Source organism: Daphnia carinata, chromosome 6 (genome assembly GCF_022539665.2).
Source record: "Daphnia carinata strain CSIRO-1 chromosome 6, CSIRO_AGI_Dcar_HiC_V3, whole genome shotgun sequence".
NCBI lineage: Eukaryota > Metazoa > Arthropoda > Branchiopoda > Diplostraca > Daphniidae > Daphnia > Daphnia carinata.
In genome coordinates this window covers 4,204,635-4,713,421 of record NC_081336.1, presented here as the reverse complement: position 1 = coordinate 4,713,421, position 508,787 = coordinate 4,204,635, and the positions used below count along the sequence as shown (strand labels likewise).

Here is a 508,787-nt window from a genome sequence, read left to right as displayed (position 1 = left end):
GCGCACACATGTGTGACTTAAATATAATATTGTCGCGATTTTAAGTTTGTAATATTTAATTATTACCGTTGTGCCTTTGGCAAGGTCGACGACAGATGGATTTTCGGGTCCATTCCGTGGAAAAAGTTGTTATGTTGCTATGCTTTAGTACTGAGAACTAAGTACTAAGTACCAAGAAAAACCTTCTCCATGTTTTACTTAGAATTTCCCTTACTAAGTCTATCAAGAACGTAGTTATTACGATTTGTGTAATTTGTGTGGAATCGTTTCGTTTCAGTTGAATATAGATTGGATGCGGTGTAGGTAATATGGTTGTTTGGTGTGCTTTTTGTACTAACAAACTACTGGTAGTGCATTTTGCCATTAGTGGTAAGACAGTGAATTGTTTGTCATCGACACAGCAACTACCTGTTTCACCATTATTGGTGAAGAACCGTCATATTGAGGTGTAGTTGTATTAAACTTAGTCGTGTTAGTGAATGTTCCCTTTCTGCCCGTGACAATATAATATATAAATAAAATGTTGTAAATGGAAATGTGGGTATAGTAATATTTATGTAAGTTCAGTGTCTGCGTATGATTTGCATAGCATCTCCTAAAAGGGATAAACAAGACAAATTCCGCTTTAACAATAGGGAAGTTTCGAGGCAGAAAGCGGTGCCACAATGTTTTACCAGGGAATTGCCTTGCATTGAAACCGAGGACGGCTCTGAGCACCGATATTTACCGCATTCGAAAAAAAAATTCACCACATCGAATCGATGAAAAATCTGACAACCAACGTGGAGCAGAGCCTTCGGTCTGAAGCATACTTTAACCCTGGGCCGTTAATGAAATGAGAGGTGGTGATGAGGTGAGGTCCAAGATTCAAGAAAAACCATAAGAAAAACACGAAAAAGCTTCGTTTATTCTCCACACGAAGCGGTACTTAGCGATCATTGGAGCTAATTCATGAAAAGAAAATAACTGCAAACACTTGTTTATGAAATATCATTCCCTATTACTGCGACCATTGTGACAACGATGATATGTCGATGAGACTGGCATAAAAAAATTAAAGGGGCGGTATTCAACGTAGACGTATGATTGTTTAGTAGTTGAATTGTTTTTTTATACATCTTCACATCGCGTTGCAAAATGCCGTCATTTTACATACGTTATTCCAGACCGTAAAATGGTAGGCATTTATCCGAAGATTAATATGTTCACCTTCGATATAGGCTACCTTTGCCAAGTGTGAATTGCTGACGATATAGATAGTGATATCTGCAGTAAGTAGCCTTCTCTATACTGCATTTTAAACATTGTGTTAACTTGTGCAATATTGAATTTAATTGTAGTGAAAGAATGCACAAATTTACATGGTAGATGAAATGGAGGAATAAGGAGGGCTCCTCACCACATACCATACATTTGCGATTGTGAAGTCTTGCAGCTCCCAGCTGTTAGGGAAGGTAATTAGTGTTTTTTAAGCAACTTGTTTCGTGTTCTATGATTCCCACATCCACAGTGTAGAGCAAATTAGTAACACACCAACTTGTTGAAACAACGTAATTGATGTAAATTACTAAAATTTTTTCATCATGTCATCTCTCTTTATGGTACTAGATATGATTTGAAACAGCCCATGCCTGCATATGCCTTGCAGTGAATTCCTCAGATGTTAACTGCAGCACAGGGTTGCAAAAGGTACTGGTTGACGCTGGCAATCATAAAGCTTTTGGTTATTTTGCAGAAGATTTTATTCTGGTCAAGGCTTTTAATGACCGAGAGCTGCCGGAGGTCGGCATTTGCAGTCTTACCTCATATTTACCGCATGTCTATTAAAAAAAAAGGATCATTCGCTATCCGTCGCTAATAATCGCATTGGTTGCCAGCAGATTCATTATCGAGCCTGTCCCAAATTACTAGTGAGATCTGAGATGATTGCCTAGGAGATAATTTGGTTGTAAACTGTGTTTAATTTGTCCTTATTTTTAGGGTGCTTGGCCCTAGCTTCATGGCCTATCAACTGGCTGTTTGAATGGGATCAGCGTGCAGTTACTTTATTGCACATGCTCGCATGGTTTTGCTTAATAGGACTCTTCATTCCATCATTACGGTATATTTTATACCTGTATTTGCTTATGAGTATAGTCAGCTACTTTATATTTTTATTCGCTTGAAGGTTCTGTTGGGTCTCAGGAAACTTGAATTTGTTTTAGGGTGGTCAAAGTGCAAATTGGTTGAATCCGCGTGTTTCTCAACGCTATTTTTCGCTGTATCATCCATTGAAAGGCGGGCGTATAAACTAGAGCGGAGTGGTTGAAGAATTAAGCCTGAAGTGAAACTATGGTGACCCTTATTCCAGGTACATTTTTTGAACAAGTATTATACCACAAATTACCAGGGTAAAAATTAATAATTCGTTTAAAAGAAAACTAAATCAAACAACAAAAATAATGAGGAAAAGGTTTGTTATCCGTTAAAACCGAACATAAATCATGGTAACGAAAGTTAATTGTTTAAGCTGTATGTAAAACGTTTTATTTCGTGTGTGAATTATTATATATATATATACAGTATATATATAATTTTTTTCCCTGCCAGTTACCGTTGTTATCATCGCGCCTGACACAAGACCACAACGATGAACCAGTTTTAAAAATTCGTTCTTGGAAGTCTATTTCTTGTTTATAACCCATGCTTAGCAGAACTTAGAAACAAAGAGATCTACAAAAACAAAAGCCATTGGGTGGGTCGTAGAAACTGGAAAACATTAGTTTACGAAAAATTTGCGACGCCAAGGTAAATGCAATTTCATTATCGGCAGGCGGTGGTCTAGGACTAGAACAAAATAAGACTGGAGAAATAGGACTGCCTTAAGTGAAAAAGCAGTCCTATTTCTCTATGACATTAGTCCTATCTCATCTTTGAACGATTCTTATTTTTCCTGCCCTTTGGCAGTAGGCTATAACAGACGACAAGCACCCAAACCGATAGCAATTAGTTGGGTTGGTAAAAATAAGCTGACTAATTAAAGCAAGCTAAATCGTTACGGACGTGGTACCATAATATACCTATCAGATACGTTGCCATACATATTGAAAATATTTGTTATGGTTCTTCTCGGAAAGAATTAGCTTTATTAAACCTCTGAAAGTTAATTTTACTCTATTACAGAAAAATTATATGAGAATTTTGTGATAATAACTTAACCGGATGTAGTTAGATTTTGAAATAACATTCATAGCACGTTGTAAATTAATTTGTGTCGGTAAGTGGCAGTTCAGTCTCCGCGTACTACACACTGGTTTCTAGTGCGATAAATAAATTATCCTAGTAGCCTAGCTCGTTTTGGGGACGTCCTATGGATGTTGGCGCATTGAACTACGTCCATAGAATGTCGTAAACAAGCTGTGCTACTAAGAAATGCGCTGTAAGCTAGCATGATTGAAAGTTGAAACATTCGCATACATAAGATGGTTGTGGAAATTCATTCTTGGCCGTTGTTTGGTGCCAGAGGATTGGTGGGTAGTGGGGTCTGCTGCAATCGAGTCGACATCCGACTGTAAGATACCGACGGCCATGCTGTCCCATGAGGGTTGAACGGCGTCCACTGCCGTTCGCTGGTTCCTGGCTGCTGCAGTCTCTCTACGTAGCGGTTGAAGGCGAATAAATTTTCCCTGTTAGGGAGTCCATTGGCGTCGTGGATGACGCTTGGTTGTGCATTCCTGTTCATAAAGTATTCGCCCAGGTCATCGTCGGTGAGGAACTTTCCCAGTTCCTACGGCGGGGAGCGAAAGTCCGCTAGGCTGGCGGACTCGCTTCCATTCGTCGTTCGCAGGTCGATTGTTTCGTTGAGGATGATCTGTCACGTCTTCGATGATGTCCCAGTCTTTCCCCGAGATTGTCTGCCAGCTTGTCATGTTGCATGTTGAACTTCCAAATAGCAGCCAGAAGAGTCACCAGCAGAACGCAGACAATCCTGAAAGGAATGGAGAATGTAGCAGACCGATTGGAAAACATCAAAAAAGCTTTAAATCCTAACCAAAGAAACCGTCAGAAGTCTCGTTGACGGTGGAGGATCAATCCTGAAATGGCTGTTTGGTGTAGCAACAGAAAAAGATTTAGAAGAATTAAACAGTCAAATGCAACTTGTTTCTCGAGATCAAAGAGAAGTAATCCACTTTATTGATAAACAAGCAACAATAGTGAATGAATCACTTTGGGAGTCTAGAACAAACGCAAAAGTCATCGGAGAGCTGCGAGGCCAGTATTCCAAACTAAACAATGCCAAAACACACCTCATGGAGACGGAGGGGAACATAGGACAACTAATACTAAGTCACTTCGAGTATTACATCCAACTGGACGAAACACTTGAAGCAATGAATCAAATCTTGCTGTGGCTACAACAATTTGCCGATAGTCCCGATGTCGGATTCAGTCTGTTAGCCAACGGGCATTTGGCGCCACAGATTGTCTCTCCAGCAAGATTTAATAAAGTTATTAGAACGATAAACGAGCAATTACCAAGAGGATGGTTTATTTCCAGCGATGAGCTTTGGGTCGCCTACCGAGAATCAACCGTCACGGTGGCGGCCATGGAAAACTCGTTTCGCCTCTTCATAAATGTTCCCATCTTCGATCACAGCCAGCAGTTCAAGCTTTTCGAAATAATCAACCTCCCGGCAGCTACAGACAACGGAACACATGGCGTCTCGCTCGGAAATCTACCAGAGTACCTTGCTGTGTCCGCCGACCTCGAAACTTATCTGGAACTATCCAAAGAAGATGTTAAAGATTGCAGCAAAATAGGAAGACCGTTGTGTAAATTTCATACCGGAATTAGCAAGAGAACAACCCGAAAGTCGTGTGCAATGGCTGTCTTCTTAAACGATTCGGCCCGAATCAACACACAGTGTAAAAAGAAATTCACAGACTGGCGTGGACCTGAAGTGGTTTACATGGGATCCAATCAATGGGTCTATTCCGCAACAAAGCCGCACGAGATTGTGTTTTCGTGTCCAGCGGGAGGGGAGCAGCCACCTTTGAGAACAACAACGTTACCAGCTGTAGGAATGTTTGAAGTACCTTTGGGATGCACCGCTCGAACAGAAGAATGGGTATTCCCAGCCAGCATGGAGGGAAGTGTAACAGCGCCAAAACTACAAGCAATTGTGCTTCCAACAGTGAAAATCTTTGCACAAGATGTCCAAGAAACCGAAAGAAAAAAGCACAATTTCGTCGAGCTTCCACGAGAAAACACTACGTCGGTAGACATAATCAGTCAGCTGCTCCATCGCAACGCACAAGCAACGTTGTCTTCTGAAATGACGGGAGAGCTAATTCAAAATTTAATTTTGCAAAAAGAAAAACAAAAAGAATTTTACCTTACTCGTTACCCTTACAAGTTAGTGGCTTTCAATATTTTCCTAACGTGTGGAATAGTGTTCTTAGTGCTTCAATTCTACATGTTACACAAGCGTCTTATCGCTCATGAACAGTGTGAAGACGCTCCACCCGGAGACCCCGGGAGGGACGAAATGGAGACTGAAAATCTCTAAAAAGGAAATCGTTAGTGATAAAGAAGAAAAATAACTGCTGTGTTAAAAAGTGAAAAAGTTTATTATCACAGAACAAAAAATGTACAATCATGCTCCTCGGTTAACGGAATAATCCAAAAAATTGTGGGTTTCAGCTTCGTGATCTTCAGCTTCAGCATTCAAAACTTCAAGCCAAACAAGCCGAGCATCTACTCTGGCTTGCATCTCGGCTTGAGTGACTTCCCTGTAGAAGTCGGAGCGGCGAGGAGTTGGATGGTAGACGTCCTGATTTGGCTCAAACCACCAAAGGAGACGGGCGTGAAAATGACAAAAGTGATCCCGGTATTTGGCATACCCAGGATATGTGCTAAAAAGAAAAGAGAAACGTTAATGTGGAACTAAAAAACCAACCAAAGAAGGGTACTTACCTGTAGTAGTAATCGTTTATCTACGGAGCATTAACGATTAGGGGAGAACCCAAATCTACGTTGTCATTGGTCACTTTTGTTAAAATCACCAAAAACTCCTGATAGTCATGCGGAGTTAAGCGACCGAAAGGGCTCCTAAAATGGGAAAACGCACTCGCAAAAGACACAAGCGCACATTCCACAAAACGCAGATTTTCAAGAACAAACTGAAGAGTAAACATTTTTTTGTCAAAAGCAAGAAACGAACTAAAGACGGAAGGCAGCAGTTGAATTTCTTATGCATCATAACGTCGTTACCTTTTTTCACACCTATAGGTGTGAAATGCTAATTATAGTCGTCTTTATTACGTTTGTAGTGCTAGAAAATTCCTTTTCGATAAAAGCACATTTCATTGTATGCTTGACTTCTATTGTAGTCGTTCTTCTACCTCTCTAAAGCGACCACGCTTTACCGTATGCCTGTCTTCTACTATAGTTGTCCCTTCACCTCTATAATGCGACCATGCGCTTTTGTACGATTGACTTTTACTGTAGTTGTCCCTTCACCGTACTAAAGCGACCTCGCTCTATCGTATGCTTTTTTATTACTATAGTTACTCACTCTCTATTAGCCTTGGGGTTATTTTGAAAATTACGGGTATCTTTCCCTAATATTTTGTTCATGCCCGTGATTACCTTTTTAATGATTGTTAGTACAGTCGGGTCGCCTGTCTTGAAGAAGGGGGACCTGTCGCGAGGGGAAGATAGCATTGTGATTGCCATTTCTGGAAAGGGGCGTCAGCCAACATTTAATTGTTTGCAGCACAGTTTCCCTTGAAAAGAGGCGCTACGACGCGCCAATAATTAGTAAAATGTGGCATTCCCTAGAATTCGTTCAACCCTAGGGATGGGGCGTATATCCTTCACGAGGGTATAAAAGCTTATACATTTTTTACCCTAAGTTAGTTCTTGTTAGTTCTGAAGTTCTTAAGTTCTACTCAAGTTCTCAAGTAAGTTTTCTTCACGTCTCCTGTGTTTCAGTTAAAGTAAAGTGTAGTCATTCTTCCCTTCTCTTATGTATTGTATTTTCCCCTTTTAATTCAATACAATTCATTAAGTAAAGTCCAGTGTGACAATATAGTTGTCCCTCTACCTCTCTAAAGCGATCGCGCTTTATCGTATGCTTTCTCATTACTATAGTTATTCATTCCCTACTAGCTTTTGACGATTTTCGAGAATCACGGGTTTCCCAAATAGTCTGTTATGCCCTTGATTTCCTTTTAATGATTGTTAGTACAGTCGGGTCGCCTGTCTTGAAGAAGGGGGACCTGTCGCGAAGGAAAAGCGATATGGTTGTCATTTCTGCGAATGACGTGATAACCAACGATCCAATGGCGTGCAATGCAGCTTCTCTTGAAAAGAAGTTGCAACACGCCAATCATCTGTTAACACTTAGTTATTCCCTGAATTTATGTAACCCTAGAGATGGGGCGTTTATCCTTAACGAGGGTATAAAAGCCCCCACATTTTTAACCCTAGTTCAGTTCTTCAACTCTTAAAAGTTTCCCTACAGTTCTCTTCACGTCAAGTTAAGTACAAAGTATAGTTATTCTTTATCTCTGCTATGTCTTGTATTTTTCCTTAACGTACAATACAATTCATTTAACAAAGTAGAGTCCAGTGTGACAATATGTTAGCCATCGACTGTAAGAGCCATACGGCACAGTGTTAAAGGATAGGCGGCAATATCGGGCAGTATCGGGCGATTTTGGGAGCGATGGGGAGGTATACGCGGGCAAATTCGGGCGGTATCGAACGAATTTGGACGATAGTTAAAAGTCGATTGGGCGGTTTTAGGCCATTTCAGGCAATCTCAGACCAACCGAAATAAATCTATTTTTAGCCGACGTGCCGGGACATGTCTTCGTTATTGTCACACTGGACTTTACTTAATGAATTGTATTGAATTAAAAGGGGAAAATACAATGCATAACAGAAAGGAGGAATAACTACACTTTACTTGACTGAAATACAGGAACGTGAAGAGAACTTACTTGAGAACTTGAGTAGGACTTAAGATCTATCAGGAACTAACAAGAACTAACTTAGGGTAAAAAATGTATGGGCTTTTATACCCTCGTGAAGGATATACGCCCCATCCCTAGGGTTGAACGAATTCTAGGGAATGCCACATTTTACTAATTATCGGCGTGTCGCAGCGCCTCTTTTCAAGGGAAGCAGTGCTGCACACAATTAAATGTTGGTTGACGCCCCTTTCCAGAAATGGCGATCACAATGCTATTTTCCCCTCGCGACAGGTCCCCCTTCTTCAAGACAGGCGACCCGACTGTACTAACAATCATTAAAAAGGTGATCACGGACATGAACAAACTATTAGGAAAAGATACCCGTAATTTTCAAAATAACCCCAAGGCTAATAGAGAGTGAGTAACTATAGTAATAAAAAAGCATACGATAGAGCGAGGTCGCTTTAGTACGGTGAAGGGACAACTACAGTAAAGGTCAATCGTACAAAAGCGCGTGGTCGCATTATAGAGGTGAAGGGACAACTATAGTAGAAGACAGGCATACGGTAAAGCGTGGTCGCTTTAGAGAGGTAGTAGAACGACTACAATAGGAGTCGAGCATACAATGAAATGTGCTTTTATCGAAAAGGAATTTTCTAGCACTACAAACGTAATAAAGACGACTATAATTAGCATTTCACACCTAAAGGTGTGAAAAAAGGTAAACTACGACATTATGATGCATAAGAAATTCAACTGCTGCCTTCCGTCTTTAGTTCGTTTCTTGCTTTTGACAAAAAAATGTTTACTCTTCAGTTTGTTCTTGAAAATCTGCGTTTTGTGGAATGTGCGCTTGTGAGTTTCGCGAGTGCGTTTTCCAGTTTTAGGAGCCCTTTCGTTCGCCTAAATCCGCATGACTATCAGGAGTTTTTGGTGATTTTAACAAAAGTAACCAATGACAACGTAGTTTTGGGTTCTCCCCTAATCGTTAATGCTCCGTGGATAAACGATTACTACTACAGGTAAGTACCCTTCTTTGGTTGGTTTTTTAGTTCCACACTAACGTTTCTCTTTTCTTTTAGCACATATCCTGGGTATGCCAAATACCGGGATCACTTTTGTCATTTTCACGCCCGTCTCCTTTGGTGGTTTGAGTCAAATCAGGACGTCTACCATCCAACTCCTCGCCGCTCCGACTTCTACAGGGAAGTCACTCAAGCCGAGATGCAAGCCAGAGTAGATGCTCGGCTTGTTTGGCTTGAAGTTTTGAATGCTGAAGCTGAAGATCACGAAGCTGAAGCCCACAATTTTTTGGATTATTCCGTTAACCGAGGAGCATAATTGTACATTTTTTGTTCTGTGATAATAAACTTTTTCACTTTTTCACACAGCAGTTATTTTTCTTCTTTATCACTAACGATTTCCTTTTTAGAGATTTTCAGTCTCCATTTCGTCCCTCCCGGGGTCTCCGGGTGGAGCGTCTTCACACTGTTCATGAGCAATAAGACGCTTGTGTAACATGTAGAATTGAAGCACTAAGAACACTATTCCACACGTTAGGAAAATATTGAAAGCCACTAACTCGTAAGGGTAACGAGTAAGGTAAAATTCTTTTTGTTTTTCTTTTTCCAAAATTAAATTTTGAATTTGCTCTCCCGTCATTTCAGACGACAACGTTGCTTGAGCGTTGCGATGGAGCAGCTGACTGATTATGTCTACCGACGTATTGTTTTCTCGTGGAAGCTCGACGAAATTGTGCTTTTTTCCTTCGGTTTCTTGGACATCTTGTGCAAAGATTTTCACTGTTGGAAGCACAATTGCTTGTAGTTTTGGCGCTGTTACACTTCCTTCCATGCTGGCTGGGAATACCCATTCTTCTGTTCGAGCGGTGCATCCCAAAGGTACTTCAAACATTCCTACAGCTGGTAACGTTGTTGTTCTCAAAGGTGGCTGCTCCCCTCCCGCTGGACACGAAAACACAATCTCGTGCGGCTTTGTTGCGGAATAGACCCATTGATTGGATCCCATGTAAACCACTTCAGGTCCACGCCAGTCTGTGAATTTCTTTTTACACTGTGTGTTGATTCGGGCCGAATCGTTTAAGAAGACAGCCATTGCACACGACTTTCGGGTTGTTCTCTTGCTAATTCCGGTATGAAATTTACACAACGGTCTTCCTATTTTGCTGCAATCTTTAACATCTTCTTTGGATAGTTCCAGATACGTTTCGAGGTCGGCGGACACAGCAAGGTACTCTGGTAGATTTCCGAGCGAGACGCCATGTGTTCCGTTGTCTGTAGCTGCCGGAAGGTTGATTATTTCGAAAAGCTTGAACTGCTGGCTGTGATCGAAGATGGGAACATTTATGAAGAGGCGAAACGAGTTTTCCATGGCCGCCACCGTGACGGTTGATTCTCTGTAGGCGACCCAAAGCTCCTCGCTGGAGATAGACCATCCTCTTGGTAATTTCTCGTTTATTATTTTAATGACTTTGTTGAATCTTGCTGGCGAAACAATTTGTGGTGCCAAATGTCCGTTGGCCAACAGACTGAAGCCGACGTCGAGACTATCGGCCAAATGTTGTAGCCACTGCAAGATCTGATTCATCGCTTCAAATGTTTCGTCCAGTTGGATGTAATATTCGAAGTGATTTAGTTCTAACTCTTCCATCTTCACCACTCTGTCCATGAGGTTTGTTGTCACATTGCTTAGCATGGAATACTGGCCTCGCAGTTCTCTGATGAGTTTTGCGTTTGTTCTGGATTCCCAAAGTGATTCATTTACAATTGTTGCTTGCTTATCGATGATGTGAATTACTTCTCTCTGATCTCGAGCAACAAGTTGTACTTGATTATTTAATTCTTCTAAATCTTTCTGTGTTGAAACTCCAAACAGCCATTTCAGGATTGACCCTCCACCGTCGACAAGGCTTCGAGGACTTCTTTGGTTAGTATTCAATGCTTTTCTGATGTTTGTCAATCGGTCTGCTACATTTTCCATTCCTCTTAGGATTGTTTCTGTTCTGCTAGCGATTCTTCTGGCTGCTATTTGTTGTGGCCGTGACCCTGTATTCTTCCACTTCTGTGCTACTTCCTGCTGCTGGGTTATCTTCTGCTTCAAGTATGCTGTTGCTGTATCAGCTACTCCCAAGTCAAGGTCTGTTACGATGGTCCATGATGATTCACTGAACGCCACATCAGTTTGTTGTTTGAAAATTGCATTTTCTCTCAGGATCAGCGAGTTGGTTGACAGCGGCCCAATCAGGAAAATGAGGAACGGCACCAATAGAGTTAAATATCTGGCCGGAGGTCTTCTGCTACGAGTGGGTCTTCTCGTTGAAGCTGGCGTGATTGGTTCTGGAGCGGGCGTGACCACGTCGTTTTCCTCGGTGCTTGATGACGGATTACTCTGCTCAATTGGTGCTTCTTCTGAGTCGGCCTGAGCTTGTGGATCAGTTGAAGCAGGTGTTTCTTGTGTTTCTGCTTCTAGATGATTCTCATCTTCTTTTTCTGCCGCTTCTTCGGTGATGTTAGGACCTGACACAGCTTCATGGAATGATTTCATCCGAACCACGTGAACGATATCCGTTTTACCTCGGCCGGTTGCCGATACCACTTCATAGTTCACTGGAGTGGTTTGTCTTAACACTTTGAATGGTCCAAGCCAACGATGAAGAAGTTTTTCTGATTTTCCCACTTTACGCACAGGCTTGTAAATCAACACTAAATCTCCTTCTTTGAATGTCAGTTCTCTATGACGTGCATCGTAAGTTTCTTTTTGCTTTTGCTGCACACTCTCCATTCTAATTTTCACTTTCTCTCTAGCTGCTGCTAAGTCGGCAATTAAACGATCTGCATATCCCACTGCCGCTTCTTCTTCTTCCAACAACGGGTTTGGGTCTGCTTCCAACTCCAAGTCAATGGGAAGTCTTGGTTCACGTCCGTAGAGGAGGAAGAATGGTGAGTACCCCGTAGACTCTTGTCTAGCCGTGTTGTATGCGAAGCACACGTACTGCAAGGTTTCATCCCAATCCCGTTGATCACTGCTGACGTACATGGACAGCATTGCAGCCAATGTATGGTTCATTCTTTCCACTGCTCCATTTGCCTGGGGGTGGTAACTGGAAGTCGTCTTGTGGTTGGTGAGTAGTTTCTTGACGACAGCTTGAGTTAGGTCGGCGACGAAGCACTTTCCCCGATCCGTGATGATTTGTTCTTGAGCCCCATGGCGTAGAAAGATTTGTTGAACGAAGAACTCTGCCACGTCATCTGCCTTTCCAGTGGGCATAGCTTTCAACTCTACCCATTTGGTCAGGTAATCTACTGCCACTATAATCATTCTGTTTCCTTTTGTGGAGAGCGGGAATGGCCCTAGAAGGTCCATTCCTACTTTTTGAAACGGTCTTTCCACTTTAATGCATTGTAGAAGTCCTGGAGGTTTGTCTGGGACTCCTTTTCTGCTCTGACAGTGTACGCAGCTCTGTACATGACGTACTATGTCTAGTGTCATCTTCGGCCAGTAGTAACGATCACTAATTTTTTGCAGAGTGCGACTGATTCCAAGGTGACCGGAAACGATGTCGTCATGGTAGGCGTATAGGATTCTTTCACGATACTCTACAGGTACGCACAATCTTCTATAACTTTTTCCATTCTTTATAGTTTCTTTGTAGAGTTTGCCATCGTTGATCACGAAATTTTTCACTCTTGCTTTTCCACTTTGGATTTTTTGTATTAGCTGATTCCAATTACTGCAGGCTTTTTGTTTGTCTGCCAGGGACTCGTTTTCTTCTTCAGCGAGTGTTAGGTCATCAGTTAGTGCCCCTATGACGACACAGCGGTCGTCTTCTTGCTCCTCTGTCTTTGGTAATGGATTTCTTGAAAGACAATCTGCGTTGTCGTGCGTTTTTCCACTGCGGTATACGATCGTGATATCGTATTCTTGTAGCGACAAGCTCCAACGTGCTAAACGACCTGCTAGGTCTTTTTTGCTCATCAACCAACACAGTGCTTGATGATCTGTGACGACTTTCACTTTGCAGCCCCACACAAAACATCTAAACTTGGAGAGACACCACACTAATGCAAGACACTCTTTTTCAGTTATCGAATAGTTCACTTCCGATTTAGTCAGTAAACGGCTTGCGTATGCGATAGGACGTTCTGCCTCATCAATACGCTGGGCTAACACACCTCCAATCCCGTATCCGCAGGCGTCAGGAAAAATTTCCATTGGCAAGTCGTAGTTGGGATGGGCTAACACTGGAGCTGAAGTTAGCGCTTTTTTCAGGGCAACGAAACTGTTTACCTGATCTTCTCCCCACACAAACGAAATTTCTTTCTTCGTGAGTGACGTGAGTGGGCGAGCGATTGAAGCAAAACCTTGAATATGACGTCGATAGTACGAACATAGGCCCAAAAAACTTTGCACTCGTTTAACTTTGTTTGCTGTAGAATAGCCTTCACTAGGTGATGGGAAGTTCGAGACTGCCTCGAGCTTTTCAGGATCTGGTGCTACACCATCTTTTGAAATCACATGTCCCAACACTTTTAGAGTGTGCTCCAAGAATGAGCATTTTGACCACTTTAGTTTCAAACCAGCTTTCACAAGGCAACTCAGCACTAAGCGAAGACGTTCCAAGTGTTGTTGGAAAGTTGCTGAGTAAATTATGACGTCATCTAGGTAGATCAGGCATGTTGTCCAGCGAAGTCCAGCCAAAATAATGTCCATGGCTCTCTGAAAAGTGCCAGGGGCATTAGTTAGACCAAACGGAAGAGTGCGAAACTGGTACAATCCATCTGCAGTGATGAAAGCTGTCTTCGGTCTGTCACTGCTAACCACTGGAACCTGGTGGTATCCTGCTTGCAAATCCATGCTTGAAAAGAACGTCGCCCCTTCTAGGCGACTCAGTGTATCCGCTATGCGCGGTAAAGGATAGGAATCTTTAACTGTTACCGCATTGAGCTTGCGATAGTCCACACAAAAACGCCAAGTTCCGTCTTTCTTCTTCACCAGAACCACTGGAGAAGACCAAGGGCTGTCAGACGGTTCAATTACTCCTCGACGTAGCATTCCTTCCACTTGATTTTGGATCACTGCTCTTTCTTTCCAAGCACTCTTGTAAGGGAGTTGATGTATTGGGGCAGTAGTTCCCGTGTTAATGTCGTGTTTGACTACTGCACAATATCCCAAATCATCTTCATTTAGTGCAAAACAATGAATAAATTGCTTGAGGACTTTTAATGTTTCCTCTTTTTCTTCTTTTGTTAGATCCTTTGCAATTCTTTCTTCTAGGTGCTCTAACAATTGGCTCTCATCTTGATTCAAATCTTGTTCCTCGACTGAGGTGTCGATTGCTAGGACTTCTTGGCTCGCTTCTGTCTCTTTTGCCTCAGGGTGTTCTTCTAACGTTCCTAAGGTCACTCCTTTTTCTAGCCAAACCGTTCTCGGAGACAAGTTAGCAACAGGAATTTTTTCTAAATCTTTTTGGACTAGTGCATGACCGGTCGATAGGCTATTGGTCGCTAACAATGACTCCGAGGGTGTCACAATGCAGGAACCTTCCATCTTACTGGAAGCTGTTGTTGAAATCTGCTTAATTGAGTATGCTGGTATCTCTTGACGATCTCTTGTAACCAGCTTGTTGTCCTTGACCTCTTCTGTTTGAATAGCCGAAATTTCCGGAAGTGGTGACTTCCCTGTCGTAAACGACAGTTCCTGAGATTCATAGTCAATGTGAATGGCTTGAAACTGTTGTAGGAAATCATTTCCCAATAGTAGTTCAAAACCTGACATTGGCATTACTATCGCGTTTCCTTTGATAGTCTTGCCTTTGTGGGTTACTACAATATCAGCTGTACTCTGTGGGGACAGAGTATGGCCGTTTACAAGACGTATTTTCGGTCCACTCCGGGGTTTTTCCACGAACCCCGTTTTTTTCAACAATTCAGGAGAAATCACTGTGACTGCGGCTCCTGTATCAATTAAAGCTGTTGCAGTTTCTTTACCGCACTTCACTTTTTCTTTAATCAATCTCGCAGGGCTCAAATTCAAAATGTAGTCTTCTGAACCACCTTTGCTTTCTTCTGGCATCACCAGTTCTTGAACCACCGAGTTTACGGATGGGTTTTCTTTTGAGCTTGTTCCTGCCCCAGCGTCCTTTGCCGGGCCTTTGTAATTCTCTGATTCAGGATTTCTGAAACAGCTTCGGGCAATGTGCCCTGCTTTTTTGCAGTAAAAACACTGTGGTTTACCGCTTGTTGTGCGTCCCTTGGGTCTGAACGGCCCTTTAGGTTTCGCTTGCTCTTGACTGCTTTGCTTAAACAATTTTTCACAAGTTTCTTGAATGACTTCACGCATCGTCTTTAAAAGATCAGCTTGTTGCTCCGGGTAGACCACTGAAAGGTTCGGAACTTGTTCAGACGACTTTTGTGATTCTGCCATGGGGTCCTTCCATCCTCTGGCTTCTGACATCATCGATGTCTCCGTATAGACTTTTGCCAGTTCTAGGAATTCTTCACACGTTTGTGGCTTCTGAGGATAGATCTTTCTAAAAAGTGCTGGTCGAAGACCTCTAAAAAGATGCTCTAGCCGGTGGACTTCCGACATGTTTGGGTCGACCAGTCTGCAAAGATTAAGAATTTCGTAGTAGTACCTGGTGGTTGGTTCATCCACTCCCTGGGTTCTACTTCTTAGTCTAGTTTCTTGAAAAAGACCATAGGAATTAGGCTGAAATTCTTTCAAAAATACCGAACGTAGACCAGGCACTGCAGGTCTTGCTTGATTTTCTCCGGCAGCCGGCTGTGCTGCCACATCTTGCCAGTCGTTTGGCACTCTTGCACACAAGAACCAATTTCTTGCGGCATCATCCAAATACATGCAAAAGTTATTTCTTTTGTCCGCATCGCCCCAACCGTTGTGGGTAGAGATAGTCTCGTAGCGCTCTAACCATTGACGAGCGTCTTCCGTTGGGCTACCTCGAAAAATAGGTGGACTTATAAACTTTCTCACAGCCGCCATGACTGTTTCTTGCAATTGTCTTGGAGGTCCAACAATGTGTTGTCCTATCGGAGGAACAACCGGGTGGGTGGGTTCTATTAAATCTTGTTCGGAGTCAGAACTTGATTCTGACTGTCTTGCAGGATTTTCAAACCCTCTCTGGCGATTCGTCTCTGAACCTGAGGTCGCCAAATCTTCTCTTGACGTAGAAATTTCAGAATCTTGTGCCTCGTTAGTCGCTGTGGTCTCGTTACCAGACAGCGCGGTGGGCAAGTCACGAAGCGGGTGCAATCGTCTACTTGGATCCCGGGGGCAACTAGGTAAACGTGAGCTATTCTTCTTCTGCATCGACTATCTTTAAAGCAGCACTAATTCGTTAACAACGGGTAACGAGCTGCATCTCCACCAATTGTCACACTGGACTTTACTTAATGAATTGTATTGAATTAAAAGGGGAAAATACAATGCATAACAGAAAGGAGGAATAACTACACTTTACTTGACTGAAATACAGGAACGTGAAGAGAACTTACTTGAGAACTTGAGTAGGACTTAAGATCTATCAGGAACTAACAAGAACTAACTTAGGGTAAAAAATGTATGGGCTTTTATACCCTCGTGAAGGATATACGCCCCATCCCTAGGGTTGAACGAATTCTAGGGAATGCCACATTTTACTAATTATCGGCGTGTCGCAGCGCCTCTTTTCAAGGGAAGCAGTGCTGCACACAATTAAATGTTGGTTGACGCCCCTTTCCAGAAATGGCGATCACAATGCTATTTTCCCCTCGCGACATTATTTATAACATTTTTAAAGGAGTTTTAAACTAGGTTAGTAAATGAAGGCTTTAAATAAAAGGGCTACAGGTATAAAACTCTAGTGTATTTGAAAAAGGGAGTAAGAAGGGGCTTTGCTAGACGATTCGTTACACATGAAGCATATTTTGTATTACCTGACGTTTCCACTACTACAATTTTCATTAATGGGGTCACCAGAGTCAACACTTTCATATCGAAAAACTTACAGTCTGACATTCTAAATTATATTGAGTGACTAACTTGTCCATCAGTGAGTGAAAGCTTTATATGCACCTGGTGCATCTGAAGTCTGCACTACATCCCCGCGGTTGCCTAGGGAACGATACTGGCATGACTAGTGTGTGCATGGCTAGTTGTTTTTAAAAGCGTCGACTGAAATAAATTAGAAAATAGTTATGGTATCAACCGTTAGGTGGCGCTATTTTCTTTGGTAATGACACGTTTTGAGCGGGTACTCATCGCACATTTTTTTTTTAGCGTAACGGCAATCACGCTCAAATGCCGTTAAGCGGCCGCTTAAAAACTTAAGCGGAGCTCAAATTCGCTCAAATATTGTGCGCGCTCACGGCAAGCCTGGTCCAAACCAACGGTGTAGAAGTTTCTCAGATTTGCCCACTTTTCTAATGGGTCTGTAGACCAGTACCTCTTCGTTTGTAGGTACACTGTTGCTTCTCTTTTATTTTCGTCGTAAATTTCTTTTTGCTTTTGCTGCACCGTGGCGGTTCCTAATTGCTGCAGACGTTGAATTGCCCATTCCGAGTAATCGTAATTAACAGGTGGTATCAGGTTTGGGTCTGCGCTCAAAGTTACGTCTATCGAAAGTATAGCTTCTCTTCCATATTCCAAGTAGAATGGAGTATTTCCCGTAGTTTCGTGCCGTGTGGTGTTGTATGCGAATGTTACGAATGGTAACGATTAGTCCCAATCAAGATGGTCAGCGCACACATACATTGATAACGTGTCTGCCAATGTATGATTTAGTCTTTTCACTTTTCCGTTGGCTTGCGCACGGTAAGCGGTCGTGGTACGATGATTCGTTCTAGCGCCTGTATCACTTTTTTGTCACTCCTCCAGTAAAACAGCGGCCTTCATCTGTTTTTAATTGACGTGGCGCTCCATGTCTTAACAAGATACTTTTCACTAGGAAGACTGCTATTTCATTTGCGTCAGCGGTCGGAAGCGACTTTATTTCGGCCCATTTTGTCATGTAATCGACAGCTACGATTACGTGCCTGTTTCCCATTATTCGATGGTGGGAATGGACCTAGGATATCAATTCCTAGTCTTTCGTACGGGCGCTCAGCTCTTAACACTTCCATAAATCCTGCGGGTTGCTGGTACACGGGTTTGCGAGATTGGCGCTCTCTACAACCACGAACAAATTCGCTTATGCCTTCGGCCACTTCCCACCAATGATAACGCGCTCGCACTTTTGCTAAAGTACGCGTTAATCCTAAGTGTCCGCGCATGACTTCTTCCTTAGATGGCTGAGGCACACACAATTTTAAAAGTCGTCCGTCGTCCACGATTTTGTCGTAGAACCACAAGTCATCTTTAATTCGATATGGTCGGGGCACTGTCTCTTTTTTTAATGGCGGCGAACAATTCGTTCCATATCTAAATAAACAAGAATTCAGTTTTGTATTTCGATTGTTCATTTATTTTATATTGCGAAATGCGTCAACAAATCAATCAAATAAGAAGAGGTATATTATTATTCCATAAGAAACCCTGTTTGGGACCACAAATACCGAAAAAAGACGTTTATTGGCCCAACCAAAATACGTCTTTAGGCCCAAGTCCCCGTACAAAAAACCTACAAAAGCCCTTTTTTATCCCTGGTTTGGCGGACATAAGAACCAGAATTAGTCACCTATCAGACCATTCTGGGACGTTTTTAATACGGTAGGCGCAGTCCCGTTGACTAGTACAAAAAACGTGTTAAAGACAAAACTGTGCTGTCTGGGATAATCATGCAAAAACTTTACAAGTATGAATTGAAACAAAGAAATTACGTTCGGTTCCCCTTGTTAGTATCGATCTTGTGATGGAGAAATAGGTCTTTTATGATGGAGATTTAGGACCTTCATGATGGAGAATTGGAACCCCATGATGAAGAAATAGGACTTGTTAAGAACTGTCTGGCAAAAATGGTCCCAATTTTCCGGGTCCTATTTTGAGTCCTAAATTTCCAGGTCCTATTTCTCCAGGTCCTATCTCTCCGGCTACCGTTCTAGTATTGTTGGGTGTCGTATGGTTGCCCTCCATTAGGAGGCAACTGCTGTCATGCAGCTTTTCAGGAGTAGTTCACGACTTTTTTTTTAAAGCATTCCAATTCCTCAATCTTTTGTTTTACTGGTTCCAGTTATGGTCGCGCTAACGACCAAAGATTATCAACCAACTCAAGAGGGTAAAGGTGAATTGTGCTACAATACGCTTCAACAGTGCAAGAAATACTAACTAAAATTTATATGGCTAGTTCTCTACAATACAATAGATAGCCCACGTCCTGCCGGTTGGGATCCGATCACCATCCGGTCACACCTTCGTATATCACCGCCTTCGTTCATATAACTCAGACCCATCTCGCCGGATGTGGCGTGATCGACTTGACATGGAGAGACACCCCTTTCAATTGTCGCGACTTTATTCTGTTTTTTGTTGGAATAATTCGTAGTCCTGTACCTTTTCACGGTGCGTAATCCCTAGTATTAATGCCGTAAATCCTGTGTCTTCATTATCTTCTAATATTCCGCCTAGAGAATCGTTTTTTAATAGTTAGTATGACCCAATTAGAAACGAATACCTCTACAGGTAAATAAAATCACTTTATTGCCACATTGGATTTAAACATTGTATTTTACTCCTAAACGAACACACTGCATTGGAAGTCAAAATTACAAATGAATTTACTTAATGTTTCTGAACAACCTGTAGGGAGTGAAAAAGAGAAAGTGTGAACTGAGGCAGAACTCGGGTAGAACTAAAGTGGGAGAGGAAGATGGCTTCTATCCCACTATTATAAGTGTAAGCACCTTGCCTAAGGCTGCATAAATTCTTCGAACTGACCGCTACACAATGGTTTGTTAATCTCTAGGTATGTTACAGCATCTTTTGCCGGAAGCTTCAGCATACGCAGTTACGACGTCAGCTTTAGCGTCTCATAGAAGAGATTGCAACATCTGCGATTTTTTTCCCCCCGACAATATATCAGTGTGAATAGTCAGTTGTCAGCTGAAGCTTTCCAATGTAAACATCATCCTTCCCGTATGTTTCCAAGGCCAGTTAGGTTAAGAGGGGTTTTGAATGTTTGGTATAAAATCTGAAGTATTTAAGTCGAAAATCTCATTTAAAAAATTATGCCGAACTATGGCAATTTTCTCTATTTAAAGATTGTAATTTAAGTTTCCGCTATGGCACTTATGTTGAAAAAAAAACTCAGACGGGATAAGCATGGTTGCAAAAATACGCAGTTTAGCATACGTTACAGGTGTATAACTTTTTAAGAACTCAAAACTAATAAAATCAGTTTTGTCAGCGACATCTTTCACTCTTCTAGTTACGTTAAAAGAAATCCGTCGTTTTGGTAAGTATTTTGTTGTCGCATACTCCAAGTCTTGGTCCTTTTTGGTGAACCAAAATCTAACTAAATACTTATTCAATGGACAAACGCCGGACATTACGATGTAAATACAATTCCATAAGTTCTATAATATTGTCACGAGTCTAAAAGAAGCGGGATAATCTGTTTGTAGAAATGATCCCCCACTTCTTGGACAACACTGCGACCGTGGTGGAAAAAAATGTCAGACGAAAACCACCATAAGAAATGAAAAGTTTTCGGTTTTTCATAGTTTCCCCTCCTCCCATACACCGTCCAAAAATAAAATATTTATTAATAGACAAACTATTGGTCTAAAAAGAATAATTCTAATTGCAAAAAATAGCCCATTGTAAGGGCTTTCGATTTTCATAAAATTTAATGCAGTATTTCCATCACAAAAAAATATAAAAAAATTATTTGCAAAGCTTTGCGATCCAAAGATGTAATAGACCCAAACGATAAAACGACAAAAAATCTTTCGTTCCAGAAATTTTTTGGTTACGGAAATCCTACTTTTAATGTTACAGAATTAGAAAGCTCATACTAAGAGCTATTCGTTAAATGAAAATAATTCATTTCAGACCGATAGTTTTTCCATTAATAAATATTTAATTTTTGGACGGTGTATGGGAGGAGGGGAAACTACGAAAAATCGACAACTTTGGGCCCTTCGTTTAGGCATTCTTTAGGCTTATGATATGTTATTAAGGTATTACCTCGATTCCTTGTTTCACGAGGAATGTTTTCGTGGGTATTAAACAACAAAAATTTATCAAATTAGTTAAGGAAATACTAAGTTACAAACAACCAATCACAATTGAGAAAACGGGTGCCATTATTTTTAGGCGCAATTTTTAAATTTTCTATTATTATCAGCGTAAATAAAATTCAAAAACAGTTTTACGATTCTATATTATCTTATTGTATAGGCTTATTGTTATTATAATACAAAAAAAAGACAATTTTTCATTCGGTTTATTTTCATATTCAAATATTTACAGTCTTTACATTATTATTACAACTACTTACATTATCATGGTTCACCGGAAACAAAAAAGTCGCTTGCCGTCGAATCCAAGGGGTTGTAGTAAAAGATGTCAGTATTGATATCAGGAACGTTTCATGATTTTTGATTAGTAATTTTGTGATTTGAAAATTGAATTATTTTGAAAATTAAAATCGATGCAGACGACACGCAGACGGCACAAGCAGACGACACATCAACAGCTTGCTTTCTTTCAGTGGTGGTTGCCACTGGCATCGAAGCTGGAGAGCCAATCAAAACGCAAGAGTGGGGGTGCCGCTGGGAACCCGAACGGTCGAGTCAACTTGCGGAGACCATGTTGCCACAGTTTGATCGGATCGCCGATCATGACCAAAGAATCGATCAGAGCGGCATTTCTGGGTAAAATAAGACTCTACAAATTAACAGCTAAACGTTCTAGGAATCTTAGAAATTTATTTATGGGTCATTGGGAAAGGTAATAGAAAATTATAGTTTAAAATTAACTTCAATAAATGAAATAGGTTACCCGCCAACACCCGTATGTGGGAAGCACGTAATCATTATGGTAAAAGGAAAATAGAAATTTTTCACAGTAGTATGACCTGACCTCTAGCGATGAGGCCGATCATAGCTCCAGCCCATTCTTCTGCTTTGTACATTTCGTCTTTATTTAATATTTTGTAGGCTGTGCTATTGACCAGTTGAGATCAGAACTGTGCGTTCTCGGGTGGAGGTTGTGTGGTGTTTACTGTCTAGTCAGCCGTTCATTGACTAGTTCACCGCTGACTATATATTTCTAATTTGCAAAAGGCAAAGGTCTGAAATCAAAAAGTTAAAGTAACGAATTGAGGTTTTTCGTGTTTCGGATCGAAGATGAGTTCTCAGTCAAATATAGCTCTAAATAATTGGCTGATGGCTAACAATGTGGAAAACATAAGTTCTGTCGATGAAATATACCGATATGATAGGAAACAACAACAAGACATGTTGGCTGCGAAACCATGGGATAAAGAGTATTGTTTAAATTTTGTTTCTAAGTAGAAACTTATAACTCAAAACTTTCAATTGCAGCCCACATTTCTTCAAAGAGATCCGTATATCAGCCTTGGCATTGCTGAAAATGGTTACTCATGCCCGGTCTGGAGGACATCTAGAAGTGATGGGATTACTTTTGGGCAAAGTTGATGCAAACACAATGGTAGTAATGGATGCATTTGCTTTGCCAGTTGAAGGAACAGAAACAAGAGTGAATGCACAATCACAGGCCTATGAGTATATGACAGCATACATTGAATCTGCTAAACAGGTAAAAATTTTGTTTACCACCAATGTATTTCTTATCCAGCAATAGATCAGATTTTGTTAAAACTGTTAGGTCAATCGTTTGGAAAATGCCATTGGTTGGTATCATTCTCATCCTGGATATGGTTGTTGGCTCTCAGGAATAGATGTTTCAACTCAAATGTTGAATCAAAATTTCCAAGAGCCCTTTGTTGCTATTGTGGTTGATCCTGTTAGGACCATTTCAGCTGGGAAAGTGTGTCTTGGTGCATTCCGAACATACCCTAAGGTGAATAATGCATTTTGATAAATGTGGTACACATAGCTTAAATTATACATATTTCTTAAGGGCTACAAACCTCCAAATGAAGAACCAAGTGAATACCAAACTATACCACTCAATAAGGTTGAAGATTTTGGAGTCCACTGCAAGCAATATTATGCTCTTGAAGTTTCTTACTTTAAATCTTCGTTGGATCGCCGTTTGTTAGATTCGCTGTGGAATAAGTACTGGGTCAGTACACTGAGTTCCTCTTCTCTCACAACTGTAAGTTAAAATTTTATTTTTTCATAATTACAATGGTCCTCATTACACATTATTGGGTAGAATGCTGACTATACAACTGGTCAAGTATCTGATCTTTCCGAAAAGCTCGAGCAAGCAGAAAATTCCCTTGGACGTGCTGCATTAGTTGGCAGCGGAGTTGGGGTTAGCGGTTCCAGCATTGAGGATAGGCGATCAGAAGATAGGCTGGCTAAAGCTGCACGGGACGCTACGAAAACATCGATAGAAGCTCTTCATGGTTTGTTGGCTCAAGTAATTAAAGATCGCCTCTTCAACCAAGTACGCTCAAGGCCTGCGTGAGTTGTGTCGTAATATACACCGAAGAATCTTAATAAAAATGGATTACTCAAACGGGTTTTAGTTTTCATTTATTTCTCAAGGTGACAACTATGCTAGAATAAAATCTACGGAGTTGGCAGTATTAGGGGATGGTTCTCCCCCAAAGTTCATATTTAATACAACATGCGGTTGATGCCTGCAATCAATATGTGATGACTCAACATTTAAAATCTCAGCAAAAGCTCACAGGAATGATTTTTAAAATGTCCAATGCACGGATCGGATAGTAAAATGTGTCTAGGATACGTATCCAAAATATTTTTACCAATCAGCAACCCTCCAACTACACATGGCTAGCATCTTGTGAATGCCTCTTGCTATCTGATGTAGGCAAAAACAGAAGTGGTACCATCCCAAGTAAACATCCAATAGCAACACCAACAGCACGCCCGATATTAATCGCCCAGGTCGTTGATGGAAAAGCATACTGCTGAGGCTCAAGCTTTGGTTGAGGAATACCTAATTTTTGTGAAAAAGACTCAACAAACTGAGCAGATCCAACTCCAGCAACATCTGATATTGCATTCCCTATTCCAGCTGCAGCCATTGTAGAAATTCCAAGCATACTTCCAACCGTTAAATCTATGTAGTCACCCTGAGAAAAAAAATCAACCACACATTTAGATTACTTACATTTTTCATTTCACTTTGTGTTAACTAACAGCAATAATCATGATGAAATTATCCAAAAATCCAAACCCAATGAAAGGAAGGGAGTAATGTATTCCAACTGAAATGTGAGGAAGTGGAAATGTAATTAAAATTTAAGAAAAGTTAATATTATTGATTTACCATGAAGAAGCTGTGATGTTGTTAAAGGCAGTGGTGGTAAACTGTCTTTAGGCACTGTTGGTAATAATAACACTTTTGCTATCAAGAACTTTTCAATATAGTAATTTATCTACCTTCTGTTTGCTTTAACAGCACAGACAGGAGAATACTGTGTTGCGCAGGTGATAAACTTGCAACCCACTTTTCAATTTTTGTGGTGTATTTCTGTTGGGTCAAGTCACTTGTATTAGGAGGCTCAGTTTGAAAATTCTTTGCAAATTCAAGTCTGCTTATTTTGAGCTGGCATTTTCTACCTAAATATGTACGATAAAGTATGCTATAGCTTAAACGAGTTAACGTGTTAAGAGATCACCACCGAAAACACGATACGAATCCAAAGTTGCATTCCTCTTGATAAAACTAATTAGCATTGTCGTTCGCAACATTTTGAGGTTCGTGTATCAACACAAATTTACGTAATAAACAAAGTCATGAACTAAACTAGTCGTCGCAAGTCCCCATAAATCCATGTCCAAAACACTAAACAAACCACGCAAGGTAAAATCTTTGGTAAAATCTGGAAACCGTTAAAAAAGTTTCGTAGGCTCTACCCATTATCAGGATTCCCATGGTATACCATTCCACGGTCCAAGCACGCGGTATAGTCGGTGCCGAAATGTCAAACGTAAAAGCGTTTGTTTTGTTTTTGTGTTGCCAATGTTGATGAAGAAGGTGTTTCTTCAACGTTGAAAGAGCTCAGTTTAAAATGTGCCAAAAGAACCAGGAGGTATTCATGTAGCTGATTTCACATATGTAATACCATCACGTATTGTATACGCCAGAGGATAAATAGAAGTTCGTTGGAGCCAAATTTTTTGCTAGTAAACTATTTTTCAGTCTTTATGAAGAAGATATATTTTTTGAGAATTAATCATACAATCGGAATATGGGAAGTGCTTCTTCCAAATTTCGTAAACACATCCAACATGGAGATGAATATGCAGCAATGCAAGTATGAAATGAGGTTTCAGTCAGTATTTGGTAGCTTTTTATTTGAAGTTCTTCAAATGGAATAGGTTTATCACAATTCTCCTGAACTAAGAAAATCACTTGATCCCAACCTAAGTTATGGGGAACACCATCAACATAACACTGCTATGCACTACGCTGCAAAACATGGAATGAAGCACCTGCTGAGGTATTATCACAAAAATGAAACTGCAAACTTTTACATATCATTTTCAACTATGTTTTCCAGAATTTTTTTGACAGATTTGTATGGAAATCCAAACAAACAGAATGCTAGAAATGAAACAGCACTTCATCTTGCCTGTAAACTGTCCCTAAATGCCCCTCCTTCTGCACAAGACAGGCGACTAGCATGTGCTCAGCTCATCTTGCAGTGGAAAGGAGGATTCAGTTCTGCTCTAGGAGGCATTGAACAGGCTGATCTTAAAGCCCAAGAAACAGTAGAACTTCAATTTTTATTCCCCTTTTTCTCTATAATGGTACTTATATCTTTGTTCTTAGAATGGGAATACAGTCTTACACTTAGCAGCTGGATCTGGATTAGATCGAATAGTTGAGCTATTGGTTTCCCATGGTGCTCCTCTCTTTCTTGAAAATTATGAAAGATCTACTCCTTGTGACGTAGCAATGAAAGCGAATTTCCACGATATTGCTCTGTTCTTGGAATCGCGCATGGTTTTCGTAAGGAATCGTTAGGTTGTCCTATTCGTCTCCCGCTGTAACCGAAATTCAATTTACAGGCCGATGCACCAGTTGAGATGGGAACTGATTTAATAGAAGAACCGAATTACGTTCGGGGTGCCGCGTCAGTTGTTGTTGGCCCTTCTCTTCTGGATACAGAAGAAGTCTACACGGGACTTCGAGCGCAAGATTTGCAAGAGGCGAAAGACCAGTTGGTAGTGGAAACTGCTGACATGCTTCATATACCGCTTTTCACAGCCGAAGCCCTGCTAAGAGATAACGGTAAGATTTTAAGGTTAGAAATTATACCTTTTGTTGTTCAGCTTTCCTTTTCGGAGTATGTAGAGTGGTCTCGAGAACTGCTTCTTGAAAAATGGATGACTGATCCAGTTCTTTGCTGTGAATCAATGGGACTTCAGACACCATTATCAGCACTTCGTTTCCGAAATTTGTTGCCATGTGAATCTACTAACATCCTTGAGGCCAGCTTGGAATACCTCGAGGTAAAAAAAAAAAACCTTATTATTTATTACTTTATTGATTGTTTATGATTCTGTTATTATTGCAATTTTTTAAATTTTACTTTTTTTTTTGTTTAGTTATTTTATTTTTTAATGATTTTTTTATTTATTTATTTTTTTTTTGTGAATGAAATTACATTGTTATTATTCAGAGCCATTCATAAGTTAAACTCAATTATTTCTCTCCCTAAATCCAGGCACCTCCGACGTCTCCCTGCAGATCAAGAATTTCCGATCAAGTTGAAGATTTCCGTGACGAGTGTTGCGGCATTTGCTTGGAAATGCTAGAGCAGAATTCTTCTCGGGTCTATATTCCTTGTGATCACTCATTTTGTCGCCGATGTTGGTCAAGCTACCTTACCTTGAAAATCATTGAAGGTGATGCGCACCATGTTACTTGTCCAGCACTTGGCTGTTCGATGTTAGTTCCTGTCGAGCTCATTGAAAGTCTAGTGTCGAAAGAAACAGCTAGAAAATATTTACATTTCGATCTTAATTCGTTTGTCGCAACTAATCCGTCTATTAAGTGGTGCCCTGGTACTGGCTGCGGTTTTGCCGTTCGATTGCCCGAATCCGAGCAGGTTTGTTAATGTTAATTTCAAACATTAACTATTCACTTATCCTTTCTATTTTAAAGGGACAACCAAACACAATTAACATATTTTCTCCTAGAGCTCCACCACGCACTTCCCATTCAGTTGACTGTGGAAATGGTCATTTCTTTTGCTGGGAATGTCTCGGTGATGCTCATGCGCCCTCAGGTAAAAAAAAATTTAATAAATACCCATCTGTTTGTTAAGAACAAGCATTTCTACAACTTTCCTATATTTAACGCGACGCTTTGAAAAAAAAAATTAGGTTGTGAACAGTGGCTTCAGTGGTTGCAGAAGGTAGCAGAAGTTCGCCCCGAGGAACTCAAATCTACGTGTACTGAGAGCGAAGATGCAGCCAACTGCTACTGGCTCGTGACGAATTGTAAAGCTTGTCCAAGTTGCAAGTCCCCCATCCAAAAGAACGAAGGATGCAATCATATGAAATGCTCAAAATGCAAATTTGATTTTTGTTGGGTTTGTCTCGATTCTTGGAAAAAACATAGTTCTGCGACGGTGCGGAAATTTTATTCGTCCTATTATCTTTTTAAAAAACTATAGCATTGTATTCTAAAAGGGTGGCTATTTTCGCTGTAATCGTTATGAAGCCATGCACAAGGCAGACGAAAAGCAAGGTTCAATGATAAGCGAAGCTGGACAGCGCAACAAACAATTACAGGTATTTAGCTGTGATACACTTTAACGGGCATTATTGGACCTTCAACTTTGTTTATTTATTTATTTTTTATTTATCTTTTTATTTATTTTTTTTTTACAGGAATTAAATCGGTTTATTCATTTCTACACCCGTTTTAAAAACCATGAAAATTCACGTCTTCTAGAGGAGCCGCTGCTGCATTCTGCTCGCAGGAAAATGGAACTCTTAGCATCGTCATTGCCGGCGGCCCGTAGTCCTGTTCTGGGGCATTATGACTCAAAAGGTGTTACCGGTTATCGCCCTTCTTTAAGTGGTCTTCCTAGCGCGCCAGCATGCACGAGATTTATCGAAGAAGGCATTCGGGAATTGCTGAAAGCCAGAAGAATATTGTGTGGTTCATACGTTTACGGTTGGTTGCATATTTCAACATGCACTACATTTGGCTTAACTAATCATCGTGTCATTATAGGATACTATCTGGAAGACAACGGCTACAATAAAACAATATTTGAATTCATGCAGGTAATGAAAACAAAATTCTTGAGCACTTACACAAACGAGTTCAATGATTGTATGTGTTTGTTTTTGCTTTGTTTTTTTTAGAATGAGTTGGAGTCATTAACCGAAAAATTATCAGAGATGGTTGCGCGTCCTTACTTGCGCACGTACGTTTCGCGTTCTGGCTAAGGTTTGAGTGGACAGTAATGTAAATCATTGTAATTTTATTAGACCTCGTTCCACAATCGTAAACATGACGCTGAGAGTCCGACGGAAACGCCACGAATTCATCCGCGCTGTTTCGAAAGGTGAAATTCTTTATTTAACTAATTTATGTTTTATGGAATCTTTTCTTTTATTGACAACTTGGTTATTTATTATAAGTTATCATGAATTTTGAAAGTGAACAACAAAGTATATAAATTTGGCCAATGGAAAACTGTCAATCAAGCTTACCATTAGTCACAAAAAATTTCGGTCGTGATTACGGTCGCAATAAGAAATACTAATTGGCAATCAAATCAATTCGGTGATCAATTTATACCTGGTATATCTGTAAAAAAAAAAATTATTTGAGAAATGATCACAATAAGCATTTGATCGCCTATCGCAATTTAAAAAATGTATCGCGGCAACTAGCTGTCAACATCTTTAAATGCTGCTATTCGAAATTATCTCCATATCATATAATGTTTCTTCTAGGGTTAATACCACCCGAGACTCCGCCCGCGTTACGGCGAGTGCGTCGCAGAAGATTTCCTGGTCTTATGGGAATGGATCCAATGGAAGATGTAGCGACAATTAAAAAAAAAAAAAATCTTTAAAGAGTTTTCCCGTTTTATGGTGCATTTTCTCACATTTGTAGGACCAAATAACTGAGGCGATAGCTATATCACTACGCCAACTAGACCCTAATAACCCGTGGGTAAAAGACAGTCAAGGCCGACACACCAACCTGAGTGCTATCTACGATTGGCCTGATGCGAATTCGGATGAAGAAGACTCCGATATAAATCAAGTAAAACCGAAACAGCGTATGACATAAAAACAATTGGTCTACCATTGATATCTCCCTTCGATTTCAAAGGCTTTGACAGTGAGTCTATTAGGTGTGTGTGATCGCCAAGGCTGCGGACGACCTCGAGCCCGGAATCCAAGAAATGGGAAAATTCATCCATTTTGTAGTCTTCGCTGCAGTCGGAGCGAATCGCTAGATCAGCCGTCGATAGCCACGGCTGATTTTGCGATGGATCTAGTCATTGCGTTGGAGATGTCACGTCTTCAGCTGATAGAAGATGAAGTTCGCAAACAAAACCAGGAACAGACGGCATCTCGCAACACCGTGTTTGAATTGCCCTCTATGGAAAGCTGTTCGGAAGACGCCCAACTACGTCTAGCAATTTTTTTGTCACTGGAAGAATCAGGGAAATTGGCCACGGAAGCGAGCGCGGCTGCAGCTTGTCAAACGACTGAATCGTCTGTCGAAAACTTTATGAAAACCTTAGCTAATAATCAAGAACTTTCACCGGAAAACTATCACCTAGATCAACGTGATTCGGGTAACAAGAATTTAAGAATTTAGATTTCTCTTGGCAGGAATTGGTAAGATCCATTGATAGCGATTTCAATTCGATACGCAGCACCAATTGATAAACACGGCGAAAGTGAAGGCCGTTTTGAAATATCGGAACTCCATCAGAATGCTGGTTTTTTTTCCTCGTCTCTTTGTGAAGATCAACAACTCGATACCGTCTCCGATGGCGCTGTATCTTCTCTTCCTTTCCCTAAAAGGTCGCATTCGGCTTGTGACATACGAACCGGTTAGCTTTATTTTCGTATTATTTTATTTTATTTTCAATTAGTTTATTACGCCTTTTGTTGCTCATCCATCGTCTATCACTTGTTTCCTTCTCCATTATGTTTCTATTGCTGGTTTAGGAGTTCATGTACGCTGTCCGTCGTTGGAGCTCGAATCTCACGATTGCATTCACGAACTGGTGGAAGGCATTTCACAAGGTCCCCCGACCCGCACGCTCCTTCGCCTTCAAAGCCTTGGAACGGATTATGGCAGCGATGAGTTTGGAACTTGCACGTCGTCTGAAGACAATGCGCATGCAAGAGAGGATGAGATACCGATACCAACAGTTGAGTTTTAGGTTAAATGTTGTGATTCGGGAAAGTTGTTTCGAATTACGTCTCCTGTGTTTTAATTTATTATTATTTTACAATTTGTTCGTTGATTGTTTTTATTTATTGAATTGATTGATTGATTGATTTTTTGTTTTGTTTTTTGCCAAGAAGATGCGTAAGCCAAAACTTGTCCGCCAATCGAACGTTTCTGGTAAAACGGAAATATCGCACACCTTCCGGTCCGCACACACGTCTTGCAACCAGTTCCCTCTTTTGGAATTGGATTCTTTTAATTCCGAAAACATGTTGTCTGCGGTGACAGACGAGAACCACCGTAATGGTGATCTTCATCACCAGGTAGAGTTTTAAGCTGCCTATGCCTGTTGGTCATCTGTTCTTCTCTACCTGTTGCTACTTTCATCACGATTAACATTTTCCCGTTCTAGGTCCGAAAACATTCACCCACTCTATACTGCACAACAACATACATCAGTGGCGTAGCCATCTCTCGCACACCTGAACCTGGTGCTCATTCAAACCAGAGCGTATTGGATAGATCCATAAAATCTGGCAGAGGTAATCGTTCTTCAAGTTTAACAACCGCCGTACTTCCGGGCATGCTTCAAAACCACACGCTGGAACGAGGTTTATCCAAGTCTGCCGGTCGTCTGAGTGTTAACAATTACGTCGCCAAGGATGGCAGTTGCCGACCAAAGAAACGCCGTCATGACATTCGGCGATTGACTATGCCAGCTCTGCTTTGCTCAGGTATTTTTTATTTCTCTTTTGACACTAACAAACACGTGTTTTTTTTTGTTTGTTTTGTTTTTGATCTTTTCCCACTGAGAGTTGAAGTATTCAATGAATATATTACATTATGCCATTATTACTACTGCCAAACTACCGTGAACAATATTGGTAGATAATACCCTTATAGTCTAATACCCATGTAACCAAGCATCGCCCTGGAACATGCGACCCTGTCAAGATGTTAAAATAATGTAATCCAACTAAGTTAGATATGTATGTGTTTGATTTTCTCCAGATAACTGTGAGGCGTCGTTTTCTCCGTTTCCCTCGCCATCCCCACGTATAATATCGCGGTCGGCATGTGAACCACAACGCGACAAAGAGGCATGTATTTACTAATTCAAATTTCAATGTATAAAATTATTATCGTGTTTTTGTTTTTGTGTTCGAGATATCTGCAAACGTTACGCATTTTTAATTGTTGTTGGACATAACACTAACTTTTATTTGTAGGTGTTTCAATTCCCAAAGTCACCCACTGAAAGTCAATTGAGCACCGTACTATTGGTAAGAGATTGTAATCAGCGTGACGCTTTTCACGAGGCCCTGTTTCTTCCTCGTGAACAGAAACGTAAGCGCTCGAAAAAAACCCTAGCCAATTCAGCTGCTACATCAGTACCAGCCGATCTCTCAAAACATGGTGCTTGTGAGGTGCACGCGGATCGATCTGGGCCCAAAAATAGTGGCTGACAAAGTCGTAACGTTTATAGTCATGTCCTACCTGGTCATTTGTTTGTTGTTATCACGTTTACGTTTGTCAGAAAGCACCAAAAGTTTGAGCGCAACAAGTTTCTTTAACTGTTTTTTTATTTGAATTTAAATTGACCAATCAAGTGTTCGATGTCATTCTTAATATACTTTATTTTTAGCCTATGGCATTAATTATACGCTAGTCTAGTCAATTCTATCATTTCGAGATGAAATTCTATAAGCAATTGTGTTAATGTTACTGTTACATGGTCAGTTATGGTAGATGTTTAACTGTGACTAATTTGGAATCCATCTGCTTGGGTGTATTTTTTGTAATTTTTTTCCTTTTTTTTCATTTAATATCAATGGGATGTAACTGCTATGCCTATACATGTAGCCACATTTCTCATATCATATACCTCTCAAGGTCTTCAAAGGTATTTCTCAGCTCATGGACCAACATCAAACCTCTACCTATAACTACAGATTCTTCTTCCCTCTTTGTATTTCTCTACAATATACCATTACAGTCTTCTGAATCTTACATATTATGTGTTATTTTCAATGGTGGGATGTACCATGATGGTTACTTGCTGATGGGTTTACTAGTTCCAGTCCTTTCTCAATAGTTATGGTAGCTAAGAAAGCAGCAAATCCCCATTTAAATCCTCTGAAAGCAGCAAGCCTCCAACGCTGAGCTGTGGTTCCGAATTCCTTTGGGTCATAACGCCAGACTTCATTTCTGCAAAGCAAAATTGGACAGCAAAAGAAGTAAAACACATTCAACAACCAACAAAAGATTGCTTACCTTATCCATGGGTCGGAAAGGCCTTTCTGTGCAAGAAGAGTTCTAAGTTGTACCAACTCTGGGGCATTTTCAACCTTATATTGCCTATAGTCAGGAACTTTAATTCCATGGTGATGACCATGGTCATGTCCGTGAGCGTGACCACCTCCCATGTCTATAATGATAAATTGAAAAAACAATCTACATGAAAAATTATATAACGTTTTTCTTTGGATTTCTAAAAGCTCACCTGAAATCTGTTAGCCAAATAAACAGCCGTAGTATCCTTTATGGAGGATTTTCGTCTGCAAGTGAGCTAATCAACCAGATCCCAGATGGCGTATTTAGCTATCGCAACTCGCAAGGTTCCAAAATGAAGTGGGCCCTATGCATCAAATTACATGAGTAAGAATCATACAAATCATACTAACCATACATCATAGTATGTACATAATAGTCCAACCACCGTGCTTTCAAGATGTTAAAACCAGTAGAGATTGCGCCCTCGATCACTTCCAGTTGGCATGAAGATGTTCATGTCAAGAACAAAAGTTAGAGTAAGAGTAATTTCTGATAACTATAATCAACTAAAATATATTTAATGAACGTAACAACGGTTCGACAGCGTGACGCGATGGGAAGATGGAAATTTAAAGCAGCCATTGTTTAGGTTTATTAAGGTTTTTCGAAAAGTTCCAGGGTGAAATGAGGTTTTGATTGATAAAACGGGTAGATTTCTTAAATAAAGGTAAAATAAGGGTTCATCAAGTATAGCAGCCACTACTACCCACTAGCAATAAATCAGCCCCCCTCCTCCGCTCTTTTTTCTGTACATATGACTGGTTGACAATTACTTAAAACAAAATGCCAACGCTCGTCTACTTCAATCACAGCAGACGAGGTTGACCAAATGAACGCGGAAAACCGAAGCGAATCATTACAAAACCTTTTCAGATTCCAAAGCTATAAATCGATCAAAAAAGAACTAGGCTACATTTCCGTCGTTTCATGATATAATATCAATACGATTGCCGTGCTGAAAGCAAGCCAATCTTTGTTATTAGCTGCAGTTATCTTATTCGAGGTTGTTATCAGGGGTAATTGCGGAATGTACAATATATCCAGAACGTAATAGTGGAAATGTTTATAGTCAGAATGTGGCTTTCCAAGCCCTCCCTATTACTGCACTTTTTCCTAGATAGTTTTGTAGATCTTCTTTGCAATTTCTTCAAAAAACAATGTCGCAACACATCTTGCAAAACCCTGTGATTAACTATTAATTTTTTTAAACTTCGTTATTATACGACAAAAAAGCCAAATTTGCAACATGCCATTTGGGCCGTACGTGTAATAGGTTTTCTTGTTTAAAAATTGTATCCGATGGGTAACGTTTCGGTTGTTTTTGTGTGGGGTAATAAACAGCCAAAATCAGTTCCATTACCCGGTTTGAAATTCGCGTTTTACCCCGATTCCCCGATTCATTACTCTGAAATTTTGCCAAGATTTTACAATGTTAGCCAAAAGATGGCGTACAAACAAACATTTTTTGGAAGGCTCTTTTTTCTACTTGATGCTATTCGTGCCGCCATTTTTTAAAATGGCAGACCCGGTTTGTCCATCAAAACTGGCATCAAGAGCATGCTTGATCCTCTCGTGGCTGATCGGGGAACCCCATAAGGCACCCAGATTGGCGGGGGGAAATCAGATTCCCTTTTTTCGAACAGCCCCGCCCCGAAAACCACAGTGTTTCCCTTCTGTTTAATCGAACAAGGAAAATAGTCCCTTTTTCCTTATTGATTGTGGAAAATTCAATGTAAACAATGGCTTTTTTTATAAACTGCTAAATTTCACGATTAGCTAATTTATTTTTGAGTTTGCAATTTACGCAACTGAATTTTTACTTGGTTAACTAATTTAATGCTACGTCGTCTGTCGAAAAAATTGTAATTATCCTGAGCTCGCCATCTAACGTTGTAAAGTACAAATATGTCTAAGTAGGTGAAACTAAAAATGAATGCAGTTTATTACCTTTCTTAGAATGAGTAACCTGTTAATTCTAGCTTGTTTTATGATTTAAATTTTTTTTGGTGATTAAAATGTTTTAATATTTAATGCCATAACGTTTCAGAAGTATCTGCTCCCGAGCGCCATCTAGGCCTGCCATCTAGTCATTGGCAGAAGCAATTCTCGACCAGTGCAGATCGCGCCTTGTGTAGGACGAGACAGCTTCCCTAAGCTCAGTTAACAGAAGAGTCGACACTCGACAGTGGTCGTTCAGCTAGAAGCTGACAACAACTTATGTGCTGCTCTATCGATCCTTTTTTAAATTAACGTGCTTGTGTGCATTGCTGCCAACCGTGTTTAGTGCCCAAGTGTTGTGTCCTCACCGGTGATATACAACAACTGAGAGTGACGTGTAAAGCGTCAGAAGAAACACCGAATATCGAGTGTATTTTGTCAAAACCCATCTCCAGTGCATAAACATCCTTGGTCCCGGCTAAATTTAGCCTTGCTGTTTTTTTTGTTTTAAACGTTGAATAACTTGTTTGTTAACAACTCTTCGACCAGAGCTCGTTCAGCTTACGTTTCTCTCCCTCTACTTCCACTTCTGTTGGGGGATGACTGGGAAATAAAATAGCACTTTTGGTTTTTTTTTTCCCTCTTCATTCTTTCTCTCTTTCTCTCCCTCTCTCTTCTGGGGCTCTCTTCTTTTTCTGCCTCCCCTGTTCTCTTCTGTTTCGACGACGAAAAAGAGGGGTTAGAGGGATAGCCCGATTTGAGGTATATAAATATATGCAAGACACAGTGCAGGACACAGCAGGGGAAAAAGAAAACATGCCCCGAAAACTGCCTCGGGCATGTCAAGGTGAAGGTTACTGCCAATGCCGTCAATAGGTCGATCCTCGATCTGCATGAGTGGCTGAACTTGGAGCGGCAACGAAAAGAAAAAAAAAATCGTGTGTGATCCTCAAAATTAAGTATCCGGTGGATTTTGTGACAGCCTCGAAAAAGAGAAGGACGAGTCGACGTCCACTTCCATGGCTTTTTCACGGCATTACCTTGCTGTCTGCCTCGTCTTCTCAGCCGCTATCCTCACTTCCCTCTCATCCATCAGCCAAGGTATGCAACCAGACGTGTTCCTTGCACGGCACTTAAAAGACTTGGAGACAGGAGCATCTCCTGTTAAGGATGCATAGCTCTCTAGTCGCACCAAAAACTTCTAGTTGGCGCCATTTTGCTGTCAGTTTTTTTTTTTCGTTTTTCAAGTTCATTGATATCACGTTTCATTTTGCTGTCGGAAGTTTCGTTCTGACTCATTCACTCGCCTATTGGAGCATTAGCTACCAAGTTTGGGGCTCTCTTGATTCCACGCAATAACATTGTCTGGGGGTATTTGCCACATCCGGCATCAGTGAATAGGAAAAGGAAATCAGTTGGTTGGCCTAGAAAGAAAAAAAAACGTTCAAACGTTATTTGTACGCGAGGTTAAACTAATGCTTTTAGGATGACTTATGGGGAATGAAAAAGGAAAAGAGAGCGGGGGTCGAGTAACGCAGATGTATAACATGTTGGAAAGAATGTGGGTCGGGTTCTTCGAATAGGCATTTTGCTTCTGACCGGCATCTGATCTTCGTCTTGTCTGACGTCACGGACAGGAACAGTGAGAGAGTCGTATAAACAATTTTCGCACGCCGGTCGATCTCAAAGCGTTTTTAAGCTTCTCTTGATGGAATTTGTTGTTCAATTCTTTGTCTTCTTTGTTGCCATCGGAATTAGTTTAATAACATTTCCTTTTCTTGTTTGATTGGTGAAAAAAGACGGCGATGCGGTCAAGTGCACCGGACTGGACCAGTTTGCCTGCGCCGATGGACTACGATGCATCCCGGCCAATTGGCGATGCGACAGCTCGCCGGACTGTGCAGACACATCCGATGAACCACCCGATTGTCGTAAGTTCTTTTTCATCTCAAGGTCTCTTCAATCAAACGAGCCAAAACGAGGTTATCTGTTCGAAATGGCAATTGGGCATCATTTTTTGTTTTGTTTTGTTTTTTTTGCTGCTGGGCTTGCTGCGTAGGTGTTCACTCACTCGAAAGTGTTTAACTCCATCAAAGGGCAATCACATGCTCGCATGTTTTTTTGCCGTCCTTATTTGACAGGAAATGTCATCATTAAAAAGGTCGAGCGCTCGCTGAGATGTCCCTCCTCCGTTCCCGATGTGGACAAGAAAAAGAAAAACGCTGTGGTGGTGGTTTCTCTCAGTAACATTGAATCATCTCTGATGCATACTTTGTCCTAAAAAGGAGCTACTAGTTCTCTTTTATCCGCCTCCCCTCGTATACTCGGAATGCTTGCCGAGGCCATACTTGAATCCGACCACAGTGGGCAATTCGATTTTCGGCAAGTGGTTTTTTTAGCCACCCCTGATGGAAACCGATTTAACCAACAGGAAGGCAAAACTCGACGAGTTTAAATTGGTGTTTTTTTTTTCTAAGACAATAGAGAGGCAAGGGAAAAGAAGAAGTGATGAAAGAAAAGAAACATGGCGGAAATAGGAAATCTTGAGACAATAAATAAATGCCGAGGCCAAGGAGAGTCATTATTGTTGAACAGCTACAGACAGCTGATTCATCGCCCTCTTGTTCCTTTTGTTCTGAATAGAAAGCAAAAAAAAAGAAAAACTGGTCCGTTTTGTTACTAATTGTTGTGTTCTGAAAATTGCCCTTTACAGCGCCTCTGACGTGCCAACCGGGACAGTTCAAGTGTGCCGGGAGCGGCCACTGCATCCCCATCAACTGGGTATGCGACGGCGAGGCCGACTGCGGCGCATCCGTTCCTGGTATCGATTCGTCGGACGAAGATCCCGTCAAATGTAAGCGGCTATTTTCTTGTCAATATTTGACGTCATCTTCTGACTCAACAGCCAATCGTTTTCCACTTTTCCGACTTCAACAATCGATTAAATGTTTCCTGCTATTTGAGAAAGACAAAATACTTTCAACTCTTTATTTGACATTATTCCTGCTGTATTTTAAACAAAAAATTTAATCCCTTCCTTCAAATTGCGTAAGAGAACCAATTTTAATTCCGAGTAAAATAAACTATTATTTCTTCATCGATGATGTCAAGGTCATGGCAATAGTACTTGCCCGCCCAACAGCTTCCGCTGCCCGGATGGATCTGGTTGCCGTCTTATCGCGTCTCTGTGCGACGGATCCGCCGACTGTGCCGATGGCTGGGATGAAGGAGCTTTTTGCAGTAAACACAAATCAAAATAGCGCCAAAAGATGTTTTGTTTATTTATTTTTGATTCTTTCTTATTTCTTTTCAACGAGCAGAGAACGTGAGCCAATGTCAAGGCGCCGGATGTCAGCACGGATGCAAGCCGAGCGCCGACGGACCTCTGTGCTTCTGCAAAGAGGGAAGTCAACCTAATGGAACCGATTGCATTGGTGAGCTCTCGTTTAAAAAGTAAAATAGCTCTAAGGGAATATTTTAATAATTGGTTGATTTGCGGTTAAAGATGCCGACGAGTGTGCCGTAGAAGGCTCTTGCGATCAATTATGCACCAACAGCAACGGGTCCTTCAGTTGCGATTGCATTAGCGGGTACCTGAAAGACGGCCAGCGATGTCACGCGCTCAATGGTAACTGTTTCTTCTACGTGTGGTATTGCGAATCGGACGTCGTTTTTTTATTTGCGTATTCTTGGCAGAGCCCGAGAACGAACTGGCGTCTCTCTTGTTGGTGACTTCGATCGATGTGCGACATGTCCACCTTAACGGCACTCCCATCAACGGAGCCAGCCGGCACGCCACCGTGGAAACGCAGGTAGGTCGGCAAAAAAAAAAAAGCCAAACCCAACTTTGAAGTGATCGATAATGCCACTGTCTATTAACGCTTGATTTATTACCGTGGTAGACCCTGGAATTCAATCATCGAAACCGTACTGTTTGCTGGCTCTACCACCTCATTCCCATGGTGGTCTTGCGCTGCGCTCTAGTGGCCGACTTGACCGTCAGCTGGGATCTACCTCCTCCCACCATGTTCAGTTTGAACAGTAAGTCCACATTCATTGCTTGATACGTGATCATTTACATATGATTGCCTTTTTTCTGTTCTTAGCCGTCAGCCAAATTGCACTGGATTGGCTATCGGGTAACTGGTATTTTCTCGATGACAACAAGGAACTGATCTTCTTATGCAATAGCACGTTGACTATTTGCACGACAGTGGTAGAGGTCAATTTAAATAAGCCCCGAGCGCTGGCCTTAGATCCTCCTAACGGGTAAATACCTGCTAATGTCGGTTTCTCTCTTTCAGATTACGAAATCGATGTATTTTCATTTCGATTGCTTTCAGACTCATGTTCTTTACGGTTTTCGGCTATAATTCACCTCGAATTGAACGCGCTGCGTTAGATGGTAGCAATCGACAAATCGTCGTCAGCGATAAAGTCGTTTATCCTGTAGGTTTGGCGTTAGACTTGGCCAACAATTACATCTACTGGATAGGTAAGGCACCTCAATCATTTTTTTTGCTACATTTGGTCGTCCTTTGTTTTCTTTTTCGAGGTAAAGAAAATTCATTCTTCTTTTGAATTAAATATAGATACATATTTGGACGTCATAGAGCGAGCCAGTTATGATGGCTCCAGAAGGAAAACTGTCAAAAAAGGCTATTTGGTAAAGAAGAAAATCATATTTGTTGATAAGGGCTATTACCAATTACTTTACGGACTATGGAATATGCAAAATTTATTTATTTTTTTTTGTTTGATTTGATAGGTAAGAAACCTCTATGGTATTAGCTTGTTCGAGAACGATTTGTATGTGACCAACTGGCGCAACGAGAGTGTTTATCGCATCAACAAGTACACAGGCGATTCTGTCGTAGCCTTGAAGAGCAACAAGAGTCGGCCGTTCTCCATCCACGCCTACCATCGTCAAAGGCAGCCAGAAGGTTCTTTTCCCCCTTAATCTTATTAGAAAACGATGGAAATGAACTGTATTTTTTTTTTCCTGTAAATTTCCTTTAGGCATCAACTCGCCGTGCAAGCTGGCCAACAACAATTGTCAGCACCTATGCGTTCCCCTGGGAAAGGATGGTAACGCCAGTGGTAATGCCACCATTCAAGGCAACTCAAATGCCATTTGCATGTGTAAGGCCGGATATAAATCCGTCAAGGATGGGCGGTGTACCCGTAAGCTATTTCTCGTTTTACTTTGCATTACATCCAATAAATGCTGGAATATTGACGAGCATTTCTTTTGACAGCCATTAAACAAGCACAGTTTCTCGTGTACGCCCAAGGAAAACCGTCCATGATTAAAAGCGTCGGATTGATGCCTGTTGGATCCCCCGCGTGGCCGTCGACGCCGGGCGAGAGCTGGCATCAGCAAGCAATGGTGCCCATTACCGAGGTGGGCTTGGTTGGTGCTCATGACTTTCATGTCGCGTCCCAGTCCATCTACTTTTCCGACCGTTTGAGGTTGACGATCGAACGGCAAAAGATCGATGGCAGCAACCGCCAAATTCTACTGGAGCAAGGATTGGACTCTTGCCAGGGCCTAGCCATCGATTGGATGAGCCGCAACATTTACTGGACGGACGAAGGGCGGGGCGCTATTAGCGTCGCTCGTCTCGACAGCCTGGAAGAGGCAACTCTAAGCAAACGTCGTCTCCTCATTAGCGTGCCTCATCCTCGTTCCATCGTCGTCGATCCGAAACGCGGCTTTATGTACTGGTCTCAATGGGAATCGGTCGTACAAGTCTCTGTGCTCGACATCAATACGCCGGCCACCATTCAGCGCGCTTGGATGGACGGCACCCATATCGAAGTCTTTGTCAGCCAAAATTTGCACTGGCCCAACGGATTAACCATCGACTACACGGGCAAGAAGATGTACTGGTGCGATGTCCATCTCGGTCGCATCGAACGCATTAATTTGGATGGCACCAAACGAGAGGTGTGTTTATAGCTTTGACGTTCATTGCGTTCTGTTATCGTGACATTCTTTTCTCTTTGTGTCCCACCAGTTGATTGCGTCCGCCTCGGAGAGCCTCCACCGTCCCTATGGCTTAGCCATCAGTGACAGTTTCCTTTACTGGACGGAAAAAGATGTCGGCAAGATCCAACGGCTTTCGTTGAACAACCTCTCTCTACCGATGGAAACGTTACGCACCGAAAATCGGGTCCTGTTCGATATCAAACTCTTCGACAACACATCTCAAACAGGTAAAAATAAAATGCAAAGCTCATCGTAGAGTTCATTTGTCTGATTTTACGTGTTTTGTGTTGAAACAGGGGAGAACATCTGTAGCTCGAATCCTTGCCCGGATCTGTGTGTAGTGGTGCCCAAGGGGCATGTCTGTCTATGTCGCGAAGGGTTCCAATCTGATCCAAAGAACAATCAATCATGCACGGTCCCAACTGCCGAACTGACGACGTGCGATCCCATCCAAGAGTTCCGTTGCCGTCGAAGTGGCACATGCATCGAGAAACGGTTCCTCTGCGACGGAGATTTCGATTGCCCCGATCAATCGGACGAAGATACGACGCCTGGCGGCTCTTGCGAACATGTCACGTGTCGCAAGGACCAGTTCAAGTGTCGCACTATCGGCTGCGTGGCAAGGTCATGGGTCTGTGATGGCGATCGCGATTGCAACGATGGGTCAGACGAAGAAGAATCACTCTGCCAGAACTCTTCGTGCAACAGTAATCAATTTACATGTCGCCAGACGGGGCGCTGTATACCGAAAGCGTGGGAATGCGATTCGGATCATGACTGCGGAGCTAGCGACACGTCGGACGAGCACGAAGGCTGCGCCAATCAGAAATGCGGCGTGGACGAGTTCACTTGTGCCAGCGAAGTGTGCGTTCCTCTGGACTTTGTGTGCGACCGCGACGACGATTGCCGGGATGGATCGGACGAGAAGAATTGTCAACACATGTGCGAGGCCCCCGAGCACTACTACTGCGCTGCAGATAACAAGTGTTTGTCGTCGGCCGCCCTCTGCAACGGCGTCGTCGAGTGCAGCACTGGAGAAGACGAAGCCAATTGCTCGGCCGTCATCCGGAAGCACGGGTGCGAATCGCACGAGTACGACTGCAGGGACGGCAGTTGCATCCCCTCCCATTTGGTTTGCAATTTGCAACACGACTGCCTGGATGGATCGGATGAACAAGGATGTGTCAACGTGACTTGTCGCCCCGGAGAGTTTGTTTGCGCCGACAATTCGCGTTGCCTTCCGGCCATGTGGCGGTGTGACGGTAGCGAGGATTGCTCCGATGGTTCCGATGAAAAAGGATGTGCATCCAAGGTTAGTTTTATTCATTGATCCAATGCAAAACATTTTTTGAGCATTTGCATTTTTCTATATCTATCGCAGATTCCTACGTGTTTGCACCCGTCCCGATTGTGCGATAATCAGACACTGTGCATTGACCCCAGTATGCTCTGCAATGGCAAACCAGATTGCCGGGACGGCTCTGACGAATCGGACCGATGTGCGGAACAGCTCTGTTCACATGCCCACGACTGTAGCCACATATGTCATAACGCCCCCGAAGGGGTCGTCTGCTCCTGCCCGACCGAATCCGGAATGACACTTGGCAACGATAGCAAAACATGCTCCGTATCTCATCCGTGTGAACAATGGGGCACTTGTTCCCAGCTGTGTATGTAAGTTAATCATTCTGACACGTGTCATTAATTCACACTCCGATGTCCTGTTGGGTGCGTAACATTGAACCTTTTTCGGGCTAATCCGCAGACCGGTCAAATCCAAACATCATTGTTCCTGTTTGCCTGGTTACGAAAAACAACAGGATGGCTTCACCTGCAAGAGCGTGGATCCATCGACACCGTACATCATATTCAGCAATCGACACGAATTGCGTGGAATTGATTTGCACACTCACAACGTCAAGGCCCTCATTTCCAGTTTGAAGAACACGATCGCCCTCGATTTCTACCACAGCCAGGAAGCGGACGTCATCTTTTGGACGGACGTGGTCGATGACAAAATCTACCGCGGAACGCTCGTCGGTGGCTCCCTCACCAACATCGAAGTCGTCGTCCAAACGGGGCTGGCCACGGCTGAGGGTTTGGCCGTCGACTGGGTCGGCGAGAACCTCTATTGGGTGGAGAGCAATCTCGACCAGATTGAAGTGGCGAAACTCAACGGAAGTTTCCGTCGGACTCTGATTGCCGGCAACATGGAAAGCCCAAGAGCCATCGCCTTGGACCCCCGTCACGGCATTCTCTTCTGGACGGACTGGGAGTCGGGCAATCCTCGCATCGAGTCATGCAGCATGAGCGGCGAAGGCCGGAAAACTGTCGTCCGCGTCGATGCCGTTTCAGACGGAGCCTGGCCCAACGGCCTCACTCTCGATTACGGCGCTGAGCGGATCTACTGGATCGATGCCCGCTCCGACTCGATCCACACGGCCAAGTACGACGGCACAGATCCGCGGGAGATCCTCCGAGGTCACGAAACCCTTTCCCATCCGTTCGCCATTGCCCTCTTCGAAAGCCACGTCTACTGGACCGATTGGCGAACCAATTCGGTTATCCGTGCTAATAAGTGGAACGGTTCCGACGTCACAGTCATCCAGCGGACACTGACGCAGCCTTTCGACATCCAGGTAATTTATTTAATTTTTAGAGATTAGCCAGTCCATTTGAGATTAACGTTTGACATTTTCTAGATATTGCATCCCAGCCGTCAGCCATCTGATTTCGAAAATCCATGTGGCACGAAGAATGGCAATTGCTCGCACTTGTGCTTGCTGAGTTTCAACAGCACTTATCGCTGCCATTGTCCTCACGTCATGAAGTTGGCCCAAGACGGACGCAGCTGCATCCGCAATGAACGCGTCCTGCTCTTCTCGCGACCCAACGAGATTCGCGGAGTTGATTTGGACAATCCGTATTATCACATCATTCCACCCATTAGTCTGCCGCAAGTACTCCAGGCCGTCCAATTGGATTTCTACGGACACGAACGGCGCATTTTCTGGGTCGATGCCCAGCTCAACGAAGTGAAACGAGTGGGACTAGTCGGTTCGCCCGTCGAGACAGTCGTCGATACAGCCATTAAGAATCCGCACGGGATGGCCGTTGATTGGCTATCTGGCAACCTCTTCTTCAGCTCCAACGACGGACTACGCAATCACATTTCTGTGTGTAGCCTGGACGGTGAGTTTGTGACTCGCATCGTAGAAGATGTTTATCAAGTGAGATCGATGGCCGTCGATCCAACCCAGGGGAAACTCTTCTGGAGTGAGACGGATCGGCCGGAACAACAAGAGCACGTCATCTTCATGGCCAATATGGACGGCAGTGATCGCACCATTTTGGCTAAGCTGACGGACCATCCAGAGGATTCTCCCAAAAGCTTGAGCTTTGATATCAAAGATAATCGTCTCTACTGGATCGATTTCGAAACCCAATCAATCCAATATTACAATTTCGCCATTAAGAAAGTTGTGCAATTGTCTCCCAGTCAGACATCTCTGAAGTTGCCAACGGCCCTGGCCGTTTTGGGAGACCGGATCTATTGCGCCGATAAGCACGACGCAGCCATTCACGTCATCAACAAGACAACTGGCGCTCACGACTTCATCTTGCGCACCAACATTGACAACGTCCTGGCCCTCAAGATTTACGATCCCGAATTACAGACGGGCAGCAACGAGTGCGCTGCCAACAACAAGAGCCAATGCGCCCATCTCTGCCTGCCCGTCTCTGCCTCTTCGTTCGTCTGCAAGTGCGCCGCCGGTTACGTGACGGATCCCGCCAATCCGAATGATTGCGTCAGTGTCGACTCGTTCATCCTCTACTCTCTCAACGGTGAAATTAAAGGCGTGGCGCTGGGAGAGACGACCAATTCCACCAACCATACAGAAGTTCTTGGACCCATCTCGCGTATTCAGATGGCCAACAGCGTCGACTTTTTGGCCGCTCAGGGTTACATCTATTGGGTCGATAGTGACCACGGCAGCATCGTCAGAATTCGCCGTGATGGCACCGGCCGTCAAGTGGTCGCTGAGGGGCTGGACTCGGTCGAAGGTTTGGCCATCGATTGGATAGCCGGCAACATGTACTGGACCAATCCGAAATTCGACGTTATCGAGGTTGCCAACGTCAACGGATCCTTCAAGGTAATACCTATAATAACGAACATTGGTTCGTGCTTACGTTTTCTTATATATCTCTTAATTAATTTGTCCAAATTCACTTCTAGTACGTCGTGGTAGCTGGTGATATGGACAAGCCTATGTCGATTGCCGTTGATCCCGTGGCTGGCTTTGTGTTTTGGACCGATCGAGGTCGGACACCGAGAATTGAACGAGTTCGTCTGGACGGATCTGACCGACGAATTCTTGTCAACGAATCCATCTTTTTTACGACTGGACTGACGCTGGACTACCAGAACAAGAAAGTCTATTGGTGCGACTCGCGACTGGACACGATCGAGCGCATGGACTACGACGGTAGCAATCGCCAAATCCTTCTGGACAAGACCCATCTGGAGAACCCGCAAGGCATCTCCATTTATCGGGATCAGATTTATTGGATAGACACGACGCAGGACGGCGGGACACTCAATCAGGCCCCAACTTCTAACGTGTCCGATTATCAAGTTGTCCTCTCTCAGCTGGGCGAATCTCTCAAGGACGTCAAGGTCTACAGCACCGAAAGACAAGAAGGCACCAATCCGTGTTCCAGTCGGAATGGCGGCTGCAAGGAGCTCTGCCTCTTTAACGGCTCCAGTGCTGTTTGCGCTTGCGCCCACGGCCAAGTCAGCGCCGACGGGCGCGATTGCGAAGAATTTGACGCTTTCGTCGTCTATTCTCGCATGACCCGCATCGATTCGATTCACATTAGCGACGCCAACAATTTCAACGCCCCGTTTCCCAGTATCGAATCCAAGGAATATATCCGCAACGTCATCGGTCTCGGTTACGATTACCAACGGCGCTTGATATTTTATTCGGACATCCAACGAGGCAGCATCAATTCCGTTTACTTTAACGGAACGCGTCACAAGGTGAGCGGTTCACGTTTTTTTTTTTTTCGGGATAAGATCGGTGGGTAAATTTGAATTGTGTTCTGAATTAGGTCATCGCCGAAAAGCAAGGAATGGTCGAAGGATTGGCTTACGACAGCAAGGACGACTCTTTATACTGGACTTGCAATAGTGATTCAACGATTAGCAAAGCCGTTCTTAGCGAAAAGAACGCCACTGTTCAGAAAGTGGTCCGTTTGACAACTGAAGACAAACCACGTGGAATAGCCCTCGATCCGTGCGACTCGTAAGTCCGTACGTTCTAAAATCATACGGTAACATTGGACTAATGTATTATTGATGTGTAATAGACGTGTCTACTGGACCAATTGGAACTCGCGCAGTCCTGGAATCCAGCGAGCTTATTACACGGGCTTTGATGTCCAATCCATCATCACGACAGATATTCGAATGCCCAATGCCTTGGCACTGGATCTGATTGCTCAGAAGTTGTACTGGTCGGATGCCCGGCTTGACAAGATGGAACGAGCAGATCTGGACGGCAAGCACCGCGTCGTGTTGGCCAAGGTCTCCCCTCAGCATCCCTTCGATATTGCCGTTTATGGCAATTACATCTTCTGGACGGATTGGGTCCTTCACGCCGTGTTACGAGCCAACAAGTACACGGGTGAGGATGTCGTCTGGCTCCGGAAGGAAGTGCCACGACCAATGGGCATCGTCGCAGTCCATAACACTACCTACGACTGCAGTGCCAATCCCTGCCGTGCCCTTAACGGTGGATGCGAAGATCTCTGTCGGCTGGATGAATACGGCAAAGTAAAAGTCACGATCTGATTGATTGTTTTCTTATTCTGGCAAACTAATGGTTTATTCATGTGATATATTTTGAAAAAAAAAAAAAAAAATCCAGGTTTCTTGCCAATGTTTCCCCGGACGAACGGTACTCCGATCGGATCCTAGTCGTTGCGGAAGGCAAAGTACCAATTGTTCGGCACTGGAATTCGAATGTAGCAGCGGTGACTGCATTCCGTTTCACTTCACATGTGACGGTGTGGCTGAATGCCCCGACTTCTCCGACGAGTTGCCAACATATTGTCTCTTCCGCAAATGTTTACCCGGTTTCTTCCAGTGTCAAAACAGCAGGTAAACATTCCCATTCCTTTTCAAGGGAGATACGGATAATGTGCATTATTTCTTTTTCTCATTTTTTTTTTTTTTTTTTAGATGTGTGCTGCAAAACGCCTCTTGCGACGGAATAAACGACTGTGGAGATTTCAGTGACGAAGCCAATTGCACCTGCAACACTAGTCAATTTCGATGCACGTCCGGTCATTGTATATCAAATAGTTTCAGATGTGACACAGACCCCGATTGCCCAGACGCTTCAGATGAAATGGGTTGCCCGCAACCTAACTGCACCTTAAGTAGAGGTAGAGATCCTTTTCTATTTTATGTGCCAGCAACGATTGTTTACATTTTTATTTCATTGGCTGTGCAGGCGTTAATGCCCCAGCTCAAAAATTGCAAAATTGTCGTAATACGACAGCTTGCATTCATCCGACATGGATATGCGATGGCGCCAATGATTGCTGGGATAATTCGGACGAACTCAACTGTACCAGCCCCGGATCGGCGGCAGGGCCATCTAGTGGTTCACCAGTTACAGACGGACAATCTTGTCCGGCATCAGCATTCCAGTGCCGCAACGGCAAGTGCATTACGCATGCCTGGCTATGCGATCGCGATGATGACTGTGAAGATGCCACGAATGGAACGCTTAGTTCGGACGAAATCAACTGCGATTACACCTGTCGGCCCGACCAGTTCAAATGCAACAATTCGGATTGCATTCCGTCCATGTGGCGTTGCGACGGCACTGAAGATTGCACTGACGGTTCTGGTAGGTTTATTTTTGACGTTGTTTGTGTTTTCCCGTTCTATATAATAACGCATCTAATATCATTAGACGAATCGGGTGAGTGCCAGACGAGAGTCTGCGGCGAGACGGAATTCCGATGCAATACTACTGGCCGCTGCATTCCTTCTTTGTGGGTATGCGACGGCGATGTCGACTGTTCAGAGGATGGATCCGATGAAAACCCAACTGTCGGATGCAGTCCCAGTCTTTCCCCTGACAAATCGCGTCCGGCTTGTCACCTCAACGAGTTCCGCTGTTTGAATCGCCGTTGCGTCCTCAAGGTATTTATTTGTTCTTTTTTTTTTTTTTTAAATAGTTTTAGAATTGAATTTAACTGTTGTCATTTTCCCTTTTGTTTTAAAAATGTGTTATAGTTGTTCTATTGTGACGGTGATGACGATTGTGGAGATCTCAGTGACGAACCGGCTTATTGCGCTCATGTGAGCAAGCACCATTGCCCGCCCAACGAATTCCAATGCCGCAACCGGAAATGTATCCCTCGAGCAAAGACATGCGATGGTCGCGATGATTGCGACGACGGATCTGACGAAGACGTCATATTTTGTTGTAAGTTTTATCCTTTTTCTCGTTGATGGCACGTCAATGAATCGAATAGGCAGCATTCCTTTGCCATGTGATTTAAACGTATTTTTCTATCGCAGTTTATTAGACATCATGTGAATCCTAAAAGATTCATTTGCATTTAACAAAGCAGCATTGTATGAACTTTTCTTTTTGTTGTTTAATCTCATTAAATATCAATCAGTGCTGGCTGCATTCGTTTTTGTGCCTCGCTTTACATGTGCCATTTATTTTAAAAGAGAATAATTTATTAACCGTTCCATTTTCTGTAGCGATGCCAGCCAACACCAACGCCACAAAAGGAGAATGTCTAGCAGGCCAATTTCGTTGTGCCAATCGGCTCTGTGTCAACTCTACTCTGTTGTGCGATGGTCGAAACGATTGTGGGGACTTCAGTGACGAAAACAAATGCAGTACGTAGACTACAGTTATCTAGCATTGTTGAATTTCGTTGGTTGTAGCTTGTGTCTTTTTATTCTGTAGACGTTAACGAGTGCGAGCCCATTAATCCATGCCAACACACCTGCGTCGATAAACCCGTCGGGTACGAATGCCAATGCAATGCGGGTTTTAAACCCAACCCTAAAGACCAACACTTGTGCTCCGACATAGACGAATGCGCTCTGCATCCTCGTCCATGCTCTCAAATATGCCGCAACACGTTCGGCTCCTACGTTTGTTCCTGTTCGGCCGGGTACATTTCGGTTCATAACGGGAGCAGCTGCAAGACCAATTCGAGTTAGTTTCACACACTTTATCCAAATTATTTTTTATTTTTTTTTTTTATTATATGACTGTGTTTTAATTAGGCTTTGCTCCTACCATCCTGTTTTCCAACCGATATTACATCCGCGAAGTGCATCTGCATAGCCGCATGGCTTCTGTACGGGCCCACAACTTGACTAACGCCGTTGCCCTTGATTACGACTGGTTGGAACAGTGTCTCTATTGGTCAGACGTTACCGAATATGGCTCCAGCCTCAAGCGACTGTGCGGAAATGACCCAAGTCATGACCAACAACAGGTCAGTCTTTCCATAAGAAGAAAATGTCTAAGGTTTTTCTCTTCTAACAAATTGACTTTGTTTGTAGACCTTGCATTCGGCCACCCTTCAAAATCCTGACGGGCTAGCAGTCGACTGGGTAGGTCGCAACTTGTATTGGTGCGACAAGAAGACGGACACGATTGAAGTTTCGAAACTGGATGGCCGATTCCGTAAGATCTTACTGCACGAAGGACTGCAAGAACCACGGGCAATTGCCTTAGACCCCAGTCAAGGTTATCTGTACTGGACGGATTGGGGCGACAAGGCGCACATTGGCAAAGTTGGATTGGATGGTAGCCAACCACGGGTCATAGTCAATACATCACTAGGTAAATTCCCGTTTATATTATTTGCATCAAACATGTCGCATCATAGCTCACAATGCAAATCTAATATTGCAGGATGGCCGAACGCACTGGCCATTTCCTACGAGACTAACGAAGTATTTTGGGCGGACGCTCGTGAGGACTATATCGCCGTAGCGGATTTGGAAGGCCGAAACCCACGTATCGTCCTCAGTCGTGGAGAAAACACCAATGCACGCCTCCACCACATTTTTGCCCTTACAGTCTTCGAAGATTCCATCTACTGGACGGACTGGGAGACGAAATCTGTTGAGAAATGCCACAAATACAACGGTGGCGATCGAGAAACAATTATAACGACGATTCACAGACCCATGGACATTCAAGTGTACCATCCATTACGGCAAAGACCGTTAGAGATTAACCCGTGCGAAAACAATGGCAATTGTACAACGTTATGCCTGTTGAAACCTGGCGGAGGTAGCCAGTGTGCTTGTCCTGAGAATTTCATTTTAGCCACTGATGGCGTTTCTTGTTTGAACAATTGCTCGTCATCGCAGTTTGTTTGCGCCACTACCTACAAGTGTATTCCATTCTGGTGGAAATGCGACACCCAGGTAAGACGGATATATTTTTTTTACGATTTTATGTTGCAATTTATTTATATCATCAACGTTTGCTTCTAGGACGATTGTGGGGATCGATCGGATGAACCAGCCGATTGTCCAGCCTTTACGTGTATGCCCGGACAATTCCAGTGTAGCAACGGCCACTGCATTCACCCATCGTTGCTCTGCAATGGCGAATCAGATTGTGGCGATGGATCGGACGAAACTAAATGCGAGAAACACACCTGTCTTAGTTCTCAATTCAAGTGCCGAGGCAATGGAACGCTGTCGGATCGTTGCATCGATTCAAATCAACGCTGTGACGATCATGTCGATTGTCCTTTGGGTGAAGACGAGAAAGATTGCCCGCCCGTAACATGTCCGTCCAATCAGCATCGGTGCGGCACCGACAGCAAGTGCATTCCAGCTGTTTGGGTCTGCGATGCAGATCACGACTGCCCCGATGGGTACTTCTGTTTAACTCATTAATTATTTATGAATACAACTAAATAATCCTGCTAAATTGTTAGGTCTGATGAGCCAGCCAATTGCACTCAACGCGTTTGTCCCGACAACCATTTCCGTTGTCGATCCGGCCGTTGTATTCCTCTGACTTGGAAATGTGACGGCGATAAAGATTGTCCTGAAGGTGAAGATGAACCCACCTCTTGCACGAATCCCGACATCCACACTTGCGAACCAACCTATTTCAAGGTAATTTATTGATTTTCGTGATATCTTAATATTTCAAGCTAAATTGTTTTGTTTTTTTTCTTTCTAAAAGTGCGACAACAACAAGTGCATACCGGGCCGTTGGCGTTGTGACTACGATAACGACTGTGGAGACGGATCGGATGAAAAGGGCTGTACTCCACGCAATTGCAGCGAGTCCGAGTTCCGTTGCGGAGACGGCCGCTGCATCCGCGGCTCGTTGCGCTGCAATGGTGAATTTAACTGCGACGATCGAAGCGACGAAGCCGATTGCAACACGACGTGCAGCGAAGGCGAATTCCAGTGTGCCAATCCCAAGTTCTGCATCCAAGCGGACTGGCGCTGCGACGGCGACGTGGATTGCGCCGACGGATCAGACGAGTTCCACTGCAACACGACGTGTTCTCCGGATGACTTTGCTTGCACCAACGGCGAGTGCACTTCGCTTCTGTGGCGCTGCGATGGCGACAACGATTGCAGTGATGGCTCAGACGAGGCAAAAGAGATGTGTGCCCACTTGGGATGTCCGCCTGGAAAATTCCGCTGCCGCAATTTCCTCTGCATCCCTCAGACAGAAGTCTGCGACAACTACAAGGACTGTGAAGACGGGTCCGACGAAGAGCCGGCCGTCTGTCAGGCCCAAGGATTTTGTTTGCCGCATCAATTTCGATGTCGAAGCGGCCACTGCATCAATGGGTCAATGGCTTGCGATGGGTTCAACGATTGCGGTGACGGCAGTGACGAAGTCAATTGCCGCAGTCCTTCGGTCTGCAGCTTCGGCAGATGCTCTCAATTGTGCGTAGAGAAAAAGGGAGGTAATCACAGCTGCATTTGCGCTCCTGGCTATGCGGCCATGTCAACAGGCGTCAGCAAACCGAAGACGTGTTTAGCTGATGGAAACCCAAGCCAATTGCTGATCGCCAGTGACAACAAATTGCGGCGGCTGAGTCCGTTCAAAGCTGGAGACATTTCCGATTCTGTATTCAGTCCTGGCAGTATTCGTATCGAAGCAGCAGATGTATATTTCAACGCAACTGAGGTTAGTTCATTGCATTCCTTCTTGATATCAATCATGACATCAGTTTATCACGTGTTTCTCATTCTGTATGATAACAGGTCATCGTGTTCTGGAGCAGTGCCCACAACAAGAGCATCCATCGCTACGACATGGCTGCGTCGGTTCTGCATGAGCTTTCTGTTTTGGATGAAGCCCCGTCAGCTAAGCGAAGTCGTCGAAGTAAAACGGAGACTCTTCTCACTGGATTGGAGGATCCGAGAGGTCTGGCAGTCGATTGGTTCGGTTTGAATCTCTACTGGGTTGACGGGACACAGAAACTAGTTGGCGTCATCAGTTTCGACGGTCGCCTGCGACGCCATCTCATCTCCACCGAGATGGACCAACCTCATGATATCGTTGTCGACCCGCTGTCCGGTTTCATGTTTTGGTCGGACCTCGGTCTCAATGCCCGTATCGAAACGGCTCGAATGGATGGCAGTTCCCGACGCGTTCTGGTCGATACCGACATCCTTTATCCAACCGGTCTGGCTATCGATTATCCAGCACGGCGACTCTACTGGGCCGATCCTAAAACAGGAACTTTGGAGAGTGTCAATTTAGAAGGCAAAGATCGAGTGGTAGTGCGGCGGTTCCGCCTATCAGTTGAGGACAAGCCATTTAAGGTGGACATCTTTGAGGACACGATATTCATGGTGATGCACCAAACTCATGGAATCGCTCGTATTAACAAATTCGGACAAGGTATAACTTTTAAAATTTGTTTCAGTTATATCGTTGGCTGTTGTCGTTTTGAAATTGAAAACCTAATTTGTTTGTATTTATGGAAAAAAAGGCAACTTAACGACTCTGGTTTCTGGACTGAATCGAGCTTCTGATATTATCGTCGTGCAAGAGAACAAACAAACGCGTCAAGCCAACAATCCTTGCAGCAACAAATGTAATCCAGGCGCACTGTGTCTGCTCAACTCACCCACCAGCCGCACTTGTGCTTGCACCATGTCAATGACATCGACTGTGGTGGGCTCGAATGTGACTTGCCAACCGCCTGTTTGTGGATTAGATTGCAATACGGGCAAGTGTATCATCGACGATCGGGGAATGGCCAGCTGTAAATGCCCTTCACTCTACGAAGGTGATCGGTGTGAGCGTTATCGCTGTTCCGGCTATTGTCGCAACAAGGGCGTTTGTTACCCAGATTTGCTCGGTAATGTTGAAAAGCAATTCTTATATTCCCATTTTCCGTTTCCTAACATAAAAATCGGTATTTTTTAAATGTACAGTATCAGACCCGCCGCCATTGAAATGTAGCTGCACACCCGAGTGGACGGGAGAGCGATGCGAAACGCGTGCAACCGCTTGTGAAGACCGTTGCCAGAACGGGGGCTCATGCATCCAAACGGCAAGTGGAACATCGTGCTCATGTCCACCTGGTTTCTCCGGCGAATTCTGCGAAAATTGCCCATCACTGAATTGCTTACACGGCGCGTTCTGTCGAGCCATAGAGAAAGAAACGAAGAACAAAGAGAAAGAAAACCGCGATAAGAACAGCGAAAATGACAAGGAAAGGAAGTTCGTCTGTTCTTGCCCGCCCGGATTCTCGGGCGAACGATGCGAGCGTTCCGAATGTGATGACTACTGCCCTCAGGTAATTTCTTATTTATTTTATACTGTCGAAAAAAACCTAATTGTTTTTTTTTAATCCTTTGGAACAACAAGAGTGAATGTACCATGAACGAATTAGGAGTTCCGCAATGTCTATGTGCTCCCGGCTTTACTGGAAAGAAGTGCGACAATGACGTCTGTGCCGATTTCTGTTTGAACGGTGGTGAGTGCTTGCGTGGCGCGAAAAAGATCACGTGTCACTGCCATCAGGGTTATACGGGTAAACGGTGCGAGACCCGTATCGAATGCGCCGATCCATCGGAATGCAGCGGCGACAAGTCAAACGCAACGTCCGTCGTCTGTAACGGTGTCGACTGCCTCAACGGTGGCACTTGTGTTCCTATAAGAGGACAGGCTTTCTGCCGCTGTGCGGACGATTGGGCGGGATTGCACTGCGAAGTCTACCGAGGCGATTACAACGCCTGCAAATCCATGTGCATCAATGGTGGCGTTTGTGTGTCCACTAAAGCGCTGAGTGTTCCTCGTTGCGAATGCTTAGCCGATTGGACAGGTCCGCGCTGCGAGTATCGCAAGTCTTGTCTTAACTATTGTTTCAACGGAGGAACTTGTTCTCTCAATCCCGATGAAGATCTCAAACCCACTTGCGTGTAAGAAAATTCAGCTATTACTAATAATAATAATAATAATAATAATAATTCAACGCATTTTAATCAATAGTTGCCAAGAGGGGTTCTACGGCGTACGGTGCCAGACGCTAGGCAGTGATATAAATAATTCCAGTAGTCAATCAAGCAGCGGCAAATCGTCAATTAATGGCACAGTTACCGCCATCGTCGTTGTCTTGGTCATCATTGCCGTCGTGGTCGCGGCGGCCATAGCAGCAATAACCGTCATGCGAAAGCGACGAAGGTAAGAAGCGTTACTCGTTATAAAAGTAAATCGATCATAAATATATCCGCTGTTCAGGGGGAAGCCTTTTATGCACGTAAGGATGCAGAGTCAAGAAAACGTAGAAATAAGCAACCCGATGTATCTTAGAGAGGATGCTGACGAAGATGTCGAGTCTTTAGATCCCACCTTTGTGATTCCTAGCAATAAGGTAAGCTACGTCTGTATTCATAGTAATGTGGTGCATTAACTTTGAATGGCCATTTCGTATCCCAAGGCGACCAACTTTGCTAATCCTGTCTACGAGTCGATGTACAACGACGCAGCGGCGGGCAGTAGCGTCAACGAGGAAAAGAAAGGATTACTTCACAGTGAACCGTCACATCCCCTTGAGCCCCATAAGAATCATCCTTTGGCCGAAAATAGCGAATCTTTTACCTAAATATGTTTACTTTTATTATTATTTTTTTTTCATACTCTTTCTGACAGCGATTGGATTCGTACACGACAAAGCCACCATCCAAATGTATAGGCCAGCTTTGTCGAGCTGAAATTAGTTTGTGGCTGGTCACACCTGTCCAGAAGGAGATGATCTCCATTATTAAGAATAATTTGACCGTCACGCTGACTGCGTTTCTGATAATTTTATTATTATTACTTTTTTTTCCTTCAAATTGCACGATGTTCAAGTTGTTGGCGCCAGTTGTGCTTCGTCAATGAAGCTTTGGCGATGTCGTCAGCTGCTCAAAACTATACATGAATTGTATCATATTTTTTTCGCATAACTGGACAGCATATTATTTGGCTAATGTGATATCTCTTTTGTCAATTTCACGGATGCTCTGCAGGCACCTCGGGTGACATTGGGCAAACCAAGTGGAACTTTACTCATCCTTTTACCAGACACATTTTTAAAAAAATTATCATTTTCCCTTTGATTTGATTTTCGTTTTCAAGTGCAAGCGAACAGGCTTCTTTGGATCATCTGGTCCATTTTGCCTTGTTTTTGGAATGTAACATGACGTGTTTTGAGTTGAACGAGTTCCGTAAACAGTTGTGTTTGTAGTTCTTGATCATCTCCTTGTAATCATGCTCTCTGGATTTATACAACTTTGTACCGATCAATACACAAACAAAACAAAAACTATCGTGCACGTGAAAGTGTAGTCCTTCCTTACATTTCTAGTTGGGATGTCGTTCGCTCAGCCGAATCTCAACTGAAGCTGCTCGTCCCGGAAGGCGACTCATGTGGTACAACACCAGCAAAACGATACCCGTGAAAAAAAATACGTAATGGCAAGTTAAGCCAAGATAGTAGATCCAAGACTCCATGAAATTTGGAATGTCAGGTAAATTGGGATAGCTTCCGTGTTTGAACCACATGACCATCATAGATGTGTTGCCCACTAGTGAAATGGTGTAATAGAATGCATATTTACGTCGTGTTCGGCTGCCGTCGCTTTTAATGAACGCAAAAACGAATGCTACACCCAATGCCATGATGGCGAGGAATTTTTCAAACTGAAATGAAGATCTTAGTACAGGCAACATCAGCCAAGCTACCATGGCAATCCAGTGAATTCCCAATAGCAATGCAACGTATTCGACACTCAGCGATGTGAAGAGGCTGATGGCCAGCAGACGCGCACCTGTGATTACTTGTGTTTTCAATATTGCATGTTTAAATTCATAATGTTTGATTAAACATACCGAGGTTGAAGAAGTGAAAAAAAATAACATGGCAGTGGCGCTGAATCGCATAGTTTCCTTGGCGGGTTGAGTTTGAAGAAAAGTACGATCGTATGTAGTGGCCGCAATGATTATACTCTATGGTTATTCTTCAATATCACTCGTTTCATTGACTTTCAAAGACCCAATGCCACTTTCGAGTTCGACGAAGTGTATCCCGTTGTTTTCCGTCAGTATGTCGTAATTAAGTTCTTCATTGATGTTTTTGTCGGAATAATGCGAGAAATTATCAAAACCCTTTAGTACTTCTAAGTTAGCGCTGTTTTTTGTTTCCGTTATACTTTCCTTTTCCTTGTTCATGGATAATTAGAAATAGCTTTGATTAAAAGCAGTTATGGCACTATTATCAGAAGATCAAATACCATTTCTGGTTATGTTAGCGTCAAGAGTGTTGCTTTCCATGTCGTTATTCTGATTCTCGAAATCCTTGTCGCTGTCCTCGATGTTGAGTGCTGAAATTAAATTTTTTTTTGACTGGTTTTTGATCACCACTGGTTGCTAGAGGATCCGAAACCTAGGCTATGTTTTTCGATGTTCAACATGTAACCTTCAGTTTCTTTATTTTCTGCTGCAAATGTATTACATACAGTAGTTTTGTGAGCAGTGGCTTCAAGTCAGGGTTAGTTTCCTTCGAAATCATCTCCGTCATTGTTGCTAAAAGCTTTCTTGTTAAATCTGCATCACTGTCCTCCAAAATTATGCGCATTATTTCTATCGTTTCTGCCACGAGGTCCAAATCCTCTTTTCCAACCGATGCCTCTGGTTTTACCTCTGGAAGATGTGTTTTTGACAACAAATCATCTACGGTGGAGTTATCCATTCCAAAAATAGGAAAACTTTTGGCTCTCGGTGTTTCTGCTTGTCGATGTCACCCGATTTCTTCTTGGTCACATCGGTTACACTAAACACCGTGAGAGACCCTACTGAGTGTTTAATTTTAATTCCTCCAAGATCTGGTCCCATATCTGTTGAAAATTTAAGTTGCTCTGGACATTTAACAAATAGAGGATGCGTCACACACGGGGTTTTGTCATACCTGCGGGGATCGGTGGCCATGACAATAAGAGTCGTCACGCAGGTAAAGGCAATAGTCATTGAATTAAAAAAATGTAATGGGACGGAGTCTATTTTTTTGGTTTTCTTTTTAGACCATAATTTGTCTATTAATAAATACTTTATTTTTGGACGGTATATGGGAGGAAGAAAAACTACGAAAAGTCGACAACTTTGGGCACTTCGTTATAGGCATTCTTTAGGCTTATTATATGTTATCAAAGTAACATCTAGATTCCTTGTGTCCAGGAATGTTTTAATGGGTATTAAACAACAAAATTTATCAAATTCCTTGAAGAAATACTAAATTGCGAACACCAATCACAATAGCGAAGACGGATGCCATTATTTTTAGGCGGAAGTTTAAATTTCCCATTGTTATCGCCGTAGACAAAATAAAAAAAAACAGTTTTAGATTCTATATTTTTCTTATGGTATAGGCTTATGGTTATTATAATTTAAAAAAAGAAAATGTTTTTCATTCGGTTTATTTTGTTATTCGAATTACAGTCACTGATTAAACTACTTGCATCATCGTATTTCACTGGACACCAAAAAAACGCTTACCCTAGAGTCGAAGCAGTTGTGGTAAACCATGTCAGTTTTCATTTCAGGAACTTTTTATGATAAAAAAAAATGATTTTGTGATTTGGGCCTATTTAGAAAATTTCAATTGCAAAAATTGCAAACGACACAGGAGACGACACATGAACAGCCGAATTGTTGTTTTCTATCGGTAGTGGTTGCTACTGGCATCACAATTGGATAGCCAACCACCCCAGCCAACCTGGGAACCCGAACGGTCGAATCAACTCGCGAAGACCATGTTGGAGTCGCCACGCAGATAAAGGCCATAGTCATCGAACAAAAACCAATGTAATGGGACGGCGTCAGTTTTTTGGTATTCTTTTTGTAACTCATTTTGCAGGTTTTGATAGATGACCAAACTAAATTCAACCATAGAATGCCGGTCTCTTATGGGAAAACGCCCTATCGATTTCATATTGAAAAGGCAAATACACTGGTATATCCACAAAATTATCATTGGTTGAGAGTTAAACGTACTTTTTTCCACTCAAATCGGCTTCGGCTTAATTTTCGTATAAAATTCAATCATTGCTTTCGTTTTTTATCAAATTTTTTCAAAAGAAGATTTCCGCCAGTCATGCCGCTCCGATCCATTTTTTATATTGATCGCCGATCCAATCTTCAGCGATTGATCTTGATCGCCGATTGTATCATTTGAGAACGATTTGATCGGCCATTAAATTTTCGCGATCCTATTTTTTGGGCGAAATCTAGTCGTGAAATTTTAACTAACCTTGTCACCATTTCAAGTCATGGTTGGAGCTGAGGAAGGAGGTGACAAAGTCAACGCGTACATCTGAACAGACTGAAATCTTTAAATCACTAGAGTCAGGCTTGCCGTTCGCTTAAATTTTTAAGCGGGTGCCCCGCACCACTCAATGACAATTGATTGTGATTTGTGTACCGCTCAATTGGTAGTTAAGAGGTGCCGCGCTCGAAATTTGCCCTATCGCATATTTTGCCTTCTGCCGTCTGCTGTCTGATTTATAGACGACGGTTGCCTAGGGAACGATACTTACTTGTGCATGACTTGTAGTTTTTGAAAGCGTCGACTGCAATAATTTAGAAAATATTTATACTATCGACCGTTAGGTGACGCTATTTTCCGTGGTAGTGACACTTTCTGAGCGGGTACTCATCGCACATTTTTTTTGAGCATAGCGGCAATCACGCTCAAATGCTGTTAAGAGGTTCGGCCGCTTAAAAATTTAAGCGGAGAGCAAATTCGCTCAAATTTTGTGAGCACTCACGGCAAGCCCGACTAGAGTTAAACCAGTGTAATGAATATTGATCTATTAGTTTGCTAGTCGTTGATGAAACGTGCCAAATACTTGTTTTTGTAAAATACAACTTGTTTGTTTGAGTTTTTGAGTAATAAAATTTTGTTTGAAAATTCTAAGGAAAAAAAATACGACCGATTTAATTCATTTTAATTTCATTTATTGAGATTTCAGACACGAAAACTGGGTACAAAATTGATATGGCGCATTAGAAATTAATCAACTTTATTTGTTGTAGGGCAGTCTTATCTCAATCATTTGAGTTGAAGGAGAAGACCGGAAACCTTTGGCAACCCGGCCACGTTTACCATTGTGTTCGACCCCTCCATGCCTTTCGAATGGATTTTGAACAGCAACCGGGTTGGATTCTTTGTTGTCATAAGCCTCGTTGCTGGAATCACTTGTATCAGAAAAACTGATTGCAGAATAGGACTTTGTGATATCCAAATCAAACTTCTCGAAAGGCTCAGTCGAAGCTGAAGAACTAACTTTCCGCATTACTGCTGGATGGTTTGTTTCAGCTATACTAATTGTTCCGGTTGTCTTTTCTAGTTCCAACTGAAAGTCGGTATTTTCAGTACCAGCGGTTTGATTGAGTTTAAAAGACCCAATGCCACTTTGGAGTACAATGACACTGACCTCGCGGTTTGCTGTGTCGTAATCAAGTTCTTCATTGACATTACTGTCGTCCGTTGTTCCGATCGATGAAGGCCCGCTTTTTGGCATTGGTTTTCGAATATCGACAGCAAGTGGGACAGGTTCTTTGCTGTAATAATCCCCGTCACTTGCATCAGAAAAACTGATGCCAGAAAAGGCTTTTGTGATATCCAAATCAAACTCCTCGGAAGGCTCAGTCGAAGCTGAAGAACTAACTTCCTGCATTACTGTAGGATCGCTTGTTTCAGTTTTACTAATCGTTCCGGTCGTCTTATCTAGTTCAAACAGAAAATCATCTTCCTGAATATCAACAGTCATTACTGTGATTTTAAAAGACCCAATGGCATTTTTGAATTCAATAACATGTATCTCTCGGTTTTCTGTGTCATAATGCATTTCTGCGTTTACATTAATGTCGTCCGTTGTTCCGATCGATGAAGGCCCGCTTTTTGGCATTGGTTTTCGAATATCGACAGCAAGTGGGACAGGTTCTTTGCTGTCATAATCCTCGTCCCTTGAGTCACTTGCATCAGAAAAACTGATACCAGAAAACAATTTAGTGATATCCAAATGAAACTCCTCGGAAGGCTCAGTTGAAGCTGAAGAACTAACCTCCTGCATTACTGCAGGATCGCTTGTTTCAGTTTTACTAATCGTTCCGGTCGTCTCATCTAGTTCCAACTGAAAATCGTTATTCTCAGTACCAGTCGTTTCTTCGACTTTAAAAGACCCAATGCCACTTTGGAGTTCAATGACACTGATCTCGCGGTTTTGTGTGTCGTAATCAAGTTCTTCATTGACATTACTGTCGTCCGTTGTTCTGATCGATGAAAGGCCACTTTTTGCCGTTGATTTACGAGGATCCATAGCTTCTTCTGCTGCAAATGTAACGGCATCCAGTAATTTTGTGAGCAGTGGCTTCAAGTCAGGGTTAGTTTCCTTCGAAACCTCTTCTGTCATCGTTGCTAAAAGTTCTCTTGTTAAATCTGCATCATTGTCCTCAAAAATTATGTGCATGATTTCTATCATTGCTGCCATAATTCCTGAATTCTCGTGTCCAAGCAAAGCAACCATCTCTGGTTTGACTTTTGAATGATGTGGCAACAAATCGTCTTCGATAGCGTTATCAGGTCCAAAATGGGAAAAACTTCTGGCTTGCGGGGTCTTTCGTTCACCGGTGTCATCCGATTTTTTCTTGGTTCCGTCGCTTACAGTAGACTCCGAGAGAGACGTTTTTGAGGTTTCAACTAGAATTTTGTCAAGATCTGGTGTAATCTCCGTTGGCAAATTGGGTTGCTCTGGTGGACATTTCACAAATACAGGATCCGTCGCACATGGAGATTTTTCTTGCCTTCTGGGATCGATGGCCATGCCAACAACAGTCGCCACGCAAATAAAAGCCATTGCCATTGAAAAAAAACAAACATAATGGGACGGCGTTAGTTTTTTTGAAGAACTTCTGTAAACCATTATTTTTTAATTTAATAAGCGACCAAACTAAATTAAACCATAGAAGGCCCTGGTCTCTTATAGAAAATGCCGTATCGACCTGACATTTCAAAGCCAAAAACAGTGATGTATCCATAATTTTATCATTCGTTAAAAGTAAAACCTAGTTTTTTTCTACTTTAATCTACTTCCGCCTAATTTTCACACGAAGTTCAATCATTACTTTTTGTTTTTTCTCAAATATTACTTTTAAAAACAAGGTTTCCGCATCACTCGCTATATCAAATACACCATATTCACTTACCAAAATGAAAGCTTAAGCTTAAGAAGAGGTTGCATAACAGCCCTGTATTTTTTAAATGCTAATAATTGTGTATGAGATTTATTAAACGATTAAGTAATTTTGATAGCAACCCCCCACATATATAGCAATACATATATCAACAATAAAAAATATTCTGCGCAGGCTCTTAAACCAGACAGACAACGGAAATATATATTCGTCTGTATTTTATATCGATACTATCCCATTACAGCTATCGATATATCGCCAACACTGGTCATGGCGAATAACAAACCATGTCGATCATTTACAAATTTCCATACATTGACTGCAAATTTGAAACAAAATGCAAAGAATACGGAACAATTTATTGCCCAGGCAAGAAACATCTTAGATATCTTCTTTGAACATTTAGTATAGACCAAATATTTACAAAGAAGCTGTTTGGCACACATCGGTGTTTTGCATACAGCTTAGGCTCAAATTAGCTTAAGCAAAAATTGAGTACTGTGTACGCACCATAGATATGGTTCTCTGCTAAATATTCAAACGTAGCAATTGCTTTGAACAGGTTCAGAGTCATAAAGTTTCATGTTTTCTTTGTAGACCTTAGAATCACCTGCTGAAGTAAAGGAAAATTTATCGTCAACATTACCTACATCAAACAAGCAACAGGAATGTCCACTTGATCGCCAGCAGTTGGGTAGAAACTTGTGGACTGTCCTTCACACAATGGCAGTATAGCCTAGATTGGATAGCCCACTTTGGCCCTGATAAACCTACTATTGCTGAACAGAATGACATGGCTCAATTTGTGGCATTATTCACGAAATTCTATCCCTGTGAATACTGTGCAGAAGATTTCAAGGAAGGTTAGGAAACAAATTCTGTTCAAAATTATTGAAAGATTTACTATAAATCTTGCCTCCTAGATTAGCTGCCAACCCACCCACAACAGAAAGTAGTTCCAAACTATCACAGTGGCTATGTGTTATACACAATCAAGTCAATAAGAAGCTCGGTAAGCCAGAGTTTGACTGTAGCATAGTTGAACAAAGATGGAGGAATGGTTGGAAAGATGGATCATTGGATTAGCGTGGCCAGTTTATTTTCTAGTTTGCATTCTATCATCTTGTCTTATTGTACATCAATACAAATTTATTTAATATTTTGGGTTCTGATGAAATCTGAGGTACTTTTCTGCATCAGGATCGTCATCCCTTTTAACTGTTATAAATATGAATGAATACAGAAAATGCTGAATTAGGGAAATGGAGTTAAATGAGCTAGAATGTACAGAAATTTACCTTTGTATTGGTCTTTAAAAGGCCGTTTTACTTCCCTATTTGCATTGTTGTATAGACCACAACCAGCAAGACCCAATCCTTTTGAATAAAAGCATTAGACACAACTATTGAATAATAACGAAACGGCGAATGAAGAAACGAAAAATCACCGAAAGCCGCGATGCCTTAGCCAACTATAACGTCAGGAATTTCTATCCAACCTCGTCGAATAAGCTGAGAGACTGGAACATATCAAAATATTGTGTTATGCTCGGGATGGTACTTGTTAAGGCAAAATTAGAATTACTTTTCGAGCTAGATTGCGCAGCGGCCATGTTGTGCTTCCTAGTTGATGTTATTAATTGTTCCTGACATTTTGGTACCATATCGGGTAAAATACATCAACCTGCCAACCTAAAGTTGTCTTCACTGGGCACTTTTCCAATAATAGTGCAGGTATAAAAAAAAAAAAAAATGAAAGCCCGTACTCTTGCCGCAAGAGCTACGGGGGCGAAGGTCCGTTTCATAATCGATCTCCCGCCGAAGTTGAAGGCAGACAGCGACAGCCGCCCTCTTTTTATGTTGCAGAGGTAGGGAAATGATTGTACGTTATGAAGAAAACAGGAAGTATGAAAGTCTTAGACTATAAAATGTCCTGATTAAAAAAAACTGACGAACAAAACTTTGATTAACTTCAAAATTGGCTGGTTGTTTCGTAGTGATAAATGGGAGCATTTTGAATTTTTTTTTTTCGCCTTTTGAGTTTAAATTTTTCACAAAAAATGAAATAAGGACAAGAACAACAGTGTAGCAAGCAGGATTATTTACAGGAGAGATATGGCAACTTGGCAAGGCATTAGGTTTGCACTTTTAAATGTGTCAACGGAGCGAAGGACCAGTTATCCCTTCTGGTGCAGATGCAATAAAAGGTAAATCACTTTTGTCATATTATGTTATCATATCTTTATTTCATGTCTATCGTTAACTATTGAAGAACGAAAATAATTTTGTTATCTTGTTTTTCTGTGACTGCCCTTGCCCATCAGGTCGCACAGGTCGTGAACATCACCACGGGCACGAGGCGAGAATGTTACAGAACCTCCCATCCATCCCTTTATAGAAAATAAAGATAACCCAACTATTTAAAAGCATGTCGCAAAAAACCAAGTGGAAGTGGCTTGGCTTTCGGAGGAGGGCGCCATAATAATTAATTTCTATATTCGTGTTATGCACAAGCGTACAGTAATGCTATTCCATTCCTTTGAATAAGTAATAGAAAATAATTTTTTTTTCGGCAGTGTTTGCGTCCACTGTTTGACTAGAAGAAATATGGTCTGTAGCGTGGTCCATCAACGCTATAATTTTTTTTTCGGCAGTGTTTGCGTCCACTGTTTGACTAGAAGAAATATGGTCTGTAGCGTGGTCCATCACACCAACGGACCCGCACCATACGCTTTGATAGCGAACAATTACGTCAAAAAAGAGCCGTTTCGGTCACGATCGAGAATTTCGTATTATAATAATGTATAATTTATAACAATAAGTAATTTCAAGTAAACTGTTATCCGAAATCTGCAGCTTTATACAGACTTAATGCAACGCGTGAAGAGATAGCGGAATGAATAAAGACAAAAATTTGCATACATAGAACGAGAGAAAAAGCGATTGAACAAAAAAAACGAAATTTTGTTTGTAAAATTAGCTCTTTAAATGATGAACAGGACATAGACGAGGGAGATACAATGTGAAGGAAACGGTATTTCTACTTGGCAAACCACGATTTTGTTTTATGTTTTTCTTTCTCCTTTGGAACGGACGGCGACGAGGCGGATGTTTCATTTGCTACGCTTTTTGCGATGGGAGCGGACCAGCAACTTCTGTATCGTCGACTTCTTTATCGGCATCGACCTTGTTCTTTTTCGACTTTTTAAGTTTATCTTTCTTCATCAGTTTGATGGGCGATTGAGTCATTTTCAAGGTTTTGGTTTTTGTTTTGGAAGGAGACACTTGAACGTTTCGAGTATCAACTGCGACAGGCACAGATCCGCGGCTATTAAAGACGTCAAGGTGTTGCTGTATACTTTGATCCTCTTCTACTTGACGCTGTCTGTCCATTTCTAGACAGTCAACAATCTCAGCTCGTCGGTGAACCACCTGGACTAACCTGTACATTGCAAGATATTGTTGAAATGGCTTCATTAGGCACAATGTACTATTATCTCAATCGAATGAAATGAATACCGATTAATGAGTTCCTCCTCCTTCAACCGATCATCAGCGGTTTTCTCGCCATTTGGCTTCTCCATCAAGCAACGAATTTGATATTCAAGTTCAGCATGTTCCTCCTCGAGCCGTTGCTGTCGCCGAAGGTACATCAGTTCAGTTTGCCTGCGGAGTAGCTCATTTTTTTCGTTGACCAAGTCAAACAACTGCAAAATCATTTCTTCAATGTGAATGGATCCATTGCTGAGGGGTTCACTTCCATCTTCCGATCCGTTAGATCGCGAATGTTTTGTTCCAGGCTGACACCTTGCCTCTCTAGTTCCACCTGTTTATTTCAATGTCGTCCAATTCCTGTTGGATTCCCATCAACGACAATTTTCTGAGTTGGCGTTTTTGAGGCGAGGGCCGAGGAGGAGCAGAACCTTTCTTTCTCTTCCACTGGAATTAAAAAATCAAAATATTAGAAAATCTAAAGTTGTAACGTCAAATAAACATGTTACTTTACTTGGCCGTGAGAATCTTTGTTGACAGAGCATTGCAAGTGCAAGTTAGACAGGTCTTTGTGGGCTTTTTCAGAGGGCGTCGAGCATAACGATTGCGGCGGTGAAGAAATCGCCTGCGTTCGGTTTGGCTCCGGGCTTGACACAGAACTAGTCACTCGCGACCCAGTTTGGGGGGAAGGCATCGGAGATTTTGATAAGTCTATGGTTGGAGGCGGTGGAGCAGAATTCCGCTTGGAAACGGCGTTAACGTCGCCATCAGCGGACATCAGACTCGGGGTCCTCTGTGGCTTGGGTGAAGGCGGAGCAGGTGCTGGCCGCTTCTTTAGTGACGGTGACGGATTTATATTCAACGAATGTGGGGGTGATTTAAGCACAGGTGGAGGAGGTCTGCCCGGTCGGATTTTTTCACTCGACTTCCCTGGATCATTTGTAGCATTTTCTTCCTCATCCTCATCGTCACTGCCGAATGGATTGAGGCTGATTTTAGGGGTGGGCAGAACTTTTTCGGGGTTGCCCGTGCTCTGGCCTGAGCTGAACAAGCTCGTTTGATCCACGGGATTGGCCGGTGTTGGACTTTCGTCTTCCATCGGCGGATCGTCATCGAATGGATTCAGCTCTTCGGGGTACTCATCTATCGATTTGTTAACAATTTTATTTTGAGGTGTTGAGGTTGGGATCTTTTACTCTTTCGACGTCGCGATTTGGGGACAACAACGGCCACATCCTGCGAATCCTCCGTTGCAGTCACCTGAATGGCGGATGGTGCATACGACTGTTCACCATCAACTGTTCGGCAAGAAAGACGGGATTTTTACACGACACACACAGATCGGACACGCGACGAGCTTGCGGTTTGGACGATGCTCCATCATTTTGTAGCTGACGAGCAAATATCTGTGAAACAAAACCCATCAACAATTAAAACATTATCTCAATGTTACATTCTCGAGAAGGAATTAAATGTTAATCGTTTCGTCATCTTGTCGGATAGGAATCGAACAATTTGACACAACAGGAATGATATTTTTTTACTAAGGAAAGAGAGTACAGTAATTTAAGTGTGATTTATCTGCATCACAGGATGGACATGCCAATAGGATTTTAGTTGGATCTTATCCAATAGGAAGTATTTGTTTGCTTTAAATCGTGACAGGACTTGAGAATTTGAGATGCTGGAAAAGTGATCAATTACCATCGCGGCACGACATTATCTGATTAAAGATTCGTCAGAAGACGGGGGAAAAACATTGAACTTCTCTCATTTTCGAACTCAAACCATTCTTAAGCTAATCGTCAACCACTTGTATCTGATTGTCGCCACCCACCTCGAGATGGACAACCTTTGAGCCAGAGTTAATTGTCAATCAACGGCTCAATGTTCCACAAACATAGCAGGCTGTACTCTTGACTTGCAACAGCTTAAAAACTAACAACTTTTCATGCATACTTGTACAAAGGAAATGGCTTGCGCTTAAAATACATCAGGAATTCCCTCTTGGAAGCTATTCGCCGTAGCCGAATCAAGCGACAACTTGAGTTTTGATATGTCAATAGCTGAGTTGGCAACAAAAAAAAAAAAAAAAAAACTTTTTTTCTTTTGCAAACGTCATAACATAGAAAGCCAGTTACTAAACAGGGGAGGAAATAAAATAAAAGAAAAACACCCACCTCAAACAGTCGACGTTACGACACCAACGCCACAAAAGGAGAATGTCTAACGGGCCAATTTCGTTGTGCCAATCGGCTCTGTGTCAACTCTACGCTATTGTGCGATGGTCGGAACGATTGTGGGGACTTCTGTGATGAAAACAAATGCAGTACGCAGACTACAGTTATCTAGCATTGTTAGAATTTTGTTGGTTGTAGCTTGTGTCTTTTTATTCTGTAGACGTCAACGAGTGCGAGCCCATTAATCCATGCCAACACACCTGCGTCGATAAACCCGTCGGGTACGAATGCCAATGCAATGCGGGTTTCAAACCCAACCCTAAAGACCAACACTTGTGCTCCGACATAGACGAAAGCGCTCTGCATCCTCGTCCATGCTCGTAAATATGCCGTAAAACGTTCGGCTCCTACGTTTGTTCCTGTTCAGCCGGATACATTTCGGTTCATAAGGGGAGCAGCTGCAAGACCAATTCAAGTTAGTAGCACGCACTTCATAGGATTTTTTAAAATTTCTTTTCATCATATGACTGTATTTTTTAATTAGGCTTTGCCCCTACCGTCTTGTTCTCCAACCGGTACTACATTCGCGGGGTCCACCTCCATAGCGGTATGGCGTCCGTTCGTCTCACAACTCGACGAATGCCGTTGCCCTTGATTACGAGGCTATCTGTACTGGACGGATTGGGGCGACAAGGCGCACATTGGCAAGGTTGGATTGGGTGGTAGCCAACCACGGGTCATAGTCAATACATCACTTGGTAAAGTCCCGTTTATATTGTTTTACATCAAACATGTCGCATCTTAGCTCACGTTGCAAATCTAATTTTTGAAGGCTGGCCGAATGCGTTGGCCATTTCCTACGAGACTAACGAAGTATTTTGGGCGGACGCTCGTGAGGACTATATCGCCGTAGTAGATTTGGAAGGCCGAAACCCACGTATCGTCCTCAGCCGTGGAGAAAACACCAACGTGCGTCTCCACCACATTTGTGCTCTTACAGTTTTCGAAGATTCCATCTACTGGACCGACTGGGAGACGAAATCTGTGGAGAAATGCCACAAATACAACGGTGGCGATCGAGAAACAATTATAACAACGATTCACAGACCCATGGACATTCAAGTGTACCATCCGTTACGACAAAGGCCGTTAGCGAAAAACCCTTGCGAAAACAATGGCAATTGTACAACGTTATGCCTGTTGAAACCCGGCAGAGGTAGCCAGTGTGCTTGCCCTGAGAATTTCATCTTAGCCAGTGACGATGTCTCTTGTCTCAATAATTGCTCGTCGTCGCAGTTTGTTGCGCCACCACTTACAAGTGCATACCCTTCTGGTGGAAATGTGACACTCAGGTGAGACAGATATATATTTTTTACGATTTTATGTTGTAATTTTATTTATCTCACCAATGTTTGCGTCTAGGACGATTGTGGGGATCGGTCGGATGAACCAGCCGATTGTCCAGCATTTACGTGTATGCCCGGACAATTCCAGTGTAGCAACGGCCACTGCATTCACCCATCGTTGCTCTGCAATGGCGAATCAGATTGTGGCGATGGATCGGACGAAACTAAGTGCGAGAAGCACACCTGTCTTAGTTCGCAATTCAAGTGCCGCGGCAATGGAACGCTGTAGGATCGTTGCATCGATTCAAATCAACGCTGTGACGATCATATCGATTGTCCGTTGGGTGAAGACGAGAAAGATTGCCCGCCCGTAACGTGTCCGTCCAATCAGCATCGGTGCCGCACCGCCAGCAAGTGCATCCCAGCTGTTTGGGTCTGCGATGCAGATCACGACTGTCCCGATGGGTACCTCTGTTTAACCCATTAATTATTTACGAATACAACTAAATAATCTTTCCAAATTGTTAGATCGGATGAGCCAGCCAATTGCACTCAACGCGTTTGTCCCGACAACCATTTCCGTTGTCGATCCGGCCGTTGTATTCCTCTGACTTGGAAATGTGACGGCGATAAGGACTGTCCTGAAGGTGAAGATGAACCCACCTCTTGCACGAATCCCGACATCCACACTTGCGAACCAACCTATTTCAAGGTAATTTATTGATTTTCGTGATATCTTATATTTCAAGCTAAATTGTTTTTTTTTTTCTTTCTAAAAGTGTGAAAACAACAAGTGTATTCCTGGCCGGTGGCGTTGCGATTACGATAACGATTGTGGCGATGGATCGGACGAAAAGGGTTGCACTCCACGAAACTGCAGCGAATCGCAATTCCATTGTGGCGACGGCCGTTGTATCCGCGGCACGTTGCATTGCAACGGTGAGTTCAACTGCGACGATCGAAGCGATGAGGCCGACTGCAACACGACCTGCAGCGAAGGCGAGTTTCAGTGCGCCAATCCGAAATTCTGCATCCAGGCAGACTGGCGTTGTGATGGTGATGTTGATTGCGCCGATTGTCCGATGAATTCCATTGCAACACGACTTGCTCGCCGGACGATTTCGCTTGTGCCAATGGAGAATGTACGTCACTCTTGTGGCGTTGCGATGGCGATAACGATTGCAGCGACGGGTCGGATGAATCCAAGGAAATGTGCGCTCATCTGGGTTGCCCACCTGGCAAGTTTCGGTGTCGCAATTTCCTCTGCAACCCCCAAACAGAAGTCTGCGACAATTATAAGGATTGTAAAGACGGGTCCAGCAGAATCGTATAGAAGTATCAGATCAGTAATCAGAAGAACCAGCAGTCTGTCAGGCACAAGGACTTTGTTTGCCGCATCAATTTCGATGTCGAAGCGGCCACTGCATTAATGGGTCAATGGCTTGCGATGGGTTCAACGATTGCGGTGACGGCAGTGACGAAGTCAATTGCCGCAGTCCGTCGGTCTGCAGCTTCGGCAGATGCTCTCAATTGTGCGTAGAGAAAAAGGGAGGTAATCACAGCTGCATTTGCGCTCCTGGCTATGCGGCCATGTCAACAGGAGTCAGCAAACCGAAGACGTGCTTAGCTGATGGAAACTCAAGTCAATTGCTGATCGCCAGTGACAACAAATTGCGGCGGCTGAGCCCGTTCAAAGCTGGAGATATTTCCGATTCTGTATTCAGTCCTGGTAGTATTCGTATCGAAGCAGCAGATGTATACTTCAACGCAACTGAGGTTAGTTCATTGCGCTGTTTCTCGATATTCATCGGTTTATCACGAGTTTCTCTTTCTGTATGATGACAGGTCATCGTTTTCTGGAGCAGTGCGCATAACAAGAGCATCCATCGCTACGACATGGCCGCGTCGGTTCTACATGAGCTTTCTGCTTTGGATGAAGCCCCGTCCGCTAAGCGAAGTCGTCGGAGTAAAACGGAGACTCTTCTCACTGGATTGGAGGATCCAAGAGGTCTGGCAGTCGACTGGTTCGGTTTGAATCTCTCCTGGGTTGACGGGACACAGAAACTAGTCGGCGTCGTAAGCTTTGACGGTCTGCTGCGACGCCATTTGATCTCTAGTGAACTGGATCAGCCTCATGACATCGTAGTTGATCCTCTGTCCGGATCCATGTTTTGGTCGGATCTTGGTTTCAATGCCCGTATCGAAACAGCGCGGATGGATGGCAGCTCGCGGCGCATTCTAGTCGATTCTGACATTCTTTACCCAACTGGCCTGGCAATGGATTATCCAGCTCGAAGGCTTTACTGGGCTGATCCTAAAACGGGAACTCTGGAAAGTATCAACCTGGAAGGCAAGGATCGCGTGGTAGTGCGGAGGTTCCGCTTATCAGTTGAGGACAAGCCATTTAAGGTGGACATCTTTGAGGACACGATATTTATGGTGATGCACCAAACTCATGGAATCGCTCATATTAACAAATTCGGACAAGGTATAATTTTTTTTGATTTATGTCATTGGTTGTTGTTTTGAAATTAAAAACCCAATTCGTTTGTATTTATGGGAAAAAGGCAATCCAACAACCCTGGTGTCTGGACTGAATCGGGCGTCTGACATTATCGTCGTGCAAGAGAACAAACAAACGCAACAAGTTAACAACCCTTGCAGCAACAAATGTAATCCAGGCGCACTGTGTCTGCTCAACTCACCCACCAGCCGCACCTGTGCTTCACCATGTCAATGACATCGACTGTGGTGGGCTCGAATGTGACTTGCCAACCGCCTGTTTGTGGATTAGATTGTAATGCGGGCAAGTGTATCATCAACGATCGGGGAATGGCCAGCTGTAAATGCCCTTCACTCTACGAAGGTGATCGGTGTGAGCGTTATCGCTGTTCCGGCTATTGTCGCAACAAGGGCGTTTGTTACCCAGATTTACTCGGTAATTTTAATAGCAATTTTTATATTCAGATTTTCCGTTTCCAGACGTAAAAATCAGTATTCTTTTTATGTATAGTATCAGACCCGCCGCCATTGAAATGTAGCTGCACACCCGAGTGGACGGGAGAGCGATGCGAAACGCGTGCGACAGCTTGCGAAGACCGTTGCCAGAACGGAGGCTCATGCATCCACGGCAAGTGGAACATCGTGTTCATGTCCACCTGGTTTCTCCGGCGAATTCTGCGAAAATTGCCCATCACTGAATTGCTTGCACGGCGCTTTCTGTCGAGCCATAGAGAAAGAAACGAAGAACAAAGAGAAAGCAAACCGCGATAAGAACAGCGAAAATGACAAGGAAAGGAACTTCGTCTGTTCTTGTCCGCCCGGATTCTCTGGCGAACGATGCGAGCGTTCCGAATGTGATGACAACTGCCCTCAGGTAACTTTTTATTTATTTTATATTGTCGAAAAAACCTAATTGTTTTTTGTTGTTTTTAATCCTTTGGCACAACAAGAGTGAATGTACCATGAACGAATTAGGAGTTCCGCAATGTCTATGTGCTCCCGGCTTTACTGGAAAGAAGTGCGACAATGACGTCTGTGCCGATTTCTGTTTGAACGGTGGTGAGTGCTTGCGTGGCGCGAAAAAGATCACGTGTCACTGCCATCAGGGTTATACGGGTAAACGGTGCGAGACCCGTATCGAATGCGCCGATCCATCGGAATGCAGCGGCGACAAGTCAAACGCAACGTCCGTCGTCTGTAACGGTGTCGACTGCCTCAACGGTGGCACTTGTGTTCCTATAAGAGGACAGGCTTTCTGCCGCTGTGCGGGCGATTGGGCGGGATTGCACTGCGAAGTCTACCGAGGCGATTACAACGCTTGCAAAGCCATGTGTATTAACGGCGGTGTTTGCGTCTCGACTAAGGCATTGAGTGTTCCTCGTTGCGAATGCTTAGCCGATTGGACAGGTCCGCGCTGCGAGTATCGCAAGTCTTGTCTTAACTATTGTTTCAACGGAGGAACTTGTTCTCTCAATCCCGATGAAGATCTCAAACCCACTTGCGTGTAAGAAAGTTCAGCTATTACTAATAATAATAATAATATTTCAACCTATTTGAATCACCAGTTGCCAAGAGGGGTTCTATGGCGTACGCTGCCAGACGCTAGGCAGTGATATAAACAATTCCAGTAGTCAATCAAGCAGCGGCAAATCGTCAATTAATGGCACAGTTACCGCCATTGTCGTTGTCTTGGTCATCATTGCCGTCCTGGTCGCAGCGGCCATAGCAGCAATAACCGTCATGCGAAAGCGACGAAGGTAAGAAGCGTTATTCATTATAAAAGTAAATCGATCATAAATATATCCGCTGTTCAGGGGGAAGCCTTTTATGCACGTAAGGATGCAGAGTCAAGAAAACGTAGAAATAAGCAACCCGATGTATCTTAGAGAGGATGCTGACGAAGATGTCGAGTCTTTAGATCCCACCTTTGTGATTCCTAGCAATAAGGTAAGCTACGTCTGTATTCATAGTAATGTGGTGCATTAACTTTGAATGGCCATTTCGTATCCCAAGGCGACCAACTTTGCTAATCCTGTCTACGAGTCGATGTACAACGACGCAGCGGCGGGCAGTAGCGTCAACGAGGAAAAGAAAGGATTACTTCACAGTGAACCGTCACATCCCCTTGAGCCCCATAAGAATCATCCTTTGGCCGAAAATAGCGAATCTTTTACCTAAATATGTTTTTTTTTATTATTATTTTTTTTTTTCATACTCTTTCTGGCAGCCATTGGATTCGTCAACGACAAAGCCACCATCCAAATATATAGGCCAGCTTTGTCGAGCTGAAATTAGTTTGTGGCTGGTCACACCTGTTCAGAAGGAGATGATCTCCATTATTAAGAATAATTTGACCGTCACGCTGACTGCGTTTCTGATAATTTTATTATTATTACTTTTTTTTTCCTTCAAATTGCACGATGTTCAAGTTGTTGGCGCCAGTTGTGCTTCGTCAATGAAGCTTTGGCGATGTCGTCAGCTGCTCAAAACTATACATGAATTGTATCATATTTTTTTCGCATAACTGGACAGCATATTATTTGGCTAATGTGATATCTCTTTTGTCAATTTCACGGATGCTCTGCAGGCACCTCGGGTGACATTGGGCACACCAAGTGGAACTTTACTCATCCTTTTACCAGACACATTAAAAAAAAAATTATCACTTTCGCTTTGATTTGATTTTCGTTTTCAAGTGCAAGCGAACAGGCTTCTTTGGATCATCTGGTCCAATTTGCCTTGTTTTCGGAATGTAACATGACGTGTTTTGAGTTGAACGAGTTCCGTAAACAGTTGTGTTTGTAGTTCTTGATCATCTCCTTGTAATCATGCTCTCTGGATTTATACAACTTTGTACCGATCAATACACAAACAAAACAAAAACTATCGTGCACGTGAAAGTGTAGTCCTTCCTTACATTTCTAGTTGGGATGTCGTTCGCTCAGCTGAATCTCAACTGAAGCTGCTCGTCCTGGAAGGCGACTCATGTGGTACAACGCCAGCAAAACGATACCCGTGGATACGGATACGTATAACTTATATCTATCTTCACGTATATCTCTATACTCACTATGAAAAAAAATACGCAATGGCAAATTAGGCCAAGATAGTAGATCCAGGACTCCATGAAATTTGAAATGTCAGGTAAGTTGGGATAGCTTCCGTGTTTGGACCACATGACCATCATAGATGTGTTGCCCACTAGTGAAATGGTGTAATAGAATGCATATTTACGTCGTGTTCGGCTGCCGTCGCTTTTAATGAACGCAAAAACGAATGCTACACCCAATGCCATGATGGCGAGGAATTTTTCAAACTGAAATGAAGATTTTAGTACAGGCAACATCAGCCAAGCTACCATGACAATCCAGTGAATTCCCAATAGCAATGCAACGTATTCGACACTCAGCGATGTGAAGAGGCTGATGGCCAGCAGACGCGCACCTGTGATTACATTGTTTTCAATATTGCTTGTTTAAGTTCATAATGTTTGATTAAACATACCGAGGTTGAAGAAGTGAATGAAAAATAACATTGCAGTGGCGGTGAATCGCATAGCTTCCTTGTTGGGTTGATTTTGGAGAAAAATGCGACCGTATGTTAGTGGCCGCAATGCTTATACTAATGGCGACACAAAAAAAGTAAAGAGTTAGCTTACGTTTTTCTTAAACGTTTCTCAGGAATTATTGAGATCGCCAAGATCAGATTCGGACCAGGCACCACAGTGGACTTCCATGTGTGATCATGTCGAAGTATAGCTGAGTGATTAATATAAATTTAAGAACAGACTTTTTTTACATTTTGTAACAATTACATTTTCTGCGAATCTCAAATATCAATGTAATTTTTCAGACTATTACATTTCTTGTAATAGGAATATTAGTGTTTGTGGCTCGTATATAAATAATTGCCTTCAAATGAGTTTGCTTTTGTTTCCATTTGCAAGCAGAAATATACTTGTAAAATAATTTGCGGACAAATGTTCAGGAATGCAAAGTAAAGACGTAGCGTTGTCACCTCCATCATGCATGCAGCCATTAGCTCCCAGCTTCGTTGCAATGCTTCCAGTTCGCCTTTCAATAGGGCTTGATGGCGCTTGAACAAATAGTATAGAGCATTCACATATCTGAGAATAAACTTTTTGTGAGGAATACATATGTAAAGCTGAAACGGTCTACTTTAATCCCGGCTTTTGGTAATATATTATGGGCAAATGAGACTATATTTATAAATAGCCCCACAGCATTTTGCAGGAAACAGATTGCTGATTTAATTATTGAACTCTAGGGAACGAAGTGAGTAAGTGCCAGTCCAATCACAATACCACTTGATACGAGCTTTTATAATTAATTGCTTTTTTATCAGGAAAGCCTCACTCTGCTGTAAAAAATTCTCAAAGTAAATTTCAGTATATTATTTGATGTTAATTTATGTAATCAAAAATAAAACGATTAATTGACAGAAAAAGATTTTGAACAAGATTTAGTTTCCTGTAAAACATTTTCCTTAATTGAACAAAATGATTTCCAGTTCAAAATCCTTTGCTGGCAATTATTCATTTTATTTTTGAATGATAAGAGAAATGAAACGGACGGATTTTGTGGTTTTCCGTACTCCAAACAGCGTTATCAATTGCTCGTCTCGTCACTCCGTCTTAACTTTTTTGTTTTAATTCATATTTGTAATGTTTTTGCACGATTACATGCTCTATCTATTCTTTTATACAGCTCATTTACGATAAAAGTAATATTTTTTACACAGCGTTTGGTTTTTAGCAACACGGAATTCATGAGCTAGCTCAAAAAGGTGAGCTCAACTGCAGTGTTATTCGATGTGTGTTTCTTATGGGACTAAACTGTTGCCTTTTTTTCTTTTCTTTTCAATATTAGCAGACGATGTTTTGTCATTTAATTTATTTTGAATCGGGTTTCGAATGCCTTATGAAAAAAAAAGAAATTCCTGACGTTATGGTTGGCTTAGCCATTGCTGCTTTCGGTGATTTTTCGTTCCTTTTTTCGCCGTTTCGTTATTATTCAATAGTTGTGTCTAATGCTTCTATTCAAAAGGATTGGGTCTTACTGGTTATGGTTTTTACAACAATGCAAATAGGGAAGTAAAACAGCCTCTTAAAGACCAATACATAGGTAAATTTCTGTACATTCTAGCTCATTTAACTCCATTTCCCTAATTCATCCTTTTTTGTATTCATTCATATTTACAACAGTTAAAAGGGATGACGATCCTGATGCAGGAAAGTACCTCAGATTTCCTCAGAACCCAAAATATTAAATAAATGTGTATTGATGTACAATAAGACAAGATGATAGAATGAAAACTAGAAAATAAACTGGCCACGCGAATCACATGATCCATCTTTCCAACCATTCCTCCATCTTTTTTCAACTAAGCTACAGTCAAACTCGGGTTTACAGAGCTTCTTATTGACTTGATTGTGCATAACACATAGCCACTGTGATAGTTTGGAACTACTTTCTGTTGCTGGTGAGTTGGCAGCCAATCTAGGAGGCAAGATTGAAAGTAAATCTTTCAATAATTTTGAACAGAATTTATGTTTCCTAACCTTTCCTTGAAATCTTCTGCACAGTCTTCACAAGGATAGAATTTCGTGAATAATGCCAGAAATTGAACCATATCATTCTGTTCAGCAACAGTAGGTTTATCAGGGTAGTATGCTACCATTGTGTGAAGGACACTCCACGAGTTCCTGCCCAACGCTGGCGATCAAGTGGACATTCCTGTTGCTTATTTGATGTAGGTAATGTTGACGATAAATTTTCTTTTATTTCAGCAGGTGATACTAAGGTCTACAAAGAAAACATGAAACTTTGTGACTCTGAACCTGTTCAAAGCAATTGCTACTTTTGAATATTTAACAGAGAACCATATCCGTGGTGCGTACACAGTACTCAATTTTGGAAAAATCTATTGCCCCCCAGAATCCGGGCAACATGGTCTCCGCGAGTTGACTCGACCGTTCGGGTGCCCAGCGGCACCCCCATTCTTGCGTTTTGATTGGCTCTCCAGCTTCGATGCCAGTGGCAAACACCACTGAAAGAAAGCAAACTGTTGATGTGTCGTCTGCTTGTGCCGTCTGCGTGTCGTCTGCATCGATTTTAATTTTCAAAATAACTCAATTTTCAAATCACAAAATTACTAATCAAAAATCATGAAACGTTCCTGATATCAACACTGACATCTTTTACTACAACCCCTTGGATTCGACGGTAAGCGACTTTTTTGTTTCCGGTGAACCATGATAATGTAAGTAGTTGTAATAATGTAAAGACTGTAAATATTTGAATATGACAATAAACCGAATGAAAAAATTTTCTTTTTCTTTTTGTATTATAATAACGATAAGCCTATAGTAAGATAAATATAAAATCGTAAAACTGTTTTTGAATTTTATTGACGTTGATAATAATGGAAAAGTTAAAAATTGCGCCTAAAAATAATGGCACCCGTTTTCTCAATTGTGATTGGTTGTTTGTAATTTAGTATTTCCTTAACTAATTGGATAAATTTTTGTTGTTTAATACCCACGAAAACATTCCTCGTGAAACAAGGAATCTAGATATTACCTTTATAACATATGATAAGCCTAAAGAATGCCTAAACGAAGGGCCCAAAGTTTTCGGTTTTTCATAGTTTCCCCTCCTCCCATACACCGTCCAAAAATAAAATATTTATTAATGGACAAACTATTGGTCTAAAAAGAATAATTCTAATTGCAATGAATAGCCCATTGTAAGGGCTTTCGATTTTCATAAAATTTAATGCAGTATTTCCATCACAAAAAAATATAAAAAATTTTATTTGCAAAGCTTTGCGATCCAAAGATGTAATAGACCCAAACGATAAAACGACAAAAAATCTTTCGTTCCAGAAATTTTTTGGTTACGAAATCCTACTTTTAATGTTACAGAATTAGAAAGCTCTTCCTAAGAGCTATTAGCCCGGCTCAGCCTGCAGAAAGCACCTAAACAAAAAACAAAAAAGTCTGTGATATTCGTTGATTAAGTCATCTAAAATTTTACATTTTTTCATGTAGGCGGCGTACTTGGTACCGGTTATGAACATATTGTTAGAACAAGGTGTTGCTGGTGCGTCTCATGCCATGGGGCAAAAGCCAGAAGTTGTAATTGTCGCACCCATTCGTGTGAATTGGCCATTCAAATTCACCGCGAGGCGTGTAAATTCTACAACAATTCGGTTTTAAAGTCTGTGATTATATATGGAGGAAATGTCACGAGCCATCAGCGGTCAAATCTTCAAGCTGGATTCAATATCCTTATCGCGACCTCGGGGCGACTCAAGGATTTTCCCGACCGTGGAGTTTTTGTCTTCTCGGGGGTCAGGTTTTAAATTTTGGACGAAGCTGATCGAATATTTGTCTGACACCATGTTTGGTGGTGTCAGTGCTTTCCAAGGTCTACTGTTGTCACTGGATTGTCTTACAAGAAGAAATATATAGGCTACACATCAAAACCATTATGGCATTAAGTCATTACTTGTATTTCTATCTAAGATATTAATAGAAAAACAATAAATGAAAAAAAAATTTACGTTGTCTTTTTAAATTAATAGTCTGTCTGTTGGTTGTAAAGAACTTCTGAGTTTATTTCAAATTTTTCAAATGACATTGCATTCAGAATTTAGGTCTTGGCAAAAATTTATAACATCTGAAAACGAAAACACGCCCGGAGAAGAGACTGGTCAATCAGATGAAATGGGGAAGCGCTCCATTCGTTCTACTGTCACATGATCCATGGGCGTGCTAGTGGTCCAGTTAACCACCACATCATAAGTGGCTGCAACGCTCCCATGAAATACAAAAAGCCGATCCGGCGTTCGGAGCCCTCCACGCTGAAACTAGCATTGTTTTCAGCATACGCGTCAGGCGATGACTCTGGGATTAAATGAAATTTCAGGGAACGAATCTAATAATAATAAAAAACGATGTTTAATGTAGATTTTTTCTTTAGATACTTTTTGGGTTTTTTATTATACTCACTAAGAAGACCATGGTGGCTGCACTAAAATATACGAGAGCAAAATGATAGGCTTATGGCATAATGAAGCTAACTACGACAGCAACAATCATTCTGAAACAAAAAATATATATATATATAAAGAATAATTCTACACATGTAAATATCACTGATTAATTGTTACCCGACATATTTGTAAGATGAAAATGCCAGAAAGTCAAATGAATTAAGTTTCGTTTCAATATTCATATCGTCCAGTGTCATCCTAAGGCCGAAAAATTCAAGAAGCAACAAGATTAGTGTTGTGCTGGCCAGATTGCCTAATCCTTCAGGACTGAAACGCTCTTGAATGCCAAGTGCTATACCACCGATGAGCAAATATGTGACAAAAGCCATTGCAGGTATGTACAGGTCAGGTGCATTCAGTTCATATCGTGGCTGTACTGGCTCATCTGGATTGTACTTTATCGACCAATCCTAAATACAAAGAGAATGAATTATGTTATTAATCTCCAATTTATGTACAACAATTGTATTATTTTAGCAAAGCTTACTCTATTCATGAAAGGGAAAACAAGAAGAGCCAATTTCTTTGCGACGTAAGCTGTGTCCACTGAAAAATAGGATTTCACTCGGGGCGTTGAAACATACTTATTAAGTTCTCGATCTAAAACAACTTTGCCTTGCCCCATTACCAGCCATTCCACTTTTAGGGATACTACCCTATTTATGGGGATTTTAGGAAAATATTTCAATTCTAGGGTGTAGTTTTGGAAATCTAGGGTTTCAGGGATTGTCCAGGGCCTATTTAATTTTCTGGGGATTTCTGGGGATTGTGAGAATTTTGGCCTAGCCGCTGCTGCTTTTGGCGCCTCAATGCAACTTAAAAAGTAAAATGTCCCTCAATAAAAGCCACCAAGCGGGCAACGGCGAACTGTGGGCTTTTCAGAAAGTACCAGATCTTAACAGGCTAGTGCTGGGTTCGTAGCAATAACATTTGATTTTTTTATCTATCCTTTTAACATAGTTCTTAATCCACAAAGGAAAAGTATGCTGGAGCATCATATCAACTTCCTAAGTTTGATTCCTCAGTTTTAGAAGACAGTGTTAGCCTATCTCAATCTAACAATTAGGTACTATCCTGATCTGTCCGATAGCTGGATTCGAACACAAAATCAGTCCCTTAGAGCTTTCAGTTAGGTAAATAAATTCATGAATTATTGTTAAATTTTAACTTAACAATTAGATTTCTGTAGGAAGATGTCTGTTAAAAGAATTAAATAACTTTTATGAAGGAGACTTAATTGCTGGGCAACATCTGGAATCCCAGATAGTGCTGAAACACAGATAGAAATTGTTAAAGGTAATTTGAATCAGGCATCTTTCCAGTTTCGTGTAAATAAGGACACAAACAATATAGGTATCATGAAAGACAATAGCTAAGGAAATGAAAGTGGTGATGTTTCATGTAGTAACCATTAATTGTTCAATCATTGAATGTAAAAGAATATGAAAAATAAACCGAATGCAATGATTTCTGTTTTTTTTAAATTGTAATATCGACACGTTACACCAGAAGACAACATATAATACTAAAACTGTTTTGGAATTTTTCTTACATCCAAAACCATTTGAAATTTAAAAAACCCGCCTAAAAATAATGGCTTCCGTCGTCTTCTAATATGATTGGCTGTTAATAATTTAGAATTTGTCCAACTGATTTGACACATTTTATTGTGTAATACACACTAAAACATTCCTGGTATCACAAGGAATCTAAATATTATATTTAGTATATATAATATTCTTAAAAATTACCCGAACGAAAGGCCCTACGTTTATAACTTTCCGTAGTTTTCCCCTCCCCCTATAAGCCATCGAAAAATAAAATATTTATTAACGGGCAAACTATGGGTCTAAAGTGAATAATTTTTATTGCAATGAATAGCCCTTAATAAGGGCTTTCGATTTTTCCAAAATTTAAAGCAGGATTTCAATAATAAAAAAAAATCATATAACTTTTTCAGAGTTTTTGCGATCCAAAGATATAGTGGATCCATACGGTAAAAAAAACAAAATGCTTTCGTTCTCAAACTCTTTTGTTTTGGAAAATCCTACTTTAAATTTTAGAGAAATGGACGAAACATATAATAAGGCTCATATCTTTTTCATGCCGACGCAGTACAACGAAATATCGTGTGCATTTATGTCATTTCCCTAGAGAGACGTGCTGGATTAGGACGTCAAGACTGTTACATCTGCATATGGACGCCCATAACTGGAGTATCGGTTCATCAGTGTACTTTGCTTTCATATGTCGACAAAAATCTCATGCAAGGTAAAAGAAAAGGTGATTAAGATTGTACAATATGCCGCATCGTTGACTCACACAATACATAGCTTTCAACAAAGATCGATTTCAAAATAAATAAAAACCCAATAGGCAATGGGTAGGCCTATTGGCAATGAATTGATTTAATTGAGTAAAAATATAAAAAGAAAATGAAAAAATTCATATAGATATTGATAGATATGAATACGTCGTCTTATACGTTGATCGATGGACGACGTGATATGCGAAGTCTTGCTCCTCAAGCCGTCCAATTAACATTGTAGAAATGCTTGGCTGGACATCATTTAAAAGCTATTCGATGCAGTGGTCTATTGCATTATCCAGCACTTAATGGTTATTTATCTGTCGATTATTGTTTAAATGTTTTTCTTTAATCAACTTTTTGTATCGCACAGTAAGGTCTGCGACAGTTGATTTCAATTGCATCCTCGAAATGAAGTTTCAGTCTCAACGCAATCAAGAAACCTAATTCGGCGATAGTTATAACGTCATCTATGAATGTTGAGTAAGCATTAACAGCGATAACGGAGTTACAATAAGAAAAAAAAAATCTGCATCGATGCGGGTAATTATCAATATGGCCAGATGAAATAATAAATGAAGAATTTTTCGCCATTAGTGTAGTGAATAACTCTTCATAAAAGATGTGACAGTAAAAAGGGCAAAATCTCCTCTTGCTTGGGGAATGTCTTTTAGGCCAAGTCGTTGGGCAAATTCATCTTCAGTCGACATTGAAGTCTTAACTTCATTTAAAGTGGTGGCTATTTGAGCTAGAGATATTAAGTTTATGCCTGGCGTGCTATGATAAAATGCATTAGTTGCAACACAAGACAAATGGACTTACCAAGTCACTCAGTTCGTTATGATCCACATTGAAGGAAACAATAGATTAGCATTGTGCTTCTTGATGAGATCATCAGCCTTTTTGAAATTGGCCTTGCGTTTGGCGTCCTCAGCACCTGTGTAGTTTTTACCGAAATTTTTTTTACAATGTATGAAAACAAAAATTAAAGTATATTATAGCCAGCCTATTAGTATAGTACTATGGTCTATCCACGTCTTTGTTGTCCTACCAGGTAGTTCATTACCTTGTACTTTCCCCAGTTAAATTCATCGTCATATCACATTCGCCGTAGATCAAGCTAGCAGCTATGACCAAAACAGCAAATGTAAGAAGGGACGTCATTTTACGTTGAAAAATATACTTGTTATGTTATGCGATCTCGAAAGCTGTAAGCAGAAAATTTACAAGTGTGTAAGGTAATGTAGAATAATTTAACTTCATTCGATAATAATAATGAGAGTTCAATTGGCAATACAGCTTAATGAGCGTCAGCGTATATATGCGATGAGTAACGGTAGACTTACACGGCTAGCGTGACAGACAGAAGCGGTATTGCTGAAGGACTGTAGGTGTTTACCCCTTTGCAGCTGACTCTAATACACTCTTCTGATAGCACGACCAGCCACCGACTTGAACGGCAGACATGACCTGTTTGCGTGCCACTACTTGCTGTGCCAGTCGGTAGGCACATATGTCTAATGCCTACGACAGAGATAGCGTTTCTGAACCCATATTTTGTGTCCGTATGTTAAAAGAGCCGGTATGTGCACCTTCAAATATAGGAGTCCGCCATAACATTGGATATACGCTTTGGTTACTTTTTTCGATGACGTACGTTGCGCAAGTGTTTCAAATTAAGCCAACATTTTTATACGCATCCTAGCGATAATGTCGATCGGTCCGTGCATTTGCCCTGAACTGAGTGTTGCACGCATCTACTGGTAGCGCTGGAGAATTGAGGCCGGATATGATTCCAGTTTCTGCCACATGTATACCGTGGGTGACCCTAGCAACAACATCATATATTAATTTTTTATGGTTCACTGTAGCGTACTCGGCATAAACGCAGCAAAAACGAAATGCCTCAATGTGTAGTGAAAAAAACCTTTTTATCTTCGAAACAATTAAATGCTGAACCTTGTAGGTCTATTTCATTTGTGCTTTAAGGCAGAAAATTGTTTTTTACATGCGCCATGCAGTAAATTGCTTTCCATTCTTTTTGCCCATAACGTAAAAGTTTGCCGACAAAACGATGGAGAAAATCATTAAAAAAGGTCTCCAATCATTCGTCATTCTTTAAGCTATAAATTGATCACATTAACTTTTTCCTAGCTAAATTTTATCCCCCATAAACATTAAAACTCCTTGAAGACCCATGGTCGGAGCAGTTGGAACACCTTGTTCCAATTGCGACCCTTCCGTATGCGCGTCTCCTATACTATAGTCTGGCAACAGTGTTCCCTACGCAGCGTATTAGCAGAGCTCTTTTTTCAATTATTGTTTATTTTTGTGTTTTATTTCGTCTGCTGGGTGGCTGGCATTTATCTTCTGCCTCAATGTTTGTGCTTTTATTTACAACGACGAAAGAAATTAAATTTTAAAAATTAAATTGACGCTGACGACTGTATCCGCGTGATTCATAGCCGCATAATTGCAGGCTTTATTGTTGTAAACGCCGGATCTATGTGCATTTGTAGGAATCGATAGCAACGAAACGCAATACTTTTGCGATTTTTGACACCCGAATGGCTCAAGTTGGCTAGTTGGCCTTATATACATGGATATATATAATTCATGGGATTTTCGAAACATTCTAGGCATGTTTCATAACAACTGATGCACGCAACGGTCTAATTATTGCTCATTTACATTCGAATTTTGAATCAGATCCTTTTATTTTTTTAGTAAGCTTGACATGGAATTAGGTGATCTCACCTTTTGCATTTGAGTTGGAAAACTATACCTTAATCCTTTACGTGGTTGACTTTGAAACGTAATGTTTAGTTACTGAAACAAGACGCGATCAAATAATCACGTAATTTAAACGTATATTGTTTCAGTTCAATAGCGTTCTCAGCACGCGTCTTGTGTAGGCTACGTGTCAACTGCTATATAAAGGGCAGTTGGAAAAGTCATTCTCGACCCAAAACGTAGCCATGGCAGGGTTTAGATTGATTGTCAGAGTGATGCCTGTATTAGCAGCTTTCATAATGGCCAATCAAATACATGGCCAAACAAGAAAAATTGTGAGTCCCTTATCGAACCATACCTTTCAAAACGACGAAGCTTGCATCCAGTCCTTGAATTCGACGACGGCTGAGTTTTTCCAAAAACCTAACCGACCAGCAAATGATAGAGTAAGTAAAATAATATCTTTGCTCTTTAAATTTGATTCCCAGATCATTTAATTAAGAGTATTCTTGTTCATGTATGCGTTTTCTGAGTAGATAGGAGTGCATGGTATTGGCCCCATCGTCGAGGAGATAATAAACAAGGCAAAGTGAACGTTTCTTTGTTTAAAGACGAGAGTACAAGTTTTAAGCACAATGAGGGAGCTAATTTGATTTTCTAAACGTAGGAACTGACCAAATTGATGCTGAATTGTAAAAAAGCTCCAGTTGAATCTTTGCCACAATTGGCTGAACACGTAAGGTTATTTAACAACCACATTGAGAATAGATCCTCACACTACAAAGCATCAACATTTTTTATCTCAGCATCGCTTCTATATCTATTTGATTTCTCATTGAAATTTATAAGGACATTTCGTAAATTTTTTTTTTACAGCTCATTCAGAACGGAATGAATTTTTACGCAGAGCAGTTGGCCATTCAAAAACTTGATTTCAAGGTACAAATTTATTTGATTTGTCCCCATCTTATTTAATTTTTTAAATTCATCTTTAGCCGAGGTCCAAAGAGGAAGCGAACGGTATAATTAAAATAGACAATCTGAAAGCTACGCTGAATGACTTGATAGCACAAAAGGAAAGCCAAGAAACCTTAAACAAGCAGCTAGTAAGCATTCGAAATGGTTACCAAGAGCGAATCATACAACTCAAGCAGGAAAAAGATTTCATGATACAGCAGGCAGAACACGAGCGTGCAAGCAGCAGACAATATCGCGAAAGACTAAGAATAGCCAAAGTTGAATTGGCTGACGCTCCCAAAAAATATGCAGCTCTAAAGGCACTGCACGACGAGATTCGGCGCGGCTTTTGCAATTGTGTAAAATGCAAATCTAACCAGCAACCGAGTTTAACATCACTTTATGCGGGACTCGTTGTCTGAAGCTGATAACATGCTAGCAACTACTGAACCACCGAGCTGACCAACCTGTACCGACTAAACAATAACTTTTACAAATGATTTCCCGTGATTCGTTCTAGAATGGAATGAATATCTTTTTCTTCATTAATAGATAAACTTTGCACACCAATTTAATTTGTGTTTTTTTTTTTGCTTGGATTAAACTAAGGACGTTACAGTTTTGTACAATACGTTGCCTTAAGAAAAAGGAAGCGAATACTATGAGAGCAGTGTACAAGATGCAGAAGGGTAGTGAGAGGAGCAAAGGGTGATGGCAAGGCATTTTTGAACAATGGAAAAACAATTAAATTCAGAATTTTGTATTTCATATCTGCTTATAAACTACATTCACTATACTACATAGCCAATGTTATTCAAAGACATTTGATCAGGGCCACATCTTTTCCCTACCGAGGGAATGCAACAAAGGCAGCGCAAGGCATTATTCACTTTATGAGAGGGCTCCTAGTCGCCATCGCTATTAACTGACGGAAACGGAAAATTCACTGCTTTCGTTGTTTGCTGATTATGATCCCTTGTATTAAATTCCAGGTACCCGATTTAAAACAGAAATGCACAGTTCCCCATCGAACCAAAATACACATAAAGGTAGGACAATGCAGCATACAAAGGTAAAACAGTGCAGCACATAGGTTAATGTGTATGCCATGGATTTTATTATGCACAGTTACCTGCTCCTTGTTGTTTCACCGTTGCACCAGAATAGCATAAGACCGGGTTTCTTATAGAGGAATAGCGTAATAAGGATAATCTTCAACATTGCAAAGATTGACACCGCGCTTCATTAGTATGTAGCCCTTTTGTCCCCAGGAGGTTCCCCACGAATTACGGATGATCCAATGGTTTGTTCCATTTTGCGTCCCCCAACCGACGGTTGAAACCGCGTGATTTATGCTCTGATTGCTGCACTTCACATCGTCGTAAACGCCGGATCTATATACATTTGAGGAATGCATACCAACGCAATGCAATTGTTACATTTTTTACAGGCAAAGTTGGCTCGAGGACCATATATACTGTACATAGAATAGCCTATTCGCAAACCAAATAAAAAAAGTATCGCCTACGTGTAATATTGGAAAGAATTGATGATGGTAATGGCTACAGCAATAGGGCCGTACTTCTGGATAGCCGCCTGCATTGCTGTGACGTTTTTGGCTGGAATTGCCGCGAAGCTAGAGACTTTGGCTCCGACCATGCTGGTACTGAACTTGCAAGTGTTATTTGCCTGTTGAAACAAAACAAAGAAACAGCGTAGTGATTTATAGTTACGCCTGACGCTTACGCAAACGTATAACGAGCAGAATAATATTAATTTAATAAAAACTCGAGAGAAATGCGACATCTTACACCAGCGTTGTAAGGGTACAGGGATTGTTTCGCAGCAAAATGCAGCAGATAGTCCAACTGCAAACCCAAAACGAAGATTTAAAAACAATTATGGAAAATATATAGCTACACAGAATTAGGATATGCAGAGCAACGTACAAGTGAATAGACACACTTACATCTGCAGGAGGAAGTTGGCGGTCTTCACCAGCGTCAAAATCGGAAAAATCTTCTCTTACTGCGGGAACCTCATTGACGCCAAGTCGTTGAGCTAATTCAGTGTCAGACTATAACACGCACAACGTTTTGGCAATTATTTGTACATGCGTGAAAAGAAAAAAGAAAATTGGGGTTGGTTTTCCGTTAGAATTATAATTGCTACTAGTAACGTTGAGCCCGTCCAGGGCCGGGGTACAGGTGGCGCTAGCGTATCCTTACGCTATTTCTAAGAAAATCGTTCCACTCCATTTTTTCGCCCGTCTACTTTTAATTTTTTTCACAATCAAGAGTTCCCCTTTCTTGCCCGCCAACCCACTCACTGTTTCTGCCCTTCCATCCCCTCACTTTCACTGCCCGTCAATCCCCTCTCTGCCCGTCAAGCCAACCTTTGCCCATGAAACCACTCTTTGCCCGTCGACCCCCGCGCTGCCCGTCAACCCCCTCTCTGCCCGTCAACCCACATTCTGCCCGCAAAAATGCCTGCTGTAGGGGCACATGTACCTTTTTTTGTATTTGCCCTCCCTTTCGTAACAGTCTCTGCCCGTTAAAACCCCCGCTATAGTTGTCCGTCCACTCACTTTTTGCTTCTGCCCGCTAAGAAGCCAGCTGTTATTGCCCGTCGACCCTCTCTCTGCCCATCGACCCTCTCATTGCCCGTCGGCCCCCTAACTGCCCATCGAACCACTCGCTGCACGTCGGCCCTCTCATTGCCCTTCAACCCACTCGCTGCCCGTCGACCCACTCGCTGCCCCTTGGCCCACTCGCTGCCCATCGACCCCCATTCTGCCCGTCACCCCATTCGCAGCCCGCCAAAACGACTGCTATACTGGCCCATTGACCATTTCATTTACTTTTTCCCGTCTTTTCCTCACAGTCTCAGCCCAGAAAACGCCCGTTGTAATTGCCGTCCACCCACTTTTTCCCTCTGCCCGTGTTTTCTCAAATAGTCTCTGCCCGTCAACCCTCTTTACCTACCAAAAAACCCGCTGTAGTTGCCCGTCTTCCACCGTACCGTCTCTGCTTGTCGGCTTACCTATTATTGCGCCCACCCGTTTTAAGCCAAGCCCGTAGACTAAAAAATTGTATTCATCCGTCTTATTGTACAGTCTCTGCCCGTCAAAAGACCCGTTTAGTTGCCTTTCCACTCACGTTTTGCCTCTGCCCGTCCACCCACTTTGCGCGCCAAGAACTCGCCGTTGTTGCCCATCTAACCCCTGTTTGCCCGCGAAAACGCCTGCCGTAGTGGCCAATAAAAATAATAACTAAAACTAATACAATAAAATTAAATTAATTTAAAATTAATTAGAATAATAATAATAAAACGCCCTACCTATCAGCTTACGTGCCGTTGCCCACCCATTTACGCAAAGCCCGTTGACTAAAAAATAGCCTAAATCCGCAATCCCACCCGTAGATTAGTTTTCCAAATCCCCATCCCACCAATTCACTGTAGCAGACGACGGTTTTGGCGCCAGCCAATCACAACGTCCCGTAGCCGGCGGCGGTTTCCAACCAATCAAAACAAAAGCGCAATGTGACAGGCTCCTCCCCCAATTTCCTTGTTTTATTATAGAGTACTAGTAACGTTGGGCCCGTCCAGGGCCGGGGTATAGCTGGCGCTAGCGTAATTAACGCTATTTTTAAGAAAATCCATCCACGTTTATTTTTTCCCGTCTACTACTAATTCTTTTTACAAACAAGAAGTTCCCCTTTCTTGCCCGCCGACCCACTCCCTGTTTCTGCCCGTCCATCACCTGACTTTTTTGCTGGCCAATAACAAAGCTCAAGTTACCCATCGACCACCTCTCTGCCCGTCAAACCAATCTTTGCCCGTCGACCCCCTCTCTGCCTGTCAACCCACACTCTGCCCGTCAACTCATATTGTAAAAAAGTTTTATAATCGAACCCCCGTTTTTATACTAATTTAACGCATAAGAACAAAGATTTTGAAAAAGGCGCTAATGCCATGATTCGTTAAATTTGTTACCATGGAAACGAGACTTCCCATCCCAAAGTCTGTCTCTCGTAGCCTAGTGCAAATACAATTTGTAGTAGATTTGTAAAAATATTTGGCTTTGCTTAACGGCAATTTGTCTCACCCCTTAGCGATTCAAGACACTAGCTAATTCATGTCTCGTATCCATGGTAACGTCTACCGCATTTTTTTCCGCATTTCCCATATTCTAACATAACCCCCCTAAACTACTAAGTAACTTAGCTATACGTTGATAGGGGGCATTTTTTTAAAGGAGGGTAGTCGGATTTTTTTGGAACATACTGTACCTGCAACAGCCCGCCTTTCTGAAGTCCAGGGGCGAGCTTATCTGCGACCCGTGGCTTCTGGGGGGACGGCTTTCTCTTAACCAACGGCGCCATAATTTTAGTCAAAAAAACGATTATTAAATCAGAAAATTGTCTACCCTGTGGAAGAGGTCAGTCTTCATGGAAGAGCTTTCTTAATCTAAACTGATAAATAACAGTTTAATGGGCTTCGATCTGAAATAGAATCAAGTTTGGGAAGCTGGCTTTCAAGTGCTCCGATTGCCGAGCTACCTGTCACGTGTAATGCAAGACTCTAAGACCACTTAATACGAGCTTTTATAATTACATGATTTTATATCAGGAAAGCTTCGCTCTGCTGTAAAAAAAAAAAATGGCAAAATGGAGAGGCACCCAGTCGGCTCGTCCCTATTCTACCGATATCCACGACATAACGGGTTTTAATTCCATGTTGGTAAACTTATGTCCTAAGCACTATTTCCCCACTAGTGTTTCTCATGCTCCTGTAATTTTTTCTTTCTAGAAAAATATTTGCTTCATTGTTACAACCGCCTTACAAGCCAGCAATATTATGTGGTGCGGGTGAAGTTGATATGACAAGTTACGAGACGGCTTTCTGTTTGCCTTAACCCATTACGTAATCTCGTTTTCCCATCCATCAGTTGGAGCCAATTTTGGTTCGATTGCAAACGACAAACAAATTTCCATATGCGATTTGATAACGAACTTCGTTTAACCCTATAAAGCAACTACAATAAAAAATTTAGCAAAAACGAGTAAAATTTATGGCGACCTTAGGTCATTAAACCTTAATATAAAATTTAACTATTTTCGCATGAACATAAAAACCAATATTTAAAAGGAACAATTTGAAACACTAAGAATGATAATAAAAAATCTTGTAAAAATGAGTAAATTCTATGGCGGCCTAAGTTCATTAAATCTTATATATAAATATCTTAGATATAAAATTGAACTATTTTCCCATGCACATAAAAACCGATATCTAAAAAAAAAAAAAAATTTGAAAAACGAAGCAAGAGTTGCCAAAGGATGTTCTACATTTCGTCATAGTATCTAACTGACGTAAAATTGTACTCAGGTGGTAGCCATGTTAGGTACTTATACAGTCATCACCGAATAAGGAAACACAAGATCGAACATATTCCTAGAACAAAACTTGTTTTTCGCAGCATTTCCATTCTTTTACGAAATAGGATCAGAATACAAAGAAAAGTGAAATTAAAGAGGTAAATTTCTACAAAAGCCAAAACTTCTTTTTTACGTTTGAAATGGTAGTTTTGCCGAAAATCTAAAAAAAAAATGGCCACAACAAACGAAAATGCCTTCTTTACAGGAGCTTGGTAAATTTAAAAAATCGTATATGCTGCATCAATGGACATTGAATATGAAAATTTAATTCTTGCTACTTGCGTGAGACGGTTGTTATGATGAACCATCGATTATTATGATGAATAAATACACTGTGATCGGAGCTTAGACGTCTGTCTTGGGCACTGTAGTTTATTTAGCCATCGTTGAGTAATGCGCTTAATGCTGAAGACGTACACGTTAAGAATTTTTTTTTTTTTTTTTTTTTATTTTCTTAATACAAATTCTTAAAATTCCCCACTCTTCAATTTAATGGTTATTTTCGACAATTTAAAGAGATTTGAATTTTCGTATATTTTTTTTTCTTCTTTTTTAATCGTAAGGCTTATGGATTACGATGGTAGCAATCGTCGTGTTCTGCTAGACAAATCGCATCTCGAAAATCCGCAAGGCATCTCCATCTACCGTGATCAGACTTTCTGGATTGACACGACGCAGGATGGCGGGACTCTAAATCGACGTCCAACGTTTCCAATTACGAAGTGGTTCTATCGCAACTAGGCGAATCGCTCAAGGTGTACAGCAAGGAAAGGCAGGAAGGCACAAATGCCTGTTCAGTTCACCATGGCGGCTGCAAGGAGCTTTGTCTATTTAATGGTTCCAGCGCTGTTTGTGCCTGCGCCCACGGTCAAGTTAGTGCCGATGGACGGGCCTATAAAGAATTTGAAGCTTTCGTTGTCTACTCGAGGATGACACAAATAGATTCGATTCACATTAGCGACGCTAACAATTTTAACGCCCCATTTCCCAGCATTGAATCCAAGGAGCATATCCGTAACGTCATTGGTCTCGGTGACGACTACCAGCGACGTTTAACCTGTTCTCTCAATCCCGACGAAGATCTCAAACCCACTTTACTGTAAGAAAATTCAGCTATTACTAATCATAATAATAATAATAATAATTCAACCTATTTTAATCAATAGTTGCCAAGAAGAGTTCTATGGCGTACGCTGCCAGACGTTAGGCAGTGATATAAATAATTCCAGTAGTCAATCAAGCAGCGGCAAATCGTCAATTAATGGCACAGTTACCGCCATCGTCGTTGTCTTCGTCATCATTGCCGTGCTGATCCCAGCGGCCAAAGCAGCAATAACCGTCATGCGAAAGCGTCGAAGGTACGAAGCGTTACTCATTATAAAAGTAGGGGAGGTAGGGCGTGGTTGGAACAGTTCACTCATTTTTGTTCCCTACGGTTACAAAAATCGTCCAACTAGATTAAAAAATATATAGATTTGTAGCCAGTTATCTCAGCTACAAACCAGTATTTTTTTTGGGTGGGTTCGGTAAAGATAAACATGCGCTATGTTTAAAAAACTGGAGGTACCCCAAGATGTTTCAATTGCCAATTCTACTCGGCAATTGAAACAGGGCGTCTGGGCAATTGAAACGTGGGTTTTCCTATAAGAGAGCCCCCGGTTTTATGAAAAAAATAAAATGACGATATCTCAGAATCTGGGATACATATTTTGATGATTTTTTTACAGTAATATAAAGAATTTTAATCTTTTTTTTTTAAGATATTTTATAACTTTCTATAGTAACTAAATATTATTTAATGATTTTCGGTAGTTCTCTGAATTAGGTTCAGAACCCCGTTAGTAATCTAAAGAACGGTTAATAGTATGGAGATCTAATTTTTATAATCGAATATTGCATGTCCAGGTTTACATCATAGTTGTTGTTAATGTCGGTAATTTAATTTTTAAAATTTAATTTTTTTCATCAACGTTGTAAATAAAAACACAAATATTGTGGCAGACGATATATGTCAGCCACCCAGCAGACGAAATAAAACACAAAATAACAACATTCGAAAACAAATAGAAAAAAGAGCTCTGCTAATACGCTGCGTAGGGAACACCGTTGCCAGACTATAGTAAGGAAGAAGGTGTTCCATTTGCTCCTACCATGGGCCTTCACGGAGTTTTAATGTTTATGGGGGATAAAATTTAGCTAGGAAAAAATTAATTATTCTCAATTTATAGCTTAATGAACGACGAATCATTCGAGACCTTTTTTAATGATTTCCTCCATCGTTTTAGGTGTGAAAACGAAAAAATTGTCTGGGCAAAAAACTAGAAATAGACAGTAAAAAAAAACTTTCTGGGATAGCTCGAAAACTTTTAGAGTCTAAAACCTCCAATTTTTTCTAAAAATGTAGAACCCTAATTCCCGTTAGCTCAAATTTTTTAAACGAAATCTCTTACTTACTTTAAGTGGTAGAATTTTTGTTTCAATTGCCGCGTGTTCCAATTGCGCCCTACCTCCCCTAAATCGATCATAAATATGTCCGCTGTTCCAGGGGACAGCCTTTCATGCACGTGAGAATACAAAGCCAAAAAAATGTGGAAATCAGTAACCCTATGTATTTGAGAGAGGATGCTGACGAAGACGTGGAGTCTTTGGATCCTACTTTTATGATCCCTAGCAATAAGGTAAGCTCGCCTGTATTGTTAGTAGGCTACTTGGTTGCATTAACTTTGAATGGCCATTTCGTATTCCAAGGCGACCAACTTTGCTAATTCTGTCTACGAGTCGATGTACAACGACGCAGCGGCGGGTAGTAGCGTCAACGAGGAAAAGAAAGGATTGCTTCACAGTGAACCGTCACATCCCCTTGAACCCCATAAGAATCATCCTTTGGTCGAAAGTAGTGAATCTTTTACGTAAATATGTTTTTCAATTATTATTTTATTTTTCATCCTGTCTCTGGCGGTTTTTTGATTCGCAAACGACAAAGCCACCATCCAAATGTATTGGCCAGCTCTGTTGAGCTAAATTAGTTTGTGGCTGGTCATACCTGTCCAGTAGGAGATGATCTCCATTATTAAAAATAATTTGATCGCCACGCTGAGTGCGTTTCTGATAATTTAATTTTTTTTTTCCGTTCAAATTGCACGATGTTCAAGTTGTTGGCGCCAGTTGTGCTTCGTCAATGAAGCTTTGGCGATGTCGTCAGCTGCTCAAAACTATACACAAATTGTATCATATCTTTTCGCGTAACTGGGCAGCAATTATTTGGCCAATGTGATATCCCTTTTGTCTATTTCACGGATGCTCTGCAGGCACCTCGGGTGACATTGGGCAAAACTAAGTGGGACTTTATTCATCCTTTTAACCGGACACATTTTTTAAAAAATTTATCATTTTCCCTTTGATTTGATTTTCGTTTTCAAATGCAAGCGAACAGGCTTCTGTGGATCACCTGGTCCATTTTGGTTTGTTTTCGGAATGTAACATTACGTGTTTTGAGTTGAACGAGTTCCGTAAACAGTTATGTTTGTAGTTCTTGATCATCTCCTTGTAATCATGCTCTCTGGATTTATACAACTTTGGACCGATCAATACACAAACAAGACAAAAATTATCGTGCACGTCAAAGTGTAGTCCTTCTTACATTTCTAGTTGGGATGTCGTTCGCTCAGCCGAATCTCAACTGAAGCTGCTCGTCCCGGAAGGCGACTCATGTGGTACAACACCAGTAAAACGATACCCGTGAAGAAAAATGCGTAATGGCAAGTTAAGCCAAGATAGTAGATCCAAGACTCCATGAAATTTTGAATGTCAGGTAAATTGGGATAGGTTCCGTGTTTGAACCACATGACCATCATAGATGTGTTGCCCACTAGTGAAATGGTGTAATAGAATGCATATTTACGTCGCGTTCGGCTACCTTCGCTTTTAATGAACGAAAAAACGAATGCTACACCCAATGCCATGATGGCGAGGATTTTTTCAAATTGAAATGACGATCTTAGTACAGGCAACATCAGCCAAGCTACCATGACAATCCAGTGAATGCCCAATAGCAATGCAACGTATTCGACACTCAGCGATGTGAAGAGGCTGATGGCTAGCAGACGCGCACCTGTGATTACATCATGTTTTCAAGATTTTTAAGTTCATAATGTTTGATTAAACATACCGAGGTTGAAGAAGTGACTAAAAAATAACATGGCAGTGGTGCTGAATCGCATAGTTTCCTTGTCGGGTTGAGTTTGAAGAAAAGTACGATCGTATGTAGTGGCCGCAATGGTTATACTAGTTACGAAAGAGTAAATAGAATTAGCTTTTGTTTTTCTTAAATGTTTCTCAGGAATTATTAAAATCGCCAAGATCAGATTCGGACCAGGCACCACAGTGGACTTCCATGTGTGGTCATGTCGAAGTATAGCTCAGTGGTTGATATAAATTTAACAACAGACTTTTTTGTAAACATTTTACAACAATTACATTTTCTTGTCTCACCGGAGTAAACATATTTTGGTTGTCTTGTTTTCTTCCGTTAACAATGCTCACTTAATTGTTGATTTCCATTTTTATCGGATTAAAAAATACAGCAAAATAAAAGCGCATCTCAAATATCAATATAGTTTACATTGTCACCTACCTGATCATGGAGTTCATCGTCACGAGAATCTCCAGCCATCCTTTATTGCATAAAAAGCATATATTTCTGATTATTATTTTTCTTGTAACAGAAATATTAGTGTTTGTGGCTCGTATATAAATAATTGCCTTCAGATGAGTTTGCTTTTGTTTCCATTTGCAACCAGAAGTATACTTGTAAAATAATTTGCGGACAAATGCTCAGGAATGCAAAGTAAAGGCGTAGCGTCGTCACCTCCATCATGCATGCAGCCATTAGCTCCCAGCTTCGTTGCAATGCTTCCAGTTCGCCTTTCAATAGGGCTTGATGGCGCTTGAACAAATAGTATAGAGCATTCACATACCTGAAAATAAACTTTTTGTGAGGAATACATATTTAAAGCTGAAACGGTCTACTTTAGTCCCGGCTTTAGGTAATATATTGTGAACAAAAGAGGCAGAGTATATTTATAAATAAACCCACAACACTTTGCAGGAGACAGATTTCTGATTTAATTATTGAACTCTAGGGAAAGAAATGAATTAAGTGCCAGTCCAGTCATAAGACTGATCACTAAATACGAGATTTTATAATTAAATGGTTTTGTATCAGGAACGCCTCCCTCTAATGTAAAAAAAAAAGATGGCAAAATGGATAGGCACCCAGTCGGCTCGTCCGTATTCTACCAATATCCCAAAAATACCGGGTTTGAATTCCATGTTGGTAAACGTATGTCCTAAAGCACTATTTCCCCACTAGCTTTTCTCATGCCTCTGTAATTTTTTTTTTCTAAAAAATATTTGCTTGAACTCCTGGGGAGGGGGAGAAAATGCTAATCAATGATTTGTTTATTACATCGCAATTAAAACATCACGCAATTTGTTTCCGACATCTTGTCTAAAAAATATGCTACCACCGCCTTACAAGCGAACAATATTATGTAGTGCGGGAAGGGTTGATATGACAAGTTACGAGACGACTTTCTGTTTGCTTTCACTCGTTACGTAATCGCATTTCCCTATTCATCACTTAGACCCAATTTTGGTTTGATTGCAAACGGCAAACAAATTTTCACATATGATTTGGTAAACGAACCTCTTTTAACCCTATTAAGCAACGATAATAAAAAATCTTGTAAAAATGAGTAAATTCTATGGCGGCCTAAGTTCATTAAATCTTATGTATAAATATCTTAGATATAAAATTGAACTATTTTCCCATGCACATAAAAACCGATATCTAAAAAAAAAAAAACAATTTGAAAAACGAAGCAAGAGTTGCCAAAGGATGTTCTACATTCCGTCATAGTATCTAACTGACGTAAAATTGTACTAAGGTTGTAGCCATGTTAAGTACTTAAGCACTCATCACCGAATAAGGGAACACTTGGCTCGAACATTCCTTGACCAAAACTTGTTTTTGTAACTACGTCAAAGCGCATTTCCATTCTTTTACGGAATAGGATCAAAATACAAAGAAAAAGCGAAATTAAAGAGATAAATTTTTACAAAGGCGTAAACATCTTTTTTACGTTTGAAATGGTAGTTTTGCCGAAAATGTAAAAAAATTGGCCGCAATAAACGAAAATGTTTTCTTTACAGTAGCTTGTTAAATTATGCAAATTGTATATGCTCCATCAATGGACATCGAATATGAAAATTGACTTCTTGCTACTTGCGTGAGACGATTGTTACTGTTACGCATAGAATAACATTTTTATATAATTCCTCTATTCTTTCTCGATTACCATGTCCCGGTTCTGACAGGTCGCGCTAAAAAAATTTTCCTGCCTTCTTATTATTATAACATAATACTGTGATAAATATTTCACATTTGACTGTTACGAAATACGAAGACGATACATTCAACAATTTGCTTACCCGGAGACTGGACTGTTCAGAAATACTACCGAAAGAATCCGAAAAACGTGAAACAAGGTTGGCAACTTGGGTCTGACCGACTGCGATGAACCTCTTGCTAGCCAAAAGCAACTTAATATTGATGTGATAAATCCGGGTACAAATGCCAAAAGTGCAGTTACCGCCACGATTGCATAGTTTCTCATGTAAAATTGCTTGTAAGCAGTATAGCCACTGACTAAGAAATCCACTATGTGAGTTACCAGAGAGACGGTCACTAAGAAAAAATCCAACAGCACCAAACGGCCTCCTCTTTCCATTTTTTTTTTTTTTTTCAAGCAGTATTATTTTTCATCGAAGCTATGACAAAAAAAGGTAGTTTCCTCGTTGACGCAAGAGTCGTAACTGACCGGTTCTGGGACTCCAGCTTCATACTTATATCAATTCAAACATCTCTGAAAAGAAGAAAAACAAGAATGGGTTTAAACAACCGGTTTGGTCACCATCGATTATTATGATGAATAAATACACTGTGATCGAAGCTTAGACGTGTTTCTTGGGCACTGAAGTTTATTTAGCCATCGGTGAGTAATGCGCTTAATGCTTTATTTTTTTTTATTATGAAGTTTTTTTTATTTTCTTTGATTTCAAGGCAGACGTACGGTCACCATAAAATTCCCAATTCTACAATTTAATTGTTATTTTCGACAATTTAAAGAGATTTGATTATTCGTATCTTTTTATTACTTTTTTTTTAATCGTAAGGCTTCATACAAAACTTAATAATATCCCCAGGTACAACCCATCGCCACGCACTACGAACTTGTCGGTTTACTTTTTCTGGTATTTGTAAAAACCTTCTCCTGTTTTCATGCCAAGTTTGCCCTCCTCTACAAGTCGATTTAAAGTAGGTACTGGCTTAAAAAGAGGATTTTCGGGAAACTTTTCGGCCCATCCTAGACAAAAAATTCCAAGATCCTTTAAATTCAGCGACAGAAAAATGAAAATCATAAGTATGCTCAGTTGTTTCCAACAACCTTCAATGATGAACTTAGAAGTGTCCAGTCCTACATAATCCAATAATTCGAACGGCCCCATTGGATAACCCGCACCTTTAAAGAACAAAAAATTTTAGTTTAACTGAAAATAATTGTTTTCCTTTTTGTTCGTTACCTAATTTCATGGCAGTATCGATATCTCTTGCCGTCGCATCACCTGATACAAGAGAATTAATACAAACGATTTCGTCTAATTTATTTTGACAATCATGTAACCTCTTTCAAGTAAACGGACAGCTTCCATCATATATGGCACCAAGAGGCGATTAACAATGAATCCTGGAGTATCTTTGCTAAACGTAAGCAATCACCGAAAAAGAATAAGTATACAACTATTGCCTTTTCTACCGATAAAATGCGTTACCAGGTGACAGTCTGTTTTCCGATAGATTTCCCCCATTCCATCACAAGACTTAAAAAATCAATCAATAAGTAAACACATAAAAAAATTTAAGAACTTAAATCATTAAAAAAATTCATTTGGGGAACAAAATAAATACAAAAAAAATGTTCAGGTTGAGAATGTACCTACTTGTATGTATTATCCGAAGTTTCCGGAATACGAATTACTTCTAGAAGTTTCATTACAGGAACCTGTAATAAGATAATTCTTTTACAGTATTAACTTCATTCCAATTATACTAGTTTTATGCCTTACAGGATTGAAAAAATGTAGACCAACAAACCGATCCTTTCTTTTTGTGGACTGGGCAATTTCACCAATTGGCAATGAAGAGGTGTTTGAGGCAAACACTGCATGAGTGGGGGCAACCTACATCACCAATTTATCATCTTAATTCTCCATCCATGAAGTTGATCATAAAAAGCTTACAGCATCCAGGGATTGGAAAAGCTTTTGCTTGACATTGAGTTTTTCTACAATAGCTTCAACAACTAAGTCACTTTGATTAACAGCTTGTTCAGGATTGGTTGACAAAGAAACATGTGCCATTGAGTCTGACAGAAACTTTTCTGCTTTTACAGAATCATCCTATTCCACAGCAATAATAACAATTAAATTTACTACAAAACAATAAACTGCAAGTTGATAAAGCCTACTTTGAAAAGTTTTTTTGCTATCCGTTGCAAAGAGACATTTATAGCATTCTTGGCTTTATCTAACACTTTTTGGTCCAAATCAACAATGGTCACATTCTGACCATTTTGAGCAGCAACCTAAAAAAAAGAACAATATGTCAAGTACGATTAACAATCTAACAAAAACAACAAAGAAAATGGATCAAAGAACTGATAGTGAACAATAAGCAGAATCAAGGGATTTCAAACATTCATTTAATATGATTTTACTCAAATGCTCAGGCAGCTTTTATTCCATCATAGAAATTTAATATCACCATAAAGCTAGATAGTATGGGATAATTACCTGTGCGATTCCACTTCCCATTAAACCACCGCCTATAACAACCACATTTTTAATTGCCATTTGTGTGGAATTGGAAGTAAATAAACTTCTTCTGAATGATGCCATTAAATAAGGTGTTCTAAGCAATCCCATCCTGGTAAGTGCTATGCTAAAATACGTGATAACAAGAATATTTAAAATCTTACATCAAGTCATCGTCGAAAAAACAAACAAACATGAAAGCAGAAATTACCCAATATGTAACAACTTCAAATATAACAATCAGTGCGACTGTACCACGAAACATACAACGGAAAGTCCTGCTGGGTAGCTGGGATACACTATACAGGCCTCTTCCGTGAATCGCATAAGGGAAATAGTAAGCAGGGAATCAAAACCACAATTTAGGCGTTGCCGTCATTGATGATGCATTAATATTTTAACTATATTACTATATAATTTTTTACTTTTTATGTTAATAATAAAATATATATTTTTCTTTCTCATCATATTTTATTGTTAGGATTAGCGTTTTATTAATCATAGTGTGTTGGTTTTGATAAATTTTTTCTAACTGGATCTTTCGCTTCTGACAATTCGTTATTTGTGTGTTTCGTTTTCGTTATTTTAGGAGCTAACAATGTTCGTTTAAATAAAAATTTTTTCAGCCTATTAAAAAAATAATGTACTAGTATAATCACAATTGGTATAATTATAGTTAGGCATAGAATTTCTGGAGAAGAGCGGGGGTAAAATTCGGTGCTAGGGCCCAAATCGCTTGGAATCCGAAAAACTGCCACAACCTACCCGAAAAATAGCCGACCGGTTCCTACCCCGGCACTTATGAAAAGATTGGGTTTGATAAAAAATACCCGTGGGAGCCGATAGAGCTATTATCATGTTATAAAAATGGCGGATAACTGATGCAAATTTTAAAAAATTCCACCACCGCAGAAAAAACTACTGATTCATTGACATTTCCATATTTCAAATTATAATCACTCTTGGGACGGCTTTGGAAACTCTGCACCGTAGCATTTTGACAGCTACGTTCAGACTTACTGCCATTGCAATCGCGATCAATTTGATATTCGTCAACGTCCATAGAATATCCCCAGAACCGGCTGCGTTACTAGAGTTAACACTTTATTTCGTTTTGTTTAAGTTGGTTTATCAAATTGGTTATGACTGATTCCTCCTGTCATCTCGTGTTTTTTGTAAACTTTTTCATCGCGAGATTTGTTGTTTCCGGTTGTACCGGTTCCAATATTCAGAAATAATTTTACCGCAAAAAATAAAACCGCACAGAAATCCAAAACTAGGCCTACCTCCCTGGCCGCCCTCCCTACCGCCTTAGCAATATCGGCTGCGTCATTTAAATGTCTATGAATGCTGGCTAAAAAATAACAGGGATATGCGACCCTCTTCGTGCATAAAGAGTGACACAATAAAGAGATGGTGATGAGGGTGAATTAAAATTAAAATGGAACGATGATTGATTTGACGAGGCTGTATTTTTAAGTGGAGGGAGACTGCAAAAAAAGGGGGAAACTAAACTTAGGTGGGCTTTAGACCACTTAGACTGAATTGCAAAGAGAAGAAACTCAATACTCTGTGGACGACTGATTACATACTAACTGAAAAACAAAACTGAACCTTACCATAATACTAGCAGGAATACCCTTGCCCACTACTGTCCTGCCTGGGAGAGCAGGACCTTAGGTGACAAGGATGTTTATCAAGGAATGAAGATGGCGAAAGGGAGAATTCAAGGCAATCTACTTGTGCTCAATCTGTTGAAGAAATTTTGAAAAATATTGAATTTTATCTGTGCCTTGTTTTTGTGAATCTATTTTAGGTTTAATAAATGGTAACGTTTTTTAACGCATTCTTTTATTAATTTTTTTTTGGTTTTTAAGAAGACCTAATCTCTCATTAACATACCAAAAACATTATAAAATTGGCTACAAGATACTTCGGTTCCAAAGTGAGAGATTGAGGCGTAGGCCCCAAACCCCTAAAACTCGAAGACTGTTTTATTCAAATCGCAAATATAAAAAAATAGTCAGTCTTGCCGCGATCATCGATCACGATTAAGATTAAAAAATGATCGCCGATCAAATCTTTTGAGTATGCTCTTGATTTGATCGGCGATAAAAAAAACTCGTTGATCGGCAGTGATAATTTTTGCGATTCAATCTAGCGCCACCAAACGTAAGAATTTAGAATTCATATAAATTTTGGCTAAACATTTTCGCTGAGGAAGCTGTTTATCCTTCATTCGCAGCAGACACCTTTTTTGTCGACGTTCACATGAAATGGTGACAAGCTTAGTTCAAATTTCACTACTAGATTTCACCCAAAAAGATGGGATCGCAAAAATATGATCGCTGATCAAATTATTCTCAAATGATCGAATCGGCGATCAAGATTACTCAGACGAAGCTGAATAACTAACTTTCCGCATTACTGCAGGATCGTTTGTTTCAGCTTTACTAATCATTCCGGCCGTCTTGGTTCCATTGAAAATCGTTTTCTTCAATATCAGTCATTTCATTGAAATTCAAAGACCCAATGCCACTTTCGAGTACGACGACGTATATCCCTTTGTTTTCTGTCAGTAAGCCGTAACCAAGTTCTTCATTGATGTCTTTGTCGGAATAATGCGAGGAATTATAAATACCCTTTAGTACTTCTAAGTTAGCGCTGTTTTTTGTTTCCATTATACTTTCCGTTTCCTTGTTCATGGATAATTGGAAATAGCTTTGATTAAAAGCAGTTATGTCACCATTACCAGAAGATCCAATACCATTTCTGGTTATGTTGGCGTCAAGAGTATTGCTTTCCATGTCGGTATTATGATTCTCGAAATCCTTGTCGCCGTCCTCGATATTGTGTGCTGAAATAAAATTTTTTTCGGCTGGTTTTTGATCACCACTGGTGGCTAGAGGATCCGAAACCTATGCCATGTTTTTGGACATTCAACATGTACCCTTCAGTTTCTTTATATTCTGCTGCAAATGTAATAATAATCAGTAGTTTTGTGAGCAGTGGCTTCAAGTCAGGGTTAGTTTCCTTCGAAATCATCTCCGTCATTATTGCTAGAAGTTCTCTTGTTAAATCGGCATCACTGTCCTCCAAAATTATGCGCATTATTTCTATCATTTCTGCTACGAGATCTGAATCCTCTCTTTCAAGCGATGCCTCTGGTTTTACTTCTGGAAGATGTGTTTTTGACAAAAAATCATCTACGGTGGAGTTATCCGTTCCAAAAATAGGAAAACTTTTGGCTCTCGGTGTTTCTGCTTGTCGATGTCATCCGATTTATTCTTGGTCACATCGGTTACACTATACACCGTGAGAGACCCTACTGAGTGTTTAATTCTAATTCCTCCAAGATCTGGTGCCATATCTGTTGAAAATTTAGGTTGCTCTGGATATTTAACAAATAGAGGATCCGTCACACACGGGGTTTTCTCATACCTGCGGGGATCATTGGCCATGACAATAAGATTCGTCACGCAGATAAAGGCCATAATCATTGGGGAAAAAAATGTATTGGGATGGAGTCTGTTTTTTTTTTTTTTTTTTTTTTTTTTGGTTTTCTTTTTAGACCAATAATTTGTCTATTAATAAATACTTTATTTTTGGACGGTATATAGGAGGAAGGAAAACTACGAAAAGTCGACAACTTTGGGTACTTCGTTTAGGCATTTTTTAGGCTTATTATATGTTATCAAGGTAACATCTAGATTCCTTGTGTCACCAGGAATGTTTTAATGGGTATTACACAACAAAATTTATCAAATTCCTTGAAGAAATACTAAATTGCAAACACCAATCACAATAGCGAAGACGGATACCATTATTTTTAGGCGGAATTTTTAAATTTCCCATTGTTATCGCCGTAAAAAAAGTAAAAAAAAAAATTTTTACGATTATATATTTTTCTTATGGTATAGGCTTATAGTTATTATAATAAAAGAAAGAAAATGTTTTTCATTCGGTTTATTTTGTTATTCGAATTACGGTCACTAATTAAACTACTTGCATTATCGTATTTCACTGGAAACCAAGAAATCGCTTACCCTAGAGTCGAAGTAGTTGTGGTAAACGATATCAGTTTTGATTTCAGGAACTTTTTATGATAATACAAAATGATTTTGTGATTTGGGCCTATTTTGAAAATTGCAAACGACACAGGAGACGACACATGAACAGCCGAATTGTTGTTTTCTATCGGTAGTGGTTGCTACTGGCATCACAATTGGATAGCCAATCACAATGCAAGGATCGCGTGCCGCTGGGAACCCGAACGGTCGAATCAACTCGCGAAGACCGTGTTGGAGTCGTCACGCAGATAAAGGCCATAGTCATGGAACAAAAACAAATGTAATGGGACGGCTCAGTTTTTTGGTATTCTTTTTGGAGACGGTAACTCGGTAACTCATTTTGCAGATTTTGATAGGTGACCAAACTAAATTAAACCGTAGAAGGCCGGTATCTTATGGGGAAACGTCCTATCGACTTCATATTGCAAAGGCGAAAACACTGGTGTATCCACAAAATTATCATTGGTTGAGAGTTAAACGTAATGTTTTCCACTCAAATCGGCTTCGGCCTAATTTTCGCATAAAATTCAATCATTGCTTTCGTTTTTTATCATTTTAAAAAGAAGATTTCCGCCAGTCATGCCACTCCGATTCATTTTTTTATATTGATCGCCCATCCGATCTTCAGCGATTGATCTTGATCTCCGATTGTATCATTTGAGAATAATTTGATCGGCGATAAAATTTTTGCGATCCGATTTTTTGGGCGAAATCTAGTCGTGAAATTTTAACTAAACTTGTCACCATTTCAAGTCATAGTTGGAGCTGAGGAAGGAGGTGAAAAAGTCAACTCTTACATCTGAACAGACTAAAATCTTTAAATCACTAGAGTTAAGCCAGTGTAATGAATATTGATTTATTAGTTTGCTAGTCGTTGATGAAGCGTGCTAAATACTTGTTTTTGTAGAATACAATTTGTCGTTTGTGAGTTTTTGAGTAATAAAATTGTGTTTGAAAATTCTAAGGATAAAAAAATAGGACCGATTTAATGCATTTTTATTTCATTTATTGAGATTTCAGACATGAAAACTGGGTACAAAATTGAAATGGCGCATTAGACAATTAATCCAGTTTGCTTGTTGTAGGGCGCTCTTACTTCGATCATTGTAGTTGAAGGAGAAGACCGGAAACCTTTGGCAGCTCGGCCACGTTTACCATTGTGTTCGACCCCACCATGTCTTTCGAATGGATTTTGAACAGCAACCGGGTTGGATTCTTTGTTGTCATAAGCCCCGTTGCTCGAATCACTTGTATCAGAAAAACTGATTGCAGAATAGGATTTGGTGATATCCAAATCAAACTCCTCGGAAGGCTCAGTCGAAGCTGAAGAACTAGCTTTCCGCATTACTGCTGGATCGTTTGTTTCAGCTGTACTAATTGTTCCGTTTGTCTTTTCTAGTTCCAACTGAAAGTCGTTATTCTCAGAAGTAGCTTCCTTTAATTTAAAAGATCCAATGCCACTTTGGAGTACAATGACACTGATCTCGCGGTTTGCTGTGTCGTAATCAAGTTCTTCATTGACATTAATACTGTGGTCCGTAGTTCCGATCGGTGAAGGCCCGCTTTTTGGCATTGGTTTTCGAATATCGTCAGTAAGTGGGACAGGTTCTTTACTGTCATAAGCCTCGTGACTTGAATCGCTTTCATCCGAAAAACTGATCGCTGAAAATGATTTCATGACATCCAAATCAAACTCCTCGGAAGGCTCAGTCGAAGCTGAAGAACTAATCTCCTGCATTACTGCAGGATCGCTTGTTTCAGTTTTACTAATCGTTCCGGTCGTCTTATCTAGTTCAAACAGAAAATCATCTTGAATATCATCATTCATTACCGTGATTTTAAAAGACCCAATGGCATTTTTGAACTCAATAACATATATCTCTCGGTTTTCTGTGTCATAATGAATTTCTTCGTTGACATTGATGTCGTCCGTGGTTCCGATCGATGAAGGCTGGCTTTTTGGCATTGGTTTTCGAATATCGACAGCAACTGGGACAGGTTCTTTACTGTCATAATCCTCGTCACTTGCATCAGAAAAACTGATGCCAGAAAAGTATTTTGTAATATCCAAATCAAACTCCTCGGAAGGTTCAGTCGAAGCTGAAGAATTCCGCATTACCGCTGGATCGTTTGTTTCAGCTGCACTGGTGGTTTCGGTTGTCTTTTCTAGTTCAAATTCTAAATCTTTTTTCTTAAAATCAGTGATTTCCTTTTCTTTAAAAGACCCAATTCCATTATCTCGTCCAGTGAGTTTTATCTTCCACGTTTTGGTTTCGTACTTATGTTCTTCTTCGACATCTATGTTGTCCGTTGTACTGATCGGAAAGGTAGCCGGTGAAATAGGACTGAAACGAAATAGGACTGGAGAAATAGGACTGGGAGAAATAGGACTGACTTTTAAAAACTTTTAGGACAGTCCTATTCTCCTCGGCATCAGACCGAGGAGGAGGACCGAAAACTTCTGCCTTTTGCCATTGGTTTACGAGTATCCATAGCTTCTTCTGCTGCAAATGTAACGACATTCAGAAATTTTGTGAGCAGTGGCTTCAAGTCAGGGTTAGTTTCCTTCGAAACCTCTTCTGTCACCGTTGCTAAAAGTTCTCTTGTTAAATCTGCATCACTGTTCTCCAAAATTATGCGCATGATTTCTATCATTGCTGCCATAATTCCTGAGTCCTCGTTTCCAAGCGAAGCAACCATCTCTGGTTTGACTTTTAAACGATGTGGCAACAAATCATCTTCGATAGCGTTGTCAGGTCCAAAATGAGGAAAACTTCTGGCCTCCGGGGTCTTTTGTTCGCCGGTGTCATCCGATTTTTTCTTGGATACGTCGCTTACAGTAGACTCCGAGAGAGACGTTCTTGAGGTTTCAACTAGAATTTCGTCAAGATCTGGTGTAATCTCCGTTGGCAAATTGGGTTACTCTGGTGGACATTTCAGAAATACTGGATCCGTCGCACATGGAGATTTTTCTTGCCTTCGGGGATCGGTGGCCATGACAATAACAATGGTCACGCAAATAAAAGCCATTGCCATTGAAAAAAAAAACGTAATGGGACGGCGTCAGTTTTTTTTGAAGAACTTTTGTAAACCATTTTTTTGTTTAATTAATAAGCGACCAAACTAAATTAAACCATAGAAGGTTCTGGTCTCTTATAGAAAATGCCGTATTCTTATTTTCTTTAGGGAACGACATTTTCAAGCCAAATCTAGCTTCAGGACGCCACAAACTGCCCCCAACAATGGGGGTTGGTGGAAAGCTACTTACACCTTCAGTAGTGATCAAAACCTCCACTAGATGGCAGTATAAGCAGAGTAAGGATCCAAAAAATCGTAGGAAGAGTATCCAAAATTTCTGCGTCAGCAGCCCATGTTATCTCTCTTATGGAGATAACGAACCAGAGGTCTTTATCTATGATACATGTATCAACAATAAAAAAAATTTCTGCGCAGGCTCTTAAAACGTGGCAGACAACGGAAATATATGTTCGTCTGTATTTTATATCGATATATCGCCAACACTAGTCATGGCGAATAACAAACCATGTCGAGCATGTACAGATTTCCATACTTGGACTGCAAATTTGAAACAAAGTGCAAAGAATACGGAACAAGTTATTGTCCAGGTAAGAAACATCTTAGATATGTTCTTTGAACATTTAGTATAGACCAAATATTTACAAAGAAGCTATTTGGCACACATTGGTGTTTTGCATACAGCTTAGGCTCAAATTAGCTTAAGCAAAAATTGAGTACTGTTTACGCACCATGGATATGGTTCTCTGCTAAATATTCAAAAGTAGCAATTGCTTTGAACCGGTTCAGAGTCACAAAGTTTCATGTTTTCTTTGTAGACCTTAGAATCACCTGCTGAATTAAAGGAAAATTTATCATCAACATTAACTACGTCAAACAAGCAACAGGAATGTCCACTAGATAGCCAGCAGTTGGGTAGGAACTCGTGGAGTGTCCTTCACACAATGGCAGCATACTACCCTGATAAACCTACTGTTGCTGAACAGAATGACATGGCTCAATTTATGGCATTATTCACGAAATTCTATCCCTGTAAAGACTGTGCAGAAGATTTCATGGAAAGGTTAGGAAACATTAATTCTGTTCAAAATTATTGAAAGATTTACTATCAATCTTGCCTCCTAGATTGGTTGCCAACCCACCAGCAACAGAAAGTAGTTCCAAACTATCACAGTGGCTATGTGTTATGCACAATCAAGTCAGTAAGAAGCTCGGTAAACCAGAGTTTGACTGTAGCTTAGTTGAACAAAGATGGAGGAATGGTTGGAAAGATGGATCATGTGATTAACTTGGCCAGTTTATTTTCTAGTTTCCATTCTATCGTCTTGTCTTATTGTACATCAATACACATTTATTTAATATTTTGGGTTCTGATGAAATCTGAGGTACTTTCCTGCATCAGGATCGTCATCCCTTTTAACTGTTATAAATATGAATGAATGCAAAAAAGGCTGAATTAGGGAAATGGAGTTAAATGAGCTAGAAAGTACAGAAATTTACCTATGTATTGGTCTTTAAAAGGACGTTTTACTTCCCTATTTGCATTGTTGTATAGACCATAACCAGCAAGACCCAATCCTTTTGAATAAAAGCATTAGACACAACTATTGAATAATAAAGAAACGAAAAATCACCGAAAGCCGCAATGCCTAAGCCAACCATAACGTCAGGAATTTCTATCCAACCTCGTCGAATAAGCTGAGAGACTGGAACATATCAAAATATTTTGTTATGCTCGGGATGGTACTTGTTGAGGCAAAATCAGATTTACTTTTCGAGCTGGATTGCGCAGCGGCCATGTTGTGCTTCCTAGTTGATGTTATTAATTGTTCCTGCAAGAAACAAGAATATCGTCATGAACTGCAGTCGCTCGTGTAACCTCCAACGGTGAATTAACTAAAATGCAGAATTTACATGAATAGGTTTCTTGGGTAAAGTTCGGAAAAAGATTGGAATGGGTAAAACGGTGGTGGTGTGCGGAATAACTGCACTTTATCGTTTATCAGAACCACTCGGGTTGGTCGGCCTCCTGCATAGTAGCGATCGGCCCGGGTTGGCTGTAATCGAGGTCTTCGCCTCAAAGAAAGCCAATTGAGCATGGGGTCCACCAATGCGAGGTCGCGCAAAAATGAGGGCAGTTACCCCCAAAGCTCCGACGCCATTTTCAAAGTCGAGTTTATTGGGTAGTTGATTACAACTCAATTTTTTATGTCCCTGCGTAAATCGATAATTCAAATCGCGATTTCATCCGCGATTACAAACACTGATTGAAATCCGATCAGATTATGGACGAAAATTTGAAAGCCCGACAACACGACGTGGGGTTTCACTAAGCCGCATAAAAATGATCCGATTGGCTCAGGGTAAATCAATGTTTTCACTTTCTGAAAAACACCTAGATGGCTCAGCATGACTGACACTAGGCACTAAGGCATTTCTGAAGGTAAATTTATTAATGCTAGATGGCGGTTATTTCAGCTGATTCTCCGCTAGATGGCCACTCAAAATGTATTTACAACAAAAAGCGCTTTATTCAAAACAAGCTTTTCCATGTACTGCATTTTACATGCGCGTTTCAATTGTTTGTAACAAAACGAGTAAAGATTATAAATATAATACAAGACAAACTGTTAACGTTCAGACTGGGTTTTAATATAACAAACCAAAATTTCGGCAATGATTAATTGACACATTGTAAAGAAATTTATTTGTCAAAGATTTGCAGTTTCTAGAGCTTGACAACGACTTTCAATAGACATTTTGGTACCATGTAGGGTAAAATACACCAACCTGCCAACCTAAAGTTATCTACACTGGGCCCTTTCCAATCATAGCGCAGGTGTCAAAAAAAAAAAAAAAAAATGAAAACCCGTACTCTTGCCGCAAGAGCTACGGGGGCCAAGGTCCGTTTCATAATCGATCTCGTGCCGAAGTTGAAGGCAGACAGCGACTGTCCTCTTTTTATGTTGCAGAGGTAGGGAAATGATTGTACGTTATGAAGAAAACAGGAAGTATGAAAGTCTTAGACTATAAAATGCCATGGTTAAAAAAAACTGACGAAGAAAACTTTGATTAACTTCAAAATTGGCTGGTTATTTCGTATTGATAAATGGGAGCATTTTGTAATTTTTTTTTTTTTCGCCTTTTGAGTTAAAATTTTTCACATAAAATGAAATAAGGACAAGAACAACAGTGTAGCGAGCAGGATTATTTACAGGAGAGATATGGAAACTTGGCAAGGCATTAGGTTTTCACTTTTAAATGTGTCAACGGAGCGAACGACCAGTTATCCATTTTGGTGCAGATGCAGTAAAAGGTAAATCACTTTCGTCATATTATGTTATCATACCTTTATTTCATGTCTATCGTTAACTATTGAAGAACGAAAGTAGTTTTGTTATCTTGTTTTTCTGTGACTGCCCTTGTCCATCAGGTCGCACAGGTCGTGAACATCAACACGGGCACGAGGCGAGAATGTTACAGAAACTCCCCTCATCCCTCGTTCTGCTTTCGTTCAGCTAACTTATTAGGCTGTTTTAACGATAGAATATAAACTATTCTTTAAAAGTATGCTTAGCAAATTGATGATGTTTCTCTTTGCCAACCTGACCTTAAATATAGAAAATAAAGATAACCCAACTATTTAAAAGCATATTCCAGACAACCAAGTGGAAGTGGCTTGGCTTTCGGAGGAGGGCGCCATGATAATTAATTTCTATATTCCTGTTATGCACAAGCGTACAGTAATGCCATTCCTTTCCCTTGAATAATGAATAGAAATAAATTTTTTTTCGGCAGTGTTCACGGCCACTGTTTGACTAGAAGAAATATGGTCTGTAGCGTGGTCTACTACGCCAACGGACCCGCACCATACGCTTTGATAGCGAACAATTACGTCAGAAAGGAACCGTTAATAAGTCAATTCAAGTAAACTGTAATCCAAAATCTACAGCTTTATACAGACTTGATGCAACGCGTGAAGAGATAGCGGAATGAATAAAGACAAAATTTGCATACATAGAACGATAGAGAAAGCGATTGAACAAAAAAAACGAAATTTTGTTTGTAAAATTAGCTCTTAAAATGATGAACAGGACATAGACGAGGGAGATACAATGTGAAGGAAACGGCATTTCTACTTGGCAAACCACGATTTTGTTTTATGTTTTTCTTTCTCCTTTGGAACGGACGGCGACGAGGCTGATGTTTCATTTGCTACGCTTTGCGATGGGAGCGGACCAGCAACTTCTGTATCGTCGACTTCTTTATCGGCATCGACCTTGTTCTTTTTCGACTTTTTAAGTTTATCTTTCTTCATCAGTTTGATGGGCGATTGAATCATTTTCAAGGTTTTTGTTTTTGTTTTGGAAGGAGACGCTTGAACGTTTCGAGTATCAACTGCGGCGGGCACAGATCCGCGGCTATTAAAGACGTCAAGGTGTTGCTGTATACTTTGATCCTCTTCTACTTGACGCTGTCTGTCCATTTCTAGACAGTCAACAATCTCAGCTCGTCGGTGAACCACCTGGACTAACCTGTACATTGCAAGATATTGTTGAAATGGCTTCATTAGGCACAATGTACTATTATCTCAATCGAATGAAATGAATACCGATTAATGAGTTCCTCCTCCTTCAACCGATCATCAGCAGATTTCTCGCCGTTTGGCTTCTCCAACAAACAGCGAATTTGGTACTCCAATTCGGCGTGTTCCTCCTCCAGCCTCTGCTGACGTCGGAGGTACATGAGTTCTGTTTGCCTGCGGAGGAGTTCATTTTTCTCGTTGACCAAATCGAACAGCTGCAAAATCATTTCCTCAATGTGGATGGATCCATCGCTGATGGGTTCACTTCCATCTTCCGGTTCCGTTAGATCGCGAATGCTTTGTTCCAGGCTGACACCTTGCCTCTCTAGTTCCACCTGCTTGATTTCAATGTCGTCCAATTCCTGTTGGATTCCCATCAACGGCAATTTTCTGAGTTGGCGTTTTTGAGGCGAGGGCCGAGGAGGAGCAGGACCTTTCTTCCTCTTCCACTGGAATTCAAAAATCAAAATATTAGGCAATCTAAAATTTTAAAGTCAAATAAACATTTTACTTTACTTGGCCGTGAGAATCTTTGTTGACAGAGCATTGCAAGTGCAAGTTAGACAGGTCTTTGTGGGCTTTTTCAGAGGGCGTCGAGCATAACGATTGCGGCGGCGAAGAAATCGCCTGCGTTCGGTTTGGCTCCGGGCTTGACACAGAACTAGTCACTCGCGACCCAGTTTGGGGGGAAGGCATCGGAGATTTTGATAAGTCTATGGTTGGAGGCGGTGGAGCAGACTTCCGCTTGGAAACGGCGTTAACGTCGCCATCAGCGGACATCAGACTCGGGGTCCTCTGTGGCTTGGGTGGAGGCGGGGCAGGTGCTGGCCGCTTCTTTGGTGACGGTGACGGATTTATATTCAACGAATGTGGAGGTGATTTAAGCACAGGTGGAGGAGGTCTGCCCGGTCGGATTTTTTCACTCGACTTCCCTGGATCATTTCTAGCATTTTCTTCCTCATCCTCATCGTCACTGCCGAATGGATTAAGGCTGATTTTAGGGGCGGGCAGAACTTTTTCGGGCGTGCCCGTGCTCTGGCCTGAGCTGAACGAGCTCGTTTGATCCACGGGATTGGCCGGTGTTGGACTTCCGTCTTCCAGCGGCGGATCGTCATCGAACGGATTCAGCTCTTCGGGGTACTCATCTATCGATTTGTTAACAATCTTATTTTGAGGTGTTGAGGATCTTTTACTCTTTCGACGTCGCGGTTTGGGGACGACAAGGGCCACATCCTGCGAATCCTCCGTTGCAGTCACTTGAATGGCGGGTGGTACGGGTGAAGAGGAAACCTCTTTCTTTCCATCAAACGAATCCGCTGGCTGCTCATCGTGTACGTCACCTTCTTTGCCAAGTTCAGTAGTAGTTGGTACATCAGTAGAAATGCTCACACCATTTTCCTTTTCTTCTAAGGGCTCTGTCACGGTTGCATCTTGATTTACCTCTTCCGCGTTGCCAAGTTGTGGGTCAGCCTCTGGCACATTGCAAAGCGTGACAATTTCATGGGGCGTAAACTCTTTGTTAATAGTTAACGACAAATCTGTGTCCTGTGCAACTTCCAGTTCAACAACATCTTGAGAATCTGCAACAGCAGAACCGCTTTCACTAACTGGTTCGGTGACGGCTATTTTCCGATCGTCATCTCCAGATTCTGTAACGGTCGCCGTTGTTTCTACACTATCGCACACATCCGCACTCGAATTTCTCTTCTCATTGTCATCATCAATTTTACGTTGGTCGTCCGGCACAGATCGCGAGTCCAGTGTCACTTCTATTGTGGCGTCGGTAGCAGCCACCATGCTGTCGAGGAAACTCCGTTGCTGATGAGACACTCGTTCGGGCTGCTCTTGCGGAACGGCCACATTTTGCGCACTTGAAATGGTCTCCTCGGGGCTGGTTGCTATGGCACTTGGACCGCAGTTTGCTGGAATGGGATGATCGGACGGAATGCACTCTGCGGCTTTATGGACAGCAGCGACTTCATCCGGACAAGTTTCGCAACAATACTGTTCCTGTTCTGTTTCATAGTAATTGGCAAGGCTGAGCTGGGATTGGCATCGGGCGCAGCGAAAACACACACGATGATGCAAACGACCATTCACCATCAACCGTTCGGCAAGAAAGACTGGGTTTTTACACGACACACACAGATCCGACACACGGCGGGCTTGCGGTCTGGACGATGCTCCATCATTTTGTAATTGACGAGCAAATATCTGTGAAACAAAACCCATCAACAATTAAAACATTACCTCAATGTTATCAGAATCGAAGCGGAATGAAATGTTACTCGTTTTCGTCATCTTGTCGGATAAGAATCGAACAATATGACACAACAGGAATGATATTTTTTTACTAAGGAAAGAGTACAGTAATTTAAGTGTGATTTATCTGCATCACAGGATGGACATGCCAATAGGATTTTAGTTGGATCTTATCCAATAGGAAGTATTCGTTTGCTTTAAATCGTGACAGGACTTTGAGAATTTGAGATGCTGGAAAAGTGATCAATTACCATCGCGGCACGACATTATCTGATTAAAGATTCGTCAGAAGACGGGGGAAAAACATTGAACTTCTCTCATTTTCGAATTCAAACCATTCTTAAGCTAATCGTCAACAACTTGTATCTGATTGTCGCCACCCACCTCGAGATGGACAAACCTTTGAGCCAGAGTTAACTCTCAATCAACGGCTCAACATTCCACAAACATAGCAGGTGGTACTCTTGACTTGCAATAGCTTAAAAACTAAAAACTTTTCATGCATACTTGTACAAAGGAAATGGCTAGCGCTTAACATACTTCAAGAATTCCCTCTTGGAAGCAATTCGCCGTAGCCGAATCAAGCGACAACTTGAGTTTTGCTATGTCAATAGCTGAATTAAAAAAAAAAAAAAAAAATAAAAAAAAAAAAAATTTTCTTTTGCAAACGTCATAACATAGAAAGCCAGGTACTAAACAGGGAGAAAATAAAATAAAACGAAAACACCCACCTCGAAAAGTCCGTTATTTTGGGTCTGTGTGTGGCGTGTCAAAGAGAATTAACAAAGTACCTCAGCTTTGTACGGCTGGCCCCGCATCTCAAGGCTGGCGTCCTAAGCAACCAATCAGAGAGCGATGCCAAACATGATAATAATATTAAATAACATACGTGACATTCGTACAAATGACAAAACACAATTGGTGTGCCCAACACCGCACTGCTACGTTCACATAAAACATGTGAAGCGCATTAAAGAGCAAGATATTTCCAAGCAACACATGAAATCACAATGGAACAACAACAAAAAAAAAAGGAAAACAGGAAACGAAAAAAAAGGGGAGAAAGCCAAGCTCGTTAATAGCCCTCAGAAAAAAAAAACACCTCAAGTCTGCGGAACTTCTCGAGAGGAATCCACTTGTTCCCGTAACGAACGTGGCCTCGTTTGATTTTGTAGGATCGACGAGTTCGCCGGCGAAGAAGGGCGACTGGTGATCCCGGCGACCACAGACTCATGAAAAACAAGATGCCTCGTACATTTTGGGCCACTCGAGTTCGTAGCGATGATTTGTTGTGCAACTCTCTCCTGCGGGACAACGACGACTCCGCCATGACAACTGGTCAGAATGACCTGCACCAGGCAACTGAGACGGCCACAGTTCGCAAAGCAACACATTCAACTACGCCATCGTTTTTTTTTTCTCTCTTCTTTTTGGTAACCGAACAGCTCAAATTCTCTGTCTCATCCCAATCCAAAAAGAAATTTACGTCTTCCCTTTCCTTCCTTTCTCACTGTTCCCTTCGTTTCATTTATCTTTGGCTTCTCACACGGCTTCATTAAATCGTTGATCAATTCAGATCACGTTGTGTGTGGCCAATAAAGTGACGTCAACAGTCAAATTCGAATACGCATGTAGGTGATTTCCACCACTCGTACCGTCTCGCCAATGGTTGCCTACACCAAATGGCTGTCGCCGATTGACTTGCATTTGCCCACGACGTGGCATGCTATGCTTGTTGTTACCCAGCCAGCTAAAAATAACAAATAAAATGCTGCCAAGGACTCGGCTCGGCAGAAATGGTTGCCATGACCGATTTCATTGAGCCAACTCTTTTCCTGCTTGACTCATTTTAGCTGATAAAGAGAACAGATCTCTGGGTAATCCCTCTGTTAACCCATGCTCATACGTGATCGAACGTCAAAGACATGTCTCGAATCTACCGTAACAATGGAGAGAGAAAAACAAATCAAGGGGAAGAAAAAGCGAAAGAAAGAGAAACAAATATGGTAGGACAAGGCTAACCTTGTGCACGTGTCGTTAGCTAATAAATAGGGAAAAAATAATAATCTGATAGAGGAAGAAAGAAACCCAGACATTGCCTTCCAAAGTGAAACAAGCTGGTGGCCTGTCGTCTACACTACTTCGAAGATTTCACGAAAAAAAAAAAAATCATGCCTTTAAACTAAAAGATAAATAGAGGATATATTTACTTTAACAGGGGTCGTCGCGCCAGTTTTGGGCAAAGATGAATTAGGGTCATCGTTGCGGCCTGCACCGGGGGCACCAACATCCCGTTCGGCCGGACGTTTCAGACCGATAGATAAGGAGGAGCCACCTAGGCGACACGGATAACATTAGTTTCAATTGGCAATTGTACGTGATGGTTGCAATTCAAAAGATAAAGACAATAACATTATTTCGAATAACACGTACACCAAACGTTTAAAACTTGAGAGATTTCTAACTGGATTTTTCCTTGAACAAGGAGAAAAAAATCGGGAAAACGGACACACAACAACAAAAAAAACAAAAGTAATTAAGTCACGAATGTCAGATCTGTCAACGCCCAGCTCAAAGCGCTTTCGCTGTTGTATCGCATTTTGAAATCATCTAGGTAATTCGCGAGTTATCGTGTGCAGCGGGCTTTGTGTAGGTGCAACGCTCGTTGGCACACTTCAGTTGTATACAAAACAAAACCAAGAGATAGGATTTCACCGTTAAGGCATAAGTTGGTCAAACCAAAGAAGGCACTGACACCGTTTAACGCAACCCGTATAATTGGGATGGTGTGTACGCGACGTACGCGGTTTCGACTTTCTCCGCCACCCAAACGGTAACGAATCATATTCAAACCGCGTTCAGAGGTGCGGTAAGATATTTACTTTCCAAGGATATGAAATTCAATAAGCCGTTTGCTTACATTGATGCCAAACACTGCGTCATCTTACACGTTTTCCAACTGAATGAGGCGCACAATTCGCTACTTTTCCACGTTGTCTCCCGAATTCAAACTGTCAAAAGAATGGACGAAAGACGTGGAAAATTGCATTCTAGTATCAACACGATTTATATATTCTCCCGACGATATGTCAGAAAACTCTCACAAAATAGTCATTATTTTCGTCCAACGGCTACTTAAATTTCAAAGCAAGTTCCTTTTCTATGTTTTATATTTTAAGACAAAAAAAAAAAAGAGAAGTGGTCGGGTTCTCACTGGTTTTCATTTTCTCTAGTCCGTTGATCTCCCCCCTCGCGCACAAATGTACCGTTAGAAACAAGTGCACCTCCATCGCCAAAGGTGTACGGGGGGGAAGGGGATAATGGAAGGAACCGTGAAACTTTGTACGCTCTTCCCCCTTCTGGGCTACAGCACCTCCTCTTGTTTTATATGCCCTTAACATCCTACACCGACAACCCCCCCGTTGGCTTTCTTTTTTTTTTGTTTTTTGTTTTTCCATGCGAACCTTTTCGACGGATTTACTGTCTAAAATCCCCCCCTCCCCTCTTTCCATCTCTTTCTGTCTCGCAGGTATTGTTGTTGTTATCCCGGCTAGAGTGCTATTGTCGTTGCCTGTTTTTGTTTTCGTTCCTCATTTCTGTGTATGTTTTTTTTTACGTGCGTATGTAATACACTTTTTTTTGTACTGTTAGAACTGTTATTTCTACTGCTTTATTATTATTCGACGAGATCATGAAAGAACAACGACCTGCCGTCCTTAAAAAGCCTGTTCCACTTAAGGCTGTATGATGACGAAATATATTCATAAATGAGATGGTAGCTATACCTTTAGATTTAGGGGCGGCCAAAACTTGGTAAAACTGCGATAGATACGTCATTATAGATAGACGATCAGGGATATAGTTAACCATATCTTCGGCATCAAGAAGAGCTGAAACGAATGAAACAGTTACGATAACGAAATGATTGAATAAGTTTGATTAGATTTTACCAGGTATTCCCAGGACATTCTCGGCCACGCTGAACGCCAACTGGTTATTTTGATAGACGTTCTCGGCCGACAAGCTAGCGAAATCACTGTGGGGGAAAGAAAACAACAAGCAACAGCCATAAATGAAAATGTTACAAGGTTTTATGGCCGGGTCATTTCCGGGTAGTTCGTTGTTTACATGAGATCCGGTCTGAAATGATGAACAAGGGCGCAAAAAGCCAGCCCGTCCTTCCACGAAGAGGTCATGTTTGTTACATTGACTCCATTATATCCTGCAGTCACTTGGCGGCACCTAATGTAATTCATAGCATGAAATTGAATTAATCCACCATTCCATAAACTTGTCATAGGAAAACCATTCCCCGTCAGTCTGAATCTATTTGTATTAGTTGTGTACATATTCATGTTTTATTAATGCAATAAGATAATTCGTATTTAATTTACCAAATTTCCAGGGCTTGCATTCCTCGTTTCTCTCCCATCTTGACGTTGCTGTTGAATTCGGAAACAGGTGGTGTGTGTCTTCAGCTCAAAAGCGGTCAAAGACCTTCTTGGCGATATAATAAGAGATATTACGGTCGTTTTACGTCGGGAGCTGTGTCGCTTTTGCCTCTACGAAAGGAAAAGAAAGCATGAATACGGTCTTACAGCTGAACTGTGTTTCGAAAACTAGTTCACACATTGTTCTTTTTGTGGTAATCCTTATTTAGCTATCCCACTTCTTCCGCCATCACGAAAACGTCAGGCAAAACATGGCTTCCATCATATGCATCTAAATTTATGCAAATCACGGCAAGCAGCGACCCTTTGTCTTTATTTCAGTCGACGAATATGAATTGCCACGGACAAGCAATTCCCCTTACTAGTTGAAGATTTCAGTGAAGGACTAATCTCGATTGAGGGTAACCTGTTCTGGCAAGCCCGGCGCACGAGTGAAACATTACTCAGAGAAGTTCTCGTCTAACCACTTTCGTCTCATCTCGTTTTCTTAGTTTTAAGTCTCTAAACAATCATTGTCAATGGAAACAAAAGAGGCATTGTACGTAAACGTCGAATTATTACAAAAGAGACGAGGAGACAGCCAATTGTAACCTGCATTGCCTACATGGACTAAATCGACAACTGAGAGTCCTACCGCAAAAAAAAAAGAAAAATAGAAAAGAAAACGACCACCACTACCACTAGCCACCCAACTCCAACTCCCCCCCCCCCCCCCCATCCCCTCTTTCCCAACCTCCGCTGCTCTTTGGAGTGGTGGTAGAAACAAAAAAGTAGGCCTGCGTTGGAAATGGCCTTCCCACGTTATTCACTAGAAAAGAGTTTGGGCTCCTTTTTCTTTGCTTTTCCATCATGACATCAGCACGTCTGAGTTGGACACAACGGTACAAACAAATTGCATTTGAACAATTTTAACGATAAAAGTAAAAAAAAAAAATTCACGGTCAACCAGAGACTTTCACAACTAGAGCAACATAACGTCTCTTTTGTGATGTTATGACGGATGGAAAAGCATGTGACGAAAACTAGCAGTAATGTTTACGTTCTTAGTTTGAAATTTTTGACAAGTCTAGCCTATTCCTTTTTCTTACCTTGTGACATAGAACAAATGTGATGTTGGTTGATTGTGTTTAACTTGGTGTAGTATTTACAACAACTCCTACACGTCTACTGTGCTCAAAGATACCACGTTCACTGACGTGGAATTGTTGGAAATAAGGCCAGCAGACAATTGCCGTTTGGCTCCAAACCCCCCAAGGACAAAGCCAAACCACACAAGGAAGTAAAAGCAAATACAGTGAACCACCTAGCGGTAAATCTTATAACTTGTTTCAATGGTTCTGAAGTGTTGAACTGTTGATGGGCTAGAAATGTATTTAATGCAAGCGAAAGCGAAAAAACGATGAAACAAACAGATACAATTTTCCGATTAGAATTCTACAACCTGTACTCAGCTAGCAACGTTCGAACCCCCAATCAAAGTTGACATAGATTGGCGCAACTGGAACGATAGCAATTACAAAAATACTCATCTACAGGCAGGACTAACATGTGAATAATATGTAGCAGACTTAGTGTGTGTCGTCGCCGGACAGGTGTTGCCTTAAATTACAAAAAGTTTTAATATACGCCGCACCTCACGTAATAATATTTGAATGGTTTTGCAAACTCGATTTTCAAATTAACCACCTCCTGATAATCCAATGGCTTCAATTAAGTAAGGCATTCTTTGTTAGCACATTTAAGTAAATCCAATTTCGAAGGTGCATGCACATCCCATACCATTTTTCTATATGTAAAAAAAAGCTTAACGTAGCGTAAACAGTAATGCAATCGCAAAAAGAACAATAATGAAAATCATAGCCGTGCATCATCCGCTCAGAAAGAAAATCCGCTGTGGAAAAATAAAAATAACGATAACAAAACAAGACAATTAAACAAAAACCCACAATATTACGAGAGAAACTTGTACATTGGCCATGCATGTATATACATCGGACAAACCCTTGGTTTGCTCTAGCGTTATCATTTGATGTTTTCTTTTTTTTTTTTTTTGTCAAGCGGCAAATGTTGTCACAAGGGTTACGACAAATAACAAATGCGATAATTCATTCCACTTTCAAAAAAAAAAAAGAGTCACGGTTCTCCGCAGATAAAGAACTCGCGACGGTTTATCACTCAAAATTTTCAGTTGAGCATTTTCGCTGATTAATACGACGACCCCACAAATGATGCATAGTACTGTGCTGTGTCCAACGATCTCATTTCGTCATGCAAAAGGAACAGTTGGAATAGCCCAACTGTTATCTCCGCTTAAATTTCACTGCGGTGATTCTTACGGATATAATTTTGTCGAATTTCAAAGTTATGTATTCGATTGCTTTTTCAGTTATCTGTACCACGAAGTTCAAGAAACATTTGACTTTTGAGTCTAAATTGAATTTTCGGATATCCACCGCTATTGCTATGGGAATGATTAAGTTGAATTGTTACAAGTACTCTTAAGCACCAATCTTTACATATTTCCCGTCTGTATGGCACAATCCTGAAAGTGTGTGCCATTTGGGAGGCAATACTTTGGATCAGTTTATTCCTTTCGTACGCGCATTAGTTTCCGTCTATAATGATTTCGAAGTTTGTTGCGTTGTGAGATATTAGCACAAATGTAGATTTTTTTTTCCGTGTCAAGCACTAGTTTGCGTTACAAGAGCGTTGACCCGGAAGCTATACGATAAGCTGTGTGAATGGGAAAAACTGTGGACGAAGTAAATTGTGGCCAATGACACATTTAAAACAAAAAGAAAAGCGCCAATTTGTTTCAATTATAATATTAATACAACAATGGTATGATATATCAGATTTATCGGGCATCGGAAAACCCTTTGGCAAAGTCATCGAAGGCGATGGTCCATATTTTGAAGTAAACGTTCATTAACCATTTGCTTAAAATACGATATATGAATTACAATGATACCCTTCTACTTAAGCGGCTTTTCGGAGATCATCTAGCCGCTCGGATGGACGGAAAAGGGGTGGTCGAATTTGTGGCGGAGCATACAAAGTGCTTCTGGTTCGAATCCCTCCGTTATCAGCATTTCTTCTCGTGTCTTCAAGACTACGCCCGGCGTCAAGCGAGCCCATTGCTGGACTCGGTTGTCCAGCGCCAAAAAACATTAAATTGGTGGGTGGTGTGCTGCTGGGGAAATTGCCAACCGGTGAAGGTATCTGCGAATTTATGGGGCTCGATGTGGGGCGGATTTCGCTGTTGGATGACGTCGTCGCCGACGCCGTGTTTGCAGCACGTCGAGGGTAAAAAAGGTCACTTTTGGAGCAATCCATACTTTCTTTCCATTGGCAAACGCTATTCACTTGATCGAATAGTGTGCCATTGGGGCAAGCGAACGATCTCTTCAGGCCTGAAGTAGAGCCATCGTCAATGCAGATGTGGAATGTTCGGCATCCGTTCTTAACGTCAGCATAGTAACCTGAAAACAAAAAGGAAATATAGCGTCTCTCGTCACTTCTTTAAAAGAGGAAGTTGTTTCTGTCCAGCACTCTCAAGCTATTTAAAACGACGAAAGGAGATGCTACCATATCAGAGACACAAACACATTGTTAAATTACTTTCCACTTCAGCCAAAAGTGAATTCAATTTTTTTCGTTGAAGCGCAAGTGTTTTAGAATTAACCCATTTCTCTTTTAATTACCAGGTGGTCGGCCGTCGCACGAAAAGTCAGTCATGGCAATGGGCATTGGTAATGACTGCTGTTGTGGTTTCTGCGGCTGAGGAGCTTGATGGTTAAACAGAGGTTTTGCGTCGTCGTCGTCATCGTTGCTGAAAGGGACGGTTTGAAGCTGAAGAACTGGACGATTATTGAATGTCGCAAATTCTTTCTGTGGTACCATCTGTTGTTGGCCTTGTTGTTTCTGTTGTTGATCCAGCGTTAAGGCAAAAGGGTTAAACTGTGGACGTAGCGGCTGTTGGTTCTGCGGCAACAGTTGGGAGTTGCCAACGAACGGTTGACTATTGAACGACGATAAATGTTGTTGAAAGAGGAAAGGATTATTCATTGGCTGCTGTTGCTGCTGGGGATTATTTGGCTGGAACTGACTAGTAAGATCGAAGGAATCGTTGAAGGAAAGGGCCCGTTCGTTCGGTGAGAATTCACGGACCTGTTTGCTTTGCTGTCCGTTGTTAGCCGAAAACTGCAGCTGAGGTCGTTGACTCAGGAATGGATCGCTATTTAATTGGCTAGCAAACTGACTGCCAAACTGCGACTCACCCCGACCGACGCCATTGTTGGAGAAACGATTGTTCGTCGCTGAAGACGTTCCAAAGGGGAAGCGATTTGCGTTTCCGAATTGCAAACCCGACGAAGAAGGAGATTCTTGAAACTGACCTCCTTGCAAAAGGACTTGGTTGGAGCCTATGGGACGAGTGGAAGAAGATCCTGATTCAGTGCCCGTGTTTGAGAACAACAGTCCACTGTTACCCTGCGGAAAGCCGAGCCCGAAGTTGGACTGCCCGAACCCCAAGTTGGATGAAGTCAGTTGAGGATTACTCAGGCCGAGTTGTGACACGAGCAGCTCGTTGTTAAAACCAGATGGCCCTAGTTGCTGGGAAAAACTGAACGGACTCTGTTGTTGCCCTCGTAGTTGGTTCTGGAACCCCAGTTGATTCTGAAGTTGAAATGGATTCTGAACACCCAACTGATTCTGAACACCTAACTGATTTTGAACACCCAGCTGATTCTTCAAAGCTAATTGGTTTTGGAGACTCAATTGGTTTTGTTGCAATAATCCTAATTCCAGGGGATTTTGCGAAAAACCTAACTGATTTTGAAGACCCAGTTGATTTTGAAAACCGTTCCCGCTTAGCTGATTTTGAAAACTGTTCCCACTTAATTGATTTTGAAGGCCCACATTTCCTCCCAATTGACTTTGCAGTCCTAACGAGCTGAACTGATTTCCTTGACCAATTCCGCCGTTCTGCTGCTGGAGAAGGCTTTGTTGGAAGCCGTTTTGTGGTAAAGTATTTTGCCGAAAATTATTCGGCGAAAAGCTGGGTTGCTGGAAACCATTTTGAGGAAACCCGCCCTGCAGGAATCCATTCTGCAAAAATCCATTCTGTGGAGAATTGTTTTGCTGGAATCCATTCTGCTGCGGAAGGCTAGTTTGCTGGAAATTGTTTAGCTGTGGGAATCCGTTTTGTTGAAATGCTGCACTGTTGAACGGGAAGCCCATGCCCGCTTGGAAAGGTAAACCAAACTGGGAGGACTGCGAAAATCGAAATAAGGGCGAAACATCGTTGTTGCCATTCGGGAATCGACCGACTTGATTCGCCATAAAACCCGACGTCTGTGTGTTATTGCTACGGTGAGTAGGTGGACCGTCTTGATCATCGTCACCTAAGGCATGACTGCGGGAACCGAACAACAATAGCGTCACGATCACCCACACTGAAAAGAGATATTTTAATATCAGGCAAAGTTTACGAAAATTTCAGAATCGGCGTTCTATTTTGTTAATTATGTGTAAGTGTTTTACCTGAAAAGGACACGGCAGAAAATTGCGAATGATGAATCATTACTACAGGAACGGAGCGTACTTGATGTGAAATGAAGCGACGACAAATGGAATTTTGTTTTTGCAGTTGATGATGTCTGTTAAAAGAAACTGGAACTGACGGCTGACAGAATGACCCTGATAAAGAAATTTACCGCCTCTTTATATAGGCATCATGTCTAGCAAGAAAACAAGGAAGTTTCCGCCTTCAGCTTCGTTTTGATCTGTCCCCATGTTTCTAAGCTCCGGTCAACACTGATTTTCACTTCGCTATGGTGGGTTACATTCATTGTCCCGAATTTTGTCTCTTTCTTTTTACTAGGTTAGTTTATGAGTCAACCATTCGTGAATACGTTACCGGTTGCCAAAGATCTCCCTTTCACTTTAGTCGAGGCAATCATAATTCTTTTTTTCCTGCTTCCTCCTACACCAATATGCAACTGAATGATAAATGGTATCTAACTGCTTTTCGTCTGTGTTGTTTTGACGGGTGGTAAGTAATGCAAGCTGGTCACGTCTATAGGTTGGAGGCTCAGAATTCGAATCTGTGTCATAATTCCGGAACTAGAATGTTGTATTGCTTCAACCGAAAATCATGCTAAGCATAAGCAACCCAACTTTCCATTCATTTCGCTTGAATTTTCCTGTGTTGAGCAGACATTGTCAGCCTTCAACAATTCAATGGTCTCAGCTCTGATGAAGAAGAGTAGATATAGAACAGCTTATTACGCGTAAAACTAGGCATCTTTTGTTTAATCGTTTGGTTTTGTAGCCAGCATAAAGGGAAAATACGCCGCTAAAAAAAAGATAATTTTGGAAAACATGTGTCATTCACGTCTCTGAGCCCGTAAACTACGTCACTAGAAAGAACCATTTGATATCATGGATATCAAAGCAACATCATGCGTTGCTAGTTGGCTAGTTTTGCTTTAATTTGATCTCTGATTTAAAATGCATGGTTTAGCGTGATTTGTAAACTAAAACTATAGCACAAATAGTAGTAAAACAGAGAAAACATCAGCCTTATGGAGGACATTCCACGATGGGCCAGTGGAAGAAAACATATAGGTCTTGTTGAGGAGAGTAGGGTGAACACAGGGCAATTGAAACAAAAATTATAACTCACGCTAATTATAAGAGGAATTGCCTTTTTAAAAAATTAGGGGTAATAGAATTAAGACCTTTACAATTTTCGAAAAATTTGCAGGATTTTTTCGTTCAAGCTTTTCAAGATATTACGAAAAAATTATTTTTTGGTCTCTGTGAAAGTCATTTTTGCAAAGAAGATTTTTTTTTTTTACCCATAAAAACGCTAGACTTTATTAATAATTAATCCTAACGATTCAAAATTAATTTTCCTACTACGTTATACCATTTTTTTTTATTTTCCTCACGTTTTTAACTAATACTATTTGATGATGAGTTGATGATCTCCCCCTGACATTTTTGCAATTGAAACATTTGAAGACCTTAGTTTTTTTTTTTAGAAGTCAATTCAGCTTTACATATCTAATCCATAGCCATGGTCAGGCCGCCTGCTCCGATGTGCACAGAAAAAGCGGCTGATCGAGTTCGATCGCATAAGTTCCCTCGGAATTGGATTGAACCTGGAAGAATAACGAAAGGATGACACTTAAATAAAGGATCCTGATTAGTCTTCCGATAATCGCTGTTGCTACAAACAGTCGATTGCTTGCAATCGAGTTACACATTCCAATTAAAGAACCCAATAAATATCCCAATGAGCACTGGGCACATAGAGGCAGCCCCGTAACCCTACCGATGCGCCCCGAAAACCAAACTCAGCCGACTAATCAACAAAAAATCAACCAGCTAAACACAAAGCTAAGCCCTTATACAATCCCCTGTTTGACTGTCCGAGGTTTTCAGATTAATAGCTAACTTTTCTTTAAATTTTTTTGTCTGCAAGTGCCCTGCCTAGTTAGTAGTCTTCAGTGCTCTTCAGTTCAACAGTACAGTGGTAAAGGGCTCATCTTCCGCTTAGGTTGGCCCATTTGAACCGAACAGGCTATGCAGCTTTCATTGTGGCTGTAAATAACAACACATTTCTCTTTTTCAGGAATTGCATTTCAAAGTGTATGTTATTATCCTTGTTCAATCTATGCGGAAATGTATATTTATATTCTTTACTGCTATAAACGTGAACCACTATAATATCAAATGCCGGATGACAAGAAAAAGTTTATTTCTGACTTAATGGGATTTTTTAGTTCATTTTCGATGGACGTTGATAGAGAAACGTTGACATATATTGCACCAGAACACCAGTTTAGGCAAAAATGTGTTTAACTTTTTTTTTTTGTCGTGGGAGATAAATAAATACTCGTTCACCATGAGTTGTCTAATACCTTTTGTTTTAATACATAATAACAAAATGGAAATATAGTTCACAGAGTGCAATTCACAATAGAAGTTACGAGAGGGAGTAAAATTTCGGATACAGCGTAGCCCAAAGACATCCGGAATAATTATGTAATTAATGATAAGTTGTGCAATTTTGGAATGTTTGCAAAATCGAACAGACTTAAGATTTTGAAAGGCTGGTGTCGATAGCGGACCTTTGTTATCGAACGTAGTATATTACATCGAAGAATCAAATTTCAGACAAACATAACTACTGAATGAAAACAAACCAAATAAGGGATATTTGTAACTTGTGGCACTAAAGCTTCGTTCCAATGATGCCTTTTTTATCAATTCTAAAGATAAGATGCAAAAACAACCCAGTAAGAACCGTTTAGGACAGTAAACAGGAATGGGAAAAAGAATCGAGAGAAGCGGTCTACTTGAATGGCTCTTATTCTTGCTCGTTGAGCCGGTGTGGGTCCTGGTGGTCTCGGTGGTTGTCCCATCAACATTCGAGCGTTTTCCTTTTCAAGTTAAAATATGACAGTATAGCAATGTTTTTTTTTATCTTTACAGCCAAGAAACCAAGAGAAGAGAAATGAAGCAATAATAGTTACTTATGATTCCACTATTATATTAATTATAACACTATTCTTATAAATTATTGCAAATAACAGTTCTTATTTCAAGATTTAAAAAGAAGTTGCGCACTGATTGAAAGATTATCCCGTCGACAAAAAGTGAATTAGATCCTTTAAAGCAATTTGAAAATGCTAATGCAAATTTAGAAATAGCAATCCAATTCCTTGTAAACAAATTTGTTAAAAATGAATATCTATCGAAAATTAACTGAGATTTCAATGTTCGAGTACTTAGCGTGAAACCCAATTATGTCTTTAACATTTAACCGAATTGGGGCGAACGATATCAAACTGCATCTAGGTCATCTTGCTTTATGTTTTGGCGTCAACTTTTTATTGCACTTTTACGCTCAACTTCAACAAGAAATTTACGGCAATAATGAATTTTGAGCAATAGTTGAACTATGCTGTTGAAGATAGGCGGAGCTGAAGTTGAGCTGAACCGTCAGCAAGAGTACATCCCACAGCTGAGCAAGTTCAGCTTTCCCAATTCAACCTGAAAATTGGGTATGACAACAAAAAGGACGGTTCAACAGAACTCAACTGCAACTACCTAGCGCGGGTTAACGTGAAACGGGAGTTGCCCGAAATTGACCAACAAAAAGTTGACAGCAAAACAGACTCACGGACAAGACGCCTAACTGGTTTATCTTATTCAGGCATGTTATAGGTATTAAACTTTCGTACAGATCCGTCATTTAAAAGCGAAAATTTCAGTAATAGAAAAAGAGTCTCAGAAACGTCCATTTTACATCCTCTTTGACCTATTTTTCTTGCAAAAATGTAAATTTTATGAACTTTTCTATCAACGCTACTTGTTGATGAAAATAACTAACCGAACCCAGATATAAATAAATCAAACTTGAACTTCATTTAGTTCCGCGCTCTGCTATACGTTGCTATAAAAATCGCCCATAGATGACAGATTTCTCATTTGCTAACGTTACGTGGCAAGGGCAGTGCCAACGTTCCTGCTAATTATACAAGGTGCAATAATTTTTTCTATTGTTTAGAAATCTTTTCCCATTTTGTGTCATGGACGACACGTATATCCTTAAAGAAACACAAAGGCTTTCATTGTTCTGATCTCCTGTTTCTAATGCCTCTGAGTGTCGGCACCATTAATGATTGAACATCTTATATCTATTCTGCTCTAAATAATTTTCACCCACAAAAATTTAATTTAGTTGCTAAGATAATTTGTTTCAAAATCGTACGGGACTTTGGGCCAATATTTGCAATATTTCAATTTTTAAAAAACAACTTTAGTATAGTTTTCCACTTGTCTCTCTACTTTTGGTACATAATAAAATTTCTTTCTCCGCAGGATGCGTTTGAGTTTTGAGTTTTATGAAACAAAGTAAGTGCCATACAAACCTTTGCGGCCAAGTCGAAAACTTTTTCCGGTTTTGGAGGCTCATTTGCAGTTTTTGGTGTGTCCGAATCGCCCAAGATGATGTTTACAAGACAGTACTCCATTAGAGCCATGAAAACAAATCTGTGTGAAAACAAATGGTAGGCTGTGAAATAGTCAGAAAGTGGACATCGCAAAAATCCCACCGACTGCTAGGCTTGGGATTCTTGAAGATTAGCGAATATGGAATTTAAAGTTCTTCCATCTAACATAATGTAAAATAACTTGGCTTACATGGTGCATGTTGACATGAAGGCGTCTACTGCTTTGAGATAAGAGACGGGCGGTAAAGCTGCTTGAGATTTGGCATGCTGAGTGGACAAAGTCAGCAATGAGGTGACTCCCAATGTAACCCGAGCTGGAGCAACTTCAGGTTTAATCCAGAACGATACCCACTGTTAAATTAAAAACAGGAAGCTAGTTATTAATATTGTTGGAAATGGAAATATTTTTCTGGTGGATGGAGCAGCTTGAATTATTGCAAAAAAATATGAATTGCCTGTTTAGCGGACGCTCATAGGCCGACACTAATTTGACTATAAATTTAAAAGTAAACAATAGTTGCAAGGATGTTTGACCCAAAAAGGTTTTCATACGGAAAAGGCCGTTAAAAACCTTTATTATTATTATCATTTCCAGTTATACGCTTAGGTAATTTTGGTGTTAACCACTTGGCCTGTGAACGGTAACGAACATCCCTACGACTCGCCTTTCAACTTAGGATTTCCATTTGAATTGAGGATTGGATTTGTATTAGTCGATCAAGGAAAAAAATTTTTTGAAATACTTACGGACATGACAACAATTAAACAGGTTGGGATGTATGTGTGAAACATATAATAACCCAGTCGACGCTTCAGCACGAAAACCACCTCCAGACATGTGAAGTTTCCTTGGAAAATTACAAGTTGAACATAGCAAAAATTTCAAGAAATATGAACAAAAAATTAAGTAATCGTTCTATTGATTAATTTATATATATACAGTATGTACTCCCAAAGTAGGATGAAATTTAATATACCGGTGGCATAGACTTGCGTGCAGTCGTTTGTGTAGTTGCCTTCCAGCTGGAGCTGTGGTAATTCGATGTTTTTCCAGACATCAAGAGGTACGTCCTCTTCCCACTCAAAAACCAAATCGTCCGTCGTGTGAGATACTTAATTGAAAACAAACAAAAAAAAAAAATATGTAATAGAACATGTCCTGGTCGAACTTGTAACGATTCCTTGTCCATGCCTCTACAATTCTATGCGTTATTGTTCGAATGAATGATGAGGTTGAAATCCCACGGGCCACATCGACAACGTACAAACGCCTACATGCGTAGTTCCGTTTTCCCAACGGTGAAATGGAAAACTTTTGTAATATTGACGAGCAAACATTAGTCTCGACGTCAAAGAAGTGGGCCAAATACCAATTTTTACATTTTCTTCTCTTTTCTTTTGTTCCCCGTTAACAAACCGAATCGTGTTGTCAATCGAAGAAAAAAGGGCTTGCAAAACTTCACAACTACTTTATGTTTTCTAACTGCTACACAGCCGTAGATATTTTTAAAAAATGGACACTGACGACTGCATTTGAAAGTTCGATCCGAGACGTATCCTAGAAATCTTATCCTCCGAGTTAAAAAAAAATTCATTTTTAAGCAAATCCTACGACGATGAAGTTGTGTTGTGCTACTATACTCTTTGTTACTTACGAAATAACGTGCCAAATAGACGTTAGTTCTTTTGTTGTGTGCGTGTGGGCGGAGGTAATATGTGTATATTATCACTTTTCACCTAAATAACTTATTTTGTACGCACATCACTGCGCACAGCTAGTCTCTACATTTACAAGCGATCGATGGAAAACTTTAAGCGGAGGGCAATAAAGAATTTTAGCGAAATATAGCAAAGAAATGGATAAAGAGAGAATATTGACTTACGGCTTTCAATTTGGATCTTGCACTCTTGAGTGTCGTGTGGATACAGGGCGAAATTCATGGAGCACGACAGAGTCAGAGTGAGCCTATAAATGTTTTGACATAGGAGGACAAATATCATTAGATCTGTTGTACATAAACACATATTTGAATGATGGCTTAATTTTATATTAATTTGCAAAATATTAAATAACTATTAACTGTTGCCATGGTTGTTTTAAGTGGGGTCATTACTTGGTGCTAAGCAATCGTAAATTATTCATAAATGCTGATTAAGATGTTTGTCTGTAAGTATATCTTCCTTATTTTCATTAGAATTAGTTAGCTTTGTAGCCATGTTTGGAAGTTTCTTCCCTAGGAACTTCAAATATATCTTTTTCTCGCTAGTATCACAAAGTTTTGTTCTATGTTACGTTTTCGATAGTACACTAAAATTTAGTTTATGCATTCGTAGATGTATGTTCAATGTCTCTCGGCGCAGAAGTTTGCAAACATGACTGCACTGCAACTGTGAAACGTTTTTTTTTTGGCAACTTTTAGTCTACACAACATTTGAGTTTTCGAGGGATGCATTACAGGGCCATGGCCTACCCTTGAACGTATTTCCTTATTTAATGTATTACTTTAATTTTTAGCGTACATTAGAGCGATCTAACAAAGAATTGATAAAGAGTTATTTGCGTACATTTAGCATTCTCCATCCTTACTTACTAGTATTTTAAGCCATTTTAGATCTAGCGTGTAAAGAAGCAATGTTTCAAATACTTTCTACACACCTAAATGAGCGCATGCTTGCCTCTCAGAAGTAAGCTTTACAGTCGTTCTCGAGCAATTCACGCGTCTTAGTTTAATTAAGTAAGGTTATATATCTAACTGTACTGATCCTCTGAGACCTACTTGACGACGTAGAGGATTTTTTTGTCTCTGTAGAGCCATAAGTAATGATTTGGGATGGTCATTGTCTGGAAAGTCACTTGTTTGGCATTCTTGAAGTACGAGTCCGGTCGCCAGATGCTCTTCAACCATTCCACGTCCAACAACCTGCAATCATATACACAAAAAATAAAAATGAAAATCGTAGGATAAAGCCGATCGTCTTTTTGTGTTCGTAAAAAGAGCAATGAAAGGGTAGACAGCAAAATGCTATAGCGCTTATCAAACGCTTATCGGCTACGATTAAATCCTGAGCTTCATTCTCCAAGAAAGCCACATAACAAATGCGCAGTCTATTGTCATCGCTTCCACGAACTGAAGCGCTCCCTCATCTTTTCGTCATTGATCGATCGAGTATCAACAACAATAGTAAGACCTTGTATTAGGTCAGCCAACCATTGTTGGGATGGGAGGTGCCCTGGCCATAGAAATTCTATCCACTTGTTTACTGCTAGCGCATCCTATAATGGAATGCTATACGGAATTCTGCTCTATATTATTGACGGCTGCCTGTTGTACAATGTTTAGCCAAGCCAAATAAATTCCAATAATTTTTAATTGCTTTCCGTCCTCTGTGTCCCGAATCTGCTGAATCTTTTAGTTCTACATGACCCATTTCTTATCCCGAATAAAGGTTCTACTGTGCTGGACGAGATGCTTGAGATGAGTGTTCATTGTTCGGAAGGGTCTTTTTTTCTTTCTTCATCTTCGCCACCTTAAATTATTTCGCATTCATTATCACGCAGGCTCCCCCTTTTTTTCTACCTTTCATGCCATAGCGTCTTTTTTTTTTTATTGTTGTTATGTGCCATCTGAAGAGGCGATGAGCAGCGTTGGATAACAAAGTCATGGTACAAATGTTGGCCGGATGGGCGAAAAAAAAAATAAAAACTGAAGTAGAAGGGGAAAAAAACGCGGCTTTTGTGTTCCGTTGGAGTAGTAGAAGCTGCTGGAGAGATCCTTCTTTTGGATGTGAACGAGCAAGGCGTTCGTCAGAACGACGAATGAGTAGCACAAGGAAAAAAAACTGTAATGGGAACGGGGAGGACGTTGAGAAGGTTCTGGTTGAGAATAGATAAGACACTAGGCTACGTCAGCTGGGATTCAGGCCCTCCATTCTATTTCAATCTGAACATCATCGACGTAGAGGCACGGACGCCAAGGACAACCACAGCAAACAAGGGCACATGACAAGAAAAAACTACTCGCACTAGATGGAAGATGGGACGGGTCGCAGTGGATGAGTGGACATGTCAAACTGATTCGCTAAAAAGTTTGGATTTCTTGTTTCGTTGTTTTGATTTTAAAAAAGAAACAAAAATTACTATGGAAAATTTGGTTACATGCCAAAAAAAAAAGAAAAACAAGCTACAACATAATCTTGTATAGTACATGTCAAACGAAATTTGTAAGCTCGTCGGCCTTTGCCTGATTGCCCTTTGTCTTCGTTCTGTGCCGCATACTTAGCTCGTCAGTCTGGCATCACCGTGTTAGTTCGATTGGTTGACTCAACTTGTATTGGCTTTAACTGATTAAGATGTTGAATAATTACATCTGCTGCAAGTCGTAAAACTACAACATTTGAAATAGTTTTTGCGGAGAAGGGCGTTGCTTTATTGTTGTACATCAACGCAAATGATCTGACTGTTCGAGTTTTCCTAGTCTTTGATGCATTTCTGCTATGGCGATATTTAAACTACATGTTTTGCGAGTAACAGGTTGCGTTTTTGAATAGGTTACCTGTATTCGGATGTCATGTTTTCAGGAAGACTGAGGCGGTGATCGCGCCATGACTGAACGTAAAACACATCGGCCATGTAAGTCTGTAAAGCAGCGACAAGAAAAGTCCATTACCCACTTCTTTCACCCCATCTGGTATAGCTACTAGTTACACTACATCATCATAGAAAAACTAGTCGTCATCTGCTATTAGACATTTAATAGCTTTATCAATGTAGGTCCCGCAATAAAGCCATTGAAAGGTATAATGAACTTTTATAAGAGGCAAAAGCATCTATAGCTCTGAATATGCCAACCCCACACCTGTAACGCATAAGGTTTAAATATATGGAACTCTACAAACATTACTATAGTAGGAATGGGAATTTACAAAGGGCAGAGTCTATCCACTATAAGCTGTGTGTAATGCAAAACGATAAAATACTTGTATTAATCCATTTTTAATATTTTACGGTTTTCTAGAGGTTAAATGAAACCTTAAAGACTATTTTTGATATTACGGCATTATAAAACTAGTTTATAGTTTTCATGAGCTGTTGTCGAAAAACGTGAGGCTAAAAACTGTGTAATTTGCGATCGCAAGAAGAATGGGCTCATTAGCAATTGCTGTGTTGACGTGGATGTGATGGATGTGCGGTTACTTTATGCGTTACGTGTCTCAAGGACGTGTCGTTAAAGCCAAAGTTCTTGGCGTATAGTACGATTGGGTACAAAGAAAATTTGGCTTACCATTGAATTCTCGTTAATGGAGTCAAGCCCCATTACTGTCAAATGATTGAACACCTTGGCTGGCTGACCTTCCAGTCTGGGTGGGCGCATTTTGTCATAATTAAATCGATCCGGTAGAATGTCGGATAATTCCATTGCCGCCACCATAATCCCGTAACCAGCCAAATTGCTAAAACAAGTAAAAAAAAAACTTAATTAGGTAGCTGCGGGCAGATGGCCACCTCGCGTGGCCATCGTCGAAATGAAAACATATAACAAAACCCTCAATGTTATTTAAACAGTACTTTGTGTAGTATATTGAATTCAATTCTTTTTTTTTTTTAAGCCAAGCCGATGCCTAATAAGGTTTTTATTTTACCTTATTTATTCAAACAATTTAAAGTAGGTTTTTAACCAAATAAACGATTATCCACCAGGTTAAGCTTAATAAATTTCGAAACTTGGATTCAGTTGTTTAGCTTTTGTTAAATAATGAAAAGGAGCCACCTTTGTGCAAGAACCACAAACCGAGTATTTGGCTTTTCATATTGAATCGTACATAAATATACAGCTGCGCGATGTGACAAAACCCAAACAAGTTCGTTTGGGATTCCCCTTCATGCTTTACTAAAACTAGCGGAATGTGTTTGAGCAAAACGAAACATCCAAAAGTTAGGACGTTCTATACTCTAGGCCGTTTTAAAGGCCTTAAATATGCTTGGATGGAATAAGTTTGGACTGAGAAACTCCCTCAGTAACAGAAGGTTTGCTTGTTCCCATGAATAGCAAATATTTCTATTAGCCAGTAGTTTAAAACTGCATTCAAAGTTGAATTATCGCATGATCATCGCTTTTATTATGGATTAAGACTAAAATACTCTTTCCACAACAGTGGCAGGATAGCTCATGTAGATTATTTATCAGCACAGAGTAATCATATTTCTTGAAATTATTTGGGTAGTGAGCGAGTTGCGTTCTCATATACTCGAAGTGTTTACGTTCTCTTGGCAATGTGGGGTTTCTATCTGTACATATTTTACTTTTATTGTCAGCTTTATGGCACACTACAGCGTTTCGCACAGTACAATTTGTTGTACCGTAGAACCGCTGGATGCTGCGCGCAAATGTCACATCAAAAATGCAGTTTGAATGCAAGCGCTGCAATTACTGCAATGGAAGTACTGTTGTTTTCCAAGCATAACTTACTGCTTTTGTGTGTCGTTTCTCTAACCAGGTTGAACTCAGGTTTGGAACGCCTTTGAAGGGATTATGTGAGATTGAAAATAAGGCCAATTTCGATCCACATTTCTTACCTCAAAATGACTAGCGTAACGTAGAGCGCCATCGGAAATAATCAAGTTGACAGCAGGTATGTCCAACGGGCCACCCGGTGGCCTCGACGACCGATAGTCAATTCCACTTACAGTAGACGTTTGTTATCACGCTGCTTTTGTGACTGTATAGGCGGTTCCTGGCGAGGCTCGGGGACGTCGGAGATGCTAAAATCTATTGATTATCATTTATATATACATAAGGTTTCGTGAAAGCGATAGAACAGTCAGAGCGAATAGTAGGAAATGAAAACACACAGAGGAGGAGAGTACAGAAAGGAAAGGAGAGAAACGAGGATACAGGAGATGAAAAGGGAAAAAAAAATAAAAATAAAAAATAAGAGGGGCAGGAGAAGAGGGAGGACAACGTGACCAAAGAGAGAGCGAGAGAGTGGAGGCTGCTGTGTTTGGAGAAGGCTCGTATCGATCTTTTCGTTGGATCTGCAGCGAAGGGACTATACATTTGATCAGGGCGGTGTTGATCCCGCGTATGGATATAGCGTGTACCGTTCGCTCCTATATTCTCATTCCTTCTGTGATAAACCTGAACCCATTTTTTCTATTTGTAAATTAAGCGGGGATCGCATTTCTGGTTATTCGGTGTCTTGATCGTCACACAGAGATGGACGGCTACTGTTGTTGATTCAAAACAAATACAGCTCTACGGTTGGATGCTCAGCTTAGTGTTGGCATTGAAAAACAAGTTTTTTTTGTGTGTGTGTGTGTGTGTTTTCGATTCATCACGCACAACTGACCACCACCGTCACACACTTTCTGAAGAAAACTCTGGATGCACTCGCTCCACTTTGCGCGTAACATAGCAAAATGGAATGTGATGGAAAACTTCAAGTATCACAGAGTGTTTCCATGGAATTCACTGGAATCTGAAAAATGGAGGGTGACCGATAGCATTTGTTTCCTTACTTTTGTTCGCTTAGATGCGTTTGTCCCTGAGGTTGGGCCCTGTGCGGTCTTAACCAATTCTATAAGCCAAAATTTGTTGGAATTGGACGAAAGCTTTCGGTTTGACACCTTTCTTATTTTTGAATCTTACGTGCTTACCTATGAGGCTGAAATTGCCAATCCAGATTTTCAATCTAGCCCTTAAAACAGATCGATGATTTCATATTTTACTAGGAGAGGAACGTCGACTTTGATATCATGATTATTGATTTCTAGTTCTATTTCTTACATTTAAATTTAAATTCTTTCTCGAGTGATTGAATTTGAACGACTGGTGTGGCAAAAAAAAAAACGCGAGCAACGATGAAAGACACATCCTTTTCGTATTCCGGTACGCACAACAATCTAGTCTATGGAATTACAATTCCCACAACTCGTTTTTTTCTTCCTTTTTTTTTTTGCCAGGCTTTCAAACGATTTCAGTTTGGAGGCGTGCATTTGTAAAGCTGTCTTTTCACTACACGGCAGGCTTGTGGCAGCAATAGCAAACAACAAGAATCGCATCGTTTCCGTTCACAATCTTCTTCCTGGATTGCCTACGTTTTTTTTGGCCTGCGCGAAGTAAGTGGGGCGAAAGTCGCATCGGGGATTTCGGCTACAGTGGATCGTATTTGAAATGGATAACCAACTCTAGTTTCCCAGTGCATTATGCTAGACTTGTTACACAGCAGATATTATTGACTTTGGCCGTTCAATTTTTGTTTCGCCTCCTCTACGCTGAGGCATTGAAATGAAAAAAAGAACCCGATACAGAAACAGGAAATAAAGGGGATAGAAAACCAAATGGATCGATTTGTAGACACTACAGGCTTTCGGATGCTGTCGAACAATTGAAGGAGGAAAAATCAGACGGAAAAAATCGAATGCCGTACAAGAAAAAGACACATGATAGCGTCAATTAAGCGGATCTTGGAACGTTACCAAGATAGCGAGCAGATGTAGTACGTCATTGCATACAAAGGCAATGCTTCATCAGGAATCAGAGAATTTTTACAGACTAAAGTCGATCCCCATTTTGGTTTTGTTTTCTTTTGAGTGGGGTGATATCAGCTTCAATCATCAAAAGAATAGGCTTTTTTTTTTATTTCTGCTCGTTATATACGTTTTCACTTTCATCGATAAAATGTAGTAGCCGCTTGTAAATATATTTCGTTACCTTTAAGGAATTGACGAATAAGGAACATTTTCGCATTTTCACCCCGCCTCGCAAAACGCAGCTTAATGATGACATTGTATTATTAAGCCGAAAACGAAAGTGGACTTGTTATTTTATCAATAAATACTTGTCTGATGAGACCGAACACATGTTGGATGTTTTTGCCACTATTGCTCTAGACGTGTTCGGTCGGGTTATAGACCAGACTAACTCAGTTAGAGGAATAGATGGCAAAGCACCAGATGCTAGTGCGTAGTCTATGGCGAATGTTTCCAATTAATGCCAAGCTGCTGCACGTCTATAGCAGCAATTATTAACTTTTTTTTTTCCATATGAGGAAAAGAACGAGTTTGTACGAGAACTCTGCATGCTTCCATCTACCTAAATATCACATTTGTAAATCGCCTGTGAAATTCGAGAGACTGTAACTTATTTTCAAGAAAACTTTTCTAGAAAATTGCTTAAAAAAGAGGAAAAAAGGAAAAACGAAATAAGGTTGGAAGCAGTGTGGAAAATCAATGCCGACAGGTTTCTTGACTGAGGTACGCACGAGAAGTATTTTGTTCGTAAATGGGTTTACTAAATGGGTAACTATTTTTTTTTCCTTTTTCCTTTTCCGAACACGTCATAAATTACCCGGACTGTGTTAAAATCAAATGGTTCTTTTTCACTCCACTTAACCTTTGCTTTTAGATAGTGCTATAATGCAAACAACGAAGTTGAACTCCAGGGAAGGCTTATAGGGATTCTGTAAGTAAAGCTTTAACTGCCAACATTGTCACAAATGGCATTTCAGGTTTTTGTTTATTTTCCTTTGTGGCAGAGTATTGTTTCATTTATGCATCATCGACACTTCCGTTATTAGGAAGTTTGAAAGGTCAAATGCAGATTCTGCAATAAAGGGTCGAATGGTGACGCGACACGTGTAACGTATACAGAATGTTTGATGTCTGCTAGCAGTTATACGCTATCGATGACGATTCACTTGGAAATGCCCGTCGCGTGTGCTTTGATTCCCTGGCCCTTCCGTTTTGAAGTGTCCAAATCAAAGGCCGTATGTGCTACGCAAGTCTGGCAACTCAGAAACGTTGATGAAGCACTTGGAACCCTGCCACTCCGTTTAACACGAACCGGTGATCAGTGAAGATCGTAAATCAGCGTTAAAAATAAATCTTAATTGCCGAGTCCAGCAAGATTCCTGATGACACAGCCACAATACACGGCCAGTCAGACGTGTATGCCTACCCAGGGGATATATTGCTTTACACGTAGCAATAATGCAATAGTCGCACGAGTTAATGCTTTAACAACGTTCACGGCTCACGTAAGACGCGATCAATCGTTCCATTTTCGTGACCTACCCTTCCTTCGTCTGATTCAACTTTTCACGATATACTGCAACGCATGTTATGTGCTTATCACGTGCATCTGGTTGTCGATTACATTTTTGTTACGATTTTTTTTTTAAGATTGTTCGATTAAACTCGAAATCTGCGTCGCATGTAAGCAACAGCGTGTGAGCTACGTATTGACGAAGCAGTACGGCATACAGAGCGATTCTTGCACATACGTAACAAGCAGACGTCAGTGTTGGTATAAGGAACGCATCTTTCATCCCGTATGTTTTTTAGGGGAAAAGATACACACGTTATCGTCGGAAGTGGGAATATTAACTGTACGTATGCAAGTGAAAACTTACGTTATTGATCAGTGGAAGAATACTGGTCGAGTGACGTAAACAAGGGCTGAAGATTAGCCAAGTTTCAGGCTGCAGCACAGCATTTAACTTTAGTAATCCATAAGCGATTGGCTATGGATAACAATGACCAATTATGCTAACGAGGCAGTTGTAGAGGACAACAACAACAAAACAGAAGGTTTGTTGGGCAAAAGAAGGGCAAAAGAAAGGCCTATAGTTACCCGGTCGGGCTCTGTGACAAATCAACTGGGTCGTCCAGCAAGAAGAGTTTACCTTTTGTATCTAGCAAGTGTGTGCGGAAAGGGGGAGGGGGAAGAGGAAACGGGGAGCCGCTGGATCCGCCCGCCGATGCGCATCAGCCGGGAGTCTGCGCTGCGCAGCAGCGTTTTTGTCGTCATGTATAGATTACAAAAAGAAAAGGCTTTATAGCATAATAGTAAACCCGTCCTACTATAGCTCCCTGCAGGGCCTGTGGCTTACGGTTTGATGGGCATTTCTTTTATTGGGTTTCCTTTTTTTTTTTTTCGTTCTTGTGTGCGTCTGTGTCATCTCTTGTCTCAGACAGCCATGCAAATCCAAATGAGACGCGTCCCTCTGACGTATTCAGCGTGATCTAATCTCCACCGCCGACTCTCATCATGCACCTATAATCGTTTTCTTCTTCTTCTTCTTCTTATTCAGCATCTTTTTTGGTGTGTTATACTCGACAATTCTTTTGTTGTCGATCATGCTATTATCACGTCTTCGGTTTTTCCTAACCACCCTTAATGACCTGCACACTTCCAACGGCAGACCTTATTTTGCCTGTGTCTCGTCGTTTCTTTATCGACAAAAAATTTGGCGTCGTCCATCACCCGATGTGACACGATCTACTTTCGTACGAAACTTCTCGTGCGGTTTGACGCCACTCGATGATGTGTGATGTCGCCTGACAGCTGCATCGTCAGCTATGTGATCCTGATCTGATCACCGTCACCTGAACCTGAATTTGCAACCCAAATTCATTTGTCATTTCTTTTTAGTGGCTGGTACTCTGACGTTTGCGTTCTAACAATTCAGCACGCCCATCAACTGTGTCTGTGCTTCTCACGATTAATTAAGTACGATCAAGATTAAAGAAGAAGATTGCGCTGCCATACATCGTGTATGCCTGACATCTGATTACCAGCCTCTTGTCCCGACGTAACGCGTAACGAGTTCTCTAATATTCTACTCCAAATAAAACGTTCACGTTTCAATTCGACTTATCGTAAATAGCTTCGAAGATGTGTGTGCAAGATCAATTGGATTGTTTAAAATCAAATAACGTTTTCCTATTCCAATTGTTTTCCTCTGGTCACGTCGAAACGAAACAAGACTCGAAAACATGTTTTCCGAGGGCAACATCTTCACGTCAAGCATTTTTATTCTACACATAAATCATGGCATGAATGAATTATAAAGCTGTTCGCTCTAGTAACCAAGTTTACGTCGGCTGTGTTGTCCGTTCTCGAACAAGCAGACTTCAAAAATTGAAATTCAAAACATTTGTCGCCATCTGAACAGCCTGTCGTCCTCGTTTTTAGTTTTTTTTTCTCATTTGAAACGTGTGTCGTGCCTTAAAAAAAAATGTACTCTCATATATTTGTTGTTTCATTTCAATGCCAATTCGCACTTATTGATGCAAACCAGCGGCTCTACCTTATTGGCACAATTGTTTAGACTGTGGTAGGAAATCATATTTGATTCAAATAAGGAAAACAAGTGTCGTAAAAACAAATGAAAATAGTGCCTGCCTCACTTTGAATTGTCTTTGGATATCAATTTCCTGTTCTGAGTTGTTTTTGGTTTTGTTTTACGTACTGCAGCATCCCTGCTATAAAAGTTCCAAACGGTACGAACTACACACACACACACATACGCTGTGTAAGGATATTCAAGACGCTCCCATGGCGCACGGCGCTGACAATGACATCAAACAAGTTGTGTTCAGCTGTGCATGTACCAGTGGCTTCGGGGGCAACATGCCATGCTAATTGATCACGAACAAGAACCGGCGATGGACTGTTGGCAACGTCGTCGACTTCATCCTAACTAGTCGACCATGTAGCGTCTTGTCTTCGCCGGAATAAACGTCATCCGCTAGTTTTACTTGAAAAGTGACGAATGGAAAGAAACGTGTAGTCATTTCGTTTTGGTACAAAGTATTGTCGAACTGCTCTCTCATGGCTGTCGATTGATTTTTTTAAAATTGGAATAATGCAACGGTGACAAATTGCGTAGCCTGTAAGTACGTAACATAACTTTAAGAAGCGATAAACCAAAATATAAAAAAAAATGGAATAAATTAAAATAACAGCCTTTTTATTTACTTAGGGCAATCAAATTTCGCTTCCGGGGTGGGTCACCGGGTAGGCTGCTGACAGTTCCTACATCATCACAAACGATTTAGAGGCCCATCACGTAAGAAAGACATGGTCGGATGATAAGGTTTAGCTTTCTTATAACTAAGGAACATAGGAATCTATAACGTTCGCACGACCCATTCAAAATCTGTTTAAGAAAAGGTTTATTTATTTATATTTTTCTCTTTTTAATTTTACTTAGAGGTAAATAAATATCAGCCAAAAATCGATGACAAGTGTGTTGTACGCGGATAGCTGGTCTTGTATAAAAATGTTCGAGCGGTTACAGTAAACTTGCAACGCAACGTGATACATTATGCGCGTTTTTCGCATTTGATTGTACTTTATCTTAACCGATTTGCATTAAAAAGCAATTCAGGTCCTAGTTATGGAGCAGTTTTGTATCTTTTAAAATTCACGAAAGGCCCCCTATTGTAAAGAATAAGAGCCGAATCGGAAGTTTACACTTTGGTGAAGCAAGCGGCGGAGCGAGGCGTGACACGAAACAAGGATGCTTTTCAAGGAAGGAGATACCGTATTATTTTTGGTCCATAAAGGATATGAGTAGTTTAGAATACGGATTTGTTGTCAGAACAATGAAGTTCCTTTTTTTTTTTGCAAATTTTGTTATTCTATCTACTTTGGTCGTTTTTTGATAATTTGCACTTCTCCGGAACTATAGGAAGCAAGTCACGCCCAAAAGGGAGTTTACGCATGCAAACTATCCAGAGTGCTCCATTTTTGGTTGGATTTTCATTGCACTTTTCAAACACGTATACTTGATGAGATAGAATAATTCACACAGAGAACGTGATTTCTTTATATAAATACGTGGTGAGTTCGAGTATAGATATCTGTGCGGGGGAGCAGCAATGGAAATCATACATTGACTATAAAAACGTGTGAGTCACGCGAACTGAACCGCATCTACGTTAACCTAAACGTGACGATTTTGCAAGGACGTCGGCGTCTTGCGTGATTAACGCGCATTACCTTGTTTCGTTTTCAACTGCTTTAAATTACGGGCGAACAAAATAAAAAAAAAAGGAAACCTCTGATAAATAACTTTATCTCCGTCGTTGAAAATGTGATATCGAAGACATAAAAGTGATGTATCACTTTCGAGTGATACATCACCTTTATTGAACTTTTTTTTTTTTTTGATAACTTTTTAGTATTGTTATTTAGCGACATTGAACGATGGATACACGTTAAGATAATGGGAAGGAGTTGAATTCGGTTACAATAGCCCTCACCTTGGATGATCCGCATTGGCTTGTAGTATACCACGATCAACTCGGACATCAGTATTGAAATATGTAGGCAGAGGTAGGGTAATTTGATCGCACCAAAAAATTAAAGAACTGCCAGTTTGGTGGGAAGAGGAATTTCAGAGCCACTAACCATGGGGTCACAGCCGTATTTAAAATTTCTGCAGACGACGTCGGCTACGGGAATGTGTACTTCGAAATCATAACAAATGGCCAAATACGGGATTGGGGATATAACACACATTGTGGCGAAGTTTTCTATACCCTGGGCTAGCTAAACTGTTTGTGATTGCCGAACTTCCCCAAAATGCATTAAAACACAAAGGTGAAAAACAAACTAACAAACAAAGAAAAACCAATTCTTTTCTTTTTTTTTTGTCTGGAGGATTTTCACTGTGGCTGACGTGCTGTCTGTGGCGTTGATGCGATCGTCAACCAGCGTAAATACCTCAGCCCAACATCTAAGACTCTCCGTCTTCTCTGGTCATCAAATATAGAAACCGTTGCTACAAAACAAAGGAAAGGGCTCGTGCTCTGATTGAGTTTGTAAGTTAATTTAATCACAAGTTCTCTCCTTTTGACTACTCGAAAGGTTGCGGCCTGGAGAGCGATGCTTTGGAATTTCTGTCTAGCACTGCTATATTTCGTTTTCTGGTCCCTTTGAAGTTGCTATTTGTGTAAACCCAATAGATCAAAAGATTGGTACCAGCAATGGAGAAGACCGAAAAAGAAGATCGAAAAAAAAGAAAAAAAGAAAAGAAAAGAAAAGAAGGTTGAGATGGTAGGGTCGATTATAGCATGAAGCGTGATGTATACATGCGATCTTTAAAACTCAAACTTTGATGTCTATCATGACTTTGTTCGACATCCTATAACGCTCTGCTCAATAGGAGATGCAGGAAGGGAGTCAGATATGAAAGTATACAAAGAGCTGCACACAGAAAATCGTGTAGGCGAACTGAGTAGGCGGGGACGGAGTCGTATTGATTACCACGCCAAACTTGTTTAGCGGCTGATATACATCGCCAGTGTGGATGGGGCCAACGTGCTCAGTCTTTGCCTTGCCTGGCATTATGGATTTTCATCACTCAGCAATGAACCGCCTCGCAGCTAAACGTCGAGCCATAATCAAGTGATAAAAAACATTGTCGTACGCGTTGCAGACGATACTACATAATTTCATTTAATCCTGCGATTAATGCGCAACGCCTGAGGTTACGCCGCGACGATGCGGGCATCGTAGATATATGTATCTATATATATATAAACGCCACTTACATCCTAAACAACGAAGACGTAGGAAGAGAAATTAAAAATAATAATAGAAATTGGGAATACAGACCAAGAACCATATTTCAACGACGTGGCCTACATTATTGTTGCCAACCACTTGGCACAATATGAAACACGCTAAGATAACAACAACAGCAACAAAAAAAGAAAAAAAAAAGAACCATGGAACGATACAGGGAAAAAAAATAATAAAAAAAGGGAGAATCACGCGCTTCTGATTGGGCGGGAAGAGAGGATCAATTTTTCAATGGCCATTCTCTTGATTGAAATTCGATTGAACTACGTGGTCTGAGCCTCCACGTTGTTAAGTTCCGTTGATTGAAGGTAGACCGCTGGCCACTGGCGGCTGTAACAAATCAGAGTACTGACAAAGTGCATCGCGGAGATTTCGTCCAATCCGAGCTGAATCTACGGCCGTCAGTTCAACCAAGTGCGGATACAGAGATATAAGTTGCCTCCAAGTCAAAGGGTTCACTGCGTCAGCCAATCCAAAGTGGAAGTGAAGAGCCATGAAAAAGAACATGAAAAAAAAATCAAAAAACAAAAAAAGAAGATTAGAGCAGATTTTAGCCTATTCTTAGCAACTCTTGTAGAAAGAGTGTTAAAGGCACGTTCGCAGACGCTCGTGCGAATAATCGAAAAATGCTATTTTTACCTTTATTGGTTGGAATCTTCTTTAGAGCGGATATTAGAGATGAAAGACCTTGTAGAGTGAATGCAATTTCAGCAGTGCGATACCTATCCAAAGTTATACAGACAGAATATTTAAACAATAGAGTTGTCGGTAAATACATGGAATGAGATGCTATCGTGAGCATCTAAGCCAACGGTCACGAACGCCCCCTGTCCAGTCTACGACAGCTTTAAATATAACGGTCAAGTCACGACAAATATCGTTTTCGGTATAGTCATGCTTCCTCCCTCCCTTTTATTTTCTGGGGGAATCCGAACAAAAAAAGCAAATTTAGTAGAACACTCACCTTGGCATGGGGCATTGACCACCAGTTTTACCGTCTTGAGCAAAGGCGGCAAGGACCTTATGAAATCGATCGAGTAGTGCGGTGATGGCGAGCTGATTAGTAACCTGGCTGGATTGGCTGGTAGACATTTTGTTTTGTTCTTGTAGCTGTCTTTGCTCTTCGTGGATCAACGAAAACTGCAACAACACTTCAAAGCAGATGCGGGCAAATTCTTCGCGCAGCTTAGAACCAGTTTCGCTATCTACTGTACGACGAAAGAAACGATTGATTAGGGAATTTGATATTGTCGCACCAAAAAATGCGGGCAATTCTGATTACCCGGTGGGACGAAATGAATGGACCCCTTGCTCAGCAGTCCCATTATTTTCGAAATGAAATGCGGCGGATAGAAAGTAGATTGCGGCAGAATTTCGTCCCGGATCAATTCCATTACTTGACAATCTAATAGTTCGTCCGACTGAATTTCTTCCGGTGTTTGATTGGCCAAAGGAACGCTAGAACAAGGAGGATAATTTTTTAGACGTCAACGGATGATTAATCTGGAGTATAATTGGTTTGAGTTCCTTATGAACTCACCTTTTGGGGAAGAGAAATTCGTCTAGCGCTAGGGTTATTTCAGTCCAAAGCGGTAGCATGGTTTCTTGTAAATTCGGATTATTCTCATGATTGTCAGTCTTGTGCCGGGCCATTGGTAGTCCTAGACGAAGCACGCGCAGTAGAGAATGAACCGCTAGCCGCCAAGTTGTTTGAGAAGTGCAATCATACTTCAAACTAAGGGGTAAACGCAGGCACTGGAAAAATGATGGCCGTTCTGAGAATGAATCGATTTTGTAAAACAAAAAAAAAGGTAGTCTAACTTACTCGAATAATACTGGTCAGGACTTGAGACTGATTAACGACTTCCTCTTGGCACGTTTTTCCATACAAATGGACAGCCATAGTTAAACACTTTTCTCCAAACGGAACGTAGTTTAATGTAACCCATTCTGCGGACTGCTCAATTGAAAATGAAAATAATTACAAAATGAAATACAAACTTAATGTAACTGCTCGAATGTTTGTTCGATTAGCACTTCATTATAAAATTGTTTAGGGATGTGAACTTCAACGAGACGTACCTGCATTCCCTTGAAAGAGTTCACCGATTTAGTTTTTAGTTGTCCGAATGTAGGAGCTTGACACGCAAAACCGGCAAAGACCAAAAGTTGATTAAAGAGAGCTGGTATCATAGATTTCATTAGCTCATTCCCAGAAACAAAGTCCTGTAAAAAACAAACAACAGTTTGTCAGTGTGTGTGTACAATGTACCCGATAACAGGGAGATTTTCAAATTACCCGCTGCAGTGTATCCATACAGAGTAAGACTCCTTCCTGAAGTGGGGTTAGCACAGGGTCGTTCACCGATGGAAGAATAAAAGGAGAAGCTTCACCATGTACGGGGACGCTGACTGCTGATTGAAGGACGGTACATAACATTTGAAGATTGTCCGATCCGAACCTGTTAAAAATGACAAGAGTATATCGTGAAATATACAACTTGGGACGGAAACGTTAATAAACTGAAACAATAGCCGAGGACCAATCTAGTGAAATAAATCGTCCTAAAATAAAATCTAGCAAAAATATATGTGCGCAAGAAGAAAAAGCGGCTTGAAGATGATGTAACAAGAGTAACTAGGAATAGATGTTGGAGATTGTACCTAGATTTTACATGTTGGAAGAGCCCAGGAAATATAAGAACTAAGGCAGTCAGGAATGGCTGTGACGGAATATAAGTCACTCGCTCTTCTTTTTGCGGACTTGTGGCAAGCGTTCCTATTTGAAGCCAGGCTTTCCATGCTACGTTCCAGATGAAATCATCGTGGCAACCAGTGCCATTGGATTCGTTGGAATTGCACTTGGTTGTCGTCGACAGAACATCTTGAAACGCTTTCAACGAAGCCAACGAAACCTAACACCACATCATTGCAATAACGAGGAATGAGCTTTACTGACGAAAACCAACGATACAACTTAGTAACTTAGTATTATTTACCTCTGAATTTTTACTCAACGCTGAATTTTCAATATGTTCAAGCAACAGAATCCAAGCTCTAGAAAACTCGTCCAATGACTGCAGCATGGGCCGCTTGGTCTGGAATACACGGGCAACGCCAGAAAGAGTCAACACCTATGGTGGTTAAGAAATACAGATAATAATTTTTGTTGTTTCCAAGCGTCACATTCAATTCGCACCTGAGTCTCTGCCCATTGCTTTTGTGCTGTATTACGTGAATGATGTATAAGCATACTTCCGGACGTATCCACCTTTACATCACTTGCTTGCCCCGAAAGTTTTTTCACGTTATCCAACAAGGGAAAAAGAACCTGCAGATTAGATAAGAAGAATGTAAACGGAAAAGAGATAGGAAATTATGACAAACGAACCTGCCACACCACGGCCTGCCAAGTGCTATGGTGCAGAAGATCTCCGTGAGCAGCAATAGTACTAAAGAGTGTTTGACCAGCTGATTTACGAACTGCTGGCCGTTCATCGATACATAATTCGCCTAAAGTAAACGCAAATCGAAAATTTCAATTGTAATTTTTATCCACCACGGCACGCCGATAATTCATTACCGAGTTTGGTATACAAACACATCCAGAGTTTGTCAAAGGCGGCCATGTTTGGCACTCCAGGAAAATCTGGGAAAACCTTATTTTTCTCGTCGCACAATGACGAACGTAGTATTTCTCGATTTTGGTAGAAATAGTCGGATATATTCCACTAAAATAGATTGACAATGTGGTAAAAAGAAGAATAAAAAAAATTAATTGAATAACCGACAATCGAAAAATCTTTGAATCTCTTAAAACCGTTCTGTGCTTTCCTTACCATAAGACCAATTGCTGTGAGAGAAACGTTGAGATCCTGTGTTTGTGATCCAAATTTTCCGGTCGTTTCGACTGCTAAAGGCAGGCAGTTCCATGGTAAAACAGGGAGATAATCCGTTACCACCAACTGTAAACACTGGAACGCTGAGCGTACTGAATTTTCTCTTTATGATTTCAAATTGAAACCCAAGAAATGCAAAGAAGACAGAAATGAGCGTCAACGACAAGGAATGCTCTTGTTCAATGTTACCCTTGAGAATTGTTGATAGCTCCTATAATATTAAGAAACAGAGGCCATCCAAAAGAGATTATGTCACCAGAGCTGTGCAGCAAATGCAGCACACAATCAACTTGCTTTTGCCGCACATCTGCAAAACTGGTACTAGACAGCTCATTTAATGGCGATATTAACAGCGTTTGCAACCTCTGTCAAATTTATGAAAAATAGAGGTCACTATTCGTTGACTGTCTTAAAAACAAATAGCTTAATTGTTGTTGTAATAAACACAATAAGCTAAATTGTTTCGTATAGTTACCTGGTTTTCTTTTAAAGGAGTAGAATATTCATATTGAATTGCTGATCTAACTAACGTAGTAATGGCCTCTATTCCCCATTCTCTCATGCGGTTAAGCGGGTGGCTGCTGACTTCCAGCAGGTGATTTGTTACAGGACGCCAAAGAACTTCTACCCTGTTCAGATTTACAAGGCCAGTTTCCAACAGTTTTGCTACAGCAAAAAGTGAGGGCTCCTGTAGTAAGTAGTGAATTGAATGAGTTCAACCTTTTGGAATTTCATCTACTTTTATCCAGATCGAAGCGGTACAAACCCGGTTGGAATAAGCTACTTCTAGAGCTTCCTGTGACAGCTGGCGCAACGCGTCGATCAAATGGTGTAAAGCCACGTCATCTAGATATTGGCTTGATTCGAATAGACGACTTAACATCGACGAAAGGACGGGCAAATCAGCCAACACCGCAGCCGTGCTTGGCACTAGCGTTGCGGAACTAGATTCCATCAACGGTCGTGACGATTTTAAAGAACCGCCACTGGAGGGTTTCAAACCCAGAATCCAAGCCAGATGCTATTAAACGGAAGAAAAGAAAATGACGAATTAATATCAAGTTTAAGTGTGTAGGAAATACACAGATACCTGTAAAGTGGTCAAAACCATGTGCCAGGCGGATCCCAACACGGCGCCGTGGCAATGGGCTACACTCAAGATGGCACGCATGCATTGCAGATTTTTTGCTGTTAAAACAACTGGTCCCTGCTGAGATCCTGCCGGTTGTGAAGGTGTAGGTAACGGAGAGCCGACAGCCACGATCAAATGCTGACGGAATTCGGTCTCGATATTAGCATTTGTATTTCCTCCAGCATTGCCGATATGCTGGTTATAGCTTTCCGTGTTCTGTGGTCTAGGCTGCGTGACTACTTGGTTCATCACAAGAAATTCTAAAGATGTATGCTAATACTTTAATCTATCAGTTTTTCTTACCTCGATTAGTGACAGTTCCTGGGGAGGACGCGTTTAGAACAGTTAAAGTGTAGTGCGGCGGCAGCGATGCTTTGCACAGAGCTGTTATGAAAGCATCCCGAGGTGTCGTCAATCCAACACGGCCACTAACACTGGCGAATGTCTGTAGAGATTTTAGTACATTTTCCGTGCTCGTTTCATCAGTGCTAAAAAAAAAAAATTATCCAATAACAACGCGTTGCTAAAGGTAGAACCATGTTAGATTCATGAAAGTGTACCTAGCCTCAAGTAGTAGGGTTAAAGCTGCTAGTAATCCACACCAGCTAGAGTTTACCAGCTGTATGCTAAAAGAGTCATCGTCAACGACAGCCTTCTCGTTTGGAAATCTATCCGATGATGCCGACAAGTCGCTTGTTGCGCTAGGCGTGTTTTGTACCACAAGTGAAATAGATCTGATAACATCCAGCAGGCAAGCGTATGCGACAGACATACAATAACCATCTTGAATGCCTGGAGGATCCGTTTTGTCCAGCATTTCCAAACTAAAAAAAAACAAAAACAAAATCTATCATTTAACATATCAACGCACAAAATCCAAACAAAAACCACACACACGTACATATATATGTACATGTGTGTGTGTGTGTGTATAAGTTATGTAAATGTAGCGTATGCCTGATGTTTTAAAACATACAATGTAGCTTTGGGTTGCCCGCTAGTGAACGCTGTGCATATTGGTATCCAAACGCCGCGATAATAAAAGCCAGCTTGAGGAGTGATTCCCGGTCCAATGCTAACGTTGTTGATCAACGGCGCGGAAGAGGAGGTTGATCCGGTCAAGGCCACTTGAGCTAAACACAAATTCTAAACATGACGACAGAACACAGATTCAATAGATGCCCACCAACATACCTGAAGAAGCAAGACCGGGAGGAGTCGTCACAAACAGCGACTGTATGCAAGCAGCAAGAGAATTGACCGTGTCTTGGAATATGTTTGTTGCGTGCGGTTTCATATCATAGCTTTGACAAAAAGATTTCACCAATAAGGGCTGAGCCAATAAACGATGAAGGATTTCCAAAGCCAATGCTCTCTGCCATGCCGGTTTATCAGGATCCAAAAATTTTATAATTAACGACAGAAAAATTTCGCACTCTGTAACCTAAAATATAACAAAATCGCGGATAAGATTTTCCTTATGTAAACGGAAAAACCCTTAAAGGCCAATTGGTTCTTACCAGCAATGAATAATATTTCTGAACCAAAACCGACACTAGTCTCAACAGTCGCATGCTGACAGGGAAAAATGGTTTGTCTGTTGTTATGGGTTGCTGCGCCTGTAACTGCTGTTGCTGATGGCCGATCGCAAGTCGATACTGTGACTTCACATTAGGGGAGAATAATTTGATCACCAATGCACATACTCTCTCTTTCAGTAACGAGCTAAATTCCTGGTGCTGTCCAATTATTAAGTATTACAATTTTATGATTCTTTGTTTTTTCTTCATAACAACAATTTTAGAGGTACCTTGAAGAAAACGCTGTAGAAGGTAGACAAAATATTCTCCAATAATTCTATCCCAAATGTTCGTGTCATTTCAGTCATGCCGACCAGCCAGGATGGTTGATCACCGTTGACTAGCATAACTAGGTCCTTTGGGAACAAATGTAAATTTAAGAAGAAATGTAATTAATTGGAAAATTTTATTTACTTGAAAAAGAGCAAATGCATCTTGCGCAATTGGATTTAGCGTCTTTAGCGGAGAATCTGGTAATTTAGTAAATTCTTTGTTTCCATCGGAAAAGTTGTTATCGCCTGTCACGGGCGCTTCCTCATTCGATGAGGCATCTTCTATAACCACCCTTTCAAACACTAGCGATACAAGCTGGCGAACTGTAGCTCCAGCCGTGTTTCCAATTGTAGTATCTTTTGCAAAATGAAGTCGGAAGCAAAGTACCAAGCACTGTAAACATTATACAATGATTTTTTTCATTTCACTTTAAAAAATTTTGCATTAGTTATACCTTGGACAGAGAATCTCCTCGTACTAAATTGCTAGTGGTAAGCAATAATGCAGCAGTTTGAAGAACTTTAACTTCATCAATGCTGTTCTCCATCAAAAGCCACATGACATTAATGACATATTTAGCTCCTTTCTCATCTAGTAAATCATAGGTGACAAATCTTTGGATGGCTCCTAAGCAAACCTGTATATGTAAGAACCGTTTTTAAAAAATACAAACTGCATAGTTTAAAGAAGAAAATTGTCACTTTTGTTAATTTTGGGTCTTTAGTTTCACATCCTTGAATAAGGGGATACAGGGCTGGGTTAGTAATGTTTCGTAGAGATTGAAGTGTCAGTTGAGAGCCACTGTAAGGATTTTTTAGTTTTGTCAGCACTTCTTCACATGCCTAGACAAAGTAATAAACCACTTCATTAATACTGAAAATCAAGGATAATTGTACTGTTACCTCTTTAACTGATGTGTATTTTTTTCTTGTTTCTACTATTAATGTTTTCAGATCATTGTGAAGCCCTTCAAGTATTCTGTTTACTTGGTCTTTTTCCATTTCGTTATGGATCTCAGCCTACTTTTATTTTATAGCTTCTACCGACAAAGATCAGACTGCTTTGGTTAGCTTCTGATGGGATCCATACAAACCGATTCAAGTACAAAACTCAATTAATACCCGTTACTACAATGACCAATTGCAGTACGCTGGGTGCTGTCTAGTGACCTTTTCTCATATTGGCTGAACACGGAAAAACATAGTACTTTTTTAATAATCAAGAGGCAAGAAAAACATTCACTTTTAACTTGTCAAATGCAGAAAACTATGTGACGTGGGGAATTTTCGTAAGCGCCACCTACAGCTGATCGATGGTACTACAGATTGGTAAATAGAGGAGAAAAGGTGTACTGTACGTGTACCACTAAGTACCCCATCCTCTGCTTTTTGTCTTCTAAGTAACAGTTGTCCATTAATTTAGAAGTTCGATCAAATGCTACTGCTAAGATATGACCTTCGTAGTGGTGATTAAAGAATAACAGGAAAAAATTGAACTGAATTTATATTGGAGATTGCTCAAAAGAAAAAATAAAGTCACGCTTGCTTCTTCACCGTCGAAGAACTTTTTAATAAATAGTTCCATGCCATGATCCATGATCAAAATTCGCAAATATTCAGTTTGTCTTAAACTACGCAGTCTCTACATACCATCAAACATAACCTTCAGTTACGACAGAGATGCAGCCGAAAAAAAGGCAAATCCTTGATCTCCAATTCTCCACTACGTGAAAAATTCTGGAGAAAAAAAAGAAAATTTTTTTTTTTCATTTGATATTTTGCAATGAGAATTGGGATAATGGGAATAAGCTAAAACCTCAGAACTCTCCGGATAATTTTGGCACTAAAAACTTGCCGTACGTTATCGTAAGCAGCTAAACTGGCGGTCACGAACGCTACCTGCCAGTCTACGACAGCTTTAATACGACGGTAAAGTCCCGACAAATATCGTTTTCGGTATAGTCACGCTTCCTCCCTCCTTTTTGTTTCTGAGAGAAAAGGAAAAGAGAATCCGAACAAAACAGCAAATTTAGTTGAACACCCACCTCGGCATGGGATAATACGAGAAGTGTCTATTGAGTAATTCGTATAGTGGATATGGCGCCTGTGCCGTATCTCGGAAATGATAAGAAAACCTAGCTATAATTTCAAAAATCACACCTAATTTTCTTACATTTTGCATAATGCTTTATTAAGTGAATCAAAATGTATTCATCAGTGAGACCTAATGCATATATTTGCCAAAAAAAGGAGACAGGGGTGCAATAGGCAGTATTGCATCATTATAATGGTTAAGGTTAACTACTATTCAACTGTTAGAATTAGAATACAAGTTGGAGAAACTACAGAAAAGTAACGATGAATATAATAAGGATAATGTTCTGCATCACCACTAGGGTTTGGGGTTATTGGACAATAAACGTTGGTTTTTAGTGCATTGCTAATCGTTTTTACATTCATCACACCCTGTGATCTGTCCCGTCTTCTTCGACCCAAATTTCGCTTGAGCCAAGTTGAAACATTGTTCTGTATTTGGCTCTCCTCAGGAAACCTTTAGCATCAACGATGACGCTGCGGTTGACTTGGACAGAAGTCGGAGGGCAAATAACACGCCCACTTTCACTAACGATGCTTACATAAACAACGCCGTCTAAATCTCCGTTACAGTCGAATGCAAAATGACTACCACTGGCGATAGGGAGGAGTCCGTTTTTATCGCAGAATTCTTTTACAAACCCAACTTTGACGTCCGTTTTTTTACCAAAATCATTAAAACTGGCTTGTAGTTCTTTCAAGGTTGTTGTCTCCCAGGCAATTTTGGCATATATGACTTCTTTGTATGCGTTAGCGACATGTGTCTTTCTGAGAAACAGTCCGTTTATAAAAGCCATCCCAATGATTTTCAAGGCTATGACGATGCGTACACGTACCTAATGATGTTTTAAAGCAAAATTACATCAACAATTAGCCATAGTCTTAATGAAATAGTAATCACTGTACAATCATCACCAAAAAATAATTTAAGCGAAAATGTTGCCCTCGGATTTACGTCATTATTTACAAAACACAATTCCATGTTTTCATGTTGTACCACGAATAACAATACTTTAACGTCAGTTTCACGAAATATCCGAAAATTGAATTCTTTTAACACCTCAAGCTCATAAAAACCTGACGGCACGTTTTTCGCGAGTGAGGGATATTTTTACACTGACTCTTCTTTGGAAAATTCTGATTTTAAAATGATTGTCAACACCCGAAACATTAATAACAATACCGAAACGTATTCCCTATAGAAAACAGAGGAAAGCACCGAAAAAGAGGGAGGTCAACTACCGACGTAAGACATGGAAAATGACGAGGATTGTAACTATTTCGAGCCTTGATATGACGGAAAGACAAGAAATTACTTGAAAGTAGAGCGACAAACTGCGAATTTTGGTTAAATCCAAAATCGACAGAATCTTCCAGATTCATAGCCAAACAACAAATAAAAGCATGGAACATAAAATACAATATAAAATTACTGAAAACGATAACCGAAATATTCGTATGTAGGAAAAGTACATGAGGAACACATGCGATACAAACAAACACAAGAAAAAATAATAAAACCACAAATTCCTTCAGAAATTCGTCTAATTACGTACCTCCTCAAAGTTTCCTACGATGTGGCAAAATATCGAACTATATTATAACTCTTAAATACCATTTCTCAACACCTTCTTATCATCTTATCGGTGACGCCAGATAAAGTATGCTAGGTCAACAGGAAATTTCGTTCCGAGTGCGGTGGCAGGAAATGGGGAATGTTTGATTTTTGGTCACATAAAGCCCCACCTGAAAACCAAGTCTTTTATCTTTACTGCTTACGTATTACCAAGTTGAACAATTGGCTTTCATGATATGAAACATTGAAATAAAAAATTACATAACCCATTGTTCAGCCGGAAACCCTGTCTAATCTAGCATAGTTCTGCATCATTTCATCATTTATCATCATTCTAGCAAAATTTCTGAGATACAGCGCAGATGTGAGCGGGTTGAAGAGAAAACACTGACAAATCGCCATCTTTCGACCGAAATCATGCAGTTGCCTTATCCCCCTAGTTCCTCCACATTTTTATCTTTAATATTTTCATTTTCCATATTTTTTTTTTAAAGAAAAAGACAAAGGAATTGTCTTTCTTAAATAATAAAAAATCTATTCCTATTACGAGCACGCCGGCGACATATTTGTGTACCGTTGAGTGCGCTCTCGTAGAGCCTACGTGTGTGTGAGCGAAAATGGAAGGATAGCTAGCTGCGCATAGTTAAGTCACAATAGCAGAAACACATAATGAGATGAGCAAAAGCGAAAAGTATTCCGGCATTCTTGCCAATCATTTGCATACTGATGCTTAGGTTGGCGTGACGGAGGCTACGTAACGGGCTATATGTGTAACGAAGCCAAATAGACATCTTCAACGTATATTTCTTCTTGACATGTTTATTACTGATCAAGGGTGAACATATTAATTGCACCACAACATACGCAGCGTGGGTGACCTAGATGAACACCTGCTAGCTAGCTGACGCATCCATCTGTCATCACTCATCAGCATCACGCCACTTATAAAACATTTGATTGGTGGCACGGGCGACGCCCATCATCGCACCATTATCAGGCCATTTTAAACATCTTCGATTGGTGGCAAATACTCGCACAGCAATTCACCAATTTGCCAATATACGAAGTTTCCTGACGAACCCGGAAACTGAAGAAAGTCAGTCTACGACGTGTGTACGACTTCAGCAGTTGGTTTCAAATCTGGAGCCTTCCCTAATTGACCGTCGAGTTGTGTTACATTTTTGTCTTACAGTTGCTTTTCTTCTCGTGTTCAGCTCGTGCTACCACGGGAAGCTTATATTACAATTATCTCCCTTCACTTCCAGTTTCCCTATTGTATCGCAAGACGATTCTTATATTCTTTATTCAAATCCCCTTTGTATTCTAATACCTAGCTTAGGAAAATACATGCATCATTGTGGGTAAAACGTCTCTGAGTTCATTATATTTTTATTGTCTTAATTTCATAAAGTCAATCTTCCCACACGGGAAGATGCTTTACATATGACGTGCATTCAGTGCAGCGCTGGCCACCGTATCTAGAACACAGTAGGCCAAGGAGAAGGATCAAGGCGTCGAGAAGGTGCGTTACGCAATAATGTACTGGACGTAAAAGCGCCCGATTGATCGAGCAAATAAGCCTGAGCTTGATTACTCTATCATTTCCACACTTGACTTTGTTTTCTTATTTAGATTTGCGTTTTGCCAACCTTTTCGCTCTTTCTCTTCCTCTCTGCTTGTTTCGTGCCATCTTCATTCCGCAGAAAGGGAGACAGCGCAATCCAATATAGGACCCGTACGAAACGCTCTGCTGTGGCCCTACGACGAAAGAAATAATTAACAGGGGTGTTGACATTGCCGAACGTAAAATAAGGGCAATCCTGATTACCCGATGGAACGAAATGAATGAACACCTTGCTCAACAGGCCCATTATTTTCGAAATGAAATGCGCCGGATAGTAAGTACTGTAGCTTGCGGCAGAATTTCGTCTCAGATCAATTCCATTACTTAACTATCTCATAGTTCGTCCGACTGAATTATATATCATAATAAATTTGTTTAGGATGTGAACTTCAACAAGACGTAGCTGAATTCCCTCGAACGAGTTCACCGATTTACTTTTTAGTTGCCCGAGCTGATTAATGAGAGTTGGTATCATATATTTCATCAGCTCATTCCCTGAAAAAAGTCCCCTAAAACCAACAACGGTTTGTTAGTGTGTACAATGTGTCCATTAACAGGGAGATGTTCAAGTTCCCGATGCAGTGTATCCATACAGAGTAAGGCTCCTTCCTGAAGTGGGGTTAGCACAGGGTCGTTCACCGATGGAAGACTAAAAGGCGAAGCTTCACCATATACGGGTACACTGCCTGCTGATCGAAGGACTGTGCATACATAGCATTTGAATATGTCCGTTCCGACCCTGTTGAAAATAACAAGAGGGATATCGTGAAATATACAACTTGGGATGGAAACGTAATGAACTAATACGATGGCATATGGTCAATCTTGTAAAATAAATCGTCATAAAATAAAATCAAGAAAACCATATGTACCGCAATGTCGGCTTAGCCGAGGGGTAAAAAGGAGTTTAAGGATTCTGTAATAATAAATTATCAAGTGTTAAAATGGTTTGATTCTTTGCTTTTTCTGTTTAAAACACAATTTTTGAAGTATCGTGTACAAATGATGTAGAAAGTAGGCCAAATATTCTCCAATAATTCTATCCCAGATGTTCCGTGTCATTTTAGTCATTCCGACCAGCCAGGATGGTTGATCATCGTTGAATAGCATAATCAGGTCCTTTGGGAACAAATCTAAATTTAAGAAAAAACGTAATTAATTGAAAATTTCATTTACTTGAAAAAAGAAAAGAAAATGCATCTTGGGCAGATGGTTTAAGGGTTTTCAATGGAGAATCAATTAAGTTAGTAAACTCTTCGTTTCCATCGGGAAAGTTGTTATCGCCTGTCATGCGCGCTTCCTCATTTGATGATGCATCTTCTATAACCACCCTTTCAAACACTAGAGATACAAGCTGGCGAACCGTCGCTCCAGGCGTGTTTCCAATTGTAGTATTTTTTGCGAAGTGAAGTTGGAAACAAAGTAGCAAGCACTATTACCATTACAAATGAAAAGTTGTGCATTAGTTATACCTTGGACAGAGAATCTCCTTGTACTTAGTTGGTTGTGATAAGTAACAGGCAGCAAAATGAAGAACTTTCACTTCACCAACGTGATCCTCCATCAAAAGCCATATGACATTAACAACATATTGGGCTCCCTTTTCATCCAGTAAATCATAAGTGAGAAATATTTGTATGGCTCCTAAGCAAACCTGAACATGTAAGAATTCTTAAAATTCTTAAAAAACACAAACTTCATACTTTAAAATAAAAAACTGTCAGTTTTGTTTGTTTAGGGTCTTTAGTTTCATATCCTTGAATGAGGGGTACAGGGCTAGGTTTCGTAGAGATTGAAGTGACACTGGAGAGCCACTGTAAGGCTTCTTTAGTTTTGTCAGCACAAGAAAAAAAATTATTTTAGATTTTGCATTGGGAACTGGGATAGCGGGAAAAAGTTAAAAAGTCAGAACTCAGAAGCACCTTATCTTTATAGTAATCTTTTTCCTTTTGCAGCAATCAACTGCCGTTTTGCTAGAGTAAAACAAAAACATTTTCGGGCAATCGAGTCTCATAAGACCTCGTTTTAAAATCGCAAAATCGAGTTTTTTTATACCTTAATGGGTACTGTCTTATGAAATATTCTTTATTTAAAAATCAATGAAGCATGTTCAGCTCAAGTCTGTTAAACATTGTTTAGAGAAGTTTAAGATGACAAGTAACTTCATCAATAGCCTCTGTGGTTGCTGGTCCAATGGCTAAAACAGTCTTTGACCCTGGAGCTATTTGGGTTCTTCCTGCATCTCTTACAACAGATGTTAACAGACCTTTACTTCTTGAGATTGTTTCTAGGGACAGTAGCTCTTCTTCTGAATAAACCTTTACCACAACTTTGGGTTGGCCAACGTTTTCCCACCCTTTTAACATCTCTGGATCTTTATGCAGAATTTGCTTATAAGCAGCCACTGCAGCATGGGAACACTAGAGAAGTAGATAAACCATTTTAACAAAACAGTTGCTGTTAATTTTATCTAATTTAATTAACCTGGGCAGCAATTTTCCCTTTCCCCATTTTCAGGTCAGTTCGAACAACCAGGAGTAGTTTGTATGTTTGTTCATTTCTGTTAATAGAATCTCCATAACTCAACTCACCATGCTGTGCAAAGTGGTGGAGGCAAAATTACACAACAAATATATTTTGCTTCTATTTAAGAAATTTACTTCATTTTTTGGCAAAATGGTTGTATCATCATTGGCTAGCAATCTGTAAATCAGTGCAGATGAAATTATACCACATGACAGCCCAGCCAAAAATGAGGGATTTACAAAATCTTCTAACAGTTGAATCATCCTGATTTGAAGACTCCTGAACAAGATAGATTTTGCGTGTCGTCCTTCGTAAATTCGCCGTCTTGACAGGTACCGACCATAACCACGTCACAATGCAAAGGTCCTGCTGAATCTAACGTGTTAAACTAAATTTTATCTGTTTGCTCGGAAAAATTTTTGAATCGGAGTACGAGTTTTACATGTGCTAGGAATAGCGAACGGCGAACTGTGAAAAATATGTGGAAATGGAAGGAGTTATACGTGGAACCATAGATAAAACATGGGAAAATTACTGCGTAAAGTACGGATGTGAGTGTTTGCAATTATGATACTGATCACTGTGACACCCACACCATTGGAAAATTTTTAAAAACCTCTAAAATGTATTATACAGAAGTATTAAAGTACTCCATCGAAGTCATTGATCTGTTGAGTACCAACCGCCCTAAAAACATTGAATGGGCTATGGATGTGCCGAAGTTGCATAGGACAAACAAACACTTAACTCACATCAGTTGGAAAATTTATAAACTGATGAGGAAGAACGCCAAGTCGAGAACCTCCAGGAATCATATGCTGCCCGCTCATGAGTTTTGCTTCCCCCTTTCATCCATTTTTGATGTGCTAAAACTAACAGTGCACCGTGCTCCAAAAAACCTGCGCTTAACAATCATAGCGACCCATAACATCGGATCAAAAGAAGACCCGACCAACATGGGACCGCCCCGTAATGGTAAGATAGAACCCCGCAACTGAATCCGAACAGTCGCCTTACTTTCTTCAGAGTACGAAAGTGTCCGTAAAAGACAATACATAAATATATTGAAAATTATACAATAGTAGAAATATTGTGGGGTGAATATCCACACTACAAAAAATGAAAAAGAAATAAATTAAAAAAGCACTGTTGCCAAACTAGGGACATAGCAATTGGCTTGATTTTATAAAATCAGAATGCCATCTGGCGTTTGCGTTATTCACCCGAATGAGTCACTTTGGCAAGCTACGGTTTCTGTCGGGTCAACACGAGTCTTTCCTCCGACTCAGTTCATTTAATTTCTTATTAAAGACGAATCAAATAATCCACCACGGGTAAGTTACCATAAACAATACATTTCAAGTGCGCAATACACCATGAGGAGACATTTCGACGATGAAAAGCCCTCATAATGTTACTATATGTATAGAACCAACCATGCTTCTCTGTCATGCCACATGTGCTTTCCCTTTGATTGAGTATCACGTCCGTTCTTTTTCCGTCGTAGGAAACATGAAAGTACCACCAAATCAGCCTGACGAACAAATCGTCAGCAATTCTGTCGATGCTAATAATGCAGATTCTGATGATGGATTGAATGATGCACCTCACTCACCAAGCCGTGAAGGGGACTTCTCTGAATACATGTGGATGGAAAATGAAGAAGAATTTGAAGAACAAATAATGCAACAGTTAGAGGAAGAAGCTTTGGTGCAACAGTGTATTGATGATGTGTGTGCTGAAATGGATGCTTACATTGCCTCTATAAACAATGAAACTACCAATCAAAATGGAAATGCTACACACAATGGTTCAGCAGAAGATGCTCTCACTCTGGAGCTCCAAAATCTTGCCGTTGATGATAATGCTGCACAGGTACAAAATAGAAGTTATATAATTTATGGGTGTACAAAAGTTCTATATTCTAAAAACATTATTTTCAACAGTCAAGCAAACTTAATCCTGATGCAGCAGAATTTGTTCCACGATTTGGGTCTTCAATTCCATCTGCCGTAAGCAAGGAAGATAAACTATAAGTCATTTTGTTATTGCATATTACAGGTTATCCTTTCAAAAACATGGCTACTGATTTATAGCAATCATGGCTACTGGTTGATAGCAATTGTGCATAATGGAGTGAAATCTCAACAGTGTATTTTGATGCAAGGTGTATGGCTTAATTATTCTAAGTTTTTTGTATGAGGTGACCAGCTTATGTTGTTAGCAATGTGAATATCATAGCTTTTTTGAATTTTGGTGCCTTGATTTTTGTTTATCATCTTATCTGCTTTTCTCATAATTTCCAGGGTTGGGGTTAATGTTATGATTATATTGGGCATTTTTCCCCATCTTTGGGTATCTCTGTTTCCCTTATTTCTAGGTTGTTGTGTACTTTAACTCTTTTATTGGAGCCATTTCGACTTACTCTAAGGAACTACTCTTTGACATTCGTGTTTACTATCGTATGGAATTGAATTTCTCCGCGTGTAAATAAATTGTAAATTAAAAACCACATCACATTTTCTGTTTCTGAGATATATTTTAAGTGATGTCTGGAATACGAGAACATGTCACAAGCGGGCGACACCTACTACTCAATCGACACAGTTTTTGTTGTTTCATTACCAACACAGAGAACATAAAATACTTTACCGTTCCTGTACATGTTATAAACTTTTCTATAATTTTCAGCTTATTTATTTTTAATAAAGATTTCTGATTTTAGTTGGTGTTGAACTAATTTCACAAATTTTTAAAAATTAAAATACCAAATCTTTTTCTTGCAACGGTAGTCGTTTAATTTTTGTCGACAGTATATAGACTGCCACCCATGACGCTGAAGCAAATAAGTTGACTTCATTATAACCAGTTTAGTCAATGCAACTAAGGAAATTTATCGAAATAAAAGGGACAAATGTAAGATGCTGGTAACTGGTGTTTAACAACTGGTAGTTGCCTACAATGGCCACAAGTGACGCTGGAGTCCATATTAGCTTACTCCGACCGCTCCGACCAGTCGTGATTTCTCAAAACGTCAAGCAGTGAACAGTTGGAGCCTCCTTTATCTAGTGGGCGCAGTTGTACATGCCCTATAGCCACTGTACTGTACAGTAGAAAAACAGGCAGAGAACCATCTATGTACTACTCGTTTTCTTCATAAGAAACAGTGCTATACTATTTACAGTTTCGAATCCGGAAGAGGGAGTTGTTTTAAGATGGAAAATTACGTAGGTTTTTGAAGAAACATAGAAAAGCTTTTTGTCTCCGAATTTGGAGTGTTTCTCGTAAACGATGATAGACATGTTGTAAACAAACTAACAGAAGAAGGTTCAAAAAATGAGACTAAATGAGACAGGCTCAAATCATACTGTGAGTAAATATGTGCTTCAGCGACAGCTCGGAAACAAATTTCCATTGGGCTTCCAAGACAAATTCCGGAAAAGGATATACAAATCATTCTCCAGTGATCCAAAGCATGGATTTTGGGATCAGTCAACAAGCGGAAAATCAGGAAACAGTGGCCAACATGGAGGAGTCTTCAATCTTGTAAAATCTAATAAAAATAATATAGCAGTAAACACTTTAATCATTTTATTTTATTTTTTTTTTTTTTTTACTTTTTTACAAATTAATTCGAAGGAATATTCACCTGACGGGTTAGTTATTTGAGAAAAAGACCACCTATTGGCTGACGTTTCAAAATGATTTCTGAATTTTTTTCATTTAGGTCCATTCTCATTGCAGCTTGTGAACAGAAGAGCTTCATTGTCTTGGACCCTATAACAAGAAAAGATGTTCATAGTGTATTCAATTCACACTCAGACTGTGTTAACTGTGTTAGGTAAAAGCATGACATAGAATTGAAACTTATTTTTACAAGGACGATAACAGTCTTTGTCTTATAGATTCCTTGACTGCCGAACTTTTGCAACTTGTTCTGATGACACAACAATTGCGTTGTGGGATATCAGGAACTTAAAGCAGAAAATGAGAACTTTGAGAGGTCATTCCAACTGGGTGAAAAATATTGAATTTGTTAGGGAAGAAGGGTTATTGGTTACTTCTGGTTTTGATGGCTGTGTTTTCACTTGGGACATCAATAGCTACACTGAACAAGGTACCTTTTTAAATGAGATTTAACTAATCAAATAGAATTTTAATGTGTCAATATATACAACAGGACTCATGAGTCAACGTGTTTTTCACACAAATGGCCTAATGAGAATGAGGTTAACTCCTGACAACACCAAAATGATCTTGTGTACTGCTGGCGGATACATCATGATTATTCACAACTTAGATTTTGCAACTTTGAATCAAGACCTTGCTGGGTTTAAACCGAACATGTACCGGCTGATGCAAATAAGCCAGACGCCTATATCCTTGGCCACGAATTTTAGTCACTTATTTAGGTCCAAACGAAATCGTATAGAGTTGATTTCTGATTGGCCTGCAGGAAACGAGGCCGAAGTCATTTCTTCATTACATGTACACCCACAAGGATGGTGTGTCGTTAGTCGAAATACCAGTAACTTGGATAAATCTGAGTGGACTTGCGTCCATGACATTCAAGATGTATCTCTGGACTCGCCTGCCATTTCTCGAAAGCGACGTAAAATTGAAAACGAAGAAAGTCAGCCATCCACTTCGTATCCCGTTACGTCGTCTTCCAGCGGCTCTTCTTCAGAGCAGAGTGATGAAGAAACTCATCCTCCGAGAGGACCCACAACGAATATATCGCCAGGACCACAGGTAAAAGGATGTAAAATGTCTTGTTCGATCGAAAGATTGGCAAAATTCGTCGATTTGTAGGTAGAAGTTCGAATAACGGCTCCTCTACAATGGGGCACTCGGACTGGAGAAGCGGCTGGCTTCCATCTTCGACTTGACTCTGATAGACTCTCTGTCGCGAACGAGCCAATAGATAACCTGGAGGTCCGAATACCAAGTGAGGAAGTGCTAGAAGCATTGGAGACTATTCGCCGTGCTCAGTCGGGGGAAGATGAAAACCATACCTCCGAGTTTCGAATCCGTCATCGTATGTTTCGCAGGTATTGCTTTTTTTAAATATAATTTTTAACGTGAATTTATGTATTCGAGCTACAATTCTTGAATAGGAATTCTACCCCGCTACCCACACGCCTTGGGCATTTGAACAACAATGCATCCAACAGCGAAGAAATACCATCCAGTTCATTGCTTGTAACAGACCAACGTGATAGATCCTCGAGAGAGGATGAGGCTTGGGAAGATTCAGAAAATCCAAATATAACAGCACATTTTGTTCGTGCCGTAGCTGATTTGGCAGCTCGTTCTGTTCATCTCCTTGACCCATTCCGTTTACGGTCTCGCCATGGTATTCGCCGCCATCCACCGTCATTGACATATGATGCTGACAGTAGAGGAGATTTCGAGATGAATATACATTCAAACCTAAACCGAATCACGTACTTTATTGAAGTAACATATTTATTTCGTCTGCTCTCGTGATCACACTTTTACAATTAACTGTATTTTGTTTGTTCTTGTGATAGGAGCCAAATGTAGGACGAGGATACATAAAAGAATTATGTTTTTCACCTGACGGCCGCGTTATTGCGAGCCCATATAGCAACGGTGTTCGCCTCCTTACCTTCAACCCCGAATGTGCAGACATGTCTTACGGCCTGTCGGCCTCTGCCATTAGGGGTACGCGTTCAAATGGAAATGAAAAAGAATCACCACATACATTGCACTCATTGACAACTAACAATGGTCATTCCGATGTTGTTGTAACGACAAAGTTTAGCCCTACCCATCCTCTTTTTGTCTCAGGTTGTCTAGGCGGGAAAATTGTTTGGCATCAACCTGTTCTTTAGCCGTGTTGGTTTTTTTCGTGTGTGAAGTCCATCAGTGTGAATCTCAACAACTCCTCGTTTAAAACTCAACTCAATAATGTTCCTTTCAAAGTGCGACAGTTGGTGGAGTGTTTTGGTTTTGCCATCAAAAAATATACGCAGCCCTTCAATACCTGTACATAATCCTGTGCTGGAATTTAAAATATAATGAAATAAATATGTTGCTTTCCATAAAGCGGTTTTGGATAGCGTCCAATGCATTTTGTTTTTATCGTTGCATTGTTTCCTTGCAGATTGCCCTACGCATAAAATAGCTTCTTACTTGGACTGCCAACTCGTAATCTCTGTTAGCAATGCCCAACTGTAAGTGGATAGCGATCAAGGTTGAACTGTTAGTTAGAAATACTTGATATCGCATGTGGGTTAAGGTACCCCGTAGCCATAAAAGGACCTTCATGACTTGGTATAAGAAATGAAGTAAGATAGATTTAAATGTGGTATTTCCGGTCCACAGAATGCCGTTTGGTTGTCCAGTTTTAGAAAATATTGTTGATTAGTCTGGGAGCAACTGAAGGATTTCGAAATTTTGAAAAAAAAAGGTTGAAAATAATGCAAAGCTATTCAAGGCGGCTAGCAAACTGTAATACGAGAAGTTCCAAACATTTTTGTTTACTCCGAATTTTTGTTGCCATACCTGACCGTAGGGGGAGAAAGTGGCGCGTTTACTATTTGGAACACCGTCTTTTTTTTCTGTAGAAATGCTTGGCGCCCCAGTCTGCTCATACAGTCGGTATCCGTCTGGCGAAGGCGTCGTAAGTACCTCCCGTTCACCTGTGGCGATTAGGCAACCATCAATTGTGATCGTATTCTTCCCTCCATGCCGAACCGGCTATCGTGGCAGAAATTTTATTGCTTATAAGGATGCTCATAAAATGTTGTGGTCCCGCTTCAGCAATGGGCATTTGTCATGTTGCTGATAAAATTATCAATGTAGGTTAGTTTTCGTGTCGTATGAAACTTTCGTTAGTGCAGCAAGTGGTTACCGAAGCGAGCCAAGGAATTGTTTGACGCTAGCAGTGTATACAACGGAATTGTCTTTTTAATTTGAGACAGCAGAAGCAATCCTAGTGAGTAGAGGCATTCGATCCGTTCATTATTCAATTTTCGTTTGTTTTGGTTTTGTATTGTGACTAATACCCGCGCGGTTTTTGAAAAAGTGAAATTGCTGTATTGTATTTGTGTAGTTTCTGCAGCTCATAACTCAAAATCAAAATGTCTGATATTGGAGAATCCTTGGTAATAATTGGAGGAATTGAAGGGTAATAATTTTATTTAAAGCAACTCCGCCCAAATTGCTATCACGATTTTATTCGATATTATAGTGGAGGTGGTCATTCAGTGGCGGTACTATTTGATAATAAAGGCAATAAACTGGTCGAACTACAAGGACCTTGTACAAATCACTGGGTAACTGTCATCATCCCTGTTATTATTTATCATTTATTTTTCAGTATTATATGAAATGCCAAACTTGGAACACATTGCATAGTTGATTGGAATGGATGAATGCCAAAATAGGGTCTATGCTATGATCCAAGAAGGAAAAAAGAAAGCTGGATTACCTGAAGACTTGTCCTTGAAGGCCTTAGTATGGTTTCTAACCTCATAACTGAAGAAGTTGAAGTTTACTAATATGCATATTTTTGTGTCAGGGACTCTCTTTGAGTGGCTGTGAAGATGATGCTACAAATGAAGAACTAAAACAAGGATTTATGAAAAAATTTCCCACCCTTAGTCTCAGCTACTATGTTTGTAGTGACACAATGGGATCTATTGCCACTGCGAGTGAAAATGGGGGCTTAGTGATCATTTCTGGAACTGGATCAAACTCGTTTCTGTTGAATCCTGATGGATCAACAGCAAGATGTGGAGGATGGGGCTACCTATTGGGTGACGAAGGAAGTGGTAAGCACCATCTGTTGTGGTCTTGTCTGCAGTCATGAATAATAGTGGTAGCATTCATTTTCTAGCTTTTTGGGTTGCTGATCAGGCAATCAAGATTTTCATTGATGAAGAAGACAACAGACGTTGTCCTCCTCACGATACTACATACATCAGACAAGCCATTTTTGAGCACTTCAAAATCACCGACAGGTAACGTTTTTATTTTTGATGTACGCCGAACTTTGTAGTACTGTAAGTAAATCTCTTTTCTTACGTTTGCATTTCCACTCTAGTAGAAATCCCGAATGTGTTGCAAGCACAAGCAACGATCGTCTTGGTTATTTAATGTTTTTTTTTCTAATTCTTGACATGGTTTACTTTTTTAGATTTGGATTACTAGAGCATTGTTACACCAATTTTAGCAAAGCCGTTTACGCTGGGCTGTGTGCAAGATTAGCTACTGGCGCTCACGCTGGAGATGCTTTATGTCTTCATATATTCCACGAAGCTGGCCGATCTCTTGGAGAGTACGTTGGCGCTTTACTCCCGTCAATCAGCGAAGTAATGAAATTTATTAATTTCTTACTGTGTAGTTGTGTCTCATGTCATGGATTAATTTCACAGGAACTCCTTAATGAACCAAATGGGTTACCCATAATATGTGTTGGTGCGGTCTGGAAGAGTTTTGACCTGATGGAGAAAGGTTTTACTGAGGGTGCAAATACCCAACCTGGCCCAAGAAAAAGCCCCAATTCCCTAGAACGTTTCAGTTTGCTGCAACTGCAAACAACACTGGCTGTTGGGGCAGCCTATATGGGAGCTAAATTTGCCAAAATAGACTTTCCAAGAGAGTATGGCCATAATTCTAAAGTTTTCTTTTCGAAGACTATATAAGAAGATGTCCATAAGCTCTGTTTTTACTAGCCCTTAAAAAATATTTTATAGCAACAGTGAAAAGGAGTAAGCCCTTATATTTGCAAGCTGTGCGTTCCATGTTTTACCAGATGTCCTGTCTGGCGTAGTCTAAAAATAATTAAAGTTTCTCTAGGAAATAATGGGACTGATTAAAAAAATCTTTTTTTGAGTTTATAAAATTCTAATAAGGATTGCCATCACTTATATTTAATGACCATTTTTCAATGTGTTGTTTGATTGTTTGGGAGTAATAAATAAACGTTCAATGCACTTATCTTTCATTTTGTAGCATTTTTAACGTTTTATCTCTACTCCAGCAACTCTGTTGTTCAAGAATTTTGACATGGTTATTCGTTTTATCCGAAAACTTAACGAATACCTCCAAACATCCGAATGATTGCTTTAAAATTGTCATGTAAATACAATTGGCAAAGTTTTGTTGAATCCAAACGAAATTGTATTTGGTTTCTTGAGGCACCACAAAAGAGCTGATACAAAACAATATTCAGTCTTACTCCAATTACATGGACCTCATTAGAATAGGCTTATAATAATTTTTTTGGTACCAAAATTAGATAACTCGCAATTTCTATTGAAACACGTGCAACTTGCAAACAGTGGAATGGTCGCCCATCAGGCTAGCGTTTCCTCATATCGAAATTTTATGATAAATAAATATACTGTAAGTACCTTATAACTTTTTTTTTCTTTTTTTTCGTTAACGTATATCTACTTGCACGTTACATATTAGATAAACCAAGAGACGTTTGCTGACATACTGTACACCCACCTAACCCCATTATTGCCACACAATATATAGCTATGTAAATTCACGGTTCCCATTCGTTGCGGCCAAGTTAATTATTGGCAGTATTTTTGACCAGGTGAGACATAAACATAAACCCGGATTGGAGCGATCCTCTCCCGATTTTTACCGCAATCCTTTTCTGCGCTTTATTTCTTGAATCATTAGCGTAAATTCCAACCTGCAATTCAACAATTAACAAATTGAGAATACTATCTCATTTATGCGGCATGTCAAACGATAACGAACTATAACAGAAAGGTGACAAAAAAAGGCAAGTGACAGGAGATCATAAATAGCGAAACGGAATGCGTGCAGAAAAGCCACATTTTCATGCAGATTCCACGTGCTAACGTAGTGCCACGAATACCTGAAATTCATTTATCCATTGCCTAAACTCTCTTTCAGCATGTCGTACCTTAGAAAAGTAGGAGCGAGCACGTTAGAATATTAGTTAATTTTGGTTAAATCTCGTATCTCTTTCATGTTAGCTATCGTGTTAATGGGTCAGGGTTGTTAGGTACCGCTATACGATACGAAATCGATACTTACTGCTTGACTCGATCAGGAATGCAAACATGATCCATAGGCAATTCAGCGGAGAGCGACGGTAAGTTAGGTATATATACAATTTTTCGACTGAATTTGGTGCTAAAAAAATGAAATCAAATGTTTTAAAACGTTCAGCTATCGAAAGTCAAATTACATCGAGTTTGCATCGATACGAAACCTGATAAACGGTCGGCACATCAGTACAGCTGCCTTGAGCCAAAGCGTTGGATGGACTAGATAGAGGCGCTTAAGGTTCTTTCTGAGCCTCCGGTCAATCATTTGATAGCAGTTTTTCACCCAAGAGAAGCGAGGGATGCAACTTTTTGGAGTAGCGCCGTGAAAGTAAATTAAGACGTAGTCTTCTGCCACAAGTTGGTCAAGTGTGGTCAGCACGTACCTGTTTTTCAAAGTAAACAAAAATAATAGTAATAAATTAAAAACTAATAAAATGACTTAAATAAAATAATAGCATTTTCATATTATTTTAACATAATAATAACTAACAAAAAAAGATGTTCCATGACGTAGTCATAATCGACGCGACTCCGGTCGGGCAAAAAGCAAGCGCTAAACACAATAACAGCCGTTTGGCAATCGTCGCCTTGGTAACCACCATGCGAAAGTACCTATACACATAAACCAATCAATCATCACAAAACCATTAGATTTTATGGGATCAATAAAATGCCACGATATTACCTTTTTGTAAGGTTCAATAACCTTCAGATCAATTTTGCGTTCCAATCCCATTATTACTACAGATCGCCAATTACGTTCTTCATCCTTTTCTTCTTGAGCCGAAGTCTCGGGTATTAAGTCAGGTTTCGTCCTCGAGCTGTCCATTCCTGTAATAAACATTAATTGAAGCTTCATATTGCAATCCAATCATTTATATTGAACATTTTACGCTCGTTTATGGAAGATTGCAGCCCTTCGGAGTTGCGAATACCATCTGGACTAAGATCCCAGCCGTCGATAGGTGAAGAGAAAAGCGAATCTGAACCCGATGCAGCATCTGGTGGGCCACCATCTTCGCAGACTGGGACATTTTCTTCCTCGATAACTGGACATATGGCGTTAGGATTGATGTCATCGTCTGAATCATCGTCCATACGGGCACTGTCGTCGATCGCTGATAGTCTTTTTTTTATTTTGGTTGTTTCACGTCGGTCAGGATTTCCTGTGAACCATAAATAAATGATTAAATGAGACACTAATGTCTTGAAGCTCTTCTAATTGTGAAATCATTTTTAAGGCACTGGCAGAATTGTTACTATTTTTAGCATTTAATTTTGAAATTCAAGCGTGCTAAAAAAAAAGGCAATGGAGAACTAATGAATAAACAGAATCGTCAAAAGTGTTACTACTGATATCTTGGGAGTCGATCAGATCGGGAGGTGCACTACTGACTGCTGCCGAAGAGACTTGAATGGATGCCACTTTGTTTTTGGCCAGTGGATCAACAGCCTCGGGCGTTCTGCGTTCAGTTAATGCCATCAGTATATCCCGACTGATGACTTCGCTATAGCGATGACTATTACTGATGATTTCTTCAATTTCGACTGCAGAGAGCAAGTCTTGCAACGTTGAGCCTAACGTGTAAATGTCTTTCACTTTCTCGGCATCCAAACAATCCTTGATTTTCAAGAGCGTTGCGTCATCCAGCGGGGCGATTTCTGCCGAACTGCCATTATCAATAGGCATCTCAACTGGTAAGTCACTTGTTTCCTTGTCAACATCTCCGTTTGTAAATGGCATTAAGACGCCATCATGATCTTGTTGTTCAGACATGAACATCGTATCATTTGCCAAATCCAATTCAGCGAATGTGCCGTTGGGTGTGGAAGTGAACTTGGCGGGGCTTGTTTCTGACTGATCAGAATAGAGACTGTCGTTGATAAAATCGTGCGGTTGGGGCACAATTTTACGTCGGATACTGCCGTGCCGATTAAGTTGACCAGATTTCACAATCCCCTCTATCCTGTCAGCGTCAGGAACGCGTATGTCAACTGCCTTGATTTTGCGCATAAAGCTCCGTCGAGTTGACATGCTATTCTGGTGTGTCATGGGAAGATGGAAATCTTCGAAATATTCTTCCGTATCGCTCACATTTGCGGAATCGGAGGATTCGTCTTCTACAAAACAAGAGTCATGCAAAAAACAAAACAAAGCCAACAAAATGTAAAACAAAAATCAACAAAGGATCGATCTAGACGAAATAAAAAATAAAAACCACTCCAATTTGTAAAATTGCAGTGCCGATAAACTAAAATTAAAGCAATGACACAAAAAAAAAATCGTATTTGGGTGATATAAATCAAAGAATCGATTGTTGCTTTTCCGATATTCGTCTTGCCAGAGAATATTGAATCGATTGTGACGAAAACCAAAAAAGAAAAACAACCCATGATAAAAAAATAAAACAAACATTCACAGTTAGGCAAAAACTAGAATTATTCTAACCTTTTTTTAAGCGAACGCTGTTGTTAGTGTCAATGACAGCGCGAAGAGATTCTTCGTCTTCCGAATCCGTGATGGGTTCTATTTGAAAATGAAAGTATGTTTTAAAAGGCATTAAATGAAGATGAACGTACTCAATCTATTGAGTTCTGAATTAAATAAACGCCATGATATGAACCGGGATTGTACCATTGTGTTCGGGTCGATGATCTTCTGGCAATTGGCTCAACTCGTCATCGTCTGCTACACGATATTTCATCATGGCGCTGGGGCTGCTAGGGAAATCCACTAAAGAAAATAAAAGCACAATTGTTATCGCATCCGCCGTCAAACAACAGTCACGCACGAGTCAATCGCGTTGTCAAGTGCCGTAGAGTAGCAACAATAAACAGATTTATCTTTAAAAACAAAGTTATGTATACCGAGAAAATTTTCTAATTACGAAGAGGATGTGTTGATAAAAACTTTAGTTTTCAAGTGACTGACCAGTTTCTGGCAAATAGTGATCTGGATGAGGTAGCTCCAAATCCAGTCCAAAGTGGTTGGTTTGCTTGTCCTCTTGCTCCACCCTATTTTCCTCGTGATTCTTTTGCCTCGAATCAAGACAAGACACTTCTAATTTGGCCGACTCGGCAAGCAGATTCGACTTCTTTTCCGCCTGCTTATCAAAGTGAACACTATTATTTTCCTCGCGATACTGAAATGGTACAACACAGGCGGTCTATATACTGCCTTATCTCTCTTTATCATATCCTGGACATTACAAAGGGAGGAACTGCGCAGCCTATCTTTCAATAACCGCAAACACAATGGGAGGTCTATGAACGTTGCATGGGATTGACGGTACTGAAAAAAGGGGAAATGAAAAAGATGCGGTGAACGAATCGGAAGAAAATGAAGGAAGCAGGTATGGTAAGTGTCGAAAAAAGGGGAAAAAGAAATTTAAAAAAAAACAAACACTGGAGAAAAGAGTACGGCAATTTTTACTACTATGGAAAATGAACGAGATGGTTTTTACCAAAATTCCCTTTCCCCCTTCGGCTTGTGAACGAACGATGTGTACCGGACATGCATTTCAAGTTCAAAACGGCCTTGGACAAAATAGAGCTTGAAAAAAATACGCAAAACCACATGCACACACGCTACCCCCCTCAACCAGTTATGAATAATTGGATGGACGGCGATTTGGAGCCACAACAGGATTATATCGATTTGGTTTCTTCAGCCATTGCTTCTGAAACGTACCGATAAATTAGGATATTGAATTACAGCCGAAATGGGGAAGACTGAAGGAAGAATTTCGAGCAATGCCAACCGACAAGTAGGTATCCCCATTGAAACATTCATATGATATAAAAGGTTACAGTAACATAAGTGTTTGCCTTTGCTATTTATTTTGTGTCTAATCGATCGGAAAAGGATTATTGGAGGAGGTCACGCACAGTCCCTGGACCGAGTAGATCATTAAAGAATTGTAAAGCTACACAAGATTTTTCTTGTACCAAACGACATGTTCAACCATCGGTAACGTTGCAGCACGTATCTCAATTGCCACCCTCTAGAACTTTTTTGTGAATTGGTGTGTGAAAATGTAACAACCGCAAATAGTCCAACAGACACTCAGAAGAATAGCAACAAACGTAATCACGGTAGAACAAGCATTCTAATGACCACCAGACAGAACTCGAAACGGTAAAATTTAACCACAATTTTGTATAACTCTTTCAAGTTACCTGGTATGGATACGGAGTGATAGACTGTACGTCCATTCCAACGGAGATGTCCTGACTTTGAAAATGTCAAAGGACTATGGCGAACTCTAGTCTGCCCTTGTCGACAGTTTCTTTGTGGTTGCAACGTTCGATCCAGCAGCTCGCACCCTAGGCGTCGTACAGAAAAGAAATTAAAATGCGCCAACGACACGGGTTGATGATTCTGAACGCGTATTTAGAAACGCATCACAACCAATAAGTACGTAGCTTCCTGTTCACTTCTGTGACGAATAAAATTTTTTTTTTCACAGCTAGTCTCGGGCCAATGCAATGTTAAATTTTTTGGCTTTGCCGAGTAACCTACGTCTCGGTTTTTTCGTAAGTCAAGTTACGCTTTTCTCATGCTTACGGCCATTGTTCTTTTAGCGTGAAATGGGTTAAAGCAGCTTGATGAATTCCGAAAGGCATTTTTTTGTTTTTCTTGTTTATTTTTTTCTGATTCCTTCTAGGGAAAAGGACTGTCCTGCTAGACTCGGTTCAAGGCAAGACAAACTTTCCACTTACTGGGCTACAACAAGAATAATATCTCGTGTTTTCCTTTTATGTACAACCATCCTTTTCGGCAAGTGCAGACATGGGAAAGAGAGAGCCAGTGCAATCACGAAACAATATTCTCAACGATGGACCGACTTTCCAATTTGATCAAATCTGATTTATTGAATAAGTGGTCATTTGATTTTTGCGATAGAACTATTGTATAATCGGACGACCGAAAATGAATTGCATGCCCTTCTATTTCAGTGTCACCAAATGCTTAAAAAGTTGGTGACGAAAAATTATGCGTCTGCTTCATCAGCCATGTTTTGCTTGAGCTTCACACTGAAGATCACAGTTCGTTTCAGCACAATACGATGGTTATGAGGGGAAAAAAGAAACACTTTCACTTACGTGCAGACTGTGTATAAATTCCTTTCACAGACGAGGGCACGATAAGTTTAATATTTCCTGTCCTCCAGCACCAGATTTAAAAACGCGTCAAAACAGTAACGAGTGGCACAGACCCGACCCACCACTCCGGCTCTATCCGACTGACTAAGAAAAACAGAATTTCAATGGCACGTAATACATACAGATGATGCGCGGGCCCTTCGGGGGGAAAGACCGGTGCACTTTTCCCCTCCGGGTATTTCTGTCGTTGTGCTAAAGGCTAAGATTGGTGACTGGATAGCTAAAACACACCTTTTGGCCTGATTATGATTGACCCATTAGAGCGTAAATTTCTTTTTTTATTAACGAGTAAATGGATTTCTGTCAATTGCTAGCGATTTAGCGAACTCGTAGGTAGTTCATAAGTATTTCAGTTTCGACCCTGATGCTACAGCTTTTAGTCCCAACCAGCCCCTCGATCAATATACAACGGGTCTCAGTGCGCATAAAGCTGGCGCAGGATGTGTGTGCATTCTCCCATGCCCATAGGCTATGTAGTCAAATGCAATTGTCACGTTGGAAAAGTTAAAGAACGGTTCGAAGACAAAAACAAAAGATCATTTTGCGAAATGAAATTCATTGACAAAAAATGGCCATAGCATCGGTTGGCAGTTTTAGCAACTTTAGCAGTTGAATAATGGAACTCGAACGAAAAGGAGAATAGGCAATGGAAATTGTATTAATAAAATTCTGGTTAAATCAAATAAAACGCCATTTTTCTTTGCAAATTTTTACTATGAGCGTTGAATGAACAGAATAATGTCTAATTAGGATGTACGCGAGAGTCCGACTTTTGCTTCATCGCGGAACTGCTTAAATGTTGATCAGTGTTCCTGGCCAAAACGCTTTTTGACCTGTTTATTTTTTGGCTTGAGATTTAGGAATTGTCGTTGTTCACCTGTATTTAAAATGTTGAATAACTTTAACCAAACTGTTTATCGTATTTATTTTTTTTTCTTGGCGTACAAAATCAAATGCATACAACCAAGAGAAATAATTAGCCCCAAACTGACTAGCTAGGTAGCTTTAATAATCATTTATCTAAAGGATGTTTAGCCTTACCGGGTACATTTAAAAGAATCAAAATCATAACTCATTCGTCAGCTTCGCGAAAAAAATTTTCTTGCCTAAGTTTTTTCTCGATGGCATCCGAATCCATATGATTGAGCACAAATTTTTTGTACGATTGATCAAAATGATTCTCAGCAAAGCTGTTCTCAGGGGTAAGAGGGTCCCTTTCCTCAGTGTGAAGTTCATCCCCTGGCCGTCGAACTAGCATATACTTCGTGGGTTCTATGTTGGCAAACACAGCTCCAGTGTTGAACTCTGACAATTTTGCAACTGGGGACGAACGGCGATCTTCGTCTTCACCATCCACGCAACTGTTGGTGGGCGTATCGATTCCTGAATTGGAGGCAGATGAGCCATCCTCCGGACTTTCGTCCTGCTTCACAACACAACAAAGTTTAACAACCGCTCAGTAACAACAGTTAAAAGTGGATTATAATATGTTTACCAGATTCGGTACACTTGTCCTTCTATCACCGCGATGGGAAAATATATTATTTGATGATTCCGGTTTTGACAAAATAACTTTTAACATAGGAAGAACTGCTTTCCGGGTAGCCGTTATATTCCCTTGGTTATAATAAACATATTCCGCATTCGATTTGATTGCATGAAGGTCTAAATTGGGTTCGCCGCTTTCTAGGTCTCGGCATATCTGTTCAATAATTTGAGGAATAAATGAATAAATAACACGCTGATTGGTAAATTCAAGACACTCCATGATTAAAAATGCTCACGTTTACATACCCTGTTCTTTAACCATGCGAGACGTGAATAAATAACAAGATCACGTTTAACTTCATCGGTTTCATGATTTATAGAGATTCCCATCAACACTGCCCCTTGATAGCCAGAAACGTTGCAAAAGTCCTGCAGTTTTGTGGTAATATCGGGATACTTCGCAAGTAAAGTAGAACAGAGAAATGGAAATCCACAAATGGCAAGTTTGATGCCACCAACTTCTAGAATTTTTTTGTCTTTTTGACATAGTTGTTCAAATTTTAGATTTCCAACATCTTCTTTGGCACATTGAAGCTCTTTGTAAAGGATGTCTTTTGATACATTCGGGACATATTGTGACAATTTACGGAAAATTTGTTCATCTTTAGTAGTTGCCCTTTTCGCAGTTGCAGAAAAATTTGCAACATCTACTACAATAGCTCCTGCATAGTTTAAAAGAAAAGATATAAAACATTGGAATAGAAATATTAGAACGCAACTTACCCAACAGCAAAGAGGCAGAAACAATATCTAGAATTTCAGGTGCACTTTCAAAAATGAGAGAAGCTACAAGAGTGCTACATGAACCAACAGGTTCAATCAGCATATCAACCATTTCCGAAAAAGGATGTTCTTGTTTATGATGATCAACTATTTGAACAATTGAAGAATCCAAACTGGAATCAGAATTGGACAGCACATTGTGATCCACCTTGTTCGAAAAGAAGGACTCACATTTTAATGGCAGAACATGTAACAATAACATATCAAAAAATACCAGAACAAGTTTCAATTTTCCACTTTCTTTCAAGGAATCAAGGCAGATGTCATCTCTAAATTTAAACAAATATATGAATGGAAGAAATTTTATTATGAATTACTAGTTAAGGTATTGAAATAAATTTTATTACAACCCACCGGAAAATGAGGTGGTCTGATAAAATATTGAATCTATGGAAAAGAAATACATAACTTAGGATTTTCTATCCTAACATACATAAAACAAATAAACATATCTATATAAACAGACCTTTTTAGAAAGTAAACAACTTCTGTCTTCAAACAGTAATCTTCTTTAGCTATGTTTAGAACTGGGAGATGAACACTGGAAAATTTTTTCTCATGATCCAGAAAAAAGGCAAAAACTAAAGCACATACCGCTGAATCTAAATCACAAGATTCATTCCCAAGTATGACACAAACACTATCATACGATTGAATCTGTGGCTGCCAAAAAGAAAAAAAAATTTTAAGCCAAAGGCTAGTTGTAGGTTTAGGTATTTTTAGTGCAACAAATTTGCAAAACATTTAGTTAGTAAAAAGGTGCATACCAAATTGGCTTTAGATTTCTTGAGAAAGTTTTCCATATTTATGTGTCTAATATGCCTTTCACACCCAACAATCTGTGCAATGAAGGCCTTAACGTGTCTTGCACGATGCGGCTACGAAATCTAAAGGCACTTTAGGAGTCATAAATCATTGACAACCTTACACCACCTTCCATAGTTTCGGATGTTGATACTTGATAAGCATGGATTGGATATGAAGAACGTCAGAGTTGCCCCGTGTACTTTTGTTATTGTAAACAAGGTGAAGCCTTTCGTCGCCACCAGAGTCTAAAACCGAAAGATTTTGGCGCTAGGGGGGTGGCGCTCGGGTTAAATAAGAACTCAAAATTTGAAATGCACATAGGTAAGAGTTGTACTTCAATAAATTTTTTAATTAGTGCGTATCTTTTATGGCCATTTTACTTTCTTTTATTCAAATTCAAGCAACATCCCATAATTAGCGAGCACTAATAACCAAGGCGACAACTTCGGATTGTGACTGCAGCAGACGATCATCGATAAAACTGTTGATACTTGATACAAATTTTATGGGATAGTTATATTAGGCCTCCCATTAACTTTGAAGTTTGTTTTAATACTCTACTCAATGCATTATAGATTCCCTGGGTAAACAGTATTAGTTTTCTTATGTTACACGATGGTTGACGAGGATGAAGTATCGAACAGCAACATCAACCTACTTGCTAGCGCAGTTTTGAAAAATCATGAACCAAGGCTTTTGGCAGCAGAAGATTGCCTTCAAGATCTTACGTATGTAAATTGATTGTTTGAAAAAAAAAAAATAACATGTTGTTTCTTAGGTTTATGTGTTCTGATATAGGGCTAATCAAGACTTGTTAATGGGGCAGGTGTCTAGACAAACAGATCGTCTAAGTGATGCTATTAAGCACACCCAAGTTTATGAAATGGTTTGGCTTGGATGATACATCTTAGGTCTTGGTGTTTGAAATATTTTTTAAAAACTTTTCTATATTCACAGGTTACCCAAACAAAAATTTATCAGAATAAACTACTTCGTCTTCAAAAGGAAATGATTGACCTCAGTGAAAGGTCCCAGAAGATAAAAGTAAGATAAACCCACAAGAAATATTTTCTGTTGTCAGGAATTTAGTGTAGGTAATGTTAAATGTTTTTGAACATTTGGTATGATACTAGAAAAGGGCTTTAAAGCTACAACAATCGAAACAGCATGAAGCTCTGTTACGTGAACAAGCCAAAGATCGTGAGTTGGAACGGGAAAAACAATTGATCGCAAGACCTGCTAAAAGAAATTGACAAAAAATTCATTGTTAACAGTGAGGCATATCTATATTTAATTTCCAAATTTTCATGGTACACTTTTAAAGTCACATACCTGTTGTAATATAATGCAATGACATAATATAACTGAAACTTACGATAAGCGTTTGAAACTTTTCTTGTGCACTTCGCTTGCCTTTGAGTTCTTTTAACCACATACATAATGACTCCGTTAGCTCACTAGCTAGCACAATCTCTAAGACGTGAGAGAATAGTAATTATGAGTCAATGTTTCAATGTCGGCCGCATCATACTATGCCCTATATTTAGCTACAGCTATTTTGTTTGGGAAGATTCGCCTCTTCGAAGAAACGTATTTGTATGTATCTGAAGTATTTAGTTTTTATTACGTTACTTAGTGGTTTTTTTTTAAAGTTTGCCTTGATATGAATATGAACGTTAACGCAATTGTAGTAATAGCACGATTGCTAGGAATAGTAGGATACTACCGACATTTCTTTGGAATTAGATGATATGGTTTCTAATGGTGAAAAAGAAGGACGGCTTGGAATTTAAGAAAGCGGAAAAGGAAGCTGGGAATTTTACGCAGGCAGGCATCTTCTACCGCGGCAAAAGGTTGAATTAAAACTGTTACGACGCATTTTGTTTCAACCGTTTTAGTTCAGTTTTTAATAAAATCTGGAGATAATAGGTGCACAATGATAGTTGGCAAGAACGAGTTGAAGTTGGGTTAAAAGTCAATGATGATCCCGACCACCGTTGAGCTGTACCCCACCAAGTTCAACATTTTTAGTTCAATCTCATATTTAAGTTGGCGCCCGAAATGTCACCTAGTTAAACTTTCATTTTTACAGTCACAAAGAGACATAAGATCACTCGAAAAGTTGATGTAAAAATGCGTCCTTAGGGTCCGTTCCACATACGCAATTCCGCATTGAGCCCCAAATCCGAAATCCGAACTTTAGTCGAAAAGCGTTTCGCTTTCTCATTTTAGGGACGCTTTACATTGCGTTGTGTGTTGCAATAATCAAAGGGGGTAGAGGAACATTATCTGTATGTAAACAACCAGAAGATAGCGTGGAAACTGCATTTTTTAATGCAGATTTTTCAGAATCATGAAGCAACAGTGATGTTACATTTCTTTTAGTTCTTTCGTAACCTGCGCGTTTGGTATCCATGTACAATTCTGTCCAAGTGCTTTAGATGATTTTACTACTCTTTGACTATTAAATATTTTAATATCTTATAACTACACAACTGCTCCTTGCCAGGATTTCTGAAATTATTTTAAGTCAATATGTCTTGCAATTTGCCAGTTATAAAAACTTGCAACAGTCTTGTATTTTTTGACCTTGAAACGACAGGAATTCCCGCTTTTCATTCGCCAAAAATAACAGAACTGTCATTCTGTGCTGTTGAAAGAAATCAATTTCTTCATGGCCAACCCAAACAAGTACCACGTGTGACCAACCGCTTGAATCTTTGCATTTACCCCTCAAGACTTGTTGATCCTGTGGCTAGTGACAAAACAAAGCTTGACAATTACAACTTAGAACACCAGAGCAAGTTTGATGAAGATGTCTTTAATGTTATTTATAGTTTCTTGAACAGACTAAAAAAACCTGTTTGTCTGATTGCTCACAATGGTTTCAGATTTGATTTTCCTATCCTTAGATCAGAAATAGCAAAATTAGATAAGGTAAAATATTCCTTTTCATTTGGATGACTGGAATTGTAGGGAAGCAATCATCTTACTTCTTAATTTTACAGGAGTTACCAGATGAAATTTTTTGTGCGGATTCTCTTCACATATTTCGTAAATTGCAGCGTCCTTCGGCAAATTCGTCGTCCGTAATAGAAGATACTACGAAAACCACCGTCGAGTCCCCGCTTGTATCAACCCCTGTTAACCCTTTTCAACTTATTAATGAAAAAACGCCTGAAAAAAAAGAACGTAACGAGCTGAAGTTCACGAGAAACACCGAAATGAAATGCAGAAAACGCTTAACTTTCCGACTAGAGGACGTGTATGAAAGAGTTTACGGCCAAAAGCCAGTAACGTCGCATGTTGCTGAAGCCGACGTCATTGCTCTTCTCTTATCGGCTATCGCAACTCCTATCGAGTTCTTGAACGCCATTGATTGTGACTCGGTTCCCTTCACGAGCATTAAGAAGTGTTGGTAATCCAATGCCTTGGTTTCATAGGTGCTTTTGGCAAACCATTTTTACAAATTCAAATTATTTTTCCCTTTTGACTCATCTTGACATGAACATTTTATAACTATTATATCCATTCTCATGGCTGACTACGGATATAGCGAGGAAAGAAAATAACGATTTCACAATTGACAATTTTAGGCGGGTAGTTTTGATATCAAACGCTATTGTTGCGATAACCTTCCATGTGTAAAGTGAAATTATTTTGCAGTGAATATACATGACTTTTCAATCGGATTTGTGAAGGTCAACATAACATTGTTAACTACCCGAAAGAATATAAATAATAAGCCTCAAGGGTACAATTGCGTCCATGAAACTCGTTCATCACATCCCTGAACCCTGTAGCACAATGGAACAAACAAAGCCTAGAGGACAATGTTAGTCAAATGATCTTATGTCAATGGGTAAAACCAATAATAGCAAGCACAGAGCGTGAGAAACACAAAAGGAAGCATCATGGCTTGTCCTTAACCTTCAAAACGTTGGAGTATCCCTAACGAAACGTATCGAACATTATTGTTTGATTGCCTGATCTACTTTGCGAACACGTACCTTTCGAACGGTAGTATCCCAAGTGATGGACATCCTGAAGACCTTGACCGAATTCCACCTTACCTTTCTTTCATATCCGCTCGATGTGACCAGTTTTGTCACCTTAATCGACAAATTTATTGGTGCACGACGTCATTTGCGGTACATTTAAGACTGCACTCGGAGGCAGAAGATGATAATGTTCATCACAACGTAATTGATACTACACTTATCTCTATCGTTCTGTGGAAAGCGGCCATTGTTATTACATCTTTGCAAATGCGACTAAATTTCAAAGTTATTTTGAGACCCGATTTTTGAAAATTGTCATGAAATTACGTTTTCAATGAGCGTTGTCTCAAGTATTTAATAACGAAGAATGTAGTAAAGAACAGTCCTATTAGGCAATACATTGAAAAGGTAAACGTTTCGTGTTGTTAACCACTTCATTGGTAACCACGCTGTACACCCAGACAGACAAAAAACTATGACACAATAATTTCATCATTTCCTTCCTGGGTATTTGAGGAGTGAAGCGTCAAGCAGGTTTTCCGGTTTCTAGCCTTTTTTCCCGAAGCAGGTGTTTAGCAGTTGCGGAAAACACGTGTAATTGGTCTCACAGGCGAGGATAAGCAACGATGGAAGTGACTTTGAGCAGTGACGCTGCCCTCGAAACATGTACAACTGCAGGAACTTATGTATGTAGGAAATTGCCTTAGTAGCAATTTGAAGGAGCAACCACTAAATGCTAAGGCATTTTTCACGAAAAATTTATTGCCATACCGCATTTTGAGAACGTCCTTCAAAATGGAGAATACCCACTTATTTTGTCATACTTTGCCATTGTGTCGTTTTTCTCATTTGTTTTCCTCCTACGATATCCTTCCCCGCATCTCTTGCTTGGCCACCGCGCCTCAAAGAATGCGATAATGGCAAGTCGACTAATATAGATGCCGAGACAAAATAAATGCCTGGTGGCAAATATAGACAATGGATTTTTTATTTGCACGAAAGCATGATAAGTTATTCAAAAATAGGACGGTATAAACCAACCGCCTCGAGATGAACGCACCTGAGACGGTTAAGCAATGGAGATCGTTCCATCAGTTACACGGACGCTAGAGGCTAAAAAGGATAGAGGAGACTTGTCAAGGAAATCATGCGTGAAAGAATACTACATTTTCTCTTTCTATCTTTTTTTTTCTTGTTAAAATTGTTGAAAAGTAAGAGTTATTGTACCGCGTCCAAGCAACGTGTTGCCTATTTTCAAGGACGAGAGGCAACGACCTTTTCAGATGGTTGTTTGGTCCTTCGGAAATTATCCGTGAACCACATGGCGGGGAAAATGAAAACCTTTCCCCTTCAATGTCGGCAAACTAGCCACATCAGGAAGTTCTTGTTTTCATTCTTGTCATCTATATATAACTCCAAGAACAGAAAATATGATTATTTTGCCCCCTTTTCTTTTGTACCTTGTCGTGAGACGTAACGAATGGCTTTTACCTTCGTTCAGTCATTTCACTTTAGTAATATTTCCAAGAAATAATACACGGAGAATTCACTTCCCAACCAGATGGCAGAAAACGATGACGTTATACAAGAAAATTGCCATCTCCAGCCGGTAGTCATCTCACAGTTCCATAACCTGAAACGCCGACTGGTTGCTAACCCTAATGACAATTAACGTGAAAAATGAAGGGACGACGCAATGTGGTTCCTCTTCCTTAACAACATTTACATATCTGCTTCGTGTGCCACTCAGTGAGAAAGATGGAAAGGCCTTCAATAATTTTGTCCTTTTCTGATGTCGTGACCCAATCACCTAATAAAAGAAAGTCCGTCGAGTGCACTCCAGTGGTCTATATACGCCGTGTACCCTTTTTCAAAATGACGTATTCTTTTCCTTTTCTTTGTACTCGTGGCCACAAGCTGTTCTTTTTAAAAATGAAAAGTAAAGGAACGATGCTAACTTGTTCCGAACGAAAGGGAAAATGATGGGAGAAGAAGAAAAAAAAAACGTGATGAGCTACAGAAAATAAAAGAAGAAAAAAAAAAAGTCGATGACATCTGGGCAAGAGGTGGATGCCTCTTGTTCTACACTATGATGCCAGCTTGCTCGGTAAAACCGGATACGAGATATAGCGATATCCACTGTTTTCTACAAAACAATATAAAAAAATTTTTTGAAATTTTATTTAATTGAAAAAAAAAAAGAACGAACGAGTATCCGATGGAAGATGAGAGTCTTGATTGAGCCTTCAGGGGGTTCTCTCTTTGCCTTTTATTCTTTTATTTTCCTTTATATTCTCGTCCATTTGAATAACAATTTCCCTTTCTTCGAACAGATTTTTATAAAATAAAAACAAAAATCATTATCACTATTTCTTGGGAAAAAAAAAGAGAAGAAGAAACGAAAGGGAAGTTGATTGCCAGCATGGCGTGAAGGACAATCCTCTTGTGCAGTGCTAACTATATACGAAGCGCTTGAATCGTTTGGCTAGCGTTCGCTTCTTCCGCCAGCTTTTTTTTTTTTTTTTGTACACACATCTGTTGCCCGTGTGAATTCATCTCCTTTTTCATTTGTACGCGGAGGTAAAGTTATTTTCCTTACTTTTTTTTTTATTATTTTCTTTTTCGGCTTTGCTTTTGTGATTCGTATTTGCGTCCGAGAGTTGCGCAGCAAACGACCGCAGTCTAGAGCGCCTCTACCAGGCCGGCGTCGCGACTTGTGGCAGCAGCAGCCACCAGGTAAATATACTGAAGGTGGAGTGAAGGTCAAGAAGCATTCAGTCTCGGGGCTGCCACCGGAGCGGTTGTCTCTCTCCCGTGCACCCCGCCAGTGTTAGTCTGTGCTCGTGTTCATGAGCATCAACTTGCTCTCGAAACTCTCCGGCACGGGACTTGATCTTTTTTTGGGGTGCTGTTGTTGTTGTTGTTGTTAAAAAAAAAAAACAACAAAAGTGGACAACTTGACGTGGAAATCTCAGTGTTGTTAACTGCTGTTTCGAACTCTCTCTTTTTTTTCCCCGCCACGTATTTGAAATAAAAATTAAAAGAAAAACAATACGGTTGAAATCGTTAGCTGTCAAGAGCTTGCTAACCTTCCTATCTAGTACGGGGGAAAGTAAAGCATGTCCAGCAGTTCTCCGTCCATGTCTACGATGGAAATTGAAGAGAGTAGCGACACGAGTCACGAAGTACGTAACACTAAATCACGCCATCATCGTCCAGCTTCAACTCACCAGCAAAAGAATCGCCAAATCGGCCGCAATTTTGCCCATCCTCCACCCGTAAGTACCTTTAAACGCTTTCTTCGTGAATAGCCTTACCGATTGTTACATGGCAGTTCACCACGGAGTGTGGTGTGTCTGTCGTAATATGACAGGTAGTCAGTGAGGTCTGTCAGGGTCGATGAGGTCACTTGTGCATTAAATAGCAGAAAGAAACACAAACAATTACGATGATTCATGATATAATTTCTGGCTAGTTGAGTAAGCACAGGGTTTTACGAGCCCAAATGTTCAATGTTAGCAAGACCTTGAAGGCCAAGAGCATGAAAAAACGAACCAAGAACAAATTCACACGCATCGGACTATAGAATCGAGTCAGCTGTGAGGGCGTTTGGCTTTTCCCCCTTTAAAATATGTGCGTCAATTTTTACTTTTATTTTTCTCGCCCCACCGCAACGTTGAAGGTAAAAATCAGTCGACCTTGATCGTGGTCAACGTCTGCTTAGTGTTGCTTCTTTTGTGGTTTAAGTATCAGGGACGTCGTTCCGCTTTGCACTTTGTTGCAAACGATAGTAGTAATAATAATAATAAAAACAAAGGCTTCCATGTTTAATGACTGCTGCTTAATTTCTTGCTGCTAGATTTCATTGCTAATTGTGTTTGGATTTTTTTTTTTTTCTTGACGATGAATACAACGATTTTTTGTTGCGCGTGGGGGGGAATTGACCGGTAGACTTTTGAAATCGAACGATCGCCGAATGCGGTAAGACACGTGTGCGCGCGCATCCCGGAATCGTTTTCCCTTACCAGACGTGACTCAAGTTCATGGGCAGTTTCGCATCTACCTTAAACTACTCAATCATGGTCAGAGGCTTGACCGGCCTTGACCTTGGAAGGTTATATTGGGGGTCTATTGGTCGTGGTCGTGGTAGGCAGTTAAGGGTAGCGGCAAGTTCATCATTCACAAATAAAAAAGGAAATTCCTCTATTTGCCCTTCTTCGGGGGGGGGGGGGGGGATGCTGCCACAATATTTAGTACGGTTAGATTGAAATGTTGATTTATTGCGTCAATCAAGTTGAACTAGACGCTTACGCAATTTGCTACACCCAAACGTATTAGCAACGTCCTCTTCTGGTTGTGTTATCATGTGCTTTCAACACTCCGCTCGCTTGAATATTTCTTTTTAAATATTCTCATTTCTTTGTGTTGCTGACCGATTGTGATGCAGACATCATAAGACGGGCAACCGGATTTTTCCTCTCTTTTTTTTCCCACCTGGTTGGTCAACGATCTCTCCCTGCGGCGGTTGTTGCGAGAGAGAAGTAAACGCCCTGTCCATTGACCTTTTGGGCCACTTGACTGATAGAGATTATTTTTTTTTTCTCAGTCAGAATAGAGCTCTAAAATACAATTTTGGTTTTCAAACTGGAAACGTGTTGCTTTATAATAACGCGTCATATTTTAAGATTTATATATGGCGCGCGACCGCAACTACGGTTGGCTAAAAGGAAATTGTTGCCTATTCAAAATGGAAACTGAGGTTTATTTATTCTAGAATGACTTTTTAATTGTTAACCTATGACAAGGTGTCATTAAGGCGACGCTTGATGTAAATCAGCATTGAAAGTAGCCGTAAACAACACCCAGCCCATTGGCTGAAAGAGTGTCAAGGAATCCGAAAATTTCCACCTTCTTTTTTTTTTTTGAAGATCACGTTTGAATGCAAATTCGTTTTGGCCGTTGGCTAATGAATTTAGTCACGTTCATATATCTTAAAGCCCTTTGTAATTTATGCATTAAAAAAAAAAAATTCTTTGTCATGTTGGCGTCACCAATTCAGAGTCCGGTCGGTTCAATGTCTTACGGCGGTATGCCAGGCGGTGTCTACATCAGCGGGTCACCTTACTCAACATCGGTGATAGATCATCCAGCTTCCGGAAGCGTACCAGCCTATTCTATGTGGGGTAGCGATTCTTCACAACTCTACCGGCCGGGTAGCGGTGGCAAAGATGTCAGCGATAAGAAGCAAGTGTGCAGCACTTTGCTCATCACCACAGCCGCTTTGGTTGTGATGGCCGTACTTGCCATTGCCGCTGTGGCTGCTTATCTTGGAGGTATGAAATAGCCTCTTGTTTTGCCTGTTGGTTGTTGTTTATTGGAACTTAAAAAAAAGTGTTTAGCTTATGTCCTAAAATCCTAATTGGTGAGTAGAACTTACTGAATGGAAATATTTCTCTTTGTTTTCATTCCGGCATTTGGTTCTTTGGATTGCTGCTGTTGCCTGCAGTTATGACTAATCACTCGGATGGAGATAAATGTGAGTACTAGTTCGTTACTCTTACTAAGTTATGCATTTCTAGTTTGGTATCGTTGCGCTTCGTACATATAACGACCTTCATTTCATAAATGACCTTAGAAAAAGAGTTAATTCCAAGCGATTTTGTTACGGTCATCGAATGTAGTTCACAATAATTATAGCACGTAGCCATGGCCACGCTTGTTTACCTTTTTTATTGACATTGAAACCGTCATTTTTGTTTTTCTACGGGGACCAAAATGTTTTACGTTCGTCTCATGTGATTCATTTTTCCTTGTTCTCGTGTGATCAAACAGATGAAATTGAATTTGATTGCTCCCTGCGAATCAGTCGTGGTGATAACTTCCGTCTCAATCTCGCCGATCCTGCTAGTCCACAATTTCGCACGAAATCCGATCGCTACCGTCGTCTGGTATGAAACCGTTTAATGTTTTTGGACTCGTTGGTTTTCAGCATCGTAAAAGAAGTGCAATTAACATTGAAACGAACGTTTGTGGTGTGGTTTTGTTTGCAGATTGACAGTGTGTACAAGGCCAGTCCGTTATCCGAATCTTACCGGCGATGTTCCGTGGAGCGTTTCACCAACGGCAGTTTGATTGTTCACTTCCGTTTGTTCTTCGATCGTCGTAAGATCCCAGTGTAAGTTACCTAATTAATTCATAATAATATGGTAGGGTGCATAGCGAAACAATAGCAGTTTATGCAAATCTTTTAAACCTGAATTCCTCGCTGATATGTTATGCGCATTTTAAAGTGGGCCTTCTCGATTGAGGATTGACTTTGAATTGCTTTCAGAAATCTAAAGTATCTAGACGATAATGTCTGTATAATAATAAGAAAAAGTCGTGCTACACTCACGCTTTCCTTGCGCCTTTTACACAGTCAAATCGGTGAAACGGAATCATCCGTCAGGGACGTCATGGTTCAAGAGGTGATGGCCGTCGAGCCCGTTGCCTTTAAGGCCGTTGTGGTTGACATTGATAGCATCAAAGTTGAAAGTAAGCATCGCTTAATCACCTCCTTTTATCTCTACTAAACTAAAGACTCGCCTTTTTCTTTATTATTACGTCACCTAGGACACATTCCACCACCGGCCATGCTAAGCCAGGGTCCAAGATCACGTTTGCAGATCGCCGACGTTGTTGAAGAGGACGATGTCGACGAAGACAAAGAGAACTCGTTGGACAACGAACCTGTACCGCAAATCGATTTCGAAGATGACGTCGCGGAAAACCCATCGAATACCACCGAAGACGAAAGTTTATTCACCACCGACGCCGACGTCGATATCAACAGTGAGAACAGCAATCATCACAGCGTGGAACGAACCACTGAATCATCCGTTCCGACGGAAAAATTAACAACCACCGTAGTCAGAATTGTGCCCGTAGAAACCACGACCGCGAGTGCCGTTGTTGTTCCGACACAAGATCCGAAGTTGACTTACGATGACACTGAATGGAAACCGCTGTTTGTGAACACTCGAACAAACAGCGGCAGTGCGATAGCGAGTCCTTCGACGACGATGACTCCGCACAAGCCGCCAGTTTCCATAACAACAACGCATCATCATTCGCCAGCTCATGAAGATGACCCCGACATCTATAAGATCGGCCTCGAGAATCACGCACTTGAGCCGGCCGTGGCTTACGACATTGCCGAAGAAAAGGGTCATCAACTGACTACTCAATTACCAACGAACGTCAAACAAGACCGAATTATTGCAAACATTGCGGCGCAGGATGAGAACAAGGGAGTTGCTCTTTATGAGGATGAAACACCAGCGGTTGAAGTTACATCGACAGTTACCCCAACAAAATTCTCTTTCCTCCAATGGTTTAATTCTCAATTAAATAACGTGAAATTAGCTCAGAATCGACAGCAATTGTCTAATTCTACTACGGAGGTTTCCTTGCCTAATGGCCCCACTTCCCCTTCCCGTTTCTTTACGATTAAACCGACGGCCGTGTCTTATACGGGCATCCAACCGATTATGCGACCTAAACCGTGGGAAGAAAACGCAACTGACTCGACCCGATCCGATTTCCAATCTCTTCCAATAGGTCCCCTATCCGTGGCCGGCTTCATCGTATCGACCATGAATAGAAGCAACAACGACGCTATTCTCCCTCAATCGTTCCAAGTACAGACATCGTTGACGCTCGCAAACGATCGTGAAAAATTGGTGGAAAGCCCGCGCGCTCAAAAATCTTTCCCTGACGATGCCCTCGTTGGCAAACAGACGTCAGACACGACGCGCAATCCGAGAGAATTGAATTCTGAAAGGCAGCAGCAAGTAGAATCGTTGACAGATTTCTTCCCGCCCGTTAGACGGCCGCTTCCACGACCCCAGGTGAGCAAAAGCGAGGCGATGCAACGGGACAATTTATCTGCCAGCCTGCCGATCGAAGGTTTGTTTAGCACCTCGAAACCTCAAGGCGGCCAGGCGGCGGAGAGCAGCAAACACCGCAGCAACAACAACTCTCCCATCTACACGTTTAAATTGAATCAAGGCCAAAGCGTCCACGACGTGTTGTCGCAATTGCTGGCGGACTTAACCGTTGGCGAATCGCCGGCCCAAGTGGAAATAGATGGAGCCGCTCCGTCGCTAACGCTGGTCCAGCAAGAGCAACTGGAAAATAATGACATGAAGAATAAGGCCAGCAATAAGAAAGTCGATGACGACCGGTTGAAACCTTGGACGCATATGCCTTTCCGACCGCCCGCTATTCTGAACGCCCTTTATCATCATACACGCAATCCCAACTCGAGTAACAGCAATAGTGCCAATGTCGAGGTCAGCACGCCGACCGTTATCACGTCGGCCGCGCCTTCTTTTCAGAATGAGGACACCAACGTCACGACGTCCACTGAGATTGCAATTAATGGACTCACATCCAGCACTCAACACCCTGTCACTAGCTTTCCCACCGAATTAACTACAACGTTGGCAGGTAAAATCGTTCATTCATTTTTTTTATTTATTTAAATTTCTTATCGGATGTGGTTGACGCACTTACACGATATCGATTGGCACCTTGAACGACCTATTTGTTTAATGGCTGTATCGTTGACCATGTTAGTGATAACCTCCTCATTTGTGACGAAGCGATTGACCTTTTATGTCAATGTAGTTTTATAGACTCGTTACGAAAATCGAATGCATGTGTGTTAATGTACCGAGGTCCTTTTATCAATGCTACTTACTTGATCAAGGCCTACTTTTTCGTTTGCTTATGCGTTATTTTTACTTTCATTTTCTTCCATAGTTATAGCCCGCCGTTGATCTAAATTGTTCTCGTACAAGTTTTGTATATTTTCATTGGCTAACAAATTTGTCGAGTTAAGTGTGACCGTGCGGAATACCATCGTGTTGAAGTAATTAATCCATTAAATGATATCCAGATTGCGACGATCAATTTCGATGTGCGAGCGGTGAATGCGTATCGTTATTGGCGCGCTGCAATCAGATGAGCGACTGCCACGATGGATCGGACGAGTTAAATTGCACATGTGCCGACTTCCTGCGCGCTCAGTTCTTGTCCCGCAAAATCTGCGATGGCATCGTCGACTGTTGGGATTATTCTGATGAAAACCAATGTGGTATGTTGTTATTACTTACGATTTTATGCTAATGTACTTTCCTAACTGACCATCATTGGTCGCCCTTTGCAGAGTGGTGCCGACCGGGACAATACATTTGTCCGAACAGCAAGGTGTGCATCGACCGCAATCTGATTTGCAATGGCATCCGCGGTAATTTGATTTAATTTTTACTGGCGTTTTTGCGCTATGAAATGTCTTGGTTATACGCTCAACCTTAAGTTACGTCATAAATATTTCATTTGTTTTAATTTTTGGCTTTGGCGTAGATTGCCCTAACGGAGACGACGAACGCCATTGTATCGCCTTAGCTCACCATCTTGACTCTACTGAAGAAATGAGTTACTCCAATTCCGGTACAGCATTTACGCTTTCCACGCTAGGCTACGTTTTTGTTCTCGATGATCTGTTTTGGTGTCGCTGCCTGCACGATGTAGTTTATGTTCTTCATTTGTTTCTGACTGCCATTCTTAACATCGTTGTTGGAACGTGAATTCATCCGTTTGCGTTTCATGCGAAAAACAGGTTATTTGATGGTTCGTCGGGAAGGCCGCTGGGGAAAACTTTGCATGCAAAATTTTGAGACGGCGGTCGAAAAACTTCGACAATCTTTTCAAGTGAACGACCTCGGAAAAGCTGTTTGCAGAGAATTAACATTCACGTAAGTCGCTTGCGTGTTTTCTTCGTACATTTAGTGTTTTTCGTAATGTAGCACGCGATTGGCGAAATGTTAACATCTGTCTACCTGACAATTTAAAATGTCGGCGTATGGCTTAATGGAATTCAATTGCTCAGGTTTCACAACACGCCAATCTTCGATAGGCATCTTGAAAGTGCATGTCCTTTTTCTACTTAATATTAAGCTCTATTTTACTATTTAAAAAAATAATTTGTTACATTTTTTTTTTCTGCATTGAATAGCGGATTAGAAAGAGCTGAAAGGAAATTGGATTCTTCGCGATCGGGTCAGGACTCATCGTACTTCGAGCTGGTTGAATCGGGGAACGAAGATAACGAGTATGAGAACATAGACGAAGACGGCGAGATGCTGGTCGAAAGCCCACGAGCCTCCATGCTGGATTACACCACAAGCAAATGCTCCAAGCGTCAAGTTGTTCACGTTCAATGTCGCGATCTCGAATGTGGTGTCCGGCCCCAGTTGGTATCCACGAGGGCAAGGTATGTTGGTAGCCTTGTAAAAATGTTAATTTTCCTCTTTTGATTATTGCTTCGATGCACAATCTTGCTTCAACGCCCCTTTTTTGCAATTCTAATATTTGAGAAGGATCGTGGGTGGAGCGAATTCAACACCGGGTGCATGGCCGTGGCAAGCGGCTCTTTATAAGGAAGGAGACTTCCAGTGTGGCGCCACCTTAATTTCCTCACAGTGGCTTGTCTCGGCTGGTCATTGCTTCTACCAGTGAGTAGAAAGATCCTCCCTTTTTTATGTCTAGCCCTTAGCTCTCGGCTCACTTCATTTAGCAATTTTTCAATGGATTTTTAAAGAGATTTATTCGAAATATTAATGAAATCAAATGGTGATTACAGTGCCTTAGATGACCATTGGGTAGCCCGGCTAGGAGCACTCCGACGGGGATCGAATTTGTTGTCACCGCACGAGCAGGTGCGAGTCATATCGCACATCTTTATTCATCCGGGCTACATAGACACTGGGTTTGTCAACGACATTTCCATTCTTCGCATGGAAGAGCCTGTTCGCTTCACCGACTATATCCGGCCGGTGTGCCTTCCTCCACCCACAGCCGACATTCGCGACGGAAGGCTTTGCACCGTCGTCGGGTGGGGACAACTCTATGAAACGGGGCGCGTTTTCCGTAAGCGTTTTGGAATTTTTCTTTTTTCAAATTCGCACCGTCAATTACTGTTAATAACGGTGACATATTTCTTGTTTCTGTCCCACCCTTTGTGATGTGCCATTTCATCAACAGCCGACACCCTACAGCAAGTTCAGTTACCTCTAGTCTCGACAGAAGAGTGCCGAAAACGGACCCTCTTCCTTCCTCTCTATCGCCTCACCAACAACATGTTTTGCGCTGGTTTTGATCGAGGCGGACGTGACGCCTGTCTGGGCGATTCCGGAGGCCCACTCATGTGCGAGGTAATTCTTGCCGAACAGCTTCTGGCGTTTTCTATCTTTAATATTAACGAACGTGATGCAGCACATTTGATTTTGCGTCCGCTCTCGCGATTCATAACAGAAATTTTATATAGCTCACCGAAATGTGGTAGATATTACAATGGAATCGATTATTTCAGGAACCTGATGGCAGATGGACCCTGCAAGGTGTGACGAGCAACGGTTATGGGTGCGCTAGAGCAAATAGACCCGGTGTTTATACCAAAGTGGCGCGATACGTCGCCTGGATAGATCAGGTGGTAAACGGCACTTATCGAAATACCAGACGGCCAACGCAATGCATCAATGGCCATCGATGTCTCTTAGGCCAGTGCCTGTAAGTTTTTCACATTGACGTACTGTACTATTGGTATTTTGCCAAGATTTCTTACCGTTTTTCGTGCTTTTTTTCTTTTCCTTTCATTTGAAACGCAGGCCGAAGAGTCACGTCTGCAATGGAATCGTCGAGTGCAGCGATGGCAGCGATGAAAGGAACTGCACACCGGCGACGTTGTAAAATTTTTCTGTTGTGGTCCGAAGCGTTACTGTTATTCGGTTCGTAACAGCAAAGTTAATCAGCATGAATTCAAACATAATAACGTCTCGTTTTCACCGTAACAGATGATTGCGACGTTTCAACTTTTACCGTTCGATGAGATTTCGATACAAAATTGTGACCTTTTAACAGTGTTGATTATGAACGGTTTTAATGTTGGTTCAATCATGCTTTTCCAAATCAGAAGTGAATGCATGTTTTTATTTCAATGTTTTTTTTTTGTTATTTGAAATGACACGCTATATAGTCTAGCTTATGTAGCGTACATTTGTTGTTTTGTGTTCAGTTTGCCAGTGACGTGCTATTGTTAGCATTGCCTCCTCCTACATAACGTTTTGTTTTGTTATCATTCTCACGTCGTATTTATGCTGCAACGAAGAAGTCCTTGAGTGGAAAAATTAAGTTTTCATTTGCTAAAGGAAACGGTGTAACTGCTTTTCCATTCAGTCCATTAATTAAGTCTCGGCATTCCCGGTAACAGCTTGAGTAAGAAATGAAAATTCAGAATGCAAGGCAATGAAAACACGAGAACATTTTTTTTTTTACATTGTACAGTTTGTATATGTTTTGGCATTTTGGCGGAAAGGGGTGATTTAATTCAAGAACCAAATAGCAATTAAACAAAAGTAACAAAAAAGTAAGCATTCTATCGAAACAAGTGCATCAAATACCCTACCGCGGCTTGGCCTTAGATAATATTAATCATTCACGATATAAATATCATGCAGATAATTTTGTTTTTATTTTGTTGTGTAAAACCAAGGTATTCAACAGTCAATTGACTCGAATTGTTTTTTATTGATGCGTATCTTACTCTTATATTGCGTTTTGTCATGATGTAATACCTATTTGAATTTAAGACGCTGATGGCGATCGTCAATAAAAGTAAATGAAATTGTAAACGTAAAAGATATTAAGCTTAACAACTTGAATTATTGCCACGACTCTCCATTTGAGTTGTTTCTGAGATGTTTCACAATTTCTAAAAGTTTCAGACAACAATGAACTTTTACACTTGGAATAGCAAATTAATCTCATTTCACGTACCTGCTGAAAATCTATTATCGCTATGACAAACACTGACAGGCGAAAAATTCAACCAGGAAATGAAACTTCCCGTTCATAATCACTTTCTAATATTAGAAGTTTCGCACCAATAGACGAAGATGCATTTCTTATGTCCATTGGATGTTTTACTTCAAATCTAATTGATAACCGCTCATGCTAGCAAGCAAGTAGATTACAGCCATATTAAGTTTATTGAAAAGGTAAAGTACGTCGATCGAAGAAAGTTATTTATACACATTTCTAGCATCTTTTGGTAATCTATGGGACAGGCGCCACGCTTTATAGTACCGGGGCTTTATCAATATGGGATAGAATACACCACAAAAGACGAAAGAATTCTTGCGTTTCTAAACATCTACAGTTGCAGTCTTGACTCTACGTAATAACCGAAGCGTTCTTATTCTATAATTTAAAAAAACTTAAAGAATAAAAAAAAAAGTTAACAAAGGGGGTGGTAATATGAGAAGTAAATTCGTGGTAGCACTAAGCCCACTGGATTCGCCAGGCAAATTTTTGTAGTATAACTCTAAAGTTTATCCTTTCCACGACTTTGAACTGCTTTAAGGTTTTGGAGTTTCAGGTGATAGAGCGGCGTTAGCAGTCTCAGATTCAGAAGCTTCAGAATCCGATGTTACATCAGCGACAGCAGCATACGGCGGAGGCGGAACGGGATAGATAGGTTTTTTAGCGAAACGCGGATCCGACATTGCTGTAGCATAGTCTGGCAAGTCCGAGCCAGGTGAGCACATAGAAGAAGGAATTTCAAGCAAGTTTTGTCCATCAACTATACCAGAAATGCAATTGTCCCGTTCGAGGACGGCTAAATAGAAGAGAAGTAATTTGAAAGGAATTTTCTTTTTTTAAATCACAATTTTTTAAAATTTACCTTCGGCCCTCATAGTAAGGTATTTGTAGCAACTCCAAACAATGCTGATGAAATAAACTTTGGCCATTAGCATTAACAAAATGCCAGCCAAAATTAGCAAGGAGAGACACTGTAATGAAAAAATAACGTGCACATTTAGCTATAGTTTTACACATATAATAATAAAACAAAAATTATTGTAACAGAACTACCTGTGGATCCATGGCGAGAAGTTCATTCCTCAGTGGGATGTTTGGGCTTTTAATCAAAACTTGTCTAATGTCAGGTACATAAGACAAGTAGCCAATGACAGACAGGCTGAAACCCCCCCCCCCCAAAAAAAAAATAACTTTTAGTACAAACTTTTCCATGAGCTAGCATTCTGTTCTTACCTTGTAACAAAAAACTCAAAGGCTTGGAGACAAAAAAAGGGCATAATGTAACTGAAATACACATAATAATGATTTGATTATGTTTAATGTTATGTGCTAGTCTTACAATTGTTGATTAATAATTACATTGATTTGCCTCGAACTGCTCCATAAATCATCAGTAGAGTGATGCCCAATGTGCAAAAATTTACACCAATGCTAATATTTAAATCCTCTGAAAAATAGAAATTGCATTAAATTTCTATACCCTAATTAGTTAATAAATAGTTAATGATTATTACGGTAGGTCACATGACGATCTGGGGGTGGATGTTCACCAAACCAATCTTTATAAACAAAAGATCCATACAGAAGTTTAGATGAAGCATCAGTATTTGACTTTGCTGGTTGAACTGGTCCTGTTATAGTTTCTGATAATGGTAGAGCTTGTGGTTCTTCATGATTTTCTGCACTCAGTGGTGTTGGGAGGACAGAAAGCAAATCTTGATCAATTTCACCTTCGGCAAAAGATATTCCATTTCCATTTCGTAGGACAGATTTTTGGTTAATGGATTGTGGATGCAAGACCAAGACTGCAATAGCAGCCAATGACAACATATGCAAAGCCTGCAAATAGTAGTCAATAATGATTATGAACATAAGAATAAATAACAACAAATGAAAAAAGCTACTTACTAGGTGCCATACTCCTAAAAAGATGGTACCTGTCCTAACATGACAACAAAGACAACAACGCCAACGCTTGTCTTCGTAAGGACTACCACCATGCCTCAAACGCCCGAAATTACCAAACTTGAAGCGCATTGTCGTTAAATAGGTGAACTTCACGAAATATCAGTATTCTTCGATTATTCAACGTTACTCAAAGTACCAAGTAAACCTTAAAGAATTGGGCCACAAAAAACGGTAAGCCAAAGTTGGTCAATATCAATATCAATAGTAATGGGGAAGGATGACGAAAATGTATCTAAATCGATATACTATCGCACTGTTACCTATCGAGTTACCGGTTCCTTTTACAGTTGTCTTATGCCCGCTGGGTCCATTTAGCAACATCGACATAAGGACTTAAGGTGTTATTGCAAAAAAGAGGATGGCGATTTTATGGTCGAAATTTAATTAAAACATTTTAAAGAATTTATACAAAAATCCGATAGAGTTGTTAACTTGGGTCAGCTCTCGCCTACTGCATATTTTTGAATGGAAATATTTTTTTTTGGCTTAATGGAATTTTTAGATGTCGAGGACTTCGGAAAAGAACCTCTATCCTATACAAAGTGTTCCACCCGTATATAGTTACATGACGAATGTTACGTAATGCTTTATTTCCATCATACGCAAATGTAGACAGTAAGGGCTTGTCGTTGTTGTTTTCCGAGTTTCACTCAGCCATCTATGACACAGCTAAGATTCAGCCCCTGAACTATCATCAACGCTCGTTCTCGCTGCAAAAACCTCTTAAGTTTTACCCAAAATAAAAAAAAAACTAGTATAGAAAGTATATCGAAGACAAAGAAGGGTCAAGTGGCATTACCTAGTTTGATAGGAGATGAAAAACTATGTCTATTATCTCTTACATGGGAGAATGTTACATCATTTCATAGTATTGAACTTTATAAATTTCTAGACTATAATGGGACAAATCAGATCACTGGTTATACAAAGGCGGTTTTATCGCTGTTACAAAGGGTCAAGAGGAGATTTTTGGCCGTTAGGCAATTAAATGAATTGATGTAATATCTTTGAAAAGCTATACTAATCGTTGATGGCATAAACTGGCACTTTTTTTAAATTTGCGGTTCTCGATGTTTAATAGGCGCACTCCATTGCCTATTTTCAATTAAAAGAAATGCATGCGGAATGAATAAGGGCTCTGACTCAACAAACTGTGATTCCCGTGGAGAAATTCGTTAACTATCCCATTAAACGGTGTTTGACATAAACACAATATAAAACTATACACCGAAGACTATGATTCTATTGCTCCGGCATCGGTAAAAATAGCAGCTTTCTTCTTAAAATATTGATTCCAACGTAAAGATGCGTACCTGCGGAATATCATAAGTTGCAGTATTGCGATCATTTTAATGTTTTAACAAATTATAATACCATACCCAACGAAGTCAAAATCAATTGATGAATGTGCAGCCTGAATCAATGCCCAAACGCCCCAGAAGAAATGGCTTGCGAGGGTGAAACGTTCGACACGTCCAAGTAGTAGATTTACGGTTTCATCGTCTACAGTTTGATGTTTTTGAAAGGTCTTTAAATAAACAGTTACCCATTTTTTTCGAAATTCTTCGTGAGGGTAGCGCAAAGGGTTGTAATCTTCGACTCCTATTGAAGGGTAAATGGTGCTGTTAATATAAGGATTTTAAGATTATTCTATTTAAATCATACCCGAAAATTCACAGAAATGATTAGCAATGTCGTACGCCTGATAATTGGGACCAGCATATTCAAAATCAATGAACTGAATGGAGTTCTTGTCCTTGTCATGAAGTATGTTTGCAAGGAGTAAATCATTGTGGCAAAACACCAGTTCATCATTTAATTGCTTAAGCATCCTCTTCAACCATTTTAATTCTTCTAGGAGTTTTTCTTTTGGAGGAACATCTGAACTATATCTACATCAAAACAATTTTAGAATGTAAAAGCAAAAATGTTTTACTCACAAAAATATAAATTCTGACTTTGGAGGACAGAGCATGATAAAATTCTTTAATTTGCTCCACAGAACTGATTGCTCCAATGATTTTCTAGCTTCAGGCGGCAATCTTTCTCTTACACAATCAAACTGAAGATGAAAGTTAGCCATTTTTTCTGCAACAAGAGGATATATGTTTTCGTCCAAGCATGTTACAGGGGTCAGGATTTCCCCAGGTAGGTATTGATAGGCTAACCCATTACAGAAGGATGCATACAGTTCTGGGCCAAAACCCAAGGTATGAAGAATCTACTAAAACATGTTTTAGATTAAGCAAATGTTAAACACTTTGATAAGTTACCTTCATATTTGTCAACTCAGCATTACGATCAACAATCTTATCAGTGTTTTCTCCAAATACACGTACAAGTATCATATTAGCTTTGTCATCTTCATGAATAACCCCCACAAGAGAATTTGTTATTCCATCACTGAAAATCTGAGGGAAAATAATTCATCAGACATGTGAATTTTCTGAATAATATCTCTTCTAAATACTTTGTGTTTGATACTGTCTTGTCTCCAATTGGGTTTCAAAATTGCTATAACCTTCCACACACTATTTATCAGATCATCTTTATCAATGTAGAATGGCAATTCAATAACGTCTGAAATTGCATAGTCCATGACAGATAACAGAGTTGTTACGCGTAGTTACTACAATCTCATGCATGGAGAACTAAACAGAAATTGTAAATATACGCACAGTTTAAATCAGACATGTGAAATCTGGCAAAGGGATGGCTAATGAAAGCTGAGAAAGAAGGATGAGTTCCTGGCGGCTGAAAGATATACTACTGGCCGTGCCTCTCAAATTAATTTTCCTTATGTAAATACATCTGAAAACTGCTTTTTTTCTTGGTCTAGACGGTGTAAAAGTGTAAGAAGCATTTTTAAAACTCGCAGTTCAAACAGGGAGGTAATAAATAGGAAAAAAAACTGTGTACATTGTATTCGCCGCTTGATGGCGAATCTGTTGACGTAGGGCGATTCATTTTCCTTTTATAAATGGCTAAATTAGATAGTTTCTGTAAATCAAATAATTTAATGTGAAATATCATCAAAGCAACCAATACCGCCACGGTCGCACCTTTGTCATTAATGGTTCTCGGAGGTGCTTCTGGCTTGCTATAAGTTATAATTGCATCAGAGGTTGGTAGTGCTCGGCCCCGCGATGATCGGGCACGATTTTGGCCAACGAAACGTGGAACCAAACCGGTGCGGTTCGGTTTGCCATTTTTTTCTTTGAACCGCAGTTTGTGCCCGCAGTTTTATATGGTTTGCTCCGCGGCTTTACGGTTTGCACAGGACAATAAATCGGAACCCATTTCTCTTCTGCCGCATCGAGGGGAGAGGCACAGCTGAAGATTCCAATAGCTGTTTGGTAGGAGCAGTGACTTCATTATCCAATGGGTGAAACATAGAATCATAGAGGACACTCTCTGTAAGAGGTTGGATTTCGTGGGGCTCTGCTCGTCCAAAGACTTTCCGAATGGGGATTCAGGACACAAAAGGTACTCCGAAGAAATTGCATATTTTGGGGTGTTTTACACTCACCCCACAACCTGGTGGCTCTTGCTGGATGCCGACACGGAAGATGGTTTGCTCGCATACGGTATAGCAGACCTAGCCCGAGAAACTTTGGGAAAGAATTCAACCAAGACTTTCCAGCGACTGGATAGCGTGGGCCGTCGTCGCATTTGCGGGTCGCATAACCCTGATTTCCTGGGCGATTGTTAGTGTTGGCAGGGATAGGCACCGGGATTCGAGAACGAAACGATTTTTCCTCCTGTGGCTGCTTGATGAATGTAGAAGCGTATGGTGGCGTCTTAACTACGAGAGGAGATGTTGAACGCACCTATGTCGCGGAAGGTTTCACAGGAAGTGCAGGTGTCTCAGAAGTAGTCGGCCTGGTAAGGAACCTGCAAATGTACGACGGTAAAGCATGGCAATGCACTTCTCGAAAAGCCTTCTTCGTCCCCGGGAGTGGTAGTGGGGCTGGAAATGCTGACTTGAAAGGCATTTCTATGAAGATGGCGATGGAGGAAATGGAATGAAGAACCAAGAGAGACGGAATAGTTCTCAAAAGAACTGTTGATGAAGGCTGAGGGTGGATGCGATGAGAATACAAGGAGTTTTAACACGGGGTGTGGCAAAAGCTAACTGCGAGAATTCGGAGAAAACTGCGATTACTGTTACGACAAACGGCGATTCCTTCCCCCGATTCCTACGAGCCATGGTGACTATGAGTTAGTGGTAACTGTCACTTCTGGCTTCCTTTTTAATTTTTGACGAAACTGCACATTTTCGTTACGTTAAAATTATTTCCCACAAAAATCAAAATGGAAGTGATGGTTTTTATCAACCTAGGAATATTAAAACATGATTAATTGGTTAGGTTAATCAAATTGCAATTTTGTCAGATTGCCGATGGATGGTGTTGCAATGTCGCTGCACAGACAGCAGTTTGTGCACGCAAAATCTGAAAATCTGTTAATCTAAAAAATAAAAATGTAGCTTTTTTCATTTCTTCCAAGCTTTACAATTATAGTTCATGGCAGATGAAATAGTTCAAACGGTTCAGTACGACGTAAGCCGCGCAATAGTGAGCAACTCTCTAAAAGAAGCATAGTTAACACTCTTGCAAAGACTGTTCTGAAATTTGTCCACAATTTCTTTTGACATTTTTTGGTTTGAATACGTTATGAAATTTTTGCAGTTACTCGACTAACGGAGTTAGGCAACTCCGGGAGCTCCTCCAATAGAGACTTCTCGAACGGAGTTTCACAGCAGTGTTTTATGCTGCTGCGCGAATCACACCTCTTCCGGACTCCGTATCTCCTCATCTCTCTTAGCATTCTTCTGGTAAGTTCTTTCCCTCGGTTGCAGCGTGCTACAAGGACGGGGTGAATCATCTCTGTGAAGCGCTAACCACTCTTCTATTTCACCCGCGACAATATTTTAAATCGTCACAAGGAACATTTTAATAAGCGTAATTTTCGATTCTTCTAGGCGCTTTCTTTTTCGACAGACCGAAAAATCAAGATTTTAAACATATTTTTAAATAAACAAGAGGATTCTCTTGCACAGAAATCGAGACGAATGGGAAACAAGTGGTTCCTGCACTTCTAACATATTTGCAATCATTTTTTTTGTTGGGAAGAAACGGTATGTTCCATCATAAATAATTTGGGGAGAAAGCGTCTGGTCGTGATCAACCTCCGTCCAATCTCCGCACCTACTAGAAATTTTCCGTCTTTCCACTTACACTTCCTATAAGCCTTTGGGAAATGTGAATAAAAGGTGGGAAATGGATAACGAGGAGGGGTTTAACTCGAAAAAAGGGTTGATAGATGGATAGGAACATAGTGTTTTATTTTAATTAATAAAGGGTTCTAAACTTAATTTCATGTAGGCTAAAAGAGCAATACATAGTAAGTTTGAGAATAAAATTCTAGGTTAAGAGAAGCAATGATGTAAAATGGTACTTCTCGTCCCCTACAGCTCCTAGCAACGATTACCTTAGCGACGACTACCTCTGTAGACGCCCATAAAGTATGAACATTGGACGGATTTTTTGCTAAGTGTCCAAATGATTTTCCCTAATTTCACACGTAAACAATTGTTGCAAAGTTAAAACGAGGTATGTATTCGACTCGTTCTGACGAAATAAAGAAAATGTACATATGTTTAAACCGTAAGTAGCATGTTGCAACAATTTCTAGGATCCTTTGGCTCCGTGGATTTTGTGGAAGAACTACCTGTTCTGCAGTGGAGTTCCACAGTTTTGCATTCCGTTCTTAAAATACACAAATTACAGCCCCTGATTTTTAAAACGTTATCGCAGCTCATGTTGACTAGGGTTGACTGTCAGACGTTCTTCGATCTACCATTTCACGCAACACTATTTGCAAAGTTAAATTGGTAGGTTTGGTGATATTTACGTGAATGGTCACATCTAGAATATGTAAGTTTCGATGCAGCTCTTTGTAACCCCACTAATTTTTATAGTTTGCCAGTTATTTGAGTCATTGGTTCTTTTAGAACTGTTGCAGAACGTGTGGAAGCCATATATGAGTGAAAATTACTCTGGTTTCCCCCAACTTCTATGAAAATGCTCGAGTATTTTTGAATTATATTTGATATTGCGTTTACTCACAATGGCCAGACCAAATCGTGCAAATTATGGAGCACTTGCTGAGACCCCAGAAGTGGTTTTTGGTGGGGTTCGCCCACGTAACTCCAGTTTGGGAAGATCTGAATTTAACCAGGTAAAAGCATTGCTTCCTCTTTCTTTTCAAGTATTAAGATTTTTCATTTACAAGTGCTTTCTATTTGATGAAGCTAAGTGAAACAATATCGAGCAATTTGTTCACTATCCAAGGAAGTGGTTCAAATTTGGAAAGGGCATTAAAATCACTTGGTACAGAAAAAGATAATCAAGGATTGCGAGACAGTGTGTAAGTTACTACCACTCCCATCCTGCAACTTTCCTCATCACACCTACTTGGTTATTCCAAATTACAGTCATGTTATTCAGATGAGTGCAAATCAAATAGTCAACCAAACAAGTCAAGAATTGATGGCTCTGGCCACTGCAGCCAGATTATCAGGTGATAGAATGTGTCATCTCCAACTAGATCGCCTAAAGCTTGAATTTGAAAAGTCATTACAAAGATATAGCACATTACAGAAGGTAGCCAATGTTAATTACTTTGTGTAGGTACTTAAAGATAAGATCCATTTAGGAAGTTGCTGGAAAAATGAAATCAACTATTCCATATGGCCATTGGGAAGAAAAAAATACTTCTGATACACAAAACCTTTTGGAAAAGGCAGCAGAAGAAAAGCATCAAAAGCTCCAAGAACTTAAAGAGATCGAATTTGAGCAGCAAATGCTATTGGAAAGGGAAGAGCGGATCCGGCAAATTGAATCTGACATGATTGATGTAAATCAAATTATGAAAGAACTTAGTGCCATGGTCCAGGAGCAAGGGGAAAACATAAGTATTATGCTATCTAATGGTAGAAAACTACATGTAATTAACGCGCTTTTTTCTAATAGATTCAATTGAAAACAATGTAGACCGCACATACACTCATGTGGAGGAGGGACGCCAGGAGCTGGAAAAAGCGTCTTCTCATCAAGTAAGTCGTTATCACAAGTTTGACTTTCATTGTCGTGTTTGACCGCGTTATTCTATCTCACAGAAAACACATCGCAAGTGGCTTTGTTTCCTAACTGGTCTTGCCCTAACAGTAGCCGGAATTGTCGGCTTAGTTATCTATCTAGAACTGCGTTCTTCCTAGTCGAAATCCAAAGGGTTTTCTTTAAAACAACTAAAACAACATAAAAATAATAATTCAAGTGTCTGTCCATTTAGCGCCTTAATTCTAAAGATTTAAAAATGTGCATCTTTGAATTACTGAAATTGGGTTTCTGTTCCTTTACACTCATTATATGCCCTCTTGTCAATTTCATAGCTCGACCAGTACTCTGTTTTGCACCTATTCCTTTGGCGACATTCAAATTCAACCGAAAAATGTAAAGTCAAATCGAATACACTGATATCGTAAACACATTAAAATTAGGCTCCTAGATTTTTATTCTTTTCACTTGCGCGGTGATGATGCCAAGAATTATTCGAACGTGTTTTGGCAATAAGAATGCTCAATAATTCACATAGTTGAATGCTGGTGATGCATTTGTCCGACTTGATTATAACACGCATCAAAGTAAACACTTAATTCAAAGTTTGTAATCTTTTGTTTGAAGTTCTATGTTAATAAGTTGTGTGTTCAGTCACGACTGAATTCCAATGCGATGCTAACGCTAGGCATTCATCAACTAACGATAAACCAGAGGAAGGCAACCTACCTGCCTTAGTGCCTCTTTTTTTGCAATAACTTATGGCACATAGCAACCAAGTGAAAGAGACTAAAATTATTGGCATAATTTCTCCAAGGATTAAATATGCAAGGCGCACTTTAAAAAAAGCTTATTGGTTTTAGGGTTATGTAAGCTAACTCAGAATAAAAAGTGGGAGGAGCTTATCGAAAACTATGTATTCTAACATAGGAAGCAATTCAATTCTTTCTTTACCCTCTTGCTAGTTGGTTCTCTTCTCTCAGTTGCTCTTTGAAACTCGACGTTTTAAAATATGACGTTAAAAGAAAACGATACTTTGCAGTCACCATGGGACCGAATAAAAGTCCACTTAAGTGTCAACCGAGCGCTCTTACCTCTGAAGGCCGTGATGTTTCTGTTCTACGGAGGTTGGATTAGCATTGTGCATATAAAAAATGTCACGCAAAAAACAACATTCTGGTAATTACACCACCAAATATTTATATTAGCTTTTACCGCTGTGCTTCTGCCCTACATAACTCTTCACATGCTTCAAATTGGAATCACCATCGAAGAAGTCGGAATCATTTATGCAGTTCTTCCGTTTGCATCTTGTCTCGGTCCACCGGTTGCAGGTGAGAATGAAAAATACTTTTATATTGTAAATGTATGAGAGCTTCAATTTTCCTTTGACTTTTTTGTTCTGATCAACATTGCCACTATGATATCGGTGCATGTGAATTTAGCGTACTCCCAAAATAACGGTCATCCGTTCTTCATTAGCCTATCAGTGCAGCACTACATCGAATTTCAACAAGTTGTTCTTTCCGCGCACAACACAATCTTACTATCAGTTCGAAGCTCAGTTAGCTTTAATGAACCATCCCCAGCAGTTACAAATTAAAATACTGGCATCCATTTGAAGACAAACGATCAGATTCTTCTGGAATTCTACTGGTTTTGATAACGACTTAATAGATAAACATTTCCAAGCAACACTGCGAATGAAACTTATGAAAATTGTTATCTTTTCTTCGTTGTTCGACCTCCTCTGGAGAGTTACCAGCCTATCGTGATATTTCCTTAGATTATAGGGACACTGTAAAGAGGTTTACTATTTCCAAATGTTTTAACTTGTAGGAGGTAAAGTTATAAGAATTTAGTCAATCGTCAAACAATAGCGAAACTAAACCAGGCAATAAGGAGGGGAATAAGCAAGCCAGATCTCTAAAAAAATCCCTTTTTATATCATATTAAACGAACGTATTACATGACATATTTCAGTAATCACTACATTCGTCCGGAGCAAAGAATTTTCCATAATTTTGATCGATAATTTAAAAAAGTATAATTTCATTTACTAGGAATGATTGCTGATAAAATAGGCAACTATAAAGCTGTTCTAATGGGCAGTATAATCGCCACTGCCGTATTTCACACACTGCTGTTGACAGTTGATGCCCATGGAGCAAAACCAGCAAAATTGATGGCCAATAGCAGTGAACTGCCCGCTAACACGATAGCCTATCTCACATGCGACCATGCAAGAGAAATCTTCCTGGAAGTGCCAAAAAACTGCGCAAATGATACATGTCAATTTGAAAACCTTCTGCTAACCGACCAGCCAATGATTCGATTGATCACTTCCGAATGTACCAAATCCTGCAACGGGCAAACAAATAACACAAATTCTTGCCTAATGACGAGCGATGCCAGCGATTGTTACCGTATTTCGGATGATGACGTCCTTTTACAACTCGAACTGCAAAACCAAAGCCTGACTAAAATAAACCCAAATTTCTGTCGGTTTCCGATCAATCAACTGCTATTATCGAACTCCACGCATACCACTCTGGATTGTGATTGCCCCGTTCAGTGTCCGTTGCGAATTAGTCAGACATGGTCTTCCACATGTTCCACGAACAACGATACTTCATCGTCCAAGGAGGACGAATATGACTATGCGAAACACAGAATTGGATTTTGGCTGTATCTCGTCGTACGTATCCTGGCGACAGCAACGCTCGGCACCAGCTTCACGATGCTCGATGCCACAACAATATGTCTAATCAAGAAATTTAAAGGGCAATTGGGTCGGCAAAGGCTCTTTGGAGTTTTAGGGTCTGCCACTTTTGCCATGTTAACAGGAATATTACTGGACTGGGCCGCCAAACTAAAAAATGGTATGATCCTTCACGATAGCTATATCTCTTGTAATCATTTGTTTATAAAAGTAACAAATTTAGGAATACTTTAGCAATATCCGATATCCGATAGTCATTACTTACAGTTAAGCATAGAACATAATTTGATTATGTAAAGTAATTGGCTCGTCATGAACCAGTAGTACGTTTTGATAAATTTTGTAGATTTTCTTGTCCTTTTGATAAACGGACATGAAGAGCCAACCTGAAAACCAAACATCGGATTTTATTCAGTAAAACTTATCCGACTATGGTTTTGGTCATTAAATCGTAATTATTAGTTACGTATCTAAAAATGAATATTGCATGGAATCAAATTCCTATTAGTTAAGCCAAGATCATGTTTTATTTCTGTTTTGTGTAGAAGAGTTTAATAATTTTTTTCGCTTGTAATTATGGCAATTTAGCATTTCATAAAAATACATTCTACATAGGTTTTCGAGATTATGCCACAGTTTTCTACTTTACCGATGCACTGCTTGTCGTTGTGCTCGTTTTGTTGCTTTTTGTCGAGGTGTCGGTTGAAAAATCAGAAGGAAATCTTTTGAGAAACACTTTCAAATTGTTGCGATTGGTAAGAGTTTAAAGTTATACATACTTCGGAATATTATGGCGCAGTGAGAATAAATTATTTGAATTTACGCAGATACATATAGACATATTCATGGTAATGATGCTTCTATTAGGCATCTTTTGGGGTTTCTTAGAAGGTACGAAAGAATGCACTTTACGTTTCTTCACTCTCATTATGGCAACAAACGTCAACTGTTAATAACATGTCGTTGTTTTCTTTTTAGCTTTTCTTTTTATCTTCCTTATTGAGGTAAGCTCTGAAATAAGGAAACAAAATGTTTAATGTCAACTTTTTTTTATAATGTTTGTTAATTTTTAACTTGTGTTGCGAAACAGCTGAAAGCATCCAGTTATTTACTAGGTAAAAACAGAATACTTTCAGTAAATTATACCTCCTAGAGAAAGACATTAATAAATAAAAATTCAACATTTTTATAACTCCTAGGATTCACAGTGACATTGGGTGCTTTAGTGGGTGTACCCTTCCTCTACGTGTCGCATATTATTGTGAAGAAAATTGGAAAATTGGTCGTTTTGATCACCGCATTTTTCATCTACAGCGTTCGTTTTATTGGATATTCCTTCATTAGGTCAGTTAATCACCATATCAGTTTAGCTCTAATTCTTAGTAGACATTCGAGCTTCCTTGGACAACTGATTTAACTTTACGTTTTTTTCTTTAGGGATCCTTGGATGAGTCTACCGTTTGAAGCCCTTGAAGCGGTAACTTCCGGTTTAATGGCGATGCTATGCTTATTTTGTTCTTAAAATATTGATATTCAATTTAAAAACAAATAGGTTACCATTCACTTGATGGGTGTTTCTTGTTCTATGTTCTGCGCTCAATGCGCTCCTCCGGGCCTACTGGCTACCCTTCAAGGATTGGCTGGTTCTTGCCACTATTCAATAGGTAATCTAACTTTAATATTATGAAAAATTATAAATAAAATAATGATAATTTTTAATCAGGAAGGGGTACGGGTAGCTTTATTGGTGGTATTCTTATTGCTATCCACGGCACTAGAATCACTTTCCGCATATTTGGACTAGCAGCTGGAATATGCGGAGTTCTTTATGCGATCTTGTATTGCACTTACATGCGAAAGAACGATAAATTTCAAACCCGGAAGCCTCCAGGTACAACGTATTTCAAATTGTTTTTCCCATCTTTTAACGTTTCTATTTGATGACAATCCTTCAAAAATAATTGTGAAAATTTTCCTGTTTAGTAACCGAGCGCGAAGAAAAAAATCCGGAAGTAGTGTTTCACCCCTTGCAACAAATAGACCAACAAGATGATGAAGAAACGATCAATAGGATATGTTAACGATTCTCATTTTACAGCTACGATTTTATTCCCAGTTTATCACGAAAAAAGGTTTTGCGTACCTGGGTATGGCCAACGGGGTAATTAACTTGAAAATAAAGTGTGTTAACGCATACAGGCTGCGCTCACTACATGTAGGCAGTTTAAACAAAGATAGAAAATGCATAGGTTAAACTTAACACAATCCTTCACAAATTTTGATCAAACGTTCAAGCTGAAGTTTCAACAGCAAAGGATCTCCGTCATTCTCTATGTAGAGATCCCAGTCCTGAATGTGGTCTAGTCCATTTTCAGATTCACTATCATCTACAACAGCTATATCCCATTCCCAAATCCATTAAAATTATAAACATTATTTGGAAGTTAATTTGTGATTTACCTGAATAAACAAAGCCTCTTTTTACTCTTGCTTCAGTTGATGCAGATATTCGAACACAGGTAACATGCTCAGAGTATTGATTGCGGAAAAATGTGAGATCTGTTTCCCTCCTTAGGTCTGATACTATCCAAATAGGGAAGTCATTACCTGATGATGAAATTTGGAATTAGATAATGTCCTGTACAGTAAGTCATGTTAAGTTTCAAACCATTAAACATTTGGATTGCAGATCTGCAGAAAAAGCTGGGGTCTTGAGCACGTTTTTCTTCCCCCCAAGATATCATTTCAATCCTATATTTTTCTTTATAAGCACTGTCGCTCATCAGCTGATCCATATCTAATCCTTTCAATTTTGACCAATGCTCTTTTATTGGAGCTGATATTCGGATGATGACACTCTTAGCTAGAGCAGCTAGAAATTTGTTTAAATGGTATAGGAACAGCTACAGTGCTTTGTTTTCAAAGTAACACCTACCATGCAGATGTTCAGCGATATAATCTTTGCCGCTCTTACGTTTCCCACTAAGACAGATAATTCTTTTTGGATTACTTGCCATTTTCAGTTAAGAAAACCACCTATTCAGCCTGTAATGATACTTTACTTTGACAATTTAAAACAAAATGAGAAAAAACCAGTTTGGCCGGTTTCTAAGCGAGTATCATCGTACAGTTTCATCTGAGACAAACTTGCATGTTTTCTCTTGAACCATTTGCCCCATTTCCTTAGAGATTACTGCGATTGTGTCAAAAGAAAAGTTATCTGCTTAAATGTTTTTGTTTATCAGTTTAGTTGTCACTCATCAGGCGGCACTGCTGTAGCCATTGGGAGTTGAATGTTTTTCGCCTTAATTTCCCCTCGGATCAAGTCCAAAACTTTTCTCTTCAGCATTTTGTTTTAGGGTATCAAACTCGTTTAACCGAACAACATTAAAAACAACGTAACATTTTAAGCATGTAAATTTAATAACTACAGAAATACTCTCATGGGCGTCAGGCTGTGCGGGGAACGGCAAAATATTTTTACTAGATGGTTCGAGAATAGTAATAACAAAACTTCAAAGGGTAGACAAATGCAGGAGGAGGGATCTTGGACCCCATAATATCTCTCCCCCACAGGTATGTTTTTACCCTGAGGCGTTGTACTTGTGACGAGCTCCAGCCGGTAGCGAAAATCCAGGGCTAGAGAGCGGAAACTCAGTTGTCATTTTCACCTGCACTGGAGTAGCAGCATCTTTGTGTATTTCCTAAAACAAGGCAAACAAAAGAAGCGGCCAACCTCCGCTTTGCTCTTTGATACATTTCGTTCTTCATTAGCGTATTTCAACAGAAAATTGTGTGCGTTGTACACCCGAAGAAGAAATTCAGTTTCATGGTATGGCGCAGTGAAAGACAAGTATGATCGGCGTGCCCAACTATTTCCGGACAATAATAAACAACTGATGATTAGACGTGTATCTGCTGATGAACGACGTAAACCTGCTTTTTGGTAAGAAGAAGAGCCATCAAGTTTGCCAAGTGGGACAGTGTTGCTGGTCGCAACGGCTGCCGATCCAGAGACCATGAACTTGTACAAACGTGGTTTGATCTTCGCTACGTTTCTCGGTTGTTCCTTGTCGGTAGCTTTTCTCGCCGCTTCTGTCAGTACCGATTCATGGGTTTATGCCGACGTCAAGCGCTTGACTAACCCATTTGAATCAGATGGCCATGTGTTTTTCGGTCTCTTCAAAGGCAAGAGAGAACTCAACGTGGGCTACGGTTGGAGAACGTATCCCGTGTCAGGTACCACAACATTAGCCATTCGGCCTAATATCTTATCTCATTTTCAATGCTCTATTTGGAACGCTGGTCAACCGCATTGTTTTTGGTGTTAAGTGCTGAACATCTGGGAGCATCAATTACTAAGCTAAAGACGTAAATAATTTGTACGAGGATACCGCCACTAGCTAGGCGACATAGCTCCGAGCTCTGCACCGAGTAAAAAATTTACATTTCCCCAAGCCGTTTACTTATTTGTACCACCAACTGTGTGTTTGTTGCTATTCGATGACCGAAAAAGACCTTGAAAGTAAGGAAAACGATGATAACTAGCATTGAAGAGGACTTTACAGGTCTATGCAGTTAAACATAATTGTCGTCTGAACGAAACATTATCGCAGCGTAACAACTGCGAGCGTCGGGAGAAAACCACAGTGACCTTGTATGTGTGTTACTTGGCAATTTTCACCAATCACACGATTTCCGTTTCAACAATGTTTTTCATTTTTTTCCCTCCATTTCCATTTAAAATTTTTACAGTGTAAGTCTTCCCCTTTTTTTTACATGGGGGGGGGGGGAGAGGGGACGGAGGGAAGGGGGGCTTGTCGACCCAACCAGCTTTTCGGCGTCCAAGTCAAAGTTGTTTTGGTTAAACTTATACATAGCCCCCAGAAACCCAACTATTTTTTATATTTTCCTTTTGAAAAAAATAACCTTCTTTTTGTTGAATAATGTGAATATTTTATGCGTATGCACGCCTGGTAAAACAAGAGGCCCTCGGTTCTCCACGGGATGTGCTACTACCTAACGGTACATCTTGTGGAATAGAAGAAGAGAATGAGGCGAGAAGGAGGCTTGGTAGATGAAATATGGTGGAGAGTTCATCCTACTCAGGCTTATTCCTCAACACGGTCAGGGCAGATAAGCAAGGAAATGCCTTTCGAAAAAAAAAAAATGGGTAACGTTTGAGGTAGAATACTAATTTGTTTTACCCTTTGGCACTGATCGTTGGTTTTGTTTGTTTTCTTATTGCAAAATCTAAACTCGTGACATTTCGAGTTGCTCTGATATTTCCAATTGTATCTCGAATCGACAAAAGCCTTTGTTACAAGACTCTTTTTGTATTCGTCGCCTTAGAAGCATCAAACTGTTATCGAATGAGGCCGTCTAGCTTAGCAATTAAATCATCGGAAATCCCCAAAGTTCTACACGCCAAGTTTTTGCTGGCAAAATTAATCAACTGGAACCTACCGTCTAAGCTTTCTTTAATCGATCGGCATCACGATCCCTCAACACGTATTAATGATATTCGAGTCCCAGTAATTGCTTTATCTGAAAGCCAACACGTCACCTGTCGACTGTTTGCTGTGACAAACGTCAACCGTCGAAAGATAAGAGGCAACATGTTTTCTCTTAATGTAATATTAGTTCCAGCAATGTAACAGGTTTGCCGGAAAGTGCGCAAAGACTACACCATTCGAAAGTTGTTGTGTACACCGTCGATTATTGCGTTTCAAATTAAAACAGCCAGTAGTGCAACTTTTCACGAAAAGCGAGATAGAAGAGAAAGTGAAACGGTCGCATTTGTATGCCTGCCTAGAATTAATTAAACTCGTGGTAGAACAAACCAATTACCCAGAATGACAGTAAGCTTATTGAAATTTGACAAGTCGTTCAATAAAGTCTTCCTTCCTGCTTTCACTTGCCGGTCGCGTTCTAAATTACGTGAAAGCGATGCTAATAGTTTGGTCAAAACAGGGGTTCTCAGTATTGTTCTTGCTTTTCAAATAGTCACAGAACAATTGAATGGCGAGTTTCTTAATTTTGGTCTTTGGATCACAACTGTCACGTGCGTCTGCGTTGCGATTATTTTCGCTATTATTGGAGCTTTGATGGCTATCGTAAACACGACGTTGACACCGGTTGAAACCATAGCCGGCCGGATCGGGCTCTTCATTTGGAACAGCCTTTCCAGTAAGTACTTTCGTACCTACCTTGTAAACAACCAACTCAGCTACACGATTCTAAAGCGCTTTTCGATCAGGTATAATCAATGAATGCCGATTTTGTTTTTTTTTCCTTTTTAGTTGTTTTCTCATTGACTGCAATGATTGCCTGGATAACCCAGTTTTACCTCCGTCTCAGCTCTAACGTTCTAGTACAAGAAGATCGAGACAATCACTGGACTTCCGATGGGAGAGCTTATCTCGGTTATTCGTTCTGGTAAGCTTGCCATTCTGTGAAATGTCCAGCAGTTGGTTACATGATACCAAGTATCTTGGCCATTTTGTTTAGTACACTGTCCCTTGTTAAACATTTACATTTGTCTGTCGTTTAGGTTCGTTATCGGGTCGGCTTTAAGTCACGTGGCCAATATCGTCCTGCTGGTTCTGGTCAGTGCGGATGAGCGCAGGAAATATGTCAAACCATTGCCAACGGAGAAAACGAACAGTGCCGTACTACTCTACTAGTTTACAGGCGTTCCTTTTCCGATGTTCCTTGTATTCCTTCGTTTTTCAACGATTTGACGGATCATGTGTAGCGACTGAGGGTGGTATCCAGTTTGTCGTCATCGGTTTGTGTATTGTTATTAATGATCTGCTTGAAACATATAGTGCCAGTGCCATCAGGTACACAATTTGCCTTTTTATTCATCATACGACCTTTATTTCTTTTTTGTTCTGCTTCATGCATTTTGAAGTTGATTTTGCAATTCAATAACATGATTTTTCCACTCCATTTCATTTTCCATTGAATTTCATTTTTGTTCCTTTGAATTTGCCTTGTCCGCATTAATAACGTTTACGTAATACAATGATTGCTTCGTCGCGAACCGAAAACGTATTATTATAATAATAATTATAGTTTTAGAAAATAGCCCGGTGCATTAAAGTAAGAGTTCTGTATAATTTTTTTTTAGCCGTACATAGAGATATGTATACATATATGAATATAACGCGTATAATCTACATTTTTATGTGTTATGATACAAAAAATGACTGTGGTGTGACGATGTGACCAGACAGAGGATATTTGTCTACGGGTAATACATACGCGAAATTGGTACTCTTGAACCACTTATTGGATGTACGTACTACATACCGCATGCAAAATCGTCAAAATATATGTGGAGCGTATTTTGTGCTGGTATATAGAGGAAGCAAGGGAAGAACTCAAGTTCGCGTGGTCAAGAAAGAGATTGAACGTTGCGATAGTGACGCATTGCTGCCGTCCACTGCTATTTACGGCGAGAAGCGTGATTACAGCAATGACGTCCGCTTGCAAGGAATCTCTTTGTTTTGTTTTGTTCAGAAATTCCTCCAAACTATTATTACTTTCCTTTTTGCATCTGAATTCAACAGATAGCCACTGAAGCCGCAGAAATCTGGAAATTACACAAGAATGTGAACCAAATAAGAACAATTAAAGTGTCCAATGGTGGATTTAAAGACACAAAATTTAAAAAGGCAATCGTTTTGGAAAGAGTATTGAACGATACGAACCTGGTCGCATTCTTCTCTTGAACGAAGTGTATGCCAATAGGCAGTCGAACTTCGATCATCGTTCAAGATGCAATTCCAGTGGCTCATCTCCTCCTCACCTGCATTGATTTTCCATTTATTTTTCGACGTTCACCAAAGGAGTGCCAAACAGTTGAAAGGAGGCAAATTTAGGAGAATTGATAGGCGCAGCGAAAGTTTTCGACATGGATTCAGAAAAGGAAAAATCAAAAGAAAAAGATTGAGACAGCTGTTTTTAGTCTTCAGTCAAAGTGTATCAATAGGGTACCTGATGGCTCTTTGGCCGACAAGACGATCCGGCCGATAAAATCATCCTTGACGATGCCACCATTGAAATCCCAAACGCTGACGACCAGGCTCGATTCCGGTAGCTCGACCGCCGCCACATTGAAGCTTTTTCAAAAGAAGAGGCATAAACGTTAAAAATGGTTTCATTCAGCATTACCTTCAATCAGTCCTTATTGAAACCCATGGAAATTACAACTCTTCCACCATTATGACGATATTGCAGATATTTAAGACTATTGCAAATTTCTGCCATTCACATATTATTGCTCTAGTGTTTAACTCATTTGCAAGGGCAAGCGAAAATTCATTTCAAAGTTATATCGTGTGTAATAAATATTTTTCTCATACCTTATTGTTTCGCCCCAGACCGGATCGATTGTGTTCCTCTTGCGAGACGATTTTTTTGTCTTTATATGTTTACCTGCAATCACCAACGACACCCTGACGTAGGGAACTGAAAAACATTTTCAAAGATAATTCTTGATTGAGCGATGTTACAATTAATTTGGCATCATCGATACCGCAATTTCAAGTACACTCACATGTGAAGATGCAAACATTCATCATTAAACATATTCCATAGTTATAAGAATGCTATCGACTACAAAACGTCTTTATACCCCAATCTTATCTTTTCCCAACGTTAATGCGTTTTATCTAAAATAATACTAAACGTGATACTATGCGCCTAATCATTTGCAAACCGAATTTCGTGAATGCTCTGAAAAATGTTGCTGAACGAAAGGTAAGAGGCAAAGGGAATTTCAGTTAAAGAAATGTGAATACAAAATATCTCAATTCAATAATGGCTGGCAGTGGGAAAGAGCAGCCGTCGTAGCTTAACAAAAAACTCAGACACTCCATCGCTAAGTCTAAGCCTGTGTCCGAGTTGTGGTATTGATCAGAGACTAAGCCCGTTTCTAAACAACATGGAGCAATCCTCAAGTGAGCGGCTCAGAGCTCCCTTTGCCCGTTTTAATCCAACAGCATTTAAGTAGTAGTACTATAAAACATAATTTATAAAGACCCCACGTTGCAAAATTGAATGAGGACAATCTGAAGAAATGAATTTTGTAGAACAAGCTTGAACGGTTTTGATAAGATTTGCCATCCTGCCTCTGTCCCCAGTAGAACGGGAATAACGAAATAAAATCGAGGCTCTTATTTGTGTACGAGCACCTCTCTTCACCGGCTTACGCAAAATCGGACATCTGCGAAGCAAAATATAAACTACTAAGGAAGCCGGGAATTCTCAGAAAGCGATGCAACACCATCTCGCCCGCTATGAACGATTAAGCAGTGAATAAAAACTTCGAATCCAATTCTGTTTCACAACAAAAAAGCTGATGCACCCGACTACAGAAAATAAAATAAAAATAAATGTAGTGTAATGTTTAAAGGGCCAATAAACCGAGGCCGTTCCTAAACGGTTTGATGGGCGTTGCTCTTGAAAATTCATTCGAGGCTTGCGGTATAACTTTTTAGAACTGCTCTTTCGGCCAACGTGCAGCACTTACATGATGATAAATATACAATCCTAATGGAAAGAATAGCATCATAAGTTTTAGGAGTTGAAGGGCTGACCAATGATTGTAAAGACTAAGCTTATGACGATACCAGTTTAATGAAAGTGTTTATCACCTTCGGGATATTTCGTACAATGCAAGTAGAAGTTAACTCACCAGAGCCTCCGATATTGGTTTGAAGTAGTTGTTTTCCTCGTAACAAGTCCAAGTTCAGTCTACGGGCAGATGGGAGGTACGTCAGTGAGACAAGTATTTCACCTAATTCGGGCGTATGCGAGTCCTACATGAACAGACAGACGAACAGTTTACTCTACTGATCTATATTCACGGCGCCCACGTATGCGTATAAATAACAATAGCCAACAATCGGCACGCTGTGCGATGAATACGAAACGGAGCAGAAATTACAAACAAGAATAGGGTCAAATAGCTTCAACCCACTTTCCCTCCTGTTATAAAATGTCTGGGAAATAACTGGTAATAAATTAGACAACTTGATGAGCCTTCAGAAAGTTGAACAATGGCCGTTCGAGTTGAGCGAACCCGGCCATATGACCACTGCACACGAATATCTAAATTCTTCAACCTTAGCATATTCTTTACAAACGTAAATTGCCAGAGTTTATTGAGTACCTCGTTCACTATAATTGGCATAATCCTAGCTGGGTTGAATTTCGTGACGTGTCTCATAAATCGAATCAATTGCAACATCTTTAAATCGGGTCCTTATTTTTCAAAGATACTAGCTCCATCTTTTTACGGTGTCATTCAACACCGCGCATGCAAAAATGCATACACGCGTAGCAAGAAAAAAAAACATCACCCATATAGCTGTATAGGCCTATTACCAGTAGCCATTTTTGTTCCGTTGATCGTCAACGCTGCTACACGGACGACACGTAAATATTCAACAAAACAAACGGTACCAATAGATAGTACTGTATAGCCCATATATTCCAGACACCATGTAACGGGGAAAGCCTTCTTTGTGTATGAAATTGTTTAAAACCAAAGGGGGAAACCTCAATTCCGTTTATACTGGCGAACGTGAATTTGTATGTGGTGGCAGCCTTCTCTCAGTCTACAAAGCAGCGCCACATATAACTGTAGATGAGTGTGTTATCGTAATAATATGGGGGTTACGTAATGGTGGCCATATATAACGGTCATGGTACGTATACTCGCAAAAAAAAATGTATCGGGATTATTCGATGGGCGGCGTCAAAATAGCGCAAAACAATTCGGGGATTAGAGGGGTCCCATCGTCCCGTCGTCCCATTTTAGCGAGAGCACAGAACGATAATCTGGCTGCAGTGTTTAATCAATTATTAAGGACAAATTACTTTTTAGTACTGAGGCCCTTACTACTCTATTTTTTTTTTAAATACAACCTTAATGGTGTTGATAAGAGCTCACGTGATCTGTTGGGCGGATCCTTTTCCAGATGTGGACTCCCTTGATGAGATTGAGGTCGGAGAGGGGTAGGAGGACTTGGCCGATGACGTGGTGCCGGTGGGTCGATCGATTCAGATCCTGAACTTTGAGCATCAGCGTTCGCTTGAGCACCTCCCGGTGGGCTAGCTCGTAAGTGAAACCTTGATTGAAGACCGGATTTTGCGTCTTGCGTTGCACCGGCGTCTGCCGGCAATCTCGTTGATCCGGTAACAAATACACCCGCACGTATCTATTTAAAAAGAAAAAAAAATAATACCGATTAAAAATTTTAGCCTTGTGCAATGTATTTACATTATTTATAGTGGCATTGCATCCAATTTATTTAAATAGGTTACGTAGAAGGTTACTGCCTCTGATTCGCTATGTGCAATACGGTCGACTTGGAACACATCGATATCAACAGTTTAAAAAACAAGGCTCTTACGATCGAACATCAACAAATGGCTACGCCATTGAGCATAAATATGAGCCTGGTCAAACTGTTTACGTTTTTTTCTATTTGGAACAAGTTTCTGCTCCTTTTCCGGGTTTCCCGAAGTCGCAAATTCTGACCGCCAAATGCCGCATGGATGTGTAACTGAGTATAAGCATATTAAGAAACCAAGGAGATGAAAATGCTGCAAAATAAAGGAGGCTGGCTCGTAACCAGGAAAACTAAGCAAAAGTTAGAATATGCTAATAACAAGAAGTAGCCTAGTAACAATAGTAACGGAAAGTACGAGGGAGGAATCACAATCAAACTGGGATAACCGAATTCATTAGGAAACGACCAAGACATGCTGCGGTATGCGCACAGTTCTACAATAAGTTAAAGCTTACATAAAAAACCAGCCACTTGTTGAAGATGGAGTTTTTTGTTTAAGGTCAACCCAATAGAGTCGCGCATAAGGATTGTAAAAAAATTAACATATTTTTTTTTAACGAAATGGTGGAATAAAGTATGCAGTTCACTGTTCGCAGACGCACACCTACTCTTTGGCGAGAGGAGTCTGCTGAGCTTGCAACTATCGACCGGTCGAAAATAACTGGGAGAAAAAAAAGGCAAAATAGAGAATAAAGGAACAAGCTGAGCTCCTTAGACGGTGCCATTATTTAGGAGAGCAACAAAAAATTTTGTTGGGATAAAATCATTTTTCGGTATGGTTTCACAGCGCGAATGATTCACCAAAATGCTATATTACTACACGTTTCTTTCTGCAAACAACAATTTAGGTCAAACGAAGCACGATATTATTTAGTAGAAGATGCTGGTGGCTGTTATGAGAACTAAGCGGTCAGGGTCGTTTTCGGTTCAGAGGGTTCCATAAAAAAAAACTACGGCTGTAAGTGATTAACGTCACGGATGAATCCTTTGCAATAGATCGTCAATTGAGTAGAGTTCATATTTGTACGTCTTGTTCGGCGTATACTATCCCAAAATAAAAAATTAAGCACAATAAGGAGGAAATTGAATAGCAAAAGGCATATCCAATGTTTGCGCAAACAGAACTGGAAAGGGAGAAAAATAATGAAAAGAGCTGAAGGCGGAATCCACGAGTAACGTACGCAGCGCCGTTTGAATAAGCACGACATTCCTATCGACTGGAACAGGTCAGTCGGACGAAATTCGTCATTCTAGAAACGTCTCAGGCGGTTTGTGAATGACCGTTTATTCTCGTGCCAAATAACTTGATTGAAAGAGCATTTGCTCGGCCGCAAAATTGAATAGCATTTAAACGATGTTTTTACAGCGAATTATACGGCCGAATGATCTACCTATTTCACCGTGACGCTTCTTCGCCAATAAGATATACCAAAGCCTCTCTATACGTTTCTAGAAAGTTAAAGCATCAAGACGCAACTAGATCTCGGAAGATTTAATTTTTAACAGTTTGGGGCTTTGGGTGTGATAATATAAGCGGTCTAGGATACAAGATCGTCGAGCCCTACTAACACGGCATTGAGAGAGCGAGTTTATAGTCCTTTTCATCGTCGGAACATTTCAAAGTTTTCAAGTCGGCAATTCGGACGCAGCAGGCAGCAACCCAAGTGCTTAGTTTCGCAGCAACGCTACAGGCCCTGATATAAGCACATTCTCGTTCGCCGAAAAAAAAAAATTCCTATCAAAGTCTAATAGAGTGCGCCGTAAATTGTCGTGATGCGATTAGTTTAGAAAATCGGCTGTCGCGATGCCGTGTATACTCAACTGTCGTCTTACGTAAGCAACAGACGCGTATATCTGGCGATGCACATCTATAATGTACACTTATATCATCGGCTAAAAATAGGTGCATAAGCCGGCGACGCTCTTTGTCCTTTTGCGTGTACATGTTATACGTATACCGTCACCGTATATGGCCATGCGTATGATAAGCTTTACCGCTAACTTCGTCAAAGTGATCGTTTCTTGCCAATTTTTCACGCACTGCTGTTGGGGTCTCATCAAGCCTTTAAAGTCCTGCCTTCATTTGTCACTTTTCCAGCCACGATAAGCTCCATCGCCAAATATTGACATAGAATAGCAACGTGTGTACCAACTGTTGTCTAATGACTATAATATTTATCTTAGGATACCTGTAAATGGTTATAATTCTATAAATATTTTTGGACGGGTTTCTCGGTTTACGTGGTAGACGGTAAACCTGGTTGAACCAGTGTTCAGCCTATTATTTAACACAAAACAAAAAATAAGGTGGCACGTAAAGGCAGCCGGCTCAACAGAAGCGAAATTCTCGCTAATGCCTCCATGTCTATATGCTCTAGCTGTTACTGTGCACCAACTTGCTTGATGATTACAACGTGATTATTCTATCCGTGTAAACAGAAACTACACCGCATACACAGCACCCGTTACATTTGTAGGGGTTTTGCTTATCGTCTGATCAATAGAGCGTCCTCTATGTAATTAGACTATAGAGCCATGAGCTGAGCAACGATGCTCGTTATTGAAGTCGAATGAATCAAAGCGCAAAGTCAAGATCGATGCCAATGTTCAGGCACCCAACAGCTGAGCGTCTGACATTAATTTATCGACCCACCGCAGCAACGGTACCAAACGCCTACGCGGCATTAGTGGGTTAAGTTCCACATTTTTAGACACTGAAGAGATTGATGGATGGATTTGTTTTGGTTACAACTTACGGATTCGAATGAGGCGGATCTTTGCGGTGGCGAACGGCAGTGTGGGACGATGGCGGGTCCTGTTGCTGCGGGCCCTGTTGATTCGGCTCGTGTTGGCCAGTGTCGCTCGCCGAAAGGGAGGCAGTGTATTTGGGTGGTGGCAGGTGACAAGCTTCTACTATTTTGACTAGGAGCGTTTTTTTATGATCGTCGTAAATGAGCGAAAAATGGATCTGTCCCAACGGCGTCATCTCCGCAGGTCCGTCGAAATGGAGGTCAACGTCGCCGTAGCCGCCGAACCCAGCGTCCATCGACGAGCCTTCCATCGACTCGACCGACGTCTGCGCATACAATTCCGGCTGCAGGCTCTCGATTGACACTTCTGGCGTCAAACTTTTTTCGTACCGGGGTACATCAAAACAGCGGGAAACTGTAATCACCTATATGTATATATATATATTGTTATTGATTTCGTAGCGGCTTACTGATATTTTTTGCGTCTAGCTGTAGAACTGGTGGGCGGTGTCGTGGGTGCATGATTTGATTTGCCGCCGGAAGCTGATTGTTGATTCGATGGCCGGTTGGCCCATCCGCTCCAAAATTCGATGGTACTCCGACTTTCGAACGAAGGTAAAGTCTGTCCAAACCAGAGGACGCGTCTCTGCCAAATTTGGCGGTACATTTCTGTTTTGAGGCTGCTGCTGCGCACTTCCTTCAGGAGGTGACTCTCTTCTTCGCCGTGACCTCCACCACTAGAAATGGCGCTAGCTCCAACGGCTGTCGCTCCTTCGGCAGATCTGTTGGACGCCGATACGTTTATAATGATTACTTTTTTTTTTCCAAAATTCGATTAAAAAATAACGTAAAATAGGGCATATATTTCGTTGCAACTTTGATCAAAAATTGCTGATGTTAAAGGTACCTGGGACATTGTGTTGGCCAGTTTGTACTCTACGACCACTACACGCATTATTGCAAAGGAGTGCATACTAAGGGCTTCGAGACCGTAGTGATCGGATTAGTATCGTTTCCTTTCATCAACTCACGTCGCATTTCGTAGTAAGCTCGCTTTATGCAAGACATTACACGAGATAGGCGGCAAAGTCCAGCCTTCATGCCATCGGATAATGTAAATTGGTTTAGGACTCGTTGTACAAAGCGGTCTAAGGCTATTTTGTAAGTAAACAATAACTTTATGCTTAGCAATGAACTTTAATGAATTTGCAAAGAGCTTTTGATGTTTGATGTATTTTTCGAATTAATTTTGAGATACCGGCAGGGATTTGAAACATATCCAAATACGGGTGCAGGCAACAATTTCGATTTTGTTTGACGTGCCCTTAGTTATTACTATTTTTGTTTAACTGAACTTACATTAGTAGGTTACAACTAAATATTTCAAGGAAATCCTTCTCGCGTATTACTTTTTTCTTATTTAAATAATCCGCGGTGATAAACAAGACACGCTAATTTATGCATACTCTCAGCGGTCACTTAAATTGCATTTTGCCGCTGATTACGATTATTTCGCAACAGGCGATGGTGCGCCTTGTGAATGATAAATAGTTTAAATGCGTGCCGTAAGTTGTACATGCACATTATTTAAGTTATGTAGCTATCAGCCACACGTTGCTTACAATATCTCCATGAAGTGCATAATTCACGTTTCCTTTATAATAACAAGTATTTAACGACCTCGATGATTTGCAAAGCTGCTTATCTGAACACAACACGTTATGAGCTATAAATAGAGGCGGACGTACTTGGCACTGTGTGTGGGCGTTCCGACACTGTTCGGATGAAGAGACGTGGATAGGTTTTGGCCACCGGATTGCGCCGAGGCGTTGATGTCCTGTTGATGCAAAACGTATTCGATATCCTTCTTCTGTTGGCGCCATTCTGGCTGCTCGCGGTCATCGTTGCCCGGACAACAGCACCAGAATCGACAGACGGCGTAGTAGACGTCCATCATCAGCCTCTACGTGCTCACGAGCCCGCTCGCTTGATTTCTGCCTCCTCTTGTTTCACTCGATGGTTCACTGGTCTTCGTTCTCTCTCTCTCTCTCTCTTCTAATCTGTCATTATAGTAATGGGAGTGGAGTGACATGCATTCCGTGCATAGTGGTTTGCACGTTTCACGTTACAGTCTCATGCTTAGGCGGTCATGACGAATACGTAATAGCAAAGCAGAAAAAAAAAATCTAGTGCTGTGTACAGTTTATGGATTACGAGGCTGAAAGGTGAATGTGTTACGTAACAGACTGTTAACAGTGGACCCGCCCTTTGCGCAATAAGCACTTTGGATGGCTGAGTGAGAAAGTTATAGATCGTAGGGTCGCATGTGTTTCGCTTTATTTTTTTAATTCTTGAAATTGAATTACAAATCCTAACTTTTAAGAGCCAAGTGGAAAAAAATTTTGAGAGCAGAACTGTTTTCTACCGTACGTTCATGGCTTACTGAACGACTCATTAAAAAAAATGGATTAAAAATGAAGAAAATTCATCAACAAAAGTCAAATGTATGACCTTCTTGAGGCTTTGTCATCATTACATCACAACGACGAGATAAAGGGAAGTTTCGTGGAAGGAGAACTCAAGTTCGAAACCAATTAACAAAGCCTCAAAGCTGAGAAAAAACACCTTAATATATATCAATTAATCAATGGCAGAAAAGACAGTGTTTTATGAAAACACTTGGAACCGCAATCCAGGTTTATGATGCCAAATCGCTGTGGGCGTATAACAGCGGTTGCAATACCTAGTCAAGTCATATCTCACAACTTTGCCATTCTTGCAAATAGTCTACTTTTTGGGAACACATCCACAGTATACGAATGATTGAGAGATTTATATGTGCGTCAAGGCAATAAATCACTCGACTGGAAGACGTATTCGAGCGTGTACATAATAGATGTAAGTGATAAAGGACATGCTGCGTTACGTGCAGGTTGCAATAGGCCTGCGAGGACACACAATCGAATGCTCCCATTGAATTGGGGCCGCTAAAATTGGTGGCATCTCCTGTCTACAATAGACCTATATAGGTCACTTGCATCCCACCATTCTATGAGCCCTTGTTGACGTGACGTTGCAAAAGTCCTTGGCTTATCAACAACAGAAACGGAGATCTGTTGTTGGCAAAAATAAAATCGATAGCCAATTTTGCGTAAACGATTGGAAATCGCAAGTGAAACGTTGTGGTCGGCATTCGGGTGCACAAAAGCGATACGATTTTTTTTTTCAATGGATGACGTCGACAGTACATGTCTTCAATTTGCGAAAACAGCAAATAAATTGACCCGTTGCCGGTGCGTTTACGTTTGATTGAACAATAAAAACAATTTTATTTCTCACGCTATGTGGTGCGAACGAGAGTAGGAGGCATTATACCTTCGCGCAGCGTAGTGAAGTTCACTCAGCATAAGGATTACGGTGTACCCGGCCGTCATACTTGGATCGCGAGTTTGACGGGCGGGCCGTTTTAAAAGCTATGTACGGTTTCTACCGGTAGGCCGGCTCGTTTTGCTAATTGATTACGGAGACGAAAATGGCAAAGGAGGGAAACTGGTATTTTTCGTTTCTTCCATTTCACAACTTCTATAATTAAGTGGACCCCGACAAAGATGAAGAATCGCACAGTCTCGTGCACTCGCAAACGGGTTTCTTGTTCAACATGCGTTTGAAGTAGACTACGCAAACTAGCTGACGAGTTTCGATTAGGAAAGAAATTCCGCGAAAACTGCCATCGTTCAAATAAAAAAATATTTATTTACTCATTTTTTTTTTTTTCACATTTCTCTTCCGCGAAAACAGTCGATAGCCTTTTTGTGTGTATATACTGCGCAACATCGTTCATCACGCCAAGCGCCTTAATATAAATCTATAGGTCAGCCCCTTGTTGCGCGTCTATTGTGACGTGGTCACGCAGTTTTCAAATTATCCCGATTAGGCTATTTCGTGAATAAGCTTCACATTGAAAGTAAAAGGACGTGTGTAATCCGGAGCTTTTTACACGACGAAACGCGACAATGAAGAAAAATCGGCCATCCATCGCAGCTATAACGCAGAAAACAATAGCCGAAATGAGGATCAGAGCCCTAATAGTCAAACAACGATTGAAAGGAAACGGGGTAAGCACAGCGCACACACTGCGCTCCTCTTTGTTGCGCTCGCAAACTTTCTCCGATAATAATCGATACGTGCGAGCTCCTAGCTGTCACTTGACGGCCAATCTTTACCCCTTGATTTATAGGAGACTAAATAATAGGTGTGTGTATCCCATCTGGGCCGAGAGTCTCTGCGACAGGGGGTCTTCTATTCAGCAGGAAACGGCATCAAATTTTAATCAAATCAACTGTAAAGCTGTGATGTAATCCTAAGTAGGGGGACGGCGCGGTCGTCAGCAGATGGTGGCCAACAGGCAGCAGCCTGTTTCCGCTGCAATGTTTCGCCGGCCCCACCAAACGCAAAAGGTATAGAGAAAGTTCGTGTCTGTTGTAAAGATTGTTACACCCCCCCTCGCAGCAATGAAGGCTTGCTCCGGGATCGAAATGCGTGCGCCCAGCTGCTAACAATCGTTATAGCAGGCACGCTGTCGATAAATTCGGTTAACTGCGACACCAATTTTACGTGTTTAGTTTAACTAGTAGCCTAAAAAAGACGGTATGAAAATTGAACGGCAATGTCCTCGATCGGTTTGAAAATAACGATCCCCGTTTCCACAGGCAATAACACGCGTAGTATAGACACAGACGTCCTTAATTAATGATTCGCTAACCTTGGAAATGTGAACGGTATAGTTGTTGAATTGGAAGAATAGTGGGTTGATGGGAGCGGTGGACTACTTCATTATTTGCTGCCTATTTATCCCTTTGTTTGAAGAAAACCTCATTACAAATAGATGGGAACTCAATTGTTTCTTTATTTTTTTGGCTTACCTTGGGTTTTAATGGAAGCAATATCGGAAGACACCATCCATCGTGCAACGAGGTTCGGTAACGAATGGCTGATCGTCGCGATCATCAGGTTGCCGTCAGTCTAGTAAGGGGAAAGGTGATGGAAGATGCCAGGCGAAATAGTTGAGTGACGTCGGAGCGGCAAAAGCGTCGGGAGTGTCGGCCATGTATATCAGAGAATACGTGAAGGGGTGGGTGAGGATAAGAAGGGTACACAGCCAAAGAGGACAAGAATATAGGGAGGTAGGTGGTATGGAAGGATCTTGACGCCAACTCACGAGAAGATGGACCGATTGCGCAGGTTTCGCCACGCAGTCGCGTCGACTCAAGAAGAATCTCCCCCCTCTTCTTTCGTTTTACACGAACAAGTTGCAAGTTCGTCTTTCTTCGACGGCTGCGACGTGGACCCCACAGATACGCAACATATTGCGCAGCCATAAGCTCTCTGTCTGTCTCTCTCTCTCTCTCTCTCTCTCTTTTTCTCTAAAAAAAATTCTATAACCATGTCATTTAAGAGCGTACTCTGCGTTTCCACGAAGAACGATACGCTGGAGCTTTTCGATGTAAACTTTCTTCTCTGGTGCCCCTCATGACTGCATTCTTAATGAGATTGCTGTTTTTTTTTTGTTTGTTTTTTTATTTGTATATATTCGTGCATTTGCCAACTGCAATCGATCGACCCAAATCGCTTATCGACGGTGTACGAGCCCCGTCATTTCATCCCTTCTATTTTGCGGGGTGAAACTTTGAAAAATAAGGTTTCTATTATTTAAAAAGAAATAAATCAAAAATAATCTTGCCATTCCTTCAACTGTTTTCTTCGACTTCATCTCTTTATTCTCCCGTCGTTCCGCAACGAATGCTCGTGACAGTCGACAAGGAAAAATATCTCTTATCGAAAACAATCATTTGCAATCGATTAACGTGCCGGCAAAACGGAAGCAGAAGATGATGAAATAAAAAGAGAAAGTTTCCTTCTCGCTACGCTTTGCGTATCAGTCTTACGATTTGCGGCATAGATTTCAACATTTTCTTTAGTCAATATGCAAAGAAATCTTCATCTCGGTTTCGGATTACTAGCCGACAGAGAATGGGGGCGAAGCGACGGTTACGAACGCACTGTATGATTTTCAAGAAATCAAACTGTCCGTCAATTACACGCTGCTCGACTCGCAGCTCAATCAAGAGAGCGTTATTGATTTTTTGTTCCATCTTCAGCGGGCGTGAGCTACAGGGCTACTGAAGCAGCACTGAATTTCTCTTTTCGCACAAGAGCCAGCACACACACACACACACATAAAAAGAAGAGATAGAAGAGCATGAAGGGGGATGTGAAAAGGGCGTAAGAGGAGAGGGTGTATGAGTAGGAAGCCATGCAAAAAGAGTGATGCGGTTTTTTAGAGAGCATGTCAGTGTTTTAGATGAGATTTAAAAGAATAAAAAGGCGGGTGGGGGGCGCTGCCATCGCCAGCCCAACGAACGCAAGTTGCAAGAGATAAAAGCACTTTAATAGCAACTGATGAATAGAGCCAGTGCGCTACTGTGTCAATAATCATTTGCAGGCGGATGGTGAATGCAACGAGATAATGGCCCATCGGATACAAAGCGACGCTAAACTGCTCTTTATGGACAGTTTTAATCCTGCGGTTAGCGTGCAACGCCACTTGTATATCGGCATTCACGATTCGCCCGAATGTTGTTGACAGTATGGCGTGTCATTACTGTCGACTTTGGCCTCAACTACAAGCATTCAGTCAAAGGATTTTCAATGCGACCGACGATGGCTGTTGTGCCTTTGACATGCCAGCAGCCAACTCAAGAGGAATTACCTTTTAGTGTGTGTGTGTGTGACTGTGTTTGTTTGTTTCTATGTTAGGTTCATACGAGCACGGCAGTATAAATAATAGGGGATATGTTACATCTGAAGGGGGGGGGGGTTCGTCAAGTTGTACGTTTGATGGTGTCACTGTCTGTTTGTGTTAAATGCTTAAGGATGTGATTCGGCTAGTGGCCGGTTTGGGATCGGCGGAACCTATAAACCAGAGACACGGAATTAACGGTACAAAGCCCGCGGCTGATGGCGTATATGTGCACGTACTGAATACGTGCCAGCTGACGGGCCAACTCAATGGATATCTTTCCCTGACTGGCTAACAATTTGGCCTTCACAAACAGGTAGTCGAATAACGGTTCATCTCCCTCTCTTCCTTTCTTTTACCTGCCTCTCCCTTAAAGAAAGAATTCTTAGTTCAGTTTCTTATTCCTCACCTTCTTTTCATCCTCCTTTTTTTTTTTCTTTTCTTTTCTACGTCATTTTTCATCTCATTCCGAATCTTCCATCAGATTGTTAAGAGTTCATGGCGACCCCTTCGTTGCTTATTTCTTCCGCCTTCTGTGCTATTGGATACATAAGATTGCTTTACCTGGCGGCTCCTCCCTTTTTCTGCCCATTCCATTGCATTTCTCTTGTCTGTTCCCCTTTTTTTTATCATTTTCTCTCTTCCTCACCTTTCTGCCTTGACGTTCACCATTTTTTTTTTTTTTTTTTTCTTTCTTTTGATTCTTCGCCTCCCCCTTTGCCTTTTTTTTTTCTTTCTTTCTTCTTCATCCTACAACTGCAAAGATATACACTAACAAAAAAAAAAAACACCATAGGCTACTATACTACTATTACCTGATGCGTCTTGGAATCTTGAGCTGGGGCGGTGGAGTTTTTTGTCGAAAAGAGCAACTAGCGGGCATTGACCAGGCACAAATGGCTGTGCGCGCCAAGTCCGATGGGAAGCGGCTCCGTTCGTTTTTCTTTTTTAATTTTTTTTTTACGTCGGGTCCGCAGGGTTTGGTTGCGCGCTGGGGAAGAGTCTAACAAAACGTAACCGCACCTTCAAAGTCCGAAAATAAACATGAAAAATATTTGCACCCACTTGCCAATTGGAGGTGGGACATTGTGTCCGGTTGTCGTTTTTTTTAATTATTTTTTGGAAATACAAAGGACCGAACGCTTCGGGAGAACACCGACATTTATGCCGTGGCTCATTCGAAAAGTACAAGACGCAATACAAAGCAAAGAGAGTCACTCACAGCTTTTTTTTTTCCGCGGACTCGAAGAGCAAATATGGAAGAAAGAGTGGGTGTGCCTCTTGAGGCACTGCCCCCCAACAGGTGGTTCGAGTCGCATTATTTTACGCTTGAAACGGGGTATTTGTGTTGGGTTGTCAAGTGTTTTCTTCTTCTTCTTCTTCTCCTTCTTCTTTTTTTCGCTATTTATTTCCTCTTTCTTTCTTTTTTTTTGTTCTTTTCTCTCGGAAAAAAAAAATTCTGAAGTCTCATTGACTCTTTCTCGCTGTATGCACAGAGGCTTTTGGCTTTTCCCAGTTTTTATTTCTATTCGTTTCTCAACTGGGGCCACAACAACAACAGCTCGGCGGCTCCTCCACCGTGGTGAACTCTTTTGATTGGTATACTAACCTCTGCGTGTATGGCTGCGTGTGTGGTTTTTCCAGTGGCAGATATATAACTCGGTCGTCATCATATTAGCGCTGTTTGATTGGTTGATTTCGGCCAGTGTCAGTGAGACTAGCGCACACACCGTCAGTGTCGCTCATAATTCCGGGTGTCTGGATTGAGCGCCGTGTGTGTGTGTGCTAACCGCCCAACCGAGTTGACTAGTGTTTTCCATTCGAGGAAGACAACTAGTTCCTGGTGTCGACACCGTTTGTCCGTTTACAGTTGCCGTGTTTGGGCTCTCGTGTGTGTTCCATTACTGTCTTTCTTTTCTTCTTCTTTCTTTTGGACTACGTGCGCCACTTCGAGCAGTTCGATCCCGAACGATCGATATCGATCTTCACCCATCTTTGTTTTTTTTTTTGTTTTTTTTTTTACTCTTCCGCCGTTGTCCTCCATTTGCCCAGTTTTTTTTATTTATTTATTTATCTATTTTTGTTTTTGTTTGTTTAAAAAAAAAATCTTTTTCGCGATTTTTAAAACAATATCGTGACGACGGCCAAGCAAACAACGAACACATCTGTGCCTGCGTGTGGGGGTGTGTGAGTGTGTACCGTGTAATTCCCCTTCCTTGAGTCTGTCCCTCTTCTGTTGCGGGTTGTGAGTGTTGCCTGTACTCTATCGTCAATTTGCGTTGGTGGGCAGACCGACAGCGAATAGCAACAATCTAACTGAATCCATCTTTCTTAACGGATATTCTTTTTTTGTTGTCTAAAGCAGCGTTGTTCACAACACACACACACACACACACACACAAAAGGGGAACTGCAGTAAACAATAATCAAAATACAAACGAATAAGAAAGAATAAGACAAAGAAAAGAAAAGAATAAAAAGAAGAAGAAGAAGCCCAAAGACGGGCAGGCAAAACAATCACCCCCCGGACCAAAAGTGAGAGACGAGGAGAAAAAATACCGGTCACGTTCGTGGAGACGAACGTTGGCCCACTTCGATCAGAGGATGCCTTTCGGTGAAGTCATGTATCGGTGTAACGCCAATTACTGTTTCAGCAGCGTCTTCCGCAATCGCGTCGTCGGCCTCGTCATCACGCTGGCCCTCATGCAACTCTTTCTCTTCTCTTTCTACCTCAACGGACTCCACAGTCAGGCGGTGGTCACGACCAATACGGGCAGCAGCAGCAACAGTCCCGTTTCGTCATCGGAGCAACAGGATGGGCATAATCACCCGTTAGAATTGGCTGCCGTCGTCCAACAGGCCGTTCGGCCGCGACACGTAGACGACCCTATAGTGCTGGCAGACGCCGGGAGCGCGGCTACGGTCGGGCCTGACTTTAACCTTGGTCAACGGTCAGTGCCAGTGGGTCAAGAGGCGGAGCGGGCAGACGACGCATTCCTTAACCCGTCTATCAGCAAAGCCAAGGCCGTCATGGGTGACGCCGCCAAAAAAGCCCTCGACCACCTGATGACCAACAAGAAACCAGCCATGGATTTGATGGCCATGGCCGCCAAGAAGTTGTCTGCAGACCCCAACGATCCCGTCGCCAAACTCGGACTAAATCTTTTGGCCAATGCCTTTAACAACATGAAAAACCAACGGGGACCAGCCCAGCTCAAGCCACAACAACAACAACAGTCAACCAATGAAGTGGTGGGCCGCAGCCAGCAACAAGCTGTCGCCAACAATAATGAGCCAGTCTCGTCATCAGCCGTTAACGATGTCGAGGATCCAGCCAAATCCCAGTACGCTAATCTAGCTCAAATGGGCTTACAAATGCTAACCAACGGGCTGGCCGATCCTTCGTCGATTGCAGCTAATAAGGCATCCAGTCCGGACATGCGCATGCTGGAAATGGCTTCCCAGTTGATGTGGCAGAGCGCCAAACTATCCAAAGCCGGATTTGATCCTCAAATGGCCAAATCGGCCTTGGGCTTACTTAAAGGCGCTGTGGCTAGTCAGAAACTCGATCCGAAGGTGATTCTCGGACTGGCTGGCAAGATGATGACAATGCAACAACAACTGCAACAACAAACTGCGCCCGTTTCCGGCGAAACTAATGGCGGTGGCTTCAACTTGTTGAGCCAATTGTTGTCCAACGGCCAGCTGGCGTCGGCGCTGCTCAACGCCGGAGCTGCCGCCGCTCAGCCGGCAGTTTCGGCTGACCAATCCAATACGATTTATCGCAATTATGTCAAGGTGACCAGCAGAAAATTGCCGACGCTCAAATCGAAGATGTCCTCACCTTATTCCATCCCGTCTGGCAAAGTTGTCGTCGACATTGGATTTCAGTTCACGATGGAAACGGTGGACACGTGCCGCTCCAACGCCACCTACTTGATTATGGCCGTTTCATCGGCTGCGCACACTGAGGAACGACAGGCGGCTCGCGACACGTGGATCAAAGATTTGCATCAGCTGGTTGGCGGCAAAGTCGACGTTGTTTTCATAATTGGTCAAACGGCCAACGTCACCCTGCATCGGGCCGTCGAAGAGGAGGCAACGACCCATCGCGACTTGATCCAGACCAACGTGCAAGAGCCAATAGAAAATGGCGTCTTCAAAACGTTGGCCGGTCTCGTCTGGATCGACCGCAACTGTCCGGAAATTGAGCAAATCCTCAAGATCGATGATGACGTCTACGTCAGCGCAGCGACAATGCTCAAGGCGATGGAGAAGGGCAAAGCGAGGCCCACCATTACCGGTAGCCTGATCGACAGCATGAGTCCACACACGACATCAGGTGGGTTCTTGTGCTTATAGATCATCAATTAACTAATTCATAATTTAAACCTGTCCAAAACAAACCATTTGTCTTCAAACAGAAGCCTTTGACTGTGTTACAGGGTATAACTAATGAATTGTATGCTGCGCGTAGTTAACCTATTTAATGTTTAGCTTACGGGGAAAACGTTTTCTTGATCATGTCGGTATCGTATTTTAACGATCTTTATTTGTCGTCGCAGATGAGAGACACAAGGCGTCGAAGAAAGCCTGGCCTCTGAAAGAGTTCCCACGCTTCATCCTCGGCGGAGCTTACCTGATGGGCAGGCCGGCAGTGCCGCGCTTACTGGCGGCCGCCCAGATAACTCCAATCTTACCACTGGAGGATGTCTACGTGACTGGACTGTGCGCCGTCGGCGGCAAAGTGGAGCTTATTCCCAATAAAAGGTATGTTTTTGACGTGTATAATTAAAGCTTTGTTTGTTTGTTTTTTGTTTTTTTCTGAACCCTTTGATTGTGTCATTTTGCAGTCTGTTTGAAGAGGAAATTAGCGAAGAGTTGGACACATGCACCTTTGAGGATTTCGCCTCCTGGCGTTCGACGGGTCCCGCTGACGTCAAACAAACGTGGAACTTTGCTCAAGCGATGAAGAGAAGCGGCGAGGTGTGCGTCACAACCAACAAGTGCGCCCGGACGTTCATGGGCATTTGCATCCCATCATCGTCCTAATTCGCTCTCCATCGTCGTCTCTGTGTACATCGATCTTTTATCGTGATTTTCAAATCGGACTGGATCCAGTTAATCTCCGATCTATCGCGCAATGATTTGCAATTATTTATTTAATTGTGGGCAGTTGAATATTATGGAATTTCCCGTTTGGTGGATGACGTGTTGGTTATCTTGGCATGTAAAATATTATCTTTTTAATCTACATTGTTGGACAACCTAGACAGTCAAAACTCTATTTGATCGAGAGCCTCAGCAATCACGTAAGGGCAGACTCAAAGATTCATCTCATAGAGGTTTTCGCAGATTGTTCGTCCTTTATAATTACTTGTATTCTTCATAATCATGAGAGTGACTTCTGCAAAATAATAAGACAAGTAATACAAAACATGTTTTTTTTATTAGAACATTCATCATGGCCCATATTCACAGATATGGGACACGACGCGTTTGATTGGATGAAGGGTCATTGGAGGCAAGCAACGAAGGTTTCCTGATATTTTCTCGGTTGGGAATTAAATGAAATTAAAATAAAATACCTTGAAAGAGACGACCTGACTGGCGTATGGCTACATATAATTTTTTTTTTAAATGAGGCATAGATTTTCAGTTGACGCTGAACGTCGTAACGATATGGCTGGTTTTTGCACAAACATAGTAAAACGATTCGCTAGTAGATGGCATTGCAAACGATGGCAAAAAAACATTAAATGCTGTGAGTCGTTCACAGCAGCTCATAGTGGGTTCCCCGAATGGGTGTAAGAATCACACATAAAACTTGAAAAATTAATTCCTGGATTTTATGGTCCACGTCCGAAATCAAAGTATAGTAATAGGGAAAACATTGTGGTGTTGTTGGATACTTCTCTGTGCTCTCAAACAATACCGGATTTCTCCGAACAGTGTGAGCTTTATAGATCGGTAAAATGTCCCCACCACTACTAAGAAGGATTATATTCGGTAAAAGATAAAAGAACTGTTCGGAGAGATTCTAGCGGAACCGAATTCGGCAAACAGATGTCGATGTGAAACATGTATACAATCCACATTTCCATGTACAGCGACTGCTTTCTCGTGGAATTCCTGAACATTCGACGTTCTACTTCTCCAACCTATGCCCAGATCGATTAACGAGGCAATTGAACGTACGATCCAAAAATAATAATATTAATTAAAAAAAAAAAAAAATCAGTTTATTCAACCGACAACGGTTTTGGTATTTTTTGTCCGTAGAATTCAATAGCCTCTATGTCGTCACGCACACAGCCAAGATACAAATGTCACACTAGAGTAATGAAATAATGTCTAAACAAGGACCACGAAAGAACTAATTGAGAAACAAAAGACACACAGAGAGACAATACGCGAACTTCCACAATAATTTACTCGACTTTGTGAGTGGAAATCATGGGGAAGGAGACGATACGCAGCTGGGTACCGTAGTCACAGATGACATTATCTCTGACGACCATAACGTGACGAACAAAGGTGCTGGAGTCGGCATCACCCAGACGGACTTCACGAATTGATTCGCCCGTTCGGACATCCCAGACGACCAGCGAACCTTGACGACTTGTCACGAGTAACCGGTCGTTAAGCATCGCCAAACTGCCGCACAGAGCCAGACGGGCCAATGAAAGAGAGTTGAGCAGATGGCCCTGGAACCGTTCCCACACGCAGAGTTTGTCGTCGGCGCCCAGGCTGATTACATAGGAGGAAGTGTAGGTGAGAACAGACACGCTTCCGTCGTGAGCTTGTAAACTGTAGACACAAGTACCGCTGGACAGATCCCACATGCACAGCATTCCGTCCTGACTCCCGCTACCCGATGCGCTGCAAGGGTAGGCAGCGTCGATAAACAGCGCCGTAATAGGTCCACGATGGCCATGCAAACAGTAGAGGGCCGTCAACGTCTCCAGTCTCCAGACTTTGAGGCAATGATCAAGAGAACCCGTCACTACTCGGCTGCCATTGGCCGACGCCTCTAGTACTGAGATGGGCTGTTGGTGAGCCCTGGCCCAGTTGATCCGGATAAGACGAAACACTGACGGAGAATTTCGACCTTCTGAATCGTATTCATCAACCCCGTGGATGGGATGAACACGGCGATCTCCGACAGAACTGTCGAAATCCGCATGAAACTGGAACGACTCCAGGGTTCCATTGAGCCTCGCAGCCAGAAGATATTCGCCGCTCACTTTCAGTTTCGCTACTCCGACGCCACTGCCGTCATCGTAAAGGCAACGCAATCCCGAACTGTGGCTCCAAATTTCAATGCGTCCGTTGGCGCAGCCCAGCGCCACCTGTCCATCAAAGCATTCCATGCACCACACTGGTGACGGACAGTAAGACGTTTTCACGCTAGTCGGACTAGTCCTGTCCTTCCACGACAGGTCGTTGGGGCTGGCTGGAGGAGAATGGAACGAGCCCGAAGATCTCAAAACAATCGGGTTCGAAAAGTTGGGACCGTTAGACGCGGACATTTCGTGAGTTGATGAATACGTGTCATGGCGGAGACCGTTCGGCGAGGACGGCGTTGACTGTTGCTGTAGGGCGGCAAAGTACGTATTCCGATCGATTTGAGCTACCGCGTCGCCCGTTTGAATGTCCCAAATGTGAAGCTGGCCAGCCAGGCAGACACTGGAGACAACATCGCCATCCGTAGAGATGCACTCGATTGGCGAACGATGGCCGTCAAGGACTAGAGGCATCGACTCGGCTACTATCTGAGAGTAGTACTCGCGAGACTCTTGCGTCAAACCGCCACCAGCATTGCCGGCCCAGCCCCAGAAAGTCGAAGAGCTCCTCCATTCGGCGTAGTGGCGGGAGCAGATGCAACGGTACAGCACTACCGTGACGTAAGCGATGAACGCCACGCTGGGTATGGCCAACAGAGTTGTCAGGATGATTTCAATCGGGGAAGATGGAACGAAGGGCGTCTTGCTGTCTTCGTCCGAACCCCCGTTCCCGCCTGATCCACTATTGAGACCTCCGTCGTGATTGAGACCCGACAAGCCGAAATCACTGTCATCGCCGTCCAGAACGTCAAGCGAATCGAGAGCTGATGCCAAAGATTTCCAGCGGGATCGTGTCAGGTATTCACCATCCCGACTGTTGCGCACTTCCGACACCCGTTCGGGATGGACCGGAATGGAAAGACGAATGGAAGGTAATATGGCTATGCATTTTCCGGCCAGAGAAATGTTGTAAATATCCAGCAAATCAGGCCAGTGACGATAAGACAATCTTCTCCAAAGATCTACGTTTTTCGGATGTTGCAGCCGACTCTGCCAATCGGTTTCTTCTTTGCCGTTGGACGACGACACGGCCGCATATTCAGATGTAGCGCGGTGGATTCCCGTTTCTTTCGTGACATCTGGTTCACTTGTTTGAACACAATTGGATCCGGCAGCGCACGAGACTTTGACACTGGGTTGCGGTGATTGCGCTGGAAATTCAATCGGCGATGAATCGTTCGGTTGAACTGTCCACGCAGCCGTTTCATCTGTCAAATTCTCGATGGCCACGTACTTGTAGAAGAAGATACTCATCCAGATGACGACAGCCACCATAAAGGTACGCTGGAAAAAGCGCGTTCGGGCCCAGAAATGAACAATCCTTATCCGTCGTGGCACTCTGGCCATAGCTGATCGATTGTGCGTGTAGGACGAAGGCGCTACAACGGCCGTTGGAGTGACTTTGGACGATACGGCAGCCGAGTGCCCCCGCGTGCGTAAGTGTGGGTGGACAGGATTAGCTGTAAACGCACGTTCCGCTGAGCTTGGAGTTTGGACGCTGTGATTGGTGGCCAAGTATTGCTGGCCAGGTTGAAGCTGTCGCCGTTGGCGTTGGATTTCCGACAACTCTTTGCGCAATATGTCAATGGACAGGACGGTGGAGAAGAACAGCATTTGCAGGATGAAATCGGACAGGAGGGCGACGACGGCAAATAGGCAGAATTCTTGAATTGCTGGGACAAAGGTGAAGAAGCCAACCGTCAAGATCGTGATCTCGGTCAAAAGATTTTTGGTTATATTCCAGCCTTCGCGACTAAGTCCCTGAGCCACACGGATTTTAACGTCCAAGTTGGCGGGCGTTGATACCACGGAGCGGGTCAACACCAAAATGTTCTCCAAGCCAACGATCACGACTAGGTAAGGGAATACGTCTCGTCCTTGGAGCGTGAAACGTAATCCGAACCACGTGCAGAGACCGACGGACATGCCCATTGATGCCACCACAGTGACGACGGCACTAAAAGCCATACCGAACTTTGATTTCACCATTTCTATCTTGCGAACCGAGAAGTAAATGTAGAGGAACAACACTAAGTAGACAAAGGTCAGCGGGATAAGCTCCAAGTAGTTGAACCTTTCTGGGTAGTAGATGTGAACGACTGTGCGTCGAGATGGGCTGGATTCTTGAGTGCTAGAATGCAGTGGGAATTGATTGCGGAGCTTGAGGCGCAAATCGGAGAGAAACGGTTCAGAGTGTGATTTAAGAATGATGGTGAGCGCGAAGGTGAGGACTCGAGATCGAGTCTTGACTGGATATTTCTTCAAACCGCTGATTTTGAGCGGGACTCCAAAGAGGATGTCGGCCATGCTGGAACGCACTTCCACCACTGGGTTCTTGTACGAAAATATGGTGTCCAGAAATTGTGCGTCGTTGCGGAAGGTATTCTCGTCTAGTTGCCACAAATTTGCAGGTGACAGGACGAGACAACTGAATTCCGGGAGAAGATGTTGGAACGAACGAGCTCTAGGAGCAACGCTCTCAACGTAAAGGCAAACGTCTCTAAGAGTCAAATTACTAGTGTGTGAGTGGAAGCCCAGCAGACCTGAATGTATCTTGAAAACTTCACCCAAAGGACCTCTAAAAGCATCCATCAGGCCCAAGTCAGAGGTCCACGGGTTGACTGAAGATCGTATTACAATCTGCTGAATGAAAAATGATGGCTGTTGAGTTCCCCATCTTGTTGGGTACTGGAGAGTTTCAATATCTTGATCCATAGAGATTCTTTTCTCAGGAAGTGGGAAAGATATCTCCTCTGGTTCATTGCCAGGAAACGGCAATGACAACAGCGGGTGACATGAAGTGAGGACAATGATAATTGCTACTACTATTGTACACCAGGGGTAGCTGGAGCAAAGGAGACCGTGTTTGTAGTAGAGTAACGCTACTCTATCAGGTATGCTGAGGCCTTTAGTGCTAGAATTCAATCCTCTCCCATTAGCAAGTGCAGTCGGATCAACATCTTCGACAACGGGGTGATGGCCAATTTGTGGATCAATAAAGGCCATCTTTCAATTAAGTCCGTAAAATATTAAAACAACGACTGACGACGGTTGGTCCACCTATCTCACGACATTTTTCTATAATTTTGAGAAATGGTAATATTGGCAATGACCTCCGAGAGCTATTTACTTTCCTGGATATAAAAAATAGAATGAGAATGATGTAATCTTTAAGAACCGGTTATAACATTTGATACTAGTGATTGTATTTACCTGCCCGATATCCAAGAAAACGTAAAAGACTGGAGCATGTTGTCAACAGACGATCAATGTCGCCGTTAATGCAGTGATACTAATGCAAAATTCATGCAACCAGGAAAAACGAATTTTGCTGGAAACTGTGGAAATTGGAAAGTGTAAACTGGAAAAGCTGGAATATGGGGATTTAAACAAAATTTAGTCAAAAATACTAATTAAATTATATATTATGGCGTTTAATATTATACGAAGCCCAGAAAGAAATAACTAAAACGAGCGGATCGTTTAAAAGCAACATACAAGGTTCAGGAGCTCGAAACGCGGAATGGAGCACTCCCGTTAACGTGAAGGAAAATAATTATTTTATCCCAACTTTTCTCATCATTTTCTCATTCATATAAATATTTTCAATCCAGCTCTAATGGTAAGAAAATTCTAGTCACCAAAATTAATTCATGCAGCGTTTGTATATTATCTTGGACAATGAATACTGCAGACTACAATAATAATAAATTTCATTGCCAATGCAATATCTGATATTTTCAAGCAGGATGGGATGATGGGTTTAAATTAAAACACGATATATCCATCGAGTTGCGCCTGAAACCGGTAGATGGATGGCAATGGCTGTCTGCTGAGCCAAGCGTTCAAAGCGGAAAAGAATTATAGTAATGGCATAATTGGACATCTCATGAGTCATTCGTAAAATTTACTGCAATATAATGTCTTACAAAACGTACTGAACGCAAAAGGTCAACGCATTTGAATTTTGCATGTTTGATTCTTTAACAGACAAGTCAGTAATGGATGGCTTCGACTTAAATGGTCACCAAGTTGGCGGCCTATGTCGGGTCATTATTATACCGTAACCTCTATTCGCGGTTTAACATAGCACTGCCTCATGTTTAGTTTAAACATTTTTTTTCACAGGCGTTATCCTCATACTGAATGCGCTTTTTTTTCTTTTCTATTTGACTTGTTAATATATTTAAGCGAAACCCGTTAAATAAATCAGCCAAAATAAAAAGAAAAACGAAGCTTTTCGAAATGACTGCTTTCCTGCGTGCCAGAGTTGCGCCGCCTTTTAAACAGCTGGGTAATATCACTGAGTTCTACTATATGCCTGTGTCTACGAACCTTGAATACGAATTTCCCTGACGGTGTTGTACAGCTATATCCGGAAAGACCAGCACCGCCATGCCGATCGCCACAAGAGGAAAAACGAAGAAGGCGAAAACGAAACGACTTGTAAAATTTCCTCGTTAATTTCAAACGCGGAATACACAGAAGAAGGGCAAAACGAAAGTTCGGGCGTGGCGAAACATGCGCTGAACACAATTTTTATATTTGTTTTTATTTGCGTTTTTTTTTACGTCCAGAAACGGCGTGACAGATGTCCGAAGGCTTGTTAACTAAGTCCGCTAGTCACATCACATGCAGTTTGCTCATGGCAAAAAAAAAAAAAAACACATTGAATAAATAAAGCTCGTAGTTTTTTCGGCACGGCTAAAGTTTGCAAACAATAAACAAGTAATGTTCCAACTCCCATAGTATATTTGGCGAGCTATCTGGTAGCTGGCGAGGAAAAATGTACCGCGAGCAACAAGAAATGAAATGAAACTATAGGCATTAACACGTTATGTTTCGTGCTACCAACAACATCACGCAAACAGTACACCAGAACAGTATTCATCACAGCAATAGAAGGTGTAATAATGCGCACGATATGTGCTTTGATCATTCCTCGCGTCAATTGCGTTTGTTCTTGGCATCCATCTTTTATCCGAACTTGGTTTTTTTCTTTTTGTAATGTGGCAACTCATTTCCACAACCGGTATTGGGCTAAAGGTTGAATAAAAAAGATATAAAAGGAAACAGGAATGGCATCCTAAACGGGAATAAGTCAACACATTAAATGCATCAATAGAACGACTTAGAAAAGTGGGTGTTTCCTTGAACCTATTGGAGATGGGAAATGACCCTTACAACGTGTGGCGATGATTTCAAATGGGAAAAGATGAAAACTTGTTTCGCAGGAGCCGCTGACGACGAATTTGGACATTCAGTGCAGCTGCAGGGCATCGTCAACTGCTTACGAAAAACCTGTAGCTGTAACAACAGTGGCGCAAAGTCAGTGAGTCAAAAGAGCCAACTATACACACAAGAATTCAAGAAGAGTGATGAACAAAACAGATAACCGGTCACTTGATACAAACGACAATGGCGGTTCAAGACACAGAAATGTTTGCCTTAGATACAGTTACAACACGTTCCCGTGATTCTTGGGATATTGAGCTCTCAACGAAGATGCCAGGGAGCCAAAAATTAATTTAAAAAAAAATGTAATACTATTTACTCTCGAACAAATGTGTTATGCTTTTGTGTGAGTGTGTGCGTGTAAGCACGTCATGGTATTCGGCTACACCTACGGCAACTCCGTATATGCAAAAAGATAAATTACAAGAAATATTAAAAAATACCAAAATTTTATTTATTGCTCAATTTTGAGTAAAGAGTCTTTCAATCATCAGACTCTCCCGTTTTCTTACGAGAGGTATACTTTCTTTTTTTTTTTGAAAACATCGTAGACAATAGCATCCGACTGACCCACTAACGAGAAGATGCGATTCACACAAGCCGCCCTCTTATCTCAGTTGCTGTTTTGGGTCTATACGTTACACGTTTTTCTTATCGAGATGGAGCGGCGTAGCAATTTCAGGGAGTTGAGCTCTGCACGCTTATTTATGTGGCATAAGCGTTCAACATGTGTACGCGTACAAGTGCTGCTCGTGATTGAGTGAATTGCACCCCCGTGCTGGATATACAGCAGTCTGATCGTATGGAACACATGATGAGAGACGGACGAGAAAGCCTGCAGAGATGATGATGAGAATCATTCCAGCCGTATACAAATGCTTGGCTGGGTCGGTCCTTCAACAGCGGGTGGGTTCCGACCGCCAACGGGATGGTTTTGTATATATCCATTCTTTCTTATGGGTGACGCCGGATGATGCAGTCATAGACTCGTGGCTGAATTTTTCTTTTATCACCAACAATCAAGTGTAGCCAAGTTGGGCTACGCGAGGCCCGCGAACTGTCAACTCAATCGAGTCGTTATTGCTAGACGCTTGATTGCGTGGCTGCGGCGCTGTGCGTGCCACTGAAACATTTGGCAATACGAAAAAGGAAAGCTTGCGCTAATGGCTGTGTGTTTCCCTCGTGTGACCTTTTGAAATTTGGGAGCAATTTATTCGTGTAGCTCTTGCAGCAACTTATTTCATGTGTAGAATATATATATATATATATACAAACAGTGTGTGTGTGTGTTTACATACAAGATGTTGGCGGGTATGGTCTAATTATGATAGCGTGGAATGGAAGAGAAGACCGCCGTGTCTATTTGCTGGGTGCCACACTTTAGAGGCTGGTTGCCTATTAGAAGACAATTTAGATGATTGCATCGTGCGAGCAGATGATTAAAATCCATCAGCCGAGTTTCTCGGCTCACTTGACTCTTGCCAAAAAAAAAAGTTCGGCTGAGTCAAATTTGCCAAAAAAAAAAAAAAATGCTCGGTGGATGTGGAGACAGTGGGCACGAAAAGGTAATCGTGCGCGGATCGCCGGGGCCAGTAGGTCATCGGGGTAAATAGGTCAAATCGCAGTTGACGAAAACCGGTGTCTGTACATATGATTAACGCAAAAACGTTTTACACACACACAAGACGACTACAAATGATGCACAGTGTTGATGCCCTTTCGTGTTAAAAAAAAGAGGGAATAAAAAAAAAGAACATACACAAAAGAAATGACAATTGCAGCGACAAACGTGGTTTGTGCCAAACCACCAAAAACAGGTCTGATTGGCTTATTGTTTAATCAAGAAATCCAACACACAAAAAGAAAAACATACTTGCCGCGCATCGTTTGTTTATTCAATACAAACCGGTACAAACGTATAGAAAGACATTCAACTCGTTTTCATTTCCGCTCTTTTTATATTTGATATGGACGTCTTATTTTTGTAGCTTAATTCTTTGCCTTCCCCCCCCCCACCTCAAGATCAGCCGCTCTGTATGGCGTAACGGGGCTTTTTCCTGTAGTTGAACAAGCCATAGTTTTATCCTATTGATTGAATACTTTTCTCCATATTTTTTTTTGTCCGCGTTTTATTATCTTTCGTTAGTGATCGTGATACGAGCGTCGCTTTGTCTTGTTTCATTTTTATGTATCAAAACGTGGCGTTTTCATCGAAAGCGATGGCCGTTAAAAAAGCTTTTCACTCGCTTTCGGCCCTTTATTATTCACGGCGAAGTGCCAAAGAACAAAGAAGGAAGGAGGAACAACAAAGAATTCCTTCTTCCCTGAAACTTTTTTCTTTAAAATTTCAACGTTTTCTTTTGATCGATTAAAGAAAAGTCGTGTGCTTCACTGTCGGAGCTGTTGAATTCGGGTTACTGGTTTTTAAACCGAGACAAATTTGGTTTATGCGAACTGGCGGCTATTGCCCATTGAAACGTTAATATAATCATGAGATGCGTACATGAATTCACCTTTTCTTCTAACTTGTCATCGAGGATTGACAGTTAACCTGCTTGACAGCATGAAAATTGAAGTCATTGCATCAAGCACTCTCGATAACGCAGGCTATTTCATGAATTCCTGTTTCAATGACAAGGTTTTTCATATTACTGCCGGTTGAATGGTCTATACGCTTCTTGCACATTCGAAGAAGTTTAGAGCTGCGTGATGGCTACATAGAAAGGGGGTTTCGTTGGTTGCCAGCAGTGGACTCGTTCTTGCGTGGGAAATCGACAGGGATGTCGTTGTGTGTTTGTGATTGTCGGTTGTTACTCCCATCTTTTTCATCCCGTTTTCACTCCCTCATTTGCCAACATTGTCTGCATCCAATCATTTCACAATGGAAAGAAATGAAAAAAACGTTGGAAAAACGCGAGTGTTTTATTTAACATTTCCAATTCTTTGTCGTTCTTTTACATCTTGTGTTGTATATCAAATTCGTATAGCGATAGCAACAAAGACTGTCTCCCACATTCTGGCTACAGTTATTCATTTTTTCTATAATATCTATCGATCTACACCCGTAGACATCAATTTATTTAAAAAAACAAAAAAAAAAAACAAGGAAGGATTTTCACTCGGCTAACTTGCGGTTTATTGATTGCATCGCATGAGACGTGAGCCGGATGCATAACGGCAAAAGAATTGTGATCGAAGGGGCCTGCTATAAATTATCAGCGTCCTATTTCTATACTAATACAAAAACCCTTCAAACAAAAAAGAAAAAAAAAGAAGCTGGATAGAAACCGAGTCACGAAACGAGACGTGGCACTTTAGAGCGAACGAGTATTGCAATATTGTGTATAAATAGTAAACTCCGGCTGTATATTTCGGCTACAACACGCAGGATTTTGGCGTTCCAAATGACGGCCATTGAAATCTCAGCAAGAAGGCAGAAAGAAGTTTCCAATTGATGACGAAAATAACTGATGCCGTCCCTGCCGTTATAGTGGCATTAAAAATATCGCTAGATAGCTTTAACTGTCTTTGGGATGATGCAAATAAAAAAAAAATGCGATCCGGAGGGGAGCAAAAAGAAGAGAAAAGCCATGTTGAATAGTTTGGGCAAGAAGGCAATATATTTATTCACTGTAGTGCACAATCTAATATTCAGTAGGCTAAACGCGCTGAAGGGGCTTGATGGCAGAAAAGATATAGCCTTTAGTGAATAAGATAAACCGCTTTATGGTTTTGATATACAGTACGATCTCTTCTGTTCTCTTTTTTTTTTTTTTTTTTTCCTAGGCGAAGCAAGGCTAATAATCTTTTTCCTTCACGGTTGCGTAATAGCATCTAGTGGTTTCTATTACCCAATTTCTTTCTTTCCCCTCTTTCTATGCCTCTTTGCGTCGCTCTCCTCTTGCCAACCTTCTGACCCGTCTACGTGTGTCGAGATTAACGGCGTTTTCCGCTTCTAACGAGCCAGTGTTTTTCTCTTCTCCTTTTCTCCCCCTCTTTTACGGATGCCGAACTACCGATTGTGTGCGTGATGTGGCTTATGCTTTTGCTGGCGGTTGGGGCGTCAAGGCGGTAGGCAGGTCGCCCTTCTTTTAAGAGTTCTTCCCACATTTGTCTATTGCCGTCAGCGACGGCACTAAGGCAAAAATAAAGAATTTTCACGAAAAAGGGAAAATATACAAATGAAAACGAGCCACGCTTTGGCTGTTGTGTTTTTATCTTTTGCCTCCGTGCTGCGCGCCCACACACACACACACACATCTTCCCCGCCGTAGCCGGTGATATAAAAAGTCAGTACAGTCTACGGTATAATTGCTGTTCACGTCCTCGATGGCACGCATGTTTTTTTTTTTCTCTTTTGAAATGCGCGCGCAACGGCGGGAAAAGTGCTGAAAAGCCATTCGATTTGATTACTTTGACTATTGTGTAAGTACACATGTGCGTGCGAGGCGCCGTCTTAATGACGGCGATGTCCCGCTTGTCTTGTTTTCCAAACTTCTCTACACAGACGGCCTTTACAGCTTAACTCATTCGCTAAATTGAGAGAAATGCTGAAAAAGACAACAGAAAGTTTTTTTTTTTTTTTTTTTTTTTTTGCCGAGTCGAAAGACGGCAGAGAATAAGATTGAAGACATAGCAATACGAACCAAAGAAAAACAAAAGAAAAGTAAAGAAGAAAAAAAAGCGAAGATGATGATGATGAAAAAATAAAAATCACGACTTGTGTCGTTGAGCAGCTGTTGTGCCAGTAGCACCTGAACAAGTGAAGAAAAAAACAACAGGGGGGGGGGGGGAAGAATCGAAAGCTTGAACATCGTCAAGTTTCGGCCGTCGAAAGCTTCCCAGGACGATAGAAAAAAAAAAAAAAAAAAAAGAAATAGAATCGTAATTTAGCCAAGTGTCCTCGATGCGTTTCGTTTTTCCCACTCGGTCGTCAGCTACTTCCCCAGTTGTAGCATCAAGTTGCGATGGCTGTTGTTGCACTTTTACCATCGTTATAAGACGTATTCCCAACGTCGTATGTTTAGGATGGTCTTGATGGCTTAGACGAGAAAGGGCTTGTGATCTGGATCTTCAGTCGACTGTCAACTTGCACGGAAGCGCAGCACGCCATTCCTTATATGCAAATGCGGCATAAGTTTTTCCCAATTATTTTATCGCTGTTCCAATCCACGGGCTTTCCCGTAAAGGAAATTGCTCCACAAAAATAGTTGGCTGCCTATTCTAAGCTCGCAAAATCACTTTTCCTCCTTTTCATGTTTTTTTTTGTTTTTGTTTTTGTTTTTTTTTCAATTCGACGGATAGCGGCTGTTGTTTCAGTCTTCATTCCGTCCTGTCAGCCACTCGTTTCGTATGAATTTTAAGAAAAAAAAAAAATGGACAAGGTACATTGAAAAAAAAAAAAAAAAAAGACAAGAAAAAGAATTCCATCCACGTTGGATTGCAGCTATAGCTCGGGCTAATGCGCTGGAGCGCAACAGAAGTAAGCAACATTATATGTTGTATACGATAGAATTGGATGTTATTTGGCCCGCAGCCATATCATCGAGTATGAGGAAGGTTGTTTACCGTCAAGCCAAAAGCGTCAGCTCTAGCTCTGGTTAAGGTAGAAAGAACTGGTGTGCTGTTCTTCTCCCTTCATTCGCACCGAGATAGTTCAAGTTGTTGCACACACAGCCACCGCTCTTTACTGCCGGACCTATCGAGTAGTCTGCTTCCCGCCTTGCGTGCGTTGAGTATTATATACTCTGCGTGACGGTGAATAACCTTCAGTCGCTCAGTCCGCCCAGCTCACATTCGTTTGACGTTGCTCGTCGAGTACACTCGCTTTTTCATTTCGCTCCTCTGGAATCTTGACTTCTCACACGGCCAACTGGAAAAAAAAAATATATAATAAATCCATCACGCGTCTAGACGCGTCCGTTCACTTGTGTTTTGTTTTGCGTGTTATTTGTTGAAAAACTGTCCGCCACATTGAGCTGTCCACATTGTTTTTCGTATTCATCGCGTTTCGCAGAAAGGAGGCGATTGCAAACACGAGAGAATCTGAAGAATTGCCATACAAGTTTTTGCCCGTGTGATTCTGAAATAAACATTAGCTCATCTTCCATGAAGGGCAGCTCCGTTTGAACAACGTGTGTTACAAAACTAAAAAGCGTAGCACATGCGCATTCATTACGTCCACACATCGACATCGCCATAGCCAAGATGAAGTCTTTGAACGGTCAAACGGAGCGCGAGCCATCGCCGAGTGTTGAAACTTATTGGGTGGTGGATGTTTTCGGACAGAACGACAAAGTCAAGGTAAGACTTTGGTTGGTTATTTACATCGTTCATTTTGTCCGTTTTTGTTTTTATTGTGTATGAATGTTAGTATCGTTGTCGCTGGCGGGATACGGACTACGTCTGGTATCTGGTACGTCCGCTCTGCATGGAGCTGGCATTAAAGCAGCTAGTGCAGTGAAGCTGTGAAGCGTGATTCATTCCAGCAGCCATCCCGCTGTTTCTCTATAAACTGTGACGAAGCTACATTGCGATGGGCACGGTCCTTAAAACAGAAACTCTTCTTTGTTTTTTGTTTTTTTTTTTCCCTTTCTCTCGACTAATTTCTTATACTACGTTCTATAGTCGTTAGCGATGGAAGCCTTTTTAAAGTTTCATTTTAAAGCGCATCCTTACAGGGGCCGTACTGATGACAAAACAAGTCGGCTGGAACAATTTCTCTTCCGTTTTCTTTTCTTTTGTCATCCCATTATTTGAAGCTCTTTTTTTTTTTGTGCTTTATCATAGTTTCTGCTGGTTCCGGAAACTTGAACAATCATAGATACTGATCATTTATGATACACAACTTTTGCGGAGGTACGATCGAGAATGGAGAAAAAAAAGGATAGGGCGAAAGGAAGACATGTTTTTAAACAGGGAAGATTAAGAAATAAGAGAGGGAAAAGAAAAAAGTGAAAGAAAGAGAGGAAACACCGCTCCATCAACCCACATGAGTTGCCAAGCATGAAGTGAAGTAGACGAATAGCTTTGTCGCATCCGCTTTTCAACAAGTTGCCGGATGAAAAATGCATTAAGCGTTTCGTTTTTCTTTTTTTTTCTTTTTTTCGCAAGAATGCAGCGAGTTGTCCTCGGTACGTGAATATTTCAGATAGTAAGATCTCATTCATGACTTCGAAACTTGAGCCACCTGTTGCTGTCGTTCATTTTCTCGTCCAAAATGCGATTAAAGGAGTTTGGCGAACTATTATTTCCTCGTACCGACGAAGATCGATCAACAACAATGAAAGCTGTTCTCCCACAGATGGAAGGCTATATGGTCATTTAAAAAACAAAAGCGAAAAAAAAAAAAAAAAGGAACGAAAAGATACTGACCAGCTGGCTCTGTCCTGCAGGCCATTGAACCCTTTCGATCCTATGTTTTGTTTATATGTAAATATCCTGACTAAATGTCCCAAGTCCGTACAGCCTTAGAAAATTTCGAATGCTCAGCAAGGAACCACCCCGTCATTTTGAGCAGGAAGAAAAAAATTGCGCCCAAGAAAATAATGTGAAGTGACCAATTGACCTTGGCCATACGTTTTTACTTTTAGTCCCGAAGTCGCAAACTGCGTGAAGAGTGATAAATCGTTAATAAAGTCGAGAGGGCTAGCAAAGAGCTCAGGCTTCGGGACTAGCAGACCATAACAGATGGTCATTTCAGCTTCCACCTGCGGGGCAAATAGAAAACGATCAAATAATAGAGAAAAAAAAAACAAAAAATAAACGAGAATCCAACATGAAGAAGACGAGAGCACGATGTAGAAAAATAAAAAAAAAAAACACGTATGCCTGCAAGGGGGAGCAAAGACTACAGGGCCGTTCACCCTAGACTTGACGGAATGGCTGTATAGAAAAAAAAAAAAGGAAATCGCCATCAGCTCCTGGAGTACATTTTTTTTTCCCCCTTCTTCTTCTTCTTTTTTTTTTCCCGTTCGCCATGTTATTCTCCATTTTCCGTGCGTGTAAAATGTCTAGAAGAGGTAAGGTGGGTTTGCGAGGATGCGAGGCGGTGCTTTCGGACAGTCACGCTCGTATTGGAGCGACTGGCCCATCTGGCTTGCTATAAGTTGTAATGTACAGAGCGCCGGCGGTTTTGGCGTGATGATGATGATGAGGAAAAGAACTGAGGCAAATGACCGATTCTGTACGCAAGGTGTGTTGCATGGGGGGGCGAGTCCAGAACACTTTCGCTCTCTGTTTGTCCTTCCCGCGAGGAAATCAAACTTTAATCGAGCCGACTGAGTTTGTGGCGCATCAAGCCAAAACAGCCCCAACGCACAAACTCCACAGCACTTTCCCATCCGCATTTGATTGGCTTGCGCAGGTGGACCGATGTTGCCTAAAGCCGAAAGACAGACTCCGTTATATTTTAAAATGATGAAACGAAACATAAAAAAAGGCAAACGGAATGAGGGAAAGGCAATGAATAATTAAGAAAAACACACAAGACTTATCTTTGTTTTTGAGTTTGATTAGTTTGAGTCATTGTTTTTGCTTTTACTTTTTTTTTTTTTTGGCTAATTGTAGAGAAAATCACGAAGACCACCGACCTTGAATCCCGAGGATTACACGACTTTCTTGCGTAAGGTGCTCTCTACGACGAACGCCAATGGAGGCGTGGGTAGCGCTGTCGACAAATTATACGGCAAGGATTCACAGATGAGCGCCGAGATTCGGTCAAAACTTTCACACAGTGTCACGGTAACATCGGCCGGCGATCGTGACGGCCGTCCCAACAACAAGTCGTGTCCCGACGTATCGGATATCCTCAAAAAATTGCGTCTGGACCTGTTCTTTTCGTTCGCTAGGTAACGTTTGTTTTTTTCAAATCGAATTTGGGCTCAAATCGGGTAGTCATCTTTGCGAGCGTCGTTGATGCAGTCGTACGTAGAAGTTGGACCTTCGTCCTCACTAACAGCACTATGGTAACTCTGGAACAATTGATTTTGAATAATAGCTTCTGCAAAGAATTCGCCGGTGAAACGTGCGATGGCATCGCCCTCTTAATGGATTTGCTGCGCACCATTCAGATGGCTCAAGTGGAATTAAACGGTCAGTAACTTTAACATGGAGATTTTAAATTTAAGCTTGTGCTTTTGATAATGACGTAAGCCATTTCAATGTAAATGCAAATTAGAGGCCCTTTTTTTTTTGTATTTATTTTCACTTGTTCGTCTTGTTTCGTTATTAAAGAATTTCGTGCTCGAACGATCTGATGGGATGTAAGAGCAAGGAGGGATGCGGGTACAAAAGTCTAACAATAGATTAAGAATCTTCTTCGTTGACTTCCCGGTTCGCGGGAACAAATAACCGTACAGCAGTTCACACGATACCTGTTATCCACGGACTGGTTTTCTTGATTAGGAGTGCATTTTGAAGGAAAAACTGGAATTTTAAGAATAAAAAAAAAAATGAGGTGAAGAAGACAAACAACAACACAAGTTCAGGGAAGGTAGCGAAGTAACCTACTAAGTGACTGTGGACTAATCCAAGAATTAAATAAAATTTTCCGGTCATTGGATTTTCTGATGAATTTCGTCTAGATGTCGGTTTAATTCAGCAAGCACCTTACGCCGATTATCATGTTTGATCTTGCAAGTTTAATAGTTAAATTCTAATGAATAATTGCAGTCGTGAAAAGCGATTGCCTTATCTTCAGAATAGCACCTAGAACCTGTAACGTGTCCAATTTTGTAAATCAAGTGGGCTGAAAATTAACATTGACTTGATAGTTGATACCATCCCTTACTAACTAATTTTATGAGTTTTGCTTTCACAGATAGGTTTGCATAATTTTTATTTATTTATTTATTTTTATACTTCTTTTTTTTTCATGAAGGATCCAACAAGGAGTTGTCGAACGTGCGGGCCAACCGTCGATCGTTGATCCGTAACGCGTCGACGGACGAGTTAGAAGTGCTACTTTCGCTCTACCAGTTATGTTTGGCCAACGGTCATGTCCCGGGCAAGGACCACGGACTCTCCCGTCTCCTGGCTCACAATGCAGGATTTTACGGCTTGGCATTGGCTCTAGTCAGTAATCTGACCCGGACCCGAAGCCTCGCCTTACAGGTAAGAATATCGAAAGTATCGCGTCTTTTCTCACCCACCATGTCGTCCTCCTTTTTATTCCACTTCCTTACCCCCACCCACTTTTTTTTTTTTGTTTCCCAGTATCTCAGCCCGTTTTTGAGCTCACGACACGCCTTCGTCGTTGGCTGCGGTTACGACGAAAAACGGCACAACGTCACACGGCCAAAAAAAAAAAATAATAAAATAATAATAATGCCGCATTGATTTACAACGTAGGCTGTATTCTTTTGTGTTCATCTTTTTTTTTTTCTTTTCTTGTTACTTCTCTAGCTGATGACGGCACTTTGCAAAATGCCTGGCGGCCACTCGCGTGTGTCCGAGGCATTGACCACGCTGCGCTTAAATATGGGAGAATCGGTAAATAAAATGAAACATAAATTGCAATCATAGGCGTCATCAAAGAGGGGACATACTACAATTCATTATCCCTTGCTGGTGTGACCCAATGAAACACACACACGCATTTTTAGGTGCGACTCAAGCTCTTGAGCGGCATTGTGAATTCTACAGCCTCACGAGTGGAATCGCTGATCGCATCCAACGAGGATGGAATGACGGGAGGAGGAGACGTTGCCTACAACACGGACACGGCCCTTCGTTTCCTGGTTGAAGCCATGGCTTTCCTCAACTCATTCGTCCAGTCCGCCCCCGATTTGCGCAATCAAGTTGTCATACAGTGGGAGGTGGAGGAAGCTGCACTCAATATTCACGCTCTCGCTCAGGTCAGTTTTTAAAGTCAACTCATGGGACTCGTTTGTCCAGATCTTCGTTTACCGATTCCACGAATTCAAAAAACAAAAAATGGTAAGAAAAAAAAAAAAAAATAACGGGATGGTGGTCTAGTGAATCTGTAGCTAGATGTTGACATTATGCATAGTCGCGCATTATAAATTGTATTTGATACTATCACATTTCATGCAAGATGGCAGACCAGAGCGAGGTCAGAATCCTCCAAAAGAAAATCGTAGACAAGCAACTAACTGACCAAAAAACACATTTATTTTTAATTTTCTCAGTTTCACATGTGTGAAATCATTGCCTTAATAAGGTTGAGACGAAGACGGTAATACTCTTCTATGTTGTAATGCATAGCTTCGTTTCTTGGCACGCATATTGGCTTCTTTAAGTGTCACACTTTGTTAAAATTTAAAAAAAAAAAAAAATGCAAAGCTAGTAATCGGGTTTTTTTTTGTTGTGTTTTCCAGGTTGCCGATACGGTGAGAAGCCCGTTAGCCGCCCAACTAAGACAAGAATTATCAGCCTGGAGCGAAAACCAAATCAATATTACGCTGCTCTTGGACCGGCTCACTAATGTTACCAGTACCAACGAAGCCCTGCGAAAAGATCTTCTAAGTTTACGTTCTCGATTACTGGTACGCATTGTTTATTTATTTCCTAGGAAATCATGATTTTTATATTTATCTTTTTACAGGCCCTGGAAAGTGAAAAGAAAAGGTTTAGCGAGTTCGAAAACGATATGAAGAAACGCTGCGCTGATTTGGAAACAGAGTTGACGACGTTACGCATAAATACCCCGGTAACAACCTTCTCATCGATCGGTATTCAAGCGACCGATTTACGGATGGAGGAGAAATTAACGAGTGAACGATCACACTACGATTGGTACAACATAGCGGATTGCCACATGTCTTGCGACGACGAAGATTACGACATCGATGACGTGATTGAGGAATTAAACAACATCGTTAACAGCGCCGAATCCGACATGAACACAGAGAAGAACAGCAGCAATTGTGGTAGCACGTCGAAGGATTCAGGCTCCTTCACTGAGGAGCATCTGGTACCCAAATACTTACCACGTCCTCCTCCACGGCCGGAATCCAAAAAATCCTTGGCCGTTAGCCCCAATGCTGTCCACTTAGACGATTTAACGGGAGAAACTAGCGACTTTCCATTGGCGACGGTCATCAGCGTCACGCCAGAGAGCATTCGAACCTCGTCAGACTCGGACGCAGAGGCGGGCCCGACCGAAATCAGCCGAAAGAAAATCACGCAGAACTTCTTCCGGCAAAGTAAAGCCGATAATGACGACGAGGGCGATGATGACAAACCGTTTAACAGTAGCGTCTGCGAAAGCGATTGGAACAAGACGCAAATACTTCGAAGAAACATCCGAAAATCATTCGGATCTGTCGAAGGAAGCAACAGCAGGGAACTATCCATGGAGGACATGACCGAAGAAAAAATCAAGCCTGACATTCTACGCGCAATTCCGACCCGACTTTTCCATAAATCCTGGGACGTATTAGAAGCTCGTAGTCCTATGTACACGGACGATATGGTTATTCCTTCATCTGCAAACACGAATGATGGAGGAACACATCTGCCGACCACACGAAGGCGACACGCCAGCGTGGACAACATCAACGCGTTACAGCGAGAGAGTCCTATTTTCATCCATCCGATGGTGCACCATCCCAATCTGAGAGATCGGGCAGCCGAGGAAATGATGATGTTTGAACAGCATCAACAGCAACGTTTCCTAATGGGTCACAGCCCACTCTCTCAGCACATGTTTCGCCACCCGGATCACTTCCGCGATTCAACCATGTCGCCCGTTGACCCAGCAGCTCACTTGGGTGACCTGCAAGTTGGCGACGTCTTCTCCTTTCCGGGACAGTATTCAGGTCATAGCGGACGTGGAACTTCACGCACTGACCTTGGCAGTAGAAAGAGCAAGCGACATCAAGACATTGACGGTTGCAACAGAAGTAAACCTGGGAGCCGTAATTCATTTGCCTTTGCTAATCTCATTCCTGGATTTATCAAATCGTCTTTCGGGAGCTCGCGAGACTCGTCGTCAAAATCCAGTCGAGAAGAGTGGGAAACTTTCCACACCGACAAGGCTCTCATGAAAGATTACAGGCAGCATTTTCAACCACATCAGCCGATATTGCCGTCGGTGTTACGACATTCGAGCGAGTTGGACATGAGCCCAGCTGAATTCTGGCCTCCTTCGTTCCAGGCCATGCCGTTTCGAAACATTCCGCAGCCACTCAGTGAAGCGGACCCTAGACGAAGCCAAAGAAATCGCTCTATTCGAGTGTCGTCGCCTGCTCAAATCGGACGTGGCATTCACAGCAACGCCAACAGAATCGCAAAACTGATGGACCATCCTTCGGGAATGTATTAATACATATTTGAAAACTGATTTGAAAAAACAATCGTGCACGTCTATCCATTCTACACCACATCAGTTGGGCGGTTATTGATCATAATGAGAAGAATGCTTTTTACAATTTCACATTTATGCTTTGAACCATGTATCCGACTGTCGGATTAATGAAGCTGTCGACAATTAAATAAAGTAAAATTTCCTGACAACTACAAAAGACGTCGTCTCTTCCCTCATACGCCGGCATGCACTTTATCGGTATGTGTAGTTAAAATCGAGACTTGACAGAAAAAAGATACACGTACTCTGTCCAGTTCCTTTTTTGAGTCCGTAAATTTGCTACCGTAACGCCGAGAAGTGAGAAAGTCACTAAAGAGTATGAAAATATTTGAAAATTATCCTAAATTTCTTCTTAATAGAGACGTTCGTTATTGTCTGTTTTGCCTCATGTTTAGAAGCCAAGAAAAGTAAAAATATTTCCACCATATAAAAGACGAAACATATCTGATGCTACTAGCTTAAGCTGAGCATTACACTGCGGCTCCACAGATATCCATAGCACATTGAGAAAAATGTTGAGGCGAACCAGAAGTTCCAATGATTTAAGAATTTATCCCAACTCGGTTGATAGTTGGTGGCATAACAAAGTGTATACCAGACTAAGAAATTCAATTGTTTTATTTATTGTTTGTTCTATTTTGAAACTCGGACGAACGCGGATTATGTCTATGCTAGTGATATTATAAAAACACTCGAATGATGAGAAACGATTGCCGTATGAAATGCGTTGCGTTTACGGGGTTCGCCCTAGCGGTGAGATTTGAAGGCAGTCACGTGACCACGCTCAAGAGCCAATGAAGGGCTGAAACGGTTTTTGCAGACGAACACATGCAAACACCATCTATAAATTGCCGACTGAAGCGCCACTGGTGGGAAGATGCAAAAACTAACATTTCTCATTTTTAAAATGAATTTTTGCCTCGCTGATGTTCCACCTATTGCGATATTTAATTACCGACTGCCTTCAACGCCACTGCGGGCAAGTGTAGCAACTAACATTTCCAATTTTTGTAATGAATTTCTGTCGTTACGGAAACACTGCCTTAGGGACATAGATGTGCAGCCGAACACGAACCGTTGCTTTGAATGTTGGAGCGTGGTGAGTAACGCGGAAACCTTGTTTTAAAACTAATATTTGAGGAAAAACAAAAACTAATGATTGAACTTCGTGTGAAAATTAGGTGGAAGTAGATTTAACTAGAAAAAAACTAGGTTTTACTTTTAACGAATGATAAAATTATGAATACATCAATTTTTTTGACTTTGAAATGTCAGGTCGATACGGCATTTTCTATAAGAGATCACAGCCTTCTATGGTTTAATTTAGTTTGGTGGCTTATTAAATTAAAAAAAAAATGGGTTACAAAATTTCTTCAAAAAAACTGACGCCGTCCCATTACGTTTGTTTTTTTTCAATGGCAATGGCTTTTATTTGCGTGATGATTGTTATTGGCATGGCCATCGATCCCCGAAGGCAAGAGAAATCTCCATGTGCGACGGATCCTGTATTTGTGAAATGTCCACCAGAGCAACCCAATTTGCCAACGGAGATTACACCAGATCTTGACGAAATTCTAGTTGAAACCTCAAGAACGTCTCTCTCGGAGTCTACTATAAGCGAAGGGACCAAAAGATCGGATGACATCGGCAAAGAAAAGTCCCCGCGAGGCAAAATTTTTCCTCCCTTTGGATTCGATAGCGCTACCGAAGATGATTTGCCACCAACACGTCATTCAAAACTCAAACCAGAGATGGTTGCTTCCCTTGGAAAAGAGGACGCAGGCATTTTGGCAGCAATGGTAGAAATTATGCACATCGTTTTAGAGGACAGTGACGAATATCTAACAAAAGAACTTTTAGCAGCGATGACAGAGGAGGTTTCGAAGGAAAGTAACGCTGACTTGAAGCCACTGCTCACAAGATTTCTGGATATCGTTAAATCTGCAGCAGAAAACGCTTTTAATACTCGAAACGATTTCGATTTGGTACCAGACAATACGACCGGAACGATTAGTAACGCTGAAACTAACAATCCAGCAGTAATGCGGACCGATAGTTATTCAGCTTCGACTGAACCTTCCGAGGAGTTTGATTTGGATATCACAAAAGTGTTATCTGCAATCAGTTTTTCGGATGCAGGTGACTTAAGCAACGAGGCTTTTGATAACAAAGATGCTGACCCACTTCCTGTCGATACTCCAAAATCAATGCCAAAAGGCGGGCTTTCATCGATCGGAACACCGGACGACAGTAAAGTCAATGAAGAACTTGATAACGACACAGAAAACCGCGATATCAGTGTCATTGTACTCAAAAGTGGCATTGGATCTTCAGCTTCGACTGAGCCTTCCGAGGAGTTTGATTTGGATATCACAAAAGTGTTATCTGCAATCAGTTTTTTGGATGCAGGTGGCTTAAGCAACGAGGCTTTTGTTAGCAAAGATGCTGACCCACTTGCTGTCGATACTCCAAAATTAATGCCAAAAGGCGGGCTTTCATCGATCGGAACACCGGACGACAGTAATGTCAATGAAGAACTTGATAACGACACAGAAAACCGCGATATCAGTGTCATTGTACTCAAAAGTGGCATTGGATCTTCAGCTTCGACTGAGCCTTCCGAGGAGTTTGATTTGGATATCACAAAATCGGCTTCTGCAATCAGTTTTTCTGATACAAGTGATTCGAGTAACGAGGGTTATGACAGCAAAGCTCCTGACCAACTTGCTGTCGATATTCGAAATCCAATGCCAAGAAGCGGGCTTTCATTGACCGGAACAACGGACGACAGTAATGTCAACGAAAAACTTGATTATGACACAGAAAACCGAGAGATACATGTTATTGAATTCAAAAGTGGCATTGGGTCTTTTAAAGCCAAAGTAATAACTGATATTCGGGGAAATGATTACCTGTTTGAACTAGATAAGACGACCGGAACGATTAGTAAAACTGAAACAAGCGATACTACAGTAATGCAGGAAGTTAGTTCTTCAGCTTCCACTGAGCCTTCCAGGGAGTTTGATTTGGAAATCACGAAAACCTTTTCGGGAATCAGTTTTTCTCATACAAGTGACTCGACCAACGAGGCTTATGACAGCAAAAAATCCAACCCGGTTGCTGTTCAAAATCCATTCGAAAGACATGGTGGAGTCGAACACAATGGTAAACATGGCCAGGCTGCAAAAGGTTTCCGGTCTTCTTCTTCAACTGCAATGATCGAAGTAAAAGAGCGCCCTACAACAAATAAGGCGGATTGATTGTCTAATGCGCCATATCAATTTTGTACCCAGTTTTCCTGTCTGAAATCTCAATAAATGAAATTAAAATGAATTAAATCGGTCGTATTTTTTTTATTCTTAGAATTTTCAAACAAAATTTTATTACTGTAAAACTCACAAACTGACAAGTTGTATTCTACAAAAACAAGTATTTAGCCCGTTTCATCAACGACTAGCAAACTAATAGATCAATATTCATTACACTGGTTTAACTCTAGTGATTTAAAGATTTTAGTCTGTTCAGATGTACGCGTTGAATTTGGTTAAGTTTTTCTATGATTTGCTGTCTCAGCCTGACAGAAGTTTCCATTGTGTTACACTAAATTTACCTGCCGTCGCTGCAATGGATAGTAATACCGATGTGGTACAAACATTCTTTTTTCCTTAAGGACCATTTGATTTTGCTCTAAAATTAATTTAAAAAATTCTGTGTAGGATTTTGCCCCAGCTGACCTCCGGTAAGTATAGGCGTGACAGCCTTAGGTTTTCACCAGGGTTGAACTACTGCTACAAACATTTTAATGCGATGATAATACCTTGATAAAGCGATACTACCGCTAACGGTATGGCGATACAAGATTAACTTACTTGCGATACTATCCTCGTTAATACCAAAATGGGAAAAGCGGTAATGGTACTTTTACGCCATCTAGCGATCGTTAGAAAAACATTTTCATTTGGCATCAAAGATACTACGAGGTAAAGACTGCCATCAACTATTCACGTCCGATGCCGTTTGGTGGCGAATTTTCTTTTGGATTCCATTTTTTTTTCTTGTTGTTTTGTTTTCAAAAATTTGAACAACCATAGTCTCATATTTTAAACTAAAATAACACAATCACAAAACATTGAACCTTTCAAAATTAATTAATGAGTTTAACGCACATGACAGAAAAACAGGAGCGAGTTTAACGGATTATACTCAAGTGATGAAATGTCTACACGAGGCGACAGATTTATCGTAAGATCATATCAAACGATTTTTCCATAATTTAAGTTGATTTTTTACATACGTAAATTCATTTCGTTGATTAAGACTCTGAATCCCTTACCATTTTCTAAAATAGTTTCTGTAGACATCGGTCTGCGGTCGACGCAAGCACATAATCAGGAGTCTTTCGAAGCTATAGTATAGTCGATTATTACACTGTCCTATCAGAAGACGCTTGTTCAACCTATGGGGATGATGACGTTCCCTCTCGATCTGAAGGTGACAGAAATCTTCAGCTCTTCGTGTCAAAATTCAATAGTGTTGAATAACAATAAGAAATAAAAACGTTATGGTAAGAAATAAGGCATAAAAAAATTAATCGCTTATGAGCTAAATGTTTGACGTTTTTCAAAGCGCTAATCGGAACACATTGGCACAAAAAGTCTTCAAACGACACGCGTATATGCGTTATTGCGATGTTTTATGCACACAGGAGGCTTAAACTCCCTGGTTAGTTCATGGTGCATTTTTGCCGCTGATAAAAGTCTGATCTTCTTTTATGAAATCCGTTTTCAAAAGAGGTGCACTTCCTGGAAGACGTGTAGTAGCCTAAGTTTTGGTCGTATTTGCCTCAAGCATTAACCTAGTTTGAACTCGTTTATGCGAAGGATGATGAAGGACGAGGAAGTGTGGCCCAGAAGCCGATAATACTGTTTCCAGTACTTTCCTAGCGCAGAGAAAACAACTCAGATTTCCATCATAGTCTACAAATGTACACGGCCATTGGGGAGGTGCATTTAACGTTACAGCAGCAGCCAAATTTACTTGTGACCTTTGCCGACGAAATAAAAAAAAAATACAACCTACCTAAATGCGTGGTAAAACAATGTGATATGCATGAGGTGGGATAGTTGCGATCCCCAAACATATTCTTGAGCTGCTTCGTTCAATTCACGAATCATAAACAACTTAGATGGAATATTAATCATTTAATAATTTTTAAAGGAGGAGTTAGCTGAGCTACGGGAAGTATCAGTTTGCAGCGACGTCACGGCCTTACATCTGACATTGCGCAAATATAAGAAATTAATTAATCACAGCTTATCAAATAATTTTTAAAAATTTCCTCCTAACCGTTCTTCTTGTAAAAGGACAGCTAGAACAGGTAAAATGTTAAACAAATATACCTGTTCTGTTGGTTCCTTTACGGTTATATACGTGAATAGTTGTTAGGGGGGTCAGTCACTTAGAGAACACAAAAAATAGCAGTTGAATTATGATAACCATATCGGTGTCAATTGTTTCAGCCGTGAAGGACCGCATTTCTCGGTTGCAATGTAGCACTACCCAAATATCCTATGCCTATAAACAAACATGATGCATTGGACGCGTTTTTTGTTTTGCTGCATGATCGACCTTTGCGTGGACCAGGTATGACCCGATTTGACCTCTTTTTGCACTACCGTCCATTTGTCTCCTTTCTTATTGAGTTATTGTCGGGCTGTCTTACAATCCTTAACCGAAAGGCGGAAATTATCTTACAAGGAAAAAGAAGAAGCATCAATGAAAAATAGGAAAATGGACCTTTTATCTGCCGGATTTTCGAACCAGGTCAACATCGAACCTTCCAGTTCTAGTTCCATACAATGCGAAATGAATGGGAGTAAAAAGAGGTGCTGTTGGTACAGCCGCCAATTGGAGATTTTAAACGGGATCTCAATAGAAAGGAAACAAATCGATGGGCAAATAAAGAGAAAGAAACGAATGAAAAAAAAAACCGTGAAGGATGAGAAAAAAAAAAGGAACTGGGTCATAAAGTAGGTCAACTTAGGTCAGATATAGGGTATACGTTGTGCATGTCACTCGTGCATATATATTTTCTACTTCAGGTTTTTCTTTTATTATTTGATGCCCGTACTTATCGTGTGCAAAGTGGCTGAAGTGCATTCTCCCTTCGAAGATTGTATCAACGTCGATCTGAAAAAAAAAAAATCTGTGACTAATTAAGTTTCAAGGGAAACACAAATAAGACAAAGGGCCATCGACTCTTTTCTACTATTATTCTAATTTTTTATTATTGATTTATACGTTTAGAAAAGAAGAAAGAAAAAACGGCCAATGCTGGGGTCACCCACCGGTCAGCCGACGTCTTACTGTCCGCAGCTACAATTGAATTGTTTCCCACCTGGGCTTCATTAGATAGACATGTTAAAAGAAAAGGAAGCACTATACAGTTGCACAGATAAAGCAAGTTTCATTTAGCAATAGCATTAATGTATACACTTGCCCGTAGAAAATCCGTTCCCAAATAGGGAGGGGTTCAAAAAAAAGCAAGTCAAGTGACTCGTTTTATATTCGTATGATGAAAACTGGATTTCGATCCAGAGACATTGATTAAAGGTTTACTTAATGAAACATTCTTTTTTTTTTCCAACTCAAAATTTAAGTTAACGAGTTATCTCGCGAGGAAACCCCAAAGGGAAGTTAATAATTATAGATGACAAAGTGCCCTGTTCCCAACTGTGAATACCACATACGATTTATCAACAATGCACATTTTCATCTCAAAAACGCCTCTGATATCATCACATCGAAAATTCGTCTGAAAGCAAAAAATTGCATAAGTTATAAAGGCACATTCAAGCATCGCCGAAAAGAAACAAAAGAAAAAAAAAACGAACAACAACCAACAGTATATAGACAGCAGCTGCTGTCATGGTTTTTCGGCTGTTTGAGCATATGGAACGCTGTCTGCATGTTTTGGTATACCTACACACACACACACACAGACAACACACGTCTATGTACATTGGTCGTTCATTGCTGGACCTCCTATACTGGATGCACCTCCTGCTGTTTCTAGTGCCAAAAAACCGCACGACTTCCGCGTTGCGTTGTCGGCGTGTCGTGACCGACAAATTTATACTCCTCTTTTTCTGTCGTTTATACTGCTTTCTGGTGGTGCTCTCTTGGCTTCGTCTTTTGTGTTTCTCGCAGCCACGCAACAGCACGAGGAAAGGGGATGATGATTGAGAAGGAAGGAGGATGATAGTGGAAACGAACGGCTACGGGTGGGTTGATATTATGCTAGTGGATCTGGACATATGTTTGAGCCGTTCAGGTGAGCGAGCGGGCGGTCACCATTAGCCATCGTGGAAGAAGAATTGTATTTTCTCCAGCAGCTATGCTATAGCCACAGCCCCCATACTCGTACACACACACACACACACACACATAGTAAATGCAGACAGGCATTCAGTCACAGAGAAAAGGTAAAAAAAAAAAAAAAGAAAAAGAAGAGAAGTAGAAGAAGAAGAAAAGAAGGGGGGTCACTGTCGGTCATTCACCTCCGGGCCGCTCTTGAATATATCTATATACGTGTATGCGTATATAGACATAAACTGAGGTTCCCTGTTCTCAACACACACACACACACACACACACATCCCTTTATCGGGCCTTGCTCTTATTATTATATACCTGTTGTAACTATTGTGGGGATATAATAATAAGAATAGCCTCTAACTGCCCTGCATTTTGTGATATCAGCACCGCAAAACACAAGACTATCTCTCGCTTCACATATAAATATATATATATATTTTTGTACAATTATTTTTAATTTAGACGGGACTTTTTTTTTTGTACCCTGCCACGTAGCTAGGAGGCTTTGGAACTTTGCATCAATCATTCTTATGGAATCCAGCTAGATGTCGCCTAACATTGCTAAAGCGGTTAAAACTACAACGTGTAGGATTTCAGTCGCAAAACCTTTTGAAAATCCAAATTCTAGACAAGAGCATTTTAATAAGATATTTAATATTTTTAGTTCATTTATTCGTATTATTATTATTTTTAATATTATTAAATTGTTTCTCTTTTTTTTTTTTTGCTCTTCCCTCCGTCTGTAAATTTCCTCCCTCCCTGCGTGTACAGTAAATCTGTTTATATACACGCATTACTTTTTCTTTATATTTATCATCGTGGTAGGTGGAAGGGAGGGGGGGACAGATTCCGGACGACATGTGTCGGCAGCATTTCCTCCGCAAAGTCGCCGACCACTTATAATTCTCCCCTGAACATGCACAGCGTCTCCAACGAAAACAGCTGAGGTATGTACACATTGTACAGTGCGTTACATTCATACACGTAGGACTTGCACTGCAACTCTGGGGAGATGTGATAATTATTAGCTTGTCCGTCCTTGTTCCCCTGCTTTAATTCATTTTTATTTATTTTTTTATTTTTTTCCAGTTGTTTTCGATGGCCGTAGTTGATGTTGTTTGGCATTGTATAAATGTAAAGGGAAGCAGCAATTCGGTGACCGGTTAAACCAGCTAGGATAGGTGGTTTTAATTTTAATTCAAATTTGTTTTATTTTTTTCTCGTTTTTTTTTTCTTCATTTTTTAGGAGGAGAGGGGCTGGGGTTTGTTTTGGTTAATCCCCGTATTATTTTTTTATCTTTTTTTTTTTCCTTTAGAGTACGCTTACTTAACACTGGCGATTACTTTGCACATGACGTTGGTCTGTTGTTTTTCATTGACCATTCCTTTCGCTTGGTTAGTAACAAATAAAAGAATTGTTTGTTTTTTTCAAAAACAAAATAAAAAGAAGAGGAAAGCAAATGCAGTAATTGCCAACAAATGGACGGCATCAATGTTATTGGCTTTTTTTTTTTCTCTTTTTTTTTTTTTTTTACCCCCCTGCAGGGCTGTTGTGTGTACTCAGCGTACAGGGACGTGCTGTCGGCTAACGCTTCGTCTCTTGTTCTGGTTCTGGTTCTCCAAAACATTATCGGGCTGTCTTTATACGTCAGGTATTTTTTTTTTTATATATATATTTTATTTTTTCTTCTCATTTTTTTTTTTTTCAGTGGGTTACTGCCGGTCTTTGCCCTTGCCCTGCTCACCGTGCCGCAGCGAGTCCAACAAAACATTGACGTCATCGGTGACGTACCGGTACAGCCCTATTTTCTCCTCCTTCACCATCATAACGCCTCCTTTATAAAAAAAAAGAAAAAGAAAATGAAATAAGTTGGCAAATTGCCACGTTTAAAACAGACGCAACAGCGTTTTTACTAGCGAACGCGGGTTTAAACTACCCCTCGTCGTTTAACCGAACGGTGCGGCGTAACCGCGAGAACGAGCCATATGACCCGAATGGAGTTGTTCGCATCACCTTAAAATACTGCACACGTATTGTGTGTGTATAGATAGCTACATGTTACCTGTCTTTCACGCTATGGTTAGCATTGGGTTTAAGGCCATTCGCTTTGAGATGGTACCAATTTCAATATTAGCTGACGGCGTGAGTGCAGTTCGTTGAACTCCCCCCCCCCCCCTATTCTGCAGTGTAGTCGCCGAATGTGTTGGGAGTTAAGCCACTCTGGCATATGCTAATTTGTTTAGACTGAATCGTTATTGATTGAAGAATAGAATCATGTCGGCCAACCACATAGTTTAGCTAATTTTTAGTCATATTTGCCTTCCTATTGGATGAAATTATGTGCTATTACGAAGAAATACAAAGACAGCCTCCATTGATTTCGATCTTTTGATTGAGCTCGATCGTAGGACGGATCACGACGTTGGCGTTGAATCCGATCAGCACGAAGGAGAGACCAATCCATTGTCTGCGATTTATTTATTGTTCAGTAATGGACGCGTAATTTCCGTATTTACTTCTCGGATCTGGTGATTCAATCTCATTTGTTTTTCTCTCAAGGCGTTTGCTGTGTTTGAATAAAAAATCAGGGCTTCATTTGTTCGTTTAATTTGCTGTTTAACTCGAGCTGCCCTGTAGCCATCTTTAGCCTGTTTGCGAAATCGGATGAATGCCAATATCAAGACGTATTGCGTTTCGGCGATCGTATCGAATAATTGGAAACCCTTGAATTGGCATCGATTCATTGAAATAGTGAAAGAAATGAAATACACCAAAGATACTTGGATATCGTGATTTTTTCGCTTTGCGTATATTTTTTGCTTTTATTAATTTTTTTTCTTTTTTCGTTGTTCTTATTTGTTACCCAACAGGTTTCAGGGCTACATGGTACATGAGTACGACTCTCGTGGCTATTTTTTGCCGTCTTCTTCCGTACAACGTAAATCTCCATACCTCAGATGCGGCTGGTGAAGTGAGAGCCGTACAATTTACACACGCATTTATAGGAATCTTGGCGTGGACGCAATCATCAATTACTAACCCTGATCTTCATTTAGTCTTAAATATAAATAGAAAAATAATAATTTTCTCTCTGTCTCTGTATCTTATTATTATTATTTTTTTTTTTTATTTTTAGTATTATTTAGAATTTAATATTTTCTTTTACTTGTTTTTTCTTTTGCCGTTCTCGATTTCTTCTGAATATTTTTTTTTTTTTTTGTCGTTTGATAATTAATAATTAATTCTTTCGGGAAGGAGCAATTTTTTCGAATTGCTTTCGACCTGCCCCGGAAATAGGTTATATTCACATATAAAGACATCCGTATTCGCTAGATGTCACTATCTTTCCCTCTTGAAACAAAACAAAAACAAAAAACCTTCCACTCCCCCGTCTGCACGAAACCGTCTTTACCTAGTTATTATCACGTTTAGAAGCCATTACGTCGCTGAATAAAATAAATCCAATTAATCTCAAGAAGGGCCTTTGCAAAAAAAAAAAAAAAAAAAAAAAAAAAAAAAAAAAAAGAAAATGGCTGAAAAATGGATAGAAAGACCAAAATGTGCTGAAACTGCCGATGAGAAAAAAAAAAAAAATAAAAATGATATTCAAATGATGATGCAGGTGATTTTTGCCTTCCAGTGAGTTGAGAGGCTCACTCGTCCTGAAGTTGGATAGCGAAGCGTTTCGATAGTTTCTGCCAAAAGCGGATCATGTCCATGCGGATGAGGCGATTGACGGGTGTCGGGCACATTCTGTACTCGGCGTCGCACTGTTCGGACGACGTGAAGCGAGAGCCTTTCTTGTCGGCCCAGACGTACGTAAAGAATTTCTTCAGAGCCGGGTGATAGCTCTGCTGATTGATCGGTTTCGCCGCCGCCGGCTTACTGCTGCGCTCGAAGAGCCTGCGGAACAGACTGGACAGCGGCTGATACGCGTCTGGCTGCCGGCTGGCGTAGCAGAGCAGCTTCCAGCGGCAGTGAATGTTATCGATCCGCATCAGCGTGAAGTAGGCTTCCAATCGCGACAGCAAAGGTCCGTAATGTGATTCGAACTTATAGTCGGGAGAGTCGGCATCGTAGTCGAAATGTGCCATCTTTGCCGGCTTGACGTTTGGCTTGTCGACGATGATGTTATTATCGTCTGTGAAATGCTTCCTTCCGCGACTGGATCGAGCTCGATAATAAGCCGGACGACGGTGGGCGAGTGTAGGTAACAGGAAGCTGACCGGCACCCAGACGACCAATACTGCAAGGATAGAAAAAAAAAACAAAAGGAAAAACGGTTAGTGTGAAAATGGGTGTGAACAGAGAAATTCATTTCTAATTTCTATTAAAGGCGTTTCTCCTTTTTTTTTTTTTTTTTATTTTTTTTTTTTTAAATTAATCATTGAGTTGTTAAAGGCCTACAGAATGCAACCTAGATGAAAATGATAAATAGGCTAGTCGCTATCAATTCGGTATTACATTTCTGTCGGGGAAGAAGAAAAAAAACAAACAGAATTCCTTGCAGATTGTGTGCATGCTGTCATTGACAACGCCCAAACCTTCGCATTATTTCCGATACACTTAAGTGGGAGGAAAAAAAAAAAAAAAAAAGAAACACGAACCGGTTTTCCAGAATTTGATTTAAGTATTTTTTAAAAAAAAATTTCTATGTCATTTTGACCCTTGATTTTAGTCTTACTGTTCTCGGGGTGTTTTGATTGACTAAACGCTGAAGCTAAACGTGTCAGGTGACAAACACCACAAGATCGCACACAACGATTCGTCCGAAAATCAAAACCGAGCAAAATGGAGCACGGCAACGATCTAGGAACGGCGTGAATTCCGGAGAAAATTGCATAAGAAGCCGTGAGACATTGAGGGTCTTTAACGAAAGGTACGAAAACAACAACACAGGCAAAAAAAAAAAAAAAAATGCCTGTCTCGACAAGATCACGTTCAATAACAATAACCAATCACCCTCACGGCTGGCATTTCCCATTCTTCATTTCGGCCTCTTTCTCTTCGTCTGTTGCCTGTTTTACTTTTTTCTTTCTTTTATTTTATTCTGTGTTTCGGTTTTGTTTTTTGCTTTTTTTTTTTTTTCCACGCTGGTGGCTTGTCTTACTTGGTCGTGCGCTGCCGACATCGACGTTCTACCCACTTCTTGTTTACCATAAGTAGGTCACGAATGATGACATCACAATTTGGCACTGGTCAGTCCCAGATCCGAGAATTTCCAAACGTATCAATGACAACACGAAAGGCTACGGGTTGAGGCTTACTCCGAAACGCTAATCGCAAACGCCGCTATGCTACGCCTGACAGTGAAAATGACGTTTGACTTTGACAACAATTGGTAGAAGCAATAATACGCTTTACAAAATCGATTCCAAGAAAATCATGTCGAAAGAAGGGGCAAAAAAAAACAAAAAAAAACGAAAAATGAATTGTCTACTTTATGCTGGCGACGTAAGAACACGAGTGTAGGTAAAGGAGGGTCATGTGTTGCGTGAAAGTTGAAACTTGCAACGCAGTTGCCTTTCACTTTGGCCATTTTCAGTTTTCAATCGCGGTCAAGTAATTTTTATGATAAATAATTGCATTTCTTTTCTCTCTCTCTCTCTCTCTCTCTGTCTAACGTGTTTTTTGCTTTTTCTATTTGTTACTCTTGATTTTCGATTATTCACGCTTTTCAATTGGGCTTGTCAGATGAATTTAAGGACGTGCTCTTGTACAAACAAAGCTCTTTAATGCCCTAAAAAAGGACTGACGTAATGATAAATACAACAAACTATACGCGTTTACGGAAGCGAAACTATTTTGCCAAATGCTATTTTTTTTTTTTGGGGGGGGGGGGGGGGCAAACGCAATAAATCAAATCTACCTTAATAGAATAATGAAAAATAAAAAAATTATAAACAAAAAGAAAACTTACATCCGCGGAAGAATCCACCCCGGTTGATGGAGAGTAGACGAGACGTGGCGGCGTTTGATTCTAGCCGCTCTTTGCGCTCTTCCGCGGCCCGTAGTAAAGCGTTGAGCCTGACCAGAGCCGTGGGAAGGTGGCGGTCGTCTGCTTGACCAACTCGTTCTTCAAGTTCTTCAAGTTCACCTTGCTGCGCTTCGCCGTTGACGTGATTGTCTCGCTCGTCCATTGGATCACCTACGTCCAAACTGTTGGCGCTGACGTTGGTGCCGCCGCTCGCCATCAGCACGGCCAGGTGTTGCGTCAGTCGGTCGGCTCCCAGCTCCTCCGTTCGGATGCGGATGGCGTCGGCCGGAATCGAGTAGCCATCCTCGGCCTGCGTCACCGCCAAGCACAGACCAAAAAAGGCCAACACGACGAACGCCGGTGATGTTCGTCTGCGCCACCGATTGTCACAGGCTGGCGTCCGCCAAATGGAAGCATTCCGCATGGTTTTCTCTTGTTGTCGTTGTTGTTGTTGTTGTTGTTTTCCGTGTACTCTTCAATTCGTCACGTTTTCTTTTTTTTTTTTTTTTTAGTAGAGGCCGGTTGGATCGAGTGGGACATTCGTTTGGACCATTGTATTCTGCATCGTGTTTGGCTCGTCTGTCTTTTTTCTTTCTTTTTTTTCTGAGAGCTGTGTGTATGTGTGTGTTGTGTATGAAACGCGCACCGCAATGGAGGGGTTAAAAAGGAGACGGAAGTTGAGTGTTTGGCGGCGGGGGTGGAAATCGAGATCACTCCTTTTAGTAAAGGCCGGTGGGGTCTAGTTTCGGAGACATTTTTTTTTCTTCTTTTTAAGGATAAGATTTCAAACAAATCAAACTAGTTTTCTCGTTGGTTTTCTCTTCAAAAGCGGAACAAAGATCCAATGACCGAAATTGGGAATTTCAGTTTGTGTGGGTGATGTTTAAAAAAAAAAAAATTCGGGAGAGTACGAGGGAGCAATCAACCGACGAGTGAGGTGGGGGAATGCGAAAAAGAAGGAATGGGAGAGACAGAGAGAGAGAGGGAGAGAGAAATGTCTCGTAGGTGTTTCTCGTACGGAGCCAAGCGGCTGAATGTACTGTGACAGCCACCAGCGTGCCCAGGTATATAACTAGGCGATTGTCGACTGCTAGAGCGACGGAGGGAGGAGGAGGGGGGGGAGGGGACCGGTGTACGATCCGTCAGCGCCGAGTGCGGATGAGTTGAGCAGCGTGGGCGGAGCCAATCGACCAGAGAGGCGGAGTTTCAAGTGAACGAAAAGAACAGAGAGAAGAAAGAGAGAGAATGAGAAAAAAGGAAGGAAGGACGGACTTTGAGTGTGTGAATGTTACACACCAAGTCTTACTATATTAAGTTCACTCAGCTCTGTCCGTTCGTCTTCAGATGGTAGATGAGCCGTGTGGGGCGTTCGGCTTCCAAGTCACGCTGTTTTCGCCTGACGTCATCGTTGTAGAGACCAGGAGAAAATCGAGTCAAGACGTCATCATTATTATTATTATTATTATTTTTTTTTTTTTTTTTTTTTTTTTTTTTCAGATCCAGGTAGTAACCCAGAAGAAGAGAGGCAGCTGTTATTTTCGTGTTCTCAATTTTAGTCTGGCGTTCAATCGCCCCTTTTTTTTTTCTTTTTTTTTTAACTACATCATTTCAAAATTCTCTATCGGTTTAACAAATGATTCGTTTTTCAGCATCTGGCCGTCCTCAATCGGCCAAAATATTTTTTTTTTTTAAATGAGAACAAATTCTGCAGTGGTTTAGTGTAAGAGAAAGGTGGACCAATAAAGACGTTAAATAGTGCCGGAGAATTATTTCCGCACATCGCTGGGCTTTTCAGGTATAAACATAATTGAGCCGATGCGGATTATTCCATTTTATTTATTTATTTATTTTTTCAACGATAGTACAGCTAAGGACAAAAAAATTAAATTAAATTAAATTAAATTAAAAAAAAGATTGAGCCGTTGGAGCGGTTTCTTGATTATAAAAACGACGCGGTGAAGAGAATGAGAAAAACAATCAAACGAAAAAAACAAAAAAACCAAGTACAGTAAAGTTTTCGGTTCACGTCGCAATGGAGGACGGTCCCGTTATGGTAGGTCCTCCCCCTCCCCCTCCCCCCCCCCACCCCCGTCCGGTCGACTGGTGGGGTGCTATATTATTGCCTTTATCTATATATCCTATAGAAGGCTACATCAAAACGACATTCTGTACAACAATCTATGGCCATCACCTGTTTTAATTGACAGCCAAATCCCCCCCCCCCTTCCCCCATCCCAAACTCATTTCTCTCGATTGTTTGTACCGTTTTATTTTATTTTTTTTTTTTTTCCCCTCTCGTTTCTATATTTGATGTATATAAAGAAATAGTGCGTGTTGTAGGCAGATATATAAAATTTGGCAAACAAGAAGACGGAAAGGATAAGACAGGAAAAAAAAAAAAATAAGTAGCGCATGGAGGCCATTTCGGGGAAGCCGGATGACCAAAATGTTTGGGTATTTTCGTATCGCAATCAACGTGACTTGTTCTGCGTTTACTAGGAGAAAATGCATAGAGAGCCATGTACGTATTGGGTTATATGCATCATACTTCGTATCTGATTTTTTTTTTCTTTTTGTATCGCAGACTGTAGACGCAAAGAGAATGTCACGGTCAACAAGTTTGAACGCCAATCATCAGCCCAACCAGTTGCAGCAAGTCAAAACGCTGCGACGTGTTTCGTCATCTAGTTGGAAAAGAAAAACGTTAAAGGTGGATGTTAATCTGCTGTCAGTTGTTTTTTTCAGTCTCGACCTCACCCAATGTTTTTCAATGCTAGTTTACACTGTGTTCGTACATATACTGTAGATTCATTGAATATCGTCATATTTAATTAGTGATTATCAGTTTGACGTGTGTACCCAGAAGGGCTATTTTAATATAGTCCAGCCGGAAGGTTGCCTCGTCTCAACGTTGTGATGCATCGATCGGGCACGTGATGAAGAGGACGAGTCCAGACCTGACGAAACAAAAAAAAAAAAAAAAAAAAAAAGCCAAAAGCAAATTTTTACATTTTGTTGTTGTATCAAGTTTATATTAAAGCCACTGACATTTGTGATCGGCTCTGTCTATTAGATGGCGCTTCCTTGTCCGAAGGGATGCTGCCCCCGTCAGAACCGGTGCCAGAAACTGAGCGGCCAGCGAACTTGATTTCTCCGTCCCAAACAAGTGGACTTGTAACACTGCGCATCGCATCAAACAGCCACCAGCAGCCTTGGAACACATTGAACCTTTTTTTTTTTGCATTTCTTCTTCCCCCTTCGGCAGAGCTAAAAAAAAAAAAAAAAAAAATGATGAACGAAGCTTCAAATGAATTTTTAATAATGGCATTTTTTTTATTTTTTTTTTTTTGGATTGTCGTGTTTGACTGCTCGACTTCTCGCGTCGTTTTGCCCGGTTTTTGTTTTACAAGATGAAAGTCGAAAATCGTCTTTATTTGTAGACAGAGAGAGAGAGAGAGAGATAGAAGGAGGTGTGAAGTAAGCGTGAAATTGTTTGGTATCCTACGAATTTTTACATCCAAAATCGAATTCGTGATCGCTTTTTTTTTTTTTTTTTTTTGAACGTAGCTCTATAGTTCAATATCGACTCTCGGTGTATTGACCCTCACTGACAACCGGGAGCTATACCGATGGGGGGTGTATTCAATTGGTTCGGGTAATTTGAAATTTTTTTTTTTTTTTTTCGGGACACGCAGATGGATGGAGCTGTCAGACTGGCTAGAGCGCGGCTGAATTTGATAAGAAGGTCTAGGAGTTTGGACAGGGCGCTTCATTTCGTGACATCACAGGCTTCACAGCAGATGCACTGCAGATATCAAAGAAATGACACAATGAAATAAGGCAAGTTCTCGTTTTTTTTTTTATTGCCGTTTCCATCATTTTCATTCTTGTTTGTTGCATCTTCTTCTTCTTCTTTTTTTTTTTTTTTTTTTTGATTCATTCCCCCCCACCCACCTCTCTTGTTTCTTTTCTCCTTCTTCTCTCCACACACGGATGCATCAGCGCCCGCACCGAATCCGCCCTCCATCCATCGAAAATTGTAAAAAGGAAGAAGAAGAAGAAGAAGAAGAAGGCCATTCTTCTTTTCTCTCTCTCTCTCTCTCTCTCTCTCTCTTCATCACTCCGTGGTCCCTCCTTCCTTCCTTCTCCCTGATGGCGGCACCGAAAACCCTGGGTACACAGCAGGCGGGTTCACTGGGGCAATGCCCGCCAAAAAAAAAAAGAAAAAGAAGTTTTGGACACCGTCGTTGGGCTTTTTATTTATTTATTTTTTTCTTTTCTGTACATCAAAAACCAGCAGCAGTTCGTTCGATAGACGATTTTTTTTTTTTTCCGTACTTGATTGTCGACTTTGGATGACATGATTGCCAGTTGTTCACCTCTGAACAGAAATGACTCGCATCAATTTCGGAATGTATTTCTATTTATTTGATGGTTGTTATTATAATTTAAAAAAAAAAAAACGAATAGATTTTTCATGAAATAGAGAAACGTGGAATTAGACGTGAGCACTTCACAGTTCAAATCGAAGAGAATCTAAGAAACGTTTAATTATTGCAGCGCGTTGTGAAGCGGTTGTGAAGCAGAGGACGTGCATCAAACATCTCGAAAAGCAAAAAAAAAAAAAAAAAATAAATAAATCAAATAAAATAAAAAAAAGTTAGAGGAAAAAAAAACAAACAAACAAGAAAAAATGGTGAGGCGGTGGAAAGGGTTGAATGAATGCTCTCTGAGCGAAGCGAACGTGCCAAAGTATAACGCGGAAGTGGATGCTCTGCTATATACCGGCCGCCGCTTCGTTCACTCGCTTCAGGTCAATGGCGTCCATTTTCTTCTCCTATCTGTTTTCTTTTTTTTTTTTTTTATTTTCTATTTTTTTTTTTTTTTTTTAATTTTCGTTCCTCTCTCTCTATGCTGTAAGCCTAGGCAGAGCAACAGAAGCAGCCGGCAGCTTGTTGCGTGCATCAGGGGGTACTCCTTCTTTTCTTTTTGTTTCTTTCAGTCGGTTACGTTCGTTCGTTCCCCTTGTGGCTAGCCCAGGACTTTGCGTTTGTTTTCTGTAGGTCACAGTCGTGACGCAATTTTGCTCCCTGCCTTCTGCCTTTGTGCTGTTTTTTTTTTTTTTTGTTTTCTTTCTTATTTCTTATTAGTTAGTTTTTTTTTTTTTTTCTTTCTTTCCCCATAACTATTACCCCGTTTCTTTTTTCTTATATATATATATATATATATATATGTAGTTTTTTTTTTTATTCTTATGTTTCGGTGTCGACCGCAATGCTCTTTTCTCTTGGAAGCGCACGACGAAGAAAACCCATGGCCACCCGGAGAGTCTTCAAAGCCACATGCGCACAATTTTCGATTCGATAATGCAGGGAGAAAAGAACAAACAAAACATGAAATGGAATGAAAAAAAAAAAAAAATGTCACATACGTGTACACATGTAATGCTGTGTTGTTCTATCGTAGTGTTTACAGTACGCTATACATGAAATGTATATATAAATAAAAGGAAAACAAAACAAAACAAGGTAACATTTGCGCGCGTTATATAAAAAAAAAAAAAAAACCCACCGTCATTGGCACAAAAAGAAAAGGAAGCAAACACCAGGCGTCCATTTATATTCTACATAGTGACATCGAGGTCAGATGACGCAACTCTACACGAATTAGCGGCCAAACGTGCACGGCGCCAAAGTCATCTCGTGAGCAGGGGGGGGGGGGGGGGGAGGGAGGGAGCTGAATGTAAATATATTTTTTAAAACACCGCGTTAATAGAGGACCATAATTTTATTCACAAACCAAATGGAACCATTTGAAAGTAATAAAAACAAAACAAAAAAAAAGCGAAGGGGTAGGTGGGGGGGGGGGGGGGGGGGAGGGATAGGACCCCACATCGGCTTGTGTCACGAAAGTTTTCGCAATATCGGCGCACGTATGTGTGCCAGTAGGTTGTCCTCGGGTACTTGTGTATAATCCACACATCAATTACGTTTTTCGTTGCTGGTCTGTTTGGTATGCCCACCGTGGCGTGCCATTGCGCCGTATAACCCCTTTCCTGGTGTTCCAGGTAAAACTATCTGCCTTTTCGGTCTCCCCCATTGCCAATGAGTCACGTTTGCTCCGTCTACCTCTTTCGACAGACCAAAGCGCCCGCACATTGGCAATGTCGCAATCGAAAGAAAGTCTTGAGATGGCCCAGTCAGTGGGTGAAGTTGGTTCATGGTTTTTTTTGTTTTTTTTTCAACGAAGAATGCGACCATTTTTTAGAAGAAGGCAAGATGAAGAGCAAGTTTATCGGTTTAGCCTCATTTCTATTTTTTTTTTTTTTTTTTTTTTTTTTATCTGGAAGTCCATAATTGTGAAATGCACGTGACGTCGAATGACGTAGGCCACTCATTCCGCACTGTGGGGTTCTTTATTTTATTTTTATTTTTTTTTTCGTTGACTATTATTATTATTAATTTTGTTTTTATTATACGTTCTGCACGTCTATATAAATGAGGAAAGAGCGAGTGACACTTTCTCTTGGAAAGGGTCGAAGACCTCCGCATTGAGGGTGGGGGGGGTCGCCATCCGAGGCGGATACAAATCGTCCGTGTTCTTCTCAGCGAGGGGTTCTCCCTTTTTTCTTTTTCTTTTTTTTTTTTTTTTTCTTATCCAAGACGTAATAAACTACATAAGTTTAAAGATAAGAAAGTTGAACATTTTTTCTTTCTTTCTCCTTTTCGCCAAGAATTCTTTAATAGACAGGGGTTTTGTGTGTGTGTGTGTGTGTCTTTCCTGCATGATACGGACGATGATGCCGTCAGTTCAAAGAGACACAAACCAGTGCGTAACGATCGCTCAAATGAAACAAAATGACTTCCGAGTAGACGTTTTGATTGATGATCCACTTGCCCGTGGGTTATTTTATATTTCTATTTTTAAAAGGAAGCATCTAGTTGAGGTTGACCTGAACGAGTGGTGGAATTAGGGGTGAAATTAGAATAAAAAGAAAGACGCCCAGGAGATGAATGATAATAACGACGGCCAGCGGTTACAGGGTGAACTCCCCACCGGTTCTAACTTGGTCAAGTCTTATACGACAGTATTATTTCTTTTTTTTTTTTTTATTTTATTTTATCCCCTTGCTCTTATCTTGTTTTTTTTTTCTTCTTTTTCTTCTTCTTCTCCTTTTATAGATGTCGAAGAAGAAGAGCGAGAAGGGCGGAGAGAAACGATACAATAAGAAAGAAAAAAAAAAGTACGATCGCATATGTCTAGTGAAGAAGAGGCAGCCAGGAAGAAGAAAGAAAAAAAAAGAAAGAGAAAAAAAAAAAAAAAAAAAGGAAAAGGTAAAAATTGTGGCAATGACCGACTGTGACCCCCACGTGCGAACGCCTCCAGCGAACTAGGACGTACCTTCGTTTTTTTTTTTTTTTTTTTTTTTTTTGTTTTCTTACGTATTCCATTTCTTCTTCGTTTCTCGTGCGTGTGTATTCTTCTTTTAACTTTTGTCCTTTTACCATCTTTTTTTTTTTTTCTTTATTCAATTTCGTTTTTTTTTTTTGTTTCAAAAATATTCTTGGCGTCTTCTTGTTATTCAGTCAGCGCTTTATATTGACCGGTTGTAAAATGGCCGGCTTTTGCGAGTCAGCAGTTTTGACTTGAAAGAAAATGAAGATTTATGCAAACAAATGCAACTCAGTCACGTGTCAAATGATATTCTCTATTTCTCGTGGAAAAAAAAAATGCAAAGACTACTTCGTTCCACTCTTTTCCTGATTCTCCACGACCCCGGAAATGAATTTGACCCTTTACCGTGTATGTGTGTGTGTGCATATAGTAGGCCTACACACTAGTATGACTATATAGACACATGAATTTTTTTTTATTTTAACACTATGCGAATCGAAGATGCGCAGGTTCGTTCGTCCTTTGAAGTTTGAAAAGAAAGCATATAGCCCTTTGTTGAACTCTTGATTGTCTTCTTCTTGTGTGTCTCTTTCACCGCCCGTAGTGTCTACATCTCCCCGCGAAATGCCACAGAGTGTCGAACGTCCCGCTGCTCTTATTTCCTTTTCACTCGTTTTTTTTTTTTTTTTCGATATACACCCAATACTTTTCGTAGGCCAATTGCACACGTACATCCTTCCTATGTATGTAGAGTACATATACATAAATATGTTCTATTCCCCAAAATGAAAGTGTCGTTTCTCTTTTTGTTCCAGGTGCCCATGGGATCGACGGAAGATCGCTTGGTCTCTTTATACAAAAGACAGCACTGTTTGAAATTCCCTTTTTTTTTTTTTTGAAGAAGAAGAAATTCTTGTTGAGGCAGAGGGGAAAGAAAAAAGGTCGAAACCTTTTATGCGTGTATACATATATATATATCTCGTGTGAATTGTGGAAAGGTATATAGCGAGAAAGCCAAGAGAAAATGCTTCAATGTTCGAGTCGAGGAAATGAAAGTGAAATGGAGACAATCACTTGGGTTCGCCTCTTCTTCGTCCCTCTCTTTCTTTCTTTCTTTTTTCTTTTTTTTTTTTTTTGTATTGAATTCTTTCTCGGATTTCACCTTGCCCTCTCCTCCATTGCAACTCCACGCTAGTAACGGTGCCTCAAGACTAAAAAGCGAGCAGCGTATGTCTACGTACGTGGAAATGAAAAGAAGAAAAAAAAAAAAAAGTGTCATCAAAATGCAGTCAGAATGACTCTCCCCTAATCCGCCCCCTCTATCTTCGCCTCCCCCCTATTTTTTTTTTTTTTTTATATATCTATTTCTATTTCTTAAGTCGGGTACACCTACACGTACATATTTATAGAGAGTGAAATAGGGTAGCTCTCTCTATATTTCTTTTTTTTTTTTTTGTTTTAGATTTAAAAAATTGCTATTGTACCCTCATGCGTGTTATTGTTCTCATGTCTTTCTCCTTTGTTTTTTTGTTTTTTTTCTTTTCTTTTCTTTTATAGCCGTTTGCTCCTGTCTGTGTGTTCCGTCTAGTTTTCACTTTCTCGGTGTCCAGCAGTTCAAACCATTTTTCTCAGGCTGGATTTAATTTGGGAGGGGGGGGGAGTTGTTGATACCGAAAGAAAAGTAAAACGAATTAATGGCTTAACGAAAAAAAAAAAAAAGAAAGGACAAATGAAAAACATTTTTTATTTTTTCTGCTCCATTTTGTTCGAAGAAGAGATCCCTCGTCTTTAGGAAGGATCAAATTGGAATACAAATTAAACGTGTTTTCAATTCAAATGGGAAATGCTATAGGATAGCTATCAATGCAAAAAAAAAAAAAAAAAAAACATTTTTAAAATAGCCAAAATGCTAACAAAAGGAGAAAGAAAAAAAAAATGGAATAAGGAAGGAAGAAAAGAGAAAGAAAAAATGAGAAAAAAAATATATAAAACGTGGAGAAAATACCTGACATTGTTATCCCGGAGTCCTCCCTGCTTTTCCCCGTGCTGCACACACACACACACACACAGGCACACCATGCAGCAGCAGCAGCAGCAGCAAATACATCGGTTACATATACACCTACCTATATGTTGAAGTATTTCAGAGCCCCAGAGGTGAATGACCGACACAACGAGTCCCTTTTTTTTTTTTTTTTTTTTTTTCGTTTTCCTTTTTTTTTTTTTTTTTTTTTTCTTCCACGGTCTTGTTCTTCTTTTATTTTCCTCAACTTCCCCCCTCTCTTTCAGTCCCTGTTTCCCTCAACTGCCTCCCCCAAAATAAAAAATCCATATCTTTACATTTATTAGATTTATATCGTATACACGTCTACACACACACACACACACACACACACACATAACACAGCGTAACGTGATACAATTGGATTGGCTTGCATTTAAGTTCTATTCCTTTATACTACACTTCATTTATTTTTTCCAAATTATTTATGAAATCAGATAGCTCCCCAACATTACTTCATAATTGGCATCTACAATTCCAATTGGTTTCGTCTTATTTATTTATTTTTTTTTTCTTCGACTGACCTCCGTCCCCTCGGTAATCACACCTGCTGTGTTGAGACAAAAAAAAAAAACAAAAAAAACATTGGGCGATTGACCTCTCGTTCTGAAGCTTCTCACCGTTACCCCTCTTACATTCGTGTGCCCCCCCCCCCTCTCATTTCATCTCTCGTTCAAGTCTAAGCAAGTCATTTTTAGTTACCTCTTCGTCTGGGTCTATAAGGTGAAGTTTGTGGGGGATTTTAGGAAAGAAATTGGCGGGATGAACGTATGAACATGCCCCCCCCCCCCGTTCTCTACTCAAAAGCCAAACACGCCCATAACAAGCAAATGGGTATCCCATCCTGTTTTGTTTTCCGTCTTTCTTGTTTCTTCTGGCGTCACCCATACAATGTTTTTGGGCAACTAAATGATTATTATTTGTCATTTGTTGGAGGGGTTTGCGGCAGATGGAGGCTGGCCAGTTCGACGGCAAAAAAAAAACAAAAAAAAAAGCAATTTCGTCAAGAGCGCGTCGGTGTGGTTGTCGTGATGAAGGAAAAAGGAAACAAAAATATAAAAGAAGAAGAAGAAGAAAAAAAGAAAGAAAATGGATCGACTGATTGACCAGGGCGCGGAAATGTAGACAAAAAACGACAGCCGCGTCCCTCGAGTTCATTCAACCCCACGCCCGTTAACTGTAGAGAACAATAAGGTAGTCCCCTCTTTTTTTTTTTTTTTTTCTTTTTGAAATGATTAGCTGTACCTTAAAGAAGGTGGGCATACGTATTTCGTTATAGTTTGAAGCAGTAACTTGAATTTCACGTGCGATATAGTCTTGGGCTTTCCATGATTGTATATTCACGTTTATGATTAGCAGGGATATGTGTATGAAGTCGGTCCATTTTTTTTTTTTTTTTTTTTTTTTTTTTTCGTTGTTGTTGTTACATTCTGTTTCATTCACCCTGTCGGATGAACGCATGCAAAACTAATGACCACAATGGAAGAATAAGTCAACAGCAGAGAAGCGGATGCATGCAGCAGGAAAAAGTAAGAGAGAGAGAGAGAGAAAAAAAAAAAAAAAATGTGATGTATAAAATAGAGAATCCCCCATTCAGATCGGATCGGATCTGCTGGTCCGTGTGTATTTTACATGCCCTGTGCGCGTGTGTACCAACATTGTCGAGCGGCCCAGGGTGAATGACCGACCCAGAACTTGACGCTTTTTAAATTTATTTATTTATTCTAGTTTATTTGGTTTTCTTTTTTTTTTTTTTTCTTTTCTTTTCTTTTTCTTTTATTATGTATTTCACCAGTTCCGTCCAATGACGTTTGAACGAAATTTCACGACTTTTGGCAGACCTTTCCATTCTGTTTCTTTCGCAACGCAAGTTCCCTTTCTCAATTCGTAAAAATTAAGGTCATTTTTGTTCAGCTAAATAAAGTATTGAAGAAAGGCTTCCATCAATAAAACGTAAATGCGTAAAGAATTATAAGGAAAATGGCCCTTGCTAATTGCGCCCGTGACTATGGTCGAACTTATTTCTAGGCTACGGATGTCTCGTTTGATTTATTCCGTCTTTTAAAAACATGACTTATAGCCTTTTGTTTATCTCAAAAATGTAGACACCGTACGGGTAAAAGACACGCACACATAAAAATATACCCTTTTTGTGAGGTAGGTTGGTCTAACTGGTTATAAACAAATAAATAAACCGATAGTACACGATGCTTGGGATACGAAAAAAAAAAGAAAAATTTAATTTGTACGGAAAAACTTTAGCAAAGCAATGAAAAGAAAAAGAAAGCGTGCCGTCGCATTAGGTTCGCGGATGGTACGAATAAATTCTTTGGTGTTGTTGGCTCTCATCGTAAAAGAAGAAAACAGCACGAAAATTTTACTATAGGCTATATATATATATAGTTTTTTTTTTTCGACTGTAATCAAAATTTAAAAAAAATAGAGGAGAGACTATATAGATAGTTTGGCGACTGAGGTACAAATAGGCAATTCGTTTTCAGCGAGGCGAATTTTTTATGACAAGTCGCACTTTAATTGAACCGAATGCGTTTTAAGTTTGTGGCCAGAAGAGGCTTTACCTGTCGGAATCGATTCCATGTTGTTTATTTTTATTTCTATTTCCGGGTTTTTTAGGCAGAGAGTGGCGTGGAGAAAAATGCTGCCAGGTGAAATCACGGGAATTCGGGATTTACTTTCAAGATTGGAAGATGATGTCGTGTATTCCTTAGCCGACACTGCTACGAAAAAAGCACTAGCTTTCACTTCAGTCAATGGTAGCTTTTTACGATTTACCCAAATTCATAATTCTTGCAGTGCCAAAGTCAATAACATTCTGTGTTTTGTTATTGACCGATTTATAGATGCCATAGACGCAATACTTTTGCATTCTGAATCTGCCAGTTGGCTTCTGAATCGAAAAAAAATGACCAGGGCCATCCTGTTTGAATATTTAAATTCAAGGAGAGTTCCCATCAGCGGACAAGCTGAGAAATCTACTATTGTCTCAAGAATTTTAGAGCTATGGGCCACAGGAAAATCTGAAGAAAGTTCAGTTGGTGTAACATCAACAACTTCTCTGGAAAACATTCAAGATTCTCTACCAACAGCACCAGAAATGGGTCTGAAATTTACCCAGTGGTTTTACGAAATACTTTTAGCAGTTCACAAGCAATCACCCACAGTATCAAAGCTTTCTGAACAGTTCTGGAAGGATGTAAGACTTAAAATCACCTTCAATTCCCCTGATGTAACCAACAACCAGGAAGCTGTAGGCTCAGACGAGGTAGGATTGTAATGGTTCCTTGCCTACATTTTGTTCCATTATTATAGTAATTGCCTTATTCTGTTCTTGAATTATTATCAACATTTTTTTTTTTTTCAATAATAGGCTTCACATTTACTACAAATACTGTTGTGTCACCATGGGTTTCTTCTTAACCCAAACCTTAGTCCAAACGGGGTTAAAGAAAGAAAAGATCCACATGGAATGGTTATAATTGGTGTTTGTGGAACAGCACACCAATATGAAAATTGCAGTGGGATTTTTGAACAAGTTTTTGGGCTTTTGCAAGATCCTCAAGTCGACTTCCATTGGCGAATAAAATGGTCAGAACTGAGGATTACCCAAGCTGCTGTTAATCGTTTGCCGTGTGTCAGCGATTTGCCTGAACTACAAGCCATTTGCGATGATTCCATGAGATGATAAAAGCATTTTGTTTGCCCTGTATATTCCATTAAATGAAAGCTTTGCCTCTTACCTCTGTACAACTAAATCGAAAGCCGTTCTCTCCCATATGATTAATAGTAATGTGTTCTCCTAAAAATGAATGTTTCTCTTAATTCTGCGTTTTAAATGGAAAATTGCAACCACAGACCCAAAGTGCCTACACGATGCTGACGCTGCCAAGCGAATCGCCAACTGCAATTGCGGAAGTAAATTACAGAAATAAGTTGTTGATAGTGCTTTACGACACGTAGAGTGAAAATGGCTGTAGAATAATCTAAAAGAATGCCTTTTGTCTCACTTCCGCCTACAGGAAAAATCAGTTGCGATATGGGATGCCATGTTAGCGCACTGCAACATGCAGAGGTACAACTAGAAAGACCTGTCCTGTACAATCAAAAAATAATTAATCCAGAAATTTAAATCAACTGCTTTCAATGTGAGATCGTCGTCATGAACGTTTGGGATGCACGCTCAAGTACTACGCGCTATGTTATTAAGACATGTATTCCTATTCAGAATTGAGTACCACATTGAAGCGGTTGATGAGGTTCCTTTTCTGAATTGATACCGGTTGAAACATTTGAAATCCGATAGAGGGTATTTATTTAATTCATTGTATCCCCCAGTTTTTGAAGTTGTAGGCTTGGAGCAAACTGTAATCTTTTCCTAAACCGCGGGTAGCACATGGCCACTCTTTCAGTGGGGAGGTACGTACTTGGCCCATAAGCGTTGGTCTTCTTGTGGACGCACGACACCGGATCTGGTGGGTAACGGTTCTTCAGATTTTGTGCCCTTTACCTACCCGGGTTTCACGTAGACAATGAAATGCTAGCCTAGCCCAAATTGGGCTAGATGACCGAGACCACGTTGGCCTAGTCTTGAACCCAATTGGCGGCAATCGGATAAACACTTTCTTAAAATTACATACATTTAAATATGAAAGTTAAATTTTTTTTTTTTCACCTACTTTCATCACTTGAGTAGTCATTAGTTTTAAAATGTTGGGGTATAGCAATGTTGGTTGCCAATTCTAGTATGGTTTCTTTACTCTTTGTTTCCAAAAAAGGGTAATACAATTTGCCAGTTAATCATATAAAAAACGTGAATTGTTATTTTCTTTATTTTTCTTCTTGTCTTTCAAAGGTCACAAAGTGTCACACGAAATTTGAACAATAACCAAGTTTGTAGGTAGAAATCGGGGTTTAGGTCAGGGTAAACGGGGAAGAAAGCGGTGTGACCGGTTCTCGGAACCGGATATTGGAACTGTCTAGGATCTCGGTTCATCATTTATCTTGACACAGTTTAGATTTGCTTACCCATAGGCAAAAAAAAAACGGAAGATCTGTGAACTGGAAAAAGCGCACTGAAAGCCAAAATGGCCCAACAAATCGTCGAAAAAGCTACGCGGGGTTAATCCCTAGGCAAACCCTTTCTAGGACTCGGTCCCGATCAGCTTCACCCCGTGCACCGCATGATCCCACGCGGAAATAAGCTCACTAGGCCAAAAATCAATGCGGGTTTATTTTTAGCGTCCGGTGCAACGGGGCTGAGACGATGTATCCAAGTGAAATTGCGTATACATAAAGCTAGAGACGTATATGCGTGTATACGTTAATGTTGCTCACATGGTACCTTTCACTGACACAACTTAGAAATTTCGTACTTTATAGTCCAATTCCTAAATCTTAAACTACAATAAATGTTTTTCCGGTTTATGTAACTGCTGAAACATGAATGTGTAATGAAATAGCACCAAAGAATTCCAGAGAACGGCAAAGACCAGTAAATATCAGGCTAAATGTCTTACGGAAAAATGTGATCGGGATTTTTGGCTTTTTTTGGCACGACCCTGATTGAGCTAGAAAAACGGTGCAAGATGCACCGAAAAACACGCACCGCAAAATCAAAACAACCCACAAAAATTAAGTCGATCACCGACCCAAACAACGCGGGGCCGAGCGGTAGCCCTACCCACCCACTTGTTGCACATCGTTTCTACGAAAATATTAATCATAGTGCAGCCAATAAACATTACAATAGTTTTGTGTCAATTTTTTGAAAATGGAGGATACCCTGGGATACTCCAATAAATCGAAGGAAAAATTTTTTTAAAGGAGAATCGACATTGCCTGTCGTTTCTTGGGCTGGTATGAATCATTTAACTTTCAGAATGTTGGTAACTCAATAGTATATAAAAATATGCTGTTAATGACTAATAAAAAAATTTTGGATTGTAGCTTATTGGCCCAGAAGACGTCATACCAGCTACTGTCAAACATACGAGAAAATTCATCACTGAGAAGCACAACATAAAAGATTTTGTAGTTCATTAGTTAACTTCAGTTAACAAATGGATATCTTACAGGATAAAAAAAAAAGTGTGAAATTTGGATTTGACCTTGTTTGTACATCAGCCTTACGTAGAACCAGATTGCAGATTCTTTTACATGGCTATGAATATCACAATTTAAGGGGTGTTGACTTTCTTTCATCTTTGTGATTCTTCTAATTGATTCGACATGTGCCTTAATAATTTTTATTTAAACATAGATTTTCAGTTACATATGGAACAAAAGCGAAGCCTACAAGTAAAGAATTTTGTCAGTAGCAAATCTCTACATTAATACCTTGCAACTTTCGAATTCCTAATGAGCTACTACTAAAATAGTTCACTTTTCCATCATATGTGCTATTTAACACATTAATATTGGATTTGTTGCAAAGGTTTGTTGTCGCATGAACCCACGATTTATCCTTAATTTTTTAAAAGCCGTGCCACAGTTTCCAAAGATGTGTCGAACCTGTTTTGATTTTAAAATGCGATTCAGACTTCCACTAAAACTTGCTAGTCCACCATAAAATATTGTATCTGTAGGGAAGAGAAGGTGACCAATAATAACAGAAAGATTATATTCAACTAATTCGTGTAAACGTATTTCCGAAAATTTAGAAACACGGCAGAAAAATTAATAGAAAAAACTTAATATTCACAGGAAAAAAAAACATCGAACGCCGCGATTACACCTTGGTATATACTGTAGATGTAACTCAGACTACATAGATCTAATTCACTTGTCCGCTATCCGACGCTAAATTCCGAAAAATTTCCGTACAATGGGCTTTGTAAAATTTGCTGTATTATGCTACTACGGTGTCACAAATCTCACAGTAGTAAAACAATGTTCTTATTGATTACATTTTTGGTATCTAATTTTAAGCGGTAGATTTATTGTAATGTATTGAAATGATCCATTCAAAATTTATGCGAAATTCTTTTCTTTTGTGTTAATCACTTTGAAATCTACCGCCATTAATACCGTAAAAAATTGGTTGTCTTCTCTGAAAACGTAACATTTCAGTAACTTAAAATATTTGTTAAATTAACTAAAACGTAAGATGAATTTTTATTTTAGCACTTGCAAAACAAATCTCGTGTATTGATTTTGTTGAACTTACTGCATACGTCTATTTACACGTAAAAAGATATGTACAGCCTACCCCTAAAGCTATCCAACTTAGCTAAAGTGCATTGATTAGAAATATTCTATTGATTTCATTGCTTGATTTATTTGTATTTGCTACATTGTATCTTTCATCTATAAAATAATTAATTTTTTTATATTTAGCGTGCGGCTTCACGACAAATATATAACTTTTTCATATTTCTTCGATTTTGGATTTCCTATGCTGTACCCGAAAATAGTGAGAAAAATGGGTCATTTTCAAGCAAAGAAAGTTAACATAAATGGATGCCAGATGGTGTGGGTACAGTTACAACTAGCGCCACCCAGGAGCGAGGGATAGCCAGCCATTTTTCCTTCATCTTGTAGGACATTATTAGGGCTTTTGTTTGGAAACGAAAATCTTTTTCAGCGTAAATTCTTTTTACTGTTACAACCTAACCGAGTGCCCGCTTCAAAATTTGAAACGCAACACTTATGGATTCTTAAGTAAAAGCAGAGTTGACTGTTGCAATATCCGTAAAACGTGTTTTACTGCCATTATCCGAAATGGCTTGTCTCAACAACCTTAAATTGGAGATACGGACCCTAGAATCGGTTTTCACTAAAACCCACGAACGATTTCAAGTCGTCTCTGCTAGTGTCGACGAATTAACGTGCAGGTTTATAGGAAAATATGGAAAGAAATCTGATATCCATGCCAATATTACAGTAAGCATATCCTAATTCTAACCTAGTATTAGAAACACATCATAGTTTCTTCACACACAAGTTGTTATTTGTCTTGGAAGAAAGATTTTTATTTTTCCTACTAACTTTTTAGGAAACATACCCATCTACTCCTCCAGTTTGGTTTGCAGATGTTGAAGATCCTCTGATAACTAATGCTGTTCAAATACTAAGCAACACATCTGGCAGTGAAAATCATGTAAAGATTTCCTTGTTCAACTTTAAAATCCTCTAGCATAATTAATTGGACTCATTTGAATTCAAATTTTTATGTAGATTTTAGAACAAGTTAGAATTTTGGTTCAAGAATTGTGTAGGCTTCATGACCTTCCTGAGCCACCTGATCTTGAATTGCTGACCTTGGCTCATGCGGTCCCATTCTTTCACAATAATACTACCTCCCCATCTACAATGCGAGCATTATCATCATCCTCAAGCAATGATGGTAAAATAAAATGAAAATAGGTTTGGTATTCCGGTTAACGGTAGCATGATAATTTCCTAGGTGGAGGTTATGCTTCAAGCTCAGGCAGGGGATCTTCTGGTTCTGGGTCAGCGTGTTCATCATCTCCTGCCAGAGAAGAAGAAGTTGACAATGTGCAACAAAATGCTGAAGATGAGGATGAAGAAGAAGAGGAAATGGAGGAAAATGATGAAGATGAAGATTTGCACATGGAATTGGAGGAAGATGAAGGGACTAGTAATGCAGCTGGTAAATAGCTATTATTCTTAATTTCCCGTGATTGTTATGGTTCATTTTGCATGGCGTTTCTAGGTAAAAAGAAAGATGAGGATATGGATTCGCAACATTTCGCCACATTAGAACGATTGCGTCAAACTCAGAGGCAAGACTATCTTCGAGGTGCCGTATCAGGTTCTGTACAGGCCACTGACCGCCTAATGAAAGAACTGAGAGACATATATCGTTCGGATAGCTCCAAGAAAGGCAAATGAGGAATAAGCATGAACCATTATTTGTTTATAACGAAAGTTTTCTCTAGTAGGAGTATATAGTGTCGAGTTAGTGAACGACAGTCTCTATGAATGGAATGTACGATTGCTTTCTGTGGATCCAGATTCGCCTCTACACAGTGATTTACAGTTGCTTAAAGACAAAGACGGAAGAGACCACATCTTATTAAATTTACTCTTCAAGGCAAGTCGGTATCCTACGTAAGACGCACTTTGCAAAGCTTTTTCGAGATTTGCTTCGAATCGAGTTAAAAATACCTCGAAGCCTGGAATTTCTGCAAATTTTCAGTTCAAGAAACTGAACATGAATTACCAGACTAAATAGCATTAATTAAATGTCCCTGTTTCCCTGTAGGAATCGTTTCCCTTCGAACCGCCCTTTGTTCGTGTGGTGCACCCTGTTATCCAAGGGGGTTACGTCCTTGTGGGTGGCGCCATATGCATGGAGTTGCTGACTCGTCAGGGCTGGAGCTCAGCCTACACTATGGAAGCCTTGATTTTGCAGATTGCGGCTACCCTGGTTAAAGGCAAGGCTCGCATTCAGTTCAGCGCTACTAAAGGCCAGTACAGCCTGGCCCGCGCTCAGCAGTCCTTTAAATCACTGGTCCAAATCCACGAAAAGAACGGATGGTTTACACCACCGAAAGAAGACGGATAATTTAACTGACTCGTTGATCCATTCTCTTCATCTCCTTGTTCGGCTCCATTTTCTTTCTTTCATTTGCGACAACATTTTTTCATTTGGGGTCTAGAAAAGGAGGTGACGTTTTGTACAGCGTCGAATTTTGATGAGTGGATCATCATGATGCATTTTCCCTTTTTCACCCAACTGTATGTGTGTGATTGCGTGCGAGTATGTATGTGTGTGTAAAGACGCCATTCCTTCCATATTTAGCTTAGGAATTTTGAATCATTCGCTCGGCGTATTTTGTATAAAAAAAAAGAAGAAAAAAAGGGAGTCTAGAACACTTGAACCGATGAAATCGATTACGGGTTGGAGTTTAAAGGTAACGAGCTTTTTGTTTTCCTCCTTCCCCTCCCGTTTTTCTTCGTTGGGGAAAACCCCCTGTTTCTAATATGAATCATTTCCATTTGCCCACCTTTAATTTGCTTGCTCTACCATTTCCGACCATGGCCTTGATCTGGGTAGTTCGGGAATTCGCCTATATCTTTGTTGAATCTGTATTATGCGAACTTGAGCGACGAACACTAGGATCAGTTTGGCCAATTCCTCAGCCATTTGGGTGAGGTGCGGACTGGGGTGGGTGAAAATTGGTTTGAAAAGCCTTAACTGCGAGCGCTGGCTGAGTGACGTGCGTCGATCAGTGATGGGAACAACTGGCATATTTCCTGTTTTTTTTTCTTTTTTTTTCTTAGTTATATACATATTTTTTTTTTCCTGTTTTTTTTCTCCTCTTCGTATTGACATTCAGTAATCCATCTCTCAAATTTCGGCGACGGATTGACTGCGTTATTCAGTTTAGTTTAGTTTGCCGATTTCTGTTTACCCTCTTCTTTTTCAGCTGATTTATATCCGGCATTTCCCTTACCTTTCAAATTTCATTTCTCGTAATAGCTGAGCGCGTGTGCCGTTTCTGATCGATATTTTCTCTTGTCTTCACGTGTGTGTTCGTGCTTTTTCATCGATGAAAAATATTCGGAATAAACGCAGCACTTGGAAACGGACCCATGCAGACATAACTGAACATTCAAAATTTCGGGTTGCGATTAGCGATCGTCCCTGATTGGCCGTAACTGGGGTCACTGGCCTCCGAAAAAAAAAAAACAATCTGGGACGATAGGAGGGACTCTTTCTGCAGCTCAGCGGATGGGACTTATTTCCTGGATCTTCGGGAGAGCGCGGAGAAATTTTTAAAGATGGCGCGTTAAATGTCGCAAATTGAAATTTAACATATGGCGATGAATCGACTACTGATTGTTCAGCGAGACGATCAGTTATGCTCAGATAAACAATCAACTGTTTTTAATCGCACCGCAGTTGAATCCCGACTGAGTTTTGGGGTAAAAACCCACACGTGCCGCACTGTAAAATGGGTATTTTTCACATTTTTGACCGTCTCGCTTTAATGATACGTTCGTATAGTCGGGATTCAAGAACGGAAAAATCATAATTCGTTCTAGAACTATTACCAAAGCTATCCACGTGTGCACCGTGTTTCGTACGTTTCTGGGGATAAAGGACTTTCATGTTAAGTTATCCTAAGTTACCGATGTAAGATGTATGGCCCCAGTCGCGAATGGACACCTCAATCACGTTAACATTAGTTTTTCTTAGAATTATTTCATCCGAGAGCAATGCTATTGCTGGTCACACGTTGAAACAAGATGGGATGCACAACAGACGGAGAACAAAATCGTCTAGTATATAAAGGGGGGTTGCCTACTGGTAACCATCATTCTTGCTTGCCGCATATTCGCAGAGATACGTACTAGTTCGCACAGGTCACTACTATCAACATGAAAAATTTGGTAAATAAAAGTTCTGTTTAATTCCAATAGTTTTAAAAAGATTGTTTGCGTCTTCTCTAATACCAGCCGTATAACCAAGTTGCTTCTATTTTGCGAATTGATTCGGCTGTAGGCTATTTTCAACCTTTCCGTTTTGTTGGCATACTACGCGTATGCTAAACCACCAAACGACTGGCCCAAATACATCTCATCCCTATCCAGTCCGTATTATCATTTCAACCACCAAGTAATGCCTACTCAACCACAGGCGTTCAATCCGTATCAGAATTCAGACCAGTACATGCTGCATCGCGATGCCGTGGTGTCCACTCTGCTGCGAGACCTCAAAGGTAGTATCGACATTTAATTGGCAAATACGAAATAACAGAATAAAGGTCAAATTGTCTGGCAGAAACCAAAGACATCGTCGAAAGTTTAAAGAAAGAGATGACCAATATGAAAATGAGTTGACTGAAGTGAAAAAATGGGCTGGAATAGACGGCGAAGCGGAAAGATTGAGGAACGCGTTGAACGGTAACAATAGCAACGCTAATCGTTCTAACGGATAATAAGGTGATAACAAGCCAATGGGGCAAAACATTTGACAGATATTCATTGATTTTTTTTTTGGCGGAAATTTTTAGAAATTCTGCAAAATGTGACTGAATTCGAAACCAATTACGACCATAACCAAACTACTATCCTCGCAGCTGAATATGAAAATGTTACCACAGACTACAATGACAAAGTAAGTAGCCTTTTGTGCTGACCGTTGAAGATGTTTTTCATCTCGTTTTTTTATTTTAAGGCAATTCCAACAGCTAGATGTGGCGATTGTCTATTGTTGGCAGGAATTATCGGTTTCCTTGGCAAAGACTTAGCTGAAACAAGGTTACAGCTAAATAGCTTGGCCACACAGTTTGCGGGTAATATATCTGAAAAAAAAAATGCAAGACAAGCAGTTAATAAAATTTTTTACCGACAAATTACACCACTATTCCATTTGAGATGATCAGGTTCAATGAGGGAAACGCCATGGACAGCACAACAGGGATTTTCACTGCACCTACTTTGGGAACGTATTTCTTCGCTTTTTCGGGCCTTAACAGCGCCAGTAAAAGCGCACGAGTCCAGTTCCAGGTAAAGACCGCAACAGACAATTGGCTCACCATTGGAAGAGCTTGTGGCGCTGTAAGCGATGCTCAGACATATGCCCTCGAAACAATTGTACAACTTAGTAAAGGCGACCAAATTAGACTTTTTTTTAAAGACGGGAGAAATTGAGGACTTCGGTGAGCATAATACCAATTATGTTGGCTTACTACTTCACGAAAAATTAGTTTAAAACCATTTTGACATTTACACATTGGACTCGAAATTACAATATTATAAAAATAGTTTGATTATGTATTACATTCCAATAGATATTGTACTTGAGCTGAAATTAATTAACATACTTGTATGAAAATGAATTTCGACCACAAATTTTTCCAAGAACTTATTTAATAATAGTATTTTGCATTGTTTCAAAGATTCACTGTCAGTATCGTTTACGTTATTCAATACAACGTACAACGCAATAACTTTTCCGTTTTTTACAAAAATGTTATCATACATTATGGAAAGTATATGTGGCCAAAATAGTCGCCGATGGGCGATCATTTTTTGCCGTATTTGCCGAAATGGGTAGGCTGTGTCGGTTTTGGTGTGCAAACCAGGTATGGCTATATTGAAAAATGGCGGCTTGAATGGCGCCAAATTTTAGAAAAGTGCAATGAGCCAGTGGGAAGAGTTGCAATGACAAAGCTTCGTTTCCTACCTTAATTACTTCCCAATGCCATCTTCTGGCGGAAATTGAAAGCGTCTGGCCTTTAGTTTTGTGGAAAATCTATGGGTAATCGGGTAAAAAAAAATCCTTGCTAATTGGGTATGGAACCGATTTTGATATTTTGTTACCACGTGAAACCCAGGTAGTTAATGGGTACAAAGTCTCAAGAACCGTTACGCACCACTGGATCCATTTACTTTTTGTGCCGAGAAGACCTACCTATTCGATGCGGGGCCGGTTCCCGCTGGTCACGGATGATGGATTTTAGTTCCAACCCATCTGATCAACTCCGCAACGTCGGATCTCACGCGTTCAGGATTTTCCGTTCGCGTTTGAGTTTTCTTGGCGGGTGATACAGTTAACTATCCTTATATTATGGCACGTATTTTATTTATTGAACCGTTTTTTGCTGGTTCACATAAGCAATTACTGGATACCTTAATAAGTGGTTTGTTTGTCAAGCCTGTAACTGCAGTTACATTCCATTTAAAAAGTACCTCTTTTGTATCTTAGGCATAGACTTCGAGGAATTCGGTTATGAATTGCTCACTCTTCCTGTAATTTGTTAGAATCAAAACAGTTCAGGAATACATTTTACTTAAAAAAATTTTATGTTTAGGGCAAAAAATGGCATTGGAGGGCCAGAACAAGTGCACTTTACTTTGCTGAAGTAATTCCTAGAAAACATGTTTATGAGTAATTTTACAGTAAATGCTATATTTCTAAACAATGTTACCTTACTTATGTATTGTATACTCTAACCATTCATAGAGTGTTATTTGCTAGCTCAGTTTTAAACATGGCAGAGTTGATTGCTCTTAGGCCAGATCTGATGCCATGCAGAAAAATTCTTTACTTCCACGAGAATCAGTTGATTTATCCAGTAAGAAAACAACAAGAAAGGTACAACTTGAAAATGTGATAACTCATGTTTCTGCTAGTTTGTTGTTACATCTGGATTTTGAAAACAGAGATTTTCAATATGGTTATAATCAAATCATATCATGGTAAGTAACGGTTTTGCAAGACTTTTTAAAAATTGCCTTTCTGATCAGTTAATATTCATTTTAGTATGGTGGCTGATAACATTTTCTTCAACACATTATTCAACCTTACCTCATTCTTGGATTCTATTCCTTCATTTTTTAAACTACAGCCAGACCACAGACCAAAAAATTTGCCAGAAATGATCAGGCCAAAATGCAAAGTTTTATATTTCCCTATCTCAATTCAAAACTCGCCGATCAGTTCTGAAGTAAGAAAAACTGATGATACTGCAGGTCTTCACATCGTTTGGCCTCATAGATGGTAAAAGATGTAAAAACAAAACAAAAAGTCTATGCATATTTTTATATTCATTCATTCATATTTTACTAAGAGAAAATCATTTTTTATCCAGGGAACATGACAAAGGCCCTGACAAATTTTTCATGGTATTCTTCCATTGTAATGAAGTGGTGTTAATTTGAAAGCTAATGCTATTATGCTGATGGCAATAGGTTATTGACGCCCTTATTGAAAAAGGTTGCAAGTTCAGGTTGTCTATATTGGGAGAACAGTTCCAGCAAATTCCATTAGTTTTCGATGAAAAAAAACTACAATATGAAGCGTCCAATAATTGCCAAGTATTGGATTGGGGATGGGTAAATCGCGATCGTTATGTGGATTTACTTTCATCCGCTCATGTAGTTGTGTCGACATCTGAACATGAATTTTATGGGGTCTCAATGTAATAAGAAAATATGCTATTTCTGAAGACATACATTTTAACAATCTATCTTGTTTAGGATAGAAGCTACAATCTTGGGCTGCTTCCCATTATGTCCCTGGAGATTGTCTTATCCGGAAATCTTCCCTGAAAAATGCTTATATCGAACAGAAAACCAGTTGGTTAAACAACTGAAATATTTCTGTAAGAATCCAAATGCCTCAAGAAACTTATCAGTAAATCTTGACCAATTCAAGTGGATTTCGCTTAAGTCTCAATACGAAGAAGCTTTGTTGCTAAAGAAGGAAGTTAACCAATGCAGCGCTCACTGGTATTAGCTTTTCTAAAATTTGTCTCACGCCATTTGGTGTTAAGGTGTTTTACTTCTCTTTTAAGAGTGATTTCAGTTTTGCCGTTTGGCTCTACATCCTTTTCAGAAGCCAGGTGGTGTACAGCCATCCTTGTTAATACATCATGAGAATTTGCTGATATTCTCTGGATAGGTACCTTTAAAGTTTCTAAGTTAAGTTCCATTTTGAGCCCACTGATACTCGTTCTAGTAAGTAATCCATTCTGTCAAATATTCTTCATTGTCACGGTTTCACCCAAATAGTTACGATCTCTCCTTTAGATTTATGCGATAAAACATTTCTTCTATGATTTTAAGGAGGTCTAAGGGAATGTTTAACGCATGTTGCAGATTCGGCATAATCTGGGGAAGTAGTTGTGGCTGGCTAAATTCAAATTTTATTAGTTCTCAACCACACAGATTACATTTATCACAGATAACTACGCCTATTAATTTATTTAGCTTTTAAGAAAACAATAGAACCTTCCTCTATCTTCAAGGTAGCTTCAAAATACTGAAATATTAATGTAGTAACCCAGGTACCTCAAGAAACTGACCTGTAAATTTTATGAGATTTAAGAGGAAATTGATGAAGGTTCAATATAAAGAGGCTCTATTACAATAAAACAAGGAATCGGTACAGGTTATTTTGGTAAACAGCTAGTTTTCTTTCTCTACCAATTCATGTTCAATTTCCTTTATTCTTCTTTGAATTTTAGAGTAATATTTCAGTTTTGCCATGCATTCTCTTGCAGATTCCCAATCATTATTTCTGAAGTAATCAGCAGCTTTCCTGATAAATAAATATGCAATTTCTAATATTCATATTTTAGCTGAATTGATACCTAAACAGGTTTTCCAGTTCAATGTCATTAGCTGTCTGTATTCGCTGAAGTGATTCATGATCTTCAACTTCATAAATTTCTTCATTAATTTCCATTATTTCACTCAAAAATTCAGGATCCATTATTATCTCTCCTTCGTCAGATAGTGCATGTCCTTGTATTTGTAGAAGATAGAGCCCCCTCTCCAATGGTGAGCTTAGTGTCTTATACGCTTGATTCAACAAGGAGGAATAACCAGCAGATATTTGTCTTTCATCCTTAAAACCAACATAAAAATGTTACAAATGTTAAAAACCTAGTGCTTTTAACTACATACCTACCTCAGATTTTTGAGAAAATCTATCAGGATGAAGCTGCATTTGTAAAAGTCTAAATTTCTTTGTCAGCTCCCTAGTGTCTACTTCGAAAGTTCGTTTCAGGCAAAAAATTTCAAAGAAATCTACCTCATATTTGGGTTTCTGAACAACCTCACAGTGGTTGCAAAATAAAACTTTTTTCAGGTCAACAGTCACTCCACATTTCCAGCATGATACTGAGTCTGAGTCATACTTTTGGGCTGTGGTACCAAAACTTTTAAAAAGATATTCAAAAATTGTGTTGTTTGCCAGTCCACTGTTAGAAACAACACGTGACTGCATAGGATTCAATGGGTCAAAATGAAGCTGCGATTTTGATACGTAACTCCTCAAAAATCCTCGACTGCAAATTCGAGTAAATATGTTTGCCGCCATTCAATAATCTTATATAACTATTGTTCATCTGACACAGTAGACTACAGGTGTTGAACTTCCGAAAGTAAGTGCTACATTGGTTTTATTTACATTCAGAAACAGTGTTGCCACATCTCGGAATCACATTTTATTTTGTTTCCATTGCTCTATCCACTGCACAATCTGTTCAACATTTTCATCCATTTCGTCTGCACTATTACTTGACAATTCGAAAACAGAATCTTTCTTGTAAGAATCAATTGCTTCTTCATGAATGGTACCAAAAATTTCACATTCAATATTGTCCTCCAGTTTTTTCCCACTGTAGCCTCTATGACAAAATGTTAGGATTAGTATATAACGTATTTAACATCATGTGATCATACTCTACCGTTTTGATAATCTATCAAATAAGGCTGTATTGTTTGTTCTCAGCACAAACACTATATCAAACCAGCGTTCAGGGAAAAAGTCACATCCATGATAATCGACAATTATTCCTCCATCAGTCATCTGATCTTCCATTAAATCTAGAATCTGATAAGAAAGTGAGACACATTTTTAGGAGATAGCTAAATATTAAGATTGTGTACCTTATCTTCATGCAAAACTGGGCAACGGTAAACTTCATCAAATTCTTCATAGCAATTGTTTTCCTTCGCAAGCTTACCCACCTCAAGCCACTGAAAATTGGTTCTTTCCACTAACTGCTGACAAAGTGTGGATTTCCCCACCCCTGGTGTTCCTAATTTAAAAAATTAATTTCAAATTAGATTCTAGAACCACCAGAAGGGTTCCTTATCCACTGTTTTGAAACAGTAGATGAGAGATACTCTAACTCTACAGTGCTATATGGTAAAGGGAGAGAAAAAAGCAAAATGCAAGTGGCACCAATCCAAAGAAAAAGTTTAGTGCTAAAAAAGTTCCACATATGCTGTGCATTGCCTGTCCAAGAAGCTTTAGCAAAATATAATTCTTCATTGTAACCCCAGTTCATCTGCCGGAAATAATTTTTATTATCTTACCCGTTATGAGAATGTTTGGTAACGAACGCGATTCTGCCATTATGGTTTCTAACAAAGTTTTATTAAACTATTTTATTTAACAAAAAAAAAAACAACGTGTTCTACGACCCTTGTTTACAACTTTACAGAAAGGGGATGGGAGGGAGAAAAAAAATGCAGGTTAAGGATAAACAGTCGGAGCTGAAGGTTTCAATTAATCGCTCTTTGGGGTTAGTGAGATCGCCCCGAGCCAATCGGTGTGCTTTTTGACAATCGGGATGCGCATTTCGGAGCATTAGAGCGGGGCTTTCGGAGCTCGGGATGAAATTTTTAAAATGCAAAAACATAATCGATTGATTTTTTACCCTATTATCTTGATAACAACAACCCCGATCATACTTCATTCTACTTTCCTACCCCGATTGTAAATCCGAACCTGTAATAGTGGTCTTCAAAATTGCCTCGAGGAGCAGTCGGAGAACCTTTTCGCGAGAATCATCTTCGCTCCGCCCCGCCCTGGAAGACGAAATGGCCACCCGATTGAGCCCCGATAGCTTTCTTCGGTATAGGGACCCCTATTACACCCAATCGGGGCCGACAGAGCACAGCGCGAAAACGAATAATTTCCCTAAAAGAAGCGCTTAATTTTAAGTATGACGTGTAATTTTTATATAATTCCAAATGGTATACTTTTTTCGTCAAATTGTTGGGATTGAAAATAAGCCCGACGAAATAAGCCCGATTTTTTCACCAATTTTGTATTTTTATAAAATCTTCAAATCAATCAAAATTCAAAACCCATGAATAGCTATGTACGAACATTTTGAATTCGAAATTTCCTACAGCCGTCCAGTTCATGCTAATATTACAATTGTCAGTGATCGGCAATGAGAAGCAGTGTATGGTAGAGTTTGTTTATCTACTAATATTGACTAGACGTTATCACTATCAGTAAGTCCAGTATCTTTGTTGCTTTTACGTTTACTAAGACGCTACAACTGTCACAGTCATCTCAGGTTGCCTAGTTAGTTAGTGACACCGGTACTCGTTTTTACAGAAAACAAAAAAGCATTCAAAATCTAAACTATGAGCCTAGAAGAAAGCAAGTCCTACTTATCCATTGACCCTGAGGTGTTAAACAGAGCCAAACAAGCCATAGGCGAAGATGACGAGAGAAAAGACGCCACGTTGAAAATCATTAAAGAGTGGCTGAAGAAACAGCCTCACTTGACATGTTCTCCAGGTGAGTCAGTCCGGTTTTCATACTTTTAACGGCATGCGAGTACCTAATTTATACAAAATTTTTAGATGACAGATTTGTCCTTATGTATGCCAGAGGATGTAAATATAGTTTAGAGAAAATGAAGCGCAAAATTGATTTATGCCTTACTATGAGAGCAATGCTACCAGACATTTTCGGTGGATGGGACGCAAAAAGACCTGAAATTCAAAACGCTCTTAAATACGGGTTAGTAATGATAAGTTATCGCATGATATTTTAATAGTCCATAATTCTTTAATCATTGCAGAATAATGCTACCTCTACCTGGATTTGATGATCTTGGCCGTAAAGTGTTCATTTACCGAATGGGATGTTTTCCTCCCGAAAAAGTGAAGGTTGAAGATTTGGAAAAAGCGTCAGGAATGGTTGCTGAGGTTTTAGCTTACGAAGAGCCGGTAATGTTCATAACCGGCGCGGTGGTTATCGTTGATTTCGAGGGCTACTCACTAAGCCATCTGACTCATAGGCCATTATCATTCATGAAGAAGCAAGCAAAATACTTTCAGGTCACGATAAAAATAGATTTTTTATTGACGCACCATAAAACATGTAACCTAGTTTACGCATGATTGCGTAACAGATTAATATAATTTTACATAACTTACAGGATGCCGGCCCAGCGAGCCCCAAAAGTATAAATTTTATTAGAACTCCGGCTGCATTTAACACCGTTTACAATCTCGTAATGGGTATTCTAAATGATAAAATGAAACAAAGGGTATGATTTCTATTTTAAATGGTCCATTTCAATAGATTCTTTTCCCGTTTTTTATACGTTGTATTACACCCTGCTATTTCTTGTGTAGGTTAAAGTACATGGCAGCGATTTTGAATCTTTGTACAAACAAGTTCCAAAAGCCATCCTTCCTTCGGATTACGGAGGTCAAGGACTTTCCACTGCAGAATTAACAGGTGTGTAGACACCTTGGCTAAGAACGTTGCAGGCCATTCTTTTATTTTCTATTTCGTACAATTTGTTATGTGCTTATTTGTTTTATTTAGTATTTTCTTCCATTTTTTTTCCTTATGCAATGCAGATTTTTGGAAGAAAAAAGTAGAAGACAATCGGGACTTCCTTCTTCAACAGGCAAAATATTTGGCCGATGAATCGAAACGTCAGGGTAAACCAAGAACGACGGAGGAGCTATTTGGCATTGAAGGATCATTCCGCAAACTTGACGTTGATTGATTCATTTTTGTTTTCTCAGAAACAGTTTTATACTAAGTAAAATAATGCATTTCAACTGCTTAGTATAGATATTGAGCAATACAATTAAGAAACCCCTCTTTGTTTGTCTCAACTATGTTTATTTAAAGTGCTTATCGGAAACTCTGCTTGCGTCATCATTTGTTTTTTTCACTTTGTGCTCGTTGAACAAATTCAGGGCAGCACTGTGAAAACTTACATTATCATATTATTTTTAGGCTATCTCTATCGATTAGTTGCTTCAGATTAGGTTGTGAAAAGGCTGTAAAATATCAAAATACACCAGGGAATAAATCCATCTTCGTGAGTCACCTGCAATGTTTGATGAGGACTGCTTGGAAGTGTCGTAGCATTGATTTTAGGTGCAAGATTGCCGTTGAACTGGATGTAATATCATATATTAATGATATAAAATCAACATATAATCACGACTTTGAATTTAAACTAAAAACTATAAGTTCTACATTTTTCCAAAACTTTTCCACATCCCAAATAAAAAATTTAAAGTTAATGATATTGACAGAAAAGTCGGGCTTATTTAGTGGGCTTATTTTTTAAAGGCATTTTTCGTTAAAATATTCGGTCTTAAAATTTGGACTTGGAATTCGAGGAAATTTACTATAACCAATTTTGATTTTGTGTTGGATCCGAATAAAAATATTAGTTTAACTGTTAATTGTGTAGTTTTATATGGCAAACCGTTTTACCCCCAAAAAAAAAAAATTTCGGCCTTTTTTTTTTCTTTTTTACAGCTATGGCCATTTATCGGCCAGATTCCTACTTTATTTTCTAAATACAACTTTACGAATTCTAGCCGTATAAATATATAATTTTTTTAATTAATAACTTTATTTTACTAAAATATAACTACATAATAATTATTTTGTTATATTCTACTTACTTAACTTCATTATTATTACTATTAACTATTAACTTTCCATTTTGTGCTGCAGCAATTATAATGAATGTAATTCTAATAGCAATGAGAATAATTGCTTGTTTTTGGTATAAATAATATGTTTGAGTAATATAAAGTCATTATTGGTTGTTGCGATTGAAAATAATACACAATAACGTCTTTATATTACTCAAACATATCAATTTTCTTAAGTTAAATTTTCATTTGGATAAGTACTTTAAATGTTTCAAAACATTTAGTTTGTGGCGGATAAAATTTCTCGTAATGACTTTTGCGTCCACAAGAGGCGCCTTAAACCGTGGCTCATCGGACAGTTTTTTTCAGGCATATTTTTAGATTGGCTTAACGCGTGTAGTCTGCTACCTTTACTCGCTAGATAGACCGTCCTCGCTAGATTTTACTTCTTGACCTCTCTATATAATCTTATTTGTTTCATTCTGTTCTACATTTTTTCTGTCCAGGGTCACAAGGTAAGTGTTTTCTTTTATTCCTAGTGTGATTACTTTAAACTATGGTTTTGTTTAACAGTGTGAAGGACATTTTGCCAGAGTGTCCACAAGCTGGTGGGGGCGGCGGTAGTGGTCCGTTGACGTCACAAAGTAAGATGAAAATATCGAAACGTGTGTTCGAACTTAACTTCTTGGTGCTTTTTATAGTATGGGGAAGGGGGACATTTCTCGAAGGATTGTCCACAAGAGGGTCGCGGTGGTGGTGGAAGTCGTACCTGCCATGAGATAAACAAAAAACAAAAAAAACATCATTTTTAGTGCTCATTTTTAACGAAGAAGAGGGCAATGTAGCAAGGGATTTTCCTCAAGGAGGAAGCATTGGTGGTAGCAACTGTTACGATGTAAACATCAATTATATCTTCAAAAAAATATTTTTATGTTCCAGTATTCATTGTTTTACTCCTAGTGTAATGAAGCTGACCACACCTCGCAAGGCTGCCCGAATCTCTTCAGTGAATTGACGGAAGATGGAAAGCCACATGAGCAATACATTCCAGAAGCTGTGACATGTGATGAAAAGGAACTGTTTAAGGGCATCATCTATGTGGGAACGCTTTAACAATTTTGATAAAGTCGTCCTCCATGTAAGCCATTTCTCGAAACTGTATTTTAAAAAAAATATCTATTGAGTTTACTTTAGGCTACAGGAAAAGATGTACTTCAATACATAACATCATTCGAAGAAGCCGGCCTGCACCAACTACTACTTCAAAACATTAAAAATTCTGGCTACATAAAACCAACACCTGTTCAAAAGGCTTCAATTGTAGTTATTCTTGCCAAAAGAGGTTTAATTGCTTGTGCGGTCACGGGCTCCGGAAAAACGGTAATCCAACTAATTAACGCTGTGTAATTTTGAAACCTTGATGCCCTCGTACTGACTTGATTCGAATGGGTTGGTATGAACTGGGTAAGTTGAAGTAAAAGTAATTTTGAGTGGGCGCGCCGGTGATTGCGACTACTAAAAGATCCAATTGCATCTAAGATACTCAACAAACCCTTCGTGATATTCGTTGATTAAGTCATCTAAAATTTTACATTTTTTCATGCAGGCGGCGTACTTGGTACCGGTTATGAACATATTGTTAGAACAAGGTGTTGTCGGTGCGTCTCATGCCATGGGGCAAAAGCCAGAAGTTGTAATTGTCGCACCCGCTCGTGAATTGGCCATTCAAATTCACCGCGAGGCGTGTAAATTCTTCCACAGTTCGATTTGAAAGTCTGATTAAGAGGAGGAACTCTCACGAGCCATCAGCGGTCAAATCTTCAAGCTGGGTGCAATATTTTTGTCGCGACCGCGGGGCGATTCAATGATTTTCTCGACCGTGAAGTATTTGACTTCTCGGGAGTCAGGTTTTAAATTTTGGACGAAGCTGATCGAATGCTGGATATGGGTTTCGGTCCGAATGTTGAAAAAATTGTCAATCATCCAACGATGCATCCGAAAGTATGTCCTCGATGGCTTTTGAATATGAGATTTGACTGATGTAATACTATTTGTTTCTCTGTAGGGAATCCGTTGTGTTTGTATGTTTTCGGCTACATTCCCAGATGACGTGCAAGCGCTGGCTGCGACATACATGGAAGACTACATATTCGTCACAACAGGCATTGTCGGTGGCACCAATCCGGATGTTGAACAGCTGTTTTTTCAGTGCTCGAAAAGAGATAAGAGAGCTAAGCTGATCGAAGTTTTACAAGATCTCGGTGGTGCCAAGACTATCCTTTTTGTCAACAACAAAAAGACCGCGGATTTCGTCGCTGCATTCTCGTGCAATAACAACTTACAAGTAAGAATCAAAACTGTTGGAATTGGGAAAAGTGTCTTAACTTTAAATGTCTAGTCTACCAGCATCCATGGTGACCGTAAACGAAAATCGTAAATGTCTCTTCCGAAGCTTCTGACAGAAGAATATGCTCGCAATCAACTCACGAATCATGTAAGGTATGAACTGTATATATGAATTAAGAGTTTTTATGCCTAATGGTGTTTTACTGTCTTATTATAGATGAACAATAAATATTGATCTGAAAAGGTTTCTTATTTGGGGCAAGGTTCCCAAGAAATTATTATGTTTGGATACACTACATGGAATGTCCATACTTCATTCAGTTTCTCATTTAAAAATGGTATTAAATTTTTCATAAATTGAAGTGCATATCTGGGCTCCCTTCTTTTCTGAAGCCCCGTTTCCCCTTGACTCATAATAAGCCCGTAGGGGGTCATGCCCCTACTGTACGGTATATATAAAAACAACATATACCGAGGTTTGGAGGGCTCTGGCCGGAAAGGGGACGTGGGGGTCCGCTTAGTCCGATGATGTGTTCACGGAGGGCGACGTGGTTACCCACAAATCCGAACTAAAGGTTAATCGCTCCTGTAAAAATGTTCCAAATCTTCGGCTCTTCTTCCGGCTTCTCTTAGCCAATCACCGGGTAATCTCCCCGGTGGGTCAACAAGGCAGTGTCTCCCCCTGCCTGGGTTGACGGCAACTTTTGAAAGGGGTATTCTGCCTTTTTAAAGTTGCAAAAATAATTGTAATGTGCAGAGAATTGTCAATAAATTTTTTTTGTTTTTTGCAAAATTTGTTATTTTAATTGTCTGTGTTCACATATTACATTTATCAACTTTTTTTTTATTGAGCTTGCTCAATTCACCTTATTGTTTATGCCACCTTTGATGGTAAGCATTGTTTCCATTGGTTTATCGTTTATCTGTAAGCATTCAATTATAATCCAGGGATCGAACTCTGGATGTTCGGCATGCCGCGCCGATGCTCTACCAGTGAGCCATGAATCATATGATGTCAAGTTGGCTTTTTTCTAGTCACTTGCGGACTTGCATTTACACTTTGAATAAAACTGAAATGCAATACTGCAATATTCTTTTCTACATTTAGATATAGATCTTTATACATTTACTAAGGTTTGAACACTGGGTAACAGTTATCGCAGCTGAATGCTCTACCACAGAGCTATAGACCTTATGAAAGCAATAGAAAGATAAACATATATTTGTGAAAGACTGCATAAACATCCTAGACGATAACATATGATGTGCGATAATAAAAAATTTATATATATATCGTGGCTCAATGTTAGAGCATCGGCGTTGCACGCTGAATGTCTGGGGATCGATTCCCATACCAGTAAAGCAATATACAAATACAAAATTACTTCAGAAAATATCCAGGTATTACACGTTGTTCCTTGTCTAAGTTCAAGAATTCAAAAAGTGTAATAAATAATAATTGAATACTTACAGATAAACGATACAACGGTGGCAAAAACAGTAAAGATGAATTGTGCAAGCTAAATAAAAAAAAAGTTGATAAATGTAATGTGTGAACAAAGTGAACACAGCCAATGAAAGAAAAATTTTTTGCAAAAAAACATTTTATAATAAAAAATTTATTGACAATTCTCTGCACGTTACAATTATTTTTGCAACTTTAAAAAGGCACAATACCCCTTTCAAAAGTTGCCGTCAACCCAGGCAGGGGGAGACACTGCCTTGTTGACCCACCGGGGAGATTACCCGGTGATTGGCTAAGAGAAGCCGGAAGAAGAGCCGAAGATATGGAACATTTTTACTGGAGCGATTAACCTTTAGTTCGGATTTGTGGGTAACCACGTCGCCCTCCGTGAACACATCATTGGACTAAGCGGACCCCCACGTCCCCTTTCCGGCCAGAGCCCTCCAAACCTCGGTATATGTTGTTTTTATATATACCGTACAGTAGGGGCATGACCCCCTACGGGCTTATTACGAGTCAAGGGGAAACGGGGCTTCAGAAAAGAAGGGAGCCCAGATATGCACTTCAATTTTTTTAATATCAAATACCGTCTGGGGAATCCGAATTAAGTATAGAAATGTCATGTCATCCATCCAATCAATACAATTCATTTAGTGTCTTGCCCCAACCAAGTATCTTTTCAGATCCAATGTTACTATTAACCTATATTGAAAAAAGAAAAACAACACCATTAAACATATCAATTGTTGATCATGTAACTTACATGACTCATAGATTCAACTTCTGGTGGAAGCTTGGGAAAGGACATACAAATTGCAGATTAACATCATTGTATAAGGCTCTTGAATGATAAACTAGCACCTGTAGAATGTTGCATTGTTGATAGTTGTGTTCCCAGTACATGAAAATCCTTTCCTATTGGATAAAATTTTTTTGGTAGATTAGACCTGGTTTGCAAAAAGGAGGAGAAATTCTTCGTCATAAATTCAAAATTATTTGAAGAAAAATTCTTTCATACCTAAAGAGTCCATGTATGATGTTCATCTCTGCAATGGCAGCAAAATTAAAACATCTTTAGGGCCATTTAAGTGCCCAGTTTCCCCAACACTCTGAACGTAAAGGACAAGTTGTTCTTTAGCCAGAGAAGCAGAATTATTTGAGGCTTCTAGCTGTGACAGAACTATAAAGGATTGCTGTTGTACTGGATTCATAACACAAGATGGTACTTCTCATTAGGCAATTTGCATTACTCTATTAATTTACCTCACACCTTAACGGTAAAGCACTCTGTGTTTTTTGATCTGTAGGCTCACTCTTCCATCCTGTAACACCTCCAGACTTGATTTGATCCCCCGTTAAATTCTGTGAATGCAAAATAATAGCATTAAAAATACTTTTTCGATAGACAAAAAACTGAAAAGTACCTAATCCATGTTTCATGTTGAACTTGTGCCATTTCTGGGTTTCTGCACCACACCCATTTTTGGCCCAAATACGGTCCCACAATTGTTCAGTTCCTTCACTGCATGGGCTTATTACTAACGATTCTTTTAGTGCAGCACTAACAGAATTTAAATTTTTAGGTGGTGGACTGAATAACTAAACAATAAATAAGCTTTACTTATTTTGAATTCTTATTTGAAAAGTTTAACAGAATTTCAGTTAGGGAATTTAACCTCCTTCACTGTTTGGAAAGTGTCCTATTCTAATTTGTTTTTTTTTTCAGTAACTGAGCATGTAGACTCAAAATTTCAGCTAAAAAATACAAATGAATAGAAGAACACAAATACAATCATTATGTATTACCATCCTTTGTTTTGTTGTTATCTAATATTCTGTGCTGTTGCAATAATTGAGCCTGCAGGTCCATAATTTGATCTAATAAACAATAATTAATAATTGAAAACCAATATAATAATGTTTATACTTACCATCCTTTTGTTGTATTATCTTATCCATTTTTCAATTGTTCCTCCAGCCACGCGTTATTCTCTCCATCCACGCTACTGAACTGCGAATGGCATCCAATGGACTGAAATTGCCTACGCCAGTAATAACGAGTCTGAGCGGTAGATGGCTACGTGTGGGAAAAAAGAAAAAAGTGAGATTTTTTTTTTCCCGACATTTTTTTAAATTTTATGTAAAACGGATTGCCATTTTTTTTTTTTTTGGGTAAAACGGATTGCCATACCTTACCATTTTTGTTAAAATCGGCCAAAAATGACATCCCTTGGAATTCTATGAAAACCATACAGTTTAATCTAAATTTAACGCTGATTCAGAAAAAGCTACTCGTTTTCTTGTCAAGTTAGGCGTTTTGAATTACACAGAAAAGTCGGGCTTATTATTTTAGTCGGGCTTAAAAAGTTTTTCTGAAAAAACTGACATTCATTGGAATTGATTGAATATCACAGGATATACTCAAACTAATAGCAAAATACTCAAGATATAACATCTCACAATAAAGACAGGTAGACCTTCAGTAAGACTGTAGGGATATATTTTGTTTATCTGTCGAAAAATTGCGAGAATCTGGCTTGGAAACTCAAGTAAAAGTTCTTTAACAAGCCCAAGGTTGATCCAAATTTTTCGGTTTTTTGCTTAAGCAGACACAAGGGGGAAAATGCCGGTGTTTGCCAACTAGGAGACAAGTTGATAACGACCATATTTGATTCACCATATTTTCGATTTAGTGAGACCGTGAAGTACTTCAATCCGCTTGCGACGTGCGATAAGCTTAAACCGATACAAAAATAATGCTTTATTCCTTTATTCTGATATATTTTAAGAGCTGACACCACTAAAATGAATTTCAGTTGCAACTAAATAAAACCAAAAATAAGCTAGCCGTATAGAATGGTGTGCATAGAGCGGGCTTCACATGGAATTTCCAAAGTTCCGCGTTCGGCATCGTTGAGTAAAATTGTTTTGTCATCGTCCGACCTGTATTTTGAATAAACCACGTAAAGTTTTAGGCATTCGACAGTGAAAAACCAAAGAAAACTTACTGATTCAAAATAACGACTGCTCGATTTCCGTCCGGCAGAACGAAAGCAGTTCCGATAAGGGTCGTGTCATTCGACATGTCAATATCTACTCTAATTGAATTTTCTGGGACGTATTTGGAAAAGTGCCCCATAGCATAAAACATGGGTTGTTTGTAGAACTCGTCGATGGTGTTATTCACAATAATAGGTGAATCTACAAAATTCTCCGACCAATTTGGACCTCCGCCTTCGTCCAGGGCAAGATTCCAGTCAACCCACCCTACAGCCCAGTTATTCATATTCTGCGCATAGCAAAATATTTTGAATAAGCCTCAACCTCGCTGATAGGATTCGAAAATTATGCAAAGAGCAAAAAGTTTTGTAGCTAGCTCAATCCGCAGAAAACGTTCAGAAAATCACGAATGCTCATTGCAATAATTTAAAAAATTACACTAAGATTATCGAAATAGGATGGGAACTTCCAAGTGGGTGTGATGAACCTTACCTCAATTATGTCTTTAGCGTATGATTCTAGTCGGTCCCACGCTCCAAGCACAACAGTTTCTTTGGGGAATGTACCTATAGGCACATACAGTATAAAACTTGCTTTCACTTAAGACCTTTTCTACGTAACAAATTGCTGGATAGCCGAATGTGGTTAGCTAAAACTAGATACGGAGGGATAGACATACCTTCGCAAGCTTCAGTTGCTAAAATGAAGCGATCGGGAAACATTTCGTGAGTAGCCGTCAAAACAGAAGGAGGCGCAGCGAAATTTTGATACCAATGGACTCCGATACCCGAAACATATGGGTTTGCGTCAGGATTTGCCAACACCTAGAAAAGCAATCGAATACCATGTAGAATAACTGAAGGAAAATGTTGAGACAAGTACAAATGTACTTACAGTTTCGGCCCATTCTGGCAAATAATTGCGCTGGTCATCCTAAACAACAGTTTAGAATAAAAGTTCATTCATTTACTATTTCTTTATCACTAATTTGAATTTTATAATAATTACGATACCATAATCATGATTTTGACATCTCCAAATCCTTTGGCCTGTAGGGTAGGTCCAAGATTAACACCAACAAATATCGACTGATTTTCTGCAGAAAATTAAAACAGAGAAACGCGTATTTTTAAAGTTTTGCATTCGTGTTGAAGTTAGTCTCCCACAAGGCCAATGATCTCATTAACAATCGGAGATAGGCAAAAGAAGGCGAGACCTACATTCATTATTAATCGTACGACATTGGTTTCGAAACTACCCTCGGATTTTAAGATTACAAGCAAATACCAATTTGTATGTTCCGTGAATTTTTCTATGCCTCAAAACTAAATTAATTTCATTTTGGCAGTTACGATAGGTTTTCAGTTAGTGTTACGTAAAGTATGCTCACCTGAAGTCCATCCCATGCAGTTAAAGGGAAAACCTGTTATAATGCAAAATATATTTAGATACATACAGTACATACGAAGTTAAACACCTAAAGTAAATTTTTCTGTTTTCAACTTATTTCATTTTTCGTACCTGGTATCCGGCCATCAACCGGTTCGTTTTGAGCTGAAAATATTTATAAAAAATTAATCGTGCTGACAATCTTTCAGAAATAATAAAATGCACGCACCTGTTAGTGCCCAGAAATTCAAACCGAATTTGGCATACTCTTCGAAAAACCTGGAGAGTAAGGGACAAAGCAGAATTACGTATTTAGCTGGACGAACATAATGCAAAATGATTTCTGAAACCGAAATAGAAGCAAAAATAACCTAGCGAAATAGTCTGCCCAAGTTTGGTAATATTCTCCTAGGAGGTATCCTTTTCCATAGAACTCATTATTGCTTTTCATCCATGCTGGAGCACTCCACGGGCTGTTAATGATGAAACATGAATTTCAGTTAAAAATTATTAAACCAACGCAACAAAGACACAAACGTAAAAGACACGAACCTTGTAAACAGCTTGATGGATTTTGAACTTAAGCTGATGGCCCAGTTGATGTAGGGAATCTGTATAAGATGTAGTCGGCGTTAAATGTATTATTCGTAAGTTCATATTGAAAAATGTTTTGTTCACTTTGTAAACCAAATCTTCTTCGGTAAGCGCGAAGTTGGATAGTGTCACATCACCCGGATAATCATCGTACGAATAAGTGCGGGTCGAAAAATCTGTCCCGGCCATGGGAACGCGCGCTACACCATATTCAATTCCTCTGCTGCTAAAATAAGAGCTATCGTACGTTTCAGTAAGATAATAGGAAGATAAAAAGACGATTAGTAAAGAGGAATGTGATTTATAAACACTGTGACAATACAAACTTCATTAAATTGTCTTGCGCAGCTTGAGACAGCCTTGCTATGTTAATTCCTGCCGCATCCGTAAAAGCTCCGCCGAAACCGAGCACATTTTGGTACGTGATCGATGTGTCAATAAATACCTCGTTGGCTTCAATGCGGAAAATTCAACAGTAAATTCAAGAAATATCAATGGCTTCCATAAAAATGATAAATAAAACCTACTGATTACTGCCTTATTTGATGATGTTCTGCCAAATTGCAAATTGGTAGCTTGAAAGCGAGCTGCGCTTTGACTGGATGTTATCTGAACTGCTTGACCAGCTACTAAAACACCTACACTAGGAGCTGTGTCACAATAAGTGGCGTTGCATACACAGACGAAGCTTGTTCTGCCGTAGTCACGACGAATGCAGTCTTCGGCGGACACTGAAAATTCGGGAAAACGGTATTAGAATAAAATATAAAAATATTCTGTTATAGAAAACGAAAAAAAAAATAAGACGTTGTACCAGTTAAGGAGAACAAGGTAAATACCACGGCAAACAGACGCAAGAAATGTGTAGGTAAGATGGCCATTTCGCTATCGAGAGTTGACGGTGTCCGGTTGTTGGGTTCTCTCAACGCCAAGCGTAAAAGCCATAAAATTTTGTTGTTTTGGCGGAGTTATCGAACAATCTAAAAATGTTCGTATCAAGTTGTTTACCTAATATCATTATTTATCTAATCTTGGTGTTGATGACAATACACGCAATGCCCTTTCGTGTCGGACTGGCTATCAATTTAAGGAAGTATCTGATGGTGACTAATGAACATAGAGTCGTAAACACGGAAGTGATTTGTTCCTCTCAAAAGACGATTTTTGTTTAAAGCATAGCGGATGACTCATTACTGGGGCAAAACAGACTTAGGGCTTGTTTCTATTTTTAAAAATCCAAACCTAACGGAAAAAACTGGGAAAAAAAGTTGAACCAAGAATTCATGTAACGAGAATAACAAAACGTTTGAGTTATTTACTGTGTCCGGTTACAAGATTTTCTAGTTACTTATAGAATATTTGGCATGCGCGTAAGAAAGTATTAACCATAAACCACCGTATTTAAAGAGCGGGCGGGACATGTAAACTCCAAGGAACCGCGTTCGCGGTCAATCAACATGATTAGTTTGTCCTCGTTAGATCTGTTAAGATAAAGAATGGCACCAGTAAGTTATGACACAAAGACGGGTATTTAGAATTCTTGCTTACCGGTTTAGCAGGACGACTGTGCGCTTTCCATCAGGACGTTTGAACGCGGTTCCGAAAAAGTTTGAATTGTCAATCAGATCGATTCCAATTCTGACCGAGTCTTCAGGTATGTATTTGGAAAAGTGTCCCATGGCGTAAAACATGGGCTGCTTGTAAAACTCGTCGTTAGCTTTGTTAACAATAATGGGGGAATCGACAAAATTTTCAGCCCAGTTGGGGCCCCCGTTTTCGTCCAACGCAAGATTCCAGTCCATCCATCCAGTGACCCAATGATTGAGATCCTAACATAAAAAATTGTTAAGTTGATCTAGCTAAGAAGAACTATAAAGGAAATAGCATTTAAGAGAGCTGATCCAATTACAAAATGAGAAGGTTAAATATATCCGACAGTTGTCGCTGAGTTCCATTATCAGGTATTTTACTACTTTCTTTTGTTATTTTAGATGAATCTTAATATAGTATATACCTCTATGATGTTGTGGGCATAAGATTCAAGACGTTCCCACGATCCAAGACTAACCGCTGATTGCCACGGTTTGTCACCTTGTGAAAAACGGAGAGAGGTTATGTTACACTTCGTATTCATCAGTATTCTAGTCTACGATTGTACCTTCGCATGCTTCAGTTGCCAAAATGAAATGATCCGGAAATTTTTCATGGAAATTACTTAGAACTGTTGCCGGTGTGAACAGATCCGAGTACCAGTGAACTGCCACGCCTGCAACGTACTTCTTCGCCACAGGATGACTTAAAACCTTACAGAAATAAATTTGCTTTCAATCACACATATTAAGCTTTTGAAAAACAAGGTTGCCTTACAGAATCAGCCCATTTCGGAAGCAAAAGGCGTTGATCATCCTAATGTTTAAGTTAGAATCATAAGCTATTTTTTGGATAGCAAATTACAAAAGATTGCGAACCATAATTATGATTTTAATGGATCCAAATCCACTGGCCTCCAACGTAGGTCCTAAATTAAGGCCGACGAACATTGCCTGCTGTTCTGCAAGATAGTAAGTTAACAGTAAATCCACATCAATCGATAGTGATCTTTAAAATGGATATTTACCTGGAGTCCAACCCATACAGTTGAATGGAAAATCTTCCAAGTAAAACAAAAGAGAAAGCATTTACGAAAAAAATCTTTACTAAAACAATAATAATAACAATAACATGCGCTACCAATAACTGCTCACCTGGGATATTTCCATCGGCTGGTTCATTTTGAGGCGTAACGGCGAAAAAATGCAAGTCGTGCTTCTTGTACTCTTCAAAAAATCTTTTGTAAATAAAATAAATGTTTTCATTTTGAAAACTTCAAAAGGTCCAGTCGCCAATTCGATTACCTCGCGATATATTCTGCCCATACTTGGTAATACTCTTGAAGAAGATACCTTGTTCAATAACATAATTGTTAGATTTTTATTATATTTGCGTTAATAGTACAAACATACCCTTTGCCATTAAGCTTGCCATTACTTTTCATCCATGCAGGGGCACTCCATGGGCTGGCAAGAAGCTTAATAGGTTTGGCACTGAAACTCTGTGCCCAGGAGATATACGGAATCTATCACATTAAGAAACGTAAAAAAGAAATAAGAATAAAACATTATTAAAACACTGACGTCTATGAAATAAAATATGTAAAGTGTTAGGTTATAGACCTTGAAGAAAAAATCTTCTTTAGTTAGGGAAAAATTTTCAAGATTATTATCTCCAGCAAAATCGTCATAGGTGTAAGCCCAGGTAGAAAAATCACTTCCACCAATAGGAACTCTACCCAGCCCATATTCTATTCCCTCGCTTCCAAAATATGACCTTTATGAAAAACATTTGGAAATGTAAACAAAAAAGCTCATGCTTGAGCGAAAGAAAAAAATCGTCGTATTAATGTTATACTTTTTTTGTACTTAAGTAAATTTTGCTGGGCCAAAATCGACAGCTTCGCAATGTTGATTCCAGCTGCGTCGGTAAATGCGCCACCAAATCCAATAATTTTTTGGTATTGAACAGAAGGATCTATAAATATTTGGTTTGCTTCACGAAATTAAACAGAACACACTAGTCTTAGTCAAAATGAAGGAGCGTTTCACAATATATCATTCTTGCATACACCTACCAAGAAGTGAATTTGAAAAGCCCACGAAAGTCAGGTTGGTTATTCGGAAACGTGCGTCTGCTCTAGTGGACGAGATCAAAGTAGCTTGGCCTGCCGCTAGATCGCCAACAGTCGGTGCTGAAATGAAAAGAAAATGGATTGTTTTGATCGACGTTCTTGCAAATGAAGCCCACTTGCTTTGATGGGAAGTTTTTGACTCATTGCGTAATTTTACTGGTAGGTAAACGTCACTGTTAACCTGACTTACAGTCGTCACAGTATGTGGCATTGCAGACACATACAAAGCTACTCTTCCCATAATGGCGAGGGATGCAGTCTTTGGCCACTACAACAGCTAATTTAAACAAAATGAATCGTTAAAAAAATCTGAACTGTTTCCTCCTTATCAAACCCTATGTAAGTTTACAACCTTTGTATACTAAAATCGAGACGAGGAAACTTGTGCAGAAGAAATTGAAGTTTACCATTTTCGGCAGCACAACCAAAACGAAACCAAGTATCAAAACACACTAGTCACTCACATGCAATTGCAACTATTGTTCACATACACAACTGACGTCATCGACATCCGACTGACGTATGATAACGATAAGAATTTCAGAGCACGAACCCTAGTAGTGTGTACTGTGTAGGCTATATCTGGAGGCCTATCCACTTCACTGGACGATTAATGACCCAATTAGGGCGTAGACACATGGCAACTGGTTGCTCAACGAAACCCAGCCTCTTTTGAGAAACAAGAAAAAGAAAGTTTTCCCTTAAAATAAAGTAAAAGTATTTTATGTCCAGATATAAAATAAGGAAGAAAGCGGTTAGGAACTTACAAATTTTCTGCGTGTAACTCGCGGAAATTTCCGATAAGGAAAATCATAACCGTCCTTCTATTAGTTTAACAATGCGAAAACGGCTTGTCTTGTGAAATTGTCTAGCATATGGATTTCGTACGCCAATTTAACTCCCATGAAATAGTTCGGATCGGTTGTTATGTAAAACGCATGTAAATGAATTATTCAAGGCGACACAAGAGGGTATTGCGTGACATACAATCACGGACATAGTTCTCTAATGGAAAATATTTGTTCTACAGATTCTTATAAGGAAAACAGCTCATTTATCCGTTCGAAATGTGATCGGCTAACGAAGAATTTGCATGGCCAAGCAAACAAATAATGCAAAAGAGACTGGCAGAAAATTGAAACAAAAAAGAACAACGTGGGCGATATTAATGAAATAACCTAAACGTTTCGTGTCGGGAGTCGGTATATTGTTTTCCGCAAATGACGCAAAGGCCTTAATATGAGACACATTTTCAATACGAACGGACGAAACTGATTATTTACAAATGTATTTGAAAGTAGCTTTGGTTCTATGGGAACCGATGGTTCCTATGAGACCCAGGACAAAGCAAACATGATGACACACGACAATAAAATATGAGAATTAAGCAGACCAATATGATGACAAAAAGTATTTGATGTGGCTCTTTATATGGCTGTAGCTTGAATATGATTATAGAAAACCAAATGAAAAAAAATTTAGATGAATTTATCAGAAATGTTGAATTGTTGATGTGGCATCCAATGGAAATTGACTACTTGAATTGGGTAACAAAATAAGCGGGAGATTCTTTTTCCGCATAGTAAAAATTCTTCTTTTTCACCTGTTTGTTTGTTTTTGTTTGTTTTTTCTCTCCCTTGTTTCGGTCTACTATTGAGCTTGACGTTTGCCATAAGCAAATCGTCCGTACAAATACCGTCACAAAGATTTGTTACTGGTAAAAAAATGCGAATACCGCGCGAAACAGATAACTGCAGAAAAAGAACAAGGGTTAGAAATGAACGATCCCCACACAAAATAGTCTGGGTGTCAGGTGAACCCTTCGCATTTTGTCTTCATACTGATGTTTCGGGAGGGATAGCAATTATTCACAGCCACTGGGTGACAAGAAAAAAAGAATGCAATTCGTATAGAGGCCTGCATCTCGACTTTTTCTTTGACGGTATACACAACTGTCTGATACATCAATTGCAGAGGTGAAGTTCTTTCCTTTGTTTGCAAATGTCACATTGAACGTGGCAACACCAAACGAATCTACAGTTACATTTTTCTTCTAGGTCGATCCAGCGCGTTTGGTAGCCTCTTCCGCAACACAAGCTTTTTATTCGTTCATGAAAGAAATTAGGAAAAGTAATTTTGTTTATGCAATAATGATATAATCTTACAAAACTAGAAATACAAGAAAAAAGGAGAACACTTACAGGCTACAACCATCAATCGCCTTGCTGGTCTTGTTGCAAATTCGGCTCTTTGTGCCAAGCACTCCCAACCTGCTTACTTATAAAAGAAGGAAAAATTTTAGGTATTTACGTTTTGCCCGTCTGTAAGTTAGTGGTCACAAGCTGTATGCATATGATACGAGACGTTCATGCTTGTCGTTTCGAATTGGAAAATAGCAAGGAATAACAAATGGTCAAGTTGAAAATCTTTGCTGAATGGAAAAATGATTTTTCATTTAATGGTTCATGTTCCTTGATGCTACTTAAAAAAAGATGGAGATAATCCCCGTTCTTCTCTACTGATTCGGTTCTATTAAAAACAATGTCATTCATTCTATTGAATAAGAAAAGCGTAGTTTGTAGGACTCGATTATAAGGCTATAAATTCACAAAATTCAATTGTTCCCCGCTGAAGAGCTGTCTGTCAAAACCAAACAAAAACAAAAAGAAAAAGAAGAGGCTTACGTTTGGTTGCGTTCGCAGTAGTCGGGTGAATCATCTAAGTAGACCAAATCCTTTTTGGTTGGCTTTTTCATGTTCTTGTCGACGACAAGTAATTTGTTCTTAAGTTTTTTGGCGACGCGGCTGCTCGTGCTGCTACTAATGGCGACGCCGCCGCCGCGGTAAGTCATCTGAAAAGCTCCTTCAAAACGCTCCATCAAAGCTGCTCCAATCTGCATTGAGAGATTAAAAGAATTTTCCCTTCTTTTTTCAACACACGTCACATTCAAACGATGCTCTAGGCGCTAAACAGGGCATTGTAGCTAACATCAGTTGTTAGAGAAAATGTTCGAATTAGCTATAGGAAAATATGGTTTGATTTGATTAGTTTTGTGTTTTGATTTCTTCGTTTCCCATTCCGCTGGAGAAGCTATATTTATAATAGTAGGAATGACGTATATGAAATCGATAAAACGAACCTCTGAGAATGCTGCCATTTTGCGCCAGCATACTTTCATGGAGCTGATGCGTGTTCCGTGGAAATCGAATATATGTAGGAATTTAACAACAAATAGAATTGGAAATCAATTAGGGTTTGTAATGAACGGAGTTAAATATTGCAGTTTATTACCAAGATCCAGAGACACCATGGCACTTGCACACCAACTCCATTCGGCTTCGGATAGCCTATATATTAAATGGGATCTATGTAATTTCATTTGAAACATAAATCTATGTCTATAATGGAGTGACACTTTTATTTACGAGCCAATGATAATTAAAGTAGCAAGCTTGAAAACAAGAATGTACCACTTCAGCTCTTACATCACGGGATAAACAGATTTTTCTAAGAGAAAACCACACAGGCTTGGTACAGGGCCTATCAATATTTTACGTCCAATCGAATGAAAATTGGTTACAAGCTTCTCAACAAGAGTTTCTCAAAAGCTGTAAACGTCAAAAAACAAAAATAAAACAATCTCCTTTTAACTATAAGTCAAAGCCGTGCTTGCAATTTAAAACTTATGATTTACAATTGATTGAATTAAAGGCTAACCCTTCTTCCAGCCTCATTGTTGTGAAGGTTCATCAGTCCTTCGGCTTGCTGGTTATCTTCACGAGCGTCGACAAACTCCTTGCTGAATCTTTCACCAAACGTGATGTCCTTGCAGTGAAATAAAGAAAAGCACAATGTCATATCAATCGATACGTCGACAGCGTTATCACGAATGCATAGATTTTTTTTCAAAATTACAATTCCAGCAAAGTAGATCCTAACTAATCTCACATTATTGACGTGTGTCGTTTGATATCGTTGTTCAGTTTTCAAAATAGGCTGTTAGTTGTAAATAGTTTTGTTTTTACCTCTGAGCAGCCTCCCCATTCGAATCCTTTAGCTGATCGCTGGCGGATTTTGCCATCGCAGCCACATTCGGTAATTTCCCCGCGCGAACAAGCCCGCGTCACTGCGTAAGCAGCGCCAGCGGAACTGACGGCATACACATAGGCCCGCTCTCGACTTCCTGTTTTCATTGCATTAACATGCAATGGTTTAAGAAATACATCATTTTCCTTTACGTTTTGTTATCGATTAAAAAAAGGTAAAGATTTACTGATGGACAGAACGCCTCCAAAGACAGACGTGGACTCGTCGAAGGTCGAACAATTCCATCGTTGAGAACGGAACTGACTTTGGCATTCGCTAATGCCCATTTTCGCTCCTAAGCTGATTGTCTTCAAAACAATAATCACATTTGTTGTAATTAGCGAGGAACTTTCTTATAACAGGGATTCATATACGATAGGTGATCAGTTCTATGTACCGCACATTAATTATGTTTCAACGTGGCTTGCGCTTGAGATTAGCAAACTCGTTTCTCGTCCACGCATATAAGTAAGTTGATAAAAGCATTAAATAAATTGGTGTAAAAACGCACCGACAGGACGTTCTGTGAAAGGCCGCAGAGCTCACGCTGCTTCTCGACGAGGTAATAGAGCCGCTTGCAATGGTCCTTGTAACTAGTCGGCGTCAACTCCAACGTGCTCTGATAGACGCTCGGAGTTCCCAATAACCTGAAGTGGGAAAGCACACACGAGAAAATAGGAAAAAAACAAAACAAAACAAATAGATGAATAGCTGAGATGAGCACGTCAATCGTTAAAACATTGACGAGGCTTTCTCGTTGCTTTCACGGCACGATAAGAAAAACTAGCAGGCCAACGGGCACTGTTTGATTTGCTTAAAAATCTATTTTCGAGTTCAACACATTTCCAAATCCTGTGAGTAAAATTTGACCGATTGCCGGAGGCATGTGTACTCGAAATAAATATACGTTCAAGTCAACATTAAACGGAGTATTAGAATAAAAAATAAAGAAACGAACAAACGCAAACATACCGTTCAATACTACACGAGGCGAAGCAAACATTGCTCTCATAACAAAATGAATTCATCAAAAACTAATTTTTTTTTTTTTAGATGTGGTCTAGCGCCACTGATAAGCTAGAGGATCTAGTTTTAATTTTAAATACTTTAGTTTCTCAAAAAAAAAGCTTGTGCATAAGAAACTTGCGTGATTCTAGTTTCTATATACCCGGTTTCCTCAATCAAGGCTTATGGGAGGAAACAATACCCCAAGGGCCGTGTTTTCAAGCATCAGATCAGAAGAGACGGGGAATTAACAGTGAGAAGCTCCTGTCAGATCTGTCTTTCGTTTCTCCCCTCAGAAATGATGATGAAGCTTCTCCAATTTTTTTACCCGCAGGATAACTATACCTATTAGAGCCACGGGCGTGGAGGGGGATGTAACAACGTAACGAGCCAGACAATGTGATTCGTGCTGAACGGATTGTTTTCAAACAAAACAACAACAAAAAAAACTCAGTGAGGATGCCCTTAAATATTTACCCACATACCCACTCATTTCTATATATATTCAGTTCCTTCATATTATCCTGATTTTCCATTGTTCCGCTTTTCGATGGAATAGCTTGAGCGAAGGGCTATATCCTTTTTGGTGTGGCGGGGATGATGCGCGCATTAGTTAACGAATGCGGACTTATATACACTGTTTTTGGCTAATGCATGCGTGTGCAACTCACGCTCGCCCTGGCTTGCCAAGAATGAAAAAACTAAGTCTATACACAGTCAAATTGGTGAAACGCGATGCATCGCTCGACGAATCGTAGGGCTCGCTCCTTTGGTTCCCCTTTTTTTTCATGTTTCGTCCTCCCCTTTCTTTTCGCTTGAGAGTCGAGCAGCCTTACTTATGCAAACAATAGGTGGATGTCGGATTATTAACAGCAACGCACACAACGACGAAACAGAGGAGAAAGAGGAGACCAACAGAGGTGGGTGGGGAAGAACAAAAAAGAACCCGAGAAGAACATCAATAATCGGGCCATATATATACATAGTCACGGAAGCGAAAGAGCATCGTTGTTATAATGCCTACTAAATAGTTATTGAAATGTGAAATATAAACTTGCTGTATAACGAGCGATGAGGGGGGGGGGATAGACTCTTGACAGAGGGATCGAACGAAAAAAAAAAAAATTGGACAAGATCATGTGATATGCCCTCCCTCCCCTCCTACAATGTGTAGACGTTGTAAAGGACCTACACAATGTCGTAGCTTTTTTTTTTTAATATAGGATCGGGTATTACGTGTTCCTTTTGCTTCTCATTGGCTTTCGACATGTAATAAGGCGGCTGTCATAACCAATTAGTGTTAGGGGGGAGCACGCCCAAACCCTCTTTCACCTTGTTGAACAAACCCGCAACTTTCGGCCAACCCTGTCTGCCCTGACCTTTTTCTTTTTGTGAGTGTTTACTCGTTGTCGCGCCCGGTATTACATTTGTTTATAGAAATGCACTTGTATATATGGTTTTTTTTTTTTTCTGGAAAAGGAAATTTTCGAGAAAACGGTTGACCGTCTTGTCGTTAAACGTCGCAGAGGGGATGCTAACATATCTGGTTTATTCCTGAAAGATTGCTACTAGGATAAAATGATTCTTTTAGACTGTTGGAATATTTTTGTAATTCGTGGAATTATCAGGTCTAAAAACTGGTGTCGGTCAAACATTTTTGATTAGAAGCATTTGAATTTTTTTACTATGAATATTACAGTTGAGATCTATTACGGCGTTTTAGAAGGAAGGTCTAGTCGCGTCTTAGAAGGTTCTAAATACATGATGGAAAACTTTGCGTAAAACTGAACATGAAATGTCTATTTTTTTAGAATGAATAGGCTACGCACGCATGCAATTAATTGTTTTGTACAATGTGTACATTGTGTTTTGCTATACAACTGTGAAACGCATTACAATGATCGCTTAGAATATTATCAGGAAATATAACGAAGCTGTGACTATAACAGGTTTTTAGAGAAAGAGATTAACAATGGTTTAAGATTTTATCGCTTTATAACCAGCATTGTAAAGTTTTTTGTTTTTTTTTATGGCAGAGAAATGTAATTACGATTACATGCTGCTATAACGCTCTCGTAGGGCTATAAAATCTGGAATATTTCATAAAGCAAGATCTTTGGTAAACACAATACGAGCCTTTGGACTCAACGAATCTTGAAAATAGTAAACATTTAAAATACATAGGCGGATATGGCCAGCTGAATGCATGTGCGCATGTAACGGTTTACCGCTTCATATAATAGGCCCTTAATGTTTGGTTTTTAAACGAGCGCGGGCATCAATGATAGTCGCAAATATGGCCACGGCCACAATCTAAATATCCCAATATTGGCAGAGCCTAAAACCAAATTGTATACATTCAATGGTAATTTCTTTATTTGAATGCCATGACTTTCCTTGAATCAGGAGGAAGTAATAAAAGAAAAAAGGAAGAGGCTAACCTAGACGTTAGCTAAGGGTTAACTGCTTGGCTATCCACCTACAAAGGGGACCTTTTTCTGTATAGGCCATACAAAGTTGACAGTATAGGTAGGTCCATAATAGCTTTGTCACCCTGAAAAAAAAAAAAAGAAGGCACTCGTTTGCTTTTAACTTCAAACCTAAAGCCATATAGACCCCAAACACGCAGCTGAAGAGTTCAAATGTAGGCCTGTGTATTGGCCTGGCATATAGGCTTCAGTTGAACAATTTGTTCTCGAGGATATAGACGACATTTTTGTGTAGAACCACAGATTAAAAACGAGGCTCCAAAAATCGTATGGGGCTGAACACGACTGGGTAGATATAGTACAAGAGAAGTTGAAAGGGTATTTATTTTCTTTTTTTCCCTTTGTGTGCCTTTATTGAGGAAATACAGGGAAAATGGTGTTAGCGTCCTGGCTAAAGCATTCCGATTCTATACGACAGCGGTGTACTTTGGCCTAGCTTTCATCCCCCTGCGATGCCAGTGTGGTTGAATGCGTGTGTCTATTGAAAGCAGGGCATAAGTAAATCTGTAGAAGTATATAGCCACCACAAATCGTAGACGACGTTGACATTTATACGTCGCGGGGTCCTGTTAACCATCGAAACACCCTCTCTTTTTCGACGTTCTTGGCTTCACGATGGCCGTGGTGGCTGCAACACACGGCCAAAACGGAAATGCAAGCCGTGGGCACGCACAGTACGGTCGCACATCAAACGAAGTTATACGTACGCACTCGCTCCCCTCGCGCTATTCACGGTGTACACAGAATATCGAAGGAAAGAAAAATAAAGAGGAATTGCGAAGAATGGCATAACTTGGTGGGCCATCGGGGGTTTGCCAAACAGTCATAAAAGATTGCGGACGATGCTGTTCGATCTGACTATATACAGAGACGGGGCCAGTTTGCTGTCGTTAAGCTTTGACTCATCCCTGTTTTTCTGCAGATTTATGACGCTTGCTGGTGATTTTGGCGTTACTTGGTTATTCTCCTTCGTCCCTTCTTTTCTTTTTTTTTTCCCCTCCGACTACACCAAGGCAACCTTTACTCTCCTGCTCCCTCGCCTATCTTTTTTCTTTCTTTTTTTTTCTGGTATATATATAGCGTAGTAAACCCCGCATGCAGAGTTATTGCCGCTGAAACGCCCTTCATCAAATAGTGAATGATGCGTCTCGGTCTCGAGCCCCCCGATACGAAGCTGATAGAGACGTCGGCCGTCTTGATGTGTCAACATTTTTCTTCTCCCTTTTTTTCTTTCTCTCTATGGTTCTGTTCCTCCATGCTTCCATCACTGCTGATTTTTCTTTTTTTTTTTTTTTAATACTTTACGATAGCTGATTATCATTTTTTTGCTGTTCTGCCAGAGAGAGAGAGACCATCCTAAATGATTAGAGCATATAAAGTTGTCATCTGATGTCCCAATCGTAAAAACAACTGCTGGATAAGGTTTTTTTTCCCCTTAAAATCTCACGATCTATATGAGTGTTATGACAGCTGACTAGACGAGCAGTTTTTTGCGGTATACACTTGTGCGGATTGTAAATGATAAACGGTCGTTGCCTATCGCAAATAGTAAAAATTAACACAGAAAAAACCTGAATAATTCATCTTGAGCTAGAAGGAATGGCAAGCCAATTCCCCAAAAATGGTGAAAGTCCAATCGAAATTGAGATTGTTTTCGTAGCCATTTTTTCTATTCGTGTCAACGGTAACAATAAAAAACGGATAACACAAATAAAGCAAGAAAAAAAAAATGAAAGATTCGTAAAGCGACCCTGTTTCAGCCAACGACGTGCACACATATACATAGCGATCCATAGCAACCGTGTTAAGATTATTTGTTTGTAGTTCGGTCGCAGCCAAAACGCCTCTCACTTTTCTCTCTTCTCTCTTCTGTCTGTATACGTACAGTGCGGCTATATAGTTCTATATTACAAACTTCAAAAGCCCACACGGGCACCTTTGCCGCCTATAGCCATCCAGCATGGTGGGTGGCTCAAGGGAAGCCATGAAACGAGAACTAAAAGAAAAAAAAGAGGGATGAAAAAAATAAAAAAAAAAAACTAAAGAAAGAAAGAGCCGACGAAAAGGAACAAACATTAGTTCCGTTCGACTGACCAAACAAGCTCTGTGTACTCATACAGTACCGCGGTGGTGCCCGTGTGCGAGTAGTCGGCTGCATATATACAGGGCCCCGACCACAAAGTCGAAGCATGAAAAACTTGTTCAAACGACTGCCGAACACCCCCCTCCCGAAACGTGTGCCATAAACTGACTGTTAGATCCGTTACACTTTTGCTTGCACATTTTAAAAAATCGGACGCTGGCTGCGTTTAGACCATCACCATCAACTAGCCATCGAAACTCGATTAAATGTGTTTTGCGCAGAAAATGTTCATTGTTTATTGCGCGTAATAAAACGCGAAGGGCTTTCTCATGTCGGAGTTTTTGCAGCTTTTTGGTCTTGTATTTCGTTCGGCAAAATGTTTGAATGTATATTCAAGATGGTAACGCTGTTCAACAGTTTTCCCTAGTAAAGGTTCAACTCTTTTGTCGCCGTTACGGTCACGGGGAATGTGTCCTTCACCTCAATCGTGCCGTTGATGTTGATCGTTGTTTCATTACTGATTTACATCGATTGCCCTAGACGGCCAAGCCAAGACAGACGTGCGCAAAATTCATTACATTGTAATGTTGTTTCAGTATAAATGCATCCCTGGACTTGAAGACCCCAGCAATGAATCGAGATAAGGTAGAAGAACATGTTAAGGGTTCCAAAACGAAAAAAAAAAAAAGGAAGAAGAAAGAAGCGAGGGGTGACATGAAGGCTAAAGAGGAAAGATGTTTGGCGTTGCTGGTACACAGATTGTACTACGCGGATATGGGGCATATTTCGGTGAATTTCTGGTCAGCTGGGGCCCCACTCAAGATTTACGACTTTTGACGAAAGTTGTCGGAGGGGAAGCTCGAAAGCAGAGGGTGCTATAGGTCGCTTCAAATTCTTTGTTGGGGAGCCTCTATTCGTGAATAACGTTCTATCACTGTAATATCTACGAAAGGCAAACGCAAAAACACGCAATATAACAACGTGACGTCGACTGAGTGCAATACTTTTCTTTTATTGTAACATTAAATATTCTATATTTAATATTATTAGGTGAAGGGCGTATATACACGCAAATCCAGCTTGCCGAGTCTGTTTTTGTTTTTTTTCTCCCCTCTTTATATTGCTAAACCTCGTCGTTTGGTTCTAGTTAAAAAACTATTTAGAGCTCCGGCGGGTTTTTATGTCGCCAATGACCACGATGAGCTATTACCAGTGGTCGTATAACGTGCGCGTGGCTGCGTGACAGACACCAATGCAGCTGATGAACCAGTAAAAAATAAATAAAAAGGGAGAAAAAAAAAAAAAATTTCAAACAAATAGGCAGGATGTAGTGGTCTCACTACTGGACTATATATCTAATTTTATACGTGTATACAGTGTATAATGTTGTGGAGGGATGGCAGCGCGTTATAGTGCGTTGCCGTTGAGTTTAACTACCCAAAAAGGCGGAAGGGTGTTTTCCAGCATTTCACTGAATGCTTTCTCTCTCTGTTGGCGTTTTTTTTTTCTTAATATCTGGAAACCATTACTATATATACTGTTGTGCTGCCAATGGTGGGTGTGAATTTTTCTCCCCTTTTTTTTCCCTATTCTTTGGTAAAAGAGCTAGAGCGACGAAGCTGCTGGGCAGGACGAATGTATAGGGAACTTTTGGCCGCGCGTCGTCGTAAACGTCACAGCCAGGGCTACAAATTCCGTTCTTTTCCCCCCTTCTCACCACAGTAAGACAGAGTCGGAAGGCTCGAAAATCCGTTGTTGGGGGGAGAAAAATATACGCACACTACTGTATTATCTATACAGAGTTATACACACACACACGCAAACCATCACGCACACAGAAACTTTAAAAGCCTAGAAATAGAGTGGGGGATGAAGAAAGGGAAAACAAAATGGTTAGCCTATTTAGACGCCTAATATTTATACCCTATCGTCCCCAACATCGACGACGCCGATGTCGTGACTTTTTACCCCGTTACGATACCGTCCGTGGATGTGGTGATTTCAATCGTGGAACTGGCCGTAGGCCTAGATGTGCACGCATGCCCCCGAACTTGAAAACGTGTTTGTATCCCTTAGCGCGTATGTGTTAACGAGTAGATTCGAATGGCGTTATATCTGAGTCAAATGCTAGAAATCAAAGATGCAATGACTTACCACCAACTGGCCGTAGTGACTTGAACGTGAACGATCAACATCATGAGCAAGGCGAAAATCAAGCGCACACCGCCGGCATTTCCCGCCGACTTTTTGGCCATCTTGGCCGACCTGACAGAGTGGACGGACCACGCACGATTGCTTATGGACAACGACTCCATCTTAACATTCTGTAGGTGCAAAAAAAAAACTATGGTCAAATGGCTTAATGTTCGTTTCTGCTTATAGAGAAGAGGTGGTATAGCTGGACGGTCAGCACTGTTCGGAACTTCCAACACGTCTGTAGCAACTGGCTGCCGGAGCTTCCACATTTGAGGAAGGAAAATAAAAGGCAGCCAACGTTCTACGACCTACACTCTCTGTCAAGCCAACAAACTGACTGGGTATTATGGTTTTACTGTTCGGCAGTGTAGAATCTCCATGGCTCGTTAGAGACTTTAGCTTGTCCGATGTAGCGCTACGTTTCACACGGGTTTTGACGTAAAAACAAATAAAAACTCGTTTTAGGATAACGTATTGTGAGGACAATTTGGGCATCCTAGAATTTTAGATTCTGTATTGGCCGTGAGCCTCTTTTACGAAGTTTACAAAGTTGTGAAAGAAACTATCGCAGAGTATGAAAGAACATGCTTGAAAAAAACATTGGATTTCTAATATTCTAGCCCAATTGGCTTTAAATTAAAAAAATAATAATAATAATTTCCTGGATTTACTTATCGATAAGCAGGAGCGAAAAGTTTCTTAACTAAATGAAGTAGGAGATGAAACTGGTTGAACCAAGAAACATCTTTCATTTGATCGTGCGCGTTTTTTTTACGTCGGGGCTTTTATAAGCTGTTTATGACGCATCGTTTCATCGCTACACCAATCGCTCGCCCATCCGAACGCTCGTGTGCGCCCGAAAAATTCGGAATGTCTTTAAAAAATACCATTTCATCGCGAAACCGTTTTATTACGTGCTACTTGCTATGTTAGCCATGTCAAGGGCACCCGGAGAAAATTGTCACTCACACCAATTTTAATAGCCAATCAAAATTAAAGAAACTGAAAAATTAAGTTAGTTTGAAAATATCTTTTGGCCGTTTGCTTATTGGTTTACCTACGCAGTAAAACGGTAATCAAATTCTATTGCAATAATGGAGCAAAGAGTTTATCAAATCGAATCATAAAGCTTGTGATGGATAAGATGTTCCATCCGCAGCAGCGTAGCGTGGGCCTGTACTTGGATCGCCTTGGAATGTACGTACGTGGGCTATACACAGGATGTATTATAGGCCTACAGGTGGTGATTAAGGCGGTCCCCTTAGTTCGATACATCCATCGTCATAATAATTATTGTTTTTATCGAAGTATTTCTTGTGATGTTTCCAACAGATTGTAGTGGAGAATGTGAAAGGGAAACGTATCGTTACTACACAAATTGCAGAGATGAATCGAAAATTGTTGCCCCCATGGCCTGTTTTCCCCTCTCAGTTTTATACATACACAATCTTGTTTTCCTAATATCGTGATCTTCGATCAGTAATCTGCCTCAAAAATTGCAGAAAAGCGGACATGAATTCATCTTGATGGTCACTTCTTGAGGCGGAAAATCCGAATAAACGGTCCTTATGCTCGAAATAGAGATTCTATAGAGTTGGATAGGTCTGGAAAATCGGTAACGACATCTACGGATTGGCAGCGCATCCTAAAGGCCTAAGCCTGCAAATAAACCAAAATCCAATTTTAATACAATGAGAAAAACCAGTAAAACATTATAATTTAACTGAATTTTGTATCGACAAAATCTATTCCTTAAGTCTGCCTTTGTCGAATCCGCGGGCATTGTTTAAAAGACAATTGATATAGATGGATGGCCAGGAGTTCTTTGAGAGACCATGCTTCCATAAAAAAGCTTTGTACCTTTTCAAAAGGGAAAAGGGGGAGGAGGAAACATTTGTAAACATTGTGTTTTCCGGAATTGTGTTAATGTTTACTGGGGTGTTTGGACGTGATCAGACGTGACTCCACTTGTCTTGGCCGCACTGCGATTGCGCACACAACTTGCAATAGGTTTTTTCCAACTGGCAACGTAGGAAAAAACATGGTGGATATGAAACCCTTGCGTCACTAAACACCTGATGTATTTTCTGTGTTTTGCTAATTTTCCGAAATAAGTTTTTTAAATTGGGTTCTAGTAATTACTAAAAATTAAAACCGGTTGGACTGGCAGAATTCCATTCTTTTGATTGGATATCTAATATTCAGATGCCAGTTGGCGCCCGAAAAAGTGGCTTTCTACTTTTGAATGCTGCCCAGTCATCTATCTTTTTATAAAAGGTGAATCAACCACTGCTTGTCACTGACAATCAAATAAATGAGAAAAGATTATTGTCTTATTAGATTGTGGAAGTAACCAATTCAGCTATCTCAACAATATGGAAGGACTACAAAACAATTTCACAGCACCAAATCCTCCAACTGAAGTGGCACGAAGATCTGTAAATAGCAACAACAACATGGATCCATCATTTGTATCCTTGTCTTTCATTACTGATGACGATATACTGGAAGAATTCAATACGGTTAATGAAACTGTACTAGATGATTATAGCCAAGCCAGCACAGCAGCTTTAAGCATCTCACATGGAAGTAATGTATCACAAATGTGAGTATCCCAATAGCTGTGTACTGTGGAGATATATGACTGATTTCTTTACTCTTCTGCTTAACTTTTTACAGTGTCTCTCGAATTTCCGAAAGCCCAGCTATGGATAACATGTTGACCTCTCAGCTTAGTTCTGAACCTGATTCAAATCTCAATTTGTCAAGGCCTAGTCTTGATTCCCCCAGTGCAGATACAGCAATTATTGAAGATGATGAGGATGTCCTACCTGCCTCACCAATTCCCGCAAATCAGCCAAGGTTATTTGATAGATCATTACAAAAGAGATTTGTAAATAAACTGAATGTTGTTTGAACTGGCAATTAAAAATTGGCAAAGCATAATTGTGACACAACATAATTGTAGTTGTAGGAGGACTCCAGTAAGTTTGTCGCGGTCTTCAGCTTTTGTGACCATGGCTATTGGTTCTCCGGTTCAGGGATCCCTACGGACGCTACGTAACATTGAAGAGGCCGCATCTAGTACTGTTCCAGATAAACTTGATTCATCCCCAGAGGCTAACGAAGCTACTGCGAAAACGGTATGGCTTACACATTACCCTAGCCAATAGCTAGGCGAGAAAAGAATGTTGCATACCGCGTGAAATGTTTGTTTTGTTTATTTGTTTTGTTTTTCATGTTTCCTTTTTTCCAGAGTCCGAACGTGGAAGCACTTTGTAGCATATCGAAATCGAAATCGATGCGCCAAATTCAGTTCGAAAGTGATAGCGGGTCCAACCAATCGGCTGTGATTGAGTCTCCATCGTCGTTCCTGTCGGAGCCAAATAGGGGTTTCGACAACTCTATTCAAAAGCCTACAGTGAGTCGTCCGGCGGAACCTCCCGAAGACACCGATGATGGAATTGAATTTGTTGCAGAGGTCAGACGCAAGATCCGTGAGGAACCAAGTTCTCCTCAAAGTTCAGTGGCAATTCCTGCCGCCCAGCCACGCCGGGAGGCGGATTCTGCATCACAACACTTGACCCCACGGCTTACTCAATCGCCGTTATCTATTCCATACTCACAAGATCTATTGAGCACCTCACCTTTTCGTGATCCAGATTCACAAAGCCATCGTTTTGTCGAGTGTTTTCAGACTCAGGATCTAGTATCCCGCGCGAATCATTCACCTGGTGAAACTCCTCAACTTCCGGCAGACATCAGTAATGACATAAGTTCCAAACTCGAACTCAGTGCCGATTTGAGCCCTCGAGAGTCCCCATCGGTATAAGCACTATACTGTTGCTGTAGCGAATGATTACTAAAATTTTTTATGGAATACCTAGAATGGGCCTAAGATTAAGGTCGATCATTCCGTTCCAACTGTCAGCACACCGAATTTTCCTGATGAAGTGAAGGTCGAGGAAAAAGATTGTCGCAGTAGTAATGAAACAACACAACGTATGTCGTCGCAGGAGGTAATCTATTAATACGTCGTTGCCTCAAACATTAGATTTTGTGTTTGTTTTAATAATAAATAATAATTTTATAATTAATAACAAATTATTTTCCAGAATACCCCGGAAATTGAACCGGAACAATGGGTTCCATTCGAAGCAGTAACTCGAATTTATAACTCTCTAGAAAGGGCTTGGGTCATTCGAACTTTTAGCAAAGTACGTACAATCTAAAAAAGCAATTGATTTAATGTAATAACGTGAATAACGTATCCCAAATCTTAATTTGTAATCACGTAGATGTTACCCGTGTCAAAAATGGAAAAGGCACTTTCCGGATCGGTGTCTGAACAAGTGCGGATGGGTTTGTTTGACAATATGGATTGCGAAACATTGCCCGGTTCACGGCTTGAATCGTTTGCTGAACTTTTACACCGTCATGTTAGCCAGAGTTCAAGTGGATACAATGCAGATGTATCTGGGAGCTACAAGTCGGATTCGGCTTCTTTGCGAATGTCCCGCTTCTCTATCGCATCCAACTTTGAAACGGCTCCCATTGCCTGTAGTTCTATGTTAAGCAGAGCCAGCCTAGAACCACCAGTTTTACCTGTCAGCAGCGAATTCGCTATGCCTAAGCACCCCGTTCGGCAGAAAGCGACTCGCTCGGCCAACGCTGAAACAGCAATACCATCCAGTCCTAGCGCACTGTCGAAAGAAGATGGCACCGTTCCTCTTCCCTCGCACCCCTCCTTATACCCAGATTCGACGGAAGGTTCATTGGCTGTGGATGTAGCAAATGGCACGGCCACGACCGGAATGAAAGATGAAGAACCGCGACGTTTGACAGAACAGGAGGCATATACGGAAATAAAAATTATACGTAAACGTGGACGTAAGCCCAAAATCCCTGAAATGATAAAGGAAACGGAAACTAGCAGCGAAACGCCACCGAAGAAAGGCCGGCGAGGTCGCCCACCAGCGGATGGAACTCCAGCCAAAAACAAATCAGGCGGTACGAAAAAGAATCAACAATCCGAGAGAACGGAATCCAGTGATAATGGTCCTGCGGCAAATCAACCCAACCCTGACCAGCCAAATGTAGACCCTGGTAATGCTAAATCGTCGGACGATTATGTCACAGAGGTGGGAGACGTGTTACGAGATTTACGCCACAATTCCTACGAAATAAGTAATTTGCAATCACATATATTTTTTATTGGATTTTTCTGATAATTTTTGTTTTCTATTCATTATCTTGTAGACAAACCAGTTTTTGCACAATGGACAGGTATTGATTAACTTTAGTTCGAATACGCATTGAGACAATTTGGTATGTTTTGTTTTCCTCATTCGTGTTTCTCTACTTCCAGATAAGTGTTTTTATGCGGCCAAGATCACCCAACGTGACTCAGTACAAACAGGAAAATGGACGGTGGTTTTTGAAGATGGTCAATCACGAAGTCTAGTCGAAGAATTTATTTTACCTGTTTCACTTTTGAGCAAAAACCAACCGATCCTAGTCCTCAACGAAAACCTGTGCGAAGGACGGCCTGGTGTTGTTATTGGCTATAGTAAACTGAAACCTACTGAATCAGATGAAAAAGTACCGCAAATTACCAGACTTATTTCATGTCGCACAATCTAATCTTTACCTCTGCAGATGGAGCATTTGGTAGAAATGGATGGCTGTGAAACCATTAAAGTCCCGAGAAAGAGGTAAGACCATTACAACTAATTTGATTCCTCGATAACCAACTGCATGTTATGATGGCTTCTCATTTTCAAACAATCTTTCATGTCTGAATAGGATTTGTCTAACGCAAGAACATATACGACATTGGAGCGATTCGATAGTGGTGCCACAGCTTTTTTCTCCCCACACGTGTAACGTCAGTCTAGACAACATTCTGGGTGGGAAACGTAGAAGAGCGACGACCACCGAGTTAATAGTCTCTTCACCTCAGAAAACGCCGCGAAACCCTCGCACTCCGAGATCTAGATCGGAGACCCCAGCAGGTATCTTTTTTGTCACTATTTCCGTTGATGAATTAAATAATAACACTTTGTGTTCTTCTCTAGTTGCACAAGACCAAACACCTAAGCGTTCAGTTTCGAATACGGGATCACTGCGCAAAAAAATTACGGGAAAAAGAGACTTGACGCTGGACACGTCTACCATGAGCGAAAGTAGTGGCACTTCGTTTCTTCAACATGAAGAAACTTCACTGCGAAGTCGAATTCTCGATCGAATGCATTCGACATTGGTAGGCCGCACAACAGTTCAAAACGTAGTTGAAGAGGAGAATATTGGAGAGACGAAAGAAGAGGTGAACTTCGACATTGCAGGACCCATTCCCGAAAACAATCAGCTTTTTTCCGGATTTGCTTTTCTTCTTACGAAGGCAACAAGACCTCTTGAAGTGGACCCTGATGAAGTGACTGATGAAGTTGAACCGTACATTAATCCTTCTCCCTATTACAAGGAGCATATTAAGCGTCAGTTGACGGCAGGTGGTGGAAGGGTGCTAGAGCGCTTCGATCTAAGTCAACTGGAGATGGACGAAGGAACAGTATTGATTGTTTGTAACCGTCCTTGTCGCACTGAGAGGTATATCCGATCTCTTGCCGCGAACATTCGCGCGGTCTCTCACGACTGGGTAATTAGTTAAATAGGTAACAAAAACAGCAGTTCAAGTCTCATTCAAATTATTTTTCTTTTTAGGTTTATCAATGTTGTCAAAAGAACGAGAGATGTAATTACCAGCGTTACCTGCAGCCGCCCGGCATCGATCTTCAAGGAAATATTGTCGAGTGGTCTCCTACTACTGGTCGCTGTTTTGTTGGCACGCGCATCCTTTTGCATGGACCACCACAATTCAACGACCTTTGGGTACCTATCCTCGTCCAAGCGGAATGTATAATTGTTTCTCGTTTACCTGCGCGCTCAAGCAAACACGAACCTGAAGGTGCAAATGGTGACAGCACCGAGGCTGAAAAAGCACTTTGCGATGATGTTCCATTTGATTACGTAGTTACAACCAAAGACTGCCCTGCTAAAATTGTCGATCAGGCTCGTCGAATGAAGATTCCGCTTGTCTCATCTTTGTGGGTTATTCAATCATTAATTCAAGGCAAGATATTAAACCCCTCGTCGAGTCCACAGTTCAATTTTGACTACACAAAGCCGTGATGTTTTGTTTTTAGCATCTCAACCGTTTGAATGTTTGAAATTCAAACACAAAAAGAGCAAAATTCCGTATGACCGTTAGATAACAGTGTTCATTTTAACTTTTTTTAATTTTAATTGTCAAAAGATGACTTCTGGATTTAGTATCGAGTGCCATGTCGTGGCTTTTTAAGCCCTTAAGCCCCTTAGTTTTTCTTTTATTTCCCTTGTGGATGTTCCCATTGTCACATCCCTTCACCACTGAAAGTATGTTTGTTGTGAAACAATTAAGAAATACATCTTTACGTGGTGCTAAAATGGTCAATTAACTGTGATGTCCCATCTTTGATTTTTTAACGTTATAGATGATCGAGCTTTCAAGTAAATAAACATGAGCGGTTCTGTTAGATATCTGATCAAAAACAGAAATAAGAAAAATATTCATAAAATAATGCAATCAGTTACGACAGTAATTGATACGAAACTGGTTTGTGGAGAAGGTGTCATGTTTCTCAGATGAGGCGCCACATTTCAAGTGCAAAAAAATCGTCTGCACTGGCAAAATTCGTAACTCTCGAAAATTCGTTGCTCGATTTTCGCTAGAAATCTGCTCAGCAATTGAATGTTTTTCAAGCTTGAGTTCTCCGAGTTTGTAACAGAATGACGAAAACATAATTTCAAGTGCCAATGTAATGAAAACAGCAAACAAGTCATTTAAAGGCCAAATAAATGCTTGGTTTGTGTATTTCATGAAATCTAGTAAGATTGTGGTGTAATTACATCATAACACTAGGTATATTACCACTGCACTTGCTTTCTTTTCATTTCCAGAGTTATCCATGGGTGTGATGGTGACCAGAGGGATAATAACTCGGCGGATAATAGTAGCTTGGTCCGTGATGATGTGTTGGGTGACGGTTATTGGCTACTATGGCACCGACAGCAGCCCCAGCAATAAATGGTATGTGCCTTGCATAACGAGTTAATTTGGACGTCTGTGTAGGGGCAAACTGCGTTTCTTCATTATAAAGAGAATCGTACGGTTTTTGTTGGAAACCGAGCGTATTGAGTTCATCATTCGCAGTTTCACCCAACACATCGAATGACGAGAAACTCAAAAGAATCGTGGCTATTATAATGACATGGCCAAAAATCTGTTTTGTGAGTATGAAACCAGAATTTTGTAAAAAGTTATTTTAAAATCAAATGAGTGAATGATTCAATTACCGTTGAAGACTTCATGATAAGTGACCACAAAGACGGACAGAGCGAACAATCTTAACAAACGATTTGCGCCGAATTCTGTGTAATAATAGCCATTTTTCACCCTTTTATATCGTTCGTCGATGTTTGTGTAAACACAAAAAATGTGAATTCATCCATAATTGCTCAAATCCTGTTCAAGTTGAGGCCACCGTTTTATTTGTACGGTTGCATCACTGATTACTTATTAGCACAGGTGTAGAAGTGATGCAGTGTTTCACGATGAATACGAATTTTGTTGTGGTGTCGTAGAAAATTAGAAAGTGGCTCCTTGGTCGAACATTGTTTCGCCACAGCTTGTAATGAATAGAAGGTCCATCCAAGGACTCGTGAAAAAAGGAAATCATCTTGGTATTCTAAGGTGGATCTTTCTTCGTAGTATCCGAAGAATAGTTTACGGCACCGTCTTTTAGTTTCGCACCTAATCTTCGAGTCAACTGCTTTCTTACCATTTCTTGCATGGTGAACAATAATGGTTATTATTGCTGGGATATGAAAGGCTAAAACTAAAATGTATATCTACCATCAAATAACAGTTCAAAATATATAAGAGCATCGATGGTTCAGTGGTAGAATGCTCGCCTGCCACGCGGGCGGCCCGGGTTCGATTCCCGGTCGATGCAAATTTTGTCAATTTTCAACATGTTAATGTCGTTCAATGAAGAACCTACAATCAGATGAAAGTGGTAAGTGCAAAATTTATTTGTCACGTTTCCAAATTTAGCAGATGAACTGGCTTAATCCTTGCAAAGAATAGGCCATGGTCATCTTTTCTTTAGCTACTTAAGTTTTTTGTTGATAATGGGTTTCTGAACACTTCGTAAACAAGTTATTTGCTTGAAAAAAAGCGATATTGATTCCAAACGTTGCGTTGATTAGAGACCTAAAAGTTCTGTGACCTAAAAATGCTTTGTCTATCAAATAAGTTGACAAAAAAAAAATCAGAGAAGTACATATCATTGTCATATTGATCTCGACGTGATTTGAACACGCAACCTCCTGATCTGGAGTCAGGCGCGCTACCATTGCGCCACGAAATCATCCATTTAATAATATTATACCCATATAAAATCTAAGAATTAAAGTAAAAATGGCTAAAACCATGTAATAAGATATTGAGAAATATGCAGGCATAAGATCTTAAAAGACAATATAGTTTATTATATACTATTTGCACTATCTTATACGAGGGAAAATGGTATATTGGTGTTCTTTCGACAAAACTTACCGTGACAGGCAGCATACGTACAGTACTGTACGGTCGATAGATAGCAATGCGATAGATTTGAACAGTGATTTAGATTGGAACAGTACATAACACACAAAAACTAAACATTGTTAACATAAGATTTCGTGGCGCAATGGTAGCGCGCCTGACTCAAGATCAGGAGGTTGCGTGTTCAAATCACGTCGAGATCAGATTGTATGGAAATTATTAATATCGTATGATTTTTGTTTTCATGTTTATAAGGCGAAAGCCATGCCAGGTCACCCACTGTATATTCCTTTGTTTCCTGATTAGGGGTTCCATCGAAACACTATTCCCTTGTGCCCATGGCCAAACCTCAACAGCGCGCCAATGTTTGAAAATTGTTTTATACATGTTGTCGGTTGTTGTTCAGCGACTCCCGAACTGGTGGTTGCTTGTAGCTGACATAACAGCGCAGTGCAACGTCAGGTTTTCTGATTTTTAACTCCCTTAATTAAGATGGACCCAGCAATGAAGCCCAACTTTAAGTTTACCGAGTGTTCACGACTGCCGTGAGATGGCGTTTAGTATAGGGCCCCTAGTAGTAAGTTCTCGCTCATTCGTGGCGCTAGCGATTTCGCGCCAAAATCACCTTTATTTCAGTCCTGCAGACTACAGAGAAGATAGACAGCACACAGCACATGTTTTCTTTGCGTTTAGTCATCGTCGAATTTTTTCAGAAGAACCACGTGAATTTGAAATAACTCCCGTTGGCTGTTTTTTACAGAAAACTCTTGAGGTTGTAACGCGTTTCTCATTAAAATACTTCGATTTTATTAAGAAAAGTTACGTGTTAACTGAATAATTTTTCAAAGAAAGATGTCTATCATCATGTCGTCAAGTATATTAACCATAATTTTATAATAAAATAGGTCTTCCTATTGAAGAGAATTCCTTGATGTTAGAAATGTCTATGCAATCTGTTAATGATGGAGGAATGTTTGGTATGTTTGAAAGTTGTATGTGACTTCATTCAAATCCTAAGGTTGTGCTAAATTTTATTGTTCCAGATCTACCAGAAGACATTCGTAAAGAAGGGGAAGAACTTACAAAAGAAATTGAACAGGAAGAAAGTGAAAATGATGCAAGATTACTTAAAGCTCAACAATTAGAGAATCAATCGTCACAACCCGGTGAAATGCGATATAAAAGGTTAATGTGCTTGCTTGACCGCAGTAAATTTTATGCCAATTTCCTTCTTCAAAGGATGAATGCTAAGAAAGAAGAAGAGAAAATTAAAGTAAGTATATATTTCCACAAATGTTATTAGCTAAGTATTGTGCTTTAACAGTTGTGTAACAAACAAAATTTATATTGCAGCAAGAAAAATTGGCCAAAAAAGAAGCAGCTGAGAAGAAAAAACTAAAAGAAAATGATATAGCTAACCAGCTGGAAGAACCACCATCAGACATTGTGAAATCAGAAAAAAAGACAAGGGGAGCAAAGCGTCAGACTGAATTGCTTAGTCCTAATGAAAAAACTGGTACAGCATCAAGGAAGAGGTTGCGCAAGAATAATCTTTCTGAAGCAAATATACTAAATGTGCTTGATGAAAAGGAACTTCGGAAGCGAGCGGCACATGTAGGTGTTTTCGTTATAAACCAGCCATAAACATTTTAATGTAATAATAATTGATTTTACAAATTAGGCGGACGCTGACGAAGAGGTCGAACCTGTTGGTGAAGATCTTACGAAAGAAGTGAAAAATGAAGAACAAATGCCCGAACTCTTCGAAGGAGGAACTATGAGATCATATCAAATGGAAGGGTATCGTTGGCTTGTGGTAAGGAAGAATGCTCATAAAGTCTAGTATTCATTGGCTAATTTTGATATGCTTAGTCACTTTACGAAAACGGAATGAACGGCATTCTAGCCGACGAAATGGGTCTTGGTAAAACCGTACAGTGCATTTCCCTAGTTGCCCATTTAATGGATAAAGGAGTAACTGGGCCTTTTCTCGTCTGTGCTCCTCTTTCTACGCTCCCAAATTGGATGTCGGAATTCAAGAGATTCTCACCCCGCGTGAGTTTTAATAGCTGCTTCTTTACTTGCTATTTGACAATCAATGTTAATTTACTTTTAAAACTTGCAGATACCAACAGTACTGTACCACGGTAACCAAGAAAAGCGTGATGAAGTCATTACGGAAATCCGACAAAAATTTAAGATACCTGGTATTAACGGTTTAAAGTTTTTTCCTGTTGTTATCACTTCATTTGAGGTCGTTATTCGAGGTAAAAGAAATGCAATGCATTAATAGTACAATCATAACCTTAAAGCTGGGGTATTTCTATAGATAGAAAAGTGCTGGAGCAGTTGCAATGGCGCTACATAATCGTTGATGAAGGTCATAGGCTAAAAAATTATCAGTGCCGATTGGTCCAGTACGTACTATATCATTCTTTATTTGATGTATTTTTAAAATTATTTAATTTTGTTTCTCCTGTTTTTACAGGGAGTTGAAAAAATATCCCTCCTCCAACCGCTTACTGTTGACGGGTACACCGTTGCAAAACAATTTGTCGGAACTGTGGTCTTTGTTAAATTTTTTGCTACCTGAAATTTTTGATGACTTGGACGTCTTTACTGAATGGTTTCGTGTAGAAGAATTACAAGGATCCGAAATTGACCATAAAATCGTTGAAATGGAACGCAAAGAAAATGTCCTTTCCATGCTTCATCAGGTAAGTTTTCCAAAAATACGGTAAAATACAAATAACAAAGGCGTCTTTAACACCGAGGCAAATCTGAGCAGATTTTGTCACCATTCCTGCTTCGTCGACTAAAAACAGACGTTGATTTGCAAATTCCAAAGAAAAAAGAACTTCTTGTTTATTGTCCTATGAGTAAACTTCAAGATGAACTGTATCGTGCTACAGTTGATCGTTCTATTGCATTCCTATTGGGAGGACAAGAGGTTCGTGTTCACCTAATCATCCATGTTGACAAATTGTTTAAATTTAGTCATTGCAATCCGCATAATATAGGAAAAAACACAGATAATCGAATACCAAGCTAACGGTCGGCCAAAGCGAAAGGCTAAGAGACAAGACATCGATTACTCAAATATGGGAACGGAAGAGGTTACAGAAGAATTGGAAAAAATATCTGTTGAAAAGCAAGACGAAGAAATCGATGAGTGGATGAAGCTGTCAAATGATTTGCATTGGGAACCTCGGAAAGCGTAATTATTATTATTTTTTCACTCGAGTTAACCTTGAATTTAATACGAATGATTTCATTTGTGTGTTGATTTCAAGGAAGAAGAGGAGTATTCAAGCCGTAAACACTAGCATTAAAATGAATAATCCCATGATGCAACTGAGGAAAATTGTCAATCATCCGTACCTTGTCAAATGGGAAGTTGATATCGAGACAGGTAATTAATTTGCTGCGTTATCGCTAGCTACCTATTTTTATCGAATTGTGTAGGTGATTACATTGTTGACGAGGCGATGGTTAGCGATTCGGGGAAATTAGCTGTAATGGATCAGATGTTGAAGCGCCTCATAAAAGATGGTCACAAGGTAAAATTTTATTTGATAAATTTCAATAAATTTGTTGCGCCGGCTACCTAACTGTTAACTACATGTAGGTATTAATTTTTAGCCAGCTAACAATGATGCTTGACGTTTTGGCCGACTACCTGTCAATGCGAGGTCTCAAATTTGGCCGACTTGACGGACGGATGAACCTAGAAGAGAGAGCTGTGGACATGGATAAGTTCAGAAATGACCCTGATATGCCCGTGTTTCTTATAAGTACGAGAGCTGGCGGGCTCGGCATCACCCTTACTTCTGCGGATACGGTTATCATCTATGATTCAGATTGGGTGAGTGCTTCTTAAATCGTAAAATCGCAGTGGAATGAAAATCATTCTTTGTTGTATCTAAATCTCCTTTCTTTTTTTTTCACAATAGAATCCTCAATGTGATCTGCAAGCTCAAGATCGCTGCCATCGTATCGGCCAGACAAAACCAGTTGTTGTTTATCGTTTAGTGACCTCAGATACTGTTGATCAACGAATCATCGACCGAGCTGGCGCCAAACGAAAACTGGAAAAAATGGTCATTCAGAAAGGTACTTTTCATCCGCTCATGAGATGCATTTTCAATGTAATTACGCTTTCCTGGCCGTTGTTAAGAACTCAGCTTTGCGTTTTTATAGATAGCGTCTTCTACGTTTTGTTTTAGGATACTATTCAAATGATTGCCAATTGCCCATTATGGACTCCTCGTAGGACTTGACTTTCATTTAGGAAGCTCTAGAACAATGATTATAATGCGGAATTCATAATTTTAAAAATGTTTTCGTTGCTCAATGATTTAGGTAAGTTTAAATCGGGTCTTCAGGCCGGCGGCACCAGCAGTATAACAACAAACGAACTGATTGAGTTGCTGAAAGCCCGCGATCATAACGGCGAATACCGAAGCTCATCTGGTCAAGGTGAGTTTACTCGTCTGTTTTTTATTTCATCTCCAAAAATAGAAATGCCGGAACTAAAACATCCGTGTTTTATTCTTCCTGTTTGCGTTTCTTTTTGCTCAGTGTTTACCGAAGAAGAGATGGACGCTCTTATGGATCGGTCCGATCTTGTCAGTGAAGCCGGCATTGAAGTTAAAGAAGAAATCACGCAGTTGCAGGGTGTTTTTAAACGTCTCGATATACCACCAGAAGAAATCAAAAAGGAGAAATGAATAACACCGAACAATCAAAACGAGAGAGTCGTGGTTAGCGATGCATCGAAGAAATTCACAAAATTAAGGCGCATTCTTATTCTATTATAGAAGACGATGAAAAAAGAAGTTTTCAAAATTAATGTTCGTTCGGATTCTGCCATAGAAGACGACGAGAGAAAGTATTTAAGCCGATTTCTTACTTGCTCGCAGTATTCTGTTTTTACTCAGAGAAAGAAGCCCATGCTTCAATTTTAAATTCGGTTTTCTTATCATTCCGTATGTACACAGTGACATGTGTGTCTTCAGTAAAGCTGTTCTAAATTCTTGTGTCATTGCAACGACTTTTGCCTAGTGAGAGATTCCACTGTAATGATATGTGAATGACGAGGACAGACACGGACATTTTTGATCTGGGCTTTCGATATTGCTACACTTGACTCGCCCCGCCGTGCTACATTTCTCATGGCAGCCTCTTTTCATCGGTTTGCTCATTCATTTCATTTTTTATCATGGCTCAGCCGCCTTGTTGACGTATGTTGACCTACTTCTTCGAGTAGTATACGGAATTCTCCGAATCCTGATTCGAATTCGTTGATTTATAAAAGGAATTTCACTCCTGGAGAGCTTCAGACGTAAACGCAAATACCCTACATGAAAGCCGAAGTTTGCTTACATGTTGTGAAATATGTATGAGCGGAAGGATGTTGTTGCTTTTGGCTTTATCAACGAAATTCGTGCCTGAATTATCTTGGACGATCTCACTCTAAAAGACATTTTTCGGCCATTCAAAGTTGGTTACCAAACTAATGGAGTGTTCTACAATTTTCAATAGCCAAGAAGGAGGGGGGGGGGGCGGGCGGCTACTTTCAACATAGTTGTCTAGTTGGATCCTTCTACTCTCCTGTCTAGTAAATGGATGTAGGGCAAATAAGTTAGGTTGGTGGATGGGCTGCCCTAGGTAATTCCTCACGTCAATGAAGTTGGGCAGGGACAAGGAACAAATCTGTCTGTCGACGTTAGCATTGAAATGTGTACAAGAGACCTGCCTCTATCAGCATGTTTTTCCTTTCGCCCAGCTGACTTACTTCGAATCAAGTACAAATGCATGCACCCCTATGCCTGTCAAGGAGACTCAGTCGTGCGTGATTTGCAACGAAATTAAACTCGTCGCATACTCGTTGTTGCCGTTGTCATTTCTCATAACCCGAAGTGCTGTGTGTCACGTAAATAATTCAGCCTAACTGTTTGCCTGTATACAATACGTGAGATAACGCATGGACCGTTCTCAATAGGAACATTGGATCCGGTTTATCGGCCGGAATTCATAGCGCACGCAGACCTCGTCCTGCTCCACTTATTCCCCCACCTCTATGCAAAGGAATGGGGAGAGGCAGTCATCATCATCCATCATGTGATGAGTATACGCGGCATAAAGATTCGGGTCATTTTCTTTTTTTTTCTCAATAGGTAGGTCGATTAATCGGAATTCTTTTGCATTTCTCGTTCGTGTACCCATCAGACTGTGTACAACGAAATATCTGCTGCTATCAATCAATTTCTGTGTCAACTGAGCTCTTATTGGTTGTACGACGTTTTCGAGATAGTTGAAACGGTAAAGTTATGCATGGAGTAAGGTTGGTTGATTCTTCAGCAATCATTGTCTCCTAAATAATCGTCCATGAATGACCTGCATTCACTAAATTCGTTCCTGTTTCATTTTGACAGGCACCTACTGAAGTACCGGGTACAGCACACAAAGACCAAACACCGTGAAATGTAGACGTAATAATTAGATTCCATTGGCTGCAGCCATGCGGAATGACTGGTACGTCCTCATCGACGTCGATCACGAAAGATGATTCGTCTTCTTTAGACCGCAATGTGGCATGTGTATATTTCTTCGAAGTAGGAGAAATACGCGTGGCGTGTGCGATCGAATCTTGGTGGCTCTCGCCCCGATTCTGTTTTGTTCTAACGCTTTTGTTTACCGGACGAGATGAAAGAGCGCAGCAAGAGAGAAAACAAAAAGCAATCCAAACAAAGCAAACAACCAGAAATCCGATGTGATCTTTTGTCCAGTTTTCTTGTTGTTTGGGTGTTCAGAGTTTTGTGCCAACTTGTCAGGTCTGTATGGCCCAGACGCCACACGGTTTGGCTGGTCGGCGTGATATGCTCGTTAAGAGGCCACTCGATATGGATAGTGTCGGAATCGGAGCTCTTGTTTGTTCTTGTTTCTTCAATCTTTTCTTTTAAGTGTTAAAAGCTATTGTTTCGACACGAGCTTTTGTTTTGATTCAATTCGTTCTTTTTGTTCTTCATCCGATCAATGGTATTTTCGTTGTTTTCTGCTTAGAAGCAAAGTGCCATCTGGCGGTAACAAGGGATGCTCTATGTGACTTTAGATAATCGGCTGTAACTTTGCACGTTTTACATGCGATTCATAAAAAGACCAGTGATGTTGTTTCACAGATAAGGAATACGACTTGATAAGTTAAAGAGACCCTCTTCTTTTGGGTCTTATCTCCCGCAATGGCAAACGTAAAATAGTACGATGTTTGCAGAAGACAATTTGCGTTGCGAAGGACGGCGAACAAACAAGTCTGGGACAAAGTCAACAAGCCGCAAAGGGTTGGTTGGTAGGTCACGAACAACAGCAGTACACAATAGTATGTGTTCGTGTACGTCCGGTTGCCAAAACATGTTTTGTTGTTGCTGCATACCATTGCCATCAAATAAATCTGCTAAAACCGAGGGGGCACTACGTTTCACGTACAAATACACGAAACATCGTCGCTACGGCCATCGAACTCTCGGTAGAATGTGAGCTGCTATGACAGGCCCGTGTACACGAGGCGATAGTGTCGGTGGTACGCGCTGTACATTCTTCCTTCCTCATCATTCCTCTATTTATTTACTGTGTGGCACGTTTCAGGAATTCGGCCTCCCATTTTCCGCGCACGGCCAAAAATAGAAGAATGAAAGAAAGAAAACAAAAAGAAATCTGTTGTCTTTAGTATCCGCCTTGACCCCGTCTGTTGACAAGAGGATGAAGGCTGATTGTTGAAGCAGGATCATTACGTCATCGTATCGCTCGCCACACACGACACCGCGTCTTCGTTAAACACCGTCTTAGATAGGAGTGGAATACTTGCCAAAACTGTTGAGCATTCCTCGTCGGCCCGATCAGCTGGTGGAGAAGGAAATGGGAAATCCGTGCGCGCCATCGATAATGGATTGAATCGTTTGGCAGAATAAGGAAGAAAAATCAAATAAAAAGCTTGGATAATTAAATGAAAAATAAAAAGAATGGATAAAATAGTCCTGTAATACAATGTCCCCCCCCCCCATCTCAGCTACGATATTACAATAGTCGCTAATACACTGGCAGTCGTAAAAAAGGATCCTCGGTGTGCAGATAAAACAGTCAAACTGCGGCTTGTTATTATTGTATTTACGACGGGCATAATCATTGCCGTTATTTTTAGCAAACTAGGGAATTGGACAGTGGCATGGAGACGCGGGTAGGGAAAATGTTATGAAAGAAAAAGGAAGCGTGTGCTAGGTGCTGCTTGCCAAGGCATTGAGCGTTTCGTTCATTTTTGCGATGGTTGGCAGATGTTTTGGCGGATAAACTTTCTCGGCAGTCAAACAGCCAGGGGGGGGGGGGTCCACACACACACGTACATCGTTTGACGTAGCGTAAACGAGTGCGTGGTTAGTATAGCAAAAAAAACAAATAATCTGAGCTTCTTCGTTTGTATTGAACGCTTTAGAAACTCATGCAGCCATTCACTATGTGTATCATAGAGAACTCCAGTTGCCATAGTTAGCAGGCTGCACGTCCTGTATTGTCCTGTAAACCGCGTTCGAATATACCAGCCCTAGCAAAAAGGGAAAAATTGGTAAACGTCGAGAACGTGAGTCATAAAAGCTTGGTCAACTCGTGAAATCCCGCTGTTATTGTCGACTTTTTTTTTTTTTTTCCCGCAAGACAAATAATCGATTTGAAATCATAGGCTTGGTTCATTTATTGATTCCTTCCTAAATCATGATTGAAGGTTGGAACGTAATAAAGGAAACACACGATGCAACAAGCCATCTATCACTGTTGACGAAATCGAATTACGCGCTAGAAAAGAAGAGTCGGAAGCAGCGACGGCACATCTTCAAAATATGAAAAAAACAAAACAAAAAAAAAAACAAAACAATACACAGTGACTTGTGTTCCGCTTTTTGGGGCTGCAATTAGACTGTGCTCATTCGTGCATCGCTCGCACGTTGGCTTGGCAAAATCGATATTCTCCCTGCAGTTCCGAGGTGCACCACATTTTGCCATTTTACAACTTTTCCTTTATTGTAACAAACAGGATCTATTTAAAGTCGACGCTCACATCGAGTTACCAGCCATTACTGGCATGACAACACCAAAATAAAAGAAAAGTTGTTCCCTTTTTTGGGGCGGGAGGGAGACGTTCGAAGAATGCATCTCTACTTGGTGCTAATATTAGGCTATAGAATTTGCCGTTGCGAAGTGTGAAAGGATTTTATTTTCTTTTTTTTTTTTTTTCTTTCGAACGAGGCCTATTATTGCATGCGTTTGTGCGTGGGGATGTTAGACATCGTGAGCGGTGTGAGTGACGTAATGATAATCTATTGGCTGCCTTTATTAGCCTACATACCTTATACAAGCGTTCAGCATCTATCGATTTCTCGTTTCTGTTTTTTTTTTTTTTTTTTCTTATTTTAAGAGAGTTATTCTTGTGTTTGGAAAGCTTGCGCAGTTCCGGAACGTTACGACAGAAACAGTGAAATGGGCCGAGACGGACTGAGGTCAAAGAAATGGAAAGAGAGGGTCAAATGGATTTTTTTTTTATTTTTGAGTAGTTTTCGTTGATGTTGGCGAATGTATCGATCTCAACCGGTGCATTTATTGCCAACCAATTTGATAGCGACGAGCTCCTTTTCGAATCCTGTTGACTGGTTTCTACTATATGGATATTTTATTCAAGCCTGACTGACAATGACTGCTGAGCCATGTATTTCGTCGTATCGTGACGCAAACTGGACAACGAGAGGTGCTAGAACGCTGCCATGTCGTGTTCAAGCGGTTAGGACCGTGCAAAGACGACGAGTAGACGCGTCATTTCCCTGATGGTTCGCCCAGCCACTTGCAGTATAACACAGTCTGAAAGATATCCCCCTCTTCTTCTTTTTCTTTTTGTTTTTTTTTTTTTTCTTGTTGGCCCGTCTTTTTAACAAATCGCTCACTGTCTACCCCTGCCTGCGACAGCATAACAAATGACGCTAGTCACGCCGCGAGGATCGGCTACTTTTGTGACTTCTTTTGGTGGAGACAGCTCAGTCACTCTACTGGAGAGGCGAGTCACTATCACTTGCAAAAGATAGATGCTTTATTTCGCCGTGAGAAATGATGATGATCAACCGAAGCTGTCGCATTTAGCGCACGAATTATCGCCAACAAGATCAGTATCACTGAAAAAAAAAATAAATAAATAAAAAAAAATAAGTAAAAACGAAAAAACAAAACAAAAAAACAACAACGATAAAAAATGGCACGCACTGCCGTAATTGTGTTGGAGGGTAGTTGAAAACTGTGTGTGTGCGTGTGTGTGTGTGTGTGTGCCTCGATTTTTTCGACGTGGAAAGAAGCCATTGGACATCTGCGCGGATGTGCATGTGTAAGACTCGACAAAGAGAGTAGGCGTCAACACGACCCTCGAGTGTTGCCAATTTTGTCAGTGCCTACTCACGAAAAAAATGAACAACCTGAGGCTACGAATGCGTCAAAGTGGGAGAGGTTTAAATTTGGATAAGATAATTCTTGTTTTTGTTTTTTCTCTCTTCTCTCTCCTTTGCCTTTTTGTAAGAAAAAACAAAATTCGCTTTGTTTTTTGTTTTTTTTCGTTATTATTATTATTTTTTTTTTCGTTTTGTTTCGAAAAACGATGCCAGAAGACTGATTAGTGTGTGTGTGTGTGTATGTAGGGGCGGCGTGAGTGGGTTTGCCAAACGAACGAAAAATGCGTGGTTTCTTTTCTTGTATTCTTTTTTATTTAAATTTTTTTTTCTTCTTCAAATCCGCATTCGTGTGTGCTTTGGTAGTAAGCGGCTAGCCGACGGAAATGAAAAAGAGAAAGAAAAAAAAACAAAATTTCCGATTTTACAAATAGATACCCAACTGGTAAGCTGTTTTGATTTCACATCAGGACGCAGGCGAATACAGTCATAGAGTTGTCTGTTGCTGACACGCACGCCGATCGTGTCTAGACTCGCAATGGGGATGCGGAAAAAAAAAATTCGCGGAGAATAATAAATGGAAATAATAAAAGGAGTGCGCGAGGAATAAGACAAAAAAAAAAAAAATACGGTAAAACACAACTGAGACGAACGAGAATCAATTCATCACCGTCAGCTGGACCGCTTCATTTGACAGTTTTTTTTTTTTTTTGTATCTTATTTGGTTTTTGTTTTATTTTTTCTTCATTTCTTTGTTCGATGAAATTGCGCAGTTGTTTTGCAAGCAGCTTTTTTTCGAAAACAGTAGGTCAATCCTATTATCCGTTTGCATTTTGTGGGCCCCGAAGATTGGAAGTCGGGCCTTTCATCCTAGCGCAATTCAACGGGCAAAATAACAACTAGCATCTCGTTTAAATTGATTTCTATAACCTGCATAGCAAAAAGAGGATTTCATTTTTCTTTTTTTGCGATGTTCGCCATTTTCTTCGTCATGTGGTACATTACATTTATTTTCCCTGCGCTCAAAGAAAAAACGCACGTCTTCATCGATCTGTACTAACAACCGTTTTCTTTTTTTTCTTTTTTTTTTTTGACATTTTGTAATAGGAAATCTCGATTGTTACGGATGCTATCACACCCATACGGGCAATTTCACAATCTGCTGGCCGAGATCGATGTTCTATAGTCGCAACGCAGGTGTATACCATTACCGATGGCTACAAAAACGATGTGGCGGGCGAACGAACGTTGTTTGGAATCAATTTACTGTTATTGGTTCGCATTTTTAGATTTGTTTTGACAACGAAACTAACGTGCCAGTTCACTTTTTTTTTTTTTTTTTTTTTTTTTTTCGTGCCCAGTTTTAGCTGTGGTCGTAAAAGGCGATTTAAAAAAACAGGAATCGAACGTGAGCACCTCCCCCTTAAAAAACACACAAAAAAAAATCGAGAATTTCATCTATAAACATGTCGTTTTTTTTTTTTTTTTTGGGCTGAAGCTTCTATTGGCCGTTTTTCTTCCTTCGTTTGATGGCGTTCACCGTACAGACATCGCACGTGCCTTTACGGTATCTGATGGCCACGGTCGGGGGGGTTCTCCTAGCTGGAAAAAAAGCTGTCAGTTTAGTTGGCTCACTGGCTTTTTCGAAACTATTCATTCCAAACACTTCATTTTCTGCATTTTCATGGCACGAATGAAGAAAGCAAAGAAAAAAGAAGGAATTTATGTAAAAAAAAAAAAAAAAAAAGAGATGTGCATATTAAACATAAAATAAATATAAAAAGAGAGAGAGTTTAAAGGCGCAAAATACAAAAAGATAGAAGCTGAATGATGATAAGCTCGTATCGGAATATTGTGGTGGCTGCCTAACTCGATTGCGCTTCTGCTTCGTCAACATCTACTACGGCCCAACAAGCTGCACACCCGAAAAAGATGCTGGCCAATACAGCTTTTATAAAACGAAAACAAACAAAAAGCATGTTCGTGTTTCGTGTGCTCCGGTGTAAATATGCATCGGCTGCTCGATGTAATAGATGTTATGGTCTACGTACAACAATATATTAATAGCTGGCGGCATAATAGACTAATGAAGAAACTCTTTCTTTTTTTTTTTCCATCCCTTTTATGGATTTTTTTTTTTTTTTGACCCCCCCCCCCCCCCCCCCCCCCACTAATCGATTATAAAAATGTTGGTACAAAAGACTCGACATGCAACTGACGAGCGCCTACGGGAAAGGAGGGGCAGAGAGATTGGGACTTTGCCGAACGTCTATAGAAGGCGGTAGTAATATGCTGGCGTACAGTGTCTCTCTCTATATGCCTTATATACCCTTTTTATTAAGAATTGGCTCACGTTCGGCACACGAAGACCTGCCCGAGCGGCTAGCGTTGTGTCTATAGCTGTGTCTATATAAAGATGACGTTGGACGGATAACAAAGAAAACACGACGAGACTTGGCCCTGCACTAGAATCGAAACGCTATACCCCCACTGCAAAGTCTATTAATCCGTGAGACTGAACCATCAACGCTCGCCGTTACAACCGACGTGATGATCCCTGACACCTAAAAAAGAAGCGCCCCTTTTTTTTTTTTTTTTTGTTTTGTGCTATTCTCGTCATCTTTTGCCTATTTATTTCTTTTTTTTTTTTTTTAGAGGCTCAGTTTCTCCATTTTTTATGTATGCTTTCCTCCTGTTAACGTGCATCGTGTTACGCTAGACGGTAGCCCCCTACAGATACGGGGGGGCGTATCCTTAAATTTGTAGGGCAGCCTTGACGGACGTAAGAGCATTAAAGAGCTCACGTCTTAAACTGGTGTATAGTTAAACGCATGCATCTTGGTAGAAACATAAGGAAGTGTATACGGTTGGAGCCAGTTGATCGTGCGCACAAGTCCGTGGACGTACATACATATATATCTATATACGGTCTGTGATCAGAGACCAATTGTAATTACACACACAGGGTCTGCCTCGTTATCGGTCCCAGGTTCTTTGGCGGAGTCCTGGAACGGAGAATGAACCGTATAGTAACGAGCTTTTTTTTTTTTTTTTGTTTGTTTGTTTTTTTCCTGATAGATCTTGTGGGGCTTAATATGACGTCGTGTTTTCTCGCCTTAGCTATTGGGGTCTCGAGGGAGTCGCTATAGATTGCCGTAACACTTTTGTGACTCGCTACCGCTGCTCTCGGGTGTTCCTCATCAAAGAAAAAAAACAAAACAAAAACAGAAGGCCCAATAAAAGATGATGAGAAGAAAGAAAAAAGAAAAAAAAAAAGAAATAATACCTCGAGGTGGAGATAGAAAAAGAGACAAGAAGAGATGAAAAGGAAGGATAGAAAGAGAAAGAACAAAAAAAAAAAAAAAAATAATAGAAATGTGGGAGGGGTCGAACTCACGTGACTACCTTGCGTCACTGGTAGAGGAAAGAAAAAATAATGCAAAAGAAAAAAAAAAAAAAAAGACACAATCTCCATGGCACACCGCACACTCTGTCCAGCCTCTCAGAGTGTACTTGCCTGTTTGGTTCACTGTGTTGCCGGTGATGTCGGAGCAAGCGCCAAAAAAGAAAACAAAAAAAAAGTGCCACTACATAAGAAACAACAAGAAGCGGAATTACTCCAAAAAAAAAAAAAAAAAAAAAAAAAAGAAACAAAACAATAAAAACAAAATGACGTAGACTCATCTTCGCCAGTTGTAAATCTCGGTGTTGAGTGAGAAGACCCGTACATTTTGTGTGTGTGTGTGTGTGTGTGTGCCGTCTGCTCTTGTGGCGGATGCGAGTGCCATTTCGATTTGATATACCCACAAAGACACACCCCGCACCATCCCAAAACTCAACTACAGAGTTTTAACGCACTGCAATTTAACCCGTCTCGTTCCCTATTCTTTTTTTTTTTTCTCAATCTCCTCACCGCCCCAACTCCCGTTCTCTCTCTCCCCCCCCCCCCCACACACACTCCCACAATTCTGCTCCTGCACGAACCCATCTCGCTTCTCTCTCTCTCTCTCTCGTATAGTTTAAGAAAGAAGTCTCCATCCTATGCGGCACTCAGTCGTTCGCAGATCCACTGTGCGACAAGGCCTCATCCCGAACCGACACCACCCCTCTCTCTCCCCACTGACATCACCATCCCGTTACCGTCCCCGGCTCCCGTCCCGTACATCGTTTTATTTTTTCTTTCTTTCTTTCTTTCTTTTTTTTTTTTCAACTGGCGTATTTATCGGCGTCAGATAATCATCATTCGAATCGTGAAGCCTATAAGGCTTTTTTTTTTTTCTTTTTCTCTGTGTGTGTGTGTGTGTTGTCTTTTGTTGTTCATTTTTTTTTTCTTTCTTTACCGTGAGCGTATAAACGTGGGCGAGTGCGTCGCCCTCGAGTTTTTTTTTCTTTTATCAGTGCGCCGTCATCATTTAAATAGCAAAAAAGAAACGACGTGTTTTTTTTTTCTTCTTAGTGATGCTCTTCATCGTGCCTCAGTTGGGCGTTTCTTTCGGCTGAATGCCGTCGCAAACGTGCGGGACAATTGAGTGAGGGTCACTGCAGCTAGGCCTTTGCCTTTCTTCTCTATAGCGGCTAATCAAAGTGGTTTTTTTTTTTTTTGGTGATGGCACTCGTCGGCCTTGTGACATCTTTGTTTGCCAATCAAGAGAGTCCGATTGATCACACGGATAGGCACCTCGTCAGGGTTACATGAAACTCAATGGAAATCATGCGCCTTACTTGACTGCCTACACTTCGCCCGACGTTCCAAATTAAAAACGTATAAATGTTCTTCTTTCGCTTCGCCATTTGTCTGCCTATTTAGCCGGAAGTGTTTTGGTGGCTGAGCTGATCCTGTGGATTGACGGGATGCGATTTGATTTTTTTTTTTTTTTTTTTTTTCTGTGCCTGTTTCATAAAATTCTCTTGTGCTTTGAATTGTGCACGTGAAAAAGTTCAACGAACAGAAAGACTCAAGACATTTGACTGGATACTTTGATCGGTGTACGGTGGCTCATTTGCCTATTGCCCACGGGCCAGTACATTCAAGTTGGAATAGCGGCCCGTGTAGGTAGCAAAAAAAAAAAATTAGCATCACGTGAAAAAGAAAAAGAATAGCAGCACTCATCAGTGCAAAAAAAAAAAAAAAAAAAAAGAAAAACTTAAAAAAAAAAAAAAAAAAAAAAAAAGAGACGAGTTGGCTAATGGAGCAAGTGACGAACGGGAGCAGCGGCTATGGAGCGCATTTGACTCCCTCAACTGTGTCCTGGGGCGAAGATGTGGACGGCATCAGCGGCAGCGGAATGGGCCATCTTTTCTGGTTCACGACGATCAGTAGTGGCTCCATTGTGGACGACGTGGCCAGAGGTGGGCTGATGTCGGGAGCCGGTCCAGTCGGTGATAACCTGGACGACTCGAACAGCGGATCGAGCACGATCGCAATGATCGATTCGGACGGAATCGACCTGTTGTCCAGCATCGGTCCATCGCTGGGCGGTATGGAAGGCGAACTCGGCGGTTCGACGCCGACCTACATCGCTACGATTTGCATCATGAGTATTATCCTTTTGGTCGGCATCACCGGCAACGTCCTCGTCCCCATCGTCATCGCCCACAGCAAAGATCTTCGCAATTCGACCAATATCTTTCTGGTCAATCTGGCTCTTGCCGACCTGCTAGTCATCCTCATCTGCCTGCCGACCGGTTTCGTCGAACTTCATTCCACTCCTGGTGTCTGGTACCTTGGAGAAACCATGTGTAAGTCTCGCTATCGAGTAATAGTTTCAATCTTTCGTACTACTACGACGGTGAACCCTTTGCAGTGCGTTGCTTTTCAGATGCTCTTCACGCCGAGCACTCACAGTTTGCGCAGGCACGGTAGAAAATGTGGGACTGTGTCAATAATGTTTAGGCTGCAATTGATGCGTTGTAAAGTTCAGCATCGTTTTGCGCTGTTTGTATAGATCGAAATTGGCCTGTATCAGCCACTGGCCTTATTCCATCCCGTTCTCTTTTTCATATTGCGCAGTATACTTTTGCTTCGTTTGGATTATTCCGTAAGGGCATTTCTCGTTTTTCAATCGTCATGGTGTGTTCTTTTTTTTGCTTTCGTGATTTCAACATCTTTTTTTTTTTTTCGTGTGGTCGATAGTATAGACGCCTCGTTTGGGGATGTATGTACACGAAACCGTGTTCGCAGGGCCTTGAAATCTGTTTTCGTTCTTGTTTGTTTGCGACCTTTTGAAAAATCTCGTTCGATTACACACACCGCAAGTAGATTAGCGAAAAAAAAAAAAAAATACGAAAGGGCCAAAAACGAAAAAAAAAAAACTTTCAAATATGTATGGCTTTTTTTTTTTTTTTTTTTTTGCATTCAGCCAATCGAGTTTCGTGTAATGGGAAACTCAGCTGATGGTTGAATGACAGCGCCGCGCGTTTCAAACTGCAATTGTTCAGCGGCGTCGATCGAAGATGTCATTCCGTTTTTTTTTTTTTATTATTTTCTTCCCAACTCTGGCTGCTTCTTTTTATTACATTAATAATAAGCAAAAAACTGGGATCGTGACGTCAAAACGCAAACGCCCTTCATTTCCATCGCAACCCTCAACGCGCTTGACGTTTTAAAGCGGAAGCGAAAACGCGGGGCGCACTCAGCTCATCGTGTCTCATTTGAATACAATGTAAATAAAAAAAAAAAGGGTTGAAAGAAGAAGACAGAATGATGGCCGACGATAAACAACAACAAGGATATCCCAAATCAAAACAAAGAAAGTGACAAACAAATAAATAGCCCGGTGAAAAAAAAAAAAAAAAAAAAAAAAAGAAAAGAAAAGAAAAACACAGAGCGCAAAAATGGACGGAGTGAGTCAAATGGCTGTCGTTTCTAATAAGTCATCCATCACCAACTCAATTGGGGTCGACCTGTCAATGTGCAGGCGTTTCTTTTATGAAAAAAAAAAACAACAAACAAACAAAAAAACAACAGTAAACAGCTTTCGACCTGGACACTGTCACCAACACGTTTAAGAATTGTCGATCGAAATCGCGAGCATTTCTTTTCACGCTGGTTCGTGAAGGTTGACCGTCTAGAAAAAAAAAAAAAAAAAGATTTGGAACCTTCTTTTTTTTTTTTTTTTTTCTTCACTTGAAATTGTAAATAAAATCTAATGTGACTCAGAAATGACGTCAGAACTAACAAAGAATGTCCTCGCCTTTTGTATGTGCGTGTGTGTGTGTGTGTGTTCATTTTGGATTGGAGTAACAGTGTAGTGCTGTGTCTATATGAAGCCGATGCTCTACGGCAACATCGACGATACGTAATGACAATTTAGATGATGACACTGTCAAGAAGAAGCGCTGAGTCGGGGGAGGTCAGGGAGATTGAAGAACAACCTACAACTGAAACGAAAGGGAAGGGCGTAGAGGACGTTAATAGGAAGAGTGATGGAGAAAAAGCTCAACTTGTCTTTTTTTTTTTTTTTTTTTTTTTTTTGTTCCCTCTCTTGTACGGCCGTGGATCATAGGACAAAAAAAAAAAAATAAAAATAAAAGAAGAAGCCTCGATGAGTCCAAATCACGTTGTCTCTTTTCCATTCGCTGCCGTAGTTTTGTTTCTAACGTTCACTACACATGTCATCTCATGGGCGGCCCAGTTTCGACAATCCGCGGAAATCCGTTTCAGCCTTTTTGTTTGATTCCCTGTGTGTACAGGCAAGGATTCTTTGCAATAGAAACAAATGAAAAAAAAAAAAAAAAAAAAAAAAAGAAACGATTCACTTCGCGTTTGGGTACAGAGCTTTTGCGATGACAATTACCGGACAAAGCCCTTCGTAGGCGTGGACCGAAGACTGGAATGCTGGCGACAGTCAGAGAAAAGAGCCGGTCCAGTTGCGACGAGTTCCATTTGGACTGGTGTCGTATGCACACTGGGCCTTTGTTTTTTGTCCGTTATTACTAATTTAATCACATCTCCCTTTTCAGCGGATGGCAATTATTTCCATGGAGAGGTGTGCGCAGAGGGTCTACGTTTTCCTCTTGATGTTCCATAATAGAAAAGCGAATTCAACCGGTGGATTCAAATGCGATTGAAATTGCCGTCAACGCTGATCTCCTACTTGTTTTTGAGTAGAGAAACCAGGGAGTGGAAGGGGAGTGGCAAATTATTTCGGCTGGGAATGTCAATAAATATTTATTTCTGCTCGCCTTGCTTTGTATAGAACTTAACGATGTATTGAACTAATGAAGCGATTCACATTCAACAGAGTTATTAGTTTTACGCGGATGAGCAAATTTCAATTCGAAATTATGCGGGGAAACTTTTTTTTTTCTTTTGTTAAACGTTCCTTAAAGCTGCGAATGTTAAATTCTTCCTCGTTAATAGTTAAGTTTAATAGTCTTTATGTTGGGGAAGCGGAGGGAATGCAACGAAATGACGAATCCTGCACAAGTCCCCAACGTTGGTGGCATACCGACGATCATTAAAAATGCATTTTTTTTTTTGTGTCATAAAAAATGACTACATTAAAGCGTTAAAAGTATACATTCTGAAAACATAAACTTAGCGTAGCTTTAAGAAAATCTCAGCCGAAGGACAATCGCGACTTTTATTGCAGTCAACTGAAGATAAAAACAAAAAAGGTTGTTTTCATTCATTTTTTTTTTTTGGGGGGGGGGGGGGGGAGGGGTTTGAAGTGATGCAATTGTTTAGCTACGCAGTTATTTGCATATTTCACATGTTGTAAAGTGGTCTCGGTTTGTCGGTAGGGAAAACATTCTAATGACGAAACATTTATTTTCCTTACGTCATAACCTTGTTTTGTTTTCATAGTTTCTTAATCCTTTATGATTCATCGCTTAAAATATGAAAAAAAAAAAAAATGGATGTCAAATTTTTGGTTACGCGGTGTCAACCCCTCCACCTGCCACTTAACGCGACTGTGTCTCTTACGGTAAGACTCCGTAAAAATATGGAGATGGCACTGCGCAATAAAAAGTTTGCCACAAAGTTTCTCTTTAAAAGCTTTCCTCACTTTGTTATCGTTTAGCTGTGCAACAATCGGCCATGGTGGGAGGGCAAAATAAAAATGCAGTTGTGTGTGGTTATACGAAAACGATGAATTTCGCTATTCGCCTTGAACGCGAAGTTTTGCCCAATTTTTTTTTTTTGACACGTCGGATAATAACATTTGACCGACGGTCTTTCATATATTTTTTTTTTTTTTTTTCACAGGGCAAATATGTTATATATATATACATTAAATGTCGCACGACATAATATACGTATGTATATAAATCCTTGGGTAACTGGCATTTCAATAAGAATCGTTCAAGGATACAACGGTGACTCGAAGGTTCGGATAAAACTCAAGAATGCGGTTATTACTGAACGACAAAAAAAAAAAAAAAAAAAGTCGGGTTCTTGTGACCGGCCAGCCGTTGGATGATTGCGTCTTTTTTCTTTCCTCATCTATTTTTTTTTTTTTTTTTTTTTTGTTTTATTTCGATATACGTACGTTATTTTGTTTCATTTTCTGAGGCTGGAAATAAGAACTTGTGACTTTCTAATATCATTTTTTTTTTTTTTTTTTTTTTCTGTCTGCGTTGCAAAGCTCTTGCGTTAGGATCTAGCAAGAGGAGGAAGTGAAGTCATAGAAAGATAAGAAATTATAAATGAAAGGCATGCGGTGATGTGCCGACATCGTTTTTGGTCTGTGTGGTAGAAATAGCGGCGTCACGGACCACACATCCGCTTGAATGGCAGTCAGAAAAAAAAAAAAACTCAACTTAAATTTCCAAAAAAAAAAAAAAAATATTAAGGAGCTAAACAAATAGTCGCGTAACAGTACATAGATTACGCATTTTTTTTTTTTTTAAAGCGTACGTACTTTGAATTGCGTTGGAAAAATGTCAAGCGCTGCCCGTACAAAATGTGACCCGAAAATTAAGGCTTCGCGAGAGAGCACATCCGTCGAGTTCGGCCGACGCCGAACAGGAAGCGCCGTGATTGCGCTCTCTCCGTATCGCGCGTTTCCAACGTCATCGCTATGAGTCAAGTGCGTTGCCCTTTTACTGTACGTTTTTGTATGCGCGTAGAAAAGGAGAGAAACGGAACGAGATACGAACGGTGAAAACAAATGAGCGAAAACAAAAAGGCCATCGCCGCTGTTTGCCTCTAATCGCAGACGTGGCGTAATGCTTTTGCCGAAGAGAACATAAGGAAACACAGTGGAAAGACGGAAAAAAGACGGACGCCCGTTTTGATTATGGAAAACGTTGTCTTTTATTTATTTATTTATTTTTTTGCTTCGGTTGGGGGGGATGACTCAGAAAGGCCACGTTTTTCGCATTCGAAACATGTAAAAGTTATCATGTCGCCATGATATTGATTTTTACATGTTGCGATTGAAAGGACAACGTCCTTGCAAGGACGATTTCACAGTAATCGAATCGGGTAGAAAAAATAAAAAGGAAAAAGGTTTGCTTGTCGAATAGCGAATGAAGGTCTTCTGTCATCCTCTCTTTTTCAGTGTATGTAAAGTGCGTCAATTGCGTCATCGTTGGCAAAGCTCTTGCCTGTGACAGCAGATAAATGCAAGCGCATTCCCAATCAAACAAGATGAATTAATTTTTCAATTGCGTCGCAATCCATTGCCGACGGAAGATTATGGCTATGCAGAGAGACGATGGCTTCAGTCGTCGAAGGCAATCAACTTGTTGGCCCAACGAAACGATTTCGTTTGGTTCTACGCGAATGTTTGCTCAGTGTGCGCGATTGCATACCACAAGTGTACACAGCGCGTTCTAGTTCACTTTGCATGCCATCGTTTTGTACCTACTACGCGCCAGCTGACTGTAATCAGCTCGCGGGATTGTATAAATTAACGTACAGGGAAAAATGCGTATCAGTTGCAGAAAAAAACAAAAAAACAATTCCACTTAAGAAGCAAAAAAAAAAATAAAAAATAAAAAATTGTGAATAAAAACGTTTTGTGACCTCAATTTTCGAAGCGATGCATTTCTCTGATATTCAGACATCCGTCAAACTTTCCTGATTGTGTATGTTGTATTTTTATTTTTTTTTTTTTTCTGATGCTAATCGCAAGAATGCCAGTTGTCAATTCCATTTGATTATGACTGGCGCCAATGCTCGACATTCCCTTGTCAACTATTGAATGTATTTTTCCCTGAATACGCCCCACATTTATCCCAACTTCATCCGATTCTTTGTTATTCTCGTTTTATCAATCACAAAAGAATGAACTAAATCGTTTGACTGGTCTCTTCTAAACGTTCGCAAGCAAGGCAGGCAAATGGCTACAAAATGTACGTCTCAGCTCGGCAATGTTGGCCTGCCCTTCATTGCATAACACAGCCCTGATTTGATATCCCCAAAAGGTCGACGTGGTGAACCACTTTAGGGTTTGAACAAGTGCGCACTGACAGTGCGTTTGCGCACTGTCAGTCGTGGTGTTGAGTGTTTTACAAGAAACAGACACAGACAAATGGATGGAAAAAAAAAAAAAAAGGAAAACTGTTGCACCCGTTCTACGACACCTTTGCTGTGTGTCGAAGTGAAAACTTCCAACACATTTGCATAGTTGCGTTGTTTTTATTTTGAAATTTCGATTGTTCTCTGGCGTATTTGTTTTTCTTTCTTTGATTGTCAAGATCGATCAGATGAAACTTCTTTTGTTGAAAATCAAAACTTGCACTGTCAGCATCCGCTATATGGTCATCAAACAATTTTTCAATAGATAAAAAAACGGGACGTTCAGGTTTGGCCTCGATCGTGGAGATCTTTATATTCTCAAGCTCTATACACGTCCGCTAACTACGGCCAGTAAATAACGAAAGAAAATTGTTTATAGAATAAAAAAAAAAAAAAAAATCAAGTTGAGCCACATTGTGGAACAAAGCATTTGATGTTCTTTGTCATTAGGATATGGATTATTCTACATCAACCATCTAGAATCGATGCTGTCTTCTTCGAAGCCGTAATTGTTTGATTTTTTTTTTTTTTTCTTTGTGTAAAAAGAAAGAACTTTAGCTTAAATATTTTGGATGATTCATAGCCACGTGAGAGCGTAGCTGAGACGTCGTAAAAGCTGAATACGTCTAGTGCATGAGGTATATCCATTGTAAGAAGATATAGCACTCGCAAATTGCACCCGATTGTATAGCGATAGTCGCTTGGTCACTTGCCTCAAACGGCACGCAGTCTAATTGGCTAATTGTCGGTCATCCGGGTCTTGCAACGGTGGGGGGGGAAATGGCGATCTCGGCGTACAAATTCCTTTTCTTTAGTTTGTTTTTCTGCGCTTTTTTCTTTTTTAAAAATAATAATAATAAATGATAATACCCAGTCAAAACAAAAAATGATTATGGCAGAAATATAGCTCGTGACAACCTGAAGGGAATGCCAGTTTATGGAGACGTGTACAACAGAGGAATGGATCCGCTTACATTCCAACTGTCATGCCCTACATAAGGAAAAAAAAAAAAAAAAAAAAGAAATCAACCTTTCTTCGCCATCACAGTGTGTGTATTCAATACGAGGGGAAAAAGAACAACAAACAAAAATGAAAAAAAAAAAAAAAAAAAAAAATAGAAACGATTTGGGAATGAATATCGGGACTGGTTCTACCGGCTTGTCAATGGTGAATGGATCTCATTCTTTCCACATTGGGTATTGCAACAGTCAATAATAAAGGCGAGAGAGTGGCCGCACAGGCGAAATGCGAGCCCAACTATCCAGGAATACACGCACATTGACGGATTTCGAAAGATATGCGCAGCGTTTTGCCGTTGTGTTAAACTCTTTTGAAGTCTTGACCTTAAACGGTCGGAGAGGAAAATATATATATATAAAAAAAAAGGGGGGAGAATAGAGCGATTGAATGTAAATTGATGGATTATGAACAGTATATTGTTATGCATATTAAAAGGATTAGGGAAATTGGAGATGAATAAATAAGAACAACGTCCTTTTTTGGCCAGTTTTTTTCTCCTTTTCTTTTATTTGTTGATTATGTTTCTGGAACCGCGAACTGTTGCAAGGAATGAAGTTCATTTGCATCGCAGCTAATCAAGTCGTCTTTCCTCGGAATGCGACCGAATGCAAAAAGGTTTTTCAGATTGTTAAAAGAAATGATGTTGACGGTCGCGCAGCAGCATCGATGCGCTGGCCATGACGCTCGTCTCATTTCTTCCTTTTCTTTCTATTGTTTCTTATTCTTTAGTTTTATTTGCTAAAAAAAAAAAAAAAATGCAACGTTTGCAATTCCTGCGATGGTGAAACGTTCCAAAAGGCAGCGATAACTATCAAGCGTTTCGCTTACGTTACGCGACAGTTTATGTAATACCTTCAGCGTTTCGGACGGCCATGAATAAGAGAAACGGCGTCGACGCTGAAATTTCGACATGACTTACGCAGGAGCTTGCCGGGGTTTTGTTTCTTCTTCTTTTTTTTTTTTTTTTTTTTTAACAAGATGAAAACAATCATTAGAAAAGGCCAAGCAAGGATGTGAGACGCCGGAATTCAAAAAGAACGGCAAGCAAACGTTGGCAAACCGAAAATCGCGCTATTACCTTTTTATTTGATTCTTGAACGCTCTTACCCGCCAGAGTGATGAGCGCACTTAATCCTTGAAAAAAAAAAAAAAAAAAAAGACAAACAGCAAAATAAAAACAAGGACATTATGTACAATGGAAATACGAAAAAGGATAGCGAACGTGATTCCCGAAATTTCCTTTTTTTTTTTTTTTTTTTTTATCCCGCTAACCTTTTCTTTTTCCCACAGACAATAACTGCAAAGCTTATTTTGGCTGGCTCTACTTTGCATGACCCTTTTTTTTTTTTTTTTTCGCGAACTATACGACCTCGATAACTCCCAAACTTGGACGCCTTTTCGTTTTGCAAAATACTCCTGGCTGATGAGTTCGCTTCGCGTACATTTCTGACGCCAAAAAACAAAACAAAACAAAAAAAATAGAAAATGATTGAAATCAAAGTGAATACAAAACGCAACTCAGTTTTCTTCTCGATTCAATTTCCTTGTTTTGATGTCGTTGTTGGAGAAATCAAACGTGAGTTGGACGTAACGACGGATTGCATTCTTAACGGCGGCAAGAAACCATTCGATCGAAAATTGCCGAGTTTATCAAAGAACATTTTTTTATTCTGCATTTAGAAACTCGAGCTCCTGGCATCGCTGCGTATTTCTTTCTTTTTCTTTTTCTTTTTTTTTTTTTTTTTTTTTGCTTTGTTATTTTTATCCTTGCCGAATCCACTTGATTTGAATAAAATACTCGAGAAGAGACGGCTCTTGCATTCGAATTTTTCAAAATAAAAGAAAAAAATAAATTTTAGAAACAGGAAAAAAAAAGAAAGAGACTGAAAGAGAAAAGAGCGAATCGCAAAAAAGATCCCACTTTAACAGCATTTTCTTTCTTTTCTTTTCCCTATCTTTTTTTACGAGCGGATATATGAATATCAATGGGCTGCTTTTTTTTTTTTTTTTCGCAGCCTTCGCCGGAGCACTCGTTCGGCACGGAAAAATGACTCCGGGCGAAAGGTTTTGGTGTTGGCAGCGACACGCGGAGATAGAAATAATGTTGCTGGTAATATTTTATTTTATTATTTTTTTTTTTTTTTTTTTTTGAAAATAATAATAATGGGAAGGGAGTGAATCAATAAAATTCCGCTCCAAAAAAAAAAAAAAAAAATAAAAGTTGAGTTGATTCAAGTTGCGATTAGCATAGGAATCGTTTCGTTTTTATCACCTGAAAATGAGTAAGCTATAATTAACTCGTCCGTCGGCCCTGAAGCGACGCCCTCTCGTGTTTTTTTTTTTCCTTTTTTTTTTTTTTTTTCACGGACCAATGTTTTGTTTTGACAACAAAGCAAAGTTCGGGCCATATATGGCGAAATATATCGAAACCAAAAAAAAAAGTGTTGGGTGTAGAAAAACAAGAGAAATGAAATGGCCGTTGACTCGGGATCGTGTTTTTCTCGGGTTCTGTGTTTACAACTGCTAATTGGCAGGGGGGTCGCCACCTTTTTTGTTCTTCGACTCTTTAACATTTGAATATTTTCTCCCGTTTGTTGTTCTTTTTTTTTGTTGTTGTTGTTGCACAAATCGCAAAAACTCTACGTCGACCCATTTCAGATTTAGAAAATTCCTGCATGAAAGCCAAGTCGATCTTCCCTCTTTGGAATCAGGCAATTCGAGGAATACGAAAATAGGGCACTACAAAAAAAAAAATAAATAAATAAATAAAACTTGGAGTGACGGGTAAAAGAGAAAAATAAAGGGACAAATATTTGTTTATTTTATTTTATTATTATTATTTTTTTTTTTCGTATCAATGAGGATGGCATTTGATTCATTCCGACATTGATATGACGGGCCGTCGTTCACGAATCATCAAGCGTGTCGATGGCCGACTAGCCACATAGCGAACCATTTTTGGGGATTTGCACTCGCTAGATTTATCTTTTTGGCTTGTATAGAATGCGCACAGCAAAAAAGGCCTATATCGTCTATAGATGCTTGGAGGGACACAGTCCGCTTCCCGATGTCTCGTCTAGACTGACTAGAGTCGAACTCTTCCCACAGCCCACGCAGATTCTTTATCTTCTTATTCTTTTTTTTTTTTTTTTTTCAAATAAAACCAGCCATCCCTTTTTTTTTTTCCTCTTGTGTAGACGGCGAAGATGTCGGACTAACCAAAGGAGATGAGTGCACCATCAATAGCAAAATCTACGTCTTCTTTTTTTTTTTTTTTTTTTGTGTCACTCTCTCTCTCCGTTTTTTTTTTTTTTTTTTTATTGAGCAGATTGACTCGATTGTCCTCGTACTCCTAGATATAAAACAAATGGACACGGTCATCAAAATTGAATTTTTCTATTCTCTATCGCGGCAACACACTGAAAACGACACACACACACACACACAAAAGAAATATAACCAATTCGTTTTTTTTTTTTTTTTTTTTTTAGTTCAACGTGTCTAGTGGATATTCGTCTGATGCATAACAATTTCAATATATTCAATTGCACAAACGCGGCCTAAACGCGGGAACACATGCCGGAGTCGTCCAAATCGAATAGAGAGCACAAAAAAAAAAAAGAGGGAAGATAGAAATGAAATATATGGTTTCCTGGCATTCATTCACGATAGGAAAAGAATGGGAAAAAAAAACAAACAAAGAGATAAGCAAGATCCTGTTCTTAAAGTATCTTGATGAAAGAAAGCATAAAAATTCCATTTATTCTTTCCTATAGAAGAAAACACAAACATTCGATTTTTTTTTGTTTTTTATCTTTTTCAAAAGTTGTTGTTTTGTTTTCTTAAAGCGATACATGGTTCGGCCTTTATTGTACCGACAGCGAGGCAGTCGGGCCAATGGTATGAGAAGAGAAAGGAAGCGCAGTATGGGTGTGCGTGTTTGATAGAGTGTGAGAAACGGCGCGTGCCGTGCCGCCTCAGCCTGCGCTGCACGGATAAGAAAGCTCTCGGCAACTGACCAACCGTGACACTTAGTTTTCCCGCACCCTGCTCCCCTCCCCATCTTCCTCGTCCCCATACGCTGTGTGTACACGCAGCAAGCTTGCCCGTGTCGATACTATAAATCTATAAATACGTGCAACATTTACGCTTTTTATTTATAGATAGCTGGCAAGGTACATATTGAATACACTCTTTGACCTTCTTTCATTCAGTGAATCACAACCGAATTTGTGGAAATCACCGACAGCCAACAGCATAAGGGCGAATCCCATTTTGTGTCTGTGTGTACACTTGACACTGTTTATGCAAATAAAAATAGAACGTAAACGTCTTTTGATAGGTAACAGACATCGATCCCTTCTCAAGCTGTTAATTTCAAAAACAAACAAATAACGCACTTTCAAAATAAAAGTAGGCTACCTTAACTCATTCAACGACACGTCTCGTCACCTACCTCCCATAAAAAACAAGCGCACATTTTGATATTTTACAAACAAAACGTGCCGTTGACTAGTGATGCCTCACTTGACGTTGCCTCGTGTGTTTGTTATATAGTTCACGTGAAGCGGGTGACGACGTGCGGCGTCTTCGCTTCGTTTCACGCGATCGAAGCGCATCGCAATAAACGCAGAGGTGGAACAGCAAAGCCCGTGGAAAGACTAAGAAAGACGAGGCATGAAACGTTGTGATGTTGCGACAACAAAATGCCCCTTTTTCGATTGAGTTTAGTTCGTGAAAATATGGACTCCTCCTGTTGTTTAATAGTCTGTCGGAATAGAAGACAAAGCGCGTTAGGAATTACCTTTTCTTTCATGCGTGTTAATGCTGAATGCCCCAGCTGAAAAACGGAAGTGATGAACATGTCATTTTTTTTTCTTTCCATCGAACTGATTCCCTTTTTAATTCAAACGCCGGCCAGGCATCCGTGCGTGAGTAAATTGCTGTTGAACTGCCGAGCTTTTCTACGTAACGTTTCGGCTTCTATTTTTTTTTTTTATACGATAGTGCCAACGTTATCATTCAACGGCTAATGAATGCTGCGAGACATCGCATTTAATCCGATCAAAAAATGAATCTTTCATTCGACGTTTAGTATTTACGATACGCGTTTAACGGCCATGGCTAACGGATGTATAGAATACCGTACGAATGATGGACGCAGGTAAAAAAAAAAAACAAAGAAACACACACACACACATCAATTTTTAATCTTCAGCTTAATCGACTAGAAAAAATAAATTAAATAGAACGCGTCTTCAAGTTTGTTCTATAGAGAACTTATAGGAGCTCAGCAAGAAGCGGGACAATCTGTTTAACTCGTACAGGCAATCTATGACAATAGAATATATACCCCGCGATGCGCCAAAAGAGAAAGTAGGGCGCATCTCTCTCTCTCAAACAAATAATAACACGACGCACTCGCTTTTGATTAAATACTTTTGAAAGGCCAACTAAAGATGATTATATGGATGTCATATCTAGATTCAAGAAGACAAGTTGCAGTTTTTTTTGGATTTCCTAAGGAAGACCCTACACACATGGAAGATGCGTTTAACAAGAGACGGGGGTAGAACGAACGTTGGTTGAATGAAGATAGGAAACAAAAGTGATGAGACCCAATTCCAATCTAGTGTGTATAGTGTCTGTGTATCAATATGTCTGGCAGCGGGCGAAAAAAAAAAACTGTAAGCCCGGCTGACGAAATAAAACTATCGAGCAGTCACGCAGTCACGCACTCCATACGTGTACACATTTTCGTTTCTATATAAAGAAGATGAGGGGGTGAAGCAAAAAGCCGAATCGGTTCGGCTTTCCTTGTCAATATCGTTTCGGATGGGATACAGCACGGACGACGCTGATCGATCCCGCGGGGAGATGAAATAGGATCTATAGGTTTTATTCTATACTGACAACAGCCAATGCAATCTAGAAACCGGGGGCGGGAAAAAAAAAAAAAAAACGAAGGGCCAAACCATGAGGCAAAGCTCAAAAAAATAAAATAAACTCACACGTTTGCTTTTGCGTGTGTGTGTGTGTTTACACGCGAGATTTGAAAGGGCAGTGGAAAGATTTGCAACACATTTTTTTTTTGTTTTATTTTATTTTTTCTGATGTGATGAGGGATTTGACACGACCTTTGATTTGGTCTAATACGGGGAAGCAGATTGTTATGTCAATGTTACATGCGGGTTCAGAGGCAAGCAGCGTAATAACAAAGCATCGAATTTCAAGGATCGATGGACAAAAATGGGTCCGGTTGTCATCGCTAAAAGTTCTTTGTTTTGTTTTTCTCTTCCGTTAAGTGGGTTGAAAAGATTTATTATTAGGGGTTGGATATTAAGGATGGAGAAAAAAGAAAAAGAAAACTTTGTAGAGTGGGGAATCCACTTTTGAGGACGTCTGCTGATGCGTTGTTAAACGAGCTTAGCATCGTCGTCAGCGAGACGAAGAGGCATAGAATAGTAAGGAAGGCAAAATGAAAGGTCACACAATGTCGACGTGTACGTGATCATTTTGTATATTGAAGACAAAACCTTGAGCTGAAATTGTTTTGGTGGAAGACGATCTTGAACGTCCCAATTCGGGGTGTTGACCTTTTCATTTGGGGCTTTTCGTGCATCAATCATCAGCGCCAACTGCCAAGGAGATTAGCATTTCCGATTCAAAGTTTGGTCGTGTTTTCGTTGCTGTCGACGTTGTTTAAAAATTGGAGAACTGCTTGAGAATGAGACAAATCTGTTGTTTATGGGGAGAAAAAAAGAACTGAAATTCTTTCGCTCAGTTGAAAATCGAGATGTGGACGACTTTGAAATGTTTGACTCTCTGAAACATTGACGTCATCACGTACCACCTCATTATGCATCAGCACTTCATTGCCGTCAGCGACGTAATAAAAAATAGGTCCAACTTTGAAACAATTAACGGGTTGTGCATGGACTGCAAGAAACTTTTTTTCCCCCCTAAAATTTGATAAGTAAAATCTTATTTACCACACCCTCCGATAGGCAAAAAAAAAAAAATATTACATATTCCAGTTGCATATACCGGTGTTAAAAGTTAGTATACATTTTTTTTTTTTTTTTTTTTTTTTTCAAAAGTTATCTGATCTGATGGGGGTATAATACCGTGCGTTTCCTTTCGCCAACTTTAACAGACTCTTTCAGCATTTTGGTCCAGAAGCGCCGCGACGCCTGTTACTTATAACTTTCAAATGTCATCGAACAACTTTTTTTTCGGCTTTACTTTGCCCAGTTTACTTTGGTTGATGCAAAATATATATAGCTATTAGGCTGTCTGTTAAAGCGTATATAGTTTACAATCTTCGGTATGAAAACGGGAGGATGATGAAGGGCTCTTAATTACGCGAGATATGATGCCGTATACATCTGTAACAAGTTGTCGAATACTTTAAAATAGATCACGTGATTGGTTTGGATTTGTTTAGTAGATGCGTCAATAAAGACAATCGCTAAAAACGTAATGGAATTTCGTGTTTCAATTTAACTGATGAAGTTGTCTTTACGTGCCGCAAAGAAGGACTATAAATGTACGTTGTATACGAAGGGATGTTGAAATGATGGGACGTGATTAAATATAAGCATACTTTTGTCTCATTTTTCAAAGCCCCCCAGGGAAAATTTGCATATGTTTTTTACACTAATTGGCAGTTCGGGGAAGCTTCTTTTCATTGTTATTGAAAATGTATTAGTCATCGTTCAAAGTAGGTCGCCTACTAATTAACCCCAATTTTCCTAAGCTGCCTTCAGTTCACTTTGGCATGCGCAATCATTTGCTGAGCTACCGTTTCTTTTGAAATTTCGAATTCCTCCTTGTCGGAGAGTTATTATTTGTTTATTTTTTTCTACCCCTAACGACAAGTAACAATTTGAAAAACGGCTGCGAAAACATCTAAAGAAATTTTATTTTAAAACAAACCAAAAAAAAAAAAAAATAATAAAACACATTTCAAGGAGAGTGTCTTGCGAAACTTGATTTATCAACCATATTAAGACATCATATCCGCACATTTCGTTTTTTTTATGAGCTTATTCGTTCGAGGGGTTTCCAGTTTCATTTCAAGTGGCTGTTGATAGTTGAGCTTCGGCTGGTTGCCATCGACTTTGTGTGTTTCTTTTCGCCGTGGAGATGAAGTCATGGAGAATTGTCGGAGGCGAAGAACACAAAAACACGATATAAGGAATTGCGCCTCGTGTGCTCTTGCTCTATTTGTTTAATATAACCACCGACTTTCGATCCGGGACCCCAAACCTTGGCAAACAATACGTCAAGAGCGCAGCTGTACAAGCCGTTTGTCTTGGAACAGATCGGTTTTTTATTCTCTCCGTTTTATTTAATTTTAGAAGAACAGTAGAAGTGGCACGACAGTTCCCCATCTTTTGTTTTTATTCATCTCCATTTATACCTATCTGTGTTATAAAGGATATGTTTAAAGCTTTGTTTTTAGAGCCACTTTTTTTTTTTTTTTATCCAGTAGCCTCGGCTATCAAACTGTCGGCCTTCAGTCGTTGTATGCGAGTGCACGGAAAAAGGAAAGGCAAGGGCCATTAGCGTTTACGGTGACGGGGCAAAAGACGCAACGACCGCATTAATCCATCAACAACAGGGGGGCAGGATTTTTCGTTAGCAAAAAAAAAAAAAACTGAAATCGAATCAAAAGAAAAAGTTCTTCTTGGTTTGTTGGCATCGGTTGCATCTTTGGCATCGTTGACATCGTTTGCCAATCGTTCGTCCACGCCAAACCCCTAGCGCGGGCTATACCACCCATTTCTGCATGTCGTTACAGTGTACCACCCTACACAACAGCACATGTGTATAGACTCGGCTGTCAAGATCTAAAGAGATGAGGGGGGGGGGCGAAAAAAGCAAAAATGGACAGAGTCATTAGTCGACGTCAACGGCCTCGCAACAGTCCCGAAATGGCCCCCCCCCCCCCGCTGGCCGCAGAATCTTTTCGCGTCTAGCTGCGGGATTACCTACATGCCAAATGTCTAGCCGTCGAACGGCAAAGCTAATAAATATGCATCGTTTTTATTTTTTTTTTTTCTTCCATACGTATACAGTAGATCTAAATACGGGAGTGTCGTCAGATAGGGTGGGCGACCGAAGGAAGGGATGAGCTGGTGAGTGTATTTTCGTAGTTTGTGCAGACGGAGACACACTGTCACGAAAAGGGAGACTAACTTGCGCTGTCTCTCTTTTCTCGAAATATTTGTCGTCAGCTCGGCTAATATCAGCAAGCTCATAAATTTGCATATAAATAGACGCGGCTCTTCTCCGCCTTTATTTTTATTTATTATTATTTTGCGTGTGTGTCCTACTATATGGGCGATGTTTGTCTACGGATCTATGATTATGTTGATACGAATATGTACGCTGATATGTATGCACTAAGCCAGAGAATGCGCATTGTCTAGGCCAACGACGCGCTCAATGACTGAGCTAGAAAGTATATAGGAGATCGTTAAACAACTTGTTGGCAGACTGTAAAACAACGGAGACAACGGCCCGTCGAAAAATGATGGAGATAAGGATGTCGACAAACATCAGCGGGGAATAGCTTTTATAAAACAAAAAAAAATGAATACTGGGCACGAGAAAAATAGATGCAGGATTACGTAAGGCACGTATTAATGTATGGCACGGACGCGGAAAACAAAAAAAAAAAATGAAGAACGGGTTCATTGTTTTATCCTGACCGACTTGAATTTTTCCTTTTTGTGGCCGTGAACAGCGTGAGCTCAAGTTGTATAACCTTTTTATTTTAGCTGTTCTGATGAAATTGATTTCGACTCGCCGAGCGTTTCAATTTCATTTCTTTTTCTGTCTTGACAGCCAACGAAAATAAAAATAACAGCAAGTCTTTTTTTCGTTTTCATCGGCGTTTCAGCTTTAGGACGCCGTGAATGTAAGATGATGAGGCAATAATCCAACAGACCGTTTTTCTCGCCGACCACTTCATTATGTTTTTTGACGCAAAATAACACCTAAAAAAATCAAATGTTGTTGGATTTTTTTTTTTTTTTTTTTTTCAAATTGAATTCGTGAGCGATGTGGAATTTTTCGTAATTTATTTCAATGCCATTCGTCGTAGCCGACGAGAAAGAGGGGCCAATGAAACGGGATGGCGCCTATAGTTGTTTTTTTTTTTTCTCGTTATTGAAGTACCGTACATCTGGCGGCATTAGACGTCGTCGTTGATAGACTTTGAGTGCCAATTGCTGTTGCCTTCGTAATAGAGGATCGCTGTTAAAAAAAATAATAAAAGGGAGCGCAGCAACTCAGCCGAGTTTTTCAAAGATGGCAAAAAGGCGGAAACCCCGTTCAAACGTTCCCTCCGAAATGGGACGTCCGCGATGACCGCAGATGAGGACGTGGTTTATCTTAACGCAAACCCGCACCCACGTTATTATTTTTTTTATTTTCTTACCCTCTCAACCACATTGAGTAATAATCAGGATGAATGTCATTGAACGCGGCGGATGTATTGAATAAGGTCTTCTATGGCCGGATTGTCCTCTTTTCAAACGAACTCGGTCAATCCAGCCGTCGATTCACTCGTCCTGACCTACGGTCTTTGTTCCCATATACAATTGCGCAATGTGTAAATCGTGTCTGACGCTATGGGGCATGAAAGGCGAATGAAAATCAAGGCAGAAGTTCATTAGGTATAACACCCAGAGAAGGGCGAAAGGCACATGAAATTTGCCCTTTAACTAAATGGCGCATTAAATTGCGCGTTGACCTTCTGCTAATGGATACGTATCACAGTATCCTATAGCCAAGCAAGCGATATAACTTGTTTTTCTTTTTGTTTTTTTGCCGATTGGGGTTTTTTTTTTTTTTTTTTTTGTTTTTTTGCGGTCAACGTGTGGCCTTTTCTTTCTTCCTACTAATAAGCTTCGACGGTACTCGTATAAAAGATCGTGTTCGTAATTTGTTGCTTTTGTTTTTATTTCGTTGACGTGCAGGTTTGGTGGTGACTTTTGTGGAATTGATTGCTCCGCACACCTCAGTGCTGACCATCCTGGCCATCAGTTTTGAACGCTATTACGCCATCTGTCAACCGTTGAGAGCCGGCTACGTATGCACCAAAAGCCGTGCTATGGCCATTTCCCTATTCACTTGGCTATGCGCCGGCCTTCTCACCAGGTACATATCACCTTCTCCTCACCGCAACATTACACACACACACACACACACACACACAGAAAGAACCTATTAGACAAATATATTCAATAGTTACTCACGCGCACAACATTACCGTTGTACGTAATGACAAAGCTCGGATGTGCTTATACAAAGTGTATTCACAACACACGTCAAACGGTACGCCAATCTCTTATTGAAATGATTCAAATCCGCGTTGGAGGGGTCCATTTCATCATTGGCGCCACGGTGTTTTACAATGATTTAATAACACGATTTCTTCTTTGATGGCGGATCATTCACGAACCATTCGTTTCATTCACACACAAAGAAAGAAAAGGGCCGCGTAGCGCCTACGTGCTGCCGAGCGATAGATAATAATAGATTGATAGATGCGGGGGTAAGAAAAATGGGGGCCGTGTTTTGTTAAATAAAACAGTATTCACCGTAAAAGGATAAATGTACGGATGCGCGTCGCATCTTTTTTTTTTTTTTCTTTAGGGAGGCGTCGAATTTTTCAACATTCATCAAGGGCGTCCATTTTTATTTTTTCATTCACCGATTTTTCTGTTTTGTTTTTTCTCTTCTCCGTAAATATAGCTAACGTGCAAGACGTTGTTGGTCTAAAGACGAGACGGTGTGGGTCGAGAAATTCCAGATGATGGGTGTGTGCGCGTGTGTGTGCGTCTGCTTCGTGTGTGGTGCGAGTGAATAACGACCGTGTCTGGGTAGCCAGGTGGGACTCCTCTCAACTAGTCGATACGTAATATTTGTTACACGAAAGCAAACTATCTATACGCGGTATTTACAGTCGTGTCTTGAGAGCCTCTTCGCCACGTTGACTGCGCGGCGAAATTTGCATTGCAAAACTCGTATAGAGACGGCGAAAGGGCATTGCCAAAAAAGCTATGGGCAAAAATGAAGAGAGGCGAGAAATGCTTTGAAAAAAAAAATGAATAAAAGAAACAACCGCCGAACATGAAAAAAAAAAAGAGGAAAGTGTTTGGCACGGAAATTGACATCGGCTATTTTCAGTCCAGTCCACATAATTTGTACAGCAGCCATTTTTATTATTATTTATTTTTTTTTTTTTTTTGCGTCGTACCCTACATATGGCGAGCACAATGCGCTGACTTTGTCTTTCAGACGGGATTAATATTGCCCCCTCTTGTTATTTATAGCTGTTAAGCGCACTGTAGATCGCGTCGTGATGGATGTATATTCTCAAACGGACATAGGGGTGCGCGATCTCGTCGTGATTTGATGGGGTCGTCGATGACGTCATACCGAGAGCGCCCATCTCCTTTACAGTTCTCAGTATCTCACTATAGTTTCTTATAGGATAGACTCCGACGCCCCACTTTTCATTTTTATGCCTTCACGCCCGTTTTTTGTTGTTGTATATGTACAAGTGAATGTACCTCCTAGGCGTCCCGAACACCATACCGTACAATCTGCTTACAATGGAAATTGTTTTTTTTTTCTTTTTTTACGTGCATTTTTATTGCTGTAAATATATTTAAACGTGACAGGCGCTTCGTATATAGCGTTCTCGGTTATTATTTTCCCAATACGAGCTCTTGCTGCATAAGATCACGACGGAGAAAGAAAAAAACAAATTTCAATAGGCACAACAACAACAAAAAATGACAGTTAAAATGATTTTCAGCTACGACATAGACGGAGTAGTCTACATAAGTTGGAAGTATATGTATTGTTCGTGTACATCAGGTTCGAAACACACAACGTGCGTGCCCAACGTTGTTCGCCATCCGTAAAGGCCCACAGTTGATATGGATCTGGTGGTGCCATATAGTCGGCGACACCCATCAAACATTGACGTTTTTGGCTTTTTTAATAGGCAGTCACGTAAATATGAAGCGATTTCGAGGCAGCTGTCACCCAGTGTAACGGCGTTTCTTAACGGCCCTACAATAAGGCACTTGCGTTCGTAAAACTCAGTGACGTATTGGGTTATCATTTGCACGTGTCGGCAGTATTGCCGGTTGAATATCGCAATTTTTTTGTACGATAATTGCCGATGAAATAAGGTTAGATGCAGCGCGTTATCGACAGCTATTGGCCCAATGGCTGATAGGTCAAACTATCGTCGATCAACGATGCTTGTGTCGACTGCCCATGGGCATAGGATGCAGGCCCAAACGCAGCGTCATTTTCTGTATTAAACGTACAACCTTAATAGGTTGAAGTTGCTGTGCTGACGTGCCGTGAAATCGATATGAGGGTCACCCGCTAATGTGTCGTTGTCGCCCGCTGCATGATTCAATATCCTCTGCGTGAGAAACCGGAAGGAAGAGAGGATCCGGGGCAGAAAGAATAAAGAAAATAGGGACGGTTATATACTCTATGTAATATAAAGCTAGTAGACGCTGACTTCTACGCTGCATCGATAGTAAAAAAAAAAAAAAAAAAAAAAAAGAGGTGGGAAAGAGAAAAACAACTCAAAACTCATCATAAACTTCTCGGACGCGCTGTGTTGTTCTTTAGCCGGTTGGTCGCGTTCCGACAAACTGCGACGTTACTTTTTTAGCCGCGGTGCTTCTTTCTTTTACCTCGAAAAAGAAAAAGCCAATAACATGGTGGCGTGACTTACACGTATCCGTGTACACCAAAGGCAAATATCTATCCGTCTCGTTGCTTTGACAGGTTGTGTGAGTCACTCACACGCCTCGCATTTAGATGAGCAGAGGATCGTGATGCGCACATGCCAAGCAAGTAGTTGCCTTCGGGACATATTGTCGGTTGTACACCATTCGATTATACGCAGCTTGTGTTTTGTTATCCCTAACTCCACATCCTGTTTTCTTTGAAATGAATCGAAATGGAACGACAAAGAGATCAACCGATCTCATACCGATAGTGCCATTCTATATACAAAACAAACCAAATGTTTTTACATGAAATATAGGGTATCAATAAAGAAAAAGACGACCACGAAGCACGTAGGGCATCATTTTACTTGATGTTCAATTGCCCATAAAGTCATATGAAATATACCCGGAACGACATAGGAGAGTTGTCAAAAACTGCATTCTTTTATAAACATATATCAAGAGGGGGGCTGTACATAGTAGAACGAATTGTAAGACCTTGTCAGGATTCAAAAGTCTTTTTTTTTTTTCTGAAGGCAAACGAATATGATCTACAGCTCACGGGTTATCAAGAATTTATACATCAAAGCACTTTTCATCATTGCCTCGAATTTCGGCATAATGTTGCACAATTGTACGGCGAATTTGAATAGACTGCTGTACGCTCTCCGATAGCTTTGTGCGTGCTGACCAGTTTTACGACTTGGTATTTATGTGTTTTGATACACGGTTCTTAGCTGCTGCAGCGCACTAAAAAATGCGTTTTTTGCATAGCTATAGTTTTATTTTGACTATGCAGCACCGTCTTAGGAATCGCTTTTAAAGACCGCAACTGTGCAGTTTTAATCTTTCGTTTTTAAGTGTGACATTCATTATAATAAGCTCTCACTCAAAAATTTCTACTGTCATAAGCCGATCAAGAAAGGCACAGCCCTGCTCCTTAAGTCCTCAATAACCTATGCCTATGTGCGGCCATTGTCGTGTGTCGTAATAGAATCGTCGCCTTATTCTTGGGATCATCCATTTGTTCCGTTGAAGCCAACGCTAACAACCATGTTTTGTTGAACGTAACACAATCTCTGCTTTTGAAACAGGCTACAACGTTTCTTGGTATGTGGTCCAACTTGGGTTCATTTCACAATTGTAATAGCCTCAAAAGGGAACATCATACGCTGAAATAGTTTGAATATATACGCATGAGAAGTTGTCCTGTTATGATATTAATGCATGTAAATCGATGTGGCTTATAGCAGTCGCGTTAATAATATTTTATGAGTTTTTTTCGAATAACGAGATGTTGTACAAAGGTAATGTGCTTACATTCTTTTTGTACGATAGAACTGCGTGTGCGGCCCTCTAAATATTGATGAGACATTGTCCGCTGAGGGGGGACCAGTGTGTGCGAAAGAAAGGCGGATTCGGGCAATCCGAAATCGCCTGCAATCAGTCAGGATTTAAGAGATTAGAGAAGAAAAGAAAACCTTTCTTATATTTACTTAATCTTCAGTCTGTGTAAGGGACGGGCCTTAATATACGGTGAGCCTTTGTTACATCACTATAGTATTGGTTTGAGTGACAGCGGCCAGCCACGAGTTACAGCCATATTATCCGGGCTAAATATAAAGCGGCGCTATATTAGTGGGGAAAAAAATGAAAGACGTGGGCTATTTATACAATTTACAACTAAAGAGGACTGTAGTCCCTATATTTGTGTTTAGTGCCGATATTACAATAGATGGGCGTTTCTATATAAAAGAGTATGGACTTATGGTCCGTGTTGATCTGATTATCCGCCTATGTATATATATGAGCCCAAAGGCTCGACATAACTCAAGTATTTTTCTTTTTTTTTCTTCCCTTTTTCGTTTTCTCACATTTTCTTTGTTCCGTTTGTCTCGACAGTCCAATCATCGGCCTGACAAACTATGGCTTCGTGCTAGACGACCCGGAGCCATCGTGCGGGCCATCGGTGGAAGACTATTGGACCAAGTTCTATTACATGGCATCGTTCATGCTCTTTTTCCTCATTCCTTGCATCATTCTTCTCGTCCTTTATGCGCTTATCGCCCAACATCTGATCCGAGAACCGGCGCGCATCAGCAACCCATCGTCGGCCGGAGTATCGTCGGCCGCGTTGGCCGCGACAGCAATTGTGGCGGGAGAGAACCACGCGCTGGGCGGTGGCAGCGGCAGTCGACAACCGAGGAGGAGGAATCGAATCCAGCGCCATCAAAACTCCAATCGAGCACGCAGGTGATAGCTCTTTTATTTTTTTTAAATCAGGTTTCTGTTAATGCGTCTCGGTATTTTAGAATGAAAGCTCAGCTTAATTTATTTATTTCCAATAAAAAGTTCGCTGACGCCATCTAGTGCTAGAATTTGATAGCCATTTTAAAAGATTGGCGAAGACCTTCGAGGTCAAATGAGAATGACGTAAAAAAGAAAAGAAAATGAGAAAAGCCACTCAATGTCATCTCAGATTCAGGGGAAGCTCTTTCGCTCATTTCCGTTTGAAATACGCGAAAACCATTCTATCAACGAAGAGATAATTTCGCCATGAAATGTGCACGGTAGGCCGATTAGTTCTTGAAAGCTATAGTATCCATTCCCGGAGAAATTGGCGTCGATCCAATTCTCAGCCGATTGGTTTGCCTCGCTATTTCCAGTCAACGCAAAAAGGAAGTCATCTTTAAATGTATGGGCCTCAATATACCAGAACTTAATGAGACAAAAATAAAAGATTTTTATCCTTTTTGCACTGGTGACCAATCAGACCGCTTTGCAGCCATAATATAACCAGCAGCGAATCACCATGTAGTTTAGTAACAAGCTTTAATACAGTCCATTTTCAAAAGACAGTTTTAAAAAAAGGATAAACATTTCTCTTCTGAGAAATGAAACTATCAATTATAGTTTTCCACTAAATAAAAATCGGTTGACAACTAAACATTTGATACGCATCTTAATTTTTTATTATTTTGTTCAGGCAAGTGGTGGCGATGTTGGGCGCTGTGGTAGTCAGCTTTTTTGTTTGCCTGCTGCCCTATCGGCTGCTGTCGCTGTTCCAGGAATCGGAAGGCATTAGTCCCGAAATATTTTACATGCTCGTCAATTTCTGTCGCGTCATGGTTTACCTGAATTCGGCTATCAATCCGATCTTGTACAACCTGATGTCGTCCAAGTTCCGCAACGGCTTCTTGCGACTGTTCGGCTTGAAGGGCTTCGCCCGTCAGGGCACCGTCACCAGTTCGTCCATGACCAACACGAACACGACCAGCACAACAGCGTCGTCGTCGAACGCAGTTGCGCAAGCCAACGCTTCGCTAGCCCATCACGGCACACTGTCGCTGCACCGACCTCTTCATTATCGTCTGTCCAGTCAACAGCCTACCTGAACTATCAATCCCCATTTTATCTGCCGTTGATATGCAGACAATTGGGCTCTCACATTGACAACCTAAATACATAATTGTTTTGGTTTTTTTTTTTCAAGTTTTTCTTTCGTTGATTTGATTTGGTACAAAAAACATATGATGCGTGTTTTATTTTGACATAACATACATTATATATACACGCATTACATGTAAGGATATTGACAACTACATATTTTTACCTATACTGCCTGGTGGCTATTCGTTTTTGAGTCGTCCTCTTTCGCTTGACGAACAATCAATTTTTCGGGATATCGATTTTCGTTGTATTGTATAATTCACCCAGTATATATATTTATATATAATATATGTACGTGTATATTTGTAAAATGGCCGCGTGCTGACGGACATAACCGATACTTTGCTCATCATGCTATCATCGCTCTTCTCATCGATGGTCAAAGAGTCTGAACGAATTTGCTCGCCAGCACTGTTTCGAAAAACAAAAGGAAAAGAAGGATATACGTTTCTGTTTTGTCAATTGTTTTATACCTCTAAAATCACTGTGTTGTGTACGTCTGTGTCGTCATATTTGATATACTTAAAAAAGATTTCGTCAATTTTGATTTTAAATCGCGTTTCAGAGATGGGAAACTCATTGAAATTGCTCGTAATAATTCTTTCAATCTTTTCTTTTTGTGGCGACGTATCGATGCTTCCGAGCCTATAGCGTACATTCTAGTGACGCTTTGCTCCATTTACATCTTTCATGTAGGCATGATATGAAAGAACACCTCAGCATACATAATACTATCGATTTGTATTCGGATTTGCATAGACAACGAGACGTTGGTCCACGTGTATATCAATTCTCCTCATGATAAACGTTCCTTCTGGGGCTCTCAGAAGAGTCAGCTCACCAGCCATCGATGTATAAAGAAGTAAAATTTAAATATTAAAAAAAAAAATTAATCATTTATCTAATAACATCTTCCACCACGAAGACCAAAAATCTCCTCTATAATATATATATATTCTATATAGGATATATTCTTTATGTACATTAAATGTCAATAAACTTCGGCAATCCGCCATGGGCTGCTGTCTCTTACTGATCTATTGCCTACAAAAACACATCTCGTTTATTTTGGTTATTTCTCTTTTTGATGTTGATACACGAACTGGAAAAGCAGTTGTCCTTGACGTCGCCAAATGCTTTTTTTTTTAATTATAGCTTGTAACCGATCCCTCTACATGATATTGTTATACATGCTCATAGATCTGTGTGTATTTTTATAAGGAAAAGAACCAACCAACGTGTGGGTGTTTTAAGAATAACTTCCTAAGTTTTGTTTATCCATAAAAACTTTTTTTTTAGATTAGGAGAATGCAGGAATCAAATTGATCGTCATTCACCTTGAGACGCAAAAACAGGATTGGAACGAATGGATAAAGGACATTTTAGCCGGGTCGGGGCAATGGCTTCGATAATACAGAAGAGAAAGTTGGAAGTTCTATAGTTCTATGAAGCACAAGTTGTAAGAACTAATATGGAATCTAGGAAGAGGTCTTCGGCCATATTACAAGAACAACAAAACTTGGATCGTATTCAAGGACATCAGGCAGTCGCTAGGCTAGTCCTCCGGGGCTGTGCCACTCTGATTGGGACGCTGAATACAAACACAATGTGTTGTAGAAGGACAATGGTCGTGTGCAACAATGCATGAAAAGCCATCGATTCGTGATCTGTTTAAAACATGTCGCTTGTTTTTTTTGGGTGGTAAATTTCTAATGACGATCCAGATGGAGACATTTTGGATTATGAAGATAGGATGGCGAGTCCTGAACTGAACTCTTTCGATTTACAGTAGGTGTCAATGTCATAGAGACCACCTGGGAACAGGATGACCTTCGAGATGACTAACAAGGGAAAGTTCCTTGGCCATTACTTTCGTGTTGACCGAAGGTGAAAACGAAACTTGATTTCTTCTTGCTATATTCTCGGTTTTCCTTTTATTTCCCTCCCTTGGTAAACACAGTAATTACACATGCAGTTTTACCCCATTAGTCCTGCGTTATAGATTTTTATTGTCGCCCCTTTTCTCTTGCGTCCCTATACTTCAAACTTGCAGTCGCTTTTACCTTTTTTCTCAAATATTAATTGCATTAAAACCTCGCATAACAATGAACAATTTCAGTTCACCTCTGATGTATTAATAAATCAGGGTTATTGTTGGTTATCTTCAAATTGCTATTAAATTCCGTTTTCTTTCATGAGCACAAACTACGTGGCATTGAGTTTAACCTACGTCTTGTGAATTTCAACATTTATTATTACATCAAGATCCATTTTTCAAATAAATCCACTGGTCACGAAGAGACCGAACGCTGTTCCGGAGCCTCTGGGTCGTTGAACGCAGATCGAGAAGATGCGCCCCGCCTTTGATGATTTCTACTGTATGACTTTCTTTTTTTGTTCTTCTTTGTCTGCGAAGCGAAGAAGCCTTTAAAAAAATGAACGCACACAAATCCTTGTAGTAACACGCCTTGTCCAATAGCTGGACGACGGACAAATAAGGCAGGAACTGTTGTATCCAAGGGGGAGAAGGGTAAATAGGGGAAGATTCACGTTTTGACCTTGATAATGTAGGGCTGGAAGAGAGTACAAGTGAGTATAAAAGACGGCGTGATCACGTCAGAACATCGTCGTCCGTTCTTTTAGGCTCTTCCTCAAACAGCCCTCACCTTAACCCATTCGACATGAAGGTCACGGTAAATATGATTCAATTTGAATATCTTTGTTGCAAGTTCGATTTAAATGTTTGAGTTTTATAACTCTTTATGCTGATTATAATTGTACCATATGTACCTATATTTTCTCCTGAAATTAGTATGTTGTTATGCTCGCCTTTGCTGCTTTGGCTGCTGCCGAAGAGAACAAGGGCGTGGCTGCTGGAGAACTTAAGAAGACGGTGGTCACTGTTGAAGAACCTAAAGAAGTTCGCGAGGTGAAAGCCTTGCCCGCTTATGCCTTCACCCTTCCTTACGGTTTCGGCTACGCTGCTTCTCCTTACGGTTTTGGCTACCACTCTCCTAATCCTTACGCTTACGGCTACGCGCCAGCGTCCTTCGATGCCACATCTCCCAAGTTCACAGCCAACCCTTTCGCCTTTGGTGCCGCGCCTGCTAAGTTCGCTGCTTCTCCTTATGGTAATGCGTACGGCGCTGCTCCCTACACTTATGGTTACACTGGCTTTCCTTACGGGTACGGATACGCTGCTCCGGCTGCTTTCGGAGCTGCGCCAGCCGCTTCCACCACAGCCAAGTTGGCCACTCAAGCTTACGCTCCTTACGTTGCCGCAAAACAATACCACACACAATACGGTGCCACCTACCCGTATTCTGCCTATCACAGCCCTGCCTTTCCCTACAGCTATGGATATGGTAAATGAAAACAAATCAATAAGATTTTGTCCAGTTGTTATAATAAATAATTCGATTCGCTGGTGTTATAGCTGCCAGCCCTTACAACTTCAAGTTTGATGGCGCTAAAGATAGCGCTTCCACTTACCAACAAGAAAACTTTCCATTTGCCTTCCCTGCTTCCGCATACGCTGGATTTCCATTCACCCTTAAGGAATAAAAGATGATCTGGTAGCCATTTATACAAGCACCCGATTAGGTACGTCATAAGACCAACTCTTTTGATACTATAGTCCTATTCCATTTAATAGATTAAGCACAATTTTCAGTTATGGGTGCGTATAAGCTTATACGTTTGAAATCTTTTTTTAGGTAGTCGACCAATTTCAACAAAGTTGATGGAACGATTTTTTAGAGGACCAGCTGAATGCGTCTCAAAATAATGGACACCTTTATCCAATCATCTATAAAATTTTATGAAAGAACGTATCATATTATAAATTTTTTTTTTTCTTGTGGATTGAACGTAAACATTTTCTGTCGAATAAAAACAAAATTGTCTGCACACACACCATCTTTGACTTTTTTTAAAGCATTTAAGTGGCTCAATAGTTTTTAGTTGCAAAGGGCGGCGAGTCTTTCGGTTAAAGATCGTCTACGCTCAGTGTACATAACTCTTGATAACCACTGTAGATGAACTTTTTCTGCGATAAAAATGAATAAATAACACAGCAGCTTTGCCAGTCTGTCTACCGAATTAACTTTGTTATTGTTGCTTTAGAAAAAATGAGAATTGTACAGTGCACCCTCGTTAATGCCACCCAGTACTATAAAGGCAACGTTTGTGCTGAGACTGGAACTTGTGGTACGCTATAATACACAACACGTGGACAGCTCATGAAACCAGATTTCTGTCAATTTGGCTTTTTGCTGGACGTTACGAACCATAAAATATGGAGGTTTACACCCATATACAATATTATGTAACGCGAGCGAAAACCAGTCCCTTGTTTCGCATGCGTAAGGCACACCCATTAGAAAAGTTTAGTAAGCCAAAAGCATAACCAGCAGAAATCCGAGACTGGCATCTTATAACATTGATGATCTCCGTCGTCCTTGGCGATATGAAATGCAGACTGGAGGACGTCTTAAGGGCATAGACATATACTCTGAAAACTTGTTAGCGCGTCGCCAATGACGCTAGACACAGCATAACGTTACTGTGACATCAAATGCTGTGAGCCTTTAGCGAATGCTAGCAATTCTCATTTGCAACATAACTGAGCCCATGGGGCCATAACTAATCAACTAGTTGCGACCAGCTATCGTTCCCTGGCTCTGCAATGTTCCACTTTTCAACAAATAGATCCCAACTAAACAAACTTCGGCAGTTGCAGACTTTCAGGCAATTCTCATTTACACGTACGTGGGCTGTGTCAATAGCTTGACGATGTGAATAAACGAGGCCACGTCGTACCAGCTGATATTAATAGCACGTCTGTTATAGGTGCACAGCTCTATATACTTCGATCATGAAATGCTTGTTGTCGATTGACGATGTGCATTAGTGGCAATCGTACTCTGTCAACTACAAGCGGCTTCCACACTATTGCCTAAACTGTGGAGATACTTCCCAGAATCTTGTGTTGCAATAGCATTTTCAATCGGACGGTACGTACTCTCTTCAGGTGAAATGTTAAATGGCCGTATCGCTTCATGTTTTGTATATCCAGATGAATGCATTAAATTTCATGGTCGTCACCTTTGCCGTGGCGCACGTCGTCTCTGGTTATTACGGTGGGTATTACGGTGACAACGAAGAAAACGATCAGATCGTCGGCGGGTTCAAAGCCAAACGTGGCGACTATCAATTTTTGGTAAAGAAAAATTGCTGTGTTAACGTCACTGTGTGTTGGCAGTGGCGAAAGGCTGCAGATTATAATGAATGAAACTTATTTATAACCTACGTTTTTTGTTTGGTTCTAACAATAACAGGCGGCTTTATTGCGAGATGACGAACCTTTTTGTGGCGGGTCGCTCATAACACCCAATCACGTTCTGACGGCTGCTCACTGCGTCGACTAGTAAACAGTTGGAAAGAATTTCGTTTAAATCTAACGCGTAGTTTTGCATAATTTTTTATTAGCATTAAGCAGGTCGATTATGGTACTGTTAAGGTATTGCTGAATACAACGACTATCCGCCCAGCCGACGATGGAGCCATCCATAGGGGCGTAAAAAAGATAGTCCATCACAGGAACTATAATTCGGCAACTAGCGTATGCTAATCACTTTTTTGTTCAAAGCGGCAGTCATGATTTGCTCGTTGTTCAGGTCAATGATATTGCAGTTGTAACGTTGGACTCGCCAGTCGAAGGCATCTCGGTAATATCGCTACCTCGAATCGGCACCACCTTGAGGTATTTCAATTTTGATTTAAGAATTAAAAAAAAAAAAATCGGATTTTGATTGAGTGCAATTTTAATCCAAGCATTCATTAATTTTATCGACGCATTGACCCAAATTCAGTTTTTTTTCAACGATGTTCATTTTGACGGTGTCTATAAAGCGCAACGTTTTAACGTAAATTGTTTTGTTGACTTCATTTGATTTTCTGTTTAGTTATGCCGGCTTGTGGGGCACTATTATTGGGTTCGGTCGGACGCACAAGACGCTGGCTGAGGAGGAATCTAGCGGCTTTGGATCCAACAAGCTGCTGGAATCTTCCGTAAAGGTCATCACCAACTCTCAGTGCTCTGCTATGTACGTCGATACAAGAATCAGTAGCTCAATGTTATGCGCTCATGCTGATGGAACAGACACTTGTCAGGTATTTTAATTAAATTTTTACCGACTACTTTTCTTCATTTGCTAGCGATTGGTAGTGAAAGTTATTCGAGGAATATTCTAACACCGCGCGTTTATTGTATTGCAGGGTGACTCTGGAGGACCGTTGATTGTTCATGGAACACAAGTCGGCATCGTCAGCTGGGGTACACGAATATATTTAAGATTTCTAATGTAGACGTTGTATTGAATGTGTTTGAATGTGATTCACAATTTAAAAGGTTATGGTTGTGCCGATTCGAGATACGCCGGAGTCTACACACGACTCACGTTTTTCTACAGCTGGATTAAAGCTAACACTGTTTAACGAATCCAGAGTTTACTACGACGTTGCATAGGATTTTGTTATCTTCAAGTCGTGTAGCAACGGTGAATTGAACGCATTGACTATTAAGAATAAATGCCCTTGCGCCAGCAAATAATTCATGTCCATATGTTTGCATTTCAATTTGGATTTTCACCTGTTGCAGTCTTCCTAGGGACGACTTTGAGGTTTTGCGTTGCTAATTCATAGATAATTACATTATGCGCTGAGAATGGCGAGCAAAAAGTAGAACAAGGATTCTAATACTTTTTTCACTCCACCTATAACGTTCAACTGTTAGAAAATACGAAATTATTCAAGTTTGCAATATGCGCACGAGACACAACGCCAAGAACGCCTAAAACGTTCAGGTTTAGACGAAAATCCCCTCAAACGGAATGTGTCCTCGTACCTTTTTTTTGCTCTGTTTATGTACACATGAGAAAGCGGAAGACAGATCACTCTTATTTATTCGAAATTTCTTTTATTATTTTGCTGTATATGGAAATAAAACTGCAAATAGCGAGCTGTGGGTGTATATATTCTGCTGAAGAGATGAAAACAATGCTGGTTATTTTTTAAAACCTGTTCCACTGCGGAGTTTTATGCAAATACATGGTCAACGACTTCAAGAGTTTTAACAATCGCATTTGTGCCATTTTGAAGTTGGAAACTGGCCTTTCTTTTTGCGGTAAATCCAGTTCAAGGTAAATAAATCTTAACAAAAAACCTCTGGAAAACAATTTAGAACATCAGAAGTGGACACGAATACCTACAACTCCCCGCATGTCTTTAGACGTTTGAAAGCGGGAGAAAGCGGAACGTCTAGTCGGTACCGTGAAGATAATAAAAAAATCAGAGAAATCTGAAACATTCGGTGAGTTTGAGGTGAAGATCATGGCGAAGGGGAAAATGGCAAACTGCAGATCGTGTAATATGCGCACGATAGCCATGGAATACCAGATAGCCATGGCATGGAAAAGTGAGATGTCAAGGCGATTACGCACTTCGAGCCATTTTGAAGGAAAACGAGAAAGAAAGTGTGTTAGTATCTGGAATCATTTCACGGGGAATACCCCGATCAAACTGGTTTCCCCACTAGAAGATAAAATGTTGTTCAGCAGGCGCTCAAGCCGATGGCAGTAAATTTCTGTTCTGGCGATGAGTGCAGTCCACTCATGATGCTTTTTTTGATGGTATTTTTACATTCGTCGATAATGCAAAAGTCTAATCCATGGGCAGATTACAAAAAGTTTCTGTCGATTTTCTAACGAGGTTAACCTTAGAAACATATTAGAAAGCGGAAAAACAAATAATGCCTTATTTATTCAAAGCAATTTTTATTATTTGGCTGTATTTGGAAACAGAATGCAAATAGCAACTGCGGAAGTACATTTTGCTTGATAGTTAAAAACATTGCTGGTTTTTTTTTTTTTTTGATCTGTTCCCGTTCGGAGTTCTATGCAAATATACGGTCATTGACTTAAAGATTTCTACCAACAGCATTCGTGTCATTTTGAAGTTAGAGACTGGCGTTTCTTTTTTTGTTGTAAATCCAGTTCAGAGTAAATAGTTCTCGGCAAAAAATTAGAAAAGAATTAGAAAGTCATAAGTGAACAAGAATACCTCCGATCCCGGTATGGCTTAATTAGCGTGCAGCAGCAACAGACACCCAACGAAAAAATGAACTGTTGGAATTCAAAATCAGGTTAATACCTTTTTATTGCGAGCGTCGATGTAAATTTTATATATGTATAGATTATCAACATGGAAATCACAGACTAGTCCCAGTGTTAATAGATGACACGTAAAGATCCCCTCGTAATAAAACAAATTCAATAACTAAGAACGTATTCACGTATTCGTACATGGGGAAAGCGAAAACCCTGCTGTCTCTAAAGTAAAACAGCTTCAAGCGATTTCACGAACGCATTTTTTTTTCTATCTTGGCCTTTATTCGCCGTTCGAATGGATTTTAACTTTGTTTTGGTCGGGGAACTGTGCGCGAAGGGGTTGCGTTGACAGGGACACCACGTGACGTTTGAACGCGGGTGAAGAGCGGAACATCTGGTCGGTACCGTGAAGATAATCAAGAATTCCCAGAAATCCGAAACATTCGGTGAATTTGAGATGATGGAAATCATGGGCCTCCGGCGAAGGGAAAAATGGCAAATGGTAGCCGGAATGATCGTTTAATGTACGCAGGATAGCCATGGAATACCAGAGCCACGACGTGGAAATGTGAGAGCTCATGATGATTGTGCCCTTCGAGTCGATTCGAAGGGAACCAGAAAGAAAGTGTGTGATTATCTGGAAAGAATTCACAGGGAATTCCCCCAAAAATATTAAACTTGTTTAACTCACTAGTGCTGGAGGTAATACGTTGGACAATAAATGCTCAAGTGGATGGCAGTAAATTGCTGTTACGGCTATTGGGGCAGTCCACTCGTGATGCTTCTTGTGAATGTGTTTATACAGTCGTCTATGATGCAATAGCCTAATTCATGGAAATATTACAAAAATTTTGTTGATTTTCTGACGAGGTTAACCTTCGATAATTATAGAAACGAGTGACGGTGACAAAGAAAAATGTTGACACACCTGTGAGAATAGTAGAAGAAAATCTCTTCGACGACCATAAAAACGGCCAGTTCTGTTTTGACGGAAGCATTATGAGAAGTTGAGTTGTGTTTCTAAAACTTCATTAGTGGAGTTGATAGTGAAATCTATTCACCTAATAGGACGCTACTGAAAGTTGGCAGTACGCGAACGGGCATGCCAGGTTTCGGCTTCATCCAGTAACCAAAGGCTGCGAATGGGATGCCAACGACTGTTTGGTTAAACAATACCTGACCGAAAGCCTTGCCAAAAAAGGAAAACGATTTCAATATTTAAGAAAAAAGAGAGCAATGTTGAAGAACGTGTTTAACGCTAAGGGAAATTTAGACGTTGACGAAGAAATTACGCAACATTCGTAATACAAAGCATTGAAACCTGCTAAAGTGGCATTTCCTTTTGTAAAAAAAAAAAACGGGTTGTTGAGCATAACTGGCATTTTATCACAAACAAAGATTAAAAGACGCAAGACGCTTGGCGCAGACATGCAGATATACTAAGATAAAGATTAAAAGACTTACAGAAACGAGGCGCTTCGTATCCACAGGTTCATTTGTACCGGGTTGAACTTTGTATTTACGAATCCACTTGGGCCAATTAAAGCGATCCATCAAAACGTAGATTAAACCGACGCCCCAGTACAGGCTCATCGTCAATAACGTTGTTCCTATAACCACCGAAAAAAGAGCAAACGAAAGCAACAGTGTTTGAATAGCAAACATCGCCTACGTGACTCCATCGACTCCCCGCTTTGTCCTCTAACACTTCCGTGCGCATTTCGCAGAACCCAATTTTTTCCCCAAATGGTGAGAACAGTATACGTCAAGGTCTTGATACAATCACATACCGTAAATAAAGAGTACGGCCTCATCGTCTCCAAAACGATCGAGGAACTGGTCCCATCGCGCTTGCCAAAAATCCCCAGAAGCTCCCCAAAGTTGTTGTAAATGCCTGCCAAAAAGGATGGTGAATTGATGAAATCCTTTTGTGGTTATAGCTGATTTTTTTTTTTTTTACTCTCAAAGCTCGGATAGGTCTTAACGTAAACAGGCAAACTCAACAAGGTTAAAGGGAAACCATTTTTTTATGTGTGTGTGTGGAAGTTTATGGGATTGCTTACCAAGTGAGGCTGTTGCTAAACGCAGCGAAAATGGACACGATGGTGATTACCAATATAGCTGAATCCCTTGCCCAAGTCCAAATGGATGGTTTCCCTTTGTCCATAGTGCGACCGGACAGAGTGACAATCACGGGTGAACTGAACTCAAACTGCGACACGGGCACGTGAGTTTAAAACCCCAAAAGACATACGCGTTTCTTCATCAAATAAAGACGCAATCTTTTATCGTGTCTAGCAGATAAGAACACAACCGATGTTCACATTAGCGAAAACAAAACAGATACGCTCAAAAGCGGGAAAAATCGATGATTCAAAGGTCAACAATATTGATCGGGCTGTTGGTAAGGCGGGACGATGCCGATAAAAAGACGCACTAAGGGCAACACTCGACGTATACTGCGCTAACGTATAACCAGTCAACAACGCAAAGTGAAATGAAACGTTGAATGGGACGTTACGTGAGCCGACAGACCCTTCGGTTCCGACCGCGACTCCGTCCGGTTGCTCACGCACTGATTCAAAAACAAAAACAATTCGGCCCAGCTTAGATTTGGTACACGCCCCCACGCGTCAGTGTTAACGGACGCAGCACCGAACACTGGTATCAAGCAGTCTTTTAGCCCTTTGCTGACCTTAATCTTTTCCTCGCTGTGATTCCAAATTGGAATGGCCTATAGCTAGCGTCATTGGATATACGAGTAGAACCTTGAAAGGACTCTCGCGTCTTGACGTTTCATCTTACGCTGATCGTTTGCGGCTTAGAAAACGACAGGCTTTTTTGCAAGAGACCCACTCGCGGACTAGTACGACCTTGGAAGACTATTGTTTGTACGCCAAACGCCGGTGGTATTTACAGTTTTCCTTGTACTTCTTGTAAGGAAAAAAAAAACAATGTGACAGAAGACGAACAATCAACTATGAACCCACTATGCACGGCCCTTCAAGAATACTTCAAAAACGAATAGCAATTTAGCTATTTTATTCTTCGAGCTAATTTCTACTTTCGAAGAATAAGATAAATCAAGAGTTTCTATACATTGATTATCATTTTCCTGGAAGCAACTCAATCATCACGATAATGCTTGAAGGTCGCCAGGTCGCCACATCTGTGACTGATTCTTTGAAATTGCACAGAAGAAAGCCACTTTGTCAGGAATAATACAATCCCCGAATTAAATACTGTAATAGTTGTAGGCAAACTATGCAGTTGTTTCTTATTATTGATTTTAATTTTGGGGGGAAAACAAAAACTACATGGAGGGGAATACCGATGGTTTCCCTTGGTCTACTCGTTTACGAGGCTCCGGCCGAGTCTCGTGCGCAGTTTGCGTTGGGTAGATAATGTTGTGGTTGTAAAACCACCTGTCGTTTGCCAGGAATCTATGATTACAAGGCAGTTGGCCCCATTTCGGCCGAACGACAGAAATTGGCACATTTCACATGGCATTCGTTCAAACCGCCCATCTTTGCCCTTTGATGAAAGTGTTTACGTTCGCCCTTTTCTTTTTCACCGTGCGTACAAATTGTCCGATAATGACGACTCGGTTCGTTGTTGGTAGTAATAATAACAAAGAAACCGAAGCAAACAAAGAAAACAGGGCAAGGTTACTGTGTCAGCCAAATATTTTATTTCGCTGAAGAGAGTTGCGGATGTCTGGCAATACCGACTGCATTTTTCGAAGCGTCTGATAAAGACTACTAGGTGTGGCTGTCGCTAGCGGCTAAAAACTACAGCACATATTTTACTTCGTGAACGATGGAAAATGAAAACGCTTGGTCCGGATGACGATGTAAAATAAATGCAAACTCAGGCTGACGCTGCAAATAATATGCAAGGACGTTTCGCTTTTAAGAGATGGAGACTCTACGCTGCTGATTACATTGCCAAACTAAATACCAAATGGCTGCGATAATTTCAACTTTTCTTCGACAAATATTTAGAAGGAAGGTCGTTTCACAGCTCTTAAATAATAAGGGCACAGGACAACATAATTTCACGCTGCGGCAGACAAAGACGTTTTTAATTGCATTCTGCAGCTTTCTTTTCTTCCCCGTTGAAACCGAAATATTAGCATGTTGATTGCTTTGTCAATTGTTTGTTTGTATTTAGCCTTAAAAAAATAATTGCCAGCAATATTACTTTGGGTCTCTGTTCGCCAATTTACATCGGCGACGTGCTCATATGCCCTTTGAGTTAACTTTGTTTCGTATCGTAATTGATATTTGATAAGAAACTTCAAACCGTGGCACGAAAAGAAAGCAAAAATTTACTTACTTTTAACTACATGACCTCTAAAGCTTAAACGAATGACACCTATCAAAAAGAAAAGAAAAGAACGTTTCCATTTTGATCCCCCGTGGCAACTTATGAGATGCAACGAAAAAGTCCTTGTAGGAAACGGCATCGCACAAGACACCGGTCGCTTCAAGGTTATGTTTTGCTATGGCGAATGAATTGCCAATGCGTGAATCGATTTTCGTGCTGCGGTTTTTTAACAATAGCGAACCGCCTTCAGTTTGCACGTACGACATCGTGATTGTAATATTCGGGAGAAACGAAATAAAACTGATTGACATTTTTAGCAATTATAATGAATGTAGGCCATTAGAAAAAAAAAATGACAATCTCCTAGTGGATGCTTATGATTATTATGATTATTTTTGTTGAGCAAAAGGTGAATTTAAATGCCTCTAACCCAGCAGATTACTTGTTAAATCAAATGTTTTATTCATACAACAAAAGCAATGCTTTTGTATTTCACTTGTAACACCTTCCTATTCATCCACCCAACCTATACTCAAAAGCTTATTCTGAAACTCATTCCAATGCTCGCTTTACCTGTGAGTAAGACAGGTATCTGTGCTGACGAAAGGAAGTAGCTGTCATGCATGGAAACATAACACGATCACGCCTGCACTGCCAGATACATTTGTTGATTCAACAGCAACTGGCATTACAGAACGACGGACGGTATATCGATAAGCCCTAATTGAATTATGGGTTGCATGACAGTCAGCCTAGTTTCCCACATACGTCCATGTTTACATTCAGTCCTTCTGTGCATATACGCCAGACCGATTGACCAACGCATATTAATCGAACTAATATAACGCAAAACTAATTTCCTGGGACGTGTTGTGCCAGTTAGACGTTCTCCGTATTAACTCGCGCGTATCACCGAGAATGCGAATTTCTCTCTTAGTAAATTGCATAGACATTAAAAGGTTATTTAAAATACGATTTACTAAAAAACGTTTTTCTAAGGTAATTGGATGCCTTGCGGCCGCTGCTATTTCATGGCCCACAGTGCAAGGTACTGCAGTCCATGCTTTGTTTTACTAATTATTGGACTATACCTTTCAAAATTTTAACAAATTATAGAAAATATGGAATTAAAATTAAATTTTTTTTTAAAGCAGGAAAACATTCAGCTGATGACGACGATGCTAGCGAATCTTTTGTGGGAACTCCGGTTCGTCGTGGCGCTTTCCCAAGTGTGGTAAGTTTGATTTTCATTACCAGAAATCAAATGTAATTGATTTAAATTTCATAAAAACTTATCTAGGGTGCGGTTTTATTTGAAGGGCGTCAAATTTGTGGAGCTACGTTAATCAACAATAACCATGTCTTGACTGGAGCCGACTGCGTAGCATTGTAAATTATTTTAGATTAGCATGGCGGAAAATGTTCTTATTAAAAGATATTTGAAATTTAATTCGTACATTGTATCAATTACAGTTTATCTGGTGTGCAGAAAACCAACGACCTTGCAAAACTTAAGGTTTACCTGAATACCGTCGCTCTGAAAACCTACAATCCCGGAGCTGTCATTAGCAATGTTCTTCGTGTCAAAATTCACGAACTGTACGACAGAAAGACTAAAGTAAAAACATATAACCGATTCACTTATATGCATTTGCCTACTCAAATTGTTTAATTGCCATTACTAATTAAATTTTTGAATGCTTTCGTTCATCAACAAACAGGCTAACAATATTGCTGTGTTGACTTTGGACGGCAATGTGACGACGCTCTATCCATTGAGTCTTCCTGCGGATGGCACAACGGATGACTATGTTGGCAAAACTGGGACCATACTTCGTTGGGGAGCCACAAAATCAGGTTGCCTTCGCTAAACCATTTTTGGGGATTATTATTATTTTTTTCTGACTGTTAAAGTTATAATTGGTTTGTAGCATCGACAAGTCACAAAATTTTATTGCAAGTCCCAGTAACCATCATCACCAATGAAGCGTGCAGCAAAAAATATGGTTTGAAGATATCCAGCTCTTCCCTGTGTGCCTCTGCAGGTTCTCAAGAAGGACTCGTTTGCCATGTAAGCTTTACATACCGTTTTATAATAGAAACCGTAAATGTAAACGCACAAGTGTTCAACTGTTTTCGTGTACCTTAATTATGTTTAAAATTCCACAAGCTGAATTGTTGGTCGTTTCATTAGTGGTACGAATTGAAACCTATATAGCCTCTTGTTATTTGTTTGGTTTTAGGACGATAGCAACGGCGAACCTGTCATTGTTGAGGGACGTCAGATCGGCATTATGAGCTGGGGGAAAGGCTGTATGGATTTCAATTACCCAGGAATTTACATGAGGATCACGGCTTACATGGACTGGATTAAAAAGAATTTTTCTTAGCTACGCCATTGCTTCGGCCACCGTCTTTGGTTTCTATTCCTGTACTTTGCCTACAATATTCGTAATAGGAGGAAACACGCAAAAATATATGATTAAAAACCTTGTTGCTTGAAATACAAGGATGTTGGATTTGGCTCTGCAAACCTGAATTTTTAATTATTTACGTTCCAACAACGTGTCCAATTTTAATGCCGTTAGCTTTCGTAACCTATAGGAACCATTTTAAAAAATTATAAAAGCGTAAGAAATAAAGTCAATGTGCGAAGCTTTATGCTTCTTTCCTCGAACTTTTTATAAAATTAGAGGGGGCACCCGGGTTTGAACCGGGGACCTCTCGATCTGCAGTCGTATGCTCTACCACTGAGCTATACCCCCTGTGCTAACAATTATTGATGGCTTCATATAACTCAGCGAAAGCTAAGAAATACTTAGACGTCCTATTTCACTGAATATAATGCATTAACCACATTTTTTCACCAACTTAAAACACGCTCTTTAAATGAATAGAGATTATAAAATTCGAAAGTAATGAAAGAATTCAAGGTTGCTCTTAAGTGTAAAATTCTGGCCATGATTTTCAGAATTGTTGTTTGAAATTTTCCGATTCGATAACTTTTTTTATGTGATGCCATTTAAACCGGCATCTTCTAAAATGTCACAGGGGCTCTAAGGGCGACAGTGAGATCTCCCTAGCTCCAATGGAGAAATAGTACCTGTGATTATGTGTTCGTGTCTGTTTTCTATTTCAAATTTCAATACAAAAATTTTACAGTTGGAGATAGAAAGTTAGATAGTGGTCGATCTAGGGCACGTACGCGGTCTATCCATGAATAGGGATAGGGTTACCCTTGAATAGTTTACTACCGGAAGGTACTGAAGCGAAGGTTAGAAATGATGAAAAAAAACATATGTTACGTATTAAGCTTGACTTGGGTAACCTATGGGGAGATTAAACCGGGGCCGAGCACTAGGCCACTATGCTGAAAAGATCTCGATCCCTCTGATAAGAATAAGACCTGATAAGACTATGCGTCTGTTAACAAAACTGACTTCTGGCATCGCTGCAAATACATTGTTTTGTAACCTTAAGTGGGAATTTTTCTTCTATGCGTCACAGTTAACCGTTTGCTAATAAGATAAGCATTAATGTTGGCATTGATTTTTTAATGAGCAGGATTTTCCCGCTTAATTTAGAGACTATTTAGATTTCATGTCAAACTGATGCCTTCCGAATTTTTCTGGAACACGTGAAAGATCGTAGATGTACATGCTCTTTTAATCTGATAACGAGGTAGCACCAAAGCATGGCCTATCAAACTTTGTTCTCATTTCTAGTGACATAGAAAAAAAATGTGTGAATTTACATTAAATTTTCCTCTGATGTATAGAGTAAGGTGGGCTTCACAGGTATTTTCGAATGGATTCTTACCAGAAGAAAAATAGGGGACACAACAATCATTATAGTTATCATTCCAATTATCGTGACCATTCTACACGCAGAGATTCGTTTGATGGCAGCTATGGGGAATCTTCTAGATCAGATTCAGTCTCACCTAATTCCCAAAGAAAAACAACACAGTTGACTTTTGAATGCAGAGTTTGTTTGAACACCTATCAGAGTAAGAGGGAACTGAATACCCATTTACATGCTGCCCAACATTTAAGGTCTCTTTCAAGAGCCAATCTACATGAAAATGATCAACATCTTTCAAGCCGGAAACGAATATTTTCAGGATTTAGTTGTAAAGTTTGTTCACACCAATTTGAGACACATTGTGAATTAAGAAAACACATTTCAGACTTAAATCATCATTGGACACCAAAACGATCAAGGGAAATGTCAAATCAAGACAGAAATTCATGTAAGGAAAATGTCATAATTGTATGTTTATATAATTCATCCCAAAGACATTTGTTTTTTCATTTTCTAGCTAAACAGGAAAATTATTCAAGGCGTCATAGACATCAATCTTCCACTGATGTAAGATCAGACAAATGTTTAGATTGGCAAAATCGAGATCTCTTCAATACAGAAAGTATAGTGAAATTAAATGATGTTCTATAGTTTCTTTCAAAATCGTCTTTTGTTTCTTTAGACGAAAGAGCTAAATCCAGTCTTTCCTTACGGTCATATGGATCTACAGACCTGATGTTGGATAATCCTGTTCCCATGATAGAAAAGGATGAACGTATATTAGCCAATGTTACTTATAGTTCCAGATCGGGTAAAAAATTGCAAAATAAATTATTATTTTCGATTAATTAACTGCTTCTTTTTATGTATGGTTGCATAGAGAAAATTTACGAAGTCAACGCGAAAGTACCGACGAGTTCTTCTAATTATGAGACAGAAATCGATCATTTCTTTATAACAAGTCCAGATAATTCGGTTCAGTTGCAATCCAAAGCGTCTATTGAAATGTCTTCTACGTTCGAAAGTCAGAAAGGAGTTGCTGTTATTCCGACCGAATCGTCCACACGGACAAAAGATCCTCGTCAGAATGTTCTGTGTAGCGGATCAGATGCAGTCCGCACACAACCTAAAATTCAAAATATGAAATGGGCACCTGTCTATTGCGATCGTTCAAAATCCAGTTTAGTGGAAAGGAAGATTCCCTGGAAGCTTATCCCTATAGATTTTTCGCCAGAATGTTACAATGGTAACCTGCACACTGATGGTGGTACATTGGCTCCCACAGTTCCTAGTCCTCCCGAAGAGATTCAGGAAGTATCGATTGATCAGCTGGCAGCACAATTGAAAGAAAATACTGGAGCGACATTTATACCCCATTTGAGAATGTCAGCCAATGTGTCCCATTCCATGTTATCTTCTGGAAAAAATGTGTTGGCCCACTGTAATCGGGATGCGATCTCTTCGCATGTCAGTTCAACCAGTTTTCCGGAGGAGCAAGCCGTCGCCCAATCGCCAACGCCATCCGTAGACGAAGCCAATTTGGTTCCAGAGCGAAATTCCCCTATTAACATCTCAAAAAGCTCTATGGAAAAGTCAGGTACAGTTAAACCCGAAGATGAGCTCGATTTAGAACCCTCGCACCCTGATTCTACTTCGTTGTTACCGTCAAAGAAATATGATCAAGTTGCCAACCCTAAAGAAAATGCGATACCTGAGCTGGACAATTCTATGCCGTCTACGGAGCCCATATCTATTCCTCCGGCTATAAAAGATCATCAAATTGAGGCAGACATCCTAAAAGCCTTAGAGACACTCAACCCCATGGACGGTACCAGTGTTTTGTCAGCTTCTGTTTCAATTCCATCTTGCTCATCCAAAGTAGTTATTTCGAATACTAATAACGCGGAAACCTCCCAATGTACCGTACCTGTTCTAAGAGGTGACATCGATCCTGTGTTACCAGGCAATAATTTAATTTCTATCCCCTCCATTGAGATGCGTTATGCCGGTCCGGTTGCATTGTGCGCAGAACCCACCAAAAAAATGGAGTATAGCTTATATTATTCTGATAACTCGTCTTCTTGCGAAACAGTAGAGGAGCCAGTTACGATAGAAGAATTGGTTGACTCGTGTCCTTGTTGCCAATCTGTGCTCGATATTGGTTGCTTAAACATTGATTTGAACACTGGCAACGCATCAGTGCATTGTATCAAATGCAGTGTACATATAGTCATGAGAAATGCTTTCATAAAAATGAGATGAACTCCACATTACCTTCATACCCTCACTGTTTTCCACCCCAATGTTTTATAATCAAATGTTGTCCGCTGCATATATTTGTTTCTGTGGCAAAGCGATTTTGTTGTACAAAGTCCTAGAAGTACAGATGCCAATTTTATATGTTTGATAAATGTTTACTTTTCATTTCACCTTTCAGTTTGTGATATTGTTTGAATGTTACTGATGACGAGATTTCACTCGGTCTTAACTTATTTTCTTGGCAAATTAGGTCCGTATTGGTCTTTAGTATGAAAATTCACTAGAAGAAGATTCACTATCTTAAATTTCCTTTGACAGTCCATTTTCATCGAACACCATGTGAACCACTGAACAGTGTTCGACTTGACGTCTAGTGAACTCAGAATAGGATGTTGGCAACAAAATCAGTATAATCTGCAGTTTAATCACCAGATTTTTTTGTATTGAAAGTCGTAAGGTGTATGACATTCACATGTAATTCTACAGTATAGGTTAACTCCAACAAATTGAGCTTTCATAGCGTTTTAATTCCAGGAGACGGAAAATGGCCTTCACTGTTCTAAAATCCTGATTGAAATTATTTGAGAATTTAAATATAATACCGGGCGAAGTAATAACTGCTTTTTAAAACGAATGTTTATGTCGTCAACTAATGTTGAAACTTCGTGTTCCATGAATTATTAGAATTTAGGAATGCAGAGTCACGGAATAAGCGTACATATCTACTGAGATCATGTATCCATGAGCTATTTAATTTAATTAAAGGGCAAAACACAATAACGGAAACGGTATCCAAAGTCAATACGTGCGCCCATTTTCTTAAATACCATGCTTTGAGTGAAATTCAATCCATCATTTAAATGTTGGACCATACCCTTCTGATTGAAATAGTAATAGCCTTCAACCGCTTTCTAATCCCTCTTCCCTCCTTCCCCCGCCCAAAGAACCAAATGAAAACCCAAGACAATTTTAGTGGGTTTAAAGCAGTGCATTTTCAAACTACAGCCAAAGTGTGACAATACAATAAAACACACACACACATATCATTCACAACCAGAATTTTGACTAGATTATTGATACCAAAGGTACACACATTCACACACACACATTCAGACAGACATGCACACAATTTTGGGAATACACGCTTCTACTAATTAAGGGTAATCAAAGGGGAATTTCCTATTTTTGAACGTTTCCCGCCAGGAAGAGTTGCTGGAGCATCTTCTTCCCGCTTGCGCTTAGCCTTCAAGGTATTAAGCCTTTCTCGAGGTGGTAACTGGCGCATCAAATCTCTGGAATTTCCATCCTTGAATCGTTTCTCGACAGGGAGAGTTGCTGGGCTATCCTCTGTCCTCTTACGCTTAGCCGCTGGTTTGGCCGGTACCACCGCATGGTTGACAGGTGCCTGTGAAAGAGTAGGAGCTTTAGTCTTAGGCAAATTTGTATCGTTACTTAGTCTTTGCTCAGCCTTGGCCTCAGCCAATAGTCTTTGCTGCGTCCGCTTTCGCTTAGACTCCCACTCGTCTCTCTCTTCCAGTGACTGTATCCGTGTCACTCGAGCGGGTGGTTTAGGACTTATTTCCTTGTTTCTTTCCTCCGCAGATTGAATTGCTGGTATATAGGTTAGCCGCTTGAGCTTAGCCTTCAAGTCATCAAGCAGTTTTCCAGGTGGTAACTGACCCATCATATCGGGTTCTGGTTTCGGCAATTCAAGTGTGGCCATTTTCTTGTTAGCTAGTGGATAGGTCGTTTAGAATGTGAGTTTGAATATGGAAATTAGGAGAGGTCTGCCTAGCTATTGGTTAGATAGTTCAGCAATTAAACTTTGCTACTTTTCAAATTCAGATAGACGATTGTGGGTAATGCATTCCGCATGGCGCACAGGCCATACGCGACTGTTCATCCTTGAGAAGGCCAATAAGCCCTTGCCCGTGCAGTCTGTACACCATCCGGCGACTTTAATTTAAATTTGCTCATAGTCCGCCTTGGCTCGGCTCTCCCGCCACTCGCTTCCCCGTCAATAGGGGGTGGGATGGCCTGCGTGAGGAAACAGGCCACCATTTGGGCAATTTACACTCAAGAACGCATTGCAGACCAGGCAAAGCCTGGGTTGGGCATGCTGCAGCCAGTCTCACCTAAAGCGCACAGGTTCGTCTTGAGACTAGCCCCATTGCCGCAGCATTAATGCTGCGGCCTAGGCCCATACCTTGGGAAAAAGAAAAAAAAGTTTTTTTAAAAATTGCTCATTGGAATTTAGTCTACTTAAAATGTACGGCTAATACTTCCCGTTAGTGCGGCAGCAATCGCGTTTTTCCCCGCTTAATATCTTCGGTTATCGCCGCGAGGTACAATATCGGGATATCGGTGTCTTCGGTCCTCCTAATAGAGGAAAAACAGTCGTCATTTGACGATTATGTTTGGGAACTTCCGTTTTGGGTCACCAGGTGCCACTTTCCAACGGTGTTATGTTCTACATATTCGCCTGCTATTGTTTTCTTTTTCTTTTCATTTTCAGTCCATTTTTTATTTTCGTTATTTATTAATTTCTTATTCCCTGTATGTGAAAAGTAAATTACTGGAATGTTATTGTGTGGTTGCAATGCAAGCCTTCCCTCTTTGGTGTAGCGTTATTTGGAACGGCTGTCTTACCAAACGTGAAAAACGTCGTAACACAAAGGGTTGTATTTTTTTATTTTGACATGTGTCTAAACTAAAAAGTGTTTCAACTTTTTACATAGATCATGTAACGCAGCAAAGCCCTGCCCTTAACGTATCGACATCAGTAGCAGTATTGGCTGCTGCGTTGTTCTGTGCTGAGTTAATTTTTGTTTCTTGTGATTGTGAGTAGTGAGATTTAACTGTAAAGCTTCCTTTTTATTTTTGCTTTGGTGAAGGATGAGTGGTCCAATTTTGGCTTTGTTTGCAGATTCTATTCACCACTCCCTTCATATTGCCTAATAAGTTGTATGAAACACAAATCTTAGAAATGTTAAATTTAATAGTTATCTTGTTGTGTTAATGTTTGAATTTTGTTACAGTTCTAGCGAACCAGCGGCAAGGGCGCCGTATCGGTTCGATCAATGACGACGATCCAACCAGCGAAAATCATGGACAATAGAGCCAGAGCTGCAGAGGATCAATGAAACAAGCAACCCAGTATGTGCAGCAACAACGGCAGCAGCAGCAGCAATAATAATAAACCCAGCAACAACAGAGGCAGCATGCTCTTCACGTGCAGCAACAACAGCAGGCAATGCAACAACAACACGCACTGCAACAACAACACGCACTGCAACAACAACACGCACTGCAACAACAACACGCACTGCAACAACACGAACTTGAACAACACGCACTTGAACAACAGGTATTGCAACAGCAACAGGCCTTACGGCATCAACAAACTGTGACGCACCAGAATGGCAAACCGGGGTCGGTCGGAATTTCACTCAGTTACCACTATACTGCCAATACACAGCCTCGTAGCTCAGGGGTAATATTCTAATCATCATTTTTAAAACTGCATTTAATTTAAAAATGTGTCTTGTTTCATAATTCAGCGATCGTACCGAGCCATGTATGACTACGGTGCCGATGACAACGGCGAAGTTTCCTTCCGCAATGACGATGTTATCGTCGATTGCCAACCGATTGATAAGGGATGGATGATGGGCACAGGCTGATCGAGAATGGTACCGGCAAACTACATCGAAACTATCCAGCCATGTTTTCGTTATTTGTCCTTACCCCTGATCACTTGGTTCACTATTTTCTTTCCTCCTTGTGTCGGAATCCCTAGAAACCATCGTCTATCCTGCAAGCAATACATTCAATTTTCGGTTCCTGCAAGCAATACATTCAATTTTCGGTTCGTTTTGCATTCTACAATTAATAAATTTTCTTGTTTCTTTACATGGATTTTTCATTTATCAGATATGAAGAATTCTAGATACTGAATAAGCTGCATTCACTTTAATTAGGCATGCATAATCAGTCATTTTATATCTTATCTTATGACTCAACCTCTTCGAATATATATAGAGAGCATGATGTAAAAATGTCAAAATTGCTGCAATCATAAAATTCACCAAGATGATTTAACGTCACATGTATTCGGTCTTAACGATGTCTTGCTAAACGTGACGTATCAAGTTTTTAATAAGCTTTAGCTTCTTGACGTTGAGTGCCCATGGGGCGATGGTTCTTCATCAAATAGTCGCTGTGCTCTTGATACGGTGAGTTGTTGAATACCGTCTCGGTCCACAAATCAGGTGTCAAGTAAGCGTACGTCTTAGCAATGGCAGCATAAGTTGCCTTGGCTGTAAAGACAAAAATGCATTTTAAAGAAAATTCGGGACCCACATCAGAAATCCGACATACCAAAATTTCCCAAGGTTCCCGTGCTGCCACGGGCCGCAGTGTAGCAATCTTCAATACCGGCCATTTGAAGAAGTTTCTTCGGGACGGGAGCTGACACGATGCCAGTTCCGCGGGGACCAGGAATGAGACGTACCAAGACGGAACCGCATTTGCCGGTAACCTTGCAAGGGACGGTATGGGGTTTACCGATCTTGTTACCCCAGTATCCTCGACGAACAGGAACGACTGAGAGCTTAGCCAAAATGATAGCACCGCGAATGGCAGTGGCTACTTCTTTTGAGCACTTGACTCCCAGACCAATATGACCATTGTAATCACCAATAGCTGTAGCAAGGAGTAACTTGAATTAGTGATTTTAGTAACAGGTGAAAATAGCATAACATACCAACAAATGCCTTGAAGCGAGTTCGCTGACCAGCTCGGGTTTGTTTCTGAACTGGCATGATCTTCAAAACTTCATCCTTCAGGGCAGTTCCAAGGAAGAAATCGATGATTTCAAATTCCTGTATGAGGATAGAAACACTAATGCACATTCTTACATACTATTTCTTACATTTTTTGTTTGCCTTGATAGGAAGTGAGAATAGATAAATTTCTTCTAGAGTACGGATCTTGCCATCACGGACCAAACGGCCGAGTTTGGTGACTGGGACCCACTCCTTCTCTCCTTCCTTTCCACGTCCGCGACCACGACCGGGACCACCACGTCCACGGCCTCGGCCTCCACGTCCACCACGTCCGCGTCCACCAAAACCTCCGCGACCACGACCACCGGCAGGAGCAGCATCCGCCATTGCTAAAATAGTGAAATTCAAGATATCGTTGTTTACGCTGAGTCGAAGTCGAGAAACATTTGACAAAACTTTATCAACGAGGGGGTTAGTTAATATTAATACCACGATAAATACAGTACAGAAAATGCTAAATCTGGAAACGAAATGCTAATTTATCAAAGATTTTTCTTGAGACAGATGGAAACGGATAAAATAAACTTGCTACGCTCACCTGTGGTTTTCTAAGTAAAATGGCTAGGCGTGTATGGGGAATTCAACACTAACGGTTTTTGCCGATAGAGGCGCGGTAGGCAAAGAAGGCGGAGAAACAATTCGTATCAAACGCTTTTTCGAAGCACGCCTCTAGCGGCGACTAACCATTACTTAAGAACTCCCGAAAACTCCTCAGCCATTTTACTTTAGAAACCACAGGTGAGCGTAGTGACTTTTTTTCTATCCGTGTTCATCTGTGTTTTATGAAATCTTTATGAAAGTAGCATTTTATTTTGAGATTCTGCATTTTGTAAATTTTGTTATATATCATATGTTACCCTTCCAAGTTAACACTTTGTTGAGGAATAGTCTTGACAATATTTTGATATATTTTACACCTCATTGGTTGATCCTAAGCAATATATTTCGCTTTTTCCAATAATTTAGCATGGCGGATGCTGCTCCTGCCGGTGGTCGTGGTCGCGGAGGTTTTGGTGGACGCGGACGTGGTGGACGTGGAGGCCGAGGCCGTGGACGTGGTGGTCCCGGTCGTGGTCGCGGACGTGGAAAGGAAGGAGAGAAGGAGTGGGTCCCAGTCACCAAACTCGGCCGTTTGGTCCGTGATGGCAAGATCCGTACTCTGGAAGAGATCTACCTCTTCTCTCTGCCCATCAAGGCAAGCAAAAAATGTAAGAAATAGTATGTAAGAATGTGCATTAGTGTTTCTATCCTCATACAGGAATTTGAAATCATCGATTTCTTCCTTGGAACTGCCCTGAAGGATGAAGTTTTGAAGATCATGCCAGTTCAGAAACAAACCCGAGCTGGTCAGCGAACTCGCTTCAAGGCATTTGTTGGTATGTTATGCTATTTTCACCTGTTACTAAAATCACTAATTCAAGTTACTCCTTTCTACAGCTATTGGTGATTACAATGGTCATATTGGTCTGGGAGTCAAGTGCTCAAAAGAAGTAGCCACTGCCATTCGCGGTGCTATCATTTTGGCTAAGCTCTCAGTCGTTCCTGTTCGTCGAGGATACTGGGGTAACAAGATCGGTAAACCCCATACCGTCCCTTGCAAGGTTACCGGCAAATGCGGTTCCGTCTTGGTACGTCTCATTCCTGGTCCCCGCGGAACTGGCATCGTGTCAGCTCCCGTCCCGAAGAAACTTCTTCAAATGGCCGGTATTGAAGATTGCTACACTGCGGCCCGTGGTAGCACAGGCACACTGGGCAATTTTGGTATGTCGGATTTCTGATGTGGGTCCCGAATTTTCTTTAAAATGCATTTTTGTCTTTACAGCCAAGGCAACTTATGCTGCCATTGCTAAGACGTACGCTTACTTGACACCTGATTTGTGGACCGAGACGGTATTCAACAACTCACCGTATCAAGAGCACAGCGACTATTTGATGAAGAACCATCGCCCCATGGGCACTCAACGTCAAGAAGCCAAGGCCTACTAAATCTTGGTATGTCACGTTTAGCGAGACATCGTTAAGAACGAATACACGTGACGAAATCATTTTGTGAATTTTATGATTGCAGCAATATCAAAATTTTTACATCACGCTCATGTAAGATTTTTAATGACGAGACTAATCTTGTAGGTTTAATTGCTGTGAATGCATGTTCCCATTATCTAGGATTCTTAAACCTGATGAATGAAAAATCCATTTAAGGGAACAGTAAAATTTTATTTATTTTCCTCGCTCGAAGATCTACCGAGATTACTTTGCCAATCAGTTGCTCTTTTTGCCGTTAGGAGTGAGGAGTATGAGTACATAGGCTGTTGTCAGCAAGTTCATTATTGTCATTTGGAATAAGTGTTCTCCGGGCTATTCCGCATTTTCGACTGAATTGCGTTAGATTTATCTTTTTATTGTGATACAAATGCTTCGTGTTGTTCAAAAGTAGTAGTTTAATTTATCGTGTGGAAATGAAGCTTTGGCATCATTGTTTGATGGGGGAATTAACAGAAAGTTTGATCGCTCTAACGTCTCAGGGTCAACGTTTATGCAAGAAATTGATAATGTAAACAGATCGATGCGACTTAGCCATATTACCGGTCAAATTTAGAAGAAATCATGAAGTAATGTTGGATCATCATTGACATATCTATTGAAACCTGTAAAATGAGATTTACTCATCACCTCTCCATTTACCTTCAAGCAACAGATCACTGAAATATGCCTGAAGTGGAGAGAGGTGAAACATGTTTTAAGTTTGCACATCAACCATCAAATAAAAATAATACTTAATATTATTTTTACCAGGCTCAGATTCAAACGATGAGATGAAACTGTTGGAAAGCTTTTCTCTAGTACCTCTAGCTTTGCTGGAATATAGGTCTAACTATACCGAAACTGATGCAACAAGTAATGATGATGGCTGTTCATCTATATGTCGTTGCTTGGTACCAGAAATGTGCAGCCATTTGCACCAATCCCCTGGTATTCATTAGCCATATTTATCTAGATTTTTGTTTACTTTTTACCATTTTACTATTCTTTTAACAATAATAAATTATCAGATCATAATAATCATACCAACAGCATCATATCTTTCTGTTTTGTAGGAAAAATTTGGCCTGTTGCAACAAATGAAAAACTGGTTTCTTGTCTTCATCAAATACCAACTAATAATCCATCAGTTGTGCAGACTATGGATGTAACTATGGAATTGGAAAAGAATGTCTCTTCAATGGTTTCTACAACATTATTAAACACAGATAAAACACCACCACAAGGTGGGAAACCAAGTAAATGCAAACTTTGTCCAAGAGTATTATATTTTAATACATACACCCACACTAGGAGTAAAACAAAATCTGACATTATTCCTGTAATAGAGCCTACTGATTGTTGCATTCATTGTAGACAAGAATTGAGTATGAAAAGCATGAAATCTGCTGTTTTTTGTCTAAAAACTGGGAATGTTTTGATTACCTGTTGTTACTGTTCTGCCATTATGAGTATAAAAGGCGCTCTTAAACTTCCTAAACATATATAATATATGTGGCGACCTTTGTTTTTTTTTTTATTATTTAAAACCCATTTTCTTCTCATTTTTCTACTGATTTGGAATAAAAATTTAACAGAATAAAATTAGATCCCGTGTATAAATGGTTAAAAAAAAATTTCCTATGGCCGTTTGAGAGAACGTTTTGTTTTCGCTTGTACGAATTAGTAAACTCCTTTGTCCAAAGCTCCATTCATGAAAATATCTGAACGATATTGAAATAAAGCGAAATGATTTTATACAAGTTTCCAAAAGAGTGCGCTACTGAAGTAGGGAGGCAACGCCATACTTATTACAGCGGTATACTTTCGAACTATTCCGAGAACAAGAAACCTCAGGTTCAGCGGTAAAAGGACTTTTCGGTGGTGCGGAGGTGCTGGTAACTCTGGTGCCTCTCTTTTGTGTGTGGAACTCGTTGGGAGAAGTTAACTTGGAAACTGTGATAGTTTTAAGACTAACGTGCGTACGTATAGTTTCTTCGGTGTTCTTTAGTCAGTAATATATCATTCCAATAACAAGTGCGCAATTTTGGGTGTAATCATAAGTAAAAAAGGAGGCCCAAGTCGTTGTTGCAGTCACAGAGCCCACAGCTGGTTTTCACCAGCCACCTCTTCCTCTCGGTGGAGCCGCGGCGACACAACAAAATGGCTGCTTCACATTGTTAGACAGTGCGCTGGTCCACCGTATTGGGTGTGAGGCAAAAATTTGACTTTTGTGAGCGACTGACTTGGTTTCCTTACCATCGTCACTCATCTTTCTTTTCTTTTTTGCCCAAAATTTGTTTTTTGGTATTCTGGTTCGAGATATAAATATTATTTCTATTGCTCGCATTGTTGCGATAACTTTGGCCAGAAAATGTCGAGCCTAGTGCGGCCTCCCGAATTCGTGATTGCACAGAAATACCGCCTTGTCAGAAAAATTGGCAGCGGTTCGTTCGGTGACATTTATCTTGCCATTAATATTGCCACCGGAGAGGTAATAAATATATTTAACTGCTCAAACTATTTTTTCAACATTTTTTGTCTAACATGTTTTCTTTTGTGTTCATATCAATAGGAAGTTGCCGTGAAGTTGGAGCCCATGAAAGCAAGACATCCACAATTGTTGTATGAGAGTAAACTTTATAAAGTCTTGCAAGGTGGCCTCGGTATTCCACATATAAGGTAAATTACCATTGCTATTAATTAAGTATTATTACCTCATTGGCTACTGATGTAGCATTTGTAGAATATTCCTGTGTGTTCAATCCATGATTCCAATCGATGGCCTTTACCAGAAAGTGAAACCCCCTTAGCATGTGCTTTCTTTCTGGCAATGTCAAGCCTGTGGTTGGGCAAGTGTGCCACACAATGGCCTCACAGCCATATATGGTTTTGACCTCAATATTTTATGCCCCAGTTTCAACTGCCATATTAAACCAATTAACCTTCATTATTTCCTCAGTTGATAGGTGGTTCTTTGGTTGTGTCATAGTATATGTTTTTTTTTAAAGATTTGGTACGCTATTATAGAAATATTTAGTTCATAGAGAAAACATTTCATCTCTTTGTTGCAGCGAAGCTTGGGCATAGTTACGCAAGCGACAGTTATATGCCGTTTGTAGGTTTCTTCAGACCCTCCGGGCTATTGTATGATTAGCCGTGGTTTCTTCCTTCGTTTTCAGGAGTTATTATTTACTTCGGCGGGCGTTAGAGTTGTAGTCGGTTTCGAAAGTTTTGGTGAGAGCAAGGAATGGAAGGAGGAGCATTTCAAACGGCAACCAACCATTCGGATAAACAGGGGCGATGATATGTTTTGGGGATTCGAAAACGTGGTATAACGTAGATGCGTACTTTCTAGAGGTTCGTGACGGCCATCTCAAATGATGGCATCGTTTTCTGCTGCCCCCTCGTTGCTTGGTCTGCTATGGTTTCCTATAGACCATTTGTTTTTATTTGGGGATTTGTTTCGAATTCACATTACTGTGATATGACGATGTAGCGCTACGTTAAAAACATGTTTTATTTATTTATTCTATGCACTCCATCTGTATTGAAAAGCTTGGTAGGCGTGCCTGTAATTTAGCTTAACAAAAACTTTCGTGTTTACATCTTTAATGATACAAACCGTGATTTCACCGGATTGCTCTATATTCTTGCAGATGGTATGGTCAAGAACGAGACTACAACGTACTGGTGATGGATCTTTTGGGTCCATCATTAGAGGATTTGTTTAATTTCTGCTCCCGCCGTTTCACTATGAAGACGGTGTTGATGTTGGCTGATCAGATGATTGGCCGAATCGAATATGTCCACTCGAAAAACTTTATTCATCGCGATATCAAACCCGACAACTTCCTCATGGGTATTGGTCGCCATTGTAACAAGGTAATTCGCTATTCATTTATTTCCATATAATTTTTGCACATATATCATCATTTTAACTTTCCAAATCATTTGTGTTGCCTAGTTATTTCTGATAGATTATGGCCTGGCCAAGAAGTACCGCGACTCACGCACTCGCCTGCATATCTCGTACCGAGAGGACAAAAACCTGACCGGGACTGCTCGCTATGCTTCCATCAACGCCCATTTAGGCATTGAACAAAGGTATACATCGACCTTCATGATTAGAGAGGAAGAGTTTATTACAAAATCATCAGATTCATTGGTGTTGCCAAGTGTAGCTTATAGTCGTGAAAAATAGTTATTCTTGACAACAAATTAGGTGTAGAACTTACGCTTATGGCTTTCACTTTTTTTTTTAGCCGTCGCGACGATATGGAGTCAATGGGCTATGTCTTAATGTACTTCAACCGTGGAAGTTTGCCCTGGCAGGGACTCAAGGTATCCGATTTAATTGCTTAGTTGTAGGACCGCCGTGTCCGTTAATCCAAATGAGTCATAACACGAGATCGGCAACAGCGATGTAAAGCAGATTGAAAATTTCGTATTTTTATATGACGGAGTCGGTGGAGATGATTGAATTTGCTGCCACTGAATGCACCTTATTGATTGATTCTCACTGACCTTACAATTGTTCGTTTTAATTTCCATGTGGGTAAGGCGGCCACCAAGAAACAAAAATATGAGAAAATTAGCGAGAAGAAAATGTCTACGCCGGTGGAAGTCCTTTGCAAGGTACGTTTATCAAACTAATTGTAATGGTATTTGCTTATGTACAATTTCGTTTTTCTTTGAACTGATCAGGGCTTCCCAGCGGAATTCGCCATGTACTTGAATTATTGTCGTGGCTTGCGCTTCGAAGAGCAACCCGACTACATGTATCTGAGACAATTGTTTCGGATTTTATTCCGTACACTAAACCATCAGTACGACTACACCTTCGATTGGACCATGCTTAAACAAAAGGCAGCGGCCTCGGCTGCAGTCATAGGAGGCAGCTCATCACAGGTTTGGAGATACAAGAATCATACAGATAATTCATATGCAGATGGGGATTAGCTAACGCCGTTCTTAATTTGGATAACAGGCAATGCAACCCCTTCCCGCCCCAGCAGACGATCGCGAACTGCGCGAGGTCCGTGAGCGAGAGGTTGCCGCTCGTAAGTGACTGGCTGGCAGCGGGGGGCGGGGTACGGTCGATAGGGAGGCGGAACCCAAGGCGCCCAAAGCCGCCAGAACTCAGGAGGCGCGCGACAACGATCCGGGAGAATCGCCTGCCGACACCCGTCCGCCAGTGATGACCAACACCCCCACCGACAAGCGCGTCCTGCGCTCGGCCTCCCGCAGAGGGAAATGATGGCGTTCACATGTCTGTGTTGATCTATTGGAGTGAAATTGCAACAACCACCACAAAAGAAACACATAACAAACACCTTAAAACATATTTTTTTCGTGTCGCGATTTACATTAGGTTTAAGATTTCAGTAAAAGAAACAAAACAAACCAACTCTTGTGGTTTTCAAGCAGCGATTGTATCTTTTTCTTGTAATTGTCCTCGAGTGAATTCCCTGTTTCCTGTAATTCATTTTAAAAACTGCTAGTTCTTTTTTTCTGATTTTGTTGAACTCGCGATATATCATCAACATCCCATCATCTACCAGCAACACAAACTGTTCAATTTTACATAGGTGTTGGCGGAAACCAATTGTAGTGTTTATCGATACCCCATTATTATTTTTTTTTCGTCCTTAAGAAAAAAGTGATTCATTTCTTTTGGTAACGTTTGCACTTCTGTTTCGATAATCATTCTGTTGGGTTCACGTCAGAAAAAACGGTTAGAACCAAATTATCACCATCAATTCTCTCCAATTCCTCTTGTGGTCTTGATCACTTCTATTATTACCCTACCGTACTTTCACTCCTTTGTTTCTATTGGAAACGAAGTTGTTCGCTCGGTTCGATGAAAACTAATGCTGCTGTCACCTCTCCTTTTTGGTTATGTTTCCTCCGTAAAGCAATCCGTTCTTACTTCGACTTGGGGGCAGAATACACTTTTTTGAAAATAATTTCACCTTTTATTTAGTTAAAACTATATTTGTATTTTTAGCTGTTCCCGTATTAAGTGTACGGTTCTCACGATCGTTTTTATACATCGGTCTAGATCACCAATGCGCTTTGTGATGATTCGCAACAAGCTCTATAAGATCAATGTGGCTTGCATACAGGTTCAAGGATGATGTTATCTCTAGCCATGACACTTGCTTCGCATCGCTTCCAGCTTGCAACGGCCAATGTTCCAAGCACCCGTGTTCCGAGTGACAATTTATGGCTGTTGTTTCCATCCAAGCATTGTCTGTATTCCTCGGGTCATCCACATAGCCTTCATAGATCTAATTTAATTAAGATTAAGGGATTAGAATACTTTTTCACAATGTATGTAGATAACTAAAATCTATGCATAAATATATTTTTAAAAATTCCGCAAAGTCATTAATGATCTGGTTTCCACCTCGTACCGTAATCCCTCTATCAAACATTTCTTGTACGGTATCCATCAAATCTTCCAGATTTTTAGGATCCAGCTCTTGACTGTTCATAGCTTCTTCCAAAAATTCTCTCTGGGCAGCATGATCAGGTTCTTCTCCAGCATCCACCATACCCTTTTTTAAAACCAATTAGGTAAACCCAGGAAACTTTGTTAACCGTTATCCTCAAAGACTCACGCCTGGGATGGCCCACTCATTTCCGTGACGTCGTTGAATCCCGATAAACTGAAGAATGGGTTTTTTTGAATCTTCATTTAATATTTGTTGACCGTTCACGCGGTCTCTCAACCATCGGGTAACAATGAAATCTGCAGCATGATTGGGGCCCCTAATAAAAAATATATATGATAAGAAAGGTTCATAAACGTCTCCATGTCATAACAATACCAGTGTCCCAACAGACCCCTTCCTTTTATTCCAGTTCTACCAACTGGATTGCTGTTTGTCAGAAAGTTCCATTAATTTTAAGGGTTTAACACAAATAATAACTATTAAGACTATGTTACATTGGATATCCATTGATGACCTTATAGTCTCCCACGTAACTGACCCTATTGCGAACTACATGATCATCCTTGCGTTCCATTTGGTTAAACGTTGGAGCAAATTGTTCACTGTATTACCAAATATTGTAATTACCTATAACAAATAACTTCTGCTTTTAGACTTTTGATATACCTTATTTCTAAATCAGCCCATGGTTGCCCTTGTAAAGAAGGAGAGGTGTATTCAGTAGGATTGTACTCTGGCCAAGGTACAGACCATTTGACTTTGTCATCAGGAGTTATACAGCGCTGAGGAGATACATATGCAAATTTAATTAAAAAATTATGCAATGTGCACTAACTTCTTATTCACCTTTTGATCCGAACGTGGGTATGTTTGACCTCTACATTTTGTATGTATTTTATCTTTCCACGCTGTTGAAGGCATCTTTAAGCCGGCTGAAAGGAATCTTGACAATAATTTATCCATTACAGAAATATAATAATTAGATTCACGACAAATATGAAGTGGCTGAACAACGACTTTAAATCAATATTTTCACCTTTGTAGAAACTTCAGACAGCGCAAAAACGTGAAGAAATCGTATTTTTGTACTTTTATTTGTAAACGTCTGTAGTCGTCAAGGCAACGATTTTGCTGCTTATGTATCGGAGAAAAATCGCGCCAAAATTTCGAAAAAAAGTTACTTGAAGAAAAATGTGAGAATTCGATAAATTAAACAAGTAGTAGTACGTATGTGGTTTCGGAATGTTTATTTTCAAACGAGCCAGCTCATATGCAGATAGCTACAGGGCGGGAATTTAAAGCGAATGTCACCATTGCGACAGAGTTCAACTTTCTATTGCATTGAAAATTCAACATTGATGTGACGAAACATTGGGCAGAGACGACAAACATTACAATTATTTCTTTTTTATCGTTTGGCAAATCCAGTTCATTCCGTCCTGTTGTAGAATTTAAATTCAAAACCAAAAAACCAAAAACAGAAGCATGAATTACTATTGTACACAACTTCAGCACTGTTGGTCACAACCATTTAAGGAAATCATAATACAATACATGAAATCTCTAGCCTATCAATAGCCGAGGGGAACGATTACAATGAAATTTAGCTCCAACATTTAATACAGTACTGCCTTGTATGACCAGATTCGTTATTTAATTTATTTATTTTTTCCTGATTAGTAATAAATACTATAGGGATCAAAATCTTACTAACCTGAACTCCTTCACCGGTACATGCGCAGCAAGCCTAGTAAGACATGAAGGTAATGAAGACTAGAAGTTTTGTGACAAGAAATTACCTTTCCAGAACATTACCTGAATCTGCCATCCCCTGTTTTTTATTGTCTGGAGAGCTAAGCCCAAGGCTAATTCAGATGGCGGCGCTGCACCCAATAAATCTTGTTTATTTGCGAAAACCAGCAAGGGCACTGTGAAGTAAAGAAGGAAAAAAAGAAACGTCGACAAGCGTTGTTGTATCGCACGCGATTCTGGTCATATCTGTCCCTTTATATCGCTACGATTACTAGTACCAAAGTTTGCAAAGTCTCCATTGAATGCTGTTGTTACGTAACAGTGCAGCAGTACCATTACAAATCCATCAAATTTCTTTTGGCGAAAAAACTATTTCGTATTTACCTCCCTCCAGTTTATCCTCGTTAAGAAGCTCAGACAACTCTTCCGCCGTTTCGTCAAAGCGCCGCCGATCGGAACTGTCTATCACATAGATCTCACAAAAAAAAAAAATAATTGAAAAATTGGTTTTTTGTCTCTTTCACGACATGTCAATCACAATATGTATGCCCTACTTACTAGCACGTCGGTATTTTCAAAATAATTTCTCCAATACGGTCGGATTTTTCTTTGACCACCGATATCCCATACATTTAGTTTAAATCCAGTCGACTGCACTGACTTAATATTAAATCCTTGAGTAGGTGTGATGTGGGTTATATCCTCGTTGGCCAGCTGCTTCAAGAGGGTCGTTTTACCGGCATTATCAAGACCTAATAATAATATTCGCAATTCCTGTTCGGAAGAAGCGCGTAACTTTCGCAACAAAGCCAACAAACCCTGAAAGAGCAAAATGGAACTTTATAACCAAACACGAAAGCGAACGTAAATTGAGAAGTTTGTAAAAATTTGAGACTCTATACATGTTTACTGTTAAGGGAAGAGAAAAAAAAAAAAAAAAACGAAACCCAAAACAAATAGGTAAATCAAATTTTAAAAGTGGCATATAACTGCTTATACCTGGTATTGGAGTAAAAGTAGGCACATTCCCTAAGAAACTACTTACCATTGAAATAGCGAAAGAATCCAAACAGTGTTTTAAGCCGACATTTGTACTCGTTACGTGAAGAATGTTATGAATCCCACGAACTGGTAACCATGGAAATAGACACCTTTTTTATCACAACCATTCGAACATCGTTATTCCCCTGTTGCGTCCGAAAATTTTCAATATATTTTTCAATCCAGAAAAATAAAATAATTTTCAAATAAAGTTGACCTAGTATGATGTATATTTTCATTTAGCTGTCAATCTTGAATTTTAACACGGGAAAGACTTTTCGATGGAACTCAATACAACGTACCAAAGCAATTACTTTATTGATTCAGCCTGAAACTGCATCAATGGAAATATGGTATTCTGTAGCCGAAAAATTTTACTATGACCACCTAAAACATACTGTAAAAGAAAATGCTATTATGGAATTATGACTAACAAGATGTACTGTAACACTGATGAATAATGAGTAAGGGGGGAACTGAGGCTGAGGCCAAACAAAGCGAGTAACGACGAGTAAGGACTTGCGAGAACGACGAGTAGGGACTTGTGAGTACAACTAACCGATAACCGCCAGCAGACCGTTGCCCGCTAGGCAGTTAACCAGTTAACCTTACGTAGCCGCTGCTGCGCTTCTAGATCAACTTCAAAATGCTTAGCATTGGTTTACATATGGTAAACAACAAGAACTATTACATTGATATTTAGTTCTACATTGATGTGAAAAGGATTGTTTAACTCTGCAACACTAGACAGCGCCTTCGTTTCCTAGATTATCTGTATAGTGAAATGCATAAGCAAATGCACACTGCAGTATTAGCACATTTCTTTTTTGTATGTCTTGTTAAATATAGCATTGCTCAGTATCAGGTTCAAACAAATGAGCTATTTGTGCTTCAACTGTCTCCTGCTATATTCAATTTCACGGATCCCGATTCTTCAGGTAAGAGAAACAAAAGTTAATACATTATCAGAACAAACTTTATTATGTTATCGATGAAACTCTTCAAGAAATTGACATATTGCTCATTTATAGAAGAATACATCTACAGGGCAGCCTTACATAATTTGCCAGATCTTCCAAAGTGGATTAATCTTGCATTCAATCCAAATCTAAAACTAGGGTTCTTGTATGGGACTCCTATTAATGATTCATCATTAGTCAAGGTAATATCAGTGTTATCTTGTATGTATTAATTTAAAGATTTGGAAGTGCAGTGGTAAACAGTCATTCTATTGTTTTTACATATATTATTCATGCTCTGTTTGCCTCCTAAGAATCATAGATTGAATTACTATTAGGAATTTGCAAGGCAAGAATTCAAAATGTGTGTGGAGATTTTTACGTTTTTGAACATTAAATCTGCCTTCTAAACAATCAATCAATTTTTAAAGAAGTTTTTCTGTTTTGTTTTGTTTAACAAATTATCTTCTTAATTCAAACCACCAGCTGGACCTTGTTGCATCCAATGTTTTGACTTTCGAAACATCTTCAAAGGAAGTTACAATTGACATATTTCCTAAAGAAGGTCAGTAGCATCCTCTTTGAAGTATCCAGAAAAGGTGGAAATACTTTAATGTCTGTTTATAGAACCGGCTACTAGGAAAATAAAGTTGAAAATTCATAATCTTAACCTGGAAGACCTAATGGATGACCAAAAACAAGCGAAGCTATTGGATATATTTCGGAAAATATTGTGGCCAAATAGTTCTCTAGATCTTCATTTCATAGAACTGTACTCAGCTTTGGCTGCAGGGGGAAGACGACCTGCGCGTCCGCAGGATGGTGAAGGGTACTTTCTAGTAATAGTAATATAGTAGTTCACAGTCAAACTATTTTGAGTTGCAGGGTCATCATTAACGTTGGGAAGCAATGCCGAATTCTCGGAAGTACTTCGAGAACTGGAACGTGAAGTAAGTCCTCTATGGCTACTACGTCAATGCCCCCGTGATTTTAAGAAAACCTCGTCAGAACGTTATTTTCGATCTAAGGGATTCTTAGTTGATTGGTGCTCATTTAAATTGGTAAGCAAGTAATTTTAGGCTCATCGAATAGCAACGCGTAATAAAATCCATAATAGGTTCCTGAAAATACCACGCTGCTAACCATTAGTTCTACTACATCTCCGTCCTTTGAATCCAAAACTGAGCGTATTATCCTCAAATCAATCCAAATACTCACTGAAGAGGTGGGGGCAGACGTCTGGAGCGCACCGGCCAAGTATGTGCTCTTAAAATATTATATAAAAATACGTATTACTCGCATCGTTTAAATTGCGTTTTGACGTATTACTACGCGATGTATAAATTTTAATTTATGTGAGATTAGATGGGAGATTCCTATACGTAGCTATGCCGAGGATGGTGTTGTTGCCGTGTTTATTCCGTTGGTGGTATTGCTCCTATTAGCCGCCCTCCTAACTGCTATTCTAGGTGTTCATCCTGAAGGGGCGGAGACGGAGGAGGGCCAGGTTTTTTAAATACTTATTTGACACTTCAAAACAGTGCAAAACATTATACTTGTTTTCGTTTTTCCCAATAGCTCTATGAAGCCGTGTTTGAGGAATTGCCATTCCTTAAAGCAAAGCAAGAAACAGGAACAACGAAGCCTCAAATCAGCAACGATGTTTCTTCGAGACGAACACTTGAGTCGGCAACCCCTTCATTAGGGCGAGTAAAGCGCAATCCACTGTACGATTCGCTGATGGGTGAATCTGGTACACGCGGCTCGAGCCCGTTTCTGATGTCTTCAGGATCATCGGCTTTACCAACGCCAGTTTCCACTCTGTCACGACCCACTTTTCCAACACCACGGTCTACCCTAGGACCATCCGATAGAGCATCTACTCTAGGACGACCGGAACCTCCACCATACAATTGCGGAACAATCAATAAGTAGCATGTTACCTAATTCCCCAACCCCTATGTCAAGGAACATTAAAGTTCTAGTCAAGTCTTGTCGGTAATTAAAAATTAGAGAAATTTTCAGAATTTATTTCATTTGTGGCTTTGCTTCTTATCTGCTGTACAATGTTGAATACTATGTTCAATGTAATGTTTAGTCCCATCTAGACTTTTTTGTGTGAAGTTGTTTGCTTCCATCTTCACGCACAGCAACATAGTAGCCCATGTTTTCATATTTTGTTTTCATGTATGTTATATATCCTGCACAACCAGCAATAGCTACTAGACCCAGTATCATAATGATTTTGTTCTGTAATTTAGTAAAAAAATTTTAGTTAATGTACTTTTGCTTGAAACCATTACATACTGCCACATACTGGTTTGACGTAGAGTTCAAAATTCAGTGCTCTGAATACCCCTGAATAAAAGAGAATTGCAATGTTAACAGTGTTTCAATACTTCGTGACTTAGTCTGCAAGTAATCGACCTGTAGTTTTCACTGTTCGCAGACCATCTCCTGCTATCCTAGGGGTTGTCGTCGAGGATGTATTTTCCTTATCCATTATGGAGAAAACTTACTGAATCATGTCGTAAAACAGCAGTTTCTCAATAGGGATCCTATCAAATGTGTCCTACGAGCAGTGTTTCCACTTTCCGCAAAGTGGTATCCCTAGAACGTTGCCAGACTGGGGACATAAATCCCTATTTTAAAAAAATAAAATCCCCAGAAAAATCCCTGTTACTTTCATGGCATACTCACATGGCCTACTATAATATAATAATATAATAACGGCCTGTCAGCGCGCAATACCTCCAGCGCCTAAAACTGCATTGCCAGAGGGGCGTAATACCCCAAACCGAGCTTCCACTGTTTGGTAACGAATGCAAAATTGAAATGTGTGGGAAAAACAGTGGAAAGTGGAACCTAGCGCCGCGCGTGGCCAGCTTACGGTAGGAAAGGGAAAAAAGAAATGACTGAGGCTAGATTCGAACTCGGGTCTCCAGCTTATATATTATATATAGCTTGTTATATTGTTATATAGCTTGTTCTCTGCCTTAAATAAATCTCTATTGCAGCTACTTACAAAACCACTCTTTCATGCTTGAACTTCATCAACAACAACTTGGCAACACTATATATATATATGTTTATACAAGTTAGATACAAAAAGGAACAACAAAAACTTACGGGTAGCGAATTGGGTCACATATCCCGATGATAAGCTGCCTGCATCCACGAGCCGTCTTTCAGGCCGTGGGGAGGCTAACGAACAGCCTACGTTCAACGATCACCTCTTCTCTACCTTTCAGCTTGTGGTTCGATCTTCAAGGTAGTGAACAGTATACTACAGATCGATTTTTAGCCTGGCAAGGCTATTTTTGCCATTTTTAGCCTGGCAAGGCTTTTTTTGGCCCCTTTATAGTAGGCATGGCTCTTCTTTTTTCTCTTTTCTTTTCTCTCTTCTTTGGTTCTTTCTTCTTGTTTTCTCTCTTCTTTTTTTCTTTCTTGAAGGCGTAGAATCTTGCGTCTTGATCTGTTGTAGAAGCTTGCGTAATCCGATGAATCTTGCGTATCTTGAATGAAGATTTGGGGAGGGGAGGGGGGAAATTGGCGGTGTCGGGACTTGAACCCGGGGCCTTCAGAATGCGAAGCGAAGGTGGTAACCACTGTGCCAGGACCGCACACCTCAAACAAATTTATTTTTCATCGACCTTCGTTCTAATACCGGACGCTATATAATATGTGACTAATAGTGGTGTCGCGCTGTGGTAGGGCACTGTGGTATAGCACTGAGATCATACGTCGACTGTCTGTGTTCGGTTCTTATAGACGCCATTGGTTCAAAAAAAAATTTTTATTTTTATAAATGTAAATAAAAAAAAAAAAATAACCCATTTTATTTATTTTAGAACAGTATTAAATCGAACACATTTTTAAAGCAATTAACCAGTGCCCGTCAAAGCCAAACAAGTTACCAGAAAAATTTAAATTGGCTATGGAAATAAAACCATCGGATTGCCCCATCATATTTGTTTAGTTAAGCAATAAAGATATGGGTTTTTCCAAAAATAATTGTCATCGAACTTTCAACGTTATAAAGCCTCAAGAGAATCACAGCGTTTCCCAATGAACAGTGTGTTGCTCACCTAGATAACAAAATTGTGTGAGAGGCCTCGGGTTCATCATGTCTTGAACAACAAATTGTTCATCATGGTTGAACAAAATAGATTCGTAATTCCTACGTATATATTCAAGGAACTCTCCCCAGCTTTTGCAATTGGGTCAAGTGCTTGTCAGAAATTCAGGCGGAGACTTGAGTCTTAAAAAATTCGGCGTGCGATATGTTTGGCACAGACGTTTGGAGGATCAAATGGAGTTCGTGGTGTATCCTAGTCAGTGTTACTTTCTGAAAAGCGTACCGTTCACCATTGTCCGCTTGGTGGCTCTTATTGAGGAACATTTTACTTTTGAAGTTGCATAGAAGCGCCAAAAGCAACAGCGGTTTGGCCAAAAATCTCAAAATCCCGAGAAATCCCCAGAAAATTAAATAGGCCCTGGATAATCCCGGAAACCCTAGATTTCCATAACTGCACCCTAGATTCCAAAAATTTTCCTTAAATCCCCCTAAATAGGGTAATATCCCTAGAAGTGGAATGGCTGCCTACGAGTAACATTTGACCAACCCTTTTTTCTGATATTTTTGCCGCTAGATGGCGGTTCATGAAAGGAAATCGGTATTTTTGATCTGCCTTTTTCTATCTTTCGCCATCTACTGGTCAGATTTCTAGTTAATTTTCTAAAGACAACTTTACATACCTATGGCAATCCGTTTTACCCTCCCCCCCCCAAAAAAAAAATTTCGGCCTTTTTTTTCTTTTTTACAGCTATGGTCATCTAGCGGCCAGATTCCTCTTTAATTTTCTCATTCATTCATTCAGACATGGATTGGATAATATGGTTACTTGAACACTGGATTTGCAAATGCAGAACATCTGACTTATGTTTCACATGTCAGTTGGAGATTTCCCAGGCAAAATTTCTAGTAACTCAGCATTTGGTACCATCTTTACTATAATTTTATGCACTATCCTGCATATCTCATTGATTAAGATTTAAATCCTTTTATAGATTGTCACATCAGTGAGCAAGGTTCAGTTTAGGGATTGAGAGCCCTCAGCAACTACAACATCTAGCCCATATTCACATTGTAGCACTTGATTGCTGCCACTGATTCTTCAAAATGCCTATCCTGTATGGGATGCTTGACAGCCAAATGGTACTCCGACGTCACATAAATATCAATTGTTTACTTTATTTACATTTATTAAAAATTTTTGAAGGAATGATTTAAACAAATGCCAAAGGTGAGACATGCTGGAAAAGCTTGATATGAATGTGTAGACGTAGTTTTGGAATTCAGAGGTGCAGCCGGCTGTTGGGTAAAACTTCATTTAAATTTTGTTTCAATTCAATATGTTTTAGTTACTATTTGTGTGATTACGCAAAGGATTGCGCCATCCAGGCAATGTGGATATTCTGCCATGTACATGATAAACCAAGGATTCTTCATCAACATGCAAGATGTTACTCCCTGGTAATGCTTTTCTGCTGAGTTTGTTTAGTTTTCTAATTTTAATCGTCAATGTTGTATTAGTAAACTACTGTTGGCAGAGTAGCTGATACATTGGGAAAACGGTTATGGCAAGTGTGATGAATAAATCACCATAGGTCAGTTGTCTTGCCTTCACAGTTGCAACAAAGATGACTCATGAAGTCAAAAACATTAAAAGGTGGTACTATTTTAAATTTTTAAATTGTTTTATTTGGTGTATCGCCAAGTGCTGATACATGTGTAGAACATGCTGGAATTCATGTCATCCTGGAGAGGACTAAAAAAACGAGCTTTATCCACGAAGCAGCTCATTAATCATGTCCCAAACGATTGTCTGCGTCAGCCAGCAATCTTTCAATGGCTAACAAGCATTTAATAGTTTTGAAAATCACGGTTTGCACTCCCTAAGGCGACATTCCTTAATCCTACCTGTCAAAAGATTTGAATGCAACCATTTTCTATTCAGAACTGTCGCCTACGAAATTCTTTTTCCATAAAATGAGGTGATCATGAGGTTATAATGGAAATTGTCGTCAAGACTGCCGAGACCATGTACCTTCTTTACCTTCACGTTTAGTGATCAAAACAACCAACTATGTAACCTTTCTTTTTTTTTTTTAAGGTGCATGGAACGTCCAATCGGAAAGCCCATGGAAGGTCTCTGTGGCCAACACGAAAGGTTCTCCCAAAGTTTCGTATTCAAGTTTTGGCTATGGTGATCATTTGCAACTGCATAGCCTTTTAGAAGCTCCTGCCAGGAATCTACAGGAATATGGCAGATGATGAATTTATGTACCATGTAAGCGATATCAATAAGAACGTTTTATGCTTATCTATGTTTTATTTTCTTAATTTAGATTAATAGCAATAGTGAGCCTGCAAAGGTTTCTGGTTGGGATGTGATGACGAAAAGTTATAATAATTTAAAGTACGGAATTGAATTTCCCTCCATCAGTCGCCTGTGTATTCCCGCGTATTACGGTATTAATTATTTAAAAATTGAAGTGCATATCTGGGCTCCCTTCTTTTCTGAAGCCCCGTTTCCCCGTGACTCATAATAAGCCCGTAGGGGGTCATACCCCTACTGTACGGTATATATAAAAACAACATATACCGAGGTTTGGAGGGCTCTGGCCGGAAAGGGGACGTGGAGGTCCGCTTAGTCCGATGATGTGTTCACGGAGGGCGACGTGGCTACCCACAAATCCGAACTAAAGGTTAATCGCTCCTGTAAAAATGTTCCAAATCTTCAGCTCTTCTTCCGGCTTCTCTTAGCCAATCACCGGGTAATCTCCCCGGTGGGGTGGGTCAACAAGGCAGTGTCTCCCCCTGCCTGGGTTGACGGCAACTTTTGAAAGGGCTATTGTGCCTTTTTAAAGTTGCAAAAATAATTGTAATGTGCAGAGAATTGTCAATAATTTTTTTTTATAAATTTTTTTTGCAAAATTTGTTGCCTTCATTGTCTGTGTTCACACATTACATTTATCAACTTTTTTTTTATTCAGCTTGCGCAATTCAATTTTATTGTTTTTGCCACCGTTGTATCGTTTATCTGTAAGTATTCAATTATTATTTATTACACTTTTTGAATTCATGAACTTAGACAAGGAACCACGTGTAATACCTTGATATTTTCTGAAGTAATTTTGTATATTGTTTTACTGACATGGGAATCGATCCTCAGACATTCAGCGTGCAACGCCGATGCTCTAACATTGAGCCACGAGATATATCTAAATTTTTTATTGTCGCATATCATATGTTAGCGTCTAGGATGTTTATGCAGTCTTTCACAACTATATGTTTATCTTTGTTTTGACTTTATAATGTCCATAGCTCTGTGGTAGAGCATTCAGCTGCGATAACTGTTACACTGGGTTCAAACCTTACTAGATGTATAAAAATCTACATCTAAATGGAGAAAATAATATTGCAGTATTGCATTTCAGTTTTATTCAAAGTGTAAATGCAAGTCCGCAAGTGACTAGAAAAAAGCCAACTTGACATCATATGATTCATGGCTCATTGGTAAAGCATCGGCGCGGAATGCCGAACATCTAGGGTTCGATCCCTGGATAATAATTGAATGCTTACAGATAAACTATGCTTACAGGAAACAATGCTTACCATTAAACGTGGCATAAACAATAAACGAGAATTGAGAAAGCTAAATAAAATGTGTGAACACAGACAATGAAGGCAACAAATTTTGCAAAAAAATTTTATAAAAAAAAATTTATTGACAATTCTCTGCACATTACAATTATTTTTGCAACTTTAAAAAGGCACAATAGCCCTTTCAAAAGTTGCCGTCAACCCAGGCAGGGGGAGACACTGCCTTGTTGACCCACCGGGGAGATTACCCGGTGATTGGCTAAGAGAAGCCGGAAGAAGAGCTGAAGATTTGGAACATTTTTACAGGAGCGATTAACCTTTAGTTCGGATTTGTGGGTAGCCACGTCGCCCTCCGTGAACACATCATCGGACTAAGCGGACCTCCACGTCCCCTTTCCGGCCAGAGCCCTCCAAACCTCGGTATATGTTGTTTTTATATATACCGTACAGTAGGGGCATGACCCCCTACGGGCTTATTATGAGTCAAGGGGAAACGGGGCTTCAGAAAAGAAGGGAGCCCAGATATGCACTTCAATTTTTTAAATATCAAATACCGTCTGGGGAATCCGAATTAAGTATAGAAATGTCATGTCATCCATCCAATCAATACAATTTATTCAGTGTCTTGCCCCAACCAAGAATTTTTTCAGATCAAATGTTACTATTAACCTATATTGAGAAAAGAAAAACAACACCGTTAAACATATCAACTGTTGATCATGTAACTTACATGACTCATAGATTCAACTTCTGGTGGAAGCTTGGGGAAGGACATACAAATTGCAGATTAACATCATTGTATAAGGCTCTTGAATGATAAACTAGCACCTGTACAATGTTGCATTGTTGATAGTTGTGTTCCCAGTACATGAAAATCCTTTCCTATTGGATAAAATTTTTTTTGGTAGATTAGACCTGGTTGGCAAAAAGGAGGAGAAATTCTTCGTCATAAATTCAAAATTATTTGAAGAAAAATCCTTTCATACCTAAAGAGTCCATGTATGATGTTCATCTCTGCAATGGCAGCAAAATTAAAACATCTTTAGGGCCATTTAAGTACCCAGTTTCCCCAACACTCTGAACGTAAATGACAAGTTGTTCTTTAGACAGAGAAGCAGAATTATTTGAGGTTTCTAGCTGTGACAGAACTATAAAGGATTGCTGTTGTACTGGATTTATTAACACAAGATGGTACTTCTCATTAGACAATGTGCATACTCTATTACTTTACCTCATACCTTAATGGTAATGCACTCTCAGTGTTTTTTCATCTGTAGGCTGACTCTTCCATCCTGTAACACTTCCAGACTTGATTTGATCCCCCATTAAATTCTGTGAATGCAAAATAATAGCATTAAAAATACTTTTTCAATAGACATAAAACCGAAAAGTACCTAATCCATGTTTCATGTTGAACTTGTGCCATATCTTGGTTTCCGTACCACACCCATTTTCGGCCCAAATACGGTCCCACAATTGTTCACTTCCTTCACTGCATGGGCTTATTACTAACGATTCTTTTTGTGCAGCACTAACAGAATTTAAATTTAACACACTGTCAGGTGGTAGACTGAATAACTAAACAATAAATAATTGTTTGTTAAAATTCTATACTTATTTTGAATTCTTATTTGAAAAGTTTAGGTACCTGACTGTGTTCGCCTAATGCCAATTCATCCTCATGTTCAGTTAGGTTTGAGTTTGGAAAAACCTCCTTCACTGTTTGGAAACTGTTCCGTTCCAATTTGTTCTTTTCCCCTAGCTGAGCTTGTAGACTCAAACTTTGAGCTACAAAACACAAATGAATAAAAGTAAATAAATAGAATCATTATGTATTAGGCCTTACCATTCTTAGCTTTGCTGTTATCTAATATTTTGTGCTGTTGCAATAATTGAGCCTGCAGGTCCATAATTTGATCTAATAAACAATAATTAATGATTCAAAACAAATATAATAATGTTTATACTTACCATCCTTTTGTTGTATTATCTTATCCATTTTCAATTGTTCCTCCAGCCACGCGTTATTCTCCATCCACGCTACTGAACTAACTGCGAATGGCATCCAATGGACTGAAATTGCCTACGCCAGTAATAATGAGTCTGAGCGGTAGATGGCTACGTGTCGGAAAAAAAGAAAAAAGTGCGATTTTTAATTTTTTTTCCGCCATTTTTTTTTTTTTTTATGTAAAACGGATTGCCATACATACATGGCAATCCGTTTTACCCTCCCTCCCTCCAAAAAAAAGTTTTTTTCCTTTTTTACAGCTATCGCCATCTAACGGCTACTTTCTAGTTAATTCTCCACATACACTTACCGAATATTTTAGCTACGTAGGGCTAGCGCTGTATTTGTACTGGCGCTTGGGCTTATTTATTCGGGCTTAAACTTTTTTCGGCAAAAACTGACACACATCGGAATTGGTTGAATATCACAGGATATACTCAAAATTGAAAGCTGATTCCGGGAAAATTGCTATTTTTTTTCATTATGTTAATCGTTTTTGGAATACACCGAGCATTAGACGCAATGCTAGCGCGCCAGTATGCTAAAGCGCTAGCGTTTAGCGTTAGCAACATTTTCGGCTGCATAGCGCTGGCGCTATAGCGTACCAGCACGCTAGCATTGAGCCAAATGTTAGATGTATTTCAAAAATGATTGACTTAATGAAAAAATAGCTATTTTTCGGAATCAGCAATCACATTTGAGTATATCCTGTGATAGTCAACCAATTCTGATGAATGTCACTTTTTGCAGATTAAATTTTGAAGCCCGTGTCGGGTCATTTGGGTTGAACTCTACCCGGCCCGGCCCCCGGAAATAGGACGACCCGATTCGCTGTTTTTCGGGTACGGGTTTTACCAGATTTTACATCTTAGTTGAGTTTTACCAGAGTCATAGAAACCTGGTTGCTCCACGCTGTGTTGTAAATGCCATAAGGGTATGCTGGGACTTGTGGTTAAAATTTCAGAGATTTTGAGGGAGGAGCTGGCAGCGATAAAGAGCCATCTGTTGAGTAGTTTTAGAGATATCCTGACATCCTAAAGTAAAATGATAAGGAGGTGACATACTGCATCAGCAGAACGATGTAGTGGATAGCACTTCTGACTGATGTGCGGGATACCCGAGTTGGAATCCAGTTTCAGTCTTTTTTTTTCCCCTTTCGTAACGCTTGCTACGCTTGGCGCTAGGTTCCACCTTTCACTGTTTTTTCCACTCACTTCAATTCTATATTAATATCTAAGCAATGGAAGTGGAGCGTGGTTTGGGATATTAGGCCTGTCTGGCAATTTAGCTTTTGGCGCAGGAGGTATTGCGCGCTGACAGGCCGTTATTATAATATAGGCCATGCTTGAAAGACACGCTTGACTTGGCCATCCGACTACTCCAAGTACAAACCGCTGGAGGGGTGTTCTATAGCTGCTGATTCCATTTCAACTTCCCCTCGTTTTTGCGGGTCTGCTATGATTGGCTGTCGAAATTTTGGCAGGACACAGCTCATTGGTGGTTTTGCACGGTTTGCACCGCGGTTTTACCGTTTGCACCGCGGATTTGCGGTTTGCATAGGACAATAACATCAGTAACAAATTTTGTCGCTAGATGGCGGAAAGGTCGACTGAATTTCGATCGCGATTCCTACAAGTCTGATCGGAAATTTGATTCATAACAAGTTGCTGACCGCCATTACGCTCATAACAATTAATGATAGTTATTTGATTTGGAATTTTAGCAAAATTTAAAAAAAAATTTTAATGGCGGTTCAAACCGGTTTGGCCCAGCTGCAAACCGAAAACCAAACCGCAGTCAAAAATGGCCAAACCGAACCGACGGTTTGACGATTTTTAAATCAAAAACCGCGGTTTGCCCCGATCAAAGACGATCGGGGCCGAGCCCTATCTATGACTCTGGTCTTACATTAATCGTTCATTTATTATATTTGTAAAAGCTTCAGTTTAAGTATTGTTTTCTCGAAAAAATTACACATCTCTAATTAATTTACCAAAAATTTCAGTTTTAACTTGAATTTAGTAAATATTATTGTTGTTGATATTGAAAAACAAATGAAACAAATGCTTCATTACAGAACTACGGCAAGGTTGCATCCGAAAAACTCAAAGACCGAAGTTTGATTTTTTTTTTTCAATATTTTACGACGAACGATTATTTAAAATTGCTCTAAGTACCGCTGTTGTAATCCTTTAAAGAGATTGTCAGAAATAGACATAAATTAAACTTTTAATTTGGAGTCAACAGACCTGATTCTTCTCTAAAACGAAGGTTCGTTAATAAGTAAGACTCAAAGAAGACAACAATAACCAGTGCAAAAGAAAATGGATTACAACTTGGATAAAACAGAAAACTTTCTGGCCGCTGTTTCTATTAATTTTGACCATTCCGCATGCGAAACAATAACAGTGTTCTCAACTGCAGACCAATCTACAAACAGCAGTTCAAGAAATGGTCATCAAACACTTGCACGTTCAGATCCATTATTTTCAACCATTCGGCAATGGCTTCACGATCGGTCAACAAGTTTGCCTGATGAAGAAAGTAGTAACAAATCAAAACCTGATGAATCAAAATCTGATCCTATTGAGTTAGGATTGTGTTGTGTTGAAATGGCAGCAACCACATTAGAAACTGTGATTCAAAACAAAGAAGACCTGAGACACCACCTTAAAATTCCTTTAGCTGAAAATTGCATACGTCTACACTTCAATCAGCATAGGTATTCTGCCATCTCTTATCACAAGGAAGTATTGTTTGTGCAGTGATTTATTAATACCTGTAGGGATTTCCTTGATGTGATTCAATGCTTAACTGAAGTGGGAAAAAAATATGAAGATTACTCATTGCTCACTTCTGATTATGTGATTCTAAGCATGCAGTGGCACATAAAGAATCTGGTAGCAACCATATCCATAAGCAGGATGTTTTAATTCTATTTCTTATATGGGTTTTTACTTTCTAGGAAGAAGAAGAGAAGATTGCTGTAGAGCTGCAGAATTTGTCAACGAACACAGCTGCAGATACAGAGGAAATCAGAAATAAGAAAATATTGTGTGCTCCATAGACAAAAGTACGACATATTTATTGGAACTGTACAACACTGAGAGGCGCAATTGACAGCAAAAGTATATACCCTTTTTTTATTATTATTTTTTTTTTTATTTTACTTGTCACTGCTTTAACTTTTTTCATTCCTGTAATTGGGGAAGTAGTAAACGAAACGTATGATTGAAAAAAATTTCTTATGTTAAGCAAACTTAAGTAATAGCAGCTTGATCCAGATGAGTTGGACATAGTGCCATGAACGTTTCTTCTCGTAGTAACCATCCGTGAGCAATAGCGCAGGGAAAGTGCGTGCGGAGCCCACACCCTCTACTGCGACAGAAAATATGACCTCCTCTTTTTTTGCAATATTCACAGATCTATAAGTCGACAATCGAAATAGAATAGGATATTCGATTAAAGCTAAAAATATTGTTACCACTTGTTGGGAATCTGAAACCGCTTCATCCAGACCGACAAGCCGGGGAGGTACTAAACATACTCCTGGAGCCCAAATAAGACAACTTTCGTGGAACCATACCTCTACTTTCTCATCAGACTGATCAAGCGGGAAGATTCCTACGGGAGTGTCACAGGCAACTCTTGCGGCTGAATCATCAAGTGATGGTGGTAACGAAGCTGAGACTTCATCCTTTACGAGGCCTTTCTTCTTCGGTGATTTTTTCGTTTTCTTTTGATGGACGTTTGCGCGAACGGGGAATTCCGATTCAGCAGCCATAACGCCGGAGTTACACTGACTGAGAGAATCAGGATTGCGCTTAGAAAACCAAATTGGTTCTGTAGGTACCTATAGTTAAAAAATAGAAAATCAAAAATCAACAAACACTACGATAAGCAAAAAAAAAAAAAAAAAAAAGAGAGAATGAAAGAAAGAAACTTACCTGATTGATATAGTATGGGCCGTAGAGATCACCTAAGCATTGCGTGTGGGTAAATAGCTGACAGAACACGCAAACCCAAGTAGCATCGCGATTATGTGTGTCATATCTATCAGATAGCGTGCTCGTAAATCCAACCTTTGCAACTTTGTTGCGGTGCTCTTCGTCGATATACTGTGCCGCTTTGGTCAATTTGGTCGAAGATTTTCCGTCATTTTCATCTTCCTGTGATTGGACAATAACTTTTGTAAATAATGAAATCGAATTTTATAAATTACATCTTACTTTCACATGACCATTTACGATTTTAACAACGTTTGGAAGGTTCCAAGATCCTTCAATATGTACGTAAGGACAGCGCTGTTCCAACGTCTTTTGTTTCTTGGGTTCTTGGTCAGTTGATTTGAGCTTTTTGTCTTTGCCTTTGTTGCCGATTGATTGCCTGATTTTCGTTCCACCAAGTCGGGGATCAATTTGGAAGTCATCATCGTCCTTAGTAAAACATTTTTTCTTTACATTCTTTTTTTTCTTTAAGACTTTTTTTCCTTGCTGGATAGCGCTTTTCTTCTTTCCTTTGGACTCAGAACTAACCACAGCTAAATGTGCTGCTTTCTTAATTTCTTGGTCATTTGAAGGAATTTCTTGAAACAGCTCTTTTTTTACTGAGGAGCCATCAACACCACTTTGGACAACTAAATGATCAGTTTCTAAGACTTCATCTTTCACATGTTTGGAAGGGGAAATTTTAGCAGGACTTCTCTTTCTTTTTCCTCCGGCTGAAGAACTCTCCATTAAATCCACAACAGATTTCGCTAAGGTTTCAACACCTCTGAGTAAAAGATAATAAACACAAACACACATTGACAATACCTAACCAAACTATACAGCTGATAGTTGAATATATTTTATTTACCCATCTAGACTACCAAGTCTTCTATGGATGGCATCAGTTTCTGTTGTTCCACTGTATCCATTGATTTTCTCACTTGGTTTTGAGAGATCTAATACTTGGTTGTGAGGTTCTATTTCAATTCCTATTGTGACCTCAGATTGAATCTGTCTCTTGTTGGGTGACACTACTGAAGCAACATCCACTCCATGATTAAGAGGATATGGTTTTTCTTTAACTCTCATCCTTGGCACACAAGAAAATCCTAGAAAACTATAAATAACGACAATGAAAATTATATGGCCGCCATTAGAGCAAAATTATAAGAATAAAATTGTATTTACCGAACCGAATCATGTAGATGAATAGTACATGGACTATATCTTAGTCAAGTTGATAGTCAACAAAGAAACACTTTCAAACAAAATATATGGGAATATATTTATCCCACAATCACAGTTGGAAAACACACGAGTCGTCTTCGAAGCAGCTATTCTGATGAACATGAAAGGTGCTAATTTTTTTTTCGGATGTTTGAATAAAAATAGCAAAAAATACCGAGTATATTATTTTTTTTAATTTTAATTTTAATTTTAACAATAGCCGTTTGTAAAATTAAATTTTTGTTGTACGATTTCCATACATATGGCTATGCTTTTTGCAGATCAAGTAGATCGAAAACATTGTTGAAACAAGTTTGACCGTGCAGGATGCCATCTGGTACCAGTTGCAGGAAATCACAAGCGCTGTTAATGTTTTAATGTCTACTCTAATGTGAAATTCTTGGTGGACCCTTTTCCTGTATGGGGTTGTGCAAAGATAAGTTCGAAGCTTTCTCAGCATGAGCAAAGCCCTATCGTACTATGTATTTACTCCAGCTTGGGTAACTTATGCTATACATGTTTCAGTTTTTCAGCTCATACTGGTCTCACTAATCACTAGCCACTACTCACGTGGTCGAACTTTAGCCCTTCCCTCTGTATCAGAATACAAACTGTGATTTTAAAAATGTCACAAAAATGGCTCAAGTTTTTGAAACAAAATTTGTGGATTAAATATTATCTGTATGAAACCGTATGCTACCACATACTAATTCACATTTGTAATTGATGTCAACGTATCTACGAAACAAAGCCACTTTACTAAAATTACCTTCAAAATTCGTGTCACTATTCACGTAACATTCCTTAATACGACTCTTTAGCCGTTCAGCGTACTCACCGTAAAGTAAGTCGCACGGTCGTACCTAGTGACATCTCATGGATGGTGTTATGGGTCTCGCTTCCATTCTTTTTATCTCTGTACTACCCAGTGAATAAGCGAGAAAAGAAAAAAAGTTAAAGATGGCAGGTATCGCGCATCGTGCCGGGCCTGGCGCGGAAAGAGTATTACAAAAGTTAAGAAAATCTATCGAAGATGGCAACTACTACGAGGCGCATCAAATGTACCGGACACTATATTTTAGGTTAAAACTCATTACTCAAAATTTATGTTACAAAATGTTCTAATATCTTTATTCCTCTACTGTCAAATTGTTATGTACAGATACATGGGCCAAGAAAGATATGAGCCTCTACTAAAGCTTTTGTATGATGGCGCAATGTTGTTATTCCAACATCAACAACATTCAAGTGGAGCAGATTTAGCAAAACTGTATGTTGAAGTCCTACAGAAAGCAAAATTGAATGTTCAAAAGGATATCATCAATAATCTAGCTGATATGATGTCAAAAATACCTTCATCTGCACCAGAGAGACAAGCCTTCCTAATGGCAGCATTGAGCTGGTCCCAGAATGAAAATCCAGAATCTAAAAAGTTCGAAGGACATCCTCAACTTCATCAGATGGTTGCCAATATTTACTGGAGAGGTTTGCACAACTTAACTTAAATGGAAGATGAATAAAATATAAAATGAATAACTAAAATTTTTAAAAATTTACAAATTTTACAGAAACTAACTATCACATGGCAAGATATCACTTCATCAGGTCAGATGATATGGAAAATTTGGGCTCCATGCTGGTGGAAATCCAAGTTGATCTTGGTTATCCATCTGAAATTGACCTTTTTGTGACACAAGCAGTACTGCAAATTCTCTGTATAAGGTACCAATCATTGACTTTGATTTGTGTGATATTTAATCTTACTGGTTAAATAATAGGAACCTCACTTTTGCAAATTCACTCTTTGATAATTACTTGGAACACCACCCATTATTGGGTAATGAGCCACCCTTCAATTACCCTTTGCTTAACTTTACATGGATGTTGTTGCTTGCCATTCGGAGGTATTACTTAGCATTGAAAATAATGGCTTCATCTTTTGTTTATTCTTAACTTAATTTCTGTATTGTTTTGTAGTACCAAATTATCAGCCTTTGCCATACTTTGTGAGTATTACCAACCTAGCCTTAAACGCGACCCCTCTTACAAAGATTATCTTGACAGAATTGGGCAGGTAATGAGACCTGCATTTCGTTCTTGTTCGTATTCGTTATTATTCATTGTACATATTTCTTAGATTTATTTTGGAATGCCACCTCCAAGAGGGATGTCCAACCAAGGGATGTTTGGTAATTATGTCACAACTTATTAATTCTTTATAGAATTAACATATAAATCGAATTTTTTCAGGCAATCTGATTCAGTCACTAATAGGCAGTTTGGATGGTGATTCTGATTCTGAAGATAACATTGCCAGGTCAAATCTCCATAGTTCAGACCTGGATTAGGGTTCTAGTGTTAATGTTGCAATTTAAATTGTTGATCGGTGTATGAGGAAACGAATTACAAGATATGTAATGTTTATTATTGCTGACCCGACAAAAGATAAAAGCGATTTATTACTGCTGATCCCGATAGAGGGACAAAAAATGCCCCAAAAAAAGCTAAAAACTCAACATAAAAAAACTCTTTCAAAAATCATAACCGGGCATGGGGAATTCGAGGGCGAATGATTCAATTTCTGACCTTAGCTGCATTACCTTGGCATTTATCTGTTGATCTTCGAGCAATATCCGCTTAAAATCAACTAACTTAGGACCCGAAATCGCTGATACTTCAATGGCTAACAGCAACCCTCTATTAATAAACTGAACAACCCGGACAATGTCAGCTTCGAGAAGCCCGCGAGTAGTAAGAGCAGGCGTTCCGAGGCGAATTCCGCTTGGATTGAAAGCACTTTTGTCACCTGGAACTATACAAGGAACATTTTGTTAACGTGAATCTCATTTTGCCAATAAATAGGATCACGGGTTATGGCAATAAACATACCCGTATTTTTGTTGCAAGCAATCCCGATTTCTTCCAAAATCTTTTCACCCTTAGAACCTGTCAATCCTACAGTGCGCAAATCCATTAAAATCAAATGGTTGTCCGTACCGTCAGTGACGATCTTGTAACCTAGATCTTGCAACCCACGGCAAAGCTCTTGGGCATTTTTCACGACCTAACAAAAATAATATAAACACATAAGAGGAACGTCTCTCTCGCTGCCACTGAATTCATTTACTTGCTGCTGATAAGATTTGAAATCTTCGGTTTTAGCATGCTTCATTGCAATGGCAATTGCAGCAATTGCGTGATTATGCGGACCACCCTGGAGGCCGGGGAAGACAGCTTGATTTATTCGATTTTCGAAATCATAGGAGCCACCAGGCGTATTAATTGGGCCACGACGGAAAAATATTACACCAGCTCTCGGTCCACGAAGCGTCTTGTGAGTAGTGGTAGTTACAATGTCGCAGTAGGGGAAAGGCGAAGGGGCGACTCCTGCAGCAACGAGACCACTGACGTGAGCCATATCGGCCATTAAATAAGCACCTACATCATCCGCAATCGTACGAAATTTGGCGTAATCCAAGTTACGTGAATAACAACTAATTCCTAAACTACAGAACATGTTTACTGTTTCCACAAATATAATAGGTAAATTTACCGGCAATAATCAGCTTCGGCTTAAATAGTCTCGCCGTAATAGCAAGCTGGTCGTAATCAATCAAACCCGTTTTAGGGTCAGATTTATAAGGCATCGACTCGAAAAATATGGAAGTGGCAGAAATTTTTTTAGTTGCTGTAAAAAAACCGTGCGTAAGGTGACCTCCATCAGGAAGGTCCAAACCTTTGAAATGGACCAGTATACTAGTAATGGCATCTAAAAAGTTATAACTATGACAACTAAATATACCCATGATACGCCCATGTGGCTCAACTATTCCTGTATATACCGCAAAATTGGCAGGTGAACCAGAATAAGGTTGAACATTGACACCCCATTGTTCTGCATTCAAGCCATATGCCTCCAAGCACCTCTTTTGACACAACACTTCAATTTGGTCAATGAATTCGTTACCACCATAATATCTGTGCTTTCGTTGGTAAGTAAATGGATTTTAACAAGTTTCAAAGAAATAACATCATACACAAAATTACCTCATTCCTGGCAATCCTTCTGAATACTTGTTATGGAGACAGCTACTAAGTGCTTGCAAGACTGCTTTAGAAGTAAAATTTTCTGATGCTATCATTTCCAGCCCTTTGCTTTGACGATGTTTCTCTTTAGTAATTAATTCAAAGATTTCTGGGTCAGCAACTTCCAGCGTCTCATTTAGTTTCTTAACCATTTCTTCTTTGGTGTTGAGTTCACTCATTTTGTTTTGCTTTTATTGAATTTTACTATTTTTAAATATACCATGAACTTGACTATGGGCTATGGCAAGGACCAGGAAAAATATGAAGTTGACCTGTAAATATTAGAAACAGCGTGAGAGGGAAGGCCAATCATATAAGTAGTCTACAGAACAAAGTTACACAAAAAAAAAATCGTGGTGCCTGCTTGCTTATCACGCTACTTCACACGACAGGCAAGGGACAGAGAGAATGACTAAGGTTTTGACAGATTTATATATAGCCGGGGAAACGAGGATATCAGACTTAACATCGTGTCTGCTTGCCTATTCTAGTCAGACCCTCTTGCGGGAAACTGAAAATCCAAATTTTTAAAAAAATTTCTTGTTGAAAGAAATGCGATATCGCATTAGCATAGTTATCCTACAGCAACACCTTTACACACGTTTTTAAATGATAACATTTTATTGACAAATATGTGATCCACCCCAAAAAAAGTTTTTATCGGAAGCAACGCCGCTTCCATGGCTGCGGACGAAAAGAAAATGTTATCAACGTTCAACCGGCTTACTCTTGTTGCACGTCACTTGAGTCGTTCACCAGCTGCTCTAATTGGCACACGTAGGTGCGAATCGTCTTTTGCTAAACGCAATCTTCCCATTAACCATCCTCGAAAAATGTATCGAATTGAAGAAAGAGGAGCTCCCAATACGTTGGAACACCGCATTTTCTTCCGTGAGTTTGCATACGTTACTGTCGTTGCTTCCCTTTCGTATCTCGTACAAGATAACGAGTTAGCGTGTAGCTTGTGAAATTTCTGGTGATCACTAGTTAATTCTGCCCTTAAGGTCACATTCTTATTGCTTTTTTTATGTTTAGAGACATGGTTGTTTAAGCTGATGTTTACTAAAGTCCTCTTTAAATGGGCTTTGAGTTTGAATTTTAATTAGCTTTTGTATTGTCATCAAAGGGTCTGTGGTCATGGCAACAGTCCATTCTTAAGAACAAGATTGCATGTAAGCTCTGATTGGAAGTATATATAATCCCCTGTGGTTTACAGGAAATGAGTTTGGCCCTGTATCCCCTTTCCATGACATTCCTCTGTTTGCCAATCAGGAACAGAAAATTTTCAATATGGTTGTTGAAGTACCCCGCTGGACAAATGCTAAGATGGAGGTATAGATTTTTTTATTTCATGTCCAAAGGCTTACCTTATCATTGTTAAACCATATCTTTTCAGATATGCAAAGAAGAGCCCCTAAATCCCATCAAACAAGATGTGAAGAAAGGTAAACTACGATTTGTGGCTAACTGCTTCCCTCATCATGGTTACATCTGGAACTATGGAGCTCTCCCTCAGGTACTAAATGTCCCTAAAAACACGGAATTATAACTAACTTTTTTAATTTTCCTAGACTTGGGAAAACCCCAACATAGTAGACGAAAGAACGGGATGTAAGGGAGATAATGACCCCATAGATGTATGCGAAATTGGCCATAGAGTCGCCAAGCGGGGTGATGTTCTTCAAGTCAAGGTCTTGGGAACTATTGCATTGATCGACGAAGGTAAATACTTTCGAAGCGCTGACGTTAAATTTAAAAATTAGTGACATTTTTCCGGAATTTTTGATAACCATTGGTCACAGGTGAAACTGATTGGAAGGTCATAGCAATTGACGTTAACGACCCTTTGGCATCTGAGCTGAACAGTAAAGCCGAATATCTTAATATATCTTGCATCATTTTTTTAAAGATAGTTTTTTTTTAGGCATTGAAGACGTTGAGAAGCATATGCCGGGATTTATGAACGCAACCGTCGGTATTGTGAAAAAATACATCTATTGATAAAAGAATATTGTGCTATACAAATATGTTATACGATAGAGTGGTTTCGCATCTACAAGATACCCGACGGGAAGCCACCTAACGAGTTTGCTTTCAACGGAGAGGCTAAGCCACGCGAGTTTGCTCTTGAAGTGATTGAAGAGACTCATGAACATTGGAAGAAAATGGTCGCCGGTCAAGTTGACTGCCATGGAGTCAACAGGTATGATTATTTTTTGGATAAATTTTTAGTTAATTTCAATGTTATCTGGTTTTTTTTACAGCACCTGTGTAAACGCTGAAGGTGCCCCATGCAAGGTACAAATCCCAGAAGCGGAGGAAATTGTTAAAAAGTGCCCTCAGCTTACGGATGGCCCTGGTCTTGAAAACGAAGGTAATCAAGCCACGAAATTATCACATATGTTTATTGACAAATACGTTTGCTTTATAGTGGACAAGTGGCATTACACTCATCTACAAAAATAGAGGCAGCACCTGAAACATAACTGGAAAGAAGACAATCTTCCTTCAATTTTACCCCTTTCTTACACAAAATTGCACTATATTCCAATAGATTTCCAGTTCAAGGATACCATTTTTCTTCTGGTTTGGTTATTTTACTATAATTTCATTTCTCCTCAATGTATGGATTGACAACAGCGTTTGTCTCTAAGAAGGCAGTTAAAATTTAGAGAACTCACAGAAAATGTTGAAGAAAACATTTAAAGTTAAAAAATTTCTAACGGCAAGGTTGAAGGCATCCTTTCTTGGTTAAGTTTCCATCACTCGTAAATACTAAGGTTCGTTCACTTGGCAAATGACCCCCAAAGCGAAGGGGTATATTCATGGGGGTTGCCTTTTTTTTTCTTTTGTTTCGTTAAGAAAACGGGGGTGATTCAGTTATTTCAGGTTGAAATAGAAGGGAAACGATTATTAGGCACCCCAGAAAAGGGAGTCCCTTAGACTCTAAAAAGAATCGTTTTATTTTCATCTGTGAAAGAGGAAGCAATTTGCTTTTGTAGCCAAAGGCGATTGTTTTGACCTCGTTTTCTTGTCTGATGAATATTTTTAGGGTAAAAAGGTAATCACAACTTTCCCGTTATCCTTTTCCTTATTTTTTTTACTCCCCCTCCACATTCGTATTTTTCTTTTTTCTTAATACCCCCTGTACATATGTTATGTCCCACATCAAATTACGTCGTAGTTGATTTTCAGCAATATGAAAGTAAAACTATATGAGCATCACTTAAATCTAAAGATTAGTGAATTCTACGAAAACTGGTCGGTTCCTTTCTCTTGTGATTGAATATTCGATGCAACCAGTAACTTGGCCCAAAATATTTCTTTGTTTATCTAGGTTAGTAACAAAATAAAAACATTTGTTTTTCCTTATGGAATCTGCTTGGAGTAGGGGAAATCCCAAGTAACAGCAATCTTTTGAATTGGTTGCCAACGCAATGAATAATACATTTTGCGATTTTTCGATTAACAGGAAAGAAGATGCATTTGGCAGAAAAGGTAGATTAAATTATTTTGTTTAGGCTTTTGTGTTGTATAATAGGATTCCTTCACTATTAAAAACCCGTTAACTTCCTTAACACATTGACTAATTGCCACATGAAATAGTTAGATCGTTAGCAGTCGTGATCGTATCTGCAACATGCTTGTGCCTCCTTTTCAAGCGTTGGCTTTACTGGTATTGATTGCTTTTACTGTATGCTTATTATCTAACGCAATCAGACCTCTTTAATAAGGCCAGGTCCTCCTCTTTACGAGCTCACCAATCAGAATCCTATCCGTCAATGCTTGTTCTTTCTTTACCCTTCGCTCTTTTATGTTGTTTTCTTTCTGCGTAATGTCTGGCCAGACGGACACGATAACGGAATAATATTCGCACGAGAAACACTCAAGTTACTCCCTGTTTTTAATATGCGTCAGTTTGAAAACCAGTCGGATGCGAGCCAGTCGAACTGCCAAAACAATTTCGCATCACCAACCAAAGTTCACATAACGTATTATCTCGAAATGCTTCCACTTGTGCATTCGTTCGCTCATTCTCTCCTGTTTGGTGGCACACTAAAAAAGAAAACTGGGGAAAGAAATATTGCTTCCGCCTGATAAGAATGACGAAATAACCACGAAATATGCCGTTCAAATGAATTGAGTAATCGGCAATCTTTCTAGAATGAGCAACTTGCCGTGTGCAGTGTTACCTGCTCATATTGGACCACTGGTGCGGACTTGTGGTCCTCCTTTCTTGCAATTCCGCTAGGTAAACTTGTCGACCCGTTGTCCTAGAAAAACACAAAGAAAAGAGAAAGAAAACAAAACATTTCGCACACACGAAGAGGAGTCAATAACCTTGAAAATATTCGAGGTTTTTTTTTATTTTAAACAGACAGTTCGCACCACTCACCAGAAGGTACGTCTAAGAAAACAGCCACAAAAAGAAAAGAAGAGCTACTTTGATTAAAACCTAGAATAACAATAGAAAAGTAAGACGCAGGCTTATGAACCGAAGCGTAACCATAATATTCTTGAATCGCGAATTTGATGGCATTATTTGATGGTGTGCGAGAAAAAAAAAACATGACGATATTGGAAATGGGACAATGCATTAACATGATAATATTCATGTTTTATAAGAAATGACAACGAAATATGTATAAAAAAAACACTTTTTCTGTCATTGGTTTCCTGGAGGTTTGGCTTTCACGGATAGCCGTCACGCTCTGAAAGTCAGTTGATTTCGAAATTCCGTTATTTGATGTCACGATGCGTCATAAACCGGTACATCAACGCAATGTATCCTGATCATCTTTAGCGATTTTAAAGATGGCTGCTAAGTATGTTGGTAGGAATACAAAGAGCTATCCATCGCTGCAATAATGTTGACCTAGAAAGAAAAACAAAATAAACCACCCAGTGACCAGTGACCCACCACATTTAGAAAAGCCAAGATTTTCCAGCACATCCTGGTCTCTTCTGCGTATTCACTCTATACTTTCCATTTTGTAAAATACATTCGTTTAAACATGTTCCTTATTTTCTCTTTCAAGCATGTAGAGAAAGAGGAGAAATATACGGATGTGACGAAATGAATTTGACGGCACCGTCTTTCGTTTGAAACCGTGTTTTCCCATTGGAGGGTAAGATGAGAGGGAGCAGTACAGCGAAGAAGAAGAAAGAGGAAGATGTGTTGGCCGACAACAGGAAGGGAAATCAGGTCAGCAGCGCGTTGAGGTGAAAGCGACTTTGCTGCTGGGCGCATTGCGGTTGGCCGCCTCGCTGTTAAAAAGAGCGCTGGAGCATTTGGCGATTTGAAAGCAAGCTAAGTGCGTCAGTCGTCTTCAAACTAGTGCCGGTCGCACACACGCCACTGGATTTCGTCCTATTCTCCACACGTTTTCGTAGAGCAATCGGAAAGAAAACAGCCGCTATCGTTAGTCAACTCGTTTTCTCTCTTTAGTCGTCATTTCTCCAAACATTTTTATACCTTTTGTTTCATCCACCTGTTTTCAATCTATAGATGAGAGGTTTCGGATTGTTGGCAATTTTTTCCTGCGTCTGGATTCTTCTGGTCGTCCTCTTGTCAGTCGAAGGTGTCCCGTTAGCTGGCAAAACAGGTACCAGCCTTAATTGTTTTTTGTTTGTTTTTTTACAGTATCCAATTCAATCAGTGTCAATCCCAACGATGATGGCCAATCTATAATCATCAAAGTCAAATATTTGTGATTGATTCGTGGAATGGTATCTTACGATTAACTGGTTTTATTGAAAATAGGTGACGTTTCCATGCCAACAGAGCCCGAGAAAATGACGAACAAAACATCGTCTGTTTACGATTACGTAACTCCAGAGGTCATGTCGACAGTAGTTGGAGCTGCTTTGGGCGACCAAGACTGCCTCCGCTATTCGGCCTGTAAAGCCGGAAATTACGTTGCCGATGTTACTGGCAAGGAGATTGTTTTGATGTAAGACATCCGTTTCTTCGACACACCTAATTATTTTGTATTCATATTTTATGCCCATTTCCCACATAACCGCATTCGTAATATGCGGTTTTAACCCGAAAGGGGTGCGGAAAGCGGGTCATCCACGTGTACAAATGGGCATGTTTTCAGAAGTTTAAATGATTTTAATTGTTTATTTCCCATAGGGTTCTGGACCGCTGGGTTCCCAATAGCTGGCAAGATACTCTCCGCGCCTTCAAGGAAGCGGCCACCTACAAGGACGATTGCAAGAAACAATTCCCTTGCTCCAATCCACGAGATGAGTAAACTTGACCTTTATCATCTCTACGGACTCAACAGTTCCGACAACATTTGTTTTTTTTACTCTTAATTTAATAATAATAATTTTATATTATTTACGGATGCGTCTTTTATACGTTGAGTGGTCGTTGATCGATCACATTCTTCCAGAGAAAAAATAAATAAAACTTGTATTTGTTCCTATTAATTGTGAACGAGTATTTACAATAAATTAGGCGGAAACGGGGGCACAATACTGCCAATGCTGGGGAGGCATTGGATATGCAAAATACGCTTGAGTGTTATTCAATGGTGAAACGATTTTCGTCCAGGGCATTGAAAATCTGTTGAGAAAATTGCGGCATGCCAACATTGCCACCTCGAGGTGGTCGACCCCGAGGTCGTCCTGCGAATCTTGGAGGCAAGGCGCCGCTAATTCCGAGAGCGATGAATAGATAAGAATTCAAAACGGCAAAGCCCATAACCAAGATGATACCCAAGAAGATATTCAACAAACGGCCAGGTTCAACGACACCGACTAAACGTGACGGCTGCTGACGGCTGGACCACAATGACGTTAAACGGACAGGAGAAAGTCGAAACAGTTCCGGCTGGCTGATGACATCTTGCGTCATCACGTCACGCGTGCCATGCACCACACCTACAACTGTTAAAAGCAACATCACCAAATACAATCGATTTGTCAGCAAGTGACTGGAACGTGTCATGTCACTGACAGGTGAGACATTGATCATAAGCGCCACGGGTGGCTCTGGCTATATTTATAGCCAAGCAGATTTGGCAACTCGGTTCGCAATTATCTGCGACACAAACCTTTGTTTAAGTAGGCATCAAAAATGGGATGAATAAAGAAATACTGTGCTTAGAAAAAAATGGAATTGCTTATGCAACATGTTGCACCATTGAATATTGTAAAGACAATGTCCTAATGTTGACACAAAACTAATTTATGAAGTGTAAACATATGCCGGCGTAACGGATCAAGGTGAAATAAAGGTCGTACATTCACCCCAGTCCCTTGAAAGATAAAAAAAAAGCAAAAATGCAAACGAACAATTCTGTACGAAGTCGATAGTACTTCGCACCTGACTCTTGGCTATGATATCAGCATTTGCCCTATGGATAATTGATGGTGAGCATTTATTTTTTTTTTTCAATCTTTATTCTATATTTTCTGTATAACGACAGCTTATCTTCTTAGATTTAATAACTGGCGAGCAATACAAACTGAAAATATTAAGTCCAAAAGTTAGAGCTTACGTAGGTTTTCAATCAACATTTGCTGCTGTTTGGTAGGTAATGAGCTACCGACGCAAAGAACACCCTAGAGCGATGCTGAGAAAAATTATGTATTTTCTGGCTGTTCCGTATACGTGTTCGATTTCATATTTTGCCGTCTTAGCAGTAAATGTGATTTCGTTTTAAAACATCATCAATGTAGGTCACCACTGCACAGCTATAGGATCTTAGCAAACCGGCTTCAGGCATCCTATATGAATGGCTAAGTACCAATCAAACTACATTGCACGCAAAACCGGTTTATCGTAGTTTGCCTACGTGCCTTGTTCGTTGAACCAGGAAATTAAAAAAAAAAAAAATACTCTGAAAGGAACTCTCGACACGTGGTGCACAAAAACGGATAAAAAGACAAAACAAACCTGTGTCTTCATGCTGATTGACTTTGTGTTCTACTTTTTTACATGAACATTCATGGCATATCTGTACTGTTCTTTTTTTCACTCAAACGAACTAGGATGTATAGTATGCAGATTAGCCAGAGCCGTTTTTGTATATCAAAGTCTAGAAATCGTTATAATGTCCAAGAAAATTGACGAGATACTTTTCTTTAAAAAAAAATGTTTGCTCTTTCTTGTTTGTTCTCACGACTATACATTTATGTGACGGTGTTGATTATATACAGCACCGTATCCCGTTATACTACTTAGTGAACATTAGCGTGTTTGATGAGACCCGAGCATTATGTTTATGCACTTCCGGTGGGTTTCGAACCAACCAAGCGTGTAAGGATGGTATAGTCTAGTGTGAATGAACTTATACGGGTGCTTGAATTAGACACCAAAGTCACTGGTTTTGGCAAAATTTGAATACGCTAGCCAATAGCAAATATTCATCCGTCAACGTAAAATGAAAAGTAACATATGACGAAGAAAAAAAAATGCAATATCAAGATAAGCAGTTGTTATTAACAATTTGCGAACAAAAACAGTTTTAATAAGCTTGCATTCAAGAGAATATTCTTGCAACAATTTGAACCCTCCAGGTTCAAAATGTTGATACGTTGGCGTTCTTCAGCACAAATTGGCAAAACGGACGCAACAACCGGAATGAAACAAAACGCAAAAAAAAAAACTAAAAGGGTGTTGTCAAGCTGACGAATCAAAGAACGAGTCCTCTAGCCATCAGGTATACTGGAAGCTTCCAGACCCGGTTCCATGACTTTCGACATTGGTTTGACTCTGGCAACCTGAATAAAACAGGAACGGATGGAATTAAATTGCTCGTATTTAATTACGCTGATTATATTTAAGTACATCATTAACCACATACGTATAATAACTATTGTTTATGCTGTTTACCGCTATTGAGTTGGCTGTTTGCCCACCAAAATGAAGCGATAATTGAAATGCATCATAACGCGTGTTTTCGTCAAAAACCGCGACGAGAAAAAAAGTACAAAACAGGAGGTTGACAATCTAATTTGCATGTTCCTTGTGACGCTGTTGAAATCAGGTACTTTCCCACAAGAATGAACTTCTTGGCCTAAAAAAGTGATGCGCTGACGTTACACGTGTGTATTACACGCGCACACAGTAATTATAGTCCACTACAGAAAATTTAGGTTCGTGGATACCAATGTAGAGATACCTTTTCCCACCTACCTGAATATAACGCTGAATAGCACTATCACATTTTAACAATACGTCAATGTAAAGCACTCTTTGATTGACCTTTGCAATTTGATCGTGCATGCAAAACCAGAAGAATAGAAATGAAAAACAGAGCGAGCATAAGACTAGTATAATATTCACTCAGAATCCATAGTTAGTAAGTTCACAGAATCCGTGTTCCATATTCGTTTGAAACTTTAAGAAACACGGTCACAGGATGACGGTGAGTACAAGTCGAATGACATCTACGCGTAAAACATTATGACTGTGGGAAAAAAATGACCAACCATTAATTCCGTATGACTCTTGTTCGTTGTGCTATTTTGCCCATTCGTAGTGGATACCTCGTAAAATTTTATAGGACTATATGGAAACAGAAGAAAACTCGCACATCTACATGCTATTGCCAAATGTTCCAAGAAAGGATATTTTTTGTTAACGGTTTATGTTGGCAACTTTCTATTTTCATTAACTACCATTGCCATGTGATTAACTTTGAATTCAAGTTAAATTTGAGGCTTAGCAATGTTGTCTAAACAATCAATTATTTTGGAGTTTGTCTGGGAGAGTAGGACTTAAGATACGTCCCAACGGAGTTGTTTAAAAATATAGATTTGTATAGTCTACTTGCGTATGTTGTGTAAAAGAAGGTTTGTAAAAGAATTAAGTGCGGTTCAAGGAGAACTGGGTCAGTAGGGTCAAGTCTCGAGACAGCCCAATCGACCTAACCTCGACTATATTTTCACCTTTAATGAGACAGATAAATCGTATTGACGACACACAGAAAGAAAATGAAAAACAGAAAGAGAAAAGCGGATGCACGTAGACTAATGAATCAATTCTCATCTGGGCTAAAATCTTGGATCGCTATTGGTTGTGGTTTGGTGTGACCTAAGGTCGATACGGGTTCAATTTACAATAAAAGGCAGCTGCAATGCATCATTCGACAGAAACAACTCGCCTTTCACATCCCAATTTCAACAGCTCCCAACTCTTCTACATTTAAAGTAATTTGCTTTTATTATTATTCTTGTATGGTCAAGAGCCTATTTCAAATTAGAAGCATCAGATTTTTTTAAATGCAAATATTCTGCATTAAAAAAAATGATTTGACATTAAATTTCTTTGAAATTTCGCTGATAGCTATTCGTTACCCACTGAGTTAAATTGGAAAAACATGTTGAACTTAATTGCTTTGTTTGCCTTCGGTTTGATAGAATGAAATTCATTTTGGCCGTCGTTCTGGAATTAGCTGCTGCAATTTCCTTGTCACGTGGAGCGGCAATTGCAGCCATCGGTTCTTCGCCTGCCACAACCATCTCTTCAAGTCAAAATATGATTACGCTAACTAGCGGGCTAAGAAGCGCCAGGCAACAAGAAGAACCGGTTGTTACGGCAGATGCTCTTGAAACTAACAATGAGCCTATTTTCCGTACACAACCCGGTTTCCCAGCTATTCTACATCCAAGCAATGATTACCAACTGAAGACATCAGGAAATTTCGCCATCGCCTACACCGGTGTCGTTTTTTGGGCCGTTGCTGGCATTTTGGGACTGGCTTTGGCCATTTGGATCGTTTCTTTATTTACTGGAATTGGTTTTTTCAAAACCATTCTTACGGGTTTTAACACATTCAAAGGACGCGCTGATGAAATGGGCTTCAAAATGGACAGTCAGAAGCTCAACTTGATGGCCAGTCAAGTTTACAAGGCTATAGAAGCGTATCGTCTCAAAAACCAATAGTCCTCCATCAGTCATTTTTTGTAACTTAATTAAATATGTCGAATAAACTGCTCTTTCAAAACAAAAATTGAAGTTTCCATTTATGCTGATTTCTTGTTGGTCGACCAAAAAAAAAGAAAAGAATTCGATACGTTTATTCGAAACCTTATAAGTTGTGCACAATGTAAGCATTTTAAAATGTGCATGGCTGACTTTGATTTATTTAATGTGACGGATATCAAGAAATAATCTAACTTCATACTTTGAGAAGGACACATGACGTTCCACAATGATGACAAAACAGACAGCTGGCACAAAATGCCAAATATATACCAATGCCTTTCTCAGATGATCCTAAGAGGTATGGGCAGCCACTTGAAATTACAATAATTTAAAAATTACATTAACAACTATGTGGTTTTCTTTGAAAATTTACTGACCCTTTTGGTTTCTACAGGAAGTCAAAATCTATTTCCCCTGCTATAAGTATATTGTGTCGTGATACTAGACTTCTTCCCCACTTTCGAAAAAAACTACAAACCTTGATGAAATGAAACGAAAAACATATTCCATTAACTTAATACATATCACATTACACTTGATGTGAAGGTGTTTGTTAAAAAGAAAAAAAAGTGTTATTCGCAGATGACAGGATTCGAACCTGTGCTCCCAGAGGGAAACTGATTTCGAGTCAGTCGCCTTAACCACTCGGCCACATCCGCATATACAAACGAGTTCTATACACTGTGTCATTTGGTATAGAAATAAAGTGCCTTCGGAAAGTGCGCAGTAAAATGGACAATGGAATTCTTTATTCTATGAAACAATTTGTATATGCGATAACGCCAGTTCATTTTCTGGTAGTGCAGCACAAGAGGAATTTGAAAACTCAATCGCATGGCTTGTCGGGCGCAATTCGGGAAAATAGGCTAGCACAACTGTCCTGGAAATGGTTTTGAAGAATGTTGTTCGCTAAATACACACTACTCTACCGTTAATCATTTGGCTTTTCCACGCTGCTGTCATTCTCCCTTTTTGGCAGCGAGTTACATCCGGAATATATTTAAATTTTCCTTATTCATTTCCGTTCGTTTCCTTGTTCAGTTTACTCACTAGCGACTTCCCGAAGTGGAGAAATTTATCTTTGACAAATGTGTTTTTGTTTGTCTTGTGAATCTTGAAGGGCTCAAAACAATCGTTTGTTGCGAAAAACATCCGTCTTCGTCATGGCACTAGATTATATGTTTCTGTAGAAAAAAACTTTCGATAAAGCCGTGATCTGGCCGTGTCACGATGATTCGCCGTGAATTCAACAACGGTAGTACGAAAAAGCGCAAGACCTTGCCCAAAAAAACAGCTGGATGGAAATTTCATCGTGACTTGGCATTTTTGTAAAGCCATGGAAAAAGAATAGTTAGCCCGTAGGCCACGAGTCATGACGTGTTTGTAGTCTATTTTCCATTAACAATTGTGCAACCATTTCCGAATGAATTAATAAGTAGAAGAAAATAAAAAGCGATGGATGAACTTCCAAACTGAATTAAACTTCAATTAATAAATTTAAAACGTAACTAGAAAACTAGCTATTACTGGATTTCTTTCTTTCCAACATCGACGCAACGTGCAATTAAGAAGAACAGCTGAACATTTTTTTTTGTTTTAACGCTTCTCTGATTTTTAGAATCTCTCTGGAAAAAAAACAATCCCGCGATTTCCTTGTAACGAAGTCACCAAAGACCAGCCATGTGTTTCGGAAAGTTTTTTTTTTTTTTTTTTTTTGAATCTCTTTTTTTACGTTATACGCCACATGGCCACGTTTTATGTAAGTGGCTACGTGCTTGAACTTGCGCCCAATAAATATAGGTTACCTACTGGGGGAAACAAAACTCCACTTCTTTTTGGGAATACCAACCGTTTTTTTTTTCGATGAAAGAATCAACTCTAGTTGACATCTAAAAAAACAAAAAATTTTATACATGCTTTCTTTTTTTTTCCTTTGGCCACCATATTTGGTGATGATTCAGATTATCTTGGCAAATCTTCCTACTGTAAGCTTACAAGTATATCTTAACAATCTCGTTCATGAAAAAAAATAAAATAAACCGGGCGAAGATTCGATCATGAAATACATATGCTGATTCTTAGTGATTGATCATACGATATGCCTTGGGGGTGACATATTCCTCCCATCAAATCTAAGGTTCACGCGAATGCACGCATGTCTGCCAGCATAACTTGGATGGGTCACGCCTGTCTCTTTTTTTTTTTCTAAAGCTATCTCAGTCGAATAAAAAATAGCAGAGACAAGAGTCTTAAAACTTCCGCATTGGGATGGTCAAGCCTTCTAAGGTTTTTTGTTCTCTTTCTTAAGTTATTTTTTACCCAGTAGAAGGAACCGGTTTACCCGTTTTGCCTTAGTCTTCCTTCCCGTCTGGAAAGGACCGCCCATTTCGAGAGGTGCATTTGGTCTAGAAAAGCAGGTCGACGCCGTATCCCAGTCCAAGATTGGGAAATTCTATTTTTTTAAAAGCATGATTCAGACCCAGAAGAAAATTCATTTCGATCGCGACGATCGCGCCGTTGAGACGTGTGTGTTCTTTCACGCTGGGTCAAAAACTACCGGTATTGGTTGTACGTGACGCCGTTTCATTTTGCGACTCGCTGGGGTGACATGTAACAAAGTGACTAGTTTACCATCAGTGGCACAAAGAGACCTGTGTAATTTCTGAAAAAAATTGGATATTCCCTTTTTTAAGACCACGTGGATAATCACGCAAGATTTTCTTTAATATGAGGCCATCAACAGTCGGGTAACACATTTTTTGTTCTTCCAACACCTGTGGCGCACCCATCTGCTTATGTAAATTAAATCCATTTGAAATTCCTTTCGTTTTATTTTTTGCAGGTGCTACACATGCCTGGTAATCTTAATATGTATTGCGGTCGTTTCGTCCCTGGAATCTCCTAAGAATTCATCTTCGAAACGATGGAGCGTCCGAAGAACGAACTGCGAGTTGAAAAACAATTTAAAATCGTGGGCGAAATCGTTCAAGAATGACAGCCTGTCAATCTTGAGTCGAGCAACAAAGAAGACCAATCCAATGGGTTTCATCCGCAAGCAATTGGAAACGAGTAAAAAGTACAACCCGGCGGACCCGCTTCACGCCTATCCAAACAAATGGGATTTAATGGTGCACAGTCTGTTTCAGAAACTGTCACGTTTCGAAGTGAATAATGCGGATGCCATCCGCAAAGTGATCCGAGTCGTCAGGATTTTGACAATCATCGGTTTAGTTGTCGGAACTCTGGGAATCGTCTTGGGTGTGGCGTTACCGCTCAGTCCCTTAGCGCTGGCGTTCGGTAGGAGGGAAGATGAGGTGGAGGATAAAAACGACGTAGTTGACTGGAATTACGTTGATCAAATTTCGCAAAGCGTCATCTACGCCATTGAAAATGGCATGCTCAAATACGAAATGTGACACGTCGCTAATGCCCTAGCCAAGAACAGATTGGTAGTTTTATTTATTTAATTTTTTTTGTGATTGCTCAGGTTGTCAAGTGCCACACCTTCGACAATATTTTAAAAAGATTCTCATCAACTGTTTTTAGTTAAAAAGATAAACGAAAAAAAGAAATTGGCCAACGCCAGCAGAAGTCAAACTGATGGAACGAGCTTTTACCACTAGCGTTTCATCAACCTACCATGGTGATCAGCATTTAACGCTCTAGTGAAAAAGCCAAAACAAAATTCATTGATATCAGGTTTTGTACTGATGAATTTACCCATACTAACAAGAAGCTGCTTGAAAACCACGCAAAAGTTCAAGGTCTCTTAGCGATGGCGCATCCCCGTGGACACAAGTCGTGAACCGTTTCTCACATCGACGGGTCACGCCCCAAATACATTCCTTCACGCAGATCAACCCAAAACCTGTTTAGTTATAAACAACACACGCATTCCAGTTTTATTTTATTTTCAAAGTTTATTAGTTCACGATCACGTGATTTACCGATCGCTCCATTAATTTATTATCACCGAACGACCAACAATAAATGCCATCTACAATCTTTTTTTTTCATTGCAAAACGTGAAGTTTGAGACGTTTAGACCCTGATCAACGGAGTTGTAAAGAGACAACAATAAATGTGAGAAAAACGGAGTTGTATTACCTTTTGTTGATTTTAAAGCCTTTGGCGAGTTGACTGGTTTCATCACATGGATTAGCCCTGAGGGAAAAATGGCAGTTGGAGGTAGGTCTTACCGAACACGAAAAAAAAAACTGGTCCAAAAATGGGCATTGAACTAACGGCCAAGTGAATCCCAGACAAAAGCCAGTGACTGCAGCAGTGCTGGGATAATGCTCCCGTTAACAGAAGACACCAATGCCGCCACCCCCTAGACAGCGCCTGAAAAAACTACGCCATATTAGTTGTTCCACTTAAGTGTTGTTTCAAACAATTGGGTTCAATAAAAAAAAATAAAAGAACCCTACACGGTCCTTGTTTAGGCGTGCTGCAATTTACTTACCTCAAGGGGAAGTCAACTTTCATTGATACTGGGATCGAAAGGCCAAGCAAATATGATGCAATTGCACCGCCGTGCGAACTCACACTAGAACCACGTGTTGCTGCAAGCTTCTCGTACGCCAGGTAACTCCCACCTTTCCTCTCTCCCCCCTCTACCGACGCCAGTCGAGCAATACGTACTCTGCGCTGCGTATTTACTGCCGCCACCCAGCCGGTTAACGAGGACGAGAAGCGGCTTTTCTTTTTGTTCTTTTTCACCACGCGAAAAAGGAAGGGAAAAAACAAAGGCAGCACTGCACGAATCTGCAAGGCACTTTCTCGGCAAACTCGATAAGAAAACCTGAAAATGAATTTCTTTTTTTTTGTTTTAATGAAATTAGAAAAGAAAAGAAACAGCCGCAACAGAAGACTGTCCCGGATCCGTGTCATCGCTACAGCCAGCGCCATCGCCAAAGTCCCCAACAGCTCGCTCTCAACTCCGAGGCCAAAAACCCCTTTCTCCTAAACCGCAGGAAGGCCAGCAACTTCGCCAGGTGGACAGGTCAACTGCTCAAACTCGAATCTCTCGCGTTTCATAAAGGCTAAAGGAAAGAGATTTCTGCCGTCTTTTTTTTTGTGGGCAGCTTGGCGGGATAACAAGTCAGGACACGCGGCTGCAACTGCTCGGCTCTGCCACCGGCTTCGCATCTCGGGCACAACGCCAACCATCAGCACAGCTAACTGCAAGCTCAGGAAACCACCCCCGGGCACAGCCGCCTGTGGCAGTGAAACATAGATGGTTCACATTTTGTCACAACAAAGTACTCGTTTCTTGGCATGGACTTAATTAAGCTCGATTTTCTTTAAATGTTAGCACATACACAGATGCCACATGAAGCAAAAAAGTGGGAGGAACAAGTAACATTTAGGTCCACTATCAAACGAGATGATGAAATCTGTGTGTATTGGCTTGAGAGAACCAGATTCCTGTTTCGTATTTGTTGGCTGCTTTTCGTTTTTTTTTCCAAAGTATTACTGAAAGTTCTCTGATTTCTATCAGTTGGACATAAGAAAATCAAACCATGTTATCATCAAAAAGAAAATTTAAGGAACTCAATCTATATAAGAAGGAAAAATACTACTACACACACTACACGAAAAGCAATGGAATTTGTTGTTTCGTTTCATCTCTCTTTTCTTAAACCGAAGTTCGCTTGTATTGTTTAGGGTTGTCAGTGAAATCTGATTGAATAGTGATTAAAAAACGTCACGCCTTGAATGAGGGGGCTTATACCTCTCGATTAACGGACGAAAACGCGCCTTTTTCGTGTCGCTTCGTGTGCAGCCACCACCAGAAACAAAAAAAGAAAAAAAGAAAGTCACCACAGCCCCCTTTTTCTTCAAGTCCCTTACACGCCTTTAAAACAATTTCAGTCTCTGTATAAAAAAAAATTTCACATTAAATTTTGCAATTGTAAATAAACTTGACTTTTATACTACTTTGATCCAGATCGGGAACGCGAGCGAGATCGCGAACGCGAGGCAGATCGCCTGTGATCGTTATCGTCATCGCGACGATCTGCATGTCCGTTATCTTCTTCGTCATGATTTCTCCTGTCTGCCTCAGCTGACTGTTCTTCTTTTGCTGCTGGAGATCTGTTTGCAGCATCGTCTCTTGGGCTCTTGCTACGAGAACGGCTCCGATCACGACTCCTATCGCGGCTTCTATCGCGACTATCACTGCGACTACGGGACCTATTTTTATAATGAATAAGTACAATTATTACATTGCTCAAGTGCATATCAGATAAACTGGTTACCTGGACTTGCTCTTCTTCTTGCTTCGGCGATCGTCATCACGGCGACTTCCTCTTTTATCATCACGATCGCGGCTACGACTACGACTGCGAGATCGAGATCTGGAACGACGGTCGCGTGAACGACTACGAGAACGAGACCTAATTTGTTAAGATTACACAAACCATAATAACTTCATCCAGAGTCCACTGCAATCACAACAAGTATTACAAAAGATTCCCAATAATTTCTTTCAATCAGTGCAACTAATCGAAGAGAACAATACTATTCAAACAACAGTATAAACTAAGACATATTGTGACATGTTTCAATAAAGAATAGAATTAATTAAAAAGAATGTATTACCTCCTCCTGCGTGAACTGCGTCCACTTCGCCGGGGTGGATCATCAGGACGTCCATAGCGAGCCAATTGGACCCTGAGTTCTCGTCCATCCATCATTCTACCATCCATAGCATGCATGGCATCTTCTCCATCACGTCTATCATAAAACCTACAAGAAATTTGGTTAAACACTAATCAAGAAAAAAGTGGATCAACATTAAATTGCCTCACCTGACAAAAGCAAAGCCACGACTTTCTCGCGAAAAACGGTCTTTAGGGATGTAAACATCTCCGACGTCTCCATACTTTTCAAAAACTCGACGCAAATCTTCGCAAGTAGTGCGATACGTCAGGTTGTCAACTTTCAATGAGGTCATGCCTTCAATGCGAGGAGGGCCGCGACCGCTCATTTTAGATTCTGGTTGAGTAAACGACTTGCAATCAACGTATAAGATGTGAACAGGCTGACGCGTCTCAACTGAAGCGACAGTTGCTAGCACGCGCGTAAACTAAATCTATTCACAATGCACAAAATGGCTTCCTAGGGGATGCTACAACGTTGTCACACTAAAAAATAGACCAACTGCGTCATTGGGTTTCTTAAAATGAAAATATTGTTTGGAATTAATTCGTAAAACATTGCTGATAAAAAAATATTTGGCTCAATACACATAATTGTTTGAATAAAAGATGAGAAATACACTTCCCAATATGGCAATGCCATGAGAAGTATCCTTTTTGGCATGTTTTCTAACCTTCAGCCTTAATGCCAATTGTGATTTATTTTATTCCAGAACAAGCTTTAAAATTTTTATCGATTTTTCTAAATAGAAACTAAAAAAAAATAGTGAGAAAAGGTAAAATGCAAAAAACTGACGTTTTACAATGTTGCCACGCCATTTAACCACAAGCATGCCACAAGTGAAGGGTAAGCAATTGAAAAAATGCCAAATAAACCGAAAGAAATAAAAAAAGCAGCTACAAAGTAATCAATCTAGACGATACTTCTCTACCATATGTTAGAAAGACCCCATTGCTAAAATGTATGGAATAAGGACGGTGGACAGCTGCTTCATAAAAGGACATTGAGTTTGGCGGAGGTTAGCAATCTGTTGGGTGAAAAGGGACTCAGTGCAGTCTGTGCCGTGTCCCGTGTCGAACGTGCTCTCGTCACTAAAGGTAAGACCTCGTTCTGTTGCCGTGGTAGTTTTTTGTTTTTCCTTTCGTGTTCTCGAACCAAAAAAAAAACCTCTCCACAGTTGTGACAAGCCCGGACATAAGTTTCAGATGAAAACAATAGGGGCGTTGATAGGAACAGTGAAAAAAAGGTTTTTCCTTGTTGAATTCAAGAAGAAACGTGATCCGACTGTTTAAATAATTTTCGTCCCACTTGAAGGTCTGAAAGGTTAAAGCAAATCGAATTGAATGCAGAAATTACTGGAATTTCAGTTGAAACTATTCGAAAATGTGAAAAGTCAACTTGTGACCTTCACCCAACCAAGGGATAAACAGTTGTCGGTATCTCATGCAGCGGATATGGGCATTGGGGCACTAGACGGAAACATTAGCGCTTCCCCAGCAAACTCCCGAAAATAGAAGTGATCTTCCAGGGGCCCCCCACTCACCCACATCCCTTTGGAAGCCGCCCTTTTTGTTCCTTTGGCATTCGGCCACGCATGTTTTTTTGTTTTTTTTTTATTTATTTCTCAAACCAGGCGAGCCACCGTTCCTACGGCCTTAATGTTTGTCCGACATTCCTTCAACATTATCGCCTACTAAACACACACTGGGTCTTTGCATTCTTCATTGTATAGCGACAGTGCTTCTTTGGGCATAACTTGTTATTGACATTCTTATTTTTGGTGATGGGCGTGAATGTAGGTGAGCTTGATTTGACTCGAGGGTCTTTGCGGTGCCAGCGCGCGTAACGAATCACGACGACCTGCTCAGCTTTGTTCCAAAACAATAGAAGCTCTGCGAATCGACGAAAACGACGCGAAAACGATACACTCATCGCCCCTCTTGTGATCAAGCCTTTGCTGTTCCGCTTCGATACAATTTATCGTAATCTTCGAAAAATGACTTCATCTGCTGTTCCCGGCAAAAAAGATACCCGGTTTGCTCCACAGCCCGCTAACAACCAACAGGTATTGACATATTAATCTTAGACAATTTTAGATTCGTCGGTCGGATAACCGGGAAATTCGTGCAGCTGAACTTTGTATGGCTAAAAGGTTATCAGCTTTCGGCTTTATCATCATGTTCATTTATCTATTATTATTTATGATTCATTTATCATTATCTTTCAACGGTGGCTGTTACGCCCTGCACGTTTTTGTTTTTGTGACTTTTTGTTTTGTTTTTAATTTTGATATCTTTTTAAGTACTAGCTTTGTGGCGCATGAAGCTAAAGAGTATGACAACTAAATGGTGTTCCATTAAGATTTCATTAATGCATCTTTAATCACTTTTTTTTTGCGTTTCTGTTGTCAAACTGGGCAGTTTTTTAGGCGAGAACGCAGCTTTGTCCTGCAACGTCCCTCACAGGTTGGCATTTCTAATATGTTAATCAAAATATTCATGTAAATATTGTGTATATAACAAACGATGGCCTAAACACCAAAAGCTTTGCATAAACACGTTACTCTTTAGTTATGGTGCACTTTTCAAATAAATCTGTTTTTTTTAATTGCCGTGACAGAATGGGCCAGCAGGAAATCATTTCCAGCAACGAGAGCGCAGTTTCATTCGTGATGGAAACCGCCCGGCTGCCGGCAACTCTTCGAATGCTTTTCCAAATGCTATGGGAAGCAATAATAGCAAAGCACGCGGTGGCTCTCATCACAATGGGAACAATGGGCCAGCATCGGCATCCGCCGGGAGGGGTGGCAAACCCAATATGGAAATTTATCGTCCACCAAGTAAGCTATTTGAATTTGTTTTTCACGAAAACTTTGTTAACATCTTTTTATCTTCGTCACTTCATATAAAGTCGTGTTGACGCTTTCCAATTTTCGTACAAAGTGAAAGAAAAGACAATTGTTCATCGTCTGACGCTATACTGAGTTTGACGGTTTAAAAACTAAATGTGCTAGATATTTTTGGAAAGTCGGTCGCATCCTGGGAAATGACTTTGGAAGACGCTTGAGGAAAAAAGTTCATAGGAAAACCGCATTTGTAGACATTTAGGCTCTAAAGCACATTTTTGTTTCCGATCTATTTTCGTTCTTTTAGAAACCTAATTGAGTGTCATAAATTAAAGTCATCCGCAAATGACAGTTGACAAAAATAATGCAGGATATATTAGAGCCATAATTTAATGGAATCACCATTTTGCTTTCATCGTTTGAGGTAGATTTAAGAGTTGTTTCCCTATCGTTTTTAATCGTTTTTTAACTTCCAAAAATGCGTAAAATTTTCTCTATTCCCGGATGCTGGAATGATTGGTCGTAACGTTGTATGTGAATCCCGCCGCACCCAAGTTTGACATCTGTTTGGTTATTACGAAACCAGAACCCGACTGTTTTAGGTCAGATTGTTTAAATTGCTTATTTTATAATCGTGTTGTGTTCTATTTGTTGAAAGGCATGCGAAGTGGTGAAATTCCAGCCGGCGGAAAGGGACAATCGAATCAGAACTCTCCCGATCATCAGCCCCCACGTCTTACCAAAAGCCGAACTTCACTCGAACTAAATAATAATAGCACAAGAGTGGCTAATAAAGTGGCACAACAAGGCTCTGCTACCGTTACTTCGATCACGATACAACAGCAACCGGTTAAAGAAGTGACCGCATCACCGTCGGGTCAGTTCGTGCTGCAGAGATCGAAAAGCAGCGGATCGCATCTTACTCTGCAACAACAAAAAGTGCCCGTACCGAAACCGACGTCATCAGTCACGACGCCTAAAGGCACCAATTTAGAATTACCCGATATCAGTTCGTTTCCCGAAGCAGCTCAAGTTTTACTTCGGAAAATATCCGTTGGTGAGCAACTTGAAATGATATGTTATAATCAACAGTAATGGATCTCAATTGATGTTTATTTTAGATCCAGATGCAGCTAATAGCCGCTCAGTCATGGAGGCTGTAAAAACGTTGGTCAGTCGAATGTTAGAATCATCTCGTTACGCTTCTCCTATAGCTCGTTACTGTTCATATGTCATAGAGGTAAAACAAAAAACAAATTATTTTCAAATTGTTTGAATATTTGAATAAAAATTTGCATGCAGAAAGAAACAAAAGAAACTTTTAGAGAAAGCTTACTCAACACATGTCAAGAGTTGTTCCAGGAACGTGATCGATTGTTGAGAACAGCGTCGGAGTCTTCTCAGCGTTGGGTGGCCTTTATAAATTTTCTTAACGAAATGTATTTGCAGGTATGTGTACATCAATTTTAATGTGATGTTATTAAGTAACGATTTTTTTTTTCATTTTTTCCAGTTGAAACGACGCAATTTCAACACCAAAGCTAAATCTAGTTCGACAAGACTGTCTCCAGATTTGATTCTGCTTTCTTTGCTGGCTGAAAGCTGCTGTGCTACACTCAGACAGCCATCATCACAATCTCTTCAAGAGGTATTATCAATTCATTGCACACTGAACAGCTCAAAACGCACGAGCAATGTGCCGTGGAAAAAAAGGAGCATTATTAAATTTTTAATGATTGTTAATGTTTGTGTATAGCTGGAATGTCTGTTTTTTGTTCTGACGGGCATTGGCCGAGATGTCGAAACAGAACTTCCCAGCAAAATGTCTGCCATATGGAATGCAATTCGAGATGCGTTCCTCGAAATGAATTCATTGCCAGGAGCAGCTCAGCGCACTTTGCTGCAACTGGTTGAACTTAGGGCGGCTAAATGGCAACTTCCTGCCACTGCTGTCACATACTACTATCCATCCGTCTCGGGATCGGCCTATTGATCCCCAACTGAATTGCCATGGCTGTGTTGAATCACACGGCAACAAACAGAAAGTTTTTTTTTATCCCTTAATTACTACGATTGGAATTTCTCAAATTTTTATTCCTACGTTTTCACTGTTTTTTATGCTTTAAACGGGGATAATCAGTCGTCCTTCGTTAATTTGATATATAGCAATAAAAACAATCAAGTCAATATTATATGTAAACCTCCTTTTGGAATTCCGTAAATTTCGGCTTGTGTAAAAAGGCCATCACTTTCATTCATAGTCCTTGCACTACTGTTTCTCATGGAGTGTTTAGTTTGATTTCAGGTACCACAAACTATGGTGTCCTGGTTGACCTATAATCTGATGTAAAGTGATACATTTGGGCTATAATAAACTTTTAATCCAAAAATGTTCGTTATAAATTCCAATAACTTAGATCACGATTTTTGAAATCGTCCGATAAGTGGTTCGTTTGGAGTGCAAAACAGGCTAGTTGGCGAAAGACGGCGGTTCAAAGAACTTGTTTGTAGAGATTCTTTTTTTTTTCTATTGGCGTTAGTGTGTTGTTCTTTGTTAGTTTTTTTAAAAGCCTCGTCGAAGAGTTGCCAACAGACTCACTGGCTGCCAAAGAGAGCCTGGGCCAAATTAACTTTTCACCCAATTTTGTTTTAAAAAACGCAGATCGCGATTAAATAAAAATTAACAAGGAAGTTCTTGAAATTCTCTGTTTTGTGTGCATTGTCAAATGTTAGTTAACATGAAAGAAATTTCTGGAACATCTTTGGCTCGATCTGAGTTGAAATCAATCGTCGAATCAGATCAACAGACTTTACGATTACGTGGGATCATAATTTTCGTTTGGTTCCTCTAAAAATATGAGCCAATTGCCTACTCTAGTAGTTCACTACACTTCTCAAAGCGAAATGCGTTTCAACAACTGGAATCAGCAGCTGCGTATCTGTTCGTAAAAGATATGGCAACATCTGTGTCAGTCTGTTTTCTCTATTGTTTATTCCGCTACGCCGCTTCCTATTTTCAAGTTTCGTTCAGCACACTGTTACATTTTCGATGATCGAATATCTAACCATTCGGGTCACGTCATCTTCTTTTCGTTTAGGTAACGAAAATATATATAAATTTGCAATCTTTGTACGACATCTTTGTCTTTTAAAGGTGTATGTTTTACTTGCAAAGCATATATTGTACTTGGTTTCCCCTGTTCGACGTAAGTTCAAATATGGACTTTTTTGTTGTTCGTTCTTCTGTTTACAACGGCTTCTTTGTGACTAGATTTGGTTGACTAAAATAACTACATAGAGGGAGGGGTGATCTTCTCAGCCCTTCCATTATTACATTAAAAGAAATATCTAACTCTTATTCCCAACTGAATTTTGGGAACCTTTGGATTTTCTTAGTTTGAAAAAGTAAGTAACTGAAATATGCTGGAATATATAGCATTTTGCCATTTCTCGTTGCATTTCGTTGTTACTTTTAATTGGTATTCTATCTGCAACCATTTTTTTTAGATGGCCATTAAATTTTAAGCACAGTAGATTGTTAAGCATTATTCTGTAAAACAAGGCCCAAAAATGTGTTTTTGTGATTACAGTTGAAACCTTCTGTAAGCATGGCAAAGGTCCATGTCCAAAATGTTGTAGTTCTCGACAATCCTTCAAACTTCTCCAATCCGTTCCAGTTTGAAATTACTTTTGAATGTTTGGAAGATCTTCAGGAAGTATGTGAACTAAATACCATAATCAACTATTAATCAAAGATGCTAAATAAACATATGATTTTAATATCAAGGATTTGGAATGGAAAATCATTTATGTTGGTTCAGGTAAAACATAATGTTTTTGTAATATAAGTGAATAGTTACAGATATGCTATAAAATTGAACTTTTTTATATTTAGCTGAAAGTGAAACTTATGATCAAGTTTTGGATACAGTCTACGTTGGACCTGTGCCTGAAGGAAGACACATGTTTGTGTTCCAAGCCGAACCCCCACAACCTTCTAAAATCCCGGTCGCAGATGCTGTGGGTGTAACGGTTGTTCTTCTGACTTGTTCTTACCGTGGCCAAGAATTTATCCGTGTTGGGTAAATTTTTTCTACTAAACTAATAGAAACTTTGTATGTTAAAATTTAAATTCATCCAATAGATATTACGTTAATAATGAATACGGTGATGCCGAGCTGAAGGAGAATCCTCCCGCCGTTCCACAGTTCGACAAACTGATGCGAAACATTTTAGCCACTAACCCCCGTGTTACTCGTTTTAAAGTCGATTGGGACGATACAAACAAGAGTGGTACGACAAAAGGTGAACAAATTATTGAAAGTGACGGTCATCAGAAAATGGATGCTTCCCTAATGGAATCAATGGATGTGATGTAACAATTAAAATGGATAGTCGAGTGCCACTGCCACCCGAGCCGCTAAAGCCGGAGGAATCCCAGTGCTGCGGCCAAGGTTGTCAGTTTTGTGTCCTTGATATTTACCAGCAGGAGTTATTAATTTGGCAAAAAAAGTGTGAGGAACTCAAAAACTGCCAATTTGAGCAAAACAACAAAATGAGTCCAGAAACTTATGTCAGTTGTGTTGTTGAACGCGTCGAAAAATTGTGCTCAGCTGTGTTTTTGTTCCACTTTAAGCTTCCGGAAAACAACTGTATAAAGTACACGGCCGGCCAACATGTGATAGCGCGCGAGTTCACCGGCAATTCAACTATATGCAGGCCATACACCATCATCAGCTCACCTGGACTAGTGACCACATTTTCTATTTTGATTAAATTGTATGATGGCGGAATGATGTCCAACATCATCAGGAAGAAATGGTTGGCGGGATATGCGGTTGATTGGCGAGGGCCGATTGGCGAATATAATTATCAGCCGAACAGCTATCGTAACATACTTTTGATTGCGGCTGGAACCGGAATAACCCCAATATATCAAATGGCAAGAATGATAGTTGATAATCCTGAAGATGAGACGCGGGTTTTGCTTCTTTATAGCTGCAAGACGTATTCGGACATAATTTTACGCGACAAACTTCATCAGCTGCAAGATTATTGGAACTTTAAAGTTCGTTATTTTCTCAGTGACGACTTGAAACAGGAGGTGGAAGCCATTAGAAGATATAATGAGGACATTAACTATCATCGAATAAACGAAGACGTAGTGAACAATGAGCTGAAATTTCTCCCACATGACAATTTACGGGTGTACCTATGTGGACCGAAGTCATTTGAAAAAAATATTAGCGACAATTTGACCAAAATTGGTATTGTAAAAAGTTCCATCCTCACTTTTTCTTGAATACAATTTCTGCTGTATTTTGACTCATGTTTTAATAGCAATGGCTGGTGGCCAATCCAACTCAACAGCATCAACATCCAATGCAACAATATCAACAGGTCGACCCAATAATACACACAAGTTGGGCAAGGTGCGGTTGAAATCGCCATGAACGAATTCTTTAATATACGTACCCGCCTGAGTTTTCAAGCGCAGTATGAAATGCCCCGGTCGATCATCAAGCAACGTAGCATTCATCTCGTGAACCGTTCTTGGTCTTACTGCCAATGGTCTCCTGTAAAGTTCGAGACATAATTTAGGCTTCTAGAATTTAATGATTTACACGAAGATAAAATACCTATGCAGTACCCGCAGAGGAGTTTTCTGCATCAAAACAAGATCTGTGATAGCGTTGATTTTAGCTAAATCTTCTTCTGTTGGCGTTGAGCCATCGAGCGTAACACACAAGGCTCTATAGATCTTTGTTTTCTCCTCCTCCCCCTCTTTCAGGACAGATAATTGCTCTTTCGTGACCGCTTGCAAGTCGCGAATCTGAATTGCATCCGTACTATTGTTGATAACATTCTGCAGTTGGGTAATTTGATCTTGTGTAAAAATAGTTCGATGCGGATCTATAAGCTCGATTGCAAAGGGTCGACCTTTTCCAAGTGTTCTCACATCGACATCTTCTCGACCAGAGGATGAAAATTTAACGCCTTCAATAACATGAAGCATTACAGAACATATATTCAAAATTTTTTAAATAATTTATGTGAAGAATACTTTGAGTTTTGAAAAACGGCTCAAGATGTTTACAAATCAATTCCTGGATGGATGTATCCATATGTTTTTCCCCTTCAATGAACCATGGCGTTTGACACAAAGTTCTTGAGAATTTTTGATATCGACCTGGTGACAAAAAATAGAGCCACCAATAAACATCTTATCCTGATTAATAATTTACAATAACACACTAAACATACCAGCAATGTGTATGGAATTATGTGAGCATTGCACTGGTCCATAGTGGGCACTGCAGTTTGGTACTTTCAGTGTGTAGTGCTTCTGGAAGTCTTTAGCACTCAACCCTGACAATACACTCTGGGCAGCATTTCTTGTAAAAATGCCTTCTCGGTAGACTCTAGTACGATTGTACCTATGTTTGAACTTTTCCGGACAAATGTCAACTCTGAGAAGGAATAATTTAGATGAAATTATAACAATCATAACCAAAACAGATTTTGAAGTATTACAAGGCACCACACTCAGCAATTTCATCTTTGTAGAGTATGCTAATATGAATTTGAAAAGGTGAGCTGCTATGCTCCAGTTGTTTGTTTAGTTTTTTCTCTAAAGGCTCAGTAAAGACAAATTTCCATACATCTTTCAAGGAAGTGACATAGTCAATTTTCAAGTTCTTTGAGAGAAGGTCTGGAAACTTGTCAGTTAATAGGAACCATACAGCTTGCTCCCTAAGCATGATAGCCACTGGTAATGAAACCATACAAGAAAACGTGGCTGAGTCACAATCAAACTTTAACACCTGCTGGCATACCTAAACACATAAAGATGGAAAAATAGTTAAAAAGAAAACAACAAAACTTGGAGGATAGAATTGCTACAACCTCATCCATTACGACTTCTTTTATAAAGTGATCCTGCACTAATCCCAGGCAGATAACGCATGGACTGGCTTTCAGCAATTTTTCTTCTGGTTCTAGTTTGAATTCCTCCACGTGACACGGTCATAATATATTACACAACAATCTCGGAATGAATTAAGAAGATTAATTACATCTGATTTTCGTTGGTAGGTCTCCGGCTTCCTTTCTCTCGTGAATCGAATCGCACATCTCCAACATGATCCTAAATTCTGAATAAAATCTACAATTTCCAGATTAAGACTTTCAGAAGGACCTTCGTCTACCGGTGCCATGTTTACATCAATTTCATAGCAGAGTTGCCAAAGAGGTGTGGAAAACATTAACTTCATAAATTCAACCCGATCTATAACCCCTTAAAACTTGAGAGGTTTCGAATTCCGTTCCAAAAGGCTTTTAATTACTATTCGGTGGGAAAACGAAAAAAACTTGTGAAGAATTGACAGACGCAAAAAATAATAATGATGAATGAAATACTGACAGGCTTGGAATAATTCATGGTTAATTATTAGGAAAAAATGCAATAGAACACCGAGAGTCTGTCGGTGCAAAAGATCCGATCCACTCCAAACGTAAATCGCACTTATTTTTCGGTGCTAGCTGTGCGACACCCCGGGGCCTTGAGATGAAAATCATGAAACTGACCGCGGGGCTTCGGGGCCAACCGACCAAGCGCCGAGTTCTAGACCTCCCAACCTGGCAGACTAGCTGGCAACTTTGGGCAATGTGTTAATAAATAAATACAAATGGTAGAAGTGTATTTAGTAGCTCGTATTGTTAATAGAAGCTTCAGCATTTTAGCTCATTGAAAGTGCCAGTGATGGAATTGCTCAGCGATGCTGGCAGGCTGGAAGTTTCTCAGTATTCGTATGTTTTATTACCGTTAAACAACCAGCACAGTCATGTTGATTGTCTTCTTACAGCTGATGTAAAGTTTATAGCACTTCAAATTTGAATGAAAAAAAATCTGTTTATGTTGAAGCCCACACATTTTATTAGGGAAAAGATTATCTGTTGCATCTAGGCTTTCCTAATTATCCATCATTGGAGGGATGTACCATTAATTTGAGCTATGATTTGAAGTGCATTATTTTGAACAAAAAAGGTTTTGAAGAACAAATGCTTCAAAGATTTAACAGTGTTGAAGAATTAATTGAAAAATTAGGCATCTTAATTGTAGGTTAATTTTACCATTGACTTATCACAATTGAACATGCAATAATAAGAAAATGTAATCCATTTTTAAATACCAACAGAAAGACCATCACAAAACAAACCTGTTGTGCAGCAACACAGAGAAACCAAGTGTGGCTACCAACTATTCAAAGATTTTGGCTGATATAGATGCAATAGGCTGGGAAAAACTTTCTAGTGTCAATCATGATTTTACTGAACTGAAGCTGAAAATGTATGATTCCTTGAATCACCAACACATTTTGAATGTCAAATTTAACAACAATGTGCCAGAGTTCTCTGCTGAATATCCCAGAAATATCAGCATTGAATGGCAAGAGGTATTTACTTATTAACCATGTGTTTTTTTAATTATTGGGATTCATAGTAACCAGAATCTTCTCACTAATAGGACAGTAGTACCTTAAGTGAAATGTACAGCTTATTTTGCCAAGAAGCAGAACAATATCAAGATTTCTGGAAAGCCATGGAAGAGCTAGATGCTGGGTGCTGGGTTTTGGAACCCGAAAATCCTTCAAGACGCGATACCTACAGGAAAATATCTATTGGTATATGAACACAGAACGTCTGCAAAATTTACATCATTTATCAATCTCAAATGTTTCCAACAGCTCCCAATGTTTCCTTGAAAGTTGAAGTAGATCCAAACCACCCATATGTTTTCCCTTCTATTACTTGGCTTGGATCTGAAACGGCCGTCTCAAAACTTAGGGAACAAATTTTGGATCGAATTGAGGTGTGTGTCTCTTTTTTATTGTTTATATTTTTCATATTCGCTTTCGTTTTATTCCCACTAACGAAAACAATAGGTGTGGGATAATGACTTGCCAATTAACACCAATCTAGAAAGGCTACTCGAAATTTCTCTGCCATTAAAACAAACGCTTGATATGGGCACTGAAAATTCTGAGGTAACATGTTGTATTTGCTACTCCGAGCGCTTAAATGGCGAAGTGCCGTCGCGAACTTGTGACAATCCGAACTGTGGTCAATCGTTCCACATCTTTTGCTTGTACGAGGTATACATATCTATTTTACGGCACTTGTTATAGAAGCCTTTGTAATATCTTATTTTTCGATTGGAAAAATGCAGTGGTTGCGATCTTTGATACAAACAACAAGAAAGCAAGGGAACAAAGTCTTTGGAGAATGCCCGCTTTGCGAACAAGTAAATCCTAATCCGCTTAATTATTTATAGTCACCTAAAACTAAAATTGCTTTGCAGCCTATTTCATGCAATCCACCTGCTAGCTAAAGTGCCCAAAAGGAAAATTGGCGGTTTCATTCAGTGAGTCGTCATTGCACTAATGCAACCGATGGTTTAAATAAAATTCTAAAAATATTACCGTGTGATACCTGGTGTGCCTCACAAGCCAAAAACCCCAGCGTCTTGTAAAATGCTTATATAAACTATTTTAATTTTCTTCGTGTGATCTTTTGTCTTTCTCCTTTTACTATAAAGAAATCTCGTCGTATTGGTAAAAAGCGTAAAAAAGTCACAAGGGAAACAAGCTGTTGTGCTACTTGGAATTTCGAAACTAAAATATTTTGGCTCGCAAAATGGTTTTCATGATTTCAGAACCTGAATGAACACCTTGATTACTCACACTAGGTGGGTAGAAAATGGAACTGTGAATATTCAATGTGCAAGTTCTAACATAATATTGACAATGTTTCGTTCGTATAACTTTGCGTTGCCAGACTATAAGGCACTTAGAAAGATTTATGCATGATATGCCAAGCATAGATTTCCTTGCATAAATGCACCTGTAACTATGTTTCTACACGAAACTTAAAGAAAGCTCCCGCCTATAGGTTATAAATCTTATTTTGAAAAATATACATAGTATACCTAATCTATAAATGAATAAATGTAGCGACCTCGTAATGAAATTCTCTCACAAGGCAGAGCAGAGAAGGGCCGTTCTCATATCAGTACAAGAATTTTGGAATCTTGCTGTGAAACAATGAGAACTCGTCGAACACTGACTACTAACTTGTAGTAAAATTTTTCGGTGTAATTGTACTCTTGAAGGACCGAATTGTGGTCAAGGTTTTATCAGTTTGGAATTATATTTTATGACCTGAAAGTTGTCTGATGTGTTTCCTCTATGCCAGTCAATGGACAGGGTAGGGCAAGTCGCCTGACTGTCTGGCTTGAAAAAATCTTTGCCGAACAAACTGAACGTCCGACAAGCTTTTATAACAGTTCCTTTGTCGGGAGTCGCAACAGATAAGATATACGTAGAGTCTACAGAGACTTTCTCATGAAGAAACCGTGATTGATCGTGACTCAAAGGCGCGATAGCTCGAAGCAGAATTGATGTTATAAACAATCATAGTTAGCCGATTGAGAAAGTGTGGGCTCAGCAACTGGTTCGCTGTGTCTCGGCTCACAGATAAATTTAGATGACTCATAGAATGCTGCATAAGAGATACCTCTATTTTCAAGAACTTGAAACATTTGAAAAATCTATTATTTTTTTCTCTCTTCGATCTGATAATTACAGTTATCACTATTGTCAAACCAAAACGTGAGCTCATGTAAGAAATAATATATTTTGTCTTCTCCGTTCAGTACAGGGTGTTATTTACTGGTAGAGTGATGATCATTGTAATGACACAGATGGGGTATTAATTCATGTAAAATGACCAGTGAGTGATGTATGTATGCCTCCGAACGTTTTGCTTTCATCGTAAAAAAAAAAAAAAAAACTATTATGACATCCTGCTCCTAGTGCGCTCTCTCTCTTCGTCTACGTTTTCGCTTTATTTCGAGGCCAGGGCGACAAGATGAGAGGTATAACAATAAACCAAACACTTTTTAATGCCTGGCAGACCAATCTGTAAACGGATTTCTCTTTTGACGGAGGCTGCTGCTGCTGACGATAGGCGGCAGACAAGCCGGCAGGGAAGTTTGGTCATCTAAACGGAAAAGCATCGACTTCGGACAAGGCCCTGAATATAAAGGATTTTCTTGATGAATGAGTTTTCAAAAAAAATAATTAAATGTATACACGAAATGCGGTCAATTACAACCTTGATTCAAATGCTGGTAACACTTTCCATCAGCCGGCCAATAATTTTGTTTCATCGTGTCTGGTTGGCAGTCGCACTTGGACTGACCAGTGACTGGATCGGCTGTAATTAGTTGACCAAGTGGGCATTTATCTTGAGTAAATTTTTCTACGCAAATGCCCCTTTCTTTGTCGGGAGCAAAAGCTGTGAAACAGGTGCATCCCGTCTTGTTTGCCTTAGGATCGAAAGTAAAATACTGTCCTGCTGGGCATGGACCTACTGAATGATGTTCGTAACATTTGCCGTCAAACAAGTGAGCGATCCACGAAGATTGACACTGACAAGATGTTCTTCCTGTCTCTGGATCAAGGTAGAAGAGCTCACCAAATTGGCATGGCCCTAAAAATAAAAAATGGGTTTGAATCATAGAATAAACAAAGCTTTAACTGAATTGGTCCACCTTGTCTCCACTGTTTGTAGCAGTTACCATCCTGCGGCCAATAATACCAGTTGTCGAATCGCTGACAGTTCTACGAAATGAGCCAATTTAAGTTGTGTTAGGTTCCAATGGTAAAGAAGATTTGAGGTGAGGGAACGATTTAAAAAATATGAAAGTGGATCAAGGGCTCATTTTATTGACCAACGACCATGACCATTGTCCATTGGACTTGGGTAGATCAGGATCTCTTTTTAAAAATGATGGCCCCTCCATACAATGAAACTCCTAAATAAAGGACCAGTTTAAGACCTTTTTGGGTAGACATTGGGCTGGCTGGCTACTGCGATCATAGACGAACCAGTGACCGTATTCACAAGGTCCTGCAAAATATGTTTTGAACATAATAGTAAAATACCAGTAAATTGTTAATAAGTACATTTGAGTAGGCAACTAACCTTGGTTATAGGCTGCATAGCAACGGCCGTTATCCATTAGGGAGGATGATGGTAAGCAGGCACACCTGGCAGAACTGATAGTCAAGCCATCCGCTTCATTGACGAAACAAGAGATTGGTGTTTCCTGTCAAACGTCACAACCCAATTTTTTTTTTGTTTGTTCGTATACAAATAACAAAAATACGTGTGTAATCGATTACAGGTATTGCTAACTGAAAGCTATTAACACGTTTGTACGAAGAAATAGGTTACCTCAGGACATTGGGTTGCGTTGCATGGCCCAACTCGTGGCGTATTGACCGGATAACAATTGCCATCGTTCCACTCGACATGTCCGTCCTGGCAAACGCATTCTGGGCGCAAGGTGCGGTAGTTGAAATTTAGCACCTTTCCTGACGCGCATGGCCTAGATGAAAAAAAGAAAGAAAAAGATTCCACGTGAAATTGATCTAGTCTCATCTAACTAACTGGTTAAAGCTTGTTACCCTGTTGAGTATAATTCAAAGCATTGAGCCGAATCAGGATGATAATGCATGGTCAGATTTTGGCTACAGGTACATCTTCCCTGAATCAGAACTTGACCCTTTTGGCATGGACCTTGAAACGAGATGAGATTTCATAATTAAAGTTGACAATGAACCTGTTATTGCTTAATGCTATTGTGGTCCCATGATGTGCAAATTCATTTAGCAATGGAAACCAGTGGTACCATAACGGTCCCCTGAGCAATTAATAATGGACGTTCGTTTCATTTTTTTTTATTGAACAGGTGAACAATTTCAACACCAATATTTATTTAAAATGTTATCTAATGGAGCAAATAATAAAATTTTTAAATCCCATTACCTTGCGTGTACTCCTCGTAACATTCACCATCAGATGTGAGGCGCGTCCAGAAGGGAGGACACTGACATTCGGCCGTTTCGAGATCGGAGTTCCAGACCAATTTGTGTCCTGGTTTGCATGGGCCTTGCGTCATTTCGCGATAGCAGATGCCATCGAGCGGCCAGTAAAGATGATATGGAAGACATGTACATTCAGCTTTACCTGACACAGGATTTTCAACCAGTTCATAACCTTCGGGGCAGGTTTTGATTAGGGATCTCTGTCGACCATCAACTGCAACCGTCACCATTAATAAAAACAACACAGATGCTAATAGCTGTTTGATTGCCATTGCGATTGACGATAGGTTTCCCCTGGATTCAGCTGGATGCAATACACAAGGGAAAATGGTGTGGTGTCCGTGCAAGAACGAAAACCCAACTGAAAACTTTAGACTGGAACTCGATTGGGTGTTCCTATTTCTCTCCGGGAGGGGCGGTGCTATTGGAGTTTGCTTGTGTTTGTATGCGTGTGCCGATGAGGGAAGGAGAGAGACAAAAACAACGAAAGTCACGTGACTATTCCCGTTAGGTGCATGGACGCGGAGTCTAGACCTGCAATGTTCGCATTGGAGGTCTCCTCTCACACGCAGCTCATGTATATACAAGAAAAATAGGTAAGACCAGCACAATGACGGTGTATAACAGCAGCCCGAATGCATGAAAACAAAAATGGAAACCAGCAGGATATTGCAACGAGAGAAAGTGATGGAAAATCAGTTAATTAGTATGTCGATTTATCTTGTATTAAAGTTAGCTCCGTGTACTTGTATACAAAATGCGCTTGCATAAATTTTATTTATTATAATACATTGTTTTAACGACAAGGAACAATAGCCATCGTTCAAGCTGGCATTTAATAGCAACCACTGTATGTTTTACGTATTCTAGCAGCTAGATAAAAAAAAAATTAACAATGACGGATATCATAATCATTAGAAACTAGAAGTTTTTGCGTACGTCAAGATTAAACGTAAGATGATCATCAAATTAGGCATTTTTCGGGGTTTTTTCCAGTAACTCTCCGGATGCACTAAAGCGTAAAGATGCGGTTTAGAAAACTTTGTAAGAAAATCCGCGAGTCGGCAAAACCTGATTCAATGGTTATGAGAAATTGTGGCAGAATAAGTCATCCCGTTGGCAAATGTTTTTTTTTGCAGAAACAATTCTCAATCCGTTCATATCTGCTGTTGGTCTTTAAAAAGAACAAGAAACACCTATTTTTTTTGTTATTTAAGCTTTAATACTGTAAAAATGTTGCCTTTCCCTGAAAAGATCTATATCTTTTTCTAAAGAAAAAAAAAACGAAAGAAAAAGAAAGAAAGAAAAAAGGGGAGCTGGTTCTGGGGAAGGTAAAAGAACCGTTCCAAAAGACCCAGTATGGAGCTACGCAACAACCATCCACCATTTAAGTTTACGTAGTATTTTCCAATAGCTTGTTACCATCGTCATAGTAGGCTACTTTAGTAGTTGGTGTGCAATTCTCACTACAAAAGCTGTTGGTTGCGGACCTTAAATGAGAAGAATGAAAGTAGTAAGTATAACGCGAATACACTGCCTTTCTACTGTGGATAAAGGGGCACAGACAAAGAAGGGTCGGCACACCTTTGATTGCGTACGATCGGCACACAGCAGGACTTTCCCTTTCGCCTCTAGACGCTGCTCAGCCTTGAAAATTATTAATGCCAACCTGAGAGACGAAATTCACGATGAAAAGAGAAACGGTGCGTCTGGCTAAATTTACCAGTTTTTTTTGGTGCGGAATTGGCAAGTCTGAAACGTAACGTCACCGAGATGTTCAGAGTTCAACGCCTTCCGGGTAACGGGCATTGAACTCAACCTAACGGTATTCATGATTTTCTTGTTGTTGTTCTCATGTTCTTTAAAGCTCATCACCCCACCTTTTGTACAGCCCTTGTGGCTATACCTGAGCTGAATGACCTTTTTTTTTAGTTGATTGATTGAATCAACTTAAGTATAAAGTAGTTTTCGTTGAACTATGGTTTTAAGCCAGTAATCTGTTTGCTCAAGGAAAAGCAAAAAGTGAAAGTCAAAAGTCAGGTTTTTGTTGTTTCCGCTGCCGTTGATTCTTAATTGTCATTATATACAGTGTATACTGCGGCAGCAACACCCATATCGGGCGGGAGTACCGAAACAAAACGGCGGGAAAATAATTCGTCGAATCGAATATGTCGTACTGGCTATATGTTCACCTGAAATTGAATCAACCTCTAATTTCTCTAACCTCTAAATTTTTTTCTAAGCACAAAAAACAAAATTCGCCGTATGGCACACAATCTTTATTAGTAATTACCAGTTACTGTGGGAAGTCGATTGTTTTAGCAAACGCTGGGGGGTGGTTCCACGAAATTCAAATGGCAATGATAAATTTGTGGAAACTCATACATTTTTTGAATTATCGTGGGAGCAGTGAATTACTAAAACGTGAATCACCTTAAAATCCGTTTGGTGTTGCCAACCCCTCCCGGCCAACTCGTTTGTCTTGAGAGTGTCGATTAGTGGTATAAATATGAAACGGAATGAAAATGTCGCCTCTGTAGTGTGGATAGTAGTTAGAATGAGCTCTGTTTGTTTCTTAGCAAATAGCAACCAAGACGGTGAATGATCGGCCCATTCAAGGGGAGGACGTTTAGAAGGTGGCAGGGGAATGCCGGCTTCCATCAGCACTTCCATATTTGCATGCCGAATTGTTGGCACAGCACGTTGCATGTACGCAAACGTCCCTTTTGCTGCAACAAAACTTTCTACGGTCTTTTGCTCTACTATATAGGTTAGCATTGTTGCTTTTTAAAGTTCCATTTTGCGGGTCATAAACTCTGCGATACCGATAACGATTTGATGGTTTTTTGCTGCACATGGTAACGAGGTTTGCGGATGGGCGTGTACTCATTGTCGCCAGTACTGCGTTTCTGTTTTTGATATACCAGCCTGTGGATTACGCCATACGAACCACCGGATATTATTGTGACAATGCAAGCTCCCAACCATCGTACCGTAACGTAGCACGCTCGACCCTCCCTATACCATGACAATCGGGAAATCCCGTTATTTTTTTCTCTGCTGTTTTCTATTTGCGATCGCTTTCGCCTTCGAACGTACTGAAGCAACATTGTAACCACACTTGTGTGCCCTAATTTTGTGAGCTGACTCACTTTGACGGTCTATAACGAAGGTTCTTCTTACGCGGCGGGCCCTCTTTTTTGCATTTTTATTGTGATTAAGACGCAAAATGACGATTAAACGCCAAGAAAGATCGCATAATGTTTCATTCCTTTCTACATCATGATGTTTTCTTCTTTGCGTTGAAAAGTCGGTGTCTGGTTTATAAATTAGTTGTTTGGTCGGGTCTTAGGAAAGGAGTACTTTCGAGACAGTACAAATTCCGTTGCGCTTTAAAGGAGGTTGACATCGACTTTCGTAAGCAGCGCACTTAACAGCATTTTAATCAAATGGATTGATATTGAGGAGTGGCCACTCGTTAAAGTTTGGCGAATAACCCGAAATTAATTTTCTCGTCGACCACATTCCATGATCAACAGGCAAGTAGGCATCTCCGCCATCTACACGCAAACTTTAATGTAACCAACGTAACAAAATTTTCTCTTTCGGCAGGCCAAAAGTAAAGAGGTGTACATCTTTGCTACGGTTAACGTTAACTAGAGGTTAGCTGTCCAATCACTCACATAGTTAAATAATATATATTCCTCTTAGCTAAACGTTATAGGCCTACTGGGTGCTAACTGAAAATTCTTTTGATCGCAAACATTGGAAAAATCCAAAAATACTTTTCCCAAAGAAAATTTTTTTTAAAGTTTAAGTTGTCATAATGATTAAAACTAGACTAAAGGTTTACATTTTGCACATTTTCAACTATGCCCATATAAAATTCTTCGTTGCGATTGATTTAAAAAACTATGAACTAAAGTGAAATTAACGGTAAAGTTGTTACCCAGTTAACGGGTTAACTTACATGAGTTGTCAACATTTCCTTCTGCTATTTTGTTGTTGTTTTTTCACTGCCTTTTGTTTAATATAATTGGCGCTAATATTTAATACTGATGCTGATGCTGAATTGCTATTTGTCCAAAGTAATAGGTAAGTGATATCTGTCAGGTCGACTTGATTGGAAATTATTTAACATTTTGCTTGGTGCAGCGTTGTTAATTCTACTTGCATCACCTTATTTTTGTTTTCTTGCAGGTCTAGTTAATGGAACCTATACCTCTTCCCCCTCCTTTCCCATTACTGCCAAAGGAGGGAAGCCCGAATAACCTGTCAAAATCTGAAAACACCAAAAGCAATGGAGTTGCTATAGATTTGGATCCTGTGGAACTTTGGATGAAGCTAAATGGAAAAGTAAATGGTACTTTCCTGGTGGCCTGGCAAAATACCCCTACAGTTCTGCAGAATGGTCCACAGTACATACTTATCCAGCAAGCGCTAGTCAATCACAGCAAGAGATTTACTAAGATGTGTGTTTAGGTGTGGACTTGTTGCCTTAGCCATGGCTGCTCAATCCCATGGGCGAGCAATTGATACAGATTCGATATTTCAAAAAGCATTAAATATGGGAATTACCAAACAAGGAGAACTATTCAGTTCCTTTGCTATGTGTGAACTTGCCAGTTGTATAGAAATGAAACCTTTGCTTCTCGATGACGGTTTCCGCGATGCCGAAGTTTTGTTACGATATTTAATATCGGACAAAATGCTTCTTGTTCCGTAAAGATTTTACCCCATAGTATTGAAACAAAAATAAATCCTAACTGGTTTTCATTATTTTTTGAAAATAGGTATGATGCTGATTGTAACCATTCACCATGTCTAAAAAACGGCCATAAAGCCCATTGGGCGTTGCTGGTTGGAATTCTCTTTCAAGTGGATGACAGTTTCAACCACAACGGATGTTGTTCACGAGAGCTTCTGAGGCAAAACATTTATCGGATATCAGATGTGCATGCCAGTTGCGACCTGCCTAGTCTAGTAAATAAAGAAAAGATTTATTTTTTGGCCAAACATGGGAAAAGTAAACGATTGGCCATCTGGAGCTACAACAGTTTGCAAGCCAGTAATAATAATTTGCAAGAAGTTGATCCGAAGCGCGTGAACGATCTAGAATATGTCCTCCCACCTAATAATAATTTAGCAGACCTACGCGGTAAAGTAATAGTTTTGTGCTAATTGCGATATCCAGACGTACTTTGTGTGGTTATTTTCAATTTTTTACTGAGGTGGTTAAGATGAGCCAATAAACATACCACCAGAGTTTTTCTCCCTTTCCTTAATTGAAATTTCTTAGTGGAGTTAGGTGATTCTTCCTCTGTCTTGAGTGGCATTGTATCAATCAAATGTGGGTTGCATAAAAATGAATTGTTTAAAAGAAACATTGTCTCGTATCGTGTATGGCATTGTAAATAAGATCATTGTTGTACGATCGACAAGGGTGAATCATGGTTCAGCATAACATTAAGAATAATGCAGCAAAACGTTGAGCATAGTCTGCTAAGCTCGTTTAAGAAAATTTGCGAAGTTGCTCAGTTGAAATTCACGACGGCACTGCAGACGTTTTTCCCATCCTATATCTCCATAAAATTGCCCGCGGACGTAGCCAAAGCTAACAGGTGGGTGGTTAAAGTGATTATCCAAGATTCTACCCAGTCGTCTAGGCACTTTGGTCGTCGAAACAATCTCATAGTCTTAAAGTGGAATTGTCATATCTTGGCAGTAAATTATTTGCCGTTCCTGTTTGAAGTTTGGACAGATTGGCTGCAGAATTTAGTTTTTTCTGTCGTTTGCATGCAAAATTCCATTCACAATTAATCAAGAACTGCACAAAATATGGGTAAAGCCATTCATTGTTATCATAAAGTATCCTACTGTAAGCCAATAAGACGACACATGGAATTGTAGGGTATCCTTTCTACAGCAAGACAATATTTCGACATCACTGAAATGTTAGTAAAGCATGCGACTAGGTAGAATTAAACCAAACGTTAGTCTTTAGCTTTTCCTTGGCAAACTAAACTTTTTTTCTTTTTATATTTTGTTTCTACTTCTCAATTTTTTATTTTCATTGTTTTGTTTTTTAAAGGAGTTCAGAAGCTTTGTTTTTTGCTGACTTCTGTTATGATTCTGTCCTTACTACTCGGTTGTGGGTCAGAAGCGACCATCTACAGTGGTCGGTCTCCCGGTAATCGCCGAGATTCAGCTTCAGAGACATCGAGTGGGGACGAAAAACTGCAAACGCTTATCTCTCTGGAACCCTATTATAAGTCAACTCCGCAACCACCACTGCAACGGCGGAAACTGCCGAAGAATCCTTACGCCGATTATGTTGATTATTACTCACGAATGTTATAATTTTTTACTTCCTCCGTCTTGTTGTTCTGTCCATGTGCGATAGAGATTAATACATCTCGGCTTATATCAGGATCACAAGTACGATTGTAAATTCAATGGGTGGCAGTAGCTATCTAGGACGTGTATTGAGTAGTAGGTTAGAGCAAGCAAACAAATATAGAACTGAAAAGCGACACAATGGAATGTTAAATTGCTAAGCTCTGCTTTTTGAAAAGCCTAGCTAAAGAATATTAGATGCTCCTTGGGTTAGCACAAAAACATTTGACAAAGTGAACAGTGATTCTGAAAAACGAGGTCTTAATAAGGTTAATGAGGAAGGTACGACGCTCGACGACATGGATAGCTGCAAGACTTTTGTAAATGCGTCAACGTGAGACACGTATCTCTTTACAGGATGGAGTTGCTACAGTTTCATTTATCCGAGTCCGTGGTCTTCGAAAAATCCTTGTGGCGTCTCTTCCTAAGAAAAAAATAGACAAAGGCAAGCAACTCAAATTTTCGTTCATTGTTTAACAGAAACAGTGTGACGTGTATTGGTTTTCACACTCCTACATAGTGGTATGTGTACACAATAAACATGTTAATAATTATTTTTATCATTAAAAATAACGAGGATTCTTCCATTTCTTTCAATGTAAAATTGTGTGTTATCGACAAGGGCTCTCTCTAGGCACAAGACTTTTTGTTCATCTATATCAGACCAATTTCTCTGAGTGCGCCCTCCACTGCCTCGTCCTTTGGAACACACAAATCACATTATAAGTACAATGAAAAAAATATATAAACATATAGAATAGTAGTTATGATTTTCTAAAAATATACTAGGTATCTGTATGACTAATCCCTGATACATGACTACATTAGAAGGCACTTACTTCTACTTTCACTGAGACAGTGCACTGAGATTTCTTATAAGTTACTTAGGAACAAAAAGAATTTGGTTTCGTTTTCGAGATCGAAGGGCCTGTTATAAAGCGACAGGTTTCGCGTCGTTACTAACCTCCTGCAGTAGGTCCTGAGCCGCAATCGCTTTTAAAACGTTCTTTTTTGAGGTCTCCTGCACTTCACCACCAAGCATCAGCTCATCCAACATGAAATAGGCTTTTTCAAAATTAAATATGATATCCAACTCACAGACCTGTTGGAAAACTTTGCTTGTCATACATTCTATGAATCATAACTGTGGACATAACTCACACTTCCAAAGTATTTGTCAAGTAACTCAACATAGCGATGGATGATTTCTAGGGTGAGCAGTTCATTGTCAGATTGTTCAATTGCACAGCAAAAGTACAGACTAGCATACCTGCAATCGAATGAACAGTCAATTGTTTTGTTAGGGCAATCACAAATCACAGGTAATGAAGGAAATACATGGATGAAATTTAGATTACTTCAACACTTTTTGATCAATGATCTCTATGCTTAAAACTATTGAATAAAGTACATGTTGCCAAAACAACAAACCATATGTGCATTGCCTATGTGCTTAACTAAATGGAAGTAGACAAATAAATGTGCCTTACCGTTTGTAGACAATTTTCAACTCTCTCCATTCCAGAAAGCTGCACATTTTGGGTTTTCGTGTCAAAATGGTTGCAACAAGATCTCTAGTAATCTTTTTCTTTGCTTTGTCTGGCTGGGCTGAGTACCATTTTTGAAGACGAAGCTTTCCTTGGCGACTGAACAAAAGCATAAATTGCATCTGCCGAGAAGCAAACGTTAATTTCAAATATTGGCAAGAGAAACACAAGGACATCGTACCATTTTTGGAAGAAAATATTTGAGTCACGATGGCAGAAACAACTTTTCTGCTCGACGTTTCCTGCCTATCCTCCTAGTTTCATATCCCACAAATTATTGCTTACCCTCCTCTCCCCGCTTTGTCGTTCACTCGGCTTTTTCTAGCCAGCGTTGCCAAAACCCAAAAAGGCGAGCGAATCTGAGACGTTCTCCCGCATTCTCCACACGCCAGGCTGCCAGACCCAGCCCCACTAGGCCACTACCTCCACGTTCCTCAGAACAGGTATGTGGGAAGCCTGCGTAAGGTGTCCTCCAGATCTTTGAGAAAGCGGAACCCGTATTCTATGTGAATGTTTTCACGATGGTTGTCTTAATGGAATTTTCCGATATTTTCTGCTCTACTTTTTACTTCGATTACAATGAATGAACCTGAATCTCTTGTTAGCCATGGGAGACCGACGAGATATTACGATCTTTTAACGACTTTTTTCACAGACAATTACTCAGTATTACTTCTCGTGCAATTTTACTCGCGACGAGGTAATCAAAATTTATTTTTGATAATCTAAAGGGAACGTGATAATTCCAACCAAAGAGGGACACAAATAGCCATAACCAATAGTTGACACACAAAATTATAGTCGTCTTCATTTTCTTTTTGGATGTGTCGAATAATGGTATCCGACGATACCTCACGATATGCTGCCTTCAGCTGACAGGATAGCAGTTCTTGAGGTATTTTGGTAAACGTTTGTACCCAAGACAACTACTCGTCAATGAATGTCGTCTCCTCTTTAATGAAAAACTCGACTGTCTCCTCTTCCAATTCTCCTCCACGTCCTTCAGTTTCATCCGTATCCACATCTGCGTCAAAACGATTTTTTTTTAGAAATGCCGAACTCAGTGAAAACTTATCCAGTCACTTACTGTTGCGCAACTCGATGCGTCGGCGGCGTTGTTCTGCGTACTCCTCTAATTTTTGCTTGCGTAAGTCTTCGTATTCCTGCATCAATTTGCGCCTCTTTTCTACCAATTCCTGAAGAACAATGAAAAATTACACACTTTTAGATATCAGAACCCTAAGCAATTTTAAAAAAATGGTTACTTTGGAAGCCTTGGTCATTTTTAGTCGATCTTTGACTTCAAATTGAGCACTAAATTTCTTCAGAGATTTCTTGATGTCCTTAATTTGTTGGGCCGAGAGTAGAGAAGGCGGTCGAGGCCTCCATTGCAACTGACAAAATTTGTCTAGCGCAACTCGCTTAAGGATGCGCCCTTGGAACGACCACAGCCAGTAAGCATTATCGACCTGAAATGACCCGGCGTTATTATGCTGTTGAAAAATTTACTTGTTTGTGTTGTTATACCTTATGGCCCCACCAAGAAACGGCAGTTGCGACGTACCGACCGGTAGGATCCCATTCTACATCAGTAGCCATGAAGTGTTCGCCCGTATTCATGACGGTAAAATCATGCGTGTCGACGAATTCCAGGGTACCAGACATAGCTCGTAGACCAGCCAAAACAATGAATTGACCTGATTTAAAATGCAACAATGGTTCAACGTTTCGAGACATAAAAAATAATGAAAAATAAATTTTTACCTGAAGGGGCCCAATACAACTGGTTGCATGGTTTCCGCTCGTACTTTTTAACCAGAGTAGGTGTCTGGCCTGTTTTGACTTCGTAAAAAGAGACAGAGGTGCTGGGGGGTTCGCCATGGATGACGGCAAACTTGGTACCTACTGGCTCCCATGCAAAAGCTTGAATAGTTTCCTTAATTTCGACCGAGTCTACAGGAATTTGTTTTTCTCTCATGTGGAAAACCTCCAAATTGTAGTAGATACCACTAACAAAAAGAGAGCGTTACGAATTTCTACGATTTAGCTAAGGTCTGTCTTACCTATATTTAATATCTGACTTGTCTTTACGGATTTTGGCATAGCGGTCAACCTTGACGCACAAATAATCGCCCGACTTTTGCCAATACATTTTGCAGTCGGCCACGCTAAACAAATTCTTGACCCTTACTTCATTGCGACTGGGTAGTTCAAGAAGAGTGACGCGAGCAGGAGTATCCTTCTCTTCGCCAACCCAGTATGCAATTGTGTTATCGGTTGGACTCCAAGCAAAGTCACGGATACCTTGAACCTACAGTAAAGATAATGTATAATGCCACGAAAGAAACAAGAAATTTGGCTGCTTACTTTGATCGATTTCTTGTCCAAGAGACCGAAAGATGGCGTTTCGTAGACAGAGAGCATATCAACTCCCATTCTGGCGAAATACTTGTCATCATGTGCCCATTTGAAAATAGGCAAGGCTTGAGATTTATCGGCATTGAAAGCTCGACGCTTAAGTCCACTCAAGACATCCCAAATTATAATAGCTTGTGGTTCATCGGTTGCCCTCGAATCGGCTAAGGGGCTAAAAGATACCAAATACTTTTCACATGGCGAAAAGTCGATAAATTGCACTCCCGGGTGGCTGAAACGAACAATTTGCTGAAATTTCTCTCCACCCCAAAGGGCAATACCCTTTGCATGGAAAGGTGGCCAAATATGTTCCAAGGGGTGACCACCGTACCAATGTCTCTGTCCATCTCTATGGAGAATTATGAATTGATTAAGAGGGAAAAAGAATTTAATATGGATGAACTCACAGGTCTTTCTTCTAGTAGAGTGGGTTCAGGTTGGGTGTTCAAGTTCACAGCAACTTTGTCTCCTTGTTCATATACAATGGAGAATTGGTCACACGCATCTGGGTCAAGGAGGTAGTATTGGAGGCATCCTTGCTCCTTAAATGGCTGTGGAGTAGGATTTTCCCACTTATCAAGAATTTCATTATACTTTTCAAAGTCAGTCAGCAAGTTCACTGTGAAGGTGTGATTCTTATCAAACTTGTAGCCATTAGTTCCTTTAAGAACTTCCAATGCCTCATTGGCATTCGAGTATTCAATGAAAACATGACTAGAGGGTTAGGAAAAATATAATATTTGTTAAGAATGACACATAACATTTAGGCAAGAACCACATTACCCCTTAGTGGACCCATCAGCATTCAGGGGATAGTACTCATTAGTTATCTTGCCAAACTTCTGGAAGAGCTTTCTCAGGACGTTTTGAAGTTTTTCTATTCTCTCTGTGCCAACTTGGGGTACACCATCAATGACAACAATCGATTCAACTCCGTCGGTTTCTTTTGGTCGCTGTCTGATGAGGTCACCCATAAGATCTGCATTGACAGTTACCCGGATTCAATGCCGGCATGCTCAGTCTGCCGTATGGACATGCTTAATTAACAATTGTACCTTGTTCGGAAATATCGTCTTCATATCCTTCCGGGTCATCAAAGTTGGGTTCTTCTTCCAATTCATCATTAGGATTAGAATCCGAGTCTTCATTATTTTGCTGAGCTCTATCACTTTCTTTTCGTCGAGCCATGATGTGGGAAAAGTACTGCACACCGACGGACACGAGTTGTAATGGCGGAACGCTTCTGCCAGATTTCTGTGAATACTGCCAATCGAGAAAGACTGTACAAACTTTTCTAATTTTTTACTCTTTGGTAGTTTACAGAATGCAGAAAAAAAACCGAACGTTACGAATATAAATGTGCAACATATCTTCTTGGCACCCGTCGAAATAAATGCTGCATTAATTATAATAAAAAGCCAGCGAAAGAAGGACAATTAAAAGCTTTTTCAGTGCGTGGCAACTAAGCAATTGCTAGCAGCCGAAATCAAGATGCTTCTAGGCGCGATGATTTTCCGTCGATGAAAACGTTGATTGTGCAGTACACTATGTTGAAAGTTGGATGTTGAAACTGGAAAGTTGTGGGGAAACCACATAAATATTTACGAATGGAAAATATATTGGAAGATTACTTATTTCAGGTGCATTCTGGAACATGCTTAAATGTATCGGAACAAGTAAATGATATAAAAGAAATAGTTCTCAAAGAAAAGAACGGTATGTATTCGAAATTGGTTGCAACAAAACTTGATCCCGCCTACCTGACGGAAAGAACATACAAATTCGTGCAATGCCTTTAGTTCTTCATTGCTGTTTTTTAGAATCGGTTATCCTAGTTTTGTTGAACAGACAAAATGGATTAGTGCCATTGTTGTCCTCGTTCCGAGATTCCAGAAAGGAAGGAAACACAGTGGAAATAATAAAAAATGTGTTGGAAATTTTTGCTTACTTGCTTGAGCAATTCAAAGAAGCAATGAGTAGCCATTTGGTAGTTATCAAAGTAATGTGTTAACATTTGCTCTAGAAAAATAAAGTGAGAGTAATGGATATCTTAATCGCATTTCAGAATTCCATCCTGCAGTATATGAACTCTAAAGATGCTAAATTACGAGAAGCTTCCTATTCTGTTCTTTCCCAAGTTGTTATTGCTGCCCAGCTATCATCAGGAGAAGTACTAGATGAGTTGGATTTTTTTTTACTTTCAAATAAGCTTTTTGAAAAAATGGCAGCATCTGCTGAAGATAATGCAAGCAAATGTAAAGAGATATTCAAGTTTCTGTTACATCATACATTGAATTATTATAATTTTTGTATTTTGAAAATGATCTTTTAGCCAAAATGGAATTCCTAATACTTATTGGAAGGCTTGCTCAATATTTTCCAAACACACTTAAAGAAAAGGCAAGCCGAATGATCAATCAAATACTTTATGAAATGGAAAAGGAGGTAATCCTATTTGTGGACATAACCCAACATATAATTCTGTTTGCTTGAATGGTGATTTTCTATGCACCTTGTTAGATGAAACAGCATGATTATAAAGACAGAGTTGTCGGAGGCTGTCTAGAAGCTCTTAGAGGATTCCTCTATTCATTTCAATCAATTATTAATCAAAAGTTACTAGAAAAAATTCATGGTTACTTGATAATGCTAATATCCCGAAACCCCAACTTCGAAAAAAAAACAATCAGCTTTACTCCTAAAGGTATTTTTAAAAAGTTATTTTCTTATTATCGTACAATTTCTGCCATTATTTGCATCTTTTATTACTTGTTGTATAGCTGTATTAAATATGCTGGCGGAGCACGCAGCTCTATTCAACAAGTGGCTTTTGAAGCAATATAAAATGTGGTTCGATTCACTAAAAACTTATGTATTGCTCGAAAAACCAGGAATCCACGAAATTAGTTTAAACGCATTGGGAAAGTTTATCGAAGAAAGTATTAAATCTTTGAAAAGTGAAGCTGATGTAGGAAAAAAATCGACAATCCTTGAGGTTCCGACAATATCAATTGTTTTCTTTGTTTTGTTATATTAAAGATCTGTTCTAGTTTTTTGTCAGAAACCTGCGCGAGGTTTTGGAATCTGATCGTTCATCTCTTCAGTTGAGAACTGTTGGATTGAAAGCATTGGGCGAGTGCAGCTTGTCAGTCACTGGGGATAATATATGGCACATTTTTATGTACCTTTTTAATAAGACAGCTGTAATTTGCATCCAGTACGCATATACCGTATAGTGAATAATACTAATACTGCAATATTTATCTTTATCTATTATTGTTATCATCACACTTTATTTTATAGAGAGGATACTTCAAAGAGCTTGGATCTTTTGCCAGTTTGCCTTGAATCCCTCGGCCTTGTTCTTACGCACTGTACTTCTCCATTGGGGATTGAAAGAACACAGCAGCTACAGAGAATGTTCGTCCACCTCTTCACCCGATATTTGGACATAGGTAAAACTTTAGTCAAATGGAAAATAAATTGGTAATCCAAAAGTCGATTTGTAGCCGAAAGAAATCGAAGCGGTCGGTCTGCTGCTGTGTTTTTGGTAGGTGTTCATGCTGCCATAAAAAATCCAATGGATTTTTCCGCTTTTGTAAGAGATATTGGTACGTATTTGTTTTTTAATTTTGGCTCGAAGATGTGAATTTTTCAGTTTATCACAATTCTATTGTAGTGACCCAGAGCCTGATTCGTTCCACTCGACCAGAGCTTGATTCAGACGGTGTAAAGAAGTATACCTTCCTGTGGATAACTCTTTTGAATTTCGCTGGTCAAGAAAATCTCCCGTTCAGTTTGGAAGAACGTGCGTACGTTTCAGCTATATTAGACGAGCAGTTGGTTGGTGCCATTTTTACGATCATCGGCCGTCTAGATTTGTCAACAAGGGAAGGCAACTCGAATGAAGATGAATTAAAAGGTTTTATAGGGTTTTTATTGATTATTTCTTTTTTTACATTTTGTTAGTTAACTAATAGTTACGTTGTTTTGCTCAAGCTGAATATCTTCCCAGTAATCCTGCCGATTGGCAGTTGTTTCACAATCTTGTCGATTTACTCGAGGGGTTGCTGAAAGCCGTGGAACCAAGGGAACGAATGCAAAACTCAGTAAATATGATGTTTGTAGTCAAAACATTCTTCTTAGCTTTTCTGATTTTCTATCAGTATACGTTACACACATTTTCTTTTAACGCTTCCGTTTTTTATCCGTAGCTTATTCCATTAGGTGAAGCAGTTATTGCATTGTCAACCAAGTCTCCTTTAATTCCCGGCCTTTACCGTATTTTGGCAACCCTATTGTCCATAATCGGACAAGTTTTGCCGATTGTTCAACATCCCCGCTACCAATCATACATGACAAGCCTGATTAATCAATTGGCGCAATTCTCGGATGATGTCCTCGTCTCTGCCGTGCAGGTGAAATTTTTCTTTATGTATTTATGTTTATGTACAAGTTTCTGTGTATATTTTATTCTGTTACGTATTTCTAATCTATTATTGTAACATTAAAAAAATTTATTTAAGGTTATTTCTGTTTTCCAAGTAGTTAACTAGCTTGTTTTGAAAACCTTTTAGGTCGTTTTATCAAGTCCCACGTGGTTGGTTATCTCACTGAGTAGTTCTATTACTGGTGCCTTGGCTTCAGCCCTCAATCTTGGCTTGACATATCCCCCTTTAGCTGAATGGCCGTTGGATGCATTGGAACATTGGCAAACTACTGTGCCATTTTCAACATTCGATTCCATAATGGAAGAAGTCCTCCCATGCCTGGAAGGTTATCTTAGCGATGTGGAAGAATTGGCTAAAGAAATTACCTTCATTAGTGGCAAACGATTGAAAAGACGGAAACAAAATATTCAATCTACAGAAGTATTGTCCAATTTAGCTAAGAAATTATATTTTCCCATCCTGCATAATCAATGCTTTGTAGGAACGCGAATCCTGGGAAAAAATACGTCGTAGAGTTGTGAGATTACTTGGACGTATGGGGCCTAAGTGCAGCCGTTTGGTTGCTCAAAACGAAGATCACGTAATTGCCAGGTCAGCCACCGGATGGCAAATCAAAGGCCATCTCGAGTTTGGGCTCCCGTTATCCGACATGAAGCCAATCATCCAACTTGATCAGTTTCTTCCACGGATACTGCATTTGGTTCTGCACACTAGTAAGAAAAGCAAAATTATTTTTGCTCAAATAGTGCCCCCGTTAATGCTTCGAATGGCAGGCGAGATAAAAACCAGAATGGCTGCCTGCGAGTTTCTTCACGCCTCGGTGATATTCTTAACTGGAACAAATTCACGTCGTACCGAAGAACTACGACTTCGTTATCCACTTGCACCCTTATATGCGAAGATATTTCCAACCGTTTTGAATTTAGCTGCAGATTCTGATGAAATCATTCGTCAACTCTTCCGTGCGCTGTTAATCCAGGTAGGAAGCTCAATGCGATTACATTGAATGTCGTGTTTGATAATAACCTCTTCATGTACTACAGCTAGTGCATTGGTTCTCTCGCCCTGCCTTCTATCGAAAAGAATCCCGCGGGCCCCGAACCGTTTTGGGAGCGGAAGCGGCTCTTTTAGTGGAAATGTTAATGGAATCAGCATGTAGAGGGCTTGATGCTTCTTTAATCCGCGATCTGGCTTGTGAATGCTTAATGGAATTCCTGAAATGGACAATCAAACAAAGCAGCGATACAACACTTTGGGATGATCCGGCAGCTCCAGATTTTCTCTTTCAAAAACTTCGGGCGTCAGCCACTCATCCGTCCCTCCATCAAAGGCATGGAGCTGCAATCGTGTTCAACAGACTGTATCGCGTTATGCGAGAATCTGATCCACTTACGTCCATCTACACCCTGGATCTATTGACCCACTTTGTCACTAGTCTTTCACTCGGAGAACGTGATCCGTTTTCAACGGAAATCCTTCATCAATCTAAACTGGCGCTTTACCACCTAACCCAAACGGTTAGCTTGAAGAGAAATCTCTTCGAGCATCCGGATAGTCGGCGACGAGTAGCACCTTTCCTTATCCAGGGAACTTTGCCTGAACTGCTTGATTTTTTATTGAATCACACTTTAGGATCACAGCGGCATTGTCGACATATTTGTTTGGAGCTCTGTGGCATTTTGGCCCGTCCGCAATCGCTAACTGAAGTGATGACTCAATTTTTCTCGAAACAGCCACTTGAAAATCGTTTTCCGGAGAATTTCCCATTCCCAGCTCGTCTAGACGTCTATCGCCATCTACTTGGGTTTGGTGTGATTGACACAAACAAATGTGACAACGACGTTGACTTCTCAGATCAATTCGAAAACTTCGCTAAAAGCATTGAAAAACGGCTCAACGAAGGACTTTCTACAGAAGAAGTGCCGTTGAACGACACAACAAGTGAAAGCTGTCTGGCGTGGCTAGGCTTTCTAACGGAATATTTAACAAAATCGCAAAACAGAAAATTTATGCGTATCAAAACATTGATCCGCGCGTGTCTTCTTCCTGCGCGACTGGGGTTCTCTGACGCCTCTGGATCGCAACAACAATTCTACGCGTGTTTGGAAACCCTTTTGCCTTTCTTAACACCCGACAGGAAAGTCATAGAATCAGTTCTAAATTCAGAAGAATTTCGATTGGAGCATTTGAATTTAGCCGAGACACGTAGTCTGGACATTGTTCGGGGACTGACCCTAATCGTAAAAAGCGGCTGTGTGGGTGCTGGTTTCCCATGTGACAAATCACCATCTGCGCTACTGAAATTAGCTGTTGACAATGTTGTTAATAACGAATCAGCGTCGTTAAATATCAGTGGATCTACTGGAGACAGTGTGTCCTCTGCAGTGCGTGTAAGGGCGTCTGCGTTATTAATAGAGCTGGCTTTGTTACTTGGACTCAGCATGGAAGTGTTTTCTAATGAATTTAGAAACCCTGCCAATATTCCAGGCGTGATCGTGACGTATGGCCAATACCTGCGCTCAAAGCTTGGCCACCTCATCTTCCCGGTTGTGATTAATCAAATGTCGAGCGTGCTGCCTTTTATTCCTCAAGAGGGTAATGGTGATTTACAACAATGGGCATTACTTCTAGAACTTTTGCAAACAGCCAATCAAACTCAGCGTTCTCCCGACCAAAGAAAATGGATCGTTCAAAATGTGCTAGATTCGTGGAAAGTACTTGAAAAACATGCAGGATCTTACGGACAAAGCTTCAATTTGCAGTTGTTAGTAAACTGCCTCGCAAGCATTGACATTGATGCTGTGGGACGTAACGGCGATCTCAAGCAGTGGGTCATCGGCTGCTGGAATCAACGTACCGACGTAACCCTTGCTAGTGACCTAGTCCAGCTATTAAACGTCTTCGTCGTCGATTGTTCCGAGTCCGAAGAAAAGACGCTATTTGCCTCTTTACAACAGTTTTTTACCCACAATTTCCCCAGCAAGACCACCGAATTGGAAAAAGATTCAGACAAATCAGCTTATTTTTCTATATTTAACCGGATGATTGGACTAATACGTGTACCAGTAGTATTCCACTTCCTCGTCGATGTGTTTGCGTTAGAGCCCAACCATCCTTGTCTCGATCCATTTATCAAATCGGTCCAAAACGAGGATTGGACAGAAAGTCTCTCTGGAACTTCGCTGGATAAAATTTTGAATAGGCTTTATCAACACGCAAAAACCCGATCGATTAACTGGAAGACCAGATTTGACGCCATAGAAATGCTGTACACATCGTTACTGAAAGCGCTCCGAAGTGCAGTTGTCGAACGACATGTCAGCGAGTTACTAGGGGACATCATCCAAATTTGTGAGGAAGCTCGTGGTGGAGTTGAAGCATTTGTACACAAAATTTTGGTCTGTGCCCTATTTGAGGTCGCCATTGTTCGTGTAGACTACCGAAATCTAACTGGTCATCTCAATACTAATTTCTGTACGTTGCGAAATGGCCAACAGCCCTCAGAAAACGGCCGGGATCTCCTCAAATACATCATGCAGCTTGCGTTGAACATAAGAAAAGCTACTGCTCCGTTTAATGAAAACGAATTGGAAATCTATCAAAACATGGAGAGATTTTCTTTTCGATTGGTCCTGTCAATCGCGTCGGTAACACCAACGTTGGACGAAGAATCGATGGATAAACTTATCTTTAGACCTATGAACCAAAAACTCGCACTATGGAATGCCGTGGTGGGCACGACTAAGCGTTACAATCTAGTGGCCGAAGTGGAACGTCACCGCAAAAGATTTCGTCTTCATCTTCCTACCGTCTCAACTGAGGATCGGCCAACTAAAGGTTTAAATCCGAAATAAGTTCACCTTAAATAGCAGTGTTGCATTAACATATATTTATAGGTTACATTCCATCCCAGTTCCTATTTGGGTCAAGCCTTAGCGAAGACGTTTATCGTTTCGACTTCAACCAGGCGTCATTACCGACCAAGTTTGGCAGCTACGATGAAGAGGAAAATCTTCCAGTTTCGTCGCCAACTATCGTAAATTACTAAACTTATTCAAAGTTACTTGGTCATTCTGTTTTTTAAATGTTGTTTTGTCATGCCAACTATAGGGCGACGCATCAACCGTTTTATATCTGACGGTAGATGACCTGAACAAACACTCGTGCATGAGTTTATTGGTTAATTTTCTCAACAATTTTTACGCCAATCAAACTTTACTTGCTGATTCTGAACCAAAATGGATGATCAGTTTACGAGAAGCCTTACTTAATCCCAATGCCCACAACAACGTTGCGTTATTCATTATTCGATTGGTTGTGAATTTGAAATCTATATTCCGAATTTATGCAAACTTCTGGTAAGCCACTTTGGGGTTCACAAATGCTGCATTGTAACTTTCATGTCATTTTTTGAATCTTTAGGTACAAAGCTATGTTAGTAGCATTATTGCGGAAAATTGGCGGGGAACCACTCAACAGTTTATTCCGTGAGGCGCTTGATATGATGCTAGAATGGTCACACGAAGCGCCGCCATCAGCTAACGATGTTGAGTTTGCTCAAGCAGCGTCCAATCTGGTACAATTGATCCTGAGAAATATCGAGAATAAAAACACGGAGATATTGCGAGATAACGTTGTAAGTATAATTCTCGTAATATCATATTATGTTCGATGATAAACTAAAGTGTGTACTTTCATAAGGAAATGGTCAGAGCCATATTTTCGGTGTGGAACAAGATCTCGCTAAATATACCGTATGAACTAATTGAAGAATTGCTGTCTCCCGACAAGAGCAAAAGGAAGTTGGGTTTGCTCATTTTGGATGCGATTATTGTGCATGATTTTTTACCGAAAAATCATGAATTCAATTCCCGTTTCAAGCAACAGTTGATAAAATGGTTGACTTTGGATGAAAAACGGGATTTGACGCGTTCATGTGCAGCCCTATGCGGATCCATTCTTATCCGAGAGGCCGATCACGAGTTTGAAAAGCTTGTCTGTGATGCACTTCAAATGTGGTATAATAGGAAAAAAATTGATGTGTTTATTGATCTTTTGTACGAAGTGGCAATCCGACACCCAGCCATCCTCTCAACATTTGCTAGCGCCAATCTTTCACTACTTACGGGCTTTTATGGAGCGTTGAAGGTAACAAAAAATCTTTAAATGAAGTTAAATCTATTCTAAGTAATTGGTTTATGCTGTAACAGTCACGGTGTCTGGAAGTCGTGGCAAGATCGTGGTACTACATGGAAGATCCTTGGAAAGAAATTGGTTTTCAAACTATTGAATCCATTCTAAAAGGGTCAAATCCTGCTGAATTGTGTCCTATGCTCGCATTAGTCAAAGATCTCATTCCGCGGGTTGACGTAGCGGAGTGGAAACCACTGTGGCCGACCCTGATTCGTTTGTCACGGCATCAGAACGTCGAATGCCGCTCACGCCTCTATGAAGTTTTCAAGAAAGCTTTTGATTTAACTGATACTCGTGATCCAGAATTTGCTCAAGCAATTTTGAAAGCATGCAGTGATCAGGACGAAGAACTCGCTATCAAAATGCAAAATTTTCTTGCTGAGAAATTGCCTAATGGCACTATGGATCGAATCCTAGCTTACGTGACGGATTTTTACTCTCCCGAGGCAGAAGACTATTTCCTGCCATATTGTTTGCACTTTCTCCTCGAGCGCACAACACAGAGCCATCTTTACCGAGAGCCTATCTTTGATCAACCCTTGGACGACATCCCTTTCCAGTCATTTGATCTGCTTTCATTTAGTTCACAGACGGTCCCCCAACGACCGTCTTGGAGTAATTTTGGCAGGGGATTTTCTTATGGAACGATTCAGGTAAATTCAAGTCTTAATGTTTTATATATATATTTTTTTTTTTGTGTACCCTTTGGAATTTAATTATTTTTGTTACAACCTTTCGTTTTCTTTCACCCTGTGTAGCCTGGATTCCTACGTGCAACGCAAAGTTCAAGTTCCACTGCGGTTTCGTCAACTCAATCACCTGCCAATTGGCTGATGACAGAAACCCTTTCAACGGAACCGTCTTCTACGAATCAAGCAGCGATGAAGACAACAACGGAAACTGTTGAAAAAGAAACCTTTAAAAGTCCACTGAAGTCTTGGAAAAGATTCACCACAACCGGTCCGCCCCCCGCGAAACCAAGTTATGAAAATCGGGGAAGAAGCTCTGTAAATTAATTTTTTTTATAACTTAAGCTTCATGAATTATGTTAGTAATTTCCATATTTTACTTCTTGGAAACATAGAATAAAGCATCTAGTCAACCGACGATTTACCGCAAGTACCGTACAGGTGAACTGCCTGACATTCAAATTCCGCCGTCTTCTCTCATCGCCCCACTCTGCGCTGTTGCACGCAATGATCCTGTTATTGCCAAATCCTTGTTTTGCCATCTTCTTACTGTCTTGCGGCAACAAGTTAGAGAAATCCAAGGCGATGATAAAGTATTTGTATCGAAGTTGAATACCTCCCTTCAATCGATAGTGGAAAATTATCGGTTACGAAGCGGCAATTTCAATTTGGTAGCGGCAATCTTAGAATATTTTTGGACCAATACAGATGAAATTGCCATGGACTCCGGAAAACTAGTTCAACTGGTTAAAGCGAGTCATCTTCAGGCCTTAGGCATTTTAGTGCTTGAATCTTGTTTCCCAGACCGTCCATTTCCAGGTAAATATCGTTTTTGATTATGGCTCTATCTGATAAAGTCCATGTAATCTTTCCATGCAGGGCAAAGTAAGAAACCTAAACGTCAAGAAGTAAAGGATCAGAGTAGCTGGTTTCATGTAGCAAACCTGTATGGAGACATTCAAAATGTGGATAATGTTAGAGCGGTTGTATCCCATCTAACAGACTGCAAAGAGTCAACTAAAAAAGCCATTGAGAGCGAGTCGAAACACAACTGGAGGAAGGCTTTCGAATATTACAGGTGTTACCCTCTACGTTTTGTCTCCAGCTTTCTGTAATTTACGTTTCTAAATCAACTCTTCGTTCTTCACAGCCAAGTTTTCAAGAGCGACACTCCATCCTCAGCCGAAATGAATTTTTGCGACGAATGTAGACTAAAGTGCCTCGAGGAACTTGGACAGTGGGATGAGATTGGCGGCCTTAATCCCAAAAAAGAGCCATGGAATATCCGATTTCGTGTACGGAATGCCTTGCAAAACTTTCAAGTTGGTCCCGCAGCACGGGAACTTGATAACATTCCCTTGTCTACCGTTGATCCTGTTCTTTTGGCAGATTTGGCTGCATTGGCTTTAAGGAATGGAAACGAAGATCGAGCTGCCATTTGCATTGCCAAGGCCACGGATAAATTTCTTTCTCGATACAGTCAGCTGTCTCCATTGAACTTTGGAGGTCGCAGGAACCTCCTCGAACACGTCTGCATTATCACCGAGATTCAGACGTTCATGGAACATTCTGATATCATTCCGAATGCTAGTCACCCTCAAACGGGTGACAGTCTTCTTGTATGGGATACGATCTTAGCACTAAGAACATTTTTTGCTCAACGCACAAAGACGGAAAGGAATTTAGCATCCGTTAAATCCTTTCGTTTGAAACTGGCTACCGTTGCCTTAGAACAAAAAAACACTGAGCTAGCCCGCAAACTTGTGACGGGAACTACTGATTTTCAAGAGATGTTGCCCTTTCATCATTTGATTCAGAGCAAAATTCTTACCATGGAATCATTGTTGGACTCCGATGTTGGAGCAAGTAATTTGGATCGGTTCATCTTGGCCAAGGAAACCATCAGTCGTGCAGTAGCTGTCTCCGCTGATGTTCCGGAGAACGGTAAATCCCTAGGCAGAATTTAAATTGTCGGATTGGGCAAGAGCAAAGGAACTAATATTGAAACAAAATTTAACTCTTTCTGCTTAGGTCGATGGGAAATCGATCTTGAAAGATTTGAGGCATCCCTATGCGCGCAAGTATTTCAACTGGTCGATAACATACAGCCTAAAGAATTGGCTAGTAGACAGGCAAAGCTAGTTGAGCTATGGAATGTTCAACCTAGAGAGATCATCCAGGTTGGACTGAAACACGCGGAACGCCAAGCCCAAATTGCTGAAATGCAAGGGACCAACTCCGACATGGCAGAAGCCTATTTCATCTTAGCAAAATATTTCTCGGAATGGAAAAATATCATGCCGGGTAAAAGTTCGATTCCCACGTACATTTCTGGCAACATTAAGTTATTATTAATATATTATTATTTTTCTGTATTTTTTTTTCTCTTCAATATGTAGATGAGGAGTATAGACATGGCTTGACGCGATCAGTTCTTTCTTCTATGCGTTACGGATCACTTGATGGCCAGGGCCTGTTCCCCCTAGTAATTTTGGCATTAAAAGACGACTGTGCGGACACTCGTGCGTTCGAGACATTTAGCTGTCACGTTCCTTTATTCATGTTCTTGCCTTGGGTTAATCAGCTCGTTTCGTATTTCACGTCATCTTCGGCAATTCCAAAATTGCTTATTGATATAGCAGAACAACATCCCATCTACGTCAAAATACCCTTCGGCCTCACGCGACTCAGTCTTGGTGCGGAAGCGCTCACCAAGAGCGAGACGAGCCTTCTTGAATCTAAACTGTTGACTGACCAAACATGGGAAATGTTTTTGAAAAGTATTGACTACCTTAAACCCCCAGAAAAGGCTGCACGCCAACTGTTGAATTCAGGTACATATTATTTTCTTGCGGTACCATTTACTCGCATTAATAATTTGTATCGTCCTTTCTCCCCTTTCTTTTCAACAGAGACTTATGCGCAAGATTTTCCAATTTTTCAGTCCAAGTATTTGAATTTGCCTCCACCAACAGCTAGGTCAGCCCACGGCCACACTCACTATTCGTTTAGCGAAGCATTTACGGGAAAATTTCAAGAGTCGTTGGATCAAGGTCACATCAAATCACTTTTAAATTCGCTGGACTCCTTCAAAAAGAAAACGTTTCCTGGTCAGAAAAGCCTTCGAGATTATTCTCCTTGGTTAGCAAATTACCGTATCGACGATGGGACCGTAAATAAGTTGGAACTTCCAGGATTGAATGGAAAGACCCTAAAGATTGAAACCTTTAGGGACGATCTTCACTACCTTCAGTCAAAACAGCTTCCAGTACGGTTAACCATCGTAGGTTTGTTGGAATTCAGTTACATGTTTCATTGGCCCTTTTATACCGATCTTGTATTTGCGTTTTAAATGAATGTTTTAGTGGACGGTGCTGTTGAATATCCTGTACTTGTTAAACATGGTGAGGACTTGAGACAGGACGAAAGAATCGTTCAGTTAATCAACTCAATCGATGTAGCTCTCGTCAGGGATGTCGAGAGCAGAAAACGGAGTCTGCGGATTCGCACCTTCCAGGTATTTGCTTAAAAATTTTCTATTTGGAACCTAGGTTGATAACAGCCATGTTTATATCAGGTCATACCTTTGACAACAGCTTTCGGTATATTACAATGGTTACCCGAAACACTTACTTTAAAAGCTTTTCTAGACACCGATATTCACTTCCGCTCGTCTCTGAAATCGTAAGTAAAAGACACAGGCTATTTCCGTTATTATTTGCTATTCTTTCGTGATTATGTATTGGTTTCTAAGTAATGTTTATTATGGAGTAACCTGATAACTTTATATTCCATAGTCTCAAGCGCGACATTGAGAGACAATTTTCAGGCAAAAACCCACTCCATTTTATAACTGCAACCCAACAGCAGCTTCTCAATGACTATTCCAAGCTCGCTGATAAAGTGTACCCGTATGGCCTAAGAGGTGCTTTGAAAAAACTCAGCCAATCGCCAGAATCATTTTTCTATCTACGAAATCGACTGGCATCCTCTCATGGCACTCAATGTTCAGCTCTTTGGATATTAGGAGTAGGAGATCGACACCTTTCGAATTCTCTGGTTTCAACTAAAAACGGTTAGTTACCTCTCATGCCGCCTTACAAAGGGATATTGCTTTATGAAGATTGTTTATTTTATGTTTTCTTCTAAATCGGCTAGGAGACATAATCGCTATTGATTATGGCATGGCGTTTGGCATGGCCACATCCCAACTTCCCGTGCCAGAAGTCGTATCCTGCCGATTGACGAATCAGTTCCAGTTTCTAATACCGGGCCTTAGTCTTAACGGTTCAGTTCGTGATAGTATGGTCCACACGTTGCGCGTTGCAAAAGCGGAATCAGGCTCCATCATTGCGGCACTATCTGTTTTTGTAACCGAGCCTACCCTTAATTGGTTGAAGGAGGCCGAGCTATTGGCAGAAAATCGATATCAGGCTATGTTGGCAAATGAATCAACCAGCTGGTCACCCGCGCAAATCATTGAAAGAACAGATAATTTACTAAAAGGATTCAACCCTTCTGTCATCACCTGTCAAGATTTACAAAAAAACAAGATTTTCTCAACAGCAGATGGCCAAAAGCTTTTACCTCAATTATTTGCTGTTGTTCGAGGAAATGGGAGCATGCAAACAAGCCCCGACATGAATCCCGAAATTGCTGCTGTTAAAAGAAAAGCTGAACTACATTTGAGTCGTCGAGCAAGTATGCCGCAGCAAGGGCTGTCTTCTGATCAACAGGTTTGCTGTTCATAATTTTTTTTTTAATCAACAAAGCATTTCGGACAAAGATTGATTAATTCTGCGTACCTTGTAGATCGAATGCTTGATTGAACAGTCCACAGATCCTGCTTGTCTAAGCCGAATGTACTGGGGATGGGAGCCTTGGATTTAAATATCATCGAAGTGGTTGCGAATCGTGATCTAAAAATTGGCATATGAATGATTTTTTTTTTGTAAATAGCAGCTACCCGAAGCCGAGAAAAGGTGATTGAATCCAACTGTAAATCAAATACGCATTCGGATGCGATAAAGCAAAATAAAGGTGAAGGGCTTACCATGGACTCCATCCCCGATTTTGTAACTGATTATGCACCCATTTGTCGAACATGTCAAGAAAGACAACAAATAATATTTAAGTTGTTAAAGTGTAGGTTTAGCCGTAAAGTACACAATTCAGAGTTTCGTTTCCCCGGTGTAGCCAGGTTGGACTTCAGAAAGGCGGAGCTTACATAGACAACGAACTTGCCCCACCTTTGCATTGCCTCCTATTTCAATTTTTTGACCTGTGTCGTCTGCCTCAGGTAAGCTGTGTCCTTCAGTCGTAAGTGGGCGATGTTAAGACTATGGCCAACAAACCAGCAAATTGCAGGGAAATGCGTCTGTTCATCTTCCTTGTTTTATTTGTGACATGGATATATTGTGACAAATCATTCGAGAATGATAGCAACACACAGTTAATCGAGGTAAAGTGGTACTATTGAACAATAACAAAGTTGTCAGCCCTCTCAGGAGGTAAATTTAAAGGCAAGCAGGGAATTCTATTTGCCAATATATTTGCTTGTTACAGGAAAATCGTGTTAAAAGAACCCTTGTCGGTTCACCAACTGCAAACCCATCTCGGCTGAACGTGATTCTACAGACGGCACAAACGAGAGTGACTTCGACTTTGATTCGTTCGCTTGTCAGTTTAGAACGAAGATGGTTGGAGGTCTCATCGAATGTATCTGAAACAATCAGCTACATAGTTCGCGGCATTATCTCTATACTATCCATCGTATTCTCTCCATTAATATATCTGGCGAAAGTAGCAGCTCAACCCCCCACCTTTTCCAGAAAGAAACGTAATGCAGATCTGGATGTACTTCATATGGAGTTTTCTCTCCCAGAATGGATGAATCAAATGGAATCGTGGATGAAGATGCACAAGCCATCCGAACACAGGTATAGATGTTGTTTCTACCCAACAGAACCGCGACCTGGAGGATTGGTCAGATGTTTTCCTTTGTTATCCAAGTACGTGTACCCATGGAATAATCCCTGTTCAAAAGAAAATGGTTTCCGCGATGTCGTCGTTAGCAAAGACTATAAATTGCATTATTAAGAAAATAGTTGACTTTCTTTTGATCCTTTTATTTTCCTAAATCGTAACGTTATACCAAAACAAGCCAGTGCTAGTTCTGAAAGCGTTTCTCGTACTCATTTTGAACGTGTTTTCCTGTTTGATTTCAGTACGATGGTACCGTTTAAATACGGTTTATGAAAGGCAAAGAAAATGCGTACGTATTCCGTATGTAATGTAATTATGTACTAGAACCCAATCAGTATAAAAATAAGTTTATTTACCAAGTTTCAGTAAAAATTATAGTAAATAGTGAAATATAAAATGATTTTTGGTCAAGGAAACATTATTTTATAGAGATTCTGGTGAAATGCTTAGCGAAAATAGGTTCAAACAAATAACACCATCACCTGATTCTCTCTTGTGACCTGTTGGTAATGGATGCTTTGTTGGTAGTTTCCTGGACATTGTTATTAATTTGAAATGTAAGACTAGAAAACAAATAGATATTAATTAAAATTTAGAATGGATTCAACGGAAATGTAAGAAAGGATGACACGAGGCGTCCTTTGTGTTATCATCGCAGTACATTCACAAGCATTACAATGTAGGCTATGTAAGAAAGATTTTACCTTTTCAGGGTGTTTGGTTATTACTTATTATTATAGTATATTTATTATTATAGTGTAGCATATTATTAATAATAGTTACCTCTACAAGTTATTTAATCCTTAGGTAAGTGAAAATCAGCACAACAGTAATTATCAGATTTTCAGAAAATACTAAGCACTAAGCACTAAGTACTAAATACTCGTCGCTATGGTTGACGATGACGCTATGTCGCTCGACTTACCAAAAATCTAGTTTCGAGACGCTACCGCTACGTGTTTCCACACAAAGCATTAAAAATAAAAAAAAATTTAAGACCAAAACGGTTTGGAGACGGAAAATCCAGGCGCAATGTTATTTATAACAACGGTACGCAAAAAATGGCGACCATACGCATTAAAACTGCAAATGAAAACAGTATAAACTTAGTATGTTAAACGAAATAACGAAAACTAAAAAAAATAACTGCTGTACGACATTGGAACTGTTTTCAAAGGGATATTCCGTATAGATTTCAGTATCAAATACCAATACCGAAATCAGACGGATTTCACTTACTAGGGCGATCTGAGTTTCTTGGAAACGGGTAAGCACTCAAATTGAATCAATAGGAAAGAAAAGTCCTAAAATCTGTGCGTGGATGTGGGAGTAAACCGTGTTGTTAATCAGACCTGTCTGATAACCTGTCCGATACCTAAAAGTAGCGGTTATGGCAATCCGTTTACTCCCAAAAATTAATTAAAATTAAATAATAATAAATAAAGCTATTAATTTAAAAATTTTTATTTTTATATGGCTAGAATACGTAAACGTGTGCTTAGAATTACCTTAGAATAACGGATTGCCATAAAAAGAAACTCTTTACATTCTTTTTTCTTTCTAAAAAGAAAAAACTCTCACCTTCACAAGCAATTGGCACCCTCACCTCTGCCGAAAACAAATTGTGATTCAATCGAATTTAAATCTTAATTTTTTATGAAACAGCACTACACTATCCATATGCCAAGCGTCAGTATAGGCCTGAGACCAGCCAAAGAAAATTTCGTATCTCTCACAATATTTCTTGAATAAACATGTTTGAATTAACAATTGAAGCTTGAAAATAATTGAGTATTGTTTTTAAAAATGCAAATTTTCATATTTCGTTAACCTAACACGTTTCAACCAGAAAATATTTTTAAAAAATGGAAAATAAACCGATAGATTGGATACGTGAGTTCCTGTCATGAATCAATTTGGGATAAAAGCGCGTCCATTTTGGCAGAATTTTCGTGATTTTGAACTATTTCAAAAGCAAAAACAAAAAGTTCTTTGCAAATCGAAAATGAATTCCACACTTAGACAACTTCCTGGCTCCAAAAAGGAATTCCCTTTCGTTAAATGCGTCGTGGACCACCGGAGACCCGCCAGCTTGAAGGCGCAGAATGTACCGGCTGTACACAGCAAACCGGACAAAAAGAAACCCAGCTTTGGAAAGGCCGTCTCCGCAACAGGAAACACCGGACCATTGACTATCCAGAACCGCCCGCCTTGGGATTCGTCCATCAAGATTGAGCCCACTCCGGTTCTGTACATCAAGCCGTTGCCGGGCACAAGAAAGACACAAGAAGATTTACAAAACAAGTCTTTCAAGGCTCGACCCATACCAGCTAGTCACGCCAAGCCTTTCCGGCCCATTTTACCCAGCAAAACCCGCAAATCCACCGGAACACAAACTACGGACGATGAATCTGTTACTGGACAACAGAAACCGGACAGCAAGCACGTTAAAGAAGCCACCAGCAAACCGGAAGAGTTGACGGCCGAGAGCCCTCAAGCGCCTCATGAAATCCCTGAGATCCCTGAGAAAGCAGCAGAAATGCCAAGCGGATCAGTCGATCCTGGATTATTGAGCCGCGAAAGGCAATCGGTGGTTGGTCCGGTCTTACCGCCAACAAAGCCGCAAGAAAACGTGCTCATTGAAGAAATCGAAGTAAAAGAGAAAGAGGTCATTGACGAGAAAGAACAAGTCGCCGAGCTTCCGGAAACTAGAGCAGAAATGCCAGCCGGAGCGGAGGACTCTGAATTAATGAGCCGTGAATTACAACCAGTGCAACCATTTATTGCAATTTGTACAACCACTGATTTCCCGGTTTTTCTGTCCACAAAACCAGAAAACGACGTTCCGATTAAAGACACCGAAGTGAAAGAGGTCACTGCCGAGAAAGAACAGATCGTCCAGCTCCCGGCCACCGCTGCCGAAATGCCAGCCGGAGCTGAGGATCCTGGACTAATCTTCCGCATGTGGCATTCATTGGTTGATCCCATTTTGGGCCAAGGGAAACCAGAAAACGAAGGAACAGGACAAACTGAGGAGGTTGCTGTCAAGCAGCCGGAATCCGAAGTGCCTCGTGTGACTGAAGAGCCTGGTGTTCCAGCGGTCACGGAAACGGGATTGTCAATTATCGAAAAGGTTGTTATTCCATTGGTTGAGGAAAAGGAATCGGCGGTGATCGAAGAGAGTGCCATGCCATCGGTTGAAGAAAAGAAAGAGGAATTGCTAGAAATGGCAAAAGAGGCGGTAGAAAATCAGCCGATGGCAGGGCCGTCGTCCGTCGAAGGTGCAACGAGGAAATATCCTCCGGGTTATGGATCGAAAAAGGAAAGGATCAGAAAGGCTTTGGAGAAAAAGGGGATAATGCCTGGCGATGAGCTGCCACCGAAAAAACCATTCAAAAACCAAGGACGCAAGCGTTCAAAATCACCATCCCTTATGGAAATCTACGAGAACTTGTTGAAGGCTCCTCCTTACAAAGAGAGCAACTAACAAACGTTGTTGTTTTAATTTCACAGAAATGCGGAATTAATGTGTCTCTTGCCTTGTAAAACAAACTGTTCTGTCAGCAAAATCTCAAATAAAATTTGGCTCCTAAATCATTTGTTCATTATTCTTTTTATATTTCGATGATTTCAGTTCGAATTTAATATATCGATTAACTACACAAAGGAAGGAAGGTCTTCTTATAATGATCGGTTAAACCCGGTGCTTCGGTATTTTCAATAGGGTGGGTCAGACTTGCCGCGATCGCGATCAAAAATTGATCGCCGATCCGATCTTCGATCAAAAAATGATCGCCGATCCGATCTTTTGAGAAAGATCGGCGATCCCAAAAAAATGATCGCGATCCGATCTTTTTGAGCGATCAAACTTTTCGTCATCTAGCTGTCGATTTTGCAGCCACATGGTACTCTTTCACTACTATTTTTGCGAATGCCAATTGAGGGAAGCTGTTTAGTGTTCACCCTCAATGGCCGTCAGTGACTGTCGCTGTGACAGCCAATGCTAAATTCGTTAAATAGTGTAAATTTTGAGCGCTAGATGTCGTACAAAAAGATCGGTAAAAATGATCGGCCGATCTTGATCGGCGATCCGATCAAACTCAAAAGATCGGATCGGAGATCGAGATCGGAAAATTGATCGGCGCGGCAAGTCTGGGGTGGGTCGAACTTATAGTTTTCGAAGAACATTCCTCGTAGCTGGAACTGCAAGTCCGTTCCGCCTAGTGGACTCAACAACATCTTCTCCCGAATTTTCTTCTTCACAATAACTCTTGAAACTGTCCGTTAATGATGAAATAATAAGAAATGTTTATATATATATGGCTCGAATGTGTAAAGCTGCCTTTAGAGAATTAACTAGGAATCTGACCGGTAGATGGCGGCAGCATTTGCAGAAGAACAAAATGCGGAATTACTTTCGTTGCAACACTACGTTTTGAATAAACAGAGATCCATTTTATCAGTAGATGGCAGTTGGTTCATAAATAACAGACGAATAAGTACGCTTTGCGACTCCGACTTCACAAACTACTATCGAACAATTGTCGGTTTCTTTCAGACTAATTTTTACAAATTTGATGGCGTCGCGCAAAGAGAAACCTGTGACAGGTAGGAATTTTTGTTTATTCCAACAAAACAAAATCTATAATATAATTTTTCTCTTAGGAAAGGGAAGCAATCCAAATTCAGCGGAAGATGACAGACCAACAGCTAATTCTACCAATGAAACTTCTATATCAGTTGAAGAAACTAACAGAATAAGAGCCAAACTTGGTTTGAAGCCATTGGAAACTGGAGAAAAAAATTCCACTGTCGAATCCAGTTCTGATAAAAAAGATGTTCATGTCCCGGCAGGTACTGTGCATTATGCAATGTGCATACACACTCATCGATATTCAAATAATAATTTATTATTTAGAGAACTTGCGTGAAAAAAAGACAACAGAAGAGTTAAGACGTAAGCTGGATGAAAGACGGGAAAAAAGAAAAATTGAACAAAAGCTTGCACAAGTGCGTACCATTGTGCAAACAGCAACAACAGAAGATGATGATGCTGTTAGCTGGGTGGAAAAATCCAGGAAATTGCAGAAACAAAAAGAAGAGGCTGCAAAACGGGCAAAAATGCTTGAAGAAATGGATGAAGCATTTGGTGTTGCGGATATGGTAACAACAGAATTGATAAAACAAAAAGCCAAAGCATACACTAGCAAAGATCTGCGAGGATTAAAAGTGGAACATGACAGGGTGAGTTTGATAGCCAGCTATTCCAGTTCTTGCTTTGGGCCATGTGTTCATAATTTTTCTTCCAAAAATAGGAAAACATATTAGAAGGAAAAGATGTTGTATTGACTCTGAAAGATCAGAACATATTGCAAGAGGAAGGGGACGTCCTTGTAAATGTAAATCTGATAGATACAGAAAGATACAAAAAGAACAATGAAATCAAGAAACAGAGACCTGGTTACCAGCCTTTTGAAGAAGAAGAAGTTGATGAATTGGGTATTCCAAAATCCAAAATCTTCTGGCTAAATATGACACTGAAATAGATGGAGAAAAAAGAGACAGCTTCGTTCTAGGTAAGCACTGTTAGGTGCAATAATTAATAGTGTAATTTGTTCTAATGATGGAATATCCGTTAACTACTCTTAAATATTGTTAACCTTTAGGTAAAGCTGGTGATGAAGAAGCCAAACTAAAAGCGCAAAAGTTGATGAAAGACAAATTACTATTGCAGCAGAAGAAAATTGAGTCGCTAGAATCCCGGCCGCTGCAAATTGCCTCTGAGTACTATACGGCAGAAGAAATGGTTTCCTTCAAGAAAGTAAAGCGTCGCGTGAAAAAAGGTGGAACGAAGGGCAATCGTGTATTAAAAGCCGACGATCTTATTCAAGGAACAGGAGAAGAAGTAGTTTCATCAGACTTAGGATCTCGAAAGAGGAAAATGGAGGAAGAGGCTGTGGAAGGTGCGTTCGCCCCACTTTGTTCATAGTGCATATATAAATGTTACTCATAACGTATTGCTCACTTCAGATTTGAGCGGTTTCAAGGTCACAATAGAAGAGTCACAAAAAGAAATTCGACAAGCAATAATGAAGGCGAACAAGCTCAAAGAAAAAAAGGTTGAGCAATGGGACATGACTACAGTGGCGAGGTCAATAAAACGCGAACCAGTTGAAGAAAACGAAAGTATGGAAGAAGACCCGATGAAAAGTAGTATCATACTTAATGCAACGGCAGAGTTTTGTCGAACTCTTGGAGATATTCCTACATATGGCATGGCAGGAAATCGTGACGAAGACGAAGATGAGTTAATGGTACACCATTGCAAGATGTTCTTTCCCTTTTTTGTTAGTATATTTACTTTTGTATCAGGATTTTGAGCGACAGTTAGCAGAAGAACGTAGAAGAAATCAAGAAAAAGAAGAACGGAAGAGGGAAGCCGAAAGACTTCAGGAACGCGGAGGATGGAACGTATTGGAACGCGATAACGAGCAAGGATCCGACGACAGCATGGATGTTGATCGTCACGAAAAAGGTATGCATAAATATTACGTTTGAAAGAAACGTGTGACGTTAAATCAATTATTTTAACATCAGATAACGCTACCGTTATATTGGATGAAGAACCTGATGTCGGCTCGGGAATGGCGGCTGCTCTAAAATTGGCCATGAGCAAAGGCTACCTCGAGAAAGAGGAGAAAAAGAGGATTGTAATTTCCAAATCCGCACAAGAATTGCAAGCGCAGCGTTACACAATAGAAGACAAAGCAACGTAGGTTTAGTTCCAATTTCTGCCTAGTGGTCCCTGAAATCAGAATTTAAAAAAATAAACAAACTTTTATTTTATCTTAGGGAAGATGATAAGTACTCCAGAAGAAATCGGTTCGATGGTCCGGTTGTTGAATTCAAAGACAAAGAAGGCTATAAACCTTTGCCAAAACTCGAATACATGGACGATAATGGCAAACCCATGTCGACAAAAGAAGCTTTCCGGTATGTTTCCCTTTTAATTTTTTTTTTTTTTGCTTTTCATTCCATTTCTTTGTCTTTTATTAATTCCATTTTTCTTCGCCTCTGTGGATGTTGATTCATCTTCTTGTTTCTTGAACATGCTTTCGACATCATAGGCATCTATCACACAAATTTCATGGAAAAGGATCTGGCAAGCTTAAATCCGAAAAGCGAGCCAAAAAGGATGAAGACAAAATGGTAAGTTTATGGATTTATTCTTTATTTATCCATTCATATTATTGTGTTAACAGTTTTTCTTGTTTTACAGTTAATGAACCGAATGTCGTCGACAGATACACCATTAAACACGTTAAAAAAATTGCAGGACAAGCAGAAAGAATTGCAAAGCCCATACGTGGTTCTTAGCGGGAAAATGGCACCGTAAGTTTTGACGTCAGTTAATATAACATAACTAGTGTTAAAAATATTTTTGTACACAGAACGTCAATAGTGAAACCTGGCAAAGGGAAAAAGTGAAAGGTTTCATAGCAATTTGGCATCTGACAGCAACTGCTCTGTAGTCACGTTGTTCTGCTGCCACAACTGACGGAGCCTATCAAGGTTCATTCGCTTCTCTCTAGGGACACCTTCCATTAGAAAAATGTATGGTCCAAATTCCTGGAAAGACTTCTGAATATTTAATTTTGAGTTGTATCCTTCACATCGACTTGAAATACACTTGATGGTAATGTTGAAGTCTGTTTTAAAATGAAAATGTTCAGTTAAATGCATGGGGTTAGCAAAACTTGTTCATGAAAAAACACCATACTTGAGCAATCATTATTAGTTGCACAACTAGGCTCCCCGACGATGATATCGTCGAGATCAGTCAGTTTTATATGGCCATTCACTAACACAAATTGTGGTCTTCTTAAATCGGGTAAGCCCAAAACACCAATGGGGCTTTGCTGGGCATAGTTAACCAAAGTGGCAAGATCTACAATGATTTGTCTTCGTTGATTCCATGTCATTTGCAGAAGTTTTAGATTGGTCAATGGTTCACCAATTTCAGTAGCAATGACTGCATATTTCATGCAAGGGCTCTCTTCTGCTGTCTTAGTACAATAATGTTTGAGCTGAATTATGGTTGCATGCTTCAGCTGTTTTAAAAGACTAATTTCTCTGACTAATTTTTCAACTGCTTTGTTATGGCACGCAAGCACAGAATTGGTTTTGGCACAATCAGTGACATCTTTTCCTTTTAAATTGACTGTTTTGATAGCTATTGATTGACTATCCACCTTGGCACTGTAGACTATTTTTGTCCAACCATTGGCAATAAATTTTTCATATATTAAACTGTCAAGCAAATGACAATTCATGTGTGGATCTGTGTCTGTATCCGATTTGCTTGGAGCACAGATTGGGACTAGGTATTGATTCTCGGAAATATCATTTAGATTTTTAATTCTGTACTGTGCCACTGTGGTCCATAACAAAGTTAAGGCCACTATACAAGCCGATGCCATGTAAAGAATCATCAATCCAAGAAACATCTTATATCGCCATTGCCGTGAATAATTCATTGTTGGAGCTCGGCCTGTCGAAAAATTCGATGTTTTTTTTCGGAATTATCACATTTTTGCAAATACTTAGTCTGTTTACGACAATGTTTTTCACCAAACTAAGAAATGGCCACGGCGATCCGCGATATTTCGACGCCTACTGCTATATTATGGAAAACACTGCGGAATAACTCCATAGCCCCATCTATTATAGCGGGAATTTTGCCTCAAAAATCAACAAAAATTGACACTCATTGGAATTAGTTTGAGTATTACAGATAATACTCATAAGTTGAATGATGATTCCGGGAAAATGGAAATTTTTTGTATTAAGTCAATCATTTTTTAAATAGGCCGAATATTTGACATTTGCTAGCTCGTTAGTACGCTACAGCGCTAGCGCGATGCATCTCTTTATTTTCTTTTATTTTCAAAACGGCTGGTTTAAGGAGAAAACGAATAGCTGAACCAGAATCGGCGTTCAATTTTTATTATACTTTGTGATTTTCATCAAATTCCAAAAGTTGTCGTTTTTCGCTGATTTTGACAAAAGTGGTAAGGCTATAGCCTTTGCACTTTTCCATTTTTGGCTAAATTTTACATTTCACTTAAAATACAGGATTTCGAATCAAAAATGAATGCTTATCACGGAAATCAAATTTATTTTTCAAATGGCCTTATGTATTTTTAGTTAAACGTAAAAAACGAAAAAATAAGAAATGTCGGGCTTATTTATACGGGCTTAAAATTTTTTTCGGCAAAACCTGACACTCATCGAAATTGGTTCAATATCACAGGCTATACTCAAAATTGAATGCTGATTCCGGGAAAATTGCTATTTTTTTCATTAAGTTAATCATTTTGGAAGCACGCCGAATATTTGAAAACAACGTTAGCGCGCCAGTACGTTACAGCGCTAGACCGATGCAGCAGGAACATTCGGTGTATTTCCATAATGGTTAACTTAATGAAAAAAATAAAAATTTTATCGGAATCAGCATTCAATTTTGAGTATATCCTGTGATATTGAACCAATTTCGATAAGTGTCAGTTTTTACAGAAAAAGTTTTTAAGCCCGACTAAATATATCAGCCCGACTAACTATATAAGCCCGACTTTTCTTATTTTTTGCACGAATATTCGGTGTAATTTAAAAACGGCTAACTTGACAAGAAAACGGGTGGCTTTTTCTGAATAGGCGTTAAATTTTAATTATACTGTGTGATTTTCATTGAATTCCAAGAGATGTCATTTTTGACCGATTTTGACAAAAGTGGTAAGGCTATAGCCTTTGCACTTTTTCAATTTTGGCCAAATTTTAAATTTCGTTTAAAATACATAGTTTCGATTCAGAATTGTATGCTTATTACGGAAATCAAATTTATTTTCCTATTGGCCTTATGATTTTTTAATTAAACGTAAAAAACAAAAAAATAAGAAAAGTCGGGCTTATTATTTAGTCGGGCTTAAAATATTTTTCTTCAAAAACTGACACTCATCGGAATTGGTTGAATATCACAGGATATACTAAAAATTGAATGCTGATTCCAGAAAAATTGTTATTTTTTTCATGAAGTTAATCGTTTTTGAAATACACCGAATATTTGACACAATGCTAGCGCGCTAGAACGCTACAGCGCTAGGGCGAAGCAGCAGAAGTATTCGGTGTATTTCCAAAATTTTAACTTAATTAAACTTTAATTTTAGACTTAATGAAAAAAATAACAATAAGATCTAAATTTTTGCTTTAAACAAAATTTTTTTTATTAAACAAAATTTTAGACTTAATGAAAAAAATAACAATAAGATCTAAATTTTTGCGAAAAATGAAAAAGTGGAAGCACTTTAACCAGACTTAACACTAGATGTCGCCGAGAAAGATCGGAAAAATGATCGGCAAAATTCGATCGGCAACCCGATCAATCTCAAATGATCGGATCGCCGATCAAGATAAAAAAAAAAATCGATCGTAGCGGCAAGTCTGAAAGGAGTATTTAAAATCGCGATCAACGCCCCACATAGATTTTCATGCCAACTGCATTTATATTCAACAAATCACGCTACATACGTACATCGCAATATTATATAGTTACATAGTTACTAATCGTATACTTAAGCAAGTCACGCAGTTTTTTCTTATCAAAAGGGAACATGTGTCAACTTGCGAGCCGGGAAACGGAACCCATTAGTGGCGTCGTAGGCTGCTCTGCTTCTGGAGTTTGTAGCGTCGGAGACATCTCGTAGAGGGCCAAAGTGATTCGTCCGGGCTATTAGTTGGCCGGCGGCCGCAGTCTCGCTCGATAGGCGCGCTGTGTCAATATTGGACACAAGCGCGCATTCAGCCGAGGCGGCGGCGGGAACAGGAAATTGGACAGGCCGCTGGTGAAGAGACCATTTTGTCGAGGAAATAGCGCGACCACTGGCTGTTGCCGACGCTCTTTCGATTCTCTATTTATAAAGGATATACGAAATAGGACATGAGCGACTCAATATTGAAGCTATTGATGACGTCGCCGCTGTGTCCACTATACCATACCACTAGATACGTATATATATATATGGGCCATACAAATTGCTGGCTTGTCGATCGCTTGTTGGCGATGAATCGTCCGCTCTACTCATTACGTAGCGTGTTGAACAACATCCTGATATTGAATAGACATCGGCGACGTAGAGACCAGCAACAGTCTCTCCCCTCTTTTGTTACATGTATCCTGTATACACTCTTTAGTTGTGTGTGCGTCAATAGCAACTGCCACTGATGGCCATGATGGACACACGTACTCTCTTTCTGTCTGGTTATTAAATGGACAGGACGATGCTAATACAACTGAATGATCGCTGCCTTGAGCTGTCTAGTGTATTGGGTTCGCGCATTGTTATCGTGGTCGTCTAGTTTCTACAAGTACACGTCCCAAGGCTGCTACTTGTATAGCGATGAGAAATTAATTTGTTTAGCACCTCCTCCAGCCATCGAGTAGCTATTCGTGTTGCCTAGGCAACCAGCCACATCGTCATGAGGTGCTGGAGGATAGAAATGATGAGAGTTGCTCCGGATTTTGACTGCACCCATCCATCGCCAGGAAAGCTAATGTAAAAAAAAAAGGGCGTGTTCATTGTAAACATGAATCACCTTGTCCTGAAATCAACAGCAGTTGACTACTTATATATTCAAATGAGGGCAGTATAGCCACCGGATTTGGTTAGCGTTATGAACCGTTAACAAACGGCGCAAAAGTTTGAACGTGTTTTTGTTGGTAGTCGTCGCTTGTGTGCCCTACTTTCCGGTAATTGCGCTGTTCGCTTGGGGTCTTATGCTCTGACTAGCGACCGTCCTGACCATCACCGTATATGTATAGGGAAAAAAAATTAAGACACCATGTTTAAAGAATTATGCTAGTATCGAAATTGAATGGGCGATATTCTTTTTCGTGGAGAGCAGAGCGTAATCGTTCAATAGAACGCGAGATGTAGTCGGCATGCACAATAAGATCGAGAGGGGTCTTTAAATGAGAATAGTGCTTGACACCTTCTGGATGCAACGCGAATACTATTAAAGTTAAAGTGCGTAATTATACAGTTTGCACATCTCATTATGGACCATCCATATGTGGTATCGGTATTGACTTGAAAAAACCAGTCGGTTCAAGCTAAACGTACATAGGCCAAAGCTGCTGATCAATTATAAAATTACAACTCCACAATGCGCTTCGGAATAGTAGTATAGAACTTCCACTTGCGTATTGAAGTAAATTAAAAATTAAAAATGGAATGTCGAGCTGCCTTGTTAAAGTAACACGTATAGTACATCACTTAGACCTCAATGTGCCTGCATAGAAACGCGGACATGAGAAGTAACAATTCACATGCGGTTCTATTGATGGTGAGGTATTAAAGCGAGATGAGAGGATGAACTCAAGTATTTTACTGTACGCTTCAATCGGCAACAATACCCGCGTGTCAGTATCTCTTCTGTGAGTTTAGGCCTACACAACCGTGTTTTTGTTACATAAAAAAAATTGGGATATGAGAGATTTTCTATACACTCCTATAACCGATAGATTCTTCTCTTCTTCAATTGTATTTCTTATACACATAGGCCTGCAGCTCGTTGTTATAGACTGGCAGAAGTGAACACTGTTATTACATACTGACACTCGTATTATTTCTTTTTTTTTACCCTTGGATCCGCTCCATTCTGTTTCGTTTCCACAACAGGGTGCGTTCCAGTTATTCTCATCGACTCACATCACCCTCACGTATGTATGTGGGGTGAAGTAGGAATGTCTATTATGCTAAAGAATGATACACGCATAGACGGAAATACGAAGCCTAAAGGCGTCATACAAAACGAAGAAGAGAGAAAATAATTCGGTCCAAATTATTTCTTCACATGTTGCCACTTTTTGTATACAGTTGTACAGTAAAGCGATTATTGGATGAGAGAAAGCTAGACAGGTCGATTGCCTACTGCGGCAATTGATGTGTTACGTCACACATCCTATATTTAAACTGTCATGCAAAGTAATATAAAATTATAGTCCTCTCTCTATATATAGTCTCGTGTTATACGAGAAGCCAACAAGGCGAAAAGCGATGCAACCGTGTTGGCACGCACACTCACCGTATGTTATACGTAGCGATATCTATAAAAATAAACACGAAAATAGACGAACCCAACCAAATCCCAATTTTAGTTTTTTTTCGTGTAATAAAAGTTTGATCTATGCCTCATGTTTTCGACGTATTATGGAATGGCGCGTGCGCTTTGGTCGTGAAAAAAAAAAAAGGATAAGATGGAGCCGAAAAGATAATGGATAATAGAAAGAGAGAAGCGACTGTGAGGCGTGTGAGGGGAAAAGAAGAAAATAAAAGAAAAAAAAGCGAAAAATTCTATACAGTGTTTCTAAAAAAGAAAAAGGGTGCGCAGTGCAGGCCTGACTGCCCAACGTACATATCAAGTCGGCGGGATCGGAATGATACCATTGGTCCACAAGTTTCTTTTCTCACACACCCCACACAACCTCCCCTCCGGTTTATTTTAGTATTTTTTTTTATTTTTTTTATACTTGTGTCTACGCGCTGACGACGAGCGACGATGATATACAGAGAGAGGGAGGAGGGGTGCTGTGGCACAGCTCGTATCGTTGGCATCATCATAGTCTAGGTAGTAGAAGTAGCAGGCAGCTATAAAGAAAGGGAGTCGAAGAGAGAGAAACGAGAGAGAGAGAGAAAGAGAGAGAGAGAATAGAACGCAATGAGATCCCTCCCCCATGCCATGCAGGCTGAGCCAATGAGAAGCCTCCGAGTAGGACAATGGCCGCCATTGACTCCGTCGTGTCTCTCTAAGCTATCGATATAGTCATGATACCAACTAGCTCCGCCCTCAGTTCCTCGACTTGTATCGCTTTCCCTGGTGGGCGAGGGAGGAGCTGCTGCTTCTCTCTTTCTCTGTGCCTGTGAGTGTGTGTGTGTGTGTGTGTGTGCCCTTCATGGATTCCCTCCTCGATGGCTTTATGGGTTCTCATCCATTCTCATCCTCTCTCTCCTTTCTCACTCTTTTATCCTCCTTCTTCTTCTTCTAGACTCTTTTACATCCCATCAGGCCATCAAAACTAGGGAGCGAGAAGGAGGATCGCCCGGTCTCACTTACACCCCGACGGTCGTTCCATCCACACCTGTGAGTGCTGCGCTGTGCCGTCTCTTTATATTTCCATCCTATCTCTCACCGTGAATTCTCCGTGTGTCTTAATTCATTTTGTTATGTGAACTCGAGTTTTGAAAAATTTCGCCTGCTTTCTTTTCATTCATTCTGTTGCGAAAAAAAGCGGAAAATTTCAAATCAACATCCGTTGAGGAAATAGGTTTCATTTTGTTGGCCTACACGACATTTTTTTTTAAATCCATCACATAACAGAGGAAAAACAACACAAAAGTGTCTTGACGAGTGTGAACGACGAGTCATGGCTCTGGCGGCCGGTTCGTCAGCAACAGCTACAACGGCCGGTTCGAGGAGCTCAGCGGCAACACCGCCGGATCAGCCAACTTTCCCACTGATGCCGACTCCACTTTTCCCCGGAGCCGGAGGTGGAGGCCCGGGAGGTCCGGGAGGCCTCATTCCGCCACCACCGGCACTTCCGACGCTCAACTTCAGCGTCAGTCAAGTGGCAACCGTTTGCGAAACACTCGAAGAGAGTGGTGACATTGAGCGTCTTGGCCGGTTTCTGTGGTCGCTGCCCGTCGCCCATCCCAACATTGGCGAACTGAACAAGTCCGAAGCCGTTTTGCGTGCCCGGGCCTTGGTCGCTTACCATATGGGCAACTATCGCGAACTCTACCACATCGTCGAGTCTCATCGGTTCACCAAAGATTCGCACGGCAAGTTGCAGGCTATGTGGCTGGAAGCGCACTATCTGGAAGCAGAAAAGTTGCGCGGCAGGCCCCTCGGTCCCGTCGACAAGTACCGCGTTCGCAAGAAGTTCCCGTTGCCTCGCACCATTTGGGACGGCGAGCAGAAAACGCACTGCTTCAAGGAGCGCACCAGAAGTTTATTGCGCGAGTGGTATCTGCAGGATCCTTACCCGAATCCGACCAAGAAACGAGAATTGGCCCAGGCGACGGGACTGACACCAACCCAAGTCGGCAACTGGTTCAAAAATCGAAGACAGAGAGATCGAGCTGCCGCCGCTAAAAATCGGTCAGTTGCATTTTTTAAAATTACGATTTCATCTGTCATAGTTTCTTAATTATTGGAATGTGTCGATGTGTGTAAGTTATATAGGCCTATTTACGAGGACGCTTTGTACAATCAGAAGGGCCCAAAATATTAGTGCTTAGTTTCGGCGATTTTGATTGAAGAGCGGAGATTTGTGTCTTTATTATTGTTTCATGTACGTTTTTTTTTTTTTTTAAAGGATGTATACTGTACGAGTAGAATAGTGGGGGAGGGTTGGTAGTAGTTTTACAAGGCTCAATTACATCGTTTTCCAGCTGTGTAAAGGGGGTAGACAAAGGAAAAGATTAGGGATGAAACGACGATAAGTAATTGGAACGCACCGTCGGGTGGCCAACTCTCAATTACCCATTCATTACAAGACCCACTTCCGACCCCAAGTACTTTACTTTATCGCCGTCAACAATAACAAAAGAAAAGAAGAAAAGCCAAGAACGAGGAAGAAAAGAAAAAAAAAACTGTGAAAAGACGATTTGAGGGGTAAAAAAAAAAAATAAGGGTGTGGGATGAAGAGGCTAGGGTGTAAAAATGAACTTGTTCTATTTGACTGCTGCTGTTGTGCGATTATCAATGTTGAGCGATATCCAAGGTATATCTCTCAACTACCTGGACGAACTAATTAAGACCTTAACACAGTAGGCGCACAGGTAGACGGTCGACTAGAGGAACAATAGGTTGTGGCGTATATATTTATAGGCCTCTTGTGTGTAGCCTCCCATTCATTCAGATCATTCAGCACACGAGTAAAAAAACACTAGATGTACAGTACCTTTGGCGAACGCTTGATCTGGTGTCTACATATACAGGATAGATCCACACAGGATAAAGAAAGAGAGCGAGAGAAAAGAGGCGTGTTTCTTTTCCTTTCAGAACCCATAAGATGGACATTTTCTGGTTAAAAAAAGAAAGAAAAGGGAAAATAAGTCATCAACTGTCAGCTAATTGCTGCTTCTACCCGGTCGGGGAGCTGTCAGATTTGCCACGTTTTACCACCACTTTTTTTTTCTTCATCTTTATGCACATGCATGGGGCTTATAGAGTAGAGCTTTCGTTGGATGTCTACATTGTACATACACACACACACCATACACACACACACACAGGGACACGATATGAAAAGAAAAGGATGACGAAGGTTGGGGTGTACGTCAGGGCTAAAGCCTTCTGTACTATTGTATGTGGTCGTTTGCTCGACGCACGCTCCTTCTGCTGCTGCTACATATTGGAAAACGGTTCTATATTTAGTGCGGCCCTCCTGCTGATTGTCATCATCGTGCCCTCCCCTTCACACGTATGTATCAGCTCCGTAGGGCCTGTACTATTTAGACGGAACGACAGCATCAATTCAATTCGGTTGAAGGGGCTGACTGTGGTCGATTCTTTTTCATTTTTCTCTTCCCAGTAGCAGCAGATCATCTTTTTGGGGGGGGCAGATCAGTTATTCGTATCTTGTGTTGCGTCTATAGAAATGCAGCCTAGTTAGGGTTCAAACGCTATGTGTTTAGATATAATAAAAGATATGGGATTTTCACACCCTTCTGGGTAGATACAGACAAACACGATTGACATATTTACTAGAATTTTATTGACATGAAAACGCGTAAAGAAAAATGTCTGTACCGATGAAATTCAGTTGGAAAATGATGGACAGTTGGGATGCGTATGGTACAGTTCGTTTCGAAACATGCTAGGCCTATGAAGAGTGCATCAGTTTAACAGTTAATTAAAACATGTGTATTGAGAAAGTTAAACAGTTTAAATTTTCCATTTTCCTGCGTTTTCACTACATTTCTTAAAAAATAGGAAATGTTCACCGTGAAAACCTCAAACGCATTAATAATATACCACATCGTTCTGTTTAAAAAAAAAAAATCGAATTAAACAAATCCAGGAAGTCGTTACAGTATAGAACACGTATAAAGGAAAGGGACTCATTTATCTTACGTGGAAGCACGAGCGCTTTCCCGATCATTTGTAATCGTTATCAACATTAGGAATGTCATATACTGTTACAGACATCTAGCACAAACTGCAAACTATACGTGGGAAATAATTCCAACGGACTATAACAGGAGCTGCCGTCCAACGCACGGCATGCATATAGACACGAACGTACATACATAGGAAGCTCCTGCTTTAGGTCTGCCTTAATGATGTTGACACTTGATTGGTTGCTCAGTCTTGATTGGAACTGAGGCATTATTAGTCAAACTGTGTGTTAACACACAGCGATGCACACAGTTCCCAGTGACTGCCTGCTGGTGCTACGACGATGTTTTTGTCTTCCGAGTGCATCTGCTGTCTGATTCGAATCATCAACTCGATTGCATCAAACACCTGGCAAACGGCGATGCACTGAATGACAACAGTTTTCATATTTCCGTATCGCCAACATCGAAATCATTCGCCTGGAACCTCATTGGAAAGATATCATCACATATATCCTTCTGCTCCTAGCCTTTCTAGCTTATGTGTATAAATAACTGTTGATTGGTCTGTGTGTGTGTGTGTGTGTGTGCCCCATTTGAGATACTTTGTATGTATTTAGGGCTGTATATCTTCCAGCAGAACGAGCTCATTGTTATCAAAGAGTAGCAGCACCTTTTTTTTTCCCTTTTATCTTTGACTGTGTTTTCTTTAGTTGAGAATAACAAAAGCAATCACCAATGGGGGGTCCGAAAAGATTGTCAAAAAAAAAAAAAAAAGAGGAGAGATTTCCTTTTATTTTATCCACTGTGAGGGGATTTTTAGTTCCGAAAAAAATAAACTGAGATGGATACCATCCGGGCGGAAGTGATAAGATTCCATGCTGGGTTCAGAGAGGCGATCAAGCGCTGTGTTATTGAGACACACGCACACACAAGTTTATACAGCGAGAAATAATGTGTGCTGAAGAAGAAAATGTTGAATGATATACATATACAGTACGTCGGTGGAATTCTTTGTAACAGTCAAGTTGACACAGAGAACCTCGCATCACACAATATAGCGCTTTGATATACATATAATGCAGATTGCGAGGCCCTTAATACAATTGATATAGCGTCTAACGTGCTTGTTTGAAAGCGATGACCGTGCACAAACACTCGGATGGAGCGCTCGATTTTATTATTATTTTTGAAATACAATTTCATGCGCATGTATTCTATGCGCGCGTATAAAGTATATACAGATTTTTGCTGCGATTGAGGACGATCATTGGAGCGGAATTTCTAATCCTGGCCGTGCCGGAAGCCAATCCGCTTGGCACGTATCTTTTACAATGCGTCCGATGTGCTGCTTATAATCTATAACGAAAAGAGAAAAAAAAAAAAACCAGCACCAGGAATGCTATTATGTACATATCCTGCCGCACTCTGTGTATATCTAGGCCTTTTCTTCTTGTATATCCTATTTTTCTTTCGTGCTGTATAAATAAGCGCCGTGCTTAAAAATACTTGCGTAGGCTGGTAAATACCACAGACCCGCTATTTCAAATCCATTCTAAAATGATGCTGAAGAGATTATGTGGCGCTGATTATCCGATCAGACATTCAATTCAATATTTTAAAAATAACAGCGTTCAATTGCAGGCCTAAATTGGGTTAATCTTAATGCTGTTTATTTAAAGTGAGAAGATTGAACTACTGCGGGATTCTTCGAACAATTGAAACATTCAAGAAATGAAGTTGAAACGTGTCAAATTAATTCGTTTGTGTTTAATGATCACAGGCGAATGGGAGGTCATGGAGGCCATCACAACAGCTGCAATTATTCGTCGGGATCTTCGGCGGGAGGTGGACCGACTAGCAACAAACGCCATCGGCCCGATCACAGTCCGAACGGAAACGATTCCGATGACGATGTCGATCTGTTGATGGACGACGCCAACGGTTCGGGACCGCTCAGTCCCGGCGCTGAATCGCTTATCGATTCAGACAATTCGAGCATCTCGCTGACAGGTCCTCCGTCTCCCGTCGGAGACATAACATCCGCCGGGCCACTCGGATCGACCGGCAACGACGCTGCCTCTATCCTCAAGTCGAGCATCGGCGGAGGCATCGGTGCAAATGGCCAGCCGTCGAACCCTTTGACTATGTCGACTGGTGGCCTACTATCCGATTCCATTCATCATCATTCTCGGGATCGGGAACAACATCACGCGGCCGCCATGGCCTTGTCTTCGGCCGGCCTGATGGCACCCGCACCGCCATCTCATCACCATCATCACCATCCATCGGCTTTCTCCTTTGGACATCATCCGCATCACCATCCCTCTTTCGGTAAGATGACCCATTTAAATTGACTGTTTAAAAAAATTCAAATAAAATCAAGTTCGGTGGTTTAAAATTGTTTTTTAAATGACAAAATAGGTGCGAATTCATTGATGGCTGCAGCGGCTGGTCTACATTTCAATCTAGCGGCTTCGTTGGGCAATGCACCGTTGACTCCGTTCGGTGCTTTCGGAAGCCTATCGAACCCATTCGCAGCTGCCGTGGCTCCGTTCGGTTCGCGATTCAACGGTGGCAACAACCGACCCAACGGTTCGAGTGGTAAACCACCGACCTCGTTCGACATGTCGCTAGCCGAGACGTTGGGTCATCATCATCACGCGGCAGCTATGGCTGCGGCAGCGGCCGCAGCCGAACTGGCGGCCTACCATCACGCCGCTCAGCAACATCAACAACAGCAGCAACAACAGCATCAGCAACATCAACAGGCGACGACGCAAACGACGACCATCGTCAGCCCAACAATCGAGCCGCTAAAATTGAAAAGCGATCTCATCATCACGAGCAACAAGTCGAATCATAGCGGCGGCAGCAGCCGCAGCAGTAGGAGTAGCAACAGCAGCCGACATAGTGAACGATCGACGCCACCGACGCCTCCCACACCACCGCAGAAGACGTCCATCCGTCACCAGCACGAAATCGTGGCCGAAACTGGCACTCAAGCGAGCTAATTTGAAACCCGAGTCATCATAGAGGGCCTGTCAATGGCATTGAATTTGTTTAAGGGTCCTCTTCGTTAGTTTTGACCCACGTCAAATTGAAAAGGGGAAAGAGAAAAATTTCGTTTGCGAAATGTTTCCAATGAAAAATGTTTTTGTTTTTTATCTCGGCTGTTGTATTATTAGAACTGCTGCATTTCCTTTTTTTTTTTTTTTTTGCCTATACAGTATATCTTTGCATCATTTTAAAATTCCGTGTATTATAAAAAAATTGATGGCTTTTTCCTGTTTTCTCCCCCCCCCTCCCCGTCTAATACTCGAATGTTTTTAACAGTTGATGCCAGCTCTTGGTTGGCGTTGTGTTCGATGAGCTTTGTACATGACACATGGACATATACTTACATGGACAATATGATTTTCTATTCCCCTTCCTTATTCCCATTTTTGGTTTTTGTTTTTAAAATTAGCGCGTGCTGTGTGAGTGTGTGATTGTGTTTTGATTTTTTTTATTTCATTGGACGTTGTTTATCTTATCAATCGTCCTGTTCTGATTTATATATATATTATATTATACTATATAACTGGATGGTGTATTATTTGTCTAATCATTTTCTTCAGTTCCTCATCCCGTTTCGTGACGATTGAAACCTTTTTGAATTGAGAAAAAAAAAGACAAACGATAAAAAAAAAACAAAAAAACGTTGATATATGAAATCCCAATTTGATTGGTACGTGTGTGCGAGTGATGTTTGCCTCTTCACGATTGAACCCCTTATTATATACGTAATAATAATTGATATACTGTTGTTGTCCTCGATATACCCCCCGGGTTTGGCTTTACAACCTTTGACTAGAATATTCATCGAAATCTATTGGTTCAAATCGGCTTTGAAACGGGCTCTTATACAATTGCAGGTGGTTGGCTTCGGGGCGAAAGTTTGTTGGCACCTATCAAACCCATACGTAAACAGGGCAGTTATTATTATTTTTTTTTCTACAATAATTCCCGTTTAAAAAAAAAAAAAAAATCTTTTGTCAGCAAATGTGAGATTCCTTTTGTGGCTTGTTTTGCCCATAAATGGGACGTGTGTTAGCAGAGAAAATATCCAGTCCAATAATAGCTGAACCCAAAATGCCCAATGAATCACCAATTTCATTTTCATAATCATTTTCGGTTGATTCCCTTTTTGTTTTCTTTTTTTAAATCGGAAGAGGTTCGGTTTGTTTTCTACCAATCCCGAATGTCGTTGATTTTCACGCATGTTCATCATTTATTCATAGTCACGCGCACGTTTCAATGTCTTTTTCCAGAATATTATACAATTATGCCCGATATTATTGCTATGTTCAACTTGTCTTTCTGTTTGAATCGTGACGATCGCGAATCGAGATTGTTCAACGTTTTGTTAGTGAACACGCGATTCGATGACACGTTACACGCAACCACACACACACATCACGAAACAACAACAATAAAAGACGATCATCTAAAAAGAGAGTTTGCAATAAACCTTATAATACAAAAAAAAAAATAATAATAATTCAAAAAGCAAGTTTAAATTTCCGAGTGTCTTCTGTTCTACACCACGACACACGCGCAAAATCAATGGATTTATTTAAATTCGATATGAAACATGGTGGGTGGTTGTCAAACAAACAGTTGCGGGATGCATAAGCCTGGTGCGCATACAAAACACGGCCAACGTATATTAGTTGTGTGTGCTCAACAGATCTTGCCCAATTTCGTTCGTCTATGTACTTTCGCTTAATGCAATTCATATTTCTCTCTTTCTTTTTTTTAAAATATATATTTTGGCATAGGTCGCATGTGTACATGGTCGGTTATTTGGTATACATAGAGAGAAGGGGGGGGCAACGTTTTGTTAATCTATAAAAATCGGATCTATTGGGGTGGAAGTATTTGACGATGTAATTGAGGGGGTGGGGGGTTTATTTTCTGTTGCAACGATCGACTGTTGCGGCATCGCTCTCTGTAGACATATGATTACCGAGTCCCGCAGCAGTATGCACGCGTCAACGGTTCGATATGAATTTGATTATGCAAGTTCTTTTAGTTTTTTATTTTTGGCTGTTACACACGCACGCGTCCTCCGTTGAATATAATCTTAACCCAATGAATTCAATGTAGCTGTCGCCTCTCTTTTTTTTTTTTTCTTATTCCTTCATTTTTTTATTATTATTAAAAAAAGAGGCAAATTTATTCTGAATGTACGTGGATGCTTTCGAATATGTTGGCTTTCCCTTGTTCACTGGTTACACACACACAGAAAAAAAAAGCGAACTGCTTTAGTGATTGGCTGCGGTGGTTAACGTGGCAACAATCAGTTTATAGCGTGGAGGAAGGACGACCGCAAGAACGAAAAAAAAAAAAAATAAATAAATAAGTTAACGTGGTGGAGAAGATGGAGCTTCGTCGACGCCAACAGAATAGCCAATGAAGTCCGTAGAGATATAGAAGAAAGAAAAAAAAATGTAGCCCTTTTTTTTTTTGTTATAGTCAATATCTTATAGGTTTATATAGAGAAAGACGGAAGGCCCTTTTTTTTGTTTAGTGGATGCAAATAAGATGTCGAGCAGATTTGGCGTTGAACTTGAATGGCATAAGACAGAGGACGTCCTCCTCTACTTTAGCTGTTGGCAGTGATGCATGTATCCATATTAATACAAATCTGGCCTCCTAAAAATAAGAATAAGAAATGAGATGAGTCGAAAGGAAAGAAAAAAAAAGCTGTTGCGAGCGTTTCCCTTTTTTTTCTTCTTTATTTTGATCCAATCGCGAGGTCCCCACCATCGGCACCACCACCACCTCCCGTGTTATATAAATACTTGTAATCATAACCATAATAGAGATAGAGGGGAATGATTTAAGAGGATTTTAACATCCTCTTCTGGCACCAAGACTTGCCATGTATATACAACATACCTCCTCTCTCTCTCTCTCTCTCTCTCTCTCTCTCTCTCTCTTATATCCATCGCTTCCCTATTTTCTTTCTTCTTCTATTTCGTTATGGTATACACATATAGACGTGCCTCTGGATGGGTTGCTGATGTACAGGCTTCCAATAATGAAAAAGAGCCCCAGAGCAAAAAGGCTCCTCTTACCATTCCGACAAGTCTCTGTTCCAAAACACTGAAAATGCCTGTTCGTTTTTATAAGAATCTAAATGTTGATGAAACTCCATCTTTTTTTTTGTTGTTGTTGTTGTTACAGAAGAGGGGCATTGCAGTGAGCCCTCGTCCTCGTGAATTATGAAACACAGACAGAAGCGGATTATTTTGATTCGAATATTTATATTTCGCCGTACGTTGTATTATTGTTCAATGGATCATCGATACATTAAAATACCAAAGGGCGGGCACTTTTATTTTGCAGTTCTATGTATGCACTTCTAATTCTCTAGTTTCATCTAACGTCTTCATCGATGACAGTACCAGTTTGTATTGATTGCGATCTCTCATCCGCAAAACCGATTGGTATCGAAATTTCATTTAAAAGATTATAGTTTTTGAAAAAAAAAAAAAAAAAAAAACAAGTACAGGGTATGGATATGAAAAAGAAATGATTTAATATGAGCAAGAAACAAGAGTTTCCAGTAGCCATTTTTGGATTTTTCCAAGGGATAGATTATATACGCCTATGTGTATAGTTTCTGGCCTGCTGTTTATGGTGGCCACCGCCCAGACTGAGAAACCTCAGCAGAAGTCGGAAACGTTCCGTTGATTGGATGACTG

At 40.2% G+C, this 508,787-nt stretch overlaps 88 protein-coding genes, 6 long non-coding RNA genes, 5 other non-coding genes and 2 pseudogenes across 130 annotated transcripts; 56 read left to right on the top strand and 45 right to left on the bottom strand.

Annotated features, from left to right (window-relative positions):
* The first annotated feature begins 22,072 nt into the window (after nt 1-22,072).
* Nucleotides 22,073-32,496, top strand: LOC130689748 (ankyrin repeat and IBR domain-containing protein 1-like). 3 transcript variants are annotated; one of them, XM_057512684.2, is made up of 27 exons: nt 22,073-22,402; nt 22,461-22,695; nt 22,765-22,959; nt 23,020-23,217; nt 23,278-23,487; nt 25,422-25,543; nt 25,604-25,814; nt 25,876-26,055; nt 26,115-26,337; nt 26,401-26,558; nt 26,774-27,157; nt 27,214-27,337; nt 27,435-27,682; nt 27,744-27,845; nt 27,945-28,233; nt 28,294-28,346; nt 28,428-28,489; nt 28,554-28,630; nt 29,025-29,113; nt 29,188-29,340; nt 29,410-29,881; nt 29,963-30,142; nt 30,261-30,466; nt 30,621-30,809; nt 30,899-31,220; nt 31,498-31,586; nt 31,716-32,496. In XM_057512684.2, exons 1-27 carry the CDS (start codon nt 22,263-22,265, stop codon nt 31,950-31,952), a joined length of 5,148 nt encoding a protein of 1,715 aa, XP_057368667.1. In that variant the 5' UTR covers nt 22,073-22,262; the 3' UTR covers nt 31,953-32,496. The 3 variants fall into 3 exon arrangements, with proteins under 3 accessions (XP_057368667.1, XP_059351847.1, XP_057368666.1); XM_059495864.1 differs by lacking the exons at nt 22,073-22,402; nt 22,461-22,695; nt 22,765-22,959; nt 23,020-23,217; nt 23,278-23,487 and adding an exon at nt 25,000-25,357; XM_057512683.2 differs by lacking the exons at nt 22,073-22,402; nt 22,461-22,695; nt 22,765-22,959; nt 23,020-23,217; nt 23,278-23,487 and adding an exon at nt 25,002-25,357 and having other exon boundaries at nt 30,624-30,809.
* LOC130689758 (transmembrane protein 65-like) lies at nt 23,587-24,891 on the bottom strand. Of its 2 annotated transcripts, none has more exons than XM_057512698.2 (5): nt 24,719-24,891; nt 24,480-24,659; nt 24,367-24,420; nt 24,237-24,304; nt 23,587-24,169 (listed from the first exon to the last, which is right to left on the bottom strand). In XM_057512698.2, the coding sequence occupies exons 1-5, from the start codon at nt 24,789-24,791 to the stop codon at nt 23,858-23,860; spliced, it is 687 nt and encodes a 228-aa protein (XP_057368681.1). In that variant the 5' UTR covers nt 24,792-24,891; the 3' UTR covers nt 23,587-23,857. The 2 variants fall into 2 exon arrangements, with proteins under 2 accessions (XP_057368681.1, XP_057368682.1); XM_057512699.2 differs by having other exon boundaries at nt 24,722-24,891.
* Nucleotides 32,440-66,373, bottom strand: LOC130689764 (NADH dehydrogenase [ubiquinone] 1 beta subcomplex subunit 3-like). 3 transcript variants are annotated; one of them, XM_059495869.1, is made up of 3 exons: nt 66,370-66,373; nt 32,761-32,940; nt 32,440-32,694 (listed from the first exon to the last, which is right to left on the bottom strand). In XM_059495869.1, exons 2-3 carry the CDS (start codon nt 32,910-32,912, stop codon nt 32,514-32,516), a joined length of 333 nt encoding a protein of 110 aa, XP_059351852.1. In that variant the 5' UTR covers nt 32,913-32,940; nt 66,370-66,373; the 3' UTR covers nt 32,440-32,513. The 3 variants fall into 3 exon arrangements, with proteins under 3 accessions (XP_059351852.1, XP_059351851.1, XP_057368687.1); XM_059495868.1 differs by lacking the exon at nt 66,370-66,373 and adding an exon at nt 57,984-57,988; XM_057512704.2 differs by lacking the exon at nt 66,370-66,373 and adding an exon at nt 32,990-33,111 and having other exon boundaries at nt 32,761-32,914.
* On the top strand, nt 34,941-55,618 carry LOC130690203 (prolow-density lipoprotein receptor-related protein 1-like). Its single transcript, XM_057513213.2, has 42 exons — nt 34,941-35,859; nt 36,558-36,689; nt 37,472-37,612; nt 37,870-37,998; nt 38,079-38,192; nt 38,264-38,386; nt 38,455-38,570; nt 38,661-38,799; nt 38,865-39,027; nt 39,102-39,253; nt 39,351-39,424; nt 39,527-39,701; nt 39,778-39,942; nt 40,017-40,708; nt 40,779-40,977; nt 41,047-42,062; nt 42,132-42,424; nt 42,516-43,389; nt 43,453-44,907; nt 44,991-45,797; nt 45,869-46,062; nt 46,127-46,592; nt 46,687-46,919; nt 47,001-47,206; nt 47,275-47,676; nt 47,743-47,975; nt 48,069-48,261; nt 48,549-48,689; nt 48,760-49,014; nt 49,086-49,300; nt 49,368-49,650; nt 49,723-50,243; nt 50,313-50,701; nt 50,765-50,948; nt 51,019-51,984; nt 52,062-52,704; nt 52,796-53,167; nt 53,244-53,608; nt 53,680-54,233; nt 54,304-54,495; nt 54,553-54,685; nt 54,752-55,618. The coding sequence occupies exons 1-42, from the start codon at nt 35,778-35,780 to the stop codon at nt 54,914-54,916; spliced, it is 14,346 nt and encodes a 4,781-aa protein (XP_057369196.1). The 5' UTR covers nt 34,941-35,777; the 3' UTR covers nt 54,917-55,618.
* Nucleotides 61,807-62,786, top strand: LOC130689458 (FAD-linked sulfhydryl oxidase ALR-like; annotated as a pseudogene).
* LOC130689459 (MICAL-like protein 1) lies at nt 64,443-66,753 on the bottom strand (annotated as a pseudogene).
* Nucleotides 66,754-67,233: 480 nt separating this feature from the next.
* Nucleotides 67,234-67,874, top strand: LOC130690216 (uncharacterized). Its single transcript, XR_009000902.1, has 3 exons — nt 67,234-67,362; nt 67,434-67,688; nt 67,758-67,874. It is a non-coding gene; the product is annotated as an uncharacterized LOC130690216 (long non-coding RNA).
* LOC130690213 (prolow-density lipoprotein receptor-related protein 1-like) lies at nt 67,872-70,123 on the top strand (the record flags this gene model as incomplete). Its single annotated transcript, XM_057513223.2, is given in 6 exon segments — nt 67,872-67,971; nt 68,046-68,565; nt 68,636-68,894; nt 68,897-69,024; nt 69,088-69,271; nt 69,339-70,123. Coding segments are annotated over 6 exon segments (1,842 nt in total), but the record flags the coding sequence as incomplete, so codon positions are not given.
* Nucleotides 70,124-71,150: 1,027 nt separating this feature from the next.
* Nucleotides 71,151-73,944, top strand: LOC130690166 (fibropellin-1-like). The gene is given in 7 exon segments (XM_059495866.1): nt 71,151-71,497; nt 71,573-71,688; nt 71,690-71,935; nt 72,012-72,565; nt 72,627-72,818; nt 72,876-73,008; nt 73,075-73,944. Coding segments are annotated over 7 exon segments (1,614 nt in total). The 5' UTR covers nt 71,151-71,289; the 3' UTR covers nt 73,240-73,944.
* A 2,400-nt stretch (nt 73,945-76,344) lies between these two features.
* LOC132088038 (FAD-linked sulfhydryl oxidase ALR-like) lies at nt 76,345-77,032 on the bottom strand. Its single transcript, XM_059495636.1, is given in 4 exon segments — nt 76,345-76,580; nt 76,643-76,796; nt 76,799-76,886; nt 76,964-77,032. Coding segments are annotated over 4 exon segments (495 nt in total). The 3' UTR covers nt 76,345-76,396.
* Nucleotides 77,033-78,703: 1,671 nt separating this feature from the next.
* Nucleotides 78,704-79,765, bottom strand: LOC132088043 (protein YIF1A-like). Its single transcript, XM_059495659.1, is given in 4 exon segments — nt 78,704-79,022; nt 79,097-79,187; nt 79,258-79,550; nt 79,628-79,765. Coding segments are annotated over 4 exon segments (705 nt in total). The 3' UTR covers nt 78,704-78,839.
* Nucleotides 79,766-86,319: 6,554 nt separating this feature from the next.
* On the bottom strand, nt 86,320-87,396 carry LOC132088037 (cathepsin K-like). The gene is made up of 5 exons (XM_059495635.1): nt 87,367-87,396; nt 87,108-87,215; nt 86,950-87,006; nt 86,667-86,827; nt 86,320-86,532 (listed from the first exon to the last, which is right to left on the bottom strand). Exons 1-5 carry the CDS (start codon nt 87,394-87,396, stop codon nt 86,322-86,324), a joined length of 567 nt encoding a protein of 188 aa, XP_059351618.1. The 3' UTR covers nt 86,320-86,321.
* Nucleotides 87,397-91,146: 3,750 nt separating this feature from the next.
* Nucleotides 91,147-171,015, top strand: LOC132088036 (low-density lipoprotein receptor-related protein 1-like). Its single transcript, XM_059495634.1, has 6 exons — nt 91,147-91,210; nt 91,258-91,678; nt 91,746-91,937; nt 93,125-93,257; nt 93,328-93,990; nt 171,006-171,015. Exons 1-5 carry the CDS (start codon nt 91,147-91,149, stop codon nt 93,490-93,492), a joined length of 975 nt encoding a protein of 324 aa, XP_059351617.1. The 3' UTR covers nt 93,493-93,990; nt 171,006-171,015.
* Nucleotides 94,049-97,450, bottom strand: LOC130690134 (XK-related protein 4-like). The gene is made up of 5 exons (XM_057513120.2): nt 97,072-97,450; nt 95,341-95,555; nt 95,213-95,252; nt 94,748-94,863; nt 94,049-94,690 (listed from the first exon to the last, which is right to left on the bottom strand). The coding sequence occupies exons 1-5, from the start codon at nt 97,368-97,370 to the stop codon at nt 94,224-94,226; spliced, it is 1,137 nt and encodes a 378-aa protein (XP_057369103.1). The 5' UTR covers nt 97,371-97,450; the 3' UTR covers nt 94,049-94,223.
* On the bottom strand, nt 97,603-146,301 carry LOC130690149 (hydroxyacyl-coenzyme A dehydrogenase, mitochondrial-like). 2 transcript variants are annotated; one of them, XM_059495867.1, is made up of 11 exons: nt 146,297-146,301; nt 99,493-99,640; nt 99,168-99,284; nt 98,941-99,099; nt 98,767-98,880; nt 98,641-98,702; nt 98,473-98,520; nt 98,325-98,401; nt 98,224-98,265; nt 98,088-98,162; nt 97,603-98,006 (listed from the first exon to the last, which is right to left on the bottom strand). In XM_059495867.1, the coding sequence occupies exons 2-11, from the start codon at nt 99,622-99,624 to the stop codon at nt 97,882-97,884; spliced, it is 951 nt and encodes a 316-aa protein (XP_059351850.1). In that variant the 5' UTR covers nt 99,625-99,640; nt 146,297-146,301; the 3' UTR covers nt 97,603-97,881. The 2 variants fall into 2 exon arrangements, with proteins under 2 accessions (XP_059351850.1, XP_057369121.1); XM_057513138.1 differs by lacking the exon at nt 146,297-146,301 and adding an exon at nt 99,725-99,849.
* LOC130690188 (FAD-linked sulfhydryl oxidase ALR-like) lies at nt 106,973-107,980 on the top strand. Its single transcript, XM_057513194.2, has 3 exons — nt 106,973-107,209; nt 107,438-107,682; nt 107,745-107,980. Exons 1-3 carry the CDS (start codon nt 107,111-107,113, stop codon nt 107,905-107,907), a joined length of 507 nt encoding a protein of 168 aa, XP_057369177.1. The 5' UTR covers nt 106,973-107,110; the 3' UTR covers nt 107,908-107,980.
* On the bottom strand, nt 110,538-119,162 carry LOC130690101 (MICAL-like protein 1). 4 transcript variants are annotated; one of them, XM_057513068.1, is made up of 10 exons: nt 119,006-119,162; nt 117,861-118,028; nt 117,595-117,708; nt 117,417-117,502; nt 117,252-117,356; nt 115,677-115,801; nt 114,258-114,299; nt 111,721-113,418; nt 111,232-111,653; nt 110,538-111,154 (listed from the first exon to the last, which is right to left on the bottom strand). In XM_057513068.1, exons 2-10 carry the CDS (start codon nt 117,896-117,898, stop codon nt 110,755-110,757), a joined length of 3,030 nt encoding a protein of 1,009 aa, XP_057369051.1. In that variant the 5' UTR covers nt 117,899-118,028; nt 119,006-119,162; the 3' UTR covers nt 110,538-110,754. The 4 variants fall into 4 exon arrangements, with proteins under 4 accessions (XP_057369051.1, XP_057369053.1, XP_057369054.1 ...); XM_057513070.1 differs by lacking the exon at nt 114,258-114,299; XM_057513071.2 differs by lacking the exons at nt 115,677-115,801; nt 117,252-117,356; nt 117,417-117,502; ... (1 more) ...; nt 117,861-118,028; nt 119,006-119,162 and adding an exon at nt 114,569-115,418.
* Nucleotides 120,488-123,618, bottom strand: LOC130690106 (nuclear receptor coactivator 6-like). Its single transcript, XM_057513081.1, has 3 exons — nt 123,462-123,618; nt 121,622-123,373; nt 120,488-121,399 (listed from the first exon to the last, which is right to left on the bottom strand). Exons 1-3 carry the CDS (start codon nt 123,499-123,501, stop codon nt 120,897-120,899), a joined length of 2,295 nt encoding a protein of 764 aa, XP_057369064.1. The 5' UTR covers nt 123,502-123,618; the 3' UTR covers nt 120,488-120,896.
* Nucleotides 126,006-138,672, bottom strand: LOC130690210 (glycine receptor subunit alpha-2-like). The gene is made up of 11 exons (XM_057513220.2): nt 138,356-138,672; nt 134,520-134,712; nt 133,228-133,396; nt 132,499-132,581; nt 130,723-130,866; nt 129,829-129,911; nt 128,923-129,057; nt 128,693-128,793; nt 128,136-128,296; nt 127,865-127,985; nt 126,006-126,370 (listed from the first exon to the last, which is right to left on the bottom strand). The coding sequence occupies exons 2-11, from the start codon at nt 134,549-134,551 to the stop codon at nt 126,200-126,202; spliced, it is 1,200 nt and encodes a 399-aa protein (XP_057369203.1). The 5' UTR covers nt 134,552-134,712; nt 138,356-138,672; the 3' UTR covers nt 126,006-126,199.
* Nucleotides 143,338-151,414, bottom strand: LOC130690096 (protein MON2 homolog). 2 transcript variants are annotated; one of them, XM_057513061.2, is made up of 28 exons: nt 151,106-151,414; nt 150,905-151,045; nt 150,658-150,840; nt 150,345-150,596; nt 150,161-150,286; nt 149,871-150,089; nt 149,545-149,794; nt 149,327-149,483; nt 148,911-149,174; nt 148,654-148,838; nt 148,309-148,586; nt 147,985-148,239; nt 147,694-147,906; nt 147,408-147,583; nt 147,159-147,321; nt 146,903-147,050; nt 146,711-146,832; nt 146,519-146,650; nt 146,319-146,453; nt 145,984-146,234; nt 145,619-145,781; nt 145,402-145,545; nt 145,145-145,276; nt 144,860-145,074; nt 144,602-144,777; nt 144,284-144,524; nt 143,959-144,041; nt 143,338-143,777 (listed from the first exon to the last, which is right to left on the bottom strand). In XM_057513061.2, exons 1-28 carry the CDS (start codon nt 151,202-151,204, stop codon nt 143,608-143,610), a joined length of 5,073 nt encoding a protein of 1,690 aa, XP_057369044.1. In that variant the 5' UTR covers nt 151,205-151,414; the 3' UTR covers nt 143,338-143,607. The 2 variants fall into 2 exon arrangements, with proteins under 2 accessions (XP_057369044.1, XP_057369043.1); XM_057513060.2 differs by having other exon boundaries at nt 144,284-144,527; nt 151,106-151,413.
* Nucleotides 152,421-153,890, bottom strand: LOC130690218 (uncharacterized). Its single transcript, XR_009000904.2, has 2 exons — nt 153,853-153,890; nt 152,421-153,132 (listed from the first exon to the last, which is right to left on the bottom strand). It is a non-coding gene; the product is annotated as an uncharacterized LOC130690218 (long non-coding RNA).
* LOC130690184 (peptidyl-tRNA hydrolase 2, mitochondrial-like) lies at nt 157,543-159,022 on the bottom strand. 2 transcript variants are annotated; one of them, XM_059495563.1, is made up of 4 exons: nt 159,018-159,022; nt 158,157-158,298; nt 157,981-158,091; nt 157,543-157,916 (listed from the first exon to the last, which is right to left on the bottom strand). In XM_059495563.1, exons 2-4 carry the CDS (start codon nt 158,283-158,285, stop codon nt 157,632-157,634), a joined length of 525 nt encoding a protein of 174 aa, XP_059351546.1. In that variant the 5' UTR covers nt 158,286-158,298; nt 159,018-159,022; the 3' UTR covers nt 157,543-157,631. The 2 variants fall into 2 exon arrangements, with proteins under 2 accessions (XP_059351546.1, XP_057369170.1); XM_057513187.2 differs by lacking the exon at nt 159,018-159,022 and having other exon boundaries at nt 158,157-158,316.
* LOC130690193 (polyadenylate-binding protein-interacting protein 2-like) lies at nt 159,205-160,530 on the top strand. Its single transcript, XM_057513201.2, has 3 exons — nt 159,205-159,356; nt 159,530-159,897; nt 159,969-160,530. The coding sequence occupies exons 2-3, from the start codon at nt 159,535-159,537 to the stop codon at nt 160,056-160,058; spliced, it is 453 nt and encodes a 150-aa protein (XP_057369184.1). The 5' UTR covers nt 159,205-159,356; nt 159,530-159,534; the 3' UTR covers nt 160,059-160,530.
* Nucleotides 161,142-164,090, top strand: LOC130690207 (DDB1- and CUL4-associated factor 10-like). 2 transcript variants are annotated; one of them, XM_059495596.1, is made up of 9 exons: nt 161,142-161,160; nt 161,207-161,568; nt 161,662-161,678; nt 161,750-161,863; nt 161,928-162,139; nt 162,203-162,774; nt 162,835-163,073; nt 163,140-163,482; nt 163,557-164,090. In XM_059495596.1, the coding sequence occupies exons 2-9, from the start codon at nt 161,359-161,361 to the stop codon at nt 163,878-163,880; spliced, it is 2,031 nt and encodes a 676-aa protein (XP_059351579.1). In that variant the 5' UTR covers nt 161,142-161,160; nt 161,207-161,358; the 3' UTR covers nt 163,881-164,090. The 2 variants fall into 2 exon arrangements, with proteins under 2 accessions (XP_059351579.1, XP_057369199.1); XM_057513216.2 differs by lacking the exon at nt 161,142-161,160 and having other exon boundaries at nt 161,167-161,568.
* LOC130690140 (N-acetyl-D-glucosamine kinase-like) lies at nt 164,656-166,992 on the top strand. The gene is made up of 8 exons (XM_057513128.2): nt 164,656-164,986; nt 165,104-165,178; nt 165,242-165,326; nt 165,409-165,507; nt 165,572-165,824; nt 165,890-166,013; nt 166,190-166,364; nt 166,428-166,992. The coding sequence occupies exons 2-8, from the start codon at nt 165,132-165,134 to the stop codon at nt 166,695-166,697; spliced, it is 1,053 nt and encodes a 350-aa protein (XP_057369111.1). The 5' UTR covers nt 164,656-164,986; nt 165,104-165,131; the 3' UTR covers nt 166,698-166,992.
* On the bottom strand, nt 167,892-173,339 carry LOC130690109 (uncharacterized). The gene is made up of 12 exons (XM_057513088.2): nt 173,196-173,339; nt 172,269-172,415; nt 171,022-171,196; nt 170,725-170,823; nt 170,539-170,616; nt 169,440-170,210; nt 168,983-169,255; nt 168,775-168,920; nt 168,580-168,701; nt 168,254-168,472; nt 168,076-168,174; nt 167,892-167,941 (listed from the first exon to the last, which is right to left on the bottom strand). Exons 2-12 carry the CDS (start codon nt 172,302-172,304, stop codon nt 167,905-167,907), a joined length of 2,055 nt encoding a protein of 684 aa, XP_057369071.1. The 5' UTR covers nt 172,305-172,415; nt 173,196-173,339; the 3' UTR covers nt 167,892-167,904.
* An 835-nt stretch (nt 173,340-174,174) lies between these two features.
* Nucleotides 174,175-176,626, bottom strand: LOC130690124 (exopolyphosphatase PRUNE1-like). 3 transcript variants are annotated; one of them, XM_057513104.2, is made up of 8 exons: nt 176,354-176,626; nt 176,053-176,249; nt 175,941-175,973; nt 175,801-175,855; nt 175,527-175,734; nt 175,050-175,465; nt 174,751-174,957; nt 174,175-174,678 (listed from the first exon to the last, which is right to left on the bottom strand). In XM_057513104.2, exons 1-8 carry the CDS (start codon nt 176,387-176,389, stop codon nt 174,328-174,330), a joined length of 1,503 nt encoding a protein of 500 aa, XP_057369087.1. In that variant the 5' UTR covers nt 176,390-176,626; the 3' UTR covers nt 174,175-174,327. The 3 variants fall into 3 exon arrangements, with proteins under 3 accessions (XP_057369087.1, XP_057369088.1, XP_057369086.1); XM_057513105.2 differs by having other exon boundaries at nt 174,175-174,681; nt 176,053-176,243; nt 176,354-176,623; XM_057513103.2 differs by having other exon boundaries at nt 174,175-174,681; nt 176,354-176,622.
* Nucleotides 176,627-176,882: 256 nt separating this feature from the next.
* Nucleotides 176,883-177,773, top strand: LOC130690195 (biogenesis of lysosome-related organelles complex 1 subunit 6-like). Its single transcript, XM_057513203.2, has 4 exons — nt 176,883-177,121; nt 177,192-177,279; nt 177,351-177,437; nt 177,527-177,773. The coding sequence occupies exons 1-4, from the start codon at nt 177,009-177,011 to the stop codon at nt 177,644-177,646; spliced, it is 408 nt and encodes a 135-aa protein (XP_057369186.1). The 5' UTR covers nt 176,883-177,008; the 3' UTR covers nt 177,647-177,773.
* Nucleotides 177,774-178,693: 920 nt separating this feature from the next.
* LOC130690160 (three-prime repair exonuclease 1-like) lies at nt 178,694-180,085 on the top strand. The gene is made up of 2 exons (XM_057513156.1): nt 178,694-179,330; nt 179,402-180,085. The coding sequence occupies exons 1-2, from the start codon at nt 178,929-178,931 to the stop codon at nt 179,813-179,815; spliced, it is 816 nt and encodes a 271-aa protein (XP_057369139.1). The 5' UTR covers nt 178,694-178,928; the 3' UTR covers nt 179,816-180,085.
* Nucleotides 179,990-278,594, top strand: LOC130690154 (uncharacterized protein C3orf38 homolog). The gene is made up of 4 exons (XM_057513144.2): nt 179,990-179,993; nt 277,411-277,544; nt 277,632-278,053; nt 278,159-278,594. Exons 2-4 carry the CDS (start codon nt 277,427-277,429, stop codon nt 278,471-278,473), a joined length of 855 nt encoding a protein of 284 aa, XP_057369127.1. The 5' UTR covers nt 179,990-179,993; nt 277,411-277,426; the 3' UTR covers nt 278,474-278,594.
* LOC130690097 (uncharacterized) lies at nt 183,399-193,085 on the top strand. Of its 2 annotated transcripts, none has more exons than XM_057513064.2 (17): nt 183,399-183,672; nt 185,454-185,727; nt 185,901-185,930; nt 186,227-186,342; nt 186,445-186,569; nt 186,813-186,928; nt 187,007-188,884; nt 189,336-189,533; nt 189,606-189,686; nt 189,803-189,889; nt 190,059-190,194; nt 190,455-190,712; nt 190,819-190,953; nt 191,082-191,368; nt 191,483-191,652; nt 191,811-192,007; nt 192,106-193,085. In XM_057513064.2, the coding sequence occupies exons 1-17, from the start codon at nt 183,514-183,516 to the stop codon at nt 192,185-192,187; spliced, it is 4,329 nt and encodes a 1,442-aa protein (XP_057369047.1). In that variant the 5' UTR covers nt 183,399-183,513; the 3' UTR covers nt 192,188-193,085. The 2 variants fall into 2 exon arrangements, with proteins under 2 accessions (XP_057369047.1, XP_057369045.1); XM_057513062.2 differs by having other exon boundaries at nt 190,816-190,953.
* LOC130690138 (lysosomal-associated transmembrane protein 4A-like) lies at nt 193,467-195,494 on the bottom strand. The gene is made up of 7 exons (XM_057513125.2): nt 195,227-195,494; nt 194,833-195,157; nt 194,678-194,765; nt 194,552-194,602; nt 194,372-194,477; nt 194,181-194,289; nt 193,467-194,114 (listed from the first exon to the last, which is right to left on the bottom strand). The coding sequence occupies exons 1-7, from the start codon at nt 195,353-195,355 to the stop codon at nt 193,855-193,857; spliced, it is 1,068 nt and encodes a 355-aa protein (XP_057369108.1). The 5' UTR covers nt 195,356-195,494; the 3' UTR covers nt 193,467-193,854.
* On the bottom strand, nt 196,344-197,961 carry LOC130690139 (ethanolamine kinase 2-like). Its single transcript, XM_057513127.2, has 6 exons — nt 197,757-197,961; nt 197,560-197,697; nt 197,245-197,507; nt 196,952-197,178; nt 196,666-196,888; nt 196,344-196,599 (listed from the first exon to the last, which is right to left on the bottom strand). Exons 1-6 carry the CDS (start codon nt 197,883-197,885, stop codon nt 196,521-196,523), a joined length of 1,059 nt encoding a protein of 352 aa, XP_057369110.1. The 5' UTR covers nt 197,886-197,961; the 3' UTR covers nt 196,344-196,520.
* LOC130690157 (syntaxin-7-like) lies at nt 201,099-202,846 on the top strand. 2 transcript variants are annotated; one of them, XM_057513152.2, is made up of 7 exons: nt 201,099-201,225; nt 201,303-201,529; nt 201,603-201,718; nt 201,786-201,954; nt 202,007-202,265; nt 202,324-202,406; nt 202,470-202,846. In XM_057513152.2, the coding sequence occupies exons 2-7, from the start codon at nt 201,419-201,421 to the stop codon at nt 202,566-202,568; spliced, it is 837 nt and encodes a 278-aa protein (XP_057369135.1). In that variant the 5' UTR covers nt 201,099-201,225; nt 201,303-201,418; the 3' UTR covers nt 202,569-202,846. The 2 variants fall into 2 exon arrangements, with proteins under 2 accessions (XP_057369135.1, XP_057369136.1); XM_057513153.2 differs by lacking the exon at nt 201,099-201,225 and having other exon boundaries at nt 201,283-201,529.
* LOC130690113 (major facilitator superfamily domain-containing protein 6-A-like) lies at nt 203,341-207,527 on the top strand. Its single transcript, XM_057513092.2, has 12 exons — nt 203,341-203,534; nt 203,616-203,741; nt 204,471-205,289; nt 205,745-205,884; nt 205,957-206,020; nt 206,108-206,133; nt 206,220-206,244; nt 206,329-206,473; nt 206,567-206,606; nt 206,682-206,793; nt 206,853-207,020; nt 207,113-207,527. Exons 1-12 carry the CDS (start codon nt 203,420-203,422, stop codon nt 207,208-207,210), a joined length of 1,878 nt encoding a protein of 625 aa, XP_057369075.1. The 5' UTR covers nt 203,341-203,419; the 3' UTR covers nt 207,211-207,527.
* Nucleotides 207,214-208,376, bottom strand: LOC130690177 (phosphomevalonate kinase-like). Its single transcript, XM_057513178.2, has 4 exons — nt 208,065-208,376; nt 207,798-208,001; nt 207,590-207,736; nt 207,214-207,525 (listed from the first exon to the last, which is right to left on the bottom strand). Exons 1-4 carry the CDS (start codon nt 208,144-208,146, stop codon nt 207,386-207,388), a joined length of 573 nt encoding a protein of 190 aa, XP_057369161.1. The 5' UTR covers nt 208,147-208,376; the 3' UTR covers nt 207,214-207,385.
* Nucleotides 208,778-212,177, top strand: LOC130690169 (clarin-2-like). The gene is made up of 4 exons (XM_057513167.2): nt 208,778-209,368; nt 211,136-211,318; nt 211,432-211,567; nt 211,683-212,177. Exons 1-4 carry the CDS (start codon nt 209,149-209,151, stop codon nt 211,813-211,815), a joined length of 672 nt encoding a protein of 223 aa, XP_057369150.1. The 5' UTR covers nt 208,778-209,148; the 3' UTR covers nt 211,816-212,177.
* On the bottom strand, nt 212,232-221,266 carry LOC130690119 (synaptotagmin-17-like). The gene is made up of 9 exons (XM_057513099.2): nt 220,997-221,266; nt 219,719-220,030; nt 219,255-219,626; nt 216,096-216,363; nt 214,836-214,959; nt 213,502-213,607; nt 213,134-213,258; nt 212,848-212,945; nt 212,232-212,729 (listed from the first exon to the last, which is right to left on the bottom strand). Exons 1-9 carry the CDS (start codon nt 221,203-221,205, stop codon nt 212,700-212,702), a joined length of 1,644 nt encoding a protein of 547 aa, XP_057369082.1. The 5' UTR covers nt 221,206-221,266; the 3' UTR covers nt 212,232-212,699.
* LOC130690107 (uncharacterized) lies at nt 228,160-231,503 on the top strand. The gene is made up of 3 exons (XM_057513082.2): nt 228,160-230,389; nt 230,613-230,817; nt 230,901-231,503. The coding sequence occupies exons 1-3, from the start codon at nt 228,652-228,654 to the stop codon at nt 231,097-231,099; spliced, it is 2,142 nt and encodes a 713-aa protein (XP_057369065.1). The 5' UTR covers nt 228,160-228,651; the 3' UTR covers nt 231,100-231,503.
* On the bottom strand, nt 232,295-236,710 carry LOC130690098 (sterol regulatory element-binding protein cleavage-activating protein-like). The gene is made up of 2 exons (XM_057513065.2): nt 236,607-236,710; nt 232,295-236,527 (listed from the first exon to the last, which is right to left on the bottom strand). Exon 2 carries the CDS (start codon nt 236,397-236,399, stop codon nt 232,479-232,481), a length of 3,921 nt encoding a protein of 1,306 aa, XP_057369048.1. The 5' UTR covers nt 236,400-236,527; nt 236,607-236,710; the 3' UTR covers nt 232,295-232,478.
* On the top strand, nt 244,634-251,992 carry LOC130690102 (uncharacterized). The gene is made up of 8 exons (XM_057513073.2): nt 244,634-244,931; nt 247,197-247,477; nt 247,627-247,721; nt 248,509-248,741; nt 249,033-249,119; nt 249,233-249,484; nt 249,968-250,135; nt 250,195-251,992. The coding sequence occupies exons 1-8, from the start codon at nt 244,836-244,838 to the stop codon at nt 251,914-251,916; spliced, it is 2,934 nt and encodes a 977-aa protein (XP_057369056.1). The 5' UTR covers nt 244,634-244,835; the 3' UTR covers nt 251,917-251,992.
* Nucleotides 262,187-266,289, bottom strand: LOC130690137 (uncharacterized). The gene is made up of 2 exons (XM_057513124.2): nt 265,257-266,289; nt 262,187-263,582 (listed from the first exon to the last, which is right to left on the bottom strand). The coding sequence occupies exons 1-2, from the start codon at nt 265,735-265,737 to the stop codon at nt 262,990-262,992; spliced, it is 1,074 nt and encodes a 357-aa protein (XP_057369107.1). The 5' UTR covers nt 265,738-266,289; the 3' UTR covers nt 262,187-262,989.
* Nucleotides 278,595-282,280: 3,686 nt separating the features above from the next.
* LOC130690211 (ubiquitin-conjugating enzyme E2 Q2-like) lies at nt 282,281-284,670 on the top strand. Its single transcript, XM_057513221.2, has 7 exons — nt 282,281-282,669; nt 282,782-282,886; nt 282,964-283,132; nt 283,193-283,399; nt 283,463-283,633; nt 283,692-283,843; nt 284,015-284,670. Exons 1-7 carry the CDS (start codon nt 282,508-282,510, stop codon nt 284,315-284,317), a joined length of 1,269 nt encoding a protein of 422 aa, XP_057369204.1. The 5' UTR covers nt 282,281-282,507; the 3' UTR covers nt 284,318-284,670.
* Nucleotides 284,671-288,266: 3,596 nt separating this feature from the next.
* On the top strand, nt 288,267-290,481 carry LOC130690135 (glycosyltransferase-like domain-containing protein 1). 3 transcript variants are annotated; one of them, XM_057513121.2, is made up of 10 exons: nt 288,268-288,404; nt 288,470-288,513; nt 288,576-288,652; nt 288,728-288,859; nt 288,928-288,963; nt 289,028-289,264; nt 289,356-289,389; nt 289,456-289,685; nt 289,744-289,995; nt 290,061-290,481. In XM_057513121.2, coding segments are annotated over exons 1-10 (1,116 nt in total). In that variant the 5' UTR covers nt 288,268-288,331; the 3' UTR covers nt 290,062-290,481. The 3 variants fall into 3 exon arrangements, with proteins under 3 accessions (XP_057369105.1, XP_057369104.1, XP_057369106.1); XM_057513122.2 differs by lacking the exon at nt 290,061-290,481 and having other exon boundaries at nt 288,267-288,404; nt 289,749-289,982; XM_057513123.2 differs by lacking the exons at nt 288,268-288,404; nt 288,470-288,513 and having other exon boundaries at nt 288,585-288,663.
* LOC130690165 (iron-sulfur cluster co-chaperone protein HscB-like) lies at nt 289,866-291,660 on the bottom strand. 3 transcript variants are annotated; one of them, XM_059495963.1, is made up of 4 exons: nt 291,179-291,660; nt 290,859-291,115; nt 290,642-290,806; nt 289,866-289,906 (listed from the first exon to the last, which is right to left on the bottom strand). In XM_059495963.1, exons 1-3 carry the CDS (start codon nt 291,587-291,589, stop codon nt 290,674-290,676), a joined length of 801 nt encoding a protein of 266 aa, XP_059351946.1. In that variant the 5' UTR covers nt 291,590-291,660; the 3' UTR covers nt 289,866-289,906; nt 290,642-290,673. The 3 variants fall into 3 exon arrangements, with proteins under 3 accessions (XP_059351946.1, XP_057369144.1, XP_057369143.1); XM_057513161.2 differs by lacking the exon at nt 289,866-289,906 and adding an exon at nt 290,413-290,570 and having other exon boundaries at nt 290,634-290,806; XM_057513160.2 differs by lacking the exon at nt 289,866-289,906 and having other exon boundaries at nt 290,610-290,806.
* A 45-nt stretch (nt 291,661-291,705) lies between these two features.
* LOC130690183 (adenylate kinase isoenzyme 6-like) lies at nt 291,706-292,741 on the bottom strand. Its single transcript, XM_057513186.2, has 4 exons — nt 292,594-292,741; nt 292,162-292,313; nt 291,960-292,105; nt 291,706-291,899 (listed from the first exon to the last, which is right to left on the bottom strand). Exons 1-4 carry the CDS (start codon nt 292,631-292,633, stop codon nt 291,710-291,712), a joined length of 528 nt encoding a protein of 175 aa, XP_057369169.1. The 5' UTR covers nt 292,634-292,741; the 3' UTR covers nt 291,706-291,709.
* An 825-nt stretch (nt 292,742-293,566) lies between these two features.
* On the top strand, nt 293,567-295,140 carry LOC130690150 (retinol-binding protein pinta-like). The gene is made up of 6 exons (XM_057513140.2): nt 293,567-293,815; nt 293,881-294,040; nt 294,102-294,360; nt 294,462-294,572; nt 294,661-294,766; nt 294,892-295,140. Exons 1-6 carry the CDS (start codon nt 293,659-293,661, stop codon nt 295,041-295,043), a joined length of 945 nt encoding a protein of 314 aa, XP_057369123.1. The 5' UTR covers nt 293,567-293,658; the 3' UTR covers nt 295,044-295,140.
* A 1,199-nt stretch (nt 295,141-296,339) lies between these two features.
* Nucleotides 296,340-296,774, top strand: LOC130690220 (uncharacterized). The gene is made up of 3 exons (XR_009000907.2): nt 296,340-296,450; nt 296,509-296,579; nt 296,637-296,774. It is a non-coding gene; the product is annotated as an uncharacterized LOC130690220 (long non-coding RNA).
* Nucleotides 296,775-296,914: 140 nt separating this feature from the next.
* On the top strand, nt 296,915-298,199 carry LOC132088056 (uncharacterized). The gene is made up of 3 exons (XR_009421202.1): nt 296,915-297,073; nt 297,130-297,936; nt 298,001-298,199. It is a non-coding gene; the product is annotated as an uncharacterized LOC132088056 (long non-coding RNA).
* Nucleotides 298,200-302,506: 4,307 nt separating this feature from the next.
* Nucleotides 302,507-305,701, bottom strand: LOC130690120 (lysosomal acid glucosylceramidase-like). The gene is made up of 15 exons (XM_057513100.2): nt 305,544-305,701; nt 305,257-305,460; nt 305,056-305,182; nt 304,814-304,967; nt 304,688-304,746; nt 304,507-304,608; nt 304,365-304,414; nt 304,268-304,300; nt 304,137-304,169; nt 303,760-303,842; nt 303,641-303,679; nt 303,426-303,570; nt 303,239-303,312; nt 302,755-303,035; nt 302,507-302,689 (listed from the first exon to the last, which is right to left on the bottom strand). The coding sequence occupies exons 1-15, from the start codon at nt 305,608-305,610 to the stop codon at nt 302,590-302,592; spliced, it is 1,551 nt and encodes a 516-aa protein (XP_057369083.1). The 5' UTR covers nt 305,611-305,701; the 3' UTR covers nt 302,507-302,589.
* A 314-nt stretch (nt 305,702-306,015) lies between these two features.
* Nucleotides 306,016-308,991, bottom strand: LOC130690121 (lysosomal acid glucosylceramidase-like). Its single transcript, XM_057513101.2, has 15 exons — nt 308,806-308,991; nt 308,644-308,730; nt 308,397-308,513; nt 308,188-308,314; nt 307,942-308,095; nt 307,732-307,844; nt 307,624-307,671; nt 307,474-307,556; nt 307,347-307,379; nt 307,198-307,280; nt 307,097-307,135; nt 306,888-307,032; nt 306,744-306,820; nt 306,278-306,558; nt 306,016-306,210 (listed from the first exon to the last, which is right to left on the bottom strand). The coding sequence occupies exons 1-15, from the start codon at nt 308,861-308,863 to the stop codon at nt 306,111-306,113; spliced, it is 1,545 nt and encodes a 514-aa protein (XP_057369084.1). The 5' UTR covers nt 308,864-308,991; the 3' UTR covers nt 306,016-306,110.
* A 647-nt stretch (nt 308,992-309,638) lies between these two features.
* On the bottom strand, nt 309,639-320,581 carry LOC130689460 (protein Wnt-4-like). Its single transcript, XM_057512409.1, has 10 exons — nt 320,271-320,581; nt 313,051-313,186; nt 312,727-312,847; nt 312,479-312,636; nt 312,171-312,278; nt 311,745-311,800; nt 311,593-311,635; nt 311,138-311,346; nt 310,655-310,723; nt 309,639-310,550 (listed from the first exon to the last, which is right to left on the bottom strand). Exons 1-10 carry the CDS (start codon nt 320,579-320,581, stop codon nt 310,418-310,420), a joined length of 1,344 nt encoding a protein of 447 aa, XP_057368392.1. The 3' UTR covers nt 309,639-310,417.
* A 1,750-nt stretch (nt 320,582-322,331) lies between these two features.
* LOC130690100 (TP53-binding protein 1-like) lies at nt 322,332-327,805 on the top strand. 2 transcript variants are annotated; one of them, XM_057513066.2, is made up of 14 exons: nt 322,332-322,589; nt 322,653-322,917; nt 322,992-323,174; nt 323,281-323,455; nt 323,569-324,138; nt 324,200-324,331; nt 324,428-324,529; nt 324,611-325,499; nt 325,572-325,598; nt 325,681-325,913; nt 325,971-326,026; nt 326,118-326,326; nt 326,390-326,967; nt 327,033-327,805. In XM_057513066.2, the coding sequence occupies exons 2-14, from the start codon at nt 322,688-322,690 to the stop codon at nt 327,498-327,500; spliced, it is 3,852 nt and encodes a 1,283-aa protein (XP_057369049.1). In that variant the 5' UTR covers nt 322,332-322,589; nt 322,653-322,687; the 3' UTR covers nt 327,501-327,805. The 2 variants fall into 2 exon arrangements, with proteins under 2 accessions (XP_057369049.1, XP_059351969.1); XM_059495986.1 differs by having other exon boundaries at nt 322,332-322,604; nt 322,667-322,917.
* A 384-nt stretch (nt 327,806-328,189) lies between these two features.
* On the bottom strand, nt 328,190-328,778 carry LOC130690200 (uncharacterized). The gene is made up of 2 exons (XM_057513210.2): nt 328,704-328,778; nt 328,190-328,630 (listed from the first exon to the last, which is right to left on the bottom strand). The coding sequence occupies exons 1-2, from the start codon at nt 328,716-328,718 to the stop codon at nt 328,310-328,312; spliced, it is 336 nt and encodes a 111-aa protein (XP_057369193.1). The 5' UTR covers nt 328,719-328,778; the 3' UTR covers nt 328,190-328,309.
* Nucleotides 328,779-329,291: 513 nt separating this feature from the next.
* Trnag-gcc (transfer RNA glycine (anticodon GCC)) lies at nt 329,292-329,362 on the top strand. Its single transcript has one exon. It is a non-coding gene; the product is annotated as a tRNA-Gly (tRNA).
* Nucleotides 329,363-329,707: 345 nt separating this feature from the next.
* Trnaw-cca (transfer RNA tryptophan (anticodon CCA)) lies at nt 329,708-329,779 on the bottom strand. Its single transcript has one exon. It is a non-coding gene; the product is annotated as a tRNA-Trp (tRNA).
* A 307-nt stretch (nt 329,780-330,086) lies between these two features.
* On the top strand, nt 330,087-330,158 carry Trnal-caa (transfer RNA leucine (anticodon CAA)). The gene has a single exon. It is a non-coding gene; the product is annotated as a tRNA-Leu (tRNA).
* A 438-nt stretch (nt 330,159-330,596) lies between these two features.
* LOC130690105 (lymphoid-specific helicase-like) lies at nt 330,597-334,990 on the top strand. Its single transcript, XM_057513079.1, has 17 exons — nt 330,597-330,727; nt 330,861-330,932; nt 330,999-331,228; nt 331,309-331,569; nt 331,637-331,771; nt 331,828-332,010; nt 332,081-332,222; nt 332,285-332,372; nt 332,444-332,672; nt 332,744-332,905; nt 332,976-333,172; nt 333,249-333,367; nt 333,421-333,515; nt 333,584-333,820; nt 333,909-334,068; nt 334,318-334,434; nt 334,537-334,990. Exons 2-17 carry the CDS (start codon nt 330,887-330,889, stop codon nt 334,683-334,685), a joined length of 2,550 nt encoding a protein of 849 aa, XP_057369062.1. The 5' UTR covers nt 330,597-330,727; nt 330,861-330,886; the 3' UTR covers nt 334,686-334,990.
* A 10,552-nt stretch (nt 334,991-345,542) lies between these two features.
* On the top strand, nt 345,543-370,180 carry LOC130690125 (thyrotropin-releasing hormone receptor-like). Its single transcript, XM_057513108.2, has 4 exons — nt 345,543-346,163; nt 363,907-364,087; nt 368,599-368,949; nt 369,683-370,180. The coding sequence occupies exons 1-4, from the start codon at nt 345,611-345,613 to the stop codon at nt 370,089-370,091; spliced, it is 1,494 nt and encodes a 497-aa protein (XP_057369091.1). The 5' UTR covers nt 345,543-345,610; the 3' UTR covers nt 370,092-370,180.
* A 2,632-nt stretch (nt 370,181-372,812) lies between these two features.
* On the top strand, nt 372,813-373,732 carry LOC130690168 (uncharacterized). Its single transcript, XM_057513166.1, has 3 exons — nt 372,813-372,839; nt 372,959-373,511; nt 373,583-373,732. The coding sequence occupies exons 1-3, from the start codon at nt 372,828-372,830 to the stop codon at nt 373,708-373,710; spliced, it is 693 nt and encodes a 230-aa protein (XP_057369149.1). The 5' UTR covers nt 372,813-372,827; the 3' UTR covers nt 373,711-373,732.
* A 1,291-nt stretch (nt 373,733-375,023) lies between these two features.
* LOC130690163 (trypsin alpha-3-like) lies at nt 375,024-376,759 on the top strand. Its single transcript, XM_057513159.1, has 8 exons — nt 375,024-375,161; nt 375,224-375,367; nt 375,486-375,574; nt 375,637-375,769; nt 375,825-375,910; nt 376,113-376,320; nt 376,426-376,483; nt 376,559-376,759. Exons 2-8 carry the CDS (start codon nt 375,224-375,226, stop codon nt 376,642-376,644), a joined length of 804 nt encoding a protein of 267 aa, XP_057369142.1. The 5' UTR covers nt 375,024-375,161; the 3' UTR covers nt 376,645-376,759.
* A 1,834-nt stretch (nt 376,760-378,593) lies between these two features.
* LOC130690144 (fatty acid hydroxylase domain-containing protein 2-like) lies at nt 378,594-380,555 on the bottom strand. Its single transcript, XM_057513133.2, has 7 exons — nt 380,378-380,555; nt 380,105-380,208; nt 379,779-379,924; nt 379,376-379,502; nt 379,243-379,294; nt 379,006-379,138; nt 378,594-378,906 (listed from the first exon to the last, which is right to left on the bottom strand). The coding sequence occupies exons 1-7, from the start codon at nt 380,479-380,481 to the stop codon at nt 378,595-378,597; spliced, it is 978 nt and encodes a 325-aa protein (XP_057369116.1). The 5' UTR covers nt 380,482-380,555; the 3' UTR covers nt 378,594.
* Nucleotides 380,556-383,453: 2,898 nt separating this feature from the next.
* On the top strand, nt 383,454-385,176 carry LOC130690162 (trypsin alpha-3-like). The gene is made up of 8 exons (XM_057513158.2): nt 383,454-383,579; nt 383,643-383,691; nt 383,795-383,877; nt 383,944-384,032; nt 384,117-384,261; nt 384,365-384,500; nt 384,575-384,714; nt 384,887-385,176. Exons 1-8 carry the CDS (start codon nt 383,562-383,564, stop codon nt 385,031-385,033), a joined length of 807 nt encoding a protein of 268 aa, XP_057369141.1. The 5' UTR covers nt 383,454-383,561; the 3' UTR covers nt 385,034-385,176.
* A 160-nt stretch (nt 385,177-385,336) lies between these two features.
* Trnac-gca (transfer RNA cysteine (anticodon GCA)) lies at nt 385,337-385,408 on the bottom strand. The gene has a single exon. It is a non-coding gene; the product is annotated as a tRNA-Cys (tRNA).
* A 667-nt stretch (nt 385,409-386,075) lies between these two features.
* Nucleotides 386,076-388,791, top strand: LOC130690111 (uncharacterized). The gene is made up of 4 exons (XM_057513091.2): nt 386,076-386,895; nt 386,965-387,069; nt 387,130-387,258; nt 387,328-388,791. Exons 1-4 carry the CDS (start codon nt 386,451-386,453, stop codon nt 388,707-388,709), a joined length of 2,061 nt encoding a protein of 686 aa, XP_057369074.1. The 5' UTR covers nt 386,076-386,450; the 3' UTR covers nt 388,710-388,791.
* A 2,388-nt stretch (nt 388,792-391,179) lies between these two features.
* Nucleotides 391,180-392,548, top strand: LOC130690198 (LIM and SH3 domain protein 1-like). Of its 3 annotated transcripts, XR_009000893.1 has the most exons (4): nt 391,180-391,384; nt 391,445-391,546; nt 391,745-392,199; nt 392,267-392,548. XR_009000893.1 is itself a non-coding variant. In XM_057513206.1 (3 exons), exons 2-3 carry the CDS (start codon nt 391,960-391,962, stop codon nt 392,387-392,389), a joined length of 363 nt encoding a protein of 120 aa, XP_057369189.1. In that variant the 5' UTR covers nt 391,180-391,546; nt 391,745-391,959; the 3' UTR covers nt 392,390-392,548. The 3 variants fall into 3 exon arrangements, 2 of the variants coding, with proteins under 2 accessions (XP_057369189.1, XP_057369190.1); XM_057513206.1 differs by having other exon boundaries at nt 391,180-391,546; XM_057513207.1 differs by having other exon boundaries at nt 391,180-391,670.
* A 309-nt stretch (nt 392,549-392,857) lies between these two features.
* Nucleotides 392,858-393,882, bottom strand: LOC130690158 (small ribosomal subunit protein uS5). Its single transcript, XM_057513154.2, has 4 exons — nt 393,653-393,882; nt 393,472-393,589; nt 393,087-393,410; nt 392,858-393,025 (listed from the first exon to the last, which is right to left on the bottom strand). The coding sequence occupies exons 1-4, from the start codon at nt 393,878-393,880 to the stop codon at nt 392,862-392,864; spliced, it is 834 nt and encodes a 277-aa protein (XP_057369137.1). The 5' UTR covers nt 393,881-393,882; the 3' UTR covers nt 392,858-392,861.
* Nucleotides 393,883-394,557: 675 nt separating this feature from the next.
* On the top strand, nt 394,558-395,598 carry LOC130690161 (small ribosomal subunit protein uS5). The gene is made up of 3 exons (XM_059495972.1): nt 394,558-394,929; nt 394,991-395,314; nt 395,376-395,598. The coding sequence occupies exons 1-3, from the start codon at nt 394,782-394,784 to the stop codon at nt 395,537-395,539; spliced, it is 636 nt and encodes a 211-aa protein (XP_059351955.1). The 5' UTR covers nt 394,558-394,781; the 3' UTR covers nt 395,540-395,598.
* Nucleotides 395,599-395,872: 274 nt separating this feature from the next.
* Nucleotides 395,873-397,120, top strand: LOC130690172 (uncharacterized). Its single transcript, XM_057513170.2, has 3 exons — nt 395,873-396,281; nt 396,350-396,526; nt 396,652-397,120. Exons 1-3 carry the CDS (start codon nt 396,263-396,265, stop codon nt 397,083-397,085), a joined length of 630 nt encoding a protein of 209 aa, XP_057369153.1. The 5' UTR covers nt 395,873-396,262; the 3' UTR covers nt 397,086-397,120.
* A 304-nt stretch (nt 397,121-397,424) lies between these two features.
* On the top strand, nt 397,425-401,544 carry LOC130690142 (casein kinase I). The gene is made up of 8 exons (XM_057513131.2): nt 397,425-398,069; nt 398,151-398,257; nt 399,235-399,460; nt 399,543-399,682; nt 399,841-399,919; nt 400,139-400,213; nt 400,283-400,486; nt 400,566-401,544. Exons 1-8 carry the CDS (start codon nt 397,950-397,952, stop codon nt 400,644-400,646), a joined length of 1,032 nt encoding a protein of 343 aa, XP_057369114.1. The 5' UTR covers nt 397,425-397,949; the 3' UTR covers nt 400,647-401,544.
* Nucleotides 401,545-401,603: 59 nt separating this feature from the next.
* Nucleotides 401,604-403,144, bottom strand: LOC130690153 (ADP-ribose pyrophosphatase, mitochondrial-like). Of its 2 annotated transcripts, XM_057513143.1 has the most exons (8): nt 403,073-403,144; nt 402,883-402,979; nt 402,703-402,818; nt 402,531-402,638; nt 402,412-402,462; nt 402,202-402,352; nt 401,995-402,138; nt 401,604-401,868 (listed from the first exon to the last, which is right to left on the bottom strand). In XM_057513143.1, the coding sequence occupies exons 2-8, from the start codon at nt 402,955-402,957 to the stop codon at nt 401,641-401,643; spliced, it is 873 nt and encodes a 290-aa protein (XP_057369126.1). In that variant the 5' UTR covers nt 402,958-402,979; nt 403,073-403,144; the 3' UTR covers nt 401,604-401,640. The 2 variants fall into 2 exon arrangements, with proteins under 2 accessions (XP_057369126.1, XP_059351902.1); XM_059495919.1 differs by lacking the exon at nt 403,073-403,144 and having other exon boundaries at nt 402,883-403,055.
* Nucleotides 403,145-403,266: 122 nt separating this feature from the next.
* LOC130690182 (ADP-ribosylation factor-like protein 3) lies at nt 403,267-405,195 on the bottom strand. Its single transcript, XM_057513185.2, has 7 exons — nt 405,047-405,195; nt 404,834-404,975; nt 404,347-404,607; nt 404,173-404,263; nt 403,852-403,964; nt 403,751-403,783; nt 403,267-403,475 (listed from the first exon to the last, which is right to left on the bottom strand). The coding sequence occupies exons 2-7, from the start codon at nt 404,834-404,836 to the stop codon at nt 403,434-403,436; spliced, it is 543 nt and encodes a 180-aa protein (XP_057369168.1). The 5' UTR covers nt 404,837-404,975; nt 405,047-405,195; the 3' UTR covers nt 403,267-403,433.
* Nucleotides 405,196-405,598: 403 nt separating this feature from the next.
* On the top strand, nt 405,599-408,113 carry LOC130690128 (epsilon-sarcoglycan-like). Its single transcript, XM_057513111.2, is given in 7 exon segments — nt 405,599-405,767; nt 405,861-405,991; nt 406,275-406,353; nt 406,416-406,849; nt 406,906-407,045; nt 407,154-407,295; nt 407,367-408,113. Coding segments are annotated over 7 exon segments (1,437 nt in total). The 5' UTR covers nt 405,599-405,613; the 3' UTR covers nt 407,724-408,113.
* LOC130690201 (small integral membrane protein 8-like) lies at nt 407,798-408,369 on the bottom strand. Its single transcript, XM_057513212.2, has 3 exons — nt 408,216-408,369; nt 408,106-408,146; nt 407,798-408,038 (listed from the first exon to the last, which is right to left on the bottom strand). Exons 1-3 carry the CDS (start codon nt 408,289-408,291, stop codon nt 407,883-407,885), a joined length of 273 nt encoding a protein of 90 aa, XP_057369195.1. The 5' UTR covers nt 408,292-408,369; the 3' UTR covers nt 407,798-407,882.
* A 2,700-nt stretch (nt 408,370-411,069) lies between these two features.
* Nucleotides 411,070-411,883, top strand: LOC130690221 (uncharacterized). Its single transcript, XR_009000908.2, has 3 exons — nt 411,070-411,169; nt 411,238-411,324; nt 411,385-411,883. It is a non-coding gene; the product is annotated as an uncharacterized LOC130690221 (long non-coding RNA).
* A 2,666-nt stretch (nt 411,884-414,549) lies between these two features.
* On the bottom strand, nt 414,550-416,357 carry LOC130690185 (uncharacterized). Its single transcript, XM_059495609.1, has 5 exons — nt 416,349-416,357; nt 415,304-415,337; nt 415,106-415,245; nt 414,852-415,035; nt 414,550-414,789 (listed from the first exon to the last, which is right to left on the bottom strand). The coding sequence occupies exons 1-5, from the start codon at nt 416,355-416,357 to the stop codon at nt 414,725-414,727; spliced, it is 432 nt and encodes a 143-aa protein (XP_059351592.1). The 3' UTR covers nt 414,550-414,724.
* Nucleotides 416,358-417,630: 1,273 nt separating this feature from the next.
* Nucleotides 417,631-418,706, top strand: LOC130690174 (uncharacterized). The gene is made up of 3 exons (XM_057513171.2): nt 417,631-418,187; nt 418,251-418,365; nt 418,431-418,706. Exons 1-3 carry the CDS (start codon nt 417,790-417,792, stop codon nt 418,530-418,532), a joined length of 615 nt encoding a protein of 204 aa, XP_057369154.1. The 5' UTR covers nt 417,631-417,789; the 3' UTR covers nt 418,533-418,706.
* Nucleotides 418,526-420,801, bottom strand: LOC130690122 (uncharacterized protein CG5098-like). Its single transcript, XM_057513102.2, has 6 exons — nt 420,643-420,801; nt 420,323-420,571; nt 419,695-420,238; nt 419,413-419,634; nt 418,950-419,318; nt 418,526-418,890 (listed from the first exon to the last, which is right to left on the bottom strand). Exons 2-6 carry the CDS (start codon nt 420,541-420,543, stop codon nt 418,726-418,728), a joined length of 1,521 nt encoding a protein of 506 aa, XP_057369085.1. The 5' UTR covers nt 420,544-420,571; nt 420,643-420,801; the 3' UTR covers nt 418,526-418,725.
* Nucleotides 420,802-421,598: 797 nt separating this feature from the next.
* Nucleotides 421,599-423,105, top strand: LOC130690145 (Golgi to ER traffic protein 4 homolog). Its single transcript, XM_057513135.2, has 7 exons — nt 421,599-421,763; nt 421,844-422,166; nt 422,250-422,403; nt 422,460-422,585; nt 422,659-422,755; nt 422,819-422,870; nt 422,932-423,105. Exons 1-7 carry the CDS (start codon nt 421,642-421,644, stop codon nt 423,027-423,029), a joined length of 972 nt encoding a protein of 323 aa, XP_057369118.1. The 5' UTR covers nt 421,599-421,641; the 3' UTR covers nt 423,030-423,105.
* Nucleotides 423,085-425,124, bottom strand: LOC130690129 (serine hydroxymethyltransferase-like). Of its 2 annotated transcripts, XM_057513113.2 has the most exons (7): nt 425,107-425,124; nt 424,729-425,039; nt 424,484-424,659; nt 424,235-424,417; nt 423,809-424,182; nt 423,571-423,745; nt 423,085-423,493 (listed from the first exon to the last, which is right to left on the bottom strand). In XM_057513113.2, exons 2-7 carry the CDS (start codon nt 424,944-424,946, stop codon nt 423,213-423,215), a joined length of 1,407 nt encoding a protein of 468 aa, XP_057369096.1. In that variant the 5' UTR covers nt 424,947-425,039; nt 425,107-425,124; the 3' UTR covers nt 423,085-423,212. The 2 variants fall into 2 exon arrangements, with proteins under 2 accessions (XP_057369096.1, XP_057369095.1); XM_057513112.2 differs by lacking the exon at nt 425,107-425,124 and having other exon boundaries at nt 424,729-425,103.
* Nucleotides 425,125-425,432: 308 nt separating this feature from the next.
* Nucleotides 425,433-427,339, top strand: LOC130690141 (uncharacterized). Its single transcript, XM_057513130.2, has 9 exons — nt 425,433-425,658; nt 425,984-426,099; nt 426,164-426,283; nt 426,339-426,489; nt 426,570-426,632; nt 426,692-426,742; nt 426,808-426,970; nt 427,032-427,141; nt 427,199-427,339. The coding sequence occupies exons 1-9, from the start codon at nt 425,448-425,450 to the stop codon at nt 427,231-427,233; spliced, it is 1,020 nt and encodes a 339-aa protein (XP_057369113.1). The 5' UTR covers nt 425,433-425,447; the 3' UTR covers nt 427,234-427,339.
* A 2,697-nt stretch (nt 427,340-430,036) lies between these two features.
* LOC130690194 (uncharacterized) lies at nt 430,037-431,233 on the top strand. Its single transcript, XM_057513202.2, has 4 exons — nt 430,037-430,189; nt 430,277-430,373; nt 430,532-430,721; nt 430,907-431,233. The coding sequence occupies exons 2-4, from the start codon at nt 430,277-430,279 to the stop codon at nt 431,025-431,027; spliced, it is 408 nt and encodes a 135-aa protein (XP_057369185.1). The 5' UTR covers nt 430,037-430,189; the 3' UTR covers nt 431,028-431,233.
* Nucleotides 431,234-434,870: 3,637 nt separating this feature from the next.
* On the top strand, nt 434,871-435,740 carry LOC130690186 (uncharacterized). Its single transcript, XM_057513192.2, has 2 exons — nt 434,871-434,937; nt 435,148-435,740. Exon 2 carries the CDS (start codon nt 435,149-435,151, stop codon nt 435,671-435,673), a length of 525 nt encoding a protein of 174 aa, XP_057369175.1. The 5' UTR covers nt 434,871-434,937; nt 435,148; the 3' UTR covers nt 435,674-435,740.
* A 552-nt stretch (nt 435,741-436,292) lies between these two features.
* Trnas-cga (transfer RNA serine (anticodon CGA)) lies at nt 436,293-436,374 on the bottom strand. Its single transcript has one exon. It is a non-coding gene; the product is annotated as a tRNA-Ser (tRNA).
* Nucleotides 436,375-438,309: 1,935 nt separating this feature from the next.
* On the top strand, nt 438,310-439,812 carry LOC130690176 (uncharacterized). 2 transcript variants are annotated; one of them, XM_057513177.2, is made up of 2 exons: nt 438,310-438,462; nt 438,558-439,812. In XM_057513177.2, exons 1-2 carry the CDS (start codon nt 438,443-438,445, stop codon nt 439,129-439,131), a joined length of 594 nt encoding a protein of 197 aa, XP_057369160.1. In that variant the 5' UTR covers nt 438,310-438,442; the 3' UTR covers nt 439,132-439,812. The 2 variants fall into 2 exon arrangements, with proteins under 2 accessions (XP_057369160.1, XP_059351904.1); XM_059495921.1 differs by having other exon boundaries at nt 438,385-438,512.
* A 1,290-nt stretch (nt 439,813-441,102) lies between these two features.
* Nucleotides 441,103-442,838, bottom strand: LOC130690167 (serine/arginine-rich splicing factor 2-like). Of its 2 annotated transcripts, none has more exons than XM_059495920.1 (5): nt 442,531-442,838; nt 442,322-442,468; nt 441,979-442,101; nt 441,659-441,913; nt 441,103-441,595 (listed from the first exon to the last, which is right to left on the bottom strand). In XM_059495920.1, exons 1-5 carry the CDS (start codon nt 442,707-442,709, stop codon nt 441,589-441,591), a joined length of 711 nt encoding a protein of 236 aa, XP_059351903.1. In that variant the 5' UTR covers nt 442,710-442,838; the 3' UTR covers nt 441,103-441,588. The 2 variants fall into 2 exon arrangements, with proteins under 2 accessions (XP_059351903.1, XP_057369147.1); XM_057513164.2 differs by having other exon boundaries at nt 441,979-442,116; nt 442,531-442,835.
* Nucleotides 442,839-443,339: 501 nt separating this feature from the next.
* Nucleotides 443,340-447,616, top strand: LOC130690132 (polyadenylate-binding protein-interacting protein 1-like). Of its 2 annotated transcripts, XM_057513117.2 has the most exons (9): nt 443,340-443,478; nt 444,181-444,446; nt 444,802-444,846; nt 445,001-445,220; nt 445,885-446,283; nt 446,348-446,466; nt 446,529-446,675; nt 446,740-446,874; nt 446,983-447,616. In XM_057513117.2, exons 2-9 carry the CDS (start codon nt 444,378-444,380, stop codon nt 447,217-447,219), a joined length of 1,371 nt encoding a protein of 456 aa, XP_057369100.1. In that variant the 5' UTR covers nt 443,340-443,478; nt 444,181-444,377; the 3' UTR covers nt 447,220-447,616. The 2 variants fall into 2 exon arrangements, with proteins under 2 accessions (XP_057369100.1, XP_057369101.1); XM_057513118.2 differs by lacking the exon at nt 444,802-444,846.
* A 570-nt stretch (nt 447,617-448,186) lies between these two features.
* Nucleotides 448,187-449,605, top strand: LOC130690178 (histone chaperone asf1-like). Of its 2 annotated transcripts, none has more exons than XM_057513179.1 (5): nt 448,187-448,324; nt 448,817-448,942; nt 449,014-449,047; nt 449,122-449,308; nt 449,371-449,605. In XM_057513179.1, the coding sequence occupies exons 2-5, from the start codon at nt 448,835-448,837 to the stop codon at nt 449,603-449,605; spliced, it is 564 nt and encodes a 187-aa protein (XP_057369162.1). In that variant the 5' UTR covers nt 448,187-448,324; nt 448,817-448,834. The 2 variants fall into 2 exon arrangements, with proteins under 2 accessions (XP_057369162.1, XP_057369163.1); XM_057513180.1 differs by lacking the exon at nt 448,187-448,324 and adding an exon at nt 448,498-448,631.
* Nucleotides 449,606-449,613: 8 nt separating this feature from the next.
* On the top strand, nt 449,614-450,545 carry LOC130690152 (NADH-cytochrome b5 reductase-like). The gene has a single exon (XM_057513142.1). It carries the CDS (start codon nt 449,614-449,616, stop codon nt 450,526-450,528), a length of 915 nt encoding a protein of 304 aa, XP_057369125.1. The 3' UTR covers nt 450,529-450,545.
* Nucleotides 450,515-452,479, bottom strand: LOC130690126 (tRNA pseudouridine synthase Pus10-like). The gene is made up of 7 exons (XM_057513109.2): nt 452,303-452,479; nt 452,133-452,237; nt 451,761-452,062; nt 451,491-451,696; nt 451,291-451,416; nt 450,866-451,223; nt 450,515-450,802 (listed from the first exon to the last, which is right to left on the bottom strand). Exons 1-7 carry the CDS (start codon nt 452,441-452,443, stop codon nt 450,553-450,555), a joined length of 1,488 nt encoding a protein of 495 aa, XP_057369092.1. The 5' UTR covers nt 452,444-452,479; the 3' UTR covers nt 450,515-450,552.
* A 428-nt stretch (nt 452,480-452,907) lies between these two features.
* On the top strand, nt 452,908-454,786 carry LOC130690133 (E3 ubiquitin-protein ligase FANCL-like). Of its 2 annotated transcripts, XM_059495917.1 has the most exons (9): nt 452,908-452,925; nt 452,956-453,096; nt 453,168-453,344; nt 453,425-453,682; nt 453,754-453,910; nt 453,974-454,098; nt 454,172-454,381; nt 454,456-454,530; nt 454,588-454,786. In XM_059495917.1, exons 2-9 carry the CDS (start codon nt 452,989-452,991, stop codon nt 454,615-454,617), a joined length of 1,140 nt encoding a protein of 379 aa, XP_059351900.1. In that variant the 5' UTR covers nt 452,908-452,925; nt 452,956-452,988; the 3' UTR covers nt 454,618-454,786. The 2 variants fall into 2 exon arrangements, with proteins under 2 accessions (XP_059351900.1, XP_057369102.1); XM_057513119.2 differs by lacking the exon at nt 452,908-452,925 and having other exon boundaries at nt 452,936-453,096.
* A 1,116-nt stretch (nt 454,787-455,902) lies between these two features.
* LOC130690131 (fibrillin-2-like) lies at nt 455,903-458,561 on the bottom strand. Its single transcript, XM_057513116.2, has 8 exons — nt 458,121-458,561; nt 457,760-457,871; nt 457,527-457,680; nt 457,275-457,398; nt 457,129-457,199; nt 456,841-456,910; nt 456,402-456,779; nt 455,903-456,320 (listed from the first exon to the last, which is right to left on the bottom strand). Exons 1-8 carry the CDS (start codon nt 458,449-458,451, stop codon nt 456,187-456,189), a joined length of 1,374 nt encoding a protein of 457 aa, XP_057369099.1. The 5' UTR covers nt 458,452-458,561; the 3' UTR covers nt 455,903-456,186.
* A 3,601-nt stretch (nt 458,562-462,162) lies between these two features.
* LOC130690159 (actin maturation protease-like) lies at nt 462,163-463,360 on the top strand. The gene is made up of 4 exons (XM_057513155.1): nt 462,163-462,274; nt 462,380-462,597; nt 462,662-462,901; nt 462,973-463,360. The coding sequence occupies exons 2-4, from the start codon at nt 462,389-462,391 to the stop codon at nt 463,358-463,360; spliced, it is 837 nt and encodes a 278-aa protein (XP_057369138.1). The 5' UTR covers nt 462,163-462,274; nt 462,380-462,388.
* A 432-nt stretch (nt 463,361-463,792) lies between these two features.
* On the top strand, nt 463,793-464,611 carry LOC130690217 (uncharacterized). The gene is made up of 2 exons (XR_009000903.2): nt 463,793-464,021; nt 464,271-464,611. It is a non-coding gene; the product is annotated as an uncharacterized LOC130690217 (long non-coding RNA).
* A 36-nt stretch (nt 464,612-464,647) lies between these two features.
* Nucleotides 464,648-466,411, bottom strand: LOC130690192 (AP-1 complex subunit sigma-2-like). Of its 2 annotated transcripts, none has more exons than XM_057513198.2 (5): nt 466,304-466,411; nt 466,066-466,244; nt 465,737-465,845; nt 465,540-465,677; nt 464,648-464,999 (listed from the first exon to the last, which is right to left on the bottom strand). In XM_057513198.2, exons 1-5 carry the CDS (start codon nt 466,304-466,306, stop codon nt 464,955-464,957), a joined length of 474 nt encoding a protein of 157 aa, XP_057369181.1. In that variant the 5' UTR covers nt 466,307-466,411; the 3' UTR covers nt 464,648-464,954. The 2 variants fall into 2 exon arrangements, with proteins under 2 accessions (XP_057369181.1, XP_057369182.1); XM_057513199.2 differs by lacking the exon at nt 464,648-464,999 and adding an exon at nt 465,045-465,274.
* A 380-nt stretch (nt 466,412-466,791) lies between these two features.
* LOC130690110 (eukaryotic translation initiation factor 3 subunit B-like) lies at nt 466,792-469,783 on the bottom strand. Its single transcript, XM_057513090.2, is given in 11 exon segments — nt 466,792-467,146; nt 467,210-467,318; nt 467,388-467,591; nt 467,650-467,819; nt 467,887-468,131; nt 468,186-468,433; nt 468,490-468,831; nt 468,833-468,886; nt 468,945-469,251; nt 469,321-469,516; nt 469,593-469,783. Coding segments are annotated over 11 exon segments (2,106 nt in total). The 5' UTR covers nt 469,726-469,783; the 3' UTR covers nt 466,792-467,048.
* Nucleotides 469,784-470,045: 262 nt separating this feature from the next.
* LOC130690095 (DNA-dependent protein kinase catalytic subunit-like) lies at nt 470,046-483,929 on the top strand. Its single transcript, XM_057513059.2, has 33 exons — nt 470,046-470,253; nt 470,358-470,536; nt 470,603-470,792; nt 470,870-470,982; nt 471,058-471,241; nt 471,318-471,532; nt 471,588-471,754; nt 471,841-471,992; nt 472,047-472,148; nt 472,217-472,459; nt 472,537-472,646; nt 472,752-472,955; nt 473,115-473,408; nt 473,470-473,701; nt 473,762-473,967; nt 474,032-476,825; nt 476,885-477,024; nt 477,099-477,346; nt 477,411-477,624; nt 477,690-478,136; nt 478,199-478,834; nt 478,940-479,188; nt 479,266-479,689; nt 479,750-479,948; nt 480,021-480,814; nt 480,902-481,174; nt 481,270-481,704; nt 481,783-482,157; nt 482,236-482,387; nt 482,448-482,554; nt 482,668-482,945; nt 483,029-483,606; nt 483,683-483,929. Exons 1-33 carry the CDS (start codon nt 470,145-470,147, stop codon nt 483,758-483,760), a joined length of 11,121 nt encoding a protein of 3,706 aa, XP_057369042.1. The 5' UTR covers nt 470,046-470,144; the 3' UTR covers nt 483,761-483,929.
* A 218-nt stretch (nt 483,930-484,147) lies between these two features.
* LOC130690171 (uncharacterized) lies at nt 484,148-484,974 on the top strand. The gene is made up of 2 exons (XM_057513169.2): nt 484,148-484,331; nt 484,436-484,974. Exons 1-2 carry the CDS (start codon nt 484,212-484,214, stop codon nt 484,967-484,969), a joined length of 654 nt encoding a protein of 217 aa, XP_057369152.1. The 5' UTR covers nt 484,148-484,211; the 3' UTR covers nt 484,970-484,974.
* Nucleotides 484,975-489,323: 4,349 nt separating this feature from the next.
* On the top strand, nt 489,324-492,562 carry LOC130690108 (U4/U6.U5 tri-snRNP-associated protein 1-like). The gene is given in 13 exon segments (XM_057513084.1): nt 489,324-489,463; nt 489,521-489,709; nt 489,774-490,099; nt 490,171-490,369; nt 490,372-490,431; nt 490,522-490,818; nt 490,886-491,169; nt 491,228-491,390; nt 491,453-491,627; nt 491,708-491,848; nt 491,983-492,064; nt 492,135-492,247; nt 492,307-492,562. Coding segments are annotated over 13 exon segments (2,097 nt in total). The 5' UTR covers nt 489,324-489,432; the 3' UTR covers nt 492,344-492,562.
* Nucleotides 492,066-493,508, bottom strand: LOC130690147 (extracellular tyrosine-protein kinase PKDCC-like). Its single transcript, XM_057513136.2, has 2 exons — nt 492,636-493,508; nt 492,066-492,564 (listed from the first exon to the last, which is right to left on the bottom strand). Exons 1-2 carry the CDS (start codon nt 493,390-493,392, stop codon nt 492,350-492,352), a joined length of 972 nt encoding a protein of 323 aa, XP_057369119.1. The 5' UTR covers nt 493,393-493,508; the 3' UTR covers nt 492,066-492,349.
* Nucleotides 493,509-499,049: 5,541 nt separating this feature from the next.
* On the top strand, nt 499,050-506,504 carry LOC130690114 (homeobox protein SIX4-like). The gene is made up of 3 exons (XM_057513093.2): nt 499,050-500,068; nt 503,816-504,366; nt 504,457-506,504. The coding sequence occupies exons 1-3, from the start codon at nt 499,335-499,337 to the stop codon at nt 505,044-505,046; spliced, it is 1,875 nt and encodes a 624-aa protein (XP_057369076.1). The 5' UTR covers nt 499,050-499,334; the 3' UTR covers nt 505,047-506,504.
* Nucleotides 506,505-508,787: the final 2,283 nt, after the last annotated feature.

Coding starts and splice junctions, on each gene's coding strand:
- LOC130689748 (XM_057512684.2), top strand. CDS start 22,263: ATGAGTTCTCAGTCAAATATAGCTCTAAATAATTGGCTGATGGCTAAC. Junction 29,114..29,187: donor GAATGGATCCAATGGAAGAT/GTAGCGACAATT, acceptor TCACATTTGTAG/GACCAAATAACTGAGGCGAT. Junction 31,587..31,715: donor AACCACAACGCGACAAAGAG/GCATGTATTTAC, acceptor TTTTATTTGTAG/GTGTTTCAATTCCCAAAGTC.
- LOC130689758 (XM_057512698.2), bottom strand. CDS start 24,791: ATGTTGCGAACGACAATGCTAATTAGTTTTATCAAGAGGAATGCAACT. Junction 24,421..24,479: donor GCTGTTAAAGCAAACAGAAG/GTAGATAAATTA, acceptor TATTACCAACAG/TGCCTAAAGACAGTTTACCA. Junction 24,170..24,236: donor ATTTCATCATGATTATTGCT/GTTAGTTAACAC, acceptor TTTTTTTCTCAG/GGTGACTACATAGATTTAAC.
- LOC130689764 (XM_059495869.1), bottom strand. CDS start 32,912: ATGGGAGGTGGTCACGCTCACGGACATGACCATGGTCATCACCATGGA. Junction 32,695..32,760: donor CTTTCCGACCCATGGATAAG/GTAAGCAATCTT, acceptor TTTGCTTTGCAG/AAATGAAGTCTGGCGTTATG.
- LOC130690203 (XM_057513213.2), top strand. CDS start 35,778: ATGGCTTTTTCACGGCATTACCTTGCTGTCTGCCTCGTCTTCTCAGCC. Junction 39,702..39,777: donor TCGTCAAAGGCAGCCAGAAG/GTTCTTTTCCCC, acceptor AATTTCCTTTAG/GCATCAACTCGCCGTGCAAG. Junction 40,709..40,778: donor TGGATGGCACCAAACGAGAG/GTGTGTTTATAG, acceptor GTGTCCCACCAG/TTGATTGCGTCCGCCTCGGA.
- LOC132088037 (XM_059495635.1), bottom strand. CDS start 87,396: ATGGAGTGGAACGATTTTCTTAGAAATAGC. Junction 87,216..87,366: donor ACGATTTTCTTAGAAATAGC/GTAAGGATACGC, acceptor TGCGTGTTATAG/TCTGACACTGAATTAGCTCA. Junction 86,828..86,949: donor TGTACCCTTACAACGCTGGT/GTAAGATGTCGC, acceptor TTGTTTCAACAG/GCAAATAACACTTGCAAGTT.
- LOC132088036 (XM_059495634.1), top strand. CDS start 91,147: ATGGATTACGATGGTAGCAATCGTCGTGTTCTGCTAGACAAATCGCAT. Junction 91,679..91,745: donor GATCTCAAACCCACTTTACT/GTAAGAAAATTC, acceptor TTTAATCAATAG/TTGCCAAGAAGAGTTCTATG. Junction 91,938..93,124: donor GTCATGCGAAAGCGTCGAAG/GTACGAAGCGTT, acceptor CCGCTGTTCCAG/GGGACAGCCTTTCATGCACG.
- LOC130690134 (XM_057513120.2), bottom strand. CDS start 97,370: ATGGAAAGAGGAGGCCGTTTGGTGCTGTTGGATTTTTTCTTAGTGACC. Junction 95,556..97,071: donor CTGAACAGTCCAGTCTCCGG/GTAAGCAAATTG, acceptor GTTTATTTTCAG/GTATGTGAATGCTCTATACT. Junction 94,691..94,747: donor TAGTCACTTCTTCAACCTCG/GTATGTTTAATC, acceptor ATGTAATCACAG/GTGCGCGTCTGCTAGCCATC.
- LOC130690149 (XM_059495867.1), bottom strand. CDS start 99,624: ATGGGATTGCTTAGAACACCTTATTTAATGGCATCATTCAGAAGAAGT. Junction 99,285..99,492: donor TGGGAAGTGGAATCGCACAG/GTAATTATCCCA, acceptor TCTTTTTTTTAG/GTTGCTGCTCAAAATGGTCA. Junction 98,881..98,940: donor TTTTCCAATCCCTGGATGCT/GTAAGCTTTTTA, acceptor TTGGTGATGTAG/GTTGCCCCCACTCATGCAGT.
- LOC130690188 (XM_057513194.2), top strand. CDS start 107,111: ATGGCGAATAACAAACCATGTCGAGCATGTACAGATTTCCATACTTGG. Junction 107,210..107,437: donor CGGAACAAGTTATTGTCCAG/GTAAGAAACATC, acceptor TTTTCTTTGTAG/ACCTTAGAATCACCTGCTGA. Junction 107,683..107,744: donor GCAGAAGATTTCATGGAAAG/GTTAGGAAACAT, acceptor CTTGCCTCCTAG/ATTGGTTGCCAACCCACCAG.
- LOC130690101 (XM_057513068.1), bottom strand. CDS start 117,898: ATGGGAGAGAAACGAGGAATGCAAGCCCTGGAAATTTG. Junction 117,503..117,594: donor CATTTCAGACCGGATCTCAT/GTAAACAACGAA, acceptor TTTCCCCCACAG/TGATTTCGCTAGCTTGTCGG. Junction 111,155..111,231: donor GAGGAGGAACTCATTAATCG/GTATTCATTTCA, acceptor TGCAATGTACAG/GTTAGTCCAGGTGGTTCACC.
- LOC130690106 (XM_057513081.1), bottom strand. CDS start 123,501: ATGATTCATCATTCGCAATTTTCTGCCGTGTCCTTTTCAG. Junction 123,374..123,461: donor TTCTGCCGTGTCCTTTTCAG/GTAAAACACTTA, acceptor ATCTCTTTTCAG/TGTGGGTGATCGTGACGCTA. Junction 121,400..121,621: donor GTGCGACGGCCGACCACCTG/GTAATTAAAAGA, acceptor TTTTGTTTTCAG/GTTACTATGCTGACGTTAAG.
- LOC130690210 (XM_057513220.2), bottom strand. CDS start 134,551: ATGGCGCTCTACGTTACGCTAGTCATTTTGAG. Junction 127,986..128,135: donor TTCATGTCAACATGCACCAT/GTAAGCCAAGTT, acceptor GTTTTCACACAG/ATTTGTTTTCATGGCTCTAA. Junction 126,371..127,864: donor TTTTCGACTTGGCCGCAAAG/GTTTGTATGGCA, acceptor TAACTTGAAAAG/GAAAACGCTCGAATGTTGAT.
- LOC130690096 (XM_057513060.2), bottom strand. CDS start 151,204: ATGGAAAAAGACCAAGTAAACAGAATACTTGAAGGGCTTCACAATGAT. Junction 149,484..149,544: donor TCCCGGTCTTGCTTCTTCAG/GTATGTTGGTGG, acceptor ATTTGTGTTTAG/CTCAAGTGGCCTTGACCGGA. Junction 148,240..148,308: donor TGGTTTTGACCACTTTACAG/GTATCTGTGTAT, acceptor TCCGTTTAATAG/CATCTGGCTTGGATTCTGGG.
- LOC130690184 (XM_059495563.1), bottom strand. CDS start 158,285: ATGATTCAACTGTTAGAAGATTTTGTAAATCCCTCATTTTTGGCTGGG. Junction 158,092..158,156: donor CCATTTTGCCAAAAAATGAA/GTAAATTTCTTA, acceptor CACTTTGCACAG/CATGGTGAGTTGAGTTATGG. Junction 157,917..157,980: donor AAGGGAAAATTGCTGCCCAG/GTTAATTAAATT, acceptor CTACTTCTCTAG/TGTTCCCATGCTGCAGTGGC.
- LOC130690193 (XM_057513201.2), top strand. CDS start 159,535: ATGAAAGTACCACCAAATCAGCCTGACGAACAAATCGTCAGCAATTCT. Junction 159,898..159,968: donor TTGATGATAATGCTGCACAG/GTACAAAATAGA, acceptor TATTTTCAACAG/TCAAGCAAACTTAATCCTGA.
- LOC130690207 (XM_059495596.1), top strand. CDS start 161,359: ATGAGACTAAATGAGACAGGCTCAAATCATACTGTGAGTAAATATGTG. Junction 163,074..163,139: donor CGTCATCGTATGTTTCGCAG/GTATTGCTTTTT, acceptor ATTCTTGAATAG/GAATTCTACCCCGCTACCCA. Junction 163,483..163,556: donor GAATCACGTACTTTATTGAA/GTAACATATTTA, acceptor TTCTTGTGATAG/GAGCCAAATGTAGGACGAGG.
- LOC130690140 (XM_057513128.2), top strand. CDS start 165,132: ATGTCTGATATTGGAGAATCCTTGGTAATAATTGGAGGAATTGAAGG. Junction 165,825..165,889: donor ATTGGGTGACGAAGGAAGTG/GTAAGCACCATC, acceptor TTCATTTTCTAG/CTTTTTGGGTTGCTGATCAG. Junction 166,365..166,427: donor TACTCCCGTCAATCAGCGAA/GTAATGAAATTT, acceptor TTAATTTCACAG/GAACTCCTTAATGAACCAAA.
- LOC130690109 (XM_057513088.2), bottom strand. CDS start 172,304: ATGGACGTACAGTCTATCACTCCGTATCCATACCAG. Junction 171,197..172,268: donor TCACTCCGTATCCATACCAG/GTAACTTGAAAG, acceptor CACTTTGATAAG/CAGGCGGAAAAGAAGTCGAA. Junction 168,473..168,579: donor GTCATGGAACATCTTTTTTT/GTTAGTTATTAT, acceptor TTTGAAAAACAG/GTACGTGCTGACCACACTTG.
- LOC130690124 (XM_057513103.2), bottom strand. CDS start 176,389: ATGGAAAACTTTCTCAAGAAATCTAAAGCCAATTTG. Junction 175,856..175,940: donor TCAGACCACCTCATTTTCCG/GTGGGTTGTAAT, acceptor GTTTAAATTTAG/AGATGACATCTGCCTTGATT. Junction 174,682..174,750: donor GGACAAGTGTACCGAATCTG/GTAAACATATTA, acceptor TGTGTTGTGAAG/CAGGACGAAAGTCCGGAGGA.
- LOC130690195 (XM_057513203.2), top strand. CDS start 177,009: ATGGTTGACGAGGATGAAGTATCGAACAGCAACATCAACCTACTTGCT. Junction 177,122..177,191: donor GATTGCCTTCAAGATCTTAC/GTATGTAAATTG, acceptor GTTCTGATATAG/GGCTAATCAAGACTTGTTAA. Junction 177,280..177,350: donor ACACCCAAGTTTATGAAATG/GTTTGGCTTGGA, acceptor CTATATTCACAG/GTTACCCAAACAAAAATTTA.
- LOC130690160 (XM_057513156.1), top strand. CDS start 178,929: ATGTCTTGCAATTTGCCAGTTATAAAAACTTGCAACAGTCTTGTATTT. Junction 179,331..179,401: donor AAATAGCAAAATTAGATAAG/GTAAAATATTCC, acceptor TTAATTTTACAG/GAGTTACCAGATGAAATTTT.
- LOC130690097 (XM_057513062.2), top strand. CDS start 183,514: ATGTCCAGCAGTTCTCCGTCCATGTCTACGATGGAAATTGAAGAGAGT. Junction 185,728..185,900: donor TGTGGCTGCTTATCTTGGAG/GTATGAAATAGC, acceptor TGTTGCCTGCAG/TTATGACTAATCACTCGGAT. Junction 189,890..190,058: donor AATGAGTTACTCCAATTCCG/GTACAGCATTTA, acceptor TGCGAAAAACAG/GTTATTTGATGGTTCGTCGG.
- LOC130690138 (XM_057513125.2), bottom strand. CDS start 195,355: ATGCGCTTCAAGTTTGGTAATTTCGGGCGTTTGAGGCATGGTGGTAGT. Junction 194,603..194,677: donor GCAGTTCGAGGCAAATCAAT/GTAATTATTAAT, acceptor TGTGTATTTCAG/TTACATTATGCCCTTTTTTT. Junction 194,115..194,180: donor CCTTACTATGAGGGCCGAAG/GTAAATTTTAAA, acceptor TCTTCTATTTAG/CCGTCCTCGAACGGGACAAT.
- LOC130690139 (XM_057513127.2), bottom strand. CDS start 197,885: ATGGACTATGCAATTTCAGACGTTATTGAATTGCCATTCTACATTGAT. Junction 197,179..197,244: donor ATCATGCTCTGTCCTCCAAA/GTCAGAATTTAT, acceptor GTTTTGATGTAG/ATATAGTTCAGATGTTCCTC. Junction 196,889..196,951: donor TCATTTCTGTGAATTTTCGG/GTATGATTTAAA, acceptor ACCCTTCAATAG/GAGTCGAAGATTACAACCCT.
- LOC130690157 (XM_057513152.2), top strand. CDS start 201,419: ATGGCCAGACCAAATCGTGCAAATTATGGAGCACTTGCTGAGACCCCA. Junction 201,530..201,602: donor GAAGATCTGAATTTAACCAG/GTAAAAGCATTG, acceptor TATTTGATGAAG/CTAAGTGAAACAATATCGAG. Junction 202,266..202,323: donor GGAGCAAGGGGAAAACATAA/GTATTATGCTAT, acceptor TTTTTCTAATAG/ATTCAATTGAAAACAATGTA.
- LOC130690113 (XM_057513092.2), top strand. CDS start 203,420: ATGACGTTAAAAGAAAACGATACTTTGCAGTCACCATGGGACCGAATA. Junction 203,742..204,470: donor TCTCGGTCCACCGGTTGCAG/GTGAGAATGAAA, acceptor TTCATTTACTAG/GAATGATTGCTGATAAAATA. Junction 206,474..206,566: donor ATTGGATATTCCTTCATTAG/GTCAGTTAATCA, acceptor TTTTTTCTTTAG/GGATCCTTGGATGAGTCTAC.
- LOC130690177 (XM_057513178.2), bottom strand. CDS start 208,146: ATGGCAAGTAATCCAAAAAGAATTATCTGTCTTAGTGGGAAACGTAAG. Junction 207,737..207,797: donor TGCAATCCAAATGTTTAATG/GTTTGAAACTTA, acceptor TTTCATCATCAG/GTAATGACTTCCCTATTTGG. Junction 207,526..207,589: donor AAGAGGCTTTGTTTATTCAG/GTAAATCACAAA, acceptor AATGGGATATAG/CTGTTGTAGATGATAGTGAA.
- LOC130690169 (XM_057513167.2), top strand. CDS start 209,149: ATGAACTTGTACAAACGTGGTTTGATCTTCGCTACGTTTCTCGGTTGT. Junction 211,319..211,431: donor CATTTGGAACAGCCTTTCCA/GTAAGTACTTTC, acceptor TTTCCTTTTTAG/TTGTTTTCTCATTGACTGCA. Junction 211,568..211,682: donor TATCTCGGTTATTCGTTCTG/GTAAGCTTGCCA, acceptor TCTGTCGTTTAG/GTTCGTTATCGGGTCGGCTT.
- LOC130690119 (XM_057513099.2), bottom strand. CDS start 221,205: ATGATGGACGTCTACTACGCCGTCTGTCGATTCTGGTGCTGTTGTCCG. Junction 219,627..219,718: donor GCTAGACGCAAAAAATATCA/GTAAGCCGCTAC, acceptor GTACGAAAAAAG/TTTGACGCCAGAAGTGTCAA. Junction 212,946..213,133: donor GTCGGCCAAAGAGCCATCAG/GTACCCTATTGA, acceptor AAATCAATGCAG/GTGAGGAGGAGATGAGCCAC.
- LOC130690107 (XM_057513082.2), top strand. CDS start 228,652: ATGCCTTTCGGTGAAGTCATGTATCGGTGTAACGCCAATTACTGTTTC. Junction 230,390..230,612: donor GAGTCCACACACGACATCAG/GTGGGTTCTTGT, acceptor TTGTCGTCGCAG/ATGAGAGACACAAGGCGTCG. Junction 230,818..230,900: donor GAGCTTATTCCCAATAAAAG/GTATGTTTTTGA, acceptor GTCATTTTGCAG/TCTGTTTGAAGAGGAAATTA.
- LOC130690098 (XM_057513065.2), bottom strand. CDS start 236,399: ATGGCCTTTATTGATCCACAAATTGGCCATCACCCCGTTGTCGAAGAT.
- LOC130690102 (XM_057513073.2), top strand. CDS start 244,836: ATGAAGTCTTTGAACGGTCAAACGGAGCGCGAGCCATCGCCGAGTGTT. Junction 244,932..247,196: donor GACAGAACGACAAAGTCAAG/GTAAGACTTTGG, acceptor GGCTAATTGTAG/AGAAAATCACGAAGACCACC. Junction 247,722..248,508: donor GGCTCAAGTGGAATTAAACG/GTCAGTAACTTT, acceptor TTTTTCATGAAG/GATCCAACAAGGAGTTGTCG.
- LOC130690137 (XM_057513124.2), bottom strand. CDS start 265,737: ATGCGGAATGCTTCCATTTGGCGGACGCCAGCCTGTGACAATCGGTGG. Junction 263,583..265,256: donor GGGTGGATTCTTCCGCGGAT/GTAAGTTTTCTT, acceptor CTATCCTTGCAG/TATTGGTCGTCTGGGTGCCG.
- LOC130690154 (XM_057513144.2), top strand. CDS start 277,427: ATGCTGCCAGGTGAAATCACGGGAATTCGGGATTTACTTTCAAGATTG. Junction 277,545..277,631: donor AGCTTTCACTTCAGTCAATG/GTAGCTTTTTAC, acceptor ACCGATTTATAG/ATGCCATAGACGCAATACTT. Junction 278,054..278,158: donor AAGCTGTAGGCTCAGACGAG/GTAGGATTGTAA, acceptor TTTCAATAATAG/GCTTCACATTTACTACAAAT.
- LOC130690211 (XM_057513221.2), top strand. CDS start 282,508: ATGGCTTGTCTCAACAACCTTAAATTGGAGATACGGACCCTAGAATCG. Junction 282,670..282,781: donor ATATCCATGCCAATATTACA/GTAAGCATATCC, acceptor CTAACTTTTTAG/GAAACATACCCATCTACTCC. Junction 282,887..282,963: donor CATCTGGCAGTGAAAATCAT/GTAAAGATTTCC, acceptor ATTTTTATGTAG/ATTTTAGAACAAGTTAGAAT.
- LOC130690135 (XM_057513121.2), top strand. CDS start 288,332: ATGGCACGTATTTTATTTATTGAACCGTTTTTTGCTGGTTCACATAAG. Junction 288,860..288,927: donor GTAAGAAAACAACAAGAAAG/GTACAACTTGAA, acceptor TTTTGAAAACAG/AGATTTTCAATATGGTTATA. Junction 288,964..289,027: donor TATAATCAAATCATATCATG/GTAAGTAACGGT, acceptor TATTCATTTTAG/TATGGTGGCTGATAACATTT.
- LOC130690165 (XM_059495963.1), bottom strand. CDS start 291,589: ATGGCGGCAAACATATTTACTCGAATTTGCAGTCGAGGATTTTTGAGG. Junction 291,116..291,178: donor GATTTTCTCAAAAATCTGAG/GTAGGTATGTAG, acceptor GTTGGTTTTAAG/GATGAAAGACAAATATCTGC. Junction 290,807..290,858: donor GAACTGGAAAACCTGTTTAG/GTATCAATTCAG, acceptor TTTATTTATCAG/GAAAGCTGCTGATTACTTCA.
- LOC130690183 (XM_057513186.2), bottom strand. CDS start 292,633: ATGGCAGAATCGCGTTCGTTACCAAACATTCTCATAACGG. Junction 292,314..292,593: donor ACCAAACATTCTCATAACGG/GTAAGATAATAA, acceptor TTTTTAAATTAG/GAACACCAGGGGTGGGGAAA. Junction 291,900..291,959: donor TTTGATAGATTATCAAAACG/GTAGAGTATGAT, acceptor ATTTTGTCATAG/AGGCTACAGTGGGAAAAAAC.
- LOC130690150 (XM_057513140.2), top strand. CDS start 293,659: ATGAGCCTAGAAGAAAGCAAGTCCTACTTATCCATTGACCCTGAGGTG. Junction 294,361..294,461: donor AGCAAGCAAAATACTTTCAG/GTCACGATAAAA, acceptor CATAACTTACAG/GATGCCGGCCCAGCGAGCCC. Junction 294,573..294,660: donor ATGATAAAATGAAACAAAGG/GTATGATTTCTA, acceptor TTTCTTGTGTAG/GTTAAAGTACATGGCAGCGA.
- LOC130690120 (XM_057513100.2), bottom strand. CDS start 305,610: ATGGCCATCTTACCTACACATTTCTTGCGTCTGTTTGCCGTGGTATTT. Junction 305,183..305,256: donor ATCAAATAAGGCAGTAATCA/GTAGGTTTTATT, acceptor TCCGCATTGAAG/CCAACGAGGTATTTATTGAC. Junction 303,036..303,238: donor ACGCTAAAGACATAATTGAG/GTAAGGTTCATC, acceptor TGCTATGCGCAG/AATATGAATAACTGGGCTGT.
- LOC130690121 (XM_057513101.2), bottom strand. CDS start 308,863: ATGGTAAACTTCAATTTCTTCTGCACAAGTTTCCTCGTCTCGATTTTA. Junction 307,281..307,346: donor CTGTATGGGTTGGACTCCAG/GTAAATATCCAT, acceptor ACTATCTTGCAG/AACAGCAGGCAATGTTCGTC. Junction 307,033..307,096: donor TTCCGAAATGGGCTGATTCT/GTAAGGCAACCT, acceptor TATTTCTGTAAG/GTTTTAAGTCATCCTGTGGC.
- LOC130689460 (XM_057512409.1), bottom strand. CDS start 320,581: ATGTGGAAGCTCCGGCAGCCAGTTGCTACAGACGTGTTGGAAGTTCCG. Junction 313,187..320,270: donor GTCACTACGGCCAGTTGGTG/GTAAGTCATTGC, acceptor TTCCCACTTCAG/GTTATTGGGAACTCCGAGCG. Junction 312,637..312,726: donor TGGAGGCGTTCTGTCCATCA/GTAAATCTTTAC, acceptor CAATGAAAACAG/GAAGTCGAGAGCGGGCCTAT.
- LOC130690100 (XM_057513066.2), top strand. CDS start 322,688: ATGGAAGGACTACAAAACAATTTCACAGCACCAAATCCTCCAACTGAA. Junction 324,530..324,610: donor TCATTCGAACTTTTAGCAAA/GTACGTACAATC, acceptor GTAATCACGTAG/ATGTTACCCGTGTCAAAAAT. Junction 325,599..325,680: donor AGTTTTTGCACAATGGACAG/GTATTGATTAAC, acceptor CTCTACTTCCAG/ATAAGTGTTTTTATGCGGCC.
- LOC130690105 (XM_057513079.1), top strand. CDS start 330,887: ATGTTAGAAATGTCTATGCAATCTGTTAATGATGGAGGAATGTTTG. Junction 331,772..331,827: donor AAGGGTATCGTTGGCTTGTG/GTAAGGAAGAAT, acceptor TGATATGCTTAG/TCACTTTACGAAAACGGAAT. Junction 332,673..332,743: donor TCCTTTCCATGCTTCATCAG/GTAAGTTTTCCA, acceptor AAATCTGAGCAG/ATTTTGTCACCATTCCTGCT.
- LOC130690125 (XM_057513108.2), top strand. CDS start 345,611: ATGGAGCAAGTGACGAACGGGAGCAGCGGCTATGGAGCGCATTTGACT. Junction 364,088..368,598: donor TGCGCCGGCCTTCTCACCAG/GTACATATCACC, acceptor TTGTCTCGACAG/TCCAATCATCGGCCTGACAA. Junction 368,950..369,682: donor AACTCCAATCGAGCACGCAG/GTGATAGCTCTT, acceptor TATTTTGTTCAG/GCAAGTGGTGGCGATGTTGG.
- LOC130690168 (XM_057513166.1), top strand. Junction 373,512..373,582: donor TCCCTACAGCTATGGATATG/GTAAATGAAAAC, acceptor CTGGTGTTATAG/CTGCCAGCCCTTACAACTTC.
- LOC130690163 (XM_057513159.1), top strand. CDS start 375,224: ATGAATGCATTAAATTTCATGGTCGTCACCTTTGCCGTGGCGCACGTC. Junction 375,770..375,824: donor ACTATAATTCGGCAACTAGC/GTATGCTAATCA, acceptor CTCGTTGTTCAG/GTCAATGATATTGCAGTTGT. Junction 375,911..376,112: donor CGAATCGGCACCACCTTGAG/GTATTTCAATTT, acceptor TTTTCTGTTTAG/TTATGCCGGCTTGTGGGGCA.
- LOC130690144 (XM_057513133.2), bottom strand. CDS start 380,481: ATGGACAAAGGGAAACCATCCATTTGGACTTGGGCAAGGGATTCAGCT. Junction 379,503..379,778: donor ATACGAAGCGCCTCGTTTCT/GTAAGTCTTTTA, acceptor TTTTTTGGCAAG/GCTTTCGGTCAGGTATTGTT. Junction 379,139..379,242: donor TTCTTCTACTATTCTCACAG/GTGTGTCAACAT, acceptor TCCATGAATTAG/GCTATTGCATCATAGACGAC.
- LOC130690162 (XM_057513158.2), top strand. Junction 384,033..384,116: donor GGAGCCGACTGCGTAGCATT/GTAAATTATTTT, acceptor TATCAATTACAG/TTTATCTGGTGTGCAGAAAA. Junction 384,715..384,886: donor AAGAAGGACTCGTTTGCCAT/GTAAGCTTTACA, acceptor GTTTGGTTTTAG/GACGATAGCAACGGCGAACC.
- LOC130690111 (XM_057513091.2), top strand. CDS start 386,451: ATGGATTCTTACCAGAAGAAAAATAGGGGACACAACAATCATTATAGT. Junction 386,896..386,964: donor AAATCAAGACAGAAATTCAT/GTAAGGAAAATG, acceptor TTCATTTTCTAG/CTAAACAGGAAAATTATTCA. Junction 387,259..387,327: donor TACTTATAGTTCCAGATCGG/GTAAAAAATTGC, acceptor ATGGTTGCATAG/AGAAAATTTACGAAGTCAAC.
- LOC130690198 (XM_057513206.1), top strand. CDS start 391,960: ATGCAACAACAACACGCACTGCAACAACAACACGCACTGCAACAACAA. Junction 392,200..392,266: donor CACAGCCTCGTAGCTCAGGG/GTAATATTCTAA, acceptor TTCATAATTCAG/CGATCGTACCGAGCCATGTA.
- LOC130690158 (XM_057513154.2), bottom strand. CDS start 393,880: ATGGCGGATGCTGCTCCTGCCGGTGGTCGTGGTCGCGGAGGTTTTGGT. Junction 393,411..393,471: donor TCGCTTCAAGGCATTTGTTG/GTATGTTATGCT, acceptor TCCTTGCTACAG/CTATTGGTGATTACAATGGT. Junction 393,026..393,086: donor GGGAACCTTGGGAAATTTTG/GTATGTCGGATT, acceptor TTGTCTTTACAG/CCAAGGCAACTTATGCTGCC.
- LOC130690161 (XM_059495972.1), top strand. CDS start 394,782: ATGTGCATTAGTGTTTCTATCCTCATACAGGAATTTGAAATCATCGAT. Junction 394,930..394,990: donor TCGCTTCAAGGCATTTGTTG/GTATGTTATGCT, acceptor TCCTTTCTACAG/CTATTGGTGATTACAATGGT. Junction 395,315..395,375: donor AGGCACACTGGGCAATTTTG/GTATGTCGGATT, acceptor TTGTCTTTACAG/CCAAGGCAACTTATGCTGCC.
- LOC130690172 (XM_057513170.2), top strand. Junction 396,527..396,651: donor CCATTTGCACCAATCCCCTG/GTATTCATTAGC, acceptor TCTGTTTTGTAG/GAAAAATTTGGCCTGTTGCA.
- LOC130690142 (XM_057513131.2), top strand. CDS start 397,950: ATGTCGAGCCTAGTGCGGCCTCCCGAATTCGTGATTGCACAGAAATAC. Junction 398,070..398,150: donor TTAATATTGCCACCGGAGAG/GTAATAAATATA, acceptor TCATATCAATAG/GAAGTTGCCGTGAAGTTGGA. Junction 400,214..400,282: donor CGGTGGAAGTCCTTTGCAAG/GTACGTTTATCA, acceptor TGAACTGATCAG/GGCTTCCCAGCGGAATTCGC.
- LOC130690153 (XM_059495919.1), bottom strand. CDS start 402,999: ATGGATAAATTATTGTCAAGATTCCTTTCAGCCGGCTTAAAGATGCCT. Junction 402,819..402,882: donor ACCCACGTTCGGATCAAAAG/GTGAATAAGAAG, acceptor GTATCTCCTCAG/CGCTGTATAACTCCTGATGA. Junction 402,463..402,530: donor GTCATCAATGGATATCCAAT/GTAACATAGTCT, acceptor TCTGACAAACAG/CAATCCAGTTGGTAGAACTG.
- LOC130690182 (XM_057513185.2), bottom strand. Junction 404,264..404,346: donor TTGAAAATACCGACGTGCTA/GTAAGTAGGGCA, acceptor TTTTTTTGTGAG/ATCTATGTGATAGACAGTTC. Junction 403,784..403,851: donor ACAGGGGATGGCAGATTCAG/GTAATGTTCTGG, acceptor ATGTCTTACTAG/GCTTGCTGCGCATGTACCGG.
- LOC130690201 (XM_057513212.2), bottom strand. CDS start 408,291: ATGGATAAGGAAAATACATCCTCGACGACAACCCCTAGGATAGCAGGA. Junction 408,147..408,215: donor GCGAACAGTGAAAACTACAG/GTCGATTACTTG, acceptor TCTTTTATTCAG/GGGTATTCAGAGCACTGAAT. Junction 408,039..408,105: donor TTGAACTCTACGTCAAACCA/GTATGTGGCAGT, acceptor ACTAAATTACAG/AACAAAATCATTATGATACT.
- LOC130690185 (XM_059495609.1), bottom strand. Junction 415,036..415,105: donor CATTAGGCGAACACAGTCAG/GTACCTAAACTT, acceptor TTTATTGTTTAG/TTATTCAGTCTACCACCTGA. Junction 414,790..414,851: donor CAACATGAAACATGGATTAG/GTACTTTTCGGT, acceptor TTGCATTCACAG/AATTTAATGGGGGATCAAAT.
- LOC130690174 (XM_057513171.2), top strand. CDS start 417,790: ATGGATTACAACTTGGATAAAACAGAAAACTTTCTGGCCGCTGTTTCT. Junction 418,188..418,250: donor CTACACTTCAATCAGCATAG/GTATTCTGCCAT, acceptor TAATACCTGTAG/GGATTTCCTTGATGTGATTC. Junction 418,366..418,430: donor AGTGGCACATAAAGAATCTG/GTAGCAACCATA, acceptor TTTACTTTCTAG/GAAGAAGAAGAGAAGATTGC.
- LOC130690122 (XM_057513102.2), bottom strand. CDS start 420,543: ATGAGAGTTAAAGAAAAACCATATCCTCTTAATCATGGAGTGGATGTT. Junction 420,239..420,322: donor AGACTTGGTAGTCTAGATGG/GTAAATAAAATA, acceptor TCTTTTACTCAG/AGGTGTTGAAACCTTAGCGA. Junction 419,319..419,412: donor GCCCATACTATATCAATCAG/GTAAGTTTCTTT, acceptor TTTTAACTATAG/GTACCTACAGAACCAATTTG.
- LOC130690145 (XM_057513135.2), top strand. CDS start 421,642: ATGGCAGGTATCGCGCATCGTGCCGGGCCTGGCGCGGAAAGAGTATTA. Junction 422,404..422,459: donor CTGCAAATTCTCTGTATAAG/GTACCAATCATT, acceptor GTTAAATAATAG/GAACCTCACTTTTGCAAATT. Junction 422,871..422,931: donor GTCCAACCAAGGGATGTTTG/GTAATTATGTCA, acceptor GAATTTTTTCAG/GCAATCTGATTCAGTCACTA.
- LOC130690129 (XM_057513113.2), bottom strand. CDS start 424,946: ATGAGTGAACTCAACACCAAAGAAGAAATGGTTAAGAAACTAAATGAG. Junction 424,183..424,234: donor GCCGAAGCTGATTATTGCCG/GTAAATTTACCT, acceptor TCTGTAGTTTAG/GAATTAGTTGTTATTCACGT. Junction 423,494..423,570: donor TGCTTGCAACAAAAATACGG/GTATGTTTATTG, acceptor TTCCTTGTATAG/TTCCAGGTGACAAAAGTGCT.
- LOC130690141 (XM_057513130.2), top strand. CDS start 425,448: ATGGCTGCGGACGAAAAGAAAATGTTATCAACGTTCAACCGGCTTACT. Junction 426,100..426,163: donor GGACAAATGCTAAGATGGAG/GTATAGATTTTT, acceptor ATATCTTTTCAG/ATATGCAAAGAAGAGCCCCT. Junction 426,743..426,807: donor ATTTATGAACGCAACCGTCG/GTATTGTGAAAA, acceptor GTTATACGATAG/AGTGGTTTCGCATCTACAAG.
- LOC130690194 (XM_057513202.2), top strand. CDS start 430,277: ATGAGAGGTTTCGGATTGTTGGCAATTTTTTCCTGCGTCTGGATTCTT. Junction 430,374..430,531: donor CCCGTTAGCTGGCAAAACAG/GTACCAGCCTTA, acceptor TATTGAAAATAG/GTGACGTTTCCATGCCAACA. Junction 430,722..430,906: donor GGCAAGGAGATTGTTTTGAT/GTAAGACATCCG, acceptor TATTTCCCATAG/GGTTCTGGACCGCTGGGTTC.
- LOC130690186 (XM_057513192.2), top strand. CDS start 435,149: ATGAAATTCATTTTGGCCGTCGTTCTGGAATTAGCTGCTGCAATTTCC.
- LOC130690176 (XM_057513177.2), top strand. CDS start 438,443: ATGAGGCCATCAACAGTCGG. Junction 438,463..438,557: donor ATGAGGCCATCAACAGTCGG/GTAACACATTTT, acceptor TATTTTTTGCAG/GTGCTACACATGCCTGGTAA.
- LOC130690167 (XM_057513164.2), bottom strand. CDS start 442,709: ATGAGCGGTCGCGGCCCTCCTCGCATTGAAGGCATGACCTCATTGAAA. Junction 442,117..442,321: donor CGCAGTTCACGCAGGAGGAG/GTAATACATTCT, acceptor TTAACAAATTAG/GTCTCGTTCTCGTAGTCGTT. Junction 441,914..441,978: donor AAGAAGAAGAGCAAGTCCAG/GTAACCAGTTTA, acceptor TTATAAAAATAG/GTCCCGTAGTCGCAGTGATA.
- LOC130690132 (XM_057513117.2), top strand. CDS start 444,378: ATGACTTCATCTGCTGTTCCCGGCAAAAAAGATACCCGGTTTGCTCCA. Junction 444,447..444,801: donor AGCCCGCTAACAACCAACAG/GTATTGACATAT, acceptor CAAACTGGGCAG/TTTTTTAGGCGAGAACGCAG. Junction 446,467..446,528: donor ACTGTTCATATGTCATAGAG/GTAAAACAAAAA, acceptor ATTTGCATGCAG/AAAGAAACAAAAGAAACTTT.
- LOC130690178 (XM_057513179.1), top strand. CDS start 448,835: ATGGCAAAGGTCCATGTCCAAAATGTTGTAGTTCTCGACAATCCTTCA. Junction 449,048..449,121: donor AATCATTTATGTTGGTTCAG/GTAAAACATAAT, acceptor TTTTATATTTAG/CTGAAAGTGAAACTTATGAT. Junction 449,309..449,370: donor CAAGAATTTATCCGTGTTGG/GTAAATTTTTTC, acceptor TTCATCCAATAG/ATATTACGTTAATAATGAAT.
- LOC130690152 (XM_057513142.1), top strand. CDS start 449,614: ATGGATAGTCGAGTGCCACTGCCACCCGAGCCGCTAAAGCCGGAGGAA.
- LOC130690126 (XM_057513109.2), bottom strand. CDS start 452,443: ATGGCACCGGTAGACGAAGGTCCTTCTGAAAGTCTTAATCTGGAAATT. Junction 451,697..451,760: donor ATTGCTGAGTGTGGTGCCTT/GTAATACTTCAA, acceptor ATTCCTTCTCAG/AGTTGACATTTGTCCGGAAA. Junction 450,803..450,865: donor CCTCTGCGGGTACTGCATAG/GTATTTTATCTT, acceptor CGAACTTTACAG/GAGACCATTGGCAGTAAGAC.
- LOC130690133 (XM_059495917.1), top strand. CDS start 452,989: ATGGAATTGCTCAGCGATGCTGGCAGGCTGGAAGTTTCTCAGTATTCG. Junction 453,097..453,167: donor ATTGTCTTCTTACAGCTGAT/GTAAAGTTTATA, acceptor ACATTTTATTAG/GGAAAAGATTATCTGTTGCA. Junction 453,911..453,973: donor CTACAGGAAAATATCTATTG/GTATATGAACAC, acceptor TGTTTCCAACAG/CTCCCAATGTTTCCTTGAAA.
- LOC130690131 (XM_057513116.2), bottom strand. CDS start 458,451: ATGGCAATCAAACAGCTATTAGCATCTGTGTTGTTTTTATTAATGGTG. Junction 457,200..457,274: donor CTATGCAGCCTATAACCAAG/GTTAGTTGCCTA, acceptor CATATTTTGCAG/GACCTTGTGAATACGGTCAC. Junction 456,780..456,840: donor CTACAAACAGTGGAGACAAG/GTGGACCAATTC, acceptor TTTTATTTTTAG/GGCCATGCCAATTTGGTGAG.
- LOC130690159 (XM_057513155.1), top strand. CDS start 462,389: ATGGAACCTATACCTCTTCCCCCTCCTTTCCCATTACTGCCAAAGGAG. Junction 462,598..462,661: donor GTTCTGCAGAATGGTCCACA/GTACATACTTAT, acceptor ATGTGTGTTTAG/GTGTGGACTTGTTGCCTTAG. Junction 462,902..462,972: donor GACAAAATGCTTCTTGTTCC/GTAAAGATTTTA, acceptor TTTTGAAAATAG/GTATGATGCTGATTGTAACC.
- LOC130690192 (XM_057513198.2), bottom strand. Junction 465,846..466,065: donor TTGAAAATTGTCTACAAACG/GTAAGGCACATT, acceptor ATTCGATTGCAG/GTATGCTAGTCTGTACTTTT. Junction 465,678..465,736: donor TTGACAAATACTTTGGAAGT/GTGAGTTATGTC, acceptor GTTTTCCAACAG/GTCTGTGAGTTGGATATCAT.
- LOC130690095 (XM_057513059.2), top strand. CDS start 470,145: ATGGAAAATATATTGGAAGATTACTTATTTCAGGTGCATTCTGGAACA. Junction 473,968..474,031: donor TCCGTGCGCTGTTAATCCAG/GTAGGAAGCTCA, acceptor CATGTACTACAG/CTAGTGCATTGGTTCTCTCG. Junction 478,835..478,939: donor TTTCTTATGGAACGATTCAG/GTAAATTCAAGT, acceptor CACCCTGTGTAG/CCTGGATTCCTACGTGCAAC.
- LOC130690171 (XM_057513169.2), top strand. CDS start 484,212: ATGGCCAACAAACCAGCAAATTGCAGGGAAATGCGTCTGTTCATCTTC. Junction 484,332..484,435: donor GCAACACACAGTTAATCGAG/GTAAAGTGGTAC, acceptor TGCTTGTTACAG/GAAAATCGTGTTAAAAGAAC.
- LOC130690147 (XM_057513136.2), bottom strand. CDS start 493,392: ATGAATTATTCACGGCAATGGCGATATAAGATGTTTCTTGGATTGATG. Junction 492,565..492,635: donor AACTAATAATGATTGCTCAA/GTATGGTGTTTT, acceptor ATTTTAAAACAG/ACTTCAACATTACCATCAAG.
- LOC130690114 (XM_057513093.2), top strand. CDS start 499,335: ATGGCTCTGGCGGCCGGTTCGTCAGCAACAGCTACAACGGCCGGTTCG. Junction 500,069..503,815: donor GCTGCCGCCGCTAAAAATCG/GTCAGTTGCATT, acceptor TAATGATCACAG/GCGAATGGGAGGTCATGGAG. Junction 504,367..504,456: donor GCATCACCATCCCTCTTTCG/GTAAGATGACCC, acceptor ATGACAAAATAG/GTGCGAATTCATTGATGGCT.